Here is a 531,984-nt window from a genome sequence, read left to right as displayed (position 1 = left end):
AGGTTGTGTGTCGTAAATGCTGAGGAGCTCAGCAGGGCAGGGGCTGCACAGTAATGCAGGTCGACCTCAGGGAAGAGCAGGTGCAAAGGCCCTGAGGTGAACTCAAGTCTGTGAGTTTGGGGGACAATAGGACAGCCACCAGGGCCAGCAGAGTGGGCCAGGCCAGTGGTGGCAGGAGAGGAGACTGGGGGAGGCCAGCGCAGGGGCCAGACCACAGAGGGCCTTCTGGCTGGGAAGCAGGTCCCCTGGCCAGACACGTTATCCGGGACCCTGGGCGGCAGGTCAGACCGCGGTGCTGGCTGAGGCCCCTCACGCAGGAAAGGCAGGCCCAGGCCCAGAATGTGTCCATTCTGCGGGAGGGCACCACAGTCCTGTCCCTTTGAGGGCTGCCAGGGTGTGTGGTCTCCATCTGGGCCACCAGCCCGACGGCTCCCAGAGTCCCACCCCCCAGGAACGGTGAGACATGAGTGGGTATTGTCGTGGGCTGCAATGTGCGGGGCTGTTTGTTACGCAGTCACAGGTAACCGATACAGTTGGGAAGATTCAATGGTGGAGCCCAGGGTGTGGGTGGCTGGAGGGCAGGGGGAGGGGAGGGCAGAGGCTGGGCAGGTCCGAGTCATTGCCCAGGCCCTGCGTGGTGAGGACACCGTTGCCAGCAGGCCCAGCTCCTGAGCCACAGGCGCCTGCCTTTGTGCCCCCCACTATAGGCCAGGCGGCCACGCCCTGGGGCACGAGGCTCTCAGCTGAGAGCAGTCGGGAGGCAGAGCGGCTGAAACACAGAGGGGGCGAGTCCCCGAAAGAGAAGCGGGCAGGAGGAGGGCAGGCAGGCCCCGGACGAGGTCATCCCCCCAGGGATGCAGCAGGAACGCCACGGGAGGAGCCGAGCTCACGCCAGGAGGAGGTCCTCCCTCCGCACCCAGCACCTCCTTCTCTGGGGCCCCGTCTGGCACCTCTGTCCCTGCCCATGTGGGACAGGCCCCCCGAGAGCGCGGAGAGGAGAGCAGCCTCCTCCCCTGGGTCCCTGTCGCCCCTGCTGCAGAAGGGCCGTCCCCAGCACCGCACCCGGGCCCGGGCCCCAGGCAGGGCACTGACCACACTTGCCAGCCCCCGGAGCCCTCCTGGCTATAGGAAGCTGCTCCCTTCCCCCCTGCACACCCCCACCCAGTGCTTCCAAGAGCCCCAAGCAGGAGGCGCCCTAGGCGTGGGGCGGAAAGGCAGCTCGCATGAGTTCTGGGGGAGCCCCTCGGGTCTGGGACGGGGTGCAGGCCGAAGTGAAGCTCATGGCTCACCTGGGCTGGAACCAGACAGAAGGAGAGTGGGGGAAGGAGACGGGCCTCTTGCAGCCGGAGCCACCATGAGACCCAGGGCACCCGCCACGTGGCAATCCTGTGAGCAGAGCCCCGGAGGGATTCCCGAGCGGGGAATTTCCCCCCGAATAAGGAAGTGTGTGCAGGGACACGAGGAGGGGATGTGGTGGCCAGCCGAAGGCGCGACATGCTGGGGCCGTCACCTGGCCCATGGCAACACCCGCCCGAAGCAGCGGGTTCGTTTTTTCTTGGATGTTTCTCTGGGTCATGTCCTTCCGCTCCCTCCCATCACCCACCTCGGGCAGGTGGCTCTGGCCCGCAGTCCAGGCCTTGCAGAGCCAGCCGCAGCGTTGGATTCGGGGTGGCATGTAGGGCGATGTCAGGCCAATCCCCCAACACGCACCTGAGTCACTGGGGAGAAGCTTGCTTTCTGCTGCACTGGAGCAGCAGGGCGCAGGCCTGGAGGGTAACAGCATCCCGGAGGGCGGGAGAGACTGGGCCCCGGCAGCGAACCCACTCCCCTCGGCTTCTCCGATGCATGAACCAGTGTTTCATTTCAGGTTTTTTTTTTATGATTTTATTTATTTATTCATGAGAGACACACAGAGAGAGACAGAGACACGGTAGAGGGAGAAGCAGGCTTCCTGGGGGGACCCCGACATGGGACTCCATCCCGGGACCCCGAGGTCACCCCTGGGGAGGTGCCCTAGGCCTAGGCCAAGGCGGACGCCAACCACCGAGCCCCCCAGGCGCCCTCATTCCTGGTCTCAGCAAGTCTGTGCTGCATTTGTGAGTCGGTGTTCACTCCGGGAAGCAAAAGGGCACCAGTGTGGTGAAATCTGAAACGCACGGCCCTTCACACCGGGAGCTGGGGAAATGCAGGCGGGGCGGGGAGGGGGCGCGGGAGGGAGCTGCAGGGCAGCGGGGCCTGGGCATGCTCTCCGTGGAAAGCCCAGAGCCCGGCCTCTTCAGAGCTCCCCTGGGAGTTGGCTACGAGGGTGCTGGTGGCGGGCAGGGCCGCTGTCGGGGTGGAGGACACGCCTCGCGGGGAGGGCCCTGTGCCCACAAGCCCCCCCTTCTGTGTCCACCTCTCCCCATCTCTGCCGGGGACGCCCTTCACTGCTCCTCTTCCACCTTCCCAAAGGCTCGTGAGCTTGTCTTGGGGTCAAATCCTGCCCAGAGCGACATGGGGAGGGGGATCCTGGGAACGCACAGCGACACAACCCAGACCACATTTCTACTCTCCAGGCAAGGATCCCTCACCTTACGACTGTCACCTGAGTCACCGGGGCCTTCACCTGGTCGGCACCCCAGCCCCCTCCTGAGGGGCAGAGGCTGCGAGGGAGGCCCCGGAGGCTAGAGAGCTCACCTGTCTCCCCTTCCCCCTGCGTGGGTGCCTGACAGCGGCTGGGCCTCACGCTCCCGCAGCTGAGAGGAGATCTCTCCTGCCAGAGCCCCAGGCGGCCTGGACTTGGGGACCAGTGGCTCCTGTCCCCAGTGACTGGTGCGGGGAAACCCGCACACCCAGAGCCTGAGGCCTCCACCCACTCCAGGCAGACCTGCAGGGCCACCCCGCTCCTTATCCCGTCACCCCTGTCACCTACAGAGAACCCTCCAGGCGCGGCCCTGCGGCCGAGAGCTGGGGTCTGCGCCACCGCCCTACCTGGCACGGCGCACGCCCCACCTGGACCGGTCCCTTTGTCCTGCGAGGAGGCGGTCGGGACGGCCCAGCCGGGTGGGGTCAAGCGGGGCCGGCAACCCTGGGAGCCCCCTCGCTGGCAGCCACGACATACAGCGCCTGTCACACGCCTGCTCAGTCCTCCCCAGAACCAATTTCTGCAGACGTTTGCTTCAGTCCACCAGCGGCGCCCTTATCCACACCTGGGGCAGACTCTCTGGATGCTTCTGCCGCCACCTGTTGGCCCAGCCCGCTCTTCACAGCTCCCGGCAGCCCGTGCTTCGTCCCTGTCACCTGACGTGGCTCCCAAGTTGGGACGGCCAGAAGCCCTCCGCAAGGTCCCGCGCCCGGGCCCCTGGAGGCTTCCTGCCACCCGCAGGGACGCTGGGCTCCAGGGACTGCACCTCTCGCAGGCGGGCCCATTGGTTCATCGTCCTCTGCCTGCTTGAAGGCTCAGGAAGGCCTCTGCGCCCTGCCCCGCCCTGCTCCTGCACGACTCACCTGAGCGCCCTCCCCCGTTCCCGCCTCCCGGAGCTCCTGCAGTGCCCCTGCAGCCCGCGACCGAACCTGGCCTTTCTGCGACTGCAGGATTCCAGCATGAGACGCGGGGTCCTGCCCGGAGACCTGGACACGTCCCGGGGCTGCTGCTACGCCCATGTCTGGTGGGAGACTTCTCCCTCTCTGTTGCCTCAGGAGGCTCACGCTCCATTTTGGGGGGAGAGCTCGGGACAAGGATCTGACCTATGAACCACCTGTGGCACCCCGTGGCCCCGCAAAATCCAGCACAAGGACACAACCCCAAGCGGCAGCAACTGTAAAACTACTAGGAGAAGGCTTTCCTCTTTGAAGAATCCCCACGCCGACGTAACACAAGTGGCGGGGTGGGGGGTGGGGCGGGGGACCCCGTAGCACAGATCTGCTCTCTCCTGCAGCCGCTCCACGGGGCCCTTGTCCCAGCACGTCCTCCTCCAATCCCGGGGGCCCTGGGCTTCCCATGTCGCTACAGCGCTCGGGGAAAGCAACCCGCCTGACCTCTGTTCAAGGAACAATTATCCTGCCACCTCGTAACACATAAGGGAGGCTTTATTCAAGTTTACTGCAACAGGGGAGAGAGGACAGGTGGCTTCGTGGCCAAGGAGCAGAGCGGGGAGACCAGCGGGTGGAAATGTGCTGAGATGTCTCCGGGGGCTGCTGCTCACGGGGAGGGCAGGCCAAGACCAGGTCCTACTTGTGGGATGCAGAACGTAATCAGGTAACGGGGGTGACCGCACATCAGGGTGGGGGTGAGCCAGCAGGCTTGGTGGAGACCGGCCGGCCAGGCCAGGGCAGGACAGGGTCCTCGAGGAGAGGACGTCTCAGAGCAGGACGACTCAATGCGGTCTCGTCACCTCCACCAGCTCTGAGATGCCAAACGCAGGTCGACGGATCCTGACCCCTGCTAACCTGTGATTTCTACGAGCTTCATACTCGAAAGGCCCCCTTCCCTTAAGTGCTCACATGGGGGGGTGGGGATCCACCGCCCTAGGACTCTCCCTGGTTTCCTATTCCAACGGTTTAAATCACAGTGATTCAGGAGACGCAAGAAACTGTCACCTCGATGCTCCAAGCTCAGGTGCTCCAGAATGGGGGGCTCGGGGACTGGGTGCCACAGGGTTGGGGGCTCGAGCGATCAGGGACCTGGGGCCTCAAGAGCTGGGGGCTTGGAGCCCCGAAGGATCGGGAGCTGGGGACTAAAGGGTTGGGGGCTTGAAGGATTGGAGGCTGGGGGCTCTAAGGATCAGGGGCTGGAGGCTGGGGGCCTCTAAGGACCAAGGGTTGGGGGCTGGGGGGTGCTAAGGACCAGAGGCTGGGGGCTCGAGGGCTCTAAGGAGCAGGGGCTGGGGGATGGGGGGCTGTAAGGACCAGGGGCAGGGGGCTGGAGGGCTCTAAGGACCGGGGGCTGGGGGGCTCTAAGGACCGAGGGTTGGGGGCTGGGGGGCTCTAAGGACCAGAGGCTGGGGGCTCGAGGGCTCTAAGGAGCAGGGGCTGGGGGCTGGAGGGCTCTAAGGAGCAGGGGCTGGGGGATGGGGGGCTCTAAGGAGCAGGGGCTGGGGGCTGGGGGGCTCTAAGGACCAGGGGCTGGGGGCTGGGGGGCTCTAAGGAGCAGGGGCTGGGGGATGGGGGGCTCTAAGGAGCACGGGCTGGGGGATGGGGGGCTCTAAGGACCAGAGGCTGGGGGATGGGGGGCTCTAAGGAGCAGGGGCTGGGGGCTGGAGGGCTCTAAGGAGCAGGGGCTGGGGGCTGGAGGGCTCTAAGGAGCAGGGGCTGGGGGATGGGGGGCTCTAAGGAGCAGGGGCTGGGGGATGGGGGGCTCTAAGGAGCAGGGGCTGGTGGATGGGGGGCTCTAAGGACCGAGGGTTGGGGGCTGGGGGGCTCTAAGGACCAGGGGCTGGGGGATGGGGGGCTCTAAGGAGCAGGGGCTGGGGGCTGGGGGGCTCTAAGGAGCAGGGGCTGGGGGCTGGGGGGCTCTAAGGACCAGGGGCTGGGGGATGGGGGGCTCTAAGGAGCAGGGGCTGGGGGCTGGAGGGCTCTAAGGAGCAGGGGCTGGGGGATGGGGGGCTCTAAGGAGCAGGGGCTGGGGGATGGGGGGCTCTAAGGACCAGAGGCTGGGGGATGGGGGGCTCTAAGGAGCAGGGGCTGGGTCTGGAGGGCTCTAAGGAGCAGGGGCTGGGGGCTGGAGGGCTCTAAGGACAGGGGCTGGTGGATGGGGGGCTCTAAGGAGCAGGGGCTGGGGGATGGGGGGCTCTAAGGAGCAGGGGCTGGGGGATGGGGGGCTCTAAGAGCAGGGGCTGGGGGATGGGGGGCTCTAAGGAGCAGGGGCTGGGGGATGGGGGGCTCTAAGTACCAGGGGCTGGGGGATGGGGGGCTCTAAGGAGCAGGGGCTGAGTGTTGGGGGGCTCTAAGGAGCAGGGGCTGGGGGATGGGGGGCTCTAAGGACCGAGGGTTGGGGGCTGGGGGCCGCTAAGGACCAGAGGCTGGGGGCTCGAAGGCTCTAAGGACCGAGGGTTGGGGGCTGGGGGCTCGAGGGATCTAAGGAGCAGGAGCTGGGGGATGGGGGGCTCTAAGGAGCAGGGGCTGGGTGTTGGGGGGCTCTAAGGAGCAGGGGCTGGGGAATGGGGGGCTCTAAGGAGCAGGGGCTGGGGGATGGGGGGCTCTAAGGAGCAGGGGCTGGGTGTTGGGGGGCTCTAAGGAGCAGGGGCTGGGGGATGGGGGGCTCTAAGGACCAGGGGCTGGGGGATGGGGGGCTCTAAGGACCAGAGGCTGGGGGATGGGGGGCTCTAAGGACCGAGGGTTGGGGGCTGGGGGCCGCTAAGGACCAGAGGCTGGGGGCTCGAAGGCTCTAAGGACCGAGGGTTGGGGGCTGGGGGCTCGAGGGATCTAAGGAGCAGGAGCTGGGGGATGGGGGGCTCTAAGGAGCAGGGGCCGGGGGCTGGAGGGCTCTAAGGACCAGAGGCTGGGGGATGGGGGGTAAGGAGCAGGGGCTGGGGGATGGGGGGCTCTAAGGAGCAGGGGCTGGGGGATGGGGGGCTCTAAGGAGCAGCGGCTGGGGGATGGGGGGCTCTAAGGACCGAGGGTTGGGAGCTGGGGGCTGGGGGGCTCTAAGGACCAGAGGCTGGGGGCTGGGGGGCTCTAAGGAGCAGGGGCTGGGGGCTGGAGGGCTCTAAGGAGCAGGGGCTGGGGGCTGGGGGGCTCTAAGGAGCAGGGGTTGGGGGCTGGGGGGGCTCTAAGGAGCAGGGGCTGGGGGATGGGGGGCTCTAAGGAGCAGCGGCTGGGGGATGGGGGGCTCTAAGGACCGAGGGTTGGGAGCTGGGGGATGGGGGGCTCTAAGGACCAGAGGCTGGGGGCTGGGGGGCTCTAAGGAGCAGGGGCTGGGGGCTGGAGGGCTCTAAGGAGCAGGGGCTGGGGGCTGGGGGGCTCTAAGGAGCAGGGGTTGGGGGCTGGGGGGGCTCTAAGGAGCAGGGGCTGGGGGATGGGGGGCTCTAAGGAGCAGCGGCTGGGGGATGGGGGGCTCTAAGGACCGAGGGTTGGGAGCTGGGGGATGGGGGGCTCTAAGGACCAGAGGCTGGGGGATGGGGGGCTCTAAGGAGCAGGGGCTGGGGGCTGGGGGGCTCTAAGGAGCAGGGGCTGGGGATGGGGGGCTCTAAGGACCAGAGGCTGGGGGCTCGAAGGCTCTAAGGACCGAGGGTTGGGGGCTGGGGGGCTCTAAGGAGCAGGTGCTGGTGGGGCGGGGGGGTCGGTCGGGTCCTCCCCGGGTCGCAGCAGAACTGCGTCACCCGGGCCCCCCCTCACCGTACATGCGCAGTACTAGGCGCGCAGCCCGGGGGGCGGGGCTAGGGCGGCCGGGGCGGGGCCATCGCTCCCGGCGGCCTCACTGCGCTCGCGCCGCCCCGCCTCCTCGCGGGGAGACCAATGGGCTCGCGGGACACGCCCCTGGCGACGCTGGCTCCGCCCCCTGGAGACGGGCCGCCACGGCGCGGAGCTCCACCCGGCCAGCGGGCTGCGGTCGGGGCCTTCGGGGCGGGTCGGGGTCCCGGGCGGCCCTGCGCCATGAAGCTGACTCGGAAGATGGTCCTGTCCCGGGCCAAGGCCTCGGAGCTGCACAGCGTCCGGAAGCTCAACTGCTGGTGGGTGTCCGGGGCCGGGGTCGTCCTCGCACGGTTCCCCCCGCGCAGCACCGGGGTCCCGGGAGGAGAGGGGACGGGAGGGGGGGGGACCCGGGGGGAGAGAGGACCCGGGAGGAGGGGGGACCCGGGAGGGGAGGGGACCCGGGAGGACGGGGGACCCGGGGGGAGAGGGGACGGGAGGGGAGGACCTGGGAGGAGGGGACCCGGGAGGAGAGAGGACCCGGGAGGAGAGAGGACCCGGGAGGAGAGAGGACAGGTGGAGAGGGGCCAGGTGGAGAGGGGCCGGGAGGAGGGGGGACCCGGGAGGAGGGGACCAGGGAGGAGAGGGGACCTGGGAGGAGAGGGAACGGGAGGGGAGGACCTGGGAGGAGAGGGGACCCGGGAGGAGGGGACCAGGGAGGAGAGGGGACCCGGGAGGAGGGGACCAGGGAGGAGGGGACCTGGGAGGAGAGGGGACCCCGGGGGGGGGGGGGGAGAGGGGACGGGAGGGGAGGACCTGGGAGGAGGGGACCCGGGAGGAGAAAGGACCCGGGAGGAGAGGGGACGGGTGGAGAGGGGCCGGGAGGAGGGGGGACCAGGGAGGAGGGGACCAGGGAGGAGAGGACCAGGGAGGAGAGGGCACTCAGGAGGAGCAGGCCCAGGAGGAGGGGACCTGGACCGAGAGGCCCCCCACACCTCTGCTCCAGCCGGGGAGCAGGGAGCACCTGTGGAGGAGCCACCAGAGTCGGGGTGGAGGGGAGCAGGTGCAGCCACAAGCCTGGGGGCCACTGCCACAGATCATTCCGGAATTGTTACCCCTCTGGGTGGTGGTGTTTCAGACACAGGCTCCAAACTGCTCCCTTTGCTGGAAACCGCTGAGGTCTCCCCATCGGCCTCCTGGATAGCTCCTTCCGGAAGGGCCTGAGTCGGACATGGCCAGCCGTAGGGAGCCAAATCTCCCAAGCAGGGGGATGGAGGTGACTAACACCGTCCAGTGGGGAAGTAGAGGCTGAGTCCAGAGTAACCAGGCGGTAGACGTTTCTGTAACTGAGTCCTGTTGGGGAGGTGGTGTCCCCAGGAGCCCCGCTCTGGGAGGAGACAGGACCGGATGGAGGAGCTGTGGGGTCAGTGCAGGTGTACAGGTGGGGTGGCCACGTCTGGCTGGGCCAGGGGAGGACTTCAGGAACTCCGGGAGGATCTGCAGGTGTTCCCTGGGGGCTCAGAGCAAGCCCTGTAGATGCGTCGGAGGAGGTGGGCCATGGGGAGCTCAGCCCTCCTCCTAGGACGTCCTCCCAGGCCGCGTCGGCACGTTGACTGCAGGGAGCTCGGCCCTGTCACTTGTTCCCGTAAGGCCCTTCTGTTTGGCATGAGGTGGCCAGGCTGCGTCTGAGCAGGGAGAGACAAGGGCCTGCTTGAGGCTTTCCAGCCTTTGTTTCGAGAGCTGCCTGTTCAGCCGTTGGACGTGGCCCCTGACAAGGACTTGCTTGTTCACTGCATCAGTGGGGGACATTGTCCAGCCTTGCCCCAGCCCGGAGAGTCAGTGCATCTTTGTGTCCTCCAAGTGGAGCGGCCCTGCTGCTCCTCAGTCTGAGAAGCACCCCTCAAGCACCGAGCACAGAGACTTTTGTTGGAAACAACCACGCAGCAGTGTTTGACACGTTTGTCAGTCCTCGGGACGGGCTAGGCTGGCCCTGACCCTGTCGTTGACATCGTAGGATTTCAGTTTATAGGCATCTGTCATTAATTTTTGGGATTTCTGTTTCTTTTTTTTTTTTTCTCAACTTTCACAAAATTAAAGTACATGTGTCTTTTCTTTCCCCAGGGGCAGCCGCCTCACAGACGTAAGTATTATGCGGAGCATCTCCAAATGCTCTCTGGTCCCAAAAGTGGAATCCTGTCCCCCAAGAGGACCGTTAAATTTGCTGAACTGCATGCACTCAGTTCAACCCCAAATCTGGTACTTTGTGTTTATTTAGTATAACTTTTCGCTAATTGTTTCACGATTTTCGTAATGTGGGATGACTAATGAAAAAGCTATTTCATGCGTCCTGGTTTATTTTGACGTTCCTTTAAGAATTCTCCCGCTGATGAAAGGCTTCACATCCCAGGTCTCAGGGAGCGGATCCCAAGTCGGCTGGGGAGGGATGCTGGGGGCCTGCGTTGCTCACAGGAGACGTGCACTCTGCTGGGAGGCCTTTTCCTCGGGTTCCTGAGCTGCGTGTCACCGAGGACGTTGCTCACCTCAGCTTCTGCTCTTAATGGGATCCAGTGTTGTGCTCCCCACCCCCCAGGCCATGGCAGGAAAGGATGGGGCCCAGAGTGGGGGTCGGGGAACAGCACCCCGAGCTGAGCTGAGAGTCTGTGAACAGATTTCTTCCCCTTTCTCTCTGAGAATGAGCGTCCCTGACTTAACACAGGGATCATACCATGTAAGAAAAGGTCATACGTCTTTTCTTTCTTTCCTACTTTTCTAACTTGAACTAAACCTTCACTTGAAAACAAAGTCAGAAATGCAGCTGAGACCCTGGGCTATCCAGGAACGCTGATTCCACCTCACGCTACCGCTGAAATGCAGCATATCCAGCTGCCGAAAACAATCCTAAAAAACAAAATTACCACCATACAGAAAACAAGTCCATGGTGCGTGCGATGCATCCGAGCAGCCCGTGAGCCTGTTGGGGTCAAGGGCCTCGTGTGGCCCGGTTCTGGCGTGTGGCAGACCCTGTACCACCCGTCGGCCACACAGTTGGAGGCCATCCTGGGCCAAGCCGAGCACCCGTTGCTCTTTCCCCTGAGTTGATGCTGTTAACACGGTAATGAGAGCCAGTCCCAATCCTGTCTCCCTTTCGGCCCCGCTCCGTTGGCCAAGCCCTCCCTGTGTCTCAGAGATGGCAAAAGAAAGGTTCTCGGTCCAGCGGAGGGGCCACAGAGGTCCCCTTAAGTGATGTCTTCTGAGGGCACCGAAGGGCAGGGCTTCGGGCAGCGTTTGGTGGCGGCGATGCTGTTACGACATCCCAGAGCGAGCGCGTGTCCCCGGGGTTGAGGGAGCCCGAGCAGATGCAGCGTGCGGAGTCTGGTGCAGAGCCCGCGGCCCCGTGTCCCGTGCAGCCCCACTGAGGCGAGGGCGCTCGGCCTGGGCCGTGAGGGCGGGGCCCACCAGGCGCCACGCGTGTCTGCGCTGGGCTCGCAGGAGCGCCCGGCCGTGCCCCACCTGCTTCCTTCCCTCCCTAGGTCTCCATCTGCCGGGAGATGCCCAGCCTGGAAGTGATCACCCTCAGGTACTGCGCCCGCTGTGCTGAGTCACGGGCCTCAGAGAAAAGGGGGATGTTCAGATCCCCTTAGGTCACCTGAAAACCCCCGACAAGAGTGTGTCTGGGGGGGCTCCTGCGAGCTCTGCCTGCCCGCGCGGACGGGTCCCTGGCCAACCCCCTCGAGCTCGCCCTGCTGTGTCCCGGCCCACCCTCGCTGCGATCGTGGGTGCAGCCTCCACATGAGCAGCCCCGTCAAGGCGGCCGCGTCTGCCCCCAGCGCCCCCGCCGTTCTCTGCCCTCCGGTTCTGGCGCCGCCAGGAGCTCTGCTGGTCTCTGCCCCACGCGGTCCCTCGACGGCAGCTGCCCCTCTGGAGGCATTGGCATCTCAGGCAAACCGGGGATGAACCAGACGCTGCCGATGGGATTTCTGGCAGCTGGGCGCTTTGGAGGGTTGGGGGTAGGCGGGGAGCATCGTCCTCTGCCCCTGAACTCCCTCCTGCCCGCTCGGGACCCAGGGAGGGAGCCGGGGATTCCTACCGCTTGCCAGATGCCGGCTCTCGCACCTTGGGCAAGGCTCAGATCTCTGGGCCTCAGTTTCCCTATTTGTAACATGGACATAGTACCGGCACCTGCCCTGTGGGGCAGCGAGGACTGGGTGCCGGCAGAAAACGGAGCGCTTAGCGAGCATGCGTGCACCATGTCGTTGTGTCGCTGACTTGCTAGGATTATCGATGAAGTGGAGACCTGAGCCCACACCCAGAAAGCCTTCCCTGACGATTAAACGGATTGCCTTTCATTCCTGAAAACAGGCGAGCCCCGAACCCTGGCCCTGCCCGCCCGAGTGACGTGGGGCACGTCGCCGGCCCTCCTGAGCTGCAGCGTCACTCAGGCTCGTGGCTCAGAGGACGGACGGAAGGCCCGGGGGTGTTGGCCGAGCTCAGGTGCCCGGTGCCCGCGCGGCTGCGTAGGAACCCGAGTGTAAACCGCTGCGTGAACGCGGGATGCCCGTCCTTCACTGGGGTGCAGTCCCGTCCCTTTGGTCTCGGAGCCTCGTGCTGAGGCTGCCGTAACAGTCCCGCACACCGGGCGGCCCGTGGACAACAGACGTTGGGTCTCAGCCCCTGAGCTGCGCGTCTGAGATGAAGGTGGCATTTGCCGTGTCGGGGGGACCCGCGTCCTGGTTCACGGACAGCCCTTCTGCTGGGTCTGCGTGTGCGGGACGGGCACGGGAGCTCCGGGGGCTCTTCCATGAGGGCTCCCGAACCCCGTCACCTTGGCCGTTAGGTTTCAGGGTATGAATCTGGGGGGGCAAGCACGGTTAGCCCCGTGGTCCAGCAGGAGGATGGCAGGCTGGGGTGCGGGTTCAGATGTTCATGTGGCGCCCCGGCCTGTGCCTGGGACGGCTTCCTCAGATGGCGAAGCCGAAGTCCTGCTCTGGGCACCGTGGCGTCAGCCGCAGACCTGGCTCTCAGTGAAGCCGAGCGCCCCACTCCCCACCGGCAACTCCTTTAACAAGTGGGGGGCCCACTGCGGTGCTGCGGCTGCCAGACAAATGCAGCCCCCAGCAGAGAATGTTCTAGGTGGGCTTGGCCGCAGCCCACCATGCAGGGAGCAGCAGCGTCCCCGCAGCCGTGGAGGGTGCTCCCGGCCTGCTCACCCCTCCAGGCACCTGCCCTCTGCTCCTGTGGAGCTGGGAGAGTTTCTGCTCGTGTCCGCGGAGGCCTGCGGGGTCTCAGCCTGGAGCCCACACGATTCCGTCTCCGACGTGTTCACAAGTCCGAGGAGCAAAACTGAAGCGCACGTACTTCGTCCCCTCCTGGGGCTCGGGCTTGGGAAGTCGGGGCTCGGTTCTTGCAGCCTGGGGCTTGCTCGTGTTTGCTGTGGGTTTTTCTGGCCGCCGCCGGCTGTGGGGCGCAGAGACGTCCTGTGAGGGAGGGTGAGCCCCCCCCTCCCCGTTGACTCCGTGAGGCCTGGACCAAGCAGGAGGCCGGGGCCTTGCTCGCTGCTGCTCACGTGTCCACTTCGGGGACTTCCCGTCCTCACGGTTTGTCCTTGGCCCGGGGTCTTTGTCGACCTTGACTCCTGCCGTCCGGCTCTGACCCCCTTCCCAGGAGAGGGCAGGTGGGCTCTGTCCTGGTGTTTGCAGTTGACACGAGGGGCTCAGTGGGGGGGGGGGACGCCCTCCGCGAGCGGGGCGCCGACTGTGCTGTCCCCCTGCAGCGTCAACAGCGTCTCCTCCCTGGAGCCCGTGAGCCAGTGCCAGCAGCTGAGCGAGCTCTACCTGCGGAAGAACCGCATCCCCAGCCTGGCGGAGCTCTTCTACCTGAAGGGCCTGCCGCGCCTGCGCGTGCTGTGGCTGGCGGAGAACCCCTGCTGTGGCACCGACCCCCACCGCTACCGCATGACCGTCCTGCGCAACCTGCCGCACCTGCAGAAGCTGGACAACCAGAGTAGGTGCCTGCTGCGCCCCACAGCCCGACGGGGAGTCCCTTCCTCTCCTCTGCCCTTCCAGCACCTTCCAGGAGCCAGCAGGTGCCCCCTCCCTGTGGGCTCCTCGGGGGGCGTCCCCCAGGCTGCTGCCCCTCGATTCACAAGTGTGAGTGGGGAGGGATCACCCGGGGCAGCCCAGGCGGGCGCAGGATCGCGGGGGCCTCGTCACCCTCCACCCGCCTGCTGCTGTCGTTTCTTCTGCTCCTTCCCTGCTCAGAACACTTGCCTGGGGCCCCGGGGAGCCCGTGAGAGGGTCCGGCTGGGCTGGCAGCGTCCCTGCTGGAGGCCGGCGGGCGCCTCCCCGCGGCGCTGACCGCTCCTTCCCCACCTCTCCTCCAGGGCCTGCATTCGGAGGCCCCTGGCACCACCGTGCTGGGCCCTGACCCTCCACACACGCACACTTTCCCCCCAGGTAGACAGCTGCCGCGTAGGTTAGCTCAGGGACCTCCGTCCACGTGGGAGTGCAGCAGACCGTGGGCCGTGTGGTCTGTTCCTTTGCCTATAATTTGTCTCTTCACGGACGCTTGTCTGGAGCAAGTGCTGAACTTGAGATTCACGTCCAGCCGGTGCCAGGGTGGGGCGGTGACAGGCAGGACCCGGCCGCTCTCCAGGAGCTGGCCGGCAGGGTGGACCGACGGACCCCGCTTGTCTAGAGCAGACTGTGCCCGGCGTGGCCGTGGTGGCGAGCCGCAGTCCGGGGGGCTTCTGTGGGGGCGCGTCCACTCTGATGCTGCAGCTCCGCCCGCTTCACTCTGAAGCCGTGACCGAGGAGGAGCTGTCCCGCGCGTTGATGGAGGGAGAGGAGGTCACGGCCCCCGGTGGAGAGGGCACGGGGAGCGGCCAGCCCGAGATGTCCTACGCCCTGAGCACCGTGGACGCCGCTGCTGACACCCAGCAGGACACGCTGAGCTATGGCGAGGAGACAAGGTGCCTGGTGGCGGGGGCGACGGGCCTGCCCCTGGGGCTGCAGCAGCCTGGCGATGGGGCGGGTGAAGTGGGCCGGCGGGCGTGGGGCACCCCTGACCCAGCACTGCAGTCTCCCGGGGGAAGGCCAGGTGGCCGTGGCCGTGGCCAGCCAAGCCGCCGTGCGGCGGGGACGGGGCAGCTGGCCTGCTCACATCCTCGGTCCCTGTCCTTCCTGCAGCGTCCAGGGCCAGCTCGGCCTGAAGTCCCCTTCCCGGGACCGCTTCCCTTCCTTCTCGCACAGGGAAGCCGTGAGCAGTCGCAAGAACAGGGTGAGCATGATGGGACAGCACCGGCTGAGGCGGCCACCAGCTCCCTCTGCCCAGAACGTGGGGACGGGGGTGCACGGGCTGAGACACCCAGGGACTTGCAGAGCCAGGCCCCAAGGGTGGAAGTGGCTCTGAGCTACACTGGAAGTGACACGCCGGAGGGTGTGTGTGCAGCTGAGCTGGCTTCAGTGTGCAGGGGCAGCCCCAGAGGGACAGGAGACCCCCGTCCAGCCTGCGGGCAGCTCCGGGCAGCTCCGGGCAGCATGTGGGACCAGGCGTGCCGAGCGGCAGGCCGAGCCCTGGTGGGCAGGTTGCTGTGGCAGCACCTAAAGCTGCAGAGGTGCGCTGCTCGCGGGGACGCCTCCCACCTGCAGGGGGACAGACACTCCTGTCCTGGCGGGGCAGTTCTGCGCCACCGTGGCTCCTCAGGGTCCCTGTAAGGAGTAACAGGTTCAGAAGTAGGCTACGGGGGCTGCTCCGTCGAAGGCTCCGGTCCTTTCCACGTGTCTGCCGCCTGTGAACTTCTGTCTTGTTCTGGGGCTTGTTCCTCCTGGTCACGGGCTGGCGCTCTGATCCAGGCTCACACCCAGGAGGACAGGGGCCATTTCTTCCTTGTGTCCTCTCACTGGGGAAGAACGGCTGCCCTGTGTCTTCCTCACCCGGCAACACCGGCTTCATCAGCTGGATTGCTCACGTCCTGAGTGTGAGCCTGTCACCAGCCAGAAGAGCGGGGTCACCACCGTCAGCTTGGCCCAGTGGGGACTTTGCCTCCTAGTCACATGGGAGGGGGGCTGCGTGAGCACAGCCAGGGTCTGTGAGGAGGTCCGTGACCCCCCAGCTCCTGCTCCCGACTGCCTGGCTCTCCTAGCCCCGCGGGGTCCCAGAGCCATCCGACTGGTGCTCACATGGGAAGGGCTCCACAATCGGGGTGGGGGCTGCCAGCACCCCCTTGAGGACCTGGAAGGGCTTGTGGAAGGCACAGAGGGGTGGACTTAGGCCCCATCCCGGGGAGGGACCAGCCCGCCCTAGGGGAGAATCGTCCCCCCAGAGCTGCTGACAGCCGTGACTGCAGGCCGGAGGCGATTCTGGGCAGATCCTCCGCAAGGTCCGTGCATAGGCCCCCACCCAGCACAGAGGAGCCCCCGGAGCAGGCCAGGGTCTGCAGAGCCCCGGAGGCTGCCCCGAGGTTACACGGGCCCCCCCAGCACAGGAGGAGCCCCAGAGGGTGCCCTGAGGTTACACAGGCCCCCCCCCAGCACAGGAGGAGCCCCCGGGGCAGGCCAGCGTCTGCAGAGCCCCGGAGGCTGCCCCGAGGTTACACAGCGCCCCCCACCCAGCACAGGAGGAGCCCCTGGGGCAGGCCAGCGTCTGCAGAGCCCCGAGCTTGCACACTGCTCCAGCCCTGTACCTTCCATAAATGCAAACTGAAACCATCAGACCTGCTTGTGCAGCCAGAGCCACTTCGGGGACAGCAGGGAAGGCCCTGGCTCTACTCTGCCCGTGACCCGTGGCCTGTGGCCCCGTCCGCCCCCGGGAGGTCCCGCAAGCCCCGATGGCAGGATGCACAGGGCCAGGGAGGCCAGGGAGCTGTAGGGGCGGGGATGGAGCAGGACCCCCGAGGGGTGCCAGGGGTGGGCGGGGGCACTGCTCCCTGTGGCCCCCGGAGCAGATGTCACCTTGCCACCACGTGCCCCAGCTCACCTCATAAGAGCCAGCCCAAGTGGCCCCCATGTGCAAAACGCTGCTTTGCTCCACTGCAGATAGAAACCATGAGCACATGCCTAGCACACGCGTGTCTGTGATCGTGGTGCTGAGCGCTGCCCCGGGCCGCTCCGCCCCTTCCCTCCCAGCTGGGTGACCTCGGCCGGCCCTGCGGGCAGTGCAGCTCTGTGGGGGAGCCTCTGCCCTGTGTTCTCCCGGGGTTTCCTGGGGGGCCGCTCGCCCGGATGTACAGGTCCGCTGGCCTGGTGGCCTCAGCCGGTGACCCTGTGCCCCCAGAACAACGTGCTGACCGCCATCCTGCTGCTGCTGCGGGAGCTGGACGCCGAGGGGCTGGAGGCCGTGCACCAGACTGTGGTCAGCCGGCTCCAGGCCTTGCAGAAGCAGGAGCAGCAAGAGGACGTGGAGTGACCCTCAGCGCCATCCCGAGCTGCCAGGCCTTCCTCCCGCAACCCCGTGCCCCAGCCCCTGGGAGGTGCCGGGTCACCAATACAGCCACGGCCTCCGCCGGACCCCGCTGAGTCCCAGCCTGTGGTCTGTGTCCCAAGAGGCTCAGGGCCGCCGGGAAGGCCACGCCCTCGGTGTGGACGGTGTGGATGGCGCCCTGGCGGAGCAGGAGGGGCAGCGGGCCCCGTGCTGGGTGCCCTCCCGAGGGCGCAGGTGCACGCCAGCCTGCACGGGGGCCCACCTGGGCTTGGCGCTTCCCGCCGTGGCAGCGCCACCACCGTCCCTAATAAATGTCTTCCCAGAGTCTGACCCGGAGCTCGTGTTGCCCCTGTCGGTTCTTGGCCCCAGTTGTAGGTTAGACTCTGCCCGCGGCCGGCGTCCAGAATGATCTGTCCTTAGAGTGGCTTCGTGTCACCAGGCCCACCAACTGCCACGGGGCCGGGGCAGGGGAGGCCTGGGGCAGGATCTGGGTGCCACCGTGGGAGAGGCAGCGGGCGGGCGCCAGGGGGGCACCCAGAGATGGCACCTGAGGTGCGTGCTCCCGCGGGGAGAGGCTCAGGCCGGGGGGTGGGGGGGGCGCCCCCACAGCGGGGGTGCCTCCCTGGCCGGGAGCAGCCAGGCGATCTTCCTGGTTCCCTCCGCCCCACTCCAGCTGGGGGGCACCCAGATCTCTGAATGTGTCCGTCTCTGTGCGAGCGAGGGGGTGCTGCCTACTGTGCGCAAGGACCCAGATGGGCGACCGCGCGGGGGCGGCGTGCCCGTTGAACGTGGGCTGCGCTCAGGGAGCCGGTCTCCAGCTCGTCCAGCCTTGCCGGGGCTGCGGGGCAGGGGCTTCCTCTGGGGTGTCCGTGGCCCTCAGGAACCGAGTGGCCACGCGGGGCCGCTGCGCCCACGCTCTGTGTTCGAGGAAGCGGCCGGGCTCTCCTACAGCAGGTGGGGCAGGTGACGGTGAACAGCACACGCGCCCCTCCCCACGCCCCAGGCCCACTTCCCGCTGAGCCACCACCTGCTGCGCCACCACCTGCTGCGCCTCGGGGACTGGGACGGGCGGGCCGGCCCTAGACGCCCCTGCCTCGGCTCCCGGGGGCGGCGGGTGAGCTCCGTGGGGGGAAGATGCACCTCGAGATGCCCTTTGATCGTGGCGACAGGGGCGCAGGTCAGGAGGACCAGGCCGGATGGCGGGGGCCCTGCTCACCTTGTGCCCGCCCCCGGGGCCGCCCTGTTTGGAGGGAGGACACGGGTGGTCCTCTGGTGGCTGTCCTCCGGGGAGGCATCGCGGGGGCCTCCGGAGTCCCCCCAAAGGGAGCTGAGAAATGCTCACTGGTCCCCATGGGGCTGTAGGGTCAAAGTTGGAGAAATTAGAGGAGAGACGGGGGGTGGGGGCCAGGCCGCCGGCGTTCTCCGAGAGCAGACCCTCGTGCTCCTGCTCCCTGCAGGGCCCGGGGCAGCGCGGACTTGCCCAGCGGGATGCCCCATGCATCTGGGGCTTCCCCCTGGGAGGGGACACCCAGGGTGGCCTCGCTGAGTGTGCAGAGCTTGGCATCTGCCCAGCGAGGGGACTCGTCGCCGGCCCACCCTCCTGCACCCCTGCGTTTCCAGTGCGCTCGGCCAGGCCGCGGCTGGCCTGGGTGCGGGGACCCCACCCTCGCTCGGCGCTCTGCTGTCGCCGACCTGAAAGTCCCCTCACTGTGGGGCCTGATCTCAGACGTTCCCTGGGAAGTCCTCGGGGCTGGCGGTCCTTCCATGAGGAAGAAACACCGTGTAGGTCGGGCCCGGCCGCCTGTGAGGGCCGCACGCTAGGGGGGCTGGTGGCCACGGTGCTCACCTGGGAGCCCAGCCTGCACCCTCCCCTCCGCAGGGGCTGGCGGGGGCGCACAGTGGGAAGAAAGAAGCCTGGGGAGGCCACCCAGGTGGTGTCGCATCCGCATCACCCCTCCCACGGAGATGTCATCACACAGGGAAACAGGGACAGCAGGGTCCCTGCGGTGCATGTCCTTACTGGGCCGGGGGCTGGGACGGCGCCCCGATGCCGGCTGCTTCCCACCCTGTCCCCACACGCGGCCCCTCGGGAGGGGTCCCCTCGGGTCGTGGTGGGACACCTGTGTGCAGGGGCCTCTGGGTGGCGGTCCAGGAACCCTCTCCCCCACAGAATCGTGGGACAACGCTCTGGCTGCAGAGGCGAGGCCACCTGCTGCTTCTCGAGGTCCCGTTACCCGGGAAGATTCCTCGCGGGCGCTGTGCCCCGGAAGCTCACGGCAGCATCCGTACTGCGCAGGGCGCAGCGCACACGGCGGAGGAACGGGCTTTGCGGTCACCCGTGCCCCCCGCCTGCTCTAGCAGCTTGTCCTGTGGGGCGCACCCGCCTCCACAGGGGGACGGAGGCTTCGGGGGGCCGTCAGGGCTGAGAGCGGGCTCTGGGTGCAGGGGCCCCCGTGTCCAGCAGCCAGCCTCAGCCTGGCGGGGTGACAGGCTGGGGACCCCTGGGGCGGGGCTGCTGCACAAGGCAGGGGATTGCTGCTCTGTGTCCTGGACCCCCGACCTCCCCCACTGCCCCCCTCCTCCCCCCGTGACCACGCAGCATGCCCGGCCCCCCCACCCCGTGCAGCACTCCCCTCCCAGGGCTCCCCTCCTCGAGCTCTGGAGAGCAGCGCCTGCTCCCCAGCTCTGCCTTCCTGGGCCTCCAGCACCCCCCTCGCCCCCACCATGCTCCCGAGGCCTGTCCGTGGCCCCACACCCCCACCCTGCTCGGAGAACCAGCTTGGTGCACTCTTCCCTGCCGGTGAGGCTGGGCCTTGCTGTCTGTGGGATTCTCAGGGGGCCCCAAGGTCCCAGGCCCCTGCTGTGTGCACCTGTATGGCCCCCGCCCCGAGGGGAGTGTGCATGGGATGGGGCCCCGCACATACACCCAGAGTGAAGGAGCATCACGGACGTACTTAAAGTCCCTGATGGGCTGCCTGAGTTCATCGGAAGGGAGAGTGGCCTGGTGGGCCTGGCCTAATCAGGGGGCCCCTCGGCTCTCCTCTACAGCTGCCAATGGATTCAGGCTGAGAATGGGGTGGGCCTCCTTCTCCTGACGCAGGGCCCAGGGGAAGGGCCCAGGTAAGAGGCAGCAGACGCCCTGCTGCCCCCGGACGTCTGCCACCAGGTAGCTCAGAGGGCCTGAGGCCTGGAGGTCCCCGCCTCCGCCGCGGCCCTTGGAGGACCCAGCTAGGCCGTGCCCTCACCCCTGAGCCCTGTGAGGTCAGCCGGGATGCGAATCCCCGGTGCTCGTGGTAGTTCCCAGGAAACCCAGTCTCCTGGAGGGGCAGGTCCTGAGGGAGCCCCCGCCCCCGGCCCCCTCCTGGGCATGGGCTCCAGCCTGCTGACCCGTCCTTCCTGCAAGGCCTGGCCCGCGGGAGGCCCTGCCGTGGGCTCCCCCCTCCACGCTGTGCATGCCGGGCTAAGGGGCAGGGGGCCTGGTCAGGCCTTGGCCGTGTGCCTGGGGCTGGGGCCGCGAGCGGACTCCAGCAGCGTCTGTGCCGTCGGACACCTGAGCTGCAGCCTGTGTCCAGAGCCTCCCTGGGGCGTGTCCAGAGGCCCGAGCGCCACAGCCCGCGCCCCACCGCCCCGGCCATGGAGGGCGAGCGCGGGAGGCAGAGGCCAGGCCCTGTCCCTGCTGACGCGTTACTGGGCGCCTGCGCCACAGCATCTCCAGACGCTGCACGTCCAGGCAAAACCAGGAAGAACGTCCCAGAAAGTCCAGCTCCGCGGCTCCCCTGCCCCTTCCCCAGGCCGCCCCGGGTGCCCTGGGGAGCTGGCCAGGGGGCGGGGTCAGCACGGAGCACGCTGGGCCGAGTGGCTGTGTGCTCAAGGCGGGCTGGACGCTGGCCGGACGCTGGAGGGTTTCTGCTGCAGCCAGGGGACTCCAGGAGTCCCCACCCCTGAGCTCCGGTGTCCCCACTCACGCACAAGGACACGCGTGCACTTACGTGTACACACACGTGCATGCACACACGTGCACGCTCAGGTTTCCGGGACCCAGGAACTTGTTCCTGGCCTCACAAGCCACTTGGGACCGTCCCCTTGGGGAGATGTCCCCTCCTTAGCCTGCCCCAGGACCACCCACACAGCAAGGAGGGCATGGTGCCCGGGCCCCCACCAGGCTGCTGCTCCCTCGAGTGACCAAGGCACCCTGCCAAGGTCTTGGGGACGTGAAGGCATCTGGAGGAACAGAGGACCCCCACCAGGTCCCTTGGCCCCACCAGAAGAAACCACGCAGGAGCCCCCAAGGCCAGGGGCTCCCCACAAAACCCCATGAGTCCCCGAGCCTCCCCCGAGCCTCCGCAGGTGCCACAGGCAGGAACACAGGCCTGGAGCCGCCCTGGACGGAGCGCCCAGTCACCGCGGTGGGAACAGAAGTGGACTGTGCAGTGAGCTCAGGAGGGTTGGGGTCCCCCCGAGGCTCAGCACGTCCTGGGGACCCTGGTGCCGGGACCACACTGCAGAGCAAGGCTCCTCGCCAACCCCAGAAGTGGCGGTGGACTGGCCCTCGGCTCCCGGTGCTGTTTCTGTCGGCCTCCCCCCATCGCCCACCCCTACCAGGGTCTCCTGGGGTGCCCGCTCACCCCAGACACTTGCCCCCAAGGTCTTGGGTCTGAGACGTCCCAGGGTGGTCAGGGGGGCTGGTCCTGAGACTGGGGGAGGCCAGGCCCGTGTGCGCGGTGGGGGCGACCACCCCCTGCCCTCCCTGGGACGTTCCACGGGGCCTGCCGCCCAGAGACTGGTCTCTCCACGGTCAGGGTGATTTTATTTCTACAAAAGGTGGCAAGCTCCGCTCTGCCCGGCGGCCAGTGCACACAGAAGGAGGTCACAGCGAGGGCCACGGGGAAGTGTCCCTGCACAGGGGTCCCCACCTCCCCCGGGCCAGAAGGTGGGTGCCCGGGGGCTCTGTCCGAGGGGAGCCCGGCGGCAGCAGGGGCGAGGCCCTGGAGCCAGACCGAGAGGGCCGTGGCCCCCGCCCGCCTGCAGGCCCCAAGGAGGGAGGGGCAGGTGCGCCGCGGCTTCAGAAGCCCTTGTCGATGCTGAGGCTGCGGCGGGTGACGTGCTCCAGCTCCCCGGACACGTAGTCGGCCATGCTGATGCGGTAGTGCGCCAGCATCTTCAGCATGAGCCGCAGGTTCAGCCACCACTGCTCCCGGGGCATGCGGTGCCTGCCGCAGGGGGGTCGGGCTCAGGGCCGGGCACTGGGCCCCGACACAACCCTGGAGTGCGGCCTGGAGGGGGCGTCCGGTCCCCTCCCTCCGGGGCCTGCAGTCGGGGGCGCTCGGCCCAGGCTGGCGGGGCGAGGGCGGCACGGGGACGGCCCCGGGGACGGGGACGGGGCGGCCGTGCAGGGTCGGGGCAGCCCACCCCCTTCACAGGCACTCACTCAAAGTCCGTGACCTCCTTGAGCTCGGTGACGGGGCTGAAGGCCACCGCCTTCTTCTGCAGGCCGATCACGCAGGCCGAATCGGGGGCGTTGGCGAACACGCGGCCTGTGGACACAGGGCTCGTTGGCAGCCCCGGACCCCAGGGCCCAGCAGAGGGCAGAGAGCGAGGTCAGCCCAGGGCCACCCCCCCCCACGCACCGTTGCGGTAGACGGCCCGCAGCTTCTCCGACATCCAGAGCATCGCCTTCACCCCCAGCTTCGTGCCGTAGTTCCGGTCAAAGGGGGTCGGAGCCCCACCCTGGAAACACAGCGGGTGAGGGGGGCTCGCTGCCGCCCGAGGCAGGTGGGCGCTGCCAGGAGCCGGGCGGCCTGACCACCCCGCGACCTCAGGTGAGCACCCTGAGGCAGCGTGTGACCCCCACCCCCTCCCGCCCCCCGCATCTGCATCTGTTCCCTCTGCCTGCAGCTCCCCAGCCCTTCTCCACCCCAAACCTCCAGCGGCTGGGTGGTGGGCTGCCCGCCCATCCACGTGGTGGCCCCCGTGGGCCCCCGGCTCTGGCAGGATGAGCAAGCACCCGCAGAGAGGGGAGCCCTCGGAAGGGCTGGGAAACGGCACCACTCAGGTCCCCGCAGGGTGCCCAGGAGGCCACTGGGTGGGGGGACCTGGCAGGGAGCAGGGGGCCGCAGGGGTCCCAGCCCTGCCCCTTCCTAGTGCTGAGGACTCTGCAGGGTAGGAGCCTCACCCCGCTCACCTGTCCCGAGGGATGATGAGTGCAAGGTGGGCATGAGGGGGGTGGCAGGGTGACCGCGGGCAGGTGCCGCCTGAGGACGTGCAGGGGGGAGGGCTCTCACCCTGCCGTGTCCCCCGGGCCCCCGGGCCCAGGTGCAGATGGAGGCAGAGGGCGGGGACCCGGGCTCCCCACGCCGTACCTGCTGCAGGTGGCCCAGAACGTTGGTCCTACAGTCAAAGACGCCCTTCCCCTCGGAGGAGTACAGGTTATACAGAAACTCCGTGGTGTAGTGCTCGTGGCACTTCTCGTTTCTGGAAGGAGGGACGAGGCCTGGGTGGGACGGAGCCGGCTGGGGTCTCGTCCCGGACGCTGAGCCCCCGCCCCTGCCCCCCAGGCTCCCGCGGCTCAGGGGGACCCTTCCCGCCCGGCCCAGGCCCACGCGCAGCCTCACCGGAGCACGAGGCCCCTCTGGATGTCTGTCTTCATCTTCTCGGTCATGTGCTCCACGTTGGCCTGCGGGTGCGGGGGACACGGCTGAGCCAGGCGCCTGAGCCGGAATCGGCGGCCGCCAGCCCTGTACCCGGCAGCAGCCCCTTGCTGCGTGGGACGGAGCCCAGACTCCCCCCGGAGCCAGGCGACCCGGGGGCCACGGGCAGGCCTGAGCTGGTGGCGGGAGGGCCAGAGGCCATGGCAGCCACGATGCGACACAGGGTGGGGAAGGGGGCTCGGGGGTCACGTGCTGGGACCCCATAGGCAGGGACCCCCCGGCCCACAGGGCTCCTCGGCCTGCACCCCAGGCCGGCTCCCAGGTGTCCCAAGAGGAGAAGGGCAAGGGGCTCGGCTCACTTTCAGGTCTTGGATGTTGAAAGGGTCCTCGAAGACGTAGGCGGCGTCGGCCCCCACAGCAATGCCGGTCACCGTGGCCAGGTAGCCACAGTAGCCGCCCATGGTCTCCACGATGAACACGCGGCGCTTGGTGCCCGACGCCGACTGCTTGATGCGGTCACAGCTCTGGGGGACAGGGGCGGTCAGGGCCTTGCCCGTGGGCCACAGGCGGCCACCGCACCCAGGGACCCAGGTCTCTCCCCGGAGCCGCCTGTGCAGGGGCTGGAGGCCAGGACAGCCCCCCACCTGCCCAGAGCATCACAGCCCCCTCCATGGGCTCCCTGCAAAGCGGGGTCCTCAACTGGGGCCACTGTGTGCCCAGGGGGATGGGGGTGTCACCAGCGCCTGGTGGGTGCAGGCCAGGGATGGGCTAAGAGGCTCACTGGGGCCTTAATTTTTCTCATCTGTAAATGGGCAAGTGACACTCTGGCCACCGCAGGGTCACTGTCCCGGGGGGACCAGGTGACACATGAAGTTCATATTCTGCAGGTGCCAACAAGGATGTGACACAGGATACTTTTAACCCAAAAAGTTCGGAGTCTGGAAAGAAATTTAGAACATTAAAAAACTGAGAAAAGACAAGACCAGTCGGTTTTTGGGGTCTGAACCACAAGGTGAAACCCCAAGTCAGAGACAACCGTTCTCCAATGTCTGCCAAAGGATCGATATCCTACATATGTCAAGAGCACCTACAAGTAATAAAATTCACCAAAAAAAAAAATGGGCAAAAAACAGAGAAAGGTATTTTTCCATAAAACCCTTAAGTGAGCCAGAAACAGAGCAGTTCCACGCCAGCAGCCATCCGAGCGCTGGTTAAACAGAACACCAGGCTTCCCGTCGTGGAGGCAGAGAAAACAGGGCCGCGCGTGGTGCTGGCGAGAGGCCGGGTCGGGTGAGTTCAAAGGAAAGCCCTGAACGCTCACGGGGTCTCTGGGTCGGCAGTTGGGGGGGTCTCCTGTCGTCTCATCTGTTCTACTCGCATCTTTCTCTTCCCACAGCATCGTGGAGAAGCTGCTCGGGTTCAGCCCGAGACCCCCGAGGACCCGGGCACAGGGGTGCTGAGCCCACAGGGGAAGGGGGTCGGGGGGCCGCAGACGGGGTGGGAGGGGTCTGCACGGGGACAGAGCCACGGCCGGGCCAGCCCTGCTCCGACGACGGCAGCTTCCCCTGGGCACCCACCCTCGCGCGTCGTGTGACCGTCCCCTGCACAGGTCCGGGGCCTGCCGGGGCCCGGCGTCCTACCTCCATGGCGGCGTTGACGGCGGTGTCTGAGCCCAGACTGAAGTCGGTGCCCGGCACGTTGTTGCTGATGGTGGCCGGGATGACGCACATGACGATGCAGAGCTCCTCGTAGCGGCCGCGCGCCTCCACCAGCTGCAGCACCCCCTCGTAGGCCTGCGGGCGCACCGGGGGGGGCTCAGGGCGGCCCACGGGAGCAGGAGGCGGCGAGTGGGGGCTCCTGGGCCAGGGGACATCGCCCCCACGGACCCGCCACGTGCCTGGGCCTCCCGCCCCCGTGGCCACGACCCGGGGAGCCCACCTGGGAGCCGGGCAGGCCAGGGCCAGGGAGGCTGGGCTCCCAGGAGGACAGGAAGGAGGCCCGCCCGCCCTGGAGGGACCCCCACCCGGGGTGCGGGCGGCGGGGGTTGGGCAAGAACGGGAGCCGCACCAGGGAAGGAACGGACGGGGAGGAGGCTGTGGGGCTCTCCGCCGCAGGCTGCCCCCCAGGAGCTCCTGAGGGCAGCACCCCATCTCCCCGCCTTCCTGCCACCCCACCCCTCCTCTCCAGCACCCGGTCACCAGCACCCACAGACACTGTGAGGCCTACCCTGAACCCCGCGGCCCCTCAGGCCCGTGGACATCCCTGACACGGGGTCCCCGGCAGGTCCACCTCCGCGGCCCCGGGCCCAGAAGACACTGTCAGGCGTCCCCGCCCCGCCCAGGGCCCCACGGCGGCCCTCACCTCAAAGCCCCCGATGACCAGCAGGGCGTGGATGTTGTAGGTGCGAATGTTGTCCACTATCTTCTCCATGTAGCTCCTGGGCAGCGTCCTGCGGGGAACGTAACCACGTTACTGGCGGCCAGGCCACAGGGACGCGCAGCCACACGGCATCTGCCCGCGGGGAGGGCCCCGGGCACCGTCCCGAGATTCCCGAGGTGGAAGCAGAGCCTCAGCGCCGGGGAACCCGCGGGGCCCAGAGCGGGGCGCAGAGGCCCGAGCCCCCGCGGGGACGGGGGACACCCGGGCACAAAGGGGCAGCCGGAGGACCTGTGGCCCCTGGTCCAGGGCCACGGGGGCAGGTGTCCCCTCGCAGCCCCTGCTCCTCCCGAGCCTGCCCACAGGTTTCTAGCCCCGGAGGCCCGCGGTGGCCGGGAGCTCACCTCTTCGTCCCCAGCATGGAGCCGCCACGGCCCAGCCAGCCGGCCACGTCGTGCCAACTCACCTCTTGTACCTGCGGGGGGTGGGGGTGCAGCCTCAGGGGCAGGCGGGGGGCTCGCAGCCACTCCTCCTCGCTACTCGGGGAGGGCACGGCCGGGAGGGGCCAGAGACTGGCAGGCGGCCCGCGGCACGCTGCAGCTCAGCAGGGGCGCTCACCCCTTCCCCAGGGCCTCTGACCCGTCTTCTCCGCCCACCTGACCTCGGCCACTGCCCGTGACCTCGTGCCGCGAGCCCCCCGGTCCCCATTCGCCAAGCGAGCCGGGGGTGGGTGATACAGACCCAGCGAGCCCCGGCCCCACGCGCCAGCGCGGCCGCACCCACCTGACCCTTGGCCAGACCCTCGAAGCCGTCGTGTACGACGTACACCGTGTGGCCCTGGGAGATGCCCGACCGCACCGCCGAGCGCACGGCCGCGTTCATGCCAGCCGCCGGGGCCCCCACGTTCAGAATGGCCAAGGAGAAGTTGGTCTTGAGAGACAAGGGAGACAGGAACGTGAGCACGGGGCTGGGGACGAACCGCGGAGCCACGAGGACGGCACGAGGGGGCCCGGGGCCCGGGGCCCGTGGCCGCCTGCACGCCGTCCAGCGAGTGGACTCCCCTGGGAAGGACACACGTGTGTCCTTTGCCTCCACGAGCTTCTGGCAAGGACCCACAGGAGCCAGGAGCGAGCCTGGGGCCTCAGCCAAAGGCGTCAGCAGGACCGTGGTCGCTCTCAGCCGAGCACGGCTGGTGGCCGCAGCGGGGCGGCTTTGGGCCAGACTCGGCGCCCGTTTGGAAGCTTCCAGCCATCACCCCACGCTCTGGGCTCAGGGCAGCCAGCGTCCCAAGCGCTTAGCGAGCGGCACGGCTGCACAGCGACGGGGGCCACGGATGTCACAGAGGTTCTCTAGGAGCCACGTTAACAAGGTGCAAAAAGCGGCAGGTGATGCCAGTGTGGGTCCCAGGGTTGGTCTAACCCCACGAACTGAAAGGTCACCTTGACCAGGAATCAACCTAAGAAACGCCCCGTGGGCTGTCACACCGGCGTCCAGGCTGTGTCCCCGGAGCCCTCGCTGGGCAGCTGCGTCCTGGGCGCCTCGAGGCCACATGTCCCCGGCCAGCGGCTCCGCCCGGCAGCGCGGCCCTGGGGGGTCCTGGCAACACAGCCCTGCCGCCCCAGACAGGGTCACGGCCCAGCGGTCCCCGGAGGGGACAGAGACCACGCCACTGGTCCGGGGATGCGCCCCGTGCCTGACCAGCTCCTGGGACGAACGGAGACCCAGGATGGTCTCAACGGGACCCTTCCTCGTCCCCAGGGTTCCGGGAACAAGTCCTGCCGTCATCCTTATCTTGAAGAAAGCCCGTTTCGCAAGGCTTTTAGCTATTTTAGAATGTTTCGTAAGCACTAGAACCGCTCTGTCGGGACTTAAATCCGCAGGCCCGACTTAATTGCCTTTAGTCGTTTGCTAATAAGCAAGCAGCCAAGGTCACCTCCAGGCCCAGATGCTGGCCGTTGGGGACCCGCTGGTCAAGCAAAGCTGCACCTCTCAGCCCACAGCTCAGCCCCCAGACAGGAGGGCGCTCGGAGCTCCCCGCTTCCCGGGCAGACCCCGACCCCGTGGGCGGGCGGCCCCAGGGCGGGCAGCCCCTGGCAGCAGGGACAGGCTCAAGGTGGAGGCGGAGGTGACAGGGACCCAGGGGTCCTGCGGCTCACACCACCTCACCTTCTCCTTGGAGACCTTCTGGTGTGCAAGCAGCTTGTAAATGTTCCAGTTGTTCTCAAAGCTCCTGGAAAGGAAGCGGGTCATGCATCATGCAGCCCCCAGCCCCAGCCCCAGCCCCACAGCTCGGCCACGCAGAAGCCGCAGGCCGCCATCCTGCCCCTGTGGATACCAGCCCGGCCGGGCAGCATCGCTGGGTGGCGGAGGAGCCCTGCACCACGCGCGGTCCGCACACCCCTCTCGGCGAGGCCGGGGCGCCGCATCCCTGCAACCAGCCTGTGGGGTGGGCGGCTCGGAGCAGGCGGGAGGCACGGCGACGGAAATCGGAGCTGCGGGTCTGGCCCCCCGCCTCCCCGCCCCTCTGGACCTGCCCCACCGCGGCCTCCTGTGGACGCCCCGCCCCAGCCCCCAGCCAGGCCGCCCTCTCCCCTCGCCCCTCGTGGCAGCTCCTGCCTGCCGTCCAGCTGCAGGGACCGCCGAGCCCCGTTCCTGCCGCTCGCTTCCCCCGGCTTGGCCACACACACTCAGCGGGAAGACGTGCAGCTCCACGTCCCAAGGCATGCAGGTCCCGCGGGCCAGGGCCACACGGCGTCTCCGGCGGGCCCGCCGAGCAGACGGCCGCTCCAGCGCCAGGCCCCGCCAGGCCCCGCCAGGCCCTCACCTGCCGCGGAGCTGGATGGCCTCGTCGAACCGCTTCTCGTCCATGGCCTTCTGCACCTCCTTGGTCTTCAGGGAAACAAGGAAACGCTGCAGGAGGCCTGGTGCACACGCACGGCGGCCACCCGACGCGGCGGGCCTGTCCCCCACCCGCCCCGCCGCGGTCACTGCCAGGCCGGCGATCCGGGGGGCTGGCTGACAGCAAGCGGGCCGCCCGGGCTTCCCCAGCGGGCCCACCCCCCCCCAGCTCCATGGGGCCCCGCCAGGGCCTGGGGACCAGAGGAGTCCGGGCCCAGCCCCGCAGCAGAGGTCGGACCCGAGGCCTCTCCCAAGGAGGGGTCCCAGGGAGGCCGGACCCCCACGCCCCCACGCCCCTCCCCAGCACGGGCCCCGCTCCAGCCTTGCCGAGTGTCTGCCCACGTCTGCTGAGTTACACGGTGGCCCTGGCCACCCACTCGCCCCCCACCATCCTACCTCAAACACCCCACCCTGCCCAGCCTGCAAGGTCAGTCCAGGGCCGACGGCTCCAGGAAGCCATGTGTCCCCGCAGCTCCCACCCCTCGGGGCTCGTCCCTCCCCACCCAGAGGACTGGGGGCCTCGGGTACCCGGAGGCCACGACAGGAGGGGGCCACCGGTAACAGAGGAGCAGCAGGACCCCGAGGGCGACGGGGCGGGGAGGGGCCGGTGCAGCCCGCCTGCTGGGTGGGGCCCCGAGGAGGCCCTGGAGGGAGGGGGGGGCCGCAGGGCCAGCGAGCCGGGGGCCCTCTCCCGGGAGCCCCACCTGGCCCGCCTGCAGGCCTGGAACTTACCACCTGCACACACTCCATGAGGGGCAGCCGCACGGACTGGTTCCCCGAGAGGCTGACCACGCAGGCCTGCGTGTCCGCTGTGGCCTCCAGCAGCGCCATGACGGCCTCCATGCCCATCTTGCTGCTCTGAGCAGGGAGGGGGCGGGCGGGTGTCGAGCAGGAGCCGCCCACCCGAGCCGTGGGCACGTGACCCTTCGGCTCTGGGGCCACGCTGGGCCAGCCCCCACACCACGCACCCGACGACCCCTCACCCTCAGCTCTCAGAGCCGTCCCCCCGACACGCGCACACGCGGGTCGAAGCTTCTAGAACAGGTGGCACCAGAAATGATGTCACGTGACCACCACTCACAACAGCCCCGCACCCCGGGGGCACGTGGCCACCACGGTCCCAGCCCCACGGCAGCAGGTGCAGGCTGGAGACCATCTCTGGGGTCTTCCGCGAACGCCGGGCCCCTGAGAGCTGGGGTGCGGGACTCGGAAGCACCGGACGTCAGACCCGGAAGGCTGAGCCGTGGGCCAGGCCCTCTGTGCACCGTCCTCCCCTGGAGACCTCACCGGGGGGCCTGGAGCCCGGCGCTGACTGTGGAGCGTGGGGACGGGTGCGTCGCGAGACACAGGACCCCGGGCTGCGTCTCCCACCCACGGGGACACGGAGGGGCCGCAGCGAGGGAGCGCCCACCACGCTCACCCACCCCGACACCCAGGCCCAGAGCCAGGCCCCACCTACCAGGATGCGGTCAAACGCCGAAGGGGTCCCTCCCCTCTGCACGTGGCCCAGCACGGTCACACGCGTGTCGAAGCCCAGCCTCTGGACCACCAGCTGCTCGTTGGGAGAGAGTCGGGGGGGACCTGGGTTCAGCGCCCACCCCACGGGCCCCTCACCCTGGTTCTCAGGGATGTCGGCTGTCACCCCTGGGGTCCCCGCACAGCCAGCTCGGGACTCACGCCCACAGTGAGAGAGCGTGGCCTTTCCCCGTGTGCGCGGCCGTGTGGGCACGTGGGGCGCTTGTGTGGGGGCGTCCCCGCAGCCCGGCCGGGCCCTTAGCGCCTCAGTCAGGCTGCACCGGGCCCCGTGGCTCTGGGCCCCCCGGCAGACACCATGGATGGGCCGGTTCCCGACCGGGGACACAGGGACAGGGCGGGCGGCCAAGGAGAGGGTATCGGGAGGGCAGGGCCCGGGGCCCCAGGCGGAGGTCGCAGGGGAACACTCCACGGAGTCGGTTCCTCAGCTGAGCGTCCTGCCCTGGGTGGGGGCTAGCGGGGGGCCCCCGGGGCGGGCCCGGTCCTGGGGTGAGGTGGAGCCTGCACTGGGCCTGTGGAGCCAGCCTTCTCGGGGAGCCCCTGGCCCACCCCCGCCCACCCCGCGTCTGGCTATCACCGGGAGCGAGGAAGCACCCTCCGGGAGCTGCTGTCCAGGGGCCCCAGCAAGAGCACGTGGGGACTGCAGATAAAGGGGTGCCTGCCCCGAGGCCCCACCCGTCCCGTGGGACCCAGCCCCTGCCCAAAACTCACGTCCTTCACGTAGCGGGACGAGATGGGCTTCCCGTTGCGGTCGATGGCGCCCTCCGCGATGATGATGATGTTCAGTCGGGACCCCCTGCTCCGAGTCTAGGTCAGAGAAGCCCCGGGCTCGGCCGCCAGCCTGCAGGCACCTGCCCTGGACACGCCACCACCCACGTCCTCCCCCGAGGCCCACGGTCTACACGGGCAGGCGGGGGGGTGGACCAAGATGAGCCCACAGGGGCCCTGCTGCCCTCCGGGGTGGGGAGGGGGCTGCAGAGGCTCTGGAGGGAGCAGGGGGCCAGCACCCCAGGAACCAAGCAGGCAGTGCAGGCACTGGAGCAGGCGGGGAGCAGTCAGGAAGGGGAGCACGTGGCCCTGCAGCCTCCCCAGGACTTGGGGCTGCCAGCGGAGACTGAGGGGCAGAGGGACCCTCGACCTAGGTCCCCGAGCCAACCCTGCCAGCGCTAACCTGGGACACCGAGGTCACCTCGAGCCTGTGACCTCACGGTGCGGGCCACCAGCCAGGGCTTCCTGGACCCCCCACACCCCTAGAGCGACACCCCCTCCCCTCCCCAGGCTGCAGAGGATCAAAGGTGGCACCGAAGGGACCCACAACACCCTGCGCCAGCCCAGGCTGGGGCTCAACACCACAAATCCAAAGTTCCCTGGGGAAAGCACTTCCCAGTCATGTGCTTCAAAGATATTCAGAACGTTCACTCTGGCCCGTAAGCCCCCTGTGTGCCCCACAGCACCCAAAGAACCTAGAGAGGAAGACTCCCAGAGCAGCCCCCGTGAGCCCCAGGGCAGGAGGAGGAGGAGCGGGAGTGGAGAGCTGCCTGGAGGAGGTGACGCTGGTGCAGGTGAGGTGCGACAGCCAGAGCCAGGGCTGCGGGGGAGCAGAAGAGCAGGAGGTGGGCGGGGGGGGGGGGTTACATCTGCGCCTCACGGGTGGGGCCTTGGAGGCTCGGGGAAGCCGAGGGAGGGCCTGAGGCTGACACAGAGCAGGGAAGGACCGACCCCGAGTGCAGGCCGCTTCCAGAACGGCCCCGAGCGCACAGCGGCCGAGCCAAGGCCAGGTCAGCCAGGGACGCCACACGGCCCTGCTCCACGCGGTCAAGGCCACGAAGCCCTCACAGAAGGACAGGACTCGCCCCAAGGACAGGACGTGGGCGCCCGGCCAGCCCCACCCGGCCCTGCCCTTGGCCTTGCAGGAGGACGGGGACAGAGCGCCAGGGGACGTCTGTCCCTCAGAGCAGCGAGGGCCCACGTGCTGACCCCCAGGGCTTCAGAACCGAGGGACGGGCCGAGCCCCGGGTGGCCTGGGTGGTCACCCTGCGGGCACAGGCTGGCCTGTGTGTGAACATCGGGGCACAATCTCGGATCCGGACCACAGCCCCCCAGTCCGGGGGTGGCCCTCAGTCCCAGCACCGCCCCCTGTCCACCAAGGAACCAGGCCCGGCCGAGGGCCGACCTGCCCCAGCACCCCGCTCCACCCTGAGGGGGCCAGAGCCACGTCCCCAACGCCCCGGCCGCCCCCGGACAAGGCCTCAGCCCCCAGCTGCCTCCCCAGTCCCACGGGGGGCCTCCTCCCCTGGGGTCACTGCCCCACGTGCCATCCACCCGTCTTCCAAAGGCCACCTCCCCTGGCGCAGACTCAGTGGCCACGGCCCCCAGGAAGCCAGCATGACCCGCTCCCGCCCCCGCCCAGGTCAGCGTCCCCGAGCACCCTCCTCGGCCTCCCGGGCCCCAGGACGCGCTCCGGGGCACCTGCTGCGGCAGGACCTCCCGGGAAGACCCTCCGCACGCACCTCTCCGAGCCTCTCGCACATGAAGTTCTCCCAGCCGTCCTCGGGGGGCGCCTCGGGGATGAAGAGCCAGTCGGCCCCCGAGGCCAGGGCGGACACCAGGGCCAGGTACCTGGAGGAGCAGCCCAGCGGCGGGCCACAGGCGGTCACCGGTCACCGGCAGCCAGTCCAGCCCCCAGACGGGACACGCCCCGCCCAGCTCATTCCTCCAGCAGGAAGTCAGCACCTGCTGCGCTCCGGGCACCGGGAGGTGCCGCCCCCACCCCTGCTCCCCAACGGCCCCCCCGCCGTGCCCCTTACCCGCAGTGCCGTCCCATCACCTCCAGCACGAAGGTCCTCTGGTGGCTGTGGACAGACAGGGTGGGGAGCTCAGCGCTGCACCCGGTGGATGGACCCCACGGCCCGGCACCCCAAACAGCCTCGGGGCACGGGAGTCGCGCCTGCTGTCCGGGCCCCAGCCCTGCCAGGGAAACGCCCAGGACAGAGAGGGTCCCCGGACAGCCGTCCAGCCCCGGGACAGCCGGGTCCCTGCCCGCGAGGCCATCGCACCCCACCGTCGGGCCGTTTCCCCTGATCTGTTCGCCGGCTGCGGGCCACTGACCTGGCCTGACCTGGCCGTAGCCTGGGCGCCCCCGGCGGACGCACCCCTGCCCCGGGGCCCCAGGCCTGGCTCACCTCTGGGCGGTGGTGGTGATGGCGTCGATGACCTCCATGATGCGGTGCAGGGCCGAGTCCGTGCCGATGGTCATGTCGGTGCCGCAGAAGTCGTTGTCGATGGAGCCCACCAGCCCCACGATGCTCAGGTGCGAGTAGGTCTGCGCCGTGCTCTCCGAGATCCTGCCTGGGCGGGCGGCCAGCCCTGAGCCCCCCGGCCCGCCCCGCTCCCTCGGCGCCCCGGCCCCCGAGACTGTGGTCCCAGCGGGTCCCAGGCTCAGAGCGCCCCCCAGCCCGCCCTCGTCCCCGGGTCCCGCGGCAAGGGTTGAGGCGGCTGAACCACCGATACAGGCCCAAGAGACCCCCCCCAGGACCCTGGGCACACCCCTCCTGTCCGGGTCCCCACGAGGGCCACCAAACTGAACCCCAAGAGGTCACTTCCAACTGGCAACCTCGGGGCCTCCGTCTGCAGGTGACGAGGTCACCCCCGCCCGGGAACCAAGACAGACCAGACGCGCCCACACGGTGTAGGATGCCGTCCGGGGACTGCCGGCCGCCACCAGGAGCAGGGACGCTAGCCCTGACGCTGTGTCCCCGGGCGCCCTGGGCTCAAACACTGACACCCTCCCCAGGGGCCGAGCCCACCTAAGGCTCCAGGAGAGGCCGGGGTGGCCCTGACCTTGGGCCCAGCCCGGCGCCTCCCGCGTGCTGCCCTCGCCCTGCCTGGCCCCCCGGCCCCGACCCCCAGCACCCCAGCACCCGCCGCCCTGGGCCCCCACCCACCTGCCGCCACCAGCTCCTCCAGCAGGCTGCCCCACTCGCTGCGGAAGATGTCGGCGCCCGTCAGGCTGCCGTCCCCGCCGATGACGCACAGGTTGGTGATGCCGCGCTGCACCAGGTTGTAGGCCGCCGCCAGGCGTCCCTCCCGGGTGGTGAAGGCCTTACAGCGCGCGCTGCCGATGACGGTGCCGCCCTGCACGGAGCACACAGGCGCCGCCCTGCACACAGCCCTGGGGCACCGCGGGGCGCAGACCCCGAGAGCAGAGGCGGGGCTTCCCTGGAAGCCTGGACGGGGCGCCCCCTCCCGGGGCCTCGTCCTTGCACGGAGCCCGGAGCCCTGGGGAACGGCCGCGGCTCAGGCTCGGGAGGTTCCAACTAGGACGCGGAGGGAGAGGACTCTGGAATCTGACCTGGGCACACGCGTGCACACAGACACGCGTGCGTACAGACAAGCACACGCGCACACACAGGCGGCCGCCAGTGCCCAGAGCCCCGCGAGGGGAACACACCTGCAGCCACGTGGCCCTTCCAGCTCGGCCGGGCTCCCCCAGGACGCCCCCCCGCCCCGGTCACGAGACCCTGAGATCCTGAGACCCACCAGGCTGCGCCCGGACCTGAAGGGGTGGGACGGCGGCACCGCCCGGGGACACGGCCTCGTCCTCCCGTCTGCCCACCCCCGCCCCAGCGGGATGGACGGAGCCTCCCAGGGCTCCTCCTGGAAATGCTCGGCTTTCCTCCCAGGAGCCCCTCCTGTCCCTCTTCTCCCTCCTGCCCCCTCCTGCCCCTCCTGTCCCTCTGTGCCCCAACCCCTCTGTCCCTTCCTGCCCCCTCTGTACCCCGTCCCCTGTCCCCTCTGTACCCGATCCCGTCCCCTGTCCCCATCCCCTCTGTCCCCTCCTGCCCCTTCTCTCCTGCACCCTCCATCCCGTCCCCTCCTGCCCTGTTTCCTCCTGCTCCCTCTGTCCCCCCATCCCCTCCTGCCCCTGTCCCCTCCTGTCCCTCTTCCCCTCCCACTCCCTCCTGCGTCCATGCTCCGGGCTCCCTGCTCCTCCCCAGACAGCAGCTCTTCCCAGGCCCCTCCATGACCACTTGACGCTGCTTCACAGCCTGGCTCAGGACTCGGCCTAAAGCCCCGTCCCTGGGGCTGCTCGCTCAGAACAGGGAGGCCACAGCCACCCAGACCCGGGGCCACAGCAAATGGCCAGATCAGGGCCTGAGGCCTGAAGACACCTTCCCTAGACCCTGGGCTGAGGGACAAGGAGGTGACCACGGGCACGGCGGGGCTGGGGGTGTCCAATGAAGCCCAAGAGCGAGGCTCAGCCACGCCCCAGTGGACTGACCAGATCGGGGACAGCAAGCTGGCACCTGGGGGAGCGGGTCCAGCAGAAACGCCCGTCCTGGGCAGGAGGGGATGGGGCAGGAGGGGTCGGCAGTGCCCGGGCACCAGGGTCCAGCTGGCCCCCCAGCGCTCCCGCTGACCCATGCGTGGCTTACAACCATGACCGGCCACTTGAACAAAGAGGACATCGGCTGATGGCCGGGATAAACGGGTGGCACGTGCCCACGCGACCTGGCGCTGTGGTGCACAAGGGTCACAGAGCGCCTCTCCAAGAACCCGCGGCCTGAGCAGGGTGTCCGTCCCCATCCTCTGTGAGCAAGCCGGGGAAAGACGCCTGCTCGCCCGCGGCCTCGGCCCCTGGGAAGCTCAGAATGAGGACCGCGGGGAAGACCAGGTGGAGGCTGCAGGGGCCACGGGGAGGTGCGGTACACGGTTCCCCAAAGGTCTTGACCCCTCCCACCCCTTGCTGAAAACCAGGAGTGGACACTTCTAGCAGAGACATCCTGGGACCACCAGGTCCCCGTGACCCCGGTCAGCCTGAGCCCACCCGCTGCAGGACAGTGGACGTGTGCACTTCTGTGTGCGTGTGCGTGCTTATGCGTGTGTGTGTGTGTGTGTGTGTGTGTACACACACGTGCTCATGGGCAGAAGGGGCCACCCCGCCGCAGCCCTTACCAGCTGGATGATGTTGGAGACGCTGAGCCAGTTGGCCTGCTTGATGTTCTCACCTCCTTCCACGAGACCCTCATAGCCCTGAAACCAGAGGGGACGGCGTGAGCCAGGGGCCCCCAGCCCCGCCAGGGGGGGAGCTGCACACCCGAAGTTCCGCCCTAACCCTAGCCAGGGGGGGAGCAGACCCCAGGGTCCTGACCGCCGAGGATCCCCTGCACCCAGGGCCTTGGGTGACAAAGCTGGGGTTGGCCAGCGGTCACGGGCTATCAGAGGGAGAGGCCCGGGGCACCCAGCTGGCCCTTCCAGAAGCCCTGCTGCGGCACAGACGGCATTAACACGCGCCGAAGGCTGGCCAGTGGGCCCTGGGGGGGTGGCCCCTGGATGGGCGGCCCCTGGGTGAGCTCCCGAGCCCCGCCGCGCACCAGGTCACCCCACAACCGGCTCCGCGGTGAGCAGCCCTCCACCCAGGATGGTCCCTGCAGAGGAAGCTGCCGTCCTGCCTCCTACGGGCACTGGCTGGACATCAGCCACGTGCAGGGACGCGTGCTTGTTGGTGCCAACGCACATTTGGGGGTCACACGTGTCCGTGGACAGGCCTGAACGTGGGGACTTGGGAGCATGAACCTGACGTGCTCATGGCCACCTCCTCACGAGCCGGCAACACGGCCGGGACTCCTGGGCGCTCGCCCCGCAGCGCTGGGCCGCCCTCTGCTTCCCAGGAGCCGAGCATCGGTCCCGGCAGGTGGCTCTCCCTTGAATTCCCCTGATGACCGCACGCTGCTTCCCTGGGACCCAGGCCGCCAGCCACCTGCAGGGCCTCTGGGAGGAGGCGGGTTCCAGCGTCTCGCCCAGCGGCCTACCCCCTTCCTAACTGCAGGGCTCTTGCCCTCCGGGTATGGGGCAGGTGCCCTTGTAAGTAGTGCCCGAGAGAGGGTGCCCGCGAGAAGACCCAGCAGCACTGCGCGGAGAGGACCAAGGCCGCCGCCTCCCTGCAGCCCTCCCAGCACCTCCAGGGAAGCCGTGAACAGCCACTGTCCTACCTGGGGCCGGAGCCCGGCCTGGCTCTGGATATCTGCTCCCCAACCCCCTGCGTGCTTCCTCCCCTCGGGCCAGTTCACCCTCGGTCCATCACCTGGGCCCACAGGTCCCGGGCAGCGAGGCGCTGGGGCGGGCAGGGCAAGTGCTCCCACTCCCGTGGAGGAGGGGGCAGGTACCGTCCTGCCAGGAAGCAGAGCGAGGGTGCCTGGGGCCACAGGGGCACCGGGACCCCGGTCTGAGGGACCACCAGGCCACTTCCTCCCTCCACATCTCCCTCCGGCGCTTTCTGCCATTAGGACGGAAGCCGATCCCTCCCCCCAACCCAGGCACCAAAACGCCCGAAAAACAATGTGCAGACCCCCAGCAGTGGACACCTCCAGCGGTGCCGACCCCCAGCAGTGCCGACCCGCAGTGATGTAGACCCCTAGCAGTGGACACCTCCAATGGTGTAGACCTCCAGCAGTGTAGACCTCCAACAGTGCAGACCCCCAGTGGTGTAGACCCCCAGCAGACAGCGCCCAGAGCAAGCAACCCGGCCAGGCAGCACTCAGGCCTCAGCAGCCCAGGACTGGGTACAGAGCACGCGCACCACGGCGGCCCGGCCCCTGCCCCAGTGCACACCCAGCATCCCTGGAGATCCGGACGCAGCCGGGCAGCTTGGCTGGAGTCCAGTCTGCCAGACTGGACTCCTCTCCTCTCCTAGCCTTGGAAACTTCTAGAGTGTCCATGCCTGCCTCTACCCACTTTTTGTCATCCTGCCCCCACCCCCACGCAGGCCCAGCCCTATGGCAGCTCCCTGGGTCACCTCTGAGCTCAGTGACAGCAGACCCGCTTCCCGACCTTCTGGGTGTCCGCACTGGGGAAAGCGCTTTCGCTCACTGTGTTGCAATGGCTTCTGTGCCCTGACTTCCCCACTTCACAGAAGGAACAGATCACGGTCAGGGACATAGGGGACACACCTGTCACCTGTACACACTCAGGGAGCCCAGGCTAGGACCCACCCCGCCCTGTGTGAATGGTGCTTGTCCCTGGAGACACTCCCCCTGACCCCCAGAAGGTTCTAGAAGGGGGATGGGCGTTATCAGGCATGGGCCCCACATGCCCTGCTCCTGAGACTCTGAGACATCAGCTTTGCCACATCCCCCCATCCAAGCCCGGTCTGAGGGTCTAGAGCCCCATGTGGTTCAGGGGATGGGGGGCTGCACATCTGCTCGCTCTTTCATTTACTCAGACATCCTCTTGCAGCCAAAGATTGGGCACAGACAGGCCCAGATGAGGCCAGGGTGAAGGGTCAGAGTGAGGCCGGGGTGAAGGAAAGGGGTGAAGGTGCAGGGTGAAGGGGCAGGGGTGAAGGTGCAGGGTGAAGGGGCAGGGGAGAAGGGGCAGGGGTGAAGGTGCAGGGTGAAGGGGCAGGGTGAAGGGGGCAGGTGAAGGGCAGGGGTGAAGGGCCGGGGCAGGCCGAGGGAGCGGGGAAAGCCGAGCAGCCTGGGTCCCTACAGTCTAGGTAAGAAGTGGAAACAAAGTAACAGCCGAGCCCAAGGCCACCAGGCCCAGGGGATCCCTCAAGCCTGCGGCTGGAGCTGGGTGTGGGCCCGGGAACCGAGGCTGGAGGGTCAGCCTCGAATGTGACCCAGGGACGGGGCTGGGGGCACGGTTGGGGGGGCACCACGGCGCGGGGGGCACAGCCGGAACAAGAGGGCCATCTGGCCCCGTAGCTTCTCCGGGTACTCAGAGCCTGCCCCGTGCGCCCTGGGCCTGCCAAGGGGTGCGGGAGGGCTGGGGCCCCAGGATGGGGCGGGGAGAACCCCGGGCAAGGGTGAGGTCCCGGGCCTCCAGGGGCCACAGCTCCCCTCCGCCCTGCACCTCAAGGCCCACCCCACAGACACCCAGGGAGGGCTCCCCACCCACACCCCAGGGCCGGGCCACCCGTCCCCACCCCTGCTCTCTGAACCAGGACCGCGGCCAGGTGTCCACCCTCCCCCCTCCGCACCGCGCTGGCCCGGTGACCGGCCGCCTTACCTCGTAGATGAGGAAGACCTTGGCTCCCACGTAAATGCCCATGCGCGTCACAGCTCTGACGGCCGCGTTCATTCCTGCGAGGGGGTGAGGGCAGCAGCCATCAGTGGAGCGCGCGGGGCGGGCCCGGGACCATCGCCCTGCACCTCGGGGCCCCAAGCCGGGGGCTCGAGGTCCAAGCCCGGGGAGCCCGGTCAGGCGGGGCGGACCCCGGCAGGGCCACCTGGCTCTGCGCACGCGGTTACAGAAGCCGGCCGGATGCGGCTGTGCCCGCGCGGGCACCAGGGGTGTGCAAATGCTCGACCCTGCCTGGCCTCGGCCACCCCCGGGTGCTCAGCGGAGCCCCCACCCTCCTGCCCCACAGGCCAGACCCCGCCTGGGCGATGAGGACCAGGGAGCTCAGGGAGCACTCTGAGGGCGGTGCCCACGCGCCCCGAGGCCGGGAGCACCCCCACCCCTGCCCCACGCCCTGGGCGGGGGGGGGCGGGCACCGTGACACAGGAGAGGACGGTGCCCCCAGGGTGCCCCAGGGCCAGCATCGACTGGGGCGCCCGGCAGCCCGGGCAGTGCAGCCAGGCGCGCTCCGGCTCCTGCCCTCCAGCCCACGGCCAACAGGGCCCCCAGGCTCCAGCAGGGCACCCTCCTCCCTGTCGCCCAGCCCGGGGCCCGGCCGGGCAGCTGCCCCTCCCCCACCGCAAAGACCAGCGCGTGCGCGGGTGGGAGGAGGCACAGCACACGGGAATGCTCCACGCCCACAGGAACCTCAGCCCCTTCCTGTGGCCGCCGAGGCCCCCAGAGGCCAGGTGTCCCCGTGAGGCCCCGCCCTCGGGAGCGGCAGGCAGCGGGCGCTCAGGACGTGCACCCGCACGGAGGTGCCCGGAGGTGCCCGGCTGCTCTCCGACGGCGGGATGGGGCCCGGCCCGGGGAGCAAGCGCCCCCAGGCCAGGGGGCAGAGCTGCGGGTGCAGGGGCACCCAGCAGGGGCACACATCGGGTCAGGCACGCTGGGGCTACCTGCTGACGCCGGGCGGGGGGCCAGACCACAGAGGCGCCCCAGGCTGGTCTCCCCCAGAGGACCACCGCCTGCTCCTCCTGCCTGCCTTGCTGGGAGCGCACTCGCGCATCCTGGGCTCTGTCCCAAGCTTCGGAGCTTGTCCCCAGAGGAGGCCCCTGCAAACACCAGGCGCGGCCGAGGCCCTGGAGCCGCTGCCCTCGGGTCCCCCCGAGCTGGGGGAGGCAGGCAGGGCCTATGGGCTCCAGTGCGGGCAGCAGCGCATGGGTCCCGGGGTGCCTCACGGCGTGTGCTCCACACGGTGGTCCCAACGTGAGGACTCTGCCCCTCTACCCTGGTTACACGGGTCTCCCCAGGTCTGCAGCCTGGAAGGCAGGGCCCAGGGGGACAGAGCAGGTCACAACCAGGGCTGCAGGGAGCACGTAGGAGGAGCCCAGCAGACAGAGCGTCTCCCACACACAGGCTCAGGGCACAGGCTCCCAGGAGGGCGCGTGGTGCCTTTGCTACCATGCCCCGTTCCACAGGGGAGACGCCCAGGTCCCAGCGGAGGGGAGGGACCTGCTGGAGCCCCAGTGGGTGAGGGCAGCAGCAGGAGGTACCCCGACTCCTCCTGGGCACAGGGAGCCCCGGGTCCTGCTGTCTGAGGTCCAGGGGCAGGAGCACCCAGATGTCACAGGGACAGAGCACAGAGGCCAGCCGGGACCTGACCTGGCCACACTTGCAGCTTATACTCCTGACTTCAGCAAGAAAATCCTATTTCTAAAGAAATCATAAATGTCTCCCGACCCCCCCGCAAAGCTTCCTGCACCCCCCCCTCCGCCCCCAGTCCCTGGCCAGCCCAGACTTTCCACTTTCTGGTATCTCTGGGTCCACCGCAGGGTCAAGGTCCAAGCCCCACCCTGGCCCAGGAGGTGAGGACAGAGGCCACGAGTGGGGGCAGGCGGAGGGGAGGGCAGTGGCCAGGGACCCAGGCCCATGTCTGATCAGGTCTCCTCGGTGCCCCCTGGGCAGGCCAGCCCTGGGGTCACATCATCTCAGCAGCCCGCAGGTGGGCTTGCCGGGGACCCCGTTATGTGACAGCGAGAGACTTTCACAACAGGACTGTGCCAGCTGCCACGGAGACGCGGCCCGAGGGCTAGCTCTCCCATACGCCTCACTGTAAGCTGCTTCTTAAAAAAGCCTTTTAACGGTCCTTTAATCTGCTTTTCCTTCTCCAAATAAATCCTAGGCGGCAGCCCCAAGCCCCAAGCCCCGGGGGGGTCAGAAAAGCAGGCAGGAGAGCAGCTGCGGCCTCCCAGACTGACCCAGGACCCAGGACCCCCGACCCTCCCATGGGCCACAGAGACACCAGTGAACTACTGTCTGAAGTCCAGGCGTCTGTGTCTCACATGACCTTTCTTCATCAGCTCCCAGAAAAACAAATGTGTGAGAAAGTGGTGGCCATGCGGTGACACTGGGCTCGGAGGGACAACTCTAATTGTAGGCTGGGAGCCCGGCTGGGACGATGCCAGGTCGTGGGGTGGGGAGCTAGCGGGGTCCGCGCCTGCAGAGACAGGACACCCAGGTCCACACCTGTCTCTGGGAGAAGGAGGCGGGTGGGGGGCAGAGAGGGACACCTCCTGGGGGTGAGACTGCAGGGTGGGAGCCGTGGGCAAGCGCCGCCAGTCTATAGCCTTCTAGGTACTTCTGCACAAAGTACCCCCCTGCTGCCTTCCCACAATGAGCTGGCAGGAAGCCTGAGCCCCGAGCCTGCAGAGGATGCTCCGTCCCCTCCCCTGTTTACAGAAGGGGAACCGCGCCCCGGGCAAGCGCTTGGGTCAAGCCCAGCCTGGTCAGGTCTGCTCCCGCCTGAGGCTGGCTGGGATTCGCGCATTCCAACAAATGCAGGAGTCTGCATGGGCGCCCACCAGGGTCCCCATGCTCCAGGGCACGCAGCGTGCCATCAGGTCCCTATGAGCTCAGCCTTTATTTGGAAGGCAGCAGGGCCCCCTAAGCTGAGAACCCGCCCTCTGGAGCCAGATCATGGGGGCAGAGCTGGCAAGAGGGCAAGCACCCACGGACTGCTTTCGGGGATTACACCCCAGAAAGGCCCATTCTCCCCAGGATAACGGCTGGCCCCTGCATTTTCCTTCCGGCATCGGCCCGAACCCTAAACTCAGAACCTGTGGAGTCGCCCTCCGTGGTTGCTCCAACCAGAACCGTAGGTTACCCGTCTACAAGTCAGAGAGCACACGGGAGGGAAGCAGAGGCCGCCGGTCTCAGGAAGCGAGGAAAGGCATGTGGCGGGCGGCCGGGGGCGGCCAGCAGGTGCACCGACAGCTCAGACAGGCTGCGCTCTCACCTGGTCCCCCGGGCAGGCTGGCAGCACCCTCACCGCCAGAGCCCCTTCCGCCCTGACCGCTGGGCCACCCTCTGCTTCGCCTGTGCCAGGAGAGGGGCAGGGTCACACCATCCGCAGGCTTTGCGCCCGTCCCTAAATGAGTGCCACTCCACCTTCTCAGCCCCGCTCAGGTGCTGCTGCTCCTTGTGCACGCGGGAGCCTGGGTGGAGACCCTGAGTCTGCGGGACCAAGGGAGGAGGCGTCTATCCTCCCACACCTGGGCACGATCCCACCGTCCAGGCATCATCCTTCCCCGAGGCCGCCCTCCAGGGCTGCCCACCTCGGCGCTGCCTGCCGGGGAGCCGCCACTGCCCAGCCCACAGGCAACAAGTGCTCCCGCCACCGGGGCCGCGGACTGCGGACGTGCAGCAGGGCACGCTCCCTGCCAGCCCACCGGAGCCAGAAGGCCCCCCGCAGCTGCAGACAGACGGACAGACGGAGGCTAGTTGTCTCTGCCCTCCCGGGCTGCTGAAAGCCTCTCCCTCCCACCTCCTCTCTGCTCCGGAATGGGGAAGCAGGGATGTGTGCCTGCATTTCCCGATGGATCGGACGGGGCGAGGCGGACGCCCATCCCAGCGGGGCAGCCACCCCTGCAGCGGCCCAGGCGCCCTGGGGCTCGGGGTGTGCGGGTGGCCGAGCTGCTGCGGCAGGGCAGGGGCGCACGGGCCAGCCCAGGCCAGAGGCCCCGGAGAGCAGCCGTCAGGGCGAGCCCAGGCTGCGGGCCGGGCTGCGGGGCGCCAGGGAGCAGGCCACCGGGAGGACGGGTCGCGCTCCAGGAGGCCCCGAGCCCAGCCAGCGCCCTCCCCCAGGCCTCCAAGCCGAGGGCCCAGCCCCGCCAGCCCGGATGCGGCGGGAGGCACCGCGGCCCCAGGTCGCGCGTGGGAACCAGGAAGAGCGGGCCCCCGGCCCTGGGGGGGCGGGGCGGGGCGGGGCGGGGCGAGGAGGCCGTGGCGGGCGGCACGTCCGCGGGCAGCTCGGGCGCGGGCGCGGGGGCGGGGGCGGGACCGGGTCGCGCCCCGAGGGCCCCGGGGACAGGCCGACGCCCCCCGCCCCCCGCGCACCTTGCGCGTCGCCGCCGCTGGTCAGCACGCCGATGGCCTTGCCGGCCCCGGACATCCGCAGCTTCTCCAGGTCCACCGTGGCCATGGCGGCGCCGACACGGGCCGCGCTCGCTCCCGCCGGGGCCGCGCACTGTCGCCGGGACCGCCCCGCCCCGCGCCGCCGTCCCCGCCGTCCCCGCCCCGCGCCACGTGTGAGGTCACGGCCGCCTGCGGTCGGCGAGGGGGCGGGGCCGGGAGGGAGGGGCGGGGCCGGGAGGCCGGGGGCGGGGCCTGGAGGCCGGGGCCATGGAGACGGGGCGGGGCCAGGTGGGCGGGGGCGGGGCCTGGAGGCCGGGGCCATGGACACGGGGCGGGGCCAGATGGGCGGGGGCGGGGCCTGGAGGCCGGGGCCATGGAGACGGGGCGGGGCCAGGGTGGGGGCGTGGCCTGGAGGCAGGGGCCCTGAAGACGGGGGCGGGGCCAGGCCGGGGGCGGGGCCGGGAGGCGGTCCCCAGGTCGCGGGGCCAGGGCTCCAGGCCGCGCCCCCACCGCCCGCGGAATCCGCGCCCAGGCCCGACCCGCCCGGCCCCCGTTGCTTTCGGCTTCCAGACCTGTTCCGTGGCGCGAACGCGTCGCGCTGCCCGACAGTCCGCGTCCGGGACCCCGGGGCCATCCCAGCCGACCCGCCGGCCCCGCGACCCCTGCGAAGTACCTGCAGGTCGAGGCCCGGCCTGTTTTGACTTTGCTTTTAAAGAAGTCGGTTCCAGGGGCAGCCCTGGGGGGGGCAGCGGTTTAGCGCCGCCTTCAGCCTGGGGCGCGATCCTGGAGACCCAGGATCGAGTCCCGCATCGGGCTCCCTGCGTGGAGCCTGCTTCTCCCTCTGCCTGTGTCTCTGCCTCACTCTCTCTGTCCCTCATGAATAAATAAATAAATAAATGAATGAATGAATGAATGAATGAATAAATAAATAAATAAATAATCTAACTCTTTAAGAAATTGGTTCCGGGAGCCCAGTACCCCTGCGTCCTGTTTGGGCGCCCAGGGAGGCCCTCGGGGAGGGTGCGGCTGCCTCATTCAGAGGCCCAAGGCAAGTTAGAGCAAAGCCAGCCTTGTCTCCTTCCTTTATTCCTGCTTCCGTAAATACCTGCTGGACCCTTGGAACACTGGCACCCCAACGTCATGGGCGGGGGTGCGATCTGTGTAAGGCCTGGGGGGCCTCTACCTTGCATGGTCCATGGGTGAGTCAGGTGGAATGATGGAGCCCCTCTGGTCAGCCAGGACCCCAGAAGTGAGGACCCAGACAGGACAGCAGAACAGCCAGGGAGCCTGGTCCCCAGAATCCCTGTCAACCAAATCCAGGGCTCCCCAGAAAAGCGCCCATCCTGCAGGAGCCCCGACCCAGGACTGGCCATTGGGAAGGCCCAGACACCCACAGGGAGTCTTGGGAGGCAGAGGATATTGTTTCCTGAGCTGAGTGGTGACATGATGTGTTTGCTTTATGAAAACTCAGCAGGCTGATCACCTGTGATTTGTGCTTTTTTTTTTTTTTAATATGTGTTATGTTCTGATCAAAGGTTTGCCCTAAAAATGTTCCACTGGGGCAGTATGGGAAACAGGGAGGGATTAGTCCAGAGGGGGCAGAGGTCAGTTCTGCAGGACGAGTGAGTCGTGGAGCTCCACCATCCTGCATGGCGCCTGCTGACAATTCTGCAGGGGCGCCTGGGGGGCTCGGTGGGTTGAGCATCCAGCCCTTGGTTTCAGCTCAGATCAGATCTCAGGGTGATGGGATTGAGCCCCGTGTCAGGCTCTGTGCTCAGCATGGAGCCTGCCTGGGCTTCTTTCCCTCTCCCTATCCCTCTCCCTCTCCCACCACCACCCTTGGTCATACTTTCTCTCAAACAAGTAAATAAAATATTTTTTTAAAAAAAACTCATGCTAAGTCTTTTTATCACAAATAATGATGATAATAATGAATAAAGAGGGTAATTGAAAATTTTAAAATGTTCTTGCCACAAAAAAAAATTCCATTATATGAAATATTGGGAAAGAACAGAGCTTTGGGCTTGGCAAGGGGCAGGGGGCCGGGGGGAGTGGTGAGTGTGAACAGAGACCACCCGTCCTACTGAACCGTGGAATATACGAATGCAGCAAACGCTGTATCCCAGATAAACACTGTGAACAAGACACCGTACGTTCCCTCCAGGGTAACCGATACGCTCATGTTTCTGTTCACCATTTTCTTGCTTTTTACTCTCTCATGGTTTCTGAGCCGGGGCTTAGAGAATGGCTCCACGGGGTGGTCCGGGAGCTCTCATGAGGGCGGCCGCATCATCTGCAGGCTCGACGGGGGCTGGAGGGGCTGCTTCCGGGATGGCACCTGCACATGGCTGTGGGCGGGCCCTCACCACAGGCCCGCTTGAGTGTCCCCAAACATGCCACTGGCTTCCCCCAGAAAAAGCCATCCGAGGGAAAAGCCGTAGTGCTTTTGGTGACCTAGCCTCAGGAGTCACATAGGGCCCTTCCAGCACATTCTATTCACCAGAAACAGGTTGCTAAATTCAGCCCACGCTTAAGGGGAGAGGTCTAGAGCTCCCCTTCTTGAGGAGACGGATATCAAGGAATGTGTTGCATGACTCCATCATGTGCACACGACCCAGTATTTGTAGACTCTTCCTTGCCCAGGTGTCGTGGGATGCCACGATGAGGTGCCCGGTGCGGGTCTGCCTCCCGCCGCTGGGGTGGGCATCACTGCCTCCTCCCAGTGCAGCGGTGCGCATTTTCTGTCTGGGACAAGTTCTTGAGTTGTTTCACCAAGGACTTCTTCCGCTCTGCTTTCCCCTTTCCTCTTCTGGGAGCTCCTGCCATTTACAGCTTGGATCCTGGGCTGACCACCTCCATGTATGACCTGTACTTGCCTATTTTCTGACTCGTTTCTGCTCTATGTTCAGAGGGATTTCCTCCACTTGCTATCCTGACCTTGCGCGACGTTCCCTGTGTCTGCGGGCATGGTTTTGACTTCCAACAGCTGCTGTTCTCTGACTGTTCCTTTTAACAGAATCCTGTTCTTGTTTCATAAATAGAGGGCCCATCTCCCCAAGGATCTTGCCAGTTTCTTTTCATTTTTAAACATTCTCTGCTCCCTTCCGGGTCTCTTCTTTCATCCACGTGGCTTTCTTTCTTTTTGCTTGTCCTGGTCTCGGCCACGTGAGAGGCCTTCCTAATGTCTGTGAAACCTCCGTGACATGTGACTTACAGTCATTGGGCCTTGTAGGGTGAGCTTACTGGGCCACTTGTTGGGGAACTCCCCAGGACCATTGTCTCTACAGGCAGGTCAGGTTCGAGAAGAATCTTCCCGTCTCTTGTCTGGAGCTGAATGAAGAGAGGTGCCTGAGGTGACCTGACCATGTGCATTCAGTGTCAAGCTGCTGCCTCAACTATTTGTGGCATTCTCAGGTCCAGACACTGTGTGCCCCCTCCAGAGAATAGGCCTCCCGACCTCTGCTGGGGTGACGGAGGGGCTGTGAGTCTCTCCACCTGCTTCTCAGCTGGCTTGCCCCCACCCCTCCACCGAGCTAGGGTCCCCACCAGGTACATCTGCCGAGGCCTCAGGACCAGGGGTTATCAGCTCAGGATCCAAGCCGAAATATGTGATGCACAAGCAGTGCTGGCCGGTTGTAGGGTGGTGATGGCAAAGCAGGATCTGTGGGGTATTTAGGAGGCCCAACCAGAAAGCCTGGGGATGTAGGGTGGGATGGTGTTGGTGCTAGCCAGGCTGGACATCCCCTTCATGGAGGTCCACTTGGGTGGCCCACCCCATCCTCCTGGGCGGCCCTTCGGCAGTGGCAGGGCAGCCGCTCAGCTCCTGCGGGCAGGACGAGGGCTGCTCAGAGAACAGGGAGCAGGAGTCCCACCTCCGAGGTAGGAAGCATCACGCTGAAATGTCATCCATTCACTCATTCACTCACTTGCGCACAGGTCTGTCGAGAGACCAGTAGGCCTGGGCTTGGGGCTGGGGTGGGCGACCACCCACGCACCGGGGCTCCCAGCCCTGGGCAGGCATGTCCAGCGTGAAGTGCAGATGTGCCTCTCAGAAATCATACTCTTACAGGTATTTAAAAATAATCTGGGGCAGTCCGGGTGGCTCAGAGGTTTAGCGCCAACTTCAGTCCAGGGTGTGATCCTGGGGACCCGGGATCGAGTCCCAAATTGGGCCCCCTGCATTGGGCCTGCTTCTCCCTCTGCCTGTGTCTCTGCCTCTCTCTCTCTCTCTCTCTCTCTCTGTCTCTCGTGAGTAAATAAATAAAATCTTAAAAAAATAAAAATAATCTGAATGACAAAAATATTTACAAAGGAAAAATCATCCATAATCCCTGCTATAACAACCTGTGTTCAGGGCCCCTGGGTGGCTCAGCGGTTAAGCGTCTGCCTTCGGCTCAGGGCATAACCCTGAGGTTCCGGAATCGAGTCCTGCATTGGGCTCCCCACATGGAGCCTACCTCTCCCTCTGTCTGTGTCTCTCTCTCTCTCTCTCTGTGTCTCTCATGAATAAATAAACAAAATCTTTAAAAAATAAACACCCTGTGTTCATTGTTCAATGTTTTCTCCTGGTATTTCTCCCCGTGCACCCACACACACACACACACACGTGCACACACATACATACACGTATCCACATACGTACGTTCTCCTGTCCTATGCATCCTTCCACACACACTCTATACCTTCTCTCTTTATACGTGCACGTACTCTAAACTCGTAAGTGTGCGCACAGGGATATTGAGCATGTAATATAAATATATAAACATTGTAAGTTCAGTAAACAAATTTAACTTATATTAATGCTCATCTGCCTGGGCCCCCAGGCGTGTACTCATCATTTCTATTCCTGGATAATATCCCAATCTGTGGCTGTGACATTGTTTCTCAAAACAGTCCCTGAATGCTGAATGTTTGGTTCCCTTTCAAAGTCAGACTCGCTAATTCGGCAAGTATTTGCCACGCGGCCCTGCACCGGTCAGCCTGGTCTCCGCGCCGACTGCAACACGGACGCCCCCGGCGCACACGGTCCGGAGGGGACAGGCGGTGAGCAAGTAACTGGACAAAAGAAGGTCACAAAGGGGGTGTGCACTGATGGGAGGACAGGTGGCTGTGGGCGGGAACGGGATGCAGCTGCCCTCCTCACACACGGGAGAGGGCTTGCTCTGGCCCGTATGTCTCTGCAGGGGTTGGGGCGCTTGGCTGGGCCGCGTGGAGCACATCACGTGGACTCGCCAGTTCTCTGGCAGCTTCCAGCCAGTTTGAGGGTGGGCGGCTGAAGGAACTCTGCAGGTGGAGCAGCCTGGCCCGGCCCTGCAGCCCCGTGAGACCCCTCCCAGAGGGGCTTTCAGAGTCCCCTGAACATTGGCAGGGGTGTGGCCCCCCAAAAGTGTCTTTAAAGCACCAGGGTCGCAGCCGAGTGGCTCCAGAGGTCCTGCCCAGGGCCCGCGTTCGAGGCACCAGTTCATTCTAGTCCAGATTATGGGCAGGAGCTCCAGCCCTGCTTTGCTACATTCAGTCTGTGCCCAGAAATACTGGCTTTTCCCGAGCCTGCCAGGCAATTCCACGGGCACCAGGCCCTTCACCCACCTGTTAGCGACACCCCTGACCCTCAACCAGCCCAGCCTACTCCATCTGCCAAACAGGACCGGGCACCTCAGGGCAGGACTGGCTGCAGGGCCCAGCACCAAGTGAAACTCAGACCCCTTGCTCATAAATCGTTAATAATTTTGAATCGGTGACAACTGAGCCTCCAACCCAGTGCCCATGTGTCCATGGGCTTTGCTGCATCTGTGGACTGGAAGAGCCGATGCTGGTATTCTGGCCCAGTCGTGTCCCCGCTGAAGGAAAATGTGTCTCGGGGGCACCTGGGTGGTGCAGTCGGTTGAACATCCAACAGTTGGTTTGGGCTCGGGTCGCAATCTCGGGGTTGTGATCTCGGGGTCGTGATCTTGGGGTCATGGGATAGAGCCCCGGGTCAGGCTCCTTGCTTAGCATGGGATCTGCTCGAGATTCTCTCTCCCTCTTCCTCTGTCCTTCCCCAGCCCCAAAATAAATAAATCTTTTTTTTTCTTAAGATTTTATTTATTTATTCATGAGAGACACAGAGAGAGAGGCAGAGACACAGGCGGAGGGAGAAGCAGGCTCCGTGCAGGGAGCCTGACATGGGACTCCATCCCGGGTCTCCAGGATCAGGCCCCGGGCCAAAGGCAGGTGCTAAACCGCTGAGCCACCCGGGGATCCCCAAATAAATTTTTTAAAAAATAGAAAAAAGTTTCCAGGACACTTGCTAACAATGGCGAGGGACTTCTCCGGGGGACCAGTACAGCAGGGCAGGGAGGTCGGGCTCATGCCGGAACACAGCCCCAGGACATGGGAGGTACAGCCAGGGAGCAGGTGACATACTGCGGGGCGGATGAAGGACTGAGAAGAAACCCCGAGCTGGGGGCACTGGGCCACGCCCCCGCCAGGACTCCCACTGAGGGCGGCCCCGTGACCCGCCATCCACGGCGGCCCCCAGCACCTCGGAACGTGACGGCGTTTGGAGACAGGGTCTTACAGAGGTGATTCGGTTAAAATGAGGTCACGAGGGTGGGTCCTAACCCAGTCTGACCAGGGTCCCCATGAGACAAGGAGGGCCACCAGGGGAGACCCCGGGCTGAGGGAGGTGTCCACACGCCCAGGAGAAGGGCCTGGGAAGAGCCAGCCCTGCCCATCGCCTGGACCCCGGACGTCCGGCCCCCGGGACCGAGTGGCTACCGTTTGAGCCACTGAGGGTAACCAACGTGGCAGGTGCAGGGCGGGACCCCCGCCGCCGGTGTCCACGGCTGGCTCATCCAGCGTGGGCCTGCTCCTGGTTTGCTGGACGTGCCACGCAGGCTGGTACAGAGGCGGCCGTCGTTCCCGTGCCGGACAAGCAAGACCAACCTCCACCCCCACAGGAGGAGAGCCGAGACCAGGCAGACGCATGACAGCTGGGAGGTCACAGCTCGGGGCCCCGCCTGGACAGCAGCCACTCCGGTCATTGCTGTGCCGCCTGGCCGGGGAGCCCACGAAGCTGTGTGGCCCACGGCGTGGTCGGATGGAGGGGGTCAGGGCCTCAGGGGCTCAAGTCCCCAGGAGGAGGAGCCTGAGTGTAAGGGGGGGACCCAGGCTGGGCCCTCCCGTTACGGCGAGCTCCCTTCCCGCCGGCGCGGCCTACCCTTCAGGCACCAGAAATGCGGGGGAGCCCAGAGCCGCCCGAGCAAACACCCCACGGACAGCATGTCGAGACCCCACAGGAGGAGCTTTTTATTTGAGGACACGCGATGCCTAGTGTGTCCACGAGCACGGGCCGTGCCGACGAGCTGAGCGTGGACGCCACCCGGACCTTCCAGGTTTCCTGGGTCCTAACCTGGCCAGGTCCCAGTGGGGGGGGGGGGAGTGTGTCCCCCGGCCCCTCCCGCAGCAGGTCACCGTGAGCACGAGCGGGAACGCACCGGCATCCGTGGATCCCGAGGCAGGAGGGGGTCCGCTCTCTGCTGAGGCGGCATCTGCGGGGCCTCCCCTCCCCCAGAGCTGCCCTGCAGACCCCCGGCCTCCTGGCTCAGGAGGGGAAGGGGGGCGCCTCGGCCAGCGGCCGGGACATGCTCTGGATGGCCCACTGCAGGATGCCGTCGAAGGAGTGCTGCAAGACAGCAGAGCGGAGCCTCGCACCTGCCAAGGCTCCAGGGCACACTGGGCACGCCCTGGCCGCCGGGGCCGGCGGGAGTCATAAGCATCTGACCCTCCTTTTCAGAGGTAGGGAAACTGAGGCCTGAGGCACCGCGAGACATGGACTCCTCACGCAGTGCTCCATCACAGCATCCCGGGGGCACAGGGCACGGCCTCCTCGCCCCAGGGCTGCGAGGCAGGGCCAGCTCCTGCCCTCACTGTGCTCAGGGCCCTGGCACCCCACAGGATGGGGGAGTCACGAGGAGGCCCCATATTCCAGCAGGATGGGGTGCCTGCACCCCCGAGGGGGCTGGGGAGTCTTCCCCCCCTTTCTCCAACGGTCTTGGGCGGCCGCCCCCTCCACAGCTCCAGGGCCCTCACCCAGCACCTGGGGTCCCCCCCAAAATCCCCGCACTGTCTCGGACCCTCCTGTGCCCAGCCCAGCACACAGGGAGGGGCCCCACGGCCCGCGGACACCACGTGTCAGCCTCCTGGGTGTGGGGATGGCTGGAGGAGTCTGACCTCCCGTCGAAGAGAGATGGAACCCCTGAAAGCCCCAGTTCCTTCCCAGCCAGTGTAGCTGTTCACCGAAGGGAGAAGAGCCTGGGTTGATGAGGGCAGTGAGAGGTCCGGGGCACCCGCCCGCCCTGCCCCAAGGTTGTGCAGCCCCCCAGCCCCCCAGGATCCAGGCCCTCGGGACCGGATCCCCTCTAGGGTCCCCTCTAGGCCCCTCTAGGCCCCTTGGTGTGCTCGGGCTCCTGCATGCGTCTGAAGCAGCCTGGCCTGTGGTGCTTGGCACAGCTGGGGTGGGGGGGCACCTCCCAGCCCCCCAGAGCCTTTAGGGGGTTGTAGAGGAGGAGGTGCAGGCGGAGGCCCAGCCTGGAGGTGCATTACCTCGTTTAGGAGGGACTCCAGGTCGTCTCTGTGTAGAACCGGCTCGTGCCCAGAGGAGCCGTCACCTGCCTGGAGCCCAGGAGAGGAGGGTCAGTCCAATCTCAGCACCCCTGCTAGGGAACCCCGAAACAGAGCAGGACTCCCTGCAGAGGCCACAGGGGCCTGGGGGCACAGGCGCTCATGCCAGGGCAGTGCGGTGGCACTCCTCCCAGGGTGCTGGGCACAGGCAGGGTGCGCATGAGCGAGTGTGGGCTGCCCGCAAGGGCCCTGGCACCGCTGGCAGCTGGTTGCCCGAGGCCCCCAGGCCCGCCAGCCTCCACCTGCTACACGCAGCCTTCCAGGGAGAGCCGGGCAACTCAGAGAACCAGCTCGAAGGGAGCCTGTCATGGGTGGAGAAATAGGCCCCGAGAGGGAAGTCCCTGGTCCGATGCCAGCCACTCAACCACCCCACAAAGGCTGCCAGGGCCCACGGCGCCCCTGGGGAGGGGGCCAGAGCAGGGCATGAGCCACAGGAGACTGGCACGAAAGAGCCGAGTCTCAGCTCATAAACACAGGCCCTGGGAGGCCACAGCACCCAGGCAGTGAGGGAGGAGCACAGCCTCGGGGTGTGCAGGGCACCCAGGAAGGGATGGGGCCACACCCACATTCTCCCGCAGGGAGTGGGGCTGGGGGAGGAGCTGAGGGGCTGGCATGTGCTCCTCTCCAAGGTCACTGCGCGCTCCACCTCAAGGACAAGAAAGGAGTCTGCGTTTAAGAGCAAAGAGCCCAGGTGTCCGTGAAGAAGCGTCTTCTGGAGGGAAGGACCCCTCCTGGTGGGGGAGCAGGGGTCCCCCTGAGAGGGCTTGAGCACGGGCAGTGCGGAGGGGCGGGGTGATGGGAGGCTTCCACGCTGCAGCAGGCAGGTGCGGGCCAAGCCTTGGGGTTGCCGGTGAGCTCCCTCATGGGCAGGGCCTTGGCCCCCCCAAGCCGGGTTCCTGCTCAGAGCGCTGGGGGGTGCCGTGTGGCTGGGAAGGAGGATGGGCCACGGATGGGGGTGGGACTCCTTGCCTCCCCCAGGGCCTCCGAGGTTCTTCTGGGGGCAGGGACCCGGTCGGGAAGGCCCGGGGAAGAGGTGCCACCCGGAGGCTCCTGAAGGGACACACAGGACTCCCACCCCCCAAGTTCTGAGGGAGCCCCAGGAGGACTGCCGCTCAGCAGGAAGGCAGACAAAGACCGCAGCGAGCCAGCTGTCCCCAGGGGCTCCCGCTGGCTCCCGGGCGGTCACTGCTGGAGGACCAGGAGCCCAGGTGGGGTCACACTGGGCGTCACGCGCGCTTGCTCATCCCTGCTGGGCGCCTTCTCGCCGCCACCCCTCCAGGGGCAGGTGCACCCCAGGGGCTGGGAGAGGGGGCACTGAGGGCGGGGCCGGGTCACCAGGGAACAGGTGCATCCCACTGCCATCTCATGCCACCAATGCTTGTAGCTGGCTCTCCCTTCCAGGTAAACGTTATCTCGAAGGCGGCTATTTACACACACAACCCACGGCCCGGGGCATGTTCACCCCCGCGAAGCTGGCACGGGAGAGTCCCTGGAGGTGTGCCGGCCGCTCCAGCCCCCGGGGTCCCCACCTCCCCGGGCAGCACTGACCTTGGCAGGCCCCGGAGCAGCACGGGCGGGGGTCGAGGCGGGCGCCCCGTCGCCGGGGGCCGGGCCGGCGTCCCCGGAGCAGGAGCGGCAGCGAGGGGCCCTGCGCACAGCGGAGGAGGGGGTCGGGCTGGCGGCCCGCGGTGACCCCCGCCGGCCCTGTGCCCCCCTCCCCGCCGCCGCACTCACCCTGGCCGGGGGGCGCCCCCAGGGAAGTGGCAGCGCCAGTGGAAGGCGGCGGCGCAGTGCGTGCACCGCAGCACATCGGAGCCGTCCCCGCACACGCCGCACCGCGCTGCCGGGCCCTGCGGGGAGCAGCGCGGTGACTGGGGACGGGGGAGCTCAGGGACACCGGGCACCTTGGGGCTGCAGCCCCAGGAGATCTGCTCCCCCTTGGTGGGCCCCTGGGGCTGGTCAAGGGGACCCCAGAACCGCCCCCCCCCAAGAAAAGGCGGGAGGGTCTGGGGCACTGGGACTCCTCAACAGGACGGCCGTCCTCCTTGTGGGTCCTGGAGGGTGACGGTGGGAGGTAGGGGCTTCAGGATCAGGGACGGACCATCACTCCTGCCCCGCGCTTCAGAGCCCTCCACCCTCGTGCCGGGTGCGCTCCTCCCAGCACCCAACCCCAGGGCCGCCCTTGCATGGCCAGTCTGGCTCAGCCTGGACCCCAAGCCTCCCCGCTCCTCCCAATGCCCTGCATGTCAGAGCTCCACCTGGCGGCTGTGCAGGTCCTGGCTCCCAGAAGACGGGCCACCCCCCAGCACCTCCTCACCTGCTGCCCCTCGGGACCCACACACAGGAGGGGGCGCAGGGCTGAGGGTTCCAGCACCGGCGACGGGGCTGCAGGAGGTGGGGCCAGCGGGTGCTTGTAGGGGCCAGCAGCGTCCATCCCGGCTGGGGGCTCCCTGGATGGGCCCTTCGCGTCTTCTCCTGCCAGCCTCAGCCCCAGGAGGACCTGGAACCAGAGGATCAGTGCTTGGCGAGGCCCCAGGGCACTTGCACAGCACCCCCCAGGGAGGTCTGTATCGCCAGGACCCTGGGAACCCCGGGAGCTGGTGTGGGGGACCCCACCCTGGGGTTTGGGTGCAGATGCTGGCTCTGTGCCCCTAGCAAGGTCCTTGAGCCTGTCCCCATCTGAAGGCGGGGCGTGTGCAGCCCACACGGGCTGTGTACCTGGGCAGAGCAGAGGCCCCTGGGCCAGCCCTGAGAAACGGGCCATTGTGGGGCCACTTCCCGGTGTAGACGGCCAAACTGACGAGGCCAGGCCAGGGGCAGGGGGTGCAGGGTCTATGGCCCACAGGAACGGCCGGGAGGCCGGACACAGGGCCCTGGAGGGGGCTGGTGCGTACCGGGGTCTCCGCAGGTGGCTCCTGGGGTGGGGGCTCCTCGGCCCGGGGCACGTCCCGCTGGGCTCTTCCCTGGAGGCAGCTGGAGCACCTCCAGGTCCCACTGCTCACGCGGTCACCAGCCAGGGTCATGCAAGGCCAGCAGAAGGGACAGTAGACTCCCAAACACACAGGGCAGGGGAGGCCCGAGGCTCCTCCAAGTCACCCCTTCCCTTTTCCAGATGGGGAAACTGAGGCCCAGGCAGGACGGTGGGCAGAGGCACAATGGAAGCGCTGCCCCGGCCGGTCAGCGGGAGAGCCCGGGATACGGGGAAGTTTAGCCCTGGGGGCGGCCCTCCCCGGCGCGGTCGGTGTCCCCTCTGAGAGCTTCCCGATGAGCCCCAGAACCCCGGACCCCAGCTAACCTGGAGCGGCCTGTGCGTGGCTCTCATGGGCCCCACCCTGTCAGTGGGGCCTCGGAGAACTGGGGTGTTTATACCCCCGGGCCACCCACGTTTCCACAAGGGGGATGGCGGCCAGCCGGGGGGGGACAGGGTCGAGGGCAGGAAGGAAGCTGGAGCTGAGGGATGGCCCCGCCGGATGCCCTCACGTTAGTGACGAGCATCTGGGGCTCAGAGACGGGCGACCTGGCCAAGGCCACTCAGGGGGCTGGGCAGGGCCAGGGCTGGGGGTGTCATTTCTCCCGCCTGGGCTCTCCCCCGCTGGCTGCGGTGACCTGAGGGAGCTGGTGGTAGCGGGCAGGGCCGGGAGGGCCAGTGCCCTGCCAGGGACGGGCACCCGCTCAGCCTGACTTGTGGTAGGACCTTGCCTGGAGGGGGGCCCGGCTGGGGATTTGGGCTGGGGAGTGTGGTGAGATGGGACAGGATGGGGGGCCTTATTCTGCTTCTCTGCCCCCTGGGGCCCTGCTGGCCAGGCTGGGGGTGGGGGGCAGTGTGGCCACATGGGGAGGCGGGTGGGAGGCTCCAGCCCCACTGCCTCCCTCCTGGGGGACCCCACTTCCCAGCCGTGGAACGGGGACCCTTCTGGGCAGCCTCCTACTCAGGGGGCAGATGGGTAGACACGGCCATGAGGGCAGGTGGGGGGTGGCCAGGCTGACCCGGGTGCCGGGCTCACCTGGGAATGTCATGGAGCGGCGGGGACAGGCAGGCCAGGTGGAAGGCCCGGGGGCAGCCGTCACAGCAGATGAGCTCCCCGCCATCCCGGCACACGGCGCACTCGTCCTCGTTCTTCTGACACGGGCCGGACACACGCATCCTCTGGAGGATCCCGGGCTGGGGCAGCGCCCTCCCCGAGAGCCCCTCGGAACAGCCCCAGCGTGGCGCTCCCCGGGGGTGCGCGAGTCCCCGGCCTGCTCCCCGCCGGCAGACGCCGGCTCCCTGCCGCCCCTGAGCCTCTGGTGCCCACCGCGCACCCCGGGGCCGGGCCGTCCATCCTGGGAAGGCTGAGCCTTCCGAAAGCCCAGTTTCTCGTGGGCACCGTGCTCCGGGCGGCCCCTACGCGGCACGCCTGGCCCCGCGCCGCCCCTTCTTCCCAGGCACCCGCTGGGCCCGGTGCCACCTGCCTGCACCCCAGCCCGCGTGGTGCCACCTCCTCCGGAAGCCCACCAGGGCAGGCAGCCGTGTGCAGTGATACTGCCCGCTGCCCCGCCAGGCGGCTGGGGGCTCCCGGGGGGCGGGCGCGCGTCCTGCTCCTTCTTGGGGGCCTGGGGCTCAGCACCTGGCATGAGCGAGGGGCGCCCGGGTCTGTGCTGGGAGCCCCACGACGTGCTCAGCCCCATGACGTGCTCGATGCTCAGCTTCCTGGCCCCAGCAGGGGCCATGTCCCCACCCACCGGCCCGCTGTGAGACAAAGGACAGCTGGCGCCCCGACCAGCCCTGCGGTGGCAAAAGCCTGGTAGGACTTATTTTCTCTGACTTATTTGAAATTTTACAATTGTGTGTTATCAGAAAAAATATTATTTAAAAAACAAAAAGGCTCTACTCTGTGAACAGAAGCTTAGGCCTCTGTCCTCACCATCCAAGCAAGGGCCCCGGTCAAGCGGCAAAGTGGCGGATGGGCCACCCTGAGGACCATCCGTGGAGGTGAAGGAGATCCCCCCTCCCTGCCACCGTGGCCTGGGCATTACCTGCTGGAGCTGGGGCTCGCTGGGGAGGGCAGGAGGGGCCTGCACCCTGCCCGGCTGGCCTGCTCTCGGGTCACCTCCACCCTCCTGGGGACGAGAGGGAGGGTCACCGGAATGAGCTGGGCGCAGCCCCAGCTGAGCTCTGGGCGTGCTGGGGGCGGGTGTCAGGGGCTGTGCTTACGGGGGCAGGAGCCTGGGCCCCCTTGGCCCGGACCAGGGTCTTCAGGCCGCTGCTACGGGTCCTGTTCTTCCCCCCACTGGGGTCTTCGAACTTGCTGGGAGTATAAAACTCCCCCCCCACCTGGATGCACTTCTTGGAGCCACCTGGGAGGAGAGGCTGGCTGGCCCCCGCTCGGCCGCACTCTGGCCTGGGCGCCGGGTGCAGGCAGGGGGAGGCTGGGTGCCCTGCCGCTTGCTGCCCCTCCTCCCCCACCCCACCTGGCCCCCCGGGCTCCGGGCCCGCATCCTGGGCACAGGACGGCTCGTCTTCAGGGGCTGTACTGGGTGAAGCCTGTCCACCAGATTCCCATCCACCTGGAATCTCGGAGTGCAGACGTCTTTGGAAGCAGGGTCTTTATAGGGGGGATTAGCTAAGACGGGCTCCCGAGGGACACTGAGTCCAACGGAGAGGACACAGGCATAGGGAGAAGAGCCTGGCTTGGAGGCGGAGTCTGCAGTGACAAAGCCGCAGCGGCCAGCAGCCGGACGGGCACGGGCCCCTGCCCTAGAGCCTCTGGACGCCTGGACTCTGGATCTCCTGTTGTGTTAGCTGCCCAGTTTGTGGCCAGTGGTTATAACTGCCATGCTGAACTAGGGCGGGCCCCGGGCACCCTCCCTGGGGGGTGAGGTGTCCCTGTCCTGACACCCCGGTGGCCGGAGCCCAGCCCAGACAGAGGGGAGGGAGGCGGTGTGGGGGCGGGAAGGCGCTGCAGGCCGTCCCGCTGGAGAACCAAGACCCCGAGGGGCCCATCCAGGCAGGCAGAGGTGACCCAGGATGTGGTCACCGCCAGGTGCTGAAGAGGGACACGGATCCAGGGGGCCTGCATGCCCCTGGCCGCCCCTCTGGCAGCGCCGTCTACCTGACTCAAACACCTGCTGGATGAGGATCCCCTCCAGGGCCCCACAGGCTCCTGGGACATCCCCGGACGACACGGTCACGGCTCTCTGGACCGAAGTGGACATGGTCTGAATTCCTGGGGAAGGGAGCACCAGGTGGGGGGGGCGTCATCCATTGGAAAGAGGACCCCTGAGCACCTCTTTCCTGCAGGCAAGGAGGTGGCAAAAGGTGTCTGGGCTGCGGAATCCTCCTTTCCTCCCGCCCGGGGCAGGACAGACAGCCAGACAGCCATGGGTATGTGCGCTATGCACGCGTGAGCATGTGCGTGTGTGTGCACGGGGTGTGCAGTATGGGCGCTGCTGTGTGAGCCAGGCGGATGCCGTGGGCAGGACGAGCAGGGACCCCAGGGCGTGGAGGGGGGCAGAGTTCGCAGGCCGGCCCTTAGGTCAGGTGACCCTAGGGGGTCTCCGGGGTCCCCCACTCTGGGGCAAGGAGGGGACGGGAAGGGGCCAGGCGTACATGGGCTGACTCGAGGAGCCTCCTCTTTCCTGGTGCGTCTGTCCAGCCGAGGCTCTGGGGTGAGGCGCTAGGTCAGCACCCCAGGGGGCCCTCCGCCCCCACCCCGCCCGCCCCGGGGGAGCCTCCAGGCCTGGCTCACCGTTCCCCAGCGGGAGGCGCTGCGGCTCTGCGCTGCTCTCGGGCTTCCTGGGCTTGGCCTTGGCCTGGGAGCCTGCAGGGGGAGCCGCACCAGCCTGGCCTCGTCGCCCCACGTGGCCAATACCTGCGGCCAAGGGCGGTGCGGGGGGCAAGAGAGCCCCCGGGGTGCCTCCCCAGCTCCCGTGGATGCCCTTGCTTTCCTGGGCGCTGCTGTCCACAACCAGAAAAAGGAAGTAACACCCACCTGCCTGCTTCCGGGCTCCTGGGACAACAGGGGACGGCCTGGCCCACCCCCCTAAGGATCCAGAGGGGCCCAGCTGGGGGGGTGTGGTCAGGTCGTGGGGGGGTGTGGTCAGGTCGTGGCGGGCTCCCCAGGCCCATCTGCGGCCCGCCGGCTCCTCCAAATAGGTACCTGGGCTAGAGGTGACCCTTGGAGACAGTGCTGCTGGCGGGGTGGCCCTGGGCTCCTCCGGAACCTTCCTCTTGGCAGGGGGTCTGGGCAGCAGCGCCGCGGCCTTGGGGCCCGGCGGGGGCTTCCTCCCCTTCCGGGGCTGGCTGAGGTCCACGTCTGCAGGGTGCAAGCAGGGGCCGAGCCTCGACACCAGGACCCACACCTTGGGAGGCGGGCAAGACCTCAGCGGGACGGTCCTAGGCGATGTAGGGGGCTCCCTACCCCCCCAACCTTCCCTCTGCCATCCAGCTGGGACGACCCCAGCCACCCGGCCCCCAGCGTGGAGGTCGAGCCCCGCAGGACCCCGGCTCCCCCCGACCTTTGGGGAAGCTGTCTAGGATGGGCTGCAGCCGGGCGTATCTCTCCACATTGTAGTCCTTAAACAGAACCCTCCAGAAGTCCAGGATGGCAGCTGCGTCCTGGGTCAGGAGCCACGAGAGGAGCGCGTGGAAGGCCTGCGGGCAGCCTTCCTTCTCCTTCAGACGCAGGGTCTCCTGAAGCGAGAATGGGGAGTGGGAGGTCCTGCCTCCTGCCTCCTGCCCCCCAGGCCCCCAGCCCCCCGACTTCCTGCCGTCCGCCCGCCCCCAGGTGCTGCAGGTGACCCAGCACCTGCCCGTGCCCCTGGCTGGCGGGGGCGCGGGGTTACCCGGGGATGCTGGGGGCGGGAGGCCACCTGGATCTCCTCTTCGGGGACCTCACCCCGGCTTGGAGGGCAGCTTCAGGAGGGCTGGCAGGGCATTGGAGAGGCGCGGGAGCTTGTCCCGGAGACGCTGCCCCGTCCCCTCTTCACACCCACAGCCCCATCCCAACCCCCTCAACCCCACTCGGGGGGACCCGGGGGCGGGGCCCCCCCAGAACTTGTCTTCCCAGACATTGCCCCAGGCTCGAGGGCAGGGCAGGGCTTGGGGCAGGCTAGGGGGCGTGGGGGGTGCGGGTCGGGGCCCACCTGGAACTTGTCCTCGGGGACCACGTCGTGGTCGGCCAGTGCGTGCAGCAGCGGGAAGGCGCAGTCCACAGCCATGGCGATCTCCGTGCGGTGCAGCCTCAGGAGGCGGCGCAGCCCTGCGTCCCCGCCGGCCCGGGCCTCGCCCGCCATCGCAGGGTCTGGGGGCAAAGGGCTGGAGGCCCCCTCTCCCCGCCTGGGGTCCCGTGGCCTCGAGGTGCCACTGGACTTGTGGAGCGCCTGGGCCATCTCTGCCTCCCGGCCCGAGCTGGCCCTGCCCTGCCGGGCACCTGGGCGAGAGCACCTGGGTGGGGGCACCTGGGTGGGGGGGGCACCTGGGCGGGCTCACCTGAGCAGGCTCACCTGGTCAGGTTCACCTGGGCAGGCACGTCTGCAGGGCTGAGCCCAGCCAGCACCCAGTCTCTATTATAGCCGACTCCCCGACTCCCCGTGGAAAGAGCAAAGGCTGTGTGTCCCCGGAGCCAATCAGGGCCAGAGGGAGGGGCAGGAATGGAAACTTGAATTCCACACCTGCCAGCAGGTGGTTGGCTTCTCTGTCCTTTGTAAAGGAAGCTTCCAGACCAGGGCCTGACCCCTCGAGTGGGAGGGCTGGGAGGCCCCCCGATTCCTGAACTGTGGTTCCATTCAGATGGGAGACAGCCAGCACGGGTGCCCTCTACCTCACCCGAGGCCCAGCTCCCGGGCACCTGCAGGGGCTGCTCAGGGGCCCCAGCACTCAGAGTCCCTGTGGGGAGTGGGCATGACCACCTGGGCCCCCGCTGCCCGGGGCCCAGGACCTGGGACGTAGGAGGGTCAGGGGGAGGAGGAGCGCCTGTCTGAGGGCGGACTGGGTGCCCGTGGGCACAGCACTGGGCATTGCCCAGAGGCCGTGTGATGCCGGGCGAGTTGCTTTCCTTCTCTGAGACTCAGCCACCCTCATCTTTAGCCCGAGCACATCGCCCTGGGGGACCCAGGTGCCACCCAGCCCCCCTTCCTCCAGGTGGACAAGGCAGCTGAGCTGCGGACCGATGTGCCTGATGTGGGCCGCAGGGGCTCCTGTGCTTGGCCGCTCACAGCCCGGGGCAGCGACGCCCAGGAGCTTCCTGGGGCTGCGTCCGAGGCTGGATGGTGGTGTCGGGCAGTGGGGAAGCCGTCCTGGGGGGGTGCGCAGAGGGGGACGCGCATCCCAGGCCGTGGTGGCAAGGGCAGGGGACCGGGGCCTGCAAGGGCGCTGGCCCCACGGTGGCCTCGCACGGCCTGGGCAGAGGGGCCAGGGTCACAGGGAGCGGCCGTCGGGCGGCCAGGCTGCAGAGCCACGGGCAGGGCGGCGCTGGGCTGGGAGGGGTGGCCTGGGCGGGGGCGGGGCCTGGCATTTCTCAGGAGTTTAGGTGGCTCTGTTCTATCCTGAGGTGGGGGTCCTCCGGGGGCTGAGGGCCCCTCCTCCCGGCACGGGGTCCTGGCTGGGTTTCTGGCCTCCCCGGGCCTGGGTCCCTGGGAGTTCAGTCCTAGACAGGCTGACCGCCCCAGGGCAGGTGTTCTGGGCGTTCTGGCGGGGGGGTTCACCCAGAGAGCTGGGGCCCATGTGCAGACCCCGAGGGTAGTGAGGGTCGGAACAGGCTGGCGCTGCTGTGGAATGTTCTGGGGCCTCTGCCCTCGCGCTGCCCACCTCTGGGGCCCGAGCTCAAGGGCTGCGGTGCCATGGTGATGGCCGTGGAGGTGTGGGGCTGGGGGTGGCGCCGTCCACAGACCCCCAGAGGGCACACCCCGTGGGCCCCCGCCCACCCTGTGCCGGGCTGCCCTCTCAGAGAGGTCTGTCCTCGCCCCTGCCCGAGCCTGGGAGCCCCCTCCTGGCCTTCCCCCAACGTCTGCATGTGCGTATCCACGGTAGCACCCAAAAGCAAGCAGACATCAACGTCACTGCTGAGCCTGGTGTCCGCCCGAGCACCCCGAGGCTCCCCGCTCATGTGGGTCGGGCCCCGTGGAGCAGAGCCACTTCGTGTCGCATCTAATGGCACCTGCTCAGCCAGCTAGCTCCCGAGCTCCCACATAAGGCTTGGGGTTATGGGGGGACCGTGGAGCCTGGCTTGTGGCTCTAGGGGTGAGCAGCAGCCGCCTCTCCGGCAGCCCAGTGTCCCTCCTCCAGCACCACCCCACACCGGCGACTTTTTCCCCAGTGCCCAACCGGTCAAGGGATACTTTAGCCACAAGATAAGTGTCCCGGGGATTAAAAATAGTCAAGAAGCTCAAGGCTTCACTTCCCTCGGGCTGCGGAATCCTGTGGCGCCCCTGGGTCAGCAGCCGGCCGGGCCTGCAGGTGCCACCCGGCCTCTCGCTTGGACATCAGCAACGAGGCTCCTTGGAGAATTTTGGACTTTCCAGCACGTGGGGGGTTTCCCTGGCAGCCCCTCCCTGCAGGTGACCTGGGGACGGGGGGTGGGCAGCCCGTGAGACCCATGGGGGACCCAGGGCAAGGGGCCCAGCCCTGCCTTCAGCTGCCCACTGCCTTTGTAGGGCCGGGCCTCACTCAGGTCCCCCCCACTCCGAGGTGCTGGGCACAGCGACATGCCCGCCACTTAGTGGGCCACCTCCAAGCCTCTGTCCTCACCTGCAGGGGCTCTCTTCTTTGTCAGACCCGTCTAGCCCGCCATGCCCCAGGCCCTGTTCTGAGAACGCTGCCATCACCCTCGATCTCAGAACTGCCCTGCTGGGTCGGCGTTATCATCACCCCATTCTACAGATGGGGAGACTGAGGCAGAGAGAAGCTAAGGAGCTCGATCCAAGTCACACAGCGAGTAAATGGCCTTGGATGGATAGTGGCCGGGTCCATGCTCTCAGCACGCAGGACCCTGCTCACGTGCCCGGGCCGCGGGGGACGAGCAAGGTTCTGGTGGCACTGTGTGGTGGCGGGGGGAGGGGGCACCGAGGGGGCCTGCTCCTTGGCTGCTGGGCCTTGGCTCCCTCAACAAAGCCTGGACGCAGTGACCTTCTGCTTTGCTGCAGACAGAGGCGTCAGCATGTGCGGCTCCCAGAAAGGGCTGGGTCCCCGCAGTGAGGAGGGAAGGGGTGCTTCAGGGGCCTTAGAACAGCAGCCCAGGCTTCAGCTTGGGGAACGTGGCGGGGCCTGGGTTCTGCCCCTGGGGACTCCCCAGTTGGTGGGGCAGTAGGGCAGGCCCGGTCTCCCAGTGGTGACACCTTGCGGGACTTTAGGGCCCTATAGGCCACCAGCTCGCAGGGTGACCCTTCCCGAGCTTCAGTGTGCCCATGAGAGATGCTCGGCATCACTAATTATCAGAGAAATGGGAATTAAGGCCGAACGAGCCACCACCTCGCACCCTCCAGGAGGGCTTTGGGCTAAGAGCCGAAAGCAGTGTGTGCGTGAAGATGTGGAGAAATCAGAAGGCTCGTACGTGGTTGGTGGGCGCAAATGGTGCACCTGCTGACAAAGACGCCTGGTGGCTCCTCAGTGCGTTCCTTAATAAGCTTAAAATCTTTTCCTTTAGAGATTTTATTTTTTAAGTCATCTCCACACCCAACACAGGGCTCAAACCCACAACCCCGGTATCAAGAGTCACGTGCTCTATGGAGTCAGCCGGGTGCCCCGATCTCCATGTGACCCAGCCGTTCATTCCACTCCCAGTTAGGCCCCCAGAAAACTGAAACGAGATGTTCAGACAAAAACTGGTACATGGGGGCGCCTGGGGGGCTCAGCAGTTGAGCGTCTGCCTTCGACTCAGGGCTTGATCCTGGAGTCCCGGGATCGAGTCCCGCGTCGGGCTCCCTGCATGGAGCCTGCTTCTCCCTCTGCCTGTGTCTCTGCCCCTCTCTGTGTCTCTCAGGAATAAAACAATAAAATCTTAAAAAAAAAAAAAGAAAAGAAAACTTGTGCACAAATGTTCATGGCAGCACTGTTGGCAACAGCTAAAGGGTGGAAACAACCCAAATGTCCATCTACAGAGGAATGGACGAATCAAAGGTGGCCTGTCCCTACAACAGAATTATTCAGCCGTGAGGAAAGGTTAAGTGCAGGCACCTGCTACCACGTGGGAACACACCTCTAAAACGTGATGTCAACTGAAATCAGCCAGACATAAAAGGCCATTCACGTGAAATACTCAGAACATGTAGATGCGTAGACACGGAAAACAGGTTATTGGTTTGCAGGAGCTGGGGGAAGCAGAGGGGGTGACTGCTAATGGGTACGGAGCGTCCATCTGGGGTGGTGGAAGAGTTCTGGAAATTGACAGTGATGGGCGCACAATGTTACCATATACTAGTTACTACTGCGTTTTGAACTTGCAAATGGTAAAACTTGTAAAATTTATGATATGTGTACCTCACTGCAAATAAAAATTAATTCTAAAAATCAGTCAGACATATTTGTGTGGATCTATCTGCGGGTTCTGTGTTCTGTTCCATTGAGCTGTGTGTCTATCCAACTACCAGTCCCACCAAGTCTCGACTTCTGGAATTATATAATACATCTTGAAACCCGGTAGGCCATCTCCTCCATTTTCTTCTTCTTCTCCTTCTTTTTTAATATTTTATTTATTTATTCATGAGAGACACGGAGAGAGGCAGAGACACAGGCAGAGGGAGAAGCAGCCCCCCCACCCGGATGCAAGACTCGATCCCAGGACCCCGGGGTCTCACCCTGAGCTGAAGGCAGACGTTCAACCACTGAGCCACCCAGGTGTCCCTCATTTTATTCTTCTTTTTCAAAACTGTTTCTGTTGCTCTAGTTCCTTTGATTGTCCATATACATTTTAGAATGACCCTGTTTATAAAAAAATCTTGCCAAGGTTTTGATAGAAATGACGTTATACCCATATACCAATTGGTGGAAAATTATTAAGATATTATTACATCTTTATTACGTTGAGTGTTGCAATCCATGAACATGGTATGTTCCTCCATTTATTTGGAGCCTCATTGGTTTCTTCCTTCAGTGTCCGCAGTTTTCAGCATACGAGCCCCATACATGTTTTGTTAGACTTACACCTGAGCAGTTAATTTTTTGTGCAAGTATAAATAGTTGTGTGGTTCTATTTTCAGTGTCTACATGCTTGTACATTGTTGGTATGTAGAAATACAGATTTTTTTTTTTTTTTTTTTTTTTTTGCACGTTCATCTTATATCCCACAACCTTGCTGAACTCCCTTTTATGGTTCCGGAAGTGTTTTTGTTTTGTCATGTTTTATTATAGAATCTTTGGGATTTTGTACAAACACAATCACGTCATCTGTAAATAGAAACAGTGTGGCCTCTTCCTTCCCGATCTATCTACATGACCATCGATTTCCTTGCCTCACCTCGGTGCACTGCCTAGAACCACCAGCACCATGTTGACTAGAGGAGATGGACATCCTTGCCTTCTTTCTGATCTCAAGGGGAAAGAATCCAGTCTTGCACATTAAGTATAATGTGAGTCCTCTTTATCAATTTTAGAAAGCCCCTTTCTATTCCTCTATTTATGAGAGTTTTTCATCATGAACGTGTGTTGAATTTTGTCTGACGCTTTTTCTGCATTGATCAACATGGTCATGTGATTTTCTTTCCTGAAATGGTAGAAAGCATAGATTGATTTTTGAATCTTGAAAGAGTCTTGCATCCCTGGAATAAATTCTGCTTGGTCATGGTGTATAATTATTTTTATATACTCTTGAATTTGATTCTCTCATATTTTCTCAAGGATTTTCATGAGGTATATTGGCCTGTAGTTTTTTTTGTTGGTTTGGTTTTTGTTTTTATGATCTTTGCATGGCTTGGGTATCAGAATTATAATAGCTTCATAAAATGAATCAGGGCATATTCCCTGCTCTTTCATTTTCTGGAAGAGATTGTGTAGAAATGATGTTAATTCTTTTGTAAATGTTTGATAGAATTCCCCAGTGAAGCTGTCTGAGCCTGGAATTCTTTTGGGGGAGTTTTAAAATTAAGAACTCAATTTCCTTGGGGCCCCGGTGTGGCACGCACCTGTGGTCTGCTAAGTGTCCAACTCTTGGTTTCAGCTCAGGTCACGATCTCAGGATCTGAGCTCAGGCTCAGCATCAGGCTCCAAGCTTGGCAAGGAGTCTGCTAAAGTTCCTCTCTTCCTCTACCTCCATCCCCCTCCCACTGTCCTCTCTCTTGTTCTCTCTCATATAAATACATAAAATCTTAAAAAAAAAAAAAAAAAAACATTAAAAAGGGCAGCCCGGGTGACTCAGCGGTTTAGTGCCGCCTTCAGGCCAGGATGTGATCCTGGGGTCCCGGGACCGAGTCAGGCTCCTTGCATGGAGCCTGCTTCTCACTCTGCCTGTGTCTCTGCCTCTCTCTCGCTGTGTCTCTCATGAATAAATGAATAAAATCTAAAAAAAAAAAAAAAACATTAAATGAAGAATTCAATTTCCTTAAAAGCTATAGGCTATTCAAATTACCTATTTTATAGGTTAATTGTGGCAGTTTGTGGTTTTCAAGGAATTGATCCATTTCAACTAAATTGTCAAGTTTTTGATTGTAGAGTTGTTCTCAGTTTTTCCATATTATCCTCTTGATGTCCTCAAGGTCTGTAATGATGTTCCCTGTATCAGTTTCAAAACTGGTAATTTGTGCCTCCTCTTTTTTTCTTCATCGCAGTCTTGCTAGAGATGTATTGATTTTTCTTTTCTTTTTTTTTTTAAGATTTATTTATTTTTAGAGGAGGGTGCCGGGGCAGAGGGGGAGGGAGAGAAAATCTCATGCAGACTTCCCACTGAGCACAGAGCCACATGGAGCCCAATGGAGGGCTTAATCCTAGGATCCCAGAATCATGATCTGAGCTGAGCCAAGAGTCAGGTACTCAACCAATTGCCCTACCCAGGTCCTCCAATAGGTATTGATTTTTTAAAAATTTCTCCAAGAACCAGCTCTGTTTCATTGATGTTCTCTATTATTTTTCTGTTTTCACTTGTATTGATTTTTGCTCTTATTTTTATTATTCCTTTTCTTCTGCTTGCTTTGGCCTTATTCTGCTCTTTTTTCTTCTAGGCTCTTTTTAAAAATATTTTATTTTATTTAAATTCAACTAATTAACATATTGTGTATTATCAGTGTCAGAAGTAGAAGTCGGGGATTCATCAGTCTTATATAACACCCAGTGCTCATGACATCACATGCCCTCCTTCATGCCCATCCCCCAGTGACCCCATCACCCCACCCTCCCCTCCAGCCACCCTCAGTTTGTTTCCTAGAGTTCAGAGTCTCTTACAGTTCGTGTGTTTCTCTAATTTCGTCTTGTTTTATTTTTCCTTCCCCTCCTCTATGCTCTTCTGTTTTCTTTCTGTTTCTTTCTGTTTCTTTTTTTTTTTTTAAGATTTTATTTATCTATTCATGACAGACAGAGAGAGGCAGGACCCAGGCAGAGGGAGAAGCAGGCTCCCTGTGGGGACCTTGATGTGGAACTCAATCCCAGGACCCCAGGATCACATCCTGAGCCGAAGGCAGCCGTTCAACCGCTGAGCACCCAGGCATCCCTCCTCTGTTTTATTTCTTAAATTCCACATATAAGTGAAATCATATGGTATCTGTCTTTCTCTGATTGACTTACTGTTTACTAAGCATAGAACCCATAGTTCCATCCACGTCAATGTAAATGGCGAGATCTCCCTCCTCTGACGGCCGAGTGACACCCGGGGTGCACAGGGACCACTTCTCCTCCCTCCAGCATCTGTCCGTGGACATCGAGGCTCCTCCCGCGGCGCAGACCCCGTGGACACGGCCACTGGGAACGTGGGGTGCAGGTGCCCCTGTAGCTCACCGCCTCTGGGCTGTGGGGTCGGTACCCAGCAGTGCAATTGCCGGGTCGTAGGGCAGCTCCGTGTCCGGCTCCTCGAGGCCACCCCCACCCCCGTCCCCACAGTGGCCGCCCGCCTGTGTTCCCACCAGCAGCAGAGAGGCTCCCCTTTCTCCACGTCCTCCCTGCACCTGTCGCCTCCCGACGGTGGCCGTCCTGATGGGCATGCGGGTGGGGGGGGTGGTCCCACGTGGTGTTGGTGTGTGTCCCTGACGCCGAAGGACGGGGAGCATCTTTCCACCTGTCTGGGGCCCCATGTGGGTCTCCTCTGGAGACGTGTCTGCTCACGTCTTCCACCCATCTCTTGACTGGATTGTTGGTTTTGGGGTGTTGAGTTTGACAAGTTCTTTATAGATCTTGGATACCAGCCCTTTAGCTGACAAATCGTTTGCAAATATCTTCTCCCATTCTGTAGGTTGTCTTTAGGTTTTGTTGACTGGTTCCTTAACTGTGCAAAAGCTTTTATCTTGATGAAGTCACAATAGTTCATTTTTGCTTTTGTTTCCCTTGCTTTTAGAGACACACCTTGCGAGAAGTTGCTGTGGCCGAGGTCAAAGAGGTTGCTGCCTATGTTCTCCTCTAGGATTTTGATGGATTCTTGTCTCACATTTAGATCTTTCATCCATTTTGAGTGTATCCTTGTGTCTGGTGTAAGAGAATGGTCTAGTTTCATCCTCCTGCATGCGACTGTCCAATTTCCCAACACCATTTGTTGAAGAGACGGTCTTTCTTCCATGGGATAGTCTTTCCCGCTTTGTCGAAGATGAGTTGACCATGGAGTTGAGGGCCCATTTCTAGGTTCTCTCTCCTGTTCCATTGATCTATGTGTTGTTGTGCCAGTGCCAGACTGTCTTGATGATCACAGCTTTGTAATACAGCTTGAGGTCAGGCATTGGGATGCCCCCAGCTTTGGTTTTCTTTTTCAACATTCCTTTGGCTATTCTGGGTCTTTTCTGGTTCCACACAAATCTTAGGATTATTTGTTCCAAATTTGAGCAAAATGTCAATGATATTTTCATAAGGACAGAATTGAACGTGTAAATTGCTCTCGGTAGCATAGACATTTTAACAGTATTTATCTTTCCAATCCATGAGCATGGAATGTTTCAGCCACTCTGGAAAACAGTATGGAGGTTCCCCAAGAAGTTAAAAATAGGGTTACCCGACAACCCAGTAAATGTGTTACTAGGCATTCTCCCCAAAGATACAAACGTAGTGATCCAAAGGGGCACCTGCACCCCAATGTTCACAGCAGCCGTGTCCACAGGGGCCGCGCTGTGGGAGGAGCCTCGATGTCCACGGACAGATGATGGAGGAAGAAGACGTGGTCTCTGCGCACCCTGGGTGTCACTCGGCAGTCAGAGGGGGGAGATCTACTATTTACATCGACGTGGATGGAGCTGGAGGGTGTGATGCTGAGGGGGGCGAGTCAGCCAGGGAGACAGTTATCACACGGTCTCCCTCATATGTGGAATTTAAGAAATAAAATAGTGCCGACGACTATAAGGGAAAGGGGGGAAACTGAGTGAGGGAAAAAACCAGGAAGGAGACAAACCACGAAAGACTCTGAACTCTGGGAAACAGAAAGTCACTGGAGGGGAAGGAGGTGGGGGATGTGGGATAACTGGATGATGGGCATGGGGAGGGCACGTGATGGGATGAGCACTGGGTGTTATAACCAACTGATGGATTATTGAAAACTGCATCTAAAACTAATGTGGTCTGTATGTTGGTCAATTGAATTTAAATAAATAAACAAACAAACTCATTAATTAATTAAATAGACTTTCACATTGAACATTGGGAGTACAAAGAATACCCACTAGAACCCTGGCCTTAGCACAGAAGGCTAATCCCCTGGGAAGGTGTATGGGTGACTGTGCCCAGAGTTAGGCTTTCAGGGTCCTGCATCCATGGCGAGGGTGACATATCAAGTGGGCTCCCCCATCCAGGACTCACGGGCAGGGACCTCTCCCACAGGGGCCGGCCATTCCTACCCCTCCCAAGCGGCCTGGCTGCTCCAGGCTCCATCATGGACCCCAAAATATCAGGTGAGGAGGAGAGGCTGTTGGAAAAACCCACAGATCCTCCTTGGGGGGCTCGGCTGTATGGAGGGAAAGAGACCAGGTCACTGTGTCACCCTGCAGCACAGTCACCCTCTTGCAGGAACACCTGCAGTGAACAAGGACAGGCTGGTCCCACAGAGTCCATAAAATGCTAAGCCCCGGCCGGTGCCAGGGGATTTTTCCTGGGTCGTTAGGGTTGGAATCCTGGTGTCTTAGTTAATACCTCTGGGGTCAGCCTGGGTCTCAGCCGCACAGTGACCAACCTGCCCACAGGGACCACGTGAACGAGGGAGGGAGCATCAGAGGAGAGAGCTCCCTGGGACCTCTGCAGACAGGACCCAGCAGCAGAAGCGGCAGTGGGCCTGCCCGGGGGAGGAGGCCCTAACTCTCTGCCCTGACTTCTCTTCTGCCCAGAAAGGGACAGGCCTGGCCCTGCCTTGACTCCCTAGGTTTGCTGGGGGCCTGGGTGGCTCAGCTCCAGGCTGGGACGTCCCTTCCCACCTCCCCCAGTGCTTGTGTGACTGAGATCACTTTCTCTTTCAGAGCAAAGCTGGGGAGAACTGTTTCCAGGGCTCTGCTGGCCTCCCCTCCCCCACCCAATGGACCTGCCCTGGTTGCCTGGCACGTGTTTACCTTAGAGATGGAACCCTCCACGGGGTTCCGAGTGGTCAGCTGTGGCCCACAGGACACTGGCCCTTGGACCCAGAGCCCTGGAGCCCTACGCAGCCACGGAGGGCCCTGCTTCGGCCACTGGATCCTTTCCAGCTGGCCCTGGGGCACCTGTGGCGAGCGCTGCTGGTGATTCCTGGAAGCCGGGGATGCAGCCCACATGTCCCCGAGTTTCCCTGGGCGGCGCTGCTGTGCACTGTGGGGCCGGTTTCCCTCGTGAAGAGACGACTCACTCACTCCAAGGAGGAGAAGGGCTGGGCAGGAGCCCTTCTGGCCTCCACGCAGCCTGCGGAGCCCCCAGTGAGGACAGTGTGGCCACCGCACATGCCGCTGACACCCGCAGGCCTCCTGGGGGGGGAGGTCCGCCACCCAGGTTACAAATCCTGTGCTTGTTGGAACCGAATAGAAACCTGAACTCGTCGTGTGCCAGAGCACACTCTCAACTTTGTGAGGATGGCACAGAAGAGCCTACGTCATCCACGTCCCCAAGTCCCTGGTGACAAATCCATTTGAAGAGCATCAGAGAAGGATGGAGACCAACTTCTGAGCGAAGTCCAGAATGATGTGAGTGGAAACATTCACTTTCCAGAAAGTCTGATCTGCTCCCCCGTGAAATTTGGAGATGGAGGCAGGGAGGGCAGGACAAGGCACAGGAAGCAAGGCTGGTGCAGGGGGAGGCAGGCACGGAGCCGCTCCCTAAAGATCCAGCCTGTCCCGTCCCCGGGCAGGCCCCGGGCTGCAGGCCGTCCCCTCGCCTGACCCCACTGCAGATCTCGGGGGTGCAGGGACCCGGGGAGTCCAGCCGGAGAGGGGAGCAGGCCACGACTATGACCCCGTCCAGCGGGCAGCCATTGACCGAGGCCTGTCCCTAGTGACGCCGGCTTCGGTGTGTCCCCTCGACGTCCCGGAGGGGAGCATCGGGACAGAGCCACACGGCCCTGGGCAGAAAGGCCAGGAGCCCAGAGCTGGTCCGACAGACACAGCCTCCAAACCCAGGCAGCGTCTTTGCAGGCGCACAGCTCCCAGCTGGAGAGTGGGATCCGGGGCTGAGGCTGAGCCTTCGGCATCACGGGAGGAGCAGGAGCCCACGTCCTTCGCCCACGTCCTTCACCGCGGCGCTCCGGGACGAGGCACAGAGCCTGGCAGTGAAGCGACTGGCCGGCCTGCAGAGACGCCTGGACTGCGCCCAGCAGACTCGCAACCTCGGCCAGGTGGCCCAAGCCCTGGCCTGGAGCTGCAGGGACACCCCACCCACCGTCACGAGGAGGCCGTCTTCTGTCAGGACAGGGCCACCAGAAGCTGGGTGGCAGGTGTGTGCAGCGAGGGAAAGTTCCAGCAGCTAAGGCAGGAACGTGAGCGCCAGAGGCAGAGGCTGGCCGCGGTAGAGAGGAGCTGCCGGCCCTTCCCGACTGGCCCCCCGCACCTGCTCCTCCCCGCAGCCCCCAGAGGCTGGCCGTGGGCAGGGGTCCCCGGGGTCATCGGGCCCCAGGAAGGAGGAGGGCTGCCCCGGGACGGCGCAGGGGTCTGGGGTGGCCTGCGGGTGGGACGGGGCTCAGGGCAGCTGGGTCCTGAGCTGCTCTGCCTGGAGTCCTGTGAATAAGGCCTGACGCTCTCCCGAGGGAAGCTACGGTTGTCACCCCGTGCCTCAGTGACACTTAGCCTCAGCGACAGCGCGACAGCGTTACGTCCTAGAGCTCGGTTACTGGTCTCATGATTACGTAGCTTCCCTGTCAGACGCTTAGAATTATATAAGGGCTGTATTTCGATGGAAATTAATGCCACTGTGACTTCCCACATCCTTGAAGGTTGACAAGGATAGAGACGTCAAAATAAGACCACTTAGGGCACTAGGCCTCGGGTTATGAGTCTTCAGAAGTTACTGAATATTTACGTGAATAATATGTGGCTGGTTTTAAAAACAAAGAGAAAAAAAACAGCTTCCCATTGAAACAACATAAAATTGTTAGTGTCATCCCAAATTCATATTTTAGTCCTAAATTCATATTTTAGTCCTAAATTCAAATTTTAGTCCTAAATTCATATTTTAGAAGTAAATTCATATTTTAGTCCTAAATTCAAATTTTAGTTTTAAATTCATGTTAGTCCTAAACTCGTATTGTAGCCCTATTCATATTTTAGTCCTAAATTCAAATTTTAGCCCTACGATCATATTTTAGTCTTTTTTTAAATTTTTTTTATTTTTTTATATTTTAGTCTTAAATTCAAATGTTAGTCTTAGATTCATATTTTAGTCCCAAACTATTATTAGAATCCTAAATTTATATTTTATTCTTAATTTCACATTTTGTGCCAAATTCTTATTTTTAGTCCTAAAGTCATAGGATTAGTTCAATCCTAAATTTATAGATAGGAAAACTTAAGAATTTGCAATCATTTCTTTCTTGTTCTGTAATTTCTTAAACTTTGTTTCAAGATACTGTTTGTTGTGTAAAAAAAGAAAAGAAAAGAAAAAGATACTATTTGTTATTTCACATTGGTAAATTTGATGCAGTCAAGTTACAAGTTTTCTCAGATGGCAAACACACACGCCCACGCCCGTGGGTGCCCACGTACACACACATCCCCTGATGCAGGATCTAGACACTTTTAGCTGTTTTGTGAGTCCCAGAAAATGTAAAACCAGAGTGGAAAATTGTAAAGATTGCTTATGGATAAATAAATAACTGAAGAGAAAAAAACATGTTTCGTGTATAAATAGAGGAAAGACTCCAGGATCTTTCATTCACGATTTTATTAATTTGGGTCCTTTTCCTTTCCTTTTTGAGGAGTCTGGGTTGGGATTTGTCCATCTTACTAATTCTTTCAAAGAACCAGCTCCTAGTTTCGTTGATCTGTTCTTCTGTTGTTTCTTGGTTTTTATTTCACTGATTTCTGCTCTGATCTTTATTAATTCTCTTCTCCTGCTGGGTTTAGGTTTTATGTGCTGTCCTTTCTCCAGCTCCTTTAGGTGTAAGGTTGGGTTGAGTAGTTGAGACTTTTCTTATTTCTTGAGGAAGGCTTGTATTGTTATAAATTTCCCTCCTAGGACCGCCTTTGTTGCATCCCAAAAGTTTTGAACATCTGTGTTTTCATTTTCATTTGTTTTCATGAATTTTTTTAAAATTTTTTTCTTTAATTTCCTGGTTGACCCATTTGTTCTTTGATAGGATGCTCTTTAGCCTCCGTGTATTGGTGTTCCTTCCAAATTTCCTCTTGTGATTGAGTTCAAGTTTCAAAGCATCGTGGTCCGAAAATATGCAGGGATCATCCCAATCTTCCGGTCCCAGTAGAGACCAGATTTGTGACCCTCTTCTAGGTTCTTTTTTTTTTTTTCTCTTCTAGGTTCTTGATGTGGGGACATAGATTATCGCTTGGAGATGTTGCCTCTTTTCTAATGTCTGTGTCAGCGCAATAGCATTCTCTCAGCCCTGCTTTAGCTGCAGCCCACAACGTTGGGTATGTTGCTTTATACGTTTTTATCGAATCCAATGTGTTTTTATTTTTTATTTTTGGATTTCTCTTTAATCCATGGATGATTTAGAAGTGTGGTGTTGAGTTTTCAGTGGTTGGAGACTTGTCTGTTATCTTTCTGCTATTAATTTCTAGTTTGACTCCAATATGATCAGAAAACACATGTTATATGACTTCACTTCTTTTAAGGTTGTTGGGGTTTGTTTCATGGCCCAGGACTTCATCTGGGCGTGGTACACAACTGTGCACGCTTGAAGAGAATGTGTAGGTGCCGCTGTTGGGTGGAATGTTCTATAAATGTTGCTTAGATGCTGGCTGTTAGCTGCTGGTGATGTAGGGTTTCTCTACGTGTTTGCTGATTTTTTTGTCTATTGCTGAGAGAGGGATGCTGACGTCTCTGGTTGCCCTGTGGATTTGTCTGTTCCTCCTTTCAGTTCTATTAGGTTTGCTCCACATGCTTTTCAGCGCCCCTGTTGGTTGCAATCATGACTAGGCTTTCCCGTCTTCCTAGTGGGTTAACCATTCCAACACTATGTAATGATAAAAGGGCCAGTTTTCATCATTCTGGTCATTTTTTTGCCTTGAATTGTACTTTATCTGCTTTCTTGTGATCAATGTTTGCATGATACAGCTTTTCCCACCCATCCTGTTACTCCCCATCTACCTACATTATTAAAATTGAGGTTAATTTCTTGTACACAACATACAGTTGGTCATTAAAAAAAAATCTGCTCTGTCCAATAGGGCTTTTGACTGGTAAACTTAGAAAAATCTACATTTAATGTAATTATTGATGTGTTGGAGCTTAGCTCCACTATTTTACTTTTTCTGTTCATTCTTTCTTTTTCCCACCTTCCTGTGGGTTACCCAACACCTTAGAGAACCCCGTTGTGATCTGTCGACAGTATCTTTTCATATAGATTTTTAGTGATTGCTCTGGTACAATATTATCTATACAACTCATCACGATCTTCTGGTGTCAACATTTTACCAGTTTGAATGAAGCGTAGAAATCTCACCTCACTTTACAACCTTTTAGCTTTTCCATTTATAATATAATTTCCTTAAATATTTATTCTAAGTACATTTAGAACTACATCAGTGTTATTTTTGCTTTCACCATCAAACATAAATCTATAAAACTCTAGAGAAGAAAGGAAACGTATTCACCCACATTTTTACTCTTTTCATTGTTCCTACCTTCTTGTTGACGTCCCAGAACTCCTTCTTGAATCATTTCCCTTCTGTTTGCACATTCTCTTATGGTAGGTCTGCTGGTGACAAATTCTTTTAGTTTTCTTCTATCGGAGAATTCTGGGTTCCTCCTCCACTCCTGAAGGATGTTGACACTGGACACAGAATTCTGGGTTAGCAGTTCTCCTTGTTCAACACCTGAAAAATGTTTCTGACCTCCACAATTTCTGAAATTTGGTGTCATCTGAACTGTTCTTCCTATTGTAGGTATGATGCCACACCTCTCTCACTGCTTTCAAGACTTCCTTGTCCTTAGTTTTCAAAAGTTTCATTATGATGCATCTCATGTGAATTTCTTTGGATTTATCCTATTTGGGATTTGTTTAGCTTACTGACTCGATAGGGCTTTATGACTTCTGCCAAAATTTGAGAACTTTTTGTCATCATTTCTTCAAGTACTTCTCAGCCTCATGCTCTTTCTCTGCGCCTTCGGGTACCCTGATCACAAATCCTGTGGTGTATTCTCACATCTTTTTGGCTCTGTTTACTTTTCTCAGTATATTTCAACTGTGTTGTTCAGACTGGGTACTTCTGTTCTTTTTTTAATTTAAAAAATTTTTAATTTAAAAAATTGGGGGGGGGATCCCTGGGTGGCTCAGCAGTTTCGCGCCTGCCTTTGGCCCAGGGAGCGATCCTGGAGTCCCGGGATGGAGTCCCACGTCGGGCTCCCGGCATGGAGCCTGCTTCTGCCTGTGTCTCTGCCTCTCTCTATGTCTATCATAAATAAATAAATCTTTAAAAATAAAATAAAAATAAAATAAAATAAAAAAATTTTTGAGTAGGCTACACACCCAGTGTGGAGCCCAACGTAGAGCTTGAACTCACAACTCTGAGATCGAGACCAGAGCTGAGAACAAGAGTCAGATGTTTAATTAACTGAGCCATCCAAGCACCCCTGAGTACATCTGTTCTATCTTCTAGGTCACAGATTCTTTCCTCTGATCCCTTCATAGAGTTTTTTTTTTAACTTTTAGTTATTTAATTGTTATTTATTTAAGTATTGGATTTTCACTGGGCTCTTCCTTATATCTTCTATTTCTTTGCTGAGACTTTTTCTTTACTGGAACTTGTTTTTCTTTACTGGGACAAATTTTTCCATTTGTTTCTAATGTGTTCATAATTACTCTCTGATGCATTTTTATCATGGCTGCTATATTACTCAGAGATCTCCAGAGAAACATAGCCAGTAGAATGGATGTATATTATTTAAAAATTGGCTCTTAGGATTATGGAGGCCGAGAAGTTCCAAGATGTACAGCCAGCAAGCTGGAGACCCAGCAGAGCTGATAGTGTGAGTTCCAGTCAGAAAGCAGGCGGCTTGAGACCCAAGGAGAGCCAATGTTTCAGTCCAGTCTGAAGGCCAGAGAAGACCAATGGCCCCAGCTCAGCGTGGTCAGGGAGGAAGAGTTCTCTTGCTCATGGGAGGGTCAGCCTTTTTACTCTCTTCAGGCCTTGCACTGATTGGATAGCACTTTTTGTCTGTCTCTGTTGGTGTGTCTGGGTTGGTGGCTTCTCAAGTGGTGAGTCTGGTATATATGAGGCAAAAATTAGAAACAAATCAAACCAGGGAAGTCATCATCATGGTATCCCTTGAGTTCCAAGTTCCTTTGGAAGCTTGGTCTGCCTTCTTTCTGCCTTTCAGAATCTTCTTATGGTCATTTTGTGTATAACACCCAGGGGTTTTCTTTAGACTTAGCAGGAGGAATACAGAAAAGCATGCCTATCCATCTTCCTACACTGACATTGCTATTTTAAAAGCATGTAAAAAATGTACACTTTCCAGGAGCACCTGGGTGGCTCAGTGGTTGAGCATCTGCCTTCAGCCCAAGGCGTGATCCTGGAGACCTGGGATCGAGTCCCACGTCGGGCTCCCTGCATGAAGCCTGCTTCTCCCTCTGCCTGTGTCTCTGCTTCTCTCTCTCTCTCTCTGTGTCTCTCATGAATAAATAAATAAATAAAATCTTTTAAAAAAATAAATGCATGCTTTCTAACCTGCGCATGGCTTCCCAGGTGGTCTTTGCTTTGACAGAAGGTTCTAGGGTTTATTCACTTCCTTTTTTGAGTAAAAGGCATCAGAGGGAGGACACCAGGCATGCTCCTTCCTCCAGGATCCCAGGTGTGCCAGGTATGAATGCAGGGTGAAGTGTATAAGCATTTATTTAGCACCGATTCTGTGCCAGGCAGTGTTCCGGGAGAGCAAACTCACCAAACTCCCTGCCCAAGAAGTTCTCACTCTAGCAGGAGGAGATTCATGATAAACAGAATAGATAAGTGACCCATGCTGCACCTAGAGGCGAAGAGTGCAAAGGAGGATAACAAAGCAGAGAGGGTGAGAGAAATGGGCATAGGGAAGGAGGGGTGAGGTGAGACAGGAGGGGGCTGCCTGAGAAGACACCTCTGAATAAAGACCTGAGCAGCAGGTGCTCTGCAGGGAGCAGCACTCTAGGCAGAGGAGCAGCAGGTGCAAAGGCCCTGGGGCGGCACCTGTCCAGCAGGGAAGCCAGTGGCCCAGAGCATGGCCAGGTAAGCCCACCCCTTGGGGTCTGGCTAGTGCCTTCCGTTGAGAGCGTGTGGTCTCTGGAGCAGCAGCGTTGGCATCCCCGGGAGCGCACTGGAAACGCAGGTCTGCAGAGTCCACCACTCTGGGGAGCACCCGGCAACCATGTTTTTCTAAGACCTTGGTGGTGAGAAGGGGAGGAGATTCTGCTGGAACCACTGGCTTCATAAAATAGACCTTCATTTTAGGCAGAAATTCTAGAGAACAGCGGTAATGATGGACCGAGTCTGCAGACTCCTCTCATGGATTTTTTTTTCTCCATTTTGTCTTTATTGAGTTACATGCAGTGACTCACACAGACCTTGAGTAATCCTCAGGTTTGACAGATGTCCCCACCTTGCGGCTCCCACTCTCTTTATGACAGAGAACGCCTGCCTCTCCCCAGGGGCTCCCCGGCCTCCTCCTGGAGGCCACCCCGACCACTCCCCATCACTGGAGACCCGTGCTGCTGCTCCACGGGGTCTTCCATAAAGGGAATGATCTCATGGAAGCCCTTTCTCACTTGACTCCGCTCACTCCGCTGATGCCTGAGGTCGGGCCCCGTCTCTGCAGCGTCGGGGCCCCAGTCCCTTCGCGGCTGGACGCACCAGGTTTGCGCCTCCACCTGCCCGTTGGAGGGCGGTTTGGGGCACCGTGGACACTGCTGATGTGGGATTCTCATTTTTTCATTTTTGGGGGCAAGTAAACACCCAAGGGCGAGGTCCTGGGCCACAGGTGAATACAAACTGAAGGAATGCCACGGTTTTCCGCGGCGGCTGCACCATTTTGCATCCCCGCCAGCAGCACCCGAGGATCCCAGCTGAAACCCGGGTGTTGTCTGGTTAGAGCCATTCTGGTGGGTTTGAGGTGGTGTCTTGTTGTTTTAATCTGCATTTTCGCGTGATGCGGAATGTTTTTGACGTCCATGCACGGTTGCCCGCTTGCTTGTCGTCCCATGGACTGCCTTGTCCAAGTGTTTTGACTGTTTTTAAAAAATTGTTGTTTGCATTATTGATCTGTAAGGGTTCTTTGCATATTCCAGACACAAGTTTCGGTCAGATAATACAAAAACTCTGCGCATATTTTCCCTAATCTGGGTGTTGCCATCCCGTTCCCTTAAAGGCATCCCTCGAGGAGCAGAACTTTTTAATTCTGGTAAAAAGTTTAATTCTGATAAATTAAAAGTTTTAATTCTGATAAATTTAATTCCATGTGTCCATTTTGCATTCATGGTGACTGCGTCCTCCTGCACCCTCCCCAGATCCGTGCCCGCCCCCACTTCAGAGGTCACCTTCTCTTCTCTTCTAAAAGCCATATCACTTCCTTTTTTTAAAAAAATGGATTTTATTTCAACCTTTAGGGTCTCAGTAAAACTTAGAAGAGAGTTCGGAGTTACCCTACACCCCCGTCTGGCCTCCCCACCGCCGTGGGCATGGAGCCTCTGTGGTGCCTCCGCTGTCACCGTCACCCAGAGGCCAGCGTTCACACCGGGATTCGTTGTGGGTGTCGCACATTCTGTGGGTTCTGACAAATGTGTGATGACGCAAAGCCACCATTGGAGGAGCACGCAGAGTGGCCTCACTGCCCCGAACACCGTGTGCTCCCTTGGCCGTCCCCCCGGGTTGACAGTGTGCCGACGTGGAGCAGAAGCAGGGACGGGGGGGGGGGGGGAGGGTGGTCCAACATCCCAGCACCATGTCCCTGCTGCTGCATGGCTTTTGTTCCCTTGTCACAGGCCAGCGGGCCTGAGGCAGGAGGGCCACTGCCTGGCTGTCCCCACTCTTCCACGGCTCTGCACCCCTGCACCCTCACCTGTGCCTCATGGTCCAGACGTCAGCGGCTTAATCTTCCCAAATCGGGCTCCGACCCCACCTCCGCCCACCACAGGGTGCCCGCCCGCCCCGCTGTGGCTTTCCTGGGACTTTGTGGAGCAGGGCCCGTCCTGTCCCCTCTGTCTTCTGTCTGCCGGGCCAGCGTCCAGCACAGGACCTTTCCGTCTGGCCTCGGCCCTCGGTGGCCTTTCCCCTGCCAGGCCTTCCACCTGGAGCCAAAGCCCTGGGCCGTGGGGCGCCGGGGAGCAGCGCCCTGGGCCCAGCCCTGGATGTGGACCCGCTCAGTAGCAGGTGCCACTGCAGCTCCCGCTACCCAAGGGTTAAAAGCGTGTCTCCAATGGCCCAGCATCACAGAAAAGCCCAGAAGAAGAGACACTGGGCACTGAACAAACATGGGGAAAGCACCGTGGGGCGGCTGGGGTCGTGGCGGGGGGTTTCCCACGGGGAGCCTGCCTCGGGGGTTGGTGACAGACGTGAGGGAGGGCGACGCTGGGGCCTGAGCTGGGACGCCAACAGCCCTGCCACCAGATGGGACAAACGGAGCTGGTACAGGGGACCCCGAAGAAACATGTCACATCTGGGGACCTGGGCTGCATGGCCTTCCCCACATTGCCCCTCACATGGACGTGTCCTGCCCTGCTGGCTGCCCGCGTGCCACCTCGGTGTCCTTGGCCGCCCTTCCTCTGCCTCCCGGCCCCAGCCCCCCATCCTCAGGCCCCTGCCCACCTGGCCGCAGGCTGTCACCTGCCCAGCCTCGACCAGGGCCCCCGGCCCCTGGAACAGAGTCAAGCTATGCTTATTGGGGAGTCTCCCAGCCTCAGGGACAGGGGACAAGGGAACCAGTTGGGGAGGTGCTGGCAGCCCGGGGCTGGGGGAGTGAGACTCCTGCCCTGGGGGGCACTCGACAGCCTTAAATCACTTAAGAGGTCCTGGGATGCCCAGGTGGCTCAGGGGTTGAGCATCTGCCTACGGCTCAGGGCTTGACCCAGGGTCCTGGGATCGAGTCCCGCGTTCGGCTCCCCGCGGGGAGCCTGCTTCTCCCTCTGCCTGTGTCTCTGCCTCTCTCTGTGTCTCTCATGAGTAAATAAATAAAATTTAAAAAAAAGAGCCTCGGACGGGCACCCCTGAACCAATGTTCCCAGTCTCCCCCCACCCACCCGGCCCCCCCTGGGCAGGGCCTGGACACTCATTGGCCCTGCCGAGTGTCTGGTGGTGGGGGCCGGGGGCTGAGCCACGGCAGTTGGGAAGCACCACCCAGACCAGGGTTCTCTGGAGACCTCAGGCCCAAAACACAAGGTGGGGGCTGGCCCGTCCCTACCTGCCTCCCTCTTGAGTCTGCAGAGAACAAAGGACAAATGTCACCTGCTTCATGGTTGGAGGGGAGGTCCCTGCAGATTATGCACGAGGACCAAGGAATGAAAACCGCAGAACACATGCCTCACACCTCACCCCCACGAACGGGCCGTGAGGGGCGCACGTGTTCGTCCGGTGCAGGTCGGCAGCGCGGTGTGCTCGGTGGACGCGGTGTGTCCAGCACAGTCGCCCGCGGCCCCGTTCCCGAGGCTCCCCTGCCCCAGCTCCGAACAGGGTGCTGTGGGGAAGGGGCCCGTTCTGGGGATCCCCGCAGAGGCAGGGAGGAGCGGCAGTCCCCGTCTCAGCCAGGAGAGGGGGTTGTCTGGTCATTTCTGCGGACGGCTTGTGCTGACACAGCTTGGAAGGCACCTTGTCTTTTCCTCTCTGGTCACAGTCACCAAGCTCCCACGGGAGCACAGGGGACCCTGTGGTGAGGCCCGGCCAGCTCTTAGTGGTCAGGGGCCCCTCCCTGCCTCTGTCGCCGAAGCTCTGTGCCCAGCCCGGGGCCAGCAGCTTGGGGGGCGGGGGCACGGGGAGCCTTGGGAGGGGCTGGAGGTCAGACTGGCCCAGGATGTGCCATGTGGCCGTGCTCTGCCCGGGGGGCTCATGACTCCCATGGGTGCATTTTAGTCTCTGGGAGAAGCCCTGCGGGGGAAGCGCTTGGCCCTCTGTCTCCCCCCTTCACACGCCTGGCAAAGAGCATCTGCCTTAGGCGCATTTATAGACACTACACATCAAAGTGCGTTCACGGAGCCCCGTTGGGGAAGCCCGCTCCGGAGCCGAGAGGTGACCGCACAGCTTCTACCCCAGGAGCCTGCCGTCGTCTGTGGACAGGGCCGAGCTGTGACATCTGTGAGCTCCACGGCCTGGGAGCTGTCTCCGCATCTCCTCTGTGCGACTCATCTACAGGAGCCCCCACCTCTTACCTGGAGGAAAAGAAAAAGGACCTGAACCCCAGGCCCCAGATGGACACCCACACTCTGTCGCTTCCCAAACATGATCCGGGGCAGCAGCAACAGTCGTCCGGCGGTACCTGTCATCCAGCCGTGCCTGTCGTCTGCCCTGGCCAGCACGCACTCCGGGAGAGGCGCATCACTGCCTGGCTGCGGGGCCCCTCTCTGCTTCCTTTGCCCCATCACCCTCTCTGGTTGCTGGTATGGGACCCTGAGGCCATCCTGCTCTTCCTGGGGCCACTGTGCAAACACAGAAAGACAGACAGCATGAGGGCTGACGTGGGGTGGGGGTTTCCCTCACGATGGCCGGGATGCCAGTGTTGAGTCCGCTTGGTGTCCTGACACCAGGGTGGGACCCACTCTGGCTGTGCGTGAGCACCCGCAGACCCCAGCTGGGCTGGAGGCCACCAGGGGTCTGGAGGACTCCCTCGGGCCCGAAAGCATCTGAACTCCCCCGGGATCAAGTTGTGGGTGATCCATCAGGCCAGAGGAGGGTGTTAGCAGCCACCCGGGAGTGACCACCTGGCCAAGAGGGATCCAGTCACATGCCCACTGTGGCTCTGAGGGTGTGGCGGCTCCTGCACAGGGGGCTAGGGGGTTTGCACGGTGCCCACCCCAACCCCGTGACGTCCTGGCCTTGGGAAGGCAGGGGTATCCGGGAACCCGATCTGGGTTGGGCGGGGGTGGGGTTCACCGGGGAAGCTTCAGAACCGGCCCTCGGAGGGCATGGACGATGCCAGGGTTGCGGCCAGGGCTGGAGAGGTTTTGGCCCCACGAGTAATTCCCATGGAGGTGGAGAAAGCCTATTTTAGGTCCTGCCCTTTGCTTGCACATGGGACTCTCCGTGTGTGTGGTCTTAGGCTTCCTGTGATTTCCATGGGTGAAAACAGGTGTCCAGAGATCCCCGCAGGCCCAGCACCCCACGAGCCCGCATATCTCAGGGTCTGACCTTGGTGGTGGCCCGAGGGATTGGTCACCCAGACGCCGGCTCCTCTGAAGCACGTTTCCAGACCGCCAGGGCACCCCCTCTCTGTGCCCCACTCCAGACAGCTGCAACAGGGTGCAAGGGACCCCAGGACTGATAGGACGGCACCTGCGTGGGAGCACCCGGGGCCATGCCAGGGCTTGTCCACTCCCCAAGTGCACGACCTTCTGTGAGCCGCTGCCCCACCCGTGAGGACCAGCGACTCCTGCCACCCACGTGCTCTGCCTGTTTGGGCCCAACAATGAGAAAACCGTCCCTTCCGTGGAGCCAAAAGGGCCCCTGGAGCCCCACATCCCTTTGTGTCAGCTGGAACGTTGCGGATGGGCCGGGGGCTTCGGGGCCCCAACTGCTCCCGGTCCCCGTGATGATTTTCACTCTGGTGTCCTTGTTAAAAAACAAAACCATGCCAAATAAAAGGAGAAGAAAACAATATAGACAATTTTTACTACAAACCCCCCCCGTAAATTTAAAACTAAAAATATGGGGGGACGCCACCTGGGTGACACAGTCCGTTAGGCATCCGACTCTTGGTTCTGGCGCAGGTCATGGCCTCAGGGTCGGCGGGGAGTCTGCTTAGGATTCTCCGTGTCTTCTCCCTCTGCCCCTCCTGCTTGTGAGTGCTCGCACACGCGCCCACGCTCTTGACAAGAAATAAATCAATCTTTTTAAAAAATGTAAAAACAATTTTAGAATAAATATTTTTAAATGTTCAGAAGGCTATCTTAAAACATCCCGTGCTCGCATAACTAATATTGTTACAACGTCCACATCAAGCAATCTACAGACTCCGTGCAAATCCCGAGCAAAACTCTGATGGCATGTCTTGCAAAAAAAAAAACAAACAAACAAAAATTAAACTTGTGCAGAACCACAAAGGACCCTAAATGGCCAGAGCAATCGTGAGGAAGCAGAACAAAGCTGACGACATCATACTTCCTGATTTCAGACCGTACCCAGAGCTGTCGTAGTCACAATGGTGCGATCGCCGCACAAAAGCAGACGCGCAGATGAGTAGACGGATGTGAGTAGACAGCCCGGAAATAAACCCACACGTGCGTGGCCGATGAATTTATGAAAAAAGGAGCCAATAATCCACTGAGGGAGAAGGACGGTCTCTTCTATCAACGGTGTTGGGAAAACTGGACAACCCCACACAAAAGAATTGAACTGGATCGCTTCCTTACCCCACACAAGGCGCACACAGGAATAAACTCAAAATGGGTTAAAGACTTGAATGTGGGACGTCTGGGTGGCTCAGCGGTTGAGCATCTGCCTTCAGCTCAGGGCGTGACCCCGGGGTCCCGGAATCGAGTCCCGCATCAGGCTCCCCGCAGGGAGCCTCCTTCTCCCTCTGCCTGCATCTCTGCCTCTTGTGAATGAATAAATAAGGTCTTTTAAAAAAAGGGGGGGGGTTGAATGTAAGACCTGAAACCGCAAAACTCCACATCTGTAAATCCTATATCTGATGAGGTGTCAATAGATGAAATATATAAAGAACCTGGATAAGTCCGCAGCGGCGAAGCAAACAATCCTGTATTACAAAACGCGCAGCAGATCGGAATCGTACCTCTTTTTCCGAAGGAGCCCTACAGGTGCCCGACAGGAACAGAGAAAGATGCTCAATGTCACTGATCAGGGAAATGCAAATCAGAACCGCAGTGACATCACCTCACACCCGGCAGGATGGCTGGGATCGGAATGACAGGAAGGGCCGCGCTGCTGAGATCGGAGCCTCTTACCTGCCGGTGGAGGATAGAGCTGCCCTACGACCCGGCGGCGACCCCAGTTCTGCGCTTTGATCCAAAGAAAAGGAAAACACTGACTCACAAAGCTGTCCGCACCCCCGAGCCCCCTGCAGCGTCGTTCGCAGCAACACAGACGCGGAAACCACCTGAGCGTCCGAGGCTGGATGGACGGACGGAGAAGACATGCGTATGCGCTCAGGGAGTAGCCCTCGCCACCAAAAAGAAGGAAGTGTTGCCACTTGCATCAACGCGGATGGACCCGGAGGGCACGATGCTCCGCGAAAGAAGTCAGAGAAAGACGAACACTGGGTGACCTCTCTCTCTCTCTCTTTTTTTTTTTTAATTTTATCTTATTTTATTTAAATTCAAGAGTTAACATATAGTGTATTATTAGTTTCAGACGTACAGGTCAGGGATTCATCTGTCGCACGAAACACCCAGTCAGTGCTGGTGACATCCCGTGCCCTCCTTCACGCCCGTGCCCCAGTGACCCCGTCCCCCAACCCCACCCCTCCAGCCACCCTCAGTTTGTTTCCTGTGATTAAGAGTCTCTTATAAAAAAAAAAAAGTCTCTTATGGTTTGTCTCCCTCTCGGACTTTGTCTTATTTCCCCCTCCCTTCGGCTGTGATCCTCTGTGCTCTTTCTTAATTCCACGTATGAGGGAGACCATGTGATAACTGTGTCTCCCACAGGACCTCTCTTGCATGTGCAATCTTTTTTTTTTTTTTTTTTTTAGATTTTATTTATTCATGAGAGACACAGAGAGAGGCAGAGCCACAGGCAGAGGGAGAAGCAGGCTCCATGCAAGGAGCCGGACGTGGGACTCGATCCCGGGACCCCAGGATCACACCCCGGGCTGAAGGCGGTGCTAAACTGCTGAGCCCCCCGGGGCTGCCCCTCGTATGTGGAATCTAAACACACACACGCCCTGGACTCGACTACAGAGAACAGGCTGCCGGCGGCGGGGGGTGAGGGGTCGGGGGACAAATGGGTAAAGGTGATCAAGACACACAAAGTCCTAGATCCCAAACAAGCGAGTCGCGGGGAGGCGCCGCGCGTGCAGAATGGTGGCCACGCTTACTGACACTGTATTACACGAAAAATACTAATTCCCGAACGGTTTAGTATTTGCAGACAACTTGCGGAGCTCGGAGCGCAGAGCCCTGCACGCTGCACGGCTCCCCCACGGTCACGGTCTTGTGTTGCACGCGGGGACGGATGGGCCGTGACCTAAACCAAGGAGCCGCAGGCTGCTCACATTTCCCTGGTTTTCCCTAATGTCCCAAGATCCGCAGTGACGTGTCACCTCCGGGGCTCCTTCGGTCCCTCTTGGCTGCGCCGGGGCTTTGGACTTTGCCTTTGATGACCTCGAAGCTTCTGGGAACCCCCGGGCAGGGTCCACGGGGGTCTCATGGTGATCTGCTGGCGGGCAGACACACGTAGGGGTCCTGCGGTGCTGGGGGGCGACTGGGGGGCCCTCGTCGGCACATCCTGCCCAGGGCTCACGCGGTCAGGCAACTGTCCCTGTTGACGTCCACCTGGGGACCTGGGGGGGGTGTCCTGTCGGGTTTCTCCCTGCAGACCCCCCCCATCCTGCCAAGTCACGAGGCCCACGCCCCAGCTGGGAGGAGGGGAGTCCTGACCCCCGCCCTGATGTCTCCCCCAGGTCTGCCCAGCACCAAACCAGCCAGAACCTCCTGCTCACGGCCCCTGGGGCTCCCCTATGGGCCCGCCTCCCGCCACACGGACCCCCTCCCGCCTGCGTCAAATGCCCCGGCTCCTGTTTCCTCGCGCTGCCCTGGGGGCCACCCCAGCCACCTAAGCCCCCCCACCCCACAGAACCCCCTCACCCTGCCCTCTGCACCTCCTGCCTCCTCCCCTTGGAGCCTCCTTCCTGCTGGATCCCCGCCTCCACTGGAGCCCCCTCTGCTATAACCACCCCCCATTGGAGGCTCCCTCTTGGAGCCGCCCCCCCCAGAGCCCCCCTCCTGCTGGAGACCCCCCACTGGAGCCCCCGCCCCTGCTAGAGGCCCCTCCCCTTGGACCCTCCCTGCTATAGCCCCCCACACTGGAGCCCCACACTGGCGCCTCCCCACCTTGGAGCTCCCCCTTGGAGCCCCCCCACTAGAGCCCCCCCTCTTGCTGAAGACCCCCCACTGGAGCCCCCGCCCCCGCTAGAGGCCCCCCCTTGGACCCTCCCTGCTATAGCCCCCCACACTGGAGCCCCACACTGGCGCCTCCCCACCTTGGAGCCCCACCTCCCCCTGCCCCCAAGCCCCGCCCCCAGCACCCCTCCCCCCAGCTCCCCACCTCCTCGCCCAGCAGCGCCCCCTTACTGAACCGCCCACACCCTAAACCCTCTCAAAGAGGTGGGCTCTGGACCCCACCCACCCTGAGGGCTCCCCCTCCCCCACTGGACTCCCTAGCCCCCCCAGGGTGAGCGCCCCCAGGAGCCCCTCACTCTTCCACCCCACACCCCCTGGCAGTGAGACTCCCTGCCCCTCCCCTGCGCTCCCGCCCCCTCCCCCGCCCCCGCACGTCAGGTGGGAACCCTGCGCCCCCACCCCAGTGCTCTCCTGTGGGCCTGCACCCCTGCCCCCAGTTCTTCCACCCCGCGCGTGTCCTGCGGGTCACCAGGAAGCCCCTTCGCGGGTTCCATGGCCCTGTCCCCCCGGGTAACCCTGGACCGCTCAGTCCTTGCCCCGCCGGCAGAGGAGCCCTGGCCTGAGACCTATGAAATCCGTGAGCCCCTCTACTTCTCCGACCTCCTGTGCTTGGGGTGCCCTCCCGGGAGACCGCAGGCGGGGGTCTGGGGGGACCGGGGAGGAGAGGGCGTGCCAGGGACCCCAGCTGCGGGAGGACCTGGGTCCCACCGCCCTCCGTTTTGTGGGGAGCAGCCCACCGGACCCCACACTGTGGCAGGGCCCCGGGCGGGGAGGGACACGCCACAGGGGCACACGGGCCTCCTGTCAGGACCGGCGCCCACCTCAGGTCTCCCTGGCCCCGGGGCCTGGGGCGGGAGGGGCAGGTGTCCCCAGAGCCCCGGGAGGTCTGGTTCACCCCCACGCGGGGCGCCAGGGTTCCCGGCAGAGGCCCACTGGCCCATCTCCCCCCGTGCACGCCCGTCTCCCGGTGCGGGTCCCCTGGTGGCCGTCCCAGTCCTGGAGCCCGAGGCAGAGCCGAGCAGGGACATCATCCTGGTGGGCTCCAGCAAGCCGGCGCCCGGTTCGTGCCGGCCCCGCAGAGGTGAGGCTCCCGGGGCGGATCCATCCCTGAGGGTGCCACCCGGGCCCGCGCCCGACTCCCGGGCCTCTGGAATATTTACACAAGATTCGGAAACCGGCAGGGGCAGGAGGCCCCCCACCCCCCGCCAGGGCCCCCAGCCCCCGGGGCCCTCGGCCGTGTTTACACGGGAGAGACAGGAGGCAGAGGGAACGGGCGTGCGGCCGCCTTTTGCAGGTGTCGGTGCTTATGAAGTCCAGGTGGACCGGAGAGACATAGAAGGTGAGCGCGGCCCGGGCGAAGGCGGGCGGGCAGCCCGAGTCTCCTTTCTCTGTCCATTTGCCAGTTCTCGATTCCCTTGCATTTCCCTGTACGTTTTTTAGAAAGATTTATTTGTTTATTTGGGAGAGCGGGTGCGCTGGGCAGAATCCTGAAGCAGGCTCCCCACCCCACGCACAGCCCCACGCAGAGCCCCACGCAGGGCCGGATGCCGGGACCCTGGGATCGTGACCTGGGCCGAAATCACGAGTCCATTCCTTCCCAGACTGAGCCACCCAGGGCCCCTCCATAGGCATTTTAGGATCAGTTTATCAATTTTTGCAAAAAAAAAGCCAGCTGGGATCTGGAGAGGGATCCGTAGACCTGCTTGGGGAGACCTGTCACCCGGCTAAGCCCCCGATCCGTGAGCGCGACCAGATCCTAGGATCCGTTCCCGTTTGCTTAGTTCTTCATGTTTTCCCACAACATCCGGGGTTTGTCGGAGTCGGGGTCTTGCGCTTATTTCGCACGTGCGTTGCTAAGCGCGGTGCTCTGTTTGCTGGCGTCGCGGCTCCTGCGGCGCGTTGGGCGTCCCCCGCAGGCATGTGCATCTGCTGCGGGAGCCTCCAGGTGCACACGCAGCACCCCCTGTTCGAGGGGGGGATGTGCGCTCCGTGCAAGGTAAGCGGGGAGGTGAGGGGGCCTTGCAGGGGGCCTGGGGCAGAGCAGGTGCCAGCCTGGCCCCGCCCCTCTCCGAGGACAAGTTTCTGGACTGCCTGTTCCTGTACGACGACGACGGCTACCAGTCCTACTGCTCCATCTGCTGCTCCAGGGACACGCTGCTCATCTGCGAAAACCCGGACTGCACCCGGTGAGGCGGGGGCGCCGGCCAGGCTGGGGGGAGTTTGGGGGCGCTGGGGGGCTAGTGCGGGCGAAGGAGCCCGGTGGGGGCTTCCCGCCAAGATGGTTTCCGCTTTCATCCCAAATATTGTGTTTGGTGTGAGCCCTGACGTGAGGGCCCCGGGTGTGGAAAGATTTATGTTCCTGATTTTTCTTTTTGTTGTTAGCGCCAAGCTCTGCGGCTCCCTCGGTCGGAGCCAGCCGGGAAGTGACGCAGAGCCCGCTCCCCCGGGGCTGGCGGGGGCGGAGGCCGAGCTCCAGCTGTGCTCCCTCCCCTGGGGTCCTGGGCCACCATCCCACTCACATGGTCCTCCCCCCACGCCCCCCCAGCTGGGGTCCTTGCACCTGTGTCCCTGGGAGCCCCTGACTTCCTGGCTCCGCAGGTGGGCGGCCGGAGGCTGAGGGCATCTCCCCCCTCGCTGTCCTCTGCAGGTGGCTCCTTCCTGTCCCTGCAGGTCCCTGGCAGGGACTGCACCCCCTCCCCCCCGTGCTGGGTGACAGTTCCCCCTCACCCCTGCACCTTGGGTGGGGGGCGAGACCTCTCACAGGAGGCAGGCTCCCTGGTCTGTGTCCAGGGCGGGAGCGGGATGCCATCGCGGTCACTGCCGCTTCCTCTCTGACTCTAGATGCTACTGCTTCAAGTGTGTGGACACCCTGGTGGCCCCCGGGACGTCGGGGAGAGTTCAGGCCACGAGCAACTGGGTGTGCTTTCTGTGCCGGCCCTTCCCGCGCAGCGGGCTCCTGCAGAGGCGCAGGAAGTGGCGGGGCTGGCTCAAGGCCTTCTGCGACCGGGAATCGGTGAGGGGGGGCAAGGGGGGAGGCAGAGGGAGGGGGGAGGGGGGAGAGGGGAGAGGGGAGGGGGGCGGGGGCCTTAGGCTGAGGGCCTCGCGCCAGCCCTGCTTTCTCTGCAGAGCCCTGGGTTCTGAGTGAGGGGGAGGCCAAGGGCTCTAAGCAGATGCTCCTTCCTGTTTCTTGGGGGTGCGCTCCCTGCACTCAGTGCTCCCGGTGCTCCCGATGCTCCCAGTGCTCCCTGCTCCCGGCACCTTGGCTGGGCAGGGGTGCTCCCTCCAGCCAGGCAGGGAGGGAGGCATTAGCAGCGGGTGGGAGGGGGCTCAGCACAGGGGCACCACCGAGTCCAGCCAATGGGAGCGAGGGTCCAGACAGGACGCTCTCCCTCAGCGTCCCCAGCGGGACCCAGAGCCGCCACCCCTGGACTTGGGACTGTGCCTCCAGAGTAGAAGTAAATTAGTGGTTTTAGGTCTCAGCTTATACTCACCGCTACGGGCGCCCTGGAACCTAAGACGCAAGAGTGACCCTGGGTCAGCAGGCAGGGACGGCAGGGCCACACTGGACCCAGCAGCCCGGGCTCCCGCTCCCCCAGCCTCCACCCCTGCAGCCCCCGCAGCCTCCACTCCCCTAGCCTTCACCTCCCCACCCTCACCACCACAGCACAGCAGGACACTAGGACCCCCCCCCCAGTGTCCATCAGAGCTGCACTTGTTCCGGACCCACTGCCCTCCTGGTGCCCTCTGACCTCGCCACCCCCCACCCATCGGCTGCAGCCACAGGCAGACCCTGCCCCACGTGGCTTGGGGGCTCCTGCTCAGGCTGCTCAGGCCAGGAGTCGGGGAACCCCACTCCGGGTAGTCAGGATCCCCCGAGAAGTCCCGACGAAGTGCTTCCCCGGGAAAGGCTTTTCTTCCTCCGCGATCAGGAAAGGCCCCTTGCGCCTGCCTCCCCGCACCTGGTGGGCGTCCGGCCTGGAGACCTCAGCTGGGGGGCCGGGGGCGGGCCGGGGCCAGCCTGCCTTGAAGGCGCCTTCCAGGGTGTCTCCCTGGACCGGAGAGGGGTTTTCCCGAGCCTCACGGGCTCTGCAACCGAGTCACAGCGGGAACTGGGTTTTCAACAGGAGACTCCCCTGGAGACCTATGAAACGGTGCCCGTGTGGAAGCGAGAGCCGGTCCGGGTGCTGTCCCTCTTTGGGGACATCAGGACAGGTGAGTGACCTGAGGCCCAGCTCTCCTGGAGCGGCCACACGCCCGTGCCTCCCTCGCACCCCAGGCCGCCCCGTGATGCGCAGACACCCGGCCGGCTCGGGGCGCCCGGGGTCAGGGCCCAAGGCCACCCTGCCTCATCTGCCCACCCAGGGGACGCCTCCCTGGGGGAAATCATAAGACCCTTGCTGCTCCCGCCTTCCCGTCCGCCCACAGGCCGAGGCCTCCCGGGCTGTGCCCGCGCCCCTGCAGCCCACGCCCGTAGCTGTCACAGCCCGGCTGGGTGACATCAGCGCCAGCACCAGGGCGGCAGGATTTCCTAACCCGGGGCGTGACGCAACAGTGGGGCCGGGGGGGGGGGGGGAGTCTGCTTTTGCAACAAATTCCTTGAGTTCTTGAATCCATCCACAGTGGGATTGGCTTGCTCCCAAGCGGCCTCCGCCCCCGCCCCCGCGTCGTCCTAGAGACCGAGTCTGAGTGTGCTGTTTCCTGATCGCTCGTTGGCCCTTTGTTCTGTGCGGGGTCAAAATGAACGCTCGCCCCCCTGTGCTCCCCTCGTGTCTCCCCGTGCAGAGCTCGTGAGTTTGGGCTTCTTGGAGGGTGGTTCCAACCCGGCAGGACTGAAGCACTTGGATGATGTCACGGATGTCGTGAGGAGGGATGTAAGGACCGCCGTGTGACTGGGGGCCAGGAGATGTGCAAGGGACCCGTGGGGGTGCCAGGGGAGCCTGGGGGGCCTGGGGGGCCTGGGGGGCCAGGGGCTGGGGGGAGCCAGGGGGGCCTGGGGAGCCAGAGGGGCCTGGGGGGCCGGGGGTGCCTGGGGGCCCAGGGGCTTGGGGGGCACCGTGGGGGCACCGTGGGGGCCTGGGGAGCTGGAAGGCCTGGGGGTCCTGGGGAACCAGGGGTCCTGGGGGGCCAGGGGGCTTGGGAGGAGCCGTGGGGGCCTGGGGAGCTAGCCTGGGGGGCCTGGGGAGCTGGGGGACCTGGGGGGCTTGGGGGCCCAGGGGGTTTGGGGGTAACTGTGGGGGCCTGGGGAGCTGGGGGGGCCTGAGGAACCAGGGGTCCTGGGGGCCCAGGGGGCCGGGGAGCTTGCAGGAATGGCACCCCGCAGGCAGTGGCGGAGATGAGAGGTGTGCTTTCGCGGCCCCCATGCCACCCGGGCGCAGAGCAGAGCCACGGGCCGGGCCCCGTCCGAGTCCGGGTGGTTGAGGCTCGAGGGGCCGGTCCCAGCAGCGGGGCCGGTGCTGCCCGGGCAGCGGGACTAACCCCCACCGCCCTCTCAGACAGTCTTGAACTGAACAGCCAGTCACGGGGGGCATCCTCTGAACACCTGACGGAATGTTCCGGCTCCCTTGGAGGCTGCTTTCTGCTGGCCTGGGCAGTGACCTTGGAGGAAGCGCCTAGATGACTCACCAGGCCTCAGATGATGGGAAGGGGCCGGGAGGCTCCTGCTGGGGGCCCCGGGGCAGGAGGCCCTGGTCTGTGGGTCCCTGGCACCAGGAAGGACAGAGCCTGTCCCCCTGAGCCAGCGACCGTGGGCAGAGGGGCTGGGCCGGGGGTGCTGGCCGTTGAGGGGGTGCTGACCGCAGGCCAGGGAGCTGCGGGGTCCCAGGGGCTGGCTCTTTGGGCGTCCAGTTTTGATACAAATACTTGAAATCTGTTTCCTACCAGTAAGTGCGTGACATGGGTTGTCACTGCAACCCCAGCTCAGGCGGGTGTGGCCTCGCTCGGCCTCCCCGTCCCCACCTCACTTCGTCCCGAGCCCTGTGCCCCCCGGGCGGGTCTATCACAGCCCCCCAAGCAATGGGGAGCAGCAGGCACCACCTGCTCCTGCCGTGGGTTTCTGGGCGGATTTCAAGGGAGCTCAGGGGGTTTCTGGTGCAGCTGGAGGGGGCGGCCAGGCCGCCGGCGGGACGGGGACTTGTCGCTCAGGCTGGGTTTTCCTCTGGGCGCGTCACTGCAGGTGGGGGTCAGCGGGGTCGGCTGGGTTGCATGTCTGGCCCATCAGCCCACACCCACCACCTCCGCCCCGTACCCCCTCCTCCACCCTCGGCTCCAGTCAGCTGCCCTTCCCAGCCCACTGCCCAGCCCCCTGCCCCAGGAGGGGGACACACAGAGCATTAATAGCCCTTGGGGACACAGGCGGCAGGCGGGGGGTGCGGGGCCGGGGGCTTTCCGCAGGACACAGGCGCCTGCTGAGCGGGGAGGCGGCCGGTCCGGGAAGCACAGGTCGGCTCGGGAGCAGGTGCTCTCTGAAAACCAGGGGCCCGGGGCTGCGTGTCTCGGTCTTTTTTTAGTAGAATGACAGGAGCTAGGGTTGTCATTAGTGGGAGTCCCTCAGGCCTCCTGGGGGGGGCACTTAGGTCACTTTGGGGCTGAAGGGTGCCCTCTGGTCTGCTTGGGCACGGGGTGGGGTGGATCTCGTGTGCTCCCGCCAGCCTGCAGTGACTGCTGACCCCTGCGGCCGCGTGGTGGGCAGGGAAGGCCGTGCCCGGCTGTCACGTCAGGGGCGCACACAGCCTCCCCGTGGATCCTGGGGGGTCGCCGTGCCCACCTTCGCGGGGCAGCCACCTCAGACTCCAAGTCCCTGAGGAGGGCTGGTCTCCCCGCTGATGACAGAGGCCGGGCTCCCCGCATCCCCGAGGCCGGTGGCGGCCCAGAGCCCACTCGGCGGGTGTGGCCTGGTGGGTCTCACCTCCCCGCCCAGGGCCCGTGGGGGCTCGGCCTCATGGTGAGCCTCCCGCCCGGACACACGAGGCGCCTGCGGCTGTGGGCCCGTGGGCACCTGTGCCCGTGCTGCCTTCTGCAGTGTGCCCGTCCCGCAGGTGGAAGGATGGGGCCCGTTCAACCTGGTGTACGGCTCGACACCCGCCCTGGGCCATGCCTGTGACCATCCTCCGGGTAAGCGTCCGCGGCCCGCCCGCCCTCCCGGGGCCTCTGGTCCCCACGCCCATTTGCACCCTGACGGACAGCAGAAGGTGCCACCTGTCTACGCTCCCAGACATGGCCGTCCTCGCGTGTCACCGGCACGAGTAGCCCGTCTGCTCGGCGAGTACGGCGCGGTGGATTTGACCCACGGGAAGCCGTGGCCCCACCTGAGAGCGGCCCCCACCTGCTGGCCCCGTTGCTCTGCATGGACGGATTCCCTGGGGGGACACACGCACGTGCTTTGCCAGCCCCGTTACACCCATCCCAATGTGGGTGCGCTGGGTGAGGCTGGGCGCTGGGGCCACCCTGGCTCTGGGGGGACAGGCCTGCCCGGGGAGCAGGTGGGGCCGGGGGCCAGGCCAGCCACACCGAGGGGCCCGTCTGCAGTCACCCCGCGCCCTCGCAGAGCCGCTCAGCCTCCCCCCTCCGCCGCGGGCACGGCTCAGACACGCCCGCGTCCCTTCCCCAGCCTGGTACCTGTTCCAGTATCACCGCGTCCTGCAGTACGCGAGGCCCCGGCCGGGCTGCCCGAAGCCCTTCTTCTGGATGTTCGTGGACAACCTGGTGCTGACGCGAGAGGAACAGACCGTGGCCACTCGCTTCCTGGAGGTACGTGCGGCACCACCGTCCACGCCTGTGAGGGCGGCCTCCCCGGGACGCGCCAGGCACGGGCCGTCAGGTGGCCTGGAGGGCGTCCCCTGCACGGGCACGCTGCTCCTGCACTTCTAGACAGGCCACCGCGGGGCTCTCGTGTGTGCACACGACCATCTCCGTACACGTTGCACAGGGGCACGCACCGCACACGACATAGGAGCTCATGCATGCACATAGGACCCAAGAGGTGTGCTTCCGCGGGCCCCATGCCACCCCCATGACACGTGCACACAATACGCAGTGCGCTGGCACACGCCACACACGTACACGGATTCACACGTGCACTCACGCTCACAGGCGTGCACTCATCCTCGGGGGGCACCACCAGCGTCCTGACCCTGGGAGCAGCCGTCCTGGGCTCACCTGGCCCGGGCCCCTCCCAGCATTGCGCCCCCCAGGAGAGCCCCCGGTGGGGCCTGGTGTCCCCCTCTGAGGACATGTCCCCTGCGCTCATGGCAGGAGTCCTCACTGCCGACTCTGTCCCCTTAAGTCCTGGCAGCCGCCCCCATGCTTTATGCAAACACAAGCCGGTCAGTGGAGGGCCCCCCCCAAACCCCGGGAAGCCCTCCCTCCACAGAGATGCCCCCCTCGTTGGTCGTTCTGACCCAGGACCCTGTGCGGCTCTGCTCTGTGCGGCCGCGAAGATGCGTGCGGTCTGCTCCCCGCTGCTGGGTGTCAGGGTTGCCGTGGCTTTATGGGGGGACGACGGCACGGCGATGCGGGCGAGCGGGGACATCATGGGACGTGCCCCAGAGGTGACACCGCTGGGCAAGCTGTCACTCTCACAGCCGTGTCCACTGCCCCGAGTGCCCCCAGGCAAGGGCCGTGGGGTCACGTGGGGTGCACGGCTCCCTCCCGTGCAGTCCTGCTGGGTTTCAGCCTGGGACCCCCGTTCCCTTCCGGCACTTTCTCCAGCGGCGCAAGCAGGACCTTCCTTTCTGCCGTCCGACTGCATTTGATGAGCCGGGTTGGCTCCTCTGCATCCCCGGGCTCCCGCGCCTCCTGGGGTCCCGTGCGGGTGACAGTGGTTCCCGGTTGATTCTCTCCTTCCTTCTGGGTCCTTGAGCCGGTCCCTGGGCCCCTCCGGTCTCGCCGCGCAGGCGCCTGTCCCAGGATGTCGGGCCGCAGCCACGACGGGGCGGCCCTGGCTGTGTCTGCCGGTCGCAGAGGCGTTCCCGTGTTTCCCTACGAAGCTGACGCTGGCTCGTAGGTTGGGGTTGATGGATTTCACTCAGCTGAGGGCGTTTCCAGAAGTTTCCATCGGCTCCCACGTTCTGCGGTGCGCTCGTCTAGAACAGTTGTCGGCTCCGTCAGACGTTCTTCTTTCCAGTCTGCGGAGATAACTGGGTCGCTTTCCTCTTTCGATCTATTGAGGGGACAGGCTACGCGGCCCGGCCTCCGAGGTCGCTAAGTGACGTTCCCCTAGAGTGCCACCCGTGAGCTACAGCTTTAGAAGTCGTCTGCGCGAGGGGCCGCCACGCGTCCTCGTGATGCCCCTGCTTTCCTCCTCGTCCCTGATGGCTTCTCCTCGGTCAGGAGCCTAACGCCTCCTCGGAACAGCAGCCGGGACCAGGTTTGTAACCTGCACTATTTATTTAAAAAAAAAATTTTTTTTTAAAATAAGAATTGTGGGTCCACCCAAAAAGTGCAGATTCCAAATCTGGGCACCGGCTACCAGCGGCACATGTGCTGACTTTGCATCTCGCACACGCGCTTGACGGGGTCGCAAGTGGTCCCAAACCAGAGGTAGCCCAAGGGGCGGCTCCCCACGTTTCCTATGGTGCTGGGGACCCTCCGTCCTGCCAGGAGCGGGGGGGGGGGGGGGACCTAGACGTGCCCAGTGCAGGTCCCAGCTCTTCGGCTCCGGCCTGCGACCCGTGTTTTGAATGAAAGGGTCGCGACAGCCGTGTTTCGGTTTGAAAAGGGAGGAAAACCTGTGATGAGCGTAGGGAGCAGAGCAGGGAGGGAGGCACGCGGGCGGAGGGAACAGCAGGTGGGCGTGAGCACGAGGGGCGGTTGCGTCAGAGCAGCCGGAGTCCCCAGGGAGAGGCCCGGGCCGGCTCCTCCTCCCTCCGGTGACGGGTCCCCCCATCACCACCCCCACCCCCCGGGCCGTGTTCATGGGCCCAGCGACGGGTCCGGGTTAAATGTGCTCCTGCAGCGCGGAGCGAGCTGCAGTGCCACGTGTTCCTCTGTGGTCAAGGAGCCTGGGCTGCCGGTGTCAGCGTCCCCTCCCGGGTGCCCTCCCGGGGGCCAGCCCCGCCTGGAGCAGGAGGGGATGTGACACCAGACCTACAGCCCCGGGTGCCCGGAGCACAAGGGCCAGGTCTGACCAGGAGGCCCGACGGACGCGTTCTAAATGCCGGTGCTCCCGGGGTCACGCACGCGGCCCGAGCCCACAGTCAGCCTTTCTCAGCCGCGTGTGCGGGTCCAGGCGGTCGGCTCCGCGGGGCGCAGCACAGAAACCTCCATCCGCCCAGAGCGACCGGCGGCGGGTGGCTCCCCCAGCCCGGTGTTGGGGTCGGGGAGGCCCATGTGGGGTCGGAAACGGTCCACGGGGGACCCTCCCGGCCCCTGAGTCCACGCGGGCACAGTCAGCCTATCTCCCGTTAGGGGCCAGGGCCTGGGTGGCTTCTTGCCTCAGTTTCTCCCTTCCGTGGCTCGCTCTCCCATTGCTGGGAGGTCTGTCCCCTCCCACCCCACGCCCTCCCTTCCAGGGTCACCGAGGCTCCGGAATCCCGGCTGCTCGAGGCCCCGGCACAAACCCTTTGTCTGCCGGCAAAGCCTCCTACCTTCCGGGAGCAAAACGACCTCAGCCCAAGGACCAAGGACATCTTTGTCCCTCAGGGAAGCCACGTCTGAGCTGCGGCGGGCGGGAACCCCTGCCCCCGGGACCCGCGGGGACGGAAAGGCGACGGGTCTCCTGGTGAACAGTTTCAGGATATTCTCTCAGCCCCTTTCCCTCGTGAGGTGCTGGAGGGATCGCGGGACGCGTGAGCGCCGCGGAGCCAGGCGGCCGGTCCGGGAAGGCGGCTGCGGCGACGGTCCCCGCGGGGCCGAGCTCGTGCCCGTCACCCTGACCCCCGCCGCCTTTGCACCCGTCAGGCCGACCCCGTGACCATCCAGGACGTCTGTGGCCAAGCTGTGCGGGACGCCGTGCACGTGTGGAGCAACATCCCCGCCGTGAAAAGGTGTCTGCTGCGTGTTCCGGGCGCGTGGGGGCTTTGGGGACGCCGACGAGCGGGGAGGAGCCCGGGTGTCCCCGTCCCGGGCCATGCCTGCCGGGCCTCCCGCCCACCCCCACAATCCCGGGCGCGCCAGCTCGGCAGTGCCGCTCCCGCCCGGGGACCCTCCCTCGCTCCTCCACCAGGGGCCGGCGTCTCCCCGGGACCCGTGTGCCCGCCCCCTGCGCCCTGGCACCCTGTCCGCCCCTTGGAGCTCCGCCCTGCCCACACCCCCACCTGCTCGCACTCACACTGTGTGCTCACACTCACCCACACACCTGCTCACACCTGCTCACACTCACACCTGTGTGCTCACTCATTCACACGCCCACACCAGCTCACATATTCACTATCTGCTCACACTCACCCACACACCTGCTCACACACCAATGTGCTCACACTCATTGACACAGCCACACCAGCTCACACATATTCACATAACTGCTCACACACTCACCTGCTGACACTCATCCACAACTTGCTCATACTCATTGACACACACATCTCACACGCATGTGATCACACTTATTCAGTCACACCAGTTCACACATATTCACATAACTGCTCACACACACACACTTGCTCACATTCATTCACACATCACACCTGTTCACACACAGCTGCTCACACTCAGGACATACAGTCCTCTGTTCATGCTCATTTACATACCTGCTCACACATTCCTATTTAGCTCACACTTACATCCTCACACCCACCTGCTCACACTCATTCACACAGCTGCTCCTACATTCACATTCACTGGCTCACGCTCATTTGCACACACAGGCTCACACACTCCCACGCTAACACAAGCGCAACCACAGTGCTTTCCTGGGCTGTACTGAACCACTGTCCCTGACACACGCCTGCCTTGGGCCTTCACACGCGCCCCTTCTCTGCTGCCGGAACATTCTCGGGATTGTTCTTACGAGCATCCCGTCTGTCTCTGGGCCCCACCACATCCCCGGCCCCTGGTGCCCCAGCCTCACACCTCCGGGCAGCTTTCTGCTCCCAGGACACCTGCACGCTGTGCCCCAGAGCCCTGGAGGACACGTCCATCCCCCCATACCCCACGCCATGTGGCGCCTGCCCTCGGGTTGAGCCAGCGTGGCCAGGATCTGAGCTAAGTCTCCTCCTCCGGACAGCAGGTTTCTGGAAACTTCTCCCCCCAGCCCCCACCTCCCAGTCCCAGCATCCCCCCACTTGTAGTGTGGCGAGTGCTCTGGGCCCAGCCTGCCAGGGCCGGGCGCCATGCAGGGGGAGCCCCCGGGGAGCAGCTTCCTGATGCCCTTCTCGCCCCGAGCACCACCTCTCCTCCCCACCCCCCCCACCCCCGGTTCCCCAAGCGGCCTCACAGGGGCACAGTCTTTAGGGCTCACCCAGCCCAGCGGTGAGGACAGAGCCCGAGCTCGCTGCAGGTGGGCAGCTGCCTCCGCACGGCCAGCCGCGGTCATCCCGGTCATGGTCGCGGTCATCCCCGTCGCCCCCCAGACGGGAGGGCGGCCCCGGGGAAGCAGTGGGGGGCAGGCGGCGGCGAGGGGCACTGCGTGCTTCCCGCTCCTCATTTGTGGCCTTAATCCACTAAGTAAACCCAGAAGCTTCTGAATCCGGTGGGAAGCCCGGGCCCCAAGACGGTAGAGGGGATGCCGCTGCCAGGTCCAGAGCCGGGCGTCCCTCCGGCCGCATCACGTTGCAGCCAGGTCCACGTGTCGCTCCCCACCCCGCCGGCCCCCCGTGGGGCCTCCAGCACGGAGGGGACGCGCGTGGTACCCTCTGCATCGTGGGTGCAGCAATTCCTTGGGAGGATGCACATGGCGGTTTAGCCAGCCTTGCCCACCGAGTGGGCAGGGGCTTCTTCACACGGGCAGTGGGTCTGCTGAGCAGAGGCCGGCCCTGCTCGCCCCCGGGGGGCACGGGAGACACGGGGCGTCTCATCCCCTGGGGCCCAGGACTGCTCGGCACCTGCCACTGAGGCGGGGGAAGCCTCCAAGCATGTTTATCCTGGAGCCCCCCGGGTTGTCTAGCGGGACTGGCACCGGCCAGCTTCCCCCCGGTGCCCCCCGACCCCGACCCCGGCCCCGGGCGGAGCTCGGCTGGTAACGAGCCCCCTTCTCTCCTTGGCAGCAGGCACTCAGCCTTGGCCTCCCGAGAGGAACTGTCCCTGCTGGCGCACAACAGGCAGAGGACAAAGTCGCCCCTCCAGGGCCCAGCCAAGCTGGTGAAGAACTGCTTTCTCCCCCTGAGAGAATATTTCAAATGTTTTTCAACAGAACTCGCTTCCGCTTTATAAATGATATATTTTACGAGGAGGGAAAAAAAAAAGACTTTTCCTAGAAGTGGGGAACTTTCCTTACATTGTTTCTTTTTTCCTTTCCAAATTGTTATTTTATTTGCTTGACCTTGGATTTCCCAAGATTGCTACAGACACATCTTTCCTTTGGGTGTGGTGACGCAGGGCACCTTGTCAGAGGGCGTGAGGCTCCCAGCACCCAGCCAGGGACACGAGCCTCATGTTGGGAAGCAGATTTGCCACTGAAAATGTTTCTTGTGTGCCGGTTGAGAAGTTAAAAATATATTTATTGTGGTCGTCACTGGTCATCTTCTCGTGTTTCTGTGCGCGTCGCAGAGCTGGTTTCAAGTGACACGGAACGAATCCTAGAGAGATCTTTCCCCATTAGCCAGAAAATCCCCCAAGTGACGTAGACCTAGGTCGTCAGGACACACGACGTGTCCTGAGCGTCACGACAGGGGTGAGGGGGCCCGGGGCCCGCGTCGGCGCCGTGAGCGGTGTGCACGCCCTGCAGAACAGCGGGGCTCAAACTGGAGCCTCTGAGGATCTTTTTTATTTTTTTAAGATTTTATTTATTTATTCATAAGAGACACAGAGGCAGAGCCACAGGCAGAGGGAGAAGCAGGCTCCATGCGGGGAGCCCGATGCAGGACTCGATCCCAGGACCCCAGGATCCCGTGCTGGGCCGAGGCGGCGCTAAACCGCTGCGCCCCCCGGGCTGCCCCTCTGAGGATCGTTTTAAAGAGTATCTTGAAGCGGGACACTCGTCGTAATGGTGAATTTTATGTTCGCCATGGCTGGGCCACGGGGCGCAGACACTTGTTCAAACATTATTCTGGATGTTTCTGTGAAGGTGTTTTTTGGATGAGGTTGCTGTTTAAACCGTCGGACCCTGAGGGAAGCAGACGACCCCCTAGCGTGGGTGGGTGCCACGGTCTGAAGGTCTGTGCCGCACCCCAGGGGGCGTCTGGGACGCGACTCCAGAGTGGGACGGGAGCCCTTATCAACGAGGCCCGGGCGCTCCCTGGCCCTGAAGGATGCATGACAAGCGTGTGACCAGGAGGAGGACTGTCACCCGGCTCCGCCGGGACCCGGACCTCAGCCCTCCAGCCTCCCGAACAGGGAGCAGTGCGTTTAGAAGCCATTGGGTGACACTTTGTTACAGCAGCCCCGCCGGCCTGCGACCGTGGGCGTCCACCCACCACTGAAGGTCCGAGTGCCACCAGGGTGAGCTCCTCGGAGCAGGGAGCCCTTCAGCAGGCCGCCCGGGGACCCCGGGGACCCCTGCTCCCCTGTCTCTGGTGGCCGGCGCAGCCTGGACGTGTTGGGTTCATCGAGCCTCCACAACCCCAGGCAATTCCTCGCGCTGAGCTTCTCTGTATATACGGCACAGCCTGTTGGCTCTGCTCTCTAGAGGGTCCCGACTGACATTTGGGGACACATCGTCACCGAATCCATATGAACCTCCGTTCACGGGTGGTTGTCACAGGTCTAGGGGTCAGGGGCTCATTTAGCAAGATCTGTAATGAAACCAAGGCCAGGGCGCCTGGGGGCTCCAACAGTGACGCGTCTGCCTTCGGCTCAGGTCATGACCTCAGGGTCCTGGGACCAAGCCCTGCGGCGGGCTCCCTGCTCAGGGGGGAGCCTGCTTCTCCTTCTGCCCCTCCCCCGCTCACACTCTTTGTCAAATAAAGGAATGAATGAATGAATGAATAAATAAATAAAATGTTAAAGAAACTGAGGCCCCAGGAGCCCCAGAGAAGAAGGTAGGGTCGCGGTGACAGTGGCATCCAGGCACAGATAAGACCTTCCCGGTAGGCCAGGTCTGGGGCAAGCTGACCACCAGGGTGCGTGCCCGTGACAGTGCCCGTGCGGACAGGGCATGGTGACCTCTGCACAGGTGGGCTGGTCTACCCCAGGGACCCCGTGTCTGCTCTCTATCAGGCCTCGCCCTAGTGGGGACCCAGAGCTGCTCAAAACAGGTTGACACTCTCCAGCTCTCAAATGCCCAGAAATGCTCCAAGTATGTAATCCCACCCACAGACCCCAAAAGATGTCCCCGTCCTAATCCCTGGAGCCTCTGAGTGTCACCTTCTGTGGCAAAAAATGATGCAGCCCATACGGTAATGTGACATGGGGAGGTTGTCTGGGAGGACCCCGGGGCGCCCCACCTGTGATCACCAGGGTCCTTATCAGGGCAGCCAGAGGGAGGCCTGACCTCATGCGGGGCAGGTCACGGTCCTGGGGACAGAGAAGAAGCTGCAAGGCCAGGGGGCCTGGCGGCACCGGGAGCAGAAGCACCCGAAGGGCCCTCGCCTAGGGCCCAGGCCTGCAGCCTCCAGGACTTAGAACGCATTTCTGGTGCTTCACGAGCCCAGAGCCCAGCTTGGTGGCGATGTGTTATGGCTCCTCCAGAAAAGGGACACACCCCCGAGGGGAAGAGACAGGCTCCAGGGACCTGGGACCCTGGGACATCCCCCGGGCGGGGGCAGCGCAGGACGCTGAGGGCGAGGCCTGGGTCTCGAGCATCCCAGGGCATCCCCGGGCGACCTGCGACCTGCCCCGGCTGGGCCCCCGCCCCCCGGAGGAGGGGCAATACCATCCCAGCTGTGCCCAGGAGGCCCTGACATTGGTCCCTCCGACTCCCTGAGAGGCAAGGTCAGGGGCAAGGGGGAGAAAGGAGCGCTGGCCCGACTGCAGGGGCCTCCCCAGGGGAGTTGTTTCCACTTGTCTTCATATAACTTTGTGTGTGACCCACGCGCCACCGTGGGCGTGAAGGGTTTATGTGTGGGCTCACGAGAACCAGTGGCAACTCACGCTTATGGGAGAAGCTGTTGTAACTACGGTGCCCTGGGCACTGGGGGGGCAGTGCAGGCACAGGGGGGTCAAGCAACTTGCCAGGTGGCACAGCTCCTGGGAAGACAGAGCTGGGGCTTGGAGGGGGAGCCCGGACCAGGCCGAGCCCCTGGGCTGGTCTGGGGTGGGGATGCTCCTTCCCGAGGAACCCAGCACCCCTCAGCTCGCCTCCCTCCCCACTGCCCCCCTCTCCATCCTTGTCCTCCCACCCGCTGAGTGCTCCCCCCAAGGCTTGGCTCCTTGGTCCAATCAGAGGTTGGCCCGGGCTCTGCGCGCAGGGCGATCCGGGAGGGCTGCGAGGTGGAGGTGGAGGTGCCTCCGGCCACCCGTTGGATGTGCCCAGGCTAGTCCCATCCCCGCCGCGTCCTCAGCTGTCCTCACCTGCGGGATGTGCCTGGGCTAGTCCCATCCCCGCGGCTGACATTCCTCCCGCTCCCAGGGACACCCCTCCCCGCAGGTGTACCCGGTGCCCTCGGCTCACCCCGGCTTCAGACGGCCCCAGTGCTCTGGTGCTCTGGTTCTGGGAACAGGAGGGGTCCTGAGGCCCCCAGCCATTTGGTGTGGGCCCGCACCCCGCTCTCCCGCCAAACCCGCTGTCGTCTGGGCCCCCCTCCACGGCGGGTCCCAGCTCAAGGGGAGGGGCCACCCCAGCCCTAGGCTGCCCTCGGGGGTCACCCCGCCCTGCCCGGCCTCCAGCCACCTCCTCTCCCGTTTCCACCGGAGACTGCCCGTGTGGACCTGGCCTGCCGTGGGCGCGCAGTGTGGCCCGTGAAGGGGTGGGGCCGGCGGTGGCGCCGTCGGGGAGCCCTCCCGGCCAGGCCCGCGCCCTCCGCAGCAGCCCAGGCACAGACCTGGCGGGGGATGGCGCGACGTCACGCCGCACCTGCCAGCTCCGCCGGGCCGCGGGAGGGGGGGGGGGGGCGTCTGGGCCCCGGGCATCCCAGGACCAGCCCTGCGGGAGGGGCACCGTGCGCCCTTGTGGCCCCACCCACCTCACCTGTCGGGCCGTACCTGCGGGGGGCGGGGGGGGCGGTGCAAGGTGACTCAGCGGGCAGCGCGGTGGGGGAAGGGAGCGCCCGGGGCCTGAACCGGGCGGGGGGTGGGGTGGGGAGAGCTTCGCGAGCGTGGGGGGGGGGCAGACACGACCTGGTTTCCAGCGCGGGCCTCTCAGAGCCCTTCATACCCACCTGCGCCGCGGCCTGCGGCCGGGACCCCACAAGGCACACGGGGCGAGGCCGGCGCGGTGTCCCCGACGCCACGGGCCTGGGCCTGGACCTGGACAGACAGCGCGCTCGCCTGCTTCCCTCCTCCCCTCCCTCCTCCCCTCCCTCCCTCCACTCGCTCCTCCGCGGGCGCAGCTGCGTCCCCGGCCTCGGAGGGTCGCGGGGAGGCGCACGCTCGGCCCCCCCACCCCTCCCCGGGCAGGGAAGCTCGCCGGCGACGCGGGGTCCTCGGGAGCGCCCCTCCGGCCTGGCGAGCCCCCGCCCGTGCCACGCGCCCCCGCCCCGCCGCAGCCCCCGGGCCTGGAGCGCCCGCAGCCGGCAGCCTTCCGCGGGGCCCGGCCCACCCCCAGCCCGGCCGAGCTTCCGCGTGCTGAGCCCCGCCTACGGCCAAGGTCGAGGGCGGGCCCGAGGGGTGGGGTCACAGGGCGGCGGGGGCGGGGGCGGGGGCGGGGGCCCGGCCAAGGGCTGGGGCGCGGCTGCCCGAGCGCTCAAAGCCTCGGAGGCGCGCGGGCGCGGCTACAGCTGGGCTCGGGTGCTCCGTGGTCACCGCGCTCCGGGGTCCCCCGCGCTCCGAGACCCGGGGTCACCGCGCTCCGAGGACCCCCGCGCTCCGGGGAGCCCCGCGCTCCGGGCCCGGGGTCACCGCGCTCCGAGACCCGAGGTCCCCGGCGCTCCGACGGCTCCCGCCTCCGGAGGTTCCCCGCGCTCGGAGCGCTCCCGAAGCTCGAGGTCCCGCCCCCACCATGTGGCTGAGGTGGTGAGTGGCGGTTTCGGGGAGGAGGCCTGCGGGAGCAGGGTCCGGAGGTGGCCCGATGGGACAGGCGCTCCCCGGGTGACACAGCGGAATCCGTGGGACCGCCGGCCCCTGGGAGGCAGCCGTCCGGAGCCCCTACCTGCAGGGGGTGGCATCGCGGGGGGGGGGGGCGCTCATGGGAGACCTGTGGCCGCGCGTGGGTGTACTTGGAGGCAGGTCCCCGCGGAGGAAGGGCGGGAGGGCACCCTGGGCGACCAGCACAGGGGCCGGGGTGACTCTCCAAGGCCAGCTGCTGTCCACCGCTGGGTGCCGCACCCTCCCACGCACCTGGGATCCTCCGCCTTCACGGCCTACGGGGAGGGAGGGTGGAGCTGGCTCAAGCGGCCCCACTCCTGGTGCCCAGCAGCAGGTGGGGTGACTGCTCTGCCCCCAGCTTTTTGCCAGAATGCCCCCTTCAGGTCGTGTTGTGGGGTCCACAGCCTGTGCCCCCTTTGATAAGCTGGTGTGTCTGTGACACCCGGGTCCTGCCACCGGGTCTCCCCAGCTATAAATGTCGGTCCTCGGATGCCACAGCCACCCATACCCCAGAGCCTGGGGGTTGGCCTGGGGGCCGGAGGGCCCAGGAAGAGGGTGCAGGGAGCACCCCGGGAAAAGGCAAACCTGTTTCCCTGGCCAGAGCCCAGAGCCTGTGTTCATGCCCCCAGGAGCCCACAGATAACCCCAGGAGGCCCGCGACTCTCACAGGCAAATGTTCCCTGGGCCCTCAGCACAGAACGGGGTGGGGGGGTCTGATGGGCACCAGGAGGCCAATGGGGGGGGTCACCCAGGGGTTCTCACAGCTTTGTGGTTTAGAAGGCTGCTCCAGCTCTGGGTAAGGGGCTGGGGGTGGCGGCTGTCATCCCCGCAAGCCGGAGTGGTGGCCCCTACAGGCACAGAGAGAGGACAGGCGTGCCTGCAGGCTGGGACTTCTGGATGGGGGGGCGGGGGGGTTTGTGGCCCAGAGTCTGGCTTGGCAGGCCTGCAGCACATGCCTGAATGTACTGGGCACTCGGATGGCAGCCGGTGGGGGCGGGCAGGGGTTCCGGTGGATCAGAACTCGCAGGATGCTGGGAGGCCCGCAGGACCAGGCGGCCAGGCTTAGGCTGCAGGGTGTGGGTTCTCGCAGGTCAAAGTCTGCTTCAGGGAGTCTGGGAAGTCCCCAGAGGGGGTTGCTGGCCTCTGGGGCCGAGCTGCCCACCAGCTCCAGAAGAGCCACCTGACTTGGTTGCAGAATGATCCTGTTCCTTCAGAGGGCTGTCCGGCAGCCCAGCTGGCCCTGCCACTGGGCACGTTAGATCCTCTGTCTCCCAAAGCTTTTTTTTTTTTTTTTTTTTTTTTAAGATTTATTTGTTTATTTCAGAGAGAGAGAGAGCACGAGTGGGAGGGGCAGAGGCAGAGGGAGAAACCTTGGCAGACTCTCCCCTGAGCGTGGACCCAGACCTGGGGCTCCATCCCACGACACGAGATCATGGCCTGAGCCAAGACCAAGAGTCGGACGCTTAAGCCACTGAGCCCCCCTGGCCCCCTCCGTCTCCCATCTCCCAAAACTTAAATGTAGCTCTGACCACAGCTACCTTGAAAAGTGTATTTTTCTGGTTTCACACAAGTGCTTGGAGTCCATCCCGAACAAAGGCCAGGCCAGCACGGGGTTGAAGGCCGTGGACTTGGGGGCGCCTCTCAGCACCCTTCGGGATCACACGTGTCAGCCTTGTGTTTCTGGGGCCTCGCTGGGGCTGCGGGGGGTGGGGGTGCTGACCCTCCCCTCGCCGAGTCCCTGCGTGGCCCGGGAACCCTCCCAACCACGACAGGTGGAGGCGGTGGGTGTATTCACATTCCTCTGTGGACACAACCGCTCCTGCCCATGAGGAGAGGCCTGTGGCCTTGTTTGGAAGAAGCAGGACTCACCTGCCTTTCTGGTTGTTTCTTTCCAGTCCCGGAGTGCTCCTGCTGCTGCTCGGCACCCTGCAAGCCAGTAAGTTCAGGGGTGGGGGCTCCGGCGGGCTGAGCGCTGAGGCTGCGCATGCGGGCGTCAGCAGGGTCCCCACCACCGCCCTTCCTGCTCTTCCGGGGGGGCCCCTTGGAGGAAGGGGAGCCAGGGCTCCCCGTTTCTCCCGACACCTTGGCTGCAGTCAGCCCTGGGCACCTCCAAAGCCGCCACCTGCAGAAGAGCAGGGATTGGGCAGCGCAGCCGAGCGGGAGGCCCCGCCAAGCCTTCCAGCCCCGAGGCCGAGGGCAGCGCACGCAGTCCGTGGCCGTGGCAGTACAACCGCTCTGGACACAGCCGCTCAGCCTTCCTGACGTCGTGCGGGCAGCATTCTCATGCCGTGGCTGAGAAACTGTTTTCTTTTAAACATTTTCTTTTAAACATTCAAGTTTCCCCCCCCCAAAAAAAAAGAAAGAAAAAAACCCAGTTTTTATTTTGAATTAATTGTAAATACCCAAAAAAGTAGCTGAAACAGGGCCGAGCAATCCTGGGTGCCCACCTGTTCCCCCACTTCTCCCGAAGCTCGCCTCTCGTATAGGGATCGAAGTCCACGTTGGGCGATACGGGGCTCACCAACAACGTCTGCATCCTAGACACGCTATTGCGTTCCTGCGCCTCTGATTACAATTCATTTCGTTTCTGCTGAAATGAGTCAGAAGTGGCATTTGAGTCTTGCCACCCAAAGGGCGTCCCTCCCCGCGGTAGGGCAACTTTGCAGGCTGGGAATCAACTGCAAAAAATCCATCTTGTGCTTTTCGAATCACAGCAGACACTCAAGAGCAAGAAGTCAAGGCGCTCGTGGGCAGCAGCGTCGAGCTCCGCTGCGTTTTCCCCGAAAGACACACGTTCGACTTAGATGACCTTTATGTGTATTGGCAAATCAGCGTCGTGGGCCAGCCCAAGACCGTCACTTACTACCTGTCCGGGAACAGCTCCACCGGCCAGGAGGACGACCGCTACAGGGACAGGGCCCGGCTGTCGCCCGAGAGCATGCAGCGGGGCGACTTCTCTCTGCACCTGTACAACATCACCCCCTACGACGAACAGAAGTTCAACTGCCTGGTGTTTAGGAAGTCCTTGGAGTTAAAAAAGATTTTGGATGTGGAGGTGACGCTGCACGTCGCAGGTAAGAGCACGGCCGCGGACGGGACCCTCCCGACCCCAACCCTGCAGCCCAGACCTAGGATTAACAAGGCCCGTTTCCGCGCTCCTTCCCCGGTTTCTTCCCCAAAGAACCTCCTGATCTCAACGGGGTGTGAGGCGCAGCTGGCTCGAGACTCGTCCAACTCGTAGGAAGGTTTCTATAGCCTGAGTTGACCTGGTCTCACAGGAGACCTGCTCGTCTTGCTGTGTTTGCCTTAAATTCCCCAAATCAACTCCAACTGCATGTTCTAAATGAAATCAGGAGAAAGTGCTGTAAAGCACCAAGTGAGATCAGAATTTAGGAGGAGGAGGATTTCAGGCGACCAAGGACCTCAGTGCAGCGGAGACGCGGGCTGCGAGCTTTCCATGTCACCAGGCTCGCACAGGCCCGCCTGCTTGGGTCGCGGGGTGGGTGCCAGGCTCAGCAGCCCTGCTCCGGGGGGCGGTGGGGGATGCCCCCGGCCACAGCCCTGGTCCCGCCTCGCCACCGGGGTCAGCGGCCTGATGGGGCCTCCTCCCCTCTCACGGGGCCCCTGACGCGTGTGCCCGTCGTTTCTGACCTTCCGGAACCAGTGGCCTCACCACCATCTCCCCTCCCCGCAGCGAACTACAGCATGCCCGTGGTCAGCGCCCCAAGCGACCCGTCCAAGGACCGGGAGCTCACCTTCACCTGCACGTCTGTGAACGGCTATCCGCGGCCCAACGTGTACTGGATCAACAAGACGGACAACAGCGTGCTGGACGGGGGCCTGCAGAACCACACAGTCTCGGTGAACGCCCAGGGCTTGTACGACGTGGTCAGCGTCCTGCGGGTCCCCTGGGCCCCCAGCATCAACGTCGGCTGCTGCATAGAGAATGTACTGTTGCACCAAAACCTGACCAACAGACCGGCAGGTACGGTGCCCCCGGGGTCTGCACGCGGAGGCCGCCCCAAGGCCGTGGGCCTGTGGTGACTCGGGCGACTCTCTGAGGCCGAGGCCCCTGCAGGGTGACTTGGCAGTGGCTTCCGAAAAGCTGGCTGGAAGGCGAGGGGGTGACAGGCAGCCCTTGGAGACGCAGTGCACCAGGGCTGCTGAGGGCAGGCACGGGGCTGGGCGCTCAGCGCATGCTGCTTGCGTTTGAGTTTCACTCTCAGCCTCCGCGTTGTGGACCCGTTTTGCAGACGAGGCACTGAGGCCTGGAAGGCTGTGTAGGAGCGGGCAGTGGGGGCCTCGGGGGGTGAGGGTCCCGCCTGCACAGTCCTTGAGCTTGTGCCCGTCACAGGGCCAGAGCCCCCACGCGAGGGAGGGTTCCAACGGCTGGCACCGGGGTGGCTGCTGGTCGGGGCTTCCCTGCGGGAGGGCAGCCGGCAGGCGACTCCTTCACAGGGGCCACGGGCTCTCAGTCTGCGTGTCCTCGTCACTAGGGACATCTTCCTGGAGCGGGGGGCGGCCCCTGTCACTAGCATTGAGACGACAGTTCCCAGGGGGTGCAGGGGGAGAGAGCTCCAGGGTGGGGTCGGTGGCGCCTGCCTGCTGCAGGAAAGCCGTGCTGCCCGCAGGACCCGCGGCCCTACCCCGTCCCCCATAACCCGCGGGGCCCCGAGCACAGCAGACAAATGCAGGCACCTCGTTCTGGAATCATGAGAATTCACGCTGGCAGCCGCAGAGCTCATCACCAAACATGAGCCCTGTGGGTGTGGGCCCATGAGCCGTGTGGGTCGCATGCCCTGAGGCTGGCCTGGACCCCCAGGAACTCCTGCAGGGCCCCCATCTGCCTTCCTGAAATCCGGGCACGGCCTTGTGACTCAGGGGTCACGGTGTCTGAGCCCAAACAGACCAGGACCAGGGCTGTACCAAGAAGCCCGCCTCTGAGCCCGGCCTCTCGGCCTGTGTCCCCCCGGCAGGCAGCCCAGGCAGCAGGGGAACCAGGAGGTTCTCTGAGGGCACTGGTGTCAGCCCACACCCCGCGGATTAGCATCTATGGGCCGTCGGGCACCAGGACACGTTTAAACGCTTCCGGATGATTCTAACGTGCGTTCCAGGCCGAGCCGCGGAGGGATTTCTCCAGGTTGGGAGAAACACGGGGCGTTGGTAACGAGCTTCCGTTGCTTGTCTGCCCCTGGGCACCGCCTTCCGGGGGCTAAGCCACGGCTCGGGGGACAGGAGGGCTTAGCACCCACCCACCCCCGTGCACGGCCGCTGCGATGCAAAATGGTGCAGCCGCCGTGGGGGACAGTCGGGCCGTTCCTCGCAAGGTTTCCGCGTGCCCAGAAATGCCACGCTCAGGTGTTGGCTCCGCGGGACTGGAAACGAGCCTCATGGCCTCGTCCGTGAACAGGCACAGCGGCCTCGTTCACGCGAACCAAGTGGCGAATGGATTACCACGTCCATCCACGCGGGGGGATGTTAGCCACGGAAGGGGACGAAGCACTGCCACGTGGGTGGGCCGTGAGGACATCCTGGGCAGTGGGAGCCGCGCTGCGATCCCGTGTCCACGCGGCGTCCAGGGGAGGCAGATCCACAGACAGGCAGGGGGCCCGGAGGGCAGGGACTGTCCACGGGGACAGGGCGCCCCTGTGGAGCCCAGAATAGGCTCTGGGACCAGACAGTGACGATGGCCGTGCCACCCTGTGGACGTTCAAAATGCTGCTGAATTGGTCACTTGGAAATGGCAACGCGGACGTTACGTGGACGTTATTTGAATTTCACCTTGGTTTTCTTTTTTTTTTTTTTTTAAGCCAGCAATAAAGCAAAAAACACAAAAAAATCACATTAAATCATATTTTAAAATGTATAAAAGCCAGGAGGCCTCTGTGCTTCCCGCCATGCCCTGCCCAGGTGCGGGCGCCGCAGAGGTGGGGCCGAGGGCGGCTCAGGGGCGCGGGCGCTGTGTGTGCAGGACTGAGGCCTGCCTGGAGGAGGTGAAGGCTCACCTGAGGGACAGGACCCCTTCCTCCAGCAGCCTCCGGGTTTAACCTCACAAAGCAGTGCCGGGAAGTTCTGTGGTGGAGGCCCCTCCTTTCCTCTGCACCCCGTTAAGTCTTTGGTTGCTTTCTGCTTTCTCGTAGAACCGATCCCTGGAACCGAGCCCGGCAACACAGGGAGCCACAGGGACGTCCACAGGAGGGATCACGGGGCGGTGCTGAGCGCCGTGGCCGTGCTGCTCGTGCTCGCGCTCGTGCTCGGGGCCGTGGGCTGTGTGTGCAGGAGCAGGTGCCCCCGCACGGACCCGTGCAGGTAGGGGGCCAGGCGCCGGTCGCCGCGGCGCTCCATTTCCGTGGTTGGCGGGAGCGGTTTGCCCTTTTCGGGACGTTGAAAAGCTCTGCGAGCTGTGGCTTTCCCCGCGAGGTGCGGCTTTAGTCGCGCCAGTGTCCTCCGTGAGGGCTCGCGGCTCCTCCAGCTTCTCGGCTGCGGGGCCAGGCCACAGTCCGGCTCTAGGGAAGCCGAGCTGCCTTGGGCCCCCAGCGGCCAAGCTCAAGGGCAGATCTAGACAGTCTGGGTGCCCCCGACCCTCTAAAATCCAAGCGGCGGAGCTCAGAGGAGCCCAGGATCCGAGCAGGGTCACACGCCCGGGGTCACCAAGGCAGGCCCTGGGGCCCCAGGCTGGTCTGCTGGGGGAGGCTGGCCGGCATCCCTTGAGGGAACTGGCGAAGTCGGGGACCTTCCTGGCCTTTTGGGAGGCTGGGGGCCAGGGCGTGCTGGTCAAGGGACTGGCCGTTAGCTCCCGGCCGGAGGCCCCCCACGCAGGATCCCTGCAGCTCATCCCCGGAACACTCCCGGCCCGCTGCCCCGCTGCCCAACCCGCCAGCCCCGGGAGGCGCCAGGGCCCACCTCCGACGGCGCAGCTCCCTGAGCGCGGGCGGCCCGCCGGGCCCTCCTGTGGGGTCGTGGGGTCCGTGCTGCCCCAGCTCCCGGAGCCCCGGGGCGTTGGAGCAGCGCCTCCCCTCCCTCTGCCGCCCACCCTGAGCGTGTCTGCTTCATCCCTGCAGGTGGCGGGCTGCCAGGCCGGAGCAGGCCCTCTTCGGTGAGTCGCGGGGAGCGGGGCACAGGGCGCTGGCTTCCGGGTGGCTGCCGTGGGCCCGCGCTAACTTGACGGACGGGGGATGGGTGTTTCTGTTTTCGGAGACACAGTGGAGCCCTAGGGAAGGTGCTTCCCGGTTGTCCCCTTGGGATGTAATCCGATGCTTATGTACACTTGCTGACGTCCGGTCACAGAACATTCCAGGCACACAGGGCAGCAGAGAGCCTGGGATGACGCACCCCAGGCACGTCCCCCAAACTGCACTCTGTCTCCCCAAGTCCCCCCCCCGGCCCCCTCCCCACGGGGGGCTCAAGTGGGTGCAGACCTTGCACCCTTTGTCAGAGGACAGTTACCCAGTGTCCCCTGGTAAGGGCAGGCACCCCACTGTCCCGGGGGCAAAGGTCGATGTGATTCCCACCCGTTTGGGGGATGCAGCCACACACGGAGCCTCCATTCCCCACATGGCAGGTGCCTCGGGCGGCAGGGGGCAAAGGGCCCGTCGTCGGCCACCTGCACCTGACACCAGAGGGGGTGGCCGCTCCACTAGCCCATCTGCCCACCCACGCAGCGGGCGTCCCGAGGAGGCTGGGCTGCAGCGCCCACCACAAGGGCCCCACTGTTTCCCGGGGCAAGCTGGGTCCCGGCGGCTGGCTTTGATCCCGCCATCCTAAGTCCCGAGACAAGCAACCCGTCTGCCTCCCGAACGGAAGGAAGCAGGCACTGTGTTCCGTGACACCCACTTCTCTTTTTTTCCAAGACTGCGTTTGAAGAGAACTCGCCGCCTGGGATGCGGACAGGGCTTCTGCGAGATGCCACCAGGAGGGACAGCGGACGGCAGCTTGAGAATTGACCCGGGCAGGCCTGGTGGCCAAGGGGGACCGGCTGCTCCCGTTGGCGCCGTTAAGAAGGGGGCTTCGTGGCCGCGGGACCTCTCCGACCTGGAAGGGACGCGCAGGATCGTGCTGGATGCCAGGGCGAGTGTCCCGGCTGCTGCCCCCATCCTGGGATGAGGACCTTCCGACAGGCTCGGCGGCTCCAGAACACGCAGCCCCCACGGGAGCGGGCTCCCCACCCCGGCGCTTCGTGGTGGCTCCTGACTCCACGGCCTCCTCGATGTCGGAAACCCCCGGGGGCTCCGGGGACGGGGTTTTCTGAGACCAGAGGAGGGCGTCTCATTTTGGGAAGAAGAGAGCGGGTGCCTGGTCTCTTCCTCGCCTTCCCTGCTGGGTGAAGGTCACCCAGGGGTGTCTGTGGGACACGTAGATGCGGGGGCCCCACCCTGCCTGCACCCCAGGATGCAGGACCTGTGTGTCTGCGCGCGTGTGTGTCCAGGACGCAGGACGCAGTCAACGCTGCCAAGCCCCTCCCCGAAGGACGCCTGGGAGCCTGGGAGCCTCTGACATCTTCACTGGGAAGAGAACCCGACCTTGCTCTGGTCAGAAGCTGGGTTTCCCTCCCTAAAGACACACGGGGCTTTCTCGCGAAGGCAGTCTGCTGCGGCGGCCACCCTGGCAGGAGCAGCGGCCTCCGGGGGACACCCGGGGACAAAGCAGAAAGTCAGAAACTCGCTCAGGTGGGATGGGGAACGCGGGATTCACCAGGTGGCCGGCGAGGGCCCTCGGGGCACCACGTCACGTGCGGCGGGGCCTTGTCCTGGCAGAGGGGCAGCTACTCAGCATGTGGCGCTAACTCCGTGCCACCCTCTGCACCCGTCACCATCGGGGCCCCAGAACCTGCACGGTCACCACGAAGCCTCCGACGTCAACTCCAGGCTCCTCGGAGCGCCCTGGGCCTGGCAGGCGGATAGGCGGTGGGCAGCACCCAAGGCCATGGCCCTGATGGTTCCCCCGAATGAATGTAGCAGCTAATGTCTCCAGAAGGTTCTGCAAAGGAGGCTGGCGGGTAACGCGGGCGTGCACAGCCCCTGGGAAATGCAGCCTGTCGCCCTGCCTGCGGTCACTCGGCACGGATGGGCGGGCATAAGAGGCCTGCACGCCCCAGACCGCGACAATCCCCGGCACCGGGCTCGGTGGTGAAGCTGAGCCCAAGCCTTGTTACAAAAAAGGATCCATTGTGTATTTTTGTACCCAGAACACCTCGCCCGGCTCTGGCACGAGAGTGGTGAGGACGGCACCCGGACTTCACGTGAAGCATTAGAAGGGCGCGTCCCTGCAGAGGGACGGGGAGGCCACGGCTTCGGAGCAGGCAGCAGGTGGCCGCTGGGCTGCAGGAGGGGGCGCGGGCCCGTCTGCGGCCTCGGGCTTGGGGTCCCGACCAGCCTGTGGCCCTCCCGTCCGCGGCAGACCTCGCTGGGCGCCCTCCTAGGGTCTGGCTCGGGGTCTCCCCGTGAGTGGACCCCGCCCTGGAGGACGCTCCCAGCCGCTCTCCCACTGCTGCCCGGACCCTTGGGTGTGGGAAGACGCACGGTGGCCCCGCACCCTCTGGCCTGACGTCACTGCGTTTGTGCTGTGCTCTGCACAGGCCGGAGGCCCCTGTTTCCATGTGTTTCTGGAAACCTGATTTACAAGAATACAAGGTGGAAGTGGTGTCTGCGTCTAGTGGCTTCATCGGCACTCGGGTGGCCCGTCCTTACCGCGGGCCTAGGGACTTGTCCCCGGGGGGCACCGGGCGAGGTCCGGTGGCGTCTTTGGTCGTCACACTAGGGGTCGGCACTGGCCTCCCACAGGCAGGGGCACACGGGCATCCCCTCAAGAGGCAGCGGCGTGAGAGTGGGAATCCCTGCCCTCCCGTCATCTTCCCATGGGAGGCAGGGTGGTGGGGCCCGGCTTCCTGGCCTCCTGTCCCCTTCAGCGCAGGGCTCCCCAGAGCTGCTCGGGGGGCCGGGCCCAGGCGGGCTCTGGGTGGTGCTGAAGCTCCCCCAGCCCACATCTGGCCCTTACCCCGCCCCCCATTCCCAGCCTTCCAGAAACAAGGCAGCGGGCCTGAGGGATCTGAGGTCATTCTGTCCTTAGAGACTGACCCTTAGACCCCCAACACTCGAGGGCGTGAGAACCCCCCCACCCGCCTGGCCACTCCTGAGCTCTCCAGCCCCCATGCAGGGCCCAGGGGCTTTAATGTCAAAGAATCTGGGGCGTCCTATGTGGTCAGCGCGCCTTCAGGGGCCAGGAGCTGAGCCCTGGGGACCGGGGAGCGCAGTCCACATTCCCTCCACCCGAGGAGCGCCCGCCTCCCATGGGCCAGGCCCAGGCCTGGGTCCTGCCCTGCGGCCACGGTTCCCACGGCTGCCCAGGCCCCCATGTCACCCTCCCCGTGGTCTCGCTCTCAGCCTGTCTGTAGCAAGGGGGACCTGTGTCCGGCTGTAGCCTGCGTCAGAGCCTGCGAGGGAGCCTGGCGGGGAAGGGGCGGCCCGGCCACCCCGACCCCGACCTCCCTCTGGGCCACGCCCCTCCCTGTGCGGGGAGCCGCAGCCGGGCACCTGCGCTCCCATCTCGGCCCCCCTACACGAAACAGTTTGGGCTGGGCTGAGGCTGGAGAAGGCCGTGGGTGGGGGACGGGGCTGGTCAGGGGAGTCCTGAGAAGGAGACGTGGCCAACCCCAGAGGGGTGCCGGGATATATGGGCGCGTGGCCAGGGCTGCCAGGGTTCCAGACCCAGCAATCGCCAGGCTCAGGGGGACTGAGATCTACCAAATCCTGTGTCACCGCAAACACCAGGCTCCGTCCGGGCCTGGGGCCCAGCGACAAGGGGCCGCGGCGATCCCCGGGGCCCACGGAGCCCACGGAGCCCAGCGCCCACCCCGCCCAAGGATGTCGGCGGCCGACTGGCCCCGAGAGAAGTCGCTGATGAGATTTCACACCAGACTCCAAAGTCAAGAGGCCCTAGAGCCACACTGGTTTTTAGGGCGCAGAAAAGTGACTTTTAGAAAAATCGCTTCCTCACAACCAAGGGGGGGGGATAAATAGCGGAGCCTGAATGGGACGGATCCCCTCGCCTCAGCGGCCAGCGCAGCCCAGGGGTCGGCGCAGCCACAGCCGAGTCTCGGGGGTTCCAGCCTGACCGCGGAGAGGGCGCTTAAGGGCTGCTGGGTCCAGACTCCGGAGCTCCAGCTGCTCCCCCCAAAGGGTGCCATCCGGGCGCCCTGCAGATGCCTCCTCCCTCGGGGCGTGTCGGCGGGAGGGCTGCTGCGCGGGGGCGCGGGTCCTCGCCACCTGGGAGCCGGGCCCCCCAGCTCTCCGCGGACTTGAGGCACCGCGCCTGGGGCTGTGTGCGCAGGGGGTCAGCATCTCAGGCTCTGGCCACGTTTCTCGTTTGCCCCCGTGCGCGATCAAGATCCGGGGCCCCGCGCTCCTGTGCCGTGGCAGACGGGGTCCTACGCAGACCTGTCTGGGAAGGCAGAGAGCGCGGGTGGCCATCTACGTGTGAGTCGCCAGGTGGGAACGAGGGGTCTCCGGAGGACCAGGGACCCACAAGGGGAGACCTGCCACGTGGGCTTCGCGGGACAGGAAATGCCCCCAACTGGGGAGCGATGTTTGTGGAACGTGGCTTGAGGGTCGAGCAAATTCGGGCATCATTTTCCCTCCGTAACAAAGCAGCGAGCAGATGCTGGAGTTACGTCCGACAATAACGGCGCCTTGAACGGATCTTTAATTCTGAGGGGCCGGGTCTGGGAAAGGCTATGGGCTACGGGGGCAGAGGACCCATGGTCGGGGGGTACCCAGGGCCAGATGGGGATCAACGGTCAGGGGGAGACCCACGGCTGCCGTGCCCAGGAAGGGCCAGGAAGGGCTTGTCCGGGGTGGGTCCCATTATGGAGCGTCGTGCCACAGGGTGAGAAGTAGTGAGCTGGTCCTCAAGAGGCGGGCGCCCCGGCCTGGAAGTCCTGCGGGGGGTGCCAGGCTTCGGGGAGCGTCGCCCGGGCTGCCAGAGCGCACACGCGGGGCCGTGGGGCTGGAACCGGCAGGCACATCCCGTGCGGGCCAGGGCGTCCCTGGCAAACGGCGGCGAAGGGCCACGGGCAAGGTTGCAGTAAGACCCAACTCGGTTAGAGGAAAAAGCAACAGATTTTTAGTTAAAATTACCTCCTGAACTTCCTGTCTGCTTTTTGGGTCTGAAAGAGGAAGTGACACTTCACAGCCTAAGAAGCCAGTTCGGAAAGGGCCCCCTGAACGTGCAGGGTTCCCAGGGAAGTGGGGGGGTGGGTGGCAGGGCAGCTGCGGCTGGGAGCCAGGGCATGAGACGGGGGTGCCAGGCGGTGCCGTCCACCCTGCCCATGCCCACAACTCAGCCCCTCTGCACAGAGCGCAGGCCATGCCCGGAGCTCCGGGGCCTCTGCGGGTTCAGCCTCTTGACTGAGCTCCTGGACCTTCCCAGAGGGGCTGCAGCAGGCCCCTATGAAGGGAGGCCAACAAGGTCCCCGGAGGGCGCCCCCCTCCTTCCTGGGCCCTGCTGTGCTCCTGCCCACGGCGCCTGACCCAAGGGAGGGCCTGCCCAGGGCCACACTCCAGGGCCCCCCGAGCCCCGCGCATGTCAGCAGGGAAGCTTCCTGGCATTGCTCAGAGACGGGAGCCCCGCAGCAGGTGGACCAGGGAGGCACGCAAGGAGGTGAGGCAGCCATGTAGGGTAAGGGTCAGACAGGAAGCTCTGGGGACCAAAGGATACGATTAGATAAACACACAAACTAGCTTGGAAATTGTATCAAATTCCTCAATGGCCGCAGTTTTTTCTGAAAAAAATTTCCAGAACAGCTGGACTCATTCCTCTAGACCATCAGGCCAACCTCCTGATCTTACTCCATCAAAAAAGATTGGCCTCATTCATTCAGACAAGAACATTTAACAGACTGAACCCAAACCCAGGGCCCTTGGGACCACTCTCATTGGGTTCTGCTGGTGGAGGGTCAGACGGAGGGGAGACAGGGCAGGCCTCACTCCCCAGCTCCCTCCAGAGAGGTCGGCTGTGCCCTGCTCCAGACCCGCTCCAGGCCTCGCTCCAGATCTGCTCCAGGCCCACTCTAGACCCTGTTCCAGATCTGCTCCAGGCCTCAGTCCAGACCTGCTCCAGATCTGCTCCAGACCCTTCTCCAGGCCCCACTCCAGACCCACTCCAGACCCCGCTCCAGACCTGCTACAGGCCCTGCTCCAGACCTGCTACAGCCTCTGCCCCAGGCCACCCTCCGGGCCCCACTCCAGACCCTGCTCCAGATCTGCTCCAGGCCCCACTCTAGGCCCCGCTCCAGGCCCCACTTCAGACCTGCTACAGGCCCTGCTCCAGACCTGCTACAGGCTCTGCCCCAGCCATCCTCCAGGCCCCACTCCAGACCCTGCTCCAGGTTCGCTCCAGACCCTGCTCCAGATCTGCTCCAGACCCTACTCCAGGCCCTGCTCCAGACCTGCTCCAGGCCCTACTCCAGGCCCCACTCCAAATCTGCTCCAGGCCCTGCTCCAGGCCCTGCTCCAGGCCCTGCTCCAGATCTGCTCCATGCCCCACTCCAGACCCTGCTCCAGATCTACTCCAGGCCCTGCTCCAGATCCTGCTCCAGATCGGTTCCAGGCCCCGCTCTAGGCCCCGCTCCAGGCCCTACTCCAGATCTGCTCCAGGCCCCACTCCAGGCCCCACTCCAGATCTGCTCCAGGCCCTGGTGCAGGCCATGTTCCAGATCTGCTCCAGGCCCCGCTCCAGGCCCCACTCCAGGCTCCGCTCCAGGCCTCGCTCCAGGCCCCTCTCCAGACCCCGCTCCAGACCCTGCTCCAGATCTACTCTAGGCCCTACTCCAGATCTGCTCCAGGTCCCACTCCAGGCCCCACTCCAGGCCCCACTCCAGATCTGCTCCAGGCCCTGCTCCAGGTCCTGCTCCAGATCTGCTCCAGGCTCTTTTCCAGGCCCTGCTCCAGAGCCCACTCCAGACCCTGCTCCAGATCTGCTCCAGGCCCCGCTCCAGGCCCTACTCTAGGCTCTGCTCCAGGTGGGGCACTCTGTAGGTGCTTACCCACTGGGCTGAGCAGTCACGCTCTATGGCTTGTGCACTTGTGTTGCTTGTGGGCGCTGACGCCCCCGGAGTTAAAAACAAGCCTCTCGCATTTCACCCTATTGTGTCTTCCTACGCAGCCACACCATGAATGGTGAGTATTTGCATGGCACGTTGTTAGAAGTCACAGCTCATCGGATCTTCATAATAACAGTGCAGGTAGGACAAGCAAGAATGCCCCTTCCCAGTGGCAAGGAAGCTGAGCAAAACCACCCGCCTGTCACACTGCAGATAGCAGAATCTTCCAGTTCCATATTACGGCCTCTTTCTACTGTGCTGGGGTCCCTGCTCTACCAGCTGAGCTCCTGGGTGTCCCCCCAGGGGGTTCAATTGTTGATATGTACCCTGCGGTCACGTCAGGATTTCCTGGGAGCCGTGAGCAAAGTCCCATCCCAGCGCAATTATGTCACAGGGTCTGGAGTGGGCCCCAGGTACCAGGTTTTAAGGCTGCCCAGGTGAAGAATTCCAGGGTGAATATTCCAGGAGCCACCCAGCCTGGCTCTGGGGATTGGGGCGCTGGTGACAGCCACACCTGAAGGAAATCCCACCTCCCGATTTTACGGCACGAAGACCAGGCCCCAGGGGTCTGTGATCCAAGGCCGGCAAGGCACCCAGGGCGAAAGTCTAAGGCAGGGTTCGCCTACAGGGGCCTACACGCCCTTGACCCCGCTAGCACGCCCCCCCTGCCACATGGCACCGTCCTGGCCCTGCTGACCCCAGGCTGAAACCGTGGTTAGGTGTTCAGAAACGTTGCAGCCAGTTGCGAAGGCGCTGGCAGCGTGCGGACGGCTGCAGCAGGTGCGGCGTGCTCGTGCTGCAGAAACGGGCACACGCGGCGGGACTGGGGTGGGCTCGGCTCCGTCCTGGAGGGCCACTTTGCCAGCGCACACTGTTCCCTGGTCTCTGAGCCCAGAACCCTCCCCAGATTATTTATCTGGATTTTTGCATTTCCTGTCCAAACGTCCTAACTGATGAAATGCTGTTTAGCTAAAAGCACCCTCCGCAGCAATCAGCCAAGGGCATTTTCTCTAAATAACGATGCTCTACAGGGGCCCATAGTTTATTTGCAAAACCCAGGAATGAACTGTTAGTGTCTTTTTTTTTTTTTTTTAATGTTGAATGGCTGCTTTTCCACAGGAGGACCACCCCCCAGCCCAGCAGACTGGTTATCCGCAGGGCTCCCCAGCAGCAGCGGCCTCTCGAGGTTCTCCCCAGGGAAACCCCCAAAGACTGCATTGTTCGCTCAAGAAACGGTCCTCAGCTCCAGGACACATCACTTGTGTGGCTTGATTTACAGTAGCTCCTTTTGATAAGGGGAATTTCCATCAGTTCGTTAAAATGTTTTTAACGGCCTCTATTTTTAACACTTTCAGCTGAGGCCCCCTTTGTCTTTTTAAGTCCGAAATCCAAGTACTTTCTCTTCTCAGGGAACTGTCTTGTTACAGCAGCCTTGGGGCTTTCTGGTCATGCATCCGTCCACCCAACCACCCACCCAGCATCCATCTATCCATCATCCACCCATCCATCACTCCATCCACCCACCTAGTACCTACCCATCCACCCATCCATCCCTCCACCCATCCATCCACCCAGCATCCGCTCACCCATCCATCTACCCACCCACCCAGCATCCATCCATCTACTGACCCATCCACCCACCTAGTACCTATCCATCCACCCACCCATCCAACTAAATCCATCCCTCCACCCATCCATCCACTCATCCAGTATCTATCCATCTACCCATCCATCTACCCACTCAGCATCCATCCACTCATCCAACCATCCATCCACCCATCCAGCCACCCACCCACCCATCCATCTAATCCAGCCACCCACCCAGCACCCATCTACTCGCCCACCCAGTATCTAACCACCCATCCAGCCAGCCAGCCACCCACCCAGCATCCATTCATCCAACTATCCAGCATTTATTCACTGGATATTCATTCCCCGCCCCCGCACCACAGGAGGGTTCAAATGTTCACTGAGTGCTGAGTCAGGTAGAAACTGTTCGAGGCACTGGGGATGTGGCTGTGCTGCAGAGAGAGCAGGTGAACAAGAGAACGACCAGGTGATCAGGGCTCTGGAAGAGAATCAAGAGAGTGACAGTGCAGAAGGGGAACTTTGTGTTCTTTAGAGGGGTCTGAGGAGGTGGTGTGTGTGCAGACCCACCCCCTGTGCCCTGCATTCATTCTGGGCAGTGAGGAGCTGTGACCAGCTGGAGGGAAGACACATGCTCAACCATCAACCTTCTCCCATGGCCGGACTCAAGCCCGCACCTGCTGCCAGAGACACCAGGAAGAAACCAGGTGGCGGGGGAGGCCAGTGGAGGAGGGGGTACTTCCCCGCAGGGGCTGGGCTCACCCAGTGGTGAGCAGGGACTCGGGGCCCCCTAGACCTGCTCCTCAGGATGGAGGATGGCTGGGCTTATCCTGCAGTGGGTGGGTTTACTTTGAAGCGGTAGAACACACGGTACGTTGATACAGATGTGCATTCACTGGGACGGTGATTGCTCCTGCTCCCCCTCCTCTCCCCAGCTCCAGCAGCATGTTGTTTTGCCCGAATCTTCAGCCCACTGCCCTGGGAGGGCTCTTCCTGCCACCGGGGCCCGGGTCATCCAGGCACTGGGCTGGGCGTGTCAACAAGTGCCTGGCAATTGCGTGGGGTTCCCACAGCATGATCCGTCTGCACAGGCTCCAGATCCCTGGGGTGTTCTGACGTTGGCAGGCGTGGGACAGGGGCTGGCACACGTGTCCGGAAGGGCGTTGTCTGGGTGAGCAGGATGGGAGCTGCCCTCCCTCCCCTGACCACCCCCTAGCTGCTGGAAAGGCCCCACATCTCAGGTCCCCAGCATTGGAAGGGCCTGCCCACCACAAGGGCTGGGGTTCACAGCTGTTGGCAGAGAAGGGAGGGGACTCAGCCCTGGCACAGACTCTGAGGCAACTGTCCCTTATCCCGTGGTGGGTGGAGGAAGGAGGGAGACCTGAGCCTCTCTCTCGTGGTGGACAGGAACTTGATGAAGCTTTTTCCAGAATCCGTTCCCAGATAACCTCTGACATTAGCTGCCATGGCTAATGCCCTGTGCTTCAGCCTCAGAAAGACCTACAAATGATCCATCGGTGCCCTTGGCTTTCAGAGGCCCCGGTGGCCTGTTAGATGCCCACATGCAAGTGCTGGGGCCCTGCTCTGTGGTCCCGACCCCCATGGGGCCCATCTCTGTGGTCTTGACCTCCCATGGGGCCCATCACTGTGGTCCCAACCCCCGACGGGGCCCATCTCTGTGGTCTTGATCCCCATGGGGCCAGACCCTGCGGTAATGGAACAAGATCTACATTTATCTTCTGACCTGAAAACATGCAAGAAATCAGGATTCAGAATGATATGCCCAGGACAATCCCCCAGGAACAGCGTGTCTGGGGACCGGGGATTTGGCCTGTGTGAGCAGGAGGCTCATGGAGGGACATGCAGGCGGACGCCCACGACGGCTACACCCTCCAGGTCGGCGGCCTGCACAGTGGCCCTGCTCCCTCGCCTCCTCCATGGGCTCAGGGGGTCTCTGGCTTCCAAGAGGCCTCGTTCTCGCCTCGGTGTCCGCTCACCTGCCCCGCCTCCTCCCTCCTGCACCCGCCCGCTCACACGTGCCTCGGGCTCCCCCTTGAATGCCCACCTCCTGCACAAGCCTTCCCCGTGCTCCTAGGGGTGGCGGTGTGGCAGGACCCCATCACCTCTGCAGGAGGCAGAGAGCGACAGTAGGCCCTGGCGGGTCACCTGGGCCCTGGGGTGCTGTGAGGAGCCTGCCCCAGGGGCATGGGTTTCAGCACCACTACCCTCTGTGGCCCGTTCTGACACCGTGTGTCCCAGGGGAGAGGGCTGCTTCTCCAGGGAAGGAGGAAGTGACAGGTGGGCGCGACGTGGCACGACAGGCCCCCACACCCGGGGCTGAGGAGGGCAAAGTGGGGTCGGGGGGGGATGTGCAGGACGGGACTGGTCACCGAGAGGGCAGGGACACCAGCGATGCCAACAAGCCAAACGCAGCCAAGGAAGGCAGCGCAGGCCCTGTCCGGGGCAGGACTCCTCCCAGGCCCACTGGGGGCCCGGCTCCGCGGGAAGCAGAGCCGCACCCTGGCCGCCACCCGCGACCGGCCGAGGGCACCCCACCCCAGCACCGACAGCCCACGCGGCCCCAGACTGCGTGCAGTTTGAGGACGGTCGCAGGCAGCAAGCTAGGCCCCCGGGTCAGGGCCCCCCCGCCCACCCCCTGCCACCACAGGGCAGTGGTGACGCCGGTCACTCTGCGTGTGCAGCGGCAGCCGCCTCTCTGTGCCCAAGACGGGCCGGGTTAGGGCCCCCGCCACCCCTGTGCCCTGGAGGGGCCTTCGCTCTCTAACTTCGGAAAACCCCTCCAGAAAAGTCTAGTAAAAGCAGGTGTGCGGTTTATTGCAGGAGGAAATAAAGCACAACAGCGGGGCAGCCACGCTCGGGCAGCCACCCGTGAGGGGCCGCGGCCCGGAACCCCTCCTGCACCGCCAGGCGCCAGGGCGCGCAGCCCACCTGGGGCCGTGGGCGCTGGCCTGGCCTTGGTGGCCGGCGCTGGGCTTCGGCGTCCCCCGAGGGCCCCCGTGCATGCGGCGTGAGTGTGGCCCGGCCGGCCCTCAGCTGGGGCGCCGTGGGGGGCCCGCAAGGCTCACTGTCGGGGTGGTGAGGCTCAGCCCGCGCCCCCCGAGAATTACGACTGCCTTTGTGAGCCGACCCCATCTCAACCAGCGGGGAGAAGGCAGCGGCGGGAGGGGTGCCAGGGGCCGGATGAGAGCGCGGGCCGAGGAGGGGGCCCGGCCTCAGCAGGTGCCGCGGGCCTGCTCACCCCCGGGCCCGGCTGTGACTCGGCTGCGCTGACCCCGAGGGGGGCTCCAGGGGCACAGGCCCCCCGCCGCCCTGTCCCCCAGACGGCACCCCGATGCCTGTCCCAGCCATTTCCTGAGGCCCCGGGGTGTGTCTCCTGGCGGCGGGGGGGTGCGGGGGGGTTGGGGGCAGATCCGGGGGCCTCACCAGACCTCGACAGGCTGGCTCTCGGGCCCATTTCCTCCTGGGTTCAGGGCTGCCTCGTGGGATTAAAGGCATCTCCCACCTGAGCACCGAGACTTACTGATTTTTGTAAATCATGAGTAAGTAGATGGAGCAGGTGCTGGGATCGGCGGCCAAGAGACCGATTTATGTCCAGAACATTCTATATCACAGCCCAGCACACGTATTACGAGGCGATCTTCCCACGAGGTACAGTCACGTCTCGTGCTGAGACTTGACGTGACTCATTTTCGCCAGGGACCCGGGCGCTGCTGCAGGCGGCTCAGAGCGGAAGTGAGGGAGCCTAAGTTCACGAGGCGCAGGCAGGGAGCCAGGCACCCCCAGGCGGGCTGCGTCCCCGGGAACAACTCCTGTGCGGCCGCGCTCGTTGGCAGAGGCCGCGGCGATCAAGGTGCTGCAGCCCGAGGGCCTCCCCACGGCCGGCGGCTCCCACGGTCGGTCGGGGGTGGGGGTGGGGCCTCGGTCACGGCCGCTGCCCAGCTACACGCTGGCGGCTGCACCCCCTTGTCTGGCGTCTGCCCCAGCTGCCCGGGCAGGTCCCACCTCCCTTCCCTTCTCTCATAAGCACTCCCGCGGTCGGGGTAGGCCCACCCTAATCCAGGGTGATCTCATCCCCTAAGTTAATTACACCTGCAAATAGGATCTGCACTCATGGGTGCCGGGGCTGCGGCGGGCGTGTCTCCTTGGGCCACTGTCCAGCCCGCCCCCCGCCGCCTGGGAACAAGATCGGCCCACTCTGCTACCAGTCATGTATAATTCACAGCAAGTGAAAGCCCAGGAGGAGTTACTGTTCCTACAGGACATCCTCTCTGAGTCTTTGTTGCTCATTCTGAATTCCCTTACACTCAGTCCCCAGAGAATGACTCAGGGCCTGTAGGATGACAGATGTCACTGTTATGCTCACTGGTTACCTGGGGCTGCAGGCATAGGCTCTGGGGACGTGGGAGCTCTGCTCTGCACACGGGGCCTATGGGGCCCCCCGGGTAGGCGTCCAAAGAACCCATAGGCCTGGGGCTGAGATTTGAGAGGCTGGGCTTTGGGGCTCCGTGCACAGGGTGGGGTGGGGCACGGATGGAACCTTCGGAAAGACCCACCCTGAGCATCCCTTTCTCTCCCAGCCTCACTTCCTCTTCCCTGAAACCTCTCCCTTCAACACCCAAGCTGGCGAGCATCATTCCCAACTCAAAAGCCCAAACCACCACCACAAAACTCCAATCTTCTGCCCGGCCCTCCCCTCCCACAGTTCCTTCATCTTGCAGAGGTTGGCCTACCTCAGGGCCTTTGCATCTGTTGCTCCCTCTCCTACGGTGCTCCCCTGCGGGTCTCTGAGGGCACACACTCCGAACTCCAGTTGGTCTCTGCTCAGAGAAGCCTGGTCACCCCCACTCGTGCCTTCCCCACAGAGTCCTGGCCATGCTCTACTGCATTTGTATGGAATCTAGTCTTCTCCACCCCAGGTCCCCAGCACCTAGAACAGCGTCTCTCCTGTAGCTGTCACCGCCAACACCTGAGGTGCTCTGCAAGTAATAATCTGTCAATGGATAAGGGCTGGACCCTTGCTCCTCTGTCCTGGGAGAAGCAGTGGCTTCTTCCTTACCTCCCTGTCCTCCCACCCAGGTCCATCTCAAGTGCAGCATGCCCCCCAACACACACCCTCCTGGGCTGCCCTTGGGTCGACTGGTGTCTGGGTTCCCTCTGCCTCCTCACTGGGGATAAGGAGCTGGCAGGGTCTGGGGAGGCAGGGGTGTTTACAGGGAACAAGGTTAGGTGGGAAGTGCTGGGTAGGGTGGAGCAGGCACCTGGGGAGGCTAAGGGTTGGGGGCATTAACCAACCAGGTATGAGGGACTCACCCTGGCCCTGCTGCACCTTCCATCCCCCAGGAGCTGAGGCTCCAGACCCCACCTTCTATAGGCTGCTCTGCTCCTCAGGTGTGTGTCGGTTCCTGGGATGGGACCCCAGGCCTCTGTAGTTCTAACTGGAAGGAATCAGGTAGAGCCTGGAGCCAACAGCTCTGGGGGCACGGGGGCAGTGCTCTGGGCCATAGGCTTATCCCTGGAGACCTAGTCAACAGGAGGAAAGTAGTTGCATCACGAAGCATCTATTTGCACAAATTGACCTACAGGGGCCGAAGGACACCCGGGAGTAGGTATTGTTATGAGCTCCCAGGAAGAGAGTGGAGAGGTTGGAAGAGGGGAGCATAAGAAAAAAAAAAAAAGAAAAGCATGTAGAAAGACCAGGGAAAACATAAAGCAGTATCAGAAAAGAAATGTAATCATACTGTGCTACTGGCCAAGAGACTCTTCTGCGGTCAGGGTGGGCCTAGGGGCTCTGACGGAGACCTGGTCAGTGTCATCTGTGATGGACAATCTCCCTAGTGACCATGGACAGAAGTAGACTAGAATCTCTGAGAAAATTCTAGGGATTTTTAGAAGACCAATGCACGTTTCTCTTCCCCAAACACTCACAGAGAACTCAGAAAGCCCCAAAAATTGGGGCCACTGGGATTTATTTTCCAGAGAGAAGCACATTCCAAATTTGCACTCTGACCACAATTAATGGGACGAAGTCCCTCCGTGTCCATGGCTCCCAGGAAAGCAAACAGAAGCAAAGCCCCACTGCAGGGTCCACCCAGCCCTAAGCCGAGGCCCCTCCAGGCAATACTCGCCTTGTTGAGCAATTAATTGCTCTAGGCGTACCTCTGCAAACGTGTCCCGAGTGCCTGCTCCATGCTCAGCGCCAGGAAGTCAAGAAGCAGATGAAACAGTCAGACAATCTGTCCTAGGTGGCTTCCATCTGGCCCCCTCTCTGCTTCAAGGAAGCCCCTCACTTTGCAGGATTCTGTGAGAGGAAGTAGGGTATACATAATGAGCGGAAACAGCCCCCTGCTTCATCAAGGTCAACCCCACTGGGCCTTGACAGGAGGAAGACGGTTCCATCATGGAGCACCCATTTGCACAAATTGATATGTAGGGGCTGAAGAGCACCCGGGAGGAGGCGTTTTAATAAGCTCCCAGGGAGAGAGTGGAGAGGCTGAAAGGAAGAGAGGAGTGTAAGAAAAAAAGAAAAGCATGTAATAAGACCAGGAAAAACATAAGGCAGTAATAGAAAAGAAATGTAATCATAGTGTACTTCTGGCCTTTGCTCTAAGCATTATTTATTCCATCAAAATAACATACATGGTTGATTACGAATCATGATATTGAGAGACTGAAGATGAGAAATTTGAGTGTAAAAGAGCTAAAATCTATTCATAGCAAAAGGCCAATAAATAAAGTCTAAAAACGATACCATCAAGGTGGCATGCTCTCTGTGTTGTGGCTGTGGTTGATGCCCTTAATGCACTCGTAAAAATGTGTCTACAGAAAGCACATACCTCCTCCAGTCCCCCGGTAACCCCGCAACCCATCAGAGGGGCACCTTAGTAGACTACTGGCAGAGTTCCTGTCTATTGTTTTCTTTTTTCCCTTTTTAAAAGAAGATTTTATTTATTTATTCATGAGAGACACAGAGAGGCAGACACATGGGCAGAGGGAGAAGCAGGCTCCCTGCGGGGAGTCCCATGCGGGACTCGATCCCAGGACCCTGGGGTCACGCCCTGAGCCGAAGGCAGACGCTCAACCACTGAGCCTCCCAGGTGCCCTCTGTCTATTCTTTCTGAACACAGATTTTACCCTCAACACTACTGACATTCTCTACGGTGGAGCCATCCTCTGCACTGTAGGGTCGTGTGCAGCATCCCTGGCCTCGGCCTGCTAGGTGCCAACAGCAGATATGTCTTCAGGCACCACCACAGGTTCCCCGCCAATTGCCCCTGGTGGCAACTAATGTTATAGGATTGCCATTCACAAACCTGGTGCTGACAGATGTAAAAAGTTTAAGTGTCTGCAAACAATGGGCTTCAAGTTCTGAATCAATGATTTCAGCTGGCAATGTCACAAGTAGTTGGAAGTAGTAATTACATGTTTATTCCTAATGCACCGGAGAAGCCCACCCAGCAAGTGCCCAGATCCCACAGGAAGCCTAAAACATTTCCTACTGATCACACTTTGTATCACCGGAGCTCAGCTTCTGCGTGAAATTCAAGTGTGCCCGGTACATTTTTAGACCAGACTTCTTCTTATTAATGGAAATGTTGGTTCTAAAATTTCTTCTCAGAAGTTGGATCTTTTTTGTGCCTATTTTTAGAAATTTTGCTCTTTTGATTCCCTAAGGGAAATTTTGTGTCGTGCAAATTTTTTATAAAATGACACGGAGAGTTGAAAGGTGATTACCAGGGGCCGCAGGGGGTGGGGTGAGGGGAGACAGGCAGATGTTGCCAAAGGTTACAGACTTTGGTTACTGCCAAAGGTTATAGAATGAGTAAGTTCTGGGGATCGAACGTACATCGCGGCGATGATGGTTAATAACACTGTCCTGTGCACAGGACACTTGCTAACAGACTCGCTCTTAAACGTTCTCGCCACAGAAAGAGGTGCTGATCACGTGGCCAGGTGGGGGTGTGAGCTAACAGGACGGTGATCATCATTTCACTATAAGTGTATCAAATCAACACGTCGCGCACCCCAAATGTACAAAATGTTATATGCCGATTCTGTCTCAATAAAGCGCAGCAGGGAAAAAATAAAGTCACACGGCGAGAAAAGTGACACGGAGTATCTCAGACGGAGACAGGAGGTTTATGCTGCCTTTCCAGCGAATCGGTAAGGAGCACAGGCGCACCCAGCGAAGTTTTAGTTCTATTTGGCCAAGAAGAGAATCGGTTCCATGTAGAGTCGGTCCGTGGATTCCTCTTGGCAGAGATGTCTCGTAGAAAAGAATAAGATGCAGCTGGAGGATCGCCCTTAGAGTGAATTAAAAATAAATCGAAGCCCCTCCGCCAGGCTGGGGGTCCTGGGCACCTGTGTACTGGCTGGAGAGAACCTGGCCTCTGGGCAAGACCCTCCGGCAGCTTGTCAGGAAGACCAGGTTCCAGAGGGCGTCAAGCAGCATCTGGTCTGAGAACGCGTCCTTTCTCGAGTCAGTGAGAGCTTTGCGTGTCTGTTTTCCGGGCCCTCGTGGATTAATTGTGCTTCCTTAGGAGAGCCAGCGGGAATGGTAACAATTAAATGCATCCCACCACGAAGGACAGCATTCCAAGGGAATTTCACATTCTGGAACTTAAGAAGTGGGACTCTGGTTTGCTTCCCTCCAGCCAATAACCAGCCTCGGCTCTCGCTCCGGAGCTGCCTGATGGCTCCCAGCTGGGAGCGGGGTGCAGGCCTCCCACGGGGCACCTCTGACATGGGGAGAGACCGAGACGCGGCAGATCCAAGTGCTCCGCGGGGCTGTCGAGGGCCCCCCGCAGCTTCTCTGGGTCTGGACGGGGCTGCAGAGCACCCTGCACCCTGGTGGTTTCATTTCCACCAGGGACCCCCTGAACCCCTGTGACGTGGGGGGGCTCGCCTTCTGTGGTCCCCGCCCCCGCCGGCCAAGCGCCTTCCTGCTGCCCACGGCTCGGCTCGTCCTGGGGTGCGCACCCCGCCCCCCCCGGACGCTGGCCGGAGCCCAATGTTCTCGGACACTCGGCGCCCGGCGCCTGGCGCCCAGGCTGGGGCCGACGCGCTCACGCTGCCCGCAAGAACTCGCCCTGGAAACGTCCCCAGTAATGCAACTGACAGGAAGGTCATCCTACTCTTTCAAGTGGCAAAATAAACATCAGGGTCAAGGTTCTGGCCCGAGGCCACTGTTTGTTACGGCGCTTGTGCAGCTGTTCGCTAGGAACCACTTCATTCTGCCTTGCTCTCCTTTGGCTTTTCTTCAGTGTGGTCTTCCTATGTGAGGTTTTTGGCTTTTTAAAATTTATTTATTTATTTATTTATTTATTTGAGAGAGAGAGAGACAGACAGAGTCTCCCGCAGACTCCGTGCTGAGCGCAGAGCCCGACGCGATCCCACGACCCTGAGATCACGACCTGAGCTGAAACTAAGAGCTGGACGCTCAACCCGACCGAGCCCCCCAGGGGCCCCTTATGTGAGTTTTTATAATCACCACTCAAATGTGTCCATTCTCATGCTGATTAAGTGAGTTTTACGGAAATTCTGGTAACAGTGGGGTGCTAGTTTCCTACTGCGATGTCAGGAAACACCCCGATTTAGTGGCTTACCACAGCACACGCATGTGACCCCACCGTCCTGTAGGCCAGAAGTCCAAAACCACAGCAGACGGTTAGAACGAAGGTGCCAGCGCGCCGCGTTCCCCGAGGGGGCCCCGGGAGGATCCATCTCCTGCCCCTCCCGGGGTCTGGAGCTGCCCTGGTGGCCGTTGGGCGGGCCTCCCGCTCTGTCCCCTGCTCTCCTTGACTCTGAGCCCCTGGGCCCCGGGAGCCCAGGATCACCTCCCTTCTCAAGTGTCCTCCCATCTGCGAAGTGCGGCTCCCCTGCAGGGGAGCACTCCCAGGCTCCGGGACGGACTGCGGGGGTCCCGGGGGGACCAGGAGGCCCCCTGCTACACGGAGACCCTATGTGGGTTTGCAGCAAAGCTTTCCAGAGAAGTAGGAAACTAAGATTAAAAAAAAAAAAAAAAGGCAAAGAGTAGTAGAGGTGACCCTCCGAAATGACGGCAAACGGGGCCAGAGGGGGTCACCCCGGCCAGCAGGGGGGTGGGCGGCATGATGGACACAGAGCTCCCCTTCTTTACGGGCTGTTCCTATTTCTTTTGTTTTGTTGGATTTTTTTTTTTTCCTGAGAGCAACTGTTATTTAATAACATTTTGCCAATTACAGAAGAGGAAGAAGGTGAAGATGAGGAAGAGTGCTGGGCGCCCCGTCCCCAGGGTGTAGGCGGCTGGCGGAGGGCGTGGAGGGGCGAGGCCAGGCGACCAGGAGGACATGGGGCCGGAACAGGTGCGTCCTGGCTGCCAGCCTTCAAACTGGGTTCACAGGAACGCGTCCCCAGGGGCACAGGGAGGGACCAGGTGCCAGAGCGCCCACGTGGGAACGTTCCTTTCGGGAGACACCCGCAGCCGCGGCTCTGGGTGCCAGCACACACCCCACTGGGGGCGAGCCTGGCCGTGGGTGCGGCTCTCGGGCACCCGCCGGGCGCTGTGGGTTCTCCTGGGTACGGGGTGAGGGGCAGGGGGGTGACCTGCGGGGTCACCCTGACGAAGGCCGGGAGCCAGGGTCACAGCAGAGACAGGGCACAGGGTGAGCCCTGCACACGCAGAGGCAGCGGGCCTCCTCCGCCACTCGCCAGCCCGCGGCGGACACGGGTGGGCAGAGGGTCGCCCTGAGCCCGGTGGTCCGGGGACCTGCAGGCCCGGCGCACCCTCCTCCAGCGTCCTGGACAGAAGCCACGTTCCCGCAGCCCGCCAGTAGGCACGGACCTGCCCGTCCAGGCCGGGCTGCGCACCGGTGGGTCCGAGCCGCCCGACCACCCAATTGTGGTGACAGATCCATCGTGTTGGCCCGACTGACACTTGACTCATAGTTAACAACTAACGAGCCCACGAGTCTGGTTCGGGCACAGCACGTGTGCACGCGCCCCACCTCCCCGAACCCCGACTCGTCCTCACATGCACACGTCCCGCCGGGGAACACCAGGCCTGGGCTCACTCCCCGCGGTTACAACAGGCATAGGCTTCCCGCCACGTGTCGCACTGCCCTTCTACGAACAGTGACGGGCCCGGCCTGCCGCGCCGGTCCGGGACAGCCTGCAGGGAGGTGCAGCTTAGCCACAGGAAACACGGCTTCTGCCCGGGCTCCGGCTGGGTCGCACTCGCTCGGCGCGTCCACCCACGGCTCCTGGGATCTCCGGGGCCCCACTGGCGCGTGTCCACCGGCAAACAAACGAATCTCCAGTGACGGGTGTGGCGGGGGAGGGACAGCTGCCAGCGAGGATGCTGACCTCTCGTGGGGGCTCACGGCGGCAGCTCGGTGTTTTCTGCAAAAATCTATTTGAAGCACGTAAATATACACGCACGTTATGTACAGTTGTTCAATTTATTTTCTACGTGTGTAAATACATACAAATGCCAGACAGCGAAACGTGTGATGAAACGAACGAGGCTAATGTCAAACAGTCCCCGAGCTTCTTTTTTTTTTTTTTTTTAAATTTTTATTTATTTATGTTAGTTACAGAGAGAGAGAGAGGCAGAGACACAGGCAGAGGGAGAAGCAGGCTCCATGTACCGGGAGCCCGATGTGGGATTCGATCCCGGGTCTCCAGGATCGCGCCCCGGGCCAAAGGCAGGCGCCAAACCGCTGCGCCACCCAGGGATCCCAGTCCCCGAGCTTCTGTGAACAGGTGGCGCTACGAGCCTCGCAGGCCGAGACGGATTGGAAAGCCGCAGCCACGTGGGGACGGGTCCCTCCCCGCAAGCGGCGGAGCCGGCGGTGTCCCTGGTGGCCGAACCATCGCCTCTGGGCACCCGGAGACCCCGACCCCCGCAACCACGGAGGGCCTCGCCAGCCACCTGTCCTGCGACCTCGGGGGCTTCCTGGGAAGGAAATCGGACGCTTCTCCGCTTACCCTCTAGCCGCCCAACGTCTTCCCGCGCCACGGCTGGGGGAGGGAACGGCCGCGGTTGGTCCCGCAAACCTGAGCTCAACAGGGCCTCGCCCGCCTCCTCCAGAGCCGCCCCCGCAGCCACGGGCCGGGTGAGCCCCGCCGCCAGGGAGGGCCGGGCGTCCTGGGTCCCCCACCCCCTGTGCTGCCTGGGCACCCGGGACCCTGCTGCCCCGGGCCCTGCGGCTGCAGGCGACAGACGGGCGGATAGGACCCTCCAGCAAACGGGTGGGGGACGGTTCTCGGGCAGCGGGTGGGCGGATACTCGACTGTAGGGGCGGGAGGGGGAAGGTAGGGAGTCCCTACGGGGCGGACGTGGCTCCTGGATTGTCCCCAGCGGGTGATGGCCAAGGCCCTCGGACGCACCTCAGGGCCGCTGCTCAGTCAGGGCCGATAGGAGGGAACAAGTGAGCCCCTTGTGGACTACCTGAGCTCCTGACAAACCAGCGCGGGGGGGGGGGGGGGGGGGGCAGGGCCTCCAGCCAGGCGCCACCCCGACCCCAAACAGCCACCCACTGCCGCCCGCTCAGAGCCACCTGGAGCCCTGCCCTCCCCAGGCACATGGGTGCCTGCCCCCCACCCCCTGTCTCCTGCACCCCTGCCCCCCATCTCCCCACCCCTGCCTCCTGCACCCCCACCCCCTCCTCCTGCACCCCACCCTGCTACAGCAAACTGGCAGAGGGCCTAGAGCGGGGCGTCTGTGTTTGCTGGTGCGGTACTTAACTGTACGATGTGCCCGCGGCTCGGAGTCTCGAGCTGCGTTCCAGACTCGGTGACCCACCGGCCTCCAGGGGAAAGCGCTGATCCTGGTCCTGGCCCAGGGTACGGGGTGCTGGCCGAGGGGGGCCTGGGGCCCGGTGGGGGCAGGCGGGCAGCAGCCCCAGGGCGCCCAGCCTTCATCCCGCGGGCAGTTGGGGCCACCGCAGGGCTCGCGGCGGGAGTGGCTGAACCGGATGCACCGGAGGCCAGGCGGTGGGAGGCCAGGCTGCGGGGAGGCCAGGCTGTGGGAGGCCGGGCGGCGGGAGGCCAGGTGGCAGGAGGCCAGGCTGCGGGGAGGCCAGGCTGTGGGACACTAGGCGGTGGGAGGCCGGGCGGCAGGAGGCCAGGCGGTGGGAGGCCAGGCTGCAGGAGGCCAGGCGGTAGGAAGCTGGGCGGCGGGAGGCCAGGCAGGTGCGTCCCCCGGAGGCGGAGCCCTGGGGCGGCTCCCAGGTTTTGCTCTGAGCGGCCGCGGTCTAGTGCAGGGTGCATGCAGGCTCCGCCGTCCCCTCGGGCACACAGGGCAAGGGCCGCGGGGCTCAGGCAAGGGAGGCTTCAGGGCCCGGCCTAGATGTGCGGGGACCACCCTTGCCCCCCGGCGACCCGTGTGGCTCAGTCACCCGGCGGCACCCAGGGCTGGGAGGTGCGGACCCGCTGCGCTCCCAGAAGGCACAGGACGACAGCTCCATCGAGGACAGGCCACCCCTGCCCCGGCGGAACCGAGACCTGGCGCCCACACCACCTGCCCCCGAGGCCCCTCTGGCCAAGCACAGGCCCCGCGCCACCCCCACAGTCACATTCCCACCAGGAACCTGAGTCTGACTCTCAGGCTCCTTTATGCTCCCCCTCTGCCTGACGGCCATCCCTGCACCTCGTTTATGTCACCACCTGTCATGGGCCACGGTGGCATCTGCTCTCACAATAAACCTAGCATCTCCAATTCTACCATTAGTTATTCTTTCCTTTAGTTGTCGCACTGGCCGGCATTTGCTGGGGTGACAAGCAGCCCCGACGTCTCAGGGGCTCCGAGCGGGGACCGCGAGCCCACCACCGCTCTGCCCGCACGGCCGGCCTAGAGGGGGCCTCTCATCCCAGGGTTCTCCCGGCGGCAGCGGCTACGGCAAGAGGGCAAGAAGCAAACACACAAGTTTGGCTCGACTGTGGCTACAGCCCGTTGGCCGGGGCAAGTCCCGGGGTCGAGCTCCCCAGCAGTGGGGCCGGGCACTGGCAGCTGGAGGCCAAGGGCTACCCCCTGGCCCAGGGGAGCCGCAGAGCACCCCCACCTCCATGGCTGGCCTCTTTGGGGTTCTGCCCATGTCCCCAGCAGCGGAGGGTGGATCACGGGGCTGCTGCCTCCTTCCTGCCCACCCCCCAGCACAGAGCCACACGGGGCCAACAGGTCAGGGAGGAGGGACGGCGACGGGCGGGGGCAGGGGCAGGGGGTCCCCCGGGGTGACCCTGAGGCACTGTCCCTCGGGTCTGGAGCATTCTCCTGCAGGCCGGAGAGGACTCAGGGGCCAGGGGAGGCCCCGCGGTAGGAGGCAGACCAGAAGCCAAGAAGGAGGCACTCACAGACCCATCCCGGGACAGCTCCCTTCCTCTTGGGGCTTTCCTGGGACTCTCTGGGGACAGGAGAGAATGCCAGCTGCTGCAGCCACTCTCGGCATCCTTTCTGGACAGCAGGCTGGTGGCCACCGGGCCCGGCCTGGCCCTGTGACGGCCTAGCTTGTGCATCTGGGAGGCCCTGGGGGTGCCATGGCTGTGCTTGCAGCTGCTGGAAGTTTCTGAGAAAGAGCCGGATGAGTGAGCAGAGAGGGCAGAGAGGGGTGGGCACGACAAGCCCCCGGGCGGCCGCTGTGAGCAAGGGTCACCCTCCCCCGGCCCACCCCTCCAGCTGGCCGCCACCATGTGCCTTGGGATGGAACCGAGCCCTGTGGGGGACAAGGAACCCCGCCGGGAACCTATGGCTGGGCAGTGGAAGAGCTGCCTCGCCCCGAGGCCCCGAGACACAGCTCCACGCCGTCCCCTCGGGCCGCATGACCCGGAGGGCGTGGGTAGTGATCCTAAGACCCTGACACGCCGCCAAGCCCCTGGGACCTAGAGTCCATGGCGAGGGGACGAGGGGAAGCCCTCGCCCCAGGTCACTCAAGGCCTCAGGCCCGACGCCCAGAGGGCACCTGTGCACGGCCGGTTCGGAGCTGACATTTCAGCTGGGGTGGCTGTCGTGGTGTCCTTGGCCACAGAGCTGGTGTGAGACGCCGCCAGGGCTCTCTCCGGCTGGGGGGCGGCTGAGGCTGAGGCTGCAGAGTGCACGCAGCCCTGCCCCCTCACCTCTGCGGCCACTGCCTTCCTCTGAGAAACGAGCATGTGACCTGCACCCTTGTGGCCACGGAGGTGAAGCGTGGTGTCACCGTGGTGTCACTTGCAAAGGGTCAGAGCACAGCCCGCGTGTTCAGTATCCTCACTGCAGCCCCACCTGGACGAGGCACCTCTGCCCAGCCCACCCACCCCAGCCCACGGGTGCCTTGGGGCCTGCGCTGCGTTCCTTCGCGTGACATTGTTAACTGGGGGCCCTCAGGCACCGAGCGTCAGGCCAATGTCGGGGGATCCCTCTCAGCTCTGTGTCCAAGGCGGGGAGGGCTTCCTCCTTCCCAGGGGCCGAAGCTTCGCCCTGGCTCCCGGACCACAGGTGGCGTCCACTCCCCAGAGACTCCAGAGAGCGCTGGCGCCCAGAGATGTAAGCCGTGCGTCGTGTGGCCACTCCAGGTAACCTGAGCCCCGGGCAGATCCGTCATGGAGGGAGCCACCGGGGAGCCACCAGGCAGCCCAGCAGGGCCCCGGCCAGACTCCCGGCCAAGCAAGAAGGGCCGGCGGGCCCAGGGGGACTGGCTGGTGCTGGTCTCCTGGCTGAGGGACATCCCCGATCCCTCACGGAGGAAGCACTCCTGAGCCTGCTGACTCACCCTCCTCACCCGCCAAACCCAGACAGGGAGCTGCATGGGGCTCAGCCTTCCTAGACGAGTCCCGACTCAGGCTGTCCTCGCTGTGCTCAAGTGTCCAGGTTGGTGGGTGCCCCTGGCTTGGCAGGCAGCGTGTAGGTCCCGTGCGTGCAGGTCCCGTGCGTGGGCAGGGCTCGGCTCTCTCGGGTGCACGGGGTCCACACGGGCCCCACCGAGGTCCCCCATGTGTGGTGCACACCAGGAACATGCCCAGAGCAGCACCAGCCGCGCACGGGGACAGGAAGGATAGCAGTCAGAGCCCTGACCCCCAAGGAGCCTCGGGCCCGGCAGGGGAAGTGACTCGGGAGGGAGGGAAGACGGGGGAGGCTGGGAGTGATGCTCACCACGTCCACACACGTGGGCACATGCGAGCACAGACATCCTCACAGCCGAGGGCAGGGATAAGACAAGCATGACCCAGGCCCATGGACGAGAGAGGTCCACGGTCCACCCGGAAGGTCCCAAGGCCAGCAAACCCCAGCCCCGGCCGGGACAGTGACCCAGTGACAAGACAGGACGGCAGCCCTGCTGGCTCCCCAGATGGAAGGGCGGGTGCCAGCAACCACAGTGGCAACTGGGGAGCAACCACAGTGGGAGCAACCACAGTGACAACTGGGCCAGAGCTCATGCCCTCATCCCCCTTCACCTCGCCATGGGGCACGCCTCCACGAAGACTTTCACATTGTCTGATTTCCATTTGCATGCGAATTTTTATTGTTTTTAGCTGAGATTTATCAAGTAGTTCTGCATGTCTGTCTTCAAGTGTGTTGCTTGCAAATTCAAGCCAAGGTTGAACAGATGGCCTTGATTAAACATTCCCTCAGCCCCAGCTGCACAATCCACCAGGATTGCATCCAGAGGCAAAGCAAAACAAGAACACAGGGAAATCTCCAGTGGGAAAGTGAGGAACTCTTCTTGAAAAAGCCCACCAGGGGCACCCGGGTGGCTCAGTGGCTGGGCATCTGCCTTTGGCTCAGGGCATGATCCTGGAGACCTGGGATCGAGTCCCACATCGGGCTCCCCACACGGAGCCTGCTTCTCCCTCTCCTGTGTCTCTGCCTCTCTCTGTGTGTCTCTCATGAATAAATAAAGTCTTTTAAGAAAAATGGAAAAGAAAAAGCCCACAAACACATTCAGGTGCAAAAGGATGAAGCTGGACCGTCAACTCACATCAGGTACAAAAACTGACTCGCGCTGGACCCAGACCTAAATGCGAGAGCTTAAACCACAAAACTGGTAGAGGAAAGAGTGTGGGACAAGCTTCCTGACCCTGGATTGGGCAACGATTTCTTGGATGTGACACCAAAAGCACAAGCATCAAAAGAAAAAATAAGTGAATTGGACCTGCATCAAAATTAAAAACTGTAATGCATCAGAGGACATAGTCAGCAGGGGGAAAGGCAGCCCCAGGGTGAGAGAAGAGATTTGCAAACCATAGATCCGATAAGGGGCTGATATCCAGAATATACAAAGAACTCCTAGTGGCCAACAAAGACCAAAACAAGCCTGATTTTTAAAATGGGCAGAGATGCCTGGGTGGCTCAGTGGTTGAGTGTCTGCCTTCAGATCAGGTCATGATCCTGGGATCCGGGATTGAGTCCCACATCGGGCTGTCCGCAGGGAGCCTGCTTCTCCCTCTGTCAAACAGAGAGAGTCTTTAAAAAAAATAAATAAATAAAAATAGGCAAAGGACTTGAACACACATTTCTCCAAGGAAGATATAAAAACTGTCAATAAGCACAGGAAAAGATGCTCCGTATCACTAATCCCTAAGGAAATTCACACCCAAACCAGATGAGCCATCACTTCATGCTCCTCAGGACAGCTCTGATGAAAACAACAATAACAACACAAACCAAGAAGACCAAAGGGCTCAAGAAAGGGTATCTGGGAAGTCTCTGTACTTTCTACTCGATGTCTCTTAAACCCAAAACTGCCCTAAAAAATAAAATCTATTCATTTTTTTAAAGTGTATACACAAAAATAAAATCAAGAGCTTTAAATGGAAAAAACAAAAACAAAAAACAAAGGACAAAACCCAAGCATTTGCAAGGACGAGGAATCGTTGGAACCCTTGTGCGCTATGGGTGGGAACATACGATGGTGGAAAATGGGGTGGGAAATCAAAGACCTATCACATTATCCAGAAATCCCACTTCTGGGCATATGGCCCCCCAAAAAATGAAAGCAGGAAGTGAGTGGGCGTTTGCACACTGATGCTCACACAGCGCTCTTCCCAATAGCTGCACAGTGGAAGGAAACAAGCCAATGTCCACCAGCAGATGGATGGATAAGTGCAACGTGGACAGTACAGACACCAGGAGAGTCAGTGGGCGTGGGGGGCTGGGGATGGGGGGTCAGTATTTCATGGGACATGGGGTTTCAGGTTGGAAAGACGAGGAGCTCTGGGGGTGGACGGTGGGGACGGCTGCACAACAGCGCGAATGTGCTCCGTGCCACCGAGCTGTGGGCTGAGAAATGGCTGGAATGGTCAACTTCATGCTACGTATCATCTACCACGACTTAGAAGACAAAGGCCCTGGGGCATAACTGAGTACGTGTTTTCATGATAAAAACGCTCAGCTTTACGGTTCACAAAAACTCCTTATGGTTACCTCTCGATGGCGGGCACCGCGACCGCACGGAGGCCTCGCGGGGACGACACCCCAGGTCAGCCGTGCTGCCGTTGGTTACCTTTAAACTCCTGTGTGGCAAACACCTGCTACTTCTGTGAGAGTTGTGACTTTAAAGCCAAGAGACCTTAAATAATTTAAGTCTGTAAACCAGTAGCAGAAGATGTAAGCGGACCCTGATTTGCTATAAGCGCGTGGATTAGATAAATCAGAGTGATTTGAGTGTTTGGGAGGTTCGGTTCGCTTGCGTTGTCATGTTTCCCGTCAGGGAATCACCAGGGACCTTGGAGCGTGCAGGGGAGTTCACTTTAATGAAGAGCCAGGGCACAGCCGTCAGTGTAGACGAGGCCGGAGGTCACGCCGCTGGTCCCTAACTGTCGCCAGTGGAACCCGCACTCCGGCGATATGACCGTGTCCGGGGAGACGGTGCCAGGTGGTGGCCGGGAACAGCATCCGCTGACGGAGGCGACGGCATCAGAAGTCAAAGCGAGCGTGCACGTCAAGGCCCCTGAGGACACCCTCTCACCTCTCCTGAAAATGTCTGTGGGCGTCATGGCCGGGGTCCCCCGGGGCCCACGGCACCCAGGCTGGGCACGGAGCTGCTCCAGGACTTTGGGGCTGAAATGAGGGTGTCGAGTCCAACCCCATGGAAACAGGGAGCAAACGGCTGCTTTCTTGGCAAAACAGACAATGCCAGACTCAGTCCTAGAAGTCCATCTGGAAGGTTCAGCGTCCGCCGGGGAAACCAGGAAGGGGGTCAGCGCTGTCTTTGGAAAACACCAGCCTAACCCGATCTTCCTTGCTTCTTCAACAGCTATTTCGATCTCGCGTAAACCCTTCTCGGCCACAGAAAGATGGAAAGCTTCCTTTCATTACGAAAACGGAACCCCCCTAAATATAGCACAGGGAACGACGCCACGTCAGGCGACATATAGACGCGACTCTCCCGACGCAGCGGCCACCGGGCCAACGTGTCCCGTCACCACACGCTGCCCCCGAGCCCCGTCCGCGCCAGCAGCGCCGACACGCGTGGGGAGCGGGCCGTCACGCGAGCCGGGAAGGAACACATGCAGGAAGGTGGCAGGCACCCGCACCATGTGCTCCCCGGGAGCAGCGGCTCCCGTGGTGGGAGGCCCGAGCGGGCGGGGTCGGCAGAGGTGGGCGCAGCGGCAGGAGCGTAGGGACCTGCGGGGACCTGCAGGTGCATGCCCAGAGGTCGGGAAGGCGCCGTGGGGCAAAGGTCAAGCAGACCCCGACCCCGCTCTCAACAGTCCTCTGCTTGGGCTCTCAGGGCCGGGTCACCACCCACACTCCCGGGGAAGGGGGCCGGGGGCTTTCCTGGGTCCGGTGCCCACCCCGGGCAGAGGCGGGGCGCAGGCCGTTCAGAGCGTACCCCCCATCCTGCCCTGCCCCTCCGAGGAGGCTGCGCGCCTGCCAGGCAGTGGGGCTGAGGTCCTGGGGCCCAGGGGAGCTGGTTCGTCCATATTTGGGGGTCAGGATAAGCTAGAAACAAGCAGAACAGGTGAAGAATTCGGCAGCAAATATCACAGACACGGTGCCTTCCCTCCCGAGATGCTGTGCGGCCGTCGGCAAGGACTACGAGCATCTCCCCCGAGCCGAGGACACCGTCACTTAACAAAACCGAGAGGAGTTCTCGCCTCCAGTTCCAGCTGCAGACCCTGAACTGCGGGAGGCCACCCTCTTCCAGCCAGGCCCCCCGTGGGGTCCACCCCCCAGGGCGCCGGCCCCCGGGCTTCCCGCCCACGACCCCCGCACACTCGGGTCCAGACGTGCTGGCGAGGCTGCCCTGCAGCCCACGTCCCCGGGAGGAGCCCTGCGCCCGCAGGTCACGGCCCCGTGTTCACCCCGTCCTGGGTCGGCACCAACCCGGTGATTTCAAATTACTACCGGCTGAGTCGGGGGCGGGGGGGAAAGTGTCATGTAACCCAGGACCCCCATTCGACTCTGCGGTGATGAGTCCGAGTCCTCCTCACTGGCCTCATCCTCAGCCTCTTGCAGAGTTGACTTGTTCCACGCCAGACACTCAGCAGGAAACCACTCGCGGCTCCGCGTTGGCGCCTGGGCACCCAGCCCCGGCCGCCCGGCCCTCAGGCCCAAGCTCCCCTTCCCCTCCCCCTGGAGACGCCCCCACTCCTGGAGTCCCAGGCGGGGTCTCACGGGATCCCCACTCCCACACCAGCACCTCCCCTCTGAGGCTCCAGCAAGGAAACCCGGGCGCACAGCTGGGTGCACACGGTGGCAGGGCCGCCCCGCGGAGGCTCCCCCTGCAGACAAGGCTTCCAGGGCGAGGGCGCTTGCCTGTGGGGACCAACGATGACGGAGCGGGGACCTGCAGGCCCAGGCAAGTGCAGGCACGACTGGGGTGGGAGCCACGTCTGACCAGCCTCTGCGGGACCGGCCCTCGGGCCCCAGGAAGCCACTCAGGCCTGCTCTCCCCGCGGGGCAGGTGGACAGGCCCCTGGGCGCTGGGGGTCCATGCAGGCTCCACTGACCGTGCACCCCTGCTCCGCCGAGCTCTCAGCTCTCCCCTGCTCAGTGGGGTCCTCAGGGTCAGAGGGCACCGCCCTGAACTATGCCCAGGGAGTGCATGCGAGGCTGTGTGGGCTCCAACACGCACGTGCACACACACACACACAAGCATACACATGTGCACAGCTGGCGTCCTGACACGGCCGCTGGGGACAAGGGAGTTATTCCCACGGGGCAGGCAGGCAGCCTGAGTCAGGAGGGGAGGCGAAGGGGGCACGTGTGAGCCCGGGAACGGTGGGAGCGGGCTGCGTGGAGCGGGGCGCCTGTGGGGAGCAGCACCCCAGGTCACTGGGTGCAGCCGCTTCCGAGAGGCCCTGGGGTGGACAGGACTCTGGTGGAAGGGCAACGCGCCCATGTGCCACGGTCGGCAAAGGGCCGGGGCGGGCGGACTTCCAGGACGACCATGTGGCGTCCGCCCCGAGTGCTCCCCGCCCACGCCGCTCCCGGGACCACGCCCCACGTGGAGAAGGATCCTGGAGATGCGACTCAGTGACACGTCCGCTGAGCTTCCTGGGGGAGGGTCCCCGGCCTCATCGTGGCAGCCCTGGAGCACCGTCTTCTCCGGCCCTCACGTGAGGGGCGGTCAGGATCCTGCGTGCCGCTGCTGGCCTGCACATGGAGCCCCCCTGCCCCCCCAGGGAGGCCCCCCACCCCCGGGCGGCATGGGGTTCTGCCGCCACCCAGTCGGCCGAGGCTGCACCCGCCCCGTGGGCACCTTGCGTGGCCTGCTGAGTCGGGAGCCGGGAGCCCACCGGGCTGCTGCGCACTCTGCCCACAGCCCGAGTGGGGACGCGGGTGCGGGTTCTTCCCACTTTCACGTCTACTGTTGTGCTAACACACGCGTCACGAAATTCTCCGTGGTGTGTATTTTAAAATGCAGGCTCCCGTGGCACAGAGAACATCCGCGGGATTGCACGCGTCGCCTCGATCGCTTTCAGAACCTTCGGGGAACGCCGGCCCCAGATCCAGGCCTCTGCCAACTGGCCTGGAGAAAGTGGTGAGCCTTGGCCGGAGGCCACGCGGCGTGGGAAGTCCCGCTGCGCTCAGCAGACGGCCCGGACACCGTTTCCTCCGGGCAAGCCCCACCTGTGTTGACTTTCTCCAGGCCGCTGGGGAAACTCCACGCCCAGCGCTCCAGGGCCAGCACCGGGCAGCGTCCCACCCGCGGCCAACCTCAGGTGGGTGTGGAGCGAGCCCAGAAATGCCCCAGCTGCGCTGCCCGGTGGGGCCGGAAGGCGTCCACCCTGCTCTGGCCCCCGGCATCCTCCAGGGCAGGAGCCCGAGTCCGGCAGGCGCAGGGGCGGGGGTGCCAGGCCGTGGTGCCCCCTCCCACCGCAGTGACCCCGCGGTCCAGGGCTGTGCCCGGGGCGGGCGCTCCCAGGCAGTCAGGCGGCTGCAGTCCCCACCCCTGGCGGCAGGACGCCAGCTTCCCGCCCCAGCACGGTGCCACCCAGAAGGTTCCGCGAGAACGGCTCACTTCCTCCCAGTCCGGCCTGTCTCAAGGTCAGGCTCCCACATGGAGAAACGAAAAGTCAGGGCAAGTCCCCCTGCTGCTTCCCAGGAAAGTCCCGACAAAGTCCCGCTCCCTCCCGACATTTTCATGAGGCTTATTTTAGCCTGAGGAGGAAAGGGGATTTCTTCCTCCTGAGGCCGACAGTCTGAGGCCGAGGCCGCCCTGCTGGCCGTCGGGCTCCAGGGGGAGGCGAGGATCCCTGGACGGAGGAGCAGAGGGGGCGCCCCCAGGCCGGGACCCACGGCGCCCCATGGAAGGGGGGCACTCAACCCTCGACCCTCGGCCTCATGCCTTCTAGGGCTTTCCTGGGGCAACGGGGTCTGCGGGCCTTCCGGGAACCAGAGGCCCCTGCAGATAGGGGCCTAGAAGCAGGTGTGCGTGGGGTTGGGGAAGGTGCCAGGGCAAACAGGACAGCGTCCTGGGCTCCAGCGTCCTGGGCTCCAGCAGGTGTGGCAGCCCCTGGAGACCCTGCTGGGGGGACAGTCCCTGGGGGAGGCATGCCCGGCCCCTCCTCCCTGTCATCCTTGCTTCCCCGGAGCCTTGCAGGGCCGCCTGGTCCCAGCCCCTAACAGCAGCCCTCCCAACGCTGGCCCGCCAAGTCCCTCTCCCGCGGCCCCGACGTCCTTTATCTCTGCTCTCTTCAGGTTGGAGGCGTCTGTGCTGCTGTTCACTGGCTTCCATCCAAAGGAACCATGATGCGCAGCCACACTCTGCGAGGCCCCTCCCTGCACCGGCCCTCCATGACAAGCACAGGGACCGCCTGTGCAAAGGCCCTGGGGCACAGAGGTGCTTGGAGCGCAGAGCCGCGGAGCTCAGAGGGGTCCCAGGTCCAGGCAGGGCCGGGCATGGCTCCAGGGCTGGGCCTCCGAGAGTGCGAGCTGGACACACGCTCCACCCTGGGTGTGGGCAGTGCCCGCCTTCATCTCCCGCGACGGCGGCCGGTGTCCCCCCAGGGCCCTGGCGTAGCCAGCACTCTCCCCGCTGACCTGGGTGACTCCACTTTCACACGGGGTTTCCCCAGGAGCTGTGTCTGTGGCAAAGAGCCTGACCAGGAAATTCCCAGAGCACAGTCAACGAGGAAAAGCGGGCCTCAGGCCAGGCCTGGCAGGACCAGGCCCGACCAGCCCGACAGGACACGGGCTCCCGAGGCCCCTGGCCGCCGGCTGCTCCCGGGGCAGGGCGTGGGGCGTCCCCGACTCGGGCCTCTGCTACAGGGACGGCAGCCATGCGGTGACCTCTGGGGACGAGGGCGAGGGCCCGAGGCGGGGGGTGGGGGGTGGACTAGCTGTGGTCAGCGAGGGGCATGGGGCAAAGCAGGGGTGCCCGGGCCCCGACAGCTGGAGGTGACCCCAACTCTGAAGGCAAGAGGGCCGGCCAGGGACAGAGGGCGGTTGCGGGGCAGGGCCCACGGGGTCTGGAGCTCTGCGCGCAGGAGGGTGGGGAGGAGACGCCCCGGGGTGGCCCAGCAGAGGGGACGCGGCCTGGCCCTGCTTAGAGCCCACGGAGCCGGGAGCCCCGGGTGGTGAGAAGGCTGCTGACCCTGGGCCGTTCCAGGAGGCGTCGTCTGCATGGTGCCCCCACACCAGGAGGTCGTGCCCCCCCCCGCACCCCGGGTGGGCCGGGGCCTGTGATGACAGGGCGGCAGGTGTGGCGGAGGCGCCGGCGGCCCGGGCGGCGCGGTGAAGTCGGTGCACCACGCGTTCCTGCGTCCTGGCACTGGGCCCCCCCCAACCCCGGTGAGCATGCGGCCGTGGAGACCGTGGCTGGGGCGCGGGGCGCGGACGGCACACCTGCAGCCCTGGCCTAACCTGCCCTAACTCGAGGCACCTCCGGACGTAGTTTCTTATTCTCCCCGTCTCCCAGGTGAGAAAGTTGAGGCCCGGAGCGGTGGGCAGCCCGCCCCAGGCCACCCGGGACGCCACGGAGCCCCCGCCCCAGGGTAGGCTGATGGGCGCTGCCTGAAAACACTGACATTTTCGATATATTTTTAAGATTTGAGAGAACAAAGTCCACGTGCAAGGTGGGACTCTTGGTATTTTGAGGAAGCAGAGCTAAGTTTCCAAGAATCTCCCGACCGGCAACAGGCAGGTTGACACAAGCGCGTGTGCCCTGGGGTGGTGGCCCTTCCCGCGGGTGGAGGCAGGTGCCGAGCCAGGGACCCCGGGAGACGTCGCAACTGAGTAATACGGTGACATTCTTAGAAACCGAGAGTTTCAGAATAAGACAAAGGGGACCCAGACAACGAGCGAGGCCAACGGTCCTCCTGACGGCGCTGAAGGTGCAAACGTCGCCGGTGCTTTCAAGGTTCCTCCGCGGTCGCTCCCCGACCTCTGCCTGCCCGCAGCTGGGCCCACAAATAACCTAGAAAGCACCTGCCGCCACGTGCGCCCGGGCCCGGGACTGGTTGGGAAGCGTCGCCCGAAGGGACGGAGACGCGGGTGCGCCGGCCCGGGGAGGCGGGAAGGGGGGCGCCGGCCACCTGGAACCGCAGCTGCGGCAGCCCGGCGGCTGCACCTCCACTCGGCTCCGCGCTGCGACACTCCGGACGAGTAAACACGCAGCCTCCAGAGAGAGGTCGCAGTGAATCTAAGAAAGACACTAAACCGAGGAAAGCGGAAGAGGCCGGGAAGAAGGGGAGCGGAGGAAAGGCTCTTCCTCGCGGGGGCAGCCAGCCGGTGAAAGCAGGGAGGGACCCCCGCCGTCGGCCGGGAGCCGCCGCGTGGGTGACCGGGGCGCCCCGTGGGGCTCACTTGGGCGCCGGCAGGGGGAGTGGTCCCGGCCCCCGCGGCCAGGAGGCCAGAGTGGGGGCCCGCCCGCGCCCGCAGCACCCGCGGGGCCTGGCCAGAGATGCTCCGCCCGGAGCTCGGAGGCCTCTGGACCGGGTGCTGGTCTGCAGGTGCTGACACGGGGGGCTGCCCTACACGGTGGGGGCCCGGCCATCCCCGGGGCACCGGCAAGCACCTCCAAGGGCAGAGAAGGCCCAGAACAGCCCCCCTCGACCCGCCCTCCAGGAAGGGGGCGGCTGGCGAGTCAGGCCCCGGGTCAGGTCCAGGCGGGGTGTGGGGGGCGAGGCCCAGGGTGCCGGTCCCTGTCCGGGCCAAGGGGTCGTCCTCCTGAACTGAGTCCGGGCGCAGAGAAGCTGGCGGACCCCGCGTGGAGCCGGGAGGCGTATGGGGAGCAGCAGAGCCGTCCCCATGGGAACTCCCACGGAATGTTCTAGGGCAGGGGGGCGTGAGGACATTCTCCTTCTCCCAGGAGAGGCATCCAAACGCCTACAGCTTCCAAGTCACAGCCTCGGAGGCCGCGTGCACGTCTGCTGGGAGCGGGCAACGCGGAGGTGCTCGCACCCTGGGCCACGGTCTCCACGGCCCGCAGCCCTGAGGACGGCCGCCGCGGCAGAGCGAAAGCAGGGGACGGCGTGGGTGGCTCCGGCGGTTCCTCAAATGTTGAAAACAGACCCAGAGATCCCCCCCCCGTGTTGTTTATCCAAAAGAAGTGAAAGCAGGATCTCAGAGGGAGGCCCGCACAGCCCCGTCAACAGCAGCGTCACCCACGGCGGCCAGGATGTGGGGGTGGCCCGTGGGCGCCCACGGAAGAGGGGCTGAGCCAGCTGCGGCCCGTCGGCGTGACGACAGGTCAGCCCCGACCAGGAGGCCGCCCCGCACCTGCTGCCCCGCGGATGAGCCTTGAGGACAAGGTGCCAGGGGGACGAGCCGGTCCCCGGGGGCCAAACAGGGCGACGTGGTCACTCACGGGAGGGCCCCAGGGGAGCGAGGGCCTAGGGACAGCACGGACGGGGCACCAGGGGCAGGGGTGGGGGGCGGGGAGGCGGCGTCCCACGGGGACAGGGCTCAGCGGGGGGGGGACCGTGTCCTGGACGTGGATGGGGGGGCGGCTGCCCCACCGCGTGGAGGTGCTGAGAGCATCGAAAATGGTCCCCGTGCTACGTCTGGTGGCACATGCACGTCACCGCGGTTGGCAAAGGTAACGGTGGCTCCAGAGGCGGCCCCGACAACAGAAGGTCACAGCCATCTCCCCGTGTCCTGACCCAGAAACCCCGGTCATGTCACCCCCGTCAGCCCCGCCCGTGGGGCCGCACAAAGCTGCCTGCCAGCGAGCGGGGACAGGGACGGGGTGGGGGGGCCGGCGAAAGGGGAACTGGCCCCCGGGGGCTCCGTCCCGGGCCGCACAGGCTGGGGAGGGGGCGCTTCTGCCGCCAGCCCAGTCATCCTGAAATTCAGGCCCGCGGCCCCGGCGCCCAGAACTTCCTGAATGTTTCCTGAGGCCGCGGCCGCAGACTCGGAGGTCCAGGGGGCCCACGCGGGCCGGGACACGCCGAGTCAGCCGCCCCCGCCCCGGGCTGCGCTCAGGGCTCATTTCCACTTCTCCCACCCGCGGCCCGTGGCCTGTGCTCCGTCCCTCGGCGCGGCCCAAACCTGGAGGAGGCCGCGGGGAGCTCGGCCAGGGGAGCGGGGTCAGCAGGGCGACTGCTGCCCACCCGCGGCCTCCAGCAGGGCCCCCAGCTCTCCTGGCGCACGCGGCCCTGGGGTCAGGACCCCCCACCCTCCACCCACAGGAGTCAGTCCAGCACTGTGTCCCCCTGCAGAGTCTGGGTGTCTCCCCGCGGGGTCCCTCCGAGGGACCCATCCGCCCGCCCCAGGGTGTCCCAGCCCCCACGGGCCTCACTGCCCTCTGGGGGACACCCTGTGGTCCTGCGGCGGCAGAGAGGCCCAGGGCACAGTCAGGCCGTGGTGTGGCTGCGGCTGGTCTCGGTGTCAGGGTCGGGGGACACGCGGTGGGGACGGGGGGACCTGATGTTGTGGGGTGTGGGGCAGGCGAGTGGCTGGAAGACGCCGTTCCCGGGGCTGGGGGTCTGACGTGTCCCCTGACCCCCCACAAGCTTGGGGGCCCCAGCCCAGGAGGGGTGGAGGCGGCAGGTTCCCGGGAGCGGGCGCCCCAGGGTGAGTCCTAGCGAGTCAGGGCCCGGCTCTGAGGACAGGTGGCCCTGCCATGGCCCGGGCCAGAGCCCCCTGGGGACGGGCGGCGTGTCCCCTGCCCCTCACAGAGGCTTCCCTCTCGGGGGCCCCTCCAGCAGAGCCCCGCCAGGTGGGGCCAGTGGCCCAGCACCAGGAAGGGACGCACAGAAGGGCCTGGGCCACAGGTGTCCCCTCCGTGGTGGTGACCAGACTAGGATGACAGATTCGGGAACCTCACACATGGGGACGCGCCGTGGCGCAGAGGTCGGGCAGGGAGCGTGGCCCCCGGGGAGCCCCCTTTGTGAGCCCGGCTCCCAGGGGGCTGAGCCCGGAGGATTTGCAGGCAGACGTCCAGGCAGCCGCGAGGGTCTGTGCTCCCCCAGACGGGACAGCGCGTGGTCCTCGGTGCAGGGCTCCTCGGCCTCGGGGACGCAGCAGTCGGGGCAGGCGGCTGGACACGTGTACTCAGGTGCCTGCACAGAGCAGACGGGGCGCGCACCCCCACACCGCCCGTCGGGGGCCGGGCCAGGGGCACGGGTGGATGCGGCTGCACCGGGTGCCGGGGTTGAGGGGCTCACAGCGTGCGGAGATTCGAGGAGCCTGGCTGAGGTTTGGTGGGGGGACCTGGGGCAGGTGAGGGGAACTGCCCCCGCCACACACGGCGAATGCAGGGGCCACGCTGAGGCAGGGCAGGCGGGGGCGCACAGGCAAGGGGGGCCGCAGGTCGGGGCGGTCGGAGGAGCTGAGTGCTGCTGCTGCCACGGGCACCTGGGTTTGCAGAAGCGTCCAGGAGGAGGAGACACGGGGGGCCAGGGCAGGGGTGGCCCCGACACCTCCAGGGGGGCCCCGGGAGCCCCACTGTGCCCAGCACCTCCCACAGCCCCGTCTGAGTGCTCCCACCACCTCAGGTCAGCGGGAAGGTGGGCCGTGACACACGTGGTGATGGCAGGGGGGCCTGGGTGGTGCCCCCCGACACTGAAGCATAGCCCAGCTCAGCCTGACCCTGCGCCGCCCCTGGCCCCGAGAGCCGAGCCCCCGTCCCCGAGAGCCGAGCCCACCGTCCCCTGCTGGCCGCCCGCGCCACCCACCCGACAAGAGGCCAGCCCGTGTTCGAGAGCCTGGCGGTACCCCCACCCCGAGAGGCGGCCGAGCTGCCGTGGGGCCACCGCCCGAGCCCAGGAGGGCAGAGGCGAGGTGCCGTGGGAACTCCCGCCATCCACCACCCCCACGGCCACGGCCACGGCCCGAGCAGCCCGCGAGTGGGGCTTCCCAGCACAGGGCATCTCCCCACAGAACCCCCAGGGAAGGCCCTGGGGACCCTCCTGCCAGGCCCCACAGCGGGAGGCCCTGGGGTCAGGCCCTCAGGACCACAGGGGCCCGAAAGCATCCTGAGACAACAGCCCCCTGGGATCCTTGCTCTGCCGCGGCTGGGCTGGAGGCGGCCCGCACCCGCAGCCTGCAGCCCCGTTTCCTAGGAAATTCCGAGGAAAAAGTCTCGGAGACCAGAATGTGCTTTGTAACTCCATTTATTATTATCAGTTTTCAAGAAATAACTCTTTAGCAGAGAGCGCGCGAGCCGGGGTGAGGGGCAGAGGGGGAGACTCTCCAGCCGACGCGGTGGCTTGGTGCTGAGAGCGGAGCTAGACGTGGGCTCCCCCCGCGACCCCGAGGTCACGGCCTGAGCCAACACCAGGGGTCGGACGCTCAGCGCTGGGGCCAGCAGGCGCCCCCGCGACCCCCTTCATTGAGGAGAAGTTGCAAACATCGCACTGTCAGGTCCAACGCGGAGGGGAGGGCGCTCTCCGGCAGCACGTCCAGGCGGGAACGCGGGGGGCCCGCTCCCCTCCACCAGGCCGGCCGCCCTCCCCGCCGCCCACCCTCGCGGCCGGCCCGGCCTCCCGGGAGCCTCACAAAGCAGGGGGGTGCGGGCCCCCCCTCCCCGGCCGGCAGCGCTGGGTTCGGGCGTCCCTGGCTCGGCCAGCGAGGGGGCCCAGGCTGGGCGGGAGCCAGCGTCCAGGTCCTCGCGGACACCCACGGGGCAGGTGTCGGGGCTCCGCGTGGCGCTGGCGTGGCGGGGGCAGGGGGCACACTCCCAGGAAGCCCCCTCACCGACACACGTCACAGGGCCCCCCGGGCCCCCCTGGCACAGGGGACGCACAGAAGGAACCGCGCAGACCCGGAGGAAGCGCGGCGCTGGGGAGGCTCCCGTGGCCCGTCCTCGGAGCCGGGCCCCCCCGCTGCAGCCACGCCAGGGCCCAGCCTGGGGCCCGAGGATGCGGTGGCCGCGCTCTCCTCCAAGGTGACCCGTTTGATAAGGGACAGACCTTTGAGACCCATTAAGTGCTTTCAATAAACTCTGGTCCCCGGCTGGAAATCCCCCCCAAAATCCCCTGCTGGGCTCCACAGACCTACTTCCTCCACCGGGGCCAGCTGAGGCCTGTGGGGCCTGCGTCACCGCCCGGCTCCGGCCCCGTGCAGGCCCTGCCCCGCAGGAGCAGCCGGTGGTGGGACCCAGGCCGGGCACCCCCTCGCCCCCACACCGAGGGGCACCCGGGCACAGGCTCCGCAGCCGGCACCCTGGGTTGTCTGGGCCGGGAGGCGCTCGGGACCGACGGACCGGGTGCTCGCCCTGCCCTGCCGGCGACCCCGGGGCGCACCCCGTCCTCCAGAGCCATCACCGGGGCCCCGCCCCACCCTGGCCTGTCGCCCCCACAGCACACCCTCCCCCGTAACTCCCTGGGCCCCGTCTCCGGTTGTTTCTGGAGCAGCGGTCAGGATGGCGGCTGGGGGCCCCATGGGCAGGGGCAGCCGCGACAGAAGGCACCCCGGTCCGTGGCCCGTCCAGGCCTGGCCCGTGCCCACAGCTGGAGGAGCCCCTGGAGGCGGGCAGGGGGCAGCTGGGCGGGTGGCGAGGGTCCCGGAACCGGACGGTGCTGACTGTCCTCACTGCCACCCGACCCGACGGTAGGCAACTCGTGCGTGAATTTTCCGAAATTAAAAGGCACAGTCCATGTGCCCCCTGAAAACCTTCGGAGTGGGGAGCGTGGGTCCTTCCCCGCCGCGGTCCTGCCCTCGAGGCTCCGGGAGGGTCCCCCTCACGCGCCCCAGGACCCACTGTCCCGTTGAAGGCGGGCTCTGACTCAGGACGGCTCCTGGCTTCACCTCCGCCTCTGCAGGGACCTAACAAAGACGGTCTAAAGGGCTGAATTGGGTCCCCCTAAACCTGCACATTGAAGCCCTGGCCCCCAGCACCCCAGAACGGGGCTGCAGAGACAGGGATCCAGTTCAAGGGAGCTCACTGGGTGGCCCTAAAGCTGCAGGACCTCGTCCGTGAGGATGCAGGACACGACGGCGCCTACGGCCGGGGAGACACGGCAGGGGAGCGGCCCTGCCCACCCCGCCCGCACACGCGGGCCTCCGGGACTCGGCGTGCCGCGGCCTCCCCAGGACGTGACACAGACGGGCGCCCACCTCCCCCCGGGCCGGAGCGGAGGCTCTGGGCGCCCGTGGGACCCCGGCCATGTGCACGGCGCCCCAGGTGGACACAGAGACTCCTGGAGACACGTTTCACGGAACTTCCTGTTTCGGGCCAGACAAGAAGCACCACGAGACGCCGCGGGAGGAATATTTCAGTACTTCTGCTATTTGACCGCAGCCCCACCAGGAAGTGCAGGGAAGCGAGAAAACGGGGCAGAAAACATTGACGAGATCATTAAAAAAACACAGTGACGTTAGCACTTTCCCAGGACGATTCCATGGATTTTTCCCACGTCCCTGCTGCTCTCCCCGCAGAACAGACTGCCCTGCAGCCAAGAGCTCGGGCGACACGGGCGCAGGCGGAGCGGGGATGCGGGGGCCACACGCGGGGACGCCGCGGACGGTCAGGTGCTGGGGGCCCGTCGTGCACGGAGGGCCCCGTGGCCCCGTATTCCCAGGGCAGAGGCCTGGGCCTGGACCTCCGAGAGGCGCTAGGGGTTTCTGGGAGACTCTGAGTGGACCCAAGGCCCGTGAGCCTGGGAGGTGGGCGTCCTCCGGGGCGTAGGTGTGCTCACAGGTACACGTGTAGGTGTGCGGGCGTGTGTGCGTGTGCGTGTGCACGCAGGACGTTACATGCCTGTGCAGGTGCGCAGCGATGAGCGGGTGCACGGGAGCCCCTAGCACGGCCCCTGTCCTGACTGCGTGGCCGACGTGCGTGCCTGAGTGACAGGACCCGAGGGCAGGGCAGCACACCAGCCCCCACCACCAAGACCCAGGGGGTCTGGGAGCCGTGGCTGGGGAGGGGCTCTCACCTGGTGCCTCCGTTGCTCCCTCAACGAGATCCCAGTGCCTGTGTGAACACACTAGCGCGTCCCAGCCCCGTACCTGGGGAAGTGGCCTGGTCTGGAAACAGGGTCTCTGCGGATGGGACGAAGCTGAACGGAGGTCACCGGGGCGGGCTCCTCCCACGGGGACCGGTGTCCCCCTAATATGGGGAGACGCGGACGCGGGCAGGCAGGGAGGATGCGGGCAGACAGCGGGAGATGCTTCCACGGGCCCGGGAGCCCCGGAGCCGCCAGCAAACGCCCCGCAGCTAAGAGAGTGTGGGACATTCTCCCTCACGGCTCACTCGGGGGGACGACCGTGCCGTGTAACTGTTACCTGTGCGGGCCTCACTGGCAGCCCTAGGAAGGCGCCACACCTGTCACAGGTGTGCTGCGATGAGACAGGGAGACCAGGTATGGACAGCGCCCGGCACGTTGGGGCACGCCTGGGGAAAACGGGCTGACGTGAGCAACGGGAGCCTGGGAACTAGAAGGTTCCAGAGAGGCTAAAGGAGGAGGGGGAGCGTGAGCCGCGCCCTGAGCCCGACCAACACCTAGAGCAAGGCCTGCGAGCCCAGAGCGGACCTGGACAGCCCCGCGGCAAACCCCAGGGGCTCCCTGCGGGGGGTCTTGGCGTCCGCCCCGCTCAGCAGCGGACGTGGGACGCCTATGTCCGCGGAGCGCCTCTGCGTTTGCAGCCTCCGTTCTCAGAGCACCGATGCGGGTGCCTCCCCGCTTGCCCCCCAGGACCGCGTGGACGGAAGGGTGCAGGCGACTGCTGAGGACACCCCTGCGGCAGCCCGTGGACAAGGCAGGCCGGCCACCACCCTGGGCGCCACTGACCCTGGACCTCAGCTCTCGTCCCACGAATCACAGATGCTCCAAAGCAGCCCCCACACTCGTGTGGGTCGTGTCCGTCAGGCCTCCTCTGGCTTCCCGCTGAGCACGCCCAGTACCCCCGAGTTCCGCCCTCCAGGTGGAGAGCCAGGGTCCCGGGAGCTGCTCAAAGCTTCTCTGAGCAAGGTGGAGGTGGGGCAGGAGGCCGGCCCGTTGTCACACAGCAAGGGCCGTGGCCAGAAGCGGCGTCCACGCTGCCTCTCCCTGGCCGCCCCCTGCCCGGTGCTCCGTGGTCTATGGTGCCGGGCACCGGTCGGGTCTCCGGAGGCCTGGCTGGTGCTTGTTTCCCTGCGGCCGCGCCGCTTTCTAAGAAGGAAACTCATACTGCACAGCGATGAACACACGCACCCGTGCCGCACCCACAGTGCCCGACGCCTTCCTAGGGGCTCCCGTGCACGCTCCCATCCCTGCAAGCCTGCACGCGTACGCAACACGTCCTGCAGGCACACACACGCACACGCGACCACACACCCACACGAGGACCTACGAGCACACCTAGCTGTCCACGCGCATACACACCACATACACACGCCCGCCCAGCGGCATGCCCACACCCCACCCTCACGAGCCCTGTGAGCAAGCGTTCTCACCTCCCTTCTCTGCGGCCACGGCAGTCCCGTCATCTGCCTGACGCCGCCAGTAGAAGAGTCCGGCACTGAGTGACCAACACTGCCCCTGGAACAGGAGGCGCCCTGGGTCCTGGGTGGTGCTGCTGGCGGCCACGGGCGTGGGGTCTCACCCGGGCAACCAGTGTGGACTGGCGGCGCCCGGTGATTACGGGGGAGCCTGTGGCTCCCCGGGCGGCTCCCCAGAGGACCTGCGTGCGCGGGGGGAGGATGGGGCTGGGGCCCGATGGAGCCTCACGGCACGTGCACGTGGTGGGGGCCGGGCCTGCCCTGCTGGGGACGCTTGTACGAAGCCCCTCTTCACACACGGGTGGACCCCGAGCACACAAATACCTAGCACGCTGCTTCCTCACTAAAACCTGTTTTTCTCTTGGATGGACAATGGTTTGGGCTTTTATTGGTGACCCCCTGACCCCTCGCACACGCCTCCCCCCAAGTCCCACCCCTGCCCCTGCAGCTCCAGCACCGGCTGTGGATGCTCCCTGGACACTGACACCCGGGGTGGGCTCAGACATGCGTCCAGCCAGCCTTCCTGACCGGGTCTCTGCAGGCCCAGAGGACCGGCAACGCTGCTCCCGAGCACCCCTCTCTCCGGGTCCTGCTGTGCACCCACGGTCTAGCTCGAGGCCCCACGTGCGGCAGCCGCTCAACAACCGATGAATGAGGATATGCACAAGGTCACAGCTGGGGCTCCAGGTCACTTGGTGTCCAGAACGGCTGGTGGGCGGGGACAGCAAAACCACGGACACATGACCCACCGGGCCAAGAGCGGCTGCCTGGGGAAGGAACACCATAGACAAGGTCCAGCAAGAAACCGCCATGACCACCTCACACCCACTAGGGGGGCGATTATCTGAACATGACAAGCGTAGGCAAGGAGGTGCCGAAGTTGGACCCTGTGCCGTTGGCGGTAACACGAAATGGGGCAGCCACTGGGCACAACAGCACGGGGCGGAGGGGGCTCGAAAATGGGAGCCACCATGTGAGGTAGGGATGGATCCCACCTCTGCACCCGCCACAGAGGGCCGGTCAGGCACCTGGTATGTTCGTTACACACAAAGCCTGAGGGTGGAAGCCACCTGGGGTCATCAACACACGACTGGACAAACGGAACGCTGAACCATCCAGCCACTCGGAGGAAGGACGTCCCGACACCTGCTACAACGCGGATGAAGCCGGACGACCTCATGCTCAGGGACGTACGCCCGTCACGGAACACAAACACCATGTGGGCTGATTCAGACACAGAAAGTACCCTGGGGGGGGCAGGGCGGGGCTGGGGGCTGGGAGGTAGGGACGGATCCTGGAGGTGGGCGCTGGGGACTCAGCACCACTCACGGGTACGTTCCAGGATGGTTACAACGATAAGCTTTGTTATGTGTATTTTACTATAATAAAAAAGAGAGAATGTTTAAGAAAGAAGGAAACCTGACAGGAGGGCAGCCGGCCCGGAGCTGCAGCGGGGTGACCCCAGTGCAGTGCAGCCCTGATGCCCACCCGGCCGCCCAGCACCCTGTGCCTGGCCATCCCCCTCCTGTTCTCCCTCCTCCTGAGCCTCAGGGCCTCAGCCCCCCGCCCTCCCACGCCCCTGCCCCCCATCCCCTGGGAAGGTCTGATGTTCTCCTGAAGCTGCAGACCGCCCGACCCGCTGCGCCCTGCGGAGCTCAGGCCTCTCCTGCACCCAGCCGCCCCAGCCACGTCCTTGGGCCGCCCGCCTGGGTGTGCAGGCGGCTGCAGTCTCCCCAGAGACCGCTCCAGATCCCAGCCCGTGCCGTCTGGTCAGACTGGGGGGAAAGGCTCATCGGGGGCGGCTGCGAAGGTCCTGGCGCGCTCAATGTCCTTGTTCAGCCCACCAGTGCTGACTGCACCCCTCACGGCAGGCCCTGTGCGGGGGACTCGGCCCCGACACGAGCAACCATAGCCCTGCACAGCCCCTGGGGCTCAGCCAGAGGCACGGAGCCCGTGGCGCAGGACACCCTATGTTCGCTGGACAGGCCTGGGCCCAGCCTGGGCGGGTCTCGACCCCTTACCTCTTCGGAGTAACAAACTACCCCCACATTTAGTGGCTTAAAACTTCACTTTAGGGATCCCTGGGTGGCGCAGCGGTTTGGCGCCTGCCTTTGGCCCAGGGTGCGATCCTGGAGACCCGGGATCAAATCCCACGTCGGGCTCCCTGCATGGAGCCTGCTTCTCCCTCTGCCTGTGTCTCTGCCTCTCTCTCTCTCTGTGACTATCATGAATAAATAAAAAAATTTAAAAAACAAAAACAAACAAACAAAAAACACTTCACTTTATTTGCTCACGGTTCTGCGAGTCCACAGTCTGGGCAGCCTGTGCGCCTGTCACCATTCATTCACGGGTCCAGCTGTCAGACGTGGACCCCCAGCCGCCCCTTGGAGCAGGATGTCCGGCGCTCCGGCTCCCCGTCTCTCGGGAGCACTTGGCCCTGGACACAGCATCCGCCTCCCACCCACCACACAGCACAGCACAGCTGCGGCGCGTCTCTCAAGCCAGCACGGCCCCTCCCTTGGGTCCCACCCACTCCTTTCTCACACAGAGGAAGGAGTCGGCACCAGGGAGCACTTCCAGGTCCTACAAGAACCAAAGCCACACGACCTTCCTGCACAAGTGGGACACAGAGAAGACACTGCTGGTCGGCTGGGCAAAAGCCGGGGCCCCGGAGCAAAATCTTGCCCTCGGCGTAGAGCACGCTGCAGGCAATACCCCGAGGACCTACAACTAGGCCTACCGCATTCAGACTGCGCAAAATCAGGATCAAGATCAAGTCTTAAAAGAAGTTGGAGGAAAAAAACCACCTTACCAACCAAGGAGCAAAGATGACTTTCCAAAGAGTCCTCAGACACCAGCACGAGCAGGAGGACAGTGCAGCGAATATTTAAAATCACTGAGAGAAAAAAAAAACACCAATAAAAATAGAAAAAATCAGAGAGAATCTATCACATCGGCAGATTAAAGAAAAAAAAATCACATGACAGTATCAACAGATGTAGAGAAAGCATCTGAGAAATCCCAACACCAATTTATGATAAAAACTCCTAGGAAATTAGAGGGGAACTTCCTCAACCTGACGAAGAATGCCTACAAAGCATACTTGACGGCCAGGAACTCAGAGCTTTCCCACTAAGACCAGGTACAAGGCAAGGATGGCCCCTCTCCCCACTCCTTTTCAGCATCGTGCGGGAAATCTCGCACGATGCTGAATTAACCTTGTTAATGCAATAAGGTAAGAAAACAAAAGGTATAGGGTTTGGGGAGGAAAAAACAAAACCGTCTGTGTTCACAGATGATGCGATTTTCAACGAGAAGATCCAAGAGTCAACAAAAACCCCTCCTGGAGCTGGTGAGCCATTGCAGCAACGTTGCAGGGCACAAGGTGGATGCACACGACACCTTGAAGAGGAGCGAAGTCCCAACGCTGACACTCCCCGGCCCCGAGAACTACCCCGGGCCCTCGACTCCCAGCAGTACGGGGTCGGGGACAGCGGAGCAGGAGATCACAGACCCACGGGGCCCGACCAGCCGACTTCGACAAAGGAGCAGAGGCAGGACGGGGCGGGGTGGGGGTGGGGGGGAACACCGCCCATCCGACAGCCGGCGCCGGAACACCCAGTCTCCACAGGCAAATACCCCAAAATCCACAGAAATCAACTCCAAGCAGGTCACAGGCATAAATGTAAAAGGCAAACTATAAAACTCCTAGAAGACAACAGAGAAGACCGCGGCGGGCCTGGCGGTGATGCCTCTTTAGAGACGACCCTGCAGCCACGGCCCGTGGGACGGGACTGGTGAGCTAGAGTCGCCGGCAGGGAGAACGCGGGCTGTGCCAGGACCACCACCCCCGGGAGACGAACTACACGCTGGGGAAAGGGCTGCACGCGAAACATCGGAGAAGATGCGGACCCCCACGACCACTTTTACAAATTCAAGGAAATAAACATCAGGCTTTAAATTGGGCAAACAGGGATCCCTGGTGGCTCAGTGGTTTGGCGCCTGCCTTTGGCCCAGGGCGCGATCCTGGAGTCCCGGGATCGAATCCCACGTCGGGCTCCCTGCATGGAGCCTGCTTCTCCCTCTGCCTGTGTCTCTGCCTCTCTCTCTCTCTGTGACTATCATAAATAAAAAAAAAAAATTAAATTGGGCAAACAATCCAGAAGGCACTTCGCCGAAGAATATGCGAGTATATGAGAAGCTGCTCCGCGTCCCAGGCCGTCAGGGAGACGGCGACAAAGACATGGGTGACGCACGGCCTCTGAGAACGGCCGCCACCCAGGCCCCAGGCCACGGCTCCGGTGGCGAGGACGGGCGACAGGCGCTGGTTCACCACTGGCGGGGCTGCGGGACGGGCCGCCTCCTGGGAGGGCAGTGGGTGGCATCTTCCCAGGATCACCCGCGCTCCTCCGGGCGCCCTGCAACCTCGGCCCTGGTGTCCACGCGACACCCACGCAGTGTCCACGGCAGCTCTCTGCGGGACGGCTGGGCCCTGGGGCGCCCACGCTGCCGCTCAGCAGGGGCACGGACAGGAGATGGCCCAGCGGGCAGCAGGAGTGCACCCAGCACTAAGGGGGAGCTGCCCCCCCCTCCAGGGACCCAGAGGAACCATGAGGGCAGGTGACCCGGCGACGGCAGCCACAGCAGGAGGGCTGCGCACTGCGCGATGGTCTGGGGCAGACACAGCCGCGGGGATGGGGCAGGCTGGGGCGCCGGGGGTGGGAGGGAGGACTCCCAGGGCCAGCACCCGTGAGGGGCCGCAGTGCTGGGTGCGTCGTCACCCAACCCCCGCCGACCTCACTTCCCCTGCGGGCCCCGGGTGATGACAACGTGTGGGTGCGGGTTCACCTGGGGTCACACACAGCGCGGGTGCGGGATGTGGCAGGGAGAGGAGGGCTGCGGGAAACCTCTGTACTTACTGTTTTTTTTTTTAAGATTTTTTTTAAATTTATTTATTCATGAGACACAGAGAGAGAGAGGCGGAGCCACAGGCAGAGGGAGAAGCAGGCTCCATGCAGGGAGCCCGACCTGGGACTCGATCCTGGGACCCGGGATCACGCCCTGGGCTGAAGGTGGCGCCAAACCGCTGAGCTCCCCGGGTGCCCCCTGCCCCTTTCTGCTCAGTTTTGCTGAGAACTTAAGACCGCTGTAAAAAAATGAAGTCGATAGAAAACAGATGAATAAAACGTGCTTCCCAGGGAAATCTTGCTGAAAAAAGAAACGGAGGAGGAGCTGGAGCCACCCTGTGGTGCGCTGAGGGCGGGCACCGGGGGCCCCGCGTGACGCAGGGCGGGCGGCAAGCTCATGCTGAGCTCACCACTGCCGGGGCTCCCGCCTGGCCCTGGGGACGCTGGCGGCTGCCTTCCCGGAGCCCCTGGGCCATGCCGAGGGCACACGACAAACCAGGAACGGGTAGGCAGGGCCGCAAGCTCACGACAGCAGGCCGGGGGGTGCAGGAACCCCCCGTGGGGTGATGCTGAGGCAAGGGCTGAGGGGCACGGGGGGCTGGGCTTTGCAGGGGAAGGGACGAGGGGTGAAGGGTCTGGGCCACAGGCATGTCCCCGGCCTGGGGGGTGTCCAGGAGTTTCCGGGGCCCCCCATCTACAGCCTTGCCAAGGACAGCAGGCACATCACCCGTGACCTCCGTGGCCCTTGAACTCCCTCTCGGCCATTCCTGCTGGCCTCCATCTGGAACGTTCTTGACACACAGCCGGCCACGTCGCATCCACCTGTTGCCCCCCCATTGGATCCGAACAGTGCTGGGCATGCAGGAGGCGCTCAATCGTTGTCCACAAATAAACACCTGGACTCCCTCTGGTTCCGGTCTGCCAGGGCCACCCTCCGGGCGTTCCCACCGCTTCACGTGCACTTCCCGAGCCCGGGCCCCCGCCGGTCCTCCCGCCTGGTCCTCCCGCCTGGTCCTCCCGCCTGGTCCTCCCGCCTGACCCTCCCGCGTGGGCAGTCAGCGAGGCAAGCGGGTGCGAGTGCGCCGGGCTCCGGCACGTGGCCTCATCACCGCCGTGGGATTTTAGGAACGCAGGACATGCACGCGCCCTTCTGAACTGGGCGGTCAGACGCTCCATCCTTTATTAAGGTCCCGGAGGGTCCACAACGGCCAGCACAGAGCTGCGCGGATGCCGCCCGGTCTCGCGAGCATTGCTGGGGGGCTTTTCCTTACGTTCTCCTTCCTTCTCTGCTCACCTGCCCTGCCCGTGAAGCACCGCGGGAGGGGACTGGTCAGCCTGTCGTGTCCCGAGCACGGGCTCTGCGCCCCATGGCACAGATCTGTGTCCCGAGATCACCCACGCCCCGCGCAGAGACCCCTGAAGGGGTACAGGCGCGTGGGGGCTCCCGGCGGCACCAGGGGCTGCCCGGGCACAGGCACAGGGTCCACTTCCCGAGGGCACCCGGCTGCGTGGTGATGGCTCCTGGGCTGCTGGACACCACTCTGCTGCGGGGCACGTCCCCGGGCATTTCCAGGAGACATGAGCTGCACCGCAGAGCAGATGGACTCCCACGCGCTGCTTCGGGATGACCTGGTGACGTAAAGGTGGGCCCACGACAGAGCACGGAAGAGGCGTCCCCGACCTGGGAGCAGGGGTCGTCCTCCACACGAAGGGCCAGGACGGGCCTCCGCGGCAACTAGGAGGGTCTGCTCCCCGAGGCCCCCAGGGAGAACGGGAGAAATCACGAGGGGCCCACGTGCCCGACAGGGGACCCGTAACCCAAACGCACATGTAGCTCCGGTAACAAACAAGAAACCAAATGTGCGCTTCACCAAAGCAGGTCGCCGAAGGCACAGAAAAAGACAAAAGGGTGATCGGCCTCGGCGGACATCAGGGCCACAGTGTGCTCACCCGCCGGGGGCGAGGACACCAGCAAGGCCCGTCAGGCGCAGGCGCAGGCGCCACGTGGGCTGGGGCCGCCGGGACGCCCATGCACTGCTGCAGCTCCTCCAGGAGAGCTGGGGACGCCCCCCGCCCGGGGGCCCCACACTGGGACACGGCCAGGGCACCCCCAAGGACACCGTGGACGCAGTGCTCGCAGGACACGGGAGAGCCCCAGCGGAGGCCCATTTGGGAACACGGCCCAGGGGACAGCCGCACGGCGCGCCATCGCCCTGAGCGCGGCTCCGGGGGTGGAGTCTGCTCTCCATCCACAGCGGTGTTCGCCGCGTGCCGCCTCCCCGGCCAAGGGCCATCGTGGCCAGGGCGGCTGGGCCCGCGGGTGGGCCGAGGGGGCTCCTGCTACAGCAGGACCAAGGGAGGCCCTCGGAGCACAGGGGGCGGTGGAGGAAGGGTCAGAGACGTGCAGCCAGCGGGCACAGGTGCCAGGTGGGCAGGGCACCGGGGGCTCCGGGGGTGTGATACCTGGCGCTACTGCTGTGTCCATAGGTGCCCGCGCTCCCGCCAGGGGAAACCGCGGATTCAGCGTCACTTACCCCTTATAGGGGGTGGGTAGGGGCCTGCGCATCCGTGCCCTGTTCCCAGGCCGGCACCGACACGGCTCAGAGTGAGCTGGACCAAACTCAACGGCCGCTGTGTGGACCCCAGCAGCTCCGTCAAATCCAAATGAAGCACAAACGCTACAGCGTCTGGGGTTGGGGACACCCTCCCGGGGGTCACAGCACCCGGACCAGAGGGGGAAACGTGCCTCTGGGGGTGAAGCCCGCACCGCACAGGCTGCCACCCTGAACGCATCTCCCCACGACGGACGCACGCACGACGACGGACACCGGCTGGTGGTGCTGCCAGACACTTTATTGGTCCTTCTTCGTACACCTCAGGTGGGCCGCTGCTCGTGGCCTGGGGCCACCCTGCGGGGCCTCCGTGACCTCTCCTTCCTGGAGGGCAGGAACCCTCGCTAGCGCCCCTCACGTGCCAGCTTCAGAAGGCGCCGCACGCGGTCGTCCTCTCTGCCTCAAATGCAGCCCCCTCGTCATTTTAGTGCATATTTATTACAGATTAGATAGCTTCCAATTATCGATCAGTGACAGGTGGATTTCCTAATGACTAGTTCGTGAACTTACAGAAACTCTTCCCCCAACACCAAGTACCCTAAGCCGGTCAAACGTGAGAGCAGGGTGACGTCAGTCCCGATTCTCTTCCTGGAAAAGCAGGCCCCACTTCGATCTCGGGTCACACACGAGTCCAGCCTCTGCCACGGGGACAGAGCGTGCACCCCGATCCAGCCCCACCCCAAGGACGCCTCTTCAGGCGGGACATAGCTACGGACAGAGCTACAAACAGGACAGCGAATTCCTGCCCCAAGCAAGCGAGCAGCGGAGGAAAACAGGCCAGCAGCTCCCCCTGCTGGAGGAGGCAGGGCTGCGGCCGCGTCACTTGGCGCAGAGTTCCAGCACCTTCTTCACCATGGCCCCGATGCCGTCGTGCACGTGGTGAAGCTCCGTCTCGCACATGAAGGCCGGGGTCGTGACCACCTTGTTTTTCTTGTCCACGTGGGCTTCGTGCACAGAAGTTATGGAAGAAGCTCACCCAGCAAGGACCAGGGGGTGTGCAGGCGTGAAGCTCCCCCGCCTCCGCCCCGAGGGCTCCTCCTCCTGCTGCCTCTGCCCACAGGGCCCACGACCCACACCGACCCGCAGCCTGCACGGCCTGCACCGCCTGCGCTCCGTGAGCGGAGGACACACCCACGAGGAGGAGAGGAGCTCCCGAGCAGACTGCTGGCTTCACAAGACACCCCAGGGCGGCACAGCCCAGGGACTGGACACACCCGCACACCTGGGCTGCCCCACAGCAACCCTGGACACAGCAGAAGCACCTCTGGTCTTCCCACCAAGAAACTGTAACAGACAGCTCGTCCCAGTGCCTGCAGCAAGAGGCCAGTCCAACCGGGGCCCTTCCTACATGGCTGCACTCTTGTCCTGGTCACACCAACACCAGGCAGTGACAGGCCTGGCCCTCGCTCCGCCCCAGCCAACATGCACCTCCCTGGACTCAGTGCAAAGGCCCTGCGGCCAGCTCTACCCAGGCAGCCGCCGGCTCTGCTGGCCACTCTGCGCAGCAGGGAGACACTTAAACCGCCTGCAAGGAAAGGCAGACACCCAGGGGTCACCCTGTCGTCTCCAGCACCTTCTGGGATGCTGTGCGGCTCTGTTCCCGCGCTCTGGCCCACATGGAGTCTGGGTCCTGGTGTGGACCTGGAACGTGCTCGGCCTGAGTCCCCTGCAGGAGGAGGAGCGCCTGGGCTGCCTGCCCATCCCCACCACCCAGAGCACTTCCAGCAAAGCCAGGCAAGCCCCCGTGCTTCTTCCACCTGCAGCCTGTATCTCCCGGGGGTGCGCTCCCTGCCCTCGGGGCGCAGTGTTGCCCCACTGAACCTGAGGCCGTCTGCTCACCCGACCAGGCAGCCCAGCGGAGCTCTGGGCCGGGGCAGCAACATCCGGCCAACTTAGAAACGCGGCCAGGGGACAGGTGCTACGCCTGTGATGCACGTGCTCCCAGACGCCCCCAGCAGCGCAGTCCCCCAGGCCCAGAGGGGGGTCCCGTCACCACGGCTGGCAGAAAGGATATGGTCACTTCCTTCACACAATGCTTGGCGCCCAGGGCTTTGATGGCTTCCGCGGTCCCCGCATACGGCCACCTGCCACCTTCCTCTTGCTCGTGGCCCACGGTGACCTCAACGCCATGGAGCACTTTGGCTGCGAGGACAGACGCGATGCAGCACAAGCTGAAAAGTGAGGGACCAGGTGAGCACGGGGCCGCATGTGGATGCTGGGGCGCAGCGGGGCACACGGAAGGAACGGAAGTGGCCTTGGGGAGGGGCGCCAGCTGCTACATATGCCCCGAGCCTCAGTCCACCGCCCCATGGGCCCCAGGAACACAGCGGAATGCCAGTGGGTGCCGGGCCACCTCGCAGAGGGGAACAGATGGCAGCAATGGACTTAGGCCCGACTTTTGGGGGCTTTTCACACAACCGCAGCTCACCACAGAGCCGGACTACTCAGGGACCCTTCTCTGGAGAGGGTGCCAGAAGCAGTCTCATGGGACCTGCTGGAGAGCAAGGGCGTGTGGACGCACACCCGCTGCCCCACGTGCCAGATGCCAGCAGCTGTATCTTACCACAGCCTCCAGGGGCCCCTCGCAGCAGTGCCAGCCCCACTGCACCCCCACCCAGGCCATGCCCACAGCACCTGAGCCCCGCTGTTCATTCCCAGGTGCACATGGTGGCATGCAGGGCGGTGTGGCCCATGTGTGCCCTTGGGGCTCCTCTAAGGCTCTGCTCTTCGCCCGGGGCCCCACTGCCCTGCAGCTCCTGAGCCTGGTCGTTTGGCCAACACCAGACCCCCAGGTGCCAGACACGGGACCAGAGCCCTGCCTGCAGCTGTGTGCACTCGGGGGATGCGTGTGGCATCCACTGCTCGGCTGCAGGCCGGGCCACCCCGTCGTGAGGCTGGCGGGGACGGCCCTGCCCTCCCCTCCCTCGGGGTCCACGCACACTGCCAGCGGCAGCCCAGCCCTCTCCCCCCGCTCATCTTCAGCGGGCCTGCTTCTCCCGTGCCCACCGGACAGGCTCTGTGCACAACCTGCCAAAATAAGCTGTGAAAAAATAGCGTCAAAACATATTCACGTCTGTTTTCAAACATCACAAAACCTAAAACAACTTGCTTAAAAACCTGTGGGGGGGAAACGTCCCTCAGCCACCAAGTAGGTAAAGTCACCAGGTGTGGAGTCTCCAAAGCGCCCCAGGTCACAAGCCCGCGGGGGACCTGGCAGCCAGCACAGGACGCACACACACCAGCACCCGCCCTGTCTCCGGCTGTGGACACGGAAGCCACCCGAGCCACGTGCTCCAGACGCAGGCGCCCGCGGGCACCACTCCCGCTCCGAGGTCAGGGGGCACACGAGCAAGGTGGCACCACCATCGGACCCTCGCCCCCAGCTGTGCTCCCAGCAAGCAGGGCACCAGGGTCCTCCCCGGCGCTCACCCCCATGTGGGGTGCCGCTCCAGGGATGGCATCCCGGGAGGGGAGAGGCAGGTGGCACCACTGTCATCAGCTCCCTGACGGCTCCGCAAGGTCTCTTCCGAGCAGACGAGCCTGACCGCCGGACCCACGGCTACCACCTTCACGAGGAGGGAGCTCCTGCACAGAGCCTGTCCTAACAGGACCCTGCTCACACAGCCCCAGGGAGCGGTCCTCGGTGCGCCAGGCAGAGCAGGGCTGCGAGGGAGCTTCTCCCACGGTGGACTCCAAGCCGAGCCCTCTCCACGCTCCAGCACGCTGATGTGGACGGCCAACACATGCGCTGGTGCACAAGCCCAGGGGTGACCGCTGGGAGGTCCACGCAGGCCAGATCTGGTGCATAGTGGCTGTGCCAGCCGTCCCGAGCATGCAGGGGCCACGTGGCCCCACAGGAGGGCGTGGGGAATGGTGCTCACAGGTAACGCACCAGGCTACCTGGCGTGAGGACAGGAAGGCAGACACCAGGCGAGGGAAGGGGTGCTGGAAAAGGCTGGGGGGCGGGGAGGGCTGCAGGGGGAACTTTCTAGAAGCTCTCCTTCCCATTATGTCACCAGGAGAAACTGACGTAACCACATGACCGGGGAATTCTCCAAGCTGGAAGGCACCCGTGACGGCACGTGAACCCCCTCAGTGAAGTCAGCCTTAGGACCACGCGGCCCTGCCCTCCCCGCCCCACGTACCCGATGGGCTTGCCGGCCTTGTGGAACTCCTTCAGGACCCTCTCCACATCCTCGTGGACTCTGCAGTCTTTCCCGTCAACGGCGAATGTGCTCCTGACAAGAAAAGGCGTCCTCAGGTCTGTGTGCCTGGGGAGCCTCCGACCCCCCCGGAGACGAACGTGTGGCTCTAACTCCCAGCACCCAACGTAAGCAGGTAACACGCGTGTGCGTGGCTTTACACGCAACTACATATAATTTTTTCTACTTTTTAAATCAGGAAAAAGGAGGGAGGGGGAGGGGGAGGGGAAGCAGACCCCAGAGTGAACCAAAGCCAGCAGGTGCGTGGGTCCTCAGAGCTCTGCTCCGTAAGCCAAGGAGCAGCGAAACCCACATGGGCCCAGAAGCTGCGACAAGGACCCCACAGACGAGGAAGAGGCACGTGGTGAGATGAGACGCGGCTCCTCTCCCCAGGCGAGCGGCTCAGGGGTCTGGGCGGCCTCCCCCCACAGCTGGCGGCTACGTGCTGGAACCTCGACGGAAGGCGACTGGCGGGACCCATCAGATCCCAGAGTACATGCTCTCTGCCCCGTGCGCGTGTGGACACCGCCATCCTGCGAGGTCTACTGCTGCGTCAGTGCCCGTGAGCCGCCCAGGCACCGACGGAGGCTCAGGGTAGGCACGCGCGTCCTTACGTACCATGTCTTACACCTTAAATACTCACACCTGCACCCCCCGAAGCCATCAGGCTACACAAGCGTCCGTCAGTCGGGTCATCTACCTGATGGATCCGCCTGTGCCGCTGTGAGGTGGCTAACAGGCCACCAGTAAGCCACGCCATTTGTGAAAAACACAACGTTCAGGATGACAGGCTTAACAGGGCCCCAACCAGGAGGAACCGGGTTCCCACTGTGAACCTCTGCCCCAGCGATCTCACCTGTCGCTCCTGCTGCGTGCGCACTGCACAGCCGACAGCCACGGCTAAGGAGGCCAACCCCCAGGAGCCGGCCTCTCTTCTAGAAAGGTCAGGGAGACTGGGGTAAACGCCCGCAAGCTACAGCTTCCCCCAGGAGGGGCGAGCTCACAGACAGGAGCACTGACCCAAGGCCACTGCTCCCTCAAATGCAGAGACGAAGACCCACCAACAGCCCAGCACACCGCACCTGTGCTTCCAGGTCAACCATGTGTGGGCGGTCGGCTGGGCCACAGACAGCACCCCGGCAGATCCCTAAAGGGCCCTCACCCCAGGGGCGGTGTGCTGCTGGCCAGAGATAAGGCTCATTTCCCGAGAAAAAAACCCTGATCCTGGCAGAAGTGTAAGTCTGGCCAACAGAGGCCGTCCTCTGTCCCCCACCGCCAGAGGGTGTGGGAAGGGGGCGGTGACAAGGGGCGATCACCAGAAAGGCTGGGTTTGGAAGACAAAGTGGATGTGAGGGGAGGCAGGGCTCCCAGCAGGAGGCAGGAGTCTGGGCACTGCCTCGAGGGGCTCGGGACACCCGGCTGGGCCCTGGACAAGACCCATTCAGATGTCTGCAGGCCGAGGGCAGCCACAGCTGTCCGAACATGTAGGGAGCCTGCCTGGGCGCCTCCCTCACTTCTGGGCACAGGACGCCACCCACTGCGCTGCAGCCCGTCAGCTAACCTAAGTGGGGGTGCAGCGAGCACAGGGGTCCAAGGCATCTGGCTTGCACCCTGCCCCACGTGGTGCCCTGAGTACAAGGAGGCCAGAGGGAGGGGATGAGCTGACAGTCGGCCCAGGTTAGGGGAAGCAGCTTCGAATACCAATGTGACGTCCCGGCTGAGTTTCAGGCAGGCAGTGGCACACAGGTCAGGGAGGGGGAGGTCAGAGGGGGTGCTGGGGCAGGAGCAGCAGGGGAGAGGGCCTGGCCAGGTCCCATGGGGCTCACAGAGACCCGGAGAGCACAGAGGAGGACAGGGAGGGCAAGAGCCTGTCACAGGAGGCAGTGGCGGCCGAGACCTTGGACAGGAGACCCAGATGGCACAGCAGGGGAGCCTGAGGGGCGCGTGCTGGCCGAGCCCGTGCGGGGAGGGTGCAGGCGGCACCCAGCACCCACGCGGTCTGGGAGCAGGGAGGCGGAGGGCCGGGGCCGGCCATCTGAGTTCACAGCCACACACTTTGTCAGGGGCCCCTGGGCGTGGGACAGAGTGGCTGCCTCCTTGCCCACGACACAGGAAAACACTCCACCCAGAGCCCAACATGCCGACATATTGTTTCCAATGAAAACTGCACGGTCCAGGCTGTCACCCCCACAGCACACGTTTGAAGCCCGACGCGTGAGGTGCAGCTGCTCGCGGTCTTCCACGTCAGTTGCGAGGAAGCCACCCCAAAAGGGACACGCTGGCACGATGAGGCCAGTGGAGAATTTCCATGAGGTGCCCAGAAAGAAGAGATCAACAAATGAGAACAGAAAGAGGACCTGAAACCGGGAGCGCGTCACGCTGGTGTGGTGATAGCTTGAGGGCCAGCTCCCCAGCAATGACCCAAGCAAGGGGCCTCCCTTCCTCTGGCGGGAACCAGGCACCGCACGGCCCGCTAGAACAGCGGGTTCCCTGCTGCAAGGTCAACAGGTGAGTCGGTGTCAGTGAGGGACACGTACGGGACTCAGTCCCGATATGACAAGACCGGCCAGCACGGTGGTTAATCAGAGAACGCCCCCGCCCCCCCATTCCCCCAACACACGGTGGCTGGTACCGGGAGCGCCCAGAAAGGAGAAAAATCCACGTGCTGCTAGAGCTCCGCCCACGCCCCGTCCCAGAGCAGTGTCCTCCATGCAGCCTGTGGCCCCCCAGCCCCATCTACCGCTGTGCTACAGGTGAAAAGCAGAGACCCCAGAGCTCCAACACGCACAGGTTTTTGGCGGCTCCAAAGCCTCCAGGGAAGATGGCAGCGTCGTGATTGGCTGCGCTGAGCCTGGCCAGATCGGTGATCTTGCCCCGGGTGATCCTTGCGGACTCCGTCAGGACGTTCCTGGGAGAGAACACAGGGAGGCCTGAAGCCAGTGTCGGCCTGCAGAGAGCAGAGCGGGGTGCAGGGGAGGCCACCCCACAGCCAGGAAACACTTCCTCTGGTCCAGGGAAGGCACTGGCACGTGTGCTGGAGGTCGGGGCCTACAGAAGACAGTAGAGCCCCTCTGAGCATCTGGACCACTCAGTCGTGTGGGCCGACGAAAAACAGGACGGCGGTGGGAAGGTCACGGCAGCGCAGGGCGCGAGGGAAGGAACCTGGGGTCAGCCACGGCAGGCGCTGCTTCCCCAGGCTGTGCGGCCCGAGGCCCACATCCCAGGCAGCAGGACAAAGCCTGGGGGCTGCCGGGGGCACTGCAGCTCCCAGGAGACAGAGCTCTCACTGTCTGGACTGGCTGGAAAATGCCCTGCTGCCAGAGTCGGACAGGATGGGCACGGAGGAGCTCAGAGTGCAGAGACTGCACGAGCCCTCAGGACAGAAACGCCCCGACACATTGGGGCCCACGCAGGGGGAGGAGGCCGGAGTCCAAACTGAGCCCCACGGCAGGAGGACGTCTGGCAAGTGTGACAAAGTCACAAGAGCATCATCAGGGCGCCGTCACAGAACGGCCAGAGCTCCCAGGCTTCCATCCAGGGACACGTGCCTCGGAACGCAGCCAGATTCCCAGTGGGACAGAGGACCTAAGCATGCAGGTTCTCAGGGAGCTTCTATCAGGCCTTGTCCACCCTCCAGGCCGCCGGCGCCAGGACCTGCACCTGCTTTCGCTCTCAGAAGGCTGCCCCTTGGTGTGGTCAACCACGTGCATCTGAGGGATGTCAGGAGCAAAGGTCTGCACCTCGGCCCCGCCACGACTCAAGTGAACCAGCACCCTGCACGAAAGAAAATCAGACAAGGCTCTGAGCCGCACCCGACCCGGCGTCCCTGCTAACGTGCGACTACGAGCAGCACTTTTGCAGATGCCCCATGGAAGCCCCTCCCGCACACGACCCTCGTACTGGGTTACAGGAAGCTAGGGTTGCCTTACCCACGGCGCCAACTCGCTGTCCCTGAACTAGCCTGCGGAGCCCAGCTGGCCCCAGGCTCCCTTTACAAACCGGGGTGCAGAGCACGGGTGACTGGTGTCAGAGCCTGGACGCTGAGGTTCCCAGGCTGCTGCTTCGGGATGCACTCCCTCCCGCGGGCCAGCGGATGCAGGGCCCGACACTCAGTCCAGGTCCCGCTCTGTGCCACGGCTCCCGTCACAGCCGGAGGGAGGGCCCCCCTGCGCCAGGCTCCCCCTTCGGAGGAGGCGGCGGCGTAAGGTGCGGGGAAGAGCCAGCAGCACGCCGGTGCCCAGGCCCTGACCTCTGGCACCCGCAGGGCTCTGCACACGCAGCCCGGGCTGGAAGCTGTCGGGGCCGACCGACCGCCCAGTGCAAAGTCTGTTCCAGGCTCGGCGCCCGCAGGGCACCCCCCTCGGAAGGCCGCGAGGGACGCGCCCCCGGCCCCGCCCTAGCCCCGCCCCGTCCCCCGCAGCCACCCGCAGGCTGCAAGGGACATGCCCCAGCCCTGCCCTAGCTCCGCCCCCGCCCCCCGCAGCCACCTGCAGGCCGCAGGGACGCGCCCCGGGCCCCGCCTCCCGCCCCCCGCCGCCAGCTGCAGGCTGCAAGGGACGTGCCCCGGCCCCGCCCTGGCTCCGCCCCCGTCCCCGCCGCCACCCGCAGGCCGCAGGGACGCGCCCCCGCCCCGCCCCCCGCCGCCCCTCGCCCGCAGGTCCCCGCGGAGGCGGCCGCGGCCAGGGCTGGCTCCGGCTGGGACGGCCGCCCGCTGCCGGCTGAGCCCGGGGGACGGCGCCCGACGCGCTCGGCGTCCTCCGCGGCCCCGGGGCTTACGCTGCGGCCTCCTGCAGCTCCGTCCCGTCGTAGACCCCGCATCCCGACAGCACCTGCGGGCGGCAGCGGTCACGGGGTCCGCCCGGGGCACCGGCGGGGGCGGGGGGTGGGACGGGGTGACGGCGGCCAACCCGGGAGGGGCCCGCCCGCCGCCCGCCGCCCGCCGCCCGCCTACCGCCTACCAGCGCGACCCTGGCCCCCGGGCGCGGCGCGGAGCCGTGGAAGGCCGCGCGCGGGGCGAACGCAGAGGCCGCCCGGAGCCTGGACGCCCCCAGCGCCCTGACCGCTGCCATGACTGCGCGGCTGCGTCTGCGTCTGCGTCTGCGCGTGCGCCTGCGCCTGCGCACGGCCGCCCGGCCCCCGCCCGCGAGCGCGCCGGTGGGCGTGGCCGCGCCTGCGCACAGCCAGGCCCCCGCCCCCGTGCGACCCGGCCTCGGCTCCCGCCCGCACCTGCCGAGGCGCCCCCCCGCCCCCGCCTCCCGGCCCGAGTCGTCGCCCGCGGGGATGCGGGGATGCGGGGCCCTCGGGTGCCGGCCCCGTGGGACCCAGGAAATTCAACAAAAATCCCCTACCCCTGCACTAGCAGAGCGGGATAACTCCCTGTTGTGCGGCGCCCGCCCTCTCCGCGTGACCCGCCGTGACCTGCTCAGAGCTCAGGGCGCCCCCACCCTGGCCCGGCCGCCCAGCACACCCTTCCCGGAAGCCCGCCCTGTGCCCGCCGAAACCGCGCGCCAATTCCGACCCGAGCCCAGAGCCATAGGCCAGTTCAAGCGGTCGCTGTGGGGTGAGTCGGGATTCCATTGGCCCCTACGAAGCTGCTACGCCTCTAGCCCCGGCGCCCAAGGCCCTGCCCCGCCGCGTCCCGCGCGCCTGGACCCAGGCTCCAGCTTGTAAATAAACCCTCGTGGGTTTGCATCGGTGTCGGCTCCTCGGTGGTTTCTCGGGTTCGCGATCTTGGGCGCGACATTTGGGGGCTGGCCCGGGATCCGAGGGACCCCCCAGGACCCCATCCGGAGGGTCCCACGCGTGGTGAGTGCACTCAACTTTTTCCACCTTTTTGAGCGCATATTCTCTGGGAGCCCTAAACCGTACTTTTACCTGTAGGAATTCCAATCTGTATTGGGTCAGCATCGGCTTAGGCGGACGCGCTGGCGGGCCCTCGACCGGGGGTCTTGAGATGTCCCTTGCCCCTGCCTGGAGGACGGGGTCCTCATCTGTAAGGAGGACAGGTGTTGTACGCTTTGCAGCAACATGATCAGGGTCCTGAGAGAAAGGGATGGGGAAATAAAAGAAAAGTAAAGAAATGAGGACAGGAGGGACACAGTGGATGATGTCCAAGCAGTGTCAGCTTTATTCAAGGTTCTACAACATTATAGGCAAGACAAAGACAAGGAAGTATCTATTCTTAGCATATTTGTGAAACCCTCCAAGCTTCCCCTTAGTCAGCATGCAAGGCAGACCCACTGGCGCCAGAGGATCCTGGTTAAGAGGTGGGTTTGTTGCTCCAGATGTACAAACCTTGGAGGAACATTAGATGTGGCCAACAGGCCAGCAAGGACAGCACAGGCCCCTAGTTCACTTTGTGGCCAGGCCAGAGCACATTGAATCTACTGTGTTGTGTGGGCGACCGCGTACAAGCGAGCCCTGAAAACCGTTGCTCAAGCCCCTTTTTTTTTTTTTTTAATTTTTTATTTATTTATGATAGTCACAGAGAGAGAGGCAGAGACACAGGCAGAGGGAGAAGCAGGCTCCATGCAGGGAGCCCGACGTGGGATTCGATCCCGGGTCTCCAGGATCACGCCCTGGGCCAAAGGCAGGCGCCAAACCGCTGCGCCACCCAGGGATCCCCCTGTAATCAGGTTCTTTACCAATCATGAGAATAATGCGTTGATGACCTCTTAATATCAATTGGGCTAACATTTTAGTGTAATCGTTTATAACATGTCATTGATTTAAGGCCAAATGGATCCATTCCAAAGGTCCATGAGATTGCCAAATGACCGCAGCTGGTAATTGGGAAGGCATTAACAAGATTAAATCTAAAGGTCGTGTAAGATCATACTGAGTTACATGTGCCTGTGACAACTTATTAACAAGCTGTAAAGCCCTTTGGGCTTCTTCAGATAATTTGCGAGGAGATGAGGGAGCACTCTCTCCCTTAAGAGTATCAAATAATGGCTTTAAGTCATTAGCTGTAATATGTAAGAAGGGTCTAATTCAATTAATATCCCCCATTAATTTTTGATAGTCATCTAATGTTTTTAACGAGTGCGTTCTAATGGATAATTTCTGAGGTCTGATTGTTTTATTTTCAACAATGAAGCCGAGATTCTCAAAAGGCTCCATTTTTTTGGTATCTCTTCAGGAGCAATTACTAGATTAAATTGCTGTAATCTGTTGGTCAGATCTGAGAAAGCTTCTTGCGACATTTCCTCGGTCGGTCGGTGCAGCAAGAAGAATATCATCCATATAATGAATACAGTCAACGATGGAATTAAACTTCTTACGAAAAGGCGAAAGAGCTCTAGCTACAAATTCTTGGCACAAGGTGGGGCTGTTAGCCATTCCTTGTGGCAAAACCTTCCAATGAAATCTTTTTGCGGGTTCCATATGATTTATGCTAGGAATAGAAAAGGCAAATCTCTCATAGTTCTGGGGAGCCAGAGGAATGGTAAAAAAAAGCAGTCTTTTAGATCCAATACAATCATCTTGAATTGTAAGGGTATAGCGGAGGGTGTGGGAAGCCCTGGCTGTAAAGTCCCCATGGGCTTCATAGTAGCATTAACTGCCCTGAGGTCTTGTAATAGTCTCCATTTTCCTGATTTCTTTTTAATTACAAATGTTGGAGTGTTCCAAGGACTGTGAGTGCTCTGTAGATGACCCCAAAGCAGCTGTTCCTCTGCTAATGCTGCTGCTGCCTCTAATTTTTCTTTTGGTAGGGGCCACTGGTCTACCCATACAGGCCACTGGTCTACCCACTGGTCATTACTTTTCCATTCAATAGGCAGTGCATGGGGAGAGTTCAGTGGCCCCCTTGAAAACCCAGTCCTTTTCCAGTGGTTTGACCTATCAGACAAATGGGGGCTGGGTTTCCTTGTAAATTTTTTCCTAAACCTTTGCTTGGATCATAGCCCATTTTATTCATTAAAGTCATTACTATTTTTTGTTGATTTGGCATAGATATTGGGGCTGTAATGAGGAAAACTCTCATGTCGGTTAGTATATCTCTGCCCCATAAGTTTAAATCTATTTTTAGGACAAAGGGCTGAAAAGTTCCATAATGTCCTTCTGATGTAGACCAATTAAGAAAGTTAGCACTTATTTGAGGGGCACACGCGTAGCCTACACCCCTTATAGAAACCTCTGAATCTGTAAGGGGCCAACACTTTGGCCAGTGTTGCCTGGCGATAACAGAGACATCAGCTCCAGTATTTATCTCAACCCGACAAAGGGCGACCTTGTATTTGTAAGGTTATATATGGCTTGTCGGCTGAAATCAGCTGAGTCCAACAAATATTGGTGGAGCCGAAGCCATTTGCTCCCCGCTTTCCTTTTACAGATGGGTTAGAAGTTTCATATCTAAGAATAATGATTAATTGGGCGATAGGCATTTTAGGTTGTAAATGGAGAATGCCCTCCTTTAGTGTTACTATAATTTTAATTTCTCCTGTATAATCTTCATTTATTACTCCCGGGTGAACATTTAGTCCTTTCATAGTCCAACTAGATCTTCCTAAAAGCAATCCCCAGGTTCCCTTGGGAAGGGGTCCCCATATTCCTGTTGTTATAGCTTTGGGGGTTTGTCCAGCTTCTAGATATACCAGGGTGTCTGGGGCTAAGTCTAATCCTGCGCTGGCCGGGGTACCCCGGTGTAATTTGCTGATGTCTGGGAGGTCGGCGGTATTGGCCCCAGGGCGGACATCTGAGGAAACATTGCTGCTATTGTTTGTTGGGGCCGCAGCGGGCCCGCCTCCAGTTTCCCTGAATATTTCCAAATTTATCCTTTTGGGAATAGCACTCATTTGCCCAATGATAGCCTCTTTGACCTCTGGGGCACAGAGATGAGGGTTTTTTCCCTATTTCTCCAGGTCTTTCCAGCCCACCTATTAACTGAGGGCATTTAGCCTTGAAATGGCCTGCCTGTCCACATTGAGAACAAGTTCGTCTTTTTTGGTTACCTCTTTGCTGCATACGCCTCTGCATTTCCTGAGGGGAAATCCCCCTCAGTGCTGCAGCGAGGGTAACTCCCTGTATATATGAAGACCCTATTTCAGCACATAAACGAATGTAGTCTTCCAAGGTTCCTTTTTCCAGGGTCGTACAGTGGCTTGGCAGGCAGAATTAGCATTTTCAAAAGACAGTTGTTTCACAGTGATTGTGCCTGCTTCCCCATCCACTGCTATGCGTCCTACTGCTTTTAACAAGCGAGCCACAAAGTCTTGATAAGGCTCATCTGGTCCTTGTCGGATTTCGGATAACTCTTCCGACCTGGTCCCTGTTGAAGGAAGTCTTTTCCAGGCCTTAAGGGCACACTGTGAAATTTGACTGTATGCTATTGCTGGATAATCAGTTTGCATATTTACCTCAGCATAAGCCCCTTCCCCAGTTAGCATTTCATAAGGAACCGGAATATTTGTCCTACGATTATACACACCATTTCATTAGCTCTTTCAAAAAATTCAGTTTTCCAAAGTAAATAGTCCCCACCTGATAGGCAGGCCTGAGCTATGACCTTCCAGCCTCCTGGGCAGAGGGCGTCCAGTCCCACACTATCTCATAAGGACAGGGTGTAAGGAGCGGTGGGCCCGTACTGGGCGGTGGCTGTCTCAATCTCTTTTAGTATCTTAAAATTGACAGTAGAGTAGGCTCTCTGGCCATTACCATTTTGCATGACAGGGAAAGCCAAAAAGGCAGAGGTGTCCTTTGAAGTTTGTTGAAGAGGAGTTATTTTCAAAGGAGACAGCCCGCCAGGAAGGTGTTTGGGAAATACAGGGGGATATTGACCATTGGATATCGACATGCTTTTAGAATGGAACCCCAGACTGAGGGTAAGGTGTCATCATATGACGACCATAAGGAGGATCTTTCCTGTAAGAGGGAGGATCAAAATTGCATGGCTGTGGCTTGGCATGATCCATGGAAGAGGGTCGTATTTTTTTGCTCATGCCTGGAAAGGGATCAATAGCATGATTAGGAGCGCAAGTTGCTTATAAGTTTTCCAGTTTAGAGGGGGGGCCCTGACGGCCCTGGAGCTGAAGATGAAAAAAAAATTTCCTTATCATTATCTAAATATACCCCATCTCCTTCAATTTCATCTCCTCGGGTTTCAAGTAAAGGTGGTGCCGTAGGGATGTTCGTCTGAGGCATATTTATGGTTTCCTTTTGCAGTTTTTGTCGGGGAGGGAATTGAGAGGGCGATATCTGTCCTGGTGGTGATGGTGATTCAATCATCGAATTATTATTCTCCTTTTGTTCCTCTGACGAGGTCTGAACATCATTCTCAGGGAGGGATTCATGAGAGGCTATAGAGATTAATTCGAAAGTGTGTTGTGGATCTAAAGCCTCTTTTATTTCCTCCCAAATTTGCGTGGTGCCTGGAGGACAGGCCATAGGACCACGTTTTTTAAGTTGATTTTTAATTTTCTGTCCTACCCTTTGCCAGGCGTCCAGACGGACAGTCCCTTCTTTTGGAAACCAGGGACACAAGTCCGATACGGTACAAAAGAATTGCTGCAAGGCCTTTTTAGAGACCTTGGACCCTTCTCGCTTCATAAGGGCCTGCAAGGGGGTCATGAAAACGACCTGTTCCATAGACTGCAATTTCCCCATTATTTTTTTACTCCTGTTGTGGCCCTAAATAGCCGGGCTCCCCTTACCTAATTGTCAGCGACGACTTACCTATATGTGCACTTCCTCTTGCATGTGCTCAGGTCCCTGTTCGGGCACCACTTGTTGTGCGCTCTGCGGCAACACGGTCAGGGTCCTGAGGGAAAGGGTTAGGGAAATAAAAGAAAAGTAAAGAAATGAGGACAGGAGGGACACAGTGGATGATGTCCAAGCAGTGTCAGCTTTATTCAAGGTTCTACAACATTATAGGCAAGACAAAGACAAGGAAGTATCTATTCTTAGCATATTTGTGAAACCCTCCAAGCTTCCCCTTAGTCAGCATGCAAGGCAGACCCACTGGCGCCAGAGGATCCTGGTTAAGAGGTGGGTTTGTTGCTCCAGATGTACATACCTCGGAGGAACATTAGATGTGGCCAACAGGCCAGCAAGGACAGCACAGGCCCCTAGTTCACTTTGTGGCCAGGCCAGAGCACATTGAATCTACTGTGTTGTGTGGGCGACCGCGTACAAGCGAGCCCTGAAAACCGTTGCTCAAGCCCTTTCTCAAGCGTCAACTAACTATTTACCCTTTGGGCTCTCGAGCCTTTTGAGTGAATGAGGGACGCAAGCCCGGGCCTGGTTTGGTTTAGTTACACCAGCTAGTCCGTGGCCGCCCACAGACGGGGTCCTCATCCGTGAGGAGGACGGAGGTTCGAGGACGGGGTCCTCATCTGAGAGGAGGAGGGGTCCTGTCTGTGAGGAGGGCCGGCTGCCAGCCCTCCGGGTTACCTTCTGTTTTGTCTCTGCGGCCGCCCGGGAACGTTCGTCTGTTACCGTGTCCTTGTTGGCTGTGCGGCTGGTCGGGGTTACTGTGTTCACTGTCAACTGTTTGTGCGTTTGACTGTGTTACTTGTTAACTGTCCTGTCTGTGCCTTGGTGTGGACCGGGGACGTAATGGGGCGGACGCAAACCACCCCCGTCCCTTATGCTCCCCCACTTCTCGGATGTTAAGGAAAGAGCTCACAACCTGAGCACAGACCTACGGAGAGGGAAATTTCGAACTTCCTGCACGTCAGAATGGCCAGCCCTTGACGTGGGATGGCCCCGAGGAGGAACTTTCCACCTACCTGTTATCTCACAGGTTAAGGCCGTGATCTTCAGGGACAAACCGGCCGGCCACTCTGACCAGGTGCCCTGCGTCCTGGCCTGGCAGGACATGATCGAGAATCCCCCTCCTTGGCTAAAACTATTTCTCCCCCCCAAGCAGGACCTACCAAGATTCTAGCCCTGCGGAAAGGCCGAGAAGGAGACCGACTCTAAGACAAAAGTGCCTCTTCATTCAGTTTTACAGGATTCCTCTCCGGAGGACCTGATCCTCCCGCCGCCCGATTGGGCACCCCCTCGCCCTCCCGCCCCCCCATCAGTGGTGGGGGGGCTGCAGAAGGGGCACCCCCCTCCCTGACGAGGGAGTCCCTGTGCGTGGGCCACGCGGACGGCCCCACCCCTAAGGCGGGCCGGCCCACTCCCCGCCTTTCCCCTCTGCGCCATGCCCCCCCCCCCCCACGAGACTGGCGGACAGCTAATGTTATACTGGCCGTTCTCCACCAGTGATTTATATAATTGGAAAACCCAAAATGCAAAGTTCTCTGATAATCCAAGAGATCTAATCGGGCTTTTAGATCCTGTTCTCTTTACCCAGCAGCCTACTTGGGAGGACTGCCCACAGCTCTTGCAGGTTCTCTTCACCACCGAGGAGAGAGAACGAATTCAGGTGAAAGCCCGGAAGTCTGTCCTGGGAGAGGACAGACAGCCGACTCAAAACCCAGACCTCATAAACGCTGCCTTCCCCTTATCCCGCCCCACCTGGGACCACAGCTCGGCTGAAGGTAAGGAGAGACCCCGGGTCCACCGCCAGACTCTCCCGGCAGGTCTCCAGGCTGCCGCGCGCAAGCCTCCCAATCTGGCCGAGGTCTGTGGTGTGAGACAGGGTAAGGATGAGAGAACAGCAGCCTTCTTAGAATATTAGGAGAGAAGAGCTTGCAGGACTTAGTAACAGTAGCCGAACGAGTCTATAATAATAGAGAAAGTCCGGAAGAACAACAAATCAAACTAAGTGACCGGCAGACCCGAAACCTGGCCAAGATCCTGCTGGCCACAACCATGGACGACCCCCAGGAAAAACGGAGACACCTCAAAAAACTGGCTTCAGGGACAGGTAAGGAGGATGGCCCTGGTCCCCGTCAGGAGCGTCCTAAACTAAACAAAAACCAATGTGCTTCTTGTAAAGAGGAGGGCCATTGGGTAAAAGATTGCCCTAATAAAAGACCTAAGGCCCCTGCCAAGATCTTAGAAATGGAGGACCTGGACGATTAGGGGAGTCGGGGTTCAGCACCCCTTCCCGAGCCCAGGGTAACTCTCAGGGTGGAGGGGCAACCCGTTGAATTATTAGTGGACACTGGGGCACAACACTCGGTCTTATTACAACCCCAAGGAAAATTGGCAAGCAAGACTTCACGGGTGCAAGGGGGCACGGGCACCAAACAGCACTCACGGACTACCCGAAGCTCAGTAGATCTCAGCATGGGCCGGGTATCCCGTTCCTTCATGGTTATCCCTGAGTGTCCCTACCTGTTATTAGGTCGGGACTTGCTCACCAAAATGGGGGCACAGATTCGCTTCCACCCCGAAGGGGCAAAAGTCCTAAATAAGGAAGGGCACCCGATCCAAGTACTTGTCCTAAGTTTAGAAGATGAATATCGTCTCCACCAGACACCCTCAGCCCCGATGACTGACATTGACCATTGGCTGTGGGAATTTCCCCAAGCGTGGGCAGAAACTGGGGGGAATTGGGCTGGCACGACCCCGACCGGCCATCTACATAGAACTGAAACCGGGAGCAGACCCTGTCAGGGTCCGCCACTACCCTGTGCCTCTCGTGGCGCGTACGGGAATCACACCCCACATACGGCGACTACTGGACTCGGGCATTTTGGGGCCTTGCCAATCAGCATGGAACACCCCCTTGCTGCTGGTGCGAAAACCACACTCTAACGATTACAGGCAGTCCAGGACTTAAGGGAAATCAACCAGCGAGTAGAGGATATGCATCCTACGGTCCCAAACCCATACACCCTCCTCTCCACCCTGCCTCCAGATAAAACTTGGTTTACGGTATTAGACTTAAAGGACGCCTTTAGTAGATGATATCCTGTTGGCGGCAAAGGACCAGGACACATGCCTGCGAGGCACCAGGGACTTGCTCCAGACCATAGCAGCCCTAGGATACCGGGCCTCAGCTAAAAAAGCTCAGCTCTGCAGAACGGAGGTGAGCTACCTAGGGTACAAATTAAAAGATGGACCAAGATGGTTGACGGATGCACGGAAGGAAACTATCCTAAGAATCCCACAACCACGAACCGTCCGCCAGGTACGTGAATTCCTGGGGTCAGCAGGGTTCTGTCGATTATGGATTCTAGGTTTTGCCGACATGGCCAGACCCCTCCATGAGGCCACCAGACACCAGCAAAATTTTGAATGGACAAAGGCCATGGACAAAGCCTTTAATGACCTTAAATGGGCTTTGCTGTCTGCCTCGGCTCTCGGGTTGCCAGACCTAACCAAGCCCTTCTACCTGTATGTGGATGAGAAAGACGGAGTGGCAAAAGGGGTCCTTGTCCGGTACGTAGGTCCTTAGAAGAGACCCATAGCCTATCTCTTCAAAAAGCTAGACACGGTGGCCGCTGGATGGCCCCCATGCTTAAAAATTATTGCTGCAGTGGCCATGATGGTTAAAGACGCAGACAAGCTGGCCAGGGGGCAAGAACTGCATGTTACCACCCCACACGCCATTGAAGGGGTACTCAGCCCCCAGACCGCTGATCAGCAATGCCCGTCTGACCCATTATCAGAGCCTGCTGCTAAACCCCACCAGAATTTTATTTAAGCCACCAACAACCCTGAATCTGGCGACGCTACTCCCTAACCCAGACTGGGACCCCCCCCTCTACATGATTGTCAAGAAATTTTGGCACAGGTGCACGGAGTCAGAGCTGATCTCCAGGACCAGCCACTGCCGAACGCGGACGCCACCTGGTACACGGACGGCAGCAGTTTTGTCCGAGAAGGAGTCAGGTACGCGGGGGCAGCCGTAACCATGGAGACGGAAACTATCAGGGCGGAGCCATTGGCAGCCAGAACATCCGCTCAACGGGCAGAGCTGACCGCACTGGCCAAGGCGCTGACCATGGGGGAAGGTAAACGAATCAACATCTACACCGACCACGGGTACGCCCTCGCCACCGCTCACATCCCCGGAGCCCTTTACAGGGAGAGAGGGCTCCTGAGAGCAGAGGGAAAGACTGTTCAAAACCAAACGGAGATCCTTGAACTCCTGAGGGCCCTCTGGCTGCCCAAGGCCCTAGGCATCATCCACTGTCCGGGGCACCCAAAGGCAGACACGCCAGTAGCCAGGGGAAACCGGCTAGCCGATTTAAAAGCAAAGGAGGCGGCCCTTACAGTGACCGAAGTCTTAGCAACCAGCTACCTGATCCGGGGGCACCGGCCCTGCCTGACACCCCCAACTATACTGATGCTGATTTACACTGGATCAAACGCTTGCCTGTGACCCAGTGCTTGTGTGGCTGGGGGAGGGCCGCAGACTCCAGCATCATCCTGCCAGAGGAACTAGGACGGCGAGGCCTGTCCAGAATGCATCGGGGTACTCACACGGGAACAAGGAAGATGGAAGACCTCATACGACATGCAAAGATCACTATTCAAGACTCTCGAGCAAAGATCGAGCAGATTGTGGCGAGCTGCAGTGCATGCCAGTTAACTAATGCCACTGCCCATGGATCTAACCCAGGCACCCGGCTCCAGGGGGACCGCCCAGGAGCCTCCTGGGAAGTGGACTTCACTGAGGTGAAACCTGGAAAATACGGATACAGGTATTTACTACTGTTTGCAGATACCTTTTCAGGATGGACAGAGGCATTTCCCACCAAACATGAAACGGCACAGACTGTGACCAAGAAGAAACTGCTGGAAGACATCATACTGAGGTATGGTTTTCCTGTTAGGATCGGATCAGACAACGGCCCAGGATTCGTCTCTAAGGTAACACGGGGAGTGGCCCTAGTACTTGGGGCAGATTGGAAATGACATTGTGCACATAGACCCCAGAGCTCAGGACAGGTAGAGAGGATGAGCAGAACAGTAAAGGAGACCTTAACTAAATTAGCCCTGGAGACTGGCGGGGACTGGGTGACTCTCCTCCCCTTCGCCCTATATAGGGTAAGGAACTCCCCATATAAGATGGTACTGACTCCCTGCGAGATCATGTTCAGTCTTCCTCCACCTGTTATCCCCAATTTAAAACCTGAGGTGCTTGCTGAGTTTGATGATCACCAACTCCTTTTTTTCCCTCCAAATGTTACAAAAACTCACGAACAGGTGTGGCCTAAGCTGAGGGCCCTCTGCGAGACTGGGCCACCCCTGGACTCCCATCGGTATCGACCAGGTGACTGGGTGTATGTGCGGAGGCACCAACACCAGACGCTCCAACCCCGCTGGAAGGGACCCTACATCGAGATCCTGACCGCTCCCACCGCTCTCAAGGTCGACGGGATTACTACCTGGGTCGACTACACCCACGTCCGGCCAGCTGACCCACACGCCGTCCTCAAGGACTTTGTTCCGGAATGGAAGAGTCAGCCCGACAAGGACAATCCCCTAAAGCTAAGGCTGCGTCGCTCCCACTTACCCCACTAGTATTACTTGCACTGTATCCCCTTGCGGCTAAAACTAACCCCCACCAGCCACTAAATCTAACCTGGCAAATCCTCACCCCGGGTTCTATGGAAATAATAACCCAGCTGACAGGAATACACCCTAGGGGAACCTGGTGGCCCAATCTAACCTTTGACTTATGCGACCCAAAACTTTTCGGGGTCCACCACGGCCCCTCGGCTCTCCATGGCCGAATACCCGGATGTGTCGGCAGGTGGAGCTTAAGCTCCCTCCGTGCCACCTGCTTTTATGCATGCCCGGCCCCCTCTCTGTCTGACCATAATAAGGTCTCCAGATGTGGAGGCCCCGAGGATTACTTCTGTAAAGCATGGGGTTGTGAACAGACTGGGACATGTCATTGGCTGTCACAGAATCCGACCGGCCTTATAAAAATCCAGCGAAACGCCACGAGCCCCACATGCTCGGGCGCTGGGAAGTCAGGCCGCTATCTCTGTAATCAAGTCACCATTTCCTTCACAGAGGCCGGAAAACGAGATACAAATTGGGGGGTAGGACTTCTCTGGGGACTCCGACTTTACCAAAGCGGGTATGATAATGGAGTCCTATTCATGATCAGACAAGTCGAGAAGCCGCAAGGTCAAACCCAAGGGATAGGCCCCGACCCTGTGCTAGTGCCTCCTCAATCTCAAGTAATATCTACAACACCCTCTTGAAATTTTCCCACAACTCCTCCGGTTGGGGCACCCCAGGCCCGACTCGCCTTCCTCTCGACCCTTCTCAACACCCTCTTTGGGCCCTGACGTCGTCCCAAGCTTACAAATTCCTCAATGCAACTAAACCCAATCTTACCCAATCCTGCTGGCTGTGCTATGACATCCGGCCCCCCTTCTATGAAGGAATTGCAAAAACGGGTCAATATGACACAACCACGGACCCTAATGCTTGCAGGTGGAACCCAAAGCCTGGTAGTAAAGGCCTCACCTTACAATCCGTGTCAGGCCAGGGGCTCTGCATAGGCCCTCCTCCACGCCACTACCAGATTCTGTGCAACGTTACACAGCCCGTAAACAGTACCGGGTGTCATCTACCGCCCCAAGACAGCTGGTGGGCCTGTTCCGAGGGATGGACTCCCTGTGCTCATGGACACGTTATAAACAGAACTGGGGGCTTCTGTGTGCTAGTACAGCTACTCCCTAAAATTATCACTCAGATGAGCAGGTACTTCAGTGGTTCGATGTGGGTACCCACAGACGGGATAAAAGAGAACCCATCTCGGCTATCACCATCGCTGTGCCAGTAGGATTAGGATTAACAGGCGCAGGGACAGGTGTCGCTTCACGGACTATGCAGTCCCACTGTAAAGGTCTGCGAGCAGCAATCGATCGGGATATAGAGCGAGTCTATTTCTCACCTCCAAGACTCCCTAACATCCTTGTCTGAAGTTGTCCTTCAAAACAGAAGGGGATTAGGTTTTTTTTTTTTTTTTTTTTTTTTTTACAACCCGGGGGGTTATGTGTGCCCTAAACAAAGAATGTTGCTTCTTTACTGACCACTTGGGAATAGTCCGAGAATCTATGGCAAAGCTCAGAGAAGGTTTAGCTAGACGAAAACGGGAACGAGAACAACAAGGAAGGTTCGAATCCCGGTACCATCATTCCCCCTGGCTGACTACCGTGTTATCCTCCCTGGCCGCCCACTCGTCACCCTCCTCCTCCTGACCTTCGGACCCTGCCTCATTGATGGAGCAGTAGCTTTTGTCAAGGACTGAGTCAATACAGTCCAACTCATGGTATTCAGGCAACAATGCCAACCACTGCCTCTTTCTACAGAAACCCAGAACCCATGATTGGGTCCTGCATAGGATCCTCTGAAAAAGGGGGGGAATGTGGGACCCAGGAAATTCAACAAAAATCCCCTACCCCTGGACAAGCAGAACAGGACTAACTCCATTTTGTGCTGCACCCGCCACCTTCTGTATGACCCCCACATGACCTGCTTAGTGCTCAGGGTGCTCCCCGCCCTAGTCAGGCCACTGAGCACACCCTTAACAGAAACTGGCTCATAACAACGTAACCCTGCCTTGTGCCCACCAAAACCGCGCCAATTCTGACGAGGGCGATAGGCCAGTTCAAATGGTCACTATAGGGGTGGATTGTGATTCCACTGGCCACCTGCGTGTGGACCGACATGACTGTGCAACTTTCTGTGTGTGTTACAATCCCATTGGCCACCGGTCCCTATAAAGCTGTGCCGCCTCTTAGCCTCGGGGTCCAAGCCCCTGCTCCGCTGTGTGCAGTACACTCGGACCCAAGCCCGAGCTTGTAAATAAACCCTCGTGTACTTGCATCGGTGTCGGCTCGTTGGTGGTTTCTCGGATTCGCAATCTTGGGCACAACAACCCGGGCTCTCCGCTGAGCCACCGGGGCTGCCCCTCACAGTTGTCCCAATTTTTAAGACTTCTACGGTTAATGTCTGCAGAGATTCTCCTGGGAAATGAGAATAAACAGTGGATGTTATAAAAGTAGAACCAGAGATGAGCTTGGAACAGTCACGGCTTCGTGAACCTTCATCCCTGACCCTCCATTTCTACACATGGACCCAGGAGAGCTGTTCTCGTCCTTTCACTGCAGCTGGGGTCCAGCGGGTCAGTGTCACGCCCAGGCCAGGGGCTGGCTGGAGTGGTGGGATCGCGGGATCCACTCCTTTCAGGTTATGCTACGTGCAGGCTGTGCCTTGGTGGGTCCAGGAGCCGAGCCGCAGCCAGCCGGTCTCCCAGGCCTGTAGCAGGTGCTGCTGCTGCCAGGCCGTGTGTGGGGAGGAGCCTGGCCACAGCTCTGGGATGTGCAGAGCCCTGCTCCCACTCGTCTGCACCCCGGGGTCTGCTCACGGTGCTTTTTTTTTTTTTTTAAGATTTTATTTATTCATGAGAGGCACAGATAGGGGCAGAGGGAGAAGCAGGCCCCATGCTGGGAGCCCGATGCAGGACTCGATCCCGGGACTCCAGGATCACGCCCTGGGCTGCAGGCAGATGCTCAACCGCTGAGCCACCCGGGCGTCCCATGGAGCTCTAATCTTAAAAATAAAGCGGAGTTGTTTTACCAACAAAAGTGTGTTCATTGGAAAACAGAGAATTGCAGACCATGAGAAGGACCCAGCAGGAAAACGGAAACCATAGAGGAGTCAGGAGAACAGCACGGAAGAGGCTCTTTTATAGAGGAAAGGGGGGCGGGGCTGTTGTAAAAGGAGTGCCCATAGAGTGGGGGCTGGAAGTGTGCTGGCCTGGAAGCCTCTCCTCGGCTGGTCTGCAGGAACCCCAGAGGGATGGGCCGGGGGCTCCCCCCGCTGGCCTCCAGACTCCGCTCTAAAGGACAGTCCCTTTTGCCAACCTTCAAGACCTGTGCGCAGACATCAACCTTACCAAAACCGTGAACCTTACCAAAACCACAGAGGCAAGGACTGGGTTAGCCGCGCATTGGGGGGGGGCTGTGGGCAGACCCCGGTGACTGCAGTGTGGGTGCACAGCCCAGATCACGGAGCCCCCAGGCGCGGGTGCAGGCTGCAGTGGCTCCCGGGCACGGAGGCGGGCCTGGGGAGGTTGGCAGCGCCTGCGGGGAGCCCCAGGCTGGGACCCAGTGGACGGACACTGTGTCCACCACAGTCGGGGAAGTGCTGCACCCAGCTGTGCCCGTCCTGCCCCTGGATAGAGGCTGTCCCCACCTCCCCACCGAGCCCCAGGGCCCAGGAGGGAAGAGCAGCGTGTCTCCCGTCCACCTGTGCCCAGCTGGCACAGGGGCGAGTGAGCTCCCAAGAGCACCGTGCAGTTCCTCCCCAGTGCGCAGGGACTCTGGGGGCGAGGGCTGGGGCGTGCCGGGCTGCCCTGCTCATTCCCCCGCCACAGGCCCGATCCCGTGACCCAGGATCCATCTTGAACATCTTCAATCCAGGGTTCAGGTTTACTCCACACTTTTATTGTAGAAAACCTCCTTTTCATCTATCATCCCAACTGTATTAAAAATATAAGTTACACTCCTACAAAGTTCAAGTCTATAAAAACGAACCCATCTGCCTCCCTGGAGAGGCGTTTCCAAGAGCAGATGAGCCAAGCTCATGTTTGCTCGGAGCGCGGGTGCCCGGCCGTGTGCCAAGGCCGTGCTGGCCCGGGGAGCGGCTGGCTCCGGAGCTGCAGCCGCGTCTGGCTCGGAGTCCTCCGGGCCGGTGCCCCCGCAGCCCTGCGCACTGCCCTCCCTCGCTTCCGGGGCCCAGGCCACGGGCTCCAGTCTTCGGGGGTCTTCATCCAAACAAGCGGGGCTGGGACGGGGCCGGCCCTACACCGGCTGCGCGGCCCCATCGCCCTGCCCTCCCCCGAGCAGGTGCAGAGTGTCGTCATCGGACGGGTCTGCTTCCTCCTCGCTGCCCAGCGGTTCTGACGGGCGCTTTCTGCCCCGCTGCCTGGACACTGCCAGAATGTACTGGATGTTATAGCGGTTCCAGTCACAGCTGTTAAAAGCACACAGGGGTCGCGTCAGTGATGGCTCTTCTCTCCCATCAGGACTCTGGCTCGCCCGGCGCCCGACCCCCTTCTGTGAGCCCCCGACCTGCCCGCCCTGCCCTGCGGCGCGATGCACCCATGCCGGTCTGTCCTCGCCACCCTGCCCTGCTCTGGGCCTGACGCAGGCGGCCCCAGCAGCCCCGGCAGCCCCCGAGGAAGGGGCCGGCGCGCAGCCTGAGGGCAGAAGGGATGCCCCAAGTCAATTAATTCTCCACATGAACACAGACAAAAATCACACCCTTGTTCCCTTGTTCTATGTTTCACATAGAAAACCATGTGGCAAGAATGAGGTAAGGGTAAAGGGCCCACAGGGCGCCACGACTGCCCCCGCGGGAAATCCAAACAAAATCTAGCTTTGGCAACGTAACTGGAGCCTCCCGCGGATGAATACTCAAAAGCTGGCTGCGCCCTGTGCAGCAGCAGCAAATGGCCCCACGCGGGAGTCCCGGGAACGATGCCTTTACGCCAACGCCGAAGTACAAGCGTTGGTCTGAGAGGAGCTCTGCGGCGTCCCGCGGGCGGGACTCTCAGAAGAAAAGCCTCCGGGAGGGAGGCTTGTCCTCGGCTCCTAAAGACCCAGGACGCCGTCAAGGACAGACACGGACCTGCACACACCAGGCAGAGAACACACCTCCGGGGATGGCGTGGGGACACCCGGCCCCAGGTCGCTGCGTGCCCACCTCTCCGCTGGGGCACAGCCTCCTCCACCGCCCTGACCCGGAGCACACTTGTTTCCTCGGAGGGCGCTCTCCCTCCAGCTCCCGGCCGTACCTGAAGCCGGCCAACCTCGCGTCCCACCGTGGGGCAGCCCAGGTGGGGAAGAAGCCCCTCGCGACATTGGCCCCCAGTCCCCCAGACAGACGACGCAGGCGGCCACCCTCGCGTGGGCCACACGTACAGTTTGGAGATGTCGTCCAGGTGCCGCTGGATGCTCTTCTGAAGGAACTGAACGGCCGGCAGCACCTTCCCCGCCCTGCAAGGGAGACCTGCCTTGGTACACAGCACCAGCCCAGGGCCGCCCGGCCCCTCGCGCACGATGTCCCCCTCCCGACATGCGAGGCGCAGCCCAGGGGCAGGGGGCACGTCCCACCTGGACTTCAGCTTCTGGCCGTGCACCATGAGCAGCTTCTGGGTCCAGATGAGGTAAAATTCCAGGTGGCAAGACACTTCAAAGGACGAAGCTAAGAACTCCAGCACTTTCTCCACGTACAGGTCAGGAAGCGAGGAGCTGACAACTTCCACTGGGGGACGAGGAGAAAGCCGGGTTCGCTTTGCGGAGAACTCCCCACCCCACCGCCCCCATCAGGAGCAAGAGCGAGGATGGCTCAGCCCCTCAGCATCCCCAGAGACCGACCTCGTGCGCCAAGCCCCCGCGGAGTCAGCCCACGCTCACCCTCGTCCCAGGGCACCGACTCCAAGGTCTCCTGCAGCAGCTTCTTCTCGTTGAGCCGGAAGGCCATGAGGATGGCCCTGGTGAAGTCCTGCTGGCGCAGGGCCGCCCGGATCCGCGCGGGGGTGATGCTGGCATCCAGCTCAAACGGGTCAAACAGCATCTGGGCGTCCAGGGAGTAGACGAGGAGCCCCTCGGTGGTGGTGGCCGCCCAGCAGTGCCCTGGGAGGCAAAGCAGCGAGGGCCTTCCTCCGCGCTCATTTCCACTCTCCCCACTTTTTTAAAGAACAGGTACTGACTTAACCCCAACAGCAGGGAGGTGCACGGGCTGCCTTCCCGCCACTCCCAGCCCCGCCAGCGTGTGCTTGTGAGCAGACACACACGTGTGTGCTGCCGTCCTGTCTGCAGCAGACCCAGGAACTCCTCTGTGGGGCACACACTGCTCTGTGGGCCACGCAGCCTCTGCTGCGACGCCGTGGTGCCCCGGGGAAGACACGGGAGACCCAGCACGGCGTGGAGCTGAACCCCAGGCCCACAGACGAGGGGCTGCCCGAGTCGCCCCCCGAGCCCCGGTCTGCATCTCTGGTCGCACTGCGGTACGCGGCCCCGTGCTGCTCTGCACCCTGCTGCTTCCGGCACTCACTCGATGCCAGGGAGGGGGGCTGTGACCCCACAGACAAGCCCCCTACGAGCCTCCCTCCTGCATGCTCCGCCCCAGGCTCCAGGCCCCGTGGACAGACTCTCCCATGCGGCCCCTCCCAGACTGGCACATGTCTGTGGTGCCCAGGGCAAGTCTGAGAGCCCAGCGCATCTGAGGCCACCCCCTCAGCGTCCTCAGAGGAGGACAAAGGTGACCACGTGTTACCCATGGGGACACAAGGCCCTGAGCCAGCCGGGAGTGTGACCAGCCTCGTCCCTGGGAACACAGGCAACAGGTGCACCGCGTCACCGTGAGCCCGGAAGCCCAGCGGCTCCCCCACCCCTCCCAGCACCAACCACCAGTCGCGCGGGGCTCACCGGTGGGAGAGAAGCGAAGCGAAGTCACCCTGATTTCAGGCTTGAAGTGCCGAGAGCTCATGTCACCTGGAAGAGAGCAGCAGCGCCTTGCCCCTGGCCGGATGGAGGGAGGGCCCCTGCCGCTCTGGGCCATCTGCGCAGCCCTGCCCCGGCCTCCCTGCCCCGTCTGCAGGTGCAGCACGGGAGTCCTGCGCTAGGGCCCCGGAGGCTGTGACGGGCGCCGCTGGCCTCCACGGACGAGCCCTTGGAGCACCGCTCGCAGGCATCCCGCCTGGCCGGTGAGTGGCACGTCTGCTTTTCCCACCCAGGGCTGTGAGGCAGGCTGGCTCCAGCCCCCACGGGCCCGTCCTGCCAGGCTCTTTGTGCAGTGCCCGTCCCACGACCGCACGGGGCAGCTGTGGGTGGAAAAAAAAAAATCCCTTCTGGAAATTTATTTTCAAATCTGCGGTCCCAGGGATGGTACGTCCCCATGGCATGAAGTCCAGTGACGGCCATCGTCAGAACAATCGGGCTCCTCTCGGCCGGGCCCAGGCCACCTGGAGACCACCTCCGTGATGTTTCACGCCTGGCTCCCCAGAAACCCTCCGCTGGGGGCTCTCGACCTCGGGATGACCTTCTGGGTCCAGCAGACCCCCCGGTCTCTCCACACTTGGTGCCAACAAGCACCTGCTCTGCCCAAACAGTGACCATCGAGACGTCTCCAGACAGGCTGAGACCCACCTGTGCACGTCACTGAGGGGTTAGGGACGCCGTGCTCATCAGGAGATTCCCGAGAACACGTGGCGCAGGCAGGGGCTGCTCCAGGGGCTGCGTGGAAGGTGCAGTCCTCCCTCCACCACGCAGCCAGGCAGGGTGGGCCCCAGGCGCTGGCCATGGCAAGAGCAGGGCTGGAATGAGCCTGCCCGGGGGGAGGCCGGCATGCAGGCTTTCTGGCTGGCGGATGGCCCCCCGACAGTCTACCGGGGCCTGACGGACCCCACTCTCCTGCCCTGACCTTTTGAAGGGTGTGCACCCCTTGGGCCTCCTGGATCCCCTGATCCCTGACCCTGGAGCTCTCCCCGGAGCCCACGTGGGGGTTAGCACGAGGCACAGGGCTGGGCGTCAGCCAATGAGCAAAACCACAGGCCCAGACAGGCGGTGGGGGGGGGGGGTGGCGCGGGCCACTCGTGTGTGGCAAGAGCTCCTGGACACAATCCCTGTGGCCGCAGCAAGACAGCACAGCTGCTGTCACCCAGGGTAAGTGGGCGGTGGGCAGGGCAGCCTGCGGCGACCAGGACCTTGGGGGACACCAGAGGCCCTCTGCTCACCTTTCCTCACGCCCGGCAATGGTATGGCGACTCCGTCCTCCGCCCCAGCGTCCTGATCGATCAGTGCCAGGTTACCAAACTCTGTCATTTTCCTTCGGTTCAAAAACTCCTGGAAGGACAAAGCCCAGATGTCTCGCCATCAGGTGGAGGGCCTGAGCCCGGCCCCCGGCCCCCGGCCCCCGGCCCCTGCCCAGCTCACAGGCCACAAGCACTGGAATGCACATGGGCTGCACGATCCTGAGACGGCCACCAGCCCGTCCGCAGCCCTCGTCCCCAGAGCCTGCGGCCACCGTGGTGCCCCGAGTCTCCAGTGCACCAGGACAAGGGCTCTCGGCAGCCTCTACGAGGCCGGGACACGCCAGGCGTCTGCTCGCTAGCCTGCCCGCCCCAGGTCCTCAGGGAAGCAATGGGACCCGTGCCCTGGGGTCACTAAGCAGGGGCAGGCGTCGCCCCGCAGTGGGGCCAGGGTGTGCGGAGGGCAGGGAAGGCCGGGCAGCCCTGTGCACCCTCACCTCCATGGCGTCCAGCGACAGGTTGCAGGAAATCTCAAACTTCTTCCTGAGGATCTGCTCCTTGACGTGATAGATGCACACGAACTTGGACATCCCTCCTGCCAGGATGCTCTCGCCGTCCGCAGAGTAGCACAGCGTCGTGAAGGCCCTGAGGCAGGGAGACAGGACCACAGTCGCCCCGGGCACCCCCAGCGTGTGCTCCGCCCCCCACACCCCAGAGGGTACCCAGTGCCCCCAGCATCCTGGGCAGGGCTCTGGCCTGGGCCCCACGAGACCCCGTCACCCACTCCGCACTATGGGAGCAGCACACCCCGGAGGGACCTCCCGAGACAGGACCCATTCATGGGAAGGACCACGTGGCTCACGCTGCAAGATTTCCTTGTCGAAATCAGACGGCAAAGGAGGCTGCCCTGCCTGCCACGCACGCAGCGACCACGACTACCGGCAGGGCTGCCGACGCGGCCCCAAGCGGGCGGCACCAGGCACGCACTGGCCCGGCTGCTCACAGGACCCCATGCAGCATCGCCTGCGACACCCGAGAGCGCAAGCCACAGGAGGAGGGTGAGACTTCACCAAACCCAAAGACACCATCGAGGGTGAGAAGAGCCCCCAGAGCGCCAAGAGATTTCCAACCCAGATCCCTGGGGCGTCGCCCATCTCGAGCGCATGAACTCTCACGGCACCAGTCGAGACCACGCACCAGACAGACCTTCTTCCCCAGTCCCCGTCCCCGGGGGGGCCGGTCGGCAGAGAGGACGCGGGACCGCACCAGCCCTCTCGGACATGCGGACCCCAACCGCGTGCGGACACTGGCCCCCCCCCAGCCCAAGGGCTGCCGGTTAGAAAGCACGTGGGAAGGGGCCGATGGGGCTGTGGACGGCACAGCCACCTCGCAGAACACGGACTCCCTAGAGAAGCAACCCCGGTTACCGCGTGACCACTGGCCATTCCCCTCCAACACACGCTCAAAGACGTGAGGACGGCCGTGCACGCCAACGCCAACGAGGACACACCGATCATGACCCCCGTGAGTGCTCCACGCCCCCAGGAGGAGCCCCGCCGTTACTGTGATTTTTAAGGGACTAAAACAAGAAATCGTTGGCTCCTCAACCATTTCTTAGCGCATACACGGCTCGCCGAGGCACTCACTTCCCCTTGGCCGAGTGCTTGGCGGTGACCTTGTCCAGCTCCTTCCTGCCCGTCTTGAGGTCGTGCCTGCCCTCGATGGAGCCCGTCTGCACGGCGTTCTCAGGGTCCCAGAAGGTGATCTGGGAGTTCAGCGTGGCCACAGCCAGCTCCGCACCGTCAGGGCGGAAGGTCACAGCCAGAGCTGAAGGGACACATGTGATCAGGCCCCGAGGAGGAGCCGAGGCCCCCGCAGCAGCCGCACCCTCCCAAGTCCTGCCCGAGCTTCCATCCAGGAGAGCCAGGTGTGCAGCAGCAGCGCCCTGAGTCTGCGCACGATGGGCAGTGGCACCCGGCTCTCAGAGAGGCTCCGCCCTGCGAGGGAGGCCCCGGGGTCTAGATGGGGTCCCGGACAGACACAAGGCCAGGACAGGCCGAGCGGGGGAGGCACACGGAGGTCACAGCCAAGGGGGCTCTGAGAGGACCGCAAGACAGACTCGGAACAGAGCGGTGGGAGGCGGGAGGTCAGTGTGGTCAAGGCCCTGCGGACACAGGCCACCCTCACCCACACACGCCCGGCGGGACCCCAGGGGTCCTGAGACCAGGCCTCCCTCCCGTGGCTGCACCTGGTCCCCGTCCCCAGGCACCCACCGTCCGAGGTCAGGCCCAGCGTCTCCGTGGTCCTCCAGCTGTCCGCCATGTCCCACAGGCGCACCGTCTTGTCCCAGGAGGCGCTGGCCAGGACCGACTTCACCGGGTTGAAGCACAGGCTGCTGATGGGGCCCTCGTGGCCAGACAGAACCTGCGGCGTCCAGAGCAGGGGTGTGAAGGGACAGTGGGGCCACGCCGTGCACCAGGCCCTCACCCTGAGGCTGTGGGTTGGCGGGCTCACGGGGTGTCCGCGGCCAGAGGACCCTGCTGCTCCTGCCCTCGAGCCCGCAGAGACGCCCTCCCGCGTGGGCCGTGCCCCCGCCCCACCCCCACCCCGGCCCCCGGCCACGTGGCCCTTACATCCAGGAGCCTCCCTGTCTGCATGGACCAGATGAAGACCTCGAAGGAGTCCTGGGCCCCTGCAGACACCACCTCCCCGCTGCAGTCCACGGCCACGCAGGAGAACTGGGTGGGCCGCGGAGACGTGAAGGTGCGGAAGTTCCGGTACCTGCCCGAAGACACAAGTCCAGGCAGACACTGTTCACACCCCGAGTCCCTGGGGCTGCCCTGAGCCCGTCTACACTACGTGCCCCCCAGCAGGGCCATGAGCCTAAAGCCCCACTATCACGCCCGCCCACAGGGAGGACGAACATGAAAGTCACCTGTGAAGGTCAAAGGCACGCACGGTCCCATCCATGGAAGAGGTCACGATGACATAGCCGGTGGCAGTGAAGGTCACACCGGTGACCCCACTCGAGTGCTCCGTGAAAGTGATGAAGCAGAAGCCACTGAGGGTGTTCCACACCTTGACCTGCAGGCGGGCGGGGTGAGGAGCGGGGTGGCCAGGGCTCAGGACCACGTGCACCCGGGCACGTCAACCAGGGCCCCCCAGCCGGGAGATGCACGCGCACCTGCCCCTTGCCTCCCGGTGAGTGGCAGGAGAGGGCCCGGGTCCCCCCACCCAGGCCACAGCCGCCCGAGGAGCCCCACCTTGCCGTCGTCCCCGCCGGTCACGATGTACTGCCCGTCGGGGGAGTAGGCCAGGGACACCATGCTGTTGAAGTGACCCTGCTGCTTGAGCACGCAGGACTCGCTCTGCCACTCCCACACTAGCAGCTGGCCCAGACCTTCGGAGCACACGTGAGGGAGGGGGGCCTGAGCGCCTGAGCCGCCGAGGCAAAGACCCCTTCACACGCGAGCAGGGGACCCAGCAGAATCACTGCGGGTGGCACCTGCTGTGGTGTCATGACCCCCCCGACAGCCACAGGGTGCCCCCGCCCCCCAGACACAGGCCCAGCGGCTCACAGGCCCAGCGGCTCGGGCACCAAGGCGCTCGCAGCTCAGAAGAGCGCCAGTCCTGGACCTGCACTGCCCCCAGGCCCCAGGGCCCCAGGCTCGGGGGGGTTTCTCCCGGGAGCTGGGCAGCCCCACGGCCTTGGGGGGTGAGGGGGCCACGGTCAGCGGTCCTGTTCCTGTTCTCGCCTGACTCTGCAGGAGACGAACCTGAACAGCCAAAGGCAAGCCAGTCCCCGGAGCTGTTGACGGCGATGGACGCGATGCTCTGGTCAGAGATACTGGCGGGAGAGCGCGGTGTGAGAAGGCGACACCGCGAGCCCCTCTGCCCGCCGCCCGCCTGGCCGCTCTGCACCCCCACCCTGCACAGCCAGGCCCCCACAGCACCCAGCGGGGCGCTCACCTCAGGGAGTGGATGAGGTTGAACTCAGGCAGCTCGTGAAGGTGGAAGATTCCGGAAGCAAAGCCGGTGACCAAGAGATGGGTCTTCTTGTGGTAGGCCGCAGCGGTCAGCTTGTTGAAATCTCCCTCTTTGTTGAAAAAGTACCTACACGGGTGGGTGGTCAGAGGACGGTGGACGGGCAACCAGGGAGCCAGGCTGCGTCAGCCTGCGCCCAGCCCCCGGACCCAGGGACAGGGCCCCAGCTCCACGCAGGACCCCTGGCCCTGCAGCCCCGGGCCCTGCCCCTGGGACACGGGGCAGCCTCCGCGCCACGTTTCAGCGTGGAGGGTGCGAGGTCCTGCCCCACCCCCGGGGGGCACCTACTTGGCCAGCCGAGAGTATCTGACTTTCCCCTGCTGCTCCTCGGCAGCCGGCGTGGCTTTGCCCCGGACGGTGGTCTCCTCCTCCCCCTCCTCTCCGTCCTCCTTCTCCTCCGCCGCCGCCTGCAGCAGGTCTGCCCTCCAGCCCGTGGGGGCTTTCAGCCGCAGGCCCTCCGGGGGGGTGTCGCACTGCCACACACACAGGGCGCCGTCCTGGCTGAGCGTGTACAGCTGTAGGGGGTGCGGGCGAGTGGGCGCGGGTCACCCTGACGGCAGCCCACGTCAGCCACCTGGCAGAGGCCACGCCCAGGAGATCGCCAAGGGACGCCACTGCTTCCTACGCACCCCAGTGACCCGGGAGGCCACCTGTGTCTACCCGGGAAGGCCTGGCGCCTGGCTGAGACCCGGGATGCCACCGGGTGAGACACCCCAGACGTGGGAACGTACGTCTAGGCTGCTGGATTCGAAGAAGCAGGCCACGATCGCATCCTTGTGTCCCCCCAGCGCGTAGTAGATGAGGTTGTCCCAGCGCTCGGCTCCGAACACCCACGTGGACATGTCTTTGCTCCCGACCGCAAAGCACCTGCCAGAGAAGCCCACGCTCGTCCTCAGGGGCCCTGGGGGACTGCACGCAGCTGGGTCTGCCCAGCCCGCACCTCCTCCTGAGCGGCAGCTCCGTCTGTGTCTCTTGGGGGATGGGTCACCGCCCCCCTGCACGAAGCAGTCCCTCCAGGAGGTGGCCCAGGAGGGCAATGAGCACCCGCCTCCCTGACTCCCCGGGTCCCAACCTGAGGGGACCCCGCTTACCGCACACAGCCAGCGGAACAGGCGGTGCCTCGCTGAAGAGGTGGAAGGCCTGGCTGCAGGGCACCCAACCCGGCCCGAACACCCACCTGCTAGGAGCACGAGGGCTGCCGGGGGCTCCCCCCTGCCCCGCCACGGTGAGCCGGTGGACACACTGGCACCAACCACCAGCCCCCACCACTCCCTGCACACAGAGTGCAGGGCAGCTGAGAATGAGCCAGTAGCCTCCCAGGGTGGTTAGGGGTGCCGCTGTGAGAGGACGGGACCGGCCCCGTGCTCCAGGCCTCGACGTCCCACTGACACAGCTGCTCCAGATTCGAGCATCCTGGTCTAGGTCTGCGCCCTGGTTTCCAGTGACAGACGCCAGGGCAGTGCAGCCCAGCCCAGGACCAGCAGCCCACCCGGCCCTGCCACCCCACAGGACGCCCAAGCGCCCGTTTCAGAACAGAACTGCGGGATGCGACAAGACACACAGGGCTCCCCACCCCACAAGAGGCTGGTTCCGGCGTCCCCCTCAGGCCCCGCACCCGGGCCTCACCGCGAGTCATCTGTCCAGTCGATGCACGTGGTCTCATCGTACGGCCCAAAGTAGGTTTTGTCCAGGACAAACGCGTTGAACTCCCGCTTCCTCCCAGGGGCGTGGTACATCTGAGCGAGGTTGCCTTTTGTGACAACGAACTTCCTGCCGCAGAAACAGGGCGTCGTGGCCCAAGACCAGCTCAGAGGCTGGGGACAGCGCCCTGCCCGGAGGCCGTGTGCACCTGCCTCTCTGCGGCCCCCAAGCCCCCTCTTCTCCGGCAAGGACCCCGAACCCCGGAGCACAGGCTCCTCCAATGCTGCCGCCAGCCTGGGAGACCATGGCCAAGGCCAGGCCAGCCCTGCAGAGCTGGAAGGACAACATGGGCTCCACGTGACGGGCGCAGGGGAGCGGCCACTGCCCTCCAAGGGCCTTCTGAGGCCGGACACGGGATGCGGCTCACAGCTGAAACCCAGAGCCGCCCCCTGCCCAGCACATCCGGGTCAGCCTCGGGGGAGCAACCTGGGAACGAGCCCTCTCCTGTGGCCCGGGACCCGCAGCAAGGCTGGGGCTGGCCTGGACCCTGTCCGTGCACATTCTCCTCACGGTGGATGGCGAAGCTGGGGGGCAGGGGCTCCTTGGCGGCTCTACTGCCTGGAGGCCACGAGACCCACCGAGGCCCATGACTGCTGTGAAAGCAGTTTTGGTCGAGAATCTTCACGTGGGAACACCAGCCCGGAGCAGGGGGAGCAGGGACTGTGGCCATGGACGCCTGTTGAGGCAGGAGCACGGCTCCCATGGACATGCCTCTGGTTGGAAGAGCCCCAGAGCCCTGCTGCATCAGTCACGGCGTCTGGACCTCGAGAGCTCCCTGCCCCAAGCGCCAGGCCCTCACCTGCCATCGGGAGAGAAGCAGACGCTGTGCACGGAGCCCTTGAAGTGGAACTGGTGGAGCACAGACCTGCAGACCAGGCTGACCAGCAGCGCGTCCCCCCCTGCAGGGACGGGGAGTGGCATGTGTGGTCACCCCACGCACGACCCCGACAGCCCAGCCCAGGACAGCCAGGCACACGCATATCCTGCACACACACACCCTCACCCCAAAGCCCACTAGGGCCCCAGGCAAGGAAGTGACCGGGGCAGAGGACCCAGCGGCTTGGATCCCTGGCAGGACCGGGTGTTGGCCTCATGCCCCCCCACCGACCACCTGAGCTGCTGTCCCCCCGGCCGAGGGCGGTTACCTTCATCGACGATGATGGCCAGGCGGCCGTCTGGGGACAGCCCTACACACTTGACGTTGTACCGAGTAGCCAAGGGCAGAGTGTTGGATCTGTTGCTATAAAACAAAACCACAGTCAGGTAGTTGGTCCCAGTTGTCGGACGAGGGGGCGGCCTCCGACCACCCACCCCCTGCCCCCTCCTGTCCCTGGCCGGCTCCGGGCCCAGAGCTCACGGCTCGTCCCCAGCTCCCTGCTGGAGAAGAGGAAGTAAGACCAGGTTCCTGGAGAAGACTTGGCGAAACGTATTCAAGCCCTTAAAATCGGGCTTTGGTTTGGGGCCCCTGGGGACTCAGTGGAGCGACCGATTCTTGATTTTGGCTCAGGTCACGGTCTCAGGGTCGTGGGATGGAGCCCCCCGAGGAAGAAGACGGGCCCTGCAGGTTCTTCGTTCTCCCTCGCCCTCCTCCCACGCACAAGCTCACTCGCTTGCTCTCTCTCGTTCTCTCACCAAAAAAAAAAAAAAAAAAAAAAAAAAGGCGGAGGGGCCTTGGCCGTTCCTGATTTTGTCTGTAGAGAGCTCCCCGAGCCACCTGTTCAACAGAAGGGATGAACCCCGAGGACAGCGCGTGCACATGCAGCCGTCGGGACGGAATGGGGCACCCGGGGGCTCAGTGGTGCGCGGCGCCTCGGCCGTGGCCCCGGGGTCCGGACCGAGTCCCACGCGGGCCCCCGCGGGAGCCTGCTTCTCCCTCCGCCTGGGTCTCCCTCTCTCTTACGAAAAAACAAGGAAGGTGAACGTCAAGTACAAGCACCCCTCGGCTCGGGTCTAACTTTGTCCTCACGACTGCGCCTCCCGCTGCCATGAGCGGTGACCCCCCCTGTGCCCCGCGGTGCAGCGGGCGGCCTGGCGCGGCGGGGAGGGGGCGGGGGCGGGGCGGGGCGGGCGGGGAGGGGAGGGGGCGGACCGGCGCCGCGGCCCACTTGCTTTTTCAGGTCGAACACGGTGACTCTGTTCCCCACGGGGCTGATGACGGAATCGCCGTCGCACGTGAAGTTCAAGTTTCCGCAGCGATAGACCGTCCCCAGCAGGTTGGAGAACTGCAAGGAAGGCGCTCGCCGTGGTACCGGGCCCGGGAGCCAGCCGCCGCCGCAACGACGGAGCCCCGCCCCGGCCCCGCTCAGCCCCGGCCCCGCTCAGCCCCGGCCCCGCTCAGCCCCGGGTCCCTCGGGCCGCCTCCCGGGCGGGGAGGGGGGCGGGGGGGACACCGGGGACCCCGCGGGGCGACACCGCCCCGAGCCCCGGCCGCGCGGCGTGAGCGGGACCGCAGCCCTGCCGCCCCTCCCCGCCCCGCCCGCGGACCCCGGACCCCGGACCCCGGACCCGGACCCCGACCCCGCGCGCACCCGGTACGCGAACTTCATCTCTGCTGCCGCCGCCGCACGTGTGCGCCGCGCCCGCCCGCGGCCCCAAGCGCGCACTTCCGGGACCCGCCGCCACGCCGCGCCGCGCCACAGCGCCCCCAGCCGGCCCGGAGGGGCAGGGCCGCAGGGAGGAGCCCGGCCGCAGGCCCCGCCCCCGCCGCGCCCCGAGGCGGATCCCGGCCCCAGGCCCCGCCCCCGCCTGCACCCAGCAGGGCCGAGCTCCCGTCCTGTAGAGCGGGGTGCGCGCCTCGGCTCAGGTAGCTCCCCCTAGGAGGTGAGGAGCTCCGACCCCACGTGCAGCTTCAACAGCTTCCGCATTACGACCCGGGGACCAAAAGCAAGACTCGAAGCAGCTTTAGAAATTCTTTTCGCGATGCTACCAAACGTCACAAGGGTAGTTACCTTGTGACACGTTAGGTTGGCACATTGTGTTTACAAAAAACCTAAAGACTCAAGTGTCTTTATTCCTAGGGGCCACCGGGGGATGAACTATGAAAAAAATCCCTGATGCTCCCCACAACGTAAATAAATAATCTTTGCTTCGAGTCAGGAAGCATTAGGGAGAAGGCAAGAAAATTCTTCACACGCTCCTCTTTCAAGCCCCTTGGCAAAAGAATGAAGTTCAAAACAGCAAAGTTTCTTCTTAAAATGTGTATTTTCAGAATTACAATGCTTACATTTTAAACAGTCTTAATACAATGGCTTTAGTCTAACAATATATTACAGAATAATGTGAAAAATGACTCTCATAGTAAACCATGAAAATGGAATTAATACCTGCAGTGTCAAAGTCACCAACTTGTCACCTTTTCCAGTCACAGAATCCCAGCAAATTTTATTGACGACGCTTTCGGGTCTTACAGCCTGATATAGTCGACGGCTAAATTTAGAGAAAGGGGCACTTCCATGAAAAATCAAATTCCAAAATCATGGATTTATTTTAAAGATCACAATCGACAGCAAAAACATTTAGATCAGCATAGTTTGTTCTTTAAAAAGTGGTATAACGTTTCATTTTATGTACACATCTGGAGAGACTCCTTGATTTCATTTTATAACTCAAGCTTACTTTAAACACTAAAGAAACACTGAACCGGAGCCGGTGTGTATCTCCTCTGCTAACCATGGGATACCAACCAAGACTTACTGGTACACGAATCCAACCCATGACCGGCTGCGCTGACAATGGACTGTAGGTAAAAGTCATTTTCAGATTAAATACAATTCCCATATTAGAATCAGAAGTTATAATTTTTCCGATCATAGGAAACCCCATGAAATTCACCAAAATTATAACTTATTTCCTTCTCCATTTGCTAGTATTTACATCTTCCACAATATGTGTAAAACGGCTGCATATTCTGCTTTTTAGATGCACATTCTATATCCGGCTTCACAATTATTTAACAGCTGCTGCATCTTTATTAACAAAACCAGCTTGTCTCAAACGTATAAGCCTTATTTTATTTTAAACACAACAAAAATCCAAGTACTGCCTTAAAAAAAAAAAAAAAAAGGTGAAGCTTAGGTGACATTTTTCTTTTGTGTAGAACCAAACAAAAACAGAGGCACCCATGTAACTTAGGTTGCAAAAGATCTTTTGGGTAATTCCCAGGGTGGGGTGGTGGAGCGCCAAACCTGCAATAAATTTGATTTTATACAAACTGAAGATAGAAAGAAACCACGAGCATTTTGGATTCCCCCTTCATTTTTTTCCCTCTAAGTATATTATACAACTAGAGAATTTCATCGCGGGATTAGAACCCAGACACAAAGAAATCAAGCAGAAATAAGGTAACCATCGAATCAAATCCCCCTTCCGGAAGGTGAGAGGGAAAGCCACATTATACAGAGTGTGAGGCTTTTATGACAGAATCGAATCTCAAAGATCTCTTTATTCCCAGGGCTTGAAGGCAGATCTGTAGGGAAAACATCAATTTTTTACAACAAAACAAACTTATTTTAGAAACCCTAAACTATCTATTATTAGATTCTGAAGCTCTAATTTGCCTAACTCGTTGATTAGTTTTAAAGTGCACCTAAGGAAGATAAATTTCTGAAAAGTTTAATTAAACACACAGATATTGATCTTCTTTACACATTTCCGATTTCTGTAAATGAAAAAGACAGGGGGCAGGGTAGGGGGAATCACGCCACCTCATTTGTTGAGTGAAAAGACAGCGCACAGAAGCGTGGACACGACTGCTCTGTTCTAGTTGCTCCGAGCTTCCCGCCGGCCCCCGCTCCCTGCTCCCCGCCACCACCCCACCCCATCACCCCGCCAGCCTCGCTCCCACACCCACAGGTGACCGGCAGGACTGGCGGCAGCTGCTGCAGAGGCCCCCTCTCCTCTCGGGCTCACATGCTTGAGGTTGCTCCCGCGCGGCCGCACCCCGTGCTGGACCTGTCTACACTCACTTGCAGCAGCCCGGTCAGGCTCGATTCCAACCACGCCTTGCCAGGGAAGTAAGAGTTCTCTATTTCTTATGTACAAAAATACATCGCTTTGGAGAGCTGGAAAAGGTTGCATACACCCAACACTTATTTACAAGCTGTGACTCTCACACCAGTAAAAACAAACACACATTTATTTTATCCTTGATTTTTGGTGCAACTTATACATAAACATTACATCAGTTAGTCTGTACTTTTAAAAATAATAAATCAACCATATGTACAATTAAATTTACAACCGAAAGCAAATTAATCCATTGGTATGGTATGATGGCAATTTTAGTGGGCCGGCAGAGAACATTCCAAGACTTTCGTCCTTCCCACAACCAAACTAGAAGCACACTGAGAGGGCACTCCCAGTTCTCCCCTGAAATGGAGCCTCTTAATGTCTAGGACTCCGGTGCAGAAGAAACATATTGATTACACAGTGACGATGACATGTGAAGACTTTAAAGGTGAGAAGAAAACAATGTATCAACCCCCACATATATAATGATAATTAAAATAAATACATATTTAATTCCAAGTGCATATGACATTCAGTCAACATCATGGGGAGCAGGGGTTCCAGAAACATTTATTCCTAAACTACTTCGATGCCAAGTCGTCCCTTAGGCCCTGGTCTAATCTTCCCAAAGTACCTTTAAGATGGCTCCAGCTAATGGAGGTTCCAGGTCCGCCCCGTGCGACCCCCAAGGCACAGAAGGGGTTCTGTTCCCACCCCACCCCAGCCCTCAGCCTCACTGACCTGCCCTAATGGGGAGTTGTTATTCTAGAAAAGCACTGCTCATCTGGGATAAAGGACAGTGTTTTATCCCCCAGGAGACTCACGGATCCACCTGGTCCAGTATCGAGGGGGCAGCCGTGTGTCTCCCCGGAGGGCACACAGACTCCAGAAGGAACCCGTGGACCAGGAGGCTGCCAGGTGAGCGGGGAGGGGGCGACGGGAGGGAGTGGGGCTCTGGGCCAACACTGCAGGACGCCGGCACGGGGACAGGGACACTGGGACGGGGAGATGAGAGAGTAACAACACCACTGACAACACAAAAATAAACGCTGTAACTCAGCCGACCAGCCGCACGCCGAACTCCTCGGAGGCTTCCGTGGCCAGGCAGGATCACCGAAAGTCTGGTTAGCGCGAGAATGTTGCGATGGAGAGAGCAGTGGAGCCAGGATCCCTTCAAGCGCGCGCACACCCGGCCGGGGGCGTGTGCCGACCCGAGGCGGGGTCATGTGACGCTGACTTCGAGCACATGGTCGTCTTTGCTGGGGATGACCAGGATCTGCATGCCCGTGCTGGAGTTGAAGACCTGGCCGGGCGGCAGCGCTTGGAGCCGGGGCATGGGCAAGCCTTTGTGCTCGCTGCTGGAGGCCGAGTGCACGCTGCCCCTGCTCTTGATGCTGCCGCTGTCCAGCTGCTCATCCACATGCTTGTCCACCGACAGGCTGTCGTTCTCTATCCAGCTGTCTGCAAAATGCACGGAAGTGAGACACGGGCCCACTGACACGGACCAGTGACCCATCCCGGGAGCAGCGGGCCGCCCGAGCGACCTCAGGTGCACATACACGTCGCCTGAGGCAGCCCGTTTAGAGAGAACCTAGTGCGTGGGCCCTCGGAGGACCCGTGTGGGTCTCAGAGCAGGTGCCTACAACTTGTGACCCCGACCGGGTGTTTGGTGTCAGACCCCGCTGGCACCAGACCCACGCTGTTGATCCACAAGCCCGGTGGCTGGAGCTGGGTCAACCACCTCCTCGCACTCCCAACAGCGAGCGCACCCTTCATCTCCAAGAATCCTTACCGGCATCCAGTTGTGAGGAGTGCGCAGAGTGATGGGGGAGGTATTTAAACAGCCTGACGTCGGGAAGGGGGAGGTACCCCGCAAAGAGGGGCATCACCTCCATGTGGACCCGGTGAGTGGCCTGCGCGGCCACAGGCATGGAGATGACGCCAGAACTCTTCCCGCACACTGCCCAATTGCTGCTGTTGTCCACCACTGAAACAAGGAAAGCACTGGTTTTACCCCAGGAGAGGGCACTCCGTGTTCACACCAAAATAAGAGCCACCAGCAGCCCCACACTCCAGAGTGTAAAATCCGAAACTGGATACATTCTGTATCTTGCTGCCTCATAACTGTACCTGAACAGGAAACACGTATGGTTTGATAATAAGATACGTGTTGGATGCACAGGGAAAGTCACTTTGTTCTGCTCAACATCATAAACGAACAGTGATAAACTGTGCTGGAAGGCGGTGTGTCAGACTACGGGCACGCTGGCTGTCAAATTTGGAATGGGGTGGAACAGGGTGGTGGTCCGTCTAGCAGGTGGTGGCATCAGACTGGGGGTCCCAATCCCAACCTGCCGCTTGGACAAGCCTCTGGGATGGGACGGAAAGAGACGTATGTAAGCCCTTCTACCTGCAGCACAGCAGATATTCCTAATATATGCAGTTATTAGCACTAATTATTAAAACACAACCGTGACATAATTCAGTGTAATTCAAATATGTAATCGAGCACTCAAGAAGTTGGCGGATCAGGAGCCTTGTCTGGACAAGCAGATGGCCTTGCAGAGAGGTGACAGCAGCCCTGTCAAGGGGGCACATAGCAGGGCCCAGGAGCTCCAAGGACCGAAGGTCCCCAACAGCAGAGAAGGGAAGGGGTGGCAGAGGGCCGGCTTCCTACACAGGGCAGGGGAGCCTCTGAGGGAGGTGCCGCAGCAGTTCTCAGATGGTGGTCCCTGGGGCACCAGGGGGTCACACCCCTGCCTTTCTCCCTGGGCTGCCAGGCACACCGGTGGCTGGCGCCGGAGGCCTGAGGGTGAACCGAGGCCCCACATGCAAGGGGTCAGGACAGTGGGTTCCTCACCACACACTTGAGGATAGAAACTGCCAGTTTTACTTAAGGCTGTCCTTCGTGGAGTAGTCAAAATTAATTTTATTAAATCCAATCTTTAAAGAAACATCTTTTTAACTTTAACTCTGAAATGATTATAGACTCCTGAGAAGCTGCAAACCATTCGAGAGGGGCCCCGTGTACCCCTCACTCTGGGCCCCCAGGCTCCCGGGCTCACTGGGACTGAGCCAGCGGTGCTCTTCAGTCTGCGGTACTGGGCAGATGTCATCTCGAAAAAGAAGGGCGTGAGCCTGTCACTTCAAAGAAGTGGCCAATGATACAGTTCGAAACTCTGATCAAAAGGGAGAATTTCAGAAAATCTGCCTTTGCCACTGCGAGCCTGGCAGCGTCTCAGGACTCGGACTACCCTGATGAGCTCCGAGCGGGCTGGAAAGGGGTGCCAGCCGGAGGTAAGAGGGCCTCTCAAACTACAAGCCAGATCTAAGGCTCTGAGGAAACGGAGTATGAAAAGTTGGTTCACGTGGTTTCAGAGTCCACTCTGGGATGGACCCAGCCTGGAAGAAAGTTCCACTTGTCAAGTTCTGGTGAGAACCACGGTTACAAGAGGGCTGTCGAAGGAGGCCTCCCTTTACCAACTACCCATCTGGGCGACCCTGGGGCGCCCTCACATCCTTCAGCCACGTCACCACACACGGAGGGCAGCAGGACGACTCAGCTCCCTTCTGGGAATCCAGACGTTAGGAGAATCCAGGGGATGCACAATTATGTCATTATTCTTTTTGTCTTGTTTTGTTTTGGAAAACAGTTCTTTTTCAAGTATGACGTCATGTAATGCATTTACTGTGATTTTTAAGGGACTAAAACAAGAAATCGTTGGCTCAACCATTTCTTAGAGCATAAACGGTCCTGACACCCCAAACTGAGCAGCCCAGGCCCTGGAGGAGGCAGATGGGGACGGGGAGTCTGGAGCAGTGGGCAACAGGGAGGAGCCCGTACAGGGGGCCAGTGCTGGGAGATGGGGGGAATGGAGCTGGGGCTGGGGATGTAACGAGGCCCAGACTCCAGGACACATGGACTGCTGGGCAGCAGCGCTGGGAAGACCCTGAATCACAGGCAGAGAGGGAAGGGCAGCTCTGGGGGCCACGGCGTTCCCAACGACCGCTTGAGAAAACCTGACTCCCTGGCAACCAAGCCCAACATCCCGCCCGCCTAGGACCACGCCATGTAATAAAACATTCAAATGAGCTTTTCTGATCCTAGAACATTCTCTCTTCAGATAGGGAACACTACTGTGGGAAGAGGGGGCACAAGCCCATCACACACGGGGTAGCACGGCAGTTAGGGGAAAAGACACCCCCAGACCTACCTTCATACATAAGCTTGGTCGAAAAATAGTCGTCCGACTCTGTCAGTGCTTCGTCCTTATCCACCTCTAGGAGGTCCGAGAGCCGCGTGATGGACACCTCCAGGGAGCACAGCGAGCCTGTCCGACAGTGCTCCGTGCCTGAGGGGGGCAGGATCTCAGCTCTCACGCTATACAATGTCTGGGCGAGAAGGGGAGAGACAAGCGCGTGTGTGAACAGCCTGCAGGGACGGTATCCTCGGCCCCGGCTGCCCGCGGGCATCGGAGGAGGAGGGCCTGGCTCGGCCGCTTCCAGGAGTCAGAGGAGATGCCGGCCACGGCCCCGGATCAACCCCCTCGCAGGGACACGTGCTGGGCGAGCCCCCGCCGCGAGCACCCGAGTCTTTCTCAGGCGGACCCTTGCCGCTCGCTGTCACCCGACTCAGGATTATCAACAGTTTGCTCCATCTGCTTTCTCTCTCTCTGGACTGACAGGTATTTGTCTCCTGGGGCACTGAGGGCAGAGCCCAGAGAGCCTGTCGCTTCACCCCTCAGTAGTTCAGGAGGCACCCCTAAAAACACGCACATCCTCTTACAAACACGACCCAGAACCGCAACGAGCGAAGGCAACACTCCTTCCTGGCCTCTGGCCAAACGTTCTCCTTTCCTCGATGACCTCTTCGCCCAACAGCCACACCTATTCCCACCTGCCTGACATCCTCACCACCTGGGACAAAGACCTGAAGCCTGGCGGTGCTACTTTGGAAGGTAAGGGTTGTTTCTTCAGGATCCTGTGAGAGTAACTCCGCTGCTCCTGCTCTTGCTGCCTCAGTATCCGCTCTGTTGGCCAAGCAGCCTGCGGGGGCTCTGCATGGACACCGGCCCTCAGGCAGGCACATGCCCTGGGTACGGGGTCACACGCAAACGTAAGCTCCTGACAGCGTCTCCCTAAGCCCCCTTGTGATCAACAGCCCCCAGCACCTTCCCCTCATGTGCCCCCGAGATAAAAGCCCCATGGGGCTTACACGAGCCCCACTGTCCTGGTTCAAAATGACCAGTCCAGTCCTAGCCCGGGAACCCCAGATGCCAATAAAAGCACCCGGCCCCCTCCTGCCTGCGCCCCCAGGTGCTCTCTGCCTTCACCTCCCCATGTGGCCCCTCAGGGGGGGCCCCCATGTACTTCCTCCAGGACCTGTGAGCAATCAACTTCTCTTATGCAATTGCTCATGGCCTTTTGTTGAACCAGGACTGACCATCCGGTGCCCTGTGCTACACGCAACAAGAGCTATCTTACTAAAGTCATAATGTACACGAAATCATTATAGCAAACTGGATTCAAAAGTATCTACTGGTGTTAGGAAACATTCAAATAAAATACATTTTAGAATATTAAGAAGCCTATTGCCAAAATAAAGCGTTTTCCTGGGAGCCAGCGAGGTTTAACAGTAAGTAGTCCCAGATGGGTTTGCTTGGGGATTTTTTTTTTTAAGATTTTATTTATTCACGAAAGAGAGAGAGAGAGAGAGAGAGAGGCAGAGCCACAGGCAGAGGGAGAAGCAGGCTCCATGCAGGGAGCCTGATGCGGGACTCGATCCTGGGTCTCCAGGATCACACCATGGGCCTAAGGCAGTGCTAAACCGCTGAGCCACCCTGGCTGCCCCTTGCTGGGGATTTTCCCATTAAACACCCAATGACATCTGTCTGGGAGTGGAAACCGACTTCTACAGATCTGAAGGAAGCCACTGCCAGGATCTTCTGCAGCCTTCCAAGGTCAAGGGCATAAAAGACAGGGTTGGAGCAGAGGCATCTGTGGGGCAGGGAAGGAGGAGGAAGCACAGGAGGGAGCAGGGAGAAAAGGCAGCTCTAGGGTGGCCGACTGAACAGCTCTGTGCTCCCAAGAAGCTCCCAGCTGGACGCGTGCAGTCTGGAATGTTTGGGAGCTCAGCTGAGGAAGGGTGAGCTTTGCTTGGAGCTTGGATCTTGGAAGGGAGCCCAGAGACAGTGGTGAAGGGACATGCTGTCCTCAGTGCATGTCCTCGATGCTGCCTTCTGACGGCAGTGGGACAGAGACGGGTGGCTGCGGGGCAACCATGGGAGCAGAAGGTAGCAGTGAGGTGCCTTACACACCTGGAACAAACTCTTAACACCGATGGCCAACTGATTTCAACAAGGATGTCAAGACCATCCAATGGGGTAGGAATGACTAGTCTTATGAAAAAATGCTACAGGGACATCGGAGTAGCCTCATGGGAAGAATGAACTTGGACCACCTCTCATGGAGATTGCAGACCTAATGCAAAAAAGTATAAAACTCTTGGAGGAAAACACAGATGATGGGGACTAAGGAAGGCACTTGATAGGATGAGCACTGGGTGTTATATTATATGTTGGCAAATTGAATTTATTAATTTTTTAAAAGATTTTATTTATGTATTCATGAAAGACACAGAGAGAGAGAGGCAGAGACACAGGCAGAGGGAGAAGCAGGCTCCATGCAGGGAGCCCAATGTGGAACTCGATCCCGGGACCCCAGAATCAGGCCCTGGGCCGAAGGCGGTGCTAAACTGCTGAGCCACCTGGCAAATTGAATTTAAATAAAAAATTTAAAAGAAAAGCATTTCCCAAACATTCAAATCTTTAAAAAAAAAAAAAAAAGGAAAACACAAGATCTTTCTCATCTTTCTGATCTTAGGATAAGCAATGATTTCATAGACCCTTCAAAGTACAAGCAATAAAGTGATTAATAAGGTGGACTTCGTCAAAGTTAAAAACTTTTATGCTTCAAAGGACACATGGGGAAGGCGACAACACAACCCACAGAATGAGAGATGTGTGCAAGTGGCACCTGTGACAAGGGGCTGCCATCTAGTCTACATGAAGAACTCTTACAACACTAGAATAAAAAGACAACTCTAAATATTTTTAAAATGGGCAAAGGATATGAATAGACATCTTTCCAAAGAAGACATGCAAGCAGCCAAGAAGTACATGAGAGGTGCTCGGCCACTCGCCGTCAGAGAAACGCTCATCAAAACCATGTTGACAAGGGCACCTGGGTGGCTCAGCAGTTGAGCATCTTGCCTTTGGCTCAGGGCATGATCCCAGGATCTGGGATCCAGTCCCGCATCGGGCTCCCTGCAGGGAGCCTGCTTCTCCCTCTGCCTGTGTCTCTGCCTCTCTCTGTGTCTCTCATGAATGAATAAATAAATAAATATTAAAAAAAAAAAAAAAAAAACCTGCATTGACAGACCCCTCGCACCTGCTGGAAGCGGAAGGATGCCGAGGACACGTGCTGGTGAAGATGTGGCAGCTGGAGCCCTCACATATCTCTGGGGTGTGTAAAGTGACGTCCCTTTGGAAAACAGCAGTGGCTTCTCAAAAAGTTAAACCGAGTTCCCACACAGCCCAGCGACTCTGCCCCGATACTCACCCAAGAGAAGTGAGCACTGAGAAGTCACACGGGGATTTTCACAGCGTTATTATTCCTGACGGCCCCATAGTGAGAACAGCCCAGACCCTAGCCACTGAGATATGAGAAGGAAAATGTGGTCCACCCGCACAATGGACGGCTCTTCCTCCATAAAAACAAATGAAGTCTGGTATACACTACAGGGTGCCAGGGGGAAGATGCCAGCGGCAAAAAGTGCCCATGTAGGGGCACCTGGGTGGCTCAGCTGGCTGGGCATCTGCCTTCAGCTCAGGTCACCTCAGGGTCCTGGGATGGAGCCCCACATTGGGCTCCCTCCTCCATGGGGAGTCTGCCTCTCCCCCGGTTCATGCTCTCTCTTTCAAATAAATAAAATCTTAAACTAAATAAATAAATAAAAGTACCCATGTAATACGCCTCATTTGCACACAATGTTCAGAATAGGCCAAAATATTGGCAGATCTGCCCCTGGATTAGTGGTTGCCAAGGCCTGAGACGAGGCAGCGGTAGGGGGGTGACAGTGAGTGGGGTAACAAGGTTTCTTTCTGGAATGATAAAAGTGTTCTAAAATAAGGATCACAGTGATGGCTACCTGCATCGAAGGGGACACTTCAAATGGCTGAACTTCATGGCATCTAAGTTATATAACTCAATAAAGCTTTCCTTAGAGAAGTGGCATCCCTATTTCCAGTCCTCACAGAATACTGGTTTTCGAACAGCAATCCCAGCAGATAGGTTCTTCACTCAGTTTGTACAGTTTTTTTTTTTCAGTTTCTACAGTCTGAAAGAAAACCTTATCTGTGCTCTTCGTGATTCAAAGAGGAAACAAAGGAAGAAGGAGCAGTGAAACCGCCAGCACCCATAATCATGGGCAGCGAGCAAACCCGATGAATGTATGTGCACTGTAGCACATGAATGATTTAACGTGGCGCGCTGTGAACACACCGGGAAGGGGTGTGTGTGCTACAGAAAGACCCAACATGCTGGAGATGCTGCGGAAGCCTAAGGCTGATCAAGACAGTGAAACGGAGCAGGGAGGCGGCTGGAAGGACATACTAAAAAAACTGCTAACATCAGGAGCTATAAAGACGAATACACCTGAAGTGTTGTTTTACAATTTCAGTAGAGAAGGAAAGGAAACACCACAAAACTATGTATTTACATTCTCATCTACCCAACACAAAATCCAAGTCTCAACAAAGAAACCGAAACACAAGTGCATCTCCCTCCTCAGCCCAAGGCCACCTCCAGCTCCACACGTAATGCACAGGTTATAGGAGAGTCTTCACAGCACAGATTCACAGATTAAGTAGATTTCTACGATATTTTCTTTTTCTTTTAAAAATAAAACCCCTTTATAAAGTAACCACCCCGCGTGGCAGCTAGGATCAGGACGAAAGGACTCTAGGAAATAGTTCCAGGATATTCTAAACGTGAACAAGGGAAAAGGGAGCAGAGACCCGGAGCCTTCGCTCCTTACACTCATCTTACAGCCACTGGCAAGACTGCACACGCGCCAGGCATGTCACCCGAGGAGCAGCTGGGCGTCTGAAGTACCAGCAGCCAACAACTGAGCTGTTGATTTTCCCGGATCTGTTGCTTCATTATATTGAAAGGTTTTTTCCTACCTGATTTTTTTAGATTAAAAGGAGTGTGATGCCACCTTCCTTTTTTTTTTTTTTTTTTTTTGCCACTTTCCATTTTCCACCGCACACCCCCGCCAAAAAATATGATACATACAAAAAAATTTTCCACTTGAAATTCGTAAGTATACGGCTTTAAGGGGATAGAGAGCCGTCCTTCGGAAGCTGGGGAGAATCCAACGGAGAACTGGCAGCGCAGAGAAGGGGGAGGCTCCCGCGTCCACTTCAGCTCCCACACAAAGAACACTGACTGCTTGCTGTAGATGTGCTGCAAAGAGAGTCACTGTCATTGCACACACAGACGCAGCCCACACCGCGCCTCGGCTGCGCTCCAAGCCGCGCTGCCAGCCACCTGCCACGACTCTGCCCCCTGGTGCTCCCATGTGGGTCACCTGGAGGCCTGTGGCCACAGCCCCACCCACAGCCCCGTGCCTGCCTTGCCGCAACGAGATTGGGCAAAGCTGGTTACAAAGTTTTAATCTTTTGGGGTGCCCAGGTGGCTCAGTCGGTTAAGTGCCTGCCTTCAGCTCAGGTCATGATCCTGGAGTCCTGGGATCAAGCCCCATGTTGGGCTCGGCCTGGAGCTGCTAGAGATTCCCCCTACCCAGCCCCCTCATGCTGAGGCGCACACTCCCTCTCTCTAAATAAAACAGAACATTTATTTGTGTGTAGTACCTCATTCATTTCCAAAACAGAAATGCCATCAACCAATCAAAAAGGGCATCTTTGCATTCATGCCAAGTACTTTGCATTTAATGTTAACTTAAACACAGAATAAGCACCATCTCATGCCTAATGTCCACACCTACAAGCACAGGGACAGGCTGGGCCAGCATTTGAAATGGGTGGAATCTTAGCTGGGGAAAAAGTCCTTGAAAAATGCTACTGATCAAACATCCCAAGAAAACCTTTTATCTCCTAAACACTCAGCATTTACTGTCAAAAACACACAAGACGAAAAAAAAAAAAAAAACACACATGACAAACGAGTATTTGAAACAGGAAGGTGAGCAGTAGCCAGGCAGCGTGAACACAAGTAGGACTCTTTCACACGGCTACACCAACACAGGGTTCCCTCCTTGGGTGCAGACAGGCGTTTAGCTCCGGGCGGACGGGAGTGAGGGTGTCCATGCAATCAACACGGAGCTCAAGAATGACCCTATAGTTACATAAATCTGTGCGCCAGTAGGACAAGTTTAATTCTTCCACAAATATAAACATCATTCTATTTCCCAATCCATCCACCATGCTGCTCGGGGCACGGAATGAAACCCAAACATGCACATCCAGCCACAAAGCTGCAGTTTCAGAGCCCTTGGGAATGTGCTTGCGCCTCCTGCTGTTCACTTCTCCCAGTTTTTGTGTTGCCAGATTCCCTCTACAAACACACTGTGTTTTCCTCAGAACTTTCTAGATACTCCTTCATCACACTCTCGCTCCCCCTGTTCTCTGCCCCATTCTGGAGAAGGGTTACCTGCGGGGTCTTGGTGTTCAGCGGTACCAGCTGCAGGTCACCACTACTGCCAGTATCCACAAGGTTACCGTCAGACAGCTGAAAGTCAAGTTCTGACAAGTTCTGGACACAAACTTGAATATATTTCCTAAAGCAGAAAAACAAAAAAGACGATTTTGAAATCTAAGGATTTTAATACATGTATTTTGGTTGAGAAGACACTCTCTGGGGAATTGAAAGAGTGACAAAGTAAAATAAGAACCAGTTGCTTAAAAAAAAAAAAAAAAAAGAACCAGTTGCTACCTATATTTCTACTTCCAACCTCACAGGGGAAAGTGTCCCCCAAAATCAAATCTTCCCGAGCAAGCCAGTTCTGAGGGAAAATGGATCAAAGAACGCTCTGCTTGTGACCCATGTTATTACATGATCAGAACTGGCTTTCCTAAACAAGCAGCAGCTTGCACTAGGTGAGGAAAGTGCTCGCTACCCCGGACACACAGGGTTCCCATCAGTCCCTGTCACATGGGAAGAGGAGTCTGAAAAGCCAGTGTGAAAGGAAGCAACCCAACTTCTGTTTAGCAGTGTTGGTGTCTTTAGCCATTCCTACCTACAGTCCCGTCCCCATAACAGGAAGGGCAAGAAAGCAAGCTGCTAGTATAATGTTGCACTCTACATACAGTTCTGACATTTTTATTACTAATTTATGCAAATGTCAACAGATGAAAGCAAAAGGAATTCCACAGTGAGAGGCCAGACTCAGCCCTGAGCCCAGGGGTCCATGCGCACACCATGACTGATTGGGGTCAGGCCGACACTGCCCCCTGATGCCGAAGGATGAAGCACGGGGCTCCACCTCCAAACAGTCTCCTCCAAAGGCAGAGCTGGAGTCTAATCCAGCTTCTAGAGCAATGAGTGCTTCTCAACTGGAGGCAATTCTGGCCTGCAGGGGGCATCATGCTGCATCTCAAGATATATTTTTGGTTGTCACGAAAGGGGTGGGGAGGATGGAGAGTGCTGCGGGCATAGAATGGGAGAGCCAGGGGTACTGCATGTGCAGGACAGCAACCCCTCAGCCCCACAAACGAGGAGTTCTCGGACCCAAAGTATGAGTAGCTCTGAGGCTGAAAACCCCGCCCTTGAGGCAACCAGCAGACGGCAGAGAGCCACAAGAATGTGACCAGTCAAACTCAGAATGGTAGACCTTCTTTCTAAAGGAAAACTGAGAGGATGATCAGCGGTTTAGCGCCTGCCTTTGGCCTGGGGCGTGATCCTGGAGTCCCGGGATCAAGTCCCACGTCAGGCTCCCTGCATGGAGCCTGCTTCTCCCTCCTCCTGTGTCTCTGCCCCTCTCTCTCTGTGTGTGTCTCAGGAATAAATAAAATCTTTAAAAATAAATAAAAAATAAAGGAAAACCAAACCAAGTTCGGCAATGGGTCACTGGCTTGACAAATAAAAGGAGAGATGAAAAAAGATCAGGGCCTTGGTGTGGATCCCACGTGCTACAAACCAACTGCCCAAAGTTCTTTAGAGGCAGCTGGGGAACCCTGAGTGTGTTGTAGCACAGCAGGGAGTCACCACGAATCAGAACAAGGGGAATCAGAACGAATCAGAACGGTGTCATGGTTGCATAAGAAAGCACACTCAGCATCACTGAGGCCAAGCTCTGAGCAGCAAGAGTGTCCATGCAGGAGAGCACGGCACGGGAGTGGGGCCCGGAGTGCGCCTTTACCGTGTGCCGGCTGACAGGAGCGAGTGTGTGGTCCTGAAGGGCACGCTGAAGGTCAGGGCGATGACGGTGGAGTAGATGGACCACGGGCAGTCAATGGACACCTGAGGAGAAACACAGGGCCGTGCGTTCAGACCACCTGCCCGACCACAGCCATCACAGCAGCCACCCAGGTCAGCAGCGGCTGCCAAACTGATGGCCTTCCCACTTCCTATTTAGAAAGCAAACCCCCACTAAACGTGTGCATAAACAAAGCAGAAACGTAAAGCTGCACACCCAGACAAGAATAGTAAACACGGGAGTAGCCAGACATCTGCGAGTCACCAGAAGGGTCTTGGAAGCTCTGGGCCATATGCCCCACCTCGCGCTTCCCACACTGACATGGCCAGACAGGTTTTCTAACACGCAGGACATTATGACAAAAGTGCTTTTAGTCACTTCGTTAATATGACATGATCAATCAGTAACTATCACAAAATTAAATGAGTTGTCCAAACACTGTACACAATGAACATATAACAGGAAGGCAGGCAATCCTGGGGGCAGAGCGTGGGCCAAGCCACTAACTGCCCTAAGAGCACCGGCCTGCCTTTTGAGGTCCCCCACAGGACAAATGAATACACCAAGCATAGACCAGTGTTCAGCCAGCACTGGTTTTCAGCCTCCTGAATTCTGTTACAAGATAAGGAAAAAAGAAATTTCAGGGAATGAAAATTTAAAATGCACCCTTAGGTGCTGGCCGGTCTAATGTTCTATGCCATAACGTCTTTGCTATGACTGTTTGTTAGCCTTTTGTTCTACTGTTTTTGTGCATGCATGTCTTTTTTTTAATGATTCAACTTATTTAAACTAAAAAACAAAACAAAAAACAGTTCATCCATTTCTCCTAAACCCCACCCCATCCTAGGCACCCATCAATCTGCTCTCTGAGCTTGATTTTAGTTTTTTTCAGATTCCACATATAAGAGAGATCAAATTGTATTTATTTTTCTCTGTCTTATTTCACTAAGCTTAATGCTCTCCAGGTCCATCCATATTGCAAATGGCAAGATTTCCTTCTTTTTGGTGGTGAAGACTATTGCCCTGAGCACATACACAATGTTTTCTCTATCCATTCATCCATCCTCGGACACTTAGGTGGTTTCCATGACTTGGCTATTGCAAATGATGCTGCAGTGAACATGGAGGTGCAGACAGCTTTTCAGGTAACTTCATTTTCTTGAGTCAACACCTAGTAGTGTGAATGCTGGATCATATAGGGTAGTTCTATTTTTAACGTCCTGAGGAACCTCCATTCTGTTTTCCAGAGTCGCTTCACCAGTTTGCATTCCCACCAACAGGGCACGAGGGTTTCCCTTTCCCCACATCCTCGTCAACCTGATTAGTGACGTCGAGCATCTACATGTCTTCTCCAGAAAAATATTCAGCCTCTGCACATGTTTTAATCAGACTGTTGCAGGTTTTGCTACTGAAGTTATAGGAGTCCTTTATATATTTTGGGTATTAACACCTTATCAAATACATGATTTGCAAGTATTTTCTCCCATTCCGCGGTTGTCATTTCATTTTGTTGATGGTCTCCTTTGCTGTGCAGAAGCTTTTTAGGTTGATGGAGTCCCAATAGTTGACTTTTGTTTTTGTTGCCAGATCCATTAAATCATCGCCAAGACCAGTATCAAGGAACTTACCACCTACGTTTTCTTCTAGAAATTTTATGGTTTCAGGTCTTACATTCTAGCTTTAAACCATCCAAAAAAAAAAGGTAACTCAAAATGGATTAAAGGCAAGAGTCCAGTTTCATTCTTCTGCATGTGGTTGTCCAGTTTTCCCAACACCATTCATTTGAAGACACTTTTTTCTCCACTACACATTCTTGGCTCCTTTGTCATAAATTAATTGCTCATATATATGTGGGTTTATTTATTCTGTTCCATTGATCTGTATATTCTTTTATGCTGCTCCCATAGTGTTTTGATAGCTACAGCTCTGTAATACAGTTTGAAGTCAGGGAGCATGATGCCTCCAGCGTTGTTCTTTCTCAAGATTGCTTTGGGTATTTGGAGTCTTTTGTGATTTCATACACATTTTAGGATTATTTGTTCCATTTCTATGAAAAATATTGGATTTGATAGGGATTATGCTAAATCTATATATTGCTGGGTAGTATGGACATTTTAACAGTATTAAATCTTTCAATCCAAGAGCATAGAATACCTTCCCATGCATTTGTTTCTTTCATTAATGCCTTATAGTTTCCATGATATGTGTCTTAACCCTCCTGGGTTAAGTTTATTCCTAGGTATTTTATTCTTTACAACTTCAATGCAATTGTAAATGGAATTGTTTTATTTCTCTGATAGTTCATTATTAGCATACAGAAACACAACAGATTTCTCCGTATTTATTTTGTATCCTGCAACTTTACTGTATTTATTGTAAGTTTTTTGATGAAGTCTTCAGGTCTTTATATATATAGTATGTCATCTGCAAATAGTGACATTTTACTTCTTTCTTTCCAATTAGCATGCCTTTTATTTCTTTTACTTGACTAATTGCTCTGGCAAGGACTTCTGGTACTATGTTAAACAATAGTGATTAAGAGTGGGCATCTTTGTTTTGTTCCTGATCTTAGAAGAAAGGCTTTCAGTATTTCACCATTAAGCATGATAACAGCTGAGGGCTTATCATATATGGCCTTTATGTTGATGTATGTTCCCTCTATATCTACTTTGTTGAGTTTTTATGGTAAACAGATATTGAATTTGGCCAAATGCTTTTCCTGAGTCTACGGAGATGATCATATGATTTTCATTCTTTACTTTGTTACTGTGGTTCATCACACTGATTGATTTGTGGTTGATGAACCATCCTTGCCTCCCTGAAATAAAGCCCATTTGATCATGTATATGATCCTTTTGGTGTATTGTTAAATTCGGTTTGCTAAGGTGTTTTTGAGGCTTTTTACACATATGTTCATCAGAGATACTGGCCTGTAATGTTCTTTTCCTGTGGCATCCTTTCTGGTTTCTTAACATTGGCCTCGAAGAATGAGTTTGGAAGAGTTCCCTCCTCTTCTGTTTTTCGCAAGAGTTTGAGAGGAACTAGTATTAATTAATTCTTCTTTGAACATCGGATAGGATTCAACAGTGAAACCACCTGATCCTTGTTTGTTGGGATGTTTCTGATTTCTGATTCAGTCTCCTTACCAGTAAGGTAAGTCTGTTCAGATTTTCTATTTCATCATGATTCACTCTTGCTAGGTTGTGTGTTCCTAGGAATTTATCCATGTCTTCTAGATTGTTCAGTGTGTTGGCATATAGTCATTCATAGTAGTCTCTTACAATCCTTTGTATTTCTGCGGTGTCAGCTGCAACATCTCTTCCATTTCTGACTTGAGTCCTCTCTATATTGGCGAGTCTAGCAAAAAGTCTATCAATTTTACCTTTTCAAAAAACCAGCTCTTGGCTTCACTGATCATTTCTATTGTCTTTGTAGTCTAATGCATTTATTTCTGTTCTAATGCTTGTTATTTCCTTCCTTCTACTAACTTTGGGCTGTTTGTTCTTCTTATTCTAGTTCCTTAAGGTGTAAAGTGAGGTTGTTTGAAATGTTTCCTTTTATTTTTTTTTTTAAAGATTTTATTTATTCATGAGAGACAGTGCAGGGGGGACGGGGAGAGAGAGGGAGGGAGGGAGGGAAGAAGGGAGGGAGGGAGGGGGAGAGAGAGAGAGATGCAGGGACATAGGCAGAGGGAGAAGCAGGCTCCAGGCAAGGAGCCCAACATGGGACTTGATCCCGGGTCTCCAGGATCACGCCCTGGGCTGAAGGCGGTGTTAAACCACTGAGCCACCTGGGCTGCCCACAATTCCTCTTCTTAAAGTAGGTCTATATTGCTATGAACTTCCCTCTTAGAACTGCTTTTGCCACAACTCATAGATTTTGGTATGTTACATTTCCATTTTCATTTGTCTCAAGGTTTGTTTTGATCTCTCTTGATGTGATCTTTGGCCAATTAGTTGTTCAGTAGCATGTTGTTTAATCCCCCACATATTTGTGAATTTTCCCATTTTCTTCATGTAATTAATCTCTAGTTTCATAGTGTGGTGTCAGAGAAGATGCATGATGTGACTTTAACCCTCTTAAATTTATTAAGAACTTGTTTTGTGGCCTAATACACAATCTGTCCTGGAAAAATGTTCCATGTACACTTGAGAAGAATGTGTATTCTCTGTTGCCTTTGGATGAATGTTCTGTAAATATCTGTTAAGTCTACTTGGTCTAATGTGACACTTATGACTAGTGTGTCCTTACTGATTTTCTGTCTGGGAGATCTATCAATTGACATAAATAAATGTGGTATTAAAGTGTTGTTGAGGATTTCTGCACATATGTTCATCAGAGATACTGACCTGTATCTTCTTTGTCTTTTGTTATAACCTTTATTTTCAAGTCTATTTTGTCAGATAAAAGCAGAGCTGCTCCAGATTTCTTTTAGGTTTTGGTTTCACTTTAGTCTGTGTGCCCTGTCTGAAGTCTCTTGTAAACATTATATAGATAGGTCTTGATGTTTTTTACCCATTCAAGCCACTCCTTGTCTTTTGATTGGAAAAGTTAGTCCATTTACATTTAAAGTAATTGTGGGTAGACATGTGCTTGGTGCCATTTTGGTTAATTGTTTTCTTTCAGTTTTTGTAGTTTCTGTTCCTTACTTCTCTGCTTTCTAATCCTTAGTGGTGTGATGCCTTTCCTTGGCAGTATGCTTATATTTCTTTTTCTTTATCTTTTCTATGTTTGCTACAGGCTTTTGCTTTGTGGCTACCATGAGGCTTACATGTAACAACTTATGTTTATAATCTACTATAAGTTAATAACTTATTTCTAAAGCTCAATATTTTTACTCTCCCTCACCCCCACATTTGATGTTTTTTTCCTCTGATGTTTTTGATCTCACACTTTACATCTTTTTATCTGTGTATTCCTTAACTAATTATTGTCATCATAGTTATTTGTACTACCTATGTCTTTTAACCTTCATAGTAGCTTTATAAGTGCTTAACCCATTATACTTTTCCTATATATTTATCTTGTCAGTGAGATTTGTTCTTTCACATGTGTTCTTGTGAATATCCTTTCTTTTCAGCTTAAAGAAGTCCCTGGAACATTCCTTATAAAGCCAGGTAAGTGGTGAGGAACTCTGTTAGCTTTTGTTTCTCTGGAAAACACTTTATCTCTCATCACTTCTGAATAATCACTTTGCCTGGGCAGCCCGGGTGGCTCAGCGGTTTAGCGCCTGCCTTCGGCCCAGGGTGTGATCCTGGAGACCCGGGATCGAGTCCCACGTTGGGCTCCCTACATGGAGCCGTTCTCCCTCTGCCTGTGTCTCTGCCTCTCTCTCTCTCTCTCTCTCCCTGTGTGTGTCTCATGAATAAATAAATAAAATTTTAAAAAAATAATAATAATCACTTTGCCTAACAGAGTATTATTCTTAGTTAGAGATTTTACTTTCAGCACTTTGACTGACTGACTTTCAGGTCAGTTCCCCTGACCTGCAAAATTCCTGCTGAAAAATCTACCATTAGACTTAGGGGAGGGTTTCTTGTATGTAATAAATTGTTTTTCTCTTGCTGTCTTTTTATTTTTTTTTAACCTCCTTCCCCCCTGCCCCACCCCATCTCTTGTTGCTTTTAAGATCCTCAACCAGTCTTTAATTTTTGACATGTAATTATAATATGCCTTGGTGTGGGTTTCTCTGGGCTTCTTGGATCTGGATATGTTTCCTTCTGCAGATTAAGAAATTTTCAGCCATTACTTCTTCAAGATTTCTTACCTTTTCTCTCTCTCTTCTCCTTCTGGAAGCCCTACGATCCAAATAACAGTCTGTTTCCATTTGTTCTATAAGCCCCTAAGCTATCTTCACTTTTTTCATTCTTTTTTCTTTTTGCTGTTCTGATTGACTGAGTTCCACTGCCTTAACTTCAAGCTGACTGATCCTTTCTTCTGCTTCATCTAGTCTATATTTCAGTTCAGCTATTGGAGTCTTCACTCTGTGACTTCTATCTGTACATTCTGATACTTCCCATTTCTTTGTTAGGTTCTATGTTCATCTGTTTTTCTCTCATGTGGTGAGCATCTTCATGAGCATTACTTTGAACTCCTTATCAGGTAAATTTCTTTTCTCCAATTCATTAAGATTTTTTTTCCTGAGGTTTTACCCTGTTATTCCATCACTGGAACATATTCTTCTGTTCATCCTGCTGGACTTTCTGTGTCTATATAGTACATGGCATAACCACCTTTCCCAGTCTTAGAGGTGCAGCCTAATGTAGGAGCTGAGCCTCATAATTCAATCTTGTTCCAGTTTTTGGTTGTTGCTCAAACCTTTGTGCTGTCCAAGGGCTTACTATATTTTTAATACCTCCTAGCAGGTGAGGCATGTGCCAAGACTTGTCATTGTCCTAGAGGGGAGTATCTCAGCACCTAGACACAGGGTGACTGGAAGCCAGACCCACAGGCAGCAGCTTTTTAAAGTATGCAAATACGTATACTCCTATGGGACTGCAAGCATACAGTTCTACATGTGGACTGCAAGGGTACAGTTCTATGTGTTAAAAAGTCCTCAGGGCATCCCTGGGTGGCTCAGCGATTCGGTGATTTGGTGCCTGCCTTCAGCCCAGGGCGTGGTCCTGAGGTCCTGGGATCGAGTCCCACATCGGGCTCCCTGCATGGAGCCTGCTTCTCCTTCTGCCTGTCTCTGCCTCTCTCTGTGTGTGTGTCTCTCATGAATAAATAAATAAAATCTTAAAAAAAAAAAAGTCCTCAGAAGTGGTATTTATGTTATAAGACATGGACACACCTGAAAAAGCACAATGGTAGAGATGCGTTCCTTGAGCTGAGGATCTGGGACAAAAGTTCATGGATCTTTCAGGTAACTGTCAATAAACACCAACATCAAAGCATATAATGATAGAGCTTCCTCTTTGCTAAGTCTGACCTGACTTTCAGTGGACAGAAACCAATGCATGTCAAGACACAGAACTCACTCTAGCCTGTTCACCAAGACAAATGGACTACAGACCCAAACTTACCTCCCCTAAGCAAACATGCTCTCTCTTCTAATAAACTGTCCTCCCCCCTGGAGTTGGTATAGAAAACTTAGAGCCTGTTTGGCTTTGTCCTTGCAAGGTGCACCCTTTATCTAAGAAGGGGTGATTCAAAGATATAAATGCTAACCCCAATGAGAGGATGTGGAATCGGGAATGGGAAGTGTGCCACTTCGACACAAGTCATCTCTTAAGTACTGTCTTTCAGAACAAGCACGAAGGCAGAGGCTGCCAGCGCAGGCTGGGCACTTCCAGCCCTCCTTACTTTATGGTCTGTGGTAGCCATGCAGTAGCCAGCTTTCTGTGTGTCCTTATGCTTCCTGTGGGGCTCTGTTACCCCCAGCGTGCTGCTGTCTCCTCCAGTTACTGGAGCTGAAGGTAAAGAGAGAACTTCCAGTTCAAATTCAATCATGTGGTACGCAGGAGCAGCAGGCAGGCTGATGCTTGTGACCTTGTCAGACGACTGAACCCGGAGCGACACATCAGAAGCCTTTTCTAGGAAAGACAGAAAAAGTCACTTCTAACACATTCCCTGTGTTTCCTTGTTCCTTTCTCTTCTAGTAGGTGACAGGCCCAGCCCAACTCCCGCTGCTCCTACGCACCTGGAAGAGTGTATCTAAGAAGGATTAAGGTGGGAGGGCAGAGGCAGGAAAATGAGAAACGAACACCCTCTCAGACACTAATGTCGTATAAGTTGGCTGGTTGTAGACCAGACACGGCCACTGCGCTAAGTCTAAACACAGAGAAGGGACACTTCCCACGTGGCCCACCCATGTGCTGTGTGTTTCCCTGTACAACATGCTCCCATTCCACTCCACTATCAGACTGGCTCCCATCCAGAATGAGAGCAGGTCCTTGCGTCTCCAGACCTCCTGCCTGGGAACCAGGGGAGATGGGACTTTTCTAGGGCTTCTGGCCAGTGCCTGAAAAGGCCTATTTTCTTTTACTTTTCGGTGAGGAGGGTAAAGGAGGTAGGAAGAGACTGCAGGCTGGCAAGGCTTCATCTAGGACCAGAGGCCCTGTCCGTGATGCTGCATCAGAAGCCCTTAGCTAGGTCACACCGCCTGGCCACCCAGCACACACATGGCTTTGCCTATTCATCCCAAATACGAAGGCCCGCCCAAGGTCAGGGTCCCAGCCCACCTACAGGCAGGACGTTGCCAAGAAAGAGTCGCAGGGAGAAGGGATCCTCAGACACCGCCTGCGGATGGCCGGGACCACGGGCGCCTTACGGCCTCACAGTGCGCAACAATGGCAAGGGTCCGCCTTCACCGGGTGACTGCCGCCTCACCTCTTGTGTTGGAGTAGATCACTGCTCTGTTCTCTGCATGACACAGGATGAGCATGGCTTCTGCGTTGCTGAGCTGGAGGCTGTCCCCGTTTTTTACTGTATAATGGCCAGTAGTGACAGTGAACTTTACCTTCTGAGGAATACCAGCCAAAAGGCTATCTGAAGGGAAAAAGACGGCAATCAGCATCATGATCAATCAACGGAGGGCCTGGTGTGAGGCTAAGAGGGTGCTCTGCTTCTTCTGTTAGAGGGCTGGTCCCTGCAGATACTCCCCGTTTCACTCCTGTTCCACCCCTCCACCCTCACTTTTCATCTCGATTACAAGGATGCAGAGTTGAGGGGGGCCTTGCTGGCAACATGAGAACCTGAGTCTCAGAGGCACCAGAGACAGAGTCAGGGCTCACGGTGGCAACCACATCTATGAACGTCCCAAAATGTTAGTGAGAGAGATGCAGGTAAGGAGGCTAAAGAACAGACTAATGAAATCGAATGTACTGGTGCTACTCAGAATTGTTCTGGCTTTTCTAGGTCAGACCTTCAGGACCCACTGGGTGGAAGGTGCGGCTACTGCTCTCCTCGGGACAGAAATGGGGAGGGCGGAGATGGGCTGAGGTCCCCCGGAGTCCTGTGCCAGGGCAGGCAGAAGGGAGAAGGCGAGAGATCAGGACCCAGGAGGAGGAGTGGCCAGATGAGAGGGACGGGAAGGCACGGGCAAGAACAGGAGTGAGGGCCGTGGACAGGAGCAGGGGCGGGAGCACCAGCGGCTGGTCCCGGGTGAGGTTTGGGGTGTCCCAGGCCCTCAGAGTGGCGGTGCTCAGCTCTCCTCGTGAGCGCTCCTCCAACGGAACCGTCAGAGAGGCTGGGCGACATCTCAAGGCCTTTCCTGGCAGCCGGGGAGACTTCAAAATCAGAAAAGTAAGGAGTATGGACACACTGAAAAAAATGCCTTCCTTGAATTTTTTTTTTCCCAAATCAAGAAATGAGCCAAATAAATATATCCTATTCAGCCTGGACAACTGAGAAATTCACTCGTTAGTGTTCTAATCGAGTGCCACATGGTCTTTGATCATTTGTTTCTAACTCCTTCCAATTGTAGGACTTAACGGAGGGGAGGACAGCAGCTTTGGATGGGACTCCCGTGTAGGGAGGGAAGCGCAGCGCGGCCCGCGGCGAGAGCGGCCCGGCTCCCCCGGCGGCCCACTCACCGGCCAGCGGCTCCACGTGCAGCTGCGGCTCCTGAGAGTACACGTCGTACTGCACCCGCGGGGACAGGTGAGGCAGGACGAACCACACGGGGCCCACTGAGGCGCGCAACTGCCGCAGCGTGTATGTTCCAGGCTCCTTGGCCTACGGTCAAAGTCGGGTGTTCAGAAAGTTACCCCCCGCTCTTGTAATGGGCTTCCCAAGGGAAGGCTGCGCCACCATCCCTGAGATGCCCGTTTTCCTTACCCTCTCACCTATTACTCGATGCTTCTACCTCAGCCTGTGGGCCATTTGCCAGAGCCCTCAGAGTCTCTTGGTCGAAAATTTTCTGAGTAACTGATGCTTAAATCTGCCTGTCCGCTTCTAAGAACGTACTTTCAATTTAATAAATGTCATCTGTGGCATTCTCTTCTGAAAGGGGTATTTTGTTGTTGTTTTTTGCTTTTTTTTTTTTTTTTTTTTAAGATTTTATTTATTTATTCATGAGAGACCAGAGAGAGAGAGGCAGAGACACAGGCAGAGGGAGAAGCAGGCTCCATGCAGGGAGCCCGACGCGGGACTCGATCCCGGGTCTCCAGGATCATGCCCTGGTCTAAAGGCCGCGCTAAACCGCTGAGCCACTGGGGCTGCCCTGAAAGAGGTCTAATGGAACCTTCTGCCTGAGATCTGAGACCTGCTCTGAGCCTAGACTAAGGCCTAGTGACAACAGCTGCACTTTGCACTGGCCGAGTCCTCGTGGCTCAAGGGGGCCTCACGGGACACGCTGCCTGAGGGGAAGATTTGTATCAGAGCAGGTGCCGCTGTTTTGATATCCACGCAGCCAGTGAAAGGAAAACAAAGTTTGACATGAAACCGTGCCATCTTCTCTGGAATGTCATTTCAACAAATGAGGGTATATTTTAATACAAAGGGGAAAAACTCTCAATCCAGTGAGAGCAAAAAGAATTACCCATGGTAAGAACTTCTTGCAAAATGCATCAACTGTCATAAAATTGTGTGCATATAAAAATTTTTAAACATTAGGCTATTTTTCTTTAAGGATATAAACAAAAACGAGGGTAACACACCGAGGCCTCTACAGGATTCTCACCACACTTCCAACGGCTCTGGAGAGCTTGAAACCCTTCCTGACCATCTTTCAAGTCAGCTCCTCACCCCGACACCTACCTGTGTCCTGAACGTGATCCTATTGGCCCCCGGCTCCAGTGTTACGCCGCTGCATTTCAGCACGTGGGCCCCATCCTCCAGAGCCACACCTGATGGTGTTTCCAGAGAAGCGCTGCTCTCCTGTCTTCTCAGGAGCATATGGACATTTTTGCATATAATCCCTGTTGTGTTCAAGGAATTATCAGAAGGACTCCTCTCGAACATCTCATACAACTCCAGCGCTGGTAAGTTGTTTTGGGATGCGGGGAAAGGCGAGGTCTCCACCGGAAAGTTAATAATCCCGTTGGACGTCTTGTGCTTGGTAAGCCACTCAGCGGTCTTCCGGTAGTTGTTTTTCTCGATGCTGAAGTGGACGTTGATGGCGATCTGCTCCACGTAGACGGGGATGGGCATCTGACTGCACATGGTTATCTCCACGGACAAAACACCGCCCACGTGGACCACAGCGTTGGAAGGGGTAAAATGGAGGTCTCTCAGTTGTGCAAAACAATGCAGAGGGAGTACTATTTTGTGACCTGTAAACGCACATCACCACGAGTTACTCGCCATGTCTCACTCTAGACCACCTAGAGGCAGCAGGGCCTTGGTTACTGCCAGGCCTGTTGGAATAGACTCAACGTGACAGGCAAGAAGCACTGCTATTCAAGAGAGATGGCCTAAAACCTCCCGACCCCATACTATCTTCACACACTAAAACACATTATATTGTCAAAAGGAGAACATAAATGGGTGCCTAGATAGCTCCTGGAAATCATAAAATCTGAAAATTAAGGACTGTAAGTTCTGAACCTGAATTTCAAAACAATATTAGTAAACAGTCCAATCCTCAGAGCTGTTTTGAAGAATCCCACCACTTTCTCACCTACATAAAGAAATTCTCAAGTAACGATGTCTATATCCGCCCATCCTCTACGCCTCCCCCCGCAATATATCTGGAAATAAACCCAGGTGCTTGCCAACCTATGAAGTCAGCTAATGAAGTGGGGAGCCCCACCTCCTAAACTCCAAGAGGGCACTGAAGCCCCAGCCCCACAGTGACTACAGGGCAGCACATACTCTGGCCTCCTTTCTACAAGCACCTGGCTTGTTGAGAAAATCCACAAGGCCACCGGACTGACTGGTTAAGTGTTTAATAAATACCAACCAACTAAAGGAAGGACGTGCAGAGATTAGTGTCCTAAAAGCACAAGAAAACAGTGAACAATCACAGAATATTTTATTCATACAGAGACGTCAAGGAATGCTGGCAGGAGAAGCAAAACTCCACAGGATCACAGACCTGTCACGTGGTTCTACCAATGACCATTCTGGACACGTTACAGAATCTACAAAAACAAACCAGGCCATGTTGCTCCGGGGAAACCCACTTAGATGGCTCAATGTGAGTGAAATACACCCCAGTAATCAACGACCCTATCTACCTAAGGCCAAAATCTTTGGAAACACTGGGCTTTCAAGAAGTTAGTAACCGCTATGGGCTGCACTGTGGTCCGCCTCTGAAGTGGAAGCCCAAACCCCCAATGTGACGGTACATGGAAGGGGGTCCTTTGGGAGATAATCAGGTTTACGTGAGGTCATGAGGAATTAGTGTCTTTCTCAGAGGAGACACTGCAGTGGTCCCTTGCTCTCTCCTCTCCGCCCTCCCCACCCCAAGCCCATCTCTGTCCTTGTCTCTCCCACTGCCACGTGAGGACACATCATGGAGAGATGTATCATCAGAAACCAACTTTGCTAGCACCTTGACCTTGGACGCCTGGCATCCAAGATGGTGAGAAAGAATGTCTGATGTTTAATTTAAGCATTTGGTCTCTGGCATTTTCTTATAGCAGCCGGGTTGACTAAGGCAGTAATTATTTTACATAAGTACTCTCCTTGATCAACTAGACACGAGGAGCTAAATGTCACAATAAATTTAACTTCACCACACCACACCATCTGTGAAGTAAATCTGCCAAATCATTAGCCTAAATCTAAGCCTTTCAGACCTACCTTCCTGCAGATGCTCCTATGAGGAGACACTCAACAAATTCCAGAAGGTGGGAAAGCCCATGAGGTAACTCACTCCAAGTCTTTAAAATGTCAGTGCCTTAAACCCAGATGTCACATAACTGAATGGATAAATGGAACGTGTCCATCTCTACCACGGACTATTACTCAGCCACAAGAAGGAATGAAGCACGGACACGGGCTTTGACATGGGTGAGTCCTAACAACAAGATGCTCGGTGACATACTGTAGTCACAAAGGATCCCACGTGGTATGGTTCCACTCGCGTGAAATACCCAGAATAGGGGTCTATAGAGATACAAAGTGGATCAGTGGTTGCCAGGGGCTGGTGGGGGTGGCAGGAGGAAGGCTGGGAAGAAGTATGAGGCTTCTTTTTGGGGAGATAAAAATGTTCTAGAATTAACTCTATAGCAATGGCTGCTCATATTTGAGAATATACTCAAAGCCACTGACTTGTACACTGTAAGTGGGTGAATTCTATGTCAGTAAAGCTGGCATATTAAAAAAGGAAACAGAAATGGGAAGAACTAGGGGATCCCTGGGTGGCTCAGCGGTTTGGCACCTGCCTTCGGCCCAGGGTGTGATCCTGGAGACCTGGGATCGAGTCCCATGTCGGGCTCCCTGCATGGAGCCTGCTTCCCTCTCTGCCTGTTTGTATGTCTCTCTCTCTCTCTCTGTCTCTCATGAATAAATAAGTAAAATCTTAAAAAAAAAAAAAAAAAAAGAAATGGGAAGAACTATTCTAAATTAAAAGAGAATTGAAGTACAGCAATCAAAGGCAGCAGCATGTGGTCCCCGACTCGACTCCACTAAACATTAGAACTTTGTTAGAACCTCGTTCTTCGGCTGGTTGGGGGCACCTCTGATTTCAGAAGGCCACACGAAGCGGCTCCGTGGTGAAGCTCAGCAGTAAGACAGCATGGATCCACATTTGCCACACAGCTGCCGAGCCTAGGTGTTGAGCCGATGTCACACGCTGTGTTAGCCTTTCTACTTTGCTATAGCATTTGAACATTTTCACGAGAAGTTTTAAAAGTCACTCTGACCCGGGCCATGTGTCAGCTCAGTATCTCTCATAAGGAAATGGGACAAAGACCTGATGGTCTCACCCATATATTTCTTAAATATATGACTTAAAAAACAAAACGAAGGAAGAAACAAAAAACAGACAACAAAACAACAGACTCCTAAATACAGACCAAAGTGCTGGAGGCAGAGGGGTGGCAGGTGGGGATGGGCAAACAGAGGGACGGGAGTGCACCTGCGGCGAGGAGGTGCTGAGCATGAGGAATGTGGAGAAGTGCTGACTCCCTCTATCCTACACCCAAACTAACAGAAAGCTGTACGATAGCTAGACTTCAATATAAACAAATAAAACAAACAAACAAACAAACAAACAAAAAAGGTTTGTAAAAGCCCCCCAAAGAGCGAGTCTGACCTGGGCTATCTGTCTGGCGGCTGGCAAAGCTGAGGATCTCTTGGCAGAAGTGTTTCCGCTCCTCTTCAGTTAGGTGGTGGTCGCTGGCCAAAAGGCTACTGGTCTGAAGGTAGCTGGACGGAGAGTCAAGGGGTCTGGGAAAAGGACCCCACCCCAAGTGGCGCTGGGTGCAACCCGCTCCACGGTCCCTGGAGTCCCCAGGTGCAGCCCCGTGGGGATCCTGCTTGGGCTAAGTTACCAGGAACTTAAAGGGAGATCAGACACGTCAACTCTGCACCTAATTTATCATTGGACACGGTACGTAAGTACGAGGTACGCTTTTCCTCTCTGAACTACTAGGTGCTTATTAAACACCCCCTGCGGGCACAGAAACCAGGTTCCCCTCTCGAGGGAATAACAGATTTAAAGGATACTTCTCAGTTTGTCCAAGATGTTTCTGACATTCGGCGAGTTGCTTCCTTGTGTGCGTGATGGGGAGCGCCCAGCCCTCAGCCAGGTAATTTTTCAATGCTCCTTGAAGATAGATTTCTGCCTTTTGTGGAGATTTTTTCCTCCTTGCAAATCAACAAACAGAAGCTGTCGTCATGGTTCACAATCATCATAACCTGCCCGCCACCCTCTGTAAGCCCATGCCGTGACACTGCGCCATCCTAGTCCTTCCCTGACCTCCCCAGAGGGAGGGGCGGACCCACTCGGGAGCGCATGAGCAGACCTGACACACGTGCTGGTGAGAAGCCCTCACGCTGTGCCCAGCATCGCACCCTGGCCAAAGGACTTTCACAGGGAATCTCAGGGTGACAAGACGGCGCTGCTCCCTACTGCGAGCTGACACAGAACACTGAGGGTAAGGCAAGGGAAGGACGTGTCCACAGGCACGCAGCTAGTTAGCCAGGAAGCTCTGAATCTCAGCCGGTGCCACACCACCCGCTGAAGACAGACACGCACAGAAGCCGTCTGCAGGGCCCAGAGGGAGACGGCGCCTGATCCACGCTGAAACTCAGGCGAACAGCCTGAGCAGGCTGCAGAGATTTACAGAGAACTCTGGAGAATTTAAATAGCAACACATATCACCCAGGAGAGGATCTTCCAGTCCCAATTTAAACTGTCAAGATGTTCAGAATAAAACAAGTTTACAGCACAGCTGAGGAGAGCCGGCCAAAGCCTCGGTGCCGATACCCACCCGGCCCTTCCCCGAGGGGCCGCAGCTACCGAACTCACGGGACCAAGGCCAAGGCCAAACAAGCACTCCCCTTTCTAGGCACCCCTGGGAGAGAGACATCCCAGCATTCACCACCCTACTCTTATTACAGAAATGAGAGCTCTCAAATTCTCAAATTACATAAATTTTCAAGCTCTCAAACTACGTGTTGGTGGTCCTATGTCCTCATGTTTCAGAGGGGTCAGAACCTTCAATACTTCCTCCGTCACTAGCTCCAGCCAAAGCCTCTTACGTCCTAGAGCAGGGAATCTACAGGCCGTTCCTCAGCCCCGAGAGTGGAGGCCAGCGCGCCCAGCTAGTCTGTGGAGGCTGAAGCAGCACCCGAGTCTCTGGTCGGCAGACCGGTGCCATTCCGCGGGGGCTCCCAGGCGCAGGATGCACTAGCGTCCAGGCGGGCCCACTCACAACATCTGAGGCTGCGGCTTTTTGCTGTTAACAGAACCCTTACTCCTCAGGTTCCCTAGATGGAGACTCGGGACCTGCCAAATTTAACCCCTGACTGCCCACAGCCAGGTGTGTGCCTGGCTAACTGCTCCAACCACATCTGAACACCAGGAAGTTTACTCAGATGATCTACGAATCCCTCTGCAGCCACTTTAATCAGTGAAATTATTCTTTCTGGTTTCATCTAATAAAATTACTTCATTAATTATACATTTCAAGAAAGCATTTCAAGCACACACTTGAGACTTAAACATCATTTCCCTTATAATTTCTATCCCTTTCCAGGGCTTGCTCTGAAATAGCAATTATGCTGCCAGATACGATTTCTACTCTTCAATAGGCTGATTTTATCAAGCACATGAGAAATATGCTAAGTTCTGAGTCTTTTCTCTAGCATTCAACCCTAGAGCTGGAGAGAGACCAGCAAGCTTCTCGGCATTTGTACACCCTGTGTCCCCCAGGCCCAGAGCAGCCCTCTCTCGCAGACAGAAGACACGCAGGTACTGCGTATCGCTGACCTCCAGGCTTTCAATCTGCCCACGAGGCAACTGACATAACCTAGAGAAAATTCTTTATAACAGAATATTTCAGAATCTGCATCCCAATTTATGCCACTGCATAAATCTCTAACTATTCATGATTCTTTTATTAAGTAAATTATAATGCTCGATTATCATATATGTTCTAAATACCACCTGCATATAGAGAAGTACATTACGTTAATTTAATGCAATAAAAAACCCACAAAGATCGGTAACAGATATTAAGGGGGTAACAAGCTGAAAATCTCTCCATTTGGCTTTCAGAAGAAACTGAAAATAAAGCTGATGCCGACTGGTTGGCAGGCTATATACATTTTCCATTCTGCATATTGATGGGCACTTCACATCAACCCCACACAAGAGAGACCCTCTCCTACTGGATGTGCGGCATGTTTGAAACCCCAAGAAACGTTCACAATCAATTACATGTAAAACTCAGCCAGGTCCTTCCCGACAAGCCTGGCAGAGCGGGTCCTCCCGATGCTCGTGTGCATCTCAATGGCAGCATGGGACAGCTCCTGCAGGGAAGGAAACGCCCGCATCAGACCACGCTTCAACGCTATACAAATCTTACACTTAGTCACTCAATGCTGAAGCGAAAGACCTCATTATTAATACAACATTACTGTTTACTTCACAGCTTTGCTTGTGTTGAATTTTTATGTAACGTGTGATTTATACAAAGTCATTAACTTGTACATAAATTATGAAGAATAATAACCTAATACGAATTTGACAGGCAGAAAACATTGAACTTCTGAGAGTACTTTCTGTATGTGGGTAACATTTTTAATAGTTTTCTCACTTTTTGGAGAACAGGGACAAAAAAGCTCTGCCAAATGCTCCCAGGTTACCCGGGGCTCAGGACTGCAGCTGGCCCACCCAGCTCCTGCCTGCACTGCGCTTCCCACCGGCTCTCCAAAGCAAAATCTTTTAAAGATCAAGTACAATACCTCTCTGTTCAAGTCCAAAGTACTTTTTTTGTACATGGAAAACCATTCATTATCCTTCCTTATAATTTCTATTCTGTTGAATGAGCAATACCACTTTGAACAAAATTATAAATATCCGAAGATGCCTTTATGCCTAATTATGGCACCGTGCATACTAATGAACGTTTCATGAGCAACAACCATCCCGGGTGTCATCTGCAGTTCCCCAGGACTCCACAAAGAAACGGACGAGTCCAACAAGAAGGAGGTCGGGAACACCATCCCATGCCCTATCCCAAGGCCACGTAGCAGCAAAGTCTTCCAGAGACAGTTTTCTGCCAGGGGGCCAGGGGTAGACCGCTACCATTTGTAATACTTACTAAGTAGTGCTTTTCAAAAGCTTCTACTGATGATAATGCTTCTTTGAGTTTCTTATAAGGACTCTGAGCTGTGTTGGCTTAAATGAAAAGAAAGAAGAGTCCTTATCCGTCCTCAGTATGTCCAGTCATGAGTCCACACCCACCCTCACACGCTACAGGTTCAGGAGTTCACCTGCTGCCTGGGGACATCACGGACAGCCATGCCACCTGGAACTAATCACGACCTCTGTGCTTGCCCAAGTAGGATAGTCATGAAAGAGCCTAACCCCTGTGTGTAATATTTCATTCTTGATTGAGACTAGAGTTTGTAACTCCATCACTTTCACGATGATCAGATGTGTCTTAAGCTGGAGCCTGGCAATGTGACCTCACACGTCACATAGGTGGTCTGGGCCACCAGGCTTTGGCTAAATCTCACTCTTACTACTCGCTCAGGTTTACACCTGCAAGAATCGGTAAGGCTCCTTCCAGAGGGCTCTATGAGCTACCAGTAACTTAGTGAGTAAAAGGATTTGTCTGTCTATGTTGCTCAGAAACTAGATCCCCTGTAATTCAGAGGGAGATGGTGCATCTTAACTCCACACAGGCTGTAGAGAGTCATGATCAGCTTGTATAAGCCTGTGAGAAACTCAGAAAAATTTTTAGAAATCCTTCCAGTTTCTTAAACTAACCCTAACACTTCTTTACATTAGTAAAAAGCAAATAAAATATCTTGCATATTAATCTGGTCAGCTAACAAGGAGTATAATTTCCCACATGAGGAACAATTACATTGTTAGGACTTGAGTTAAACATGCCAAGATACAACCGACATTTTCATTACTTTTCACTGTATCACTGGTCCAGATACACAACAAAAGTACCTGTTTCAGGTCGCTCAGCTCCCAAACCTGCCAAAAGATCAACTATCCTGTTGAGGTCCTCTGAGTTAGGTCCTTTTTCTGACACAAGTCCACACAGATAGCCCAAGGACTTTAGCTGTTGAGATAAACCCACAATTTCAGGTAATTTCCAATAGCAGTCAGCAGAGAATTTATGAATTTGAATATAAAAAATTAAAATCCAACTAAATTCTAGAAGAAATTGAGCTTTCCTATGTAAGTAATTCTCACCTGAACATAAAAACCTATCTCGACCTCACACCTGCACGTGGTAATTCTGAGTGACTCTCAGGCTGGCAGTCCTCAGCTTGTGCCACGCACCTACCTGCACTGTCCCAAGTTTCCAGGCCTCCCGCCCCATCCACACCTGCAACCTGACCCCAGCGGGCACACGGGGTGACCATCAATCACTGTCACAAAAACCCCTTGCTTTTCTACACACTTCACCCTTCTCTGTACCCCCCCACTCCCCCCCTCCCCCAATTCCTGGTGTGGAACATCTTCAGCACAAACAGGGCAAGGATGTGGTCTATGCTGAAGAGTGACACCAGGAGGGAACCATTTTGTGCATCACTATGGACACACCCCAAAGTGACTAGAATCACCCATATGATGACTAAGTGAACAACACTTCTCCAGACAGCTTCCTCCATCCTCCCACCCCAGCGGCACAGCGCAGAACAAGAGCCACGCCTGCATTCGGGCGGTTACCTTCTCAGTGGCATAGCTCCATAAACCCACGGTGTGGGCAATGTTGGAGTCAATCTGCGCCCGGTCACAACACCCTTCTATCCTCTGCAGCACCTCGAGGCAACTCAGGAACACCCAGCAGTCCAGAGCACCAGGCGGGACAGAGACCTGGAAGGTACAAGCACGGGCATGAGGACAGAGCTTGGGGAAGGCACCAGACCCCACACTCTACCACGTCCCTCCAGCAGCGACCCAACCCAATGCTGCGTCCACACAGCTAGGAGGATGAAACGGGACGTGAAAATAATCACATCAGTTCACGCCTCTGGAGAGGAGAGTGGGGATCTACATCCAAACACAGTCTTTGGTCTTGTATTTCCAGTGTTAAGGAGAGTCCTGGGAGGGACAGAACTTCCAATAATATATTTTGAAAAGCTTATTAGGAAAAGGCGGCAACAAAAAGGCTGACTCTGACCACTTTAAGTTTGAGGAACACACATTAGAAAGGGTGGAAGCGAGGACCTCAGGTGAGCACCAAGCTCCGTTTCAGGAAGACCATGCTCAATACGTGAAATCTGAGCATTAAGTAGACAACAGGTGATACTTAGGAATTATTTAATTCATTCATTTTTCTTAAGTGTTAGATTATGTTTGCATAAAAAGAGCTCTTGTTGCTTAGAGATACTCTCTGAACTCTTATTACCCACAAGAAAAACATGATGTCAAAGATCTGCCTAAAAATAACCCAGGGGACTGTGGACAGGGACACAGATGAAAAGAATGGGACACGTGGGTGGGTGGCTGCCGTAGCTGGTGATGGCAGACCCAGAAGCTCACCACATTATCCTCTCTACTGTTGCATATATCTGAGCCTTCCCATTACAAAACCAATCAAGTAAACCCTATATCATCACAAATGCAAAAAGCATCTACCATATATGTATGACTCATTCTAAGATGCACTTTTCCCCACATTCAAGCATCTTTGAACTAGGAATGCGTCTCACCATCAACGGCATCCTAACACTTCAAGCTGGCGGGGCTGTTTTCCTGGTGGCACTAACAACTAAGGGATCTTCCAACTGGTACCCCAGTTGGGTGAGATCTGTTAACTGGTACTATTCAAAAATCGGAACTGCAGAGGTAATTGTACATCCCTTGATGAGGGAGACTGCCCAATGCCGACACAAAAGACTCCTTCCATATACCCTGAGCTCAAATACAAGGACCTGGAACCAACTGGAAAGAACCAGAGTCCCCCTAATGTTCCCATAGAAGCTAAGTTGCCCAGTTTTTGCATAATGAGATAAACAACTCTTCTCCTTCGAGAAGAAAAACTGACATAGAAACCGCTTATAGCGTCAGCAGCTCCTCTGGCTAGAGAATGGACCACACGCCAGGGGCGCACAGAAGAGCTGCTGGGCAGGACGCATCCTGGGCAGCCTGCACAGGGCGCATCCTTTCCTCGCCAGTCACCCCAGGCTGGGCTCTCAGACAGCTGACCCAGCCTCGCGGCCCTCCTGGCTCCAGGCCGCACACGCTGGTACTATCACCTCACAAGACACAACCATCATGGGCACCCGTTCTGTGGAAACTTCTGTTGAACATGCCACCTGTCCTCAGGCACACGCTAGTTGTCTGTCAGCAAGAAGAAAGGGGACGCACCATGGCTATCCACAGGGCTTCTGACCCCGATTAACCCAGAGAGGGAAGGGGAACACCCAGCAGTCAGCAGGGAATTGCCGCAGGGCGGGGCACCCAGAGGGGCTGTGGGGTGGGGAGGACTGAGAGCGGCTGGGGGGCACTGAGAGTGGCTGGGGAGGCACTGAGGGGTTATGGGGGGAGCACTGAGAGCAGCTGGGGGGGGCACTGAGGAGCTGTGGGGGGAGCACTGAGAGCGGCTGGTGGGGGCACTGAGAGGGGCCTGGTGCAGACAGGCAGGTTCGTGGGATCAGAGCAGGCAGGAGCTGAGAGCAGCTTCTGAGACAGAAGCCCCGACAGCAGGCCCGGACGCGAGCAGACTAGATGGGCGGCACGCAGCACGAGAGAAGCTACTCCTCTGTGAAAGACCATGAACAGATGTTCCCGAGGCACCTCTGTCTCCACCAAGGACAAGTACCACCCTGGTGAGTTTGAAACCCGGTGCACAGAAGGCAGCAGCACTGGCGCGCAGCAGCCCTGGCGCCGTACAGAAGGTGCACCCAGAGGCCCCACGGCCCCACGGCCATTCTGACTTCCCACCCGAGGCTCTGGAGGCGGCCGCACCCCAAGGAGCACAGGGGCTTCTGTCCATCCTACTCCCTGGACATGCTGCTGGTTCAAGCCCTGGCTGGTGCCGCCTTGCTGGCCCTCGTCTGGGGACGCACGCCACCCCGGGGTGACCGCTCGCTGGCCGCTGCTCGGCTTCTCCAAGCTCTGCTCGAGAGCTCCGCGTGCTAACTGGCTCTGGTTAGTGGAAGAAACTACCGCAGCTTCCTGCACCTTCCTTCACAGGCCATGGCAGTTTTTACTGCAAGACATCCGTGTAGTACCGGTACGTCCCGCGGGATCTTACAGCACCCCAGACGTGGTGCTTCCCGGGGCGCTGCCCTCTGACATTGCTGTGTGTGTGTATGTCTGTCCCACTTGGCTTCCAAACAAAGCCCAATACCCCAAAGGGCCCGACTGCCCTCTACACACTCCAAGGCCTGACAGAGCTGGGCTCCACGGCAGCCCCAACTTCAGGAGTGGCGGACCTAAGACTTTCAGAAATCTTTAAAATATAATTACAGTCCTCCTCTTCTCATTGCCTTAAAAAAAGAAGTTACACATACACACAGTGAGAGACGGAAAGGGCACCAATCCTAACTTTAGAGCTCCGTGAATGTTTACAGCTGCAACCAGCACTCAAATCAAGAACAGATCACCTTCATTACCCTGGAAGGTTCCCTCAAGCGCCCTTTCCCGGTCAAAATCCACCCTCAAGAGTAACCCCTTCCTGCCCTGGCACTGGCGGCTGAACTTCACACAAACCGAATCGCCCGGTACGAGCCCATCCGTTCGTGGCCACAATCCCAGCTTGCGGGGCCTGTCAGCAGCTCGGCTCCACTGCCGGGCCCTACGCCCGTCTACGAATACGCCACAGTCTATTAATCCATCCCTGTCGACAGGCGTTTGGGTTGTTTCCAGGGTTTGGCTACTGTGGAGAACGCTATTTGCGATACGGCCCGCCTCTCTGGGGGAGGAAGCCTTCTCCAACACCAAGACTCCCCAGCGCCCCTGTACACCAATCCACACAGGAGGCTAAGGGGGCAGCACCGGGTACCCCTCTCCCACAGGAAGGCCCGCGGCACCAGGGCAGGGAGACCAAGACTAGGGCTCTCAGGAGGCCTCATGGCCCTCGGAGGAGTCCTGGTCTCCTGGGACAGCTGCGGGGGTGCAGCGGATGGCTGCTGGACGCTGTTTTCACCTTTTCCCTTTCTTTCCCTAAAAGTGGAAATCCTCTTCGGATTTTCTCTGGTTAATGCGAACAAGTACGAATGCAGGTCTTTTGTAAAGGTGAAGTGGTGTAAAACGAACTTTTGAGGACTGGGGATACCCGCGTATCTGCTTTAGTTTCTTGAAACCCCCTCCTTTCCTAAGACCTCTAGTATCTGACTCCAAGAGCCATTTTACCGTTTTCTAAGCCCACAGTTAAAGGCATTCTTTTTATTCTTTCTCTTGTTAAACCTTCATGTTTTCCAAGACCAAACACTGAGAAACACTGCATCATAAGGAACCGGCACATGTTGGCCTCCTGCTGGAGCCCCTGCCCCCAGGACTCCCCTCCCTCAGTCGCCCCCACGTCCAGCTCGCTGATAGCCACCCCCTTCACAAACCCAGCCCTGGCCAGACGCCTCACAACAGGCTGCTACAACTTTCATCTTGAATGCTGTGTACATGGAAGCAAAACGTCTACATTCTTCGGTGTCCAACTTCTTCGCTCCTCTGGTCCGCTAGCCGTCCGTCCGTTTCCACTGCTGTCTGTTAGGCCGCCGTGCAAGCGGACCACAAGGATAGTACCCCTGGTACGTGATGGGCATCGGGGTTATTTCATTTCCAGCAATTATGAATACTGCTGCCACAAGCATTTCTGCACCTGTCTCTTGATACACGTGTGGCCCTGTGTGGAGATACCCAGGGCGGGACAGCTGGCTCACGGGCACGTGTATGTCTGGCTCCAACAGGTACTGCCACACAACTCTGCACGGTGCAGGCGCAGACTGCCACCCCCTCGGCCACCAAGGAGCTCATTCCCCCCTGCTTGCTACCACGGGTGGAGCCCTGCGACGGTGGCCATGGTCGGGCTTGTGCTGGCCTCCACTGCAGACTTAGTTTGCCCTTCGCTATGATTAAGGACATGAAGCACCTGTCCATGTGCTCTGTGGCCATTTGGAGAGCTTCTTTGGCCTATTCTTCTATTGATGGCTCAGTCCCTTTCCCTGATGCGCAAGAGTTCTTCACGCTGTCTAGGGGAGAGCCCGTCCCGCCTGCATATCCACGCCGTGGCGCGCCTCTTCCCTGTAGTCCAGTCCCACACTCTCTTCCTTTACGGTCACTGCCTTTTGGTCCTGTGTCAGAAATATCTGCTAGCCTCCAGGTCGTGGAGATAGTCTCCCACATGCCCTCCTAGAAGCTTCTTTATCTTTCATGTTTAGATCAAAACTCCACCTGGAACTGTATCTGGTACGAGATCGAGATTTACTTTTACATATATTGAGATATTCAATAGACTCAACGAATAAATTTTTCCTGAATCCATTTATTTAAAATGTACCCCGACTGCCCTAGTTCAGACCGCTGTCCTCCCCAGTGGATTAATGCCTTGGTCCCTGGCTCTCCTGCCTCCATCTAATTGTGGGCCTCCATCTGCCCTCTGCCCCAGCAGGTCCCACACTTTTCATGGCACCGTGACTTCAAATCCAACAACGGCTCCTTACCAGGCTATGGAACCAAACCCAGGCTTCGGGAGGACATACAAACACTTCCAATCGCTCTGTAGCCTCACCAGCAAACCCTGTCTCACCCCCTAAGTTCCGCAAGACTGAGCTCCTTTATGCTCCCTTCACTAAAACTTTCTCTGCCCCAAACTTGCTCTCGCGTTTGCCACCACAAGCCTACATCTACCTGGCGAATTCTCACCCAACCTACTCATTCCATTAAAATGTAAACTCCCCAGGATAGGGTCGGGTCTATCTTGTTCTCTGCTAAAAATGCAGTGCCTAGAATAAATGCCTGCTTGGCATACATCATCCAAAACCACCTCTAGAAACCTTCCCTAGCACACAGTAGGTGCCACAGAAATGTTCCCTGAACTGAACTGAAGCCTCTGTGCAGAGATGGGACCTCTGCATCCTTGATACACCTTCTGTACCCGAACATTCTCCTCTGACCGCCTGGCGACACTGCTGACCCTCCATACCCATGGCCGGCTCGGTGCACTCGACTGTGGGTTCCTCGGGTCAAGAGGGACCTGCTCTTCCTCGTCTGTGCGCCGTGCCCCCAGCCCATACTTACCAGTGTCCTGAGGGCAACCAACTGGCTCCCGAATGCTTCCCACCCTTCTCTCCTCCTGAGAGCCACCAACCCTCTCCAGTTCCTCCTCAGCAACACCTCCACCATTTACCTGTCCTCCTGTCCATTCCTACTCCTCTTCCACGTCAGGTCCTCATGGCTCCAGGTCACGCCAACAACTCCCACCTGCCTACCCAGGAGCCCCACAGCAAGCACTCACTGACCATAAGCCACTCTCCTCAGTTACGCCTTGGCTTCTGTCCTCAGCTGAGCCCGAACCTCAGAACACTGATCCCAGTGGCCAGCCTGGAAGGCACGCCTTTTCTATTTCATCTAGTTTAGCCCAAAAGCTTCTACTACATGCAGCCTCTGCTTGCAAACTGGTGGCCTGGCTATGATGGCCTCTTGTGCCTGGCTCTGGCCAGTCTCCAGACCAAGTGGCTCCTCTGGGATCCTGGTGCTTCTTGGTCGACCCTGTCTGCCAACTGAATCAGTACTGAGGGGGACACATGTTTTAAAAAAATCATTTGGGAAGTCATTATAACATATATAATGACCTTCTAGAAAATATCTTCCTTATAGTCTCACAATTTGGTAAAGATTAAAATATATGCACATTACTTTTTTTTTTTCTTACCAAAGATGCAGGGAAACAGGCACTGCTAGTGTAACTGAAAAATGGGACGATCTCTCTGGAAGGCAATTTGACAATGTATATTAAAAGCTTTAAGGGACACCTGCTGGGGCTCAATGGTTGAGCATCTGCCTTCAGCTCAGGGCGTGACCTCAGGGTCCTGGGACAGAGTCCCGCATCGGGCTCCCCACAGCGAGCCTGCTTCTCCCTCAGCCTGTGTCTCTGCCTCTCTCTCTGTGTGTCTCTCATGAATACATTAAGTCTTAAAAATAAATAAATACAAGCTTTAAAAACATGTATGGGGATCCCTGGGTGGCGCAGCGGTTTAGCACCTGTCTTTGGCCCAGGGCGTGATCCTGGAGACCCGGGATCGAATCCCACATCGGGCTCCCGGTGCATGGAGCCTGCTCCTCCCTCTGCCTGTGTCTCTGCCTCTCTCTCTCTCTGTGTGACTATCATAAATAAATAAAAATTTAAAAAAAATAAAATAAAATAAAAAAAAAACATGTATGTCCCATATGTCCCCGAGCTACTAGTTCAACATGAATGAATACATCACATACAGAGATAAACAAAAATACACACTGATGAAGTTGCAAATAATTCTGAGCAATCCAAATGTTCCTAACAGGACTGACTGAATGAATGCACTTCCTCTGCAGACAGGCCACAGACCCAAAAGGGGACCTGCTGTTAGAATAAGCGATGACATTTCCTTCTGTATACCTATCTTTATTCCAAATTCATATAAACAATACATTCAATGTTTCATAAATGGAGGGAATTTTTTTAAGTGTTCTGGAAAAAAATACTCTGTGGAAAGACATTTGAGCTCACACAGAACTGCTCTACTTTACGGATGTTACGCCTCAATCCCTAACAGCTGTACAGGGTAGGTACAATTTCCATTTTTACACATTTTCAATCAGACGTGCTGGCCCAAGGCTCTTCAGTGGCACCCCTGGCACGGGAATTCCAGGTCCCACTACAGAGGTGGGGCTTGTTCTGTTCCCATGGCATCTGGCCAGCGTGTGGCCTCCCAGTCTCAAAGAAGACACTTCAGATCAACGGATAAATCAACCAGGAGGTTATCAGGACATGTTTTACAAACCACAGAAGCAAACAGACATAGCATTTTCTGCTCAAGAAGTGTCACAATTAGAGATGCACAAACAGGCTTAAAAGGATGAACAAAAGCCAAAGCTACAAGAGCTACACACGGACCCAGGCTGCAAGCTGGCTGAGCTCCTGGCCTCTCCGTCAGCACAGCCTGGGATGGCACCATTTCAAGCCCCCTCGGGCCTGTGTCAGAAGCCATGGCTCCATGATAGCTTCTGGCTGCTGATATAAATGTGCCAAACACCCCCACCAAAAAGCTAGCCCAGACACCAGGAAATGAGCCTATTTTTTATAGTAGAACTAAATGTATACAAAATGTAAATAATTTAGGGTCTTTTCCCTAAGTTTCCACAAAAATTTAAAAGAAACTGTAAGAATACACTTTTCCAAATAATTGCCAACTGAAAACTTTACTCAAGACAAAACACCCTCCCCCACCCCGCCAGAAACCAACCTCCAGAAAGAACCTGAGATAAGAAGGCAAAGAGAATAATTTTTGCCTCAGGTATCATGTAGCATCTAGCCTTAGGATAATGCTGACACACATGTTCGCATGGGCTCTCCATCCTTGGAAAGAAATGTTCGAGAAGACATTAACAGGAGGGTCACACTAAGACCTGACTGGCACCTCGGGGGGCTGACACTCAGCTCCCTGGACACCTGCTACCTGGCGGGTCTGCAGCACCCACACGGCAGCTACTGTCTGCCTCCATCTCCTGGACGGAGAAGGGGAGCCCAAAGGGGCAAGTAAACAAGCCCCGGTCCCCAGCAGGGAGGCACAGGGCGGGGTGTGGCCAGAGTGTGGGCCCTACGGCTCCAGAGCCCACTCTCCCTGCCTCCAAGCTGAACTGTCTTCCTAAAAGCTGACCTGCACAAAGAACCCCTAACGACAAGATTACAAATTGCTGGGACAGGGCAGCCCCGGTGGCGCAGCAGTTTAGCACCACCTGCAGCCCGGGATGTGATCCTGGAGACTGGGGATCGAGTCCCATGTCGGGCTCTCTGTGTGGAGCCTGCTTCTCCCTCTGCCTGTGTCTCTGCCTCTCTCTATATATGTCTCTCATGCATAAATAAATAAAATCTTTAAAAAAAAAATTGCTGGGACAGCAGAGAGGACAAAAAAGCGGCTCGTAGCAAAGGGCTGCAAGGGGACGGTGTTCACATCGGTGCTGACTACATGTGAGAGGAGGTGTCCCTGGAGGACGGGGCAGGCTCACCTGTGGGACAAGCAGAGCACAAGGGAGGTCAGCAGATTGTGCCCTGGGCAGTTCATGGGGCGCAGCACGCCTCTGGGGCCCAGCTACTGTCCACGGCACTCACGTGGCAGGATGCAGAAGAAAGGCACAGTCACAGACCACCCCACCCCCAGTGGGGGGATGAGGAGAACAGCAGAGAACAGCGAACGAGAAGTTGGGTCATCAGAACAGAGAAAGAGAAAGCAAACAGTGGGTAGTATGTCCTCACCCTGAACTCCGCTCTGGTCAACTCATCTCCACAGCACACAGCAGAACCAGAAAAGTACAAAGTACAATAACCGTGATTCATAGTGGGGGTGCAGCCCCTCGAGGAACGGCCCAAAGGATGACCCGTTCACTCAGAAAACAACCAGGAGAAAGGATAGTGTAACGGACACGAGGTGCACACCACACCACCACGCCCGTGGAAAGCCCGCAGCGCACTCCCGCACCAGAGGACGGGAGCAGAGGATCCAACTACCTCATGCCGACACACTGACCTGCAGGCAGGAGCATTTCCCAGGAAGCGTCCACACCACCTGCTCCTTGCATGCTTCTCTTTCCAGCCAGAAGGGCAGTAACCGACCTGTTTCCATGCGCTCCTACTATGGCCAGAGGTAGCAGGGACTCAGAGACAAGCCACGGTGGGCAGGAGATGCTGCTGCATGTGTGCTGTGCTGAGAACGAGTGGGACACCTCGCATGCCCCCATGCAGCCCACTCGCACCGTGTGGGTGCCGGCGTGAGAAGGGATCTGTGCTGGGACGAGGACGCCTGTGTGCTGGCGTCAGAGCAAGAGGCCTCCCCGCTGCTCCCCTAGGCTGGCCTCACAGATCCGGGGAGCTGTATGTAACACATCCACAGGCTCCCTTGCCTTCCAGAAGCCTGGAGGAGTGGCAGGAAGTGGTTCCCTGCAGGGCCAGAGGCCCCTCCCCAGGAGCGGCAGCCACTGACAACATCTCCTCTCCTCTCCTCTGCAGGTTGGCCACGAGGCTCTGACTAGTCAACTTCCGGAGGCAAGAGCAAGAATTTCGGACAGATTCTTAAATCTTGCAGTTGGTGACAGGTGGGGCCCAGCATCCCCCAACTCCCCCGCGCCCTGAGCCTCACAAGCACGTGCTAATGAACCCTCCCGGGGTTAGCACAGTTTGCAGACGCTAAGTGTGAACCACCTGGGCTCTACTGCACACCCTAGCTCTCCTCCAACCCCTGACAGGATCTCTAAATCGGGCCAAGTGTGCAGGCACACACATACACAGAGTGCCCTGCCTCACAGCCCCCGCTGTGTACAGCCAGATCGGAGCAGCCAAAGCAGATCACCCAGGTCTACACAGTAAGATGGGAGCTAAAGGATCATCACTTCAGGACGGAAGGCAGGATCTTCCCTCATTTGTTTAAGTACCTAGGCAAGAATAATAATTTGATACAAATTCTTACATTCATGAGTTTGTGGCTAGGCTAGGGATTTCTCAGCTAGGCTAGGGATTTCTCCTTTAGAAATTAAGATAATTTCTCTTCATTTAGGTCAGAAAAAAAATTTTAATCTCTTAAGATCACTTTAAACTAAGTGCTGAGCCTGTTCCTCAGTATCCTGGGGTACAGAGGAGGAAAGTGACTATGTTATGGGGGACTGCCTCCACCATGGTTTGGCTAACGCAGTACGGTTACACTCGGGGACCTCTTAGAACTGTGCCCCTGGGAGCGCTGGCAGGAGGCACGAAAGAAAGAACACGAGTCTGGCGTGGAGGGTTTGACTCTGTGACTGGTTACTGGGTAAATCACCTAGTCACTCTTGGGCCTGCTTTCTTCATTTGTAAAATGGAGTTGATCGCTCAGCTAGTCGTTAACCGCGGAATGGGGTGGGGGAGGTAGGGGTGTCCATGAACCCTCTAGATGATACGTGACACTGTGTATGTGCATCTGTGCCCCTTTCTAGGTAAAGACATCACTGAAACAAAAAAGGTGAGATTCCCCCCGCAGACTAGTTAGTCATTAAAGGTCCCTGACTTCACCAAAACGTGTATGATTTTATGAGCAGTAAGGGTGCAGGAGCCCTGGGGGGAATCGATCCTCAAAGGCCAATATTCCACAATCGACGCACAATATACAGCCTCACTAACGGGTTTCACTCAAACGTACATGCATACACGTTTGTAAAGTACCTTCCTGAACCTTCATGCTACTGATTAATGTGGCACAGCTTGCTGTGTGTCACTGACATTGTTATCCACGTGTTCACATGCAACATAAAAAAGTGGTTCTGAAATCACGCAAAGGTCCGCCTACAAAGCCTCATGCTGCGTGTGTGGCAGGTGAGCGATCTTCCTCAGGGAATGAGCCAAAGTTCTCTCAGAACCTACATAAAGAAACTGATCTAAGAGTCTTGCTTTGGGCCAACATGAACTCCCCAATGTTGACAGCAGGAATGACACTTTTGAACAGTTAAATAATCAACATACAGAGTAGCTATACAAATCATATGCTAACAATTAAGGACATTGAGAAAAAGAGAACCCTCTCCTCCGGCCCAAACAGTTCAATGCCTGGGATCCAAGGTTCAGAGTTATCTGTTTGAACAATGAAGAAACGGGTAAATTGGGAAAATGGGAGACTCACTTCCAAGAGCTTCAGTTCCTGCACACAGTTATGCAGCAGCTCTAGGGCGCGCTGAGCCACCTCCCACGGCCTCTGCAGGAAGAGGAGCAAGGTGCACTGGCGAGAAAACAGGTAACTGCGCAGATCTAACAGGGTGGCTTCTTGCCTCTGTATCAATTCACGCTTCTCCATATCTATGGGCTTTCGGAGGATCAATCCATTCCAGCTCTTCACCGGCTGGCAGAAAAAAGTCAGCCAGTTGGCACCATCTAAACAAACACACATCATGAAAGGCGCTGACTACAGATGACTTCACCTTCCTGAGATTCCCACTCGGGGCTGTGAGAACTCACGTACCAGCAGGTGGCCCAACAACCAGTTAGTCCCTAGCCATGGGCCCGCCCCCTTTACACTAGCATGGAACAGTCTCGTGATGGGGGGACAGAGCAGTAGCCACGAGTAGTCCCACCCCTGCGTGGCAATCGATGATGAGCACAAGACCATGAGGCACACCAACATACCATGCCCAGGGGTCATGACCAGGTCGGGATGCAACTGCACCCTGGCGGGCTAAGGCGTCAGGGAGACCTTAGGCTCCGTACTCAGGTCTGAGAGAAGGCACAAGGCCGGAGCATACTGGGCCAGCTCCTCTCTGCCTGCATGCCAGACATTAGCTTGTTCATATGATGTGGTCTTTCTGCCTCCCTTACCCTGTCCTTCTTTACTGAAGCCTCATGCCTGTCTCTAACTCAACCATGTCAGCTACCTGAATCACAACCCTAGAGGAAAGGACAGTAGGTACAAGGAAAGAGTAGTAGCAGGAAGCAGGAGGGAAACATCCTTGCTTGTCAAAAATTTCTAACTAGGCTCCGCAATTCTAACTTATAGCTCCAGACTCAAGCATGGCCTTAAAGTAAGCCTAAAAGCCCACGATAACTAGTCATTCAACCCATATGGCAAAAATTTAATCTATTTTTCTCACTTCAAAAGAGAGCTGTTGTACCATTTCATCATGCTGCATTCCCACCAGGAAGCAACTCAATATTGGCAAACTGATGTTACTAAACATCTCAAATGCCAAGTGCAACTACCCTTTACTGACCAGAACTTATACTCAGAACTGCTCAAGTGCACACTGAGGGAGGTGCCTACACCAGCAGGCCCCTCTGTCCGGCCCCCTGGCCAGCATTCTCCTGGCTCCCCTTCACATTTTACTCAAACCTCTCGGACCACACTAAGACCACCTAGCACTTACCATCACACTCTGCCCCTTCACCCACAACCCCTTCTGACAGCCTGTACTCATTACAATTACCTGACTTGAAGATTTTTATTCCTTTACTCTTTTCCCTTTCACATAAACTCCATGAAGGATGAGGTTTTGTCTTGTTACCTACTATATTCAGAACTGTGCCTGGTACATACAGGGTTCTCAATAAGCATCCGTGAAATGAATGAACAAAAATGAACAATCTTAACATTCACCTGCAAAATGTGGTCCAGGCATACTTTTGGGTTTTAATTTATCCAAGATTTATTTAAAAGCTGAGTGTACAAAGAAATTATGTGAAATATGATGTAAGAAATATGTAAGATATCTAAATATGTACAATATGGAGATGAAAATTAAATTTTTAAAATTTAATTAGTAAATACTTTGCTCTGGTTATGTTTACATTTGTATCTTAGCAAAGTAAGAGATCCAACTCTGAGCTTCCTAAATTTGGTTTGGAGAGAGAACCAATAGGTGCCATTCATCATCATTTCTAGAAGACAGTGCCCAAGCTAAGTACCAGTACTCATCTTCCTACAGGTTTTCTAGTAGGCACTAGGATTCCTTGAAATCATTCCTTTCTTCAGAAACTTTAGCGTTCTTTCAAAAAGAATCCCTAGCAATTACCCAATTGTGTGTGGTGGCCAGAATGGAAACAACCCAAAAGTCCAACATCAAGGGATGGTTGAATTAATGAATGAATCCACAGCAAAAATAACTGAAAACTTGATCTGTTAACTTGGAACAATGTCCATGATGGGCTGTTAATAAGAATAAGAAGCTACAAACATCTATATAATACGATGTCATTTCTAGCGAAATAAGTATCAACCAAAACAGTGAGAATGATTACGAACTCTTTTCTCTGTATGTGGTTTCATTGAGCTAATTTCACACTTCTAAAATAATTCAAGACTTCAAAATTTAAAAAAAGATGTACAATGGTGCCATTTAAAATTCTGCAATGAAAAAAAAAAAAATAAAAAAAAAAAAAATAAAATAAAATTCTGCAATGAGCACTCAAATATTACAAAGACAGCTTATCAACAGAAGTACACGATTCCCACTCTTACGCTAGCAAGGAGGCACGGAAATTAGAAGCATAACTGGCCAGCTGTTATGTATAAACAACTCTTTATACCAGAAAAATACCTTCTTTGTAAATGCTTTCTTAAGATGCTCTAACAGTGAAAGTGACTAATTTTTAATTCTCCTATCATTTCCTATTAGAACCATGAGAATATATCCCATATAATTTGCAAAAAACCACAAAAGGTGATTTAATCATTAGGTAAATAAATAATGGCAGCTTCCAGACTATTTACAAGTGGGAAAAGCTATACTAAGAAAGAATTTGCTTCCAAAAGTGGACTACTCACCCCCAGCACCAAAGTTGACAACATATTGAGAAAACAGAGCGTCCAGTTCATCATACTGTACAAGGGCATCTTCAAACTGCTGCAGCATCTCAAACACAAAGGCAAGTTCTTCCTATTACCCAAACAAAAGGTTTTTAAAAAGCAAAAATGTCAATCAACTTTTTGAAACAACACATAGTTATTAAAGTTGCAGCATTAAAAGTAACATTTCTATTATACTAAGTAAAAGTCAGTTTTAGGACCTAAAGTGTCAACATGTAGAAATGCACACAGAGGAGGCCAGAAGAAGTAGGAAAAGGCCTCTATGACCCCTGGAACCATCCATGGCCCTTCAGCAGCAGGGACACAACTGGGCATCCTCTATCTCTGTTACTGCCCTTGCCTTCCCAGACACATGCTTTTTAATTGGCATTCTTCTTGGGGCACCCAGGTGGCTCAGTCAGTGAAGCATCTTCCTTCAGCTCAGGTCATGATCCTGGGGTCCTAGGATTGAGCCTTGCATCGGGCTCTCTGCTCAGTGGGGAGCCTGCTTCTCCCTCTCCCGCTGCTTGTGCACGCACACGTTCACTCTCTCAAATAAATAAATAGGTAAATAGATAAATAAATAGATAAATAAATGAATAAAAATATAAATAAAATTGGCATTCTTCTATATGGAAAAGCTGAACCTTCTCCTCCATTTACTAATCTAACCAACTATCTATATCTATGAGGGTTCATGGATAGGAATTGTATTCCATGGTTAAAATCCAGTTCCATCGTTGTACAGACTGTTCCAGCTATGGCCATGAGGAGGCTCCTTTAGGTGGTGTTAACTTTCTTTTCTTTTCTTTTTTAAGGTTTATTTATTCATGAGACACACACACACACAGAGAGAGGGGCAGAGACACAGGCAGAGGGAGAAGCAGGCTCCAGGCAGGGAGCCTGACGTGGGACTCGATCCCAGGACCCCGGGGTCACGCCCTGGGCTGAAGGCAGCGCTAAACTGCTGAGCCACCTGGGCTGCCCAGTGTTAACTTTCTTTTAATGGATATTCAGCTTGTTTGAGGGTGCTTCCTTACTTTCTGCTAAGTCCTATTCCTGGTCCATCTTGTATTTTCCCTACCCCATCCCTGGAATCAAACACTTCTAGAAGGAGCCCTGGCACTTGTTACTAAGAATGGAGTTTAGAAACCAAGATTTTGGCACTAAGTGTGTTTACATTACTGAGAAATATTTTTTTTCTAGGCCCTGTCAGAGGACAAAGGAAATATATGCATTCATATAATCCTCACACACGTGTCTGTATTTCTGATCCATCCATCCATCTATCCATCCATGGCTTCATTCGGATATCTCAGATTCCAATCCCACCCCACAGGGTTCACTCGGATTCCCCCGTTCCTTGTTTGTAACTCTTAGGAACCAAGTTTAAGAAGTTTGAAAGGTGAAGTGACAGGGCCACTGAAAGGTTTGCAACAATTCAACCCTACAGTGAATTGTGGACTTGTGCAATCCCCTTACACGCACCCAGTCACCCAAATACCACTAAGACACAGGCAACAGTCTGAGATAAGGGTCAACATTTCTAATCAGAACTGGTCTCTCATTTGTTCAAGGTGCATTATTTCTTCAGTAATTTACATATAAGTGCAATTTAAACACAAAAATTAGGTTTTTTTCAGTCAAATATAGTCAACAAGAATAATGAAGCCTAAGGGTATCATTCCTGTCACTCTTTGCAGGGTTAGAAAGGTCCCCTGGAAACTAGCTTAAGACTGTCTTTATTGGAACCCAAGACCATAGAATAAAACCACAGAGGAAATAAATGGCCCCAGGAAGTCACAATGTACCCACGGTGTCATGCAGGTAGTAGGCAACTCCGTCCTCAGGACTGTCACCACCACCAGCGCTTCTCTGCCTTAGTCACTTCCATGGGAGATGCCCAGAAGGCCCAACATACTAACAAAACCCAAATTACTCTGAGGACAAGGCCATTTCATAAAAAGCCAGATGCCAAGCTCTGAAGGAGCAGGAGAGCTGATGACAGAACCACCCAGGAGGCCACCTCGGATCTGCCTGGGGAGCCCAGAGAAGGAAACGGCTGTCAGCTACTGTGTGTTGTCCTTTGGTTTTAAAAACTATGCCAGTTAAGAATTACCACAAAAAACCCGCCTCACTTACAGAGACAGGAAGAGAAAGAGGAAGCTGCGTGGCTGCACGCTGAGTCACGTACCTGGACCATGAAATAGTCACAGAAGCTCCAGCCTGGCTCGGTCCTCTTCTCCCTCAAGGTCCTCATGTCGTCCTCAAATTTGCCTAGGTTTTTGGTAAAAGACATAAGAAGCGATGTCCTGAGTTTGGTCAGGAAGGCATTCCAGGATTCCTGAGTTCGAGAAGAGTCCTTCAGGGGGTCAGAGAGCACGACACACCTGCAGAGACACGGACGGACGGTCTGAAAATCCTCCCCAAGCACAGCACATGGCCCGCGGCTGCTACTTCCCTGCACGGCCAACTGCTGTCCTGCCCCACTTCCTCCTTTGTCCACTGGTGACAAACAGCAGGCAGGTGGTGAGAAACTAGGTTAGGAAAGGTTTCATCATCAACTGGCTTAACGCCCCACGAGCTGTCTGTGCTGCAGAATGATGGGCAGCGGGGAGGGAGAGAAGGCAAGAGAGTGGGAGCCGGCCTCCGGGGCTCCTTGTGGAGTAGGGCAATCACGTCGCCTTTGGCCCCCAAACCTCATCCACGCAGCCCCCTTCAGAAACCTCTCTGCTTCCCTGTAACCAACAGGCCAGGGCTGAGTTACTACCAAGCACGTGAGGGTGGTGACAGCGGGGACCCAGCCTCGCCATCCAGCCGAGCCCACTCAACTCCTCGAGCTCTGCTCTCTAAATCTAGCACTTTCCTATTCACTCTCCAAACCCGGCTGGGCTGACACAGGTCCTCATGGGACCTCTCCCCCGCTGCTCTGCCCTCTGGGCCTCACTGTGATCGCACCACCACCACGGCAGGTGCCAGGCTGTACACCCTTCCCCTCTGTAGACCTATCTCTCCCACCAGAGCCCAGACCGTGAGCTCCACAAGAGCAGGGTTAATAGGTAATTCATAAATAAAAGCTTAAAGAGGGCAGCCCAGGTGGCTCAGCGGTTTAGCGCCACCTTCAGCCCAGGGTGTGATCCTGGAGACCCGGATCGAGGCCCTCTTGGGGCTCCCTGCAGGGAGTCTGCTTATTCCTCTGCCTGTGTCTCTGCCTCTCTGTGTCTTTCATGAGTAAGTAAATAATCTTTAAAAACATAATAAAAGCTTCAAGAATGTGTCTTAACACATAGATATGATATAATTTCACTACAAAAAGAGTATCTGTGGGGCAGCTGCCCGGCTCAGTCAGTAGAGCACGTGACTCTTGAACTCAGGGCTCTGAGTTTGAGCCCCATGTTGGGCATGGAGCCTACTTAGAAGAGAATAGAATAGAATAGAATAGAATAGAATAGAATAGAGAAAAAAGGGGATCCCTGGGTGGTGCAGCGGTTTGGCGCCTGCCTTTGGCCCAGGGCGCGATCCTGGAGACCCGGGATCAAATCCCACGTCGGGCTCCTGGTGCATGGAGCCTGCTTCTCCCTCTGCCTGTCTCTCTGCCTCTCTCTCTCTCTCTCTCTCTGTGACTATCATGAATAAAAAAAAAAAAAAAAAGAGAGAGAGAGAGAGAGAGAGAGAGAGAGAGAGATAAAAGAAAAGTAAAGTAAAAGACTATCCATACTATGGTATGGAAATATCAAAGGCATAAAATTCCAAGTTTCCAATGGATTTGGAAAAGGCAATGTGTCCATCTAAGAGATTGGAAGAGCTGGATTTCTTTATCCTCAGTAATAATAATTTACAAAGAAAATTATTTAATATGAACTCAAATAATTTTAAAATGCTGGAGCTTGGGATCCCTGGGTGGCGCAGCGGTTTGGCGCCTGCCTTTGGTCCAGGGCGCGATCCTGGAGACCCGGGATCGAGTCCCATGTCAGGCTCCCGGTGCATGGAGCCTGCTTCTCCCTCTGCCTGTGTCTCTGCCTCCCTCTCTCTCTCTCTGTAACTATCATAAAAAAAAATAATTAAAATAAAATAAAATAAAATAAAATAAAATAAAATAAAATAAAATAAAATAAAATAAAATAAAATAAAATAAAATAAAATAAAATGCTGGAGCTTCAATATTTCTCCTCAGTAAATATGTTGCTTTGATTACTAGCAAGCAGCAAGCTGGACAGATTCTAAGTCTCTGTGCCCCATTATACCCTTTGGAGGAAGAGCCAAATCTCTGGAATTATAAATTGGTGGACAAAAGACAAAAAATGTGCAGCCGCCCATGGTCCAGATGATCCACCAGTTGAACAATGAGTACCAAGAAGATTTAAAAACCGGTAACAGGCTTCAACTCCAGACATTCCGCCCCCTGGTGCTATTTCTTCCCCTGAAAACAAAGGGGTCCCACCAGCTCTCTCCCAGCGCCCCAAAGGACTAACATGCATTGATTCACTCCAGGAGCTGCTGGAACCTATCGGCGGGCCGTTTATCCCTAAGCTGTCCTCCAGGTTGAACATCACCGCCACTCATTCCGGCCCAGACACAGAATTCTCCCCTGAAGCCACAGGGGTGCAAGGGAGAGGAAGCGTCCTGAGACCTTCTGTGTCCCGTGACCCGGTGCTTACCCAGCAGACCCCATGTTCTTTAAGTCCTCTAGCCCTTCTTATGCCCTGCAACTTCTACTGTTTCTAGATCTTTATATATATATATATATATATATCTAACAAAAAAGAACCATGCTTCAGAAATTCGCATTAAGTTTGGATGATTCACTCGGAAGGGAGAGCCCAAAACCCTGCTCAGAGAAGGGTCCCCCCCAAGCACGGGCGGCGCTGTGCCCAGGGCAGCCACAGGCAGGGGCCCGGCCCCACCCGTCACGGGGCCACCACTAGCCCCGGCAGCTCGCGGGGCAGCCCTCCGACAGCAATACTCACCAACAGCCTGAAAATTGCACAGAACCTTTGGCCACACAATTTTCCTTTTAGGGATGTACCCTAAGGAAATAATTAAGGACATACAGAACATCCAAGCTCGAAAGATGTTTCCAATGCTGTTCATCCTAAGTGGTAACGCATCCATCCAGCAGAGGACTGGATAAAGACCGAGTACATCACCACTAGGGAGTGTTACACACTCACTGGCAGTAATGGCGGAGAAATACACCTATTGCTCATGGAAACATTTTTATAACATATTAAGGGCAAAAAAGCAAGTATGAAACATTGTGCATGGTATACTGTGCACACACACACACGTGTTCTTTGTGTGCACATAAAGAGAAAAAGTTTGAAACATACACACCAAATACTAAGAGCTAAGATCTATTTTCACTTTACTCATTACCTTCTTCTTACAACCCTACCATGAACATGCAATGTTTATAATCACAAATTACATACAAGGTTAAAATTAAACCAGTAAGCCTCCCCATGGCCAAGTGCACCATCATTTCCAAAGGCCAGAAATCACACCAGCTAATAAAACAATTGCTGATACGGATGTTATCAAACTCATATATATATATAAATCTGACCCCACTCTTTAAAAAATAAAGTACAGATTTGTTAAAGGGAGCTTGCAAATTAATGAAAATCTAAATGCTGGAAGGCATGTTTATATACTGAGAGGAAATGTCAAAAATTTTAGTAAGTTAGATTTTATGTGTATGGATATAGAATGACTCATTACAAACAAGCTAGGCTTTGATGGACTCAGCAGGAACACACTTTAAGCTGTCAGATAAAATTAAAACATAGACTTAAAAGGAATCAACAGGCACTTTGAAAAAAATCTTACACTTCAAACATGTCACAGGTTTAGATTAATATGCCCCATTAGTCCCAGGTTATGTACTTAATAAAATCACACTGAAATGAGACCAAGAGGCCATTAGGTCTGGCCGCCAGTCACCACTCCCCACCCCTTCGCTACCCCGTGCTGCCCACCCCCCCACCCTCCCGAGGAACCCCAGAGCCTCTTGGCGGCTGCTCCTCCTCCTTTCCAGAACAAGTGTGCAGTATTCCCGAACCACACAGGAAGGACACTCAGTCAAGGGGCACCTTGTTGAAATGCGAAGCTGATTCCTTCAGGCTAAGTAACTTATGAATAACAGGCCTTAGGAAAAAGTCCCACAAGTCCAGATGCCATGAAATTTCTCTAAGATGAACCATAAGCTCCACAATCTAACATTTATTTCAAACTATAAGTAAAGTAAGCTTGAACATTACTCTGTGTCCAGAACCATGTGGAACATTAAAAGGAAGCCCACAGTTAAGTTGAAGAACTGTCAACTTACTGGGTGGCCCCGACACAGGATGTGGTCTCAGAATGAGAACAGCACAGGACAGTGTCAGTCATGCTCCCGGCCACATACCCGGGCCTTCCGCCAGAGCCCATCCCCAGCACCTCAGTACCCTTTGCTCGGTAGCCGAGCCCCCGGCTCCAATCTCTTGTCATGCTCTGAGCACTGACTGCCGGGGTGCCATGGGTGTGGCGACGTGGGTGTGAAGCAGTGCCCTGTGTCCCCGTGGGACCACGCCCAGCACCAGACCCCAGGACCCGGGGGGAGTTAAGGCAATGAGCACACCACCACCGGGCACCAGGAGGTAGGCCGGCCTGCCCAGCTAGGCCTCACAGCAGAGAAGGGAGGCGAGCTGCCCCCCCAGGAGACAAAACAGGGCCAGACAGAGAGAAGCAAGGGGAAAGTAGAGTCCGCGCAGGGATGCCGACACTAGACCCTCAAGGTTCCCTTCTACAGATTCTGAAGATTAAGTCAGCATTTTAGAATCTTGGTTCTGAGGAACTCTTGATAGATACGAAGGTAAATGAAACACATGGCGCCCTCACAAAGTGCATGCAGGGAACCCTGCTGTCCACGAGGACGACACTTCCCAAAGCCCCGGCTGCACTAACACGCTCAGGGGATCCTCCAAGGGGACCCCGGTGTGGTCTCTCCCGCCGTAGTTACAACTTCCAGCATTTCAGCCAGTTACCCGGGAGGCCGGGAGGCGGTGACCTGGGCTACTCCTAGTAATCTCTATCACCCAGGGGTCAGCCAATGGGGTAAAATTCAAGGTATACTTACCTGTCACTCTGTTTATTACAAAAATCATTCCTTATTTTGTCCACAATAGAAGTTCGGGGAAGGATGTTGGTTTTGTTTTTTTTCTTGGCATCGTTTTCAACTACCACTATCAGCCAGTCCACAGAGCTATGAGCTTTCAGAACATTCTGCCACTTGGTAAGGTCGTCTTTTACCGTAGCTTTATACACTTCCGTATCCTAAAAACAAATAAGTCACTGTGAAGCAAAGTTCATCAACGCCCTTCAGTGCAACAGCACGAGCTGTCCACTAACAGCTACATCGGCCACAGCACGACCTCGCTGGGAGCTGCGACACTGCACGCCAGGCCCCATGCCCACCTGCCCCGATGACAGGAGACGGTCCTAATGTCTCAGAGGAAGAGACCGAGGCAGACCTACCCACAGCAACATAGGCCACGGGGTAAGCTGGGACTTTAAAAACTCAGGTTGGCTCTGCCAAAGGCCTCGTGCCCAAGAACTGCATAATCCCACCTGCCACCTGCCTCATGTCGAAGCGGCTCCTCCCACCCAGGTCTCGCGGCCCAGAGGCCTCACATCTGCAGGACACCTAGGCTGCCTTCGAGCAGTGTCCTTCATGGCTCCCCAACTCCTTGCCTGCCCCTAGAACCACTCTGACCTGAATGCCACTTGCAGGCCACAGCAGGTGCAAGGCAGCCTCGGACCTAAGCCCAAGATAACAATCTAGGGTTGTTTTTTTTTAAAGATTTTATTTATTCATTCATGAGAGACACAGAGAAGCAGACATAGGCAGAAGGAAAAGCAAGCTCCTCGCAGGGAGCCCGATGTGGGACTTGATCCCAGGACCCCAGGATCACGCCCTGGGCCAAAGGCAGACAGACGTTCTGCTGAGCCACCCAGGCATCCCCAATCTAGGGCTTCTTGAACGCTGTTCTCATTCAGAAAGACCGAAAGGAGAATCATCTTGGTCCTAAAGAAAAAGAAAATCATTGCTGCTTCTGACCCAGAGTCCCAAACACCAGCCTGCACAAAAGCCCGTGAGCCTGCCTCAGCTCATCCAGAAAAAAGTGGGAACACAGAACATTTCCTTGCCTTTGGTAACTGGTGATGATCGCCCTTACACTCCATAAATCTACTTATCAGACTTGGAGTGAAAATCTAAAAGCAAGACACTTAATTCATATCCAAATCAGGCAATTAAAAACTTTCACAAACTATACTATATAGCTACTGTTTAAATATGTACCCTCCCCCCTTTTCTTTAATAGAAAGATTCCTTGTTATCATGCCCATATTTTCTCTGGATTTTTTAGTCTCTCTCAAATATGCTAACGGGATCAATCTATGAATGAGAAATCCCAATTTCTGTACCCATTTCCTCTTTGGTTTAATTGGTAAGTGAAGGTGAGTACTGAAGTGAGTACTTTTCATTTTTAGTGTGATTTTTAAACCCACTGTGTCCTCAGTTTAAATTAAAAACAAATATAAACTGGAAAGATCTTCTGCTGAAAAAAAAAAACCGAGGAAAACCATCTCGTGAAGACTACAGCCTCCATGGAACGGCAGCTCTTTGGGCTGGATGCTTCCGCCTCGCAATGCCAGCGCCCTGCTGGGCTCTAGGAGCCCACAAGCATCATGCCTGCAGAGTGAAACCAAAGGCCACAGACCCCAACGTCTTTAAAATCAAACCTCAGGGTGCAGGACAGGGAGCAGGAAGAGCCAAGAAGCACGGGAAGGCCACCCCAGGGCTGGTGCCAGGCACCCTCTCCCCACTCCAGCACCCCCAGCCCTGGCTCCCAGCTCTCCAAACCAGGGAGGCACTCCCACACCCCCTGAGGGAACACAATCGCCTCCTCTTGGGATGCTCTGGTTGCAGCAGAGACCTGGCTGTGTCCCCACAGTTCTGGTGAAGTAAGTGGTATGTAATCTAGGCCCTCACTTGCAACAGTGAGCAAACCACTAAAAAGACCCGCTGACTGTTCAGAAGAAGAGTCCAAGCTGAGCCAGTAAAGTTAAGAATGTCTCCAGGAAACAAAGTCAGGGAAGGTGGGGAAGGTGCCCACGGTCAGGGATGAGGAGGGCACCAAGGTGGGGAGTGGCCCTGCCTGGGCGCCAGAGGCACAAAGGGCAAGAAGGGTAACACAGCACAAGATATGGAAGCCCAAGTGAGAGGATGAAGGACCATAGGGCTGGCAGGAGGTGTCAGAGACCGAGAAGGGCAAAGAGGGGCTCCCTGTTGGGGTGACTTAATCTAGGGTGTTGTGGATCAGCTGAGGGGAGAAGGGAAGTCATCCAATGTGGAGCATCAGCCCCAGGGCAGGGAGAGGGCACCATGCTGGGGGGGTGGGGTGCAGAGGAGCAGGACAGCAGTGGCAGGATACTCCCTAACAGCAGTTATTCAAACAAGCAAACCTCTGGAGCACAGTGAGGACCTGGCCTCTCCATGCCGGAGAAGGAGTTACGGACATGGAAAAGGAAGAAAGAACTGCCGTGTGGTGCAGGACTGGAATCGGACCGTGTATACACATGCACACATGTATGTGCACACATGTACACCTACAAACGGAAATAAATGTAAATGTGTGCATGGGTGGGCACACAGAGGCACACATACATGTACTTCCCAGCTGGGCCCACTGCAAAGGCTCCAGAGATAACACGTCTAGCTCCAGGGCTTGGTTTCTAAATACAGTTTCCCACTAAGACAAACCAGAGCTCAGCGCTCGCTGGGAACCAGCTGACCCCTGGGCTCAGACAGGGAAAGGACGGGACGACCCTGGCATACCTTGTGTTAGGGAGAGCTCAGAAAATAAGGACATGTCCAAAGGTCTTAGAAGCCAAATCTGGGACAATGTGAGCATGAAAATCAATACCAATAGGAAAGTACTACCCTCCCCAAATCAGAAATCAGCGGGTGCATCCTGACATCAACACACAGGATGACCTCCAGACAAAACGAACAGGCAGGGAACTGAATGACTGCTGGAAGCTCCCAGCCTGCGGCACCACGAGGGGCACTGAGGTCCTGTATGCCAGGCACCCTGCATAGAGCCAAAGGCAGGCACAGTGCCCTGGGAGGCAAGGACAGCTGACTTCACAGGAGGCCAGAGGACGGGGGCCCCTCAAGTGATCAGCAGGAGGCTGACCAGCACACAAGTGTAAGAGCGACTCAGAGCCAGGGAGAGACCCCTCCAGACAGGACTCAGCTGCCACACAGGACTGGGATGAGGGCCTGCTCCCACAGATGGGGCTGGGAACCTTCAGATCCACTAGGTGGAGAACTCGGGAAGGAGGAGAGAATCAGTGCCTGACTGACCTCTATTCCAGACCCACAGGTCACAAGAGCCACACCTGAGACGATCACACTCTAGTAACTTAATGACACAACGCTCAAGAAAATTTCTAGGATGTAAGCACTCAAGAAGATAAAAAATTCACGATGCATGGCAGCCCATAAAAAATTGCCGAGCAGTCAAAGAAGAATATGTGGTCTATAACAAGTAGAAAAATCAATCAACAGAAGAGACTCAGTAATAACACAGATAACTGAATTAGTAGACAAAACCATTAAAAAACATATTGTGACCACATCCCATGTGTTCAGGAAGATTCCATCAGAGGAAAAAACGATGTTAAGCAGAGACATTGAGGATATTTTTAAAAGGTAGAGACCCTTACGGATCTTCTGGAGATGAAAACCACATCTCAACTGCAAAATACACTGGATGGGAGGGATTAAGAGCAGTTTAGACACCACAGAAGAACGACTAGGTAATGTGAAGACACAGAAGCAGAAATCATCCAAATGAAACAGAAAGACTGAGAAGCCACCAACACAGTGTCATTGAGCTGTCGGTGTTTCAGGACCTGATATGTGAGTGACTGGAGTCCTCAGAGGAGAAGAGAGGAACACAAGTATCTGAAGGAATAACAACCAAAAATGTTCCAAATCTAAGTCAAAATTACAAACCCACAGCACAAGCACAAGATACACAAAGCAAACTACACCAGGGCACACCATAGTCAGTGTAAAACCAGTGACAAAGAAAAAAACCTTTAACCATGGAAGGGGGAAAAAAAAAGATACACTACATACAAAATAACAACGACAAGAATGAAAGACTTATCGGTCACAATGTAAACCAAGACCGTGGAGCCAAGTCTCTTACATGCTGGGAACAAATAAAGAACTGTCAGTTCTAGAATTCTCATCCAGCAAAAAATTTTGCAAAAATAAAGGCCTCCTCAGCTGCATAGAACTGAAAGAAGTCTCACCATGGACCTGCCCTATAGCAAAGGAAAGAGGAGCCCTGAAGTAGTAGCTAAGAGACATACTTCCTACGTCTAATTTCTACCACATAACTGTTTAAAGCAAAAACAGTAACAACGTACTGTCAGGTCTGTAACAAGCATGGGACCAGCAGGCCTGCGCAAAGGTGGGCGGTGGCCCAGCACCATATGAAGGGAGGAGGTGATGTTGAAGATGGGTGCTAGAAACCCAAAAGCAACTACTAACGTACAGGGGTTCTACTTTTAATTCTAAAATCCTAAACATTATCTACTTGTTCTAGAAAACTTCCCTTAATAGATAATGATCAAAAATAAAGCAAAACAACAACAACAAAACACAGGATCCCTATTAGAAAATGTAATTTTAAGGGGGGGGGGGACCCCTCCGTTCATAATGTCCACAAAAAAGTGTATCTAGCAATAAAAATCCAAGATGTCTATGAAAAACATTAGCACACATTACTCAGGGTATCAAAAAGTCATAAAGAATGGAGAAACAAAAACCATGGTCCCACATGCAAAGAGTTGTGATTAAAATTCTCCCCAAATGAATCTGCAACTTATTCAAAGCAATCCCAACCAAAATACCTCCCTGGTTTCTTTTTCTCTTTTCAACTGCTCTGTATGGCTTTGTAACAAAGCATGACAACATACAGCAGTCCAGAACATTCGTTCTGCCACCAATCTACAACCTCAGCAAGACCAGATGCATAGCTTGCCTGCCCCACCCAGTGTGGCGCATGAAGGCTGGAACAAGAAACCCATCACGTGTCTGCTGCCAGATGCTAGCCTGTTGGCCAGAATCTGCTGGGACCGGGGCTGCACACCTCCAGGTGGCCTCCCCATGTGGGCCCTTGACTTCCTCAAAGAATAGTGGCTGGGCTCTGAGAGCATGCATCCCAAGAGGATCCCAGAGAAGGTGTATTACCCCTTTTATGACTTAGTCTCAAAAGTCAGAGTGCCTCTCCTCCCAGTCAGAGGGCCACTTCAGAGTCAACTAGAGGAAACACAGACCCGGTCTTTCAATGGAAGAATGTCACTGCCACATAGAGAAGAGCATGGGAGATGGAATATGTGGACACAGTCATTTTTGGAAAATAAAATTTGTACAACTAACAATCTGATTCTACAATTTATATGGAAGAAAAAATGTATACTTGACAAGGGATTTACTTTAAAAGAGCAGATTATCAATACATGTTATAAAAATGTAATAATTAAAAGTCTGGTCCTGGCACAGAATAGATGACGATCAACACAATATTGCACACACATGACCACTGGTTTAAAATAAAGGGGACATCTTCAATACGTGGAAAAGAGACAGATAATTATGAAATGATGTTAGGCCAATATGCTACCTAGTTAAGACTGTAAAGTTAGACCCTAAACCACCACACCTCCTGCTGCACACACAAAAAAAAACTTGAAGCTCTACAGATTCAAATATAAAACACAAATTATAAAACTATTAAGAGAAAATATAGGAGAAAACCAATTATTACCTTTAGGCAGACATGGTCTTCCTACACATGATCAACTCTACTCAGAAACCATTTTTTAAAATGACGTATTTCACGCCATAGAAACTGTAACAGTCACAAATACCTATGCACTGAATGATACATGAACCATCTACATAAAACACAAACCACAGATGATGCAAGCAAGAGAAACAGAAACACACCAGTAACAGAAGACTCTAACACACCGCTGTCAGCCACAAGCAGGTCAAGTGGACAAAACAAATAAAAAAATAACAAAAATAATATAAATGACCTAAACATTAAATCAGTAAGACAGCTCTAAAGGATCTATATTTAGCATTACAATCTAAAAAGTAGAGAAAATACATTCTCAAACACACATGGAACATCCACAAAAACTGATCATTTATTAGATCACAGAGAAAAAGTAAATAATTCATAAAGCAGAATTATGAACATCCTAATCACAATGCAATTAAATTAGAAAATTTAAAGTAAAAATTTAAAGAATTTTTTTCTGGAAATTAACTTCATGTTAAACTGTTGAGTGAAAGAGCCAATACAAACTAAAAACAGAGAATTTATTTTTTTTTAAGATTTATTTATTCATTCAGAGAGAGAGAGAGAGAGAGGCAGAGACACAGGCAGAGGGAGAAGCATGCTCCATGCAGGAAGCCCGATGTGGGACTCGATCCCAGGTCTCCAGGATCACACCCTGGGCTGCAGGCAGTGCTAAACCGCTGCGCCACCAGGGCTGCCAAAAAACAGAGAATTTATGAAAAATGACTGACTATTGGGATTTAAATTCCTATCTCTAAAGATCTGTATCATTTAAATTTAAAATGAAAATAGGGATCCCTGGGTGGCACAGCGGTTTGGCGCCTGCCTTTGGCCCAGGGCACGATCCTGGAGACCCGGGATTGAATCCCACGTCAGGCTTCCCGGTGCATGGAGCCTGCTTCTCCCTCTGCCTGTGTCTCTGCCTGTGTCTCTGCCTCTCTCTCTCTCTCTCTCTCTCTCTGTGTGTGACTGTCATAAATAAATTAAAAAAAAAAATTTAAAAAAAATTAAAAAAAAAGAAAATAAATGCATTCCCAACTCATAAAAGAAAGAAAGAAAGAGAAAGAGATAGAAAGAAAGAAAGAAACTAGAAAAAGAACAAAGTAAACCATAAGAAAACAAAAGGACGGAAATAAAAATGAAAGCAAAAATTAATAAAGTAGAAAACAGACTAGTGGTATGTCAGAAATGAAAACCCTGGTTCCCTGGTTAGAAAGAATCCACAAACTACAAAGAGCTAATTTAACCAAGGTAGAAAAGGGGGAAAATACAAACATACAAAGAAATAATAATTGCCACAAGAGCATATGTTAAAAGTCCAAAAAAAGACCACTTTGCACATCTCAATGAAATGTTTATAACCTAACTGAAATGTACAATTTCTATGAAAAATATAGTTTTATCAAAATTGTCAAATGGCTGCAAAAGACCTACTTCCGTAAAAGGGACACAGAACATGATCAAGGAACTGTCCTATAACAACATACCAGGCCCAAAAAAAAAAAAAAAAAAAGAACATACCAGGCCCAGATGGTTTCACAGGAGAATTCCATCAAATCTTAGAGACCAAACTGTTCTGGTGCCATATAAATTGTCTCAAAAATAGAAAATAAATGAAAACTTCCAAATTATTAGGAAGCAAATATAATATTGATACTTATGTGTAAGACAGAAAATATAAAAAAAGTTATAGACCAATCACTTGTGACCATAGATGCAAAAAAAAAAAAAAAAAATCCTAAATTAGGTGAACAGACACCATTATCACTTTATAAAAATAATACTTTCACCAAGCAGTTTTTATACCAGGAATGCAAGTATGGTTCAATAATAAGAAATCCACTAATATATTTCAACATATCAGTAAATTTAAGTAGAAAAAATCCATGATTATCTCCACCAAATCTGAAAAAGCCTTTCCGAACAAAATTCAAGAATGTATTCCTAATAAAGATCCTTGAGGAATCAGGAAGGGATGGAACCCCCTTCAAGCTCATGCACATTTCCTCGGCCCTACAGCCAGCACCCTTCCAACCGGGCACACACTGCAGGCACCCCCACAGAAGTCAGGAACAAGGTAACCAGGCCCACTGTCTCTACTACTATTTAACAACAAGTTCAGAGGAAATTATTAGAGGCCTAAAAACTGAGAAAGAGATATGACGAGACATGTAGGAGAGCTCTAGACTCTGGGGCCTAGGGAACCAGTGATAGAACGAATTCACACAGTAAGAGAATTGGCAAGGCTAACGTGAAAAAAAACAACAGCCTTCCCATATACACTAATCAGCTAGAAGGTACCATGAGACAGAAAACCCCATGTACTTTAGCAACAGAAAAGTAAAATGCCTAGAAATAAATTTAACCAGAAACATGCAAAATCTGCAATGAAGAAAAGCACAAAACACTTCTGAAGGGCAAAGAAGCGGACTCATACAAATAGAAAAGACATCCCTCGTTCTGGGTCGGAACATCTCCACACCATCAAGATATTGTATCTGCATATGGTAATTTATAAGCTTAACATGGTCCCAATAAAAAACACAGAAAGTTTTGTCTAGAGCTCAGTAACTTGCTACTGATAATCCTACAGAGAAGTAACCACAAGAGAGCAAGAGGCAAACCATGAAAAGGAGGGCGGCCTCGCCAGCCAGGTGGGAACTCGGACCATGATGCGGGTGCGTGGCGACTGCAGGCCAAGGTCTCCGGACACGTCTGGCTGCAGCTCAGGAGCTGAAACCATGGCTATGTGTGTCTAGGACAGAGCGAGGAGGCACCTGCGTGATGCTGTGCAGAGCCAGGGCAGACGCAAACATGGAATGGGACCACACAACAGAGAGCCTGTGGGGTGAGGCTCAAACCAGAGGCACCAGTGGCAACCTGTGGTCTCTGAGACCCACACCTTCCCACCTCTGTCAACCAGAGGCCCAGCAGCGCTGACACGCCCACAGCACCAGGGGCACCGGAGCTCTGGGAATGAAGGGCAGACCCCAGGACAAGGGCAGCAGAGGTACCAGAGCCCAGGATACCTCGTTGTGCCTGAAAGTTGAGAAGTCCCTGAAAAGGACCCAGGGGCCAGTCTGAAGTGACTCTTATGACCTAAGCATCACAGGTAAGGATGGAACTGATGGCAAAGCATTAAATGGGACAGAAACCCATGAGGCTTTCAGAGCAGAGCACCACTGATGGTCTGGAGTGCTGGCCACAGCCCTCAGGAAAGACTGGTTCAGGAAGAATCATCGCTGGTGCCCAAGCGAAGTCAGAATGCTGGATGAGGAGCAGGAAAATCCTGTGGTCTATTTTTTTTTTGTAAGATTTTATTTATTTATTCATGAGAGACACAGAGAGAGAGGCAGAGACACAGGCAAAGGGAGAACCAGGCTCCCCGCGGGAAGCCCAATTCAGGACTCGATCCCAGGACCTCGGGATCATGCCTCCCAATCCTAGGACCTCGGGATCATGCCCTGAGCCAAAGGCAGACACTCAACCACTGAACCACCCAGGTACCCCTAATCCTGTGGTCTTAAAGTGACCCCCCACTCCCCCTAGAGATGGCTTACTAGTTGCAAGGGGAAAACCATTAATTACAGCATGGAGAAACTCTGACCATAACATCAAATCTAACCTCACTGCCAAGGGGGCCGTAGAAAGAGGTAGTTAGGGTCACAGGCCCAGGACAGCCATCCTTAGGCCAGTTCACAAGGTGGGCCCTTGGCTGAGGCCTGGGAACATGAACTGTGGGAGGGTCCCACCACCGTGGGATCAGAGGGCCTCATTGGGCATAAGCTCTTCATACAAATAACACAGCTTGTGCCGAATACTTGCTTTCCCTCTGGGGTCTAGAGTTTTGGTATGAGTCAGGCAGAGGGTGGGTGCCCATGGGCCTGAACCCCAATAAAAGCCCTGGGTGCTGACCTCTGACGAGCTCCCTGGTAGACAACGTGTCACATACGTCATCTCGCTCACTGCTGACGGTGTAAGCCCACTCTGCACAACAGACTCCACTGAAAAAGCTACAAAGCAAAATCTGCAAAGGCAAAAGGGTGTAGGAGTAAGCTTCCAGCCCTTTCTTATGAAACCACACAACACTACTTCTACATCCTCAGGTGAAAATGTCACAACACGTAATGATTTGTGCATGCTATATTTCACTAAATGCCTGTTTTATTAGAGCCAAAACACACAAGAAATGAACCACAGTGTTTTCTGTCAGTTAATGACAGAAGAATTCTGTCAACAGTGACAAGCTTCTTTCCAGGTTCATAAATATGCAACTGCAAAGTACTAGTAAGGGCTCTGGTGACCAGAGCATCCCTGCTCTGGAGGCGCTGTGATGGTGAGGAAGCAGGTCAGTCCCCTGCCCTCAGGAAGCCCTCAGGAGAGCCCCACAGGGAGTATGAAGTCCAGGACAGTGAATATGGAGGTTAGGCAAACAAAGCTGGGAGTAAATAACAATCCCAGAGGCCATGAGGGTGCAGGGAGCTCACAAGAACTCCAAACACAGCAGTGAGATCATACGTGGTGGTTACCAAGAGGGCACACCCCGAACCAGAGCAGAAGCATGGGGCGACAACCAGGCATGTGCCTGAGGACGGGAGAGAAGAGAACACCAAGTAGAGTACATTAAAAAGTCAATCTGAAAAATTACGATTTCCTGAACAACAGCCAGACTGGTGACTTCTCAATCCTATTCCAAGGTATTTTCTCATAATTTCTTCTCCCTTTGTGAATACTTACACAGCATTCCGTCCAATAAATATGAAGGAAGGGGAAAGTAAGTAGGGCTTTGTTTCCTTCTTTGGGCAGCAGCTCCTCTTTGAATTGAACGAAGTTAGATTCTAGGTGAATCATCTTTGGAGCCCGGCCATAGGACCTATGAACAATTTTTAAAACATCACTGAGAAAAATGACAACAGAAGATTCAGCAGAAAGAAAAGGGGGGAAAAATGCAACAATAATTAAATCATATCCACGAGTTCAAAGTATAATATACAGTATTAATCCTGAATTATAATGGCAATACTCTGTCCAAAAGAATTCTGTAATATCTAAACACGCTTCCTATGTACCTGTCAAAGCTCCCTCTCTGTAAGTCTTTCACCTTACTCAGTGACACGCGCACAGTAATATCCGACTTAACCAGGACTATTTGCAACAACACAGACTTCTGAGAAAAATGGGTATTATTTAGAGCTTCACTGAATCTGTAAGTCACTATTAAAAAAAAAAAAAAAAAAAGATTCCCAAAGGTCAAAAGGGGATTTTGAAGATAGGAAAGTTTCAAACTATACAAATACTTTTGTTTTATGATCCCCTGTATGACCCAAAACAGAAAACAGAGAGCGCCCTCGGCCCCGAGGGAGGCACAGAGAGGAGGCCCGTAGGCTGCATACGCCCAAGCCAGGGCTGGCAGGGTGTGGACGCTTTCACTGTACTTCTACAACATACCTTAGGCTACATCTATTTTTCCTTCATACTTACTTCCCACTTCTAGTAGCTGCATCTCTAACACATCTCTAGCTGCATTTTGTATTTTTTGTCCAATCTGAGGGGTCTGTGCCTAATAAACTGAAACTAACTGTATTTAACACGATTATGAGGATGCTTGAACTTGTGTACTTTCTATTCAGAGACTATTTTTCTCTGTCCTTTGTGAGACTCATCAAGTTTTCTTTTTCCATCCTTTTCTCTGTTGGTTTGAAAGTTTAACCTTCTATTTCTATTCTGCTGTTGGTTACATTTCTATTTTTAATACATAAAAACTTAAATTTTTCTTTCTAAAAGTAGAGTAGATGTCTACCCTCTCCTTGAACAAGACAAGTACATTTTCTTCTCTCTGCTTTCTTCCTTACATCTAAAATTGTAGATTTAATTTTTACAAATTGAGTGATATCTTGAGCTTATTAACTAAATATTTTTATGACTTGTTTGCTGACAGCTGCTTCTTTCATCTATGAATTCTGAGCTCATTTTCCTTCCTGTTGAGATGTGTCCTTTCATTATTTCAGGGTGGTAAGGTCTGTGATCAGACATGTCTGAAAACATTTTATGTATTTCCCAACCCTCTCCACGTCATGGCAAGTAATGAATACAGCAGGCGAATGGCACACAGGAACACACACGTGAAGCTCCGTGCAGCCAGAAGTGACGGATCCTGCGGCCCCAGGTGGTCCCCAGGCCTTGGAGAGACAAACCCTGTCGCTCCTACCTCAGCCAGGCCCACAGGCCAAGGGGCAGGGCAGGGGGCAGACGGCAGGGGTGGTGGAGGGGGGCTGACTCAGTCTTCCCTTCTGCGTGTGAGTTGGAGTAGCACAGACTTCTAGGTCGAAAGAAGTTTTCCGTCAGGACTCTGAGAAGTGCTGGCTCTTACTCTCGATTTTCGATGTTGTCAGAGACGGCAGATCTGGTTTCTTTTTTTGTCTGTCTTCCTGGCATGGCTTTTGGTTCGCTTTGTTTTGCTTTCATTCCACGGGACTTGGTAGTGGGGGCTCCAGCAAGCCCCTGATTCGCCACAGGGAAAGTCCTGACCTTAATTTTTCAGATGCTGCTCGTCCCCTACTCTCTACCCCCTGCTCTGAAACCTCTAGCTAACGCCCCCACGTCGACGCGGCCCAGCGCCCCCGCGTGCAGCTCCGGGCACCCAGCCCCAGGGCGCCGCAGGGCCGCGCAGCTCCGGCTTGCCACTCCCCGATGTGCTCGGCGCCCTACAGCCGTCCCTGCAGCTAGCAGAATCTTGGCTTCAATTCTCGTTCCGAGGTCTGCTCAATCAACTGTACATTTTTATCACAGTCACACGCACCTACTTTAACACGTCAGGCAGCATCAACCGGCCTCTCGTTCTCTCACACTCACGCGCGGCTCCCGCCCGGCCCCCTCCGCGCCCGCCCCCCTCCGGGTTTCCTAGAGCTCCTCTGACAACTACCACAAACCCAGAGGCTTAAAACAACACGAATTGTCTGGCAGCGCAGGAGACCAGCAATGGGAGGTCAGGAGCCGGCAGCGCTGGCTTCCCTGACCCTTGGTGGGAGAACACGTCCGTGTCGGGCGTCTGTCCGCCCTGCCCTCCACCCTGCCCGCAAACCCGGGTGGTCTGGGCTTGCAGCCGGGCCCCGCTCTCCCCGGGTGCCCCGATCTCCAAGGCCAGCTCTGCACGGACCGCAACTCGGCCTGCGTCCATGTCTTCTCGGGACACCTGTCACTGCACTTAGGGCCACACTGCTCCAGGCTGATCTCCCGTGATCCTTACCTCCATTATGCTACAAGACCCCTTTCACCAAATAAAGTCACACTCACAGCTTCCAGGGGGACGCATCTCCTCGGGGCCACCATTCAGCCCACTGCATCTCCCCCAACACTCTCATTTTTGACACAAGGTCCAAATGTCCACGATGGGAGACGCGGGCTCAGCGCTGCCCGCCATCCTCGGGCCTGCCCCCCGCCCTCCCAACTACCTTGTCGCCGTCCTCTGTCCCAACTCCGGGACTCCCTTCCTACTAAATGTGCCATCACCTCCAGTTACGCAGCTCTATGATGTGTTTTTCGTCCTCCTGCATCCTCGTTCCCTCAGCTCACAGCTGCCCGGGCACTGCAAACCCCATGTGCCACCGACGGGGCCAAGCCTCAGCTAGTCCGTCCGTCCCTGTCTCGGTCCCTGTCTCGGTCCTGTCTCTGGGCTAGTATCCCGCAGGCCTCCTGCTCCCATGGGGAAGGCACCGGGGGCCAGAGCAGGGCTTTTTGCAGCGCCCTCCGGTCCATCCCGCCCCGCCTGCAGAGTGTGGAGGAGGCAGACAGCTCTGGTGCTGGCCGCACCTGCTCACACCCAGACTGGCCCTTTCCCGCGCTTCCTGCGGTGCCTCATATCCACGGCCCTGGAGCTCATCTGGCCACGAGCCACAGGCTCCCGCAGAGGTGGCCCTGCGCCGCCAGTCCCCTCCCCGCGTGCTCTGGCCTTGCCTGCTGTGGTCCTGGGCTCGCTCCCTGCGTCTCCAGGAGCTGCCTCTGCAGATACGAGACTCAGGGGCTCAGCCTCCTCTCCGAGGCCTCCATCTGTCATCCTTCTCGAGCAGGTGTCCAGTCTCCACTGTGTCACCCGCACGCACTCTGTCTCTGCACCCTCACCCTTCTTCAGCCCTTCCTCTGGCTCAGACAGGTTCAGGGAGGCAAAGAGATGAACACACACTAAATCTATGTCTCTCCTTGTTTCCTTACAACCCCTGGTCTTGTTTCATGGACATGCTTCTTTGTTTTCTCTTTCTGAATGTTTAACTAATGTGTATTAGAAGTCCTCTCCAGACGTTACTTCCTCCACTGAGTTACCTTCTCTCGCTGACAGCACAGGGCCTGCTCAGATGTTGAACGATTCTCCCACTTTCCATCTGCTCTTTCTAGTCAATGTAGTAGTTCAATGCATTCCTTCTAACAGTGTATCACACACAAAAATGAGACTAGACCCCATCTCTGGTGAGTCACACCCAGAAAGCCACGTCAATTCTTCATGGTGGTGGAGGTGCAGCATGCTGCTGGTCAGAGGGAAACGGTGTGGCAGGAGCTGGGCTACGTGAGCATGAATGACAGCCGGGATGTGTACACACCTCGATTAAAATCAGATTCCCTGCACCAACAAGTCAGAATCCAAACATTTTCTAGAAATAATAGCTAACCATAGCAGAAAGAAGTTTTCCAATAAGATAATTCAAACATGGACTACTTCTCCAGACAAGTCCTGAGACAAACAATCGCCTACAGAAGGACACATAGGATTGTTGGTCTGGTTTCCCTCAATTTTTAAATAGCATCTTTCTGTACACTTCCTCATCCTTACAAAAAGAGCACGGGAGCTCAGGGTGGAGAGGTCGTGCTGAGACCATAGGTAAAGGCCACGGGTTCTACACTAATGTGGAGGCTGAGCGCATGCCTCCCCTCCAAAGTGCCCGTACCTTTAAGACACTCTGATGCAGACTTTGAATCACAGAAAACAAACTGAGGGTCCCTGGAAGGTAGGGAGTAACTGGGGGATGGACACTGGGTGTTATATGCAACTGATGAATCACTGAATTCTACCCCTGAAACTAATACTATACCATATGTTAACTAAACTGAATTTAAATTCAAAAAAAAATTTTAAAAGACACTGATATACCACGAGGAATCAGATGTCATTCCTATAAAAGAGAACCTTTAAATCAAAAGAACTGTCTTGTTTCTACCACCCTAGGTCTCAGTAAGAAAATCAACATAATCCTTAAAGAGTGAGTCCCACAGATTATGTGATATGTTCAGTTTCTTTACAAAACACCTTAGAACTTAGGCTTTAACTTTTATGACCTCATTTGCTCACAGAAATGTCTACAAAATATAGAGGGAGATAAAGCCAAAGAGCAAATATGCCACACCTTCTCCATTCCATGGGTTCTCTTGGAAGCTGCTGGGAAAGCGTTGGATAAATAGAGGTAAATAAATTCTGATCTCCAGCACCTACAACAGGAATAAAGAACAGAGTTACAACAGGCAACATGGGCTATAGAACGTACTGAATTGGTAACTTACACAATTTTATATTTAGTAAAATGACATCACAAAACAAGATTGTTTTATACCTTTAAGTTATTGATCTCAAGAAAACCCAGCCCTTGACATTCAGTCTAACTCCACCCTTACGACACCTCCATGTGGTTCGAACGGTTTTCCCCAAGGAGAATGAGGATCGGAAAAGCTGAGTACGTTGCCCAAGACCACAAAGCTGAGGAGAGAGGGAGCTGGCTCAGCTCCACCAGCAACCTCCTGAGCGTATGGCCCGCAGCTACTGCTTCTGCTTCATGCAAACGGCCACAAACATCATGCAGAAAAGGAAACCCCAGGAAGTGAACGTGGATTTCCTCACCCAAATAAACTCAATATGCATCCAGACACTAGTAGGAACTAAAATACATACAGAACACTCTGTGCACATGACACACAAGACACGAGACACGTGGCTTCTCTGCATTAGTCCTCGCAGTCCCTGCTAGGGCACGACCAGCCTTCTCAGATCAGGAAGGCAAGGCTACAGGGGTCCGCCCATTCAGAACACAAAGCTGGCTCTTGGGGATCCTAGTTTTGCATCCAGGTATGTGTGACTTCACGCTACAGGCTCAGTTTTTACTCAGCTCTTTTATCTTAGTGTTAACAGAACTGCAAGGTCCATTAGCTCCCATAAAATGAGAGGATAACCACATTATCCTTAGGCTAAAAAAGAACCTTTTAATGTAGATGACTCAAACTCTTACACTGGAGATCCTCAAACTTTAAGCAAAACCATTATCCAAATTGCTTTTGTATTGATCTTAAATCGTTGGGAATTGATGTGGGCCATTAATACACTGGCTTATTTTGCTATCATGAACATTAAAAAATAAATAAATAAAAGACCTCCCCAAAACCACATAACGAGATGATCACTGCTGAGAGGAGCATTGCTTGTGGGGAACAGCCAAGCGCAGCTGTCAGATGGGCACAGAGAGCCCCTCAGTTGAGTGTGCCACCCCTCCTGGGCCTCAGAGGGCTACCTGTGAAATGGGAAATAACACCTAGGGCTGTGGTGATGGTCAAATGAATCAGCCTTGACCCGGGCCTGATGCAAAGTAGTTTAGGTTACTCTTACTACATGTTCTGTTCAAATAAAAACAATTTTTATGTTTTAACTTAGCATTTTTCATTGTATTTCTTTATTTGATAATCATCTTAGAAATCATTAAAGTAAGAAAATAATCAGCCTCAGATTTCTTACCTTGGATTGCCATCCCTATGGCCTCCTTAGAAGGTTCCAAGGTTAATGTACAAAAATTGCCACTCTTCTGCTGAGTGGCCCTGAGGGCAAGCAGTAGAAGCTCTCTCCTGCTTCACCTGTGTTCATCCTCATAACAAAGTCTCACACAAATACACCTGGGTACAGAGCCTCCCAATAAAGTGCCCCCTACATCCCCCAAGCTAGCTCTCTTGGAAAATCCTGTTAGAGTAAAGCTCATGTAAATGGGGACCGTAAGGTAAGTTTTCTTACACTATCTCATGGAATAAATCTTTAATTTCTGTCCTAAGTTCAATTTTAAAAGATCAGAGGTCAACTAGCACACTAATGGCAGACTTCAATGTGACTGTCTGACCCCGGTGCCTGCCACAAGCTGAACGGTGTGCCCCCACAAAATTCCTGTTGAAGTCCTAACCCCCAGGACCTCTGAGTGTGACCGTATTTGGAAATCAAGTCTTTAAGGTCTCCAGGCCCTGATATAATCTGACTGGTGCCCTTTTAAAGAGAAAATGTGGATACACAGAAAGAGACAAGCCCACATGAAGACACAGAGAGAACACAGCCATCTATGTACACAGCAAGAACAGAAAGGCTCTGCAGCCAACCCCACAGACACCCTGATACTGGCCTTCCATCCTCTAGAGCTGCCCACTCGCTGCTCCAGCCACGCAGGCTGTGCTCCTCTGCAGACTAACACCCCTGCCCCCTCAAGTTATACCTGAAGGTCAAATTCTTCTAACCCACTGAAGCTCTACCAGGACTGAGAACAAAGAAAAGCTACCTGATATTCCAGAACGCACGCCATCATTGTCCTAATAGCTTCAATCTTTGTATGGAGCATCCTGCAAAGCTGCGATGCCCCCTGGAAATGGGCTCCAGAGAGCAGGAGAGTGGAGGGAGGAAGATAGGAGACTGTGTGTAGGCATAGAATCCCAATTACATCTCTGCTTACGCGATGGGTGACCAAATTTACAATACATACTTAGTAGAATCCCCAAAATAGCCCAACCATGGAGTAGAAAGGTCCTTAGAGCTTTGAGGTCTGAACCAGAAGATAGAAGACGGAGCAACTTCTGGGCTGATGTTCATCAGAAAGTAGCTACTAACAGCAAAAACGAGGTGGAAGACTGATGCGCCCAGCTTCAGAGAACCCTGTTTAGAGAACTGTGTTTATTTTTCCACCTCAAGAGGCCTATTAAAGGACTGAAGTCAAAGTATTTATTGTAATAACTAAGATCCCTTTTCGTGTGAGAAAGGGGAGCCTCCTCAGTCCTTAATAAGGGTAATTCAAAGCATAATCCCATTAACATAAACCTCTCTTTCGGGATCCCTGGGTGGCGCAGCGGTTTGGCGCCTGCCTTTGGCCCAGGGCGCGATCCTGGAGACCCGGGATCGAATCCCACGTCAGGCTCCCGGTGCATGGAGCCTGCTTCTCCCTCTGCCTATGTCTCTGCCTCTCTCTCTCTCTCTCTCTGTATGACTATCATAAATAAAATAAAATAAAATAAAATAAAATAAAAACAAAAAACCTCTCTTTCCCTGCTCTGCCGGGCCCATTCCCATCACTGTAGGGGACACGTGGAGACAAGAGGGCTGGGGGAGCACACCGTGCCCGCGCCACCCGCAGGCAGCTCCCGGGGTGTGCAGACCAGGGCGGCTGGTCGGCCTCCACCCCTGGCCAGTATCAGGGCAGGGCAGGGCCCTGGCAGGAAGGGCTGCGAGGGGCAGACACAGGAGCCACTCAGATGTGAAGGCAAACATCGGGACAGTCATCCTGCTGGGAAGAGAGGGACACAGGCACCCAGGGTGCTGCCCAGACCTGCTGGGCACCTGCCCCAGGCTGAGAAAAGCCCCGCTCAGACGGCCCCCAGTGAAGGCAGGCAGAGTCCCAGATTTCTGATGGTATGAACCTGTTTTCTCCTTATTTCTGTCAGCAGTAACTAGATTTTGTCAGATGCAGTCAGACGACTGGCCAGACCTTTGTTACCTCCCACATTCTCACATTTTTACCAGCATATATTTGCATGTATTAATCATGTAATTTAAAACTTTTTAATGCTAAAAGCAGTAAGAGCTAATTAAATATGGAGGGAAAAAGAAGCCAAAAAATAAGATTTCAGTGATTTAGGCATAAATGGGTCCTATTTCAACCAATTCAACATTTGTCTTACAACAGAAGGAACTGGGAATTCAATTATGGAAAAAGTAATTAGTAACCTGTATCAACATTAAAAAGACACTAATATGTATCCAGTTTATAAGATAAAAGTAACTACAGATATAAATACATCACTTACACTTGAGATCACCGACAGTAAGACAGTAAGAAAATGGCTATTTTTGAAACAACTCTAACCTTCAAAGCAGTCGATCATAACAGAAATAGAAATCTGGAGGCCAGTCTCCTGACCCAAGATGCTGTCACTGAGATTAGAATCTAACTAAAGCCTAACAGCAGGCCAGACCCCCGCCCCAAACCAGTCCTACACCATGTAGCTCACTGGTCTGCTCCCTGAAGAGCAGTGGACACTTTCACTTTCAATCACTTGATGCCCAAAACCTTTATTTGGGGGCCCACTAGAACTACAAAGTCACAAGTGTTATTTAGACATTTTTGAAATTCAGATTTTTAATTCTTAACACTAGATGGCAACTGGAACAGAAACAACACTAAGCTGACGGAGCACAGGACTTTGGGATGTCCTGTTTTGCAGCGAAATGTCCCAGACAAGACAACCGGCACTGCACCCTATCAGAAGTCTCGGTCTAAACCAAACCATCGGGAGGGTTTCAATTTGAGAACAAGATTACAGGGGTGTTCACTTTCTGCATCTCAGGAATATAATAGGGTGTCTAGGGACGCCTGGGTGGCTCAGCGGTTGAGCATCTGCCTCCAGCTCAGGGCATAATCCCAGGATCTGGGATCGAGTCCACATCGAGCTCCCTGTATGGAGCCTGCTTCTCCCTCTGCCTGTGTCTGCCTCCCTCTCTGTGTCATTCATAAATAAATAAATAAATAAATAAATAAATAAATATTTTAAAAAAAAATATATAGGGTGTCTAAACTAAACTAAAAGGTACATAGTCTCTCTAACCTAAAAGAAAAAGGTTCGTACCTACATTCAAAAGCTATGCACTGGTTGTTGCTAATGGTCCTATAATGTTTATACAACAATTTTTAAAAGATTTTAGGACTCAAATATGACATTAAGATTGAATTTGGCACTGAGTGTACAGAAAGAGTAGCATGAATTACCAAATGTGGTTTGAGTGCTTGGCAGCTATAAATTATGCCTCAGGGGAGACACAAGCTATTTTGAAGTTACTCAGTCAGGAAGGACACAGGGTTTTCATGCTTGTACAATCCTTACTCCCTGTGTTTCTTGTTTTTTTTTTTCCCCAGACATATGTTAAGGGCATTTGGAAATCTGTCATAGCCCTGCTCTCCAGAGCCTGTGAATATGTTACAAGACGAGGGAGAAATTAGGTGGTAGATAAGGTTGCTAATCAGGTGAACTTAAATAAAGAGATTATCCTGGATCATCCAGGAGGCCAATGCACTCAGAGGGGACGATGGAGGCAGACCCAGAACCAGAGTTGGTATCGTGAGGACTAAGCTGGTCATTGCTGGCTCTGAAGATGGAGGAAAGGCCGTGGGCCCAGGAACGTGGGCAGTCTCTAGGAGCCGGTAAAGGACAAGGGAATGCATTCTCTCCAGAAGGAATCAGCCCTGGCAACCTCTTGATTTGAGCCCAACGAGACCCATTTCAGACTTCTGACCTCCACAACTCCAAAATAATACATTTGTGTTATTTTGAGGCATTAAGTCTGTGTAATTTGCTATAGCACCCACAAGAAAAATTAAAGCGTTTAATTTGAAAAAAAAAAAAAATTCTACATACTACCTTTCTTCTGATGCTACAGGAGGGCTTAGCACCAGGTGAGAGCTAGCTAAAAGAAGTCAGAGGAGCCATCTGCTTACCACCAATACACAGCACGAGGGGCCTGGAACACTTGCAGGGTCTGGCACACACTCACTCACAAGCCAGCCTGTGGAGAGAGGGCTATTCCATTGATTGGAAACTAAGCCAGAGGTCAAGCGTGGAAACCTGCTCAAGGACAAGCAGCTAATGAGCTTCAAACCTGGGACCTATTCACCTCCAGGCAGCCTGGCTCTGGACTCAATATTCTTCTCTGCTGGGGCACCCGGGGGGGCCTCAGTGGTTGAATGTCTCCTTTGGCTCAGGTCATGATCCTGGGGTCCCGGGATCAAGTCCCACATCAGGCTCTCCACAGGAAGCCTGCTTCTCCCTCTGCCTGTGTCTCTGCCTCTCTCTGTATCTCTCATGAATGAATGAATGAATGAATGAATGAATAAATAAATAAATAAATAAATAAATCTTAAAAAAAAAAGTCTTCTCTGCTGCCCTGAGTTGCTTCTCTATTTCTTAATTTTATTATTTGCTAATTAAACTGCACGGAGGCTCTGTCAATGCTGTCTGGCTGAAGGTACAGGTTCCAAAAGACCTTCCATCAATAGTGAACACTTCTGTCATTTGCTTACCAGTCACTAGCCCTTAAACATGCAAAGCTATGAAATCTCAACACTAACGGAGAAAAGGATCAGGACACGGTAACCGTGAGAAAAGTGGCAGAAAAAAAACAAAAGGTTCAGCCGATTTGCAGCTGATGGGTAACTCTCCTCATAATATATGCATTTTTAAGATCAATATTTTTATTTGGAAATTTATGTTGGGTAAAAGATTTTAAATCAAGATTGATACTCTCATACAGTATAATTCTTCTTCAAATTCTTTAGTATAATCTTAGTAAAGGGAACTAGTAACTTCTCCAATAAAACGCATCTCTCACTTTATCTTAAGCTGTTGAAGACATCCAGATTATTTTAGTCTGCTAACAAAATGGGTGTATTCAACCATCTCATGGGCAACGTCTCAAAGGCATTAGATTTACCTCCACAGGCTCCCTGGCACTGAGGGGTGGCAAAGACGATGCAGACTGCAGCCCAATATAACCAAGTGCTGTGCTGAGAGACCTGCATTTGGAGCACTGCTGTGTCTTCCCCTCTGAGGACCTCCTCCGCCATGGAGTGGCTGGACTGGGACCAGATGACCAGTTCCAAGGCCCTTCCAAGCAAGGGATTCTAGGAGTCCACCTTGGAACAAATAAGTCAAACGAAATGTATACTTTTCCTAGCCTTTGCTTTACAGAAAAATTTTCAGAAAGAGCCATTCTTAAAGTATGCTGTTAAGGGAAGAAAGCTCCAGCTCTCCAGGAAGCAGCAGTACATTCCTGTATTGGGTGGGACTTACAAGGGTGAAAGAGAATACAGGCATTACCCCTAACAATGGTGTATACACTTGCCCAAGACCAATAATGCACACATGAATTAACTGTTCAACGGCTTTTGGTAAAACAGACTTTCAAATGGATGATAGAAACATCCAAGGTCACAAACTGGGAGGCCATGTCTGTAATTACCCACAATCACGTATAAAACGTGCTTGCTATACTTCTTGTATAACATCAGCACAGCAAGGAAAATTAATGGATTCTTCAAATTAGTCACTCTTTTGCGGGAAAACTAATACCAAATGCATCTTCACAGAATATGGAAACCCTCCCCAGTGGTCCTCTCAGAGTACTTACCTGCACATAAAAGGCTTTCACATTTGGGGGTTGGAGGTGGGGAGTGAGGCTCAAAAGAAAAAACAAACAAGATCCATATGTCATCCAGATTCGGGAAGTAAAAGCCGAGGTTTATTCTGTGCCCTAAAATGACTGGGGAATGGACCCCCATTTCTGTGTAAACACACTGCCCTCCCTTCATTGCGAGGTGCATATATGAGAAGAAACCAGTGGGCCCTCCCACAGCTCTTTACTGCAGAGGACAACTCTAAAGAAAAGTCATTCCTACAGTCAACATGATGGGGATGATGGGGATCACCTTTATCTTCGGTTGTCCCGCCAAAATGCCAACTGTAGTTCACACGTCAGTATGTCCTGCCATTTCACTGCTGGCGGTCAAGTTATGCCTCCCCCATCCAGCTTCCAGCTTCATCCCTGACCCTAACTGTTGCATCACCTCAATCCAAAACCCCAGCAATCCCTGAAGGAATCCATCCCAACAGACACACACACAAAGCTACTTGATTCAGGACTACCTGAAAGAGCAAAAGCAATTTCCACAGATAGCACCCAAGTAGAATAACCACAGAACATCCACAAGCCACATGGCAGAGTACTACAGGACTGTTAAAGCAACAGGAAAGATCTCCAGGAAACGTGGAGAGAAAAAGCCAGGGGCAAAAATGTGTCTTGGTCTGCAATTTCCTATCTGAGGAGGGAAGCACAAATGTGTATGAATTTTTTTTTTTTTATGATAGGAGAATACTTAGATAAGGGAAGGGTCAGGGTGGAAAGGACAGAAATAACACTACATTGCTTATAATTATACCTTGCTTGGAAGATTTGGTTTCAAAAGCAAGCATTTCATATAATTACAAAACGAAGTTAAATGCTTAAAAAGTTTTCCCGAAAAATATCAGAAAAAAATCAAACAAAGTGAGTTAAATGCACGTGTGGCTGGCAGTACAGCCACAGAGAAAGAACTCTGGTGAGACTGGTGGTCAGACCATGTGCTCCTGGTGCAATATGTCCAAATGCCACAGAGAACCAGTAAAAGCATTTTAAATCTGTGCTCCTGAGTCACTGTTGAAGCAGTGTCAGAGACTGTAAAGGTAGAAGAAGGGGCTCCCAGGACCTGTGGCATCCGCTAGGTGTTTGATAAATGCTCGTTCCCAGGCCCGCCCTGCCTCACTGAATCAGAAACTGGGGTGGAGCCCAGCATCGGGCTCTAACAAGCCCACTAGGGGATTCTGATGCAGCTCAAGTTGGAGAAGGCCCTACCTCTGTCAGCCCCAAGTATCCACAGAATGAGAAGAAAGAAAATACAGAAGATCCAGCAGCTCATTAAAACCCCTAGGTCCGGGGATCCCTGGGTGGCACAGCGGTTTAGCGCCTGCCTTTGGCCCAGGGTGTGATCCTGGGGTCCCGGGATCGAGTCCCGCGTCGGGCTCCCAGCATGGAGCCTGCTTCTCCCTCCTCCTGTGTCTCTGCCTCTGTCTCTCTGTCTCTCTCTCTCTCATAAATTAAATCTTTAAAAAAAAAAAAAAAAAAACTAAGTCCTGAAACCAAATCAAAAAGACCAGTGTGAACTTAGGGTGTATTTTATCTTTAAATTCCTAGCTCTGTCCCCTAAAAAGAAGACCCAACAGCAACCAGGAGTCCGAGCACGCAGACCAGGGTCCTGACAAACCTTTTCCCATTAAGAAGCAGCAGGGCTTCTTGGAGAAACGGCAGACTCTGGGGCCAGGGCAGGAAAGGCGTGTGGAACACTTAACACAACAGAGAGCACAGAAACTCTCAGGGTTCGTCCAACTCGGGGGGCCCACTAATCGGCAAAGATGAAGCAGCCTGCAGGGCAGTAAGGACAGCAGGGCCACGGCCATGGGCTGTGACAGAGCAGGTAGGTTGAAGCCTTAGATTCAAGATACTTTAAAACAAAGTAACTGATCAGCACGAGGGCCCCCCCCACCCCGAGTGAACCAACTCACCCTGAGAACAGCTACAGAGGAAGGGAGTGAGGCGCTGACTTTTTTTTAAGATTTTATTTGTCAGAAAGAGAACGCGAGCGGGGAGCAAGGGGAGGGCAGAGCGAGCAGCTGAGCAGGGAGCCCAAGGGACGGGGGTCACGACCTGAGCCGAAGGCAGGTGCTTCCGACGGAGCCACCCCGCGCCCCGCGAGCCAGGCATGTAGTCTGCCTTTCCCACACAACTACCCTACTGGGTAAGCGAGGGACACACACGCACACTTGGCACAGACACATTCCTGCTAACAAACGAAGAAGAAGCGGGAACACTAGAGTCCGACCATCCCGCACCCACAGGGCTGAGCGACAGGGCGAGGGCCGCTCCCCCCGACACCCCTGCGGAGCCTGCGCACCACCAGCCGGGAGAGTCTTGCCAAAAACACGCAGCCTGAACCTGACCCAGCCCCCGGCTCCAGGGACCACCTTCCGGGAGACACAGAACCCCCAGGACAGAGGATGGCGGTCACGCGGGACACAGCCGGCCGAGTGGGAGAGTGAGTGTGACTCGGCCACGGACGGAGGACCTGGGCTCCTCGGGAACCGGCCAGGAGCCGGAGGGAGGCCGAGGGGGACCCGAGATTAGAAGAGACTCAAGACCTCATCTGGATACTAATTAATTCAAAGGCTTTAAAAGAAAGAGACACACTGAAAATGTGAACGCTGAATATTTGATATCGGGGACAGTATTTTAGGTATGATAAAGGCTTTACAGTTCTGGTTTTAAAAGCCCTGCTCTCTCAGAGATGCGCTGTCCTGAGCGACACCCGCCACCTCGGCTCCGGCTGCCGTGACACAATACGACAGGCTGGCTCCCGGCGCCCCACTGGCTCCACTTGTCTTCCCCCGGCTCCCGAGCCGGGAAGTCCCAGGCCAAGGTGCTGACCACTCGTGCAGGAGCCTGGTCTCCTCCTGCTTGGGGCCCTTCCCTGGTGTGCACGAGGGGGTGGGGGCAGCACCCTCGGCCCCTCTCATAAGGCCACTGGCTCGACCCTCAGGGCCCACCCTCCGTTCCTCTCCAGGCTGCTCTCCGCCCAGGGCCCTACCGGCCACCCGGGGACCCCATCTCCAAATGCCGTCACCCTGGGAGCCAGAGCTCCAGCACACGAGCTGGGAGAGGGGAGACACCTTCCGTCCGTAACACACACCTGCCTGCGGGGCAAGAACGTGATGCCCGGGGGCTGCTTCAGAGTAACACAGGGTTACAGGGAACGAGGCTCAGGGAAGCAAGACTGGGCAATTCTCCCAACTGCTGAAGCTGGGTAGACAGGTTTGTGGGGTTTTGTTGGACTACTCCACTTTTGCACACGTTTGTAAGTTTCCATAATAAAAAGTATGAAATGCTACAATTCTCCCACTTCCCTTATCCTTCTCTTTCCTCCACAGCACTTATCACTGATTACATAATTCGCTATTTATGCGTATCGTGTCCCTCCTCCCCCTGGTGGAAGCGCTCCGAGGGCTGGGGTCTTTGCTGCTGGATGTAACCCCAGCCCCTGCAACAGTGCCCGGCCAGGCCAGGCGCCGAGCGCACCCCTGCTGACCCCAACTGGGCAGCCTCGCCAGGCCCCTTCATATCCTACGCCAGACAACCCAGGGTCCCCGGACACGGACACCCCGCGCAGAGGGAACAACAGTGCTGGCTGTCAGAACATGTTCTCACGATAGGAATGCAATTTTAGAATGGGTAAGATTATACTGGCGATTTCTGGTGTGGCTGACTTACCAGCCCTTAGATTGCTGAACCAAAGGAAGCGCGGTTTTTATTTTACTTAACTTTGTGGCAAAGGCTTTCTCTGAGGGGTAATTTTAGGGAAAAGCCCCCCTTCCTTCCATCTGGGCAGATGGTGTCTGCCTCCCCAACTGCTTGGTAAAGTGGTAGTAGAGGAGGAGCCAGGCACCTCGATGCTGATCCTCACTGCGCTATCACACACTGAGAGGTCCTGGTCGGGCCCAGCGCAGCCGGCCCTCGGATCTTCGTCTTCAAAATGGGCCCTCGGACGGCCCATCCTGGTGTTCACCTGCACGCTTAGAAACTTACTAACTGATCCAGCTGATCTAAAAGTACCCATAAACGGTGAGCTAGGGAGGTAGTAAAAATTACTACCCATATGAGTTATTGTTAGCTCCATGGCTCTACCTAAAATTGTAGCTCTAGAATGTATGCAGCTAGTTCCAAATGCTAAACAGATCTGTTAAAAACAAGAAAAATTTCCAAACATACAACAGTTCCCAGCGAAACCAAGGTCTAAATCTGTTGTCAGTTTCTTCATAATTTCTCTACTCACTTTTTTTTTAATTTTGCAAACAAGGGCCTAAAATAATACGAAGGAACAAAACATTATGGAACATGAGTGGCAAGAAGCCAAGTAAAGACATTTATTTCCCTAGGGGAAAATAATAAAAGAGAGATTACAAAAAATGTTCACTATTTCTAAGAGATCATCCCACCTTGTGTCAACATCTAGAGCCAAAATCCCAGATGCCAAGAAATCATCCCCCTGGTCAACAGTTCAACGAGGACAAACCTCTAAAGACAGAAGCAGCGATATAAAAACCAGAGAAGCACAATGGATGCTGGCTGATACGCACCAGACACAGATGCTGTGGTGTAGGAAAGGACCCGGCCCCCAAACAACATGTCCACGCTCGACCCCCAGAACCTGTGCATGGGACCGGATTTGGAAAAAGGATCTTTGTACGTGTAATGAAGTTCAGGCTCTCAAATGAGATCACCCCAGATCATCTGAGTGGGCCCTAAATCCAACGACAGTGTCCTCATACGGGACAGGAGAGCAAATGCAGAGATAGAGGAGCCGCACAAAGACAGGGCAGAGACCTGAGCAAAGCGTCAAGGGCTACTGGGAGCTGGAAGAGACAGAAGGATCCTCCCTGGGAGCCACAGGAGGGAGCACACAGCCTACCAACACCTTGATTTTCAACTTCTGGTCTCCAGAACTGTGAGAGAATAGATTCCCCTTGTTTTGAGCCACTAAGTTTCTGATAATTTGTTACAACAGCCCTAAGAAACTAATGCATATGCTATAAAATACAAAAATAGAACGCATTTTTCCTAATGCTATTCCAATTCATGTTTTAGACATGTTTTTTACTATACTTCTTAAATGTCAAAGAAACACGGCTGAACACGTAATTCAGAAGAGGTCCAATCACCAATAAACATATAAAAAGGACTTCACTAATCATCAGGTAAATGCACCCCCAAACAACTACGATGACCTTGGGCTGGACAAAGATTCTAGATACAATATCAAAAGCACAACCCAGGGATCCCTGGGTAGCTCAGCGGTTTAGTGCCTGCCTTCGGCCCAGGGCGTGATCCTGGAGTCCCGGGATCGGGTCCCACGTCGGGCTCCCTGCATGGAGCCTGCTTCTCCCTCTGCCTGTGTCTCTGCCTCTCTCTCTGTGTGTATCTCTCATGAATAAATAAATAAAATATTAAAAAAAAAGCACAACCCACACACAAAAAATCTGGTAACTAGACTTCATCAAAATTTAAAATGTACTTCAAAAGATAGCACTAAGAAAATTAAAAAGACAGCCAAAGACTAGGAGAAAGTATTTGCAAACCATGGATCTGACAGAGGACACGTATCAGCAAAAATCATAAACTCTTATAACTCAATGATGATCTAATTTAAAAATGAAAAAATATCTGAATAAACATTTCACTGAAGAAAGTAGACAAATGGCTGATTAGGAAGGGCAAAAATGCTCAACTTTGCTAGCCATGAGGGAAATGCAAACTAAAACCAAAATCAGATACCACTTCGCGTCCACTGGGACAGCTACGATAAAGAAGACAGACAGGTGTGTGTCCACAAGAATATGGAGCAACCGAAACCCTCAAACACTGCTGGTGGGGATGTTAACTGCAGACACTTGGGAAGACAATCCAGCAGTTTCTTAAAAAGTCAGACATAAGCTGATCATGCAACACAGCAATTCTGCCCCTGAGAACCTTCACACAAAGGACAGGAACTCATGCCCACGCACAGGTGTGCGAATGTTCCCGGCAGCGTTACTCCCAACACCCCAAAATTGGAAACAACCTAAAAGTCCATCGGCTGGTGAACACAGACAAGATGTGGGCCATCCGTACGGAGGACTACTACCCAGAGGTGAAAGAAGGAACGCACGACAGATGACGGCACAACTCCACAAAGGAGGATGCTGAGCCTCCAAATGCCGCTGAGTGAAAAAAGCCGCACAATCTCATTTCTACGAAAGGTCTAGAAAACACCAGCGTTGAGAGAGAGGTTGCCCACGCCCAGGGGTGGGAGCAGGGATTACCTGCTCAAGAGCATGAGGGACCCGACGGGTGATGGAAGTGGATCGTGGTGCCGGCTGCACAGCTCTGGGGACGAACGGGGTCCAGAGTTGTGCACGTAGGATGGATGACCCTCACTGTACCCGGATGAAAGCTCAATGCAGCGATGAAAGAAAACTTCTGCGTGTGTTGCGGAGCCGTGTCACTCGGAGTGCACCTCTACACGGGGCGATTCGGAAGCTGCCTCCAATATCTGAACTGCTCTTACCTTCTGACCCAGCAAGTCCATTTCTGGATTCCATTCTTTGTTTAAAAAACCTATTCCTCCTTTGTTTATGTGTTCTTAAGGCTTAAAGGTGGTTTTGAAAGTTACAGATATATCTTCTTTCAAGGCTTCATCTACATGCCAGGTTGACAGTCCTCCAATCCTACACATTCCACCTCAGAAGCCAAATACTCAACCCAAGAATGCTCCGGTTTGGTCTCCAGTTTCCACAGACTTGTAGTAAAGAAACCGTATCTGAACTCAATTCAGAGGAACCAGTTCAAAGAATATGGTCCCTAGCATACCAGTTAGCTTTATTTCTTTTACCAGATTAACATATATTCCCTGGATTCAAAAACTCCAGGGAATGTTGCAATATCAAAAAGACTTAAGCACAGAGCAGTTTAACTAAAACCAAGTCTGAGTGATCAGGGTTCAAACCATCCAAGCATTTCCCACAAAGCTGTCTTATCTCGATGAGACACGTGTTGGGAGAAAATAACTCTACGCTGTCCAAAGCCTCTAACTTATGGAGGCGTTAAAGATAGCACGGTGTTTCCCTTAGAGACGCTCACTCACTTATCTATTTCGTTTATTCGACAAGTATTTACTGAGCACCTACTGTGTGCCCAGCACCGCTGCAGCTGCCAGAAGCACAGGAGTCACCAACAGAAATTCGGACCCTCTCACTGTAGCTGGCAGGCAGCCTGGGTCAGGGGTGGAGAGAGACAATAAGCCAAGAAAAAACAAATGTTTGTGTCAGGGGGATGCTGAGCCAAGAAGACTGAATAGTCAACAGTGTGCCAAACAGGGAGCGGGGTGTGGGAGGTAGTATGTGAGCAGCTACCAGAGTGAGGGGGAGGCAGTGAGGGGGGCCAGAGAGCAGTGCAGGCTCGTAGGAAGGGGAAGGCTGGGGGAGGTGAAGGTACAGCCAGAAGCCAGGCTTGGGGGTCCAGGGCTTGTAAGTCATGGAGGGGCTCCTGGTCCCCAGAAAGGTCTGCGAGTGTTATGCTGCTGAGAAGGTGGCTAGCCCAAGAAGGGTCCGAGCAGAGGACTGCATGCCTCTCGGGACCCCTCGGACGGGCACCCGGGTAGCTCAGGGGTTGACCATCTCCCTTAGGCCCAGGGCATGACCCCGGGGTCCTGGGATCAAGTCCCACATCGGGCTCCCTGCATGGAGCCTGCTTCTCCCCCTGCCTGTGTCTCTGCCTCTCTCTGTGTCTCTTGTGAATAAATAAATAAAATCTTAAGAAAAAAATAATATCTTCTAAGACCAAACCACTGTGAATACACATGAAATCAGGTTCAGAGCAGTCACAGAGCCCAGACTCGAAGGGAGGCAGGAGAGCCGCAGCCGGCTCCGAGGCCAGCAGGGCGAGGAGGCTGCCCGAGGCAGAGCCATGCTGCCCTCCACACCTGGATCCACAGCTCAGGCCCAGGCAGCTGTGCAGAGACAGTGGGGGACCGGCGTACCCTGAGACCACACGCAGGCGACGCCACGTGATCCCCATGAAGAGACGCTCTGACACCTGGGGAAAGCTTCTCTTAGACGACAAATTCTTTAGCCCGTCACTCGCACTTCCATCGAAGACGAGCCCCTCGGCCCTTCCCGTGTCAGTGTGGGGGCCCCACCACGCTGCCGACCACTCCTTTCCAGGCAGAGACCAGCTCCTGCAAGGTCCGCCACGCTCGACTATCTCGGACATTCTTCAGAACTTAAGAACAAATATCAGGCCCTTGCATTTCATTTGCATAAACCAAATTTTAATAGAACCACTTCTGAAACACATCTTGTAAATCAGGCCTGTAAGCAAAAGTTCAAACAGAGAAGCACTTTTTACTTCAATGTCACCAGTTCAAACCCACCCTAGAGTTGGGTTAACATGCTAGTCACAGGTGTTTCCAGACCATGTACCTGGGTGCCTCCGTGTACCACAGCAAACCCACAGAGGCCCCACAGGGCATTCTGAATTTAAGAGGAAAATGCAACGCCAGAGATGGACCGGACCCCACTTGAGGTATTCAGTTTCAGTATTAGATGCTGGTACATTCCTCTCCATGGCATCACTATGTCACAAAACAGCGGGGTTGCTATGATAAAAGGAAAGTACCACAAACAAAAACCAAAAAACCACAGAGGGCGGCAACGTCCATTGGACTCCCAAGCTAGAGAAGTTGTGCAGTGCCCAAGAGGTGCAACCATCCCATTAGTATGTCACCACGGTTATCCAAGAATGAAATAAAAATGTTTCTTCTAATTTATGTGTATGACTTCCCCCAATAACGACTGTTAGGGCATAATACTTATTTAATAAAATTAGTTGGACCTAACGATTTAATAAATGGAGTTATTCAGTATTCTCGTTAACCTAGAGATGCCATGACAAAGTTACCGAGACACAAAGGCACAGTGAACAAATGAAGTTCAGGACTTACTCCTTAGCAGCTAACAGTCTGGCACGCTGATGCCTCTTCTGCGTGCTTTACACACGTTCATTCTTTCAACTCCGCATCAACCCTATGAGATTGGTACCGTGGCCATCCTTATTTCACAGATGAGGACGAGCTGGTCCCACATAAAGGATCCACGTGTGCTTAAGCATGCGCGGGCACGACGGACACACGGAGCCAGGCAAGGGCATGTGGTAGCATTTCAGTCCTCGAACAGTTGAGGTTTCTGAGGACAAACGCTTCTCCTGCGTCTCAGCTGTTGATTTGTTACCAGCTTAAGAATTCAGTATGAACCAAGGTCTGCATTTATGTGCATCAATTGGGAAAAAAAGATATTTTAAGTGACTTTTCTGGGACTCAGACTGCGACAGTGGTCAAATCACAAGCACCACACTTACGGGGTGGGTGAAAAATTAACAAGGTGCACATTTATAAACTTTAACCTGGGGGGCGGGGTCAAACTCCACACACAAAGCATCATGGCTTTACTCATTTTTGTTGCCTTTCCCCCGCTTTCAAATGTATAGATGTGGAACCCCAAATAGAGAGATCCAGAAAAGTAAACCACACAGTCTAAGAAGTGACTGGTAAGATGAGATCATCTGCATGGCGCATTGTGATTTTTCAAATACTATACAATTCTTTGTTGACTGTATATTCTAGTCTTGTCACGATGCTAACAGCCCACAAAGAAATGCCACAAATCAGTGGAATTACAATAACTTTGTCCACAAAAGGAGAGAGCTGGAAAAGGAACGGGTCTTCCCCAACATACCCTTGTAACAGAAACCTGTCTTAATCTAAAGCAGAGAACTGACCCAGTGCTTGGGGAAAAAGAAAAAAAATCTAAGCTAATACTTAAATTTAGATCAAATAAATCTGCTGGGTTTGCTTCAGTTGAACTGTACATTTTTCATGATTAATGAATTATGCTACAGGCACTCAAATTGCTATGAGCAGGTAATGCATCAGCCGTCATCACACCATCAGCACCGCTATTTCACAGATGGTCTCTGGTACTTACTAGCCTAACTAGTCTGTGGTCTAAGCAGATCCCCTGCTGAGGCTGTTGGTAAGAGGCAGCTAGGCAGCAGGTTCAGAGGCTCTTAGTTATGGAGTGAAGGCCATAAAAAATGTTTAGGTAGCTTCAGAATATTATTAAAATAACTCAGCAAGCTTTCAAGTAATCGTGCATTGTAGTTACCGCTCGGCTCTGGGGACTTTCCGTTCTTCTCCCAGCAACACACATCTAACTGGTTCCTACACTTACTTGAACACACCCTACATCCTCCTCAGAAAGCTCCACTCACAGTTCACTTCGACTCAAAGTGTCCTAAATTCCAAGAGCAAAAGCCAAAGCAGCACAAACTGTGCTCTCATCGGAAAAGGAACAAACCCGACTTCACAGGGGATCAGGCTGCTGAGGATAGCCAGGTGTCCCGGGAGCAGAGCCACTGGGAACACAGATGTGTTGCAAACTAAGAGGTCATGTACATGACATCAAAACTTCCAAGAATAAGGAGCCTCGGGGTGGATTCTTCAAAAGCAATTTTCCTACTGCCTTTGTCTACAGGGCTTAGGCCAACTCCTCCCTTCAAACCACAGGCTGGAGGCCGGAGAGAACGGGACAGATAAAGAAAGTATGGGGCAAAAACCAGGGCAAGTGCCTCCCAGAGCCGCAGCCCCAAACACGGAAACACCCAAGTGTAATTTCAAGTGTGAACAGGGAAGCCAGCTTTTCTCCACGCTAACACACCTGTCCAGTTTAGAGAGCCCTTTTTTATTATTCCAGCTAACTTGTCTGAAAGTTTACCGACGGCACTTTCTTTCCTGGGACTCCGATGAGTGGAAGGCTCTGGCCTTTACGACAGAGACGTCGTTGGCCCACACAACACTGCATCCAGAGGCTGCGGCTACCTTCTGCAGGAGACGACGCTGTCCCCTCTGTCCCCTCGCTGTCACGCAGGTGGGCATGAAAGTAAATGCTAAACACATACGTCGGTCACTGTCTGCTGGGAGAGCCAGCTACTCAGTCCATCATGAGATTCAGGAACTTCCTCCCCAGAACTGTATTTACAGGACGCCTGCAGAACCCTGTCTAGGCCAAGGGGTGCGAGATGCAATTAGATGATGCGGATTCTCCCGAGCTCAGGGGGTGTGGGCACTGGGGGAGGCGTTTCCAGGGTCTGCATTATACGGGGGACACCCGGCAGGATGACCACCGGGGGTGCGGCTCCTCTGCCCCAGCACCTGGAGAGCACCTGCGGGGGGGCCTCCAGGTCCGCGTGCACCTGTCCTCTGGGGCTGAAGGTGGAGCAAGCTCTAGAGACGACCGAAGTCAAGACGCCCCGCCGACAAATATAGGGGGGGAGGGGGGGCGGGGAAGAAACGGCTGTGGCTGGAGCACGCCAGGGTCCAAGTCGGGAGGAGACAGCCCACTTCCCTAAGGAAGTCTGTCACCCGGAGATGAAGCCACACACTTCAAGGTCAGACACCCAGTCCCTCCGGGACCTGAGCAGAGAGGACACGCTAGGGGCGCGCCCGCTGGACGGGAAAAGGGAGAAGAACACGAGCGTGCCCCAGACTCGCACAGCAGTCGGCCATGGGCGGCCTGGGCGCCCGCTTTTTCCGCAGAAAACAGGGCCTCCGTTGAAAGCACGGAAGACACAGGAGGAGAGTCGACGGGACACTGTCAAGGTCTGAAATCCCCGTGGTCCGAACGGAACGTCAGCGACGCCTCGGCGCGGCCTGTACCCTCCGCACTTCTCAAAAAAGTGTCTAATCCTAAAGTTGCGGCTGCAGAGAGAAGTTAGTGGGGGGCGTTTTCCGGTCACAGGAGGAGGACCCCCCCCCCGCGGCCTGTGCGCGCCCGCGAGCCCGACCCGGGGCAGAGGGGCAGCTGCGGGGACCGCGGGGATCCGAGCGCACGCGCCCCCCAAGCCCCCTAGCCCCGCCCCCAAGCCCTCAGCCCCGCCCCCAAGCCCTCGGCCCCGCCCCCAAAGCCCTCGGCCCCGCCCCCGCCACGGCCCGCGGGCGTCCCGGGGTCGGAGGTCACCCTCGGGCGCGGAGGCCCCGCCGCAGCCGCCGCCCCGGCCACGCCTCCGATCCGGGGAGCGGCCGGGCCCGGAGCGCGGGGGTCGGGGGTCAGGGGTCGGGGGTCGCGGGGCGGGGGGGCCCCGGTTCCTCCCGCGCCGACGGCACTCACAGGTGACGATGGGCTTGTTCTCCATGGTGTAGATCACCGGCGGCAGCGGCTCCGCAGGGGCGGCCATGGGCGTCCGCCGTCACCGGCCCGGCCCCCCGCGCCCCATGGGCAGCCCCGAGGCCGCGCCGGGCCAGCCCGAGCCTGAGCGGCGCCTCGACACGGAGGCCCGCCCGGCCGCGCGAGGCAGCTCCCGAGCCGCCCGCCGCCGCCGCCGCCGCCGCCTCCCGCAGCACCACTTCCGGCCCCGGCGCCGCCGCGCTACCGCTTCCGGGGCGCGCGGCTTAAAGGGGCGGCCTCCCGGCGGCGCTCGCGCGCTGTCCTCCGACAGAAAGGCGGGGCGGGGAGGGGGCGGGGCCCCGAGGGAAGGGGGCGGGGCCCCACGTGCGCCTCGGAGCCGGGACCCCCCGCCCCCCCGCCCCCGCCCCCGACTGCGGCCGCCCCTCCGCGGGCCCGACGGCCCAGGGGACCCTCCTCCGCCCCCGGCGTCAGCCACCGCCGGTCACTGGCAGCCCATGGACACGGGCACGGCCCCGGGGTCACCGACAGCGCGGGGAGATGGGTGCCCCCTGGGGTCACTGTCAGCACCTGGACAGAGGGATGTACATTCCCCCCCCTCCCCCGCCGGGTCACAGTCAGCACCTGGACACGGGCACGGCCCCGGGGTCACCTACAGCACAGGGAGACGGGGTGCCCCCTGGGGTCACCGTCAGCACCTGGACAGAGGGATGTACCCCCCCCCCCCGGGGTCACCGTCAGCACCTGGACACAGGCACATCCCCGGGGTCACCTACAGCACAGGGAAATGGGGTGACCCCCGGGGGTCACCGACAGCAGATGGACAGAGGGATATACCTGCCCCCCCACCCCCCCCACATCACTGTCAGCACCTGGACAGAGGGATGTACCCCCGGGGTCACTGTCAGCACCTAGACACGGGCACAACCCTGGCATCACCTACAGCACCTGGAGACGGGATGCCCCCCAGGGGTCACTGGCAGCAGCTGGACATGGGGATGTCCCCCAGAGGTCACCTAGACATGGGGATGCCCCTCAGGATCACTCTCAGCACCTGGACAGAGGAATGTACCCCCAGAGTCACTGTCAGCACCTGGATACAGACACGACCCCAGGGTCACCTACAGCACAGGGAGATGGGATGCCCCTGGGGGTCACCAGCAGCAGGTGGAAACAGGGATGACCCCCAGAGGTCACTGACAGCACCTGGACATGGGGATTGCCCCCCTCCCCCAGGTGACTATCAGCACTTGGACACGGGCCCAGCCCCGGGTCACCTACAGCACGGGGAGATGGGATGCCCCCCGGGGGTCACCAACAGCAGGTGGACACTGGGACGACCCCTGGAGGTCACTGACAGCACCTGGACACGGGATGCCCCCCGGGGGTCACTGTACACTGGCGTGAGAGGCACTGACACCCGTGGACCCAGGGACCACCCTGCGGTCACTAGGAGGGGCATGTGGACAGTGGCCCGGCAGCTGCTCACCCTCGGGGTGTGCTGCCCAGAACCTTGCTCTCCTTGTGTTTACAGACACCCAGTGCCTCAGGGGAAACAGTCAAAGCACCAGATTAATTCCCACCGCTGGGCCGAATGGCAGTTGCTCCTTGCGAAACTCCTGGTCTGGTGTTTTCTTGTTACACTGGTTTTACAGTATTATTGCTGCCATAAAGTCGAGCAGGATTATTTACCTTCTGGCTGTAACCAAAGACCCTACAGCACTGCAGTTACTCCTCGAGTCTCACCTTGGAGACGACTCCCCAACCCTCCGGTGGTGGAATGAACTGCCTCTTCCTGAAATTCCATAGCAGGTTGCCCACACTCCTGTTAGCACTGCTTTCCTGTCTCGGTGACAAACGCCTGCACGAGGGACTGCGCCTTCTACTTGTGTCCCAAACCTTCCCCCATACTGAGCCACCCAGGGCCTTCCATGGAGTGGGTGAGTTTTGGGAATGCCACAAAAAGAGGCCCTACTGTAATGCATGTAAATTTCTTGTGCAAGGAAAGTCGTTTTGGGGTAGCCTTTGCAGATGAAATAAAGCAAGTGTATGTGGGAAATAGCTTGAGTGTGAACAAAGGTGCTGATCGTGCGTGCATAGTGTAGCATGTGCATTGTAGCTGAGTGAGGATGCAAAGAGCAGAGTTTTGGACAGATGGAGCCAGTGAGGCAGAGCGCCGGAGAAGAAGGAACTAAGGAGGGGTGCAGAGCCAGAGCCCGTGTGGGGGTTCCCTGTAAGTCCTGGCCTCAGCCGGGCTCAGCATTGTAGGATGAGGCTCCACGGGGCTTACCAGAAAGCCTCTGCCTGTGACCGAGTCGAGCATGGCACAGAGACTAGAGGTCAAGCAGGGCTACAAAGCCCTCCGTAACTTCTCTCCAACTCCCGGGGCATTCCGCTGAGACACTAGATGGAGGACCATGTGCCCAAGAGTTAGCCAACTTTATCTGTGGCGGCCCAGATGAGTATTTTAGGCCTTGCAGGCCATCTGCAGTTTCTGCCTTACATATTTTCTTTGGGACTTTTAAAAAACAATTATTTGAAAATATAAAAACCGTTCATATCTCAAGGGCCAAACGAAAACAGGGCATGGCCCAGATGTGACCTATGAGCCATAGGTTACAAACCCCTACCCCAAAATAAGGCCTACCTTAAAATGGTATAACACAAAGACTTGACAAGATCTTCAAGACAGACAGCACTTGGATTTGAGTCTTGCCAAAGTGGTGGGGCTTGTGGATGCCTTGAACATTCCTCAGATCCAACCTAGCAGAAAGCATAAAACCAATCCTATACAGAGTCAAGGTGATAAAGATAGTAGTTGAACTGCCAGCAAGAACAAAAGACTCTTCTGTGGAAGGTGATCCAGAGTCTGTACGACTCATGATTTATCAATGCTCAACATATATTAGAAAATCACTACTCCTAAAAAACCAGAAAGTAAGGGGCCCCCGTGGCTCAGTGGTTGAGCGTCTGCCTTCAGCTCAGGGTGTGACCCCGGCGTCCTGGGATCGAGTCCCACGTCGGGCTCCCTGCATGGAGCCTGCTTCTCCCTCTGCCTGTGTCTCTGCCTCTCTCTCTGTGTCTCTCATGAATAAATAAATAAAATCTGTCTAAAAAAATTAATTTAAAAAATTAAAAACCAGAAAGCATAAACCATAATCAAGAAACAAAGCATTCAATAGAAACCAGCCTCCAGATGGCCTAGATATCATATTCACAGATTAAGACCATAAAGCTGCTATAATAAACATGCTCTGAGAATTAAGAGGAAAGATACTCTTAATGAGTAAAGACAGGGACTCACAGCAGAGTAAGGGAAAGTATAAAAATAATGAAATGGAAAGCCTAGAACTAAAAAGCATAGTTACAGAAATGAGAAGTTTACCGCATTGGCTTAACAGCAAGTTGGAAATAGCAGAAAGAGTCCGTGGCCTTGAAGAGAAATCAATACAAATTTTCAATCTGAAAAAGAGAAAAAAAGATGGAAGAAAAATGAACAAAGCCTCGGAGACCTATGGGACAATATAAAGTGGCCTAACAGGAGTCTCGGAAGGGGGGGCGGCGCTGTCAGAATGTGGCAGAAAATTTATTTGAAAAATAATGGCCAAAAATTCACAAATTTGGTGAAAAATCTCAACTTATTGGTCAATAAACTCGGCAGTGGGCAGTTGGATGGCTTAGTTGGTGAGGTGTCAGCCTTCAGCTCAGGTCATGATCTCAGGGTTCTGGGCTCGAGCTGCCTGCTCAGTGGGGCATCTGCTTCTCCCTCTCTCTCTGCTGCTCCCTTCTTCTTGTGCATGCATGTGCATGCTCTCTCTCTCTCAAATAAATGAAATCTTAAATTAAAAAAAAAAAAAAGAGAGAAGATCCCTGGGTGGCTGAGCGGTTTACCGCCTGCCTTTGGCCCAGGGGGTGATCCTGGAGTCCCGGGATGGAGTCCTACGTCGGGCTCCCAGCGTGGAGCCTGCTTCTCCCTCTGCCTGTGTCTCTGCCTCTCTCTCTCTCTCTCTCTCTCTCTCTATCATGAATAAATAAATTAATTAATTTAAATTTTTTTTTTAAAAAGAGCCTCAGTAGAACCTGAGGACCAGAGTATCCTGAAAGCAAGCAGTGATAAAGACATGTTACCCACCGTGGAGCAATGACAAAAATTTCCACCAAGTTTTCGTCAGACACGGTGTCAACCAGAGAACCATGGTATCTTCCTTTAAAGTGCTGATTTTTAAAAACTTATCCCAAAACTCTACATCCTGCAAAAATATTCTTTAAAAACAAAGGCAGATAGGGATGCCTGGGTGGCTCTGTGGCTGAGTGTCTGCCTTCGGCCCACAGCATGATCCTGGGGTCCCTGGATGGAGTCTCACATCGGGCTCCCTGCATGGAGCCTGCTTCTCCCTCCACCTGTGTCTCTGCCTCTCTCTCTGAGTGTCTCCCGAATAAGTAAATAAAATCTTTAAAAATAAATAAATAAAAATAAAAACAGAGACAGATAAAGATATTTTCCGATAGCGTCACAGAATCTGTGGCCAGCGAGCAAGTACGACAAGACCTGGTGAAGGGTGTTCTTCAGAGTGAGAGGAAACGACACCAGGTGGAAAGTAGGAAGGAGAGCTCTGGAAATGATCAACAAATAGGTAAACATGAATTGTTAATGCTTCTTTCTTCTTTCCGTAGTTCCCTTAAAAGACAACTATTTAAAACACGCGTAATGATGTGGTGTGATGGTTTAGAATGGATGTGGTGGTCAAAGCCGTGACAACGCTGGCGCAGAGGATGGGGTGGATCAGGGTAGAGCACCTGTGCGGCTTGGTTACACCTGCGAAGCGGGACATCGCAGATGTGCATGAAGGTGGGGACTGAAGTAATACAACACTGACTCAACGGAATTCGACGGAAGAATCCTTATATCCAGCCCCACAGCAAAACCACTAGAAAAGAATAAAAATAATTTGAAAGGATTTTCCAAGAAACCAATAGAGAGAATAAAATGGAATCCTATGAAATACTTGATTAATCCAAAAGAAAGCAGGAAAGGAACAGCAGAAGAGTAAGGACAGAGAGGACCAGCCCAAGTGGTTATCACTTGAAAAGATGCTCAGCATCCATAGGTATCAGGGAAAGGCAAATGAGGGGGGCACTGACATATCGCTTCACGCCTATTCGAATAGTGAAAATAAAAATTTTTTAATTGTTCAGTTTTTTTTTTTTTTCAGAGAGAGAGAGAACACCTGAGCAGTAGGGGGAAGGGCAGAGGAAAAAGGGAGGGAGAGAATCGTCCCAAGCAGACTCCCTCCTGAGTGCGGGGCGGGCGGTGGGGGGGTCCATGTCATGACCCTCAGATCCTGACCTGAGCTGAAATCAACAGTCAGACGCCCAACTGACTGAGCCACCCAGGCACCCCCAAAATAAAATTTTTAAAAATCTGCCAATATGAAGTGTAGACTCCCAGCGCAGGACTTGCGTTAACTAGCCCGGCCTCCCCGAGACATCGTTCAGAGGCTCTGGGAAAGCGGACACTAAGCACTCTGTCTCATGACCGTGCAGGTGCCATGTCCTGCCACCCCCCCCCCCACCCCGCGCCACCTGGCTCCTTTTTGGAAGAATTTTCTTTTCTTTCCTTTCTTTTCTTTTTTTTTCTGCCCTACAAGGTACTTTTTTTGCAGTACAGTTGACACACAATGTCACATTAGTTTTGGGTGTACAACGCAGTGATGCAACGATTCTGTGGGGTGTGCTGGGCTCACCCCAAGTGCAGCTACCATCCCACAGCACTGGCACATGGTCATTGACTGTATCCCCTGGGCTGTGCCTCTATTTCCGTGCCTTATGCCGTAACTGGAAGCCCCTACCTCCCACTCCCCTTCCCCCGTTTGGCCCATCTCCCCCACCCTTCTCCCCATGGAGAACAGTATGGATGTTCCTCGAATACTAAAAATACAGCGACGCCGGGTGGCTCAGCGGTTGAGCATCTGCCTCAGCTCAGGGCGTGACCCCGGGGTCCTGGGATCGAGTTCCGCATCAGGGTCCCCCCAGGGAGCCTGCTTCTCCCTCTGCCTGTGCCTCTGCCTTTCTCTCTCTCTTTCATGAATAAATAAAAATAAAATATTTAAAATATGTATATATATATATATATACACACACAATTACCACATGCTAGCCAATAATTCCACTACGGGGTGTTTACCCAAAGAAAACAAAAGCACTAATTTGAAAAAATGTGTGCACCCCAATGTCTATAATCGCCAAGATATGGAAGTTTCCTTTCTGGAAGGAGGGAGGGCTGCAGCCAACCTTCTGGCTCGTGAGCTGAAAGGGGACTCCTGGGCTCTTTTCCCTCTCAGCAGACTTATCAGAACTTTTTTACACATGGGAATTTAGAAAATACTTGAATTCAGCACTTGAATACTTGAATTCAGATATTGGTTTAGTGATTCCTTTTAATAAGGGTGAACATGACGCTATTCCTATTAATCGATGTCTATTCTTTTCTCCAGATCCTTTTCTCCTGAGACAGCATTTGTTTTTTGTTTTTTTTTTTGGGGGGGGGGGTTGTTTTGTTTTGTTTTGTTTTTTTAAGGTTGCTGGAACTTGTGCTCAAATGGTCTTTCCTGGTAGCCCATTACGTTGTCTCTGGGCATCCAAGAGCCTGTTAAATTATGTATTGGGATATTGCATGTGTTGGGATATGGCTACTGTCCTTGTGCTTCGCGCACATGCAGAACCCACTCTCCACGTCTGCTTGTGTCTACAGGGAGGGTCCACGGCGTTTGCGCTGTCTCCACAGAGACCTGGCTGAAGGAATGGCCAGCCCGCAGATGTTCATGGCAGGTTGGTTCCTAGTAGTGAAAGAGCAGGAACGACCCAGAATGTCCCCCAATGGGTGACTCGTTAAACACGCCCCCTGCACCGTGGAGCGCGACACGGCGATAGGAAGGAACGCACTGCTGGCAGGTGCAGGGACCTGGGTGGGCTTGAGAGAATGGTGCCGGGTGAAGGAACCCACCCCCAAAAGGTCACATGCTCTGCGATTCCGTCATAGAACACTCTTGAAATGATAAAATCACAGATCTGGAGAACAGATGGGGTCAGGGGAGGGCGTGGGGTAAGCAGGGAAGGGGGCTGAAGAGTCCTGGTGGGGACGGGTCGTGCTGCATCTGGGCGGTATCCTCATCAGCATCCCGGTCGAGGTGGGCACCGGAGCTCTGCCCCACTCACTCCTGGGGAGAAAGGAGGTAAAGGACACACTGCAGGTGCATGTGGATCTACATTATCCCAAAATAAAAGTTTAATGAAAAACCCAACTGATGGGGGCCCCCGGGTGGCTCAGGGGTTGAGCGTCTGCCTTCGGCCCAGGGTGTGACCCCGGGGTCCTGGGATCGAGTCCCGCATCAGGGTCCCTGCAGGGAGCTTCTCCCTCTGCCTGTGTCTCTGAGTCTCTCAGGAATAACTAACAAATTAATTAATAAATCTTTAAAAAAAAAACCAACTGACTTTAAAGTCGTAACACCTGAGTCTACAAAAAATCCACAGGGTGAACTGTGCGATGCTTGAGCATTTTGCCCCGAGCCCGCTCCTCTGTGATCCCGCTCAGCGTGCTGGCCGCGGCTTGAGGAGCATCTCCTCCACCTGGGTCCCGGGCCTCTGGGTCACATTTCTGTGCATGCAACGGAGCCATCGGTGATTTGTGCCTGGGGTGGGCAAATAGTGCACGAAAGAAAAGTAGAAGTAGGAACAATTTTTTGCAGAAATAATCTACTCTGGGATCCCTCGGTGGCGCAGCGGTTTGGCGCCTGCCTTTGGCCCAGGGCGTGATCCTGGAGACCCGGGATCGAATCCCACGTCGGGCTCCCGGTGCATGAAGCCTGCTTCTCCCTCTGCCTGTGTCTCTGCCTCTCTCTCTCTCTCTCTCTCTCTCTCTCTCTTTCTCTCTGTGACTATCATAAATAAATAAAAATTTAAAAAAAAAGAAATAATCTACCCTTCAGATAATCAAGAAAATGCCATAGAAAGGTTTTTTGCTTTGTTTTTTTTTCCTACTGAACTAACCCTGGCGGGGTGGGAGAGCGGAGAAGGGGAGGGTGAAACAGGCGTCCAGTGCACAGGAGGGGGCATCGGTAGACGCCCGGAGGCCACCTTTTGATAAAGCATGGATCACGTTCCATCCTGTCACCCTGCGGTTGCACTTCTGGCTCTCTTGAAGGAAATAGTCTCTCCCAAACCTGGGCGGATAAAAAGCACCTGCTGTTACCACCTGGTTAACAAGAGTGGGGGGGATGCACCCCGGGCCCCCGCCCCTCCTGGAACTGCTGCTGTCTTGGCGCATTGCTTGCATGAAGAACCCACCTTCCGCGTCCGCTTGTGCGGGGACAGCACCCTCTTCCCAGGTTTGACTCTGCATAATGTGACTCAAATCAAATAATTAGGAGTAATGAAGTCAGACCTGGCGCCGTGGTTGACATTTCCGGACATTCTGCTCAGTGTTCCTATATTTAGCTCACTTGCCTTCTCTCTTGGCTTTCTGACAGCCTGGAGTCTCGCATTCTCCTCTCAAGCTGAGGTTATCCCCCGAGAGGCCTGTCCCTCACCTTTGTCCTGCTTGATGGAGGTGAGCGGCAGGGGCAGGAGGGGCCACCTTGTTGGAGACCCTCATTGCCCTCCAGCCACCCTTTCTGGCTTCTCACACCCAGGGAGCTGCCCCTTACCACGGCAGCAGAAGCCGGCTGTGGGCTGGCTTAGCCCTGCCAATGGGGCCCACATGTCTTGTGCCAGCCCCTGACACGTCCGATGTCCGGTCACAGGGGCAGAAGAGGGAGCTAGGACTTAAGCACCGGTTCAGGGCTGGGCAACCCGAATGCTCACCTCCAAAGGCACCAAAACTCCATCAGAATAGTTGGGAAGGGTGACGTCAGCTAACCCAGGTTTCTGTGAGTCTCTTCCCACCAAACCAGCACAAGGTACCACTGTCCAATCACGGGGGCCTGAGTGGGGCACCCAGATGGTAGTAGACACACGTTAGGGGCCCCAGGCCACATGCCTACAGCTCTGTCTGGTCAGTGGCAGCTGGATGGCCCGGGCACTGGTAGGGTCTCACCTCGGGGACCGCCGGGGCTCCACTTTCCTGCCTCGGGCCCAGGATCTTCTCCAAGGAACTAATACCAGCAAGCCCTCCATTGAGAGCATGGACAAATGTGCAAACCTCCCTTTCTCAGAGCACGTTCTGCGTGGTTCCTGAGAGGGCCAGTGGGATTGAGCCCGAAGAGATGACCAGCCCAGTGACAGCCCCTGTGGCTCTCTGCCCTGCCCTTCCTCACCCTCTCCCCCCTCCCTCTTTCCTCTCTCTGGGGCCACCAGCAATAAACCACCTGCACCCGAGTCCCCCCAAGATGCAGCCAGTCAGTAATGGATGAGGTCCTGCTGCCCCACCCACTAACCCACGGGGGGCACCCATGGTTGCCCAGAGGTCTGAAACAGGTGCCTCCATGGCCTGGTTACAAATACTCAATAATTCATTTATTTAAAAAAAAATTTAATTTAAGATTAAATTTGATTAACATAGAGTATGTTATCAGTTTCAGAGGTAGGGTTTAGCGATTCATCAGTTGCATCCAACACCCAGTGCTCATGACATCACGTGCCCTCGCCTAAATGCTAAATGTTTAATACCCTGCCCCAGAATTTGCCTGGCTCAGAGAATCACACTGAATACACGCTTCATTGTGAACATTGAGTTACTTGTTAATAACAGAAAACCCAGTTTCTCCTTGCATCTTTTATTTTTATTTTTTTGAGATTTTATTTATTTATTCACAAGAGATACACGGAGGCAGAGACACAGGCAGAGGGAGAAGCAGGCTCCCTGCGGGGACCCTGATGGGGGACTTGATCCTGGGACCCTGGGGTCACGCCCTGAGCCGAAGGCAGATGCTCGACCTCTGAGTCACCCAGGGCCCCCTCCCTGTGGCGGACCACATCCCCGGAGGGCCTGGCCAGGGAGGCCGCCGCACGCCCCGGCCTGGTTCGGGTGGGCACCGACGGCCTCGCTCCACGGGTCAGCCAGCTGCCCCCCCCGCACACCGGGCCCGGGGCTCCAGACCAGAGGTGCAGACGGCTTGCGAACCGGTTGGCACCGTGTCGGTGTTGGCGGATGGCTCGCCACGGCCCGTCTGTCCTGCTGCGTTTTCCGAGTATAGGGGCCTGCTGTCCCCCTCGCACCCCTCGCTCGCGGCCCCAAGGGCTGCATCTCCCAGGCCCCGCAGCCCCGCCGACCCCACAGCCCTCCCCGCACCGCCCCGCTTCTTCCTTCGCAGGGATCTCTACAGACACACGGGGGACGGGGAGGGCGCTGGCCGTGCTCCTGGCCTTCCCCCCGAGGGCCCGCCCGGCCGGGAGCATGGACGAAGGACGTGCCGCCTTGCTGAAGGCCCATCCCCACGTCGGGAGACTCGGGGGACAGGCTGGCCCTGCAGCAGCAGGAACAGTGGCTCTGCCTCTCTCAGTCCAAGGTGGAACCAGGACAAAACGTGACCACATTCAAGACCGATCAGTGAGCTACAAGTCGGGGATCCCTTTCCGACCCAGCGCGGGGCTGCCCTAAAATAAATCTTATAGTGGGATGAAATTTAATTTTCTAGGGAAGAAAATGACTCTAGAAAATAAAGACTAAACAGATAATTTCCAAAGCATAGGGAAAGTTGTTGTTAAAGCTCCCCCCTCCCAAACTGCCCCTCATTCAGACGGCTTCCCAGGGAAAGTCCACCCTCTCCAAACTACTCCAGAGCACAGAAGAGGGAGGGGGGTCTGGGGGGCCCAGTGAGTTAAGCACCTGCCTTCAGCTCAGATCATGATCCTGGGGTCCTGGGATGGAGCCCCATGTCAGCCTCCCTGCTCAGTGGGGAATCAGCTTCTCCCTCTCCTTCCGCCTCTCCCCAGCTCATGTCGCTCCCCCTCTCTTTCTCTCTGTCAATTAAATAAATAAAATATTAAAAAAAAGAAAGGAAAACTTACAACTCTTTTACATTAAAGAAGTATAATATTCATGCCAAAACCCGATAAAGACTGCACATAAAAGAAATCTAGAAACCATCGTACCTTACAAATGTCAATGCAAAAGTCTTAAAATATTAGCAAGTAGAATCTATCAACGTGCTGAAGAATAAGATATTACCAGATGGAGCCTGTTGCAAAAGTAAAATGGTGAGTTAATACTAGAAAATCTGCTCACATAACACATCAAAGGAATAGATCTAAGGAGAAACCCCTTGTAAATGTCTGTTAGCTCAGAAAAGGCATTTGCCAAATTCACCAGTTGTTCTTGATTTCTAAAAAAAATGCTTGATGAAATAAGGATGATGGATACTTTCTTAATACAGCAACACACGTAACATTATAGTCATATAAATACCAGCCCAAGAGTCTGCTCCATACTTAATGCAGAAGCTCTGGAATTATTCCCTTAAAGTCAGAAACAAGCCAGGGACCCCAACACCACCACTGCTCTTCAACATTGGGCGAGATACTGGCAAATGGTGTAATTAGACCAGAGGAAGCAATCAGAGGCATAAAAACTATCACTCTTTTGGAAATTAGATGAGTAATAAAGCACTCATTTTATTTTATTTTATTAAAGAGTTGATTTATTTATTCATGAGAGACACAGAGAGAGGCAGAGACGCAGGCAGAGGGAGAAGCAGGCTCCCTGTGGGGGGCCCGATACGGGACTTGATCCCAGGACCCTGGGGTCATGCCCTGGGCTGAAGGCAGGCGCTCAACCACTGAGCCACCCAGGGGTCCCTAAAGCACCCATATTAGATAAGCACAAGTAATAAGAGAATTTAGCGGGTTACTTATAATATTAAAATTAATCTGCATTAATTCATTAGTACCCTCCGTATATGTCTACAATGATTGACAGCTAATGCGTGTGTGTGCACGCATATCATATAAAACATATGGGGGAGAGGACCCTACAATAGCAACAACAAAAAGAGGAAATAATGGGGCACACGTGTAACAAGTAACATGTAAAACATACATGGGGAGAACCTTCAAAGACCCGAAAGTTGACTTGCCTGGATGAAAAGACGAACCATGCTCTCGCCGGGAGGGCTTAAAGTTGCGTGTGGGCAACTCTCCCTAAGCTGATTTCTAAATTTAATGTGATCCTTAAAATAATAAATATCAACAGGGTGATTTTTTTTTTGTCACTAGAAAGGCTAACTTCAACCACGGTGTCAGAAATACACAGGAAAGGGTAGCCAGGAAAATTCTGCCAAGGATGAGTAATGAGCACACTCCACGAGGCGGTAAAGCTCTCGACGAAGGCTTAACCGCTGGCCGGAGCGGCATGGACGGCGTGCTGCCCACAGCTCAGCAGAACCGCCTTGCGCAGGGAGGATCAGACTCAAATACGGGGGGAATTTAGTGTGTGCTCAAGACAGAAGTTCAAATCAAATGTGAACACGGACTGAAAGTATTAGAAGAGCCCAGGACCGAGAGGCATCGAATGAAGAAGTAGAAATCGTACTTCTGTTCTTTCCACAACTGCTTTCAGGAGTTGGGCCAAGTTAGTTCAACGGGTCAACAGGACAAGACATTTCTGCCCATTTATCACCACCGCCGCCTCGGCTGATTTTGTGAATCTGTGTAGCCGAGCGCGTCCGATTCAGCAGAGCGATTTACCAAATGCTATCGAGTAGTGCTTACGTGTGCTTGGGGCTTTAGAGGCGCGCATCCCATTGAATCCCCCTGCTTGGATCTATGTACCAGACGGAATCAATACTAATCTCATAGGGCTTTGGTGAGGCTTATCAGATATTTGAAAAAGAGTCAACACAAAGTCAGGCACTTAGCAAATTTTGTTAGGACAACTAAGTACTCAACCGGAAGAAGATCCAGTTAAATCCACACCTCACTCTCTACCCCAGGATACAGTCCAGGGAGATCAAACATTTGCACGTAGAAAATGAGCCATGAAATTGTTAGCAGAAAATATGGTGAATTCCTCCAGCCCCACAGTGGAAAAGGCCTTCCTACTATGTGTCAAAATCCAAAGACCAAAGAATAAAAGACTGAAAGTCTGATTGTAAAAATAAAAACATATGCCTGGAAAAAAAAAAACATAAAGTCAAAAGATAAAGAAGCAGAAGGAAAAAAAGGAATATATATCACAAAGGATGAATTTTCCTAATAAATAATATGTAAAGAGCTCCTGAAAATCAAGAAGAAAAAAACTAACCCAATGAAAATAAAGACATGAGCTCCACTCCCCTCCCCCTTCAACTTCAGATCAGATGCCAATCACAACCCGCAGGTCCTGGGGACCCATCCGTCACTTCTGACCACCGGCCACAAATCAGGGTTCCCACGACCCCCCCTCGAGGCCGACTCATTCGCTAGGGGAGCTCACAGATCTCAAGGAAGCTCATCTCCGGGTTCTCTGTATCATAAAGGATGTGATGAAGGGAGCCGATGAACGGCCACATGGGGGTGGGGGTGGGGTCCTGAGCGCAGGAGCGTCTGTCCCACCGAGCTGGGGGGCGTCACCCTCCCCGCGTACACCTGTGACTCACCCGGCAGCTCCCCGGACCCCGCACTGTTGGGATTGTCAGGGGCTTCCTCCCGGGGCCAGAGATGCCTCATTGACCCTGTTGCCAGCCCCTCCCCCACCCTGGAGGGGGGTGGGGGGGGCCTGAAATTCTGGAGCTTCTTTGTGGGTTCAGCCCCCACCCAGGAGCCCCCCAGGAGCCCACCTGCATCACCATTAGGACTCTGGTCACTTAGGAAGCGAGGAGGGCTCGGGAGCGCAGGGCTGGGCCCCGGGGTGGGGGTGGGGGTGGTCAGAGCCCAGGAGGTCGGGACAACTGGGATCCCACACTCATCACATCAGCAGCAGGTAGATTCGACAGGTCACCCCGCGGCGATACGGTGGGCCACAGGCCGGCGGCGCCACAGGTGGACGGGCCAGCAGCCGTGGGTGGGGACTGGCCGAGTCCATCCGGCTGCGATGGCCACGCTGCTGCAGCCCCAGAGCAGTCCTGGGCCGGGGGAGGGGGAGGGGGACACCGAGGACAGGCGGGGGGACGCGGGGACCGCTCCCTGTGCGCTGGGCTGGACGGTGAGTGTATTAACTACTCGGAGAAATCCAAGGACTGCTTCGCCGCTCCCACCGTTTGACAGCCCTCCTGGGAATGGGGTGATCGTTCTCCTCGGAACCTCGGCAGAGGCGTCCTAACTAAATAAAACCAGCCCGCTTTGAGGTTCTTTATGATAAACAGGTACTTTGAGGATTTCTTTAAAATCGGGCAGGCCTTCCCCTTGAGGCGAGGCCCCCGTGTCCTGGGGGGGGGGGGAGGCCTGATGCACGGGAACCGTGGCAATGGCTGCAAGCTGACTTCCCTCAGGCAACCGTCCCTTGCACCCCTCGCGGGTCCTGGGCCCATGGGAGCCCCGGGTCCCCGGCTAGCCAGTGTGCTCAGGCCTCAGTTTGCCCCTGCAGGTTCAGCCCCGGCTCTGGGCTCTGCCCCGTATCATTCTCCTTTTAGGATTTGTGCTGCTGCAGTGAGCACCGGGCGCGTGAAGCTCCTTGGGCCCTCGGTGTGCTTTGGAGGGTTGGGGAAGAGTGGCATCCCTGAGAGCCGAGGTGCCGGGACGTCGCGTGTTCCAGAGACACCCAGTAGAGGCGCCGCCACCGCCCTGTCTGTCCAGGGCCTCCACATTCCCAGCCACCTGCCAGCCTGGTCAGGTGAGGTGCAGGCGGCCGTCTCCTGGGCCTGACGACGGCCGTGACTTTGTCAAGCTGCTGAGCCAGGTCAGTACGGACTCTCGTCACCCGAGGACACTACCCCCTCCTTGGTTAGGCCACTGTTCACAGGGTGTCCTGCTGCTCGTCAAAGACCCCTGCGGGGAGGGAGGACCTGCCCACCCAGGCGACCTGGCCCGGAGGGAAGGGCAGGGAAGGCAGGGAGGGGCAGGGAGGTCAGGGAAGGGCAGGGAAGGGCAGGGAGGGCAGGGAAGGGCAGGGAAGGGCAGGGAGGGCAGGGAAGGGCAGGGAAGGGTAGGGAGGGCAGGGAGGGCAGGGAAGGGCGGGGAAGGGTAGGGAGGGCAGGGAGGGCAGGGAAGGGCAGGGAAGGGCAGGGAGGGCAGGGAGGGGCAGGGAGGTCAGGGAAGGGCAGGGAAGGGCAGGGAAGGGTAGGGAGGGCAGGGAGGGCAGAGAGGGCAGGGAAGGGCAGGGAAGGGCAGGGAGGGCAGGGAGCTCTCCCTGCGTGGTCATAGCGGGGGCCTGCGGGAGAAGGCCGACCCTGACACGGCCACCGGGTTAGCAGGGGAGCACGCAGAGTCACCTCCTCCCAACCGAGCTCTCCGCCCGGAGCCCGTGCCCCCAACACCCACTCCACGCGTGCCTCTCGGGGTCACAAGAGCCAAATGCTGCAGTCTGGGCCGCGGCTGGCACGAGCCGGAGCCAGCTGGAGGGCAGAAGGCGGGAAGTGCATCTGCGGGGGGTTCGGACGCTCTTCTGTGCACTTGAGCAGAGATGGGCCAAACAGCAGTCACGGCCTTCGCAGCCACAGGACCAGTCCCGATGCCAAGGGACAGGCGCAGAGCGTGGGCCACACCAGGCACCCACGACACAAGTAAAACCTGTGACAAAGCTTGGGTGATGGCACCTGCCCCCTCAAGGGTGGGGGAGACTTGAAGGAGAAGCTGATTCCAGGGCTCGCTGGGCCCTTCCAGAGAGATCTTGGGGATCGATCCTCCCAACGCCGCCAAGGATCTGGCTGGAGCCATGGTCATGCATTTTTAAGTGGCCATTAGTCGGGGCCACCTTCTAAATGGGTGTTGTGGCCTCGGAGGCTCCGGCGGGGTGGCGGGAAGGCCCCGGGCTGGCTGCGGGATGTGGTTACACCTCCACCCGGGACGGCCTCTGGGCCGGGTCCCCATGCGCCCGCCAAGAACAGGACACTCTGCTTGTCCTCGCTGTGATACATCCTGTCCCCAGATGACTTCTCGGGCCGGGCTGGTAACACTAGCATTAGCGTCTCCGTGAGCGGCGCTCTGGGCCGGGCGCACGGTTGGGCCCCGAAAAGGGACTTGACCTCGGTCCCTGAACTAACCGACCTCACTCCCTATGCACCTGTGAATCTTCATTCTGCATTTTTAGAGTAAATGATACAACCGATGGCTTAGTCTTGGGGTCTTCACGTTCCCCTTATTTGAACAGAATTTTAATTCCAAGGTGTTTCTCTGATGTGAGTGAAGGTGGTTTCAGCCAGCGAAGGGTTTCAGGCCGGACCCCGACAGGCATGCCCTCGGCCGTCACCGGGTGGTCTGGCCGCCTACAGCAGCTGTGCTGAAATCAGGCCCAGGATCTGACTGTATGAGACTCCCTCGCGTCTGCCCACATCTAGGGGGTTCCAGGACATGAGAGTTCCAGGGCTGACACGGAGACGGCCTCAGGAAACGGGATTGGTTGTTCACTTTAATCAAAAGGAAGCAGAACTGCAATGGGCTCGTCTCCTGTGCTAAGGTCAAGACCCGGAGAGGAACAAAATGGGACCCTGAGACTCAGGACGGCCGTGAGGTTTACTAGACAAGCCTGAGAATCTCGAACTCCAAATCCCCCCAACCTGTGGGCGAGCAGCAGCTGCCTCCGTCTCCCCCACAAGGGAACGCATCACCCCTGGCCTGGAGAGCCACAGAGTCCCCACCTACTGTCGGGAGGAGAGTCAGGGCGCAGGGCCCTGGGATTCTGAGTGATGCCACGCCTTCTGCATCCCGTAGCTTAACCCTATTTGAAAGCAGCGCCTGGCGTGCTCCTGGCTCCTAGTAGCTGCCGGGGGCCTGAGCGTGGAGCAGCATTGAGATTGGAACTGCCCCTCCCAAGCGAGGCGCTGTGCCAGGTGAGGGCAGCAAGCGTGAACAGGCCAGAGGGGCACAGACGGTGGTCCAGACCCTTCCATCACCTGGGCTGCCCCGACACCTGCCTCCCAGCACACGCCGTGGCCTCCTGGGCCGTTCCCTGCCACTGCTAACAAGGAGCATCACAGGTCTGACTCACAAGAGGCTCCACTTGATACTAGGTGCAGACCACAGGGGTGCCGGCTGTACCCGGCCTGACCCGGTGTGTCCCCAGAGGCCCAGGGGAGAGGAGACCCTCCCGTGTGCAGGGCTGGAGGGGACACCGCCACTCACTACATAGGGGGAGAAGCCGTGTGGATGGGTTGGCTGCTGGTCACGGGCCCGGAAGCGGCAAAATTGGAGGACCGGAGTCAAGAAGGTCTGGGGAAAGGTGTCGGCAGGAGGCCTTTGGTCCAAGGGGGTAGCACAAAGTCTGGGGGCCTTTGTGTCCTGTCAGTGTGCACCAGAGAGAGGACACACATGGCAGAGAAGCACCACGTGGACACACGGCTCCTCGGGCAGATGCCAGCCTTCGTCACGCTCCGGCCAGGCCAGCGTCGGCGTGATGGGCTCGCGGACTGAGCGGCTGAGAGGCCGCAGTGCAGGGTCACAGGCTGCGTGGGCCAGCAGCATGGGCACCCTCTTGCAAAGGTGACGTGTCTGAGTGTCCCACCTGCCAGGGGAAGCCAGTGATGTCAAGCCTTGGAGACGGGTCTTCTTCTCAAGGAGTTGAACCCGCCACTGGGGTTCCGACTGATGACAGGAGACGCCATCCACACTGGAGGGCAGTGGGTCCTCGGTACCTGGTCCTCGTTACCTGCCCTGGGCCCGCGTGGTCGGTATTCAAGGCCTCGCCTAGTGCCAGACTTACCACCACGGGACCTCACAAACCATAGCCTCAGGTCAAGGGGCTCAGTTTGTAACAAAAGACTTGTGACCGCAGAAATCACTGGTTCGGCCGTCACATCACGTGACCTGGGGCAGCCAGCCTCGTGAAACTGCCTCATCAGGGCTCAGCAGAGGCACCCACCCTGTGGGCTTGGGGTGTTAAATTCCAGGGGAGTCAGCCAGTAGCTGAATACTCGGCCTGGGAACCCAGAGGTAGGCGTAGGACCGGCTCCTCCACCACGGACCCCAGAGACACTAGCAAAAGGGCGCTTCTCATCCCTGCAACGTTGCATCCTGTTGGATTAGAGGTGCTGGTTTGGGAGGAATGTGGGGGATGCCTTCCTGGAGTTGCATAAATTACCCAGAAATAAAGCAAAGGCCACTCCTGGCCACTGTGAGTCCTTTAGGCCAATAGCCTGGTAATCAAAGAAAGGAGTCGCTTGGCTAAAGAGGTCATTGTCCTGATTGCACTGGTACACGTGAGCAGGGAGTATTTTTAGAACGCAGGGGATTTTCTGGGGCATCTCTTCCTTAGACGTTCAGTGGTAACAGGATGCTTAAAATGTTGCAAATATTAAGAGAAAGAACCAAAATCAGAGCAAGGAACATGATACTCTATGAAAAGAACTGGTATGTTTTTAAAAAAATCCTAGTGATGGGGCACCTGGTGGCTCCAATGGTGAAGCATCTGCCTTCAGCTTGGGTCATGACTCCAGGGTCCTGAGGTCAAGTCCCACATCCACATCCAGCTCCCTGCTCAGTCTGCTCCTCCCTCTGCCCTTCACCCCCCTCCCCTCGCTCATGATCTCTCTCTCTCTCTCAAATAAATAGACAAAATCTTAAAAAAATAAAAATCCTAGTGATGATCATGTAAAAATTCAGGTTGTTAGTGGACTATTTAAAGGGAAGGTTAGGGCAGCCCGGGTGGCGCCGCCTGCAGTCCAGGGCGTGATCCTGGAGACCCGGGATCGAGTCCCGCGTCAGGCTCCCTGCATGGAGCCTGCTTCTCCCTCTGCCTGTGTCTCTGCCTTTTTCTCTCTCTCTCTGTATGTCTCATGTGAATAAATAAATAAAATCTTAAAAAAAAATAAAGGGAAGGTTAGATGCAGCTGCTAAGAGAATTTCTCAACTAGAAGATAGACAAGAAACAACCCAGAATTAGCTAGAACGCAGCACAGAGAGACAACAAGATGGGACACAGGAAAGAAGGTCAGAAACCCAGGGACAGAAGAACAGTTATTGGAGTTACGGGACGAAGGTCAGAGGGAATGGGGCAGAGGCGGTGTGTAAAGACATGGTGGCCGGAGAATTTCTAGAATTGAAGAAAGACTGTCCTGAGATTCAGGAAGCAAATCAAATTTCAGATGAAAAGAAATGCACGCTTAGACACACTGTAGTTCAGCCTAGGCCACCAAAGGGAGACTTTCAAACCAGATGGAGAGAAAGGACACATTGTCACCTGGGGGATAAGACGGTCAGCAGACTTCTCAGCAAGAAGAGTGGAAAGTGTCAAAAGTATGGAAAGAAAGGAACGACAGGGATCCCTGGGTGGCGCGGCGGTTTAGCGCCTGCCTTTGGCCCAGGGCGCGATCCTGGAGACCCGGAATCGAGTCCCACGTCGGGCTCCCGGTGCATGGAGCCTGCTTCTCCCTCTGCCTGTGTCTCTGCCTCTCTCTCTCTCTCTCTCTCTGTGACTATCATAAATAAATAAAAATTAAAAAAAAAAGAAAGGAACGACAGCCTACAACTAATTATTCCCACAACCACACCCCCACTACAAAACCAGAGCAAGAGAAAGAATTTCCAGGAAACCCAAGGCTGAGAGACTCTACCCCCAGGGAATCCCACCAAAGGCACTTCAAACAGTTTGTTTCAAGAGAGAGAATGATCCCAGAGGGAGTTTCTAATGGCTGATGGCAACAGAAGCTGCAAACATGGGTAAGTCTAAGCAACCACAAACTGTAGGTGAAAATAAAAGTTACTGTAGATGTAAAAAAATGAGAATGAGCTAGAGATGCTGAGAAGTGTGACAGGTCACACGGTGGGGCTGATGCCAGCCCCACTGAGCACTAGCAGCGGCCGGAAGAAGACTGAGTCGTGGTTAACTTCAGGACTCATCATGTTAGCACAGCATTTTAAGAGGACCCACTCACTGAAAGAATAAATATAACCAGCAGAGGAGGGAAAGCGGGGAAGAAAAGTTGACCAAGGAGGCGGAAAACAAACAGAAAACGCTAACATGCTGGAAATAGGGGCACCTGGGGGGCTCAGTGGTTGAGTGTCTGCTTTTGCTCCGGTCATGATCCCAAGGTCCTGGGATCGAGTCCTACATCGGGCTCCCTGCATGGAGCCTGCTTCTCCCTCTGCCTGTGTCTCTGCCTCTCTCTGGGTCTCATGAATAAATAAATAAAATCCTAAAAAAAAAAGACGCTGAAAATAAATCTAGTAATAAAAATGAATGTAATTGATCCAAGCTCACTGGAGAAAATAAAGAGATATTTATTTTCTTATAGGATTAAAACCAAAATTGACCAGGATATATTGTTTATGAGAGACAGAAAGGACAAACCCAAAACGCAAGGCTACAAATGGGTTAGAAGGAAGTATGAGTTGTGTATGAGGCAATAAATAAGTATTGTGTCACTATGCTAACGTTACATTAGATTTATTTATTTATTTAAAATTTTTATTTATTTATTTGAGGGAGAGAGAGCACGAGCAGGGGGACAGGCAGCGGGAGAGGGAGAAGGAGAAGCAGGCTCTGCGTAGAGTGCGGAGCCCAACACAGGGCTCGATCCCAGGGCCCGAGATCACGGCCTGAGCCCAGGGCAGATGCTTCACCGACGGAGCCACCCAGGCACCCCCGTCATTAATTTCGATTTACAGCAAAAAAGCAAAAGGCAAAGTTCAGTTCACCAAGAAAACAGAACAGCTGTGAATTCGTATGTCCTGAGCATCGTAAGGCAGAGATGGAGAGCATTTCAAGGGGAAACGGGCAAGCCCAAGCCCGTGACCCCTGGGCAGGAGATCTCTCCATCCGCCTCAGGGGTGGAGTAAAGCGCACCAGGCAAAGCAAGGCTACAGTGGCTTGCAGGAATCGAAGCAGCGCGCTTGGTCCAGGGACACGCATGTAGAGCTGCGCAGCCCGCGACGGCAGCCGGTCCTCAGGGACGAGGGACCCCGTAACCGCGTGGAGAACTCGCGCTTTCTTGGGAGATAGGAGAAGGGGCCAGATGGGAGGGTCGGCGGACACGCCGCGCGGGAGGGAGCAATGCTGTGACGCCCTCGGTCCTCCCGGTGAGCGCAGCCCCGCAGTTCCAGGGAAGATCCCAACGGGTTCTCTTGGTTTTTTTTGTTTTTTTTTCTTTTGTTTTTTAAAAGATTTTATTTATTCATGAGAGACACAGAGAGAGGCAGAGGGAGAAGCTGCTGCCTGGGCGTTTTACAGGGTGATGACCCGCTCCCCGCGGCGTCCAGACGCTTGGGTAGGGACTGTGGTTAGGGTGCCTGCCCTCGGCTCCTGCTTTGCTTTTCCCCGGGGGGCTTTTTTATTATTATTATTTTTTTAAAGATTTTATTTATTTATTCATGAGAGATACAGAGAGAGAGGCAGAGACACAGGCAGAGGGAGAAGCAGGCTCCACGCAGGGATCCCGACAGAGGACTCGATCCCGGGTCTCCAGGATCATGCCCCAGGCTGAAGGTGGCGCTAGACCGCTGAGCCCCCTGGGCTGCCCCGGGGATGTTTTAAAATGACCCCCCGGGGGCGCCTGGTGGCTTAGGCTGTTGGTTGTGCGACTCTTGGTTTCGGCTCAGGTCCTGATCCGTGAGTCCTGGGATCGGCCCACACTCCGTGGGGAGTCTGCTCCTCCCTCTGCCCCTCCTCTTTCTCTAAAACTCCAAAATAGGGGATCCCTCCATCCCTCAGGGGTTTAGCGCCGCCTTCGGCCCGGGGCATGATCCTGGAGACCCGGGATCGAGTCCTCTGTCGGGCTCCCTGCGTGGAGCCTGCTTCTCCCTCTCTCTGTCGTGAATAAATAAATAAAATCTTTTAAAAAAATGAAAAAACTCTAAAATAAAAAAAACAGCTTAAAAATAAAATAAAATGACCCCTCAGAGTCGAGGCCCTGAAAAGTCAGTGACCCCCGCCCCAGCCACCGGACACGTCTCCTGCCCACTTGCGGCGGGGACGGAGGGTGGCCCTTCCCTGGGTCGTCGAGCACCTGCGACGGGGATCTGGGGATCTGTAGGAAACTCATGACTCCACTTCCTTCGCGGGGCTGTACTGAAACCGCTGGTCAGGATGGCGGCCAGTGGCTCTCAATCCCCGGGGCTGCTGAGCGAGCCACCTGGCGACCCAGTCGGGGCCCATGGCCCTCGTTCAGCAGGTCATGATTCAACATGCCAGCCCCAGCTGCACAACACGCCTGGCGATTCTAAATCCTTCTCTGTGCATTGAGACGCCCACCTTCACTGCCGGGGACGTCTCCTCGAGGCCCCGGGAGCCTCTCTGTCGCAGACACTGGGGGCTCCTGATCTCCCCTGGGAGGTCAGGGCTCGACCCCGGGGGTGCCCTGCTCTGAGCACACCACTGCGTCTGTCCTATGGGAACGGGAGCTTCTCCCCTGGGTGGGTGCTGGGTGGCAAGCCCAGGTGGCCGGGTCCCATGGCCCCCACCCCGGCCACCCCGCCCTCTGCGCCCTCCCTCTGCTCACCCGGCCCTGCAGAGTCTCCTGCGTCTCCTCCAGGGAGGCTGGGCTCGGATCACCCGGGCTCCCTGTCCCAGCCGCTGTCCCCAGCAGCTCCACCTTTGCCACCTGGGCTGGTGGCCAGCGCTGCTTCTCCCTGACAGCGGCAGGGCTGGCTGCTCCTGGCCTCCTCCATCCGCAGGGGCCCCGCCTGCCCTGGCCCTCGGGGAGTCCCTTTGTCCACTCCTTCCTCCTGGGAGGGAGCCGGTAACGCAGCCTGGCTGGGGCGGGTGCGGCCTCGGCAGGGTGCTGGGCACCCAGGACCCAGGGCCCGCTTGATGGTCGACACCTGAGGTCCATCTCCCACTCCTCACTTCCCACCACCCGAGCCCCGGGCCACCCTGGAAGAGAGGCGGCCTCCCCGCCCTGCTGTGCTCTGGGGAAGGGGTGGCCCTGCACCCTCAGACTGTTGCACGCTGCAGAGGTAGGGGCAGAGGGTGCGGCCAGTTCTGAGCACCCGGGGCTCTCCTGGTGAGAGGAGGCCGCTAGAATCCACCCAGGCGGAGACCAAGCAAGGACCTGTCCCCGTGCAGTTGACACAGAGGAAGGAACCCTCACGCCAGGGCCCTGGAAAAGGTGTTTCTGGAAGTGTAAGCAGGGCCCCCGGGTGGCTCAGTGGTTAGGCCTCCGACTCGGGCTCAGGCCGTGCTCAGGCCTCAGCCGGGAGTCTGCTGGTCTCTGTCCCTCACCGATGGGGACCCGGACCAGGGAGTCATGCTTCTGACAACAGTCTTGGGGACATTATGTCCCAGGAGGCGTCCCGGGCTGCCGAGGGGCTGCGAGCCTGAAGAAGCGTGGGCGGCGTGCACCCCAGCTCTGCAGCTCCCGGGAGTCCCTGCAAATCTCTGGGCCCTGGCGAATGGGCCCCCGCCCCCCCCACGACGGGCGGAGAATCCCGCCCTCCACATGCCTCCCCGAGGGCACCTTGGATCGTGCAGGGGATCTGCAAACAGGCGAGCTGGCTGTCCTCCCCCCGCCCCTGCCCCCGCCCCCAGTCTCGGTGTAAGACCACCGAGCGCCTGCTTGTGTGCAAGCACACCCCGGGCCCCTGCACACCTGCTGGCTCCCAGTGCTCTGGGCCCTCGGCCAGCCCCGCCCGCACCCCCCGGGCCTCCCCCACCAACTCAGCACGGGGGACGGGCGGGCGCCGCGACGGCACCGGCCCTTGCTTCTCCTGGACGGAGCAACTGTCTGGCCGTGTGGACCTACACACCCTGTTCTACAAGACACGTCCCCCTGGAGGGCGGCTTGTGGGCATTGCGGGTGCACCGTGTGATCTCAGGGCGTCGGGCTCCATGCCAGGAAGCTGGGGGTACCCCTTCAACCACCTGCAAGGTTCTCCCTGAAAACCTCACGCCCTAACCGCCTATGTCACACTTTCCGTACATTCCACGCATTTATTCTCCCCACGTCCCACGAAACCCGCTCCGGGACGACGTCGTCCCTCTGGGTGTGTTGCTGTGCCGTGGCTGCTGCCGCTGGAGCCTGACCTGCTGACGTCACCCACTCCCTCGGAGACACCACAGGACAACTGGATCTCTTCACGGAGTTTCTAGCCCTTGGGGAGCACTTTTGTCAAGAGGGGCTTCCCTTTCCGGAAAGTCCACGGCCGTGTGGGTCACCTGGACAATTCAGCGGTCTTGGGCATTACGTGAAACATGAGGAAACATGACAATAAGGCGTAAATTTGTGATTTCGTATCATTTCTTAATGAGATTCTTTTTTTCAATATTTTATTTATTTATTCATGAGACAGACAAAGGGAGGCAGAGACACAGGCAGGGGGGAGGCAGGCTCCCTGCGGGGAGCCCGATGCGGGACTCGATCCCAGGACCCCGGGTCACGCCCGGAGCTGAAGGCAGACGCTCACCTGCTGAGCCACCGAGGTGCCACTTAATGGGATTGTTCTTGTACGAGCACCCCAAGCTTTCCTCTGTTTGGGGTGTGTATGTGTGTGTACATGTGTGTGCACACTCATGTGCATATGCTGACACAGGCTTCTACATGTTTATATGGGCACACACATGCATGTGCACCTACATGTACTGGTATGTGTGCACACTTACACACTCGTGTGCACTGGTATGTGTGTGTGTGCGCCGGTGTGTATGGCTGCGCGTGCACACACACATGCTCCTCTCATTACATCAGGTGGCCAGGGGCTGATGCCCAATACTGAGTCTCCCCAGCAGAGCCAGAGGTGGAGCGTGGCCAGCAGAGCAGGGGGCTCATGATGAAGCATGGCCCACCTCCCGGGTATCCTGGGTGTCCGTGAGCCTCCAGGTGGGGAGCCTGAGGGTCCCTTCCACACTGTTCATCTTCACCAGTGGGTAGTCACGTTCAAACGGGACCCAGCACGCAAGCAAAGCAGTGCTGCGTGCATGGGGGATAAGGGTCTGGTCCAGCCCTGCCATTCCAGGACAGCAAGTGGTACGGGGCCCTTTGGTTCCGTCTCCTGGGAACATAGCATCCTCTCGCCCCGGATCCTGCATCTGTGTGGGTGCAGGTGCACGGCCGTGTGAGGGCAGATGCACGGGTATGTGTGTGCGGTGCATGGGTGTGAGTGTGCAGATGGACAGCATGTGTGTGTGTGCAGGTGCATGGGTGTATGAATGCAGGTGCACGGGTGTCTGTGCAGGTGCACATGCATGTGTAGGTGCACAGGTGTGTGCAGGTGCACAGGTGTGTGTGCAAGTGCATGGGTGTATGTATGAGTGCAGGTGCACGGGTGTGTGAGTGCAGATGCACGTGTGTGTGTGTGCAGGTGCACGGATTTGTGTGTGGGTGAGCAGGTGCACACGTGTGTGCAGGTGTATGGGTGTGTGGGTATGCAAGTGCACAGATATGTGCATGTGCACGAGTTTGTGTGCAGGTGCAGGTGCACGGCTGTGTGTGCGGGTGCATGCGTGCACGTGCTGGCTCATTTGTGTACTCTAAGGACTAATATTTTAATTTTTTTAGAAATCATTTATTTTAGTGCATGAGGGGGGAGAGGCAGAGGGTGAGGGAGACAGAACCCTCCAGCAGACTCCCTGCTGAGCACGGAGCCCGACCTGGGGCTCGATCCCCCGACCCTGAGACCACAACCTGAGCCAAAATCAAGAGTCAGATACTTAACCAACGAGCCACCCAGGTCCCCCTCCGAGGACTAATATTTAAAAAAATTAGCCTAGACGTGGGACTTCCGGGAGAGCCCATCGAGCCTGGTCTCAGGCGGCCTGAGCGGAGCGTCCCCAGCGCCGCGGCCACACCAGAGCACAGCAGAAAAGCACATCACCAGGGGCTGTTCCTCCAGCACAGGTGACACCACAATTCTTTCAGCTCGATTTATTTTCACAAGACAGACAAATGAGAGCCTGGAATAGCTCTTGGTTCTAACAAGAGTTCTTTTCTTTATAAAGAAGAAAAAGTGGTCCTTGATTTTTTCTCCACAGAATGAATTTGTTGTTACAAAAAAATAATTTCTGATATATACACGCCTACTTTGGAAAACCTTTTTGTTCTTGATGGCTTTTAAGACCCGTCTGCAGGCAGAGGGTCACTTAGCACTTTGTGCACCAGCTGATCTTGTCCTTTGCCCTTGCCAGGTGGTCACCGTCCGTCCCGATTTCCCCTTCCAAAAGCATCTTACGTGAAATGGAGAAGCCTGAAAAGTGCAACCAGCAGGACAGCCTCCCAGAGAGCGGTCACCCCGGGGTGGTCCGTGCGGGTGGGCGGCCCGGGGTCCCCTGCTCCCCCGGGGAGCACCTGAGCACGCTGGACACCAGGGGACAGGAGGAGGACACGGTGGCTCTCGTTCATGCTGAGGACATTTTCTCCCTCTCTACGGCAGCAGCAATGTTAATAAACACACACGGTGCCTGCAGCATCTGACCTGGAGTGTGCCCCTGCTGAGGAGGTTCACGCACGCCCACATACAAAGCGATGTCCACAGAGCACGGCAAACACGGCCGCATGTCTGGGACACAGGCATTTAAAACCTAAGGTGGCTCGCCCATCCCCGCCCATCCCCACCCACCCCCACAGGCTCCCATAGGCCAAAAATACTGCTATTCTCAACTACATAAAGCTCGTGAGTAGCAAAATTTGTAAAAATTAAGTGTATAAAAGGAAACATCCGTATAATACATTTGCACCCTGTATGTAATTCATCACTCTTTGAAACTGGCCAACGGTCAGGTAGGACAGAGCATCCGTAATAGAAAAAGAACCCCGGCGGCCGTCACACGGGTCGCGTCAGGGGTCCACGTGGTTCTCCAAGGACAGAGACGCCCGTTTACGGCTGCAGTACTTTCGGACGGTCTTTACGATTAAGAAGCCAGTGGGATTTCCCGGCGTTTGGGCAAGTCACATTTGATTGTCACAACGTACGAGTCTTACGGGTCTGAGACAATAAATACAAGCGGATCGGATGCCTTTCTGCGTTGCATCCAGTAACTCTGGTATAATGTAACACGGCTCAGTGCATCTCAGTGTCTTGTTCACAGCTCCACTTTGTCCCTTGGCTTTTGCAACAGAAAGTTAAGAAATTGAGAAGTCTATGAGGAAAGAAAGCTCCAGGTGGGCTTGTCATTACAGAGCTTAAAAATTTTAAGCAATTCAGTGGTCTTTGAAAAGACTATGCGGGTCAGCTTCTCTGGCCATGTTCTAGGGGCCCTAAAAATGCTCTGGTCCTTTCCGGCGACGGCACGGAATCGGGCAGCGGCAGATGCTCGGGGTGTGTGGCCACCCCTCGGTGGAGCAGAACGCACTGTGACATCTTCTACCCCGAACCAGTCCCTGCGGCTTTGTGCCCTGACCCTGATGGGCAGGAACGTGGGGCCCGAGTGTCTGCGTGACCCCAGCGGCCCTAGGGCCCGGGCGCTGGCAGAGGTTTGCTTTTCTGCAGGGGCTCGCTCGCTACAGGAAGGGGCAGGTGCACGGCCCGGGGCGGGCTGCGTCCAGACGGAAGGCCCGCCGCACGGCCCCGGGCCCGGTCACACTGCGGAGGGTCCAAGGCCGCGTCACCCCGCTGAACACCGAGCACGGCGCGCTGCGGAAAGCATGCAGGTACCGGCAAGGAACCGAGGCATGAGTTGACGCACAAGGTTGAACAGTTCACCTGAAAAATCAGCGGGCTGGAAAGGTTCTCCTGGGCTTGTCCTAGCAGGGTCTCAGCAGAGACAAGGCGACATGCAGAGCGCGACTTCCTCACCCGGATCTGACCCCCAGCGGCAGCCACGTGGGCGCGGCCGGACTGCAGACGCCTCCCGAGCTGATGGACTTCAACGCTCAGTAAGCAAACGAGGGGGAGGGGAGCTCCGCGTGCCCTGGGGTCCGGGGGGGGGCGGGCAGGAGGGACGGGCACGCGGAGATTCCAGATCCATTGGGCACCGCTGCGGCCTCGTGTACGACACGGTGCTGTTGACACTGCTTCATGCTGCTGCTCAGGGGGCTGGATGTTGAAGTCATCTCTTCAACTAGACTCGCCTTCTGGAGGACCACGCACCGGGCGTGCCGCCACCAAGTGCAGGACGGCCAGGCTCCCTCCCTGCTCTGGACTATGGCCAACGGGGACATGCTTCCCTTCCCACCTGCTCGGCCCTCCCCCAACGCCCCCTCAGCTGCACGCAGTGGCGACGGTCGCCCACACTATACCGCAGGGTCCCCAGGTCACGCAGCTGCCACAAAGCCGCGGTGAAGCCACAGGCGCCTGAGAAAGCCCTGGAACCCCCCGGCCTCACCGGGGAGTCAGACACCGGTGGTCCTCTCCTTGGCTGGACGCAGTGGCTGTGACCGCCACCCCAGCTCCACTCGCCGTGCACGGGCCTGTGCTGACCGCAAGCTCAGAGCTCAGCCCGTGGGGTGCTCACGGGGGGTGCCCAGGGCGCGGGGCCCGAGTGCACCCCAACCACCCGACGGTCCAAGCGTCTGGCCTTTGTTTGGACGTGACGTCAGCAACACGTGAAGCTCAGTTGCGGGGCGTAAAGAGAAAAGAAAACCACTATCCTGATTTATTCATTTTAAGTTGAAGGAATTCCCTCTCCCTTTTCCTCCTGAGGTGGATGAAAAGCAACTCCACCCCCTCCATAAACCAAAAAAAAAAAAAAAAAAAAAACCCCAAACATTCATGGTGTAGTTTTTATTGCTCTCAAAGTCTTGGCATCAAGTGCACAAGCTCATCTGTTAGATCAGAAGGGGATCACTGAGATTGAGGCCTGCGCTGGCCCGGGCGTCCGCGGCTCGCTGGGTGGCTCTGGCCGGGCTCCCCAGCGCACGGGCTTTGGGGGGGACAGCATGGATCCCGGCAACAAGAGCTGGGCGCTACTGGTGGGACCTACGTCTACGTCTGGTAGGGAATGCAGGTGCACGGCTGTGCCCTGCGGCGGCCACGGGATGTCCCAGAAGTTAGTGACACGCACACGGGGGGCAGAGCCCAGTGGCCGGGGGGGGGCGGGGGGGCGGGGAGCCCCAGGCGGTGATTCCCTCCCTGCCTGCGGGCTCTGAGCTGGGGGGCTGCCTCAGCCCCGAGTCTCACAGGGACCGTCACCTTCACCCTGCACCGTGCCCGCGCCCTTCCCCATGGCGACCACCGGAATCCCGCAGGGTCCCCCTTCTAAAGAGCGGGTGCTCTCTCGAGAAATCCTCCCAAAATACAGACTTAGGGCTGATGCATAGTTATTTGTCTAATTTAGCTTATCTTCTTCCCATGCCTCTTCTCTCCATTTCTTTTCCTGGAAAATTCAAGCTGCCTCTCTCTGGAATGTGGGCCTCGGGCGCCAGAGCTGACACCCCGACACCCGCGTTTCCCCCCTCGCTGAGCAGGCCGCGCAGAGTGTGACGGGAGAACAGCACACGGGCAGTCTTAGGAGGAAGTCCAGCGCAGGCGGGCAAGCTGCGCCCTGGGAGCCGGGGGTCCCCCCAGGGCCCTCCTGCCACCCGCCCGGCGGCCCCAGCCCCATGCCTCCATCCGCAGAACATGCAGCTCCCCCCTGGGGCTGTGGCCCAAGTCAGGATGCGGAGAGACACCCCCTGGTGGGGGGAGCTGCGGGGAGCAGTGCCCCAGGGCACCCGGGGGGACGCCCGCCTGCCCCCACCCTGGACCCCGGTGCCCACTTGGGAAAGAGGGCGGCACAACCCGGAGAGGCTCACCACCTCTCCTGCCCACCGGGGAGCTGAGAGCCCTCCACGGACCAACTGTAGAAGCAAAACCTTAAAACCTCTAGACGCCAGCGAGCTCCGAGCGGACGGTCTGCAAGCACCTCCAGGAGGGAGGCCTGACGGCGGCGATCCTTTAAGGAGCATCCAAGAGCCCCGTGGGCTGCAGGGCAGCCCTCCCCTGGCACCGGGGGGCAGGGGTGCGGCCCCGTGGAGGGCTGCCGCCTGGTGGCCACGAGGAGATGGGGACAGAAGGCTTTGGGGGGCTGAGGGGGTGCCTCCACTACAGAAACAGATGCGAGGTACTGACACACAGGGCCAGGTGGTCGGAACGTGCGACGGGTGCGCCCGGCTCCCCACGCATCGGACACTCGGCGAGGGCTCCTCACCCCAGGGACGCTCTGTGCACCCACCCCACCGCTGGAAGTGAAGGGCCGGTGCCGGGCTGGGTGGGACAGGCGGGCGCTTGGGGGCCTGGGACGCACGTGTCCCCGTTGCCAGGAGGGCAGGGGCAAGGGCAGGAGGAGGCAAAGGGCCAGGATGAGGTCCCGAAATAACCGATAAAAACCAAAACTGGGATCTAAGTTTAAGAAGAGAAAGCATCCGAAGGCTCCCTCTGGCAGCCAGAATTCTCTGGAGATGACATCGGGGTGAGACCCGTGGCCCAGGAGTGGCCCCCCCACCCCCGCACTGTCGCCACCCCAGTGCCCGGCCCCGCGGCTGCCTCTCGCCCCCGCGCAGGGGTGCGGCTGGACTCCTCCTCCGCGGGCCTCCACCGGCTTCACTCTTGGCTCAAGGTTTACTGGTCAGTATTAGTCACCAGTTAATAAGAAAAATAGTTTCTAAGGGTCTTTTTTTTTTTTCGATCTGTGTGTGTTGTTCTGCTTTTAATTGAGTTAATTGGATACCACCGTCAGGTTCTGTATGTGCAATCACAGCCAGTAATTATTCCTTTTTCTTAAATTCTTGGTTTCCGTAGCTAGAGCCTTTTTCTATCTCAGTTACTCCTATTAGCCGGCGGACTCCAAAGGAAGCTTTAAAACAGGAAAAAGGAGGTTAGACCGATCGCTTGGCCGTCCAACTGGAAAAACCAACATGGGGGGTCCCGGACCTTTTGCCTCAGAGCTCCCGGGGGGGACGGCAGGCCAGCACCCCCCACTCCCACCGCAGGGGCGAGGTAGGCGTGGGCCTGGGGCTGCAGTGCCCTGCCAGGTGCCCAGGGACACACGGGGTGTCCATGTGATAAGGTTCCGTGAGGGACCCTGGGCGCCCGGGTCGGGTGCTGGGCTGTAATGACCACGTGCGCAGAGACCCTCAGACCACCGTGCAGACTCAGCAGCCCAGGGCCCCTCCCAGGGGCGCCCGCCCAGCTTCGGCACAGCTTCGCCAGAGCAGGTGGCCGGTCAGCTTGCAGGGAGCCCGGGGACGGGGCTGCGGTCTGAGTGACCCCGCAGCCTAGAGGGCAGAGGCCGCTCTCCGAGGCCAGGACTCCCCGTGGACCCGCTCCCTATGGGCCGGCCGCCTCGATGGCTCCCAGGCTCGGGCACGGTGGCAGGTGCTCAGAAGACCCCCCCGCCCCCCCAAGCCGCGTTATTCACGTTCGTTACCTGCCCCGACAAACCCCAGGAACGTCAGGATCAGAAGGGGAGAGCCACTTGCAAAGACGCCCAAGACACAACTGAAGAGAGGAGACAGGAGGACCGTGGCCCAGGACAGGAAGTTCAGGAGCGTCCACGGCCTCCTGGGGGGTTTGAACTGCTCCCCCGGGAACACGCCCTTCTGGTTGTACATCTCCTGTAGGGCGTCCTGGAAGAGTCGAGAACAAGGCTGCTTTAAATGTTCTTCTTCTCTTTTTAGAGATTTTATTTATTTGACAGAGAAAGAGAGAGAGAGAGAGAGAGAGAAAGAGAGAGAACAAGCAGGGGGAGCAGCAGAGGGAGAAGCAGACGCCCCGCTGAGCAGAGAGCCCCATGTGGGACTCGATCCCAGGACCCGGGATCACGACCTGAGCCGAAGGCAGACGCTCCACCGACAGAGCCCCCCAGGTGCCCCGAATGCTCTTCTAACACGAGAGGGGGGTGCTGACGATGAGAATGACGCCGCCCGTCAAAGCTCCATGTAGATGAGGTGACGGCGTGTGCAACAGGTGGGGGAGGGCAGGACCCTTGCGGGACCCGAGGCTGCTTGCACGGAAGCTCGAGGAAAGCTGGGGGCACACAGGTACCTCTGGCCCCCATGACGGCTTGTTGGGGGGGCCCTCGTGGCTCCCGTTACCTCCTGATGGAGTGGGGGGCTGGGGGCCCAGCAGCCCCGGCACCCGCTGGTGGAAGGGCCTCACCCCTCGCCTCGGCGCACTGCTCTGCGGCCCGACAGCTGTGCCTGGGGCCCGGCCTGCTCCCGTCACCCCATCCTGCGGGCACCCCCACGTTCCAGGGGCCTCTGGAGCCCGCTGCCCCCGCTTGCCCTGACTTGCGGGTGGCTCAGTCCCACACCCGCGGCCTGGCTTGGCGGCGGGGTCCTGCCTGCGGCGTTGGGGAGGGTCGGGGAGGACAGACCTGCCACAAAGCCCTGGTGCCTGGGACGCCACAGCGTGAGCGTGTGCTGTGCCGTGGCTTCCTCCAGGCGGGACCCGGGTGGGGAGGCGTATCTGCTGTGCACACACATGTGCCGCGTCTGCCAAGCGTGCCCGGGAGCGGCACCTGCCCGCAGCACACGGGGCAGTGAGACTCGTTCACACGGGCTCCGGGACAGGAAATGCCAGCGTCCTCTGCTCCTTCCCCTGGCAAGCCTCCGCCAGGACAGCCCCAGGCCCCCTAGCCACGCCCACTCCGCGTCCCTCCGAGGCCTGGCAGGCACTCGGCCACCGTGGCCCCCACTCGAGTGCCCAGGAGGTGGGAGCCCGGGACTCAGGACTCCGTCCCAGTTCCCTCACCACCGCCTTCCCTGACCGCGGGGCACACACGCAGCAGGGGTGAGGCCAACAGGCCTGCAACCCCCAGCACCCCCAGGTCAGCTTCCACATCTGCGGATTGGGGAGACCGCACGGCTCGACCTCTGTGGCCCGTTGATGACGCCACATCATCAGGTTATGTGGAGCTAACTGGTAAACAACCGACGACGTGAGCTGTCAAGGCCTCTGGGAGGCCGATGTCGCATGAGGGTCCAAGTGCCGAGTCCGGTCTCCGCGGGGTCTGCGTCTGGCCTGGCAGGGGGCCATTCGGACCCTCTGCTCACAAGACGGGCACCCGAGGGGCACCTCGTGCTCAGCTACGGGACGCAACCTGTGCAGTCTCTCTGAGGCACGACTCAGGAGACATTTCACCAAGTGCCGATAGGCGACTTCCGCAGGTTACAGCGTTAGTGTCTTGGAGAGACGCTCGGCACAGAGTGGAACACAAGCTGTTCACAGACAGGAAGATGAGGGGCCTAAGCGGCGGTCACCCCGTGGTGAGTCCTGGAATAGTGCACTTAAGAGGAATGAGTCGGGGCGCCCGGCTGGCTCAGCAGTGGAGCGTGCAGTGGGTCCCCATGTTGGGGGTAGAGTTTACTTCAATTACCAACAGGTGCCTGGGTGGCTCTGCTGGTTAAGGGTCTGACTCTTGGCTTCGGCTCAGGTCGTGATCTCGGGGTCATGGGATCGAGCCCCAGGTCGGGCCCTGCACTGGGTGTGGAGTCTGCTCAGGACTCTCTCTCTCTCTTCCCCCAACCCTTCCCTCTCTATTTAATAAATAAATAAATAAATAAATAAATAAATAAATAAATAAATAAATAAAATTTAAAAGACCTTCTTAAAAAAATAAAAGGAGTGAGTTAAATATGTTTATGTCAATGTTGACAGATATAAACTCAACGGGGACTGAAGAAATGACATCACACGTAGTGTGGTGTCCTTAATGTGAATTACATTCTAAGTGACGCAAAAGACAACTGAAAATACTATCCTATGTCTCAGTACTATAGGAAAAGATGGCAAATAACATCAAAATACCCTGAGAAGTCATATATGTCACTGCGTGTCACTTTCTGTGTCTGCGTCAGATGATTTTGGAAAGTGAACCTTTGAGATGAGATGAGGCCCCTGCTCCATCACCTCCTGGGGCTGCCGTGCTCCCGGCTGGGCCACTCCGCCCCTCCTCGCCCGGCCCCTGTTCGCACACGCACTCGGCAGGCACGTGTGCGTCAACACAGTGCACGTGCTGCCCACACACCGTGCCCCCTTCCTCACGGAGCATCATATGTACGACACGCACACTGAGGCCATCTTGGTTTGCACATTATGTCCCCACGATCTGGTTATGTTGCTGACACATGGTTTGTTCATTTTGACGGAAGCGCAGCACACGAAGACACACACAGTGTCCCACTTCCTAATAACGCACGGTTAGGTTATGTCTCATCTTCCGTTGAACAACACTGTTTCTTGCAAGTTTCAAACTCTCAGACGACGCCCTGGACTCCGCGATGGGCTCTCCTTTGTGATCTAGTGTGTTCAACACCTACCCCCCACCCCCCGTTCTATCTACGTGGACGCATACGCTGCATTTCCTCTTCACGGAGGCTTTATTTTTCTTCTGCAGAGTTACTCTTGGAAATCATACATTTTATCTAAGTTTTCGGGTGTGTGAGCCTAAAGTGAGCGGTACTACTCTCATATCGCTTCCCCCTGCTCTTTGGTGGGTTTACCTTTTCATTCCTATTGACGCTGCCTTTCTTCTCACCAGTCAGTCCTGACCACGGCTTTCTATTTTATTAGTATTTTTAAAGGAAAAGCGTTTAGTACAGTTGATTCACTCTTTGGTAGCTTTGCTTTCCATTAAAATGGTTTATGCTATTTTCATTATTTTCTTTGTTCTGTTCTCCCCGGGCTGACTCTCTTTCTAACGTGTGTATGCATGTGTTATGTGTGTGGATGGCAGCGTGTGTGATGAGTAAGAAAATAAAATGTACGTAGGACATTTAGAAGGGGCCCTGATAGGTGTCTAACATCAACTTCACAGCCATTCCCTGGCGGGGAGTATGTCTCTACTCTGCAGTTATTCTAAGATCGCCTCGTTGTCTTCGGTGTTCTGCAATCTCATTGGTAAGTAGGGGTGGATATCTTTTTATTTACCCTCTTCCAGACTTGTGTTTCTTGAACCCGATGACTTCCAGAAGCTGTGTGGTCGTTGTCTCTGCCACCTGCTCTTCACCACTCCTGCCTCCTTCTGGACCTACCAGGAGTTACCTCCGGGGCCTCTTGGTCCATCGTCCGTGTCTTCTCAACTTCCTTCTATGTTCTCCTTTCCTCTGCGCTACATCTTGAATAATTTCTTCTCAATCTTCCAGTTTACTGACTCTCTCTTCAGCTGTATCAAATCTGCTATTTAATCGATTAAGACTTTCCTGTCAACGACCACATTTCTCCTGCCTGTACACTCTACTTGGTTTTTCTCAAACCTGACTTCCTGTAGGCGTTGCTCTTTTGTTTTCCGTTACTCCTTTGTGCCCGATCACTTCGAGAATACTGATATTCGTGTTGGTTTGATAGTTCCCTTAGCGACCGTCTCTGGAAAGTCTATCTCTTCTGTGTCTGCGCACCCTGTGCACGTGTCTGCTGACATGCTCATCGCCAGCAGAGTTGCTGTGGAAATCTCGAGCAGCTGAGGTTTAGAGGACTGTTTCTCTCCCGGGGACTCTGGAGTCATTTGCCTAGAACTGCTCCTTGTGCTGCTATTTTCGCTTTGCTCTCCTTAAACTATGCGGCTAGTACAAACTCAAACCCCAAACCCTTTGAGGGCCGACCTGTGACTATGAGTTATCAGGGGGACCTTGTTGAGACCAAGAGGAGAAGGGTGAGGCTCAAAGCCATTTCCCCATGCCGGCAGGTAAGTTTCTTTCTGTCCACCATGCAAGGGAAAAACTCTGAGCGTTCCTGCCTAGAATGAGGTCAAACCCTTATCTCCTGTTTCTGGGTAGGCATTAAAACTCAAGAGTCCAGGTTATGGGGACCTGCAAATGCCACTGGTGGAGCGTGCCACTCCCAGTTCACAGGCTCACCACCTGATTCTCAGCTCCATCTTCTTCCTGACCCTTAGAGATTTCCCTTATTTTTTCTTAAAAGATCACCAGGGCCTTTAAAAAGATATTTGTCATATGTGGAAAGGATCCTCTCATTCTCTAAGGCTCCCACAATGCTGAAGATGAAGACGTCTCATCCTGTATGTTTGTGCTGGCGCTACGTTTCAGGGGAGGGTGTGCTGGGGGGACATGGAGTGGGGACCGGTGTGGCTGACATGAGGATCTCTTCACGTTGCCTATGTATAGCTCACACCCACGATATGTGTAGGCTGTAGCTCTATTAGCTCTTTTGCATGAAATAGCAAAACAAATGTGATAACACGCTATCAGCCACGGCTGTATGAACACTATCCTTTATATTTTCTCTACTGTGTTGATTTCTCACAAGTTAAGAAAGATGGAAGAAACTGGAAAGAAGGTAGAGCGTGTTTGATAAGCGCATGGTCCTCCTGTCTCCAGCAGCCCTTGAGCCCCCGCCTGCCCCAGAGCTCCCCCTCTGAAACGTCTTCACGAGACCCCCGGGGGAAAAAGGAAAACCGCGTGCACTTACCTTCTCCTGGTACAGTTTATGAAGCCACTGAGCTGCTTCCTTTTCATCCAGTGGGATCTCTTCCAGAGGAAATCTCCTGTTTTGTTAAGAAGATTGAAGCAAAGTGGCTTACCCATTGGATGGCATCAACAGAAAAGGGGAAAAAAATCACTGCAAGGCAGGGTGACTCACCGGCCCCACTTTCTCTGCTCATGGGACTCACTTGGGTTCTAAAGCCACACGCACGTCAAAGGCCTTCACCCAGACACAGTGCTGTACTCCCTACGCCCCGCGGGACTATGGGGGCCATGGAGGGCGAGCGGGGCGGGGGGGCTGTCCCTCTCCAGGGCACAGCCGACGCATTTCACAGGCAGTGCTCACGAGCAGTTTCACGAGCAGATCGTGCCCCGTTTCCACTGCGAAGGGTGAGCATTTGTTAGCCTCGGCAGGAGTTCTGTTCTTTCTTAATGGTTCGTTGTTTGGAAATAATCAAAACTGAGAGGGTCTTCCACTGGGCAGAGATTACTTATTTCACAAATGAAATCTACTTGCTCCAAACGGGGAAAGCAATAGAGATTCAGGACTTAATGATCTTGACTCACAAACAGCTGGGTTCGGTGAGGACACTAACTCACGCAAGACCCCAGTCCCCGGGGGGCCGCCAGCCCGGGAGCGCCCGCGTCTTCCTGGGGAGACCAGCAGGGCCAACAGGGCTGCCCCCCCCGCAGCTGCAGCACCGAGCCCGCCAGCAGGGGCCGCCGGGGACACGCGTGAGCAATGACCATCGCGGTAGTCTTCCCGCCTGGCTGCCCCCCGGCGTGGGCCGCAGCATGAGGAGCCCCGCAAAATCTCCGTGTTGGAAGGGATCCTAACCCCTCTGCCTCTAAAAATGGAGAGCCTGGCTTTATATGGGTCACTCCTGTCGATCTTCATAGTTACAGTGAGAAGGGACACACGCCACCAGACGTGGCAGCGATGCTGGTGCCGCACATCACGCAGTCTCAGGGAAGCTCTGCTGCACGCTCCCAGGCAGTGAAGGAGACGTGCACCCCCTCGTGAACAAAGACGCTTTAACTCTGTGGGCCCCAAAAGACCTTGGGAGCCGGGGCGCCACGGGTAAGGAGACAAAGGTCAGAAGGGGCTTGCCCACGGAGGGATGGCTGTCTACAGGCCTCCAGCCCACTTGTCTATCCTCCCCTGGTTTTGGATCTATATCCTGTAGGAGATAACCACCTCCAGGTCCTAGTGTTAAATGGCTGTTACACGCAGTATGAAACGTATAAAATAAGAATTTCAAATGATGATAAAAAAATAAATAAAAAGGTGAGCATCTGTGTCCTGGAGTGGACTCCGGCCACTTCAGGGATGCGGGCGCCCGTTGCCGGAATGAGCACGGGGAGCCTCACAACACTCCATCGGGCCATGAGAGCTTTGGCTTGTTTGATTATAAGCATGTGCTGGACTCACTGGGATATTGCTTTCCTTCAAAATACCTGAATGGTAAATATCACAAAATAGTAAACCGAAGCTTTTAGAAGTTCGGAGCACATATCTGTTAAAATAAGATGAGGCACAGTGTAGTTCTGCAACAAAGGGGGAACGCACAGAGTAAGGCACGGGGCTTCTCCTGGAAGGGACCGTCCACTCGGAGGGGCAGGGCAACCCGGCGGGGTGGCCGGAGCACCCACCCGGAGCTGGATCAGGGCGTCCCCCAGCTCCGCCCACCCCTCACTCCCCAGACTGGCTGGGGCGACGGCTGACGTCGCCCCAGGAGGAGGCCACCGGGACGCTGCTGGCTCTAGGGACCTGAGGGCAGGGTGTGGCCACATCCCGGGGCGGGCGGGAGAACCTACACCTGCTCCCAGCCGGGGCGCTGCACACTGCGGGGGAAGCAAGCCCCTGCCTCACTCTTCACATTCCCAAGATGATTCGGGGGGGCGGGGTGCCCCGGCTGTGTTCTGGAGATTCACATGAGGAGGGCCTCTGGGAGCCCTGAGGGCGGGTCTGACTCAGGGGTCGCCCAGTCAGTGCTGCCGGGTGACAGTCCCGGGACCTAACAGACAGCTACGCCCCAGGGGGGTTCGGCCTTCCTGGACACAACTGACGGAACCAGCGACCGGGAAGTCCCAGTGGGGTGAGCCAGACGAGGGGAGGCCCGGGAGGCCCCGACTAGATGTGTCGAGGGGGGCCGAGATCCTAGGCCCCTTTACTTAAGGACCCCACACCCTGGGGCTGGAGCAGTCACCCTTCTGCCTGGAAGCCCGGTCACGGCCAAGCTGAAGCTCCGCGCCTCTTAAAACACTTCTACGTGCCCTCCTGCCCCTCCACCCCCCCTGTCTCCCCCCTCCCCCCGGGCAGGAGAGGCTGCTCCTCCCTCAGAGCACCCAGAACACTCTGTCTTCACCCCGCACCCACTCCCGCACCCCACCTCTGCGGTCCTGGGGAGCCGGCTACCTCCACGGGCACCGGGAGGGCCCGGGGGGTTCGGGGGGTGGGCAGGGCAGCTCACCTCACACACATGTCCGCCTCATACTTCTTCCCATAGAGGATTCCCAGCAAAGATGGGTTCTTGTTTCCACGGAAATTCAGCGTGACGTCGTAGACGGCTGCAACTGTTGGGGTGGGGGAGCCCAGGTGGGCGTGGGCACCCGCACCTGCACCTGCACCTGCTCAGCCCCAGGCCCACGCCAGCACCCTGCTCTACCTCAGACCCCACTCTCACACCCCACTCAGCCCCAAAACCCACCAGGCCATGCACCCCGATCTCATACCCCACTCAGCCCACACCCCACTTACCCTAACCCCGCTCACCCTGGCCCTATTCTCACACCCCGCTCACCCGACCCTGCTCATCCGACCCCACTCACCCTGGCCCTGCTCTCACACCCCGCCCAGCCCCTCGGGCTCATCCACCCACAGGGTCGGGGGGACACAGGTCACCGCCTTTACTGACCACTTGTGTTCAGATTTACTGTCTGGCTGCCTCTCCTCCACACCCTGTCCTTGTCCCTTCCTTTGATCTCGCCCCCTCTGGGAGTCATCAGAATACGTGTCTTTTCCTTTCAGGCTTTCGGTCACAGACTTTTTCCTTACTTTTCCTCATTTACTTATTCATCACGTGTTGCACTGACCAGCATTTCGTCACCTCAGGAGCGCCAGGACCGTCGCTGTGCCAACTCCGCCTACCGGCCCCTGGTGTCATTCACTCCCGCCCTCTGGGTCCCGTCGGTGGCGCGTCTGAGCGCGGAGCCCAGGGAAAGCTCGGCGGCCCCCTACCTGTCCCTCGGAGGCACTGGACCGCCGTGGTGAAGCCCTTGGTACGAGGCAGCAGGTGGTACTTGAGGACGGGCAGCCCCTTGGAGACGGCCACCTCCATGCTGACGCGGTGTTTCTTCTCCGTGAAGCGCGTGCCCTCACAGTACAGGAGGAACTGGGACAGACGGGGACACAGGTCAGCCCAGGCCGCGGGCGGGCGGCTCCACGGAGGGGCGGCTCCCCCTCACAGAGCGTGGACAGACGACAGCGTGCGGCATCCCTCACGCGGCGATGTTAGTTAGGGCTGCAACCCACCCTCCAGCCACACACAGTCCCTCAGAGAACAGCTACCAGCATCGCGCTTATTCCCAAAGCTGCAAGACAACGTCCCAGAAGGAAGTGAAGCAGGAGGTGTCCCCGGGCAGCAGCCTTCCCACCAGTGCGTGGAAAATAGGGAGCCTTTTATCCATTTGCCTAAACGTGAGGGTGAGAAGTGCAAGGAAGGAGCCAGTTCTCAAGGAGCTACTGCTAGAGACCAGAAAGCTAGAAAGAGAACCAATGTTCATCGACTGACAGCCACGATTTTGGATGCCTGGCCCATCAAACTGATGGAAGGGGCTGGAAGATATGAAGAAGCGCCCGCCCCAGGCGCCGAGCGGGTGTGCTTAAGAGGAAGGTAAATCTTTGGATTGAAGCATTAATGTGTCCCCAGGACCACAGGGTGCCCGGGGTTCGCTCTGCAGCCTGGCTCCCCCGAAGCTGCTCCCTGCAGAGAAGGCCCCTGAGGGCCCGGGTGGGTTCTGGGCAGGGGCCGGGCAGGCCATGCTCTGCTGCTCTCAGGGCAGCTCCAGACGCACAGCTGAGCCGGGGATGCAGGAAGGGGGCTCCCTCTCCAAGCACCCTCAGCAGGGCTCCGGGTCAGGACGCGGCAGGCAGAAGCGGGCGGTCCAGGAGGGGTCCCCCACTCCGTGCAGAGGGCGCGGGCGCTGGCTCCCCGCGGAGCTGCTTGCTGGTGCGGGAGCTCCTGTCGGCTCACAGCTAATCATTCCGGCTGCAGGGTGTCAGGAGACGGGGCAGGGGGGGCACTCACCCACATGTACTCGGGGTAGTCGGACAGGCGTTTCAGCCCCTGGATGACGGTGTCCCGATCCTCCTCCCATTTCCGCTTGCAGAACACGATCTCCAGGAAGTACCACGTCCAGCCGATGAGGGGCACGTACAGCAGCTCCCTCTTTGCGAGGACTTTGGAACTCTGGGGGGGGGGCGGTCAGTGAGGGTCCAGACCCCCACAGGCGCCCCGGGACCAGCTTGGCGGCCAGCGAGGAAGCCCTGCTCTGAGCACAGCTGCTGCCTTCAGCAAGCCCCAAGGGCGCAGGCAAGCTGTGCTACAGACAACGAAACTGAGGCACAGGCCTGGCGGAGGGAGGGGTGTGCACTCCGGGGCTGCCCGGGGCCCGCTTGGGCCGCCAAGCACAGCACACTGCTCGGCCTGCCTCAGCTGGTCAAGGGAGCTCTACAGGGACTCTGGGCGTGTAGGGCTCATGGGAGGAAATACGAGAAACCGGAGCGCAAGACACGCCCTGGGGAGCTGAGGGCCACCCTGACCTCAGACTCTGGGCTCAGAGGGACTGAGGGCAGGACCAGGAGGGAAGGAAAACCCAGGTCCCATGTGACTCACCCCCAGCACCTCCCAGGGTCCCCACACTGCTCACCCCCAGCCCCTCCCCGGGGTCCCCGCGTGGCTCACCCCCAGCCCCTCCCCGGGGTCCCCGCGTGGCTCACCCCCAGCCCCTCCCCGGGGTCCCCGCGTGGCTCACCCCCAGCCCCTCCCCGGGGTCCCCGCGTGGCTCACCCCCAGCATGCCAAACCGCTCCGACATGGTCCACCCACAGAGGAAATCAATTTCGAAGTTGTGGTTGAGGATGATGACCACGTGCTCCTTGCCGAAGCGGTCCACCGTGGCCTGGTCGGTGAACAGGGTGCACTCGGTACCGGACCACCACTCCAGAAGCATAACCAGCTCTGTGGACACAGGGGCGCCGAGTCAGCAGGGCCAGGAGGCCGCGCTCGGGTCCAGGCCCCACGGCGGGGGACACGGGCCGAGCCCGCGCTCCGGGCACCTCGACGCGGCGTTGTCCGGAGGGGACCTCCTGCTAGAAACGAGCTCCGACGGTTCATGTGTCATGAGTTTGACTTTCCTAAATTATAATTATGTTTTCTGAACAAAAATCAGGATGAGGACAAACGGGAAGGACAAGTGGAGGAAAACCGTAATCATGGGTGGGCATCGTCAGGTCCAACTACAATGACTCGAGGGACTGTCGTGTTTCATCAACAGAACGGGAGGAGGGGTGCGTGCACGTGCGCCCCCAGCCCAGGACCTCCGGCCGCCAGTGTGGATGTGCTGACCCCACCCGCTGGCGCACGGCCACCACGGCCAGGCGTCCCAAGAAAGGTGACAACGCAGACCGGAAGCAGGACCGTGACACCTGCCCATCCGTCTTCTGATGGGGCTGGGCCCTGAGGACGGAGGCCAGGGCCTGGAGTCCACACCCGACTGCCTGGGACTCAGTTTCCCCATTTGCAGAAAGGAGGCAATGGTGGCTCTCCTTCCAGCAGCCCGGGCCGAGGCGGGGCCGGACACGGGGCTGATGCGCAGCCTCTGGGGTCCGTCCCCCTCCTTCACTTCCAGGCAGGAGCCGGACGAAGTGTGGCCGTGAGACGATACCGGGACCCTCACCAGCCACGGCCCCTTCCACCCAGGAGGCACCCCGGGGCAGGGTGAGCGGAAAAGCCGCCCGTCAGGGGCACTCGGTCCCAGTGACCCCACCAGCCCGGCCACTTCCATCTGCATTCAAGCGCCCGGACGGTGGTGCAGGTGCAGACAAACCATCCAAACGGACGCTCCCAGAGAGCATGCGCGGGTGCCCACGGGCACTCGGGAAGACGCTCAGTACCATCGGCGTCAGGGAACGCACACCCAAACCAAGGGAGACGCCCCTTCCCGCCCCTCGGGACGGCTGTCCCTGGACACCCCCTCACGGCGCCACGGGGGACACAGGACAGGGCAGCTCTTCCTCGGTAACCGGCGTCCACACCGAGCTGCGGGATGGCCCGGCGATGCCACCCCGGGGGCCTGCCCGGGGCCCTGGAAGCAGGGGTCCACGCGAACGCTTGTGCACGGGTGTCCCAGCACCACCACCCCCCGGCCGCAGAGCAGGAGCAACCAGATGCCCGCGGAGCGACGGCCACGCCCGGACGACCGTGTGCTCGCCGAGTGGGTCTTGCGGGGCCGACGTGTACAGATATGGGCCATGTCCACGACGGGCAAGGCCACGGACGGGAAGTAGCTTACAGGTTGCGGGGGATGGAGGTGACCGCTAACGGGCAGGTTTCCTTTGGGGTGAAGGCACCAGGACCACCGCCCTGAATGGGCCGCACGGTGCGAGGAGTGGGCTCCGTGTCGTAAAGCTGGTGAAGGGTGGGGGGGGTAAGCCGAGGCCATGGGGCAGGCAGCGCAGCCCCTGGGGAGCCCCCGGGAGACGCCCCGCCGGACCGCGAGTCGACGGCGAGCCCGGGCAGGGCCTGGGCGGGGCCTGGGGGGCCCCGGGTCACCCCAGGCCGCTGTGGAGCCGGGAGGGGTTCCCGTTGTCTGGCAACGTCCCTGCAGACCTCTGCGCAGGCCACCCGGCCCGCCCCCGCCGGCACCGCCACCCCGCGCCGCTGCAGCCCCGCCGTCGGGGCCCTCACGCAGGCCGAGCCGGCAGCTCGCGTCCTCCTGGGACCGGCTCCTTTCACTCAGCGGACGTCCCACGGAGCGTCGCCTTGTCACCCGCGGTGCAGTCCCGCGCAGAGGCTGAGTGGCTTCCCGGGTGCAGCCCGCCTCCTCCCTCTCCGTCCGTCCTCCGGGCGACATGGGCTCCCACCCTTGGCCCCGCGAGGGGCGCTGCTGGGGACGCGGGGAAGTTCCGCTCTCACCTCTCCTTTGAGGGGAGCCAGTTCAGCCCCCGCCCTGACTCAGAACTGCCAAGGCCCCGAGGGCAGGGCGCACCTGAGCCTCGCCGGCCGTGCGGCCCCCGTGACAGGGACCCAGCGGGGGCTCCGGGGCCTGCCCGCCACGCCGGCACTGCTCCCCAAAGGCTGGCTCTCCCAGCCGTCCTGCGTTTCCGAGGGGCGCCCAGAAACCACAGACGGGGGGAGAGGGCGTGCATCTCCAGGACTAACGCAAGACACTGGATTTTCTAAAAAAAAAGATGTTTTTTGCAAACGTTTCTTCACTCGGGCCTGACAACTCACGCCTCACTCACACTGGCACGTACAACCACGTCCACGTGCCCCCCCCCCCCCCCCCCCGTCTCCCTGACCGCCTCCTGGAAAGAACCCGCAGAGCAGGCCACGGGCCCCCAGGGCACAGCCTCAGGAGCGCGGCATCCTGGGCTCGCCTCACCTCGTGGGGCCACGGCCCACGGCCCACGCTGAGTAGCTGTGGCAAGCGTGCCATAGACAGTGGCAAGGCCCCAACCACACCCCGCGGGCAGCAGGACGGCACAGGGCCACGCATGTTACCCCGAGGCCGTCAGGACCGTCACCAGCACCCACGGCCTCCCCCGGTGCTCGGACGGCCGCGTGGAAGCACAGCGGAGCAGGAGGCGGGGGCTGCGGGGGGCCAGTGGGACCCGCGTTGGCGCAGGAGGACACGGCTGGCGTTCCACGAGGGACGTGCGCAGGCGGGCGGCCTTCCCCTCCCCCCCCCGCCGTGGCCAGTCCTCGGGACCTTCCCTTGCTCATGGAGCACCAGGGGTCTGGGCCGGGCCGGGCAGCGAGGAGAAATGAAGACAGATGGACAGACACCGCAAGTCCCCCTGGGTCCCGGAGAGCGGCTCCTGGGAGGGTGGCCGCGGGGAGGCTGTGGCTGCTTCTTCCGTCCAGGCCGGGCGGCCAGCCTCTCCGTGGAGCACGACTGCCAGGTCCGGCGTCCGTCTGTCCGTCCGTCCGTGCCCGCGATCCCGGCCCAGCTGGGAGCATCGCGAACGAGGAGCTGTGCTCCTGGCTCCTGGGCGCAGCGCGGATCTTGCTGCGACCTCCCTCCTCCGGGTGCACGCCGGCCCCGCGCGGTGAGCGAGCTCCTCCGCTGCACCCACCCTGCTGCGCACCGCGTCCCCAACCGTCTGCATGGACTCGGTCTGGGCGGCGCGGCTCTCCTCTCTCCCCTCCGGCCGCCAAGGACCAGCCGTGGCCAGGCTGGCGGGACCCAGGGGCGGGACGAGGGTCAGGCCGGGAATGGGCTCGGGGTGGCCGCCGGGAGGGCGCCGGGGGTCCCAGGCAGAGAGCAGGAGCGCGGCCAGCGGCGCGGGGCCTTAGAACAAGGACGTGACTGCAGCGCTCCCCACGCACACGCCCCGCCTGTGCCAGCCTCACAGACGGGCACCGACATCAGGAACAGGACGGCTCAGCCGTGCCCGCCCCCCAGGTCTCTGCCCTGCGCCTCGGCCGTGCCTTTACGTCGCCCTCTGTTCTTCCTAAAGATCCCTCTTCCGCAGGGATTCCAGTGTGTGCCCGGGGGCGTGAGCGCTGCCACTCTGCCGGCCTCGCACTCTTCCCGTCACCCTCGGGAGAGAGCGCCGTGCGGGGTGCAGGCCCTGTCCCCGGGTCGAGGGGCTGGGACGGCTGTGGGGCCAAGGCTGCGCTCCATCCGTCCATCCGTCCATCCGTCCGCCGCCCCTGCCGGCACCCTGGCTTTCCTTTCTGGGTATTTCCACGCCTGCTCTGGTCTCCGTGGTTTGTGACTTCCCTGGGGCGAGTCGCTTTGTGTCCCCTGCTCCTGTCTCCGTGCCCCTGGGAGCATCCTCCGCCGCCGCCCGCAGGCCTGGCCTCTCCCCCGTCGGTCGTTCAGCCCCGTGGTCGCTCTCCTCCCGGGGCCGGGCCGCTCACTTGCGTCCCGTGTGCCCGCTGTCCCCCGAGCTGGCTCTGACGTGATGTCACATCCGTTTGCTAAGAGCTCACTTCAACAATACCCCAGCATCACAGCGTCACTGATGGACGTTCTGGTCCCTTCGGTCACTGCGGGTGCTCGCTTGTCGCCCTCCGACCGTGTGTGCCCGCGGGCTTGTCTTCCTCTGTGAGGCTCCCGGAGCCCAGCGGGGGCACATTTCCCCCATCGGCTGATCCAAGGGCGCTGCTCACCTGCCCCCGCCCCAGCCACCCCCGGGTCCCTGCCCTGCAGCTGCCTCCCCCCGGGGCCCTGGAAGGCAAGCTCGAGGTTCTGCGTCAGCACCCCGCTTTCTGCCGAGGGGATGGGGCGGGGCCCAGAGTGTCCCTTAGGCCCCGCGCACGCAGCCACACGGCCACAAGGCGGCTTCACCCCGGGCTCAGCCGTCGGACCCGTTTGGACCGAACGACCCCGCAGCAGGTGGAGTCTACTGTTTAGTTCTTCAGTAACTAGTATTGGCCCTTCTGCTGTGCACTCGTCGCACCCACGTGTGCTCACGGGCAGCTCACTGCACGTTTCACACGACAGGATTTCTAATTCTCCTCCACCCCCCAACACACACACACACACACACCCTCTTTCGTCTAAAAAAGAAACCAAACCCTAGGAACTGGCGCTGTTACGCGTGCAAGGCGAGTGAACGCTACGGGCCAGCTCGCTGGTCTCCGCAGAGGCCGTGGGAGGTTGTGGGCCTTCGGGCCTCCTTGGGGGGCTTCTCGTCTCTGCTCCCGAGCTGGAGGGTGAACAGAGATGCTCCGTCTCCTGCAGAACGTAAAACAGGTATTGTTCCTTCCTTAGTGCAAAAGAAACACGGGCTTGTGCTAAAACACGTCAACGGTACATAGTTGGACGTAGAAATAAATGTCAATGATAAAAAAGGAAAAAATAAAAAGCCCAGTAAGTAGCAAATAGGTAAAACAAAAAAGTGAAAACTAGAAGTCCCTCCTTCCTCTGGTCCCTGGATACTCAGGTTCTGGACGACCCTCTAGGCACGGACAGCATGTGCGCACGTCACACACGTGTTGTCTTGAAATAACCAGCAGCGTGGGCAGCCCCGGTGGCCCAGTGGCTAAGCACCTGCCTTCGGCCCAGGGCATGATCCTGGGGACCCGGGATCGAGTCCCACGTCGGGCTCCCTGCACGGAGCCTGCTTCTCCCTCTGCCTGTGTCTCTGCCTCTCTCTCTCTCTGTGTGTGTGTCTCTCATGAATAAATAAATAAAATCTTTTTAAAAATGTACTTTGAAGAGGGTTCTCTATCAGTAAGGCCCGCCCCTGCTCGTACCGGCTGCCGGGCGCCACCGGGTGGACTCACCATACCTGGTCTCCACCAGCGGGCACTTGGGTTGCTGCCAGTTTTGTGCTAATGTAAAAATGATAAAACGAGAGCATCTGTGCACATATGTACTTTTTCAGGTAAGTCTCTAGGTAAACATTCTTATTTCGTAGAATAACGGTAAAGAACTATAGCTGTTCGAGTTGCTGACATCCCCGGCAAGTCGCCCTCTGAGGATGTTCCTGGTCCCCCGAAGCCCCAGTGTGAGCACTCAGCTCCGTCAACAGCGGGCTTTGCCGTCAAGCTTTGGCGTGTCCGTCCATCCGGCAGGTGCAGACTGATTTTCTACGGACACGCACACACGCGGGTGCACACTAGCCACAGACGCACACGGCTACACACGTGTACTGAATGAGAAGGTGGGCGAGAGTCCTTCTCTTTCACAGACGGGAGCTCACAGATGCGCCAGAGAACGGACGGCCCTGCAGGCTGCCCTGGCGACCGGCGGGGACCGGCAGGCAGAGCCCGCGTGAGACAAGGCTGGGCGGTGGAGAACCGGGTTTACATTCGTCCTCAAAAATGCAAAATACTGTGTTAAAATCATACAAAGCTGCCTTCTCTGTGGGACCGAATGGTCACACGATGGAATGTCACACGGCTCAACCCAGGGAGGAGTCTGGGGCCGAGCATCCGGCGGCCAGGAACCAGCCCCTGGCACTCCTGGGTGCCTCTCCGTTCCCGGTGCAGGGACAGCTGGCCAGGACACCCCCGCCCCATTCTGGTCACGTCAGGAGCGTTCCTACCCCCGAGGCCCTGCCTGTTAGGGGGTGGACACTGCTCTGCCCGGGGTTCGTCCAGCACAGAGGACGGCCTGGCCTGCACCTGCCCGGCCCCCACCTGCCTCCAGCCCTCACCTGCCTTCAGCCTCCACCTGCTGCCTGGCCTTCCCGACCCCCACCTGCCCCACCTGCCGCCCGGCCCCCACCTGCCCTTACCCACCCCACCTGCCTCCAACCCTCACCTGTCTTCAACCCCCACCTGCCTCTGGCCCCCACCACTGCCTGGCCCCATCTACCGCTGGCCCCCTCCCCTGCATCCTCGCGCCCCCCCCACTGGCCACCCCCACCTGCTGCCTGGCCCTCACCACCACCTGCCCCACCTGCCGCCTGGCCCCCCACCTGCACCCCTCCTGCCCCCCACCTGCCCCACCTGCCACTCAGCCCCCCCCCACACACCCTCCCGCCCCCCACCGGTCCTCACTGGCCAGCAGGCCCCCCCACCCTCCACGTGTCCCCTCCCCCCCGGGCCCCCACCTCCCAGGCGTGCGCGGCGCGGCGGCACTCACGGCTCCACAGCGAGTAGGCGAGGCGGCAGTTGAGGCGGCGGTACAGCTGCTTGTTGATGGGCCAGAGGACGAGCGTGCATAGCTGGACGAAGTTGATGAGCAGCCCGCTGACCACGAAGACGAACCCGATGAGCAGGTGCACAACAAACTGGGTCTTCAGGTAGGCGAGCAGGCCCATGGTCGCTGCTCAGGAGCGCGTGCACGGCCCTTCACTGAGAACAGCCGTCCTGGAAGGACAGGGACGGGGACGGCGGTCGGAGGGGCGCCCGGGAGCCCCGCACTCCGCAGGCACATGCGTCACACACACACCAGACACACCCTACATACCACACAGCACACCCAGACCCCACACACCTACGCACCACACACGCGCCCTCACGCACAAAGAAGGGAAGACATGAAGTGATGCCCCTAAATGTCACCAGTCGTTAGCTCTGGGAGGAGGCATTACAGGTAGGTTTTATTTTAGGATTTTTTAAGCATCATTTAAAACATCAAACTGCACATGGAGTCCCTATAAAAACAGACCCACGGTACCTCAACTATTTGATTCCCAGACGGTGCTGCACCTCCTACACCTTTGTTTGGGCTCACACACGCGCCCTGTTGGGCCACCCAGGGACCTAACCAGTTTTTCTCCCCTTGTCACATGTTCCTTACTTTCAATGGTGAAGCCAAAGCTCACGTTTCCTGGCTGCACTTGTGTCCCCACCCCCCCAAGTGGCAGAGAACCAACAGGAAGCCGGGACCCAAGCTCAGGGCTCCCGAGGCCGGGCACCTGCAGGCCTGGTCGGCGGGAGAGGTGCCCGCACGCTCTTTGGGGGTGGGGTGCGGCGCGGGGTCTGGGACAGGCTCCCCGCTCTCCGGGGCAGGCCCGGCTTCACTTTACAAGCTGAGCACGCCTCGGGGCACCGGGGAGCCAGATGACCGTGCGGGCACCCAGGCGCTGTGACTTCCAGGCTGAGTCGTCAAGTGCACGTTGGCTCGGCCCTCGGGCCTCGCGTGGTGGGGCTGGGGGAGCCAGCTGCCGTGTCAGGGGGACGCTTGAGCCGCGGGCCCTGCAGGTGGAAGCTGACCGTCCAGGCCCGCAGCCCGGGAGCCACCTGGCCCACCAGCCCCGTGTCTCAAGTACCGAACCCGAGAGACCGAGGGTGATGCAGGATCGCGCTTGCCTCTCACCGCCGGGTGTTGGGAAGGTTCGTTACTAACTCATTACTCCGCAGTGACTGCGACCGATGCTCTGAACGCAAAGGACAGAAGACCCAGCAGAGGCTGCAAAGACACTGCACTCCTGGGGACCCTGCAAACGCTTCCCTCCGAGCAAATGGAAGCACAGAGAGGTGCCTTGGCCAGGGTCCCACCGTGAGAAGCAGGACCAGACTCCAGTGGGGGCGGTGAGACAGGCCCACAGGCCTTCCACGGGCAGGGACGCTCCGGGGCAGCAGAGTCTCGAACACGCCAGCCAGACCGGCCTGATGAGTCCCCTCCTCCTCACGCAGACTGGAAAGGATGGCTTGGGCCAGACCCGGCATTGCTGCCCATCCTCTGGCACCTGACACACGGCAGGCTCTCTGCACCCCACTGCCCCCAAACACCAGGCTCCACCTGCACCCCCACCACCTCGGGTCTGGCCCGCGGCTCTGCCACACGGGCCACAACACCCAGGGTCCCCAGAAGGCAGCTCGAAGGTTGCCGGATCAGCCAGGATGCTCTTCAAAGCAGACTCCAGGGGCCACGCGGACCTGCTGGTGCCACCGCGGGGGCACGAGGGACAGCACATGCACAGCTCAGATGCACTCACTGCTGTGCAATGTGACGGCACCTGGAAAGCCACAGCCGGGGTCAATGCCGTGGCCGCGTCAGGGCGCTTCCCATCACCCCTGGCCCCGTGGATCAGCTTCCTTCCCTACAGGCTCGCATGAATAGAACCACGTGGGACCTGCCTTGTGGCTCCACCGTCCAGCCTCAATGCAGGGCCCCCTTCCAGGGCGTGGGCGTCCCGGTCCGCCCATTCACCTGCCCGTGGCACCGAGCCGCGTGCAGCCTCAGCAACCATGCGTGTTGGAGCCCAAGGCTGCGTGGCGCAGGCTCTCGCTCCAGACCCTACTTCAGCAGTCCCCGAGGTGACAAGGTAGCCAGTCCCTGCTCCGCCTGGGTCTCTCCTCTGAAAGCCCATCCCCAGGATTCCCTGGGGAGCTGCAGCCACCCCTGGGCATGCGTTTCTCACGGCCTCACCACCGACACCGCATCTCCTGTCTGGAGCGCTGGCATCTGGGTCCAGCCGGGCCTGGGGCTCCGCGGGGCCCTTGACAAGAGCCAAGGGATGTGGCCTTGGCCGCGAGCTCCATCCTGGCTGCTAGCCCTCTTCATGACTCAAGGTCATGACCTGCCGTGTCCCTCCTCCGCCGCCACCCTCAGTGGGTCCCACTCGCTGTCCCGAGTGCGGGCCTGGCCCTGGGCGCTCCTGTGGCTGGCATCTCAGGACACACTCCCCTGCTGCTGGGCACCTGCCTGGGTTGTCAGCGTCTGGCCCGGACGCCCCGGAAGTGGGGTCAGAACGCGTGGCTTCATCGCTCCCGTGGGCTGGGCTCCATCCAAAGGAACATGAGCCAGCGGGGCCGGTCCACACGCCCACCCCGCGGAGCACCCAGGGCCCACCGTCTGCTCAAACGCTGCGCTCGGCCCGTGCGCCCCCCGCCCCTCCATGGCCACGGTGGGCACAGCAGGAGCGCGGCCGGGAGCTCGACTCGGGCCGCAGGAGCACTTACGGGCGGCTCGACGGGCCCAGACGAGCTGAAGCCAGCTCTACGTTCTTAAATCCAAGTTTAGACCAGCAAGGGAGGGACGCCTGGGTGGCTCAGCGGTTGAGCATCTGCCTTCAGCCCAGGGTGTGATCCCAGGGTCCCAGGATCGAGTCCCACATCAGGCTCTTTGTGTAGAGCCTGCTTCTCCCTCTGCCTGTGTCTCTGCCTCTCTCTGTCATGAATAAATAAATAAAATCTTTAAAATAAAATAAAATAAAATAAACAAGCAAGGGGTACACTGTCTAGGGCTTTTTAAATAGACCTTCTTCTAAATGCTGCCCGTGGGGTCTGACACCACAGCACCCGCCAGCCACTGTCCATTTTCCAAATGCCGAGTCCATCTGCCCAGCCAGGAAACGGCGTCCTCCTATTTCCTCTTGAGTTTTACGTCTCCTGTGCCTCCCCTGCGGGCCCTTACTGCCCCCTACTGCGTGACGCTCAGTCTTCCACTGGCCACCCTAAGAGTCTCTAACAGAAACACCCATGAACACCCAAGCTTGCGTTCCCGATGCAGGGCTTTCAGCTCAGCCGCTCCCCCAGGAGACTTGATGATGCTCCCTCCTGTGCTCAGGGCGTTCCCGCGACCCCGACCCCACTGCTGCCCAACATGCAGGATCTCTGGGTGACACCCAAAGATTGCAATCCGTGGCAACGGGGCGCTCGCCTGGGCTCGCCTCGGTGACTACACTGTGCCCACGCGGATTTCACTTGTATGACACTCCGTTGGTCCGAACTCATTAGTCCAACCCCGGTATGACGGTGTCACTCGGGAATCTTCATTTGCATTTTCCTGACGCCTGTGACGTTATATCCTGTAGAATGGGTTGTTGGGAGTCTAGACCTCCGCGTTACAGATGAAGAAACTGAGGCCCAGAGCCTTCAATCTCGGGGCGGGGGACCCAGAGCCCAGCCCTCTGCCGTCAAGCTGCTCCCCAACGTGCGTACCCGACACACCGAGGCCGCCTTCCCCCCACCCGTCACCCTGACTCTACGACACCTGGGTGAGCCCCGGCACCCAGGCCTCGGGTGATGCTTCCCAGGAGTGCCCTCGGGGGCCTGGGGCAGGCCCGCCAGCCCGTCCCCGTCACCAGGCACCTTGCCCCAGTGCTCAGGCGCTGTCACCGAGGCAGCAAGGAGGCCTGGGCCTGCCCCTCAGCCCCTTGGTCAGAGGGACCCAGAAGCCTGCGTCTACACGTCGGGATCCGGCGGTGAGGTGGCTGCCGCCTGAGTCTGCGCCCCTGAACAAGCTGCCAGGACCCCCTCTTCGGGGCAGGGGACGAGCCGCACACTCACCCCCCATCGCCGTGGGGACAGGGCGGTGCCACCCTGAGGGCCGGGAGGCACAGAACGGGCCGCTGGCCAAGGGGACGGGGCGCTAAGCCGGCGGCGGGCGAGGCCGATACGAGCCCACAGAGCAGCGCGCGGCCTCACGCGGAACACGGGTGCCACCGACCACTGCGGGGACAGCGGCCCGGGCCCTCTGGGGAAGCCCGCCTGCCTTCCCGGGCCGCAGGACGGGCTGCAGGACGCGCCGGGGACCCAGGCGGCCCCTCATCCCAGCGCCAACACCCCCCCCCCCCCAGGAGCGGGGCCCTCAGCGCCTCTGACGCCGCCTCCTCAGGTGCGTTTGCCACCGATCCCAAGGCCGAGGTTCTGGGGTTCCCACCGCCACTGTCTTCGGCTCGGGGCCAGACGGGGGAGCAAAGAAGCCCCCTGGAGCAGCTCCCCGGCATCACGTGAGGGGCCTGGCCACTCTCGGACCCACTGGGCCGCTGTCGTTATGGATGAACTGTGACCCCGGAGGACACCCCCACTGGGATCCCAGCCACCAGCCCCTCAGAACGTGGCTGTGTTTGGAGACAGTCTCTAAAGGGGTGGGGGCACGAAATGGGGTCATGGGGGTGGACGGCCCCGCGGTCGGCCTGCTGTGCTCATAGGAGACACTGGGACACAGCCTCCCACAGAGGGACGCGACCGCGGACACGGGTGGGGACGTCCCTAGGCACGTTCCGGCCCCACAGCCTCCCCAGGAGCCAACCCTGCCGAGCCCTTGAGCCCCGCCGGCCGGCCTCCAAGTGGCGGTGAGTAGATAGAAGTCTGCTGCTGATGCCGCCGGGCCTGTGGGGCCGTGTCCTGGCCACCCCAGTGACTGGGACACCCGCACACGCATTCGGGCCCTGTTTCCAGGTCCTGAGATTCGCCACGCGTGTGGCCCCTGCCCACGGCCTGCTGCCGAACCGCGGCCCCGCCGCCTGGAGCTCCAGGCAGACCCTGTGTCCCCGCACCAGCCTCAGGGCCCGTCACCAGGCGCCCGTGCCCCCTCGCTCCCCGGCACAGTCTCTCTTCTTCACGAACCAGCCAGCCCGACGGTCTGAGCTTCCGATGTCCTCCTGGGCGCCCCGGGGCCCCGTCTGCGAAAACCCCCATTTCCAACAAAGCCTTTGCGTGGGAACAGAAACCACGGCCACTCACCTGCCATCCCCTACACATCAGAGTGGTGGCCGTGACTGTGCGCAGGGACGGTCACTGCATTTACGTGTGGACTCAGCCCAGTCCCGCCATCCGCACGCTTCCGTGCCTCTCCGCCTCCGCCCACCCTCACCCGGAGTCCACGTCACTCGGCGGGGAAACAGCACGGGACAGAGACCACACGGTCGCCCTCTGATGGCACCGAGAGACCGGGCCCGAGACCCCGGGGAGGGCGGACACGGGACAGCCGCTCTGACCGCAGTGGGAGCTCAAAGCCCTGCGGCGTCGCCGGCCCTGCGTGCTCCCTCCAAGGGCAGATCTAACCCGGCAGGACGGGCTGGGGACGGGAGAAGATGTCTAATCCGCCGGAAACGCATCGTTTTTGATTATGTAGAGACGCGGTCTGATTACAGGACTCGGGGAACTGCTTACTGCCGCACCCGAGGCCCATCGCGACGCAGAACGAAGATGTGGTGTCGCCTCCCCCGGCCGCTCTCCCACCCACACCGGAGCGCCCATAGGTGCGGTGCGGCGTGCCGAGCGGAACACCAGGCCTGGCTGGCGTGAACCCGGTTTGGGGTTTGCGTGGGGAGACTCCGTGGCCTCTGAGTCAGGCAGCCCCGGAGGATGCAAACCGTGAGAAGGGCAAGACAGAGCACGAGCTCAAATACCCCTAAACTGCCCCGACGTAACGGAGGCGCCAACTGTCACCGTCTAAAGGCAGCCCAGGACCAGGACCGAGGCTCGTGCTCCCCGGCGGCCGGCCCAGGCGTTCCAGAAGCCAGCACTTCACTCACGGGAGGCCGCTCTAGCCCCTTGACGGGCTCCTCGCACTTGCTGTCAACGTGGCGGGGACAAGCGTCACTGGGCGGTCTCTCGGCCCACAGCCGATCCCACGTGAGCGGGGGGCGGCAGGGGCGCCGGCGGCAGACATCCTGCTGACGGTGGCAGAGGGGTGGAGGCCAGCCCGCGGCCCGGGGGGCAGCACCTCCGAAGGTGTCGGTGCCGGGAGCCGGTGCGCAGACCCCGCAGCCCCTCGATGACCTCACGCGTGAGAACACAATGCGGCCACTGTTGTCCATGAGCTGGCCACGCGCTGCTCCCATCGCCTTGTGACGTAACAAGGCCAGGAAGCAGGAAAGGTATTTACGAGTCCAGCTAAAATTTCAGATTAGACACACAACCCTAATTTCGGGGCATTAAGGGGCTACTTTTAGCTCCTGGGAAATTCACTCACGGGGCCCACCTTATCCTCCCACGGGCCGAGAAACAGGACATGTTTCTTTGCTAATGATCATATGTTGCCTGTCTGAGCTTATCAGCATTTGGAACCATCTAGAAGCCTCAGGATCCAAGAGGAGCAGAAAATCATCAGTCTCTGCGGAGGACAGGTTCGCATCCTGCAGACCCAGGAGAGGCCCCTGCAGCCAAGAAGCTGCCGCCAGCGAGAACAGGTGCAGAGGGAGACACGACCCGCAGAGATCCACGTTCTCAGAATGTTCCGTGATGGGTTCCGACCCACGTCATTGGAAGGGACGGAGACAACAGAGAAGGGTCATTTCTGACGCAGTGGTTCCGGGACACGGGGCCCAGGCGGTCCTCGGAGACCCCGGGGCAGCCTGGGAGCCAGGCACAGAGGACGGGGAGCTGCCGGCCACTGGCACCAACCCCAGCTTCGGTCCGTGGTGCCCCGGGGTGCTCCACGGTCTCTCTAACTGGCAGGAACAGAGAAATGGGAAGTCCAGGTAGGTAGGACTCGGGCTCGCCCCGAACACAAGCGGGGTGCGCACTCGCGGTCTACGCACTTGGTGGCGGGAGGACGAGGACACACGGCCCATGTGTGTGCAGGCAGCTGGGGGGCCCGAGGACACCCTCCCATGAACACGGTCGCAGAAGGCCTGGCAGCAGAGAAGACTCCGAGTACGTGCGCGACAAAAGCGACATAAGACCTACTGACAGCGCCGGAGGAGAGCGGAAAGCCCAGGATATGCAGAGGGGAAACCCAGAGCCCGACAACGGGAAACACCGTGAAACACACGCCAGCAGGTGCCCTCCGTGCCTGCGCCCACGACGAGGCAGCCCTTGGATGCGGGGTCCGCTCCCCAGGCTGGCGCCCCCCCTGCAACCCCCCACCTCACCCCGCAGACAGCACGTGGCCCCAGAGGCCCCACAGCTTCCCCACACGCCGAGCCACCAGGTGAGGGTGGAGTCGTAGCCCCAGGCGGGCGCCAGCCGACCCGCAGCCACACGCAGGACCCCCGTGGGGCCCAGCCCAGATCGCTGAGCCACAGACTGGGGGCCAGTCAGGCGGTGGCCCTGGGACCGTGACCTCGGGTGGTTTGTTGGGTAGTGACCCCCGAGCGACCCGCGCACCGCTCCTTCTAAGTTCATTTGTAAACGCACCTGAATCCTGAGTAACGAACCAACAGGGCCCCCGCCCTCCCCTGGAACCAGACAGCGGATCCTGCAGCTCAGACGGAGAGAGGAGCCGAGAACGCCGCGAGAAAGAACCGGGGCACGGCCTCCGAGGTCTCACAACTCCGACAAAGCCTCGATGACCAGGGCGAGGCCTGGGCCACGAGCGAGCCACGAGCTGCCGCCGACGCACTGAGCTCGGGACCCGCGACGCAGATGACCCGTGTCTCGCGTGTACTGACTTCCTGCTGTGTTTGCGCTCGGGCACATCTGTCTTTCTAGTGCCTTTCATGTTACGACAAACAGAACACAAAATTAACTCAAAGCCATTACCGGCCTCATGGGAATCCTATAGCGTTACAAATTTTCTAAACCAGTGGATAAAAATATATATACATATAATTGAATGACATATGAAAACCTCCCCTGGAGTCCCCCCTGCACGACTCCAGGTGAGACTCGAACCCCAAGAGGACACCCCAGGCCCAGATCTAAGCCGTAAAGGAACCCCACCCCCGCTCTTCGAGCGGCTGGTCTGGGGTTGGGCATGTGGCCCCGTTCCAGGAGAAGCGTGCAGGGACTTCAGGAGGGCATCCGCTTTCTCAACATAAGAGACAAATCCCTCCGGCAGCGCCCTGTGCTCTCTGCGCTCTGCCCTTGGAGCGAGGAAAGGTGTCCCAGGCGCAGCGGCCACCTTGGGAGCATGAAGCGACAAACATGAGGCCAGAAGACTCACGGTGGGGGCGGGAGGAGGAAGCCCCTGGTCCTCCGAGGCCCGAGGCCACGCGGGCAGCTACCCGCAGCGCGAGGCAGAGGACGAGAGTCACAGGAATTAAACCACCAGCCCTGAGACGTGCAGGCCACCCTCCTGGCACGCCGCCGCTGCCCCTTCTGTTCCCAGTAGTGGCGCAGGTCTGCACGTAACACCCAGGTGCTCCGTCAGTGTGTAAGTGGGTGACTCGTGCTCACCGTGCAGACATGTGTGACAAGCAGCAGCGGGGCTTCTTCATCTTGTACCAACCACACACCGTCGTGCCATCTCCACGAAAAGGTTCCTGGAAGAACAACGTGACCAGAGCCCGTGGAGCACGTCCACCCAATGGTCTCCTCTGAGGCCTCAACCTCCTGCCCAGCACCGACAGGCTGCGGGTCTCCGGGGCGCAGTCGCACGGAGCTCGAAGGGGCCCGGGACTCAGTGAAACAGGAACCAGCAATGTCTCCAGACATCACTGAAGACCCGGCTGGCAACAGGCTTCTGGAGGAGCCACATGGATCCAAGGGGCCCGGGCCCCCCAGGAGACTCCCCCGATGAGGTGAGATGTGTCCCACCAGGTGCCACCTGGGAAAGGAACAGGGACCATGGACCAAGCACGAGGACAACTGTCACTCCCCCAGCGCTGTTTGCTGGGTCTGCTTCCGCGTGACATCTGCGGAATCCTGGCAGGAGGGGAGGCTGGGGCCGTGTGTGCGTAGCAGGGCCAGACACTGAGGGGCCTCCAGGCCCCGCCACGCCCCACCTACCCCCACTCCGCGAGCTCCGGCGTTGTTGGTCTTTCCCTGGTTGTTCGGATGGTTTTACTGGCTTCGCAGCGATATTCATGGTGGGAGGCAGGAGGCAGGGGGCATGTGAAACCTCCCGCAGCCTGGTGACTGCACAATAGATCTGTGACAAGTCTCTGGGCCTGCAGGACACGGCAGGCGCGCCTCACACCAAGGCAGCTGCGGTGCCAGAGCAGAAGTGCACTCTCCAACAGGCCAGACTGTGGCAGCGGAGTTCCAACACACACACGTGTGCATACACACTCTCATAATGCACGTGCACACACATGCTCTCATACACATAGGCACATGCACATGTGTGTGCATGCTTTCATGCACACATGTGCAATGCTCACACATGCAGACACACGTGCATGTGTGTGCCTTGTACACATGCATACATGCATTGTACACGTGCTCTCATTTGTGCATGTACACACATGCAGATTCATACACACCTGTGCACACATGCTCTCGTAATACACTCATGCACACACACGCATGTGCACACTGCAGGCACATGTGTGCTCTCATGCATGCATCTATACACATGCATGTGTGCATACACATGCTTGGTGCACATAGACACGTGCACAATGCTCTCACATGCATGCACTAAGACATGTGTGCACATACACACGCATGCACACATATGCACACACATGCACGAGCACACGTGCTCACACAAAAAACAGTCACGGGTAAGTTGACTTGTAAATTTGAATAATGAGTTGCCCATTATAATAATGACATTTTACTTTTAAAGAAACAGGCAAGGGTTCGCTCTAATATTATTCAATAAATTGGTTGCTAATGTGCTTTTCTACAAGTACGATATATTTCACAATTTAAAAAGTTGCATGGGAGCTCTGGCTTCCCTTGGGATGCAGAGAGCTCATCACTCCCGCCCTTATAAGAATTAGAGAGCCAGACAGACTGCACGTTCATAGCTTTTCTTGGCCCCACCAGGGATCTGAGGTCACAGGACAGCCAACTGACAGGAAATCTAGGGCAAGATGCAGAAGTGACCCCTGCGTCCCCTGAGGGTTCCCTGGGGATCCCCTGGGGCGGATGCAGGGTTTGGGAAGAGGAGCTCAGCTGGAACAGCAGAGCTGGCGAGGGCCAGGGAGCACTGCTGGCGGGGGCCCCACTCCTCCCCTTCTCTGTGACCTCATCCCATCTCTACCGGGTGCTGCGGGGTGCCTGGGGAGAGCCCTGGGAAAGCTGCTCAAGCCCAGAGTCCAGAACACATAGGTGCTTAACAGTGTTTACTACATATGAACACAAACCTTAAAGGAAGAACAAAACCATTTACAAAGATTCAAAATGTCACATTTGCCAATAAAGAGGCATCACGTTCAAAAACTAGATTTAAGGGGCATCTGGGTGGCTTGGTGGTTCAGGGCGTGACCCTGGGGTCCTGGGATCGAGTCCCATATCGGGCTCCCTGCAGGGAGCCTGCTTCTCCCTCCGCCTGTGTCTCTGCCTCCTCAGCTCCACTCTGAGCGTGGAGGAGCGCCCACATGTCACTTCATGTCCCCTGACACAGAAGGACACCGGTCACTCAGCAGCTGACTCCTATTTGAGCTTCCTGCCTGAATATAAACTCAGAACATGGGATCCCTGGGTGGCGCAGCAGTTTGGCGCCTGCCTTTGGCCCAGGGCGCGATCCTGGAGACCCGGGATCGAATCCCGCATCGGGCTCCCGGTGCATGGAGCCTGCTTCTCCCTCTGCCTGTGTCTCTGCCTCTCTCTCTCTCTCTCTGTGACTATCATAAATAAATAAAAATTAAAAAAAAAAGAAATATTTAAAAAAAATAAATAAACTCAGAACATCACAGATACGTGTGTTTTACTACTATATAGTCCCCTCCCCCCAAACATCGATCAGACCCGTGAACTCTAGTAAGCGGAGAGTGGAATGGAGACCGTCCCCGGCCACGGCCAGTGCACCTGCCTTCCGGGGTGACGAGGTCGGCGAGCGCGGGAGGCGCACGGGGCGGCGTGCCCGAGATCCCACGGCCTGCGAGCAGCGGGGCCTGGGCGCGGCCAGGACCGAGGAGCCAAACCCTGCCCTCTTCTCCTTCCTTCCTGTCACCATTCCCCAGACGGGAAAGTGGGGAGCGTCTGTGCTCGGGGCCCCGGCACGCCACTGCCCCCGGCCCCGGGGCTGCCCCGTCCCCACTGAGTCACAGGACTGCGCTCTCGAGGACACGAACAGACGCTGCACGGTCCACTTTGGCCGGTGCTCCCGTCCTCCCTCCAGCAGCGGCGGGCGCGCAGGGCCGGCTCCGGGGCCGCCGCTGGACCTCGCGTGCGGCAGGTGCCACTCTGGTGCCGCGCCCCTGGGAGAGCTTCCCAGCCTGAGAGCAGTTTTTCCAGGACAAACGGGGAACTGCACGGAGTCTGGCGACAGGTGACGGGAGCCCCGCTCTGTGGGTCCCACCGGCCCCCTCCCACGATTTCTAAGTGGGTGTGGGAACCGAATTCCGAGATTCTCCTCCCTCGGTCCCCTGAACATGGGTCAGCCCCTTTCCCACACTCTCTCTCTTCCTCTGCTTTTCCTGGATCCCTGACAGTTGACATCCGGCCCGTCTTGTCCCCCAGTTTCTCCATGACAGAGCCAAGGGGGCAGCGGCACCCCATCTTATGTGAACCCCAGACGGCCCCGCAGCCCCGCCTCCTGCGCCAGGCCCAGTGCCCTCCCCGTGGCCCTTCGGAGGCTGGGTGCTGCAGGCACGGGGGCCCAGAGAGGTTTCCACTCCGGGGCAGGATGGCCGCAGCGTGGGGAGGAAGGTCTCTAACCATCCCCCCCACCCCAACCTCGGCGTCCACCCCCTGGCAGGGCTCTTATCCTCCTCCCGAGCCACTGCAAGAGCGATTTCCTAAAGGAACACAGGTGAATGGATCCTATTTCCTCCCCAGATGGTCAGCAGAGAGCGCCCCTGGGCCCGGGCCCCACCCTGAGCAATGCTGCCCAGTGGACGGCGCCCCCCACTGGGGAACTGCCGTGCTGCTGCGCTGGGTGGTCCTAGCACAGCCCTTCTCTCCTGACACTGATTTCCCTACATTGTGACATCTACAGCCACGCGCCTGCCAACGGGACCGGAGACACTGCACACGTCTCCCAGAAACACGGTGCCATCGCTGCGGATGCACCACCACGGCACCCGGTTCACGGGAGCAGGCCAGCGGGAACCTTTGGGTCGAGAGCAGTGGAGCACAACAGACGCACCCCAAAATGTGGCCGCCTTACAGATTTCAAAGAATTTTGACCCTGAGACCAAGGAAACTTGGACTCCATGATCCTTCTACTTCTCCTTGGACCCTTTCCCTCCCCACAAAACTCTGGATGAAACGAACTACACTATCAGTAAGGATGCGTTGGCTCTCGGTTTTCACCTTCTGGCCACTCTCCCCAACCTCTGCCTGCACCTCATAAGTAGCTCCTTTGTTAAATCCTCCTCTCTCTCAACACTATTTCTTGTCTATCAGGACCAGAGAGACACGAAGACCGAAGACAGAAACTTCAGCAGGCTGGAGATAGGCCAGCTTTCAGAAAACGTAACTTCTGCTTGTCCTTCGTGAAAAGATTACTTGAGGATATAGTCCAGCAAAATGAGAAGGAATCTAACGAAGAGGGATACACGGGATTTGAGAGGAAGAACTCACCCGGTTATGCAATGAAAGGATACGCCAGGGAACACCTTGTGGGAGGCCCGGAAAGAAACTGCTCCGAACTAGAACAGGAAATCTTTCAAGTAGAAAGAATTTGGAGAAAAAAAAAGAAAGAAAGAAAGAATTTGGTGGGCAGAGAATATGATTAAGGCGAGAAGGTCTTGGTATTGAAGGAGGAATAGGTTTCTTTTCTCAAAAATAAAAAGGGAAGCAATGAATATTTGAAAATAATTTAAAAACTCCATGACAGGAAATGGTGATCCAAACGTGGATCACATGAACATCGGGCATGAATGTGGAACTCGACCTTTCTCCTTTAAGCAGCAAACTCAGTGACGGGATTCCAAGACCTGCTCTGCGGCACCTGCATGAAATAACTTACAAAAATTTTTATTGTGAGTGCTGTTTCTGGACTTACACTATTTAGACTCAACCTACAAAGGAAGTGTGGAGAGCTTAATTATAACTACAGAACAGAATATAAACGCCGTGAACCCTAATGCAAGGCAGGAGATTTTTTTTTTTTTTTGGTCCACATGGATTCAACAAAAAAAGTACATTAAAGCATGAGGAGAAGAGTAAAATAACCAAGAATAGTGATATAACCAGCAGACCCCAGGGGCGGCAAGGAGTGGCAGGAACGTTTACTAAGGTGATGGTCTGTCTGTCACGGCCACGGGTGAGCACAACTCTACAACAGTGCCCGGCACACGGTAGGTGCCCAGTAAATACCTGCCGGAGAACCAGAGAACGGAGCACATTAGCAAGTCAAGGAACAGAGTCCAGGCCCACTGCCCGGGCCAGGAGCAGGACGGCTTCCGCGCCGCTGCCTTAGGAGTAGCAGCGCGAGTAGGAGACAGACGGGAGCTCACTTTCCTTGACACTAGGGCCTACTGCTATTTCAGGGAAATACAAAGATAAAAAATATTTTAATGTCTGGGCTAATGTTGCTGATGAAATAGCATCTTTAAAGATAAAAACAGGACTTCCATAACTTGGTCAAGTGAAAATGATGTGCAGAAAGTCAACTCAGCTGATCCCCCCAGTGGGGAACCCCCATCTGCCGTGCTGTCCTCCACGGAGGAGGAGGAGGAGGAGGACTGGGTGCTGGAAGCAAGCCCGCTGGGCCCAGGGCTCAGGAAACCACTCTTGTTCCGTTGTCTGTGGCCTCAGCGTGTGACGTGGTCATTTTTAATTTGTTATTTGAAACTGAGGATAAGATAACTTTTGCCAATACTTCAGGGTGGCTCGGTGCGGGTGTTCTTGAAAAATCTTCAAGTCGTAGGGTCCCTCCCCACCTCAGAAACACACTGACGTCTAAAGGGTCCTGGGTAAGCCAACGTCTCACAGGTATTCAGGTTCCCAAGGCAGCAAATGAGGGGGCTGTTTTCTGTACAAATAGACACTTAAACCATTCAGAGCATTTTGTAAAACTCCGTAATTCAGACACTAATCCCAAGAAATGACCTGCTACAGGAGGGTCCCCCGGTCACAATACTTTGGGAAATCCCACACGCCCCGCTCCAGGCTGCAGACACCTGATACCAGCTCAGGAGCTCCCTGGGAAGAAAGGCTCTGAACTGTGCGTCGAGAGAGGCTTTCAGTATCTCTTACTGGTGAGCCGCACTGACGCAGACCCACTTTCCCTCGGGCAGTCTACCTCAGCGAGGTTTTAATTCTTTCCGTGCGCACATGTCTTGAAAGGCACGGTGCAATCCCATTACTAGACACGGTTGTAAGTCACTGACGTCTAAAAACAGCTTCCCCCCCCCCAAAAAAAAAAATAAAATAAAATAAAAACAGCTTCCACCATGATTTCAAATAGGGGCTTTGGTTCTCGCTTGTCTTTCCAGAAAGTTCCCAGAGGGGTAACCACGCTCCAGCCTCGATCATGGGGGAACTTAGCAACGAAGCAGCTTGGGGGAGCTGCTGACAGGTGTGCTGCCTGCCATGTGCTCACAGAGAGGGGACCCGGGGGCGCCCACAGGCGTGAGAAGTGAGAGCGCCCCAGGCCTCCGCCAAACGTCCTCGTGTGGTGCAGATCAGCTGCTACAATGTCTTTCTCCTACGAGGGTAGTTTTAGCGGCAGGAATTTTAACTCTTTAAAAATGAGGAAGATGCCTGAGCCAACCTATCAAGTGCCATTTAGGCCAATGACCCCGTTAAATATTGAAGACACGAGAGGCTGGCAACACGGCCCTTCCTGATTTCTCCCCTGACAGCACGAGGCCAGTCGCCGCCCGGCTCCCAGACGGCCACCAGGTCCTCAGCCTCCTGCACACGATGCCACTCCTCCCGGGGGGAAGGCGCAAAGTGGATGTTACTGGGCTACCCGGTGGTGCTGTGATGGGGGGTCGGCGCGCTCCTCTACCCCAAAATTATTCAACAACGTGTAGAAGCACAGACAGGCCTGGTGTGCACGTCAGGGTGAGTCTCAGGAAGGTGTGAGAGCAGGTGCGCGCCGCGACGCTGAGCAGGACAATGGCCGGGAAGACATGGCAGGTGCGCACCTGGGAACCGGGACCAACACCCCCAACTCGTCACACGCGGGTCCTGGGGGGTCTCGTGCCCAAATGTGAAGCACCTTGCTGGCAGGCCAGGGGTCCCCGGCGTCTTCTGTGACCCCACCACTCTGCCAGACTTCCTTGAGAAACAGGTGCTACAGCCCGGGCGGGGGCTTCTGCTCCCCCGGCCACCCCTGGGCCACGTGGGCTAGTGGGGGGCTCACCCCTGGGCCGCGGGGAGCCTGTCCTGGAGGAAGTCCTCGCCCACAGAAAGCCTGTCCCCTAGAAGCCGTGACATCGGCGGGGAGGCGGCACCTGCGCCCGTCGGGCAGCGCCGGGCCACACAGCGATGGAAAGGACGCAGGTCTCTGGTGGCGACTTGGGGCGACAGGGAGAGTATCCGCAGCTCAAAGCTCCCGCTGGAGGCCCTGAGCCTTCGCCCTGGAGCGCTCACACACGGGCGCAGCGCTCCTCGGCCGCCCACGGCCCCTTCCCTCCGGGGGCCTCGCCCGCTGCGCCGAGGGCTGCCGTGGGCGCTGGCTGCACACGGCGTGGGGGGAGCCCAGCCCGTCGGAAGGCCGCCTGCCACGCCGGCGGAGCGCACGCCAGCCTGGAGCGGGACCCAGAGAATGAATACCTCAGGGTTTTCTCCCAGTTCTGAGCATGGGGGACAAGGACAGGGACAGGCCGGGGAACAGGCCGGGGGCTGCCCGACACCTCCAGGCAGGTCACAACACGCTGCAGACACGTTCTTCCAACTGGGTTTTTGTCCGTGTGTGGATGGAGCGGGGAGGGGTGTGACGAGGGTCGGGCCCTGGCGATGGGGTCTGCGGGCGGCCTCCACGCGGGGAGGGCACCTTGGCTGCCCACGCGCCTTGGCTGGTGGCCCCCCACTCGCAGGGGTGTCCTGAGGTCTATGATAAAAGCCGGAGACGGCTCCTCCCACGGGGGCTCCTCAGGGCCTGGGAACCACCCGACACTCCCCAAGACCCGCAACTCCTTTAGCAAGGGTCAAAAGTCCTTCCTTCCCTCCCCGGGCTAATTCCTCCCCTAAATCACACACGTGCTTATTATCCTTCCGGTAACTCCCCTTGTACCGTCCAACAATCAGGTTTACCTACAATCGGAAATGCAAATCCCTGGGGGGTGGAAAATTCATTCTAAAGGGCGAGGCCGTGGAGCGGGAGGACGGGGCTCCAGGCGCTGGGGCAGGAAAGGCCCACCGGGGCCTGGAGCGCACACCCCGCCCGTCAGGGGGCCGAGCTCCTGCAGCGCCCGCCTCCTCGCCCGGAACAGAAGCAGTGATAATCGATAATCGGATCAACAGAGGGGAAAGCTTCCAGAGAACAGACGGAGCGTGCACTGGAGGACACCCGTCAAGTGTGGGACAGAACCTACAGAAGAGCCGATGTGTCTTCAGAAATTCCCCGACTCTGTGGCTCTAAGACAGGACGCCAGCCCCACACCTGGGGCTCAGGGTTCCCCACAGCCACCCTGCGGAGAAACGCCGCCCCGTGGGCTCGCTCCCACCACCCGGTGCCCCAAGCACAGACGGCCTCGTGCAGACGGGCCGGCCCAGAGCACACGCGCCCCGTCCACCCTCACACCCTCACACCCTCGCGTGGGTCGGGCTGGACCGGAGCCTCGAGAACCCCAGGCCCATGCCATCCGCACCAGCTCGCGGACTCCCCACTCCCAGCAAGAACCTGTGTGTGCGCACCGGGCACGACAGCCAGAGAGGGGCGCGGGTGACTGGCCACAATCCAGCTCAGCATCTACGGGCACAACAGGGTGGCGTCCCTCCGACCAGAACTCCCGCCTTCTACTGCATCCACAGACCACCCTGTAATCCCAGCACCCACCCCGGGGGAGGCGCGAGATAGGAGCGGGAACGCTCGCCGTCAGGCACAGCTGCTTCCCCAAAGCTCGCCCAGCACCTGCTGGCGACAGGCCTGCGGCCCCCGAGGCTTCTCCAGGAAGGTCCCCAGCAGAGGAGCAATCCCAGAAGGCGGGACACGCCACCTGGGCCGAGCTCTGGACACGACCGGCCTGGGACGCACTCCCCGGCCATCGGGGAGGTCCCGGTCCCGAGCAGGGATGTCTGTGGCACGCGGGGACAGGAGGGGGAAGTCCCCCATGCCCGACTCACCAGTAGAAGTAATAGGCCAGGGCCACGGCGACCAGGGCGGCGCACACCCCCGAGAAGAGGCAGGCCGAGTAGCTGGACAGCATCTTCAGACCTGGTCCCGTGAGGCCGTGGAAGCGCGCGAGGAGCAGGCCGGCGGCCCGAGCGGCTGTCCGCCTCTGGCCAGCGGATGAGGACGAGGGATGCCGTCCAGGCCTACACCGCCTGCGCCCGACCGGCCGGGGCTCCCGAGACCACGTGCTCGGCGGAAAGGGGAGCACGCGCTGGCGAGGTGCCACCCAGAAGCGCCCTGCAAGCCTCAGAGGCCAAGTCCGACGAGGACTGGGTTCCCTGGAGCAGCAGCTCGGAGGCCAGCCCTCCTGCGCCCGCTGCGAGGCCGAGAGGTGCCCGCTAATCCAATAAGCAGCTTTGCTGAGAGCTGTAAACAGGTGGCGTCACGGGGCTTGGCCAGGACACGGGTTAGCGGGCCCCGCCCGGGCACCTGACCCGGGAACCCCAGACCCCGTAGCGTGCACACCGTCTCTCCCCCACCTTTCGGGAGCTGGGGGGGCAGTAAGATGACCCCACACAGCGTGGCCTGCAGGGTCAGCTGGTGAGGCGGGGCCCAGGCGTGCCCGTCAGGCCTCCAAGGGTGGACAGACAGCCTCTACTTGGGCACACGGGTCCCGCTGTGACACACAAGGGCTCCAGGGCTGCGTGCACAACACCCAGTTCCCGACCCCAGGCCCCTTGTCCTCGGGTGCAGGACCCTGGGGAAGACTCACCCGTCTTACCCTGGAGAAACGGAGAATGCATGAAGATGGGAGGGGGCGCCCTCCCCCCGGGTCTCCTAGCCCGAGACTGCGGATCTGCGCTGGGGCTGAGGGGAGACCCATGACCCGGGGACAGCAGGGTCACCTGCAAAACCAGCTCCCAGTGAAGAGGGCTCAGCGACGCCGGAGGAAGGGGGAGGGAGAGACCTTATTCTGGCCAGCGTACCTCCTGGCGGGGCTGTCACACTGTCCTGGGATGAAATGAAGCCGCTGCTGCGGGCACCCGACCCGAGGCTGCCCCAGCGCCCACATCCTGCCCACATGCCCACCGCAGACCCCGCACCCCGCACCCCGCACCGCGGAGGACCCCACGGCCTTGAACGCCTGACCCGCCCCCAGGGCACCAGAATGACCGGGCGGCATGGGAACGTCCCGGGGTCCCTGAGGCGGTCGGTCCTGGGGCCCCTGACAGGTCATCACAAGGCTCCTTCAAGAGGCCTCGGTCTGGCTTCGGGCCCGAGAAGCCTCGGGAGAGGAGGCGGTCACTGCCCTCCGCCCTGGCCACGGGAAGGGGCTCCGGCTCCGGGGGATTGCCCTGAGCAGCACCTTGCTGGCTAAGGCTTTCCGAGTCCTTAATCTGGCCTTGGAGGGCGGGCTCCCACAGAGGCCCCGGAAACCACCCTGCTCCCCGCCAGGCGTCCAGACTCTGCCTTTCCAACAAGTCACGAAAAGAAAACCCTCCTCTCTCGGAGCTGCTCAGCAGGTGCGTCTGCAGGACCACCCCGGGGGCCTCTGTGCCTGTGCCGTGTGGGGACGCTGGCCTGTGACCCCGGAGGCCCCAGGGGGCCCCAGCGCTGGGCCAAGGTCTCCATGAAGGGCGGCAGGGGCCCCCGACTTGCCCTGCGAGGTGGCACCTGAACAGACCTTGGCCCGGGGCCGTTATGCACAGACACCTGGGCGGACTCTGAGGCCGGGCTGGCCCTGCCCTCCTTGGGAACGGCCGCTGCCCCGGGACTCCTGTGCTCCAGCCCCGGCCTCCACGGCGCGGCCACAGTGGCTCGTGCGCAGTAGATGCTGAGTCACAGCCCACTCCCAGCTGCCTCTGCCCCCCCACCTGCCGAATTCCAGGCCCCTGAGACCGGGTGGGTCATGGGTTCCCGCACCCCCCCACACACAGCTGCGGGCCCCTCTGACCTGCTCAGCCTCGAGCCTGCAGCCCCCGGGGCTCCTCCGAGCCACCTCCGGGCCTGTGGTCAGCGCCCGGCCTCCGGAGGCTGAGGCACCCTGTTCACCAGGGTCCACGTCTCGTTTTCCACTGGATCTGGGCCCCTGGAGGACAGCGACACACTCACCCTCTGTCGCGGGGCTGGGTACCATCCCTTGTGCGCTGAGGGCCCCGACACGTGGGGGACAGAGAACAGGGGACGGTCGGGCCGAACAGGGCCACTGCCCTGCCTCTGGCATCCCTGGTTTCCACGCGGGGCACCAGGTGGGCTCCAGGAGTGTGGTTCTCTGGCCGGAGGGCTTCAGGCTGTGGTGGCAGGAGGCCCGCTGGGGTGGCCCTGGCCAGAGGGCGCACAGCAAGGCCCGGACCCTGGCCCCAGCTGAGCCTCAGTCTCCCCCACTGTCAGGTGTGAACAGCTGTTACTACCGGGGTGGGGCGGGATGACACTGAAGAGACGAGCCCAGGGAAAGAGCACCGATCCCAGGCCCCTCCCCGGGGAGGGCACAGGCCGCAGACATGAAAAGAAATACCCAAGATTCTTCCCCAGGCTCGGAGCCAAACCATGGCAAAGTCTCAAGCCCGTTCCCGGTTATGCTAACCGTACGGGATGTCAAAATAGCTGTAAATCCTATTATGCTCTTTCTGTTACGTGTGTAAAATCTGGAAAGTTTAGATCTTGCCTGTATGTATTTTGTGTTTCTGCTGGACGGAGGCCCCGCCGGGCAGGGTGCTGACCCAGGCCGCGCCATCCAGGCCTCACTGTCCAGGGCCGAGGGCCGACCCCGCTCCCCGCCGGGCGTACGGCTCCCACCTTCCACGCCGCCTCGTTCAAGTCAAGGGGGAGGCGAAGCTAATTTGAACGTATCGCACAAGAAAACGTCACAGGAATATAATCTCGACGTTATTTCCCAGGACCTGAAAATTCATGATTTATACTGAAACGGTAAGAGAAGATGAAAGAGTGTGTTGATAGAAATTCAGGGACATGAAAGTATCCCTCAAGACTACCTATGGCTTTTCCTGAGACCGGACAGTTTCTTGGCACGGAGCTCCCACACTCCCTCTTACACACCGGCTGGGGCAGCTCAGGGTGGAAGGGAGTCTCGCGTCACCAGTGGACAGGAACAGCCAGCAGGCACGGGGCCATGCCAGCGACAAGCACGTTGTGAGGACCATGGTTTAGTTTCAAAGCCCCCGGTCCAGCGGCGAGCCCCATGACGGGGAGGAGGAGGCCGGGCGGCGGGAGGGCCCCTGAGGAGGGCGGACGCTCTCCTGTCCAGGACCTGCTGGGTGCCACGAGCCCCTGCCCTGGGAAAACAAGGCGCCAACACACACCCAGGTACAAAGCAGAAGCACAGAGTCAACTGCCAGAAAGTTCATAAAGTGCAACCACTGGGAGGCTGGGTGGCGGGGGTCTGAGGCCGGGGGTGCAGAGACAGCCCCTGGGGCTCCCCCCGCTCCCAGGGGCCGCTCAGCGAGCGGCGCCTCTCTCCAGCCCCCAGGACAGAGGCCTCCGGGGGAGACGGGATTGGGGGGGGGCACGGCCAGCTGGGACGGTCCCCCGCTGCCCTGTCAGTCTCCCGGCCTGGGAGCCCCCAGCCCCATCCCATGCTCTCTGCTCGCCTGCAATCCTGGCGCGTGCACTGTGTCCCTGCTCAGCAGAGTGGGGACAGTCCCCGGCTGCCCTGGCTCCACACAGAAGCAGAGGCCCTGTACTCGCTTCCCCCCCTAGTCCCGGCCCTCAGGGTGGACCCCCCCCACCCCCGACCATCCCAGAATGGGGTACAGATGACCCGAGTTAACGGGGAGAGCTTGTTAACGCGGCAGGTGGGAGAGGACAGGTTGGACAAGAGACCCCACGGGCCAGGCCCAGGCATGCTGCTGAGGGGCTATGGGGGACCCTGCCCAGTGCGGGAGGCCACCCTGGGACACATGGTCGAGAGAACCCAGAGGTCACGCCCAGACACACGGGTGGGAGGCCAGGCAGGCCAGGCCAAGGCCAAGCTAAGTAACAGGTGCAGCGCGAAAATTACTCGTCCAACCATCACGATGGCTCTGCCCTCCGGGCAGTAGAGCCGACTCCACGCCTCCCGGCCCCAAACCACCAAATAAGTGGCAGACCCGGCATCTGAAACCAGGTTCGGCTGACGTGGCCCCTGAGCGCTCTGCGCCCCACCCACCCTGCGTGGCCAGTTCCACCCCAGGCCCCCAGGGGCGAACCCAGCCGCTCCCAGGGGCTGGGCCAGGGCCAGGGCGTCTCCACACCCCAGACACTTGCGACACCGCAGCCAGTCATTGTTCCCCATGGTCCCCCAGAGACACTGTGGACTCCAGGTGCTGCCCCGCGCTGCCCGACACCTGCAGAGCAGGGGCCACAAAGCACGGGGGTTCCAGGAGGGGTGCCCTGGGAGCTCCTGCTCTGCGGCGAGCCTCTGGCTGCCGGACTCACAGACGTGTCCCGGCAGGTCTCCGCACAGAGGCTCACGGCATTTATTAGGTTAACGAGATGAGGCCAGCCCCCTGGGAAGGCGCCATCTCACCAGCCTGTTTATCCAGATTTCGCTCGGCGTGAGGGCTGGGGACGGACCCTCCCGGTGCCAGCCACACATCGCAGGATAAGCCACAGGGAGAGGAGTCACCAAAAGCCCCGTACAACCCCCCAGGAGGCCTCGCCGGCCCCTCCTGCCGACAGGGGCACGACCCACACCTCCTTCCTGCGCCCAGGGCATCCTCCCCACTGACCCCTTGGACACGGAGCTGCTCCAGCTGCTCCGGTGGTCCCAGGGAGTAGCGGGGGGCGGGGGAGCGGCTGCGGCCCCGACGTGGGAGGAGCATCCCGCAGCACCTCCGCAGGACAGGGCTGAGGGGCGCCCTCTGCTCCGTGGGGACCTGGGGCCGCGGGGGCCTGTCTTCCACCCAATCCCCCGCCCCCAGCTTTAAACGCACCAACAGATGAGGAGGTAACAGGAATCCCCCCCACTCGTGGAAAGGCTGTTTGCTCTGAGTCAGTCCGGGTGAAGGAGGCGGTGGCGGTGGCGGAGGCTCCGGGGAGGCCGCGCTCGGGGCTGGCTGACACGCCGCCCTGCTAATCCACAGCGGGACGCGCGCACAACACGGGTTACTATGCAAACCAAACACGGGTAAACAGCCTGAGGTGCGAGCACACGAAAGCCGGCGACCAAATCTCAAGCGCTTTGAGGCGTCTTCGGGACCTCTCGCTGCCAGAGGCTGTGTGTGCGGCTTGTCGTGACCGCGTGGGGCACTGACGCAGGCCGGTCCGGTGACCATGCGGGGGGGGTCACAGCCGCAGGCGTCCTGGGAGTACGCGGCCACTCTTGGGGAGGGCCTCACGTGTCCAAGGTGGGCTTGGGATGACCGGCCACGCCCCCGCGGACACGTGGCCCGGCTCTCCGGCCCTCCGGCCCTCGGCCGCCTCGGGGAACCATGCACTGGGGTAAGGAGGATGCATTCTTACTCTTTCAAGGCTCCACCCTTGGGACTGGTTGGCAGGCTGTGCGTCCCACCTGCAGCCTGAGTTAGGCAGGGCCGTCCAGGGGTGGCCGATGCGGAGCAGGAGGCGCGCACACGGCCCCGAAGCACCTGCCAGCAACGCCAAGCGCCTGGCAGCCAAGCATCACCCAGGCGGCTCGTTTCAACATAAGAATCACTGCGAAGAGTTCTGCTGCGGCTTCAGGCCACGCGCTCGGCACACGGACAGCACGGCCTGCGGGCTCCCGTTCCTAGGCAGGGGCCTACGTCACTCCAGGGAGGCCCCCGGGGCTGGGGCACGTCTCCACGAAAGCCGAGGCCAAGCCAGCGCACAGCCGGATGAGGCTTGAGCGTGAGGCTCCTCCTGCGGGTTCACAGGACCTGGCAAGTGCCTGCCCCAGGGGGTGCCTGGGGGGCGCTCCACCCGTGCCCCCACTCTCTGGTTTGGTCTGACCCGGGGGCCGGTGCACAAAGCCCTGCTGTACTAGGTGATGGTGGCAGTGACAACAGTCGCGTGGAGGACACCTGTTCCTAGTGGCAGATACCTGGTGGGGGGGTCTCACGGGGAGGAAGGCAAGCTGGGCTGGACCCCCACCTCCCACCTCTGCAGGACGGCCAGGGGCTGGAGCAAGCCCAGGGCCAGGGGGGCGTGTCTCCCCAAAAAGCCCCCCGCCTTCCTCCCCTGCCTGCTCTGGGCCACCGGGGCCATGCCCAAGGCTGTCCTGCCGGGCAGCGGGACCAACAGTCCCGTGGGCATGTCCCGGGCGCCCTTCCACTCGCCCCTCCCAGAGAAGTGAGCCTGCCAGGCCTCAGCCCCTGAGCCGTCCTGTCTCCCGCAGAGGAAGCCACCCACGAGCTGGACGGCTGCCGCGTGGCCCCCATGGCAGCAGGCGGGGTCCGCCTGTCCCCACAGCCCCGAGTGGGCGCCTGAGTTCTAGGACCGCAAGCAAGATGCTCTCACAGAGCTGGAGTTCGCGGTCTTCCAGGGGGTGACGTCTGTAAGCGCCCTGCGCGCGCGCTGTCACCATCCCCCGGCATCCTGATGGCCCGCGTCTCTGCTCATCCAGCCCTCACGGCACCCCCAGGAGGCGAGCACTCACGAGATTCACTTTACAGATGAGGAAACTGAGGCACAGAGAGGTCATGCAACTTGCCCGAAGTCACGCAGCGAGGAAGCCGCAGAATCAGGACTCTAACCCGGGCACCCACCTGCACAACCATCGCCTCCATAAACAGGGCCTGCGTCCCAAGCAACCGGGACGCCCAACGGAGCAGAAATGCCTGTTCTCTCTTCCCACGGAAAGGCGGGTGTCCCCGGCGGCTGACGTCACGGGCCCCCAGCCGGGGAGACCGGCTCCAGCTGATAAGACGCTGCCTGCGGGGACCCTGCTGAAAGCCGCCTTCCCGGGTCTGGCTAGCTTCCCGAATCCGGTCTGGGCAGATGGGGAACATCTGCGCAGACCCGCCCTTCGGGCCGGGAGGCCGGGATGTCACACCCGCCCGCCCAGTTCTTCAGCTCAAACATGACATTTAAAGTACAAACACTCAGCTCTCGAGCCCTAATGAGACGGCGAAAATTAGCTTTGAGTAGGACATTCTTGCCGTAAAAACGTGGAACGACGCAGAAGCAGAGCCGGGAAAGGGAGGTCGGCCGTCGTCCCCACCCCACGCCCGGGGCCGACGGCCCTTCTGATGGCTGCAGGCTCCACACGCTGCCACAGAGCTGACCCCCAGGGGTGCCACCACTTGTTTCCGTCACGCGGGGCCCTCTGCCAGGGGCTGAAGTTTCCCGTGCCGCCGAGCTCCCGGGCTGGCACCTGATCCCCAAGGGACGGCAGGAGGCGGGGCCTGTGGAGGGGACTCCCCGGGCTGGGGTCAGTGCCCTTAGGCAAGAGACCCTGGGAGTGTCCCTGCCGTCCCCACTGTCCCCCTGTCCCCGCCGCGAGGACCCAGAGAGGCCGTCAGCTGTGAGGCCGGAAGGGGCCTCCCCGACGCCAAGCCCGCGGCATCCTGGTCCGGGCCTCCCGGCCTCCGCAAGTGTGGGAAATGCGCACGTGCTGTTTTGAGCCGGCCGTCACGTCCCCGTCCACCTGGGACCCTGTGCCCTCCCTGCCGGCGGGACCCCGAGGCAGCCGTCCACAGCCCCGGCCTCCGCACCCCTAGGCCGTGCACTTTGGTCGTTCCTGGGCCGTGGGGGTGTCTGCCTTGGGGAGAGCTCTCGGGTCTCCTGGTCTTGTGGGGGGGGGTGCTCCACTGCCCAGATGTCCCCCAACAGGCCCTAGCACTTTCTGTGGCAGAGACCCCAGCAGCTAGGCTCACCCCGGCTGGCTGCCCCCCCACGGCAACAAGTTTGGGGAAAACCCGCTGTTTGCACTTAGGTCACTTTGCACAGCTGCTTGTGTCACGTCGCGGTTTCACTAACACGGAGCCCTGGAAACGTCCGTGCAAAGCAGGGAAGGAGAAGTGGTCGTTCCCGCTGACATCTGGCAGAGTCCTCTGGGAACGTCTGTAAACACGAGGAGCCAGTGATCAAATCACGAGAGGGAAGGGACGCTGCACCTCCAGCAGCCAACAGCTCCGGGGGCAGGGGCACCCAGCACCCCCAGGCCCTGCTCTCCTGCCCCCACCTCTGGTTTCCCAATGACCGAGGGGGGAGGCCCACAGCGGGTGGCGCACTGCACCCCTTCCTGCTGCCCGTGCTGGCGCCAACGGCCGTCGTCCAGTTGTGAAACGCCCGGATCAGTGTAGTAAGGGGGGGGGCAGCATAATTCAGGAGCAAGTGCTTGTACCTCCTGCCGCCCGTGCCCGCGTGGGGCCTGCGCCAAAGCCTCCGCACCCGTGGCCGGGCCGTCCAGGCCCCCATGTCACACGGGACAGTGGGCCGGGTTCCGGGTCCCGCTCCAGCCCACACAGACCAAGCCCCAGGAAGACCACGGACAACACGTCCTCTCTCTCTAACGTCTGGGTGCTGCTTCGGCAGCACCGCCCCCAACCCGAGGACTCCGTGCTCCGCGTGTGTCCCCACGTGTGTCCCCGTGCTCGCGCGCTCCCTGAGAGCCCTGCTCAGGCACATGTGGCCCTGCTCGCCCCGGGCTCCAGCCGCGCGTGTGTAAACCTGCCGGTTAGACCAACCGCTCGCTCGGCCCAGGAAAGCAGAAGCGACAGCTCGGCCGCCCCGTCTCCGTCGCTGCGGGGCAGGAATTCTCCAGGTTCCACAACCGCTGGAGACGGAGCCGAGGCAGCGCGCTCCGGGCGGGCGGCGCGGGAGGGACGGAGGGACGGGGAGGGGAGCCCGCCCTGACCCTGGCGTGAGCAGCCGCGGCCCCCGAGGGGGAGGGAAGGACAGCTTAGTTTAACGCCTGTTGACTTAGGCCGCCGCAGCCGAAACCCGTCCTCTCAACAGGCGTCAAACGGGCGCGGGGGAGCCGCTGCGGCCGCCCGTCCTGCGGGGCCCTGAGGCCGCTGCACTAACTCCCGGTGGTTACTCAAGTGACACTTGTGGCAGATGGCCTCTGGCCACCCTGACCAGGGAGGCGGGACGGGCTCAGAAGGCACTTTGCCGCGTGGCCTGACAGGTGCCGGGGTGCAGAGTCCAGCACGGGACACAACCCCAGGGCAGGCTCAGGGTTAGGTGGGACGAGCCCCGCGCACCTGGCACACCCAGCAGGGCCTAAGCGCTCCTGCAGGCCGAGCTGGTGAGTTAGGAACCCGGCCCGGCCCTGCTCTCCGGGACCCCGCAGAGGGTGCAGACCCGCACACGGCGGGCGGGGGAAGGGAGGGGGGAGCCCTAATTTCCTGCTGGAGAGCAGCGCGCCCGCCCTTACCTGAGGGCTCCCGGGTCAGGGGAGCTGGGCAGTCCCTCGAAAGCAGCCTGGGTGCACAGTGCTGGCTTTTATCCTGCCCTCTGCTCCTCCTGGTGCCACGGGGAGGCGGGGTCTGCAAGGTGTCCTCTTCACCCGTGACCTGCACCCCGTGCAACCAGGAAGGCGGGGACGGCCAGCAGTGCAGCCTGGGGCGCCGCTGCCCACGTCCGGCTGGACCGGCTCCAACTGGGGCCACTGAGCAAATGGGGAACAGCTCCTGCTTGACGGGAGCCATGACCCTTCTCCTTTTTATTTCCACAGAGACCAGAGGCAGGGACCTGACCGCCCTCCCACACGGGAAACAGCAATGCCAGCCAATGGGGCCAGCGGCACCCATGCGTGCAGCACGGTGACAAGGGGACAAGAGCACAGGGGGCAAGACGCCCCCTCCCCTGAACTCAGGTCCTGGGTTCTGGAACACTGGCTACTCTGCAACGCCGTCCTCCCAGGGTCCACTGCCCCTTGCTTCTGTCCCAGCGGGACAGATGTTCAGTCAGGCAGGCTCCTGCCAGCCAGGGAGGGAAGGTCCCAGCCTCGTGCCCGCGGTGGCCGTGTCTGGCCTGGGGCACAGAAGCCACTAGGGGGAGCCTGGGGAGAGCTCTTCCAAAGGGAAATGGCCCAGATGTGCCTTCTCCTTCCTGCCTGGAATGCAGATGAAAGGGCCAGGAGCAAGCAGCCCTCCTGAGACCAGCAAGCCACAGTCAGCGGGACAGAAGCTGAGGAGGAGCTCAGAGGAAGCCTGGTCCCTGGGACCCGTGGAGCTGGGGTACTGCCTGCCCTGGGCTGGCAGCTAACAGGAGGGGAAGTGACCTGTGCGCACTGGTCACCACACTCGTACGTGGACTGAGCCTGCTCCTCAGGGAGCATCAGCAGAAACTATCCTGGGGTGTTTAAGGGACCCCCCGCCCGCAACCCTGGTCCATGAACATGGAGATACAGCCAATCCCAGAAACAAAAACAAAACCAAACAGGAAAAAAAAAAAAAAAACCAGAAAGGCCAAAAACAGGGACCACATAGAGAAAGACGTGTGTTTTGTGCATGCCCACTCATCGATCAACGCAGATGGGCAGAGATCACCTGCAGAAAGGCGGCTATTCTCACACTGCCTTACAAAAATAAAATCAAACTCTGCTACAGGTAAGAGAAAGACTTCAACCTAGGCAGTTTAGCAGGGTTGGAAACAATACATGCGTACTGGGAAAATGCAAAATATAAAAGGAGGATTCAGAACTCTAGGATGGGACAGTGGGCTGTCAGACCGGGTGAAATGAGATGAGACAAGACAGGAATATTTATGATGCTAGGAACTGAACTTCCTAAAGAAGATCTTACAGTCTTGTCTCTGTGCACCAATAACCCACAGCTCTTTCCGTAAAGCAGACGTCACAGGGGACGCTGAAGAACAAACCCCTGCGTGCCCTATCTTTTGATCCAAGAAAGAACAAGGGGGCAGGAGATTGGTGAGGTAGGAACAGAAGCAGGTGGATCTAGGCCTCTGGAGCTGATCCGGTCACTAACGAGGACCACAGCTTCTTTCAACTGCCCCTGGGGACATTCCCGTAGTCAGCAACAGAGAAATAATCAACACATCCCGAATCATATCTGAAGTACAGACGATATTTGCTAGTAACTAATAACAAGATCAGAAAACAGGGCCTTTCCGCTGAGAGGCAAGCATCCCCCTCTTAGCTGGTCCTCTCGGGGGGACGCAGAAACCAAAACCGCGATTTCTAAAAAGCACGATGAAACAGAAGCCCTACTTGGAAGGAAAGCTATCACGTTAGATATCTAAGTCTTTAGGAACGAGAGCATGAAAATAAGACAATCAAGCTTCCGACTCAAAAAGCTAAAAGAGTTTTACGAAGCCAGGAAGGAATTAATAAAAGCAAACAGTGAGTTTAAAAAATTTAATTAATAGTTATCCTTGAAAAAAAAATCAATGAAATAGTTAAGTCACCCATAGCAATAAACACTAATCAAGAAAAAGTAGAGTGAGAATACACAAAATGAGAAAACAGGGAATAACCATCCAAAGAAAACATTTTTTTTAAAATCATGGAAATAATTGCACTTGTCTGTGCAAATAAATTTGATAGCCTAGATAAAATGGATATTTTCTAGATGGAAAAATACACAAAGAAAGCGACCACAAAAAAGATAGAAAATTTAAGTAGAACTATTTTATTTAAATATTTATTTCAGAGCGAGAGACTGAGCGCACAAGCAGGAGGGGCAGAGGGAGAGGGGGAGAGATCCCAAGCAGACTCCCCACTGAGAGCAGAGCGTGGAGCCCAAAACCGGGGCTCGATCCCATGACCCTGAGATCACGACCTGAGCCGAGACCAAGGGCTGGATGCTCAGCCGACTGAGCCCCCCCCCGCGCCCCAAAGCAGACCTATTTTTATAGAATTAAAATATATCTGTCCACTACCTCTAGTGAAAGATGCCAAACTCAGAGGTTGGAGGTTGTGCCAGCAAATTCTACCCAACGTGGAGGAACAGATGATCTTCATCCTATTTAAGTTTTTCCGGAACAGAGAGGAAGACAGGAGATGTCCGCATGCCTCTTAGGGAGACGGCACGGCACCGAACGTCCCCACGACGAAGAGCCCAGCGGAAGGAAGCCTGTCTACGTCGAAGGCTCCCACGTGTGACACGAGGAGCCTGGGGTCCCCGAGCTCCCAGCAGGGGACACGGAATCCCTGTTTCCCCGTGTGTCTTGATGAGCCCGAATCGTCTTTATGTACCTCAACCAAACAACACGGGGAATTCAGAAGCAGGTGACTGCGGCTGCCTCCTCTGTTGCCAGGCGTTGAAGAGACTCGTAGAAGTATAAAAGTGCACCGCTCTCCGCACCCATGGGTTCCGTCGTGGAAAATGTAGCTTTTCTTTTTTTTTTTTTTTAAGATTTTATTTATTTATTCATGAGAGACACACACAGAGAGAGGCAGAGACACAGGCAGAGGGAGAAGCAGACTCCATGCAGGGAGCCCGATGTGGAACTCGATCCCAGGACCCTGGGGTCACGCCTTGGGCCGAAGGCGACGCTAAACCGCTGAGCCACCCAGGCTGCCAGCTTTTCTTTTTTAAAAAAGATTATTTGTGTTAACATGTCATCAGTTTATTGCTTCTGTTTTATTTATATTTTTTTTAAGATTGTATTTATTTATGAGACACAGAGAGAGAGGCAGAGACACAGGCAGAGGGAGAAGCAGGCTCCCTGTCACGCCCTGAGCCGGAGGCAGATGCTCAAGCACTGAGCCACCCAGGTAACCCTATTGCTTCTGTTTTAAAGGGATTGTTAAGTAAATATTTTTAAGTGTTCTCAGTGTTAGTTTCTCAAATGGTCTGTATGGGCGGTAGGATTTCTTGAGCAAGATACTGCTGAGATTTGGGGCCAGAAGACTGCTTGTTACGGAGCCGTGCTGCGCAAGGCAGGCTGTCTGCCGGCGGCCCTGCCTGCCCACTGGTGGCCGGGAGTGACTCCCTGCGCCACCGGCTGTGCCGACCAAATGCCCGACGTTGCCAACTGTCCCCTTGGTGGGGAGGGGGCAATCACCCCCCGGTGAGACCTGCAATAGATAGGACTCACACAGACACACAGGACAGCTCTCTGGAGCCCTCGACAATTTTGAGAGTGTAAAGACAACAGAAGTTTGAGAACCTCTGCCCTTTGCCAATGAAGGTGAATCCCAAAACTTGGTGTAAAAAAAAAAAAAAGAGCAAACCAAATCTAATAGCATGTGAAAAAGACAATAAGACATCATGACCAAGTGGGGTTTGTGCTTCGCTCTGCAAGGGTGGTTTGAGATTAGGAAATCCATTAATAAAATTATTTTTTTCTCTTTAACAAAAATGCTGGGCCGGTAACTTAACAAAATTCAATGTCGCTTCCTGACAAAAACACTCAACAAAGCAAGAGTCGATTTCAAATATGCTACATACTCGTTGCCTGCTTCCCGGCGAGGGGGTAACTTCACTCAGCGCAGAGACACGCAGGGGCGCCCGAGCCGACGCCAGCAACGAGAGGAGCGGCCGTGGCCTAACGGGCCAGGTGCGCGAGTGTAGACAGGATGCTCGCTACAGACTCACCGCCGCATATCGATTCCCGCCACGGCGTTACGACAGCAGATAGGAACCCTCCTGCCCAAATCTGCTTTATACCAGGACGCAGGAACGTTCACCCCAGAAAACCGGTGAATCGAGCTATCGGTGGTAAGAGGTAAAGGAAGAAAACAACGTGATGCTTTCATTAGATTCCAGAAAAGCCGGTGGTGAAGCTCAGCACCACCCACGGCTGTTGGAGGCACCCACCTGGAGGCTCCTATTCCTCGGACGACTCACCGCAGCCACTGGGTGGAGGCCGGTAAAGACCCGGTGCCGAGGGGACCCGACAATCCTCGGGGCCGTTCCCGGGGTTCGGTCTGATGCCCTGTGGCACCAACACCACCGCCCCACGGCGCCACCGTCCTCCCTCTCCGCGGCCGCTCGGCAGCCCACATGCCTCCGAAGGGCGTCCACCCCGCGAGCCGTCCGTGCACTGGCCGGGCCTTCTGGGACACGCTGCGGGGCCCCGGCCCCCCTCTTCAGCACCTGGGGCGGCAGAGGTGAGCTCGGCTGCCCGGCCTCGGCCCCGGTCCTCGGGGGACACACCTCCTAACTCCGATCCCCACGGAGGTGAAGGAGCAGAGGCCCTTGGGCAACGCCAGGGCCCGGCCGAGAGGGTGCCTCCCCGCCCTCGGTCCTCCCGCCTCAACTAGAGCGTGGGGGCAAAGGCAAAGGCACGCCACACCTGCGGGTGCTCCCACACACGGCGACGCCGGACGTGCCCTTGATTTTCAGTTCTAGTCACCGCGGGGTGAGGAGCCGCGCAGCAGAGGGTGTGCCCACAGCCCCGTGTCTGCACCTGCCGAAGGAACACGAACACCGCGCCCCAGCGCTGCACCTCTGCTGTGTCCCCACAGGGGGAGCGCAGTATGGAATGTTCCAGAAAGCACACGGGGCTCGGCGGAAGGGGAATCTGGCCCAGGTCACTGTCCGCCTACAGCCTCCCTGTCATCTCGGGGACTTACAAACAGCACCGGCCACGGACAGAAGTGGAGAGAGCCCATGTGTGGCGGCGGCGGGCGAGTCCACGCTCAGGACACCGGGCGGCGGGCCAGGGGAGGCGTAGACACTGCAGAGCCGCGGGCCCATCGTCCCCCCTCCACAGACGCTGTCCCCACTGCACTCACCTGATGCCCGGCCGGCCCCTCAACACCACCAGGGCGCCGTCCTGCGGGGCCTCGGAGCCACGCGCGCACACTGCGAGTCCTGAAGGCACAGTCTGGTTCTCATCAACTGATAAGGGGGCAACTGAGCTCTGAACCAGGACGCAGACATTTCCTCTAACGTGTGGGTGCGTGCACACGGATGTATACACACGCGCGCTCCAGAACACGCGTGAGAAAGGTCTTCTCAATCACGGAGAGCTCTGTGTCGGAAAAGACTTCCAGGCCGAGTCACAGTCACGGGTGCAGACATACATTATGACACGTAAGCGTGTTTTTGCAAACTCTGTGTAGGTTTTTATGTGCATGTTTGCAAGTTCCGGAAGGATCAACCACAAGCCAGGAGGAAGAGCGGGGCTTGCACTACAGAATGAAATCTTGATTATTTATTAGACTTGATTCTGGGTTCAATTTTTACAAGCATGCATTACTTTTATCATTAAAATTTAGGTGTTAGGGAAAAAGCTACCTTGCTTGCTTATTAAGTTCTAACTTTTTTTTTAAAGATTTTATTTATTTATTCATGAGAGACCTAGAGAGAGAGGCAGAGATATAGGGGAGCCCGATGCACGACTGGATCCTGCGACTCCAGGATCACGCCCTGAGCCGAAGGCAGACGCTCGACCGCTGAGCCACCCGGGCACCCCAAGTTCTAACCTTTGTCTCCACAGTGGTAACAACAGTCTGATTACTCTGAACACCGATAAGATTTTTTTCAGGAAAACAGCTTACCCTGCAGGGTATCTATCTTCTCTAGACACAACTGGGCTGGTCGAAGTCTGAGCCCTTTGCTGGGCCCCATCATACCACCTTCAGGGTACAGAGAAGTCCTCACACGGCAGTGGGAACTGCACCCAGAGCCGTGGGCGCCCTGGCCTTGTCCCCCCACCGCCCCCGCCCCCCACGATCTTAGGGAGGAAGGCGCCTCCCCCGATAAGGGCACAGTACACACGGGCCACTGCAGGTCGGAGCGATTGCTGAGGCCCTTTGTGGTCCATGGGGCGCGTGTCACATTCTGTGGTGGACGAGCACCCCACAGCGACACGGCCTCGTAGCCCCGGTGCTGAACAGACACCACCTTGGGGGCTTTCAATTTTCAGTTCTCTGTGGACTCACCCAGCTGCACACCTGTGTCCACGGGTTTATGAGGTATTTGGACGTCTTCTTTGAGAGGTGCCAGTCAAGTCATAAATGAATGTTTGGCTTTATTTCAGCGGTGACGATTATTAGCTTTGGCGGGGGGGCAGCGGGTCACTGTAGCCCATCGTCTGCGTAGCCTGTTCGGTTTTGCTACCCCCTTCCTATGTGTGGAACTTAAGAAACAGAAGAACGGAGGGGGAGGGAAAGGAAAATAGAACGAGATAAAAACACAGAGGGAGGCAAACCCGAAGAGACGCTGCCTCCAGGAAATAAATTGAGGGTCACTGGAGGGGCGGGTAGGGGGACGGGGTCCCTGGGGGATGGGCAAGAAGGAGGGCACGTGATGTCATGAGTAATGGGTGTTGTGTGCAACTGATGAGTCCCTGACCTCTACCTCTGAAATTTAAAAAAACAGGGGATACAGTGTGTGTGTGCATGTGCATGTGTGTGCACAGACTCACACCCCCAAAAGCCGTCTGGCTTATGAGCACGGACTTAAACCTTACCAATGCTTGGCTGTAAATCAGGTCTGGAGCGTTACTTTGAGTCCTCGTCCCCAGAAACGAAGGAGATCAAGCTGACATCCGTCTCCAACCTCCCTAAGGTCCATCTTTCCAGGAGGGGTCTGGCCGATGGCCACTGGGTGACCCTTGGCCATGCGCCCCCAGAGACGGAGCATCGTCAGGGACACGGGCTTCACGGGGCAGAAGGTGCGGGGCGCCGTGCGCGGGCTGCTCGCGGGGGTCAGAAGGGAGATAGTCTCGGGCCGAGTGTAGCGCCCCGTGGCTGGGCCACACCCGCGGGAGAGGCACCCGCTGGGCGTCCGACCCCAGGCGACAGTATGGCCTGGCTTCCCTCCGCAGACAGGAGCTCGCGACGGTTCCACAGCCGAGACCACGAGCAGTGGATTAAGTCGGTGACGAGGGAAGAAGCAAACGGCCCTCTGCTGAACCGGCAGCTGGCGGGGAGCGCCCAGGGAGCGGCGCGTGTGTCCCGCCGCCGCCACCGCTGAGCAAGCGAGCGCCCACCGTGACACACCTCATGAGGAGCCCGTGAACAAAGGCACTGTGGCTCGACAGCTGAGGAGGTGCCCGTGGCTGGCGTATCGCACGCAGCCCCTGACGCCACCCAGGCCGCGGCTCCGGGAGGAGGGGGTCCGGGGTTGGCTCTGGGCTCCGCCGACCCCGCGCAAACCCTGGGAGTCGTGTGTTTGCACCAACAGCTGTGATCAGCCCGTTGTGAGCACCGCTCAGGAGGTTCAGCTTCCAGCGCATGGCGTCCGGCCTCGTCTCTGCAGAAAGTTCTCGCGAAGACAGCGGACGCCCGGCCCCAAAGAAGACCCAGGGCAGGCGAAGCCTGGGCTCCATCACCCCGCAGTGGCAGACCAAGGACGAGCGGGGGCGTGGAAGGGACCCGGGAAGGAAGGTCCCCTTTGTAGATCCTCCCAGGAAAGGACAGACGGGAAAGGCTCATTTACCAGAACGTTCTCACTGGATTTCGGACAAACCTCCTTAAGAAAACTAATTGGCGATGCAGCAAGGCCTGGCTGCACCCCACGTGGTCCTCCAGCGTCGTCGAGGCCGGACTGGCAAGTGTGTGCTCGTGCCTGGGCTCCCACGTCTGCCAACAAGAGCCGGCGATTCCAGGGAAGAGAAGTCACCACGCACGTGCGTACGCACACGCACACGCACACGCTCAGTGTGTGCCCGCAGCTCCGTTCCCCACTCTCCGAGGCACAGCAGCAGAGCCGGCGGGACAATCGTCCCGCCTGCGGGTCTACAAGCAGAGGCGCAAACACCACCGTACTCACGCAGGGCGACAGGGTGACACGCCGGCTAAAGCTCCGCATCCAAGGGGGCGCATCGCAGAGAAGCTGAGAAGGAACGAATATTCCACTGACTTAGGCAGGACCAGGGCCCTTCCAAGTGCTGCTCCTCCGTCCCCACCGCCGGAGAAGGAGGCGACACACGGCTCGGAAATGAACAAGCCCAGAGAGTTCCAGAGGTCACACCCCGGGACAGAACAGAGCAACTTCCCTGTCCCCCGCAGGCTCGGGGACAGTGGACGGCGGGCGGCCTCTCTGGAGGCAGAGGCTCCGCACACACTGGGCCCCACTCGCAGCCGCCCCCACGGACCCGCGGGCACCCGGCTCCCCCGGTGCAGAGCCCTCCCCCCACAGCGCTAGCCTGCCAGCCCTACTGGCGGACCGGGGCCCTCTAGTTTGGGTTGCTTCAAACTGCGGTAAAACACGGAAACGTAGCACCTTAACCAGTTCTGAGTGTCCAGGCCACTGGGTTGAGGGCAGTCACGCTGCCGTGCAGCCACGGCCACCAGGGCGCCGTCCACCTCCCCAGGCGGGGGCTCCGTCCCCGGGAGACACGGGCTCCCCGCTCCCCGCCTCTGGGGCTCTGACCGCTCCCGGCACCTCGTGGACTCACAGGATTTGTCCTCCCGTGTCCAGCTTATCCGGCGGGCAGGACGTCCTCGAGGTGCATCCGCGCCGCAGCGTGGCTCCGGACTCGGTTTCTGAGGCTGAGCGACAGACACTCCACCGCTTCTGCTGCTGTGGATCTCGCAGTTGAGCCTTTCACATCTAGGGTCTGTGATCCATTTTGCGTTAATTTTGTTAACATGGGACAAAGGAGGGCGGGGGTTCATGGTTTTTGCACTTCGGTGGCCGACAGTCCTGGCTCCGTCCCCCAACGGATCCCCGTGGCACTTTTATTGGGAATCCGTGGGTTTGCCCTGGAACCCGTTCCGTCCCGCCGACCTCCATGTGTGCCTTTTTGCCAGCTCCGCAAGGTCCACATCGCTACAGCAACGGAGGAAGCCCCCAAACCAGGTAGTCTCTTGTTTGTCTCTTCAAAATCATCGTGGCACTCCGAGGTCATTGGATTTCCATGTAAATTCTAGAAGCTTGTAGTTTCTACAAAAGCCCTTGCCAGGATTTTGGTTGTCATTGCACTGAATCTATAGCTCAATTTTGGTCGAGACAACATTTCAGTAACATTGGTCTTGTGGCCAATGACAGAGTATAGCTCGGCCCATTTAGTCCTTAATTTTTTAGCACACTGTTTGCTTATGTGCTAAAAAATTAAGAATCTCACATGTTTTGAGGCTCTTATAAGTGTTTTATTACAGATTTTAATTGTTCAGTGCTAGTAAAGAAAGAACATGGATTTTGTGAGATTGACCTCGTATCCTGTAACTTAACTCGCCTATTCTATTTTTTTTTAAAGATCTTATTTATTCATGAGAGACACAGAGAGAGAGGCAGAGCCACAGGCAGAGGAAGAAGCAGGCCCCATGCAGGGAGCCTGACATGGAGCTCGATCCCGGGTCCCCAGGATCAGGCCCTGAGCTGAAGGTGGCGTTAAACCGCTGAGCCACCCGGGCTGCCCTTAACTCGCCTATTCTAGTAGCCTTTTTGTAGGTTTCTTAAGATTTTCTGCATAAACCATCATGCCACCTGTGAAAAAGACAATTTTTCTTCTGTTCCACTCATGCAGCCTTGATTTTCCTTGCAGCACTCTTCTAGCATAACGTTGAGCAGAAGTGGGGAGAGAGACACCCTTGCCTGGCTCCCAGCATGACAGGGAAAACCCTTGGTCTCCCACCATGACGGATGGCGCTGGCTGTAGGTTTTCACATGCGCCCTTTACCAGTCTTGGATGCCCCCTTCCAGACTGCTGAGAGCTTGTGGATTTTTTTTTAAGATTTTATTTATTTATTCATGAGAGATAGAGAGAGACAGAGACAGAGACACAGGAAGATGGAGAGGGAGAAGCAGGCTCCATACAGGGAGCCTTATGTGGGACTCGATCCTGGACTCCAGGATCACACCCCAGGCCAAAGGTGGCGCCAAACCGCTGAGCCACCCAGGGATCCCCACTTGGAGGATTGTTAGCATAAATGGTATTAAATTTTGTCAAATTTTTTTCTGTGCACCATGAGAATAGTTATATTTGTCTTTTTTGTCTGTTAATATAGTGAATTGCAGTGACTGATTTCAAATGTTAAACCAACCCTGCATTCCTGGGGTAAACCCCACCCCCAACCCTGCCCTTGGTTATTATGCTGTGTCCTTTTTACATGTTTTGGATTTGACCTGTTGACATTTTCTAATTCATGAAGGATTTTGCTTGTGAGGGACATTGGGCCACAGTCTTTGCCTGCTTTTGTATCAGGGCCTCATGAAGTGGGCTGAGAAGTACTCATCCTCTTCCAACTACTAGACGACCTCGCACAGAATGCGTATTATTGAATATAAAAAATAGTGAAAGGGAATAAAGGAGAAAGGAGGAAAATGAGTGGGAAATATCAGAAAGGGAGACAGAACATGAGAGACTCCTAACTCTGGGAAACGAACTACGGGTGATGAAAGGGGAGGTGGGCGGAGGGTGGGGTCACTGGGTGACGGGCACTGAGGTGGGCACTTGACGGGATGAGCACTGGGAGTTATTCTACATGTTGGCAAATTGAACACCAATAAAAAATAAATTTATATAAATTTTTAAAAAAGAATGTGTATTATTTCATCCTTAAATGTCTGACAGCATCATCAGTGAAGTCATCCAGACCAAGATGTTGAAATGCTTTTATACATAAATTCAAATTTTCAATAGATACAGGGTTACTTGGGTTACCTATTTTGACTCGATCTTTCCACGAATTTGCCCGTTTCATCCATGTCCTAAAATTTCCTGGCACAAAGTTTTTTGGAATATTCTCTAGCCACCATTGTGACACCTATGGGAGATGTAGTGATTTCTTATCTCTCGTTTCTGATTTTGGTGGTTTTCTCCTCTTTCTCTCTTTTCTGATCGGTCTATCTGGGAGTTTCAAAGAATCAACTTTTTGGGTTGTTTTTTTTTTTTTCTGTTGTTTGTTTTCTATTTCATCGATTTCTACTCTTTGTGATTTCTTTCCTCTGTTTGCTTTTTCTTAAGGCTCAAGCTTACGTCGTTGATTTGAGAACTGTTTTATGTTCTGATAGAATCATTTAATGCAGTGAGTCTCTAAGCACCGTTTTACCTGGATTCCACCAATCCTGACACATTATGTGTCGACTTTCACTAAGTTCGAAATGGTGTCTAGTTTCCCTCGTCATTTTCCTCTTTGAGCCAGGGGCTATTAAGAAATGCGCTTATTTTGTTTCTACGTATTTGAGGATATTCCCAGATATCTTTCAATTCCTGATTTCTAGTTAATTCTCTGTTGGTCAGAGTCCTCTTCCATTTGCTGAGACTTGTGTTATGGGCCAGCACGTGGTCCGTCTTGGTGATGGTTCTGCGTGCACCCGAGCAGAGCGCAGGTCCTGCTGCGGCCGCCGGGTCAGGCGCTCGTCTACATATACACACCGAGCAGCTAGAGCGGGTCGGCGGCACGGTTCAAGCCTTCTCCATCTTCACTGTGCGAGGTCTCCTCGTCCCATCCGTTACTGAGACAGGAGTGGTGAAGACTCCGACTACCTGGATCTGTAGGTGTCCTTTCAAGTCTATCATTCTGTGCTGCTTGTATTTTGAGGCTCTGTTATTAGGTGCGTACACAGTCAACGTGTTACATTTTCTTGACGCGCGGACCTTGTCACCACTGCAACACGCCATTCTTATTCCTGGAAACACTTCTGGTCCCGAAATCTAACTTACTGGACTTGGCCACCTTTCGATTTATATTTGCGCAGTACATTTTTTCCAACCTCTTCCTTTAAATGCAGATAGCATTTTTATCTAAGCTTTTTGATCAGATCTGACAACCTCTGACAAAATGTCTCTTATTTGGGATTTCTGGGCCATCTACCTTTGATGGCATTGTCGATATGGCCTGGTTTCAAGGCATCATCTTTCTATTTGTCCTCTCTGAATTCCGTTACTTCATCTTTTCTTTTTTCTCTCTTCTTCTGGACTCCTGATTTTTTTTTTCTTTTTCTTTTCTTTTTCTTTTTTTTTTTCTTTTTAGTGACTCTATTTTATATAGTCTATTTTTTTAGTGACTCTGTTTTATAGCTCGCCGTGGCTTGCGAGCTAGACCTCCCTGTTGCTTTCTCATGGCTGCCCCTAGGGTTTACAACACACTTCACTGTCTACCTTCCAGAAATATTTTAACACTCCATTGTGCATTTTAAGAACTTTCCAACAGTTTCCATTTTGTTCCTCTTGGGCTTCTGTGCTACGTTGTTGCAGACCTTTTACTTGCACTTGCATGCCCAACTTTACAAGATGTCATTATTATCTCCACTTTAAATAGGAAATCACCTGTTACAGGGCTCTTCTAAGGCGAGGGGACAAATGTCTTTTCTCTTTGCCTGCACTTCGGCTGCTCCCCATTCCTTCAGATCCAAATTTCTGGCTCCTTCCTGAAGGGGCTCCTTCACAGCTCCCAGAGGGGATACATTCTTTCAGCTTATGAGCTCTGGAAAGTGTTTACTTTGCCTTCCCTTTGGATGGATATTCTGTTGTCAGAGAAGTGTAGCTTGAAGACTTCCTCGCCTCGCCTCGGCATTTGGAAGATGCTCCTCCAGCACCCGGATCGCGGGAAGTGCGCTCTGATCTCATCTCTCTTCCTCTGTGCATAGTAGGTTTTTTGCCCCTGGCTGCTTCTGAGATTTTTCTGCTTTTAAAATCTCCAGTTGATTATGGCTGGTGTGGTTTTCTTCCCATTTCTTCCGCTTGGGGTTTGTTGAGCTTCTCAGGAATGAGCTTTCATCGGATTCGGGAAAATTCTAGCTACTATTTTCTTCATATATTTCACACCACACACACATCTCTTCTCTGAATTCAATTCCATATGTAATTCCCCGATATGGTCCCACCCATACTCTGTTCCTCCCCCATCCCGCTGTTTTCCGGGTTTCGCTGTATTAAGAGTCTAGGCCTTTTTCTTCACAAATCCGAATCTTGTCTCTACAGTCTGACCCAGTCGGAGCCCCATCGAGGAGCCTCCTAGGTCTCCTCTATACCTTCCGCCTTCTCCTTATTCACGTTTCCTCTGTCACCGAACACATGGAGCATATTCATATTGACATTTTAACACCTCACCTGCTAATTCCACTGTCTGGATGGATGTGGCTGCACCCAGATCTGTTTCTGATGATGATTTCCCACTTATTTGTAGGACACGTGATTTCTGATTGGCCCCAGACATTGTGAACTTGATGTTGTTTCACTGCAGGCCGGCTGCTGGGGCTTTACTTGGGGACATAGTTAAATTGCTTAAAATCAGTTTGGTGCCTTCAAGGCTTGCCGTAAGCTTTGGCAGGTGAGTCCTGAGCAGGCTGCGTCCAGTCCAAGGTGAGGCTAAGGCAATGACTTTCTGAGGACTCTACCCCACGCCCTTTGAACCATGAGGTCTTCCTATCTGTCTGTCTGGTAAGAACACAAATTTCATCCCCAGCCCTGAGGAAACCACAAGAACCGTTGCACTTACCCCTCTCCAATGCTTTATCCCCTCGCCGTAGTGGGATCTGCACACGTGTGCACAGATCGGCATCAGCCAACCACCGGGAAGACCCCCTCCTCAGCTCTCTAGAGCCCTTTCTCTACACAGTGACCTCATCCCTGCTGTTTTCCCTGCAAATTCTAGCCTTGGTGGGGCCTCTTGGTGCCCAATTGTCTCCACCTGGTCCTGGGCTCCCTCTCCCAGTGCTCAGGTGGACACCATGGACAATAGTTGGGGATGCCAGGGGATCCCCGAACAGGGACGACTGTCCCGTGCCCTGCTGTGTAGGCTCTGAAACCTATGACCCCACACACTTTGCCTTCCTGTTGTGTCAGGTGGGTTGTGAAATCCGGTCCATGTCTCCCCACGGGGCTACAGGTCGAGGGTGGAACCTGGTATTTTTAACTCAATTTTCCACTAATCCCAAGTGCACATCTCTAATGGACTTAAATGAAGGGTCTCATCTGAGAAGCACCGAGCTGTGAATCTAAAGCAGGACCCCTCTCGCCAGAATGGGTCTGGTTACCATGCAGCTAACGTAAAGCCAGTTCTTGAAAAGAACAAAAGCGTTTACCTTTTTCTTTCCAGTCTCATATCACTTACTCTCAATGGAAGAATCTCATTAAAAGCCTACTTGCTATTTTAGAGGGAACGCTGGGGCTGGGTGGCTGCCCACGTGGCCCTAGAACGGGCAGGCCTGCAGCTAATGAGCAAAATGACAAGCTGGTGCCTGAAGATACACCATGTGCCGATAACACCTTGAGACACTCAGGGCCCTTCTTCTCACTTAATTGTCTCTCCCCGGTTTATTCAGTGAGGTCAAAGTCATCGCTGGCATCCTGTCCTGAGCGGCCCACCACCTGAAGTCACCTTCTTTCCTGAAACTGAGCTGAGGCTGAAGCAGAATCTCAAGAGGCCAGGTGGTGGCTGAGAAGTCTCCAGACCAGCGGCTGATGCTCCAGCACACGGGGCAGACGGGTGGGGTGCTGCCCCGCACAGGGCAGGGACACGGGAAGGCGTGTGGGCAGGGCCCCCCTCCTCCTCACCCCTTCCAGCGTTCAACAAGGCCAAGAGCCCAGTCCCGGACTCGTGAGATGGATGCAAGTCCCTTGTCGGGTATGTGATTTGAAAATATTTTCTCCTATTGCTTGGGTTGTCTTTTCACTTTCCTGATGGTGTACTTTGAAGCACAGAGATTTTTAATTTTGATCTTAAAAGCAGCCACAGAAAAGACCGATTACCTTGACAGAAGAGAGAGCCTGGCAATTGTATCTTAGCATACAAAGGATGTCAAAGGCCCATGCATATGTCCTCGGGTGCTAGAAGAGCCCACCTGCCAGCTGAGAAGCCCACAACCAGCAGGACGTCTCTGGAGGAGCAGGGAAAGCCAAATACCCTTTCAGACAAACAGAAATGGGAAGGGTTTGCAACCAGCAGAATCTAAGGGAATCTCTAACACACGCATGCTTCAAGCAGAAGTACTGTCACATGGAAAATCGGAGATCCAAAACAGAACGAAAAGCAAAAAGAGTGGCAAACACGTCTACAAGTCTGAAACCAAAAGTAATGCAGCACAATGCCTGGTGAGGTTAAAAAAAAGTAAACACAGGGCAGCCGGGGTGGCTCAGCGGTTTAGTACTGCCTTCGGCCCAGGGCCTGATCCTGGAGACCCGAGATCGAGTCCCTTGTCGGGCTCCCTGCATGGAGCCTGCTTCTCCCTCTGCCTGTCTCTCTGCCCCTCTCTCTCTCTTTGTGTCTCTCATGAATAAATAAATAAAATCTTAAAAAAAAAAAAAAAGAAAAGTAAACACACAACAACACATGTGTTGGAAAGTGGCATTGGGGCGTGCCGGGTCCCTGCACCATCCCCAAGAGTAAAGAACTTGTTAATTTTAGATCACTGACAATTATGAATGTTGTAATTTCTGGGAAAACCATCAAAGGAAGAGTCTAAATAAATAAATAAATAAATAAATAAATAAATAAAATTTAAAAAAATAAAAAAATAAAAAAAGGAAGAGTCTATAACATCCAAACTGCTAGAGGGTATAAAAATGAAAGGATTCATGCTCACCAAAAAAAAAAAAAAAAAAGCAAGAAGCAAGAAAGGAGAAGGAAGGGGAAACACGGCACAGATAAAGCAGTTAGCAAAATACAAAGTGACAGATTTAAAAAAAAAGATTTTATTTCTTCATGAGAGACACACACACACAGAGAGGCAGAGACACAGGCAGAGGGAGCAGCAGTCTCCACACAGGGAGCCCGACGTGGGACTCGATCCCAGGTCTCCAGGATCAGGCCCTTGGCCAAAGGGGGCGCTAAACCGCTGAGCCACCCGGGCTGCCCACAAAGTGACAGATTTAAACTCAGTTCGTCAGTAATTACATTTAAAGGAAACTGGTTAAAGGTTCCAGTTAAAAAAAAAAATTGTCAGACTTAAAAAAAAAATTGTCAAATTTCAATTTAAAGAGACCTTAGGGGATCCCTGGATGGCTCAGTGGTTTAGCACCTGCCTTCGGCCCAGGGCATGATCCTGGAGACTGGGGGTCGAGTCCCACATCGGGATCCCTGCATGGAGCCTCCTTCTCCCTCTGCCTGTGTCTCTGCCCCCCTGCCCCATCATGAATAAATAAAATATTTTTTAAAAAAATAAAGAAAGAAAGAAACTTTAATCATGTACTACTTCTGAAGATAAAAAGAGGCAGACAGGTTAGACACGAGAGAAGGAGATGTGCAGGCTCAGGCTAGCCCACAGTGGCTGGTTCCGCATGCGAATTTCAAAGAGGAGGTGGAGCCCAGAACATCACTGGAGGGAAGAGCACGTCAGAGTGGCAGACGCTCCATCCGCAAGGAGGATACAACCATTTAGAAACCATTATCACTAATAACACAGCCCCTAAATACACAAAGCAAGCGGATGTCCATGCAAGGGTAAGACAAATCCGCAGGGTGACTGGAGATTCTGATGGACCTCTTTGCGTAACTGATAGAGCAGGGACATCTAAGGAACTAGTAAGGATGTGGGAGTCGGCACACGTGTTCTGGAAAGGGCCAGACAGTAAATACTGTACAGGCCAAGTGCTCTCTACCACACTTACTCAACTCTGTCCTCATGCAAAACAGCCACGAACGACATGGAAACAAATGAGCGTAGCTGGGAATCCCATAAAATTGTATTTATAGAAACAGGTGGCAAGTCAGATTTGGCCCATGGGCTGTAGCTTGCCAACCTGATAGAGAAGGTTTGAATAACATGATCCAAAACTTTACGAGCTGACACAAAACACTGTCCCCACCGAGTGCAGAACACCATCTTTTCAAGGACATTTAGAACATTTCCCAAATTGGACCACATGCTGGGTCATAAAGCAAGTCTCAACAAAGACAAGCATCAGCCAGAGCAGAGCATATTCCTGGACCACAATTCACTGAAGCTAAAAAGTTAATAATTTTTAAAGGCTACAGAAAGATATTTGGTGAAATTGCCAGGTTTAGAAATCCAAAACAGCTATTAACGGTGAAAAAAAAATTACATTTAAAAATCCACTGAATGGAATAGTGACAAAAGGACTTCCCATCACAACACATAAAGGCTGTAGCTAAAACAGTTCAGTGTCGAAGGTTATACCTAAGCGTACGGCAGAAAAATTTAAGAGGTTGAAGACAAATGACATAAAACATGACTCTAGAGGTTACAGAAACAAAACGTAAATTAAAGAAAAAAGAAATAATTCGAAAAGCAGAAATTCATGAAATAAAAACTGTACAGAAAGCCAGAAAGTTGACTCTTTGAAAGGACTGATAAAACTGACAGTTTGACAAGAGAGACAAGAGGCACGCGCGCACACACACACACACACACGAATAACGTTGGGAAAAATAAGCAAATGCTGCAGGATTTTAAGACAAGAGGGGTTTATGAACAGCTTTGAGGCAATGAACTTTGAATGTAGCTGAAAGGACCAAGTCCTGGGAAGAATAATTGACAAAACGCTTAAGAAAATACAGAAACCCAAACAACTGCAGCAGGAGTCCAGTGCCGCCGAGCCTCCGTGCCCGGGGACCGCCACCTCCGCACACGCACGGTGGCGGGTGACCAGGGCGTCGGGGCTGCGGAACAGGACACGTCTCCCTCCAAATCAGCGACGTCAGACAGCGGCCCGCGAGAGCCGAGACCCCCACAGAGCGGGAAGCTGGTGAGTCTGCGGGCGCTCGGCGGCTGAGGGCCTCTGCTCCGGCCCGGTGCCCCCCGCGGGGTCCCCCGCACCCCGGGGCCGGGCCCGGGTACCAGGCCAGGGCGACCCCGGCTCTGCTGCGAGCCCAAGCCTCCATCAGACAAAACCTGTCGCAAGGCGACTGCCAAGCTTCGCAAGAGCAAATCAAACCGGGTGGTGAACTGGATTTCAGAGGTGACGGGAAGGGGTGGCAGGCACGGACCGAGAGACCGCGGGCACAGTGCGCGCTGCGGGGCGCCCACGCTCCAGGCTGCCCACACGGCCACGTGGCCGCCCAGGCTCGCTTAGACGGAAGGCACAGGTGCTTGGGGTCTGCCGGCCTTCCCGTCCTGGGGCCGTCAGCCAGGTGAGGCCAGGAGGCCCCGGTGCTGCTCTGAGCGCCCCCCGCCACCGAGTCACCAGCCCGGAGGGAGGAAGAGTTCGCCTCCTCTGGGTCACAGCCTCCCAATCCAGAGCGACTCGGTGCTTCTCCCCTGAAATAGCTACGTGCGAAACAGAGGAGGCCCCAGGTGCTCTTCACACCTTCAGGGCCTCCGTGGGGGCACAGCCCTAAGGGCAGTGTCAGCCCCTGGCTGGCCCCACGGCCACTTGGTGTTTGCTCCCGTGGCACAGGCACGCAGGCCCACACGAGAGGGCCTGTATCCAGGGCTGGGCAGGGGATGCAGCCTGGTGGCCAGCCTGCCGTCCCCAAGGCCAGAGGTGGCAGGATGAGCTAGGTGGCAGCTTCCACAGCCCAGCCAGGGCACAGCCCCAAGGTGGCCCGGACCACCGCACACCTGTGGCCAGAGAAACCCGACGGCCCTCTGGCCCCGTGGACCTCCAGGTCGTTACCGCTCACTCCCCAGGGGCCGCTGCAGAAACGAGGGGTATCCGTGGTCACAGGGGTGGGAGGCGCGGTTGGGGTTTAGATGGCGGGTCTGGTAATGCACCTTTCACCAGACACCTGCTCTGGGGTCAGAGCCTGACTCCACTTGGACACAAACACCGTGTCGTTTGGTTTCCACACAGACAGAACGTTCCAGGAGGGCAGCCACCTACGAGATATGCCCAGGAAGATGCCCTCTGCCTTGCTGACCCAACGCAACACCCGGGAGGGATGCGGCTCCCACCCCACCTGCCTCTTTTGGCTGCACCTGACACAAGCAAGGGCGGTATTTCTGGGCCGGTCCGCTGTCTTCTCGTGTAGACAGGCCCAAGCACTCCCACGTTGGAACACACAGCCTTTTCAAATTCTGGACGTGGACAAGCTAAAAAATCCATTTCTATACTGCAAACGAGCTACTGCAAAATGTTTTATTATTAATAATATCAAACATACTTGGTGGTTGGTATCTGCCAGATCCTGTTCTAAGCATTTAATGTGTACCAGCTGCACTTCCCCTGAGGAGGCACGGGGTCCAGCGGGTGGAGACACACTAGGCCAACCTCACCCACTCCTGGGGCTGCAGGTTCCGGAGACGAGGGGCGTGCCCAGGGTCCCACACCACCACCACCCCTCCCCGGGGAAGCTGCTAGGAATCATGACGAGCACATTCTAGCGGGAACGTGACGTGGGTCTCAGATGCAAGCCACATCTTCAATTTTATATTCTCTGCAGCCACATTTAAAAACACAAGAAACAGGCAAAAGTAATGTAGCAATATTTTATTGAACCCAATAAATCCAAAATATTATTTCAACTTCTAATCCATATAAAAGAACATTAATGAGACATTTTGCTTTTTTTTTTTTCTTTTTGTACTAAGCCTTCCAGTGGAGGCGTTGAGTCAGTCTCACCTTTCACAGTGAGAACAGATCTGAATTCGGAGTGGGCACGCCTCAAGCAAGGCCCCCATGAGACATGACCCCATGAGACGTGGTCCCCGTGACACACGGCCTTCGGGCAGCACCAGCTCAGATAGGACACACTCTCAGGACCATTTTCCTCCCACTTCTCTTTTCCATTTACATGGATTTTAGAAGCTTTTAGTTTCACTCGTTCTTTTACTTCAAATGTGTCTATGATGATTAATTCCTCCACCGGACGGGAGCTGCGGGGGGGCGGGGGTCAATATTTTACGTGTTTTCTTTTCCTAAAGTATTTCCTAATTTTTTAAAAAAAAGCCAACTTATTCTTAGAAATACAATATAATCACAGGTTAAAAAATAGAAATTAGATAAAAATTATTGAATACTTCCAATTTTCTTTTCCTTCTACAAAATTTGGAAGGAGAAGAGAAAACCAATCTCTTTCTGAAATAAATGCATAATAAATGACAAAGAATAAGTGATGAGTAATTATCATCGCTCCCTTTTCAAGTTTCTTCTTTTCCTAAAAATGGTCTTGTCGTCGGCCGCCGGCCACCACCCGTACCCCTGCAGAGCGGGGCGTTGCCGGGCTGCCATCCCGCCACTTCTCAGGGCCCACGTCCCCCGTGATGCCGGGATTCGCGGTCACGCACGCAGCTTCTCTGTGGCAACCTCAGCTGGAGGTGGGACGAGAGGAGGTGAACAGAGGCGGGATCCCATGCAGACACTGGGCTCGGGTGCAGCCCGTCTGACCCGGGAGGGTCCAGGGCCACCACCGGCACCACCCACCAGCACTGACCCCGCCGCTCAGGGACAAGGAAGCCTGCTTTTCCAGATCATGCTCCCACATGAACTCCGAGGCTGGGCCACCCACAGCCCGCCACCACCAACATGTGCCTGGCACAGCAGGTCTTGGCAAGAACACACCCACTGCACGCGGCCGCCTCGCTGCCTTCTAATCCACCGCAATCCCATCGGTAATCAGGGCTTTATGAGAGCCGCTGGCAAATAAAGCCAGCTCACCATTACGGGTGGAATTGCGTCCTCCCCGCCCGGAGTCACACAGGACACCCTCACCCCCGGGGCCTCAGAAGGAGACCTCAGCTGGAAGCAGGGTCGGAGCAGTCACAGCGTGTTAAGATGAGGTCACCAGGGTAGGCCCTAACCTAAGGACAGGCGTTATTTTAAAAAAAAAAAAAAAAAAAAAAGGACACCGAGACACATACCTGGGAAAGGCAGCACATGGCAAGACGGGGAAGGCGGTCGTCGGCAAACCAAGGGCAGAGGCCTGGACACAACCCCTCCCGCCCCCAGAGGAAACCAGCCCTCAGACATCGTGGTTTCGGCTTCTGGCTCCAGAGCTGTGACACACGCTTGTGTGACCTCAGGCACCGCTGCGCTCCCGGAGCCCTCAGCAGACCAGTAAACGCACCGTATGCGGAGCCTCCCTCCTTTGGCCCTCCTCTGTGTCCGTCCCTGCGCCCGCACCCCCGCCCTGCCAGGAGGGTACCCTCTGCAGTCGGACCACCGGCCTCGGAACCAATCTTCGCAGCTGTGCGTGGGCAGCGCTCCGCGGTCACTCGTCACCCGGTGTCGAGGAAGAGCCATGTCCCCGTGTCCGCGTGGCCGGGGCCTGCGCCTCTGTCTACCGACAGCCTCCTGCCGCCCTGCCCCGCCGCAGTCTGAGCGGGGACGAAGAGTAAGTGAAAAATAATCTGTATCGTTAAGTAAACCTGTCCTACCATCCGTGTGATTGCAAATCTCAAGGTTCATTTTCAAAAGGCCACAGGCGTACAGGGGCCCGTCCACACCCGCACACGGCCGTAGGGAAAACTGTGACGAGACCGCAACATCCCCGCTGGGCCACGCGGGGCACCGTCCACACCACAAACGGGCCCAGGGGCCCCGGGCACGCGCAGCACCAGACGTTCGGCGTCCACGCGGCCCCGACAGGCAGCGTCAGAACAACACAGGACCAAGGGACGGGGCCGGCCTGCCCCCAGCACCGTGCAGCTGCCACGCGGGGAGGCGGGCAGCAGGCGGCCCCTGCCGCTCCCAGGCCCGAGGCTTGGAGGCGCACGAGGCGCTGCCCTCGGATGTGCTGAGCCATGAAATGATTCAGCAGCAAGGAAAATCAGAGGTTGGCACCGACACGGACACTGCCCTGGGATGACACACACGCACCCCGTTCTGTGGCGGGCGGGTGGGACGGCCAACACACCAGCCCCTGCTGTGTCCCCGAGACGCGCCGGGACACGGCGACATGCTCCGCTGTGGGGCCCCTGTGCACCTGCGGGGAGGAACAGGGACAGTCCATGCGGCCCGGCTGCCACCAGCCTGTGTGGGGCTCAGCCCTGGCCCCTACTCTGCTGTCCCTTCCCCTGAATCCGAGTGACTTTCCAGGAGCTCTGGGCCCGGAGCATCCCGGCAACGACCCGCCACCGCCACACGTCACGTGGCTTCTCCGACACACGCGCGGTGCCTGACGCATGCACCCCTCTTCCTGAGGCATGTGCCTGCTGTGTACCCAGTGGTCAGGGCCGACCCTCGCCGTCTGGACCCATTGACAAGGGCAAGTGGCAAAGGTCAGCAGTACAACGTGAGCCAAAGAAAGCAGGCCCCGAAAACGTAGGCAAGGTGTGTGGGGCGTGTTAAATGCACGTGTGTGCACGTCGTCACTCACACTCGGGATGCAGGAGGCTTCCCTCTCACGGCTGGAGGATGCATACAAATTCCCCAGGCAAAGAGGGAAAGAGTGTTCCAGACGAAGGTGTATGAGGCCTGGCGCGAAGCCAAAGAGCAGGTGTAGTGGGGGGAAGAGGATGTGGGCGACTGGGGGGGGGGGGTCACCGCAGGGCCGGTGGGGGGCGGCCTGCCTGGAGGAGGGGGTGGGGGTCGGAAGCAGAGGCTCCACAGGACAGTGGCTGTGGGGGGGAGGGACAGGGACGACAGGGGCCCCGGCAGGGCCTGAGGAGGCGGAGGAAGGGTGCGGGCGCCGCAGGACGTATGGGAGACGAGCCGCCCTCCCGCCTGAGAGGCCAAGTGCGGGTGGGGGCCGGGGGCCGGAGCGGGGGGCGGGGGGCCACTGCGTGAAGACGCCTCCGACACACCCTGAGGACCACCGCCTTCCACAAGCCGGTCCTCCCTCTGCACGTGGCTTCTACCTCTGAAAGCGACACGGTGACGGACAACGCACTAAGATGTGGCGTCGTGGAAAGATCCTGCTGTTCCCACGGGCACCACGCAGTGCGCGAAGAGCAGCTCCTCGGCTACCAACCGTCCCCGGGACCCCACGGATCGCGTGGTGACCTGGCGGATTCCAAAACAGCAGACACGCCCCAGTGGGATGGAGGGTGGGAAGTCGGGCAGCCGAGGTCCCCGGGGACCTCCCAAGGCGCCCCAGCACTTGGCGGGGATGTGCTGGGGACAGAGGGTCTTCTGGGCTCAGACCCACCGGGGCGTGTTCATCTTCCCAGGTGACCTTGGTCGTGCGGGCAGACCTAAGCCTGTGACGTGACGGTCCCTCCCCGTCCACCGTCAGCAGACCTTGTCCTTAGTCAGCGACATCTTTATGAGCCGCCGTTGGAATCTGGGAAACCAACCCGGGGCACCCGGGGGGCTTGGCTGGTCGAGCGTCCCACTCTTGGCTTCGGTTCAGGTCACGGTCTCGGGGTCGTGGGATCACGCCGTGCACTGGGCCCCGTGCTCCACGGAGAGTCGACTTGGGGCTGTCCGTCCCCCTCTGCCCTCCTCCCTCTACTCTCTATTAACAAATAAATCTTACGAATAAAAGAAAAATTAACCTAACACGGTCCTGTATCAGCCCCGCCCCAGGGCTCCCGGCAGAAGCCAGCCTCTTCGGGGAGGCACCTCCCCGGGCACCTGCAGACAGAGCTCACCTGGACATAAGCCCACGATCCAAATTTACACAGCACACGAGAGGCTGGGTTCTGGGAGCAAGAGAGAGCGGGACTAGGCGTGGAAGCCAACCCTGGAGAAAGGCAGACTTTGGTATTATTGTGATTGCCGTCACTATTATTTTGATATTGTCAGGGGCTGTGTAGGAAGAGTTTGGAGATCACAGAGGACAGTGAAATCCATGCAAGGAACAGAATACTCAGCAAGAGGAGCAGCAGATTGGGAAGGAACCGAAGAGGATTTTGTTCTTTTAAGAGATTTATTTATTTGCACGACAGAGAGCGTGCGCCCGGGCACACGAGCTGGTGGGGGGGTGAGGGGTGGAGGGAGAGGGACTCTGCAGCCGACTCCCCACTGAGCGCGGAGCCCTACGCAGGGCTTGATCCCACGACCCCGAGCTCGTGACCTGAGCCGAAACCAAGAGTCGGAGGCTCGACCAGCCAGTGGGATCGAATCCCACGTCGGGCTCCCGGTGCATGGAGCCTGCTTCTCCCTCTGCCTGTGTCTCTGCCTCTCTCTCTTTCTCTCTCTGTGACTATCATAAATAAATAAAAATTTAAAAAAATAAAAAAAAAGAAGTATAAAAAATAACGAGTCAACTCAGTAGTCCAGAAAGAGAACGCCGGGGTAAACCCAAGGAGCACGGCCAGGACGGCGGCGAGGAAGGCAGAGAAGCCGACTGAACGCCGGCTCTGCGTGAACAGTAACAAAGTCACAGAGAAAAACCTCTGCTGAGATAAGTCAAGGAACCAGAAAAGCAAAAACAATTTTCAGAATGAAAAAGGGAAGTTGATGTCAGAGTACAGATTTGAAAACTAAGACTGTATTATGACCTTTGCACCCAGAAATAGAGGATGCTATGAAGCAAACAACACAGTGGAGAGCCCCAGGGTGACCCCACGGTCCCCTTGCAGGGACAAGAGCCACGGAGGGCCCCGTCTGGGTGAGGCCTCCTGACCCCGGACTTGCATTGACGCGCTCCTCCGTGTGAGCTGCCACGTGAGGACGCCCTCAGGACAACCACTGGCAAGGACCCGAATCCTGACGACAACCCCTCCCGGTAAGACGGCAGCCGCGGGTGGCACCATGTTGGTGGCCCAGGAGAGCCCCGGGCCTGAGGACCCAGCAACGCCGCGCCCGCAACCCCTGGACCACGCCAACGGGGAGATGCTGCGTGTCGGTGTCACCTGTTACGCAGCAACAGCTGGCACACGCAGATGAGTGCCCAGAAGAACGCCCCGAACCGCATGCAGACGGCCCTGGAGAACCTGACGGACCTGCTGCTCCTACAGACACAGCCAGGATGGAATCACGGGCACACAGAGGCCAGGACGCACGGGGTCTCGGTCCCGAGCTCTCCCACGCGGCAACGCCATCCGACTCACGTCAGGAGGCTGGCGTAACCCAGACACCAGACCAGGCGAGGACGGGACGTGATCGAGGACGATCACAAACCAAACCCACTTTGGAACACGGGGGCAGACAATCCCAACACGCTACACGCCAGCCACAGTCACGGAGCACAGATAATGCACCGCGGCCACTGGGGTACTTCCGGGCGGCAAAGTACGCACGTACTTCACGGAGCCAACGGAGAAACAGAGACGTCTGTGATCCGCCCAATACGTGCAGAAACGGCCCTCGTGAAACATCTTCAGCAGATATGCTTAGAAACAAGACAACGCTCTTAACCAGAAAGGGCCCATCTACAGAAAAATAAGCCTTCTCTGTTTCTGTAACGTCACTGGAATGGGAGACGTCGTCTGCAGAGGCACCTCAATGTCGGTGCCCCCCGCACGGCACCCCAGCCCTACGCAGGGGGCCGTTACCTCGAGGCCCCTCCCTATGTGTCAGCAGCATCCAACGCAAGAGCTTCAGAGGCGTTCTCACCCCCTCCCCCGACCCGTGGACGTCGCTCTGAACCCGGGGAGCGCTCCCTAGGGGGCAGGAAGGCTGCCTCCTTCCCGGGGTGCACAGCGTGCAGGCCTGTGGCCTCTCCGGGCTTAGCCAGCCAGTCCCCCAGAGACGGGCCCCACGGTATCCCCGTGCCTGACGCCGCCCAGGTCACCTCACACCGGCAAAGGGTCCCTGGAGCGTGCGCCCCAGGAGTGCAGCAACGCCCTGGTCACCCTGGTCGTCTGACTGTGGGGAGCCCCCTCCCTCCCCGAGGCTCCAGGGCAGCGTGTGCCCCACTCGGGGATGTGGGACGTCCAGCCCGTGTCTCTCCTCGCTGGGGCCAGCAGCACCTTGGCATCCCCGGGCCCTGCTCCCTCTCACGTCAGTCGCACGGGCCGGTGGCCCTCAACACCGTCACAGCCGAGTGCCACCTTCCTGCCAGCACCGCGGGCACGTGGCTCAGCTGCCGGTCCCCTCGCGGTGGCGCTGTCTCGATGGGCCCTGGAAGCACCATGTGTCCAGACGAGTCTGCGGCCCCCATTTTCTCTCCTGAGACCCCGGGCCTAGAGGTGGCTGCTTTCCTCTGTTGGACAGACAAGGGTCTCTGGGCCGCACACCGCACGAGCCCCTGGACGGTCTGCAGGCGGGTCCCTCCCCTCCGGGGCCAGGGTCCCAGGGGGACAGGCGCTTGGCACCCTGCTCAGGCTACTCGGTTCACTGATGATGTATCTGCTGCATTCCTTTGCCTGCCGCCTGTCTCTAGAATTTTCTTTTTGACTCTTTTTCAAAACTTTCAATTTCCATATGATACACGCACGAACAGTGCACACATCACAAGTGTGCAGCTCAAGCTTTTACACACCACACACCCCCGTGCAACCGACATGGGGCTCGAGGAAGATGCTGCCGCAGTGCCCCCTGGGAGCCCTGCACGCCCCCTGCCCTGCGGGTAGCCCCCTCCCATGGCCGCGCCGTGTAGGCCGCTTCCACCAGCAGACACACCCCTCAGGCCTCCCTCCCTTTGCTCGACACGTTGTAAGTCACACACGCGTGCCTGCACATGGGACGGCTTCATTCTCTTCACCGCATGAATATGCCGGGGTCCCCTCTTCATTTTCCTTGAAGACACTGAAAGCAATCCCAGGGCTTGTGCCTTAGGACGGAGCTGCTGGACCCGCAGCACGTGGGTCCTGACGGGCACCCAGGAGTGAACGGCCTCGGGGGCAGGTCCTGCCACTCAGTCTCCCCCGCGGGCGCCCCTTCACACCCACCACGGCGCTCCTGTGCTCCAACCCTGCCCCTGGCGGGTGGCCCAGCACCTGCCTGGGGCTTCAGGTTCACGCCCCCCTGGTGGCCGGTGCACAGGAACCTTGCATCTCTATTTTCCAGAGGTCCTGCCTCCTCTGATCCCAAGGACAGTAACAGGAGGAGGACTCAGAACTAACATTTGGGGCGGGGGACACTTGGGTGGCTCAGTTAAGCGTCCAACTCTTGGATTTGGCTCAGGCCATGATCTCAGGTCATGGATGGAGCCCCATGTCAGGCTCTGCACTCAGGGGGAGCCCATTTGAGGATTTTCTTTCTCTCTTAAAAAAAAAAAAAAAAAAAAAGGAACCAAGATTTGGAACTGCTTAGCTGTTATACCAACATTGGAAGGGGAAATAGCAGTGTTTCCCTAAAATCAGGAACAAAACCAGGACACCCTGTCGCACTTCCATTTAACGCCATCCTGAAGGCCCCGGCCCGGCCGTGAAACAAGAAGTCATAAGGAACAAACAAAGCCATCCCTTTCCCGCATGATAGGGATGGCTGCACAGAAAACTCTAAAAGGAAAAAGAAAGAGTGGGGGCACCTGGTGGCTCAGTCAGTTGGGCATCTGAATCTTGGTTTTGGCTCAGGTCAGGATCTCAGGTTGTGGGATCGAGCCCTGCATCGGGCTCCGAGCTCAGCACGCATCTGCTGGAGACTTTCTCTCCCTCGGCCCCTCCCCCTGCTCACACTCTCTTTCTCTCTTAAATTAATAAGTAAATCTTTAAAAAGAGAGAGAAGAAAATCCTAAACATCTACAAATAAACAACAGGAAACAGAGATTGCTAAGGTGACCGGGTATCACGGCAACACCCAAAATCAAATGCATTTGTGCTCAACGCCAACAAGGAGTTAGAAGAGATGTTTAATAAAAAAATAAAATTTAAAAACGCCACCTACGAGAGCAACAGACCTAACCTGTGCCCGTGGGAGGGACTTTAACCGCGGACTGTGAGACAGCCTCACGGGCCGCCGCCGACCACCTGCACTGCTGCAGACACGGGCCGTGTTCACAGCGGGAAGACGGGATGGGGAGGGTGGAGTCCCCCAGCTGGTCTACAGTCAGTGCCATTTCAGCCAAAATCCTGACAGTTTTTCAAGAGCCACTGGAAGCCCACGGTAACACGACAGGGGGAAGCAAAGAGCAGGAACCGCCAGGGGCTCCCACGACCCCGCAAGGAGGATGAGCAGGGAGCAGGGGCTGTAGGGCGAGCAGAGGGCCAGGGAACCCAACGGAGAGCGCCTGGGCACGCACTGAGGACCTGCCGTGCGACACCTGGCACTGCCCCTGGGGACCAAGGTGTCCCGGGCTCCGTCCCTCTCAGCGCACAGTGAGCTCCAGAGCCACGGGAGGCCTCCACGGGGGAGCCGACTCGCAGCCTCAAGGACACGCGGGGCAGCACCCTAGTGCCCCAGGCCGAGGAAGGACTGCCAAGAGGCACCCGCCCCCGGAAGGGAAGATGGGCAGACCCACAGGAAGTCAAGCATTTCATTCATGACGATGAAGGAAGAAGAGGAGGCCCGTGGCAGCCACGTGACGGCACAGGAGAGGCGATCACATGCCACTGCAGGTCAGCCGGAGAGGCCCATGGGGACAGAGGGCAGCAGGGACACGCGGGACATACAGGACCCGGCGGCGCGGGGAGACGCTCCGGGCATCGGGCAGGATGTGCAAACCCAGGCCACAGCGCGACAGGCCACGGTGCATCCGTTCCATTTGCAAGAACTAATGACAACAGTGAAGAGCCCGGAGCGCTGGACGCACCTTAGAGCCGCTGCGCGGGCGGCGGGCATCTGAGAAACAGCCCGTGCCCCCACCCCCGCCCTCCCCCGCCCTGGCCTCCGCCTGCAGCTCGCCAGCGGCCACGGCCAGGTTGGGAGCACTGTCCGGCGAGCGGCCGGGCACCTGCTGGAAACCTCTCTCTCGGACTTCAGCTCCGCGCGGACCTGAGCAGGGCCTCCCGCCTGTGCTTAGAGACGCGCGGACGCCCGTTCCCCCGAGAACCCCCGCTGCCCACAGCCCCCCCACCCTGGGTATGCGCACATCCCGGCTTTCGCCTGCACGTGAAATCTTGGATTTCTGTTCTCCCTGCTTTTTTTTTTTTTTTTAAAGATTCATTTATTTATTCATGAGAGACACACAGAGAGGCAGAGACACAGGCAGAGGGAGAAGCAGGCCCCTCCCAAGGAGCCCGATGCAGGACTCGATCCCGGGTCCCAGGATCACGACCTGAGCCACAGGCAGACGCTCAACCGCTGAGCCACCCGGGCGTCCCTGTTCTCCCTGTTTTTGCTTCTCAGGCATTTGTAGGAAATGCCCATTTTGTCCTCATTTCATTAGCTCACTTACTTTATTCCAAAAATCAAACAAATGTTTTAGACCAGACGTTGTAAAAATTGCGACCTACAGGCTAAATTCAGGCAATTATTTTTTATTTGGTCTGTAATTTGTTAAAAATAAATAATTGCACATAAAAACCCAGATTTCTGCCTTCTCCTAGCAGAACAAAGATCTACGTCTTCTAGTCCTGCATCCACCTGGGCATGTTGGCTGGTGCTCAGTGCTGGGCTCAGGGCTGGGCTCAGTGCTGGGGCTCAGTGCTGGGCTCAGGGCTCAGCGCCGGGGGTCAGTGCTGGGGTGAGTGTCTGGGGTCTGTGCTGCGCTCCTGCCGGCTGGGGTAGTGCCGGGGGTCGGCGCTGGGGGTCCGGCGAGCACGTGGGAGAGAAGGGGCCCTAGCCATCACTCCGTCCACGTAGCCGCCCCCACTCCGTCTCACACCTACATTCCTCCTGGCTCCCCTTCCTGCCTGGCCTCTGTCAGAATCTGGGTTCACAACTTTCATATATTTTTATTTACAAAAAAACAAAAAACAAAAAAAGTTTGTACCCAACAACTCCCTAGGATCCAAGGGAGGGAAGTGAAAGGTGAAAGCAGTCAGAGCTCCGGGGAAGCGCCACGCCAGCCTGGAACCAGAGGGCAGCTGCGGGCTGCCGCCGCCTTTTCCACCGAATCTGCTGGAACTCAGGCCACAGCAGCACGCGCCTCGACTCATACAATGAAAATACGCACCGTGTGCTACGGTGTGTGCCCGGGGCCCACGACCCACCTGGAAGCCCGGGCTCTTTCCCGCCGCCCGGCACCTTGCTCAGGGTGCCAGGTGCGGAGCAGCTCCAGGACACCTGCCGCGAACACACGGCTTCTTGGAAAACAAAACCAAAACGCTAGCCGTGCCACACAACTAGTAACACTGTAAGAGTGTTTTTACCACGTCCTTCCTTCCGCTTCTGTGGAAGCCACTCAACGCTGAGAGGCGGTCGTGACGCTTCGACACTCAGAGCCCCCCAAGAGGGAACCCGCCAGGTGGCTGGAATGCGCCCTCCACACGCTGCTGGCCGGGCCTGGGGGACGCGGGGTTCCTGGGGGGGCAGTCCAGCTGAGGACCCCCGGCCGACACCTCCTCAGAACTGCATGCGGGGGGGTGGGGGAGGCACGAGTCCCGCCTCCTCCACCAGTCACCCCAGCATGGTGGCCTCAGGGCCCCCCAGCACGCCCCTCCCATTACCCTCGGCCTCCATAGCCTCTCTCCCAGCAAACCTCCTGCACCTCTCTTTTTGGCATCTGCCTCCTGCATCACCCCACTTGATCCATTCTTCATTCAAGAATCTACTTCTGGCTCATTTTGGCAAAATCGCTGCTGTTATGCCTTATTTTGCAAAGTATACCGATCGGCAGGCTTCTCTCCGAACACGAGGATCGCGTGCGTCTCCCTCGTAACAGGCACGTTCATTCAGTGGCTCCAGTTAGACTCCGACGCGGCCTAAGGTACAAACCAGTCCCCGGAAAGCCTGACCGACCACCGGCGCGCTCCCGCTCGGGCCGGGACACCCCGCAGCGCGCTCCCGCCGCGTGCACGAGGCGCCTGGGCACACGCGCATCTGCGGTAACCGACTGCCCCGAGCAGCATCACATCTAGCATGCACCTGTTCCCGCCACCTCAGACGGGGATTTCTGGCCCCCCGTCCACCACGTGCAGCCTTCTGGAAGTGAGGAGTTCTTAAATGACTACTAACGTGAAGCCAACCACTTAGTTTCAAAATGTAGGTTCCTGACACATTGAGTTTTCTGAGCAGCAAAGTGCTTTGGATCCAAGACGACCTCTGACATCTAGATTCATCACCTGCTAGCTGGACAACCCCCACCAAGCTCTCCCCCTCGGTCTCTCATTCGTGTTACGGGGCGACGCCACTGTCCTCACAGGGCCTTTTCTTAAAGAATCAAACAGCATAAGGTGCCATCACGGTAGCTGCCGTCGCAGCACAACACAAGGCCTCAGTGGGGAGGCGGGGGGCACACACTCGTAAAGCCGGCGGCTCAAGCAGCGACATGATGAAGAGGAGAAGAGCCACCACCTCTGGGGCTCCAGAGCTTGGCGCCCCCCTCCCAGGGTTGCCACCATCAGGGGCACCAGTCACCGCTGAGCATCACATCTGGCTGCAGGTACTTCCCTCCAGGGGACAGCTGGTCACTACTGCTGGCGGGCGAATTCCTTGGCATTGTTCTTTGTCACCGATTTCACTCCCCACCCACTTTCAGAAAGGAACTGAGAAGAGCCAGGTTAATAATGCATGGCCTCCCCGAGTCGCCTGGGGACAGGTCTCCCCGCCCAGCCCAGCCGCTCCCACTGCTCACTTGCCTCCCTTCCGAGTCCTAGGGCCGAGCACCGCCTGTCACAAGTCCACCTGCTACAACGTACCCTACCTGAGACCCTTACGGCGACGCTCTCGGAAGGGACAGCAGTCAAACCACAGTGTCCGCAGCCCGTAAGACTTCACTCTGTGGGGAGGCCGGGGCCAACCTCCCGCCGGGCCACCTCCCGCATGACCCAACGATCGCACAGATGCCCTCCCAAGATTACCACCTCTCACACTTTGCTCCACAGAGATAATCAAAACACAGGAATGCTTCTAATAACCGAAAGGAAGGGTGGCCCAAGGACACACCACTACTGTGTGGGCCTCAAACGCAGCATTTTGAAATAAGTAATTTGCAATTACCGTTAAGATAAAGTAAGTACTGTTGCCAAGGAGTTTTAAAAGGGCAGATAAAGTCACAGATGTTTCACTTCATGACTTGAAACGACTCATTTAAAGTCTCAGAGGTTCTCTGGTTAACCAAAAGGAAAACCCGGGAAATTTCGGATCAACTGCTTTACAAAACTCAGTCCAACCTCGCTGTACCATCAATGTCTCCCTAGGACTGAGTAACTACAGACCTGAGCTTATACAAGTCATTAAAAAGGAAACGGACAAACGTAGCCACTCGCAGCCTTTGCTCTATGAACATCAATCAGCCACACTCGTACCCGTAAACCGAGGCCTGACGAGGCCTGGAGGCGGAAGCCGCTGCTGCCACATGGACGGTGGCAGGGGGCCGCTGCTAAGGGTGAGGGGCGCCTGGCCTGCGCTGCAAGAGTGCCCTCTCCTGCCTCCCCTGTTCAGTCAGGCTGAGAGTCAACAGAAGGTATGCATGTCAGGGGTAAAATGTCACTGGACAAGTTAACCAGACCCTCCCCCTCCAAAAAAAAAAAAAAGTAAATCGGCTCCTCTCAACACAACTTATTTTTCCTTGTTTTTAAGGATTTCAGTATTTTTCTCCTACCTCCGATGAAAATGTGTGGACCTTTAGCAGATGGTGGGGACTCAGAAGACGGGAGCCCACAGACCTTGCTTTAAGTGTGGCCGTGCTGACCTGTGACCTCACCTTCAGCAGGCAGCAGGGCCGCCGTCCTCGCAGACCACTCTTGTCCAAGGCTCAAGTGTGACCAGAGAGAACACAGACCAAGGGCCAACCCTGCGTATCACGGTGGACTCGGCTAATGTGGGAAGTAGGGGTAAAATCGGACAGATCAGATCACTTTGGTGGATACACTTTCTCTGCCTTTCAAAATAGAACTACTTTGTTTGCTTCCCCAGCCCTGGCCCACAGACCCATGCACAGGCGGGGGGGGGGGGGGGGGGGGGGGTTCCTGCGGGCGCTGAGCCTGCCACGTGGGCCAGTCAGGGGCCCAGGGCACCCTCCCTGGAAGCGCTTGCTAGAATCCACGCTCCGGCGATCGACATATCCCTCCTGCACCTTCCCTGACCACCTCACAAACCCTGCCGGTCATCCTGCTGTTGCACACGCCTCAGGTCATTGCGGAGACAGAGCTCTTGGTGGGGTCCCCAGTGGGGTCCCACACAGGTGGGGTGAACAGCAAACCCCAGTGCAGCGACACCCCTAGCACTGCACGTGGCATTGGATTTGAGACTAAGGCAGTGACTATACCTTCCAGGGTTTGCACATCCTGCAGGTCAGTCCCATGTAGCTTCTCTTTTAAACAATGTAATCAAGGAGATCTCTAAGGGTGACCAAGAAGCGGATACAACAGTGAACCACAACTGGCTAAACTCTAAAACTTTGAGGGGGGTGGGGGTGTAGTTGTGATGATCCAGAAAAGCGGGAGGAGCAGCAAGAAAGCGATCAAATCCGAGAATGTTCAGAATCTGGGACCCCTTAGGAAGCTTTCAACAGAGGAGCGAGGACTAGGAACCCCTAAGTGAGCATCATCAGCCTGCAGAGCTGTAACCTGGAGCATGTCCAGGGCGGGTTCCAGGCTTAGCCCCACTGCTCTGGGCCCCACCAGCACCAGCACCAGCTCAGCAGTGTGGAGCTGGGCTCCCTGGGATGACTGTCACTTCTCTGATGGGCGGCTGGGTCCCATCCCAGACTCTCTGAAGGCCAATGGTCCTCGTTTTTCCTTCTAGTAAGATCCTATTTCCTAGGAAAAAGAACCCACCTGCTCAAGTATTCCCTTAGGCAAGATTGTTAATAGTGTGCTTTAAAAAAAAAAAAAAAAAGGTGCAGGAAGCCATTTATAAGAGCATTTTTCCTACTGCACTCAACTTCTCTCAAAGTTTAAAAAAAAAAAACTGCACATTTTTTCAAGGTAGCTTCAAGTGCTAATAACCCTCCTTTCCAGGGCCCTGGGGGCGGCCCTGGGGGTGGAGGTGGCTCCGGCCCCCAACGGCTCCTGGGGCTCTTGGATTACGGGCTGACCCCATCACTTGACTGGAACGGTGGAAATTCACAGTCGGCCTTGGTCCAAACGCCAAAGTCAAATCTGAAAACTCAGCACCCGCCACCCCCTTCGCGGCCCCACCTGCAGCCCTCCCGCGGTTGGGTAAAAAGTGAAACTCAGCCTCGGCGCGCAGGGTCGGGGTCGGGGTCGGGGTCGGGGTCGGGTCCGGGGAGGGGGGCCGCGCGGGGTCCGGGTCCCCAGCGCCCCCGAGCCAGGCAGGGGGCAGGTCGCGTCCGCGGGGGCGGGGGGGTCGCAGGAGGGCCCGAGCGAGCGGAGCCCGCGGGGAGAGGGGGCGGGGACGGGGACGGGGGTCGCGGGGGGTCGCGCCCTGCCTCGGCCCGGGCGCCCCTCCCCCGGGGCTCCCCCCACCGCCCTCCCCGCTCGGCCCCCAGAGGGGCGCACGGGGAGGTGTCCCGGGCCTGGGCCGGACCGGGCAGCGGGGAGGCCGGGGTGCGGGGAGGCCCCGGGCCGCCCCCCCGCGCCCCCGCAGCCCGTCCTCCGGCAGGCCCCGCGCCGGGCGGAGCGCAGCCGGCCCACTGCGGCGCGGGGCGCGGGGCGCGGGCGCGGGCGCGGGGCGCGGGCGCGGGGCCGACCTCGGGCGGAGGAGCGACCTCGGGCGGCGGGAGGGGGCCCGACCTCCGGGGGCCGCGCCGCTCACCTGCAGCCGCCGCCACCTGCTCGTCGCGCGCGCGGCCTCGGCTCCCTCGGCGGCCCCTGCGGCCGCTGCGCTCCGGCCCTGGGCGCGCCCGGCCCTGCGTCGGGCATCAGCGAGTGCGGCGCCCGCCGCCCCCGGCCCCCATCCCGCCCCGCCCGGCCCGCCGCCCTCCGCCCTCGGCCGCGCCGCCCCGCCACTTCCTGTGCGCGGCGATCCCACAGTTCCGCCGGCGCGCGGGGAGGGCGGACACGCGGGGGGGACACGCGGGGGGGACACGCGGGGACACGCGCGCGGGGAGGGGGGCGCGCGGGGAGGGGGCGCGCGGGTGCTGCTGGCCGCGGGGGGCGCCGCGGGGGTCGCGGGGGCGCGGGGGCGGCGGGGACACGGGGCCCGCGGGGTCGGGAGCGGACGCGCGTGAGCCCGGGGCGGGGACGGCGGCGGGGCACGTGGGCTGCGGGGCCGCGAGGCCGGCCGGGGGCGGGGAGACGGCCCGCGAGCCCCCGCCCCCCGCGCCCGCGCCCCCACCCCCGCGCCCCGGCCTGTTTCCGGGCGCGAGCTCCTCCCCTGGCCCGGGTCACGGCCCGGGTCGCGGGCGCCGCGGGGGGTGGGCGGAGGACGGATTTCCGACCCACGTGCAGCGCCCTTTGACTTATTTATAGTTTGCAGCCGCTGGCAACATTGTATCGATTTGACCGGGGAGGAAGCTTCCCGGAACCCTGGGTGGGGGGGAGGCCGGGAACCTGCCTCGCTCCTCCCGGTGCCCCGGGTCCCTGGGCGCCCCCCTCCCCCCCCCCCCCCCCCCCCGGGAGTTCCCCACGGAGCACCTGCTGGTGGCTGAGCCAGGAAGCGGCCCCAGGGAGCCTGGCCCGGCCGAGGCTCATCTCCCCCTGCCTGCCCCGCCGCCCGCCCCCCTGCGCTTGGACGGTGGACGGTGGACGGTGGACGGCTTTCAGTGGGAAACTATTTGAGATACCAGGCGCCCTTACTCGGCTTGTACCTCCTTTTAACCCTCCTCCAATTATTTCAGAAAACACTTGGGCTAGAATAAAATAAAATAAACATACATGCACCTGTTCTACTCACAATTCCCTAATCCTTGAAAAAGAAGTTATGGTTTGCAGGGCTGGTGGAAAATCATTACCGGTAAAACTGCAGCCTGCGCCGCCGCCCCTCCTCGCTGTCCCATCCTACAGGTAAAATTCCCACAGGCACCTGCAGATGTGCGAGTAAGGATGTTCTGACTTAGGGCGTAGAATCACAAAAATCTGAAAACAACCCACAGACATCTGGCTGAATAAATTCCAGCCTATTTTTAATATATTAAGAATAATAATTTTTAATTTAGAACATTAAAAAATTAACATGGTAACTATATATGCTGATATTACATAATCTGCAAGATTTGTTAAGTCAAAAGAGAGAGTGAAGATGCGGGGCAGTGTGTATACAAGAATCTCTTTGCCGTATCGAAAAGCAGTGTATATGCAGCCGTACGTCCAGAAAACTTCTGGAAAGATAAAGAGTTATCGGCTCTTTTGTTCTCGGCTGGACTGTTAACGGCTGGACAGGGGTAGGTCGACTTCATTGTTGCTAGGTAGTTTAAATTTGTCATATGCACACACTTTAGAAATATGTTTTTAAAACTAATTAAATGTACCTCATCATTTAGACACTTGGTGGCCCCTTAATAGTCACTCTGAACTTCTAGATCAGCTCAAAATACTACTTTTCTCGACAGAGTAAAGCATCATCAGTGTAATCTAATCTATATTCAGATAGAATCTATGATCATTCAGACCTAAGCTAGCAGGAATTTGCATCTGGAAAAGCTCAGCTGAACATATGAGCAGAGTAAACATTTAAACAGAGCTTGGAAGTCAGCCAAGCAGCCCTTAGCTACTTACCGGGCCCTGCGCGGAGCACGTGCCGGGACGGCTGGGAAATGTGGTCCTCGCTGAGATTCCCCGACTTTATTAGATGCGTGCGTTAGTTCACCTACGTACCCAAACAAAGCCCTGGGGTAGAGACGACCAGCATCTGTTCCACATTTGCAGAGACTGAGGCACCGGGAAGCTCCGTGTCTCACGCGCCAGCCCGTAGTGGGCAGCAGGGCCGCGGCCTGACTCAGCCGCAGTGCCCCCGCTCCATGTGACCCCAGTAACCAAGTTCTCTGTGTTGGGAGAGAGACTTAGGTCCCCCCTGAACCGCTTAAATTAAAACGGGGAAAGGACAGGTCTTAGCCGGAGTGTTCGCAGGCACAGATTTGCAGGGTGAGGGGCTTTGTGCATGCCTAGAAAGGAGGGGAGTGGCCTTTGGGTACAGCCTGAGTGTGAGGTAGGTCCTGGGAGGGGGACTCCCCATTCATTATTTGCTCTAAATCTCCAAACCAACTTGCTTGATAACCTGATAACCGTTCCACCAGGTAAATAAACCAGACCCCTGGAGGTGATCCTGAGGCCAAGGAGCAGCCTAGAAGCAGTCTTTCCAGTTCAGAGTCTCTCGCTCGCTCTGGTCAAGCCCTGCCCGTAGGCCTCCTCAAGTGCTCCGAGGGCATTGTGGGCTCCAGGTGAGTCCGGATTGAGGACGGCTTCCTGGGGCAGCTGGACACGGATGTCACTGCCCTGGGGGAACTCAGAGTCAAAGCTCGGAGTTTAGCCTGTGACCTTGGTCAAGGACATGGCCCATGTGAGTCTTCGTTTCCTATAAAGCAAGGAGGTTCCCACCCTAGACTTCCCTGATCCCCAAGCGTGTGCCAAGAGAGCCAGGCCGAGGGGCTAGCTCTGGCATTTCTCAAAGCCTAGAGTTTACTTTTAACCAAGATGTAAAAGTTTACCAAAACTAAAGATAGTGACTTTGCTGGAAATTGATGAACTCCAGCAGTTAACACTAGCCTCAAATGGAGAGATACTGTGTATGTTTTTAATTAGTATATAGCAGGAAAACAGTGGTTACAAATGCAAGTTTTTCAGGAGACTAAGTATTATTTTAAGTAGGCTCCACGCTGAGCGTTGGAGCCCAGCACGGGGCTTGAACGATCAGACCTGGGTTGAGATCAGGAGTCAGACGCTTACCCAGCCGAGCCACCCAGGAGCCCCACAGGAGACAGTGTTTTAAAAATGGGCTTCTACAGGGCCGAAAACCCTCAAGGGGATTTTTCATGACGCAGAGGCTGGAAGCCCCGGACACTCTGAGACCCTGCCCCGAGGTGGTTGTTGAGAAACTGTGATTAGCCTGGAGGTCAGAGTCAAGGTCACACGAGTGGGTGAAGCCAGTGCCCAGCCGAGGACAGACCTCAGGCAAACGTCCAGCACGTGGGGAAGCCCTCTGCACCGGGGGAGAGCCCTGGGTTTGAGTCCAGGCTCATCCTAGCTGCAGTAGGAGCCTCACCCCCTCATACTCAGCCATGGGGCTTCTGGATGCAGTGGCCGAGCTGTGGGGCTTGAGGACCTGTGGCCTGAGTGCAGGGGCTGTTCCGACCAGAGCCACCCCGCTGATAGCCATGGACCGCCATCGACATCCTAGTCTCCCTGGGTAGAGTAGGGGAGCCAGAGAGGTGGGCAGCTGGGCCAGGGGGCAAAGACAGGGTGACCAGAGCCAGGCTGTGAGGCCCTGTCCCTGCAGCCAGTCGGAGCGGGTGGGGTACCCCAGCATGTCAGCTCACGGCCCGGTGCCTCTAACAGGCCATGTTGGCTCCCGGCCTTGGTCAGCAGCTGCCCCAAGGCCTGAGACTCCGCCTGCCCCGTCCTGCCCCCCTAGTGCCCCAAACCCCACTGGCTGCGTTGTGCCTAGAGGCCTCTCCTGACACAGGCACCTGCAAAGGAGACTTTGCCCCTGCCCGTTAGAAACACTGCCTGACTGGGGCACTCCCGGGTGCTGCACCCAACTCTGCAGGTGAAGGGGGGGCTGTCTGTGCAGATCCCTCCCTGAAGGCCCCCTGGCCTCTCCATCGTTGAGCGGCCCAGGCTCCTTGCCCACAGCCTGGGGCTGGCAGAGTAGGTGGGCAGGAAACCCACACAGGACGTGTGATCTATCAAAGGATCACACCCTCCCCCCTCCCACCCCACCCCCACCCGCAGCCCCACCCGGACACACAAAAATTCTAATTTTTTTCTTTGCACCAAATCAGCTTTCAAATTGTTCTCTGGCATTCAAAACTAAACAAAACAAACAAAAGTACATGCTACTTCTACAAGGTCACCTGCCCAGATGTGGCATCTCCGATGTAGGAGAGCCGCAACCCAGCTCACAGACCTACCGAATCCCTGAGCTGTAGGAAAGAGCCGGTCGGTTCTGCTGTCGGCGGGCTCGAGGAAACACTTCCAGAAGAAAGCAGCCCAGCGTGTTACTAGGCGAGGAGGAGAACCTCCAGAGTTTGGGGGGGCGGTTACTACCTGCCTTAGCACAGGCACAGGTGATGGTGCCACGTGATGGGGAAGCAAATGCTCTACAAACCCAAATACTCGGAGTAACAGTGGAAAAGGGGAGGCTGGGCCCTGGCCCCGTGAGGAAGTGGCCCACGCACCAGCCGGGGCATTAAGAGCAAGCTCAGTGGCACTTTCTGGAAACGCTGAGTGGAGGAGGGACACGACGGTCCTGTCATGTCACACAAAATTAGCGCATCCTTGGGCAGCCCAGGTGGCTGCCTATGGCCCAGGGTGTGACCCCAGGGTCCCAGGATCAAGTCCCACATCGGGCTCCCTGCATGGAGCCTGCTTTTCCCTCTGCTTGTGTCTCTGCCTGCCTCTCTCTCTCTCTCTCTCTCTCTCTGTCTCTCATGAATAAATAAATAAAATCTTAAAAAAAAAATCAGCGCATCCTTTAGCACGGTGACGGGCTGTCCATGGGGACTGTGCAGTTGCAAGGTGACTCTGTGCGTTCCCATTTCCTGGGGCCTGGCAGGGCTTGGGGGCGGAGGCTGGGCTCGCAGGTGCCCCCCACCCCCCACCCCCTCTGTTAGATGGAACCGGCTCTACCTCACAAACTGCCTCTGCATCTGAACCTGGAACTGGTGGGGACGGGCACGGTCACCCCTGGACAGAAGGACCCTTGGACTTGCTGCCGTGGGGCTGGTTCCGGGGTGGCAGGGGGTGACAGGGTTGTGGCCCGGCTGAGCGGTCATCTTGCTGCCCTGGGCCTCCGTTCCCTGTACAGTTCAAGGGAGTGAGGGCGCCACCGCACCTGCCCCAAGAGGTCTCCAGAGGACCGGGTGAAGTCAGTCGCACAGGGAAGGCCATGCGAGAGGTTTCTCCGACACCCCTCCCCTGGTGTCTCAGATGCCAGGCCGCCTCCCAGGGACCCTTCCCGCCCCCACCGTCCCCGCCACCTCCCAGTCTTCCCTGGAGCATCCTTCTGCGTCCTCACGGCTCTCGCCACCATCTGACCTCTACCTTGGAAGGCCACCAGCGCCCCGCCTGGCCCCCGCTGCCCCCCAGCCCCTGTGTACCATCCGCAGGAACAGCCGCAAAGGTGCCATCACCCTTGGCGCTGCGCAGCGGGCGGTCCGCAGGGACCAGCATGCTCCTCACCACACACGGTACACGTGCTGCCTGCGGGCTGCACTCTCAAACCCCCAGCCTGCCCGGCTCAGCCAGCAGCCACCCTCTCACTCTGCAGGCTACGAGTCCAGGTCACCGTGTCGGCAGGGCTGGCTCCTCCGAGGCCTCTTTCCTGGACGTGTAGACGCCACCTGGTTGTCCCCTGTACTGTGTCTCTCCTCCTCTTCTCAGGACACCAGTTGTGCTACATTAGGGCCCACCTAGTGACCTTTTTAAAGACCCCCCCCCCCGAAATACAGTCACACTTAACACATGCCGAGTACAAGACTTAACACGACCTTGGGGGTGACAGCCCCCCAAACACTAGGCCTACATATTTGTACTCTCTCTCACGCTATTTTTATTTTTTTGCAATAAGCATGTATTCCTTATGTAACGCTGAAAAGCATTTTAAAGTCATCTGTGTCTCACTGGTTCAAGGGCACCGGGGCAGGGGACGTCAAGGGCGCGCCGGCCTTAGGGGCCGACTGGGCTCACGCGGGCGGACAGAGATGCCAGCTGGGGGGAGCAGCGAGCGCCTCTGTCCCGGCCTCCCCTCGGCTGGGCCCTCGGCTGGGGCTTCCAACTCTGGGGAACAAGAGCTAATGGGGCTTAGGAATCTGGCAGGAAATAGGAAACAAGATCAAAAGGAGCACCAATCTGACCCCCCCCCACACACACAGGGATCCTCCACCGAGAGAGTCTCAGCACCTGCCGGCCCAGCGGGTCAGAGTCAGGGCCAGGGACGATGAGACAGTGATGACAGCGGTGATGGGGGTGGTGACGGTAGCCGACACCTGCTGTGGGTCCTCCACATGCCACGCTGCTCTAACAACTCTACGAGGTAGGGACCTGTTGTCCGGGCGGGGGTGGGGGGAACCGAACCACAGAGAGGCTAAGTAACCTGCCTGAGGTCACAGCCCGGGCGTATCAAGGCCTGGTCCTCCGGCTGGAGAGCTTCTCTGCCCAGCACCCTGTGAATAACGTGAATAAAAGTACGACTGACAGACCCTCTGTCCAACCCCCGCAGCTGGCCAGGCACTTGTCATTCACAGAGAGCCCCGCACAGTTGAGGACAGGGGCGGAAGCCCCCGGCAGGTGGAGGCTGCCTGGATGGTCACAGCACCCCGGGCCCAGGGGCTGCAGCTCAGGCTCCCTCCTAGGGCGTCGGCAGGATGCCTACTCGGGATGCAGCCCCCCCCCTCCGTCTCTGACCCTCTCTCCTGGGGACATGCAGGCTTCTAGCTCCTTCTGCAGCCCCTCCTGCAATGGCCAGATCCCTGCCGGCTCCCCGACGTCACAGCCTGCGACCTCAGCGTGTTTGACCTCTGGAGCAACTAGAGGTCGGAATTCCTGGTGCAAAGGTGCTTGCCGGTGAGATGAGAGGCCACATGTGACACGTCCGCCACTGTCGCTGCCCAGAGACCTGAGCACACGTGGCGCCCACCCCTCCAGGGCCTCTCTGCCCTCGGGCCTCTCGGGGGGCCCCTGACATCCCCCCTCAAATGGAAGCGGGCTGGCTGTCTACAAGGGAAGCTCCCCTGCCCCGCCCAGGGACCCCCTGGCCCGAGGCACGTACCACCACCCCCACAAGCACCACTCCAACACCAGACGATCTAGAACCAAGCTCCTGCTAGTTGAGCGGCAGGTGGACCGCTGAGAGCGGAGCCTTCTATGGCAACCCCGCAGCCGGTGACTTTAGAGCCCGGTCTGGAAGGCTTGAGGTCTCAAGGACGGTTTTGCCCTGACAAAGAGCAGGTATGAATTTGTAAGATCTCCCCGTGCACCAGGGAAGGTGGAGCCTGCCCACGAGGAAGGACTCCTACCTCCACAGGGGGCACCCTCCACCCCCACTCTGACCCCTGCTGGTCTCTCAGGGGGGGATCCGCTCAGTGGCTGCCATCTGCCCACCTCCGTCCATTCAGCCAGCACATGCCTGGCCCTTTGCGATTGGCTTTGACGGTCATTAATCAAGAAAACATGGGCCGGGGATCCCTGGGTGGCGCAGCGGTTTGGCGCCTGCCTTTGGCCCAGGGCGCGATCCTGGAGACCCGGGATCGAATCCCACATCAGGCTCCCGGTGCATGGAGCCTGCTTCTCCCTCTGCCTGTGTCTCTGCCTCCCTCTCTCTCTCTGTGTGACTATCATAAATAAATAAAAATTTTAAAAAATGTTTAAAAAAAAAAAAAAAGAAAAGAAAACATGGGCCGGACAGACATTTCTCCAAAGAAGACGCCCAGATGGCCACCAGACACATGGGAAGATGCTCCACATCACCCATCATCGGGGAAATGCACGTCCAAACCACGATGAGATCCCACCTCCCACCTGTCAGAACGGCTAAAATCATACACGCGCACACTAGAAACAAGTGTTGGTGATGATACAGAGAAAAAGGAGCCCTCGTGCACTGTTGGTGGGAATGCAAGCCGGTGCAGCCGCTCTGGAGAACAGCGTGGAGGGTCCTCAAAAGGATAAAAATTGAGCTACCCTACGATCCAGTAATTCCACCACTGAGTATTTACCAAAAGAAAATCCAGACACCAATTTGAAAAGATACATGCGCCCCGATGTTTACAGCAGCATCACCCACAGTAGCCAAGATAGGGAAGCAGCCCAAGCGCCCACTGACTGATGGATGGATAAAGGAGACGTGGTGTCTCCACGATGGAGTATTCCTCAGCCATAAAACGGAATGAATACTTGCCATTTGCCACGACGTGGATGCACCTAGAGGGTATTAGGCTCAGGGAGATACGCCAGTCGGAGGAAGACAAATACCGTATGATCTCACTTATATGGGAGATAGCAAACAAACAAACAAACACAGAAACAGGCTCATAAACACAGAGAACAGCCTGGTGGTTGCCAGAGGGGAGGGCAGGATGGGGAAGCCAGGAGAGGGGCACGCAGAGGCCCAAACTCCCAGTTATAAAATAAACGAGTCATGGGGGTGAGGAGTACGTTGTAGGGAACACGGTCGATAATACGCTACTAATGTGTGCCGACTGCCCTTACCAAGGTGAGCAATGATTATTGGCTGGAATTGTCACCTCACTGTTGTACACCTGACACAGTCAACCACGCTTTGGTAATTTAAATAACAACCGCGAGGGCCGGCATCCATCCAGGGTGTATGAGGCGTCTGCCCCCAGACGGCTGGGCGCCCTTCCATTATCCAGGCCAGTGGGCGCCCCAGGCCCCTTGCCTGGCGGGACCTGTTCGCCTGGACACAGGCTGAGGCGTCTGCCGTGCACCTGCCACTCGCCAGGGCCCCTGCTGCCCTGCGCCATCACACATCTTTCTGTGCAAAACAATACAGTGAGGGCCGTCGGTGCCCCATCTCCTCAGTGGGCTGCGAGGTGACCATTGCCGGTGGCAGGATGTCTCTGCTGCCACTGCGGACCCCCTGCCCGCCCACTAGCAGCCCTGCTGGCCCCGACGTCACCCCCAAGCCACCCTGAATCTCCCTGCTATCTCTGCAGATGGGCTCTCAGAGCACCCCACGTCCACGGTGGCCCTGCCAGGTGAGAGTCATGCAACCCTGTGACCATCCTCTGAGGAGCCATCTCCCCTCCTCCCTGTCCTGTCCCCATGGGGCCTCGCTCACCAGCTCACCAGCCCACGGGGAGGCACTTGCCAATAGGTGACTGTGGGAGGGAGGGAACCGGTCCTCTGTGCCCCCACCGCCTGCCCACTGCCCGGGCCTCAGGCCTCTCAGACTCTGTGCTCGGCACCCAGTGGGTGCTCTCTGGGAGGCAGTGGTTTGGGGAATGTCTTGCCCTGTCTAGGCCTGGGGAGCACCCCAAGAGCTTGGGGGGAGGAAGCCGGTGTCCCTCCTGAGCACGTGTCCGTGGCTGACATGGCTCCAAGGGACGCCCGACAGCTGCAGGTCCCGTCCCCCTGCCTAGAGCCCCGTCCCCTGCACACAGGCAGGCCTCAGGTGAAAATCCACGCTACCACTGAGATCGAGGCATCTGAGCAGTTTGATCCTGGACGGTCCCAGTGGAGGCAGGTCCTATCTAATCCGCACGATTAGTCCGGCCTGAGCTTCCATCCTCGAGGGGCCAGTCTCCTGGGTTCAAATCCTGGCTCTGCGGCTTATGGCTGAGCGACCTCAGGAGGGTTTCTTAATCTCCCTGTGCCTGTTTTCCCATTTCAAATGGGAAAGTAAAGTACCTCCATCTCCGGAGTATTGTGAGGATCAATAAGGTATCAGGTCAACAGGGCCTCACAGGGCACCTGGCGTGGGGTGTGGGTGACACGAGCTCCGGTGGGCTTGACGATCGCCTCTATCCGTTCTTCCTCACTCTTCACTGTGGAAGGTCGGGGCTTCTTTTTTATGATGTGAATTATTTGTGCATTTACCTGTCGGACTCCATAAAGCAGTCGCTCTGAAAAGGTGGCCCCAGGCCTGCCCTGGGCCAGATGTGAGCATCGTGAGGGAAATTTTCCAAGCTCACTGCAGACCCACCAAACCAATAATTCGGGGATGGGGCCATGCGATCTGGGTTCCTACAAGCCCTCCAGGAGACTTGACCCACCCTGAGTCTGAGAACCACTGCTGGAAAGGCTTTATCTTTAAAATAAATCAAGGGGGGAATCCCTGGGTGGCGCAGCAGTTTAGCACTTGCCTTTGGCCCAGGGTGTGATCCTGGAGACCCGGGATCGAATCCCACGTCAGGCTCCCGGTGCATGGAGCCTGCTTCTCCCTCTGCCTGTGTCTCTGCCTCTCTCTCTCTCTCTCTGTGACTATCATGAATAAATAAAAATTTAAAAATAAATAAATAAAATAAAATAAATCAAGGCGTGCCTGGGCAGTTTGGTGGTTGAGTGTCTGCCTTCGGCTCAGGGGGTGACCCCCGGGTCCTGGGATCAAGTCCCACATCGGGCTCCCTATAGGGAACCTGTTTCTCCTTCTGCCTGTGTCTCTGCTTCTCTCTCTGTGTGTGTCTCTCATGAATAAATAAATAGAATCTTTAAAATAAATAAACAAATAAATAAATAATTTTTAAATAAACCAAAATCAAAGTATATCCAGAAAAGCCAGGCTGCGGGAAAAAGAAAAACATTCCTGCCGCGTTCCCTTCCTGCTCCGAACAGGGTCACATATTTCCTGTTCCCACGCCCCGGGTGCGCGCCCTGTGGCGGCCACCGCCGAGTACACACTGCAGACAACACTGCGAACGGTGTTGTCTCCAGGCCTGGAGGCTGGAAGCCCAAGACTCACGCGGTGGCAGGCGTGCTTTCTGCTGGAGGCACCACGAGATGATTCGGTCCAGGTCCCTCTCTGAGCTCTGGCAACTCTGGGGGTTCCTCGGCTGGGTGTTCGGACTCTCTGACCCCGGAGCTGAGCCCACGGCCCTCTGAGAAGGGCTCGAGGACCTGGGTGGGCCACCCCCTCGGCCCCACACAGACACAGGGCCGGGCCGAGCAGGGCTCCGGGCCCCCTCTGCTCTCCCGGGTTGGTTGAGAGCACAGCCACCTGCCCTGTGGGGCTGTTCCCTGACCCCACGCCTTCTGCCTGTCACCACTGCTCCAGAACATCATGCGGCCCACGCTGACCGTGCAGAGACTGGTCTGCCCCCGTGTGAGGGCACGTGTCGGGTGATGACGGGATTCGATATGAAAATGGCATTTGTTTTCCAGAACTTAGAATCCAGACAATTGACAGACTGTCTTTACCAAAACAAAGATACAGCAAAAGAATATTTGCTCCCGCAAACGTCCTCATGTTTAAGGTAATTAATGCCACTTGTGAAATCCGGGAAGAATCCGGGACAGAGGAAAGTAGTGCACCTCTTCCTAGGGTCACTCTCCGCCCAAGCTGGATGACAAAATGCCCTGATAAAGAAAGTGAAGAGGGCTTTGCTCTGGCCGAGGTGTGCATCCACGCACCTGTGCCCTGAGGACCGCGTGGGCGGGTCCCCAATGCCTGTTGGACGTCAGTGCCGCCCAGCTGTCCGGGAACCGAGTCAGGGTCCCGGCCCCACGGAGGACGGAGGGGGCTGAGCTGCGTGTTCCGCCTGAGGGTCTGCTTCGGGGAGGAAGGGGCCTGTGTTGGCAGGCTCACGGGGAAGGGGGTGTCCGAGCACTCTCTGGGTGCTCCCTTAGCGGGGGCGCCCCATCTCCGCTGTAGCTTGACTCTGCCTCCCTTCCCCACGCCCGCAGGCCGCTTGGGCCCGGCCTCCCTCCCAGGGTCACCCGAGGTGGCCTCCAGCCTCCCAGGGGCCTGGTCCATCCGCGGGCACACAGCACGCCCACCTCCAGGCCGAGGAGACTGTCCAGGCAAGGCGAACGTGACTCCGCTAGGCCTCAGCCCTGTGCTCGCAGGCAGAGACCCGGCCCAAGACGACTCAGGGCGCAGGTCGGCAGCTTGACTTCGCCAGGGCACCACGGGGAAAGCTCACGCAGCCCCCGGTGTAGACGAAGCTGAGGCCTCAGACACGGAGGGACCTTGGAGGTGTCCCTTCCACCCAGCTCAGCACTGAGACCACCTAGTTCCCAGGAGCTTCTCAAAGACGCGCAGAGCAGAGCGGCATCCGTGGGGGCCAGGCCCACCTGAGGCCCGAGGCCACCAAGCAGGAGGCCCCCCAGGAGCCCCGTAGCCAACGCCAGGAGGAAGGCTTCCGCGGGGCAGGCTCTGCTGGAAATGTGTTTCCATCCACACCGCCGGCTTCCCGCTTCCTTGGCTGCTCCCAGTGCCCCTGCGTAGATCCTGGGGTTCTGCGCAAGATGACAGGTTTATGGGACACTCTTATCCGGTGCCTCTCCCTTCCCAGGAATGTTTGGGGGGTGGGGACGGGATCAGGATGTAGCCAGAAAAGCCATTTCCATGACATAAATTACCTGAAGTAGGAGCTTCCCGGGGCTGCTGTTCAAACGGGCCCACGCGGGCAGCTTAGGTGTGGAGGGCTGTCCTCCCCCTGCTGGGGGCCGCAAGTCCAGGTGAGGGCATCGCGGGGCCCTGCCCTTTCCCAAGGCCCTGCCTCGTCCAGCTCTGGGGGCTCCGGGGTCCCCTGGCTCGGGCACATCAGCCCACTCTGCGCCCCCGTCGTCCCGCGGCTTCTCAGCTCCACGTGAGGACACACTGGTGTCAGCCACTGGTGAAGGTCCACCGCTCCAGTCCGCTCGCAGCCCCCCGTGTGGATGTCCTAAGTCATCATCAGATGCCAGTGAACAGAGACGCCAGCAAGTGCCAGCCCTACCGCGCACGGCTCGGGGCGCAGGAGGGACACCAGGGCTGGATGGGGGCGGGTGGTCAGTGAGGCCCTTTGACCTCAACCCCGAATTCCCGCTTGCTCCCGCTATGACCCAACGCTCCGTCCAGATTCAAGGAAAGTGCACGGATTTACCCAGAACTGTGGACCCGGGCAGCGTGACCCCACAGGGCGATGGGCACAATGGCAACGCTGGCTGGGTTACGTCACCCCCCAGGGGCCCTCCACGGGCTAACAGAGGTGGGGGCAGCTGGAGCCGGGGCAGGACAGGTCGGTGACCCCGGATTGAATCTGCGGGCATCACTTCGGATATCATGAGAGATGCTGTTTGACATTTCGGAAGATCAAGGCGCAGAGTTGAATTCAAAGACCGGTAGTACGTGGTATGTGTTACATGGTGCCAGTTGGGGGGAGAAACAGGCTGCAGAGCACCCCACACACTGTGCGGGTGCATGGCTGGGGACCTGGGAGGCACGCCCCACGCTCCCGAGCACCGGAGGGAGGGGAGCCTGGGATGGGGCGATGGCCCTGGGGCCGTGGGTCACTGCGGGGCCTCCTCACGCTGACCACCTGTTCCAAAGGCTGCAGACGAGCACCCAGAGGGGCAGGCGCACGGGCCAGGCCTGAGGGGCCCTGAGCGCGGAGCTGGGGAGCACGTGGACCCTGTCACCTATCCAGAAGCTCCGTGACCATGAATTTTTTTTTCCTTTTTTAATGATCCTATTTATTTATTTATTTGAGAGACAGCGTGCAAGCACAGGCAGCGGGGAGCCCCAGAGGGAGAGGGAGAGGGAGAGGGGAAGCAGACTCCCCGCCGAGCCGGGAGCCCGATGCGGGACTCGATCTCAGGGCCCTGGGATCACGACCGGAGCCGAAGGCAGACGCTTCCCCGACGGAGCCACCACCACCCCCCCGCCCCCGGGCGCCCCTGTGACTTTCGTCTTTGACGTTTTACAAGAAGAATGCATTTCTGTTCCACTTGGGTAAAATTTTAAAAATCGGTTTTGTTTTCAAAGCCACAGCCTTTTCGAAAGCACAATAAACCAGCAACCACAAAACCAAAAAGAAATGGTGCGAGATAAGCGTCTGTGGCAGAGGCGTGAGGGATCTGCGCCGAAGCCGTCCGTGGGCCCTGAGCCGGCTGCTGCCGGCAGCCAAGGAGGAAGGCTGCTGGCTCCGCGTCGAGGGGCCCCGGGGGGAAGGTGGCCCTGGGGGTCTCGCCCCGACCGTGAGCCCCGGGCTGCTCCCGACGCCCCGGACCCTCCCCACGGCGCCGGTGACCATGGTGGCCCCCCCATCCCTGCACACTGTGGAAGCTCCGCAGGGGACCCCGCGAGGACAGCACCGCCTCCCCGCGAGCGCAGCGGGAGCCCCTCTCACAGAAGCGGGAGCGACGTTCTCAGCTGCCGACTACCGCACCCCCTTTGACAGCCGAGCAAACCCAGGCTCAGAAACAGTCACACGCCTTGCCTAAAATCTCAGGCGCGTGCGTGGCGAAGCCGGGATCACTCGAACCCAGGACTCGGGCGGTTCCTCCCCCCGCGGTCCGGCCCCACGGATGCACCTGCACAGCGCGGGTCTGTCCTCCCTGCCTGGGCGCTCATGACCTTGGGGTGCCGGCGCACGCGTCCTGTGGGATGCCCCACTCCAGGGCACAGCGCAGCTCACCCCATAACGTCCCGCAGACTGGCACGGGCGGCACCCACCCCAGTCCTCACCGCCGCGTCCACATGGGGGCAACCTCGAGGGTCTCAGGCCCCGTGCAGGGCTCCGAGTCCACACCCGCACCAGCGTCCTGCGGGTAGAGGACGTCTCTCACGGCCCGGAGGGGAGACCAAGACGGGGGGCTTGCTGAGGGCACCCCAACTCCAACCGCAGGAAGAATCCTAAAGGGGCAAACCCCACACCACCAGGGGCGGGGTCTCATCTGCAAACGTGTGTGGCCCTGGGGCAGCTTCTCACTCCGAGAGGGGGGCTCTCCCCGGGAGGCACTGCCAGGCCCCCTCGCCTCCCCTCCCCGCCTTGGCCCAGGAGTGGGGACACGGCAAACGGATGCTGTGCTCCGTGGGGCGTGAGCGGGGTGGCCCACGCGGACCCCGGTGCCAGCACACCCTCCAGCCCAGAGACGTGTGTCTTGTGTAAAACACACGCCATTTGCCACCTGGATGGTTTCACAGTGTGGGGCTCAGTGGCACCAGGAGGGCTCAGCTGTCCTGCGAAGGTCCCCGCTGTCCGCTCCCTGCGCTCCCCACGTCTGTGCACCTGCCCGTCCTGGTCAGTTCACACGAGTGACCCCACCTGGGACTTGCCATCTCTTGTGCCTTGGCCTCCCTTGCTGAGCGTCAGGACCCGGAGGCCTGCCCACGTGGTAGTGGGGGATCAGCGCGGGTCCCTCCTACTGCCCAGTGCTCCTCCCCAGTGTGGACAGACCTCCACGGACCCTCGAGTCATTTGCCCCTTTTGGGTGCTGAGAAGGGTGCTGCTGCGCACGGGCAGGTGCAGGTTCTGTCTGGACACCTGCTCTCGGCCCCCTTGTGAGGTCGCAGGGGTGGAGTTGCCGGGTCATCTGGCAGCTCGGTGGGTGGCCGCCTTGTTGAGAAGCACCCCCCCCCCCTCGTTTTCACAGCAGCTGCACCATAGCAGCCCCCGGCCCCACAGACACTAAACTTCCTTGCTCAGATGTGCACACAGGCCTCACGCTCTCCTGTGACCGGCACCCCGTGCTCAGGATTCCACGCTCCAGCCAGGGCACCGTCCCCACCCCGGGCTGGCCCGTGTGGACCCCAGCGAGGAACTGGGCACAGACTCTGGAGCAGGCCTCAAGCCCAGCCTCTCAAAGTTGGGTTCAGTGCGTTGAGGCCACAGGTGCACAGGCAAGGGACGGGATCGCAGGGACACTGTGCCGGGGGTGACCAATGGCCAGGGTTGCCCAGGGCTGCCGGGGTCAGGCTTCTGTCCCAGCATCATTGATAGCAGTGCCCCCTGCCCCTCTCAGAGGTGCCCCATGGGTCCACTAACTTATAAGGTCCCCCGACCTGGAGCCAGCTGGTGTCCCAGGCTCCCCACGCATGTGCCTGTGTGTGTCATGAGGACTTCCACGCTTCCAACCACACCTGCTCTCAGGTCTGTCTCTTCGCGCCATGAGCTGACCTGCTGTTCCTCTCTGACAGTGAGCCAGGCCACGGGGGCCGGCACAGGTGCGTGACAGACAGTTCTAGAAAGAAAACCTCTGCCAGACTCCACAGGCGGGGACTCCTTCTGCCCCTGTGCTGCAGACCACCACCCGCGGGGTCACATTGTCGCCAGCAGCCATCTCCACCCATCTGGACGTATGTGCGAGTTCACAAAACAAAATCCACCCCCGTGCTCTTGCTTATGTGTGTCCATGCGTGTTTTGTGTGTCAGCATGTGTTTCCATGTGTGTTTCCACATGTGCGTGTGTTTACATATGTGTGTTTCTATGTGTTCATGTGTGCTTGTGTTTCCGTGTGAACATGCATATTCCCGTGTTTGTGTGTGTGCATGCACGTTTCCTATGTGCATTGTGTTTCCGTGTGTTTCTATGTGTGCATCTGTGTTTCTCTGTGTGTATCCATGTGTGCACACACCTGTGTACATTCGTGTGCATACACACGCATGTGAATCCCAACGCCTTTGATGAAAAGGAAATGTGAAAAAAAATTAAAAAGAAAAAAAAGAAAAGGCAATGTGAAATGAATCCAACAAGGCAGACGTTTTTCCAGAACGACTGGGATCAGGACCCCGTGTGGAAAGCACACAAATCACTGGTCTTAAGAGCCAGGTGAACTGCCCAGGAGTGATCTCCTCTTTAAGTCCGTCTGGGGGTGCTGGGTCTCAGCCCGGGTTGCCCTCCCCCCGGCCAGCCCACCCCTGTCTCTGCTGGCCCCGTGTTTGGATCCTGGCGCACGGGGTCCACCCTGGGGCCGCCTCCGTCCCCGGGGCAGTGGCCAGCACTGCAGGGGGGAAGTCTTGGCTCCACGGGCCCGTCCTCTGCCCCGGGGACTGCGGGGCTGCACATCTGTCTTGGGGCTGCACTGCACGGTTCGAGGTCCGGGACAGGAGCCCCTCGCGGGTGCAGCCGCCCGGACACGTCCCCCCGCTTTCCCGGGGACAGCAGCTCCCTGCGATTCCCACAGCATTACTCACATTTCCCCACTGGACTCCACGCAAGGCTTGACTTTTGAACCCACGGAGAGTAGAGCAGTAATTTCTATAGTGGAGATATTTTGTTGTTAATGAGAGTAATACCGGATTACATATATATTAAAAAAAAAATCCCTCCGGGAGATGCGGGAAGCCCGACGCTGGTTACTGGTCATGGGGATGAGACGGATTTTATTTGTAATTCGCTGTAAGGAAGAGCTGAGCGCACCGGCTTTGCCCGAGGCCAGGGCAGCGGCCGAGGGACCGTGAGGCGGGGGGACAGTCGGGCAGGGCTGCGCTCCTCCCGCGGGGCTCCGGGCAAGGGGACGGCCCCCGGGGCCCCGGGACAGGGGAGCCTGGCTCGCGGCACACGCGCACACACGGGCTCCCCCGCGGCCCAGGGGCGGCGATCACAAACGTGGGCCCGCCCAGCAGGCGGGAACCCACAGGGGCTGGTGGGCCTGGGTCGTGGCCTGGGCAGCGGGGGCCGAGGGGGCCGCCACGACCTCGGGGCGGGGCACTGAGCCAAGCCTGCCCCCAGCCCCCGCCGCTCTCAATTCCGATCATTCCAGGACTTCAGGCGTGTATGTGAGGTTAACAGGTCTCCCCATGGCCAACCCCAAGCTATAGCCACTGTCAGGATGTTGGTCGTGAGCCTTCAAGACCTTTTAGATACGATTTTATATATTTTATATAAAGTTCTGTCTTTAACACCAGGAGGATGATACTACCTGTGTCCCTGAGGCGGGACGACACGCGGTAGACCTTTCTCACGGCAGCGCCTCTCGCCGGTGAGACACTCCCTGCGTGAAAATCCCGCAATACTGACCATTCCCGAGGGCGCAGACGAGCCAGCTTGCTGGGCTGTCGGCCCTACACACCAGCGCACTCCTGCCTGGCAGAGGGGAGCCGGCGTTGCTCCGGAAGGTGGACGCCAGGCATCTGTCCTCGGGGGAGAAGGCCCCCTGTGCCCGCAGGAGCCCCGGGCAGGCTGCCTCAGGACACGGGCGTCCTGGGGAGGACCGAGCGGGCAGCCTGGACCCTCCGATGTGGGCCAGAGAGGCTCCCGGGCGGAATGGGGTCAGGGCCGTACCTGTTTCCTATTTGAGATGCACGGTTGCTGGCACCGGCCCCACGCAGGTCCTGGTCCTGCCAGGCTGCGGCCCCGTGAGAGCACCGGGCGGATGACGTCTGCACTGAGGTCCGGATGTTTGGGGAGAGCACCTCTGACCCGGGGAGCACCCGACAGGGGTCCTTGGGCACCCCAGGGAGAGCATCCACGGGTGTGAACCGTGGCCTGGAGGCCAGGCTTTGCCTTGAAGGCCAGTGGAGCTGAGCCCTGAGCCAAAGGGCAGGGCTGGGGGGCAGACACCCCCAGAGTGTGGGGCACCTGGGTCCGGCCACCTGTGCCACGGTGGGTGCGGTGCTAGGGACAGGACCGACCTCTCGGGGCTGATGGAGCCCCGGGATCCTAGACGCATCGGGGGCAGAGGAGCCCTGACCTCACAAAGCCCTGACTCCCTCTTGGTACCGACAGGGAGGGCGTGTCCCCACGTTGCTGAAGCACACTCACCTGTCCACACCTTCGAGCACTTGCGTGCTGCTCCCATTGGCTGTTTCTAGAAAGAGAACTTTCGGATCAAAGAACAGAACGCTCTCCGGGAGCCTGAACCGGTGCAAAGGCAGGCAGAGGCCCACGCTGCACACCCGCAGTCTCCCGAACCCCTAACCTCCGGGCACGGGGAGCAGTTCGGGCCGAGCTGTCTGGTGAGGTGGGAGGCTGTACTGCTGCCCCCCGAGGCCCACCAGCCCTGCGCACAGGGTCCCGGACGGTCCCGCCAGCAGCGGCCCCTGCCTGGGGGGAGGCGGGGCTGAGCCTGAGCCCCTCCTGTGGGACCCAGTTTGCAATCCCTGCTCCTTCCGTCTCCTCTCTCCGGGAGCTCCTGGCCCGAAGGGGCCCATGGGCTCCAGAGAAAAAGACGTCCCCGCCCGTGCGCTACCTCCGCCCAAGGGCTGCAAGGGCCGCGCCGATCCCTGGAAGAGGCGCAACAGCAAGATTGGGCTCCCCGGGCCCCACCCGCCTCCCTGGGCTAGCGCAGGGGGCCCCCTCTGCTGGCCCGCATGGTCCGCCCACCCTCTGCCCAAAGAAGGGAGAACACGGATAAAATCCAACATTGGCCTTGGGGAGTCTGGATGCTGCGGCTCTGTCCCCGTGAGCCCCCACAGCAGCCCCCGATTTAACCTCCGCCTGGGGCAGGGGTGGCCCAAGGACTGAGCCCTGAGTCTAAGAAGTTCCAAGACACCCCAGCCCTTGTCCCAGCTGGAGGACAGCACCTGCAAACACCGGGGGGGGGCGTGTTCAGGAGAGGCCCATGCAGGTGCCAAGCCAGGGGCACAGGGCCCGGTGATGGCTCGGCCCGAGTGTCCGTGTCCCCCCCAAACTCCGGTTAAACCCCCCATGCGATGGTATTGGGGTGGGGCCTCCAGGCTGGGCAGTGTGGAGGGTGGGCCCTCCCGGATGAGCTGGTGCCCAGGCACCCCCTCAGCCCGTCCAGCACGTGAGGACACGTGTGCCACCCGGACCCAGCTGGTAGCCTCCAGAACACGAGCCTCCCAGGGCCAGGGGCCCAACAGAGAGAGGACAGCCCCCCAGTACCCCTCTCACACCGGGTTCACCGAGCGCCGTGTGGAAAGGGGAGCGTCCCAGGCCTCCTCGGTGGCTATGGCACCCCTGGGTCCCCGCACGACGGCCGCCCGCTGCCCCCGCCTCCCACCTCCCCGCCCCGGGCACACGGACCTCCAGCAAGCCCGTCCTCAAGGTCAGCAGGATGCCCCGAGCTCAAGGGGAGCTGAACCCCCACAGCTGCTCATGCTGCCCCTCCACAGGGCTCCCCACGAGGCTCCTGGAAGCCCCTCACCCCAGCCGGCAGCACCGTGTTAGCCGCAGCTGTCCTCTGCTCTGGGACCCACTCGAGAGACAAATGTGCCAGCTGGCCCAGGCTGCGGGGGGTCAGGGACACGGGATTTCAGGGTGCACATCGGTGTGTCTGTGCCCCTGTATCAGCACTGCCGGGCAGCCGAGTCCCCCTGTCCCACGCGGGGCGCATGCCAGGGGCCCTAGGTGTGGCGGCCCCCCAGACACAGAGGCGCCTCTGAACCCACCATGAGTGTGGCCTCGTTCGGGAAGGGGTCTATGCGGGAAGAGGTGTCCTGAGGGAGGACGGTTGTGTGACCGCAAAGACGGAGATGGGAGCCGTGCGACCACCAGCCAGCAGCACCCGGAGCCCGGGAGCTGGACGGGGTGACCTCGGGGCCCGTGGCCGACACCCCGATCTTCAGCATCTGGCCCCCAGAGCTGTGAGGACACAGTTCCGCTGTTGTTGGCCCCCAGCCCCTGGTGACTTGTCACGGCCAACCCAGGAAGCTCACACACCGGGCAGGTGGCTGACCCGTGAGCAGCAGGGGAGAAGAATGGTCCGCCACCGGGGTGGACAGAAGGGGGGGCAAGCCCCCTGCACCCCCACCCGCCGTGCTGCGGACGCTCCCGCCGGGACAGCCCCCGCCCCCACCTCCTCCCGACAGTGCAGGCCTGACAAGCTGCGCATCACCTCTGTCGGGGGCCGTGGAAAGTAGACCTAGGCTGGAAAGCATCCCACCACCCTTGGTCCCGCACCCATCTCACCACCTTTCGCAGCATCCATTAAGCACCCAGTGTATACCCAGTGTGGGAGGCAGACTTCTGAGGCAGACACCAAGATTCCCACCCTGGGTGCGCCCCCCGTCCCCCCGTGGCCCCCCGCCCCAGGCCGGTGCTGCTGGAGGGTTCTGAGGACGTCATTAAGGCTCGAACCCCTGAGCTCACGTCGGGAGACGACAGGAGCAGCCTGGCCCGAGCACGGGGCCCCTCACATGTGGGTCCAGAGCCGCAGCAGAGGACACAGAGACCCCGACAGGAGGGGACAACCTTGAGGCTGGCTTTGGAGAGGGAGGGGCCCATGGGAGGCAGCCTGGGGGGCCACGTGGGCAGGACACTGAGTCCTGCTGACACCCAGGGCAGTGGAGGGAGCCCCGGCCTGCACATGGGGCGCCACCAGCCAGCATCTCGAGGCGGGGGCCCAGCTCCCCCAGCTCCCGTGGGCACGACACCATCCTCACACCTCGGGCTGATCCCAATGGACTCCGCTTGGCGCCCCTCGCAGGGACCTCGAGGAAGACGGCCGTCCTTCGCGCCTGGCCTCTGTCACTGAGCACGACACCCGGAGGCACGCGTGGGGCGGGACCGGCCCCTTGTGCGATCCCCGTGCGTACAGCCCGCAGGCTGGTCCCCAGGCCTCCGTGACAACCCCCGGGCCAGGGCCCATGCGGGCTGTCAGGGCGACGTGAGCTGGCCAACAAATGTCCCCCCGAGACTCTGCTCCCGCTTCTTCTGGGCGCAGATGCAGGAGGGGGACCACGGTGTTGCGTGGGGACTGGCTTTGGGTGTTTGAGGAGCTGCCAAACGGCCCTCCACAGGAGCTGTGATTCATTTTTGCTAACATTTTCAAGATCTTCTAAATGAAAACCAGAGCAGACAGTAGGAAGTGAGTTGTTTGGCCTGAGAGGTGGGAAGAAAGCCCCTCCCCCAGGTCTCATGGTTGGGGGGAGGCATGCATCCATCTGTCTGTCCATCGTGGGCCTCCCCCACACCCAGGCCCATGGGGAAGCCTCAAGGCCTCACGTCACTGTGCTTCCGGCTACGACGGAGTCATGCGTGGTGCTCACCCGGTGCCGGCCTCCGTGCAGGCTCCAACCCCGAGTGGGAGCCCTCCCCACCCACCCACCCCCTCACCCCTCACGGAGACCCCGGCCAGCCCCCTCCTGCTCTCCGGACTCAAACAGACCCGCTGGGGAGCCCTCTGCACCCCCCTGAAAGCCTCCCCCTTCCTTCCCGGTGCACGAGGCATGCCAGTAGTCTCCACATCAGAACTGAATCTGGGTGGGGGTCCATCTGGCCTCCGAGAGGTGATCGCAGCAGGGGCATTTCCAGCAGACCTGCTGAGCTGCACCATCTGGAACGTTCTCTGGCTGAGACAGCGCCAGGAGGCAGGCCCTGCTGTGCAGCAGGCCTTGGGTTGGAAGCGCCTTCAAGCTGCTGTCCTGGGTGCCCCGAAGCCAGGATGAGGGGGGAAGCCCCAAGGGCCCTGGAGCAGCCCGCCCCCTGCGTCCGGGGCGCTGCAGGCTCCCTGTGCGGGGCTGAGCCGCTGGTCTAAACCACCCAAGTCTCTATCTGCTTCTCTTCACAAGGGGTGGCCACCTGACACCCTAAGCCCTAAATCTAGTCCATCAGCCGGAGTCAATGAGGAGGATGGGTCAGAGCCGTTGCTAATGCCCCTGTGCCAGCCCCGCACCCATAGCACCTGCCCGTCTTCAGCCACAGGGGACAGGCAGCAGGCCAGCGGAGGCAGTCGCCACGACCCCTGCCCAGGGCCAGGTCAGCACAGCCCGCCCTGTTTATCTCATCTGTTACCTCAGTCCACAAGGCAGCCAAACCCGCCACCGCTAGCCTGTGTCCCCCTGGAGCAGGAGGGGATCCGGTCTAGCCCGAGGCAAGAGTCCCTTTCCCGGAAGCAGGAAGCGGCTCTGAGAGGCTATGGGAGCTGACCACACTGGGCACCAGCTGTGCATGCTGCGGGGATCGCCCGAGGTTAGGGACCACGCTCCAGGGCCCGGCGGGCTGGGGCATGGCACTCTATGTGGGCCCCGGCCTAGAACTCGGTGCCCTCCCCTGTAGAATGGGACAAAGCAGCACCTGCCCCAGCGGGTTGGGAGGAGAAAACAAGTTGACGCATATGAAGAGCTCCGCAAGGGACCTGCCCAGACACTTGGCACCGTCAGTCCGTCACTCCGGCCCCAGATGGCTTTCTCGGACCCTCACTTGATTCAAGGCCCAGGAGAAGCCCCAGCACTGCCAGGCTGAGGCACCTGGTCTCGGCCCAGTTGCTCCTCCTGACCCGCTGGGCCCCTGGCTTGTCCTGGGCATTTTGCTTCCCCACGGGCAGCGAGGGTGCCAAGGTCCAGGCCTATGCCAGCGGGTTTGAAGTCGGGTCCACCAGGAGTCAGTTGGTAAGAGGGAATGAAACACCTGGCTGCAATTCCCTTTGGCCTTTCTGTCCACTCCGGACGCTCGGAGCACTGCCAGCTGCCCTGACCCTCCACACACTCCACAGGACGGTCTGTCCCTTTTCATCCCTGAGGCCTATGTGGCCAGGTTGTGCCATTCGTCCCTAGACCCCCATCCTGGCCTTGCTAGGGCCTCGCTGCAGACAGAATGAATTCCCCTACCCTGTGGGTCTGGGCTTGGCCCCAAACCTGTCGATGGAAAGTGGGGAGAAGTACCAGGGAGGCGGTTCCGAGCCGAGGCAGCCGAGTCTCCTCCCCGCATGGTGAGGAGGTGCCCGGGGGTGGGGGGGGGTCACAGCTCCTCAACCTGGGTCTGGAATAACACATGTGGAATGGAGCTGAATCCCAAGTCCATACAACACAGCCAATATCAGCCATTTCTGTAAAAAATGAAACATTTTTTTTTGCAGAAATCTGCAGCAAAGACTGACTAGTCAGTACAAGAGTGTGTCCACTGTGCCCACCCAGGGAAGCGGCGCATAAGAGAAAGGTCGAGCAGCCTCTCTACTAAAGACGGCTTCATGTGAGGAAGGCAGCATTCCCAGATAGGACACTCGCAAGAACCCTCCACGCTGCTTTTTCTATGTAACCTATTGGCTACGGGACTGAGAAGGACGTGGGCAAGTGGTAGGGATGTGGGTAGGAGGAGAAGGTGACAGCCATGGTCAGGACTAACTTTTCCAGGGCCAAACACGGCTGTCTAAAGACCTTTGGCTTAATTGAGTCACTCAACAAAGGCCAGGTGAGTGTCTACAGCATGGCACCCAGGCCATGGCAGTGAGCAAAGAGTGACAGGGCCAGAGCCCCTGCAGGTGGAGCTGACTCTCTCCTGGGAAGGAGAGTCAGCCGACAAATAGAGACATACGTAAAACACCTAGAACGTCAGATGGTGACAAGCTTTCCAGAGAGGTGTGTGAACTGGGGAGGGGGATGCGCCCCTGGTGAGTTCGGGGAGCAGCCAGGAGGCCAGCGTGGCTGGTCCGGGCAAGGTTGCAGGCGTGCAAGGCCTCGGGGGTTGGGAAGAGCCTCTGGCCTTTACACCGAGTGAGCCAGGAGCTGCTGGAAGCTTCTGAGCAGCAGAGTGGTCAGGGTTAAATACTGAAGAAGCGCCCCCCCAGGGTGAGGCTCCCCTAAGTCAGTCCCGTCACTAGTACTCCTTTCCCACATGACAGGTTGCAGGCCACTAACTGCGGGAAGCACATGCTGCGTGACTCCATTTACATCAGGCATCCAGAACAGGTGCATCCATAGAAACAGAAAGTGGGTTGGGGGGTTTCCTGGGAGGGGGGTGCGGGTTGGGGCTGGAAGGATAAGAAGGCCAATAGCTGAAAGGTATGAGGTTTCTTTTCTTACTCTTTGAAAAATCTCCCCCTTTATGTCCCCTTGTTCACTCAGTTAATTTGGTCCTTTACTGCCTCCAAATATGAGGGTATTTTTCAGGAGTATGAAAAAATACAGGATCTTTATACATGTAAACCTTTTAAACATGAGTCTGATGCTGAAAATGTCACCTTGTTGTCCACAGAAGCGGCTTGTTTTGTGGACGATGAAAATGTTCTAAAATTGAGTAGGGGGATGTTTAGACACATCTGTGAATATGTAGAAACCCCTTGAATTATATACATCAAACTGACAATCATATGGGATGTGAATTATACGCCAATAAAGCCATCTTTATTTTTAAATTATTTTTTAAGATTTCATTTATTTATTTGAGAAAGAAGGGAGAAGCAGACTCCCTGCTGAGCAGGGAGCCTGACATGTGGCTTGATCCCATGACCCTGACCGAGATCATGACCTGAGCCAAAGGCAGATGCTTCACCAACTGAGCCACCCAGGAGCCCAATAAAGCCATCTTTAAAAAGTTGGAGCGTATTTTAATGATTGAAGCCGCAGCATTAAAATCCCTGCTCCTCAGAGACACAGTGACATTCATCTCTGCCTCCACTGTGGTCCAGGTCCCAGGTCAAAGTCCCAGCCTGGCCCCCTCCCAGTGGGCCCAGGGACAGGACTAAGGAAAGGCATTGCTCCCAGTCCTGGGCGACCCCACACAAGAGGTTAATTCCTGGAGTGGGCAAGGGGTCTGCAGACCACCGCCTGGGGCTCAGGGCACAGCAGAAATGATTCTGTATGACAAAATAGAATTTACAGCTGCTTTAAGCTTCACCCTCCCTTTTTTTTCTATTCTTTATAATTCGGCAGGCTTGGTAAATCAGGTGTCAGGAACACGGGGGTGCTTCTGAGCTGTTCCCCAAGTTACTGTGTAACTCAGAAAAGTCTAACTAGTTAATTCCATGTGATGCTCTGCGCGCCATGAAGGGAAGCTGGGAAGGTGCTATTTAAATCCAAAGTCTAATTTTTGTCCTTATCTGAAAGAAGCAGCTGTGAACAGTACCTGCTTCAGACAGCTGCTATTAAATGTAATTGTTTCTTAGCTTGTGAGTTTTCCTGTAGTGAGATTTAGTGCCAGCGCCTGTGATATAAGTAAATATGTAAAATATACTAGGATGTCAGCAGGAGGTACGAAGACAAGGCTCCCATCAATTGACTGCTTCCTCAGGACTGAAAACATTAAAAATGCCTTCTCCTTCCCCTGGTCTGGCCTGGCCCACTGGTCCGTGGCTGATGTCACTACACTCTGCTGTTCTCCATGGCCTTCCCCACCCGAGCCTGGTCTTCAGCACCACGGCCAGCTCTAGATGTCACGTCTGGAAAAGAAACTTTCTGCTCAGCTCAGATTTTTTTGTTCCATTCCCATGTTTTTTCTAACTCATGCTATTAGATCCTGGACCAACTACATTCTTGTGGGCTCCCCTATGACCTCTGTCCACCAGCTGAGATGACATGGCCAAGAGGTGCCAGAAGAACCTATAGCCTCTAGATACATGGTCTGCCCATGAATCATTTTCTTTCCAAGGTGCCTAATCCCCAAACCCAACAGACTGACCATTGTTGGTCACATAGATCTGAGGGCTTAGCACCCCACCAGAGCTGGACTAGTGACAGGGAGTGCCAGCCATGCATCAAAATTAGAAAGAGAGAGACTATTTCAGACAGAATTTTATACTGTATTTGATGTTTAAAAAGAGGGGATCCCTGGGTGGCGCAGCAGTTTAGCGCCTGCCTTTGGCCCAGGGCGTGATCCTGGAGACCCAGGATCGAATCCCACGTCGGGCTCCCGGTGCATGGAGCCTGCTTCTCCCTCTGCCTGTGTCTCTGCCTCTCTCTCTCTCTCTGTGTGTGACTATCATAAATAAATAAAAATTTAAAAAAAAAGAAAAAGCTTCAGAAGTAGACACTTTCAGAATATAGGATAAGGAACTCCAAAAATCTGTTTTTCCATAAAAGCAATGAGAACAATGGCAAAATTTATTAAAATTAATATTCAAATTTTTAGAATTTAACCAAAGGTTTGCAACTCAAGAAATTCAAGGAAAACAGCTATATCTCAGAAAGAACAATGAGCTTTGAGGTCATTTTAGCTTGCCCCATTCCCAACCACCTCTTCATCCCTGAAGTGGTCCTGAAAATCAACAGCTTCATAATCCCAGGAATCATAAAAACCAGCAGCCTAACATCCACTGGAGGAGTGATAATATTTTGGGGGTTTGCAAGAGCCCCATCTCCTGATAATTATCATTATTTGGCCTATATGGTAGTTCCCTGGAAACCCAGAAATAAAGACAAGCAAGGCTTATCTTTATTTGACCTGACTCAATCCTCACTTCTTGTGAACAGCTTTTTCCCTAGGGTGATTGTTGAAAACAATCAGTGGCAATTGTTTAATATCACAGCTGTCTGAAGCGGTATTACCTCAATTGAGGTGAACAAGTTGACCAAAAACTTAAAGGGAAAAGCTGAGGAATAAGATGTCCACAGGGAGCCCTGAAACATCTTCATATTCTCCTGAGAATCCAGAAATTAGAAATCATTAATAGAAAGAAATTTGAGAAACTCACAAATATGTGAAAATTAAACAACCGACTCCTAAATCATCAATGGTTGAAAGAAATCACAAGATAAATGAGAAGATACTTCAAGATAAGTGAAAACGAAGATACAACATACCAAAATGTAGGAGATGCAGTGAAGTAGTGGTTGGAGGGGAATATATGTCTGTAAATACCTATATTAGAAAAGAAAGATCTCAAATCAGTAACCTAAACTTCCATCTTAAGAAACAAGACAGGGAAGCCTGGGTGGCTCAGCGGTTTAGCGCCAACTTCAGTCCAGGGCGTGATCCTGGAGACCTGGGATCTCCCTGCATGGAGACTGTCTCTCCCTCTGCCTGTCTCTGCTTCTCTCTCTGTGTGTGTCTCTCATGAGTAAATAAATAAAATCTTAAAAAAAGAAACAAGACATAAAAGAGAAAACTACCCCAAAGCAAGTAAAAGGAAGGAAATAATAAATGACAAGAGAAGTAAGTGAAATTAGAGAATAGTAAAATAATATAGAAAATCTGTGAAACCAAAAATTAAAAAAAAGAAACCAAAAGCTAGTCCCTTAAAAGATCAACAGAATAGATAAATTTTGTTAGATTGACTAACACACACACACACACACACACACACACACACACAGAAGACTCAAATTACTAGAATAGAAAGAGGAGACATTCCTACTGACCTTATAGAAATTAAAAGGTTTATAAGAAAACTATGAGCAATTGTATACCAAAGAGTTAAATAATCTAGATGAAATGAACAAATTCTTAAACAGACAAACTACCAAAACTGACTCAAGAAGAAAGAAAATCTCAGGAGCCCTATAACAAGTAAAGATATTGAACTGGTTACTTTTTAAAAATTACCCCCCTGACACACACACACACAAAAGTCAGGCCAAGATTACTACACTGCTAATTTCTATCAAATATTTAAGGAAAAATGAACACCAATCCTTTATAACTTCTTCCAAAAAATAGAAGAGAAGTCAACACTTCCCAGCTCATTCTATGAAGCCAGTTGTACCCTGATACCAAACCAGGCAGATATGACAATCAAAGAAAACTATAGACTAATATCCCCTACAAATATATACAGAAAAATCCTCACAAAATACTAGTGCACCAAATCCAGCAATATATAAAAAGAATTCTATACCATGACCAAGTGGTTTTATTTCAGGAATGCATGCTCAGTTCAAAATATGAAAATCAATCAGTGTAAGACATCATATTAATAGAAAATATGATCTGCTCAGTAGATGGAGAAAAAGCATTTGGCTAAATTTAACACTTTCATGATGAAAACTCTAAGGAGCCAGGAATAGAACTTCCTCAATATGACAATGGACATCTGTGAAAACACAGCCAAAATCATATTTAATGATGAAAGACTGACTGCTTTATCCTTAAGATCAGGAATAGGACAAGGATGTCCCTGCTCACCAATTCCATTCAGCACTAAACAAGAGATTCTAGCCAGGGCAATTAGGTAAGAAAAAAAATAAAAATCACTTATTTGAGGGCACCTGGGTGGTTCAGTTGGTTAAGCATCTGACTCTTGATTTCAGCTCAGATCATGATCTCAGGGTCATGAGATCGAGCCCCGTGTTGTGCTCCATGCTAGGTGTGGCACCTGCTTGAGATTGTCTTTCTCCCTCTCCCTCTGACCCTCCACCTTCCCCTCAAAAAATGCACTTATTTGCAGATGATATGATCTTCTATATTGAAAATCCTAAGAAATCCACAAATACATTATGATAACTAATAAACAAGTTCAGCAGAGTTGCAAGATACCAGCTCAATATACAAAAATCAATCGTATGTGTAAGCACTAGTAATGAAGAACCAGAAAACAGAATTAAGGGTATAGTTCCATTTATAATAGAAAAGTAATAAAATAGGAATAAATTTAACACAAGATGTGCAAGATCTACACACTGAAAACTACAACATTTTTTTCATTCTATAAGTGAAAGAAATTAAAGAAGATCTAAATAAGTGGAAAGATTTCCATGTTTGTGGATCAAAAGACTTAATATCATTAAGATGGCAATACTCCCCAAATTGATCTACAGATTAACTCAATCTCTATCAGAATCTCAATTGTCTTTTTTTTTTTGCATAAATTAACACGCTGATCCTAAAATTGCATGGAAATACAAAGGACCCAGAATAGCCACACAATCTTGAAAAAGAAAACAAAGTTAGGAAATTCGTACTCCCTGGTTTCAAACTTACTCTAAGCTACAATAAACAAAATGGTATATTTGGGCATAAGGATATATAGATAAACCAAAAGAATAGAATTGAAAGTCCAGAAATAAACTCTTACATTTATGGCCAATTGATTTTCAAAAAGGGTTCCAAGTCCATTCAATTAGAATAGTCTTTTCAACAAATGGTGCTGAGACAACTTAATATCCACATGCAAAAGGATAAAAAGTTAGATCCCCGCCTCACACCATACACAAAACTTTACTCAATAGGGACCTGAGACCTAACTATAAAAGTTACAACTATAAAACTTTAAAAAGGAAACATAACTACAAATCTTCATGACTTTGGATTACACAATGTTTTTTCAGATATAACACCAAAAGCACAAGCAATCAAAGACAAAAATTAATTGGACTTCATTAAAAACTTTTGTCCTTCAGGGGACACCATCAAAAAGTCCAAAAAACAACTCATAGAGTGAGAGAAAATATTTGCAAGTCACACGTCTGGTAAGGGACTTGTATCCAGGACATACAAGTCAACGATAAAATGACAACCCCATTAAAAATGGGCAAAGGACACAAATACACATTTTCCAAAGGAGACCTACAAATGGCCAAGAATCACATGAAAATATGTTCAACATCATTAGTCAGAAGGGAAACGCAAATCAAAACCATAATGAGATTCGTTTCACACCCACTAGGATGGTTATAATGAAAAAGACAAGGCACGAACAAGCGTTGGTAAGGACGGAGAAAACAAGCAGAACTCTCTCATTCATTGCTGCTGTGACCATAAAATGGTACAACCACTTTGGGAAACAGATTGGCAATTTCTCAAAAGGTCAAGAGCAGAGTTACCATCTGACCCAATTCCACTCCTGGGTATATACCCAAAGGAAATGAACACACGTTCACAAAATATTTGTGCATGAATGTTCTTGGCCGCCCTATTGCTAACAGCCAAAAAGTAGAAACAGGTCAAACGCCTCCCATCTGACGAACGGATAACGAAGTCCGGCACACGTACAGGGGAGCACTGCTCTCCACCGTGAAAGGAATGAAGGCCTGACACAAGCTGCCACATGTGACAGGAGGGGGAGCAAAGGCATGGAAATGGCATGTTGCTGGACAAGACCAGCTGGATCTGTGCGTGGGAAACGGTCTTTCTCAGAACACAACCTACTTTCCTGAGGCTATCTGCATCACCTTCCCACTAGAGAGGTGGGCATGGTCCCCAGGTCTCAGCCAGAGCATGGTGAGCTCTGTGACAGCACCTCGTCCCCACGCCACCATGTGCAGAGGGGTCAGGAGAGATATCTAAGGCTCGAGAGAGTTGTTCCCTGAGCAAGGAGCCTCCCACGTGCAGTCCGGTCCCTGGACCTCTTGGCGGCTGCCTCTGGGGTTACTGCTGTCTGTGGCGTGGAGGCAGGTCTGTGGGGACGAGGCAGGCACATTATGCTCTGGAGCAGGGGAGACACTCAGCGAGGCCAGCATTGGGGGTTGGCGGACATGGGTGCCCACGGAGACACCAAAGGAGATGTGGGGGCCAGCTAAGTGTGAGGGATGTGCTCTCCAGGCCTGCTGTCCCAGAGTGCTAGAATGGCCTGGAGCAGCCTCGGGGGTCTGGCTATACTGGGGACTCTCTGTGGCCCCGCTCTGCCCCAGGGACACACACTGTGGCCCACCTCCGGAGGCCCACGGGACCACTGGCTGAGTGACAGAGAAGGCTGGCGCAGCACCCCGTGAGATGGCCCAACAGCCCAGGGCTGACCCCTCATCCACATCTCCCAAGGAAGGATGCACACCCATGTGCACACGCACGTGCACACATACACACAGACACATTTAAAAAATAATTTATCAGGAGGCAATTCACACAACACGAAATGAATCATTTTAAACTGAATGATCAGGGTGCCTGGGGGCTCATCTGGTGAAGTGTCTGCCTTTGGCTCAGGTCGTGATCCCGGGGTCCTGGGATTGAGTCCCTGCATTGGGTTCCCTGCTCAGCGGGCGTCTGCTTCTCTCTCTCCCTCTGCTCCTCCCCCTGCTTAGGTGCTTGCGCGTGCTCTCTCTCTCTCTCTCTTTCTCTCAAATAAATAACTCAAATCTTTTAAAATAAGTAAATAAATAAACTGAATGGTCAGTTGCATGCAGCCCCCATGCCGCGTTGTACAACCACCACCACCTCCATCCCTCCAGGTCACACTCCTACACAGTAGCAGTCCCTCTGCCCCCCATGACCTCCAACCTGCCTTCTGTTTCTGGATGTACCCGTTCTGGGTGGCTCATGTCAATGGAATCCTACGACATGGTCCTTCTTTCGCTGAGCATCATGGGCTCGGGGCCAGTCCATGTTATAGTGTGTGTCCGTACCTCGGTCCTTTCTATGGCGGAGCAATGTTCCAGTCCTCGTGTGGATGCCCACATCGTGTCTATCCCTTCGCCATCGGTGAACGCTCCTCTGGCCACGGTGGACAGGGCTGCGAGGAACACCTGCGAACAGGCATTTAGTTGAGTCCCTGCTTTTGGTTCCTCGGGCACATACCCAGGAGCAGGACCGCAGGGCCATATGGAAACTCTGTTTAATCCTCTGAGAAGGGGCGCCTGGGTGGCTCAGCGGTTGAGCATCTGCCTTCAGCCCAGGGTGTGACCCCAGGGTCCTGGAATGGAGTTCTGCATCGGGCTCCCCGCAGGGAACCTGCTTCTCCCTCTGCCTGTGTCTCTGCCTCTCTCTCCGTGTCTCTCAGGCATAAATAAATAAAATCTTAAAAAAAAAATCCTCTGAGAAAATGCCACAACATTTTGTAAAGCGACCTGTGATCTGACATCCTTAGGCAAACAGGGAAACAGTTATGCTGGAAAGCTAAGAAAAGCATGAGCAGGGCGGGAAGGTGGACGGTGGCTGCCCAGGGCCGCTGGGGTGGAGGGGGAGGATGAACTCCCCTCCGAGTGGCTCAGAAGTCCCTGGAAGGCTGACCTGGGCTGGCCATGTTTCACAGGGTCCCTCCGACCCTGAGTGGTGTGGCTGTCAGCTTGCACGGGTCAGACCCGAGCCAGGGGGCAGGGATGGCTCTTGAGCACACCCTCTGCAACCTCGGGATGTCCCCACTTCAGGAACTCCCTGGAAACCACTACCGGCTTCACACCATGGGCCACACCTGCCCTCACAGCCAGCGGCTGCCCTGCTGGTGGAGGAGACCCAGGGACACGTGGCCCTCACCCTCCTCTCCAAAGCCACAGAACTGTTCAGGAGGGTCCAGGGAGGGACAGGGGTCGGTGTGGGCCTGGGCCGGGGAGGGCAAGCCAGGGCTGGTTCGGCCTGCTGATGGGTGGCGTGTGGGAGCGGAGGGCACGGGAAACAGAAGAATCTGGTGTTTTATCTCGAGTGCCAATAGCAAAATCCAGAGTAGTTCCAAAAGTCCCAAAGATCACACCACGTTGGCAGCCTGTGGCTCAGCTTCCGGGGCCCCGGGAGCCAGGTCACACGGCACACTTGGAAAAAAGCCTTAAAAACAAAAGCACGTGGGCAGCCCAGGTGGCCCAGCGGTTTAGCGCAGCTTTCGGCCCAGGTCCTGATCCTGGAGACCCGGGGACGGAGTCCGGAGTCCCCCGTCAGGATCCCTGCTGGAGCCTGCTTCTCCCTCTGCCTGTCTCTCTCTCTCTGTGTGTCTGTCATCAATCAATCAATCAATCAATCAATCTTTAAAAAAAAGAAAACAAAAGCACATGAGCCCAGGGGGTGCCGTGAGGTTTCTGTGCCTGCAAGGCTGGCGAGAGGGAGGCAGAGTGTGGGACCTCGGCAGGAAGGGCTGCGCCCCCGCAGGCCCAGCCCCGCGCGGGGGCACAAGGGGGCAGGGGAGCCCGAGAAGGGCTTCTGGGGGGGCAGCGGAGAGTGGGCTGGGGCCGTGTCCTCAGAGAACGGGGTGCTCCTGGGGGGCGGGCCTGGCAGGGGATGTGGGGCCACCGTGGGGGCTCCCTGTGGCCAAGCCCAGGTCATAAAAAAGAGCAGTGGGTGATGTCGACCGCACGATCCTGACTAGGTGACAGCCCACAAGTCCAGGGTGACACCAGCGAGAGAGTGAAGGAGAGGAGGCAAGTGTCACTTGTCACCGGGAGGCGACATGGATGCCTCACCGCGCAGACTGGCCTGGAAAGGTAAGTGACCATCCTTCTTCCTCCTGCCCTTTCCCTGGTGACCAGGAACAGCTCGGGAACGGAGGACAGCCATCACTGCGCGACCGCTGACCGTGTGGGTGATTCGGCCGGGGCGCCGGGGCCGTTCTGCGTCCTGAGAAGCGACGGTGACCCCCGGGACTTCAACAGAGCCCCGTCATGGTGTGCAAAGTCTCGTGCTCACTCTGCATCAGTCACGGGCACCGGCACGGTTGTCGTTTGCTGCATCCGCCCACCGTTCAGGGACGAGCCGGACGTCCGTGCGGCGTTAGGACCCGGGACTCCCCGCCGTGACACTGCTTCGCGACACTGCTCAGCCGGACACCCCACTTGCAGGTGCCACTGGAGACGGAGGAAGCGGCCACGGGGTCCCCCAGGAATCAACCCAGCAGATCCAAAACGCAGATCCCAAACCTCAAACCATCGCGCACAGAGGGCAGAGGGGACATGGGGCTGTTCCTTCACTCGGGGGCCAGAGGCTCCAGGCCGCTGCGGGGGCCACGGGCCCCAATGGGCACCCATGTGACCCACGAGCACAGCAGGGGACACTGGGGTAGCGACTGGATCTTGCATTATTACAGTTACTGGATAATTCCTGTGAGTTTCCTTATAGAAACACACGAAGCCAACGTGGCCAATGTTAACCGTTGCCACGGGAAACACAAAAGGCTTTCAAGACACTCCTGTTCCCACTGCGTATCCGAGTGAGGGGACCCGCCCCACGCGCTGCAGCCACACACACACACGAGGCAGGACGCCGAGGCAGGTGGGGAGCCCGGCCGTCCTCGATGGGACCGGAGGCTAAAGAGATGGGCAAAAACGTGAAAACGACACAGCGCGTCTCATTCAGGTTTTTGTCTTTGGGAACCTACAGGGTCTGGTGGTGGTTGTTTGGTTAATGAAAACGTGTTAATCACGTTAACGGGAGGTGAGTCATCAGAAGAGCCAGCTTGCTCTCTGTCCACCAGGCGAGACGCCAGCAGTCGGCACTACGAGGCCCTTGCAGAGGCCTGGCGGAGGCTCGGCCTCCCGGCCTCCAGAATGGAGAAGGAACAAGCGCTTGTGGGCCCGGGGCTCTGCTCCTGCGGCCCGAGCCAAGCGGCTGCACGGATCCTCGTACAAGTGTCTTGCGAGCGTGTCTTTTCATTCCTCTCCGTAAAAACCTAAGGGAGCCGTCGCCGGGTGATGAGGCTTTGTGCAGGTACTTCCAGATGCTTCGCCAAAGGGTTGCGCCACTTTACACGCCCCCTCGGCAGTGCTCCACCGGGGCGCACCATCTCTGTGATCGTAGCCATCCCAGCGAGTGTGCTGGCGGGTGCCGCTGTGGCTTCCACTCTCACCTCTTTGGTGTCTAATGAAGGGGACCGCCCCGTGTGCCTGGTGGCCTCCCGCAGGTCTTCTGTGATGAGTCTGTCCCCATCAGTTGAGCTGTCTTCCTGTTGTCGAGCCAGGTGGTTCTTCGTGTGTGCAGATACGTTCTTTACCAATATTTCCTCCCAATCTGCCACTTGCCTGTTTATTTCTTTTTTTTTTTTTAAGATTTTACTTATTTATTCATGAGAGACACAGAGAGAGAGAGGCAGAGACACAGGCAGAGGGAGAAGCAGGTTCCCTGCAGGGAGCCCGATGCGGAACTCGATCCCGGGACCCTGGGGTCACGCCCTGGGCTGAAGGGAGGCACTAAACTGCTGAGCCCCCCAGTCGTCCCTTGCCTGTTTATTTCTTAATGATGTCTGTTGAGGAGCAGAACGTTCAGGGAGTCCACTACATCAGGTTTTCTCTCCTGGTTATGGCTCTCGGGGTGTTACTTTCGAGTTACGTTGAGAAGATGTTCCCCCTTTGCCTCTGGAAGGTTTCCAGTGTTGGCTTTTACGTGCAGGTCTCCATTTGCCTTCTGAGCACGGCGTGAGGTAGGGATCAAGGGTTGTCATTCCCCATGTGGGACCTAGTTTCAGAATGACTTATAGAAAAGACTCCCTTGCCCCCCATCAGATCGCTTTAGTGCCTTTGCTGAAGATCGAATGAGAGCACGAGTGGGGTCTGTTTCTGGGCTCTCTACTCTGCCCGTCCATTGATGCATTTGACGTTCTTTGCCTATACTACACTGTCTCGATTGCCACGGTTTAAGAGTGTACTTGAAATCCAGTAATGTGTCCTCCAACGATTTTTTTTTTTTTTTTTTGCCAAGATAGCTTTAGCTATCTTAGGTCCTTTGCATCCCTATACAGATTTTAGAGCCAGTTTGTCAATTTTCCCCCATGAAACTCTTCTGGGACTGGGTTGGGATTTTTTTTTGCTAAATCACTGGATTGACTTGGGAAGAATTGTGTTGTTTTTAATAATATTGAGTCTTCCAAAACACTGAATATGATATATCTCTCTGATCATTTGGATTTTCTTTAATTTCTCTCACTATATCATTTTTTTACGTGTGTGGCTTATTCATTACTAAAATCATAATGTTTTATGGCAAAAAGCTGGAAAATGCAGCAAAGTCATAAACAGGGGAGAAAAAAGAACTCCACAGTCCTGCCTACCACTCCGGGGGCATCGCTGCTAACTTCTTGGTGTGCTTTCTTCCAGTCCCTTTTCCAGGCACAGTTCCTGTGTTTTCACTGTATCGCTGATGTGACGTTGCGTCTACAGTGTGCACCTCGCATCAATGACCGAGGCGTGTTGTAGCAAACCCCGTTGGTGCCTGTCCCACGCGTCCTCAGGCTTCTCCAAAAGCAGCTCCAACACCTGTTTCTTGCATCTCTGCCCGAGGGTGGCTCCGGCCACAGGGCTGGCGTGAGACGCACATGAAGCCACGGGAGTTCCCATCCATTGCAGAGCTCTGCTGCCCAGATCCTTTGTGGGAGCGTTTTGAGGGTGTTCCTTGGGTTCCGCACAGTCTCTCGGGGTTCCCACCTGGCTCCCTGCTCATGAGAGAAAGCACTCTCTTCTCCCTTTCATCCTTCCCATCTCGCACCCCAAAGGGACCTCCATATCTCGAGGTGGATGTGGCGGGAACCCACAGTAAGACACATCCCCCCCCCCCGGTTACCGTAGTTCTTTGGAAAATTATGATTCACTGCATAATATTCCATCCAATATGTTCACTATTGTTTTCTCAAGCCTTCCCTCTTTATGGTGAGTTTTCTACTCTCAGAGAAGTGCCATGAAGACCAGAGTCATGCATGATGTGTTTTTGGTATTTGGAGTAAATTTCCGCAGGATCATTTCCCAGAACAGGGATTTTTTTCTTTTCTTTTCTTTTTTTTTTTTTTTTTTTTTTTAGGGCTCTGAATTTATGCTGCCAAAATGCTCTTCTGAAAGAATTAAGCCAATTTAGAGTCCTTCCAGCAGGATATATTTTATCATATGCTAAGTGGCCCATATTTTCTAAGAGGAATTAGCATGTACTCTTAGCTTCTGGAATGGGAAAATAAAATCTGAGTGATTTTTTTTTTCACTTCAGGAAAAAAGAAAAAAGAAGTCTTCCCCTTTGGGAAGAAAACAGGCACGCCACTGATTTTCATGGGGTCTTTCCATGTCTCTCTTGTGCGGTGAGTTGCTGCTATTTCTGTCAAAAAGGCTGATCAGAACGCCCACCGAAGGGGAAGCAGCAGCACCCACAGAGATAAGTTTCTGGGCCATGAGTTGGGTCTGTCCTATATTTGGAGCAACTCAAGAACACTTCACTGAGGGCCAGGATTTGAGAACAAATTGCTTTTTCGTTTTCAAGTGTTTTTTTTTTCACTCGGCTGAAGAAATGGAATAAGGTGAGCAAGCGTGGGTAGGTCAGCAACGCAGTTAATGGAAAACAGGTTATTTAAAACTAGCTTTTTATCTTGGTACCCAAATAATCCCACCAGTTAGAGTCCCTTGGCATTCACCTCACCCCGGAAGAGCAAGACTCGAGGGCGTCACTGTGCCTCCCATTGGTTCCCACGGTAAAGAGGGTAACGGCCACCCAGAGAGGTCCATGTGCTGGTCCCCGGAGCTGGGAATCCGTCCCTCTACAGGGCAGAGGGCACTTGGGCGATGGGATTAGTTTAAGGGTCCGGAGATGTCCTGGACGGGCTGTGTGGACATGGGGTAATCACAATGTCCTTTCGAGGGGGAAGCAGAGGGGCCTCCGGATGGCTTGGTGGTTGAGCATCTGCCTTCAGCTCAGGGCGTGACCCTGGGGACCTGGGATCGAGTCCCACATCAGGCTCCCTGCAGGGAGCCTGCTTCTCCCTTTGCCTGGGTCTCTGCCTCTCTCTGTGTCTCCCATGATAAATAATAAATAATTAAAATATTTTTTTAAAAATGAAAAAAAAAAAAAAACAAACAAAGGGGAAGGCGGAGGGTCGGAGCCAGAGGAGGTGTGGTGGCGAAAGTGGAGGTTGGAGGGATGGGGCTGTGCTGCTGGCGGTGAGGATGGAGGAGGGTCGCCAGCCAAGGAGGGCATGTGGCAGTCGGAAAAGGCAAGGAAATGATCTTCCCGGAGCCGCCAAGAGAACAGCCTCGTCAAAGCCTCCACGTTAGGACTCCTGACCTCCAAACCCTGAGGATCAATGTGTGGTTAGCTCTCACAGGAGCCACAGAAGGCCAGTAGTGACCTTCTGCTCTCTTCTATCAAAGCCTCTCCCAAGGGGCGCCTGGGTGGCTCAGTAGTTGAGCGTCTGCCTTCAGCCCAGGGTGTGATCCCGGGGTCCTGGGATCGAGTCCTGCATTGGGTCCCCACAGGGAGCCTGCTTCTCCCTCTGCCTGTGTCTCTGCCTCTGTCTCTGGGTCTCTCATGAATACATAAAATATTTAAAAAAAAAAAGACTCCCCAAAAGTTTCTCAATTGGAAAATCTGTTGTCTAAACACCACATTCTTGAAGTGTCTGCCTATTAATAATTAATTTTTAAATAAATAAACCGGCTTCCCAAAGGCAGCGACTCTGAGCAACCAAGGATGGTCCGTGCTGTCCGTGGGGACCAGGGACAAGCCTGCAGGCCTGGGGACAAACCCAGAGTGGGGGTGGGGGGCAAGCGGTGCCAGAGAGTAAAAACTAGCCATAAGTTTAGAAGAAAAATTGATTCTATTACATATTAGATTTAACATAAAATGGGCATCTTTACAAAATCGCCCATTAGTTTGCTCACTGGGCTTCACTTGTGCAACAGGCCTGCAGCATGTGTGCGGCCGGAGCGGCGTAGGTGCCACCTCCTCCGGGACGGCCACCCGCACAGGCGCCCCCTGCCCGCTTCCCTTGGGAGGAGGAGAAACCACGAAGCACACGGCACCTGCGGTCCTTCCATGGGTCTCAACGCGGCCTCCTGCCCACGAGGTCGTGCTTGCCAGAAACTTCCATTCTCGGTTCCAGGGCAGAGGGACAGACTCGGGGCTACTTCTCCAGAGCTGGTCTCTGCGTGGGGGGGGAGGGGAGGCAAGTGGCCAAAAGTGCAGAGACGCCGAGAGGAGCAGATCCTAGTCACGGACTCCTAGCTTGTTCGTGGCTTTTGAATCCTGAGGCTCAGCGGCTTGTCCCGGGGCGCCAGGGGAGGGACCATCGGGGCGGGGTGGGGGATGCTCGGAGGCACCCCCGAGGGGCTGGGCTCTGAGGGACCATCCTGGGGCCGGGTCCCTGAGGCGCACACCCCGGGCAGGCCCCCGGAGCCTCCACAGAGGCAAGGAGTGAGTGAGCGACTGCTGTGCGTACGGAGTCACCTCCAAAATAATCTCTCCAGGACAGCCCTGAAGACACGCAAGACCACTATAAGCTCATCATCTTCGCTTTCTTTTTTTTTTTTTTTAAAGATGTTATTTATTTACTCATGAGAGACACCGAGAGAGAGGCAGAGTCACAGGCAGAGGGAGAAGCAGGCCCCATGCAGGGAGCCCGACGTGGGACTCGATCCCGCATCCCCAGGGTCACGCCTCAGGCTGAAGGCAGGCGCTAGACCCCTGAGCCACCCGGGGATCCCTCATCTTCGCTTTCTGGGTAAGAAAAGTGGTGTCCATTGGATGAAGGAGCGGAAGACCCCCCCCTTCCTCTCTCAGCCAGGTGACCACTCTGCCTCCCGGGACGGGGCCCCACAGCCCACCTTGAGCTCAGGGCGAACCAGCAGATGCGCCGTCTGGCCAACCCGGGTTTTCTGAACACCGCGTGCTACCCAGCAGCTAGAAATAGGCCCAGTGGCGTGGGCGCCAAGGAGGGAGACACTGGCTGAGACGTGACTCATCTACAGCTCTCGGATGCCAGCACTTCTAGAAACAGGTATTTTGGGTTCCTTCGGAAAGCGCACCACGGATGGAGAGGGAAAGCCCTCTGGGCCTGAGGCTTGGGCAGGGATGGGGCGGGCGGGCAGGCGGGCGGCGTGCTCGCAGGAGAGGACAGAGGGCAGTGAGCGAGGGGCCCCAGGAGCACAGGCTGGTGGCAGGGGGTGGGGGCAGCCCTGAGACGCCACTCCCCACTCAACCACGGGCCAGTTTTGTCCTGAGTCTCAAGACAGGACTGGGAAAGGGTCCAGGACAGAACAGACCCTCACGGGGAGGGACGGCCAAGGGCTCTGCGGGGCTCACACGTGGGTGCACTCCCAGCAGGAGGCTCCGCGGGCCTCCCAGCGATCCCAGGGCGCTGCCCCAGATGAAGCAGAGGCGAGGTCACCTGGGGACAGACACAGAGTCACGAGGCCTCAGGTAGCAGTGCATCTGCTCCAGCCCCCGCGGGTGGTAGGTCCAGGCTGGACTCAGCGGGGAGCAGCCCCAGGGCCGCGGGAGGGAAGGGGACAGCTCGGCCCCTGCTGGTCTGACCCACGATGGAGTCGGGGGAGGGGGGCACCAGGGCTGTGGGAGAGAAGGGGACAGCTCCTGCCCCTGCTGGCCTGACCCAGGATGGCGACTCCCGCAGCCATCAGACACCCCCGGCTCCTCTGGGGGCACAACCAGGGAAGGTTCTAGAAGCCCGGCTTCTCACAGAAGGGAGCACCGCTGGGTCACGCGCTTCCCCTGTTTCTGACTGCAGCGGGATCAGGCCCCAGGGACTCAGCTGAGGAGGCTTGGTGGCGGGGATTCGAGATTCGGGGCTCTCTGACACCGGAAGCATGGGGTCACTCGGCAGCAGGAGCAGGGCCCCCGCCCACGGGGCCTAGCTGGGAGATCCGGGTCACTCCCGTGTGGGCTGCTGGGGCGCCGGGCCCCTCGGCCCTCCGCTTCCAGGACTGTCACCAGCGATGGAAATGCTGGGGCTCGCGGGCTCTGTTCCACCCTACAGCCCCATGCAGCAGCCAGCTGCCTGCCCCCCACCCCCACCCCCTGCCTGCTGGCCCGTCCCTGCAGCGCCCTCCCTGCCCTGAAGATGGGGCTCCCTCCCATCCCAGCCTCCCCCACCCAGTCTGGGCCAGGGCAGGGCTCCGACAGAGAGGACCGGTGATTAAAGCAAAACATTTAAAGTCTCTTAAAAATTTTCAAAAAAGTGATTAATCTTAGCAATAGAAGAGGATGGGGGAGCAGGGTCCTTCCCCCCAATAAACAAAATTTGATTATTCAAAAGCCCCTTGTGCCTTATTTGAGATATGAAGTTAAATTTCGTATTTGAAGACAGATCCAAGCGGTGGACGCAGACCACGTGAGCTGGGGGCCACGCACCCTCCGCCGGCCCCGCCCTGGACAGCTCAGGAGTGATGGGCCCCCCTGGGCTCCAGCCCCTCCCCCTCCGGGGCTGTGACCACCGAGTCCAGACGCGTTTGTGCGGAAGCTGAGCTTGGGAGGGTGCGCGGGTCCGTGGGCCCTGTGCTCATCCCCGCGCGGCGGCCTAACCGGGGCCGGGGGAGGCGCAGACCCCTCCCCGCACGGCACCCCCACGGCACCCCTCTGTGGACCCCGGGGTTGGGGGCTCCGTCGGAGCCGGCATTCTTATGGGGACACAGACCAAACTCATAGTGACAAACTGTGCTCAGTGTTGCGAACAAAACAAACGGGGGCAGGGGAGCCTCCCTGGGCAGGTGCCCGAGGACCCCGCGGGCCAACACCCGCTGTCCCCCCTCCCTCCGGCACAGCCCCTGCGCGGCCTGCAGCTCGCCTTGCAGAGAGGGGCTTGCGAGCTGTTCCAAGGGATGGGCGGAGGCTTCCAGAAGCCTTTAAACAGGGCTGCGGCCGTGGAGAACGGCGTCCTGTCTCTCGGGCCCCTCCAGCCTCCCTGCTCCTGCCCGGAATACGGTCGTGACTGCTGGAGCTCCAGGAGCCATTTCGTGACGTGAAGGGACTTTAAGTTTGGGAAGCCCAGCTCTAAACGGCAGGTAAACCCCAGGGCCAAGCACTGCACTGCTCAGCCTAAAACCGACATTCCTCACCCAGTGCGACCCCGTCGTTCTCAACACACACACACACACACACACGCACGTGCACGCAGTCAGGGCGCACAGCCAGGCAGCCTGCCCGGTGCCCGGGAGAGTGCAGGCGCCAGGCCGGGGAAGCTCCGCCGCCCGAGCTCGGCCCCCGACGCGGGGGACAGACTGGCCAGAGGACAGTTAAAATCAAATTCCCCGTTCCTCTCCGAGACTGCAACTAGATGAAATTACATGGTGCCAGCAACTTATAAATAGAAGAAAATAGACGGGGAGAAATGAGCAGATTAAGCCCCGAGCCGCCAGGAGACCTCGGAGGAGGGAACTCGCTTTGCTGGTGTTTCTCATTCTGCCCACGCGGGGCTGAAAGTCGCGCTTGTCGTCTGCCGCGCGGTCCCCGGGGAGCGTCTGGCTCCATCCCTTTCTCACATCAGCTAAATCTAAGTGCAAACACGGAGCATCTCGCTCTGGAGCCGGCCCTTGTGACGCTGGGTCCGTCTCGGAAGGCGAGCCTGGAGGCACGCGGTCCCCCGTGGTCTGGACCTGGTGCGCACCAGGTGAGCACACAGGCGGGGACCCCAAGGCAGGCCGGGTCGGGTCATCAGCCAGGGGAGGCGCTTTTCCCTCCGCAGCTCACACGCTCACTCCTGCTCCACATCCAGTTAAGGTTGGCACCAAACACCGGCAAAACGAGGGAAAGACGTTAAACCTGGGATCCCTGGGTGGCGCAGCGGTTTAGCGCCTGCCTTTGGCCCAGGGCGTGATCCTGGAGATCCGGGATCAAATCCCACGTCGGGCTCCCGGTGCATGGAGCCTGCTTCTCCCTCTTCCTGTGTCTCTGCCTCTCTCTCTCTCTCTGTGTGTGACTATCATAAATAAATAAAAAAATTTAAAAAAAGTAAAGGCAAGGGTTTAAAAAAAAAAAAAAAGAAGACGTTAAACTTAAAAGATCCAGGGCATTGTCAGACGTCTTGCGGGGGCAGAAGGGGCACGGGAGGCTTTTCTGCTGAGTGCCCTGTTCTGCCACACAGAAGACCGCGAGCGATGCTGGGATACTCCAGAGGGGTGACAGGTGTCCTGGCGAGAGCCGGGGAAAGGGAGGCGGTGCCACTGCCCCAGGCTCACCCCCAGCCTCCGGCCAGAAGACGTCTGTTATGGGGCAGGACAGAGAGCCTGCCCCAGGGAAGCCTTTGGGCCCCGGCGCTAGGAAGGATCTAGAGCACCGGGCACCCAGTGGCATCTGCCCCAGTCCTGCCCGCCTGGTGTCCTTTACTGTTACACTCTTCATTTCGAGGGGCACCTGGGTGGCTCCGTCCGTTGAGTGTCCGACTCTTGATTTCGGCTCAGGTCATGATCTCAGGGTCATGGGATCGAGCCCCATGTTGGGCTCCACGCTGGGCATGGAATCTCCTTGAGACTCTCTGTCAGCCTCTGCCTCTCCTCCGCCCCAAAATAAAATAAATGAACTTCTCATTTTGAGAAAACAGTAGGTTCACGTGCCCTTATCAGAAATAACAGACATCCTTTACCCGGCCCCCCGATGGCAACAGCTTGCACAACTGTAATACAGAGTCACACACAGGATGTGGACCTTGGGTGGCCCGGCCTCCCACAGCCACACCCCCTCGGCCCCAGGGCCACCCTCCCCAACCACCAAGCACCCACCCTTCCTGCCTCCATAACTCCGTCATTGTAAGGATGTTTGTAAGGATACATAATATTTAGGACTGATTTTTTTTTTTATTCAGTTTTGTTCTTTGGAGACTTGTCCAGCTGGCTGTGTATCACACACACACACACACACACACACATTCGTGCTCACACCGGCTCGCCCTCACACTAGCACACACTTACTCATACGTGTACACACACCCCCAAGGTCACATGCTCAGGCTCACACTTGCACACACGTACACACCTGATGCTCACACACGCATCAGGGTCTGAGCTCACACCCTGATCCCTTTACCCTCCCTGGCTTTTGACACTCAAAGATGAGCTTGAGACAGGAAAAGACAAAAACAAAAGCAAAGTCTGTTGTCTGCCTGCTGTTTCCCGGCTTCATCTTTGCTTCCTTTTGCCCGTGACTCTGGTGAGGCAGTCCTTTGGTTTTTGTTTTGCTTTATTTTTACTTCTTAGGCAATAAAACTCGTTAGCTCAGCACTGAAGCCAGGACAGGCATCTGAGGACAGGAGTCTTGGCCGCTCCCCAGGGGGATCGGTGACGGCAGGCCTCCCCCTCTGCCGGCCCAGGCGCTCCCCGGTCTGCAGGGGCCTCCTGCAGGGTCCTCTCTTCCTGCCCCTCCCACCCCCTATGCCAAGGGCATTGCCGGGGCCTGCCCCAGGTCCTCTTGGGACAGGGGAGGCCTTCATCTTAACAAAAAATTTAAGGTGGCACCAAAAACGCAGCAGTTGAGATGAATAATGCTTTATCTCAATATTTAGGAAGTCAAACAGATGCCAAAAAAACCCTAATGAACAAAGTATCAAAATTTTAAATGAAACCAGGGCATGGCCCCGGCCTAGCCGTCCCTTCTTACTCAGCTCCCCCTGACCCCGGCCCTGCTCCGGGGCACCGCTACCATTAAGGGGAAACCCGCTTAGAATGGACTCTGGAGGCCCGCGGAAGGCGCCCTCACCTCCTACCACTGTCTGCACCTGCAGAACCGACGACAAAAGACACACCTTGCAGGTGGATACTGCTGTAGCTACTTCACTGCCCCGCAAAAGAAGGAAGGTTTCCTCTGCCCTGGCAACAGCCCAGCCAATGAGAGACTGTCATGGCTCAGCCAATGAGAGACTGTCGTGACTCACTCAGCCAATGAGAGACGCCACAGCCCAGCCAATGAAGGACTGTCATGGCTCACAATAAAAGGCAGCGGTAGCCCAGCCAATGAGAGGCCAGCCCAGCCCAGCCAATGAGAGGCCAGCACGCTTCCAGCCCCCAGTTTACTCCAATGGACGGTCCGTTTACAAGAGCCCCGCCCTCTTCCTCTATAAAGGAGCCTCCTCCGCGCCGTCCCGGTCCCCGACTTGTCCATGGTGCTGCCCGGCTGGCTGCTTGTGGGCTGCAGCTCCCTGTTATTCCCAAATAAACCCCTTTCTGCTGGCAAGACAACTGGCAGTTGTATTTTCAGGGATGACAGCAGCCTGAGCCCCAAAGCGTCGGCGGGAGGACGGGCCAGGGCTCCGCACCCCCACAGCGGGAGGTCTCCCCGGACCCCCCCCGCCAGCTGTCGCCGAGGGCACCCCAGGCACACACGTGTGCGCACGGCGGCCGCTGCAGGGAGCTCCCCCGGCTGACCGCGGGCCAGAGCGGCGGAGGGACAGGTGCTCACACGGCAAGGGCGGCCAGAAGCCGAGGCCCCTTGCGGCGGAGTGGGTGACACGGCCGGACACCGGGCGTCTGCTCTGGGCAGCACGGAGCCCGCGGGCAGCCCCCCACCTGGACGGCGACCGCCCCTGGGTGCCGCCCCCGGCCCTGTCCAGTCCCTGGCTCAGCTGCACGCCCGCGGCCAAAGTGAATGAACGAATGACACTGGGAGGGGGGGGTCTCTGTGGAGCTCCCACCGGGTGGGGTGGGCTGTGCTCTGGGACAGGGCTGGTGGCCCTCTGGGCGGCAGGGAGGGCACGGAGGTGGGGCCACTCCGAAGGGGCCCGAGGCCAAGGACGGTTTAGAGAGCACAAGGGGGTCAGGGGCAGTGTCCCTACTGGGTTGGTCACCGCAGCAGCCAGGCTGGGGGCTGGAGTCCTGCAGGCCCCCGGGGTCCGGCCCTTGCCTGCCCTTCCCACACTCGGTTCCACCGGGACTCGCTGTGCCAGTTAATTGCTATTCCAAGCACCTTCGAGGCTCCTCGCTGCTTCCAGCTCAGTGTGTCCCACTATTTATAGTTGGCTGCTTAAGAGACACAAATGACTATTGTAACGCCGCTTCCATCTCAGACGCCAGAGAACACGATGGGCTGCAGCGCTCGCTAATGGACCTCATGTCTCTGACGGGTTTGCAATAAAACTGCCTCTCTTCTCCCAAGTGATGAGTGTACTTTCAGGGCCTCTCCAAAAATATAACTTCCTTTAAATAAACTGCTCAGTCGCGTTTCCTTGCGGGCGGACGCAGCTCTCCTCTCTACAAGGCCGCTGTGGCCAGGGAAGGCAGGCCGGCTCTGTCACAGGCTCAGAAGGCCAGGACCCCCCCTCGGCGGCAGCGTCTCTGACTCCACGTCCACCTGCCCACATCCTCCCAAAGCGTGGAGGCCGGCCTCCGGCCTGCACCAGCAGGCTGAAAAAAAGCACAAAACGTCAGATGGCTAACACTTGCCCACAGCTGCTCTGTGCCGCACGCTTGTCAATGCTTTACACGAATTAATTTACTGAATCCTCAAACAACCTGAGGCAGGTGCTACGGCCAATCCCGGTGGGGCAGACGGAGCCTGGCTCCCTCCCCCTGCCTGGAGCCCTACAGGCCAGCACCTACCAGCAGGGCAGCGGGGCAAGCTCCTCGGGCCCTGGCCGGCCCTGCAGCTCCCCTGCTTGGGCCAGAGCGTGGCTTCACCCTTAAGCCACTTGCCAGGAAGCGCCAGGGTCAGTGGAATTAGTACAGGCGCAAGGACATGAAGCTTTTGTGGGCGTGGCTTGTCTTCTCAGGAGCAGGGGACCCTCCAGACCTGGGGGAGGGCCAGGAGGCTGCACGATGGCAGGAAGCTGGAGTCTGAGTGGGGCTGTGGGGGCCCTGAGTCCCTGGAAGGGCCTTTGTAGAGGTCTCCAGGATGGCCCTTCGGGACACTCCCTTGTGTGGGCCCAGAGGAGGGTGAGAAGACCCCGCATTTGCCCACCAGAGCAGGGCAGGGTTCCCAGAGGAGGGAGGGCAGGCTCAGACTGGCCAGGAAGGCGCAAAAGGAAAAGCTGAAGCGTTCGAGTTTGCCCCTTGGGAGACGAGGGTGTCCTCGGAAGGGTGGCTGGGCTCACCCTGGAGGTGGCAGGGTGGAGAGGGGCCCTGGGGACACAGCTGCACAGCCCCCTTCTGAAGGTCAGCGTGAGGGGGTGGGAAGCCAGGCCCAGCACTCCTCAGAGGTGCAAAGCCAGGCCCCCCGGTCAGCCCCAGGCTGCTCTGGCCCACCCCCGTCTTGTCTTCTGTTCTCGTACTGGCTTCTGGCAGTGATCCCCCAGACCCTCCAGACGTCTCCCCTGCCTGCGCCCCCCGGCCTTGGCCCTCAAGTCAAGGAGCGAGGGGTCCCCAGGGGCAAGGCCAGGACAGGCCAGGTGGTGACGACATGGTACCTAAGTTGTCATTAGCGCTCCCAGCACCACAGCGGGAAGTCAGGGAAGGTGGAGGATAGAGTAGCCAAGGAAATACATACAGGCCATGTGGGTCCCCTGCTGGGCATCGTGCGCACACAACCCCACCAGGCAGGGTCTACACGGCAGCAATCCCAGCTGCTGGGCCCTGGGGCGGGAACGGAAGGGTCCCAGTGACCCCCCCCCAGCACGTGCCGGAGCAGAGCCTGTCCACGAGGCTGGCGTCGCAGCCCCCATCGCGTGCACCCTCACCAGCAAGCCTCCCTCCTCAGCCTCTGCTGGGGGCACGTGGAGAGCTCTCCCAGCCCCGGGAGAGCTGCTCAGCCGCAGGAGTGGCTGGTGGCCTGCAGAGGTGGCACGGCCACCCACCGTCCGCTCCCCGTCGTCCCACGGTGTGCTTACGCCACACCCAAGGCTCCAGCAGCTCCCAAGACGGCAAGACCAGACCTGTTCCTGCTGCCTTGTGATGACGGGGATGAGCCCAGGTCACTGCTGGGGACAGATGTGCGGGGATGGGGCTGAAACGTGCAAGCCAATGACCGGGCACCGATTCAAAAGGACCCTAGAGCGGCCAGGAACCAGAGGCCGGGTGCTGGGCACACAGGGCTTTGATGTGCATTCAGGCTCCTGTGATAAAAGGTCTCTTATGTGACACAGGAAGCTGGTGGTGGGTGCGGGGAGGGGCCAAATGGCCCCCGGGGCACTGACTCACCCCCCACCCCTCGGCAGGAGTCCCCCCACATAGGGCCTCCTGGATGAGCATAGAAAGCGCCTCCCAGGCCTGCCAGAGAAACAAAATCGTCCCACCAACAAAGACCGCCCCCCTTCTAAGGACAGGGGAGAGAAGGTAACTTGGCTCGGCCAGCACCTCAGGGTCCCAGGTGTGGCACACGCCGTGAACATGACCACCAAGTCTGGACAGGATCTCACACCAGGTTATAAAGTAGAAGAGAAGGCAACAGGAATGTTCCAGAACCAGGGAGGGTTGGTGGTTGGACAACCCAGATGCCTCTCTGGCGTATACTTTTCACTTTCTATTATGTGCATTTTGGTTCAGTTACCAAAAGCCCCAGGCTCTGGGTGTGCGGGGTGTGCCCCGAGGGAGACCCAACTGGCTGGGGGGGAGCTGGGACCCCACACCATCCAGTCCCAGGCCCTTTGCGGTGACCAAGTGGGAGTGGGAGTGCTGTCACACGTGGAGCCCCTTTCCAGAACTCTGCTGAATGTCTCACCGGCGTATCCTGACGCCAACTGAACGTCGCGTGCCCGTGACTGCACCCACGCCCACTAGCGAGGACCCTTCTTTCTTTGGGCTCTGTCCTGAGTGCTGGCACAGAGCCCTGAGTACGGCAGGCCCCAGGGAACCAGCGGGTGGCAGCCTGTGTGCCCCCCACACAGACCCCAACAGGATCTAGGTGACTTCTAGGGCCACCCCTGGGGAAACCCAAAGCAGGGCTAGTGGCCACCCAGCAGCTGGCATCTGAGGTCCCCCCACGAGCTTGCCCCACCTCTTCCTTCCTATTGCAACCTGGAGACAAAGCTAATTCCTGGTGACATTTCATCTCCTACTTTCTTTGCTCTGGGACGCAGGGCTGTCAGGGGCTTTGGGATGTGGGGAGACCACCCCTCCTCTGCCCCATGCACACGGACACTGCCCGGTATCTTCAGGTAAAATGTGGAGGGGCGCCCGGGTGGCTCAGTCGGTTGAGCGTCTGACTTGGTTTTGGCTCCAGGGCGTGGGATCGAGGCTCCTCCTCTCCCCACCACTTCATATCTGTTCTCCAAGGAGGAAAAAAAAAGTTGAGCTTTGTGGAGCGCAAACCGTGGCACAGGTTGTGTAAGGTTTGTTGGGGTTTGGGGACGCAAGAGTTTCACAAAATAAACTACCTTCCACTTCATGTCAGAACCTGCAAGTGTCCATCTGATCGCTGCTAGAAAAGGGAAAACCATCCCCAGAAGGACGCTGGGAAGCACACGATTGTTCTCACAATCCGTGCCGGGGTAGGAGGTACTTTTACTCGAGGCCCCGGAAAGAACTGTTGGGTCCTGCAGGCCTCTGGGCGCGCTCCTCCCACGGCTGTGCCTGCCCCGCACTGGCCTGTGTGCCCCCCAGTTCACAGGTCAGGTCCTGACCCCCCAGCCCTTCAGGACATGACCGCATTTGGAGGCCCAGGGGATTAAGTTAAAACGAGGTCACAGGGTGGGTTTTGGCCCGATCTGACCAGTCCCCATGAGAGGAGGGGCTGAGGGCAGACACAGGGGGGCAGGTGTGTAGGGACCCAGGAGGAGACGGTCCTCACGCCTGGGTGAGGCCCCAGGAGGAGCTGGGGTGTCGGACTCCAGCCTCCGGCCCTGGGAGCAAACACAGTTGTTTGAGGCTGGGTCCGTGTGTCGGTGAAGACAGCCGCGACAGACGGACTCGTCCCTCCCCGCTCAGTGCCCCTGCGCTGGCCTCCCCAGCCCAGAGCACTGCCCCAAACCTGTGCCCGACTCACGGCCCAGCCCCTCCACTTGCCCCACTTCCACTGGAACAGGAGCTCCTGGGCCATGAGGCCCAGCGCACGGTGGGTCTTCTGCGGAGGCTGATGGCCTCCGTCCCGGGGACAGCCCCTGGTGCGGCCAGCGCCAAGCTCCGCCGGGCAGCGGCCCTCTCGGCTCCAGCAGGCGCCCAGGGCCTATGCACACGGTCCTGCCCCTGAGTGAACCCCCGGCCGTCGCCCACTCAAGACTCATAATGATTCTAGAGATAGGGCCCCCCAAATGCTGCAGCCGGCCCTGCCTCCAGACCCCCACCCCTTCCAGACACGGCCTCCCCTGCCTTAAACAGCCTCACCAAGGCCTCACCCCCACCTCATGGCCAGTGACGGATGCCAGGATGGGTGGGGGGGACCGGGATGGGCCCGGCCATGGTTCATGCTGCTCCGGAGCTGGGGGGAGGGGAGGTGCTGCGCCGGCCAAGCCCGCGTCCCTGCTTCTCCTGACTGCCCTCCCACTCCCCTGCCGCCTCCGGGGGGCGGGGGGGTGAGAATCCCTGACTCAGGCTCTGCTTCGAAGAGCCACCTCATCACCCCGACGGGAGCACCCCGACCCGCTTCGGGCAGACGCCGAGGCCACATCTGCCCCAGGCTGCAGGTGCCAGTTCACGAGGAGAACAACCAGAGGCCCCAACGCCTCGCCCTCGCGGCCCCAGGTTCCAGTCCTGACCTCCCGGCTCCTCCCTCCCCGACTCATGGGAAGCCCTGGGGAACCCCAGCCTCCAGCTCCTTTAGTCACACTGGGTGCCTGGAGTAGACCCAGCCTGCGGGAGTCCTGGGGCCCGACCCTTCCGCGCCGACCAGCCAGGCGTCAATCGCACACCAGCCGCCTCGCCTGGGCTCCCCACACGTCAGGGTTTACCCCACGTAAAGGGGGAGACTTTGCTTCCTGCTTTGAAACCTCACGTCAGCAGACTGGACTGGACGAGCCGCCCCGCCCGCCCGGTACCCTCCATCCGCGGGTCGTGGGCCCGCCAGTTCCGAGCCAGTGACCAGGTGGGCCCACGGGAAGGCCCCCTCAGGGACAGCCTCTCGGAGGCGGTGAGCGAGGGCCCGGGGAGCCCCGTCGCTGCCGCTTGGTGAAGGGGCAGCAGCCACACAGGGCCGAGCAGGGAAGGACCTGCAGCGGCGACCTCGGCGGAGGCCAGCACCACTTCCAGAGCTCCCCAGGCGAGGGCCACTGAACCCCTCTCCTGCTTAATCCAGCCCCCGTCGGGGTTCAGTGAGTCGGAACATTCTGAATCAAAACATCCCCACTTCGGACCCGAGCCCACGGAGCGCCCCGCCAACTCACGGAGGCAGAGCTTGTTGCAGTAGCTACAGGCGGAAGACCACGACGACTGTCCAGCAAGCTGCCCGGGACGTGGGGCCGGGAGAGGACGGGAGGCCTGCCCCGCCTCCCAGGAGCCCCCGCACGGGACACAAAGGCAGGAGCCCGCGAGCCCCCATCCACCCGACGGGATGGATCTGGAAGAGAGGGTGCGTGTCCGCCTGAAGGAGGTGCCGCCGTCCAGACTGGCGCCAAACAAAGGAGCTCTGAGCAAAGGCCTCAGGCCGGAGCTGATCTGGGAGCCCCGTCTCCTGGGGAGCACAGGGCTGAGAGGAGCGGGGGCCTGGCCTGGTGGGCAAGGGGCCCTTGGCAGGGGCAGGGAGGCCACCGCTGCTCCATGTCCGGGTGACCTGGGGCCTCCGGGCAGGACGGGACATTCTGTTCTCCTACAGGAGGGCTGCCAAGAACCCCACCGACCAGACCGTCCCAGCCCCTCCCGGGGTGGGAGGGTGGGCACATCCCAGGCCATGAAGTGCCATGAAGGAAATGGGGCTCTGGGGTGCGCCTGAGGGGACACCAGGGGCTGTTGGAGGGCCTGGTGGCTCAGGGAGCAGCGCCATCCCCACCGGGGGCCGAGGACTGAGGCTCGGCCCCTGGGAGCGGCCTGGCCCTCCAGCTTTGAAGGAGCTCGCCCAGGACTGAGCCGGCAGAAGAAAGGACAGGGCCAGCCACGGGCACTCGGTTACACGCTCGTCCCGTCTGCCAGGTGGCCGGGGTCCGTGCCCAACACAGGCCCATGCACCAGCCCTCATGACCTCCTACCTGCGCCCTGACAGCCCAGGGCTGCTGACCCCAGGTGCTCTGGGGCCGGAGGCGGGAGTTGCGCAGGGTGAGAGTAAACAGGGCAACGCAGCTGGGGAGGCGGGGAAGCTGGGCTGCGGACGAGGTGGGGTGATGAGGTGACCCAGGACGCCCCTCCCCGCCCCCTGCCCTGCTGCCCGGCGCCACAACCCCAGGACCCTGGCCAGGGACACGAGCAGCACTGCCAGGCAAGGCGGAGCCATTTGGGTGTCCAAGGAGTTTGGGGCCACTTTCTGGCTTTAGTGAATTCTAACTGCGCCCCCCACCCCCACATTCCAGTGTTTTCTACCCCTTTCACTCTCTGGCAAAGCTCCCAGAGCAGGAAGTTTTCCAGGGGCAGGAAAGGGATGGGGCCAAGCCGTGGAGTGTAAGACCCAGGAAACAATGCCCGGACCTAGGGACTGTGGGAGGCAGGACGCGGTCAGCCCCAGCCCCAGTGTGGGTGGGCTGGGCCTAACCAGCAGGCTGGGGTGCTGAGAAGGGGGGGCGGCTCTGATGGGAGCGGAAGGGCCCCGGGCACCCAACCGGGAGCTGCGGACAGCCCCGGGAGCAGAGTGACCCAGGCGGCCAGCCAGCAAGAACACAGAGGCCCCAGGCCCCGGCTGCCAAGAATTGAATTGTGCCCACAACCAGCGAGCTTAGGGGGGGGACCCCAGGCCTCACATGTAGGGGCAGCCCTGCCCTCACCTCCACTACAGCCCCAAGAGACCCTGAACAGGAGACTGCCGGCCACACCCTGGCTCCCCACCTCCGCAGGGAGGCTGCAGACACGTGGGGCCCTGGTGGGCGCAGGGATACACGGGGACACGTGGAACACGTGGGGACACATGGGGACGTGCGGGGACATGCCGGGCAGCCCAGTCAGCTTGCACGGGACAGAATAAGCATTTATAGAGAGGAGCAGAGAGCAAGAAGGAGGAAGACACAGAGGGAAGGGCTGACTGCACAGGGGCAAGTCGGGCTGCGGGGACTCAGGACACCCCCAGGCCCTGGGCCCCAGCGGGGAGCGTGGCCACTGCGAACCACCCAGGTCCTAATTCAAAACTCCACGGTTCAGGTTCCTAGGTGAGGTGGGCCAAGGTATGGGAGAGAGCAGGTGTGCAAGACGTGTCCACAGTATCCTCATGAGCCAGGCCCCGTAGCGGGCGAGGACCCACCACTGCCACCCAGGGCCCCCCTCCAACTACGCAAAGGAGCTGGGGCAGGGATGCTGGGCGCAATGGCTGGTGCCACTGACACACACCCCTGGGGCTGACGAGCCTGTGCTCCCCCTTCTTCCTGTCTCCTGTGCCTCTTGACAAACACACCGGGCAGCCTGGGTGTGCAAATGCGTGGCAGGGGCCGTGGCTGTGCCACACTGGCCAGCCCTGCGGTTAGGGTGCCCACCCCGGGGAAGCGGGTGGAGGTGAGGCTGGGACTCCGTCCATACTCCAGGGGTTCCAAAAACGTGGTGGCGGCAGCCACAGGGACAGACAGCCCCGTGGAGCCTTCCCTGCCCTGTGTGCGGATGAGGATACTGAGGCTCCCGGTGGTGAGGCACCCACCCGAGGGACTGGGGCCCTTTCCCTCTGCCCCCCTCAGACAGGAGGGTGCTGGCTAGGTGAACTCGAGCACACGCCCCGCAACCTGGCCTCCCACAGGCCCTGGGAGCCACACTTCTCCTTTGCCTGCACTGTCAACCTCTGACCCCATGAATCTAGAAGCTCCTAAGAGGTAAGCAGGGCTGCAAATTTGGCCCCACAGACCTCCCCAGGCCCAGCTGCCAAGGGTGGGGGCCGGCCCGCCTCCACTCAGCCGTCGAGGTCTGCAGCCCCAGCCGAGGTCTGCAGCCCCAGCCAACAGGGCCCCGGGGCAGCCGTGGCAGAGGTGCAGGCTCCTCCTGAGGCCTGATTCCCAGCCAGCCACCTGCACGAGGGGGGGGGGGGGGGGGGGCGCCAGAGAGGGAGCGCAGGGAGTCCAGCACCTGGAGCTCTGGCGGCCGCTCCTGCAGCCCCCGGAGGGAGGAGGCCCCCAGGCAGGAAGCCCCCCACACCGGCTCCCCGTGGGCTGAGGAGCCACCTGGGGCCAGGACGGGGCGGGCCGCTGGGCTGCGCGGGCTGGGTGAGGAGCCATGCCTGGGGACACGCTCCATGCCCTGCCCACTGTGGGAGTGGGATGGGTCCATCCCGCGGGGCCCCTTTTGGGGCTCCAGGCAAGGGGCAGGACCAGATGGGGCTTTAGCCTCGGGCTGAAGGGGGCCCAGGGACAGCACCGGGGTGACCTGGCGGGGAGGGGCTAGGGATCCCATCCGAGGACCACGGGCGCCCCCAGGGGCAGCTGGTGAGACTGCAGGTCCCAGGGGCGAGGGAGGGGCCACGGGGAGGGGGGTGGGGGAGTGTCCCCAGCGGTCACCCGAGGGGGCTGGGCCTCCGCCCTCCCTGAGCCCTGGCCTGCCCCTCGGCGCGGGGGACGGAAGGCTCCATGCACAGGAGGCCGCCTCGGGGGACGGCCCGGTGGGGAGAGGACACCCGCGGGGTAACGCCGAGGGACTCAGTTACTGCAGAACCGGCATGGTTCTTCCACCGTCCCTTCTGCAAAGTGGGGGGGGGGGAGGAATGGACAGAGCCAGGACTGGGGACACGGGACCGGCGGGGAGGAGCTCGAGGTGCACCTTCACGCACACACCACGCTGCGGGAGCAGCCCTGCACGGTGACCTCGAGTGGACACGTCTGGTCATCACGGCTCGGGGCAGGGAAGCCGCCGGAGACTGTGCGGGGGGGGGGGGGGGGGGTGCCCCAAGACTCCCGGGACGGCTGCCGCGGGGACACAAGGCACCGCCTGACACGGTGTCGGGTCACCAAATCCGGCCTGGGAAGCGAACCGGCCCAGTTTACAAGCTGGGGGCCCCTCTCGGTGGGGCACCCAAGCCCGGCCCGCCGGGGTCAGCTGGCTGCGCGTCTTCACAGAAGGGTCATTTGAGGAAATGTTCCCACCGGAGACTCCACCGGTCCCCACAGGCCGGGCTGGGAGCCTGACCGGGGCGGGCAGGCGCGGTGCCCCCTGGGGCCCTCCTTGTTCTTCGGGGTACGAGGCACGGGACGGGGCCTCCCCTGGGCCGCCCCTCCGCCCCGGCAGCCCACGGACCACGGGGAGTCGGGTGCATTTATTTGGGCAACTTCCGGGCCGAGGAGCAGCCCCTTGCTGTCAGGCACCTAGTGACCGAGAGGTTATTTCACAGGCAGTCTGAAGAGGCTGCAGCCTCCCAAGGCACTGGCCAGCGCGTCCCAACCTGGGGCTGCTGGCAGGACTGTCCCCAAGTCCACCCTCCATCCCACTAGCGCAGGGACAGGTGCACAACTGCCGGCCGGGCACTCCCCTGCTGGACCTTCACCACACGGGCCCCCACCCCACAAGACACCCCCCAGCACCCCTGCGGTCTCTCCAGCCCTGGGCAAAAGCCGCCCCCCACTTTGCTCCCCTACGCCGCCGGGCTGGACGCCCTCCTGGCTGTGGCTAATGCAGTAGGAAGTTACAGGCCACAACGAGGAGGGAAGGACCACAGCGTGGCCTGAGAACAGCTTGGCAACCGGCGCTCAGGAAGCTGCCAACACCAGTTTGAAGACGGCAGGCAGGACTTCCATTTTTTTCAGAAACTTCTAGGATGTGCTTGTTCCCTTAGTTTTTGACCAAAAATATTTCACTGAAAAAAATAAAGCACAGCCTATCCCTGCCACACAAACACACACACACACACACACACACAGCAGCAGGGGTGGCAGTGGGACCCCCGGCGAAGGTGGGAGGGCTCAGGGGTTTGGCCAGGCCACCTACCTGTGTGCCTCTCTGAGCTCTGCTCCCAGCTGCGCTGTCCCCCCAGGTCACTCTGGAGAGCAGGAACTGTCACCTCCAGGGCAGTGAGCCTGCACCCCCGAGCCCCAGCCAGCCCCCCGCCTCTGCCCACCTAGCTGAGCGGACGTAAAGATCACCAAGCACCACTGCCCCCAGCACGGAGCAGGCGTTAGGAACCGGGGTGCAGTTGAAGCCTGGAGGGGCCTCTTGCCGGGCTCACCCACACACCTCAGGCCAGCACCAGACGCTGCCCACCGGTCACCTACGCAGCCCTGACCACACGCAGTGCCGCCTGGGAGCCACCCAGAACCCACACAGAACTGGCTCACACCTACTGTCCTCATAACCCGCACTCCTGGGCCAGGGGCCCCTCCCACGGCCCTTTGGTCAGGGTCCAGCAAACGTGCCACTGCCTTGGACCCTCCAGGACGAGCAGCAGGGCGGAAACGGAATCAGAGGCGCCTCAGGGAGGCATGAGGGGCACAGTGGGCCTGCCCACTGTCACATGAGCCTCCCTGTGCAATGGGCCCGACACACCCAGGTTCAGGGTCAGCTCCGAATACAAGGTTATGAAGCTGACGTCCTGACAACCGCAGCTACCACTTGCCGTCTTCTTCCAAATTTTGAGAGATGTATGAACAGCTTTTCCCCACACGTCGGGTCCAAGATACAAACACCACTTGGGAACAGCACCTGTCAATCCACACCCCTGGAAATCTTCCCGCAGGAACGCGCCAGAAGCAGGACTTCGTTCCTAATAACCGCACAGCGTTTTATTCACAGACACCCGCAGCGTGCAGCCAGCCCCCGACCCCAGGGGGGCTGCCTGCCAGGCAGGTTTACCTCTCGGGAGGTTTCCTGGCCTGACCAAAGTCAGCACAGCGTCAGCGCTCCCTGGGCCCAGCCACGGAGCAAGGGGCCAGAGCCCTGCTGACTCAGGACGCCAGGGAGCTGTGAGTGTCCACGTCCACAGTCTCAGTCTGTGACTGAGAGCCTACAGTCCTGTCCCCACTCAACTCAGCGCAAACCGGGAGGATCTACAGGGACAGCGCCTCCCCGCATGCTGGGCCTGCTGGGGTCACTTCCGGCTCTGCAGCGGCTGCTGCTTGGTCTGTAGCTCCTGGCTGCCGGCCACCTTCACTCTGGCCCCCGCCCGAGACCGCCGCCTCTTCTTCCGAGGCCCTCTCTGACCTGGGACCCCGGGCTGCTCCTGTGGCCCAGTGGGCTCAGCCCCTGAGCCCCGCCGCCGCCTCCGCCGCCGCCTCTTCGTCATCCTCTCAGATCCGGAGCTCAGGTCTGGACACGAGTCCTCCTTCCTGCCTTTCCCTAAAACAGCAGGGCCACGTGACCAAGGCACTGTGAAGGCCTGGTTACCCCACTTCCATGCTGACTAAAGGTGCCAGCTCCAAGGCCGCACAAAGGGCCTATGAGGGGACCTGACGGCCTCAGGAGCAGACCCACCACGGCCAACCAGAACATCCTGCCTGTGTGGATGTCGGGTTCCAGGGCCAGCAGGTGGCCCTTCAGGAAAACAAGCAGACAGGCCAACCCAGGAGAAAGAAGCCTGTAAAGTTTGACCCGGGGGGTGGGCAGGCTCAAGCACAAGATGGAGCAGACCAAAGCTGGTGCACAACACAGCAAGCCAGGCTCTGGGGACCAGGGCACAAGCCAGGCCATGCAGCAAGGGCCCAGGCGTAAGCCAAGACAGGCGAAAGCAGAACCGGGGTGAATCAGGAGAGCTTCAGAGGGCAGACGCGCCAGTACCTGAGACCATGAAGGACATGTGGGTGAACACGGAAGGGCTCAGTCTGGGGTGGGGCTACCACCTGTCCCCTTCTGCATCCCTTTGCCCCGGGGTTGCGGTGGGCACTAGGTGCAGGGTGCAGGAGCACGGGGCAGGCCCCCACCCCCACTCCAGTGTGTCCACTGGGCCAAATCACAGTCCTGTGGACAAGCTGGGGAGGAGGCAATGGGAGGGACACAGACAGCAGGTCCGATAGCCCCACCACCAGCAGACACCGCCAGTCCTACCTGACTTGTGAGACGTGGATGTGGGCAAACGCTTCTTTGTCCTCCGATCCCGCCCCTCTTCCTGCAGGTTCCTGTAGGCTTTTTCTGGCACATCATCCTCTGGGAAGAGGCCTAAGGACCAAGCAGGCCATCAGGAGGCTGAAGGCAGGTTAGGGTGTTTTCAGGGTGCATGTGCAGTGCTGCAAACTGCCGTGCAGGCACCACCCACGCCCTTGGTGCAAGAAGGCCCCGTCCTCGTGCCCAGCACGTCTTCAGGCCCACCACGGCTGCGACCAGCCCAAGACGGTGCTGGCAGTACGACATCAGCGAAAGCCGGGCCCTGGGCCGGTTCCAATACATCATGATGGATTCCCTGAAAAGCTTAGGCTGAGGAGGGGCTGATAAGATCACTTTCTGGGCCAATGGCCAAACTCTCCATGTCACAGGGTCTGTGTGTGGAGGACCCACCACATGTACACGATATTAACACATATCACTGTATGAAATTTTACCTAAAAATACTGAACTTTAGCTCACGGTGAGCACGAAGTACTTGTGGGAACAGTCTGACGGGGGGAGGGAGGGAAGACACGTGATAATACAAGAACAGCAAAATACGAAGGGTAGAACCAAGGTGGGGGCCGTGGAAGTGTTCACTGTAAATCTTCCTGGTGTCACTCTATGTTTAAAACTCGTGGTGACGTGAGAGACACCCCTGTCTTCTATCAAACCTTATCACCAGTTGCACTGGGAGCACACTGAGCACCCACGTCTGCTGCACAGCACACCTGCAACAGGGCAGCCAGGGAACTCACCGGAAATGCAGGTTCTCAGGCCGCCCCGCCCTGGGAGCCAGCACACAGCGGGGGCTGGCGAGGAGGAGCAGCAGAAGCCCTCAGGCCCCCTCTCCCAGAGAGAAAGCCCTGCCTCCACAGCAACCAGTCCTACTGTGAGGGCGACCCTGGGAGCCAGTGTGCATCCCAGGGAGGGGAGGAGGGGGGAGTTGCCAGCCAGGGTCCCAGCATGAGATGCTCACCTTCAGCAAGGTCCTGCAACCTGAAAAGAGAGACAGGGGCTCACCATGGTTGCAGCTTCTGCTGGGGGTGGGAGGGGCCCCCCAGTAGGCAGCCCTGTGGGCCCTCCCCCGAGGACAGCCCTCCACCTGCACTCTAAGGGCAGGACTGAGGCCACCTGAGATGGGGGTGAGAGCAACTCCAAGGGCAGGGGCAAGGGCACTGCCAGCCACCTTCTGGGCAACTCACTTGCGGATCACTTTGTAGAGGCGCTTCCTGTTCTGGGAAGGGGTGCTCTGCTGGCTGGCCACCGCGAACAGTCTGCTGGCCACAGCCTCGTAGTCAAACTGCGGCACAAAGACACCAGTCACCTCCCAGGTGTCCCAGAGACGTGCACCCAGCAGGGGGAGTGCACAAACAGGTGGGGTCACAAGGACACACCCCGACGCCCTCCCGAGTCCCCTCTGCAAACACTGTACAACGCAGGAGGCAGTGAACACGCTCCCTGTGGCCACCACCCTGTGAAGGGACTGTCCCGGCCGGCCCCTGCAACTGGGCAGCCACATCAGAACAGGGAAAAACAACACTAGTCACGTTAATCTCAACAGACGTCATTTAAGCCAATATTCCTAATTCTAATTTGCCAAGCAACCAAATTCACCAATTAGTAAGCCTTCTGTTTCTACTGGGCTCCAACGCAGGTGTGCCCGGAGGTGACCTCTCAGCAATGCTCTTACCTGCCCCGTGCCCAAGGCCAGCAGGAGCACGTGGGCTGGCCGTGAAGCCTGAGCCCCGAGGGCCAACCCCCAGCCCCGGTTTCCAGGACTCTCTGCCTTCCTAGAGTGCAGAGGCAGAGCCAGGCCCCAGCCCAGTCCACCCACCTGGAGGACAGGGCCCACGCTGTCCTCGCCATCTTCCGCTGGCTCATTGCTCGGGTTGCAGGCAGCTCCACGGAGGGAGCCTGGAACGAAAGGAACCCATCAATTCAAAGACTCGTGCCCAGTGTGCAGAGGACCCCAACCCAGGCACCTGGGAACCAAGAGTCCTCTCTGCTGGGACCAGGACCCAGGTGGGGCGTGCAGGTGCGGGCTGGGGTATGGACAGCCTCACACTGGGGGCGAGGTGCCATGGAACGAGACATCCCAGGGTAGGTGGGCTTGAGCCTCTTCCTTAAAGCAAAATTAAGAGGAAATCATGAGTAGACATCTTACAAAGCCAACATAGCGTCAGAAATTCCCTAATCAGGGAAGAAGGAGAGCTAAGTCCAGCCACAGGGTAGGCCTGACCAAGGGGCCGCAAAGACAGGGTTGCAGGGGATTCGGGGCTTTGATGTCACCACCTACAGAACGGTTCTGAGCAACAGGCAGGAGAGAGTGACAGAGAATGAGGACGGCAGGGCCACAGGCAGGCACAAAGGGCTGCCAGGAACCCCTGGACCTGCCTGTGTTGGGGGGACTCCAGCTGCTGAGAAGAGATGGACAAGATGCACAGGTGGGCTGGCTAATGTGCTAGGGGCACACTTGGGGCAGGGGGTGGGGTGAACAAAACCACCCAGGAGCACTCCGGGGGGGGGGGGGGTTGGCAGCAAGAGAATTTAGACCTTGAATCTATATGGCCAAACAGCCTTTCTGTGGGAGCCCCAGGACCACTCCCCAGGGAAGGACAGGCTCTTTAACACAGGGAGCTGGAAAACGACATCCGCCGGCAAGACCATGAGACTAGGCCCTCCACCCATTTCCAAAATTCACTTAAAGAGGATAAAAGAGCTACACGTAAGAACTCCCAATAATAAAACTCTGAAGAAAACACAGAGCAAACCCTTGACGAGACTGCACGTACCAAGGACTCTCAGATGGGGCGCTGGAGGCATGTGTGACAAGAGACCAACTGAACTTTATGAAAGTTAAAACTTCTGTGCATTGAAAGCCACTACCCACAAGGCAGCCCACAGAATGGGCCAAGATGTGTGCGAATCAGGCCCAACAGGGCGTGTGTGTCCTAGACTCACTCCCGAGGCAGAGGGAGTGCCTAACGCTCAGCAGGTCACGACTGGCCTGAAAGCAAAGGAATGGAGCGGACGCGTCCCCAATCGTCTGGGACATCCTGACCAAAACCAGAGAGACAGACCCCCTCACAAGCCTGGGGCGGCTCCTGGCAAAGAACCAGGAAACTGGAACCCCTGGACGCTGCTGGTGGTGGTGGGTGCAGAAAATGGTGCAGCTGCTGTGGAACAGCGTGGGGGGAGGGGTCTCAAAATATTAGACAAAGAATCGTGTGTGACCGACCCCACAATCCTACTTCTGGGTATATGCCCCAAACTGAAAGTGGGGTCTCCAAGAGATACTCGTTCACCCACGCGCACTGCAGCATTACTCACAAGAGCCAAACCACGGAAGAAGCCCCAGGGTCCCCAGGGTAAGTGTGACGAGTGGATTATTCCTCAACCTTAAAGCAACGGACACATGCTGAGAGGGACCAGAGCAGTCCCATCTCTCATGCTGAGAGCAGAGCGTGGGCGCCAGGGGCTCGGGGCGGGGGGGTTACCAGGGACACAGTGTCAGGAGGAAGGATGGAAAGTTCTGGAGGTCGATGGTGGCGGCGGCTGCACAAGCTGGCGAACACACTGAACACCACTAACGTGTACACTTAAACACGCCTAACTCTCCTCCGCCCGCGATGCTGCTGGGGAAGCCCCGGTCAAGGTCCCCACCCAGCACTGTCACGTCTAAGTCCAAGTCAGACAGCTGCGGGGCCGTTCATCGGCAGTCTGAGCGCTCTAACCACCAAGGAGCCTGAGCAACGGCAAACGCTCTCGGGCTGTGCGGTGACGAGACCCAGACACCAAGTGCCCCCAAGGCCCTGGGTCTGTCGCCTCCGCCACCACAGAAGAGGGGGACGCCGCTGGGAACACAAGGCCACCCGGGGGCGGTAGAAGAGCCGTGGAACCAGAGACGACTGTCTCAAGAGAAGATTCTCAAAGGCCTGGCGCTCGCTTAGCCAAGACAGGTTTCTGTTGGTGGCACGCAAGATGCCACTGAAGACCACCACATGAGATCCCCTCAAGCGCTATGGGAAAACTGACGTGACCGAGCGACGCGGTGGGAGGCCGCCCAGCTCCGTAATACCTGACGACCATGACTGCACACGAGACCGTCGCTCAGAAATACCACCCTGTGAACGGCTCCTGCCGCGAGGTAAGGGAAGCCCTAATAGCAGACGGCCGGTGCCTCCTCCAGGCAGAGGTCAGAGAGGTTCTGGAAACTTCAGTGGTGGCCATGGAGGTGGTCTGATGGGAATGACCACTCTGGTCATGGAGGACCCTTCCGTGGGTGAGGTGGCTCTGGTGGCGGCGAAGGCCATGGGGCCGGCTATACGGGATTTGGTAACGACGGGAGCAGCTCCACAGCCAGCGGAAGCTGCAGGAGTTTGACAGTTACAACAATCCTCAAATACTGGACCCAGGGGCGCAGCCCTAGTGGCTCAGCGGTTTAGCGCCGCCTTCGGCCCAGGGCATGATCCTGGAGACTCGGGATCGAGTCCCACATCAGGCTCCCCGCAGGGAGCCTGCTTCTCCCTCTGCCGTGTCTCTGCCTTTCTCTGTGTCTCTCATGAATAAATAAAATCTCAAAAAAAAAAACCTCTGGACCCAGGAAATTTGGAGGCAAGAGCCCTGGCCCCTGTGCTGGGGGCGCCGGGGGAGCAGCAGGGGAGAGCCGGGGAAGCTGTGGGTTACGAGGACCTGTGTCCTCAGCCACACACCGTGACGGCAGGGCCAAGTCACTGCCAAGAGAACACATTCTGGATGACACTCCAGCGTGTGGGCAAAAACTCAGAGACCAGATCTGGGACTAACTGTACAACAGAGTATTTTAGTTTCTGCTCTGTGGAAAGCATAAAGCGTTCCAAGAAGGGTTTTTAATGTAGGCATTTTTTTTTTCACCCACGCTGTTGATTGCCAAATGTAATAGTCTGATCACGACGCTGAACAAACGTGTTTAAAAAAAAAAAAAAAAAAAGATTAACGTAGTAAACTTTACGTAACGTGGGTTTCACGAGAGAAAAAGAGTCGGAGGCAGGGAAGAATCCGGAAACTGGTGGAAGACGCACCCTCACAACCATGGGCCACAACACAGTCCATGAGCCCAACTGAGATCAAGGGATGTCCCACAAGGACCCTATTAGCATCAAGACCCCCAGTGGATGGGCAGCCCGGGTGGCTCAGCAGTTTAGCACCACCTTCAGCCCACGGCCTGATCCTGGAGACCCGGGATTGAGTCCCACCATGGGCACCTCAGTACAGATGCTGCTCCCAGCACAGGGACGCAGCCGTGATCACCAGAACTCCCTGTGCTGGGGGAGCCGACATCCAGGGAGAGGAAGGGCCATGAACAGTGAATAAGTAACTTAAGTAACCTTACAGGATTTGTGCCAGAAAAGATACCTTGTAGAGAAACCCAGCGAGTGAGACAGGGAAGGGGTGGAGAGGCTGTGTTTAAACAGGTGGTCTGGGTGGGATCGGAAAGGAGGGGTGAGCGGGGGCGGAAGCACCAGAGATGAACCATAGGTCAGAAAGGAGCCAGGGAGTCAGGAAGCACGGGGGGCGGGGGGAACTGGGAGATGGAGGACACATGTGCTTGTTTTTAAAGGTCACCCAGGCTGCCAAGCCGAGGAGAGATGCTGGGGACAGGCCCAGGAACAAGAGGACCAGATGAGAGGGGACCCCTGAAGCTTGCTGGGCCAGGACGGGCGCCACCACATGGGATGTGCCATGACCCCATTACCTGGCTTCCCGGATGGCACATCCTGTTTGCACTCATCATCCTCTGACATCCCGTCCTCGTTGTCCTCATCGTCATCATCCTCCTCCTCCTCCTGTGAGTCCACTTCATTCAGAAGGTCTTCAATGGCAAATGGGGCCTGTTCCACAATTGCTTCAAAGATGCCCCGAGTGATGTTATGCAAGACCAGGGAGCTGAGGGGCAGCAGGCACCAGGGCAGGCCAGTCAGTCCGGGCGCGACCTGCCCTCGGCAGCAGCCCCTCCGGCGACCTGGTTGCACACACCCAAACTCTCTCTTCCCAAGAGGGAGCAGCCATTTCCCACGGGCAGTCCTCCTGGGGGCCCAGGGAGGAGGAAGCCCCCTGCTACTTACTCCTTGGTCCGAGCAGCGATTGTGCAGAAGGGATCGATGAACCTGAGGTTCTGGTCTGCTGTCAGCTACGACGAGGGGGGGCTGTGTCAGTCTCTCGTGCGGGCGCAAGGGGAGGGGCTCAGCCGCCACCCGCAGCCCCCTGCCCTCACCTCAGCGGCGCCCACTTTGCTCAGCTCCTCCAGGAAGATCTCAAGGAAGTGGCTCTTCACTCCGCTGGGGGCCTGGCTGTCAGGGTGTAGGATCTCGGTCGTCAGCAGCTCCAGCAGCTGCTCGATCTGCCTGAGGAAGGAAGGAGGCCAGTAGGGCAGGTGGCCACACCAGGCTACGAGCCAGCGACGGTCCTCCACGTCACGGGAGCTCCGACAGGATGCCATCACGGGCGAGCGCCCAGCTTTCCCACCCGCACGGGAGGCAGCCTGGGCCCGGGGCTGTTCCCGCACAAAGCACTCATGGTTTCGGGTTCGTGACCACTGCTGGCACCAGCACAGGGGGCAAGAGGCGTCTCGGCTACGAAGGGCCAGGCGTGCAAACATTCACACAGGCTCCCTTTCTGTGCTCGGACCCCAAGTGGAAAGACAAAGGCCTGGCGTGACAGGAGGCTACAGCACGTCTCATGGGACTGTGCTCACGGGAACTGCCCAGGAAGGCAAAGAAAGGAGCCGGGAGGCCAGAGACGGGGAAGAGCTGCTTCCCGGGTTCCTCCACATGGAGTCCTCGGCCTGGGGCCGGCCACCCCTGCCCTCCCCCGACACGCCATTTTCAGTGGCCTCAGAGGCCTGGGGAAGTCCAAGGCTGGCCACAAAACAGTCCCCCTCTTAATCTGGGGGACACAGACTGCCCCTATCGCAAGCACCCCTGCCAAAAGTGACAAGTCTGGATGAATTAAATATTTCTAGAACCAAAACAAATAGCACTGCTGACAGCTGAATATACCACGCTACACCAAAAACACAGCACCTGGCTGGGAATCACCTGACGAATGATATCATAATAATAAGAGAAATCAATTTGGTTTCATAGGAAGAACTTACCAAGATTGAAAATGTTCATTTCTGGGAACCACGCACAAACTAATTTGAAACATGCTTCACCGTAAGCACCATCGGGTCCCCCTCCTGCTCCCCACCTGACCTCTCTTCACGACGCATGACAGCAAGAGAAACACACGGCCCCACCCCCAGGGCCGCGCAGAGCCGCTCTCCACATCCCGCCAGCACGCACCTTTCTTCCCACCCCTGCGTCTTCAGGGCCTTCAAGGACTCGTTCAGGACCATCCGCATGAGCTGTGACACAGACGGAGACCCTCGTCAGGGGGGACACAGCCCCAACTGCCCCAGAATCCCCCGTCCCGGACACCTCCGGGGCCCAAAGCCCATAGCGGACCACCCAGAGCTGTCAGTGGTCGGAGGGTCTGCATCAGGGCTCGCACTGCACACCGGTCTGCTGGCGCTCACGGGCTCAAGGCTCCTCCAGCAGGGGTGCGATGGCCGCAGCCCTGAGCTCCCCAGATGGGCCATTTTAACCCCCTCCTCGAATGGAAATCTGGGCACTGCTGAAGTAGAGGTCTGTGCCTACTCGGCAACCCTCGGCCTGCGCTCACCAGGAAAGGCCTGGGCTCCCCTCACAGCCCTTGCTCAGTCTTCAGGGGCACCACCTGCCAGGGCAGGACAGGCTCAGAGGCCACATCGCTCTGGGCCGTGCCCCCCCAGCCCTGCCCCCACGCCGCCGCCGGCACCCGAGGGCCCCGCAGAGGAGCGCGTGGTCTCCTCACCATGTAGAACTTATCCAGCCGCAGCCTGTCGATGCCCGTCCACTCGCGGTTCATGGTTTGCCAGAACGTCTGAAGGAACAGGTGCTCTGAAGGAGGAGAACAGACCAGAAGAGAATCACAGGGGAACACTGAAACCGTTCTGGAAGGGAGGTCAGAGATTATGGAGAAACCTGCTCAGGAGATCGTGTGCGGCCCAGTCTGCCCCACTCAGAGGCCACGATACAAACCGGAAGCAGAAATGGGGGCTAGGAGGCACCTCTGGAAGAGCAGCACTAGCTCCAACCTCTGCAGCCAGGGTCTCGGAAGAATGAGTTCAGAGCAGCTGGCAAAGCCACCAGCAAGAGAAGCAGCTGCTCAGGCCTGCACTTCCCCCTCCTACTCGGGTCAGGGTCCCTGCCTGATGCCCACGGGCCCGCTCTTCCCCCTCCTGCTCGGGTTGTGGTCCCTGCCTGATGCCCACGGGCCCGCTCTTCCTCCTCCTGCTCGGGCCGGGATCCCTGCCTGACGCCCATGAGCCTACTCTTCCCCCTTCCTGGCTCGGGCTGGGTCCCTGCCTGACACTCACACCTGGCCCCACTACATCCACTAACCCAACCAGGCACAAACCCTCCCAACATTACATCAGACACATGGTGCTACAGCCTAAACTGTGTCCCCCAAATTTCTCTCAAAGCCCTAAACCTAAACCTAAACCTCGAGTAAGACTTTATTTGAAGATGAGGTCTCTAAAGAGTTCTGGCAAAACGAGGTCACTGGTGTGGGCCCTACACCTGTCTGGCTGGTCCTTCTAAGAGATGAGAACACAGACACGCAGAGGGATGAGCGTGTGAGGACTGGGAGAAGACGGAGTCCTGATGCCCAGGAGAGGGGCCTTGGGGAAGCAGCCCTGCCCACGCCTGGACCTCAGCGAACAAATGTGGCCTCTCTGACCTCCTGTTGCAAGTTTCTCCTACAACAAAGGGCCGGTCCGATGCCTCAACGACGGACAAGCCCCAGTTCACTAACTCACTCGACTGTCACCAAGTGAATGCTTTGTACTTGGCCTTTGCTGAGCACAGTGACTCTTCTGCAGGTTTTCAGGTGAAAGTTACAACAGACGGGCCTCCGCGAATTACTCAGATGCTAATGACTCTCCCTAATGGAGACAGTGGTTACCGTACCTCCTTGTGCACCTCCCTGTGACTACCCTACCTACTCTAACCAAACTAAACCCATCCAGGTAACCAGGGTTTCCCCAGCAACAGCCAGTGATCTATGCTAGGGACGCTGTCCCCACCCCGAGCATTGGAGGTGCCCGGGCCTCACCCCCAGAGCCTGATCAAACTGGGCCTAGAGGCGAGACATCAAGATTTCTAAGGATGCTCAAGTGATCACAGCAGGCAGGCAGCAGGGCTGAGAACTAGGGATCTTGGGCAGGACCAAAACAGATGCGAGGGCACTGAGGGAACACCATGACCGTCAGGTGACTCAATCCAGCAACTTGGCAACACCGCCCCAAGTTTCCATTCTCATTTTAAAACATAAGCTAGGGATCCCTGGGTGGCGCAGTGGTTTGGCGCCTGCCTTTGGCCCAGGGCGCGATCCTGGAGACCCAGGATCGAATCCCACGTCGAGCTCCCTGCATGGAGCCTGCTTCTCCCTCTGCCTGTGTCTCTCTCTCTCTCTCTCTCTCTCTCTCTGTGTGACTATCATAAATAAATAAAAATGTAAAAAAAAATTAAAAAATAAATAAATAAATAAAACATAAGCTAGTGGCCCTTCAGCCTTGATTTCGTTCAGTCCACGCTGGATCAGTTAAGTTAATACTGTTGGACACTTAGGGCAGCATATCGCACATAAGTACCAGCAGACAGCACCCAGGACAAGGACCTCCCTCTTGCTTTAGGGTCTTAGATCGCAAGCCTTCCACGTCTGGTAGGGCGGCTCTGTCCTTCCCAAAGGGCTTACCCGGGATGAGGATACTCACGTGCCTCTGTGGTCTGAAAAGCATGGATGAGCTGGGAAATGGTCCTCCCTAGTTCTTCCTGGGTAGTAAATAGTAAAAAACTCTCAGACCCCAAAGAAACGTGGTCTTACAACAAGAAGCAAAAGCAGAAAGACAAGCACAGTAAATCCACACTCACTCACTGAGAACCAACTCCCACCAGCCCTTCTACTGTGCGTGCTTCAGGTCTGCAAGTTGTACTGTTTCGAGACCCTCCCCACCCCAACCTCCCTGCAGCCAGAACCAACAGATGCTCACCACAAGCAAGGGCAGACACTGCCCCCGACACCAAGGCTGAGCCTCAAGCAAGAGGCTAATGGTCAAAGGAGGGCACAGGACAGACAGGGTCACCTAACCAGCCACAGAGACTGACCAGACCCCAGAAACTACTCGCCGCCTGCCTGTGTCACTGTGCGAAGCGTCCCCAAGTGCACGTGTTGGATAGACAATCCCAAGGCCTGCCCTTGAGAGATCCCAGCGTAGGAGGCATCAAATACCACAAAAGAATCTGCATTATAAGTAAGGACCCTTGCCACCCAAGTGACTGAAAAAAAGTAATCAATTCACTCTGAGAAATATGGTTTTAAAAAAGCTAGCATTAAAGGCATCTGGGTGGCTTGGGCAGCTTAGGCAGCTGGGGGGTCTGATTCTTGGTTTCAGCTCAGGTCACGATCAGGGTCATAGGATGGAGCCCTGTGTGGGGCTCTGCACTCAGTGGGGAGTCTGCTTGGGGTTCTCTGTCTCTGCCCCCCACCCATGCATGCTCTGTAAATAAGTAAATAAAATCTTAAAAAAAAAAAAAAAAAGGGCAATGATGCTGCATGTGAGCTCCTGTCCTAGCAGCTGTGTGTCAGCACACACCCATCCAAACCCACAGAACATGCACACTAAGGGTGAACCCTCACATCCACTGGGGCTCCAGGGGGTGGTCCGTGTCAGGCAGGTTCATCACCTGTAAGAGACACACGACTCTGGCAGGGGAGGCTGTGCGCGTGTGGGGGGAGGCAGCGTACGAGAACTCTCTGCACCTTCCTCTCAATTTTGCTGCGAGCCGAAAACTGCTCCTTAAAAAGTCTAGGGCAGCTCGGGTGGCGCAGCGGTTTAGCACTGCCTTCGGCCCAGGGCGTGATCCTGGAGTCCTGGGACCGAGTCCCACATCGGGTTCCCTACATGGAGCCTTCTTCTCCCTCTTCCTGTGTCTCTGCCTCTCTCTCTCTCTCTGTCACGAATAAGTAAATAAATAAATCTTTTAAAAAATAAAAAGTCTACTTTTTTAGAAAAACAATTCTAAAAAAAATATATAATTCTAAAAAAACCCCAGCAGAACCCTGTTCTCAGCAGACGTGGGTCCTGTCCCTCCGTTTCCGTCATCTCAGCACTGTCTGCCGGCTTGGACACACATGGACAGCCCAGGTCTGCACCTATCACCTGTGCTGGCAATCGTCTGTCACCACGGTGCCCACCTCAGCAGCACGACACACTCCTACCAACGGCCTCGGCCCTCTGACCATAAAAATATAAAGCACTGGGATCCCTGGGTGGCGCAGTGGTTTAGCGCCTGCCTTTGGCCCAGGGCGCCATCCTGGAGACCCGGGATCGAATCCCACGTCGGGCTCCCGGTGCATGGAGCCTGCTTCTCCCTCTGCCTGTGTCTCTGCCTCTCTCTCTTTCTCTGTGTGACTATCATAAATAAATTTTAAAAAATAAAATAAAAAACATATATAAAGCACTGAAGCTGTAAACCTCTGCTCAGCGTCTCTGGCTGCGCTAATACGAGGCTGAACCACGTGATGCTCCAGCTAGTACCTCCTCGACCTCCTCATACACTCACCTGGAGGAGCGGCTTGTCCTGCATCCACATGCAATAAAACAGCCCTTTCCATACCTTCAGCAGCTCGTCGTGAGTGAAACCACCTGCATCGAAAACAGCAGCACTCAAAGCCAGCCCAAGTGCTTCCGAGCGCCAGGATCAAAGCCACGGAAGCGTGACTGCCTGCATGAGATCAAAGCCGTTAAAGACTCTGACCGTCAGAGAACCTGGGCCTCCCCGCCATCCTCTCAACTCAGAACCCGCTGCGCCTGCGGCTCTGAGTATTCCTGCAGGTAAAAGGCATCTCATTATTCAGTAACCACTGAGAATGTCCAAGTATCCGTCTCGGAGCCGCCGTTCTCCCGTTTCTGGACATTGCACGCCGCGTGGATGGGCGAGGGAGGCCTCCTCCGGCTTCACGCTCCGGGGTCCCCGCACTGTTCCGTGTTATGCAGGAAAAGTCAATTCACTCAAACCAGTAAGTCACCTGAAATGTTTCCGGAGATGCGACCTACGGTGCCGGGTGCCTTGGCACCAGGATGGGCATCCCCTGGGGGGGAGGGGGATGCTCCTTAAGCAGCGCGCAGGCCCAGCCCGGGTTCGCCCCACGAGGCCCGAGCGGGACTCCGCAATCTGCAGCCCTAGGGAGGTGGGGGGGGGGGGGGGGGGCTCTGCGGCCTCTGCAGGTGCTGGCGGCCACGCCCTCGGGAGCGCTCGCAAGCACGGCCCCCGCCCCGGCGGGGCTCAGACGGCCACCGAGCAGGCTGCCGCGGGGGGCCCGGCGGCGGGCGGCAGGGGACGCACCCCCGGGCCGCGGGGAGGACCCACCCACGTGGTCCGAGGCCCCCCCCCCCCCGCGCCCGCGCCCACCTGCGGCCCCCTGACTCCTCGCGACGATGTACTTCCGGAGCTTCCTCACCGCCCGGTCCCGGGCCACCTGCTCGTTTCCGGCCAGACGCTGCGCCAGCTGGATCTCCGGCGGGAGCTGCGCGCGCGGAGCCATGGCGGCCGCCGCCGAGCCCTCGGCTTCCGGGACCCAGTCTCGCCACCTGCGCGCGCGCGTGCGACGTCACTCGACGGCGCCGGTCGCCCTCGGGCGTGCGCAGACGGCCCCCTGCGCGGCGGTCTCGCCGGGGCGCGCCCGTGACGTCACACGGCGCGACGGCCTCTGCCGCGGCCGCGGACACCGCCGCTTAGCGGCCGGGCGGGGCGCTGACCTCGGCGCCTGGCCCTGCCGGAGCCCGCGTGGGCCCGGGACACGCGCGATTACAGACAGGCCGTTGAGCGCGTGCCCGGCGGCTGCGGTAGAGTCGGTAGAATCGGAGAGCGGCCCCGTGCCGCCCGGTGAACCCTTGATCCGGGCGACGTGCCCCCGGGTCAGCGGACGCGCGGCCGCACCCGCTGGCGGGAGGCAGGGGAAGGCCCGGGCCCCCGGGAGACGCCGGCGGAGCTGCAGGCTCCAGCCGCAACCACGGGCCTCCCCACCGCCCGCAGCACCGAGAGGGGGCGCGGGGGTGCGGCGGGGCACGGTGGGGTTCGCGGTGTGCAGAGCCAGGACCGCGCAGGGAAGGGGGCCTGTGGCGTCGGGCTCTTCTCGGTGCTTACAACCGCCTGGTCGTTGATTCAAGAAAGCGCGGTAGGAAGTAACCGCTGGCATCTGCAGGGGAGCGAGAGCGCACAGCCCAGCACCTACCGGGGAGCGAGAGCGCACAGCCCCAGCATCTGTACTGGAGTGAGAGCTCACCAACCCCCGCATCTACAGTGGAGCAAGAGCTCACCAACCCCAGCAACTACAGTGGAGCAAGAGCTCACCAACCCCCGCATCTACAGTGGAGCAAGAGCTCACCAACCCCAGCATCTACAGTGGAGCAAGAGCTCACCAACCCCAGCAACTACAGTGGAGCAAGAGCTCACCAACCCCAGCATCTACAGTGGAGCAAGAGCTCACCAACCCCAGCATCTACAGTGGAGCAAGAGCTCACCAACCCCAGCAACTACAGTGGAGCAAGAGCTCACCAACCCCAGCATCTACAGTGGAGCAAGAGCTCACCAACCCCCGCATCTACAGTGGAGCAAGAGCTCACCAACCCCAGCATCTACAGTGGAGCAAGAGCTCACCAACCCCAGCATCTGTAGTGGAGCGAGAGCTCACAACCCCAGCATCATCTACACCGGAGCGAGAGCTCACAACCCGAGCATCTACAGTGGAGTGAGAACTCGCCAACCCCAGCATCTGTACTGGAGCGAGAGTGCTCACCACCGCCAGCATCACTTGTGGGGTAGTCTAGCCTGAACCTTGCCCAGCCTCTAGGGCTGCACCCCAGGTCTCAGGACGTAGGAGCTGTCTACCCACAGTGCGTAGAAAACCGCCAACCCAGGTCTGGGACAGTTTGCAGGGCAGCTGTCCTGATGTCTTCACAGTTAACATCGTAAACAAGGACTGACTGAATAGAGGGGGGAGTGCAACTTACAAATCTTGATTGGATCCTGGTTCAAAGAAAAAGCTAAAAAGTCATTTTGGAAATAGTTGAAAAAGCTTTCATACAGACTACGTTTCTTTTTTAGCGCAGAATAGTTTTTTTTTTTTTAAAGGATTTTATTTATTCACGAGAGAGGCAGAGACACAGGCAGAGGGAGAAGCAGGCTCCACGCAGGGAGCCCAATGTGGGACTTGATCCCGGGACTCCAGGATCACACCCTGGGCCGAAGGCAGACGCTCAACCCCTGATCCCACCCAGGGATCCCCGCAGAATAGTTTCTTAGGTGTGACAGTGGTGTTTACCTAGAGGGGGATTCAGCAGGCTTTTTCTGTGTGTGTCCAGGGACCCCACGACTACCCCCAGGTTCCCTGATGTGCTAGGAGGACTCTTGACTGTGGTTTATTATGACAAAAGGATACAAAGCAAAATTAGCATAGGGAAAAGGACTTGTGGAATGAGTCAAGGAGGAAGCTTCCAGAAGCTTCTCCCAGTGGGGGTTACGTAGAACTTGCTTAATTCCCCAGCAAAGAGCAGTACACACATATGAAATGTTATATACCAGGAGCCTGGTCAGAGGTCAGCGCCAGGCTCCTACCTGGAGCCAGTCACCCGGGAGCTCTCTGCCTGGCTCCTAGCAAAATTCCAGACTCCCAGCAGGAGAACAAGTGTTCAGCACAAGCCTGTGACAATTAACGCAGGGAAACCTCACCGTAGGGGGGATGGGAAGTTGGAAGGGGGATCCCCACCACGTCAATCGCAGACCCAACAGAAGGACCCCCCCACAGGGGAGACTCGGCAGTGACAGGTCCCGACGGGGAAGGACACACACCGCACGTCCTATAAGAAGCTAGCCGCTTCTGCAACGTAGCTTGTGAGAAACCGTCATCACCCCAAACTCATGCTTTTCTCCAGTGGACTTCTGTTCAAAACTGCTTCTTCCAACTTCCTCCTTCTTCCCCACAAAATAAAGTTTCTCTCCTTCGTCGGACCAGCGGTTTTTTTCGGTAGCTTGCTTATTTCCAGTTAGATTCTCTGCTGAGAATAAACCTGAATAAACCCATTGTAGCTGGTAACAATAACTTTTTATTTTATTTTATTTTATTTTTTAACTTTTTATTTTTAAGGTCAACAAACCACATGGTTTGTGCAAATGGTTTTGGCACACTGAGGCACCCTTATCACGTGGTGGGAACCCTCTGGACACCCACATTCCCAGACACCAGTGTAATTCATGAGGTTCTGAGCAGAGCAGTCAGGACTTGTGTCAACCCTCTTCCACAACACAGATAAGATAGTGTTTTCAGAATCATGGGCCACACAACTGCTACTGTGGTGCAAGAGCAGCCACAGACCTTATGTAAATGACGATCATGGCTGTGTACCAATAAAACTTTATTTTCAAAACCAGGTGGAATGAGGGGTGCCTGGCTGGTTTAGCCGGTGGAGCACACCACTCTTGATCTGGGGGACATGAGTTCGAGCCCCATGTTGGGCATAGAGCTTACTGAAAAAAAACATAACTAAACACATGATGCGATGGATCTGGCCCACGGATGGTAGCTTGCCAATACCAGCTGTCAAAGGATGTCCTTTTAGGAAAGTTTTACTTTTTAAAAAATGTTTATTAATCAATTAATTAATTTATTTATTTGTTTATTTATGATAGACAGAGAGAGAGAGAGAGGCAGAGACATAGGCAGAGGGAGAAGCAGGCTCCATGCCGGAAGCCCGATGTGGGACTCAATCCCAGGACTCCAGGATCGCGCCCCGGGCCAGGTGCTAAACCGCTGAACCACCCAGGGATCCCCACTTTTAGGAAAGTTTTAGGAGACAACTGCAGAGTGGTGACAGTGAACCATCCTGACTTCCACAACTCTGCTCTTCCTGATGTCTGGAAGTTAATGCAATAAATAATCACGTAATATGGCAAAATATTAGCAAAGGTTGACGCTAGTGGCAGGAGCACAGGTGTTCGTTGCCCTGTTTTTCCCACAGTCTCTATGTTTGGAGATTTCCATGACAAAATGTTGGGAAACGTTTTAGAAACTGGTTTTAGCAGCAGAATGAACTTTTTGACCAACTGTTTAAGTGCCATCCATAAATAGCGACGCCGTGAACGAGACAAGGTCAGTCTCTACAAAGGGCAGCGGGTGAGGCTGGGAACAATCCGAAAGCAGGAGAAAGAAGACAGAAGACAACTGAGCCTGAAGAAAAGAGCAATTTTAATAATCACAGTGAATCTGTGACATGAAATTTCACAAAAAAAAAGTCAATGAAATGGACCAACATATAGTTTTAAAATACGCCTTATAGTATAAACAACGATTGGACGTTTGCAGCTAATGAAATATTTGCATCCTATGCAGTGTATCTAAGAAATAAATGTGCGGGGCGCCTGAGTGGCTCAGTCGGTTGGGCTTCTGACTCTTTTTTTATATATATAAATTTATTTTTTATTGGTGTTCAATTTGCCAACGTACAGAATAACACCCAGTGCTCATCCCGTCAAGTGACCCCCTCAGTGCCCGTCACCCAGTCACCCCCACCCCCCACCCACCTCCCCTTCCACCACCTCTAGTTTGTTTCCCAGAGTTAGGAGTCTTCATGTTCTGTCTCCCTTTCTGATTGATTTTGACTCAGGTCGTGGTCTCAGGGTCATGACATCGAGCCCCCTGTCCTGTCGGGCTCTGTGCTCAGCAGGGCGCCTGGAGATCCTCTCTCTTCCCCTCCGTCTGCCACTTCCCTCACACTCGCTCGTGCTCACACTCTCTCACTCTCTCAAAATATTTTCAAAAATAAATAAACGTGCTCTGTCCTGAATGCAAAATCATCCCTCTTTGGGAAACTTTTCAAAGCCGGCTGTGCCTTGCAGGCAAGAACCGGCAGTGGTGTTTGCAGAGTCTCAAAGGTCCTTACTGGTTCCAATAGGGAAGCAGCAAGTCAGGGTGCAGAAACCCGGCTGGCACGTCTTTACTCTGGACAGAAGTCAACATCGCCAGCGGTAAGACCCACGGGTGCCAGGCACCCTCAGTAAGGTGCGCCGAGAGGACACAGCCTCACCGTGGCGGTGACGTGAGCAAACCTCTGTAAAGGCTCGTACACGAGGGGAGCCTGTTCAGATTTCCAAGTCGGCGTGACTGTCCACGACCCTAGCGGGACCCGGAGCCCGACTGCGGCCCGCCCTCCTGGGGCCCCTGCTCCGGGCCCCCAGCCGAGGGGATCGCGTGCTCCTGCTCCCACATTCTTTCGCCGCACGACTGTGACTCCTGCCGTCCGTCTGCACGACTGTGACTCCTTAGTCCTTTCACAGGATGTAAGGAGCACGCGGCCCCATGAACACTGTCCACGCTCCAGAGCATAACGGGCTCGAAGAAAACTCTCGTTCTTTTAGAGATGAGAATCTCTAATTCTATTCGTGTTGCCTCAACAGCAGCATTCTTGCCCAAACTGCATCACCCCTATCTGATCATGAGGCAATATCCCAGGAGCCCCAAAGACCATCAGTCCTCAAAACAGGTGGTTTGCACTCTTCAAAAAGGTCAAGTTCCTGAAAGACAAAGGCTGAGAAACTGAGTGTGCACTAGCAGCCTGGGAGGAGCGCGGCCCAGAGGGATGACTTTGCGGGGACGAAGAGCAATGAGTCACCCTGTGGGTCGGCTCCCCTGCCCTAAACCCAGACCCTTCCTGCCCGGATCGCTGCCGCCCCTGCCTCTGTACGGGGCCACATGCAGGGCAACTGGATGCAGAGTCTGCGGAAGCTACACCGTCTTTGGGGCCTGAAGTTAGTTCAGTAGAAAACGTTCTAAGTATTAAGAGAGTCTGGTGGGAACTAGGGGAACGGGTGTCTCTCTCCACTTCCACGCACATCACCCCGTGCCATCTGCCCCCAGGACGGCGCACCCAGGACAGCGTCGTGGTCCCAGTGCATAGGGACACCTGCCCAGGGGGTGTGGGTAGTGACAGAGGCGCCCGCGGACTCCTCGGGGAGCGAGGACCGTGGTGCTTCCACACGGTATCACGCAGACCCGCTTCTCATCCCTGTCCTGCTTGTGTCTCGGTTTTTTAGAGCGTAGCAAACTCCGCGTTCGCGGGTCCTGTGTGTTCGCCCAACTCGGCCTCCTGGCTCCGGGCTCGCCCTGATGCAGACGGGCAGGCCCCAGAGCGAGTGTGTGTGTGTGTGTGTGTGTGTGTGTGTGTGTGTGTGTGCAGGTGTGGAAGCGTGTGGGGTGTGGGGCGAGGGATGTCGGTTTCCCTCAGGGCCAGAAGTTGGCGGGGCCAGGTGCCCTCCGCAGACTCTGGGGCGTCCTCCCCGCTCCCGGGCTCCCCGCGGCCCGCAGTCTGGGCCCCGCCCCTCCCCGTGCACCCCGGCTTCCTTCCCACCCATCTCCCTGGTCCTCTGGTTTCCTTATAAAGGATACCAGCCCTTGGGGTTAGGGCCCTCCCTGATCCACTAGGAGCCTCTCCTAACTGCTGACATCTGCAAACACCCCACTTCCAGACCAACGTCACCGGCTCGGGTTCCGGGTGCACGTGACTTTCGGGGAGCCCCTGCAGATCCCGGCGGTCGGGGCCCGGGGTACGGAAGGTGGAACCCGGACTCGCACCACCATCTCGCGGGCTGCTCCCCGCACCTAGGACTCTCCCTTCAGGAAACCCCCAAAATACGCTGCCAGGGAGGGGGGTACGATTTTTGCCACTTCACGGGGGAGTGAAGAGGCTCCAGCTTGTGTTTCTGCCCGGAGCCTGCAAGACACAAAGCAGAGGGTGCGTCCAGGCTGAGCCCGGGCACCCGGGAGCCAGCCAGGGCCGCGTCGCAGGTGGCCCGTCGGGGTCCCCACCCTCAGGAGGACTGCTGTGGCTCTGTCACCACCATCTTGAAATCCTTCATATTTTCTAAATGAGGGGCCCAAAGATTCACGTTGCTCCGGGCCCCGATCCCCGCGCCTGCAGCCGCGGACCTTCCCTCCAGGCTCCAGTTCACCCACTCGGATCGCACAGCGGCCTCTTCCTCATGTTGATGCTCTCGATTTTTCATTATAGGTAATTAGGGAAATAAGAAAAATTAGAGGAAGGAGCCAGACACAGCGTCGGGGTCTGAAGGAACAACTTTGCACGCATCTCGGTCTTTTCGGTGCATGAGATTTTCATTCATTACACATTCATTTACTAATGTAACTTGTTAATTATATTCATCACACTAGATCGACAGTTTTGAAACTGCTCTTGTTTTTCTTTTAAAGATTTTATGTGAGAGAGAGAGCAAGAGAGAGCCCATGTGGGGGGGGGGGCAGGGAGAGGGAGAAGCAGAAGTTCCCCGCTGAGCAGGGAGCCCGACTCGGGACTCGATCCCAGGACCCCGTAGATCATGACCTGAGTGGAAGGCAGACGCTTCGCCGACAGAGCCACCCAGGGGCCCCTGCAACTGCTTTTCAGTAACACCCCTACCATTTCCCCCGTGATATTATTAACTTCCCAAGAATATGCAGTATTCCAACATAAAACAATTCTTGTTCCTAAAAACAAAACAAAAATAGTTGTTTAAATAAAACTTTGGAAAAATACATCAGATCACAGGGAGCAAAGTTATTAAATGCCTGCATCCCACCCTCAGAGGCGTCAACAGCTCAGTGAATACGTCAATCCCGAGGTGCCCGGGCCCCACGGAGCCCCCCAGGAACCCGAGTCTCCAGGGACAGGCTGCAAACTCGCATTTCCACAAGCAGCTGGTGGAGCAGACGGCAGGGAAATGGGGGAAACGCTCTTCTAGAAGCCCTTCCAACCGCACAGCCCCCTGCTATGGACGGGGGCTGACCACTGACGTGCTTCTAAATTCTGGGATGGAAATTTTTATAAACTTTCTCTCCACCCAAGAACTGTCCTTAACTCCTGGTATTGATGGCTCCGACCGTGGTTTTATTTCTGATTCACAGCAGCATGTGAGAAGCAAATATTTATTCAGTGCCTCCTGTGTGACAGGACGGCGAGGAATAGGCCCACTGCCGTCTGCCCGCTGGGGACCCCACCCAGGACGCAGGTCCTTAGGACACGTGGGGAGAACCTCTGGCATGCCCAGGCAGGTGGACCAGGTGGACCCAGAGAGTCCACTGCCCCCGACCTTGGCCCCGGGCATCCCCTGGGTTGTGCTGAGGCTTCTCTGCTTAGGGCACCCCTTGCCTGCATTAGTTGATTAGATGGTACATCTGTTCCTTCCTTTGACTCGCCCCGATTTTTGCAGCTCCCTCCACCCTTCCAGGGGGCTCAGGGCTGCCTCTGCAGGTGCTGGCTCCCTTCGAGGGCCCTGGCTCAGAGCTAAAGCCATGGTCCACTTGGTTTGTAGCAAGCACAGGTGGCCAGGCGTGTGATGGGCACTAATGCGGGAGGCAGGACCGCGCTGTGCCCACGTGGGGCCCCTGGCTTTAGGTTTACCTTCACTGTCCCTCCCTTGTGAACGGAGATGAACTGGTAACTGGTAAACGCTTAGCTGTGTAAATGTTCCATCTTTCCTTTTCTTCCTGTTTTTCCTTTCTTTTTCTTTTTTTTTTTTTAAGGGTTTCTTAGGCTAGAATTGAATTAGCAACCAATTTGGGATACATGGGTGGCTCAGGGCATGACCCCGGGGTCCTGGGATCGAGTCCCACGAGTCCCACGTCGGGCTCCCTGCATGGGGCCTGCTTCTCCTTCTGCCTGTGTCTCCGCCTCTCTCTGTGTCTCTCATGAATAAATAAATAACATCTTAAAAAAAAAAAAAGGAATTAGCAACCGATTCTGATGACAATTTTTTGCATATGGGAACACAAGCCACAACTGATTAGCTGCAGAAGCAGGTCTGTGGATCACCTGCCTGCGAGCACCAAGAGGAAAGCAAAAGAGATGAGCACCTTGCTGAGGAAGAAAGGACCCCGAGACGCTGAGAAACAAAGCCCTCGGCTTCCCTATGCCGGGGAAAATCAGGGACTTCACAGATTTCAAGCTGAAGCGATGTCCGAGGCCCTGGAGCGGCTCCAGGACCCTGGCTGGGCAGACAGGATATTTGGTCTTTTTCTCCAGCTCCAGCAACATGAGAACCCCGGGGCATTAAGGAATGAGAGATAAGTGTCAGTCAGTCTTCCAGAGCCTTTGGACAGAAAAAGTAATGCTAATTATGGGAGAGATTTACGTTAGTGTACTAATTATAGGCAGTCATAGTAATAACACTATTAGTTCACCCTGGGGGCTCGGACGCTGCCCCAAATGTTTCACACTTAGTAACTCATTTAGTACTTTTTTTTTTTTAAGATTTTTTTTTTTATTTATTCACGAGAGACACACACAGAGAGGTAGAGACACAGGCAGAAAGAGAAGCAGGCTCCCTGCAGGGTCGATCCCAGGACCCCGGGATCACGCCCTGAGCCAAAGGCAAACGCTCAACCACTCAGCCACCCAGGGGTCCCTCATTTAGTACTTAGGAAAAAACAAAAACAAAAACAAAATTCAAAACCCTTTGAGGTTGCTTATGAGTATTATCCCCACAGAGAGGGCCAGAGATGCTCAGCAGTTAGTCCTGTGCCACAGAGCAGTACGAGGGAGGCCTGCCTGCATCTGAGTTCGAGCATTTGGCCTCCAGAGCCTCCTTGCTGTGGCTGCTGTAAAACATCTGTCTGGAACCAGGTATGAGCAGAGAACTCTGACCCACACACAACCTCTACAACCACCATCTAGAAGCCAGACCATGGCCACAGGCCTCTGTGGCCTCAAGCCCGGACCAGTTAGGAGGCGGCTGTGACTGCCAGCTTCTCTTCCCCTTCTAGCTCAGGACAGCCAGAGAAAACCGAATCCAGCCCTGAAAACAATCCCACAGGATGCCCAGCTTGTAGTGAGCCCACCCACAGACCCCATGGAGCACACCCGAGTATTCCTTGTTTTCCATGATCAAGCTGTCCCCCACCCCTGCCTGCTGTGAGTCTCTGCCAAACCCAGGTGACAGTGGGACCCCCAGCCACAAGCCAGCTCTGAATTAACAGCTTTTGCTCACCGTCCTTTGGCTGGTCTTTACTTACTTCCCAGGGTATTACCCTCCTATTTGTAAAATGTTGAGTAGGGGAAAGGGAAGGCTAGGTAGGGAGAGAGAAGTAGGGGGCCATGGGATGAGGCTCACAAAAATCCCAAAAATGTGGAGGTGTAAGGTAACCAGAGAGGAAGAAACAAACAGGACCATCTGGTCCTTGGTGTCTTGTTCTAACAGCTACTTGTGATCCAATAGAGAACTTACTGGACCCTAAAAGGGAAATGGGCCATTAAAGATGTCATCACCAGTCCTTACTCCATGGTGCTCTCAATAAAGATGTTAAAAGTTCCCTGGTTGGATTTCAATAAAAGACCAATCCTACGGGCCCCCAGTGCAGCCTTGTTGGGATCCCTAACAGTCCTGAGAGCTTTTTCTGAATCCTCTTTAATAAAACTCTTATCAGGATCCCCGGGTGGCTCAGCGGTTTAGTGCCTGCCTTTGGCCCAGGGCATGATCCTGGAGTCCCGGGATCAAGTCCCACGTCGGGCTCCCTGCGTGGAGCCTGCTTCTCTGCCTGTGCCTCTGCCTCTCTCTCTCTGTGTGTGTGTGTGTGTCTCTCATGAATAAATAAATAGAATCTTTAAAAATAATATTAAAACTCTTATCGCATTACTCACTCTCCTTTGTCCATGAGATTCCTTCTTCAACTCCGTGAGACAAGAACCTGGCTCTCCTGACTCAGCGTGAGCGAATGAGGAGTGGGGTCCATGGGGATCCCTGGGTGGCGCAGCGGTTTAGCGCCTGCCTTTGGCCCAGGGCGCGATCCTGGAGACCCGGGATCGAATCCCACGTCGGGCTCCCGGTGCATGGAGCCTGCTTCTCCCTCTGCCTGTGTCTCTGTGCCTCTCTCTCTCTCTCTGTGACTATCATAAAATAAATAAAAATTAAAATAAAAAAAAAAAAAAAGGAGTGGGGTCCAGCAGGGAGAGAGGACCCGTCCCGAGGAGGCCTGTGTTACAAAAATTCAACTGTGTGCATTTGAAGGGCTAGCTGGCTTGATTCAACGATCCACTGAGAGCAGCATCCCATCTAGCAAGCACACAGGTGCTCCGGGAGCTGCAGAGAGTGTGGGGATAGTGTAGGCAGAAACAGGGGAGGACAATCAGCAGAAGAGAAGATTATTTTGGAAAAGGTCACCTTCCCTGGCGGGGGGGTGGGAGGGGTGGGGGGTGGGGGGACAGGGGCCTGATCCTGCAGATTCCCTCCTCTTCCATTGGGGGAAGGAGGAGAACCCATGGGACAGATGATCTCCTTGGTGCCACCAGAAGATTCCTACTGGCCAGTTAAGACTACATTTCTGGGGCAGGTTGTGGCTAGGTTAGGCATGAGGTCCCGGCCTGGTGACGTGACCTAAAGGCTCCATTTTGGGCCTGTGGTTTTCTTTTTAACCCAATGCAAGAGGGAGCAAAACCTGCTGGGCAGGGTGGAGAGAGGAGGGGGAGTGGAGGAGGGCCAAGCCCACTGAGCCATGTGACAAGGAAAAGCCAGAGAACCGCCTGCCTTTCCCCACGTTGACAATTAATTTCTGATGCTTTGCTTTCTATTTTTATGGAATCAAATCTGACTCAGTGGCACATTCATGCGGCTGTGAACAGGTTGTCCATCTCCTCCTCAGCGCCCCGCCCCGGGCTCAACCACTTGTCCTCCCACCTTGTCCTCCGTCCTTTCCTAAAGTTACAAACCGGGCTTTGCCCCAGCAGGTACCAGAAAGGCTTGTCTCCCCACACACCTGTTCGGGGGAGACTCCTGGCAGCGGCTCCAGGTCAGCCCAGCACCCGGCAGAGCGGGTGGGCTCCTGCAGAGTCAGCACCCAGGGAGAGGACGCCCGCGGCCACCGAGGGGTGGGCCATGGGGGGGCAGGGGCCCGGCCCTTTCTCAAAAACCAGTCCTGTCCTGACAGCTCCTAGCACGGCCCCTACCCCCGCCCCGAATAAAGTGTGGGACCCTCCCCCATCCCTGGGTGGTTGAATCTAATTCTCACCCAGGTCTTGCCCTAAATGCCCTCCATCTGACCACAAGCCCTGCAGCCCCCAGCCCAGCCCGGCCGAAGCCCCGGGAGCCAGCTCCTCCCTTGCCGGGACAGCTTGGAGCCTCCTGTGTCCAGCGCCCGCCCCCCCCCGCCCTCCCTGTGCCTCTGGGTCACATGCGGGTGACTGTCCAGATCCGCTGGCACAAGCGGGGGGCGGGGCCGGTTGAATGCAGAGCGCCCTGAGGCCGCACCCTGGACTCGGCCCCCCTGCAGCTCCTGCCCCCCCCCCCCCCCCCCGCTCCCCCAGCTCCCGGCCGCGCGGGCTTCTCTCCCCTGGGCCCGGGGCAAGCTCTCACCTCCCGGGCAGCTCCCCGCTCCCCCGGGCGCCCCCACCCCGCCCCAACGCTGCACGGGGGGCGCCTCCAGACCGTCCCCTGCAGAGCCCACCCCGAGGGGGACCGCCCCCACCGCGCCCGACCGGCCACCGGAGGACACCGAGGCCGCGGTTCGGGGACGTCCCTACAGGGCAGGACCACGAGCGCCCACACGGTGCGCGCGGCGAGGGCCCCGGGGGCGGCCGCCTGGGGCGCACGGGGGCGGGGGTGGGGCAGCAGGGGACCCGACTCCGCCCCTCGTGGCCCCGCCCCCACGTGGCCCCGCCCCTCCTGGCCCCGCCCCGACTCCGCCCCTCGTGGCCCCGCCCCCACGTGGCCCCGCCCCGCCCGCCCCACGTGACCGCCGCCCGCTTTAAGGGGAGCGGGTTCCGGGGCTCGGGGTTCCGCTGAGCTCCGCCGCTCGGTCCTCCGCCCGCGCCTCCGTCCGCGCTCCCGCCGCCGCCGCCGCCGCCAGCATGATGTGCGGGGCGCCCAGCGCTTCGCAGCCCGCCACGGCCGACACCCAGGCCATCGCCGACCAGGTAGGCGGCAGCGCGCGGGGCCGCTCCCGCTGGGCCTCGGGGCCTCCCGCACGCCGCAGGTGCAGAGCCGGGCGCGGAGCCGGGCGAAGGCGGGACCCCGGCCCCACACCCTCCCCTCCGCTCCCACCCCCGCCCCGGCCCCGGCCCCGGCCCCGGCCCCGGCCCGACACCCTCCCCCACCCCACCCCCGCCCCGCCCCTCCCCCTCCCCGCCGCCCGGGCCGGTGACTCACCCCCACGGGACCCGTGAAAATGAGGGATTTGCGGTGACTGCCGCGAGCCCCGCCTCCCCGCGGCCCCGGGCCCAGGCCCAGGCCCTGCCCTTCCTCCCCCGCCGCTCTCAGGCCAGCCGCTCCCGCCCGTGTTGACGCGGTGCTGCCACTGGGAGAAACTGAGGCAGCCAGGCGCCCTCCGAGCGGGCCGGCCTGCGCGAACGGCCACCCCGACCCGGCTCAGGGGACATTCTGCACCCGCCCAGGAGCGCCCCCAGGAGCGCCCCCAGGAGCGCCCCGCACCCCGGTCCTGTCCTGGACCTGCCCTGTGCCCTCCCCCGCCTCCGCCCAGGCCCGTCCCTGCAGGCTGCTGACTGCTGACTGGCAGCCCCCCAGCCCCCCAGCCCAGCCGGGACTCCGAGCCCCCTCCCGGGTCAGTACCGGTGCCCGGAGCTGCCCTTCTGCACGGTCGAGGCTGCCACGTTGCCCCTTCCCTCACCTCCGCTGGGGTTTTCTTACCATCCCTTCCCTGCAGCAGGGCTTTCCTGCCGCCACCCCCTGAAGCAGGCGAAGGGACAGGTGATTCCTTCCCAAACCCCTGGGCCCCAGCTTTGTAAGCTGCCTGCAGAGCCCGTTCACTGCAGAGCTAGCATGGTGCTTTGCCCAAACAAGGGGGCTCCAGGTGAGAATTCAGACACAGGTAGGCCCAGGTGGGGAGGCGGTTACACAGAGAGAGCACAGGAGCAGCAGGACGGTGACCAGCCTGCCCCGTGCTGCCCAGAGGCCAGCCTCCTGTCCCTTTGTCCCAGCAGGGGCACCTCCCTGAGGGCCACACACACAGCCTTTGTTTGCACTGGATGGTGACCCACCTGTGTCATGATGGTGACCCCCCACACACACACACCCCCGACCCCGTCTCCCAGGGGCTAGCCTGTGCCCTGCAGCCCGATGACCCAAAACCCCACAACCCTCTGGAACTAGTCCTGTCCCTCCAACACAAAGTCTGTGCACTCCAGGGCCTACTGTCAACCCAGCAGGCAGCTAGAGCACTTGTAAAGTAGCTTAGATTTTAAATTTATAAGCGGGGGGGGGGGGGGGGGGGAGCGCCTGGGTGGCTCAGCAGTCGAGCATCTGCCTTTGGCCCATGGTGTGATCCCAGGGTCCTGGGATCAAGTTCTGCATCAGGCGCCCCACAGGGAGCCTGCTTCTCCCTCTGCCCGTGTCTCTGCTTCTCTCTCTTCTCTCATAAATAAATAAAATCTTTAAAAAATTATTTTTTAAAAAAAGGCAAACCTGTTTTCCTTTTGCCATAAAGATGCTCAGTTCCTAAAAGGTCACAGCTTTGGAAAACAACATTGACCCAAAAGTATGACTGCTCTTTGACACAAATGATCAGGATCAGCTTGTGCCCAAAGGCTCTGCTTCTTAAAGAAATCGTCTAAAGATCAGTAAAGTGATTTTTACCTGCAGAGCCCAGAATCCGCTGCATCCTGTGTTGTGGGAGACGTTGAGGAACAGCTGTAGTGGCCCCAGTAGGGGAATGGTGCAGAGAACCGGGGCACATCTACAAGAAGGGAGAGTACCTTTCAACTAAAGATTGTATTTTGTTGAAAATTTTGAAAATTTTGAAACATTTTACTCAATTTTTAAGAGTAAAAAAAAAAAAATCACACACAGCCTTTCAAGCGACCCGTCCGAGGGTTAAGTAAAAGGGAAGACGGGTGGGAACCTGCATATAGTGCTGTCGTGGTGAGAATGTTAAATGACCCCGTGACGTTCGTGGAGCTGGAAGGGCGGAGGTAAGCTGAGGCACCACCATGGAAACGGGCAGATCGAGGGAGTCGTGTTCTGCGCTTCGTGGACCGCGTCCCTCCGCGATCAAGAACAGTCAGTGGTGGTGGAGAAAACCTAAGGGGCCGCACGGGAACTGTTCACAGTGTTTAACGTGAGCAGGTAAGCTGTGAGCTCCCCTCGCGGGAGGGAGGCCGCTAACGTTCTCTCCCGGCCCCCAGGTGAAGGCCCAGCTGGAAGAGCGGGAAAATAAGAAGTACACTACTTTTAAGGCCGTGACATTCAGGAGCCAGGTGGTCGCGGGGACAAACTACTTCATCAAGGTGAGCGGCAGAGCTGCAGTGGGGAAGGGGGGCGGCCGGGGGCGGGGGGGGATGACCTGGAGGGCTCCCCCTCCCCGACTCCAGGGCCTACACCATGCAGGCTGGCCCAGCAGGGGCACGTGGGGTCAGAGGTCCTGCCAGCCCCTCACTCCCCTCCCCCGACCGCACCCCATTCCAGGTCCAAGTTGACGATGACGAATTTGTGCACCTTCGAGTATTTCAGAGTCTCCCGCATGAGAACAAGCCCTTGGCCTTGTCCAGCTATCAGACCAACAAAGCCAAGCACGACGAGCTGGCGTACTTCTAGTTCCGCTCTGAGCGGGCCCATCCACGTGGTTCCGTGTGGTTCCGTCCTCTCTGGGCGTGTCTGGGATCAAAAGCCAATGCTGAAAAAAAAAAAAAAAAAAAAAAAAAGCCAATGCTGTTGCTTTGCAGGGCCACTTAGGGAGAGGCTGTCCTGCACCTGTCTTGGTCCCTGCTCCTAACTCCCGTGGGCGAGACAAAGTCAGCACAGTCACTGACCTTCATTACGTTCATCGAGGGCTTATAGTCTCTTTAAATACATATTTGTAGATCTTTGCGAATTTCCTCCTTTGTTTTGGTGTTTTCTTTCATCTGAAACTGTAATCACATCCAGAAGCATCAAGAGGTGCGAGTGACGTGTTTATGTGGCTGTTTTACAGCCTCGTGACCTCTGCGCCGTGTGGGGCCCCTCCTGGGTCACGCGCTGGCCTGAGCTGGCCGGCCACCCCTTCCACCCGCATTGCTGAGCCCCGGGGGAGCCGCCCAAGATCACGGCGAGTGGGTGGGGGGCCCAGGATCCAGGAGCCTGTGTTCTAACCACGGCTCCCCACACCTGCCTCGACTCCGTCCTGTCTCTGGTCCTTAGTTCCCCCATTTAATGACCAGATTTGGGGAAATCTGATTCTAGAGCATTAGCTCTCGTGTACTCAGACGCCTTCACACACCAGCTTACACCCTGGTAGAAACACACAGATGTGCGTGCAAGAGGCCACAACAGTTCACATAACAAGGATGTACGTGAAGGGGCGTCTGGGGGCTCCGCCAGTGAAGCGTCTGCCTTTGGCTCCAATTGTGATCTCAGGGTCCTGGGATCGGGCCCCATGTCGGGCTCCCTGCTCAGCGGGGGTCTGCTCCGTCTCCCCGTCCCCTGCCCATGCTCTCTCTTGCTCTCTCACGTGAATACATAAAATCTTCAAAAAAAATTATACGTACGTGTAGAAGAACCGTACGGCCTCACTGAGCCTTCCCCCTGGAAGGGTCTCGAGTGTACCCTCTGAGCTGCATGTGCTCGTCCAGGGGGCACCCGGGCAACAGCACAGCTCCGGTTTTCAGCAGAGGGGCCCTGCCACGAGTGGCCGGTCCTGTGGTTGGTTTGCCCCGTGTCTGCGTCCCGTCAATAAAGAGCGCACCGTTATGGGGAGAGCAAGGGCTGGGGAGGGGTCCATGTGGTTCGGGTCGTGGCAGAAAGTTGTTAGGGACTCGAGTTGGTCTCCACTTCCCAAACTACTCGGCGTCTGGGGCCGAAGGATCGGGCCGTCTGGATGGCGAGGGAAGGGAGACGGCCCCAGGGTCGTGAGCGAGCAGCTTCCCGGCTGAGCGAGAGAGCCCCCGTGCGAGCCGCGTGCGTCCACCCGCCGTCCTGGAACGAGAAGGGTAAAGCTTTCGTGACCCGCTCGACCCCTTGGCGTGGCCGATTCTGCACTGAAGCGAAGGTTCAGCCTGTCGGCGGCTCGGCACGGAGACAGCAACCCGGAGCCGGTCTGGGAGACAACCGGTGGGTTGGAGCTCGTCCATCCGCCCCCCGCAGGGACCGTGGGGCTCCTGTCCTGCCCGCGGTCTCTGTGGGGCTCCTGTCCTGCCTGCGGTCTCTGCGACACGACTGTCCTGCACTTCTGCAGCTCACCCATTGTTAGCCTGCCCTGCCAGGCTGGTGACGCCCCCCAGTCGTGCCCCCCACCCCCGCCTGGAATGGCCCCCTTATCAGCGCCATTCGCCCCTGCGAGTGCCATCCGTCTCTCTGGGACCCAGAACACAGGGACCAGGCCCAGCCCTGAGAGTCACAGACCCCAAATCTCCAGCTCCCCAAGCAGGTGGGCACCTTTCCCAGCTGCCCTCAGGTGAGTTTCCTCTCCTCTGCTCAGAATCCTCGGCCAAGGGCAGCCCCGGTGGCGCAGCGGTTTAGCGCCGCCTGCAGCCTAGGGCGTGATCTGGAGACCCTGGATCAAGTCCCACGTCAGGCTCTCTGCATGGAGTCTGCTTCTCCCTCTGCCTGTGTCTCTGCCTCTCTCTCTCTCTCTCTGCATCTCTATGAATAAATAAATAAAATCTTAAAAAAAAAAAAAAAAGGAATCCTCGGCCAATGTCACTCTTCCCAAAGCCAGACCCTGCATCCTCCCCCTGGGGCCACACGGGTCAGAGCACCGGGCCATGCCCTGGTCCAGCCCTGGGTCAGCATCCTCACCAGCTCGGGGAGGTGGGGCACACCCCGCCGCACCTGTTGCCTAACTGCTCCCGGGACGCGGTGGGGGCAGAAACCACAGCCCACGGACCCAGATGGCATCGGATGCACGTTGTCCTGGAGATAGAAGGACAAGGAATGGACGGCATCCGAGCACTGGACACGATCGTCGGCGTGGGTCAGCCGTCATCCCCAGGTGGGGACTCCCCAGCTGCAAGACTCCGAGCTGCTGGGAAGCGGCCCGAAGGCATTTTCTGCCCTTGCAAAGGCAGGGACGTGGCTCCAGCACACAAGGGCCAGGGGACGGGTGAATTCTCCATGGTCCGGGTCCGCACACGGGCTTTTCATCTACAACTCAAGACAGATTACAAACTCGGAGAACAGACTTGTGATTTTTTTTTTTAAAGTATTTATTTGAGAGAGAGAGAAGGAGAGGGAGAGCGAGAGCACCAGCGAGGAGAGACAGAGGGACAAGCAAGCTTCCTGCTGAGGGGGGAACCCCAACAAGGGGCTCGATCCCAGGACCCGGGATCATGACCTGAGCCAAAGGCAGACGCTCTGCCGACTGAGCCCCCCCAGACGCCCCTCCCTGTAACTCTCCTAATTAAGAGGGAAGAGCAGAGTGAAACCACGCTGAGGCCCTGTCTCGTCCTGCTCCACCGGCAGACGTCTGGAAGCTTGCTAACCCCCCAGCAGGCTGGGAGTGCCAACAGGTGCAGCCCCCGTGCGGGGACCTGGTGACCTCTCGGGACTACACAGGCACGTGGGCTTCCAGCAGGCACTCCCACGGCACAGTGACCACGAGCAGAGTCCACAGTGACCGGACGCTGGAGGAGGGGGGACTTCTCATCGGATTCAGGGCTTCCCATCGTACCCTACCCAGCTCACCTCCGCAGCCCCGGGAACGGGCCACCCTAGCCTGTCCGTCCCCACCTACCCTGGCCTCTGCGGTAGCAGCTCTGGCACCAACGTCCAACCCAGCGGGACCCACACCTGCCCCGAAGCTACACAGCACACCCCAAAAGCCCAGAGTCGCCCACCCCCATGGGCTGGACTTCGATCCACTGGAGAAGATGGGGGGAGATGGGCGACCTGGAAGCCCTGGTCGTGGTCACACTCTGCCATGCATCTTCTCTCCCTCCCCCTGCCTTGTCCCTTCTTCTGGCCTCACCTGACACCCTCGGATGGCACCCCGCTCCCTCCCCACTACTGTTGCTCAAGGTGGGGAGCAGGCTCTTTTCCAGGAACCCAGCCTGGGAAAGCCCGCAGCAGCGTGGTCTCCAGGGTGGGGCCTGGACCCGAGGCTGGTCTTCCCACCCTTCAGGGGAAGCCGGCACCAGGAATCCTCTGTGCAGCTGATGTTTGACAGCCACGCGTGGTCCTCTGCTGGACCTTTCATGCGGAGCCTCAGAGAGAGACGGGCGACCGTGTGAGGACCCAGGTGCCCCCCCATCCCCATCACAGGATGCAGAGGGCTGAAGGATGTCCCTGGGGATGTGCCAGTGATGGGGGGACAGAGGACTAGCTGAGGACAAGGCACATCGACAAGTCCTCGAAACAGGCAGAGGGAACTTCCTCTACGGACTCAGCTGCCTGGATGTTCATACCTCGCTAAGGGCAGAAGGCAACCTCAGCCCGACCCCCAGGAGCCTGTAGATCTACTTTAACATATAAAAATTCCTTTAGAAATGTCCTTTATCTCTAAACCCCCAAGATACGTGTTGACGATCATCCCCAAGCACACGGCCCACCGATACACATCTGAAGGGTCTCATGCCTCAGATTTATTAGAGGGTAATCAGTGACCTTTGCCCAACAATAGCTGCCCCTCAGGGTCCTGGAAACCTTGCTTCCAAGCTTCCTTCGAGAGGACGCCATCCTCAAACCCCTCCCGACTCCCAGGTGTGTAACCAGCCTCCCCTCACAGGCCCCGGGCCGCCGCTCTTCCTGCCCATGGGCCCGTCCCCGGGCTTCCATAAACCCCCCACTCTGCACTAAAGATGCCTCCAGAATCCTTTCTTGGTCATCGGCTCCGGGCCTCACCTGTATTCCAAGACTTCATCACCAGGAACCTGCGGATGTAACCTTATGTGGCAAGGGGACGGTTCAGATGATTACGCTAAGCATCTTGGGCTGGAGGGGTGACCCTGGACTCTCTGGGGGGCCCAATGTCATCCTGGGGTCCTTATAAGAGGAGGCAGGGGCCAGAGTCACACTAGAGAGGCTACACTGCTGGCTGTGACGTGGGAGGGCCACCGGCCAGGAGTGCAGCTGGCAAAGGCAGAGGGTAGGTTCCCTGGAGCCTCCAGAAGGACCCAGCCCTGCGCCCCCATCTTTACCTGTCCGACCTCCACGACTGTGAGTGACTCTGCGTTGCTGTAAGCCACCGCATTTGTGGGAGTGGGCTCTAGCAGCCACAAAGTCGCCCACCAGGAGGGCCTCGCCGGCCAGCTAGGGGCACAGGAGAGCCGGCAGGGGGCTCGAGAGGTGGAGTTTGAGGCCTCTGGGAGGTACAGCAGCCCCCCCCCCCTTCTCTCCCACCCTCTCTGGCACAGCAAGGAGCCTGGCGTTCCTGGAGGCTGCCTGGGGACTTATTCACAAAGTGTGGGTGAGTCACAGTACCCGCCGGGCCAGTAGGACCAGCGCTGCCCCCCCCCCCCGCCCCCATGCAGGAACTGGGACCCAGGCGGTGGAACCTGAGCAGTGACTGAAGCACGTCTCAGACTCTGGCCTGCCGTGGTGGGGAAGGGAGCCCCCCCACTCCCGGGGGGCCCTGCCCTCAGGGCACAGCAGGTGGGAGAGAGGGGACCGGGCCTCCTGGCGCTGGCGGTGGGGCAGGCTCTTCCCGGGGGCTGGGGGCCGGGCTGGGGGGCTGGCTGGGGGGCTTCAGGTACTAGGGGATAATTAACAGGGAGTCCCTGACAGGAAAAGAAATCACTGCCCTGCGACACCATGGCCAGAAAGAGATTTATTTGTGGATAATTATGAGTCAAGAGGACACGGACATGGCCTGCACAGCGCTGCTGGAGGCCTTAAACCTCCCAGGGATGCACGGCTGCGGCCCCAGAGCAGCCCCAGAGCGGCCCCACCTCAGAGGCCCTCCGTCCGCCTCCCTCGCAGCAGCTGCAGCAGCCGGCCCGGGGGCGCCAAGGGCTCTGCTCCGGGGCCGCGGCCCCTCGCCCCCTCCCTGCAGCTGCTGACCTCGGAGTTACTTTCCGGGAAGGCCCGGCCAGCTCGGGTCGGGGTCTGAGTCAGCGTCTCAGTCCCCCTGTCCATCCGGTTTTGCAACCATTGGCCAGAATCCCGGCTAAAATTCTAAATCAGGGATCCCTGGGTGGTTCAGTGGTTGAGCGGCTGCCTTTGGCCCAGGGCACGATCCTGGAGTCTTGGGATCGAGTCCCGCGTCGGACTCCCGGCGTGGAGCCTGCTTCTCCCTCTGCCTGTGTCTCTGCCTCTCTCTCTCTCTCTGTGTCTATCATAAACAAATAAATCTTTAAAAAATAAATAAAATAAAATTCTAAATCAGAGAGCATATGCAGCTGTAAAGTCCAAAGCATTCAAGACACCTGTCAACACACAAGCCTCATCCTTGGCTCCGGGTGGCACATGAGGATGCGCAACCGGCTCCCAAAATAGTACCATCTACGCCGCCCGTCAAGACAGGGCTCCCGGATATTTTGCAGGGCGCAGTAAGGGCATAAAGTCTCCCTGCCCGTTTTGCTTCCCTCTGTTCTATGGGATGTGCTGAAGGCGCTGCCAAGCCCGTCAACTCTCCTTTTCTGCCCACCTCTGTGCCCCAAGCTGGGGCCTGGGTGAGGTCTGAAGCCAGGGACCTTGCTCCTCAGCCCAGCACAGCGGAGGGCGCCAGGGGCACCCCAGCTCCCTCCCCAGACTGCCCGGCTCTGCTCTGCAGAGGGCGGAGGGCCGGGACCCTTGCTCTCGGGCCTCACAGGACAGTGCGGGTCGGTGAGGGACACCCAGGCCAGGTGCGTGGCCCGCGGCCTCAGGGAGGCCGTTCCCACCAGAACGGGCTCGCGGGTGCAGGAGCTGCGGGGCCGGGGCGGGGGGAGGCTGCACCCCCTCCCAGGGCGCAGCTGCGGCCGGGCTCACAGTCTCCTGCTCGGGCGCAGGGCTCTGCGGGGCTCCCTCAGCAGCCAGGCCTTTACCACCCGTTTCCCCAGCCAGGATTTAAAATGAAAATTCCGGGAAGAACTTCCCGTTAATAGAAAGTGTGAAGATATTCTCCAAGTCAGAACTAGAGTCACTCAAAAATTCTTGTCTTAAGCAAAGGAAGACACGGGGGGGTCTGCGAGCACAACCTCTTGGGACAGGCGGGAAGTCGGTCCGTGAGACACTTGTATTTATTTTTTTTTTTAAGATTTATTTATTTATTCATAGAGACACACACACAGAGAGAGAGAGAGACAGAGAGGGAGAAGGAGGCAGAGCCACAGGCAGAGGGAGAAGCAGGCTCCATGCAGGGAGCCCGATGTGGGACTCGACCCTGGGTCTCTAGGATTGGGCCCCGGGCTGCAGGTGGCGCTAAACCGCTGAGCCACCCGGGCTGCCCGAGACACTGTTTTAATCGGCATCTTCACGCAACAGAACAGAAAACGGTTTGCACCGAGAGGAACCTGCGAAGCGCATGGGGAGACGTGCGCACTAGAAGGCCGGGATTTGAATCCGGGCCAGCCCGGGGCCAGCCCTGATGCCAGCACGGCCCCAAGGCCCCGCGCACCACGGGAGCGCCCCGTGTGATGTGTGCAAGCTCCGAGGCTGCGAGTGCACGGCTGCACTGGGCCACCACAGCAGGGCCCCGAACCCGCAGGGGGGGCAGGACCCTTCTCACCTGCGAAGCCCCTCCCACCACCGCGTGCACACACCCACACACGAGCACACATCAGCTTTGTGGCCACACGTGGGCAGGTGCTTGGTCTCTGTGCTGCGAGGGTCCAGCCTGACCAGCGCCCTCGGGGCAGAAATGAAGTAGGACGTCCTCCTGGGGGGGCGGAGTGTCTTCCCTCCAGACCCACCAGGCTCGAGTGCGAGGCTTCCTGGCTTGGGGCAGCGGACCTGGCATCCCACAGCTGCCCGCCCAGGGATGGGGGGCCGAGTGCCCACCCGGCACATACACCTGACGCGCCCCCTCCGTGAGCACACAGGACCTGGCTCCACAGGAAGCGTCCGAGCCAAGAGCTGCGTGGGGTGATGGGGTGGGAAGGGAGGTGGAGTGGAGGGAACTCGGGTGGGCTCAGCAGTCTGGGGGTCACATGCCTCCCCCCAAGACACGGTCAGTGAGGGCCACATTCAGAGCATCCTGGTGATCCCCTCTGCCCACTTGGGCGTCCCTCCCCGACTTCTGTCTCAGGCAGGTGCTGGGGTGGGTCTCCTGATGAGACCGTCGTGCAGGGAGACGTGTGAGAGGGACGCCCGAGCCACCAGGTGGGCGCAGAGAAGACAGGGACCCTGGCTCTTCTGGTGCCAGGACACAGAGTGCTCCCGGGGTGCCTCTGGTTCAGGCAGATACGGACCCGAAGCCCCAGGCAGGGGGTCCCACCAAAGGGCAGGAAGGTAAGGAGAGGGCGGGACCAGCGGCCAGAAAACGGTCACCTCCTTTACTGTCCGTTTCAACTGAGGGTGAACGTGAGGTCAAGCAAGGAGGGCAGAGTCGGGAGCGGCCTGGGGACACCCAGTAATGCCAGGGCCCTGGCCTGGCCCCCGCCCCCCGCCTCCTCCCCAGAAGCAAGGAGTCACCCTGCCCTCCACCCTCCAGCACGACTCCTGGATGGCGCAGCTGGGACGGGACCCTGCACCTGCACGGGGACTCGCGGGTGTCACGGTGCAGGCAGGGCCTCCGGCCGAACCTGAGACGTACCCTCCACTTACTCATCGGGGCAGGGACGCCAAACCACGCCCGGTTTAAAAACTGGTTGCGACACGTGTAAGAACAAGACGACACAGCATCATTTTTACCATCGCTGACATATATTACAAAAATAATGCAGGTCGACACGATTACCTTAGCGGGACTTGGCAATGATCTGAAAATGGTTTTAAAAAAAGGATATCTTGTAATTCATCTTCTGAGGTCTACGGAAGCTTCGAAAAAACTATTGAAATCTGTACTCTGGTCACAAGCAGGCGATTTAGGACCAATGATACATCTCTCGTCTTAAAATATATATAATTATTACTTTGCACGTTACTAGACTACGGAGAGTAGAAACAAAGATCAATTCTAATTTGGACCCAACCTGTATAAAAAACCACGGCTAATGACCACAGTGGACTCGGGGGTGGGAAATTCTAAGCACAGACAGGCCGGGGCCTCCAGGGGCATGGGGGGTGGGGGACGGTGGGGGTCGCACCAGGACGGGTGGGACGGTCTCCCGGGGACGTGCACGCTGTTCCCGCAGGAGCCCCGCGCTCTGCAGACGCTCTCGGGTTGCCCGGCTCCCGCCGCGGGTGCAGAGGGCTCGGGACGCCACCTGTCCCAGTGCTCGGGGCCTCGGAGTCGGAGGAGACAGAGGAAACGGTCCCGGGTCCCACCAGGACGTTCGCGATGTGCCAGGAAGCGTGGAGCACTTCCATCCTGCGCACGGCACAGGGAAGCAAAGGACGGGGGCAGGGGCGCAAAGGCTGAGCCCTGGAAATAAAAGGTGGGGAACAGAGTCCACTGTTTGTGGGCGTTTCCCCGAGGCCGCCGGACACCGAAGCTGCCGGGGGGCGTTCCCACCACCTCGCCGCAGACACGCACGGAGCTTCCCTCGCAGTCTCACGCGTGCTCTCGGTATTAAAAAAGAGGGGGGGAAGCCGTTTGCCCGCTGGCGGCGCGGCCGCTCCCCAGCTCTGCTTGGCAGTGACAGGTGCTTCCAGGCCCAGGCTGACTTTGGTCCCTGCGCCCACCCTGCCGGGGAGGCTGCCGGCCACGGGTCCCCCGTCCTCCTGGTCCGGGGAGGGGGCGGCCCTGCAGGGACCGGTGGCCGGGCTCTGTCCCCCGGGGCTAAGTGGGGGCCGGGCCCCAGGACCAGGACACGACACCAACCTGTGGCCACTGCAGGAGCCGCCAACCACCGAGCCCGCAGGGACGTGGAGGTGGGAGCGCTAAGACACAGGATGTGGAAATGGGGGAAAGAAGAGCACGTGGGAGCGTCTGGGGCCGGCGTTGCTTGCTTTGGGGTCTTCACCAGCGTGAAGAACACCCCACTGAGGAGGCCACGGGAACTGCCGCAGCTGGGGGATCTGCTCTCCCAGGAGCCACCATCTGGTCCCCAGGCCCCCCGCAGGCTGCGGGCTCCTGGGAGAGGCAAACCTCTGCGCCCCCCGGAGTGGGGCTGGGGCCGGCGCCGGGTACTAAGATCAAGGCAGGCCGTCTTCAGGATGGGCACCCCTCCCCGCTTGCAGCCACGCCTGGGGGGTCCTCAAAATTCTGGACACCGTGGGGCCAGAGAGGTCCCCCCCACAGTGGACAAGCGGCCTAGTGCCGAGGCCTGGGCTGGGGTCTCCGCCCGAGGCACGCGGGGGCTGCTCTGCTGGCCCGGCCCCTCCCTGATGCCCAACACCCCCTCCGAGGAGCGGGCGCAGCGGGGCTGGCTCTAGGGGCCTCCGGCTTCCCGGCTGGCACAGAATGCAGGACTGGCAGGGAGGGGTGAGGGCACAAGGTCACCGGCCCGGGCGGGTGAAGATGCCAATGCTGGGGCCGCAGCCCCGCTGCCCTCTGGACCCGTCTCGGCACCGCCACACGTGCATCAGGTCCCAACGGGGGGCAAACTGCGCTAACGCGACCCGCCGTGCCGCGACCCGGGGGAGTTTTCCAAAGGGAAACACAACGTGCCAGTCCTCCCACAAGCTGTCCTTGACCCACGGGACCTGCCCTCGTCTCCGTCACGCCAGCCGGCGGGTCCCTGGCACGGACACTCATGACTTATGGGAAGGTCCCACTGAGGGGGGTGAGGCCTGCAGACCGGCCTGCATTTTCGGGGTCCTGGAAAGGTGCCCCCAGCATGACCGCACAGTGCCCACGGCGCCGGCCAGCTGGTACGGACCTGTCCCCGCGGTGAAACGATCCCCGGCAACCTACCCAACAGCGCAGTGACTAACAGGGCGTCTGAAGCGGGAGCAAAGAGGGTCGGGTCAGAGCGACAACACAGAGATTTGGCATAATTCTTCCAGACGCAAGTGGTTAAACCTCAACGGTTCCTGGGGGACGCAGACCCCGGGCTTCCCCAGCCCTAGCCCGCTCGGGACCAGACGCCCCGAGCCAGGAGAGCTGCCGGGGAGCCGCGGCCCCCGAGTTACAGATTTCTGTGATTGTTTTTGTTACTTTTGGGAAGCACGACCAGCACATTTTCACAATTAAGACCAGTGGCTGCTGGACACTCATGAAAGCAAAAAAGACCAAGTTTCATTCACAGCTCTAAGGCAGACGCTACGTGTTCACAGGACGACGAGGGCGACAGCACACGCCGGGCGGTGGGGGCGGCGCCCGGGCCTCACAGCACCGTGGCCTGGACCACGATCTCCGGGTTCTCGATGTCCTTTTTGCTCTGGACTATCCTGAGCTCCAGCTGCGCCGGCCTGGGCTTCAGCCCTCCTGCTGCCTGGGCTGCAGGACAAAGCGTCAGTGACGGGGATGGAGCAGCGGAGACCCCGAGTGTCCGCCCCCCGGCCCCCTCCGCCCACCAGCCTCGGTCGCCCGTATCACCTCTGGAGTCCCCGCCCCGACACCAGGGCCAGTGGAGGCGGCGGGAGCCTCGGGGACCTGCTGCCAGCACTACAGGGGGGCAGGCGCCATCTCCCCCGCCCCCTCCCCGCACTCAGTGCCAGCCGCCTCGCGTGCCCGGGCCTGGTGGCAGGTACCTTTGGCACACTTGATGGTCCGCTGCAGAACGTGATGCATAGCAGACACAGTCTTCTCACAGGCCACCTGCGGGGGGATACACACGGCTGTGACGCCCGCAGCCTGGATGGGGTTTCCGGCATCTGCGAGCGCGGCGTCCACCCTGAGGCGCCAGGGGCCTGGCTCTACCAGCACGTGCCCCCCCGCCCCCGGGACGGCTCGCCACAAAGGTCCCGGGGCATCGGGCCGATGCCTGCGTACGGCAGTTAACGGGCCCCCTCTGGCCCCGTACTCCGGGGAAGGAAGGGCCAGGCCGTGGTGTCTGGTAAGGAGTCGGTGCTTAGGAAGTGTTTCTGGAATGAAGCGTCTACACGGAAAAGAGCTCTCTCCTACCCTGAAGTTGGGCAAGGTCACCCTTGCTGGCGTCTCACAGTTAAAGACTCGGGGCTCAACGGGAGCTGGGGCAGCGCGCGGAACCCTTCCCACCCAGCTCCGTGATGCAGGGCCCTGCGGGAGCCCAATGTGGCCTTGAGCGGCCCAGCAGCAGGCCCCCCGCAGGGCACCAGCGGCCAAGGTGCCCGGTACCAGATGACACGCCCGGGGCCGCCAACCAAGGCAGCAGGTGTGTGGTCACCCGCGGCCCGTCCCTGAGCCTCGCAGGCAGGAGGGGCCGGGCCTGGGCAAGCCTGCCTTTCACAAGGGCACTGAGTGACAGGGAGGGCATGTGCCTGCCCCCGGGGGGACGGGGCCCTCACGGTGGCTTTAGGGGGACCAGCTTCCAGAGCCCCCCTGTGAGGTCCTCCTTCCCTGACAGACACAGCCCAGGTGGAGGTGGCTGCTGTCTCCTAACCGCCCCTCACGCCTGCCCGGGGCTGCCGGCCTCCTCCCCACCACGGTACCCAGAGGGCCAGTGGCCGGGACAGCCTGGCGGTACAGGAGGCGGCCAGGGGACGCGGCGGTGGCTGCTGTGCTCCACCAGAGGCACACAGGGAACCCCGACACCCCGGATCAGTAGCAACTGCCCCCTCACCCGGCAGTGTCCACGCAAGACGTCTACACACTACATGTGTGGACATTTACACACAAGGGGCAGGGGGAGGGAGGCAGATGGACACACAGCGCCCAGCATGAGCCTCTCTGCAAGTGTGACTTCGGAGCCCTGTCCCTCACGCCCCCGGGGCTCCAGCTTCTGAGTCTATCGAGTCACTGGGGTGATGACACCTTAGGGCCAACGTCTACTGGGCTGCTCTCCAGGGAGATGCTCCCGGCTACAGACTCACTGAGGCCGCGATGGCCCCTCCCGGGGCTCGGCTAACGCCCCCGACCTCGTCTGGACGTGCTGCACGCCATGGGCCTCGACACGGTGGTCACGGTGGGCCTCGACACGGCCGACCCCAGCACGGCGCACCCAGTCCTCCCGTCTAAGCCTCTGCGGCCCCCAGACTGTCCCCGAGCCCGATGGGGGCAGGGGTGGAGGGGGCTCGTCCTGCTGACCTTGAGGTTGTTGGGGTGTTTGTGTGTCCATGCCAGGAGCATGGCGGCGAAGAGGTCCCCGGTGCCCACGAAGACCGCGTCCACCTTGTGCATCTCCATGCGGATGCGTTCCGTCACCACAGAGCCATCGGGGTTCCCTGGAGGACAGCACGGCCGATGGCCCCTGAGACCCGGGCTCAGTAGATGACCGCCTGTCCCCCTCCCCACTCCTCCCTGCCCGGGGGTGGCGGGGAGGGCCAGTGTTGCCCACCAGGGGCTCACGGGACAGACACGCTGTCCCCAGGAAGAACGGGGACGCAAGCCCTAGCGGGGTGGCCAGGGGCGGGGAGCACGGTGCAGCGGCACACACCAGGGTGTGTGACGGGACGCGGATGGCGCCCCCGGCCCCCGAGTGCTGACCAGGCTGCGCGCCCCCTGCGGCGGTGGGCGTGACCCCGGCCTCGTGTGTCGTTCGGACCGAAAATGCCAACCTGGGCGGTATTTACACGATTAACAAGGGGCGCACGAGGCCCCACGGGCCCTCCTGCTCCGTGGGGGGGGGGGGTGTGGACACCCGGTTTCTCGGGTCCTGGGCTCAGCCAGGCCGTCCACGTGCCCCGGAGCCCGTGAGATGGACGCTGGCCGTGAGAGCGGCTCGGCGAGCGTGGGGAGCTCCTCTGCACCCCGACTCACAGGAACCTCTGGATTCTGTTCCAATGTGATCGTTCAGGGGGAGCAGGCGTTCAGGATGCTGACCACCTGAGTGGGGCAGGGATTTCTTCTTTTCATATTGAACCCAAAGCCCGAGGCCTCAAGGGACGGGCAGCAGAGGCAGGGGGAGCCCAGGCCTGCGGGACTCACGAGTTCTCTGGCTCCCCAATGCGATCAGGTAGTCACTGCCCCTCGAGGAGGGCAGGTCGGAGCTGGTGATGACCACCGTGTCGGGTCCCATGGCGTGCAGCACGTCCATCACCTGCCGGAGCACGGGGAGCACGTCAGCCACGGCTCGGCCACCTGTGCCAGGGCCCCCAGAGCCCCAAGCAGCCAGGCACGACCGGCACTTGCACCACAAACGCCCTGTAACGGGGGTTGGGCTTCGTGGGGTGGAGACCGGAGGCGGAGGACACGAGCACCCAGTCTGTGCGTGCTGAGTGCCGCTCGTCAGGTTAGAGCCACCAGGCCGAGTCCCTGTGCCTGAAGCCCGAAGCCGTGCACCTGCGGACCCTGCACCCTGCTGTACTCACACTGCGGGGCGGGGTGGGGGGCAAGCGGCCCTGGACGGCCCGACCCGGCTCATCTGGCTCCAGGGCAGCAAAACCACTCAGCCCATCAAGCCGTGGCTCCCCCGGGGCAGCCGCTCAGGGAAGCCACTCATGTGCCCATTTATTCATTCAGCGAAGCTCTCCTGCTGTGTGCCCGGCGACACGCTGGGGGTGGGGTGGGGTGGGGTGGGGGTGGGGGTGGGGGTGCAGGCTTCCTGCCCTCCCAGAACACATGCCTGGGTAAACGGGGTGCTCAGCCAGATGGGCGTGCTCGGTTCAGGGAAGGGGGCTCGTCTCCAGGAGGAGGTGGCTTCACGGTCCTCCGTGGGGGCAGCACCCGGGAAGCCACTCAGGTCGCCTGCCCTGCTGGGGGTCACTCTGGGCCCCGGGAAGGGCTCCCATGCTGACCCTGAAGTGGGTGCATCTGGCTTTCTGGTCCTGGGGCCAGTGTGATCCCAAGCCAGGTCCCCTGGCCCAGAAGGCTCCCCCGAGTCACCCCGTGTGGCTGCGCCACGAGGCTCAGCCCAGGGCCTACGAGCCGGGGAGGAAACAGGCCAGAGGGTCACACGGCAGTGACTGCTCTCTAAGTGGCTTTTCCTTCGCAGTTGGAAGAGGACCTGTCCATGAGCAAAGGCCTCAGACCAGGGCTTGTGATCATGCTGGCGGGCACGTCTGCTCCGGAGCCCAGCACGGGCTGCGGGTGGTCACACACGTGGGGCATGCCACCCACCCAGCGCCACCCTGTGCCGGGCACCACACAGGACCTTCCTCTAATTCTCAGAGCCTGTGGGTGCGTCACGGGGTGGGGAGGGTCACCTGACTCGCAGGCCCCAGGGTGCTGGGCCAGCTCCGAGTGGAGGGGAAGACGCCTCTGTAACCTTGCACAGCGAGCCCTCTGCACGCTGGGGAAACAGAGGCTCCACAGCCCCTCAGGCCTGCTATGGCCGTGATGGGACCTGCTACTCGGATCTGTTTCCTGGGCGATGAAGAGAGGGCACCCCTCTGAGGCCCAGCCACGGATGGAGCGAGGGCCCTGGTGTCTGCCACTTGGACACACGGCCCAGGAACCCCATAGAAGGCTAAACGACCGACCAGCAACAAGCTCCTCAGCAGAAAGGCGAAAAGAACCTCAAAAAAGAAACCTCACCTGCCTCGATGCCAGCCAGTTCCCCCGTCAGCTGTCCCTAAGAGTCCTGGGTGCACCAGTCCCCCCCGTCAGCCATCCCTGAGGGTCCCGGGTGCACCAGTCCCCCCCGTCAGCCGTCCCTGAGGGTCCCGGGTGCACCAGTCCCCCCCGTCAGCCGTCCCTGAGGGTCCCGGGTGCACCAGTCCCCCCCGTCAGCTGTCCCTGAGGGTCCCGGGTGCACCGGTTCCCCCATCAGCCGTTCCTGAGGGTCCCGGGTGCACCCAGCCAGCCCCCAAAGATGCACACCAACTCGCTGTAGTCAGCCCCTCACGCACGCATGCAGACACCTGCACACGTGTGCCCTGACACGCACGACACCCCACATACGTGCACATGCAAGTTAAGACAAGGTCACTGGCCGGGGCCTGGATCCCAGCTGTCCGGCGTCCTTAGTAAGAGACGAGGACACAAAGGCACAGGGGACGCCCCTGGCAGGCAGAGGCCGAGCCTGGTGATGGGTCTACAAACCTAGGACCCCAGAGGCCGGGAGACAGTGAGGGACGGGTTCCTCCCTACAGGTGTAGATGGAGAACGGTCCCCCCGACGCCCTGATCTTGGGCTCCTGGCCCCAGGACCAGAGAATCAGTGCTGTCCCTGGCCCCCTGCTCTGTGGCACTGCCACGGCCACCCCAGGACGCCCCCCGGCTCCCCTGATCAGGCAGCAGGTGAACCTGCACCCAGATGAGCACGAGGGCTGCAGGCGCCCGACGCGGTGCCCACGGGGGCTCACGAGACGTCCTCAGGCCCTGGCGGCTGGGAGCCAGGACGTGGGAGCTCCCACCCCCAGGGCGTGTGGCTGTGACCTCCCTGCCGTGCGCGGGGCCACGTGTCCCATGCCAGGCCTCGGGGGGTCTTACCACTAACGCTTCTTCTTCACTGTGGATCTTCCTGCCACTCAGTAACCTGGAAGACAGGCGAGCACAGGTGAGACCTTCCTTCTCCTTCCTTCTTCCTTCCAGCATCCCGCTGGAAACGCCCCCAAAGCCGCGGTGGCACCCGTGACCTCCTCCCATCCCCGCAGGAACCCCGCGTCTGTGGCCATCACAGACCCGGTGGCCACCGTGACGTGCGTAAAGACCAGTGGAGAGTAAAACGTAACGACGGCAAGGAGCACGGGGCCCTGTGTCGTGGTCAGTGAGAGTGACCAACGTCCATGGACACTGGAAACACAGACTACAAATGGTTAACATCGCTCTCCGAGGGCTCGGGGTCCCCCAGGACGGACGGGCCGGGTCAGGGAGCCCCAGATCCACACCCCAGGGCGCAGACAACCCGCCTGGACGCTCAGTGCCACTCCCCAGCCCTGGCACCGGCTCTTCATCAGACGGGGCCCCCGCCCCCAGAAAGGCCCTCCGAAACTCGCGGCCGCGAGGGCCCGACTGGCTCCCTTTAACCTCATGCGAGGATTTGGGACGTGGTGTCGGGAGCTCCACCCAGGGCCTGCGCCCCACGCCCCTGCCTCAGCGTGCCTCCCGCGTGTCCCCCAGCTCTTGCCGTCTAGGAAGATGCACGATCACCGTGCATGGGGGCCGGGGCCCCCCGGTGCCGAGTTCCTGCCCCCACCTGAGGCGGGGCCTCCCGAGAAGGAACCCCCACGGCCCCGCCTGACCGGCAGGCCTCTAAAAGCCCAACTGGGTTCAAGTCACTTACTCAGCCTCAAACTGGTTGGGGGTTATGATGTCCGCCACGGGCACGACCTTCTCCTTGTAGACGGGAAGGAGGTCCTCCGGAACGTACTGAGGGCGACAAGGGGCGCGGGCTGAGGCGCACGCGGGAGGCCACGGGAGCCGTGTGGCCCAGGCTGCGGGCCCGAGACCGGGGCTGACCCCGCCAGCGCCCCAGTCCGGCTTGGAGGGCGCACGTTTCTGCCTTCCCCGCGGGCTGGCATCCCCGCTGTCCGCCCCGCCGGGATCGCCTCACGTGCTTGGGGCAGAGCCAACCGAACAGCAGCCGCGGCCCTGTGGGACACCCAGAAACCATAGAAAACTCCTATTTCAGTGTCTACATGTGAAATTCTATTAGGCAACAGCCACGTCTGTTCATTTGCGGAGCGTGGCTACTTTTTTTCTGAAAAAAATTTTTTTTTTTTTAAGTAATCTCTGTGCCCAACGTGGGGCTGGAGCGCATGACCCCGAGGTCAAGAGCCGCACGCTGCTCCAGGGCCTGAGCTGGCCGCACTCCGGCACTACTCTGATGCAGCGGGACGTGGGGTCCCGGCGGGGTCGGGGGGTCCGGCCCTCCACGGAAGCCTCGCCGGCCAAGCCCTGCTCCCCGGCACGGCTGACACGCGGCGTGCGCAGCGTCCTGCGTGGAGTCACTAACCATGGAGCCTTCGCCATTCCACTTGTCGCCCATCACCGGGTCGCACACTGCGGAGACACAAAGCACAGCTACCAGCACACGCCGCGCCCGCGGGAGGGCGGCCCTGCCCAACCTCCGGCTGCGAACTGCCCGGGAAAGCACGGCCTCCCGCCTCCGCCTGATGCCCGGCGGCTGTCGTCCTAGACGACCGAGGGCTCGGATTTCTATCTGACCGTCGTTTGCACCTGTCCCGGGACAGTGACACAGGCCAGCACCCCGTGCGCTCGTCCTGGCGGCAGGACCTGCTGTGGCCTCAGTGTCGCCTGCCCCATACAAGCACGTTCCCCTCGGGCCGCGGGCCGCAGTGTGGGCAAAGCCACCGGCCATGCGGGCGCCCCCACTGAGGGTGGGGACGGGGACGGAGGGCGGGGGCCGGCGGGGACGGCTGGGAAGGCCCAGCCTGCAGGGCTGAAGCGACAAGACCGCACTGGTCCTGCGCGGGTCGCAAGCCCGGCTCCCGCTCCCAACGGCCCCGTCAGGCCGCTGGAGCTCCCCCCGGGCGGAGGAAGCGTCACACACGTGGTAGGACCCCGAAGGGCCCGGAATGCACACGCCTGAGTCCCAGAGGGGAAAGAGTAACCCGAGTCTCCCGTGTCGTTTACCTGCACAGGCCTCTGGCTGGGGACACCCTAGGGGCTGGGGTTGCCGCCTGGGATTAGGGACAGACGGGCCTGGCACGCACCTCAGTGGGGCCTCGGCCTCGCCCGGGACAGCTGGGCCCCACTCGGGACATCCAGACCCGCCGCCGCCCTCTCTAGGGCCAAGGGTGGCCCACACGCCCCAACCGCAGGGCCTGGCCGCCCCAGGCCTCACTCGCGGACGCGGATTACTGCATGTACCCGACCCGCTTCTCTCAAGTGCCCCACGCAGACGCCAGGGCCGCCGTGAAGACGTCCCGAGCCCTTCCCAGAGCCCTGAGGGCACACGCCCCTGCGCGCCCAGCACACTCGATGCTTCGGGGCCGGGAGAGGTGGACTGTGAGGGGGGAGCGCCGAGCCACCCACTCGAGGGCCCCAGGTCCACCCACCCCAGGGGTGACGGCCCAGCACCTACCATACACGAGCTTGCTGTTCTGCTGCTTCAGCTCCCGCACGATGTCGACCACGGAGGCCAGGAAGGACTTGTCTCTCGTGTAACCTTTGGGACGGAAATCCGGGCCCCCCAGAAGCCAGAAGGCTCGCATCAGCGGCCCACGGCCCGGGGGAAGTGCGCCATCAAAACCCCACGCACCAGAGCGCGGCGGGCAGCTCTCCAATCCCGCAGCCGGGGTTAAGACAAAGCGTCCCCAGCCTCTGTAGTCACTGCAGGGACACTGGGCATTTCCCAAGAGGAACGTCAAGTTTTAAAAGAAGGGAAAAGGCCACGGGTGACAGTGTACGGGGAAGCGTCCTCCTTCTGTCTTTTCCATCGTCAATAACAAGTGTACTCACTCCTGTGTATGTAACTATAAGTAAATGTATTTTTTTAAAGATTTTATTTATTTACTCATGAGATACACAGAAAGAGAGGCAGAGACCCAGGCAGAGGGAGAAGCAGGCTCCATGCAGGGAGCCTGACGTGGGACTCGATCCTGGGACCCCGGGGTCACGCCCTGAGCCGAAGGCAGGCGCTCCACTGCTGAGCCACCCGGGGGCCCCACAAATAGATATTTTTACACAAACCTAATGATTAAATGCACCAGGTGCAGTACGTCACCTCACTTGGGTGTCTTCACCCCCAGCCCCTTCCCAACACCCCTGTCCCCCCAACACGCCTCCAGAACTACGGTGACACAGCACGGCCCATCTGAGTGAGCACCATGCATCCAGGACCCCCAAGGTCATGCTACTCGGCGGCAGGGGCCATCCCTCGTTGAAGGACGCCGGGACCAGGGACGAGCCCACACCCCGCTAGTGCGAGGCCCCTGGCACCAGCACCCAGCATCCCTGGACTCTTACCCGTGAGCACGTAGTCATATTTATTCACGTTGTTCAGCTTGAGGCCCTCGTAGAGCTCGTGGAGTTCATCCGAGTTCAGCACCTGACCCTTCCAGTGAGCGTAGCCTGTGGGGAGAGGGGAACGCTCAGGGCCGGGACACCCAGGGCACGTGGGCAGGGCATGGCCTTACCCGTTGGCCTTCTGTGGCCCCGACAGTTGCTCACTCGCCCTCAGTGATGCCAGGGGACAGTCCTTTCCCCATGGGCGATGCAACGCCTTCGGAGGGTCCCCGACAGCACCAGCCTCACGGCCCCAGCATGCACCCCTGGCTCTTACACCGCCGGGGTGCTCACTGCTGACCCCAGGGTTCCCCTCCACGGCCCGCTCCGTGTGGAGTCAATCCAGGGCCGCAGGGACGGTCAGCTCTCCACGCTGCCTGTGGACGGCCGTGGAACCTGTCACACTGACACACATGACACCACGTGGCTGCGTGCGTTCTCCCTGAATCCAGGGGGCGTGTGGGGGTGCCCGGCCCGCCTCCCACGTCACGGCCACTTGCTCTGCAGCCTGTGCTGCGCATGTTTCCCCATCCCGCTCCAGCGGCTCAGCCACCATTACCCGGGCACCCCGGCAGGCGGGGCTCGTCACATCCTGCCCTGCAGCCCCCCAAGACCGAGCTGCGACCAGAGTCACTCTCGGGTCAAGATCTGAGCAAGGGCCAAGTGTGACCAGGCACACGGGCACATGAGGAGCCAAAAGGACTCCTAGGGGACGCTGCTGCTGTGCAGAGGACCCCTGGCCGCACAGGCTAAGGTGGCCACCCCCGTCCCACCCATGAGAACGTGGTTGTTTGGCTTGGGAGTGCAGGCCTGGTGCCTGACTTCTCCCCATGGGCCTTGCCCTGGGTGGACTTCACTCTGTGCTGAGTCCTGGGGGGTCCCCCGGCAAACTGCTAAACCCGGGGGTGGTCCTGGGGACCCCCGGCACCCTGCGGCCATCTGTAACCCCTAGGAATGCTGCTCTGACCTCGGGCTCATCACCCTTCCTCCCCAGCGGGGCCGCTCAGACTGGCAGCACCAGCAGCCCGGGGGCTCGTCTGACGTGCGGATTCTCTCTCAGGCCCGGGCCCGGCCAGGTGAGTGGGTCTCTGGGGGTGAGCCCAGCACAGCTTTATTAGTGAGGCCCCGGCGGGATATTATCCACAGCAAATCTGAGAAACGCAGACCCAGAGGAGGGGCCAACCCACCAGGCCCCGTGAGCCAAGCCCAGCCTGCTGCATGCTTTTGCCCTTGGAGCCGAGAATGGGGGGAAAAAAGGAGGGTGACACTTCATGACTTGTGAGAATTAGAAGAAAGTCCATTTTCAGCGTTCATCCACAAGGTGCAGGTTTTATGGGATCTTCGCGGGTCCCCGTCCTTACAGAGGGTGTCGGGCTGCTTCCACACTACAGGCGCACAACAGGTGCCCAGCCTCAGTTATTTGCCTGGCCCCCCACGGGGACAGTCGGCCAGCCCTGCTCTGGGAGACCTGCTCACCCGGACGGAGGCTCACCCGCCGCAACCTACAGTTGTTTCTTTTCTTTTTTTAAAGATTTTATTTATTTATTCATGAGAGACACAGAGAGAGGCAGAGCCACAGGCAGAGGGAGAAGCAGGCTCCGTGCAGGGAACCCGACGTGGGAGTCGATCCTGGGTCTCCAGGGTCACACCCTGGGCTGAAGGCAGCGCTAAACGGCTGAGCCCCCCGGGGATCCCCACAGTTGTTTCTGAGCCACAACAAGCTCTGCGGAAAAGAAACAGGCCCCAAATGGTGTCACTTGCGTGAAGGCCCCGAGTGAGTAAACCAAGACCTACTCCTGAACCTAACTGCAGTGTCACCCCTGGAGGGGAACCCCTTAACCCGACAACATGGACTTTCCAGGTCAATCCTGGGAAACTGACCCGTAGACTCTCCTGCTCCCCTCAGAGGGGCGACCTTGCCCAAGCCAGGCATCCCTTGCTACTCGGTTCCTTTCTTCCTTTGTCTTTTTAACGCTCTCTCTCCGCCTTTAAGAACCTTTCCTTCAGGGGCGCCTGGGGGGGCGCAGTCGGTTGAGCATCTGACTCTTGGTTTCGGCTCAGGTCATGATCTCAGGGTCGTGAGACTGAGCCCCGCATCGGGCTCTGCGCTCAGCGAGGAGTCTGCTTGGGATTCTCTCTCCCTCTCTGGACCCCGCCCCCCGCCCCCCGTTGCCCTCTCTCATTCTCTAAAATAAATTTTTAAAAACCTCTCTTTCACTCAGCTCACTGGTGCTCCCCTCCACTTGCCAGATGGGACACCGCCTGATTCATGAATCATTGAACGAAACCAATTAGATCTGCAAATTTACTCGGCTGAGTTTCGTTTTTTAACACATCCTGTTCACACCACCGGGCTGGCTACGATGAAGAAGATGGAGACAAGTCAAAGGACAAGTCCCGATGAGGAGGCGGAGAGCGGGAGCCCTCTGACCTTGCTGGCAGGGCTGAAGAGTGGTGCCGCCGCCGCGGAGAGCAGCCTGGCAGGTGTCCACGCGATCACACACCAGTTACCGTCTGGCCCGGCAAGCGGGCAGCTGGGGACACGGACCTGGACAAAACTAACTCGGCCCCAGAAATGGGCGCAGAACGATGCTCACAGCAGCCACATTCATTTCTTTTTAAAAATTTATTTATTGGGATGCCGGGGTGGCTCAGCGGTTGAACATCTGCCTTTGGCTCAGGTCATGATCCCAGGATCTGGGATCGAGTTCCGCACTGGGCTCCCTGCAGGGAGCCTGCTTCTTCCTCTGCCTCTGTCTGCCTCTCTCTGTGTGTCTCTTATGAATAAATAAATAAATCTTAAAAAAAAAAAAAAAAAAGAATTACATTGGAATAAGATCCTGGCCACCTCCAGTAGCAATCTAAGGGCAGCCCGGGTGGCTCAGCGGTTTAGCACTGCCTTCAGCCCAGGGCCTGATCCTGGAGACCCGGAATCGAGTCCCACATCGGGCTCCCTGCGTGGAGCCTGCTTCTCCCTCTGCCTCTCTCTGTGTGTCTCTCATGAATAAATAAATAAAATAAAAAAAAAATCTAAAAAAATATTTATTTACGTGGGGGGCAGAGAGAGTCGCAAGCAGACCCGACGTGGGGGCTTGATCTCACGACGCTGAGATATCAAGGAGGAGACCCAGGCGCCCCCAGCAGCAGCGTGCCGAACAGCCACAATTCATAAACCCGTGTCCATCACCAAGCAGACACGGAGCAAAATGTGGTCCGTCCATACTGCGGTGGAGCATTACTTGGCCGTGAACAGGACAGGCGCACTGGCTACAACACGGACGAGCAAGGAAACGCCGGGATCAGTGGCAGCCGTCACTTAAGGTCACCTATTGTGATTCTGCTTCTGTGCAACCTCCAGAATAGGCAAGTCCACGGGGACAGAGCAGATGTGGGGCCAGGGGCCAGGAGGACGGCGACGGTGAGGCGCAGGGAGTCACGTGGTACGGCTTCCACGGGAGCGGTGAACACGTGCGCTCTGGGAGTGAACCCGCAGCCACCGAACTACACACTCCACCAGGTGCAACAGCCCCGAGGCACATAAACGCCATCGCAGAGATGTTGTTAAAAAAAGAAGGGCTTCCTGACGCTAAAGAGGTGGATTACTGCTAGCGGGACCGCGTCCGTGGGGACAGAGCTGCCGGACGTGCCCCATGGTCACAGCCCCAGGAAACCAGTGATGTGGGCGGCCGCGTTCAGAAGCCCCTGCAGCGATCGGGCGTTGCTCAAGGGGGCCCCACACTCGATCCACGTGGCCCCGTTGAGCAGGGCACAGACGGCGCGTGGCTGGAACGTCCTGGCCCGTCACGCGTGCTGTGAGCCGAGGGCTGAGTACGCAGCAGGACCACGTGGGGGAAACGGCCAACAGTGAGGCCTCGGCCAGGCGGCGGGAGCCACGTCATTGTCCCCAGACACGCAGGCCTTGATAGGGACCCGCGGTGAGTGCTTCCTGCTTCCGGCTCTTTTATAAAAGAGGTAACGGGGCACCCGGGTGGCTCAGTTGGTTAAGCATCGACTTCTGTTTTTTTTTTTTTTAAAGGATTGTTTTTTTTTTTATTTTTTATTTTTATTTTTTTATTAATGATAGTCACAGAGAGAGAGAGAGGCAGAGACACAGGCAGAGGGAGAAGCAGGCTCCACGCACCGGGAGCCCGACGTGGGATTCGATCCCGGGTCTCCAGGATCACGCCCTGAGCCAAAGGCAGGCGCCAAACCGCTGCGCCACCCAGGGATCCCGACTTTTGGTTTTGGCTCAGGTCACAATCTTGGGGTCATGGGATCAAGCCCCACGTCGGGCTCTGTGCTCAGCTGGGGGTCTGCTTAAGGACTCTCTCTCCCTCCCACTCACTCTCAAATATAGAAATAAAATACCTTTAAAAATATGAATAGAATAAAAGGGTAAGAATGGGGGCACATGGGGGGGGTCAGTCAGTGAAGCATCCGCCTTTGGCTCAGGTCATGGGATGGAGTCCTGCACTGGGATCCCCGCTCAGCGAGGCGTCTGCTTCTCCCTCTGCCCCTCCCCCTATTCGTGCTCTCGCTCAAATAAATAAATAAAATCTTAGAAAAAAAAAAGATTCTCTGTCTTCTCCCTCTGCCTCCCAACTCTACACATACTTTTTGTCTCTCTCTTTTAAAAAAAAAAACAAAAAACAAAACAAAACAAACACCCTAAGCTCTTCTGAGCCCAAAGCCCAGGACTGAGCCCAGGAGACTCGTGGTCAGGCTGCACAGACAGCCCCGCCGAGCCCACGGGTGGGGTGCTCCCCTCACCAGGCAGGCACCCGCGGCATCTGGAGGCTGGGTGGGGGCCCCGCCAGGAACCACACTAGCTGGCTACCCTGGAAGTCAGCCCCCGGCCTCACCGCCGCGTTCTGGCCCTAATGACACCCCCCCCCCCCCAGGAAGGCCTCGGGACCTGGCCTCCACCCACCCCTCCTGGGCAGGCCAGAGGCGCCCTTGGGGCTTGGACCCCTCGGGACGGCCAGGCCAGCACCTGCGGAGGTTCTGTGGGAGCCCAGGAGGCAGCCAGCTGCCACTGAAGCCCCCAGAAGCCCCCTCCACTCATCCCGGAACCCGCGCCCTGGGCAGCAGGAGCTGCTGAGCCGGGTCACTGCTCCACGGGCCTCACGCTGGTTACGACACAACGGGACACTCAGCAGCCAACACGGTTCCAACGCTCGGTGGCCGAGCCAGTCGGACTCATTTAAACAAACAGGAAGGTGGTTAAGACACGTAACAGAACACGCGGGATGATTCAGGTGAGTTCACTGAATCCACTTAAGCTTCCTGGGGCTTCTCCAAATGTCACAGCCACGGCAGGGACAGGCTTTCGCTGAGAACTGGAGGCTTTTCTTCTGAACCCCCAGTGTCACTCTGCCCCTCCATCCATGACTCACGATACCCTGGCCCTTCCAAGAAAAGCCGCACCAAGAGGATCGCGGGCTACCTCTCCCAAGCGCGTGGGCTGAGCCCAGCACCCACCGCACCCCTGCGGGCGCCCTGCCAGGCCGGCTCCGGGACGCTCTGTGCTCCTGGGTTCCGTCTGCGTGCAGTCATCTCAGAAGAGGTGATGTGGGGACGTTTCCAGGAAGGGAGGGGCCTCGCCCCCAGGCTCTACGGCAGCGTGGGGTCCCAGGGCAGGGCGCCTCCCGAGGCCCGGGGTCGGGCGGCGAGGGTAGCGGGCTCGGGAAGCGTGTCCGGACACCCCGAGGCCCTTCCGGGGCAGCGTCCCTCACGTGCCCTTGACTTAGCAATTCTGTTTCAAAGCCTGTGGGCACAGAAGTCCCCGGGTCCCCTGCGCGGAGACAGAGGCACCGCGTGAGTTCCCGAGGTGCTGGGTTTTGACACAGGGAATCAGGATCCTGCGGGATCGGGGCTCCCTCGGAAGAGGGCACGGCCCTACTGCAGGGGCCAGAGCCCGTCCCTGCGGCAGAGGAGACTGCGGAGCCGGGACGCTCGCCAGCCTGCCCCGGGGTCACTCGGCCAAGCAGCCGGGCCGAGATCCAGATGCGCCGTCCACACCCGAGGTCAGGCCGCCCCTCACATGCCGGGCGGCCTCTGCAGGGCCCACGCCCAGCTCCCCGCCGAGGCCTTACCTGTGTGGTTGGAAAACTGGACAGAGTTCAGCGCGTCGATCTCAAATCCCAGAACCTGTAAGACAGAGAAGGAGCGGGTGAAAGAGAGCCAGGACCTGGGGGGGGGGGCGGCTCTCCCTCCCCGACTCGGGGTCACGTCCGCGCATCGGTGCCGCGTGTGGCCTCTGAGGGGCTGTGCTCGCAAGGTCCGACGGGGAGCAGCCAGCTCCGAGCCTCAGAGCCACGGCCCCACCCGCGGCAACGCCCCGATTTCACGCTGCAAGTCCTGCCAAGTGAAAATATTTGAAAGTGCAAGACAGCGAGGCGCCCATCTGTTCAGACGCGGAGAGAGGACTGAGGCCGTCTTTGTTCCGGGAGTGTGGGTGCGAGGCCACCGCCCTTCTGGGGGGCAAGGCCCAGGGCTCCCCGCCGGTGGCACAGCCGGCCGCCCCGTCCCCGGGAGCCTGGCTCTCGCGCCCCCGCTGCGGCGTCAGCCCCGGCCAGCCTGGGGTCGTCCCTGTTCACAGCACAGGGACAGGTGCCTGCGCACAGGAGCCGGGGCCGCGGACTTAGAAATGAAGTTTATAAGAAGTAGGAACTCTTTGGCGGGGACGGAGGGAAAAAAAAAATTAAGAGCTCCTTTTCCAGTGAAGGGGAAGAAAGGCCGCGTCCACGATGGCCAGACGTCCCCACAAGCCCATGTGGACAGCGGTGTGCCCGCAGAATGGCAAATCCCAGGCCAGTCTTTCCTTTAGCTCATCTTTCCCGTTGCTCCACGTTTAACAGGTAGGTACAGAGTCACTCAGGCAACGTGACATACGGGACACTGCAGAGCCCTCCGGGGGACGAGCCCTGTTCTCCGTGGGGCCCTCCCCACGACCCTGGGCCGTCAGAGGTCTCGGTGGGCATCAGGACCCTCCCGGCCCGGCCCTAAGCCCCTGTGTCCCATGCTGACCCTGGGACCCTGCCAGGCCCACTGGCCTCGTCCCCCTGACCTTCCGGGCTGGCCCCAGTTGGCATCACTGCAGGCCGACCCAGGACCCTGGCCCTGCTACATGGTCCCCTTGAGAGCTCTCGGGGCACTCGCTGCGTCCCTCCCCATCTGTCTGCTTCAGGCCACACACATGGCCTCTCAGACCCTCGTGTCCCCCTTCCCTAGAGCACAGCCCCCCTTGACCCCCCCAGTCCCCGCACACGGCTCCCTCTGGGGTTGGCGCTGGGCCCACACCACCTGCCAGCACCCGCCTGGGTGAGACCTCGGAGGGGCCGCCTGTCAGCCTGGAAGGGGCCCCTTGTCCCCTGTCCTCGGCGCTCCCGGCTATGTCACCCCCATCTCCCCTGGCGTCAGCCTGGCGGGTGACAACTGCAGCGGGTGGCAGGTGGGCCACCGCTGCGCTCTGTGACGATCAGGGCTCCAGGAGGACACGAGCCTATTCTTTAGGACACACAGGCACAGAGCCCATGCTCATGACCCCCCAAGCCTGTCCTGTGTGAGTCCCACCGGCGCCCCGCCCCAGCCCCCAGCCCTGGCCCTCAGCCCACCCCAGCGGGCGTGGCGTCCCCCCTATTCCTGCTGGGGCTCCGTCCTCGGCGACAGCTGAGGCCGCCCACACCCCAACCACACAGGCCACACACACGCGGTGGGCCCCCAGGAGGCACCCACACCAGCGCCAGGACCGTGGCCCCGCGGGGGGTGGGAAGCCGGAGCCCCATGAGCCCCGCTGCTGATGGAGGAGCGGATGCGACCCCAGTGGGACGAGGGCAACCAGGGCCTCAGCACCTCCACCCCGTAAACCAAGCGCTGTCGGGCTCCACATGGCCCACTAACCTTTGGACTCTCTCCCTCCCCAACCTCAGGAAAATGGGAAGGAACAAGGAGCCTTTTATGGCTGCGGACAGGACAGGGGACCCAGCGGCGGGGAGACTGCGACAAACTTTAGGGAGGACGCACAGATACCCAGGCACAGGGACGTTAAATCCTCAGGTCCCAAGAGGGGGTGGGCGGGGGTCTGAGGAATGTGCTGGGGAGGGAGACAGCGGGATGGGGGACAGACAGAAGGACAAGGACTGGTGGGCGGGTGGGAGACGCGGGGAGAGCGGGTGGCCCGGCCTGGGCGTCCTTGTCCTCACGCGCCCACACACCAGGGACCACCCAGCCTCTTCCCTGACTCACCCCAACACCACCCACCACCCCAGGGCTCCCCAACGCTCAGACACACGCAGCACGACCCCGGCGGTCAGGAGGGGCTGCCGGGCGCTGGGCGCTGCTCACACTGGGCTGCCCGGGGGGTGCAGGGCCGGGGTGGGAGGGTCCCACAGGCGAGCTCGCCCTCTGTGAGGTTCCCTGAGCTACACACTTGCGATCCTACCTAACAACCCTCTCCAAAATATTTAAGCGGGGATTATCAGCACTTAGAGAAATAAAACAAAAATCGCCCGTCTTACTAAACTCAACGGTTGGAAATGGCCCTTCGCAAATCCGCCCGCCTGAGCCAGCCCCGCGTCCCCAGACTCGGCCTGCGCTGCTTCAGATCCCCTGGGATCCTAATCAAGTCCGAAGAAACCACGACACGAATCCCGGAAACCCGGCCAACAGCCGGCCCCGCCACCCCTGGATGTGTAGATAACTAATCCTTTGAAGCTGACGAGCTGATCTGGAAATGATCCCCATTTCTCGCTTCTGAACGACAGCAGCGGAGGCCACCCCCCCCCCACACCCCCGGGCTAATTACTCAGTGCACGGCCGCGTGCAGGGCATGCACCACCGCGGGCGCCCCACTGCGCAGGCCCAGCGTGCAGGCGCCAGGGGCTCGGTCCTGCCCCGTCCAGTGGGCTGCACCCCCCACCCCCCTGCACCCACCCCTGAGCTTTCCTGAAGCCCTCGCGGCTCACTTGGCTTTTCCAGGAACGGGATTTCCTCCAGACCAAGGATTGGCTCCGGGGTCCCGCGGCTGGCACTCACGGGTACCGACCTAGGCCTGCCGTAAAAGCGAGGGGTGACCCAGAGTTTCTGGGGAGCGGGGACCCTGGCAACTGGTTAGCGCCCAGCAAACCCTCGGGGGAGTGGACCCTGCTGCCCGCCCCTCATCCTCCTGTCCCCCGGGGGACCAGCGACAGGCTGTGTGTCCGGTGGCTGGTGCGGTGTCCTGTACGCACCCCGCAGGCACCTGGGTTCTCCCCAGGCACATGCACCCCAGTTCCCATCCCTGCAGAGGCCTCAGGAGTCTCGGTCCTTGGGAACAGGGCCCCGAGCACTCTGGACCCCACGGATGGACAAGCTGCCCTGCATGGGGCGGGGGACAGTCCCGGGCCATGCACCCTGGGGGGTGGGAGTCCCCGGGGCCTGCGGGGAGCCTTGGAGCGCTCACCCGAGGGGCCTGCTCACCCCATGCAACCCCTGTGAGCGTGGGCACCACCGTGGAGGGGTCACCTTCCCTGACCACGGTCTGGGCACCAGGGACACTGCCCGGGCGGAGGGGGGAGTCCACCCTCAGTCCAGGGGCTGCAGAAGCAGGGGTGCGGGTGCGGGCGCGGAGGCAGGGAGAGCGGTGTGCGGCCCGGGGCACCTGCCCCGCCGGCGGTCGTGCCAGCCCGTCTCACGGAGAGCTGCTACTAGAAACTTAGCGAAGTAAGATGAAAACACAGAACAACACAGAACAACTCCCCTAGCCTCCCGCCCCCACACTTCCCTGCATTTCACCAAGAGCGGCTCCGAGAGAGGATCCGAGCGAGGGGCCTACGGCCGAATCCCACACCAGAGGCCACCGCGCCCACCTCTTCCACCCACGGCGCAGAGCGTAGTCACCACGGAAACGGGCACACACGCAGGACTCGGCCTCCCCCACCCCCACCCCTTGGTCACATCGACCAGCGCAGCACATGATCAGTCGCCAGATACTTTAAGAAAAAAAAAGAGGAAGAAATGCTGCTGGGCTGAGGAAGGCGAGAGGAAGAAGAGCCTTGTGGCAGGAGAGGGAGCACCACCTCCGCCCACGCTGGCTGCCCACCCCCACGAGCCCAGCCCCCCCTCCCAGCACTGAGCCCCACCCCACAGAGCCCCAGTCTGGGGCCCGCAGCGCCCGGGCTCCTCTGCAGCCCAGCAGGTCGGTCCTCACTCAACCCTGGGGCCCTCTTCTCCTCACCCCCGCAACGTACCGGTGCCTGCCCTGGCCCCAGGAGGAGGCCCGGGCCCCCTGGGCTGCGTGCCCCAGGGCTCCACGAACTCCACACGGTGGCCACAGAGCTGCTGCCCACCTTCTGCCCTCCAAGAGCTCTGAAACCTCGCGCCTCTGTGAGCGAATCTGAATGTAGACAACCTTCCTCTCAGCCCCCACGACCTTGTTCAAAACCTCACCTTCCTTCTCAGCCTCTGCCGCAGCCCCTGGATTTGGGGTGTTTTACTTATTTATTTATTTATTTTTAAGATTTTATTTATTTATTCATGATAGACTCAGAAAGAGAAAGAGAGAAGCAGAGACACAGGCAGAGGGAGAAGCAGGCTCCATGCAGGGAGCCCGACGTGGGACTCGATCCTGGGTCTCCAGGATCACGCCCTGGGCTGAAGGCGGCGCTAAACCGCTGCACCACCTGGGTTGCCCTTTGGGGTGTTTTAGTGTTCTGGGGCTCCCCGCCTGCCAACCTGAGCCCCTAGGGTGCGTCCACTGTCTTGTGCGCCTCTGGACGAAGGCTGGCATGGCCAAGGCCCCAGCCTGGGCTCCACGAGCAAACCCACTCCCCTTTCAGAAAAGACCTGCAACCTTGTCCAGGAAGCCCCGCAGCAAAGCAGGCCCCCCTGTCCCCCACCAGCCCCTGCCTCACCCCGTCCCCTGTCAGCCCGTCCCCTGGTCCCCGCCAGTCCCTGACCCCGTCCCCCCACCCCGTCCCCCGCCAGCCCCTGCTCCCATCCCCCCACCCTTGCACCCCGTCCCCCACCAGCCCAGCCCCCCCGTCCCCCACCAGCCCCTGCCCCTCCGCACAGCTGCCAGGAAGACCTGGCAGCCCCGTGACCACGAAGCACAGCCACGCTGAGGACGTGAGGGTCTCAGGCTTGAGAGAACCACTGAGGTTCACGGCGGCCCAAACCGGAGGCGTTTCTGGCACGGTCCCGTGGTGGGCACCCTGCCCGCGAAAGCGGCCCCTCCACCTGCTAGAGGATGGGGTGCAGACGTGCGCACGGGGCATGGGAAGCACTCCGTGTCCTGCCAAGACAAGACTGGACAGGCAGCTTGGAAATCGCTCCTGCTTCCCATGCCTCTAGGCATGCTCTCGGGGCGCGGGGGGGGGGGGGGGGGTGACACCTGCAGCGACTCATCGGGGGAGGGGGCTCGCAAACACTCTGTCCAGCCACCAGCCCCTGGTGAGAACAGCCGGGACGCCGGCTCGCACACCAGCTCTGGGGCCTGCCCCCACGGCTGCCGTTTCTGCCCCAGGCAGACCCGAGGCCCTTCCCGAGGGCGGCTACGCGTGGGGGGGCCCTGGGCGGCTGACGCATGTTCTCCGCGGCCCGATCCCCTCCTGCCGCATCATCAGCCCACTCTGCTGACAGCCACGCACGACACGGTCATTAACTCAGCAGCTCGGCGGGCGATCCGCCCTCGCGGGGACGCAGAGCACTCAGAACAGCAGGAAAGAGGAAGCTCTAGAATATTCCAGCACAGCTCCCACCTCCTGCCCAGACCACCCTGGTTCCTCTGGGGGAGAGGGGCCAGGGTTCTCAAGAATCCTCACCGCGGCTTGTTTTGCAAGACCTTTAGCTGCTCCCACAGGAAATCAGAATTAAGAAAGAGGGGCCACCGGGGTGTCACATGACTGCTGGGATCCTGACCAGCCTCGGGACTGAGTGCCCGGTGTCCTGCCTGCCCCTGTGACTACCCCGCGCTACCCACGTCTGCTGTCCTCAGACCCCCAACGGGAACCTGTACTGCAAACAGCCCCGCATCCCGCGGCGGCCTGCGGCTCGCCTTCAGGCCCACGGCCGTGTGTGCCCCGTGTGTGCTCCCCGTGGTCCCGCGCCCTGACCTCCGGGCTCACAGAGCGCTCAATGCCAGGACCGCGGCCCCCCACCCCACTCAGGGCCCCCACTAGCGGCACCCGGGTATGGACGGAGAGCAGGTCGGCCGCTCTGGGTGGCAGGGAGAAGAGGTGCCACCCTCTCGGCCAAGGGCAGGATGCTGTCACATGTCCCGGGGCCCCCCGCCGGCTTCCCTTCTCCTCCAGAAACTCCGTCATTTGTTCCGTTCCTTGGTGTCACGCTTCCAGGGCACCCTGGGAGAACGGGCCCCATGCAGGCAGGCGCGCACTGGGGATGACCAAGGCCACAAGGCAGGGTGCCACCCCGGGCCCCAGAGAGGAGCGCTCACCGAGGAGTCGGCACCACCGGGAGCAGGGCGACACACACAACACACACGCCCACGTGCTCCTCACACACTCGCGCGCGGACACACTGAGAAAAGATCAGAAAAGGGGGCTGGCTGAGCTCTTGCTTTCCCCACGACGAGCAAGGAGAACAGAAACCTCCGTCCCGATCCAATAAAGAGTTAGGAAATGAAGAAACTGAGCAACTCTGGGCCTTCTTGGAGACACAGCAAAAATAACACCTACGTCACAGGACTGGAACATTCCGGATCCGACCGGGGACTTCCAGAGGCCAGGGAACCGGGAATCATCACAAGGGGCAGGGAGTGAAGCAAGCAGAGAGCTACATGGCCCGGAGCACGAGGGAACGTTCCAGAAGATGCGTTCCAAACCCAACACGCCACCCCCAAGGATGTGAATGACCACATGGGGCAGGAGGGATGTGCACTTTTGGACGCGGCCCTCGTGCTGTTTGCCAACACGCATCACCAGGAAAACCGTTAAGGCAAAAACCGTGTCTTTTAAAGGGCCGGGTGACGTGCTTCTGGTATTTTCCAAACACACTTCTGCTGCAGAAGGCCTCGTCTACCCTGGGGGGCTCAGGGAAAGATGTAAAGATCTTCCGCTGAGGAAGGCTGCCTGAGGCTCCGGAGGCTCTGGAAGGTGAAAGGCTGGAAATAGAGGATGTCCCCCCATCCCATAGTCCCGCGTCTCTGGGAGACCCTGCTGTGCCCAGGTCCCTGCAGCTGTGTGGCCTGGCGCGGGTCCACAGCGGCGGTGGCCCTGCCATCCCTCTGCCCGGCTGATGGAGCCAACGTCACTGGCCAGGTAGGGGCCTCTCCCCACTGCCCGCTGCTGCCAGCCCGTCCTGAGGGAGGCCTGGGCCGTGGTGCGTGGGCAACAGGCCCCCGTCCAAAAGCCAGGTGTCCACCGGCCACCAGAGACGTCCTGGGGCCGCAGTCAGGGCGAGGCTGGCTTCTGCGGCAGGCCCTGCACGAGCTCCCAGGACTCCCGGGGTCTTGTCTTCCCGTCCTGGCGGTGACGTGGGGTTTCAATGAGTTTTGAGCGAAGGCCCAAGTCAGATCCTCAGGGCTCCTGGAGGTGACCCTTAGAGGCTGCGCCCCTCCACTGGGACTCCCCAGTGAGCCCCCTCCCCCACACAGAGGTCACATTGTCTTCCTCCCCTGGAGCCCTTGGAGGGCGAGCGGCCCCGCCAACACCCCGACTTCACTTCCAGGCCCCAGCGCGGCGCAACAATCTGTGGTTTTAACCCCCGCGTCCCATCTGCAATGTAGGAGCGTGGCGGCCCCAGGACCCTCACACCACCCGGGGCCTCCAGGGCCTGCTGAGCCTTCACAGAAACAGCACAGAAGCAGGTGGGGGGGGGGGCCTGGGAGATCCTGGGATCTCGCCCCCCGCAAGGAGGTGCCGCTGAGCCATTGTGCAGACGTGCACCGCAGGGCTCGCAGGGACCGTACCCCGCCCCGGAGGAGTCTAGGTTTCCAACTTCGACACCAGTGTCTGGCGGGAGGCAGCAGGCGGCCGGCTGCACCTGAGCTCACCCCACCTCGTCCTTCCCTGCCCTTTCCTGCCCCCGGAAAGGGAGGCCAGAGCCACGGGGAGGCCAGGCCCGTCCAGGGAGGCGCCTCCGATTCACCGCCAGTTCCCCCAGGACCGCGGGGGCCACGCACGTGGGATCACCCTGCCGGGGGCTCTCCCTCCCATCTCTGCTCATGAAAATATACTTTGGACTCGGGCCTGGAAGCCAATCCAGAGGCAGGGTCAAGGTTCTGGTCCTTTCTCTTTTGCACATTTTTCTCCGCGCAGGGAGGGCGCCGTCCACGGGCTGCCGGCCTGAGCCTGCAGGCGTGTGTGGTGGGGACCCGGCACCGCCACTGCCCCGCAGCCAGTCTCCGGCCTGTGTGCGATACCCCTGACGGGAGCCAGCGCCCCAACTGCCCCGAGGACCCGTCTCACTTTGCACATGAGGCTTGGGAAGGCTCGGCAGGCCACGGCCGGTCCCAGAGCCAGACCCCAAGACAAGGGACAGCGGGCCAGTCCCCCCTCGGGCTGCCCTCCTGTGTTCCCTTCCCGTGCCCAGTTGTGTGCCCCAGTGCGCCCTAGCCCAGCCATACAGTAGGTGCCAGCCCACTTGAGAAGGACCAACCCCCCCATGACACATGACGCTTCCCCTCGGAGCCCCTGCTGGAATCTGCAAGTGCGAGGCCCCAGCCTGCTCCTGCTCCATCCGGCCCAGCCCAGCCTGTGCTCAGGCTGGTCCACGGCCAGTGGGTGGGCCATCCCCACCCTCTCCCCGTCTGCTCCAGTGGTATGCAGGTGGTGGGGGCCGGGGGCAAAATGCCAGCCCGGACTGTGGTGCACCCTGCAGGGCACCCTGCGGAGCTGTTTGATCCTCCCAGAGCTAAGCAACCGGGGGCCAAAACGAGTGTTTGTGGACTGATAAGAAATCTGGACTCTGCTCAAGGAAGCACTGTGTCCAGTGAGCTGAAGAAATTTCTGGAAATGATTCCTGTTAGGGGCTGAACTGTGTTCCCCAAATTCCTTTGTGGAGACCCTGGCCCCCAGATGGGGACACAGTCACGCACAGAAGAAGCAGGTGAAGACGCCTCCCCAGGGCACACGGAGCCGTCTCGGGGGGACGCAGCCGTGCTGGCACCTTCTTCTTGGGCTTCCAGCCTCCAAAACTGAGAGAATAAACTCGGCGAGTATGAGCTGCTCGGTCTGTGGTGCTTTGTCACAGCCGCCCAACACGGCGACACTGCTGCGTCTGGGGTCCAGCTTGTTTAGAGGACCAGCACCCCTGGTTTCTCCCCTCGCCAGCCAGCTCCATCCCCTAACACTGTATCCTGTTTGGGTAATTAGGAGGATGGGGAGGTAATGAGGGCAAAACACACACGCGGGGAAGCAACTGAAGACCCAACTCACATCCCCTCGGGGCAGGGGTCCCAGCCACAATGAGATGCTCCAGACACACCTATGTGCCACCCAGCCCTCCCAGCCGTCTGGTCCTCCTGTGCGGTGAGAGGTGAGCACGGCACCCTGGGCACTGCTGGCACACCTCGTTCAGCAGCTGGCACCTCCAAGAGATGTCCACATACCCCATCTCCCTAGGAGCAGCCATCGTGCCCATTTTACAGGTGAAGCAACTGAGCTCCGTGTGGAAGATGGCCCCCTCAGGTTCACGAACCGAACAAATGGCCCCTGCTTTCAGAGACACCCTGCCACGCTCCTCCTGGGCCCCACAACCCCGGGAGGAAGTGCTGAGATGCCCGTCCGCCCCCTATGACAGGTGGCAGATGACATGACCATACACCACCTGCCCCCCAGCCTAGGTCCCACAGCCCCAGCACGCAGGCGAGGATGCTGGGCACAGGTAAGAACCGCAGCTCCGACCTTAGCAGGACTCTTCCCCAGGTGGGCCGCCCGGAGGAGCCCCTCCCCAGGGTAACTGGTGTGGAAGCCGAGAGCACGTGCCCGGAAGGAACGAGGGGCATCACTGGGGGACCCAGGCCAGCCGAGGAGGGGGACATCTGCCTGGTGCAGGGGGCGAGAAGGGAGTGTGCGCAGAGGACAGGGAGGAGGGACTGGGCACCGGACGCAGGGAAGCCAGCAGGTGCCTGCACACCTCTACCAAGGGCAGCTCCCGAGGTTCCCTGGCCAAGAGGGGCGAGGGCTGCCCCCACCCTCCTGGGGCTGTTCTCCAGGGCCCCTGCCTTAGAGACCCTGCACCCTTCTCCCCAAGCACAGCACCACCCAGTGACCCTGCCCACGCAATCCCTACCCCCAAGAAGCTAGGGGCGCGCATCACCTGCTTCTAGCAGGGAGAGCAGCTCAGGGACAACAGGCCACGGTGGGCGGTCCAGGGGAGCCGACCTTGTCCCGAGCACCCAGCACCCCTGCCGGCGGACAAGGCAAGGAGGTGCCCATCACCCTGGTGTTGCCTCTGGCCTGGCACGAAACTCCACCGCATCCAGGCCTCCTCCTGCCCCTCCAAGGGCCGCCCAGCCACAACCTTGGGGCTGCAAGAGGAAGCCTGGGTGCCTGGCCCGTGGGACCCATCAAGGGCAGGCGGGAGAGGCGGAGGGAAGCCCGCCATTGAGTACAGGCTGCGACGCGAGCGACGAGCAGCTTCCAAAGCCAGAGGGTCGGGGCCCCACTGGACACCCGCAGGGAGGCCTCGTCCGCCCCCCCCCCACCCGGCGACCACCTCCCCGGAGAGTCCTCGGCAAGGCGGGGCCCGCCCGGGCTGCGGGAGCGCACCTGCCCCCCGCCCCCCGCCCCCCGCCCCCCGCAGGTGCGCGCTGCAAACACCTGCCTCCCCGCCCTCCGCCGGCGCCCCCGGGGCAGGGCCGGGGCAGGGCCGGGGCAGGGCCGGGGCAGGCCCGGGGCGGGGTCGGGGGAGGGCACCGCCCCCGGGAGCCCCGGGAACCCCGGGGAGCCCCGGGCCCGCACGGGCAGCGAGTGCGCCACAGCTCCCGGGGGGGGGGGGGGGGGGCACGCCCGGCCCCGCCGCCCCCGCCCCCGCCCCCGCCGCGGCCCCGCCAAGGTCACGGGGACCCCCGGCCGGTTACGTAAGCCGGGCCGGGGCGGCGCGTACCTGCAGCGGGAACGTGGCCGCCCGGTTGCCCACGTAGCCGCGGACGACGTGGCTCTGGATGGAGAGCACCCGGCACTCCGCCTCCATGCCGGGCCGGCCGGGCGTCCGCGTGCGCGCCGCTCCCTGGGCTCCGCTCGGCTCCGCTCGGCCCCGCTCGGCGCAGGCGCTCGGCTCCCGGTGACCTCAGCGCGGCCGGGCCCGCGGGGCGGGGCGTGGGCGGGGCCAGGCGGCGTGGGCGGGGCCAGGCGGGCGGGGCGGGGCCTCGCGGAGCCCCGCCCCCGGGACCGGGCTGCAGCCGCGCTGCGCTCCGGGCGGGGGCGGGGACGGGGGTGGGGGTCCGCGGGCTGTGACCCCGAGCGCGGGCGCCCGGGGTGGTCGGGGCCGCTCCGTCGGCGGCGCCGGGAATCCCTGGCCCTGCGCCCGCCCGTCTAGGGGGCTCCGGCCGCTGAGACCCGCGCCGCCCCGAGACCCTTGGGACCTCGAGGTGCCCCCCCTCCCGCCTCCCGGACACGTGGCCCACCCTCCTGCCTGCCGCGGGGCGCCCCGGGCCGGCTGTGTGCTCCCCGCCCCTGCACCCCCCATCTCCACCTTCAGAGCCCCCCCCCCGCCCTGGAGTCACTACCTGGGGCTTCACCTCCACTGGGCCCAGCCATTCCCTGGGGGGCTTCCGACTTCGGGACTGGGTGACTTGGGTCCCTGTGGCCACCCAAGGCGGCTTGTGTTTAAACCTCTGCAGCGGGGCGCCTGGGGGGCTCCCTGGGTTGAGTATGCATCATGCTCCGGGGGTCCTGGGATCCAGTGCTGCGTGGGCTTCCTGCTGGGTGGGGGGGTCTGCACCTCAGCCGTCCAGGTTTTCAGGAGGAACTAGATCCTAATTAATCCTAACAGTAGCTAGTAAGGCCTAAGGTCTATGGAGCCCTTACCATGTGCCAAGCCCATTTCACCTGTTAACATTTAAAATCCTCAACACGGGATCCCTGGGTGGCGCAGCAGTTTGGCGCCTGCCTTTGGCCCAGGGTGTGATCCTGGAGACCCGGGATCGAATCCCACGTCGGGCTCCCGGTGCATGGGGCCTGCTTCTCCCTCTGCCTGTGTCTCTGCCTCTCTCTGTCTCTATCATAAATAAATATAAAATAAAATCCTCAACACCCCAAGCAGTGGAGGGTCATCCAGTGTCACGTGACAAGAGAGGAGAAGTCACAGGTTACAGAGTCAGGGACAGGTGCTGGTGAGAGCCGTGCAGACGGCAGGGCCCAGCAGGGTAGCCGCTGGCCTCACTGCCTTTTCTCTGTCCTCCTCTGAGGTCAGCAGCCCTTGGCTCTTAGGAGGGCCTGATGATCCCTCTGCAGCTCATGTCACCCCTCCCCACCTTGATCTCTCACCTACTGAGCCCTGCTTTCCTGCACAAACCTCATGAGCACCCTCCCCCTTCTTCATCCCCACCCCTGACACCGTGAGCCACAGGTAAATCCAGAAGAGTAAAGGGTGGGGGGAGAGGCTAACTGGCCTTGAGGGGTCTCAGGCTCTGGTACCCTCTTCCTTGACGGAGGCAGAGGTCATCTCCCTGGGTATGACATTTTGGTGAATTTCCTGGGCTTTGGAAATCTAGGCTCCTCACTCCCCGTGTCCCTGCTTCCCAAACTAGTCCCGGGAGAGTCACCTGGAGAAGCTGGTGGGCCACCCAAGGCCCAGCCCTGTCCCACTTCACTGAACCTGGCCCCGGGGTGCTCTTTCACTTCAGCAGGTGCTTCTGGGGCCACTCAGGTTGGGCAGGTGAGTGAATTTGGGATTTTATGAGCACTGTTATGCTGCTAATTATCAGCCACAAACGAACCTCTTTCCCGATGACTTGGATAGTAAAGACCTTCAGAAACCACAAGTCCATTGAAAAGATTCTCACAGTCCTGGCCGGCCAGGGGACAGGTGGTGCCTCACCGCTGTGTCGGGGGGTGGGGGATGGATGCGGGGCCCCCTAGGACCCCTCGCACCACCTCCCGTGTCCTGAGGCAGGCCTGCCCTTCCTGGGAGAGGACACTGTCCCCAGTGCGGAGCAGATGCCCTGCAGGGTCGCTCTTCGCTGATTAGGAGGAGGCAGCTGACTGCAGGGTCCCCTGTGGGGAGCGTGGCTGGAGAGGCAAGGGGTGTGCGGGGGCGAGTCCAGGAGGTTCCCAGAGGCAGTTCACCCAGAAAGAACCGAGAATTCTCTCCTGCTCTGAGCTTGCTTTCTAAGAGAGCTCTTGGGAGCCCCTCTGAGCTGCTGGGGGCAAAGTATGTCCGGGAAGGACTTGGAGCCTTGGAAGCTGAGCCCGATTTTGGAGACCATATGCCAGAGATTAGTAATTTTTTTTGAAAAGCTTTCCACTTGGATGCGATTACGTGTAAGCTGTGTAAGCACATTTTCACCTAAACCCTGGTGGCATTTGAAATGCCCAGATCGAGAGGGCACACCCAGAGGTAGTCTGGCCGCGGCCTCTGATCGCAGAGGCTCATTGTGTAAAGGGTGCTAAAAACGGTTTTCTTTAATGAAATGGGAGGCCCTCGGGTCTTGTGGTCGGCCAGCAGCTTGGGTGGGCACCTCTGCCCTGCTGACCGGGAGAGCCCAGCGCCTAAGACCTTTGAACAACGTCAACCCCCTCCATTCTTTTTTTTTTTTTTTTAATTTTTATTTATTTATGATAGTCACACAGAGAGAAAGAGAGAGAGGCAGAGACACAGGCAGAGGGAGAGGCAGGCTCCATGCACTGGGAGCCCGATGTGGGACTCGATCCCGGGTCTCCAGGATCACGCCCTGGGCCAAAGGCAGGCGCCAAACCGCTGCGCCACCCAGGGATCCCAACCCCCTCCATTCTTGATGAGGGAGCAGAAAGCAAGCTGAGGGCCAAGCGCAAGCCCACAGCCCACAGCCCGCAGCCCTCTCCCCGCTCCCAGATGGGGTGCGTGTGGCAGTCCTCAGGCCCTCCTGGCTGCCCCCAAACTACGGGGAGGGAAAACACATGGCGAACGGATGGAGCCCACGGCCCTGCAGGACACGAGCGTCCACTAGTGCACCAACGTCTTCGTGACTTACAGGCCTTCTTACTCCATAACCTCCCTTCCAGAAACACAGAGACTCAACTTCCCAGAGCCCCAGGAGCCCCAGGGCTACTGTCCCCTCCATAGCATGTGGGAAACAAAGGTGGAAGGGAATGCAAATAAAGTAAAATGTCCTTATAACCCACGGCCTGTGGGGGGGGGGGGGGGATGCCTGCGGTGGGCAGAGTGCACCACTCCCCCAGGAAACTCCCAGGTGTCCTAACCCTAGAGACTTCCTAGACGGAGACAAGCCCCGCGTGACAGTGGCAGGGCCTCCAGCAGCCCGAGCGTCCTCAGAGACCTCCTGGCCGCCTCCCTCCCCGTCTCCTCCCCCAGCTCCCGAGTAGAGGACCAGCAGCCCTCCTGGCCCCGGGGCAGCTCGCTGTCCCCACAGGTCCTGACCCCCGGCTTTCATAAAACCACCTTTTTTGCACCAGACATCTCAAAAATTCTTTCTTGGCTGTCGGCTCCCGACTCCACCAACATTCCGGAATGACCTCATTCTGACCTCGAGCTGGACTTTCTAACCCTTTACCTTCCCTCCAGCTCAAGCCTTAACTCAGGCAAAGCACCCCGTGACGGGAACCCAAACTACCGCCTCAGGCAGTAAGGACTGCGGGCGAGACCCCGCGGGACCGACCCCAAGACACCGCTGCACCTCACCTTCGAGGCCCGCCTGCACGTGCTGACTTTGCCCCACTTTTCCTGCCATAAACCTGGGAGTCTTTCCAGCACTCCGGAGACAGGCCTTGGGACACCTGTCCGCTGTCTTCCCAGCGTTGGCCTCCCTGAAATAAATCCCTTTCTTCTTTCACGGCCACTCGTGTCTCTGCCTTTGGGTTTTGTCAGCGGCATGTGGCCGAGCCCGGTCTGATTGGGTCCCCCTGGGGCCAGGGGCTCCTGCACCTCTGCGCCCTGGTGGTTATACCAACTCTGCAGCTGGAACCCTACTTGGGCCTGTGCCCACCCTCATGCCTCACCCTCCCGCCCCCATGCCACAGGGGCGCTGTGACCTGACCTGGGAAAAGGCTGGCGGATCCCAGCCCCAGAACGGTGTCACCTCCCACTGGAGGTGAACTTGACATCCTTGCTGCCTGTTACGGGTTCGCTGTGACCCCCCAACTCACATGTCATCATCCCCACCCCCACCCCCACCTCCCAGACGTGGCGGTGTGGCCTTGTTTAGAACTAGGGCTTTCCCGGCGGCTCAGCAGTTTAGCACCACCTGCAGCCCAGGGTGTGATCCTGGAGACCTGAGATCGAGTCCCATGTCCGGTTCCCTGCATGGAGCCTGCTTCTCCCTCTGCCTGTGTCTCTGCCTCTCTCTCTCTCTGTGTGTCTCTCACGAATAAATAAATAAAATCTTAAAAAAAAAATAGGGCTTTCTGCAAATGTAATCATGTTACAGTGAAATCGTTAGGGTCACCCCAAGTCCAGCATGACTGGTGTCCTTACGAAGAGGGGAAGACAAGACGTGGCATGGGGAGACCCAGGCAGACACGGGGAGCTGACGGGCATCTAAGCCAAGGCCAGGGCGTGGACACACGCTCCTCCACGCCCTCGAGAGGAAGCAGCCCTGTTCGCTCCTGACCTTAGGGCCTCTGGCCTCCAGAGCTGGGAGAGAATCCTTTTCTGCTGGTGAAGCCTCCTGGTCTGTGGCTCTTTCTGGGGCCGCCCTGGTACGTGGGCCAGGGTTCCAGCTTCCCCCTGGGACACCACCCCGTGGCCACCAAGCCTGCCCTCTGCTGGTCCAGGGCCACCGGCATGGGTCCTGAAGACGCTGGCGGCCACGGAAGGACAAGCTGGCTGGGCTCAGCTCGTATCTCCCGTCCCAGGTTCTCCGAGGCTTTCCCAGCGTCTGTGTGCTGTCCTACCAGCAGACCTTGAAGACTAATCATAGTCCCAGAAAAAGTCGCCACTGTCCCCAGGCTCCTCCCGGCCGGGGTGCTGGGCCTGAGGTCAGCAACAAGGGATGGGGGGCTCCAGACGCTCGACCACTGTCACGACATGCTGGTATCCCCCAGAATTCGTGTGTGGAAGCCCCACCCCCCCAAGTGATGGTTTTTGGAGATGGGCCTTTGGGGGGTGATGAAGATTAATTGGGGTCGTATGGAGCAGAGACTGATTTGATGGGTCTGGGTCCTTAGAAGAGGAAACAGCAGAGAGCTGGCTGTGTCTGCGTGCAGGCCTGAGGACAGGCGAGGGCCCGCGGTGGGTGGGAAGGCACCCACAGGTGGGGAAGAGAGCTCGACTGGGTAGAATGGGTGCGGGTCCCCGTGCAAGGTTGGCCTCCCAGGGGCCGGAACTGTGAGAGGGCGCACCTGCCGTGTGAGCGCCCGGCCTGTGGGATCTTGTCGCGGCCTGAGCTCGGATAATCACGGTGGACATCCTTGGGGACCGCGCCTTTCTTCGGTGTCCTGCACTGCCGGCAGACCCCACCGCCCCCCGGCGGAGACGTCACCAGCGCGCGAGGTGTGGCTGCCCTGGCTTTATTCGGTCCTCAAGCAAGGTGCACGTGACGATGAAGCAGGTCCAGGATTCCAAACTCAGGGACACTTCACCACGTGCGGAACTTGGCTTCTTGCACGTCCCACGAAGCGAAGCAGGAGACCGGCTGCACAACAAATGAGGCAGGATAGGACGTCGTAAGTGAACCATCCCAGGGCGAAGGGAGCGTGTGGGTGCGTGGTGGGGTTAGGCCTCCGGCCTGTCCGGGTCTGCTCTCGGCACACACTGCTGCTGCCTTTTTAATTTTTTTTTAAAGATTTTATTTATTTATTCATGAGAGACACAGAGAGAGGCAGAGATACAGGCAGAGGGAGAAGTAGGCCCCATGCAGGGAGCCCGATGGGGGACCCGATCCCAGGACCCCGGGGTCACGCCCTGGGCCGAAGGGGAAGGGGAAACCCCACGTCTGACCACTCCAAAAGGCAGCTGCTGCAGAAGGCTCTGCTCGATGAGGTCCAGGAGCAACGGAGATCCTCCCCTGCTGGAACGGAAGAAGCGGTGAGTGCAGAGGACGCCTGGGCGGCTCAGTAGTTGAGAATCTGCCTTTGGCTCAGGGTGTGACCCCGGGGTCCTGGGATCGAGTCTCACGTCAGGCTCCCTGTGTGGAGCCTGCTTCTCCCTCTGTCTGTGTCTCTGCCTCTCTCTGTCTCTCATGAATAAATGAAATCTAAAAAAAAGAAGGCAGGCAAGTTTGATATAAGATCAAATGTGATGAAAGCAAATTCCCTCTACTCTGAGAGCTTCTCTATCACATCAAGCAAAATAAGCACAAGTGATAAGCTAGGGGGGTGATAAGACACTGGTTTAGAACAAAACACAGGGCAGCCCCGGTGGTGCAGTGGTTTGGCGCCGCCTACATCCTGGGGTGTGATCCTGGAGACCCGGGATCGAGTCCCACATCGGGCTCCCTGCGTGGAGCCTTCTCCCTCTGCCTGTGTCTCTGCCTCTCTCTCTCTATGTCTATGAATACATAAATAAAATCTTAAAAAAAAAAACAACACAAAACTACGAGTGTGACTGGGTGTTCTGGGTCAGTCCAGATGATGAGCCTTCCTGCCAGGGAAGGGCCTGGATGCCCCACCCCGACGACCGTGTCTGAGCCTGCTGTCCCCAGGGTCAGGGTGGCCTGGTGCTCAGCCCGTGCAAAACAATGTCTGCTCCCCTTGGGCAGCCAGTCCCCAGAGGGAGGTCGCTGGTGCCTGTACCTTCTGCCCCAACCCCAGGATGCGGCTGCCGGGGTGGAGAGAGGACATAGGACGCTGTCATGGTGCTGCATCCATCAGGGCACACGGAGTCTTCTTCCCTGTTTCTCCCTATCCACCAGTGGCTTCTGGTGGCTTCCTCCCATTTCTAGCATTCCAGTCTGGCCCTTCAGCCTTTCTGCTTTCTTGTTCTGCTGTGTCTGCCTTTTCCTGTCCGACCCTATGGGGTGGCTGGACACAATGGATGCCGTGGACCTGTGGGGTGGCTGGACACGATGGATGCCATGGCACCCGAGGCAGGGCCAACATCCTGTGTGGGTGCCCTCCCTGGCAAGTGCTCCTTAACAGTAGACTTGATCAAACACTAGAGAAAAGCACTGAGAAGTGTCTTGGGGGCTGACGTGTCTGTGACCAGGACTCCCAGGCTCTGCTGGACACTGCCCAGGGGTGGGGGGTTGAGCCAGGAGCTGGGGTGCAGGGGGAGAGGGAGCCTGGGTGCCTGTTACCATTGGATGAGGATCAGACTGAGAAGTGCACTCAGCCAGTGAGGACCTGAACTCCAGCACAGGCTAAAAGAGGCAGGTAGATGATTTTTTTCTTCCCCAAAAAACACTGATGCAGGTCACAAAAGTCCCCAGAGGGTAGGTGTCCATTTATGTGAAATGTCCAAAATAGGTACATCCATGGAGAAGGGAAGTAGGGGAGTGGTGAGGGGTGGTGGGGGGAGTGGGGAGGGAACAGGGAGTAATAGAGAGCAAGCACATGACTTGAGGGGGGTGGCATATGGAAAATGTTCTAAAATTGCATCACAGTTATAGACGTGTAATTCTGTGAATATATTAAAAACCACGGAGCTGTACATTTTAAACGGGTGAACCCTAGGGTGTATAAATATATCCCAATTAGACTGTTCTAAAAATTAAAAAAAAAAAAGGGGGACATTCAAAGCAAGGAAAAGGAAGAAAAAAAAACTGAATTCTTCGAGGAAGTCTAGACTCAGAAGGGATCCACAGGTCTGTATCCTTACCGCTCAGACGCAGACCAGGCCGGGACCCCCAGCCTCAGCTCGGCCGCCATCACTTGGTCCTCACGAGAGAAGGTGAGCGGGCTGACAGTCTGCGACTCTCCTTAGACCTGGCAGGGCACCGAGGGCCCACGAAGACCGCCACCCTCAAGTCTGGAGGGATGAGACCACAGGGTCACAGCTGTGGCTGGCTCGCCCCGGGGGCGGAAGCTTCCAGAAGGGCTAACTGTGGCACCAGATAAACTGTAGTTGACAACCTAGTGGGGGCTGAGTGTGGACCAGGTTAAGAGTTACACTGGTGGGGTGGGGGCCCTCACATGGGCTCACCTCTGGGAGCCCTTCCTGGATCCAGCTGTGGGGACCAGAGCGGATCCCCCGTGCTTGGTGCAGCAGGAAGGGAGGCAACCGGTTTGATGTGCCCAGAGCCAGCTCGTCACGGGCCTGGTGGGGGTCACCCTACCAGACGCCTGACCAGCGCCCCTCAGCTTCCGTCTCGGGGAGTGGGAGACAGGCTTCGCGTGTCATGGCCTGGGGGGGGGCTCTCTGAACATTTCTTGCAGGGCTGGTCTGCGGGCAACACGTGCCATCTGGCTTTGTCCACAAGTCTTGACTCCTCCTTCCATTTGGAGGGAGATTTCACTGGAGCGAACTCTAGGTGGGGGTTCACTTCCGTCTTCTCTCTTGCCTGGTTACCTTTGCTCCCTGCAGGTAAGCTGGCCTTTCCTCTGGCCTCATTCAAGATTTTCTTTGTCTCTGATTTTCTGCGGTTTCGATGTGATATGCCTATGTGTAGATGATGATGATGATTATCGTATTTTATCCTATTTGGCGTTTCCTTGGCTTCCTGGATCTGTGGTTTGATGTCTGGCATTAATTTTGGGAAATTATCCACTATCATGACTTCAAATATTTCTCCTGTTCCTCTTTCTTCTTCTCTGGGACTCCCATCGTGGGCGTGCTACACCCTTTGTAATTCTCCTGTAGTTTTTGGGTCTTCCATTCATCTTTTTTTTTTTCACTTTTTTTCCTCTTTGCATTTCAGTTGGGAAGCTTCTTTTTTTTTTTTAAGTGTTTATTTATTTTTATAATAAATTTATTTTTTATGGTGTTCATTTGCCAACATACAGAATAACACCCAGTGCTCATCCCGTCAGGTGCCCCCCTCAATGCCCGTCACCCAGTCACCCCCACCCCCCGCCCTCCTCCCCTTCCACCACTCCTAGTTCGTTTCCCAGAGTTAGGAGTCTTTATGTTCTGTCTCCCTTTCTGATATTTCCCACACACTTCTTCTCCCTTCAGTTGGGAAGTTTCTATTGACATATCTTTAAGTTCACTGAATCCTTCCTTGGTGGTGTCCAGTTTACGGATGTTCCCAGCTCAGCCTCTGTGCGGCTCTGTCAGAGGTCTGAGTGTCACTGCATGTGTCCCAGCATCACAGAGAATCTGTAAATCTCTGTTGTAAAATGCTGATAAAGCACTTGTGTCCAACATATACCGGGAATTCTTTAAAGTCAATAATAAGGGGGCCCCTGGGGGACTCAGTTGGCTAAGCATCTGCCTTCGGCTGAGGTCATGATCTCGGGGTCCTGGGATCGAGCCCCACATCGGGCTCCCTGTTCAGCAGGGAATCTGCTTCTCCCCTTCCTGCTCCCCTTTCCCCCTGCTTGTGCTCTCTCTATATATATCAAATAAACGAATTTCTTAAAATTAAAAAAAAAGTCAATAATAAGAAAACACACACCCCAGAACAAATGAGATCTTGCTATTTGCAATGACATGGACGCACCTAGAGAGTAAAGTGAAATAAGTCAGTCAAAGACAAGTACTGTATTATTCCACTTCTACGTGGAATCCCACAAAGCAAAACAAATGCACAAACAAACCAGAAACAGACTCATAAATACAGTGATCACACAGAGAGTTGCCAGGAGAGGGGGATGCAGAAGCCCAAACTCCCAGTTTTCAATAAATGAACACAGTAATAATACGGTACTAGCGTTGTGTGCCGACAGGTGCTAACCACACTTCTCGCGGTGAACACTGCATATTACACAGGATCGTTAGATCACTATGCTGTGCACCTGCAACTAATATAACATCCTGTATCAACTATACTTCTTTAAAAAAAAAAGGCGCAATAAAGGGCAAAAACTCTGAACAGACACGTCACCAAACAGGATGTGCCGATAACAGATGAGCCCATGAGAAGTTCTCAGCAGCGAATGTTGGCAGGGAAATGCAAATTAAAACAGCAACGAGATGTCACTACACACCTGCTGCTCAAGTCCAGGGCACTGGCAGCATCACGTGCTGGCGAGGAGGTGCAGCGACAGGAGCTCCCCTTCACTGCTGGTGGGGACGCAGAGCGGCGCAGGCGCCTCGGGAGCGGTCTGGCGCTGTTCGGCAGCCGAGCACAGCCGTACCATAGGATCCAGCAATCACGCTCCTTGGTATTCGCCCAATGAGCTGCAAACCCGTGACCACACAAAACCCCTGCCTACGGATGGTTATTGCAGCTTTGTTCATAATTGCCCCCAAAGGGCAGCAAGCGAGACGTCCTCCAGCAGGCGACCTCCAGCAGCCAGACAATGGGGGACTATCAAGCAATGAAATAAATGAGCCATCAAAACACACGGAGGCAGGGCAGCCCGGGTGGCGCAGCGGTTTAGCGCCGCCTTCAGCCCAGGGTGTGATCCTGGAGACCTGGGATCGAGTCCCGCGTCGGGCTCCCTGCACGGAGCCTGCTTCTCCCTCTGCCTGTGTCTCTGTCTCCCCTTTCTCTCTTTCTGTGTCTCTCATGAATAAATAAATAAAATCTTAAAAAGAAAAAAAAGTTAAAAAAAAAAAAAAACCCGGAGGCAGCGTAAATGCCTATTGCGAGGTGAGAGAAGCCAATCTGAAGGGGCTGCATGCCGCAGGATTCCGTCGATGCGACGTTCTGGAAAGGGTTATGCGAGCAACGCAATCAAACAAAAAGCTAGTGTTGCCGGGTTCCGGGGGCAGAGCGCCGAGGGTGTTTAGGGAGCGAAACTACAGGAGCCTGTGGGGGTGGGTGCCGGTCATCACCCATCTGTCCGAACCCGGGGAACGCACACCGCCAAGAGTCAGCCTGCTGCAGGCGGGGCACGCCAGTTAACGATGATGAAACAGCGCCCGTTCCTTGGTTGTGACCAGTGTAGCTCCCTCGGGGGAGGTGTCGTCAACACGCGGGGAAGCTATGTGGGCGCGCTGCACTACCTGCTCAGGGGCTCTGTAGACTCAAGACTGTCCTAAGGAGTAAGATCTGTGAATTTAAGAAAGAAGTCAAGTTCATAAATAAAAATCGGTGTGATTCTAGGACCCACTGTCAACATTTTGATGTAAATGTATAATTTTTAATTTTTTTAAAAAGGATTTTATTCATAGAGACACGGAGAAAGAGAGAGGAGAGGGAGAGAGGGAGAGAGAGAGGCAGAGACACAGGCAGAGGGAGAAGCGGGCTCCCTGCGGGGAGACTGACATGGGACTCGATCCCGGGTCTCCAGGATCACACCCCGGGCTGAAGGCGGCGCTAAACTGCTGCGCCACCCAGGCTGCCCTAATTTTTAATTTTTTTTTTTTTTAAGAATAAAAGGATCCTGGGATGCCTGAGAGGCTCAGTGTTGGAGCATCTGCCTTTGGCTCAGGGCATGACCTCTGGGGTCCTGGGATCGAGTCCTGCACTGGGCTCCCTGCAGGGAGCCTGCTTCTCCCTCTGCCTCTGCCTCTGGGTGTTTCATGAATAAATAAAATATTTGAAAACCAAACCAAACCAAACCTGATGTGCGTGGTTGCCGGCCTGTGGTGGCTGAGTGATGGGACTCCTGACCCCGAGCCCCCGGGAACAGGTTTGCTCCCCGAGGCCTGCACGGTGGGTGTGGGCAGAGGCCCTGTGCCGCCCCACCGGGGCGAAGGGAGAACTAGAGCCGGGCAGCAGCACAGTCAGGCCAGGGGGCCCTTAGAGCTCCTTCTGGGAGTTCACGTTCACGAGGTGTAGAATGGAAGCCCCAGGTTGACCCCGGAGCTACATTTTACAGCAGCAAGAGCCCGAATCCCAACTGCCCACTGTCAGAAGCG

General features: G+C 58.7%; 12 protein-coding genes, 7 long non-coding RNA genes and 1 pseudogene across 41 annotated transcripts; 7 read left to right on the top strand and 13 right to left on the bottom strand.

Annotated features, from left to right (window-relative positions):
• Window positions 1-5,058: 5,058 nt before the first annotated feature.
• Window positions 5,059-7,574, bottom strand: LOC140621823 (uncharacterized; annotated as a pseudogene).
• CFAP410 (cilia and flagella associated protein 410) lies at window positions 7,466-17,082 on the top strand. 6 transcript variants are annotated; one of them, XM_072807174.1, is made up of 9 exons: window positions 7,490-7,649; window positions 8,468-8,605; window positions 9,451-9,469; window positions 10,860-10,906; window positions 11,689-11,820; window positions 13,100-13,329; window positions 14,023-14,296; window positions 14,514-14,604; window positions 16,600-17,082. In XM_072807174.1, the coding sequence occupies exons 4-9, from the start codon at window positions 10,878-10,880 to the stop codon at window positions 16,729-16,731; spliced, it is 888 nt and encodes a 295-aa protein (XP_072663275.1). In that variant the 5' UTR covers window positions 7,490-7,649; window positions 8,468-8,605; window positions 9,451-9,469; window positions 10,860-10,877; the 3' UTR covers window positions 16,732-17,082. The 6 variants fall into 6 exon arrangements, with proteins under 6 accessions (XP_072663273.1, XP_072663274.1, XP_072663276.1 ...); XM_072807172.1 differs by lacking the exon at window positions 8,468-8,605 and having other exon boundaries at window positions 7,466-7,649; XM_072807173.1 differs by lacking the exon at window positions 8,468-8,605 and having other exon boundaries at window positions 7,467-7,649; window positions 14,128-14,296.
• A 4,452-nt stretch (window positions 17,083-21,534) lies between these two features.
• PFKL (phosphofructokinase, liver type) lies at window positions 21,535-43,817 on the bottom strand. 2 transcript variants are annotated; one of them, XM_072807168.1, is made up of 22 exons: window positions 43,659-43,817; window positions 39,210-39,283; window positions 36,156-36,233; window positions 34,145-34,334; window positions 33,383-33,548; window positions 33,008-33,052; window positions 32,711-32,819; window positions 30,912-31,007; window positions 30,127-30,219; window positions 29,400-29,525; window positions 28,594-28,658; window positions 27,936-27,999; window positions 26,553-26,699; window positions 26,174-26,244; window positions 25,755-25,842; window positions 25,034-25,186; window positions 23,753-23,917; window positions 23,358-23,419; window positions 23,106-23,217; window positions 22,374-22,473; window positions 22,175-22,280; window positions 21,535-21,956 (listed from the first exon to the last, which is right to left on the bottom strand). In XM_072807168.1, exons 1-22 carry the CDS (start codon window positions 43,741-43,743, stop codon window positions 21,809-21,811), a joined length of 2,343 nt encoding a protein of 780 aa, XP_072663269.1. In that variant the 5' UTR covers window positions 43,744-43,817; the 3' UTR covers window positions 21,535-21,808. The 2 variants fall into 2 exon arrangements, with proteins under 2 accessions (XP_072663269.1, XP_072663270.1); XM_072807169.1 differs by lacking the exon at window positions 43,659-43,817 and adding an exon at window positions 43,087-43,183.
• A 5,964-nt stretch (window positions 43,818-49,781) lies between these two features.
• AIRE (autoimmune regulator) lies at window positions 49,782-60,721 on the bottom strand. The gene is made up of 14 exons (XM_072807157.1): window positions 60,462-60,721; window positions 59,835-60,009; window positions 59,477-59,632; window positions 59,066-59,137; window positions 58,430-58,543; window positions 57,532-57,674; window positions 57,354-57,437; window positions 56,342-56,457; window positions 55,232-55,331; window positions 54,655-54,837; window positions 54,072-54,187; window positions 53,886-53,985; window positions 52,260-52,328; window positions 49,782-51,339 (listed from the first exon to the last, which is right to left on the bottom strand). Exons 1-14 carry the CDS (start codon window positions 60,705-60,707, stop codon window positions 51,259-51,261), a joined length of 1,755 nt encoding a protein of 584 aa, XP_072663258.1. The 5' UTR covers window positions 60,708-60,721; the 3' UTR covers window positions 49,782-51,258.
• Window positions 60,722-74,313: 13,592 nt separating this feature from the next.
• On the bottom strand, window positions 74,314-76,211 carry LOC140621769 (uncharacterized). The gene is made up of 2 exons (XR_012021521.1): window positions 75,675-76,211; window positions 74,314-75,138 (listed from the first exon to the last, which is right to left on the bottom strand). It is a non-coding gene; the product is annotated as an uncharacterized lncRNA (long non-coding RNA).
• Window positions 76,212-88,677: 12,466 nt separating this feature from the next.
• Window positions 88,678-100,904, top strand: DNMT3L (DNA methyltransferase 3 like). Of its 5 annotated transcripts, none has more exons than XR_012021519.1 (11): window positions 88,678-89,294; window positions 89,372-89,484; window positions 89,681-89,896; window positions 90,140-90,311; window positions 91,423-91,510; window positions 92,081-92,169; window positions 94,333-94,408; window positions 94,905-95,044; window positions 96,471-96,662; window positions 98,195-98,280; window positions 100,438-100,488. XR_012021519.1 is itself a non-coding variant. In XM_072807155.1 (10 exons), the coding sequence occupies exons 1-10, from the start codon at window positions 89,217-89,219 to the stop codon at window positions 100,601-100,603; spliced, it is 1,221 nt and encodes a 406-aa protein (XP_072663256.1). In that variant the 5' UTR covers window positions 88,684-89,216; the 3' UTR covers window positions 100,604-100,904. The 5 variants fall into 5 exon arrangements, 3 of the variants coding, with proteins under 3 accessions (XP_072663256.1, XP_072663255.1, XP_072663257.1); XR_012021518.1 differs by having other exon boundaries at window positions 96,464-96,662; XM_072807155.1 differs by lacking the exon at window positions 96,471-96,662 and having other exon boundaries at window positions 88,684-89,294; window positions 100,441-100,904.
• Window positions 100,905-102,516: 1,612 nt separating this feature from the next.
• Window positions 102,517-104,260, bottom strand: LOC140621768 (uncharacterized). The gene is made up of 2 exons (XR_012021520.1): window positions 103,421-104,260; window positions 102,517-102,844 (listed from the first exon to the last, which is right to left on the bottom strand). It is a non-coding gene; the product is annotated as an uncharacterized lncRNA (long non-coding RNA).
• A 914-nt stretch (window positions 104,261-105,174) lies between these two features.
• On the top strand, window positions 105,175-115,150 carry ICOSLG (inducible T cell costimulator ligand). Its single transcript, XM_072807153.1, has 7 exons — window positions 105,175-105,439; window positions 107,407-107,447; window positions 108,226-108,585; window positions 109,206-109,496; window positions 111,652-111,820; window positions 112,573-112,607; window positions 113,362-115,150. Exons 1-7 carry the CDS (start codon window positions 105,426-105,428, stop codon window positions 113,370-113,372), a joined length of 921 nt encoding a protein of 306 aa, XP_072663254.1. The 5' UTR covers window positions 105,175-105,425; the 3' UTR covers window positions 113,373-115,150.
• Window positions 115,151-121,507: 6,357 nt separating this feature from the next.
• On the bottom strand, window positions 121,508-126,745 carry LOC140621365 (uncharacterized). 2 transcript variants are annotated; one of them, XR_012021080.1, is made up of 3 exons: window positions 126,525-126,745; window positions 125,945-126,190; window positions 121,508-121,674 (listed from the first exon to the last, which is right to left on the bottom strand). It is a non-coding gene; the product is annotated as an uncharacterized lncRNA (long non-coding RNA). The 2 variants fall into 2 exon arrangements; XR_012021081.1 differs by having other exon boundaries at window positions 126,577-126,743.
• Window positions 126,746-162,213: 35,468 nt separating this feature from the next.
• GATD3 (glutamine amidotransferase class 1 domain containing 3) lies at window positions 162,214-171,316 on the bottom strand. Of its 2 annotated transcripts, XM_072807151.1 has the most exons (7): window positions 171,154-171,316; window positions 170,972-171,024; window positions 169,856-169,969; window positions 168,984-169,103; window positions 166,139-166,231; window positions 164,008-164,164; window positions 162,214-162,941 (listed from the first exon to the last, which is right to left on the bottom strand). In XM_072807151.1, exons 1-7 carry the CDS (start codon window positions 171,262-171,264, stop codon window positions 162,813-162,815), a joined length of 777 nt encoding a protein of 258 aa, XP_072663252.1. In that variant the 5' UTR covers window positions 171,265-171,316; the 3' UTR covers window positions 162,214-162,812. The 2 variants fall into 2 exon arrangements, with proteins under 2 accessions (XP_072663252.1, XP_072663253.1); XM_072807152.1 differs by lacking the exons at window positions 170,972-171,024; window positions 171,154-171,316 and adding an exon at window positions 170,125-170,593.
• A 57-nt stretch (window positions 171,317-171,373) lies between these two features.
• LOC140621765 (uncharacterized) lies at window positions 171,374-184,891 on the top strand. The gene is made up of 2 exons (XR_012021516.1): window positions 171,374-172,000; window positions 182,249-184,891. It is a non-coding gene; the product is annotated as an uncharacterized lncRNA (long non-coding RNA).
• A 1,600-nt stretch (window positions 184,892-186,491) lies between these two features.
• On the bottom strand, window positions 186,492-199,172 carry PWP2 (PWP2 small subunit processome component). Of its 2 annotated transcripts, none has more exons than XM_072807149.1 (21): window positions 199,097-199,172; window positions 198,678-198,790; window positions 197,714-197,808; window positions 197,368-197,467; window positions 196,494-196,637; window positions 195,599-195,734; window positions 195,156-195,382; window positions 194,793-194,936; window positions 194,600-194,670; window positions 194,087-194,223; window positions 193,759-193,907; window positions 193,457-193,604; window positions 193,097-193,247; window positions 192,470-192,650; window positions 191,321-191,468; window positions 190,809-190,917; window positions 189,502-189,567; window positions 188,488-188,706; window positions 188,185-188,335; window positions 187,993-188,067; window positions 186,492-187,042 (listed from the first exon to the last, which is right to left on the bottom strand). In XM_072807149.1, the coding sequence occupies exons 1-21, from the start codon at window positions 199,112-199,114 to the stop codon at window positions 186,871-186,873; spliced, it is 2,754 nt and encodes a 917-aa protein (XP_072663250.1). In that variant the 5' UTR covers window positions 199,115-199,172; the 3' UTR covers window positions 186,492-186,870. The 2 variants fall into 2 exon arrangements, with proteins under 2 accessions (XP_072663250.1, XP_072663251.1); XM_072807150.1 differs by having other exon boundaries at window positions 198,674-198,790; window positions 199,097-199,138.
• A 578-nt stretch (window positions 199,173-199,750) lies between these two features.
• On the bottom strand, window positions 199,751-288,847 carry TRAPPC10 (trafficking protein particle complex subunit 10). Of its 4 annotated transcripts, none has more exons than XM_072807145.1 (23): window positions 288,693-288,847; window positions 269,420-269,501; window positions 264,765-264,900; window positions 254,213-254,409; window positions 249,290-249,485; window positions 247,075-247,186; window positions 244,444-244,691; window positions 233,330-233,476; window positions 232,601-232,715; window positions 231,738-231,814; window positions 230,852-230,943; window positions 228,634-228,774; window positions 228,221-228,333; window positions 224,776-225,290; window positions 223,611-223,752; window positions 222,406-222,564; window positions 221,380-221,609; window positions 214,018-214,118; window positions 212,310-212,436; window positions 210,933-211,103; window positions 205,790-205,967; window positions 203,368-203,562; window positions 199,751-203,036 (listed from the first exon to the last, which is right to left on the bottom strand). In XM_072807145.1, exons 1-23 carry the CDS (start codon window positions 288,757-288,759, stop codon window positions 202,798-202,800), a joined length of 3,780 nt encoding a protein of 1,259 aa, XP_072663246.1. In that variant the 5' UTR covers window positions 288,760-288,847; the 3' UTR covers window positions 199,751-202,797. The 4 variants fall into 4 exon arrangements, with proteins under 4 accessions (XP_072663246.1, XP_072663247.1, XP_072663248.1 ...); XM_072807146.1 differs by having other exon boundaries at window positions 221,380-221,486; XM_072807147.1 differs by lacking the exon at window positions 288,693-288,847 and having other exon boundaries at window positions 249,290-249,372; window positions 269,420-269,467.
• Window positions 288,848-319,171: 30,324 nt separating this feature from the next.
• AGPAT3 (1-acylglycerol-3-phosphate O-acyltransferase 3) lies at window positions 319,172-337,000 on the bottom strand. Its single transcript, XM_072807143.1, has 8 exons — window positions 336,823-337,000; window positions 330,067-330,236; window positions 329,305-329,466; window positions 328,236-328,389; window positions 327,469-327,571; window positions 324,981-325,056; window positions 319,981-320,179; window positions 319,172-319,407 (listed from the first exon to the last, which is right to left on the bottom strand). The coding sequence occupies exons 1-8, from the start codon at window positions 336,998-337,000 to the stop codon at window positions 319,319-319,321; spliced, it is 1,131 nt and encodes a 376-aa protein (XP_072663244.1). The 3' UTR covers window positions 319,172-319,318.
• Window positions 336,910-468,783, bottom strand: RRP1 (ribosomal RNA processing 1). Of its 6 annotated transcripts, XM_072807140.1 has the most exons (16): window positions 468,595-468,783; window positions 467,746-467,828; window positions 465,897-465,954; window positions 463,931-464,016; window positions 463,381-463,442; window positions 462,309-462,438; window positions 462,160-462,224; window positions 461,790-461,980; window positions 457,890-457,969; window positions 457,258-457,355; window positions 457,032-457,051; window positions 456,017-456,127; window positions 430,094-430,213; window positions 416,964-417,009; window positions 415,394-415,457; window positions 336,911-337,049 (listed from the first exon to the last, which is right to left on the bottom strand). In XM_072807140.1, exons 1-16 carry the CDS (start codon window positions 468,725-468,727, stop codon window positions 337,032-337,034), a joined length of 1,365 nt encoding a protein of 454 aa, XP_072663241.1. In that variant the 5' UTR covers window positions 468,728-468,783; the 3' UTR covers window positions 336,911-337,031. The 6 variants fall into 6 exon arrangements, with proteins under 6 accessions (XP_072663242.1, XP_072663241.1, XP_072663238.1 ...); XM_072807141.1 differs by lacking the exons at window positions 415,394-415,457; window positions 416,964-417,009 and having other exon boundaries at window positions 336,910-337,049; XM_072807137.1 differs by lacking the exons at window positions 336,911-337,049; window positions 415,394-415,457; window positions 416,964-417,009 and adding an exon at window positions 421,661-421,929.
• Window positions 343,218-346,878, top strand: LOC140621760 (uncharacterized). The gene is made up of 2 exons (XR_012021515.1): window positions 343,218-343,840; window positions 343,944-346,878. It is a non-coding gene; the product is annotated as an uncharacterized lncRNA (long non-coding RNA).
• Window positions 407,272-411,562, bottom strand: LOC140621364 (uncharacterized). The gene is made up of 3 exons (XR_012021079.1): window positions 410,856-411,562; window positions 410,271-410,732; window positions 407,272-409,850 (listed from the first exon to the last, which is right to left on the bottom strand). It is a non-coding gene; the product is annotated as an uncharacterized lncRNA (long non-coding RNA).
• Window positions 436,779-439,363, top strand: LOC140621363 (uncharacterized). Of its 2 annotated transcripts, XR_012021078.1 has the most exons (4): window positions 436,779-436,826; window positions 437,036-437,199; window positions 437,670-438,129; window positions 438,877-439,363. It is a non-coding gene; the product is annotated as an uncharacterized lncRNA (long non-coding RNA). The 2 variants fall into 2 exon arrangements; XR_012021077.1 differs by lacking the exon at window positions 436,779-436,826 and having other exon boundaries at window positions 436,833-437,199.
• A 12,118-nt stretch (window positions 468,784-480,901) lies between the features above and the next one.
• CSTB (cystatin B) lies at window positions 480,902-484,046 on the top strand. Its single transcript, XM_072807136.1, has 3 exons — window positions 480,902-481,133; window positions 483,357-483,458; window positions 483,637-484,046. Exons 1-3 carry the CDS (start codon window positions 481,068-481,070, stop codon window positions 483,763-483,765), a joined length of 297 nt encoding a protein of 98 aa, XP_072663237.1. The 5' UTR covers window positions 480,902-481,067; the 3' UTR covers window positions 483,766-484,046.
• Window positions 484,047-494,089: 10,043 nt separating this feature from the next.
• On the bottom strand, window positions 494,090-520,251 carry PDXK (pyridoxal kinase). Its single transcript, XM_072807134.1, has 11 exons — window positions 520,084-520,251; window positions 509,133-509,187; window positions 502,999-503,103; window positions 502,115-502,198; window positions 501,023-501,069; window positions 500,351-500,436; window positions 499,558-499,603; window positions 497,114-497,225; window positions 496,274-496,410; window positions 494,800-494,866; window positions 494,090-494,545 (listed from the first exon to the last, which is right to left on the bottom strand). Exons 1-11 carry the CDS (start codon window positions 520,168-520,170, stop codon window positions 494,433-494,435), a joined length of 939 nt encoding a protein of 312 aa, XP_072663235.1. The 5' UTR covers window positions 520,171-520,251; the 3' UTR covers window positions 494,090-494,432.
• Between the last annotated feature and the right edge of the window lie 11,733 nt (window positions 520,252-531,984).

Source organism: Canis lupus, chromosome 30 (assembly GCF_048164855.1).
Source record: "Canis lupus baileyi chromosome 30, mCanLup2.hap1, whole genome shotgun sequence".
Lineage (NCBI taxonomy): Eukaryota > Metazoa > Chordata > Mammalia > Carnivora > Canidae > Canis > Canis lupus.
This window is presented reverse-complemented; position numbering and strand designations above follow the sequence as displayed.

Coding starts and splice junctions, on each gene's coding strand:
- DNMT3L (XM_072807154.1), top strand. CDS start 89,217: ATGTGCATCTGCTGCGGGAGCCTCCAGGTGCACACGCAGCACCCCCTG. Junction 90,312..91,422: donor CCTTCTGCGACCGGGAATCG/GTGAGGGGGGGC, acceptor GGTTTTCAACAG/GAGACTCCCCTGGAGACCTA. Junction 94,409..94,904: donor TGCCTGTGACCATCCTCCGG/GTAAGCGTCCGC, acceptor TCCCTTCCCCAG/CCTGGTACCTGTTCCAGTAT.
- CFAP410 (XM_072807172.1), top strand. CDS start 7,573: ATGAAGCTGACTCGGAAGATGGTCCTGTCCCGGGCCAAGGCCTCGGAG. Junction 10,907..11,688: donor CTGGAAGTGATCACCCTCAG/GTACTGCGCCCG, acceptor TCCTGAAAACAG/GCGAGCCCCGAACCCTGGCC. Junction 11,821..13,099: donor GGGGTGTTGGCCGAGCTCAG/GTGCCCGGTGCC, acceptor GTCCCCCTGCAG/CGTCAACAGCGTCTCCTCCC.
- PFKL (XM_072807168.1), bottom strand. CDS start 43,743: ATGGCCACGGTGGACCTGGAGAAGCTGCGGATGTCCGGGGCCGGCAAG. Junction 39,284..43,658: donor CAGCGGCGGCGACGCGCAAG/GTGCGCGGGGGG, acceptor ACCCCCTCGCAG/GAATGAACGCGGCCGTCAGA. Junction 23,918..25,033: donor CCGTCAACGCCGCCATGGAG/GTAGGACGCCGG, acceptor CCTGTCCCCCAG/AGCTGTGACCGCATCAAGCA.
- TRAPPC10 (XM_072807145.1), bottom strand. CDS start 288,759: ATGGCCGCCCCTGCGGAGCCGCTGCCGCCGGTGATCTACACCATGGAG. Junction 228,775..230,851: donor GACCTGGCTGAGTTTTACAT/GTAATTGATTGT, acceptor TTGATTTGCAAG/GAGGAAAAAATCTCCACAAA. Junction 211,104..212,309: donor TGAACACCAAGACCCCGCAG/GTAACCCTTCTC, acceptor CTCTCTTTGCAG/CACATCTACAGCAAGCAGTC.
- AGPAT3 (XM_072807143.1), bottom strand. CDS start 337,000: ATGGGCCTGCTCGCCTACCTGAAGACCCAGTTTGTTGTGCACCTGCTC. Junction 329,467..330,066: donor AGCGGTTTGGCATGCTGGGG/GTGAGCCACGCG, acceptor CCCCCCCCCCAG/AGTTCCAAAGTCCTCGCAAA. Junction 325,057..327,468: donor GAGGCGGACATGTGTGTGAG/GTGAGCTGCCCT, acceptor TTAACAAAACAG/GAGATTTCCTCTGGAAGAGA.
- PWP2 (XM_072807149.1), bottom strand. Junction 196,638..197,367: donor TGCTTCTCTCCCGATGGCAG/GTGAGGGCCTGG, acceptor TTTCTGCGGCAG/GAAGTTCGTTGTCACAAAAG. Junction 194,671..194,792: donor AACCTCATCCACTCCCTGAG/GTGAGCGCCCCG, acceptor CTCTCCCGCCAG/TATCTCTGACCAGAGCATCG.
- ICOSLG (XM_072807153.1), top strand. Junction 109,497..111,651: donor CCTGACCAACAGACCGGCAG/GTACGGTGCCCC, acceptor GCTTTCTCGTAG/AACCGATCCCTGGAACCGAG. Junction 111,821..112,572: donor CCCCGCACGGACCCGTGCAG/GTAGGGGGCCAG, acceptor TCATCCCTGCAG/GTGGCGGGCTGCCAGGCCGG.
- CSTB (XM_072807136.1), top strand. CDS start 481,068: ATGATGTGCGGGGCGCCCAGCGCTTCGCAGCCCGCCACGGCCGACACC. Junction 481,134..483,356: donor CCCAGGCCATCGCCGACCAG/GTAGGCGGCAGC, acceptor CCCGGCCCCCAG/GTGAAGGCCCAGCTGGAAGA. Junction 483,459..483,636: donor GGACAAACTACTTCATCAAG/GTGAGCGGCAGA, acceptor ACCCCATTCCAG/GTCCAAGTTGACGATGACGA.
- GATD3 (XM_072807151.1), bottom strand. CDS start 171,264: ATGGCAGCGGTCAGGGCGCTGGGGGCGTCCAGGCTCCGGGCGGCCTCT. Junction 171,025..171,153: donor CGGGGGCCAGGGTCGCGCTG/GTAGGCGGTAGG, acceptor TGCCGCCCGCAG/GTGCTGTCGGGATGCGGGGT. Junction 164,165..166,138: donor AAGGCCGGCAAGCCCATCGG/GTACGTGGGGCG, acceptor CTCACTTTTCAG/CTTGTGCTGCATCGCGTCTG.
- AIRE (XM_072807157.1), bottom strand. CDS start 60,707: ATGGCCCAGGCGCTCCACAAGTCCAGTGGCACCTCGAGGCCACGGGAC. Junction 59,138..59,476: donor AAGGGTCACCTCTAGCCCAG/GTACCTATTTGG, acceptor CTCCCCCTGCAG/GCTCCCAGGCCAAGGCCAAG. Junction 57,438..57,531: donor GGGCCCAGGCTCCTGCCCCC/GTAAGCACAGCC, acceptor TCTCGTCCCCAG/GAGGGTGGAGGTGACCCGAG.
- RRP1 (XM_072807137.1), bottom strand. CDS start 468,727: ATGGCTCCGCGCGCGCAGCTCCCGCCGGAGATCCAGCTGGCGCAGCGT. Junction 462,439..463,380: donor ACGCAGGGGTGGGAAGAAAG/GTGCGTGCTGGC, acceptor TTCCTTCCTCAG/GCAGATCGAGCAGCTGCTGG. Junction 461,981..462,159: donor ATCGCTGCTCGGACCAAGGA/GTAAGTAGCAGG, acceptor GCTGCCCCTCAG/CTCCCTGGTCTTGCATAACA.
- PDXK (XM_072807134.1), bottom strand. CDS start 520,170: ATGGAGGCGGAGTGCCGGGTGCTCTCCATCCAGAGCCACGTCGTCCGC. Junction 503,104..509,132: donor CCAGTTTTCCAACCACACAG/GTAAGGCCTCGG, acceptor CTCTCCCCACAG/GCTACGCTCACTGGAAGGGT. Junction 502,199..502,998: donor ATATGACTACGTGCTCACGG/GTAAGAGTCCAG, acceptor TCCGTCCCAAAG/GTTACACGAGAGACAAGTCC.